Below are 576,716 nucleotides of genomic sequence, written 5' to 3' on the forward strand. Positions count from 1 at the left end.
AAAGGAAGGGAAGGGGGAGAGAGAAAAAAAAATAGTTTATTTGTTGTACCCAAGTCTCTCAATTTCTGCATTTCATAATCCAGTTGAATCTAGGAAGCATAGTGTGCTATCTTTCCCAAACAGGAAATAAGTAAGGTATTTTGCTGCCAAGTTGAAGATATAGATTTGGCTGTGATTTTTAAGCCACCTGGTAGCATATTTCAAGATTTCTCCTCTTGTGGCTCTCAGCCCATCTCTATGTGAATGTACACTGAACTAGAATACCATAAAAAGGCTGACTTTTTAGCTCACTTTGAATCACTGGACTTTTCTGCCTTATGAAAAATGTACGCTGCAGTGTTATGTCTGGCCCAAGCTACTAAAAAAAAATCTTTCTTCAGGAGAATTTGACCCTGTTCCCATTGTTTTCTCAGCATGTTTTCAGCATCAGTGCATTGATTATGCTGTCATTAGACAGAATACTGAGACAGAAAAAAGATCTATTAGATCATCAAAGTCCGTTCCTGGAGCAGGCCCAAGTCCCCTGGGAGCGACTGTGACATGCCATCTCAGGCAAATGACCAAGGAGAATTTAAAGCCATGTAAAATTGTACCCTGCCCCAGTTTTTAATTTTTGAAAGTTTCTGAAATAACTCTCAGAAAGAGACTGTCCATGAAACAGTGACAGTGCTGAATTTAGGTTAGTGGTTCTCAGCTGGAGGCAATTATGCTCGCTGGGGGATATTTGGCAATATCTGGAGACATTTTTGGTTGTCATAAATCAGGGGAGGGGGTGCCCACAGCACCTGGAGGGCAGGGGCCAGGGATGCTGCTAAACACACTACACGGCCCAGGACAGCCCCCCACAACAAGGGATTCGCCAGCCTGAAATGTTACTGGTGCCACGGCTGAGAAATCCTGACTTAGGTCTTTTCCTAAGCCTTTTTCCTGCTGCTTAACTATTCACTCAACTCCAAACAAAGCAGACTCCTTGACTAATTAAATGACACACTATTTTGAAATAAACTATTTCAAATCAAATTCCTACTAATTCTACTCCTTAGTCCCAAGATAAGCAAGTATGAACAATCATACAGAGAAACAAAAATCATATTTTCTAGTTATTTTTATTTTTTATTTTTTTATTTTCACACAGACAAGATCTTGCTATGTTGCTCAGGCTGGACTCGAACTTTTGGCCTCAAGCGATCCTCCCACTTTGGCCTCCCAAAGTGCTGGGATTACAGGCTTGAGCTATCACACCTGGCCACCTTTTCTAGTTATTCCAAGATTTAGATTGTTTTGAATTTAACAGTACTCCAGATCAAGTAAATAATGTTCTAGAGACTCAGGGAAAAGGAACCGTGAAATGCATAAGGAAAAAGAAACCATGATACTTGCCTTAATAACTAGAACCTTATTGTTACTCAGAAACTTATATTTTTATTTCTACATATTCTTGAAGTAAAAGTTTGTATAGGCAGAGCCGATCTTTAAAGTCAAAACCTTAAGCAAAAAACTTTTGATGGCAAACAAATATTTCAAGAGTATTAAATAGGTACCCTTCTGCAATAATACTTACCATCCATCCTTTTGGGGAAGAATTCATATTTGTTTTTTTTTGTTTTGTGTGGGGTTTTTTTTTTGTTTTTGTTTTGTTTTGTTTTTTAGGAAAAGAGAATATAAGGTAGATACAGTGATAGAATAAGGGAAAGAAGAAGGGGAGGGGAGGAAAGAGGAGATAAATACAAGCTTTTTGTTTGTTTGTTTTTTGTTTTTTTCCTGCAGGTTTGAAAGAACCTTGGCTAACAGAAGCTTCCTGGTTGGTTGTTCTATCCCCAACTCTCTGTGGCATTTGGTGCTGGCCTTGGTCTCATCTGTAATGTAGATTTCAATGCTAAATGTCAGGGGGAAAATGGATAAGGCAATGTGCTTTATGAATTGTTACCAAAATACTACCATCAAAGAAGAAAGCAGTAAACTACAGATACATCAGCTTCAGGTTATCACGTCTCATACTTTTGCTTGCTTAGGGTTTCTAGCTTTGTGAATCTAATTTGAGTTAGTATTTTCAAAGAACAAAAGCGTTGTGACAAATTGCAGGTTAGTGCAGACATTTTGCAAGTGTAAGAAGCAAGCCAGATCCACTGAGAATCCCTGTTCAATATATGGGTTGTGTGTTTGTTTGTTTTAACTCTTCAAGATCATCAGGATAATGCTATCTATTTGAAACATTAAATATATTTACTCTTCAGCCTGTTGAAGAGTCATCCCTTCCTTGAAATCTTGCCTTGATTATGACATTCTTTTGTTCCTGCCTCCTCCCCCAACAGAATCAAGGTTGGACTTTTCTGCACGGTTGAGCTAACTTGAATTAAAATCTGTCATTTGTGTTCAGTCACAACTCTGTTCCATTTCCTAATGAGCTGTGTCTTCTCTTCGGGCATTTCTTGGGGTATTTATGAGAATGGCACAGCTAAGGCTTAGCAGAGACTCCGTGGTGACATTCAGTACGTGAAGCATCTGTACAAAGCACACAGTTGAGCATGTCCACCCTCTATTGTTCTTAACCTCAGTCACTCACATTCCTCCCCTCCCAAACGAGGCTGCCAAGGACAACTCAAACACGAACTCTTCACAGGGAAGACAGTAGCACTGAACATAACAGAACTAAGAATCGATACATCAGGTCCTAACTTTCTCTATCAGCTGGGGATACATTGAATGAACTCTTTCCCTTTATTTTTATTTTACTTACCTTGTAAAAATTACAATAGTTGTGTAAACTCATGATGCATGAAAAAATGCCTACCACACAGAATGGTAGTGAAAGTTAAGCTTCCTTTCCTTACCTGTCCACCCCGAGTCCCACTGCTCAGAAGTAAACGCTATTAATAGTTCCTCATGTGTTCTCCTAGAAATTTTGAGAGAATAGAGGAAAATTTATTTTTTTCTGTGCCCCAATTTCATTTTTTTCCTCCCCAGAGCTCACAGTACTACATATCACCACTAAATCTTTCCCAGGCCAGTCCCATAAATATCTCAAACTATTCCAAATAATCTACAGAGACAATTAGAGCAACTAAGAGATTGTGATTACTATTAGTGACAGATTTTAAATAACATTTTTCCCCCTTCAGTGGTTTCTCTTCATGCTTATGTGCTTTTAATCCAAATTCTCAAGTTCATCTTGAATTTTGTAGCTGTTTTTCTTTAATTATAAAAAAAGAGGGGCTTCATTTACTGATAGTAAGTGAGGGCTTAAACTACTATCAATCCTGCAAACCCATGGAGACTGTGGAACTTGTGTATCCCTTAGTGGACCACAGACCTATAGGAATGTGGTGGTCCTATACGCTCGAATATCTTGTCACTCCAAGATCCTGCACCCTCACTATTCCCTCTACATCTTGAAACAGGAGCGTATCACCCCCCTGGGTTCTCTTCCTGGCTGCTTTCCTGTTCTCTCTAGACAAAATTTTAATCTCTGTGTTTTTAAACACACACTGGGAACACACTGCTGTATCTGAGTGTGCCCCCCGGGTCTCTGTGGTGTCACTCTGGCCTCTAGTCTGCTTTCAGGGACCCACCAACTTCATCCAAGCCACTGAGGGGCTGCCACCAGGTGACCACCCCTGTCACGCTCTCACCTGCAGGGCACTCTCTGGCTTTCTGTCCACCTGGAATGGGAGCTCTGCCTGGGTCATCTCTCCACAGTCCTGTAGATCCCTCCTTGGGACTTGGGCCCAGAAGTTTTTTGGTCACTAGCATGCCCCCCCTGACTCTGGCCTGAGGCCTTTTAACCTTTTGGTGTATATCATCATGGACAGAAAATATGTGGAAGAAAGTTTCTGTCTTTTCTTGTCTTAACTTGAAGTCAGCCCAGAATATTAAACCTTATTAATAGAAACAAAACCAAGCAGATTTGCAGGAAGAGAGAAACAGAAATAAAAGCCACGGCATGACTGAGGGCTTACAGGGAGGTTAGGGTGGACTTTATTATTAACATTAGCCTCCATCGCCCCTCCTGAGCCCCAGGCTGACTCAGGTAGCTACCCCTCGCCCAGACAACCCTCAGTTCCTCAGGAGCAGCCGTGCCCTCAGGACGGGAGGGAGGCCTGGGGGGCCTGGGGGAATCCACCCCCACTGCCTGTGGCTCAGCAACAGGCATGGGGACCGGTGAGATGAGGACAGACTACCTGGGGCATCCCGGGGAGGTCTCCCCATGCTGAGGGGAAAACAAGAGGAAAAGGGGGTGTTTCTCTTCCTTTGACACCAGTAGGTGAGGATATGAGGCCCAGAACTTATCAATATTAGCCAACAGACGAAATCAGCCCACAGGGGAATGCAGAGCCCAGGAAATAGAACTAACCCTGATCACGCCCGATAGCAATTCCCTAGTTCTGACAGCCAAGACCGTTTCTCACCATTTAAGCTGGGTAAGTTCAGTATCTGTCATTCAACACCAAAAGCATTCTAAATGACACAGACCTAGAGAAGTGAGCATCAGAGGAGCAAAAACAAAATTTCCACTGCGCGAACCACATTTTGTCCCCTTAGGCAGAGGAATTGCTTTGTAAAAAAAAGCACATTATGGGTCCTTTTCAATACCCTTATGGTTTCTTTGAATTCCTATAACTTATAGTGTGTTTGTTTTGGCCTGTTTTTTGTTGTTTTGGTTTTTTTCCTTTATGGAATGAAGACTTATTGTTGGGTTTTTTTCCTTTATTTCTATAATAATTTAGAACCTTAAGACATAGCTAAATATACAACAATAACAGTATCAATAAGAATAACAATTGCATCCAAGGCACTGCACTAAATTTGGGAGTTATGGGAAGAGGTATGAAGAAAGAGAAATAGCATGGTGCTGGATGTAAGATGCTCTTGTTAGGATTTTACCCCCACAGAATCATGGAGAAAGAGCAACTAATGTAATTCTACCTGACAGTAGCCTTGAGTGGAAGAGACATTTGACCCACGTCTTGAAGCATTTTTTAAAAGAAAATAACTTAAAGTACAGAAAATTATATAATAAACACTCATCTACCTATTTTTATAAATACTAACATTTTGCCATTTTTGCTTCAGATACAGTTTTTTAGTTAAACTCGATATTTTGAGATAATTGTAGATTCACATGTAGTTGTAAGTGTTAAAAAATTAACCGAGGCACGTTAAAATTTTAGAGTTTATTTGAGAAGACAGATTCATGAATTGGGTACCACTAAATGACAAGCAGTCTGGGCTCCACTGAGGGGGCCGAGAAGGGAAAACTTATATAAGGTATTCATGGTAGCAAAACAAAATACAGCCATGTGTCACTTTATGACAGGAGTGCGTTCTGGGAAATGCATAGTTAGAGATTTGATCATTGTTTGAACATCGTAGAGCATACTTACACAAACCCAGACGGTATAGGCTTCTACGCACCTGGGCTTTGTAGTATAGCCTATTGCTCCTAAGCTGCAAACCTGTACTGAATACTGTAGGCAACTGCCACACAATGCAATTTGTGTATTTAAACATATCCAAGCAGAAAAGGTACAGTAAAAATACGTTATTATTATCTTATAGGACCACCATTGTATATGTGGTCCTTCTTTGATGGCAATGTCGTTAATATAGCACATGACTGTATTTGATCGGTTAAAGTGAAACGGTAGCCTTCAAGTTCTTAGTTATAGGTTAGTTGGCGGTTTCTGATTGGTTAAGCTTAAGTTTCATCTTCCTAGGCTATAACCCTTCCTTCTGCATTGGGTTTTGGTTTGCTTATGTAGGAACCCAAGGCACTGGGCCATCTCAGCCTAATGGCCTCCCAATTAATTATTTTAGCAAAAGAAATAGGCCGGGCGCGGTGGCTCACGCCTGTAATCCTAGCACTCTGGGAGGCCAAGGTGGGTGGATCGCTCGAGGTCAGGAGTTCGAGACCAGCCTGAGCAAGAGTGAGACCCCGTCTCTACTAAAAATAGAAATAAATTATCTGGTCAACTAAAAATATATATAGAAAAAATTAGCCGGGCATGGTGGCGCATGCCTGTAGTCCCAGCTACTCGGGAGGCTGAGGCAGGAGGATCGCTTGAGCCCAGGAGTTTGAGGTTGCTGTGAGCTAGGCTGATGCCACGGCACTCACTCTAGCCTGGGCAACAGAGCAAGACTCTGTCTCAAAAAAAAAAAGAAATAATACGAAGAGATCCCTTGTAACTTGGTAACTGTAAGGCTGGTGGCGCGCACCCCTCCCCTCCCTAGTGAAAAAAGAAGAAGCCCACAAGACCTGCCAAAAACAATGCCTGCAAGGCCCAGCTAAGAATAGCCACACCTGGATGGTTACCCTGATAAGGGTCTCAGTTCCTGGAATCCATACATACCACCAGCCCCTCCTAGTTCTCAATACCCACCCTAAAACCATAACAGAACTGAAAAAACCCCATCCCCCAGCTCTGAAACATATATAAACCCACACAAAACTTCTGGGCAGCGGGACTTCTTGGGCCCCTCTCTCGGGACCTGTTACCCTCGCCTGGGAGCACTCAAATAAAGCCTCGTTGCTTAACCCTTTCTACTCTGCTCATCTTTCTTTCTCTGGCACTGACCATCTAAAAACCTTACAGTACCATCTTGCAGAACTATAATAAACTGTCACAAGCAAACTATTGACATTGATACAGTCAAGACACAAACGTTTCCATCACCCCAAGTAGCCCTCGTGTTGCTCTTTTATAGCCACACTAACAACTCTCCCACCATAACCCTTTCTGTAAACCCTGGAAACCACTAATTTGTTCTCCATTTCTATGCTTTTGTCATTTTCTGACTGTTACATAAATGGGATTATACAGTATGTAACCTTCGGGGATTTTCTTTTTTCACTCTGCATAGCTCTCTGGAGATTTATCCAAGCTGTTGTATGTATTCGTAGTTCATTTCTTTTTACTGCTGAGTAGTATTCGATGGTATAGATATACCACAGTTTGTTTAACCATTCATCCACTGAAGGGCAGCTGGGTTGTTTCCCATTTTGGGATATTACTAATAAACATTATTATTATTGCTATAAACATTCATGTATAGGTTTTTGTGTAGACATAATACACAAAAACATATTTCTTTGGAATAAATGTCCAGGAATGCAGTTGCTAGGTTATAGCAGTTGCTTGTTTAATTTTTAAGAAATTGCCAAGCTGTCTTCCAGAGGGGCTGTACCATACTATTAATAGATTTCCACCAGCAGTGGATGAGTGATCAAGTTTCTCTGCATCCTCACCTGCATCTTGTGTTGTTTTTAAATTGTGTTTTATTGATTAAAAATCAATTTAAAATATTGATTTTTTTAGGTTAGCCATTCTGATAGGTATTTAGTGATATCACATTGTGCTTTTAATTTGTATTTCCCTAGTAGCTAATTATGTTGAACATCATTTTTGTGCTCTTATATGCCATCAGTATCCTCTTCTATGAGACATCTCCTCATGTCTTTTGGAAATTTTCTAATTAAATTGGTTTTTTGTTTGTTATTTTCTTGTTTTACTGTTGAGTTTTGAGAGCGCTTTGAATATTCTATATACTAGTCCTGTGTCAGATATGTGGTATGCAAATATTTTCTCCCATTCTGTAACTTGTCTTTTCAACCTCTTAACAGGATCTTTTGGAGAGAAAAAGTTTTTAATTTTATGAAGTCTAATTTCTCAATTTTTCCTTTTAGGGGTTGCACTTTTGGTATGATACTTAATAACTCTCTGTCTAGGCCTAGATCCTGAAGACTTTGTCCCATGTTTTCTTCAAAAACCTTTATAGCTTTATGTTTTATATTTATGTCCATGATCCATTTCAGGTCAATTTTTCATGAGGTTTGAGATTTAGGTCAGGATTCATATTTTTGCCTATGGATGGTTGCCTGTGTACTCCCGCACAATATGTTGAAAAGGCTACACAAAGTCAGCCCTCCGTACCCACAGGTTTGGCATCCTCAGATTCATCCAACTGTGCATCAAAAATAAAGTATTAATGGGACGTGGAACCTGCAGATAGAGGACTGACTTTCATATCCACAAAAGGAAAGGCTATTGTATCTATCCTAATTTTGTTTACCGTGCTCTTTCTTCCTTCCTTAAATTCCAAGGTCCTTTCTTTTATCATTTTCTCCCTATTTAGAAAAACTCCTCCTTTAGTCATTTCTTTCTCTTTTTGTATTGCCTACCCTCAGCAGCTGGATGCCAGCCTGGGCCACTGCCATGTGGCTCACAATTAAAAAGGCCACCTATGTGTGTGTGGGAAGCCCCAGTTATATACAAGTACATGCTCTGGTTCTGCAGCCTGACCCTTGGCAACATGTGGAGGTGCACAGTAGGTGCTCAAAGGCAGCACATTAGTCATTTCTTTAGAGTAGGTCTGCTGGCGATTGAGTCTCTTAGTTTTCCTTCATCCCTCCAATAGTGTATAAGTGTTCCTTTTTCACTGCATCTCCACCAACATCTATTGTTTTTTGACTTTTTAATAATGGACATTCTAATTGGAATAAGATGGTATCTCATTGTGGTTTTAATTTTAATTTGCATTTTTCTGATGATCAGTGGTGTTGAGCGTTTTTTCATATGTTTGTTGGCCATTTGTCTATCTTCTTTTGAAAAATACCTGTTCATGTCATTTACCCACTTTTTAATGTGGTGGCTTGTTTTTTTCTTGCTGAGTTGCTTGAGTTCTTTATCGATTCTGTGATTCTGCACATTAGTCCTTTGTTGGATACAGAGTTTGGGAATATTTTCTCCCATTCTGTAGGTTGTCTATTTACTCTTTGATTACTTCTTTTGCTGTGCAGAACAAGACTGATTATTTTAATGGAAATAAAATATTACAGTTGCTATTGAAAACTTCTTTGTCAATTTTACCCAATCTCATGGTCCTCTCTCCCACTCCATGTATCCATCATCCATGTTTGTTTTTATTTTCATTACACATATAGATAACTGTATATTATATAGAAAGAGTTCTTATGACTTAAAAATGTACATATCATATCTTATACAAAATTAATCCAAACACAAAACTATATAACATAAAACCAGAAAATTTTTTGAAGAAACATTGATTAGTCAAAGTGTTCTTAGATGTGACACAAATAGCAATAATCCATATAAGAAAAAATTGATAAATTAGATTTCAACAATATTAAAAGTTTTGGCTCTGTGAAAGACACCTTTAAGAAAATAAAAAGAAAAGAGAAAGTATTTGCAAATCATTTGCATATCTGACAAAGACTTTTATGTAGTCCATATAAAGAACTCTCATAATTCAACAATAAGAAAGCAAGCAATCCAGTATTTAAAAATGGGCAAAAGATTTAAATAAATACTTTACCAAAGAAGATATACAAATGGCAAATAATCATATAAATATTATTAGTAATTAGAGAAATTCTAATAAACTGCAATGAAATGCCCCTATGTATTAATTAAAATGACTGAAAATAGAACCAAAGCCTGATAACACCATATACTGGCAAGGACATGGAGCAACTGGGACTTTCTTACAATTAATGTGGAAAGCAGCCTGGCAGTTTCTTACAAAGTTAAATAATACCTACTTATGACCTAGTAATCCCATGTCTACATTTTTACCCAAATAAAATGAAAACCTAGGAGAACAGTGCACAAAGGTTTGTAGCAGCTTTATTCATAATTGTCAAAAACTGAACACAGCCTTAATGTCACTCAACAAACTATGGTCTATGGCAAAATGTAATATTACTTAATAAAAAAAGAACCATTGATACACATAACAACTTGAATGGATCTCAAGGGCATTATGTTGAGCAAAAAGAGCCAGACTAAAAAGGTTATGTTCTATATAATTCCATTATATGACATTATGGAAAACTGCCAGAGAAAAGAGAAGTCTGGAGGATGAGGTGAGGTTTGATTAAAAAGAGGCAGCACAAGGGAATTTGGGTGTGTGTATGATGAAACTGTTCTGTATCCCGATTGTGGCAGTAGTTACAAAACCTAATGTGTTTGTCAAAACTCGTATAACTATACACCAAAAAGATTGAATTTTACCATATGTGACTAAAAGGTAGAGAAAAAAATTTACATGAATGTTGCCCCACTATATTCATTCTTTTGCAACTTTCTTATTCACTCAACATTTTTTATTCCTAGATCTATACGTGTATTTAAAATTTTAAATGGGTAGAAGACTGCAATCTAAGTAGAGGGACTATTAGAAACAAGGGTTTAGAATGAACATGACCCTAGGGTCATCCATACACTGTATTCTAAAATGGAAAACGTCATTAAATGGAGCAGGTTCCAGTTGATCCTCTGGGGGACGTTGCTTTGACATAAAGGTTGACAGAGGTTATCCATCTCCAGGCATTGACTCTGATCTTCAAGGCTGTTATTCCCAAAAGTGAATTCTTCCAGGGACCTCAGCTATGTCAACAGTAAGTAAAGAATATAGAGAAACTAGACTCTGCATTCTCTCTAAATTGTTTTTGTCCAGTCCTGTAAGACCCAAGTTTATTTATATTAATACATGCTGCACTGAAAAAAGAACCAAATAGTCCTGTTTCGTCAACTTGGTGGTGACATCAGCAAGGTGTTTAACCACTCAGACTTGCTTTCCTCTTCCATAAAAAGTTGAATTCTCTTGGATTATTTTAAGCCCCTTTCCAGCTATAAAATATTATAGGATATTAATAAAACCTCTAAAGCATTTAATTATCTGTTCAATTGTCTGCCATGTCTCAGGAGCTTACCTGGGTGCCCTAGATATAATTAAGAGTAAGAAAGAGCCCCTGGTTTAGTGGGAGCCACAGCGTGGCCATATTCAGTGGTTAATCAATGAAGGAGCGTCAACAAGACAGCAGTTCACAGCCAGTGTGGGAGTTGAGAAAGGATGGGAAGGATGAGGATGCCAAATAATCATCACTATTGCTTCTCTGTGCTCCACCTTGAATTTTGTTTGGAAAAGAAAACAGGATGTCTTCCCTCTGCTCCCACTGTTCTGTCAGTGCATATGAATGAACAGGAAGCTACAGACTCTCAGTCATCCTTAATGCTCAAAACATGTATCCTCTAGTGTCTTCATTTCTTATTTAGCAAAACATAAAATGAAAGCATCTGAAACTAGAGGGCTTCGTGCTTCAGCAAATGTAAAGATGTAGAAGCCTTCCCAGTGATGAGTAAGCAAGCATTTAGAGGTGGCTTTTTTTTTTGTAAGTGGTAACAGCCGAGCTTTGAGAAATGTGGGTGGCACATTTTCCCACACTTCTTCTAAAGAAACAACAAAAAATAAATAAATATTCTAGAAGATGATTTTAGAGAATGAACATAATTCCTACCCATTAATTACCACATGATTTGATGCCAGGAATGTTCATTTAAAAACAGTTAACCCAGAAGGTTAAATGACAAGGGAAATTCCTGTGGTAAAAATCTAACAGTCCGCTAATATAATCTTACATGCGTGTGGAAAAGCATAAAATATTAAATATGGAATAAAACAACCCACTCAGTCAATATTGATATAAACAGTGTGATATTTATTAGAAATATATTTGTCAAAGATGGAACAGGATTTCATTATAGGCTAGAGAAACTCAGTTAATCAGAAAGCTTTTATTCAAGTTTAAATAGGAAATGGGGAATTTCTTTCCAGGACTTTAACATCTATTGTTGAAACTCCTACTAAAATGTACAAGCTTTCCTGACTTTCTAAGCACAGAAGGATTATCACAGTTGAGTTAATCCTTGAAGACTGAGGTTTATAAACATCCATGATAATGGCCAACTACTGTAGATGCTAGGGTTAAAGATCGGTACTCAGAACTTCAGGTGGACCCCAGAAAATCCGTTTGGAGAGAAAAATTTCTGATGTGAGCTTTAAAACATTTTTTAAGTTCTCTCCTTTCACCAGGTTGTAGAGAGCAACAAAAAATTTAGCAAAAGATAACTTCCACTTAATTGATTTTGGCCCATTGAGATCTTACTATCTTAGGAGAGAAATACTCACAAGTATAGATGTTGAATAATATAGTGGATCTCAATGACTACTTCCCCAAAATACTATTTGATTGTGAAGAGTAAAATAGAAACCTTACAGTGGGGAGACACGGCAGATACCACCTCAACCAAATTACGAAAGGTAACCTTGTAGCAATGAGACTAGTCACCAGCATGGGTCTGCTGACAGGAGGTGCTGAGAGAACTCAGCATTACTTGCATGGTAATCCTGCCAAAAATGCATAATCCAAACCTAGTCATGAGAAAATGTCCCACAAACCTGAGTTAACTGAGGAACAATCTACAAAATAAGTGGCCTGTACTCTTCAAAAATGCCAATGTCATGAGAAGGAAAGACTCAGAAAATTGTTCCATGTCCCAGGAGATGAAAGCCACAAGATGACTGAATAAATTTTGGATTCCTTTTGCCATAAAAGACATTGTTCAGAGAATTGGCAAAGTCTTAATAAGATCTGTAGATTAAATAATCGCATTGTTTCAGAGTTAATTTCTTGATTTTGATAATTGTCCTATGGTCACATAAGAGAATTTTAGGAAATATAAACTGAAATATCTAGGGAGTAAAAGGTGACCATATCTACAACTTACTCATAGATGGGTGTGAGAGAACTTTTTGGCAGATGAACTGTTTTATATCTTGGTTGCGGTGATGGTTACAGTGGTTACATGAACACACACATTTGTCAAACGTTCATTGAACATGAATGCCTGAATTTTATTCTTTGTAGACATGCCTCAATAAATAAAGCTGATTTTTTTTTTAAAAAATGTTCACTTTGACATTGTATGATATTATTTTGTGAAGTATTTAATAGCTACTCAAGTATAATAAGCCATATGAAGTAACTATGGTTTTTATGTATATGGTTTCTATAATGATTGATTGCCTAAATTGATATATGAAATTCAACAGATTATCACTGAACTAAAATAAGCTCACTCTCTCCATTACATGTCATTTTATTGTATCTATTTTAAGTAGTCTGCAACTAAGCTTGTAGGTTCTCATGCAAATCTTGCTTCTTTAAAGAACTACAAATATTTTCTAGCAAAAAACCTCTTCTTGCCAATAAAAGATCTCACCATCATAAAATAATCGCTATATTTTATACTATATAAAAATAAAAAAAGAAAAGTGTGCTGGTGGCTTCAAAGGAAGTGAAAAACCAGGACCAGGCCATCTCTGATCTTAAATAATAGGATTCCCATTGTTCTGTGTCTCGCTGGAGCTTAGATATTAACTCAGTTTAGGAGAGGGGTTGTAAAAGGGATTGTTTCCTGTGGTGAAGAGATTCTGATGTTTTTACATTGTGTTGCCAGAGCCTTGAGAAAAGGTGAGCAGCAAGGGTCAGCAAATACCACAGAAATTGGCTCCCCAACCTCAGCAGTAAAAGGCTGTGCAGAGAAGTAGAAGCAACTATGAGGACAGGTGAATTTGGGCGGACCCACATTAGCAAAGCAGGATGAGGCTGCCTGGAGGGGCCAGAGCTTCACAGGGAAGTGAACTGAAAGGTGGCAGCTTTCATTCATTCTGGCTTTACCAAATTAACACGTTACCTGCCATGTGAATTGTATTTAACTCACACTAGTTTTGAGCCCTGGCCTTGTGAAGCATGTGTCTCTTCACCTTGGGAGCTGTGAGAGCTATTCTTCAAGTTGCATATAACTCATGTGCAGAAAACAATAAAAAATAACACATTTTTCATTAAATTAAAAAAAGATAGTTTTGTTTTCCAAGTTTTTATTCTATTTTTGTAATGAAACGCTATGGCCCCAAGGAAAAAAAATGTTTTTCCAGCATGGCAGGCAATGTGTTAACCAGGCATCCTTGCCCAGATCCCTTCTCTACGGCTCGTTTCCTCATCTGCAAGATGAAAGGGTGTATGCTAAGTGATCTTCACAACTGTCTCCCATCCTATGATTCTGAATCCCAAGATCTTTGGTATGGGACACAGAGGTCTCTTCTACCCTGAATTTCTGCCATTTCTCTCCCCCTGGCTTCCCAAATCTGACAATATTGTCATAGTTGTTGTCTCTATTGCTATATGGGATATTCTCTGCATAAGAGGAAATATTTAAATTATTTTCATTGTGGTTGCTGCTTACTAGGAGATAAAAAATGATTCTTCTTTTTCTACTACATTCCTTGGAGTATCCATAAAACTTTCCACAGCATGTAGAGTAGCAGGGTATAGATACAGCTAATAGATAAAAATACTCTGTTTGCTTAACCTATGTCCCCCAGGAGTTTCTAAGTAATTGAATGACGAGTGAGTAGCAACAACAGCTGTGTGAGTAAACCTGTGGATTCACTTATCACCATTTACCAACGAGCAGGTTCTGGATTTTAAAATGACGTGGGAATATCCTATTCTTAAAACATAATCAAAAAGTACATAGAAAGAACCATTCCAGTCAAAGTATGAGGCCAGTTCAAGCTCCAGGCCCAAATCACACATGGCTCTACCTTACGGTAAAAATGGCTGGTTTAAACGCAGTGCAGCTTCTGAAGCTGAACAATGCTCTACCTGAACTAAAATATGGGAACAAACACTTTTGCCTCAGAGAAAAAAGAAGCCGCTTTTCATCTCTGATGTTGCCACCTTTTGGGATTGCCCCAGGGTACTGTTTGCCAGACTTTGCTCCAGAGAACAGTAGTGTTTCAGTCTGCTTTGCGCTGGGTTAGCGAAATGCCATAGACCAGGTTATGCATAATGAACAGGAATGTATTGACTCACAGTTCTGGAAGTTGGAAAGTCTGATATCAAGATGCCGATTTCTTGCCGGGACCTTCCAGCTGCATCTTCACATAGTGGGAGCCTCATAGGGCAGCAGAGCAAAGAGAGGGTGAGAAAGCAAAGGGGGCCGAACTCGCCCTTTTATGACAAGCCCACCCCCGCCACAGTAACAGCATTCATCCACTCATGAGGGCAGAGCGCTAATGGCCCAATCACCTCTTAAAGGTCCCACCTCTTAATGCTGTTACAATGGCAATTAAATTTCAACTTGAGTTTTGGAGGAAACAAACATTCAAACCGTAGCAAACAGTCATGAAAGATAGATATGTACAGGAAAAGGGATTCTGAGATCAAACAGGTAGAGAGATGCTATACGCTCTATCCCCTACAGGAGAGTCACAATCTACATTGGCCCACTCAAGGCTCTGAGATGTTCTGCAGTCATTAAATACTTTAACTTTATCATTAACTTTATTTAACTTGGAACATTTTGAACCTAAGTGAGCTCAGAACACTTTTTCCACATAGTCCCTTCTTGTTCTGCAGAGTATACTTTAGGAACCCCGGCATCGGGGTTAATTTTACAGACAGAGTCCAGAATAGATCCAGGTCCAGCTGAGTCTGCTCTCTCAGCAGGTCACTCCAACAAATCACAAGCTTCCTTGGTAGAACAGGAATATACCTCAGGGCACAGGACACAGGGTAGAAATCACCTCAGGAGCACCATCCAGGGCTGGCAGAGGAAAATTTTGAGCAAGAAATTTGGACTCCTCAAATTCTTGGGCTCAACCAACCCTCCTGCCTCAGCCTCCCAAGAAGCTGGAACTACAAGTACACACCACCATGCCCAGCTAACTTTTTATTTTTTGTAGGGATGAGGTCTCACTGTTGTCTACCCTGGTCTGAACTCCTGGCCTCAAATGACTCTCCCACCTCAACCTCTCAAAGTGCTCACAGATGTGAGCCACTGTGTCCAGCCAGTTTTTACTGAATTCTTGTAACTAAAGCCATTCTGTGGAGCAACGAATAAATGAGTGTGAAACATGGATATTGGTTTCTATTTTTGTTTTCAATAATGAATATGAAGCAAGTAAGAGGTATATTAAAACTTCACTCATTCTTCAGTGATGTGAGCAATTTCTTAGCTGAATCAGATAATAGATTTTGAATACTGGAAGAATATTTCCTCAATTTTTTATGCTATTCACAATGTAATAGCTGCAGATAAGAAACACTTTAAAGTTTAATGTACATTGTTAACACTTTCTCTACCACTTTAAGTCTAAACCAGAAATTGACAAACTACTATTAATATTTATATTGAATATTAGTATTATTAATTAATAATATAATTATATAAATAATAAATATTTTAAAATAATATTAAAAACAGCAGCAGCCTGTTTTTGGAAATTTTATCTCCAATAAAATTTTATTGGAACACAACCACACTTATTTCTCTATTATTATCCTTGGCTGTTTTTATGCTACAATGGCATAGTTGAATAGTCATAACAGAGTATGGCCTAAATATTGACTATTTGGACCTTTATAGTAAAAGTTTGCTGATCTCTGATCTAGAAAATCAACAAAACAACAAATTAAGCCCTGATCTGTAGCATTTGCTCATTACCATGGTGTACATATTTCCACTGTGGCAGGTTTCAAGCTACGTCAGCAACATCCCTGATTGTGGATTTAGGAAGAGATGCACAGAAGCACAACATCATGTGGTATTTCCATCAAACAGATTCAATGGGTGCAAATAACCTCTAGAGCTGGATAATAGTAACATATAGTAGAAGAACTAGGAAATGATGAGGTTCAAGAATTTATTATCTTTGTTTTTAACGTAATTTATTTTATTACAAATATCTATAATTTAACTTTTTATCTCTCCAGTCCATCCTCTATACCAGTGTTTTTAAAACTATATTATGCATCTGAATCATCTGGGACTCTTTTTTTTTGAAAGCAAGTCAAGTGTAGTAATGGGAACGGGGGAAAAGAGTAGAACAAGGAGTTGGATCTGTCACTGGCTGTGAATAATCAGTTGAGATAACTCACTACCTTTGACCCAGCCGTCACCTGGGATTCCTATTAAAATATAGTTCCTGACTCAGGAGGTCTGGGAAGAGCCCAAGATTTTGCATCTCCAACAAGCTCCCAGGTGATGCTGATACCATTGGTCCTCGGACCACACTTTAAGGACTAGGGCTGGCCTGTTGCTAAACACTCTCTCAAACACACGAATCTGACCCTGTGACTCCTCTGTGCCAACCTATGTGTGTTTCCCCAACATTTTGCACCTCTGTGCTTTTTTAATATTTCCCCCACTACCTGAGATCACTCGGCTGCCTCCCTCCTGCTTCTGCCTGGGAAACACGTTTTTCTCTTTCAGAGCCCAGCTGCATGGCAGCTTCTTCCACAGCAGTCTCTTCTGACATCCCCGGTGAGAAACGGACCCCTCTCCTTGTCCCCGCTGCTCCCTGTCAGCACATTCGTCTCATGACGCTTTGCTGCATCCGTTTGTGTACATGACTTTCTCCTTCATTAAACCAAAATTCCCTAAGCCATATTCTGATCTCAACACAAGTGTTGTTTCCTCCGAGAGTCTCCCTGACCCCCCAAGAAGCCCTCCCGCCCCTGCCTGTCACTATCACTCCCATCCTTCCTCTTTCTTTCAGAGCACTGTCCACAGCCTGTGATTTTCTTATTTTAGTTTTTAGGAGAAGCCATCTTATTTAATGCAATTCAGCCTAGTACTTGGTAAGTTCATTAAAAATTAGATGCTAAAATTCGGGAATTATAACAAGTGATATATACATATGTTAAATATTTTTGTGAAAAGACAAATAAATGCACATTCCTTGGCCTGTGTTTTATCCTAGGCCATCATCCTGAAACTGTTGGTTGGCGACCTTTCTTGTATAAATGATAGCCATAAAGTATCAGCCACAATTTCTGATTTCATTGTCTTTACAGTGGAGCATGAATATAAGGAAACTTGTAAAGCAAGATTAAAAAAATTTTTCTTATCTTTTACTATTGGGTCCTGCCCACGCCTAATTTAACACCATTGTTTAAAAGCAACCCATCATTATCAAATCTTCCAAAGTGTGTAATTTAGTTGTTCTTTTTTAAACAAACATTTTATTTTGGAGTAATTTTAGATTTTTAGGTAAGTTGCAAAGATAGTACAGAGGGTTCCTGACTACCCCTTACCCAATTCTCCCAATTGTTAATATCTGCATTACTATGGTACATTTATCAAAACTGAGAAACCAATATTGGTACATTATTATCAGCTAAAGTCCAGGTTTTATTTGGATTTTACCATTTTTTTCCATTGTCCTCTTTCCATCACAGGATCCAAGCCAGGATGCCTCATTACATTTAGTGGTCACATCTCCTCTGGTCTGTGACAGTTTCTCACTTTTTCCTTGTTTTTCATGACCTTGATAGTCTTGAGAGATACTGGCCAGATATCCTGTGGGACTGTCTCCCAATATAGGTTTATGTAAGGCTTTTCTCCTGATTAGACTGGTGTTACAGGTCTTTGGAACGAATCCAGCAGAGGTGAAGTGCCTTCTCAGGCAGATAATATCTCCTTGTACCACTGTGGATAGCAACCTTCATGTAATTGAGTTTTTGTAAAAAACAATGCTTATCCTTTTAGCACTCACATTACGTTAGCTTACATACGATTTCATTGAATAATGTAATCAGAAATATAAAGACAAGTGGCCTACGCAGGATTGGGAGCAAACACAACCGACTCTTGGTTGGTGTGGGTCTCACCTGGGGATGGGGGAGCAGAGCATTTGGGAGCGTGGCCATCAGCCTGCAGGGGCATCGGTTAATGGGTTTCATGATGATCTGGGAAGCACGGGCTACTTCAATATTACACATTGAGGGGCTAAATGAGCATGAACCATTTACATTGGAGATGCAGAGTTTAAATCTCTTCCTCTGGGAAGTGGAGGTGGGTGAAGAAATTCCACTGTGCTTGGTTATTGTGTGCTTCCCTCCTCCCGCATGACTGTAAAGAGCTTGTCTGCCATACTCTTCACCGTGTCTGAGCACTTAGTATAGTTCTTGGCACACGGTGGGAACTCATTGCATATGTGTTCAAGGAATAAACGAAAAGAGCAAACTTTAGGTGTGTGTCAGTCAAGGTCTAGTCAGGAGCTGGAAACCTCATCTGTTGTGTGAACGGAAAGGATTTAGTTGTTAACTAAGTATAAAAGTGTTGACTAGGTAGGTAACAGAAATGGCGAAAAGACAACACTCAACTGTAGCACCTGTAGGAAGCAGCGATCACCCCCAGGACCTGGGGAACAAAAGGAAGAGGCTCACACTGTTAAAACCTAGGTGTTTAGAGGAAGAACCTCACAAAGCTGAGAACCAGACCCTCAAAGAGAGGTGCCAGACATTACGGTTGAGGGAGTGTGAGGAGACTGGTTCTGTAAGTGTTGAAAATACCACAAACAGGATTCAGTGGTTTCCACGGGAAGGAACTGCCCGGGTGCCGCTCACAGGAGCAGGAAGTGGTCAGACAGCAGCGTGTGTGCCTTCCTCCTCCAGCTTTGTAGTCTCCCTCTCGCATCTCCCTTACAGGAAGCCAACTCCAAAGCAAAACTGTGGTTTGCAGAGATCCAGCCCCAGAATCACAAAGCAGGGTACGGAAGGGTAGGTCTGGAGCTAAAAGACAAGAGCTTAGTGACTGGCCTAGGCACAAATTAGGTCACAGTCATTGTTAATGCAGCATTTTACCACCCCAATACCCTCTTCCTGCCCCACTACTGTAGGGCCTTCGCCTCCATTTCTGAGCTCTTTTCTCATCTGACATCTTGCAGAGTCCCCAGATGTGTCTCAGCTACAGCAGGAATGTAACATTGCCCTGTCTCCAGGCCAGTGACCAGGACCCTCTGATGACGTTTAACATAAAAATATGCATTAAATAGTTGGTTTAATATATAATTTTTAATATATACAAAAAGACAAAAAATACAGTATTTTACAATGTTTCTTTGAGGAGATTTTTCTTCATGGGTTGGACTGATTGAGGCTTCCTAAAATATATAAGTTGAGTCTGGACCAAAGATGCCTTCCTTCCCTGATAAGTCTGCTCAGCAAATATAGATGTTCTTCATTGCAACAAGGACTTCCAAACTAAACTAAACATTTAAGATCATCTTTCTTGGAAAAGAAATGGTATTGCCAATGTGTTGAGCACCAAGCCTTCCAAACAGTTTGCATGGTGAATGCTGGGAGAAGGGATGTGAAGGGGAGAGCAGTTCCAGGATAACTTCACTAATCCCTTGCTAGCTATTTCATCAGGGTCAACTGCCTTAATGCTACTCTATAATTTTAACTCACTTTGGGGGGAAATCTTCTACATTTCTGTATCAACTTCCCCCTGAACTCTGATGTGATGCTAACCAGCTCATTCCTAAAGAGATGAAATCACCATCCGTCTGTGTTATAAACATTTTACTGAGCCTGTTCTTAGGCATTTCAAAGTTCTTAGGCATCTCTTTTGGTTGGTAAGCTCTAATACAAAAAAGATAAAATAAAAAAAAGTTTAAAAAAAAATAATACGAATAGGTGGAGCACAGAGGATTTTTAGGGCAGTGAAACTATTCTGTACGATACTGTAATGGTGGATACATGTCATTATACACTTGTCCAAACCCATAGAATATACAACACCAAGAATGAGCCCTAATGTTAACTCTGGGCTGTAGGTGATAATGCTGTGCTGCCATAGGTTCACTGATTGTAACAAATGTACCCTTTGCTGCGGGATTTTGATAGTGGGGCAGGCTGTGTGCAGGGGAGAGGGTATATGAGAATTCTCTGGACCTTCCTTGCAATTTTGCTCTGAACCTAAAACTGCTCTAAAATATAAAGCCTATTAAGAAAAATAAAAATAACTTTCAGTACTCACCAGAAAACTGGTTTCCCTGATCATCACCTAAATGTACATCGGGGAAGGATACCAATTGGATATCAGACTGGGATGGGGGGTGGGGGGAGGGGATGGGTGTATGCCTACATGACGAGTGCGTTGCACACCCTCTGGGGAATGGTCATGCTTGAAGGTGCAGACCCGGGGAGGTGGGGGGGGAGGGGATGGAGGTATGACTACATGGTGAGTGCCAGGCGCACTGTCTGGAGAATGAGAACGGACGCGCTTGGAACTCTGACTCGGGGGGATGGGCAGGACATGGACAATGTATATGACCTGAACTTATGTACCCCCATGATGAGCTGAAATAAAAAAAAAAATAATAACTTTCAAAAATGCCTTTGCAGAAATTATTGCTTGGTTTAAAGGCACCCACCATGATGAATTTTTCTCCTAAGGAACCCCGTGGTATCCCTTTCAATTTATATCTATTGTCTACTTCCACCCTTCCAAGCTAAATTTGCCATACCTGGGAGGGGGTGGTGAGGGAGAAGAGTTATGTATGTGGGAGTTGTGGTCACCAGACATGCTTGAGCCTCAGTTCTGGATCATCCAGGAACCTGCATGTCTTAGTACCTTCAGGAGACTAAGCTGGGTGGCCTAAGCAACAAACATTTGTTTCTCAATTCTTGAGGCTGGGGAGTCCAAGATCAAGGTGCTGGCAGATTTCACATCTGATGTGGGCCTGTTCCTGGTTCGTAGATGGCCTCCTCACTGTGTCCTCCGGTGGTGGAAAGGGAGCAGGAGAGCTCTCTGGGGCCGCTTTTATAAGGCCACTAATCCCATTCATGAGGGCTCTGCCCTCATGACCTAATCACTTCCCAAAGGCCCAACTCCCTAATACCATCACCTTGGGGGTTAATATCTCAGCATATGAATTTGAGGAGGACACAAATATTCAGTCCATAATACCATGTCACCATATGGCAGGGACTGAGTCTGACTCGTCTTGGCCCTCTCAGCACCTAAGGTGGTACTTGGCACACACTATTTGCTTAATAAATGTTTATTGAGTCAATGAATGAATGAAGAAATGAGAAAAACACATGGAAATTGAAGACTGAGTGGAGGCAGTTTCTGGAGGAAAGATTTGAAGAAAAAAGAACAGAGAGATGGCAAAGCTTGTATTTTTAGTATCCCTTCTTCTGTGCCTTGGCAACTCCTATGTGTAGAGCAGCAGAGATTGAGTCAGGAAGCCTCACTCCAGGTTTAGAAAACATTGTCAGGGTGACAGAAAAATCTAGTCCCTTCCTTCCTGCTGACCTAACTCAGCCAGCACTTCCTTGCCTGGGAACATGAGATTCAGATGCTGACATTTCCAACAGCAGTGGCTTAGATCACCCCAAGAATTTCAGTACCCAGAAATAAAGGGAAGAGAGAACTTGGCTGTGAGACTGGAGGGGTCGGACACAGGCACAGAAACGCACGTGGGAAGACCACACATTGAAGAGAGGTTTCGAGATGTGTGATGATGAGCACACGTGAGTTCAGACCGATTTCAACCTTCACCCTTGCCAGAGTAGGAGTCATCAACAGGGGGCCCATGGCAGGGTACCCACGGACAAAACCTGTCTGGCCTAGGTGGTTTTCTTTTCCTTTATTTTGAATTGGTTCCCACCATGTAGAAATTGGGAAATTTCAGATCAAATCTGAATTTCCGGCTTCTTGTGAAAAAGCAGAAGATTTGGGAACAGCTGGCCTGTTTCCTCATGGCCACAGGGGGCTGGAGGGGGTGGGAGTGGCAGGGGTGGCGTGGGTGGAGGCAGGGCAGCTGCTTTCTCCACCTGACTGGCTTCCTTCTTTAACCCACCAGCCCGGCCCTGTGGACACTGGTGTCGGCAACCCCTGCTTCTCCGGGCGCTACCCAGAAGGGGCCTTTGTGGGAATGGAGCCGAATGTGACAGCTGATCTTCTGTGATACATTTCCGAGAGGATAAAATCACACTAATGAGCCACTCTGTTTAGTAGAAATCGAAGTTTCCTAGAGCCTCTCAATTACTAGCTCAAACAAAGAATGTCACAAGGCTGTCATTGTATTGAGTGATTTAAAGACACAAGGGTCAGTTTTTATAAATAAGATCAATTGTTCCTCTCTTTGCGCTGGTCCATTTGGCCCATTCCATATCGTGTGCATATCTTGGTCAAATGTCTAAATGAAAGTAAGTTTCTTCCACCTTTACAAATGATCATCAGAACTTACCATAACTCAAATGAAGGAACTATTGCTGTAAGAAATGGTCTACAAAAATTGGCTGAATTATGAAATTTGCACTTATTTGAAATAACATATCCTACTGACATTTCCCTTCCGGCTGCTTTGGCATTAACGTAAGAATTATTTATGACTCAGCATTTCCCCACAACAGCTGCCCACAGGACAGATCATGAACTGAAGAAAAGAGCCATGCTGACTTTACCCTTTTGCTTCAGCTCTCCTGGCTGGGAAGAGGCCGTATGCCGGGAGGGGGAGGGCAGGGCACAGGATTCACTGGTGCTGACTGGGGTTCAAATGCTGACTCAGGAATGGACCGGCTATATGACCTTGAAACCACTGTCTACACCAGGGGTTGGCAAACAATTTCCGTGAAGAGCCAGCTAGTGAGTATTTTTGGCTTTGCTTACCATATAGCCTGTGTTGCAACTACTCAACTCCCCAACTGCTATCATGTGAAAATAACCATTGGTCTACTAAAGCTGCCATAGCAAGGTATTAATATCACAGACTGGGTGCCTTAAACTGGCAGTCCCAAACCTTTTTGGTACCAGCGACTGGTTTCATGGAAAACAATTTTTCCACAGGCAGAGCAGGTGGGAGGGGAATGGTTTCAGGATGATTCAAGCACATTACATTTGTTGTGCACTTTATTTCTATTATTACATTGTAATATATAATACAATAATTATACAACTCACCATAATGCAACCTCTCTGCTAATGATAATGTGTATTTGCAGCCGCTCCCCAGCGCTAGCATCACCGCCTCAGCTCACCAGGCAATAGATTCTCACAAGGAGCGTGCAGCCTAGCCCCCTCGCATGTGCAGTTTACATAGAGTTCACACTCCTGTGAGGATCTAATGCCACAGGTGATCTGACAGGAGGCGGAGCTCAGGCTGTGAAGCAGACGATGGGGAGTGGCTGTAAATACAGATGAAGCTTCGCTTGCTCGCCCTCTGCTCACCTCCTGCTGTGAAGCCCGGTTCATAACAGGCCACAGACCGATACCTGTACTAAACGTACAATGTATGGACAGGGTCCAACACAGTGCCTGGCATTAGCAGAGGTTCTCCCTATTTGTTTGACAAATAGTCTCCGTGTGCCCATAAATGGGATGAGTGCTGTTTCAGGTGCCGAGGATACAGCAGTATGTGAATCAGACATATCCTGTGCTCAGGGGACTCACATTCCAGTAGGGGAGGGAAGCGGGGGAGGGCACAGACAGCAAAGATAAATAAAGCCGGTGAGAGTATAGAGATGGATGGTGAAGGGGTACAGGTGGTGGCATTTTAGCTGTGGGATCAGGGAAGCCTCTCCATGAGGTGAAGAGAAGTAGGACCTACAAACCTTCACTCCTCTCTCCTCTGCTCCCCTGCGGGAAGAAATTCTACTCCTCATGGTTACCAGGGAGAATGCCTCACTCCAACTCGTTTCCGTGTGGGTGGGAGCAGTGCCGACAGAAATAAGAGGTGGGACTCAGGGGCCTCCGGCCATATAGGCATATATCATCCCACTCAGCTGGGGGTTCAAGGTCAAGGTCTTGTTGGCTTCTTTATTCCTTAACAGTTGATATGCAAACTAGACCATGCACTGAGAAATGCCTCTGTGTAATGGGACTTCTGCCTGGGGAGCAATAGGTAAAAAGGAAACCCCAGGAAACCCCCACATCTCTCTTGGTGGGGTTGAGATAGGAGCTGGCAGGTTGGTTTCACCTCTGCTTGGCTGTCGACAGAAAACCAAATGAATCACAAGGCAGCCAGAATGGAATAACTAGAACCTTAAGACTACACCAGAAAACCCCAAGGAGTACTCAGGCCCCAGGGATCTAAGAAGACAGCATGGCTAACTTGTCTGCCCTGGACACAGCTGCCTGTCTTCCCCCACTGTGTGTCTTCTCCTTAAAGAGCAGGAACGGCCAGCTTGACTTATTGTCTTGAATGGTTGGACTTGAATAAAATTCAAAAGACTTAACCTCCTTGGACTTAATAATTTCTCCACAGTAGGCCTCGTACACTTTCTCCTGAATAGTCAACAGGAGGGAATGAGGAGGAAAAAGACGTGTCTCCCACAAAGAACCCAGGTGCATTCTGTAGCATTAACAGACCCAAACAAAGGACTCCCCTCCTTTCTCCAGAATCCCTTACCAGCGGCACAACTTGCAGCCACGAGGGGGTGGGCCCCTATCTCGGTGACAGACACATTTGGCTGCCTGAAGGTACCAAGAATCGTCAACCTATAAATAAAGCATTCAGTCAGAAGTGGTTAAACTGAGAAAGGCAGCTGAGAAATTAGCAAGGAAGTTGCTACATTGAGATTTAGGGAGCTGAGGGGTTTTAGAGGCCCTTGAGTGATCACCAAGTCACAAATTCTTAGAGTAGTGGCTCCAACAGAGGGCAGACACAGGAATCGCTGCCTTCTCTGGGCTAAGGAGGAGAACGGGAACACTGGTGCACATCCACAAGGACATCAGACTCTTCTCTCAGAACCTAAAAGCATCAGACACAAACATCCACGTGGTTGCGTTCAACTCTAAGCTTCAGGACCATAAAAGATGCGTCCTCCCAAATCCAGCCGATTCTCTAGACTACCCACGGTGGCCCAATGACCGAGCGTCCCTCTTGGAGTGTGGCCAGTTGGATCCCCCACCAGCTTTATGCCCAGGTCTTAATAACAAAAGTGCTCCTAGTCCTCCCTTTTCAGGTTTTGAGGCCCTTCTCTCCGTTTCAACAGGAAATGACTAATGGCCATGACGCAGGGAAGACGAGCTAGGCGGTAAAGGACAAGAAACACGCAGTGACAGGCTCCAGAGTACCCACGGCGTTTCCACACGGATTACAAATTCGGTCACATTTCTGTTAGAGTGAGCCGGCAAAAAACAAGCTACGGAGTCCAGAACTGGGGCTTTAACTGGGGAAACTATTTTTATACATTTAGTATATTTTAACGTATGTTTCATATATTGCTTTTCAGAATTCACCTGGATTTAGAAATGAGAAAAAGATGTTCTTAAAGGACATATGAAGACTGTCTCCACTAATTTATGGAGATAATCTCTAGAAAGACCCTACTATCTGCAGCTGTCGAGAGGAACCAGGTGCGTGGGAAACGGCAGGGCTGGAGTCTGGAGGTTTTTCCACGGTATATTCGTAGGAACCTGTCGACTTTTGCACCATGTCTGTGTATTACCCCCGCAAAAAAAACAAAACGAAACAAAAAAAAAAACCACTAAATTTTTGATTACATATAAAGAACAATCTGTCTTTTTTTGGTCATAAAATCTCCCTGCCACTTTTCCTCTAAAGTAAGAAATTCTTCCAAAGCCTGAGGAAAACGATGAATTAAACTTTTCCTGACAGGAAAGACAAAGTCTGAAAATTATGCCTGATGGGTGGAAGGAGGAATCCTGGCAGGAGACGCGGTGCTGACAGACGCCGAGACGCACGTCAGGCAGAATTCAGCCCATTGCACTAACACCGAGATAGAAGAAAGTGCAAAGCGCATTTAGAACAGTATCCTCCTTCTTATCGTCGGCTTATCCCACTAATCCAGGCACTTTCTAGTCGTCGCTCCCGGCTTCCATCCTCATCCAACTCACTGTGGGGTCTTTTTTCCATTTCTTCTGAGTCGACTCAGAAAATTCCAGAGTTCCACTTCTGGTAAGGAGCGTGGTGCTGTCGGGTTGCATTTTTTACCGCACATCGGTTCCCTGTGTCCGGGCAGTGACCCCCTGCACATGCCACCGGGCCAGAGAACTGCAAGACCCAGTGATGCGACAGGAATTACGGGGGAGGATTAGCCGCCGAGCGGCCCTAGTCACCCAGCGACAGCGGCCGAGGACAGGGATGTGCTTCCGCCTGACTGGCAGAGGCGTGCGACGGTTTCTATAGGTCACAGTACTCTTGCTGTGCCCTCTGACCTCTTCTGGAAGGTGAGCCACAGGATGCCAGTGATACACCCCAGACGTTCACAGGCTGCCCTGACTCAAAAGGGGTCCCCAGACGCTGGCTGCCGCGGGGCCCTGTGCAGTCTGAGATGACACCGCTCACGGCAGGACAGAAGGACTTCCAGGCGGGGACTTCATGGGTGTTGCCATCCAGTGGGTGGGGTGTGTCTGTGTGGGGTGGGGATACTTAGCTAAGACAGATGCAGCCTTTCAGTTCCTCCTTCCTCGAACTCCAATTTTAAAAATAGCTAATGGCCAAGCAGGCTCTAGAATACTAAAAATGGGGGGATGAAATAAAACTCGCTCTATGGGCAGCAGATGTGGGGTAGCGATGGTCGCCCCCGAAAGTGCTACGGCATGCAGGGTTTTAGAGAAGTCAGAGTTTGCTTCCGGCCAAAGAGATCAGGAAAGGTTCCACGGGACAGGGGCCACGCGTTGTTCACTTTGTTGAGTGAACCCAAAAATCAGGGGAGTGAGATCAGCCCCAGCCAGAAGCATCTCGATGGCAAACACTGAGCACTTCCATCATCCCCTGCACTTGGTAGCAGGTTGCTGGAATCACCACTCTCCGAGAAACAGTTGGATAAACTAGAACCAGATGGAATCTCTAAAAAAAATGTGGCCCACAGCCACGAAAGGGGAGCTGAATGTGTGATTAGCATTCTCTCTCAGAATAAGAATAGATGATGCAGATACTGCTGGTTGAGACTGGCTCCGAGAGAAAAGGAACCAGTAGATGTAAATAAGTGTCTACCGCTCCCTCCCAGGGGCCGGGCTGTCCTACTCTGGGCTGTGTTCCGAGACAGCCTCGCATGTGACAACTGCACAGCCACTTTTCCTCCCGTGAATGAGGGGCTTTCTCAGAATAAAGTTTTTGTAAGCAGGGATCAAGACAGCCACTGATTCTCTGCAGTCTTGATGTCTGTCTTTTCTGAATATCCAGACAGAGAGAGGCAAGTCCTGATTATGGTGATCATTAGCCTAGATACTGCCCAGTGCTGAGCCCAAGGATAGGAATTCCTCCAAGCTCCTGGCAGGCTGTCTCCACCCTTCGACATCAAATTCTGCCTCTTTGATTAGGTTTTGGGATGAATTTTGCTCCTCCCCAAAACACACTTTGTTAATCTCCTTTAGGTCTGGGAGTTAAGCCAAAAATTCTTGGAGAAGGGTGAATTCCTTTTTCCTCGCCCAGGCTGACGTTTGAGCACACATCGCCCTCTTGTGTCTATGACACATTTGACGGCGCGGTTTCCAGCATCCGCTAGAACAGCAAAATGAAGCCTTTTAACAGCTCTCAAGCCTAAAGACCTCAGTATGAGAAGGAGAAAGAACAAACACACCAATTTCCACTGAATGCCCAGAATAGTCCAGAAGTTTGTGAAGATGGTATTAATAACTACTCAACCCAGAGCTTTGAAAATTAAGAAAACATACAAGGCATGATAAAATCGGTATTCAAGAGGTCACAGACAGAAAATTTTACCTTCTAACAGAGCTGGGCATTTTCCATAAACTGAAAGTGTTGCCACATGGTAGAAGCATGACGATGTTCTAGCATTTTCATATTCAACACATTGCCTTTTGAGTCACCTTTCATATCCTCTCCGGCATTGCCCATCCACACACCACACACACACTCACACATAGGCTGCATGAGTGTGCAGTCATGCCCATCTGTGGGATTTGTATTCTCAATCACAGTGGAAGACTGCTTGTCTTGCTCCTACACCTTCTCACAGGGAAGGGGTGGAGCTGTACATTTTACAAGTGTACCCCACCTTCAGAAAACTGCCATCAGGGCCTCTGCAGGAGGCCTCAACTGTGATAAATGGTGCCTCTTCAGGTGTGCAGTGTACAACCTGAACATCCTTACCAAGCAACTCTGATGAAATAGCTTCTTGACTAAACAGTGCCAATGCTTGTAGCATGCCTTTGAAACCTCATTCTTGTCACTACTCTTCCTACGTCCCTATGGATTCCCATTCCAGTAGTGCTAATCTTCTCCCTAAGGACCTTTGTGTTTTCTTCACCATTTGTTTTTCAAGGTGCACCCTGTTTTTAATGGGGCACAATTCCTTTCCTCAAAGGAGTAAAGCTCCATTGCAAACTTATAGGCTATGTTAGGGATCGGCAGTAAGGGGGCTATTTGGGGTGGCATGACATTTCCGACATCCCTTCAATTATGCTTTTTATGTCTGTCTCTGTCAACAGAGGCCTCTCTTCCTTTCCTTTCTTTTTTTTTTCTTTTCTTCTTTTTTTTTTTTATTTTTTATTTTGAGGCAGAGTCTCACTCTGCTGCCCGGGCTAGAGTGCCCTGGCATCAGCCTAGCTCACAGCAACCTCAAACTCCTGGGCTCAAGCGATCCTCCTGCCTCAGCCTCCGGAGTAGCTGGGACTACAGGCATGCGCCACCATGCCCGGCTCATTTTTCTATATATATTTTTAGCTGTCTGTATAATTTCTTTCTGTTTTTAGTAGAGACAGGGTCTCGCTCTTGCTCAGGCTGGTCTCGAACTCCTGAGCTTAAACAATCTGCCTGCCTCCGCCTTCCAGAGTGCTAGGATTACAGGCATGAGCCACCGCGCCCGGCCATTCTTTTCTTTTCTTATCCCAGTCTTACAGACAAAAGAACGCTTGGTCTGGCAGCAGGAAATAAATCTGGCGTTTGCCTCTAAGGACTTCAATCGCAGCAGTGTCCATATTTGCATAACTGTACCATAAAGCAGGAGTATGATTTGCTCTAACCTCAATTATTCTGGTAAATTTTTTTTCTGATTTCCCTTTACAGTAAACTGAAGCTAAGGGTAAAGGTCAGGGCTCTCTTGGTTTCTTGGACTTTTATTGTAAACGAGATTAGATTAAAAACATAACAACCCCACTCAGTTGTCTCAGGGCCAGTTCCTAAGGGTGTGGGCTGACAGGTGGACCAGTGCGATTAGTGTTGCCAAGTGATTCCTGAGGACGCTTTCCTTTGTCTGAGGCATGACGGTGGGCCCTTCCTGGGTGGAGAGAGAAGTCTAAAAGTGACTCCCCATCACTTATGTCCATTCCTCAGCCCGCTTAAATCTGCATCCTGTCACACCTTCGAAAACAACCCCAGTTCACTGTGTCCCGTCCTCCACCTCCTTGAGCTCTTAGTGTGATCTCACTTGTCAGAGCTGCTCACTCTCTCCTTAAAACGCACTTTTTCCCTGGCATCCACAACACGGTTCCCTGGTTTTCCTCCCACTACTCTGGCTCTCCTTCTGCGGCTCCGTTGGAGGCTCCTCTGCCTTGGCCCTTTTCTGAATCCCAGGGACATCATTCTAACAGTCATTTGACATTTCCAGATGTCCGATGACTTGAAGGCATTTCCAGTGCAACCTGACTGAACCTAAAGTCACAATCATGCTTTGCTCAAAATAATCTCAGCAACAAAACTGCTCCTCTCATCACCTAGTGGTCACTCGCATCAGAACCTGAAGCAGTTCTTGACTACTCCCCTGTCCAGTCAATCATGAGGCCCCTTCTAAATACGGGACCCACTGGCTTCTTCTCATCTTCATTGCCACACCTAGATCTGAGCATCGTCGCCCCTCCGCCCCTTACCACGGCCCCCAAGGTCTCCCCGTCTCCATGTCCATCCCCCTCCCACCCATGTGCCACCTCCAGCTGCAGCAGCTCAAACCCTCACCCCCCACTTAGAGCACAGCTGAGCAGGAGAATGTCTGGAATTACTGACAGGTCCCACGGTGCTGGGCAAGACCCCCGGTCAGGCCCAAAGTCTCATCGTAAGCGATTCCCCTTTCTTTCTTCACCCCCCGCATGGTCTGGCTTTCTTTCAATTCCTCTAATTCCAGAGCCCCCCTCTTCCCTCAGCATCTCTGCCCTTCTTGCCTTTGCCTGGGGCACTCTCATTCCCCTACTTTTGTGCCCAGCTCCTATCCGAGGACACCTCCCCTGACCCACAGACTGGGTCAAGACCCCTCTGCTAAAAGCGTCTCCTCCATAGCACCTCTCACCAGTAACCAAAATACATGTCTTGTTCTCCGTTCCAACAGTTGCCTTCCAAGAAGGGTGACTCTATTAAACTGAAGGACCTTTCGGCTGCTCAACATCTTAAGGAGTCTCCTGTGAAAGCTGATGGGAGGATGAAAACATTCTTCCAGACACAGTGGCAGGAAAACAACAACAATGCTGGAGTTCTTGGGGCCATCCCAGAGACGTGGGTGAAGGGGGAAGGTGGGGTGGGTGCCACGGGATTGAAGGATACGGAGAGGCCTCAAACAGGGTGACTGGGAAGGAATTTGGCAGAACAGAATTAGCATCGAAAATAAAGAGTTTTATTTACCCAGAACTCGGTAAGGATCCACTTGTCCGTGAGAGAGATCTCTCCCTGCGGAACTCAGCTTGAATTTTTCTTCCAAGTGACAAGAACACATGTGGCAAGAGGAACGTCTGTGGGAGCTGACAAGATCGGGACAGAGTCCGGAGAGGTGGAAACGCACAGCACCTGACTGCCCCGGCTGCGAGTGTCCACCACTGGGGCTGGGGGGAGGAGGCGGAGCACAAAACAGGACGTGAGAGGAACCGCGGGGGTGACATGTGCAGACGTGGCAGGAGGGAGACGGCAGGTGGGCTGGCACCTCCCTGCGCCCCTCCTCCTCCCAGAATGAGCCGGACCCCAGGCTGACAGCAAGAGCTACAAACACCACCGTGGGAATTCCCCAGGATCAGTTATCAGCTGACAGCGCACGCAATGTTCCCAAAGAGATGCTGTTAAGGGACATTTATAACTAATCAACGTATTCCCAGACACACCCAGGTGGGAATGATTCTAGGATGATGACGGAGAGGAACACGGTATCAACGCTGGGCAGATCCTCAAGGCCCGTAGCTCCCCAATTGGCCTTGAGGTTTTTATCAGTTTGGGGAACAATAACAGTAAATATTTGCTTAATTAAGGAAGAAAGTTTTCATTCTAATCAATCAAGTGAACCACAAAACAGTTAAAAGGAAGTTGAGCCTCCAGAGCAGGGTCCCAAAGTTTCCTGTAAAGGGCCAGGTTGCAAATCTGTTAGCCTGGGCGGCCACCTCCCTACTGTCCCTGACACATCTCTTTCTTCTTCTCTCTTTCTTTCTTTTTCTTTTCTTTTCTTTTCTCTTCTCTTCTCTTCTCTTCTCTTCTCTTCTCTTCTCTTCTCTTCTCTTCTCTTCTCTTCTCTTCTCTTCTTTTCTTTTCTTTTTTTTCCCCCTTACAGCCCTCTGACAATATAAAAACCATTCTGAGCTCAGGGACAGCACAAACCAGGCCAAGGGCAGATTTGGCCCGTGGGCCATAGTTTATTGACTCTTGCTTTAGCGTAAGGAGAAATAGTAATATTAACACTAGACCACACTTTCTGAGTGCCGTTACGTACCACGTTCTTAATCTCTGTGCCTACCAACAGCTTGCGATACTCCTCTCTCTACAGAAAATGCATAGTATCAGGCCTTAAAATAATTCTATGGTCTCTGAGAACCACCGTAACATGCAGAAGTTTCACTGCCGACCATCCAAACAAAGGTCTCCTGAGAACACACAGGGAGGAGCTCAAAATTCATGCTTTTTTTTTTTTAATGGTGGGTCCATTGTACTTTCTCCATTACTGAAATTCACTCAAAGCTACTTTTACTGCCTACGGAAGTCAGAATAAACTTTCCCTCTAGACTTAGGGAATGAAGGGATACGATCTTTATTACATTTCAACTATGGGCCGGACCTTATTCTGAGGGCAGGGCCTACAGATGTGGATGCAGGGCCCATAGCTGTGTGTGCAGGTCTACAGAGGTGAGTGCAGGTCTACAGCTGTGTGTGCAGGTCTACAGATGTGAGTGCAGGTCTACAGTTGTATGAGTGCAGTATCCACAGCTGCGTGTGCTGGTCTACAGATGTGTGCAGAGGGTCTACAGTTGTAAGTGCAGGATCCACAGCTGTGTGTGCAGGTCTACAGATGTGAGTGCAGGTCTACAGTTGTATGAGTGCAGGATCCACAGCTGCGTGTGCTGGTCTACAGATGTGTGCAGAGGGTCTACAGACGTGAGTGCAGTATCCACAGCTGTGTGTGCTGGTCTACAGATGTGTGCAGAGGGTCTACAGTCGTGAGTGCAGGATCCACAGCTGTGTGTGCAGGTCTACGGATGTGAGTACAGGGCTCACAGCTGTGAGAGTGGGGACCACAGATGCAAGGGGTTTGCTATCGCTGCAATTGTACTAGTAAGAGAAGACAGAAAATAGACAAGTAAATAAGTAGGGTTATGTCAGATATTAATAAATGGTCAAAGATGATAAAATAAAGTGGTCCAAGTGGGAGTATCTGGGCAAGGGGAAGGAGGATGGGACTGGATGCAGATCCCCGGGAAGAATGGATAGGGTAGTGAGGACAGAGCCTCTGGAAGATGTAGGGAAAGAGCTTTGAAGTGGAAGACACACTTTTGTTCATTGGTCTGTTTCCTCCCATTCCCTTTACTACTCTCCCCTGCAGCCCAGGGGCTAGACCCTAGTGAGTTTCCCAGCCCCTCACCTCCAGTGTTCTGGGGGGCAGTGCCCATTCTGCTCCTGAGAGGAGGTGTGAGGGGGCAGGCACACTGTAGGTGAATGTCTGGGCTTTGGCAAAGGTAGGACTTGGCATTCCAGGTGCTGGCTGTGTGGTTTCCCTGTGCCCATCAGCAGTGGTTTCCTGCACTTTCTGGCCTCCCTGATTCTCTGGTGAAGCTAAGAGCAACTATCCCTTCCAATCTTTTCATCAGCTTACATCAAAGTCTCCAAATTTTTTTTATTTTTATTTTTTTTGAGATAGAGTCTCACTCTGTCAACTTGCCTACAGTGCTGTGGCATCAGCCCAGCTCATAGCAACCTCAAACTCCTGGGATCAAGCAATCCTACTGCCTCAGCCTCCTGAGTCGCTGGGACTACAGGCTTGTGCCACCCTGCCAGGCTAATTTTTTCTATTTTTAACAGAGATGGGGTCTCATTCTTGCTCAGGCTGGTCTCGACCTCCTGAGCTCAAGCGATCCACCCTCCTCCCAGAGGGCTAGGACTATAGACGTGAGCCACCGCGCCCGGCCGACGTCTCCAAATTAAATACTGCTTTTCTTCGGAAACAATTTCTAGAGCGGCTTTTCCTGTTCTAATTCTGACTGATGCAGGGAGTACAAAGTCCTGGGGCAGGAGTGCATTTACTGGAGCGAGAAGGCTGGCTGTGCCGGAGCAGGGAGGTCACGAGGGAGTGGGGAAATTGAAGCCAGAGGTCATTCACCTCACTGAGGGCTGTGCAAGCCATCCTAAGAATTTTGGATTTTATTCTAGAAGCTCTGGAAAGGCACTTAGGGGTTGAAAGTAGGAGAGAGAATTGAATAGGAAAGGGGAGAAATGGACAAGACCAGAAAAAAGAAACAGACCTAAGGAAGTACAAATAATAATACCAGTGATAAACCTTACTATAACATGTTCTGGAAAAGAAGAAAATGGCTAAAAGGTAACTTGGTAACTATTAGCCAGCGCATGAAAGGCTATTTGATTTCTTATGTTTGCTAGATATTTTCCATCTCTTCTGAGCACAAAGGGGAACCAACCTCAAACTGCAGAAGCATTCAGGTAAATTACATGGAAAGAAATCCCTGACTAAAGAGAGAAGTGGAATAACTGCTTTTCTTGAGACTCTACAAGGATAAGATAGACAATCAATGATTTTTGGCTGGATAAAATCTAATTTGAACACAGTGTTGAGTGTTCTTAGCAATTGAATATACACAATTATGGAAAATTTCGTCTCATGTCTATATCCACTGTATGAAAAATTGACTTCGATCTTAACGCTGTAGGTTGATTACTGTCTATTTGTTCAGGAAGTCTAGTCCCTTTGAAGGGCATACATAACTTGCAGACCTCAAGTTAAGGAAACAAAGTACAAAAATAATATACCTTATAACTTTGTCATGAGTACACTGTAAATAACGTTCACAATGATAAGAAGGCTAAAACGTATCTCCCGTTATTGCATATTAAAAAAATCATTTACTGAACATGTGATACATCTTTGGTAGGAACACAGGCAACAGAACCGATAGGCAGGAAATGATGGAGGGGACAGGGCAGACGCCATTGGCAATAACGGCTCACCTCTCCCGTTGACTCAGGCACTAAGCCAGCCAGATCCAGGTTCAGCCTCAAGATAATCACCGTGATGTCACAGGAGCAGGATATGGGACATGATCTCCAACGCCCTTCGTCTGTCAGCTGTGGGCCCAGAGGGAGGCTGGCCCATACAAATCAGGTCCCAACAGAGAGTTTCTGCCCTCGAGGTAGAAGGCTGTAAAGCAAACCCCAAACTGGACAGCAGGTCCTGGGGCCCAGGGGAGCAAGAGGCCAAGGTGCAGGAGAGAGGACTGACAAGCAGTGGAACAGGCAAAACAGAAGGTGGGCGGGAGCAATGGCGCAGGCATAGGCGGTATCCTCTCTGGCTTCAGGTAGGACATGGACAGAGCCTGCCCGAGGTCACCAAGACCTGGCTTAGAATCTCAGCTCTAAGTCAGTGCTCGGGAGACTCTGAGCAAAGTATTCAAACCCTTCGAGTCTCAATATCTTCATCTTCAAAATGGGAATACTGGGGGTCTTCATCACCCAAGGATAATTGGTACAGGTTAAAAAAAATCTTGAAGTGAATCTGTTTAAACAGAAACTAGTTTCACAGGAAATAATTTACGAATGTTTAATTATAACCCTAGCTTTAAAAATGAAACTGAAAATTATGAAAAAAAGTATTTCATTTTATAGTTAACAAAGCATAGGTTATTATTACAACTAGTGCTAATTTTTTAGGACAAAAAATGACTCAGATTTGTTGGCAGAGTGCTGGCATATTTTTCCTGACAGCAGTTGTGCACGCCGGAGGGCTTCTTCAGTTTTCCTAAAGGTCTATCCCACTACTTTGACGTGCAAAGAATTCTCTTTCCATGGTGTGGCATCCTAGTGTCAATATATTGCTTACAAGAACAGATAATGAATGAACAAATATAATTGCTTTCAACTTTAATTTTTTTTAAACTTTGTGTAGCTTTCTAAAAATATATGGAAATCATTTTTATTCCTGACAATATACTAGACTAGCTATTCTGCAAACCCTTCCCTCTCTTCAAGACATTTATAAATTCTGGGCAAAATAGAACAAACACCCCTTTAAATGGAGAGCTGGCTCAGAAGAATATAGCATGGCTTGGTGTGCATCTATCTTTACAGATCTTTTCAGACACACACGCACACGCACACACACACACTTAGAACTGTACCTAAGTGAGTTCGTATTGTTCTCCAACTTCCTTTTTTCCTTCTCCTCATGTGTCTTTGAGATATTTTGTACTCTATGTCTTTGTCTCATTTTTTAAAAGCTATATAATAGCACATATTATGGATATGATTTCAATTGAAATTATAAAACCACCCTCACACTTCTGATTTTCCTTATTTTGCTGATATTTCTAGGTTATATTTATTTTCTGTTTCCTCCCACGAGTGTGGAAACTTCAGGGGGCAGGGAGCTTGTTCACTGATGTATCCCATGCTCTGAACAGTGCTTATCACACAGTAAACTCTCAATAAATATTTGCTGAATTAATTGAATTGATACGCTATACTTCAACCAATTCCCCAATGACTTGCAAGTTTTCATTACTCTGAGTGATGCTGCAGACATTGTCGTGTGTGCTCCCACATGCACAAAACTGCAAACAGTCGAACCGTCTGCGACTAGACAATGATGGTCACCAGATTAGAAACTGTATGGAAAACTACTTCCGTTGAGAAACAAGCAAGATAACTTGCTGTTATTTTACCTGTGCTTACTTATTGCAGATACATAATAAATGACTATTAGAATTGCTACTCGGATCTTTTCCTGGAAGTTTTAATATTGCTCTGCCACAGAGAGGGCACAAGACTCCAAAAGAGCCCCACATTCACTCTTCTTTTTTCCTCACCCTAATCCACGTTCTTCCCACAGAAGTATTAATATTTTCCTCTTTCCTCTGGGATAAGAAGGTAGAAAAAGTGAGCTCTTGGCTACTTCCTTCTTATTGCTCTCAGTTGAGCCTAAGGCAGAGTGTGAGCTATGGTGCCCAGCCCATTTTTTCTTTTATTTGCCAAATATGAGACTAACCAGGGCAGCAGGAAGTCTAAAACAGGATGGGAGGGGCTCCTACAGGCTATTCTTCTCCTTGAATCTGGGACATGGGAGATTTGGACATGTTAAGTTTTGAGGCCTCTGACTGGTAGAGACATCAGCCTTGGAAGGTATTTCTTTGCACTATCACTTAAGGGATAATGATAATATCAAATACAAATGAAAAAGGGTAGATATCACAATTCTAATCATGCCCACAATTTGGATGAAGACTTCAGTGCTAGACTTTCATTGATTGTGCAGAAATCAATATGACGGCGACATATTTCAGATCCTCATAGACCTATTGTAAACGCCTTTACAGCAAATAAAATCAGAACTAAAATTAGCTATGTATGAGGTCAAAAGTACCTAAGAAGGAAATAAACTAGAGATGTTGCAAAATTCTCCCAAGGAAATTGAGATAAATGACAACAGGGAACTAACCATGTGCTTGTGTCAAGCCCAAGCCAAAGATGGTATATAAGGACCTCCCCTAGCGGAAGGCGGCATCGGCCCTCCCTCAGCTCTCCTCAGTCCTCTCTACTGACACATGGGCTGCTGTGGCTGTGGAAGTTATGGTGGCTGCGGTGGTGGCTGTGGTGGCTGTGGAAGTTACGGTGGCTGCGGCGGCGGCGGTGGCAGCTGCAGCAGCTGCAGGTGCTCCCGGGTGGGCTGCTGCTCCAGCTGCTGCCCCTGCTGCCGCGACTGCTGTGGGGGGTGCTGCAGCGCGCCCGTGATCTGCTGCTGCCGCCGCTCCTGCAGCTCGTGTGGCTGCGGCGGGGGCTGCGGGAAGGGCTGTTGCCAGCAGAAGTGCTGCTGCCAGCAGAGCTGGGGCTGCAAGAGGCAGTGCTGCTGCTAGGCGGGCACTGGCCTCTGGAAAGGTGGCCCTTTCCTGTGCTTAGGTCTTTAGACCTTCTGTATTTTCATCTCTTCTGTTTCACCTAAACATTGAGCCATGTGATTTAATAGAAATGCACCTGATTAGAAATCAGAAGCCCAAATTCAAGTCCATACTTTGTCAGAGCAGCCTGACCCCAGACAAGTCGCTAGCCTTCCCGAGTCTTGCTCAGCCATCTGTAAAATAATAAGGTTGAGCGAAGAATCTCCAAGGACCTTTTCAGCTCTAACAACACACGAATCCTAAGTTCTCAAAACTAAACTCATAGGCTCTCCATCCTCACACTCTAAAGGATTCTCTTATATACCTTATACTTTTATATGCCTTGGCTAGAGTGGGCATTAAAATCTGTTCATACAAATAAAAACCACCCTCAGTCCAATATAAGCCAACAATCATAATCTGCACTGCAACAAAAACAGGCCACAGCTCACCTCATGAGAGTGCAAAAATTCACATTAATGAGCTCAGTGGGATGAAATAGTGCTTTTTAATATATTCTATTTTTTTGTAACATTTACTTTGTGAAAGTTCTGCACTTATATACCTCTTATATAGGTTATATACTGGACATTTCTTATAGACTCCTACTTTTCCCTTATTTTCCTAAATAGAATTTCTTAATAAAACACTAGAAAAGTATAGTATTTCACTGTGTTTGTTTTGATTTGTTTTGGTTGTTGTTTTTGAGGAGGGGTGACAGTGATGAAACTGATGTTTAGCAAAACGTGTTGAAAACTTCTGGAAGGTTATAACGTGAAAGACAAGGGAAGCACAGAATTTATGGGGGTAATGCTAGTAGCTACTGTAACAAACTGACATAAAAACATGCAATGATGCAACACAAGTTTTTTCTTGTTGATATCAACAATCCTAACAGTCCTAGGTGGGAAGAAAGGGATGAGGGTTGGGGAAGCCGTTTTCCACTCAGTCATTCAGGGATCTAGGTGGAAGAAAGTGCTGATGTTTTCAAGACACGTCCTCTAAGATTGATTAATTGTATCCACTCTATAGGTGGAAAAGAAGAGAGAAGACAAAGCCCATCATTTCTTAAGTGCTTTGGCTTGAAACTGACACAGCTGACTTCCCTTCTCTTCCCATTGGTTAGAAGTAATCACATGGTCCTACCCAGATGTGGCGGAGGAGAAGCTGGGCAACCTAGTCCATGATTAGGCCAACACTTCCCAGCAACAACCTAATATGAAAGGGAAAATCATAAATTTTTCATGGATAGTTAGCTGTGTGTACCGTATAACGCCTACGTTCTTCTAATAAAGCTTTCAACTGATTTGGCTGGAGTGTATTTAGAAGGGGATGCCCTGAGGCAGCTTAGGTGGATATTTAATACTCATTCCTATCACTTGAATTTCTCCTGGGGTAGTTAAACAGGTCCCTGAGGCATATCATTCTTTAAAGAATATAAATTTTTCTAATACCTTACACTGTTCTCATGTGAATTAACAAGGTAGTTTTGACTTGCTTTTTAAATGCTATATGTCGCTCTAGAGTCACGAGTACAAACATTTAGATTCTTTTAAAAAGGATCTGGTATATGACAACCATAGATATTCAGGAGAAAGTTTTCCCCATACAATTCAAATGGGATCGCTATCATGGCTATAATGAACTGTCTTGCTCAATATCCATTTAAATATCCCTCTAGTATTTCTATACAGCAAAGGCTGGGATGATTAGAAACTACATTTCCCAGAGTCTTCTGCATCTGGGGTGTGGATATTGCAACAATTAGATCAACGCTCAACGAGTATGGAAGACAGAAATGAGGTAAAGTGTATCTTCTTGCAACTTCGGTCTGTTGCTGCTGACAAGGAGAATGGGGGGCGAGTGCTAGTTTTCTGCAGCAACCAGTGTTCGTGGGTCCAGATGTTCATTTCATGGAAGTTAAGAACCAGTTGCAGCGGCAGCAGCGGTCAAATTCAGTGTTCTAGCATCTAGTCACCAGCCTGGAGGGGGTGGAGGGGTGATGACCACAACGGTGGCAGTGGTTTCCTGGACTATAGCTGTACAGTGTGTGCTTGAATGAATCCTTCCAGAGATGGTTTCCTGATTTCCCTGCCTTTCTGACTACCTTGACTTTCTAGGGACAGCAGCGCCCCCTGGGCAGTAAAGCAGTCATGTCATGTCCTGGGAAGCATTTCTGCAGATGAGCCTAGAGCCTGCACTTCTAGCCTTTCCGGTAATTTTGTACACATGGTTCCCCAATTACATCTCTTCCCACGTAACATAGCTAGAATTTTGATTGTCTGCAACTGGCTGACCCTGGTACAATAAATGCCCTTTCCAACACCTTTTTATGTGAAATGCCAGCCATCCTCCAAAGCTGAGAGGAATCCTGATCCCCAGCTCATCTTGAAAGAATCCTTTCTTTTCCTGAACTCCTAAGCTTTTGCTGTTTTGACATGCCATGTGAGTAGTTATTCATGTACTTTTCTATCCTCCATTTTAGTAACTTTTGGTTTTAGCTCTTTTGGTTACAGAAAAATAGAAATCCACTAAAAGGAGTATAAAGGGATAATTTATTAAAAGAATATGCAGACATGTCACAGAAAACAAACATAGGACCTGCAGTCACTCTTCACAGGGTAGAAATCAAGAAGTAAAAAGCCCTGGGGAAGCCTGGCTCACTGCATTTTTGTACCCTGCCTCTACAATCGCGGAAGCCTGGATTGAGATGCTACCTTGAGCAGAACCCCTTTGTCAATCATGATGGCCAGCAAGCTTAAGCAAGAGCTTTGTATTTTAAAGCCTATCCAAGCTGATAAAGTCTTCTCTTGAAGAGTTCAAAAACCAGGAGAGAGATAATATGGAACCACAGTCTAGAAATGGAAAGTACTGTACATGGCCAAGTGAGTGTTGAAGGTTTGAATAAAATAAGATATGGCAATCTCCCCTCCCATCTCTCTCCTATTGCTACCTTTCAGTCTGGCAGTATTAGTCAAACCTCCCACACGTCTTAGGTGGGCTCTCTCCAAATGGATTAGTTTACAAGACCAAAATAATATGACATCAAAAAATTTGTATTGTGTGCATGTGAACATGCATCATGAAAGTGAACCCTAATATTTTGACTAGGACATTTGCAGCAGAGAAAATACTTTCTCCCAATCTCATACATGTTCGTTTTCTTGTTAAACAATTTTAAAATAAGAAACTTCCATAGCTGATAATAATATAAATAAAACAGGAAAAAATTGTTTCTGTTAACTGAATATTCTTGTTTTTACTTTTCATAAGGCATACCAGTAAAGGAGCATGTTAGAAGAGCTCATTTTAAACCCATCTTTTTTTCATCTGCCCATTTTCATGTGTAAATTTATCTCACAGAAACCACAGAGATTTTTCCGCCTTCCTTTCTTCCTCCTGTTATAATAGAAACTTACTCTTAGTTCCTAGCATAGTCGTCATAATAATGTCCTGCCCTATTGGACTCTGAACTGCTTTCCACAATTCATTTTTATAACTGCTGAACTTTAACCAGAAGGTTGGGATAAAAGGCGAGACAGTGCCACGCAGTCACAATCACACTGACGGGGTTCCTACCTGGACCGGGAGGCCATGACCTGCTGCGAGGGATGGACATCTTGCAACGGGGTCTCCCTGCTGATCCTCCTGATCTTGGGAGTAGCTCTCAATGCGGCGCCTCTGATTTTCAGCTTAGTTGAGGAAGACCAGTTTCCCCAAAATCCCATCTCTTGCTTTGAGTGGTGGTTCCCAGGAATTATAGGAGCAGGTTTGATGGTGAGTAATATTTATTTGACTTGGTTTGGAGAAGGGCCTGACTACTTCACCAAACTCCTAAAGGCTGTCTTGCAGCCTTGCAGTTAGTTACATCTTGGTTTAGGATACAATTAGGAGCAGGGATGATGTATTAATTTATATTGGTCATCAGTGAAGAGTGGCAAATTAAATTATGTGGTACAGGCTAGGGAGCTTGGGCAAAAAAATACTAAATTGACAAAAGTTGGTTGGGTTATTACCTCTCCCATTTCTTCCCATATAGCCTGCTCTTCTAAGCTTTATAGTTAGCACTGGGGACCTTCTGAATTCATTCCCTCGACTTGACTTTGCTCCACACCAGTCTCTAAGTATTTACACGGGATGCAACAGGAGTGGGAAGTTGAGCAACAGGAATGAGAAGAAACCTGCCCGTGCTCCATGAATATCCCGGGTGATAGCTGTGAGGCACGAATGTTGCGTGGCCTGTGGCTGAAGGGAGTTCCCTAAGAGGTAGGGACTTGAAATCCTGGGTCTCCGGCCTCAAGGCCTTTTTGATTCAGCTATTACATAGATCCTAGATCTAGAACATCACTGAGCTTGTTTAATTGTTTGATGATGACTAATCGGTCTGCCTTTGTTGAAATCTGCAGCAGAGCAGTGCCGTGTGGGAACTCCCGAATGTAACTGATCACGAACCACCTGAGGCACTTGTAACAGTTATTTACAGAACTTCTCCTGGGAATTCTGTAGTAGGCCTCGGTAGGACCACTTGTAGAGTGGAATACTGTTTTCAGATCTGGCAGAAGATTTCAGCTATGCTTCTGTTTTCAACATATTATCATGAACAAAGCATTTATCCTGTGGTTTTGTTTCCATGTTCTTAAAATAGTGATGTGGATCTTGAAGTTCATTGAAAACTCAGCATCCAGGAGACTTCTTTTTGTCTATTATACCACTAGGGGTCTAGTCAGTGCCAGAGAAATGAGTGTGTGTGTCTCTGTGTGTGTGTGTGTTTGTGTGACAGCTACAAAGACCAATATTACCAGTGTTTTAGAGATAAGGAAACATGGAGGCGACTTTTAAAGAAATCCAAGGCCGAGTGCAGTAGCTCATGCCTGTAATCCCAGCACTTTGGGAGGCAGAGGTGTGAGGATCAGTTGAGCCTAAGAGTTTAAGATCAGACTGGGCAAGACAGTGAGACTCTGTCTCTACAAAAAATTAGCCAGGTGTGGTGGTGCATGTCTATAGTCCTAGCTACTCTGGAGGCTGAGGCAGGAGGATCACTTGCGCCCAAGATTTCGAGGTAACAGTGCACTGCATTCCAGCCAGGCAATAGAGCAAGAAAAGCAAAAAGAAACTCAGGACATAATTTTTACTTGAATCACCAATTCTTAATGATGATGAAAGAAAGAGAGAAAGAAACAGAGAAAGAAAGACAGAGAAAGAAAGAAAGAAGGAAGGAAGGAAAAGAAAAAACTCAGGACACAGTCTTTATACTTGAGTCATGAATTCTTAATGATGATCAGTTGCTGCTGCTGGTCTTATCCCCAGACTTATACAGAAACACTGTTAGGCCATTATGTATTGAACTCCAGATAGGACTGTGTCCTTTAGCTGGTACACTGAACTTGAGACCACTCTGACATAAGAAAGTCATTTTAGGAAGCATCCTCCAAAGGTGATGGCTTTGTTTCCTTTACCATCACAAGCAACGTCTTCACCTGCTTCACGAAGAAAGAGCTAATTAAAGGAAAGTTTTGAGCTATTTCCTCAAACCGCCATGAAAGTTCTCTTCCAGGCTAAAAGAGAAAAAAACCCATTGCTCAATAAGGAAGCAACTGCAAATCCTCGTGTCTGTTTGCTGCCCTGTAGACGGCTTCTCTCCTTGAGCAGCGTTAAGTCTGCTTTGCATGCGCTAATGTCAGAAGCACGAGGCAGCTGGCTGAGCAGAACTGAATGATGGCAATTTCCATGAAGCTCTTAAAAGTTCCTGACTTAGGACAATCCACTTAGAATAACTCATGTAGCTTTAGATATAAATTCATTCTGCCCCAAACCCCACGAGAATTAAAAAACATTTTTTTGTACTAGCATTAAAGGAGCCTGAGGTGGTGATGGCACACGCCTACATCCCTTGCAGTCTTCATTTTTAGGGAGGTGGAAGTCTTGGTGGAGGGAGAGAAGAGACAAAGACACAGAGACAGACAAAAGGGCAAAATCTTCCGCTTACTGACCACCTGCAAAGTGCCAACTACAGACCAACAAACAGAAGACTAGGAATGTTAACAAGGTCCCATAGTGGGCGAGAAACCCAATTTCAGATTTATCTGACTCCAAAGCTCTGTTTTCCCACCAGTGTTAGTACCATAGTCCTTAACACCTGTCTCAGGCTGCCAGAGGTGGAAAATGCAATCCATAATTTAATTCATAAAGTTAAGTGACCAGGAAACTGAATCATACATAGAAAGGTTATATAAACCTGTGAAATGGTGTCAGGTAATCTGGACTTCCTTGTTCCGCAGCTAAATTTACTTAATCGCCCTCAGTAAATAATGAAACGTATCAATGCCAGGCTCTCTATCACTCAGTATGACAGAATGTCATTAAAGCATCAAACAGCTTTTGAAAAGTTCAATATATAATTTAAAGATAAAGCCTCAAACTCTACACAATGCCCACAAGCAAATGAGTGGGTGGCAGGAGGGCTCAGAATACAAGTGTATTTTCATGATCCTCAGCTGTATAGAGAACGTGGGAGCATACCTTTTCCAAAGGGAATTATGTCCTTTTCAATGTCCGTCAAAATACTGACAAGTTTAAAATATTGAACTCTCAATACACTTGCAAATAGAGAAGAAATCACTGCCTGTGATGAGCACTTCAGACATAACCTGAAATCTTTCCAAACTTGCTGTAGCATTTCAAATTAGTATTGTTCAAAAACAATTATTAGCAGGAAGGCGCTAATAATACAAACTATGGAATTCATTATTGATTACTTCATGAAATATCATCATTTTATGGTTTGTAACTTACCCCAGAGTTCGTGAACCTTTTCATCTTTTGAAACCATGACTCAGAGTAAAAATGTTACATACGTAGTTATCTTTAATCTATTACCTGCTAAATGGAAAAATCAATACAGATTGTTATTTGATTGAGTATTTAAAAAAGCCTCAAATTTTTTCCTTGAAAACTATAAACAGAAAGGACATTTTATTTTCTATGAAGTTAATTGTAAGCCTCATCATAATCATGTTAATTCATTGAGTTCACTTATTATATAAGAGTAGCCAATCAAGGTCAATTATTGAAGTATCAATAGAGAACAAATTATTGAAAGTTAAACAGATTAGAAGATATTATACGTGAGAAACATTTGCAAAATACAGTTTTTATATTTGTGATGAGATACGGCTTTGTGCCTTATGTTTAAGTACTTAGAGAACTCCCAAATGTCCAAATTTTATTACAGAATTTTTAATGGTCTAAAGTTTTTCTTTACTTCATTTGTAAAATCTTATAACTTAATCTGAAAACTTTATAAAAGTATGGGTTTCTGTAAGGAAAAATGAAAAATACTTCTTTTTCTTATAAAAACAAAAGACCAATAAGACTTCTAAGTTTACAAAAACACTTAGGCATTCAACTATGTTTAGGAATTAAAGAGAAAGAGTATTCTCATACTTACTCATTTTGGCAGGAGATGATCTGGAAGATTTATAATTCAGTCACATACACACACACACTCTCTCTCTCTCTCTTTCACATTTTAGGGTCCATCCCAATAAAAAGCCTCTCCAATTTCTAAAGTTCCGAAGGGGCAAAATGGTTGAAATGCAGTGAGTTATCAAATTACCCATAATGGGTGTAACAAAGATGTGTTAACATACCGTAAAGTCAACTCAGTGGTGATTCATACACTGTAAATTATTGCTACTTTATAGAAACCCTTTTGCAAGGGAATCAAGAAAGTAAATATTTAGCATCTCTGAAATAAACTAATCTTCAAGAAAGTTAGCAGAGTTAATTTACACCAATAAGGAAAATGGAGTGATTTATCCATTTAAGTCATTATATAATGTTGGTCTACTTTCTTTTAAAAGATTCATGAATTTTCTAAATCAGGGGTTGGCAAACTTTTTCTGTAAAGAGACAAATAATGAATATTTGAGGCTTTGCAAGCCAGTCTCTTCAACAACTATTCAACTCTACTCTTGGTGTGCAAAAAGTAGCCAAAGACAATATTGAAATGAAGGGGCATGGGTGTGTTCCAATAAAACTTTGTTTACAGAAAGAGAGGTGGTGGGCCATAGTTTGCCAGTTGTTGTTCTAAATGATTTGTTTTGTAAGCTCAGAAGGCCAGTATAGCTTACAACAAAAGAGGCTTAGTGCATGAATGCTAACACCTATTTGGGGGCTAAGATTTCTTTTCCCTTTTGTTTTTTAGAGATAGGTTCACACTCTGCTACCAACCTGGAGCACAGTGGTACAATCATAGCTCACTGTTACCTCGAACTCCTGGGGTCAAGCAATCCTCCTGTCTCAGCCTCCCAAGTAGCTAGGACTATAGTCACGCACCACCATGCCTGGCTAATTTTGTACAGACAGGGTCTTGCTATGTTGCCCAGGCTGGTCTCGAACTCCTAGGCTCATGTGATCCTCCCACCTCGGCCTCTCAAAGTGCTGGGATTACAGGCATGAGCCACCATGCCCAGTCTTTCCTTTCCTTTTTCTTCTGGGCTTTCAGTTATGTCCTGGGGTTGCTGGGCAGCCATATATGTGGCCTCTAAACTATAAGGGTGTTGGCGTTCAAGGAAATGTGTAAGCAAAGCTTGATAACAATACAAAGTGACATGGGGGCAGCACCTGTTCAGATGGGGTGAAGTTTGTTAGGAAAGCTGCCTTGTAAGAGGTGTAAACCTTAAACCTGTCCTGAAAGAACAAAGTAGATGTGGCCAAGGAAAAATGGATCAGAGAAGGAGCAGTTGGGAGAACAATGACATGCCCATGGGAGGTGGTTGGGGATGAGAATGAACAAACTCTAGACAGGAACAGCGGAGAATTGTAACAATCGAGCCAGCGTGGAATAGTGGCTAAGAGTCTGGGGTCTGGAGCCCGAATGCCAAGCTTTGAATCACAACTCTCCCTCTCTCGCAAGTTACTCAGAATTTCTGTGCCTTGGTTTTCTCACGGGTAAAATGGGGGTAATAGTAGCACCCACTTCATAGGATTGTTATGAGGATAGAATAAACTAGAGCACGTACAGCACCTGTGACAGCGCCTCGCATGTGGTTAGAGCTCAGTAAAGTGTTAGGAAACGGGAGCAGAAGGAGAGAGAAAATGACTCGAGGACAGCTGTGCTGAGATGGCAAAAACACTTATGGCTAAAATTTTTCAAGTGGCAAAAAGTAATTTATATTCCACCCTTCAATGACAAAAAACTCCCTCCAGGAAGAATTTCTAGTCATAGCTGTTGAAACCCAAGGCCTGAGAATGTGGAGTAGTTTCTTACAGCCTTCCTCAGCAGTGTGCATTCCCTTAACACGGAGTGCAGTCTACACAAGATTGCTGCACGTCAGTGCCAAGTGAGGCCATCACATACATGGACACAGGGGCAAAAAGGTGAATGTGGAACCAAAAACAGTTCTCAGATATAAGGCTGGGGAAACCAGCGAGGTGACAGGGACGCTGGGAGAAGAGTTATGTGAGGGGGAGGGCATGGTGATGTTCCCAACTGCCAGGCAAACAAAGCCATCAATTTCTTTCTGGAAGTTTGCCAGACTAATTCATACAATTTACGGGAAACTGGATAAGTGGCTGTAGGTTGTAGTAATAAAAACAAAAAAAAAGTGAACTTTGGATGATGTAATCAATTCTTTCAGAAACTTTTTTTTCCAAAATCATGCATAAATAAGTCATCCTAATCTATTTAAAATCCAAGTGTCTCTGCGGATGACTCGGAGTAAACTAAGAATGTAGATGGAAGACTTTAAAACTGCCGGCTTGAATTCCCCCCTGCACCCTTTAATCTTTACAGTTGAGACTGGGATCACAAAGTTCGGAAGACTAAGGATATTGCCAAATTTCCCTTTTGTTCTCTTGAGCCTTGATTTCCCACAACTGGTGGTAAATGGAAGGCAGAGATTACTGCTCCTTCGTCTGATGAGAAGTAATAATACTCATCTTTCCTGTTGATGTAATTTCCAGGTCATTCCAGCAACGATAATGTCCTTGGCAGCGACAAAAAGAGCATGCTGCAACAACAGAGTCGGGGTGAGTACGGAGCGACTGGCTTGGAAGCCTAAGTGCAGAAATACTTATTGACATCTCTGCAAAGCCACCCTGAGTCATCTGCCAAGTCACAATGGGGCTCCACTGGCAGGCCACAGTCTCAGAAACATGCTATTTAGGATGATTATATGGTAACAAGGGAAAGTGAGAAGGGATTTCTTTTTCCCATAAAAATGTAGCGTTGTTGGTTCCTACTATAGTGATCTAAAAATGTAGCTTGGGAGCTAGCCTGCAGTCCTTGCCTCAATCTTCAGTTCACGATCGAAAGGTTTAGAAAGAAAGATTTACTAGTCACATCCAGAGCTGTAATCCATTTCACAGTACTCAAATACTTGTTAGTTTTGTGGTGTGTATAAAACATTTAGGGAAAACGTATTCTCTGTTCTCTCATGCATATGAAAAGACTGGTTTGCTAGGATTGGAATAATTGCCCTTATCTAGTTAAAGGAGATGCCAGTTATTTTTTTTCAAACATTTAATACCTACCTACTATGCATGAAGTTGTAACTAAATTATAAGTAAATGTATATTCGTTAACCTAAGTGTCACTCTGCTCAGAACACTTTCATATAAGCTATCTCATTTAATTCTCTCAAAACCCTTAGGTGGGAAAGAGTGAGATCTATGTTTTATTGACCAAGAAACTGATGCTCAGAGACAGTGAGTACTTTGCCAGTGTGGCACAGTCAGCACGTGGATTTCTGACGAGATCAGGCGCGTTCAGGGTGGATTTCTATGCAAGTCCACCAAACTCCAAAATTTACAGTCTTTACACTCTTTATACCATGAACTTTGCTATTAAGTAACAGTGTGGGCTCTCAGAACTCTTTAAGGAAGGGGTAGATCCCTAACAAGCACAGTAAACACGCCTGACTGAGCCTGAGGTTTTAAAGCAAGGGTTCTCAGACACATGGGAACATTAGAATCATCTGGGGAGGTTTAGAAAATACCAGTGCCATGGTGGCCCCCAGAGATTCTGCATCAGTATTTTCCAAAAGCACCCAGGGTGATTCTAATGCGTTGCCAGGTGTCGGGACCACTGTTTTAAAGAGAATAGATATTTATATCCGTAACAGTTATATTTTTTTAAATTTCCTTTTTTTCTGACATTTGATCTATTTAATCTAGGATTAAAATAATTAATTATTTCTAGCTTATCTTTGTTCTTGACACATTTTAGGTATTCAATAAATATTAGTTTTCCATCTCCTCTCCCTGTCATTTTTCTCTATAAACTGTAATAATTTGGAATTTGACTTGGATCTCTTTTATATTGTTAGAGAGAGAGAGAGGGAGACATCCTGAGATATTTCTAAATCCCTTAACTCAAAAATATCAAAACACTTATATAGGCTTTTCCCTCAAATCATATTTAAGGATCTTTTTTATTTCCTGCACATATTCTTTTCATATTTCTCTTCAATGATCACTTAGGTGTTCTCTCTCCTTTGAGGACACACCGAGGAGGAAGAACCAAGCCACGTTCGTGCTGGGCTTACCTCACTAGGAGGTTTTGCTCCCCCATATCCACCTTGAAAATAATCTAAAGTCCTGCTTCAGCAAAATTACAGATTATTACATGCTGGGGAGCTACAGGAGCTCCTGGAGTGCCAAGGGGGTCCCGCGCTGGTTATTTAATCAGAATGGCCAGTTTATATTGATTAAATGTCATAAAAAAGTTCTTAGCAACTTTTCTCCCTTGTTGGCAGCCATGTGTGTTTAAGTCCTACCTGGTGTCTTCGAAGTCTAGGTAAGACTGAAGCATCATAAAAGTGACAAAGGCTAAATCTTGGGAGGGAGAGAAAGGGGTCACCCAAGGCTCCTTCCCTGTTTTAACGGTTCCTTGCTTCTTCCCCCTTTTCCAGTTCTTGATTTTGTTCCTGAATGCACAATGGTTTTGCTGAATCATTTAAATGAATCCCCACTCTATAGGAAATACAGATGCTCATATCACTTTCTGCAGCCAGACTCCTTTGTAGTGATGAGAAGTCAGAAATAATAGATGATCAAAAAATAAACATAGTGGCACCTCCTGATGAGTACATTGAAGTCCCTTGCATAGGTGACAGCAGTGTGGAAGAATCGGGCTTTGAATTAGACTCCAAACCCATCATTCTGTGCTTTCAGCTGGACGAAGTGTATGTAGTGCAGAGATTAAAACCTGAGTACCAGTCTTTCCCAGCTGTAAGATCCTGACAAGTTTGTCAAACCAAGAAATGCAGTTTTCTCATTCATAAAATGGAAATAATAATAGTATCTGTCTCTCAGAGTTATTGAAAGAATTAAATGAGATAACACATGTGAAGCACAATGTCCCTGAACACAACTATATAGGCAGCCACTTTATTCTGCCTACCACAAAGGTAGGTCTGGAGAACACCACACACACATCCTCTGGGAGCTGCAGTACTATTCTACCAAAGGAAAAGAAGTATCCCCTCACTTCATGTCTACTGACTTTACAGTAATCAGAATCATCATTGATTAACAATGTCGCTGAAGCAACATAAGAACTTACTTTTGGAAAAACATGAGCACTGACTTTTGAACACAGTGGTTCTCAACTGGGGGTGATTTTGGCCACCTGCCCTGGCCCCAAAGGGATATTTGGCAATGTCTGGGGGCAATATTGTCACCACTGGGCTGGGAGTGGGGGAGCGGTGCTATTGGCATCCAGTGGGTAGAGACCAGGGATGCTGCTGAACATCCCGCACAAGAACAGGCCCGAGAGTGAGATACCCCCACGCCAGTTGTGCTGAGGTCGGGAAGTCCTGCTCTGGCTCTGCTCTGTTGACTGGCACGGCAGGGTACCGTTGACTGGCACGGCAGGGTACCGGCCGCCAGACACTTAGAGCATCAGGGCCAAATTTAGACTAAAGATTTGGGAGCCAAGAAACCAGACATCAAAATGTGGGTGGTTAAGATCTAGTCAAGGTTCTTTCAAGTAGGAAGTACACAAAATATGGAGGAGAAACTAGATGAAATGAACAACGCTCAGGATATGAAAGTTGAGATTTTTCAGTCAGTGGCAAGCTCGTCCAGCTTTTAGTGAGTGTGATCACATGGCAGACTTGGCCCTCTGCCTTCTTTTATAATTCACACTTAATCAAACTGTGATCTTATTATGATCTAGGACTCTGGGGTGACTGGAGAACGGCAGCAGTTGATGTAAAAAGACGGCATATGCTGGTGAAACTTGCAACAGACCAAGAACAGGCAATAACAATGTGCACATGGCTCTATTTTATTTTTCAGATGTTTCTTTCATCGTTCTTCAATGTAATCACAGTCCTTGGTGCTGTGTATTGCATTTGGGTGTCTTTCCAGGCTCTCTTAGAAGGTCCTCTTGTGTGTAACTCTAAACGCAACAGTACTGTCAACTGTGAATTTTCATTCAAAAACTTAAGGTAAGTAACCTGATTTTCACTGTCTTACCATCTTACAGAGATGCAGCTAGTTAGACGAGAATAGCACAGTGCTGAAACAATGCCTCGTTTTTCTTTTGATGCAACTACTGGGACAAACAGATTCTTAGGGATTTAGCACATTAATCCAATTTGCATAATCTTAATCTCATACAGAAATGGAAGAATCGCTGCTTTTAGAATGCCCTGGGTATGGTCTTGTCTAAAAGGACTAGTTGATCTCAAATGGCTTATGCCTGTCTTTTGAAAAATCTATGGTTACATACGTGTATGTATGTAAAAAAATTTCTGGAAATATACAACAGGAACTTAACTTTCATTCTTTAAGAATGGTAAGGGGGGATTCCCTGGGGGAGTGAAGGAAACATTTACTTTCTATACTTTTGAATTAATTAAATTTGTAAACCATGAGCACATATTACATGTATAATTTTTTAAATTTAATAAAAACACAATAAATAAAATGTAGAGCCTTCCCTGTAGGCCCTAAATGAAATAAAGCAGCTAATAGATTCACACTGACCTTACTGTAGGCACGGGAATGAATCAACATTTTAAGTCATGTAATAAATAATACTGAAGAGTTACATGTAAATGGCTCATTTTCATCTTTTAAGATACTTCTGCGACTAAATCTAGGCACAGTTTGTAAAAACTGGAAGAAAAACAATCCAATGCATCAGCTATCGGTATAGCTGTCCAGTTGGTAAATAAGCAGAATTTACTTTTGTCATTACATAAAAAATTGTTTCTCCCCTTTCCCTTACCTTGCTACATTAAAAAAGTCTCTCAAAATTTGCATAGCACAGTTGTTTTGAATCAAAACCCAAAGAAATTCCCCCTGCTAATAGATTTGAAGTAGATTAGAGATTTCTACCACAGATGCTATACACATTCGATCCTCAGGAAAGACAATAGCCCATAATGTACTGGGCGCTCAGAAAATTCCCAGTCTAGTTGGGGAGATGGACTATGCCAGCAAACAGTTACAACAGAGTGATCCTGTGCTTGCTGCAAACTTCACAAAGCAGACGCATAGTCCATGTGCTGAAAATACTGTTGTTTTCTCCTATGTTGAACGTCAGCTATTGGTATTCAGAAGTGCAAACTCCCTAAGAACACTTCATCCTTACTCTGTAATAAACTAAAGAAAAATCATCTTGAGATAGATGTGTTAGGGCTGAAAGTTTCTCATTTTCCATAGCCCTGTTAGAACAGGCACAAATCACTTTAAGCAGACGGATTTAAAATGTCTTCTGTGAGCAAAGGGTGGTTTTAGAGTAGATGCAACACTGCAGTTCTGCAGTTCTACAGTAGGAACTGAGCTCCTTTAAAGGAGTCGAGGGGGATCCTCTATTTTGTTTCCGTATCTTTAGCCAATAGAAGAGTGCCTGCATAAACAGGCCCAGCCACACAGAACTATTGATATCCAATCCTTTATGACATATAATAACAGCAATTTCATATGGTTCATCCTAAGAGTAGATGTACTATAGAAATGCTTGTTAAATAATGGGATATGTAATGAATACAAGTTTTATCGCTATGAGGGTGTACGGACACATGCTTAGAAACCCTGTCTTAGCGATAGTTTCTGGGCACAGTATTTCAAAAATGCATTCTGTCTTACTAGTTCCTTCCTGGGCACAATGCTGCATTCCTTTGTTCAGTGACACACCTGAATACCTTATTTTTATCTTTTCTCCTGTTTTCCAGTGCCATTCATCAAGAATCCTTCGATCTGGAGTGGTATCTCAATAACTCCTGTGTTACTCAAGTTCTTAGCAGTCTCAATAACCCCACCAGCAGCGACACCGTGACCCAACATATAATTATTCACTTCTCAGTATTTTTAGGTCTATTGCTTGTTGGAATCCTTGAGGTCCTGTTTGGGCTCAGTCAGATCATCATTGGTTTCCTTGGCTGTCTGTGTGGAGTCTCTAAGCAAAGTCGAATTGTGTAGTTTAATGGGAATAAAATGGAAGTACCAGTAGTTTGAATAATTTAAGAATTAAATTTCAAATACACTCTTCCAGAAGTTCAATAATGGAACATATCTAGAAAGCTGTATGAGTTCTTTTAGTCCAAAAAGTTGTTTTCAAAGTCAACAAAGTTGAGGTGATTAAAAAAAAAAAAAGACCACCACCAACCTTTCACAGGGAAAGCATGTTGTAAATGCATAACACTTTCATTCAGAAAGGAAATTGACTTTGGGCACAGGCGGAGAGAAGTTTTCAATTAGTTTTGTATCTTTCCATTCTGTGCTATTTGAATTTTCTACCTCTATATTCTTGTGTGTGTGGAGAGAGGGAAAAAGGAGATGGGGAGGATGAAGGAAGGAGGATGAGGAACAGAAGTCATCCTGGAAATCCAAGTATGGAGCTTCGTTTTGTATTTCTTTATACTTAAAAAGAAGAAAAAAGAAGAAATATATAACTTGAATGTAATTAAGTCTTTAGACCTATTTCCCAGCTGGAAACAGACAAATCCCAAAGGTGGTACAGCAAACAAAGAATGGCCCTGTTTTCAATCAAAAAAAAAAAAAAGAAAAAAGAAAGAAAAAAGAAAAAAAAAGGTGGGCCTGTAATCCCAGAACTTTGGAAGGCCAAGGTGGGAGAACTGCTTGAGTCTAGGAGTTCAAGATCCCTTCTCTACAAAAAATAAGAGAAAAGATTAGCTGGGCATGGTGGCACAGGCCTATAGTCCCAGCTACTCAGGAGGTTGAGACAGGAGGATTGCTTGAGCCCAGGAGTTCAAGGCTATAGTGATCTATGTTTACACTAATGCACTCCCCAGCCTGGGTGATGGAGGGAGACCCTCATCTCTTAAAAACAAACAAACAAAAAAGCCCAAAAAACAGTGGGATGGGTTGAGCGAGGGAACTGTTCTAGATTAAGAGAACAAAGACATGTTTCAACTAAGAGCATTATGTGAACTTTATTAGGGATAATTGGGAGAAATAAGTGGAAGAATTGAGTTAGATGATATTTAGCAATTATTAATTTTGGTAAGTCTGATAATGGTTTTTATGATTATATAAGTTGAATATCCCTTACCTGAAATGATTGGGACCAGAAGTGTTCAGGGTTTTGGATTTGGGAATATTTGCATATGCACAAGATTTCTTGAGTAAGGAACCCAAGTCTAAGCACAAAATTCATTTATGTTTCCTATATACCTTATATATGTAGCCTGAAGGTAATTTCATACAATATTTTTAATAATTTTGTGCATGAAACAAAGTTTTCAGTGCATTTTGACCTGTCACATGAGGGGAGGTATGGAATTTTCTACTTGTGGTGTTATGTTGTTGCTCAAAAAGTTTCAGATTTTGGAGCATTTCAGATGGAGTATTTTGGATTTTCATGTTAGGGATGCTCAACATGTATAAGGAAATGTCCTTATTTATTTGTTTTAGAAATGTGAACTTATATGTTTAGTGGCAAAATGTCATGTTTTTAAAATATGGCTGAAAAAATAAAGCAATGGAAAAATGTTTATTGTTATGTTTAGGTGGCAGGTACGGGGTAATTCATTATACTCTTCTATTTTCCTATGTTTACCTTTTTTATTATAATAATTAAAAAGCAATACCTAGAAAAAAACAGTCTTTCAGAAGTTGGTTTCTATATATGCCAATCTTTAAAAGACAGGATAGCAAAATAATTTGCCATATTAAAATGCTACAAAATAGACAAAACTAAGAATCTACAATCTTCTGAATGCTATCATTCCTGCATTTTATTTCAATTTTTTTTTATGTTCACTGGGCTTAAGGTTCTAGAAATAATTTATAATACCTGAATTATAGCTGCCCAAATAAATTAGTAACACTGAAGAACTATACGCTTTTTTTTCTGAACCCATTTGCTATACAAAGACCTTCTCCCTACACTCCTACAAATACTTATGTATCCTTAAGGCCTAGCTTAAATATCTCCTACTTGAGGAAGGCTTCCCAATGTGCATGATTCCAATAAACTAAGTTAGCACTTACCAAATCCACTATTAACATACCTGTCACAATGTGTGTTTTTGCACGTCTGTCACAATGGAACTTGAAGAGAACAGAAACCATGTCCTTCTTACCCATTTATTCATTAGCCCTTTTCTGTGTCGGGTACTTAGCAAGGCCTCTCCTCTCCCCAGCCCCCACGCCCCACCCTGCCTTATCTCTGGCTGAGTCCCCTTCATCCTTCAGACTTCAGCACAAATGCCACTTTTTCTGAGAGGCCATCCCTAACTGCCTACTGAAATGTAGGTTTCCCTTTACTCTCTCCTTTAGCACACTCTCATTTACAGCACTTACCACCACGGCAAAGGCACTTGCATTTGTGCTTGCTTCACAAATTTCACTGTGCCCCATAAGATCATAAGCTCCCTGGGTACAGGGACACGTTTCCTGTATTCAGTTCTGGTACAATCAGTACCTAGGATAGTGCCTAGGACAAAGTAGGGCCATTATAAGTATTAATATTTAGTTGAATGAATTAATGAATCCTATCTTCAGGACCCAGCTTTAGAGAAGACTCAATGCTTATTAAATGAATGTCAAACTGCTAATAGTCATGAAATTAAAACACAGGTAAAATGACTGTGACAGCTCACTGTATTCAAATGAACAAGGGTCAGTGATGTTGCTTATAATTTTCTCAATCTCACTCCACGCTGGAAGTGGGAGAGAGATGATTCCAGTTCTCTACTGGGTCAGGAAAGACTTAAGCCACCCATTTCAGAGGGCAAAAGAAAGGGCAGATGGATGGATGGATGGCAGTAGCACAGTCAGCTGAAAAAGCTAGTAAGTTATTTCTTCACTATTTCAGTCTTCCAGAAACTGTTACCATGGATTAAATGTCTAAAGCCTACGGGCCACCTGAGGTTATTGTCCTTTGGGGGCATGCCATCTCGGGTCTGGTACCTAAACTTGCAAATGCACATCTGTACATATAAGAGTGTGCACACCCCCACCCCCCATACACAAAATGCACCTAGTCATTTGCCAAACTCACTGCTTTTTAACTTTCACTTGTATCCTCAAATTCAATCTCATTTTAGAATCTTTATACTTGTATTTTTTACTGTATCTGCCATCTAAAATGCTCCATCCTCTCCCCGTCTTTCAGCATGTATCTCAAGTTTCTCAAAGTTCTGTTTCTATAACCCTCTAATTCTTTAATAAGCCTTACCACTACCCTGCCCCCCTCCCCATTAATCTGTCAGTTCCTTAAGAGCAGGGTTTGTGGTGTATCTTCTGTAACTGCTTGGTCCTTAGATCAGTGTGTGCACATGGAAGTCTCTTTGAGATGATATTACAAGTAAAAGAATATTTATGATAAATTAAACATTTCGGAACTTGAAGCCCAGGAAAACAATTAAATTTCAATGTCAAATACAGGGTGGGTATCCCAAACCTGGAAATCCAAAATCCAAAATGCTCTGAAATCCAAAAATTTTTGAATACCAACAAGACACTAGTGGGAAATTCCACACTTGATCATATAATGGGTCGCAGTGAAAACACAGGTGCACAACAGTTTATTCAGCATCCCCAAGAGAAAAAAGACCCTCTCAGCCCCCTTCAGCTGTGATACATCTTTTTCACACATGCACAGATCCACCCCCCCCACCCCCGCAAGCATACCCACAAAGCGTAATAAAATAGCGTATGTTGCAGGCCAGAATGATAGCATTCAGAAGATTGTAGATTCTTGGTTTTGTCTATTTTATAGCATTTTAATATGGCAAATTGTTTTGCTATCCTGTCTTTTACAGAGTGGCATATATAGAAACCAACTTTTGAAAGACTGGTTTCATAAAATTATTGTACCTCAAAGTGTAAACAACCTACAAATGCTTCAACAAGTATTCGTAGAAGTGTGTGTGTGTATGTGTGGGGGGGACTTCTGAAAGTTCTTCCAAAAAGTTCTAAAAGTAGTATAACAATAATATATTTGCTATACTTAGTTGGCTCCCAACTGTATCCATTTCTCCCTCTATTCCCTGTACCTGGTATCTTTCTCTTCATTCTCTGTTTGTTGAAATCCTATATATATTTCAAGGTTCAACTAAAATACCTCTCTAATCTAAGAAGTATTTCCTGATTATCCTAATCAGGAATGAATTTGTCCCTCTTAATTCTAAAACATTTTTTATAGTGATTAACAACTTTTACGGGAGGTAGACTGGCATAACAGAGAAAACTTGATTCTGGAGTTAGAGAGATTCAAGTTCTTCTACTTTTAGATATATGACAAGGTCAGGAAAGGCAGGTTTCTTTGTTGTTCCCTTTTGCATGGTAAGCAGGGCTCTCACTCACCCTTTCAGCAAAGGAGCAGTCCTGGCTTCAATCCCTGGCTTCAATCGTAAGTCTCCTGTCACAGTCAGTGCCTGTCCAAGGGAGGGAATTCTATCTTCTACCCCTTGCACGACCACCAAGGGAGAAGGCTCCAAGCCTCTAGTGTTTGGTAAGAATCATCAGGGAGAAAAAAGAGCTTTTGCCCTTCTCTCCCCAAATTCCTACTTTTATTTATTTATTTTTTCCTTTGTGAAATCCTTTTCATGCCTGTTCAGCAAAAGACATGCTACTTTTATCCATCATTTTTATTATTTTTGTGGTTTCAACTGGGAGGATCACTTACAGAAATTACCTTGTAATATATATAAAGCTAGAATTAATATAATTGCATCATTACCAAAAGTCACAAGACATTCACGGGCAAAAAAAAAAAAAATTGTCATCAAACTCATAATAAACCTAAGTACAGAGAAGAATCTTCCTCCTAATAGTTTTTGGAGGCATGAGGGATAAGCAAGAAAAGAAGCATTGAATCTACCTATATCTGAGTACCTGAAGAATTTTCTCAACTGCCTTTCCCACAACTCAGTGCCTTGGAAGAAAGATAATGAAGATGTGTGGAGAATATTGCATCTAACTTAATTCTACCCATTTCTAAACCACAAAAGGGAAAATAAAAATTTTGAGAACTAAAGGTTCCCAGGACTTGGTTTCATTGGTGAGTTTAATTCTCCTGAGATTTAGTATAATTAGCAAGTAAATACAACAATGGAAAAGTATATCCAAATCAAAGTATTTTAATCTGAACCACTTTATAGATACTATCAATTTGAAAAACACCTACAATGCAACCAGTGCCCACCACTACCAGGATGAAGATCGAAAAGGAAGTACAGTAGGCTCTTGCTAACTGCATTCATTACTTTACTTCCTCCTGAGACAGAAAGACTCATGTAAGGTAATATGATATGAAATTTAGCTCATCACATGATAGGATGAAATAAAATCTTTCAATAGACAAATATTGCTTTGGTTGACAGTTTATTAAATACACTACATTTGTACCTTATTCTGTAGTTTCTTTAAATCATTCACACATGGACTTAGTAAAAATGTACTTTATAGAAAACCATCCGCAAAACTAAAATGAAAATAAGAATGAAAATTCTGCACACATGTTAGATAAACTGCTGAAATGTTAGAAATTATTTTAATTTAATCTGTACAGGTGCTTAATGAAGGCAATCATGAAACATTAGGTGGTTTAATTTTCTTAAATCTGGCACCAGACCAAGACTTCAAAAGTGTTAATGTTGAAATACGGATGCAAACATGTCTATTAACAAAACTGTTTAATCTAATAGTGCTTGAGAAACAAAACAATATTGTTTTTCTTTTACAGATATTTTTCTAAATCCATTCTCTATACACTCTCGCCCATTCAGAATTAGTTGTGCAGACTGATGAAGCAAAAACTCAATTTCTTAAAAAACAAACAAACAGAAAAACCTAGAGCCTATTTACAAAACATGCAAAAGGAGAATCTGAAGTAGGAATTACTGCAGAACTGGTTAAAAGTGAATACAGCTGAGTGACAGAACATACCTTTACTTCTACAAATATAGGTCCTTCCCCCCCATTTTCTGGAAGAAATACATTTTCAGGGCATGGACTATAAAACGGCATACAATGCAAAGACAGAAACAAAGAAGTTTGCAAATCTTTTATATTTCCGCTGTTGAGACAATATTTTTGTGAGCTAAGGTTACCTTTAGCGGCGAAACCAGAGCCAGCTATTAAGCAGCCAGAATGCTACAGTAATTGAATACATGACCATTTCTCTTTTAGCACGTTCTTTGTTCTCCTCTTCTAGAAGTTGTAGACGTCTATTTAGTTTGATTATCTAAGTGAAAAACAAACAAAAACAAAAAAATACAAAACAGAAGCTTTAATGCATAGAGTAACTGGATTCTTATAAAATAGTATAATTTGTCAAAAGAATTATTACAAACATGTAAAGTTTCATCATTTGTAGCAAAATAAACACAACTACATATAGAAAAAAATGTTATTCATGACAGCTTAAATTCACCCCTTTCCCTTCTTCAAATTTCTGAGTGAGAAAGGGTCTATTTCCTCCTTGCTCGATCAGACAGGGAGGGGAAAACTGTTAAACACACACTGCTATTCTGGTAGGAAAGAATAAGCACACATCTAGGCGGGCTTACCACAGCAGGAAGAACACAGGACTCCTGCCCCTTTCTATGCCTCTTCTATGAGCTTCTTGTCACTCAGCCTCTCAGTTATTCATCTTTAACCTGGTATAACTGCCTTCTCTGTCCACCTCTCTGAGTTACTGAGAGGGTCCCATAAAATAACCTATTATAGTGGGTCTTATGATAAGTCACCCAGACCCTTCAGGTCTCAAAGGCCAATTCCCCAGGTGCTAGAAATACTGCTGGCTGACAGCACCATCCTCAGCTCTCTTGGTCTTGACTGTGAATAGCCCTGAGCTGAACAACTGCTGCCTAAGCTCATGCTCCCTTACTGATTTTTACTTAAAAATACTTTATTTCATCCAATTTCCCTCTACATCTACTTGGCACAGACACAGTGAGAACACCAAATATGCCTTCCCCACATGTGTGTATGTCTGTGTGATTCTAGACTCTGTCGAAGTACAAATTAAAAATACGCATAAGCAAAACTGCAGGCCCAAAACAGCACTTATCACAGAATACAAGAAATATGTATGTAGAGATCCTGTGCAAACTGAAAGCAGTGGTTTCCAAAATAGAGTTATTAAACATAGTAACAAAGGTCCCCAAAGTGATTACTCTACACATCAAAAGCCAAACAAGCAATTTATAGCTGTACTAGTTTACTAAAATATCAAGATTTTTTTATCAGCCAGAATTATATCAGTCTATTTTGGTAATACTGTTTTATGGTGATCAAAACATGTAAATGGTAGTTTACTATATCTTGAATCAAAATAAGAAAATAAATTATGGCTTACTAAATAGGTTGATAGATAATATATTCCTATCCATAGTGTCCACCGGAAAGAAAATGATAAAATGTTGGGAACTATCACTTTAAAATATTATGTATCATTTAGGATTGTATCTTATTTGGTACATTAAATACCTGTCGTCTTAATGAAGCCGCATCTACTACAGTCATGTCATCTGACGTTCCTTCAATTGTTGCATCTATACCTGAAATGCCATACCTAGCAAATAAGAGATAAAAGTACAAGTGAGTATTTAAATAGAACTAAGAGTAACTGGCAAGTCATATAATGTGTAACATTCAAGTAAGTATTCAGAAGACTGGTATTTAAAACAATGTAAATTACCAAAATATTTTAGCACCTGGTTTGATACTAATACAGGAAAGAAAAAGCTTAACAGGAGAACTATACACAATATTGGAAAACTGTACTGAAACTTGGAGAACGAGAAAAAACCCTGACTAATGATACAAATAGATACTTTTCAAGCCAGAGGGACTGGCAACACTAAAGAAGATCCCTGGCTGAAAAGGTTTGAGAGCTGTCACTCTAAGATATAACTAAATACAATTCTTATACAAACTATATCCATATGTAGTTCTATAGGCAGAGACTCACTGGAAGGGAATACAAAGTAGACTAAAAAAAAAAAGAAAAACTCAACAAAACCCATCATGTTTTATTTCTCCTCCTCTTCTCATTGCCCTTTGCCTTGCCATTTCTACTCTTTACTTCTTATTTCCAATTACTTACTCTCTCCTGAATTCTCCTGCAGAAGCAATTATAAAATCTCCTGAATATGTCTTGCCACTACACTTCGATCCAGAATTGGCTCGATAATAAACAAGAGGCTGTGTATAAAATAATAATACTGAAAAACCACTATGACAAAATCCAGAGACAGCACATAAAAAGGTACTTTTTGTTTAAATGCAGTTACTTCTAAAGGGGCATTGATTTTTAAACAAATGACAATAAACTTCTGAAAAACAAAAAATGCCATTCTTCTCCTTTGCCTGGATTTCCATGTTTTAAAATTTATTTCAATTAATAGAGTTATTAAGATACAATTTATATACTACACAATTCACCTTACCTGTATATCTATTTTATACCCTATATGGTTATTTCAGTAAATAGCATAGTAACACTTCTGAGTGAGCAGAATATAAACAAAGTGAATTAAAAGTTACTCCTACGTAATCCAAAGAGTTGGCCCATGGGTCATCTATTCTAACATTTTCAGCAAGCCCCCATTACAAAAAGCACATTATCACACAAAGGGATATGAAGAATTATACTTTGTATCTGGACATGTTAAAGACAAATCTATTCAGAAAATTCTTCTGTTTCAAATACTATTAAAAGTAATCCAAAACACTTTACTAAATTATGCAAAACAGAATTTAAACAATGTATAGAATGTACTGACTCTAGATAATCTACAACAATCTCTTAATATTCCTTTTATAGGTGAAATTAACTTGCTTTCTCATTAATTGCCCTGTCTTCATGAGAACAGAGGAAATATCCTGGAATACTGAGGGTAATCTCATTATTTAGAAAAGTAAACTTCTAACTTAGTAGATGGTGGAACTTTGGGTTTACAAACATCTGAGTTATTATTCTTTTGAACATTAAAAAAGAATTGCTAAATGATTAGTGGAAAAAATAAGGGTTGAAGATTCCTCTTTTCAACTTCAAAATAAAACTCTTCTATTTCCCCGAGTTCACATAAGAAAAGAATAATTGGGGAGTTGGGGGTGGGGGAGCAGAGGGAACAACAGAAGCAAGTGACTCAAAGGTAAAAGGGCCTGAACTGAACATAAAGAATGAAATACAAAATGAAAGGGATTACTCACAATTTAAATCCAGAATTAACTAAAGTTGTAGATATCTTTAAAGGAAATCTTCATTTGCAAAGAAATCTAAGGATATGGCAAAAGAGTTTGCCTATGTCATTCAATTTAAAACAAAAATATATTATTAATACTTCACAGTGTGTTTTAAACTAAAACCTGTAGTTATCTGAACTAAAAACTCTTTAAGAATGGCTAAGTGAAACCACTGGCTGATAATACTTTCACAAAAGAAAAGGATCACAAACTTAAAGAAAAATACAATGGAAAACTACACTAGACTGAATTAAGATTGTAAAAAGAAACAAGTCAGCAGAGTGATAAGGGACCACTACAGGCACACTTTTTAATTCCTCCAACATGAATTCCATATTAATGAGAAACTGATGTTTTCTCCTTTCTACTGCTTAAATAAATGTGCCAGCTTCTTCTAATCATAGAAATAACACTGCTGGTTTTAAATCTACTGCTATAGATAAACTTAAACAAAACTGGGCTCTGAAAAAATTACAGTAATAGTATCTATGAATACCAATCAGCTTTAGCTTTTGTTTTTCCAGAAGGTGGGAAAACTAAATGAGGATTTTGGCACTTGGGAACTGTAAGTATTTGTACATGCCATTCTGTATGCCCTTTTCCATGACAGGAAGAAATAATTACTCAGGCTAAGCATGTCTGAAAGTGCGAAAGGGGCAAAATTAAGAGAGAAAGGCTTAAATTAGCAGATGATAAAAACGCTTAAAACTAAATTCCCTTTCTAAATGTTCAACTTTCCTAATTGTTGGGTTGTCAATGCTGATTTCTCCCAATTTAAGATGATGCCTTACAGACAGGTTTATCCACACACTGAAAGTGACATTACTGATAATTAACAACTAAAAAGGAAATGCTGGACGGAACCCAGGCAACAATTAAAAATGATATATATAACAACAAAATTTAAGATTATTTTTTGGTGTCTTAGCATGATCTCCTATAAGCTATTAAAACTGCATTTAAATAAAATACCTCAAATCATCATACCATGTCGTAATTATTAAACATTTTTCCTCCTACTCTGCCAAATGTCATGATTAATTAGACTCATTATTCTTAGAAAGAGGCAGAATGTACTCATCAAGAAAAGCTATAGAAGTTCAAGCTATAACATAAAAGCATGGCTACTACATATATTATGTTCTACAAAATACAAATTTTGTCAACCATTTACCCTGGTAATTACAAAGTCTCAAAATTTACCTGACGTTGTCATGATGAGGATTAGAAGTGGCGGCAGCAGACCCACCACGCAACACAGGTCTAAGGCAGGTTTTTGAAGGCACAAGACAGAATCAGGAAACAGAGAGGTAATAAAATAAAAGCAAAAAGAAGACAAATAAATGTCAAATAGGATTATATTGTATGTTTCAATACAATATAATATCTAATACTTTAAAAATCTTTGTCTCCTATGTCCTCCATTTTATGATTTTCAAAACTTTAACATTTTACAGTTGATTAAAAAAACAAAGGGAATCTATATTTATGTGACAAAACAGCACCAATACATAAAATAATTATTTTTGGTGCTTATACCTTAATTTATGAAATTTAGAGGACAATTCTGTTTAAAAAGTGTAATTCCTCTCGACTAGTTGGAAAAACAAAATCACTATCAACTTTAAAAGCATGTAAGAACTGGTTAGTTGCACCTGCACGGTCATGGTTGCTCATCTGACAACAGCTCTACCTCAAAAACTAAAAATTTAACAACGTTCCGTTTCTCAAAATCCCTGCCCTCTCACCTCATTACTTCTGATTAGTGCGTGATGTCTCAATGTAGCTGAGTCTCATTCAAACTCTCAGCTCTCCAAAGCAAAAATACAAGCCTCAGTTCTGAAGCTGAGAAGATGAGAGGACATGCTACAGCAAATGACAGGAAGTGCAATAAAAAATCTGAGTCTGATCTTGAGACAACCAGGAGTGACATATAGTGCTGCTGGAAATGAGGACTAAGATGCTCCGGAAAACTGTGTGGGGATTTCACTCAGTACATACTTTGGTTCTAGAGAACAAGTAGTTCAGTTATCTACTTAGATAAGGAGTAACCTTTCCAATAAATTTTATTTTTCAAAATCAGAAAACAAAAGCTCCATGCGTTCACTGGTCAATCCTCACCCAAAATAATTGGCAATATTTACTAACCAAAAAAAGGATATTGGGTTATAGGATCCATATAGGGATTTTAAGAATTATTAAATCCTATTTTTTCAATGTCTAATTCTCTAAGTAAATGATCTGGTTTTGCCTGAATTTATGTATCAAGGCAATATTTAGTTACAGCAAATGGTAAATGCCAAATGCACTATTTGTTTCTGTAAGTTGGCACAGCTGTAGAATTCTGACTTTAATTCAAATCACTATTTTCTGACAACTCAACTTATATAAGAAAACTTTAATGTTTAGCTTCCATATGTCCCAAAGGTGCTACTGGTACTTAAAAGAAATTTCTGAAGCCTAGAGGATAAGGGATTCGGAGGCTTTTGGGAAAGACATGTTTGACTTTTATTTTGTTGACTAAAGGACACTGAGAAATCACATATGCTTGAGATGGGTTTTAAACTCATCCCATCCTACTAACATATTTACTCTGTGGTATCAGGAAATCTTACTTAACTACAATCCTAAATCATACTAATTTGAAAATGGTTAACTAAATGAAGCCACTGTTGTATGCTCCCTAAAACTTTTTTTAAAAAATGCATACTAATATGTTTAAATGGATCTGCCATATTCAACACATTCCACCACAGAGATTTCCCTTTTATAATGCAGAGCCAGAAAATAATACAGTTACCTTTCACAATGTATTTCATTTTGTCTTCTCACACTGGCAATTGACACACATAATATGAAAGTAAATTAGACAGGTATTTGGCAAAGTTAGAAACTTCATTCAAGTACCACTTTCTACCGTAAGTCTGATTTAATACATATAAGAAGCCTTTCCAACAGTGTGCTTTGTAGAGTGGCAAAGAGAAGGAAATCCAAGGCTATCAAGTTCCAGCATTAACTTGTATACTGACATTTTTGAGTAACTATATGCTCTAACTTAACTGAATATGTGTTTCTTTGCTACAAAAAATATAAACTGCTATAATAAATAAACAGTTTGAGGGACCAGGAATTCACATTTGTTTAAAAGAAAAATTCCAAATATTGTATCAACTGCAACTTTACATTTCTCTGTCTTCCAAGTTATGTATTTATAGGGATACTTGCCCCAATTATAAATTATTCACACACTGGTTTCTTATTCTATTCACTCAAAGTTAGTACAATCTGCCACAGAAAAATTGTATAAAAAAAATCAAGCCCCTCCTAAAAATAAAACTTAAGCACAACTCATCTATCGATATTTAAATAATGCTATTACATAGGAACTAAGTTTCTTTTTTATTTTTGTTTTTTATTAGAGATGGGTCTCACATGCTGTTCAGACTGGAGTGCAGTGGCTCTTCATCAGTGTCACCATAGTGCACTGCAGCCTTGAAATCCTGGCTTCAAGAGCTCCTCCTACCTCAGCCCCCAAGTAGCTGGGACTGAAACTGCATGCCACCATGCCTAGCTTCTTTTTTAAAAATATTAATATTTTACATTGGAGAATGAGATACATAGCTATGACAGATGTAGGAAGACACAGGCATCTCCTAACCAGCAAAGGACCAAACTGTAATAGCATTTTAAATCTCACTGTCACTGACCAAAGAACATACCTGGTGCTCATCCCAGATGTTTTGGTAAATTTTCAATATATTAATTTTCCAAATGTATATAGCACTAACCTGTGTAAATAAACTCCTAATGTGTACTTAGGATTTAACTTGGTTTTCATGTTGAGCTTGATTTAGACTAGATCATCTAAATTCTCATAAGAAAAAAAATATATGGTACATAAACTTCCTGACAGTGTCCTTAAATGTGTAAACTAAAAATAGTTCTTTTCTCAAACAACTGTGAATATGCATTATTTTATGACAATAAAACAAGCAGAAAGCTTTTGTGTCTTTCTTTCTGCTAAAGAGTTCTAGCTTAAATTACCTATACCTTTATGTGATGGCACAAGACAAAAGATAAGATATTGCATTAGCATTAACAGCCAAAGGTAATAGAAAGGAAAAAAAATGATGTACAGAGCAAGGAACATAAAAGCATTTAAAAACTTTATAAGCAGCATTATTTTATAATCATGCACTAGAACATTATCCAAATTTCACATTCCTTTTTTTTTTTTTTTTTTCCCTTGCCCAGGCTAGAGTGCAGTGGCATTATCATAGCTCACTGCAACCTCCAACTCCTGGGCTCAAGTGATCCTTCTGCCCCAGCCTCCCAAGTAGCTGGGACTACAGGTGCGCACCACCACACCCAGCTAATTTTTTTTCTATCTTTAGTAGAGACAGGGTCTCCCTCTTGCTCAGGTTGGTCTCGAACTCCTCAAGCAATCCTCCCACCTACATTCTTATTTCTTATATCTGAAAAGCCGGACACTACTAAACATAGTAGAAACAAAAACTGATTGGGCACTTAAAATTCTGATCAAATCCTGTTCAACATTTAGATCATATGAGATGTGAATACAACTTTTAAAAAAGAAACCCCTTTCAATGATGAAAGCATCAATAAGATGGATGAGAATCTAACCCTCCAGGCTCCAAGGTAGCAACTAATGGTACAGATCCAGGTGCAAAGCATTATTAACATAACTCCTTCATGAATTTCAGAAATCTTATTTAAGTGAATAAGAAAAGATAATTTCTTCCCAGAAAGGGGATTTTAAAGTTACCAATTCATTACAATATAAAAAAATAAAATAAAATTTCACTTAGAGTTCAAAACAGTTTTTCATAATAACAAAATACAAAGTAAAGTTTACACTAGTAAGATTTCTGATTTCATACGCTTGGCCTTGAAGCAAATTTTTTTCCATTATGGAGAAAAAAAATCCGTATTTTTACAAGTTCCATATTACTGCATTGAACTGTGTATGTGTTGGTGGGAGGTGGATAATTTTAATGTACTGAGACTTTGTCATCTAGCTATTATTTAAGCTGCATAGGATTTAGAAATATCTTTCTTAGTCAGTTATTTTCACTGTAATAGCATTTGATATGATATACTCTGACCTAATAATCTGGCCTCTTCTAAGGATTTATTGTAATTAAAAAGTTAAAGAGGATATCTGGTGCAGAATAAATGTTTTAAGGAGGGAGGAAAAAACAGGGCTTTGTAAATATTCGTTCTTAAGTGTCAGATGTTTTATATTCAATACGCTTTGAAAGATCTCCTACCATACTAAATAAAGAATTTGAGGTCATTATCCCTGCATTATAAAGGTGGGGAAGTAGAGAAAATTCCTCAAAAGAATCCAGAAAGCTAGGTATTATCAACCTCCCTCTTTTTTTTAAACAGATGAGAAAAATGAGGCCCAAAAGAGCTAGGCAATTTGTTCAAGGCTATCATGCAGTTACTTAGTGGGGTGAATCAAGATTGAATCTGACTGATCCCCTGAATCCATGCTTTTTCTTCTGAATCTTGCTGCTTCTTACAGCTTCCAAATATTCCCAGGTTGTCTCTTAAGCTTCAAAGAGCATAAAAGGGACTCTAAACTCTTGGGGTGGGGGGACAAGAAATATATATACATAAACATGTATATATAATTCTCCCTCATCATGAGCTTTCTCTTTAAGCTCTGTGTAGTGCAGCTCTGAGTCCTTGTGTCCAAATGCATAGATTAAATCCGGGGAAGGCTTAAAAAGGTTATGGATTCAACAATGGTAAGCAGTATGGACAAGTGCTCATGAAGTATGGTGAAATACCTGGGTCCTGTGTGAGAATTGAAAGCACTCAACAAGAAAAAGTTTGTTCAGAAAAAGCTAGAATACAAATCAGTTCCTATAGTAAGAAATAAGATTTATTGGAAGGGCCAGCTTAATTTATTGAGAATTCTTTAAAATGCAAAAATTAACAATCTAAAAAATTAATAATGAAAACTCTTTTTTTTTTTTTTTTTTTTTGAGACAGAGTCTCGCTGTGTTGCCCGGGCTAGAGTGAGTGCCGTGGCGTCAGCCTAGCTCACAGCAACCTCAAACTCCTGGGCTTAAGCGATCCTACTGCCTCAGTCTCCCGAGTAGCTGGGACTACAGGCATGAGCGACCATGCCCGGCTAATTTTTTTCTATATATATATTTTAGTTGGCTAGATAATTTCTTTCTGTTTTTTTTAGTAGAGACGGGGTCTCGCTCTTGCTGAGGCTGGTCTTGAACTCCTGACCTCGAGTAATCCACCCGCCTCGGCCTCCCAGAGTGCTAGGATTACAGGCGTGAGCCACCGTGCCCGGCCAATAATGAAAATTCAAACACTGACTCTCAGAAGCCACCAGATAAATGTTCAGAGTTGAACTGACACTGAATGTACCTTTCCCACATTATGTCAAAAGAGATCCCCAAATTTCCTCCTTTTTAGAACACTATGTAGTAACAAAGGACAAAAGGTACTCAAAATAATTGCAAAAAATTATTTATATGAATAAGTCTAAGTATACAACTAATGATTTTACTTGGAGATGTTCAAAAGTGAGATAAGTTATCAATACTGAAAAATACCAGTATTATCAAAAAGAGAATAGCACCTGGGATTTTAAATACAGGCCTAGAAATCCACAGTTAAGGAAGAAAGGGGAAAAAATGTCCTGGCAGCTACACTGACATCACCCTCTCAGATCTGCTCAGTTAATCCAATCATGTCAGCGCCATAAATGATTAAATCAAAAGACTTCCTAAAGAAAACTAGTATAAAGGCCTACTAAAGAAAACTACTATGCTTCAGTCCAACATCCCACACTCAATCCAGCAGTATCCCTCAGCATATCCCCAAATGAACTCAAGTACTTAGACTAGGTCAGTAAAGCCTCTGAGAAAAGTCATTACACTTTCTATGTGTGGTTAGTAACTACTCTCCTTGACAGAAGGAAAGCTAATGTAGTCCTGTGAAATGTGAATTTTGGACAATAATTTCAAATTAAAAGAAAGCAAAGCAAGCTGTTTCAAACCATTGCATCTTAGAAAGAGACTAGAAAGTGCAAACAAAAGGAAGACACCACAGTCCACTAAATAAGAAGCCAAAAAATATGCAATAAAGCCGGCAAGAGCCACTGATGGCTAATCACCTGCGATTTTCATCCAGCACATCCAAGATCTGCTGGTAAGCCCTACGAGTAGAAGACTGGATAAGCGACAAAATGCCACGAGCAGAGGAAAGATTAGCTCCATCTTCAGGTAACATATGGGGAGGACAGACCCGAGCCTGTTGTGGCGATGGTGTCACACTGTTTGCACAAGCACAGCAAATGAAGAGAAAAACACTCAAGTCAGATTTTTATAAAACTTCAGCCAAGCAGTTTTTATCTTAGTTTTCTTAGTTTATATCTCAGTTTTCTTACCCTTTTTCCCCCACCCTTTACTCTCCCCACCACAAGAAAATAGTAAAATCGAAGAATAAACATTTTGAATTGTTTTAAAAAACTAGCTACAATGTAGCACTTGTAACTACGTAACCCTAATCATCAATGTAAACTAAATTATGAATGAACAACTTTGGAGAAGAAAGAGATCTAGAGCAATGAATGTGTCCAACCCCTAACTTTGAAGCAGCAGCACATTATTTAGTGTGTATATTCCAACTCAGTAAACCAAATCTCCAAGAAATAACACTGCAGTCATCTTATGGATGATTAGAAGAGTAGGACAGGGTATTCTGGTATATAGGTATCAAAGTTTAAACACATGAATCAAAAGAGATTCCATGAAACCCCATTTAAAATATTAATACTTCACAAAGACAATGAGACAAGCAGAGTTTATAATGAGTAAATGACATAAATGGCATTGATTTAAAGATGAATTAAAGACTCAGAAAACTAACAAAAGCATGTTGATTGTTTAATCATAGTAAAGCATATGTTCTCTAGATGAATGACTAAGACATAAAACTACTCCCAATTCTGTGACTATGTACAGTAAAAGAAGACAAGGACACTTCTGAAATTATCAAGATGGCTGATGAGTAATGGGCTTCTCAGTGACAGTAACATTCATCATTCTTTCATGTGTGGGCTGAGATTCACAATTTCTTTTGGCTCCACTTCCAGTGCTTCCTGAAGACTGACCACATTTGAATGAAGCAATTTTTATAGCTTTATCCTAAACTCTTAAGATCTGTGTATTTTCAGAGAGCTGTTTAACATTAGAGCATGATTAGCTATATGAGCTATTTAACTGAAATATGGACTTGGTATTTGGTTATTTTACAATAAGAGGACTACAACACTAGGATGAAGGCTCAACATTGTCAATGTCAACAGCAAAATATATCAAGCTAAACTTCATCCTTGTGTATTACATCCAAAAGAATAGAAGCAAAGTAGCTGGGAGAAAATCTTTTGACTGTGTAATTTTTTCTAACTTAACATGTATTTGTTCGGAACCCACAAAATAAGTGGGATAATTTTGAAGGGATAATATTGTCATCTAATATTATTCCCAGAGTCTCAGAAAATTAAAAAACAAAATCTCCATAATTTTGTGAATAAATTTGAATGGCTTTATGGTTCAAAGAAAGAGGTACAATAAATATGAAAACTATGTTTTCCAAAGACTATTTAGAAGAGAAAGATCCAAGCCAAATCTTGACAGATTAAGCATTAATCTATCAAGCCTGATTCACCACAGGAATTAGGCCTAATGGTGTCAAGATAAACTCAAATTTTCAGATGCAGTCTCATGACCCTAAACGTCTGTCCAAAGACTGGGAATCTTTGGGAATGTATATAAGCCAATGTATCAACTGACCCATGGTACTTGGCAAAACCCATACTGGGCATTCTAGAAAAGTAAAAAAAAAAAAAAGGATATCTGGTATATAAAAAGTCTATATGCTAGTCTTGTGCTCAGCATTCTCTTTAAGCAGCGCTGTGAAAATCTGAAGCTCTTGCTGCTTGTGAGAAACCAGACTGAGCCCATATGAAAAAGTATCACCAGAGGCAGGATTAAAAATGGCCACTTCTGCATCAATATAAACAAAGTCAATCTTTATTTATTTATTTATTTATTTGAGACAGAGTCTCACTCTGTCGCCTGGGCTAGCCATGGTGTCAGCCTAGCTCACAGCAACCTCAAACTCCTAGGCTTAAGAGATCCTCTTGCCTCAGCCTCCCGAGTAGCTGGGACTATAAGTACATACTACCACGACCACACCTGGCTATTTTTTTTCCTATTTTTAGTAGAGATGGGATCTTGCTCTTGCTCAAGCTGGTCTCAAACTCCTGACCTCAAGCAATCCTCCCACCTCAGCCTCCCAGAGTGCTAGGATTACAGGGATGAGCTACCGTGCCTGGCCAATAAACAGTCTACCTTACACTCTTCTTGATAGAGATGCTGGCATACCTGCCTAAATTTACTTAAGCATGGCAATAATGTCAATGAACTAAATCTAAATCTAGGAAAAAAGTTTAATGGATTTCTGCCCATTACAAATTAAAAAAAAGAAGGGTTACTTCCTTTGAGAAAAATCCTTTTGCCTGAAACAAATAATAAGGAACTGTTGATTTAAATTCTAAAATTACAAGTATTTTCTGTCCACACATAGGAAATGAGGTGGCCACCTTATAAAATAATCAAGCATAAACTAACTTAAGATTAACTACAAAGAATTCTTAAGATGAAATGCACATAAGGTTGGATTCTAAAACAATGTATAATATCTCTTCCAATTTTAAGATTCTATGATTACATGAAATTGGAATGTGGTAATAAATGGGAATAAAAAGTCTTACGTGATCCTCAATTATAACTTAATAAGAAAAATATATAAATATAAAATGAAATTAAGTCTTTATCAATACTAGTAAAGATACTTATTTCATCAAAACCAGCATCAAAAACATACTTAAATTTCTGGTTGTTTCTCAAAACAAATTAAAATTTCAGAGATTAGTAAGAAGTTTAAATTTTCATTCATTTATATGGCAATCCCCTATAAACAGTAAAAACAAAAGGGAGTATTTTTTAAATTAATGACCACTTTTGCCAGTATACTTATAGATTAAATGCCCTTGATTGTTAACATTTATTTCCATCTACAGATTAAGTGAATGATTATATCATAAGATGATCAAAACTACCTTAATAATTAGAAGCAATACATAATTTAGAAATTCTCTTTTTTTAAGCTGTAAGCAGTCTTGTAAGACTTCTTACAAATAAATTTAAGAACAAAAAAGAATAAGGCACAATTTAGCAATCAGTCTGACACTAGTCAGAATGTCCCCCACTGGCATCAATTGCGGAGGGAAACTGCTTTTAGAGTTAAGTTTCATGTCTGTCCACTCATCTATGCAACAAAGGTTTAGTTACTTTTCGTTGTTTTGTTTTTGACAAAAGAATTATTGCAAAAAATAAAAAAGTAAACATATTGCAAAGGCACTGAGAAGATTATTTAAGCAAATGTCATTATATGTATTAGTAATTTAATAAAAATGCACTTTAATGATAAATTGATCCTAGTAATGTTATAAAATAGCAAAATCTCAACTTCACTTTTTTAAAATAAAAGATTAGAAAATTTTGAAGAAAGCACTGATGCTTACCACATTTCATTAGTAATAGTTCTACCTCATGCTTACACAAAATCTTACTGCATAAGAATTAAGTAAACAACACTAGCCAATGTCAGAACTAAATTTAAATTAAAATTTGCTTGGCGTAACTATGCCATTATTAAAAGGTAAGTTCAAAGTCAAGTACCTCTTTTTCTATGGGTTTCATAGGAATAATGTTTCTCAAACTGTGAGTTTAACCTCTTCAGTGAGGTACCAACCAGCCTCTTCCAAAACGTAGTAAAGGCAAAACAATAAAACAGAATAGAAAAAATGTTCACTGAAACATAAATTTTGTATTAACTTCTCTTGGAATTTTAAATAGAGAAAAAACTTTAATATGTTGCCACTATCTAAGGCAATCTACTAGCTACTAAAAGCACAATAATAGAACCAGAATAAGAGAAAAAATCACTGGCTGTCAGTGTGGTTTCTTCTGCTGCTTAAGAACTACATTAGCAGGTGAATACTTATATCGCATACCCAAATGTCTCCCCCATGAGAGGTCATTCATTTTGCCACACTTACAGAAAGAGTGGATTTAATAATCATAAAAAAATTCTTCCAAACATAATTTTAATCTATGGCATTATAAAACAACTTAAATGACAAGCCACACGTAGACTCCATTCTCCTTCTGGGTCAAAATAAAAGAAGAGAAGACAGTGTGCTAAAATTTAAAAAAGGATTGGGATCACTGAACCCGATGAAGTTGAATCTATAGAGAACTAATACGCCAACCAAATCAAAATAAAGAAAACAGAAAAGAATGCTTGGTCCTTACATGGAAATTATTCTATTTTCCTTTCACCAAACACCCAAAATCATACATAACCGCCTTGGTTGGTCTAGTTATTTTCTTAACTTTATTAAGAAACTGTATGACGACAGTTTGAGAAATCCTGAAACAGAGGCACTAAAAAGCCAAACAGTAAGAGAATTAGGGTATTACAGGCCAATTACCTGGTGAAATAGATTAGTCTTAACATAATCCTGCAAAATTAAAACAACTCCTACTTGTGAAAAGCAGAGCAGATAAAATCTTACGTGTACTCCGGTGCAGAAATCGGTGCCTGGAACCTTGAAATTTTATTTCTTGGGGCAGAATCTGATCTGTGCCACCTTAAATAATAATTATGCTTCTTTTACATATTCAGCTTTTATAACACAAAGAAAAAGATAGATACGATTCTACTGTTCAGAATTCATTTTTGTGCCAATAGCTGACAATAATCAATCCTGTTGCCCCTTCAAAGTAATTAAGAAAACAAAGGCCAGTGCTCCTGTTCTTATACCTGTTCATACTTCTATTCTTAAAGCCACGGAATAAAGTGGAAGCAGGCAAAGGTTCATGCACAATAATGCATAACAATTTCACATTACAAAGAAAAGACTAAAGTAGGTATAGACAGCAAGAGTTTAATAACTACTTTAATAAAGGTAAAATATAGCTATATTGTATTGTTCTTTACCACATTAATAAATATATACTATGCTCATTACACAAAATTCCAGAAGTTAATAAGATGTAAATTCTTAAAGGTGAATTCAATTATAAAGTTAACAATGGTAGAAGAAAGGGCAACGTTACATTTTTAACAAAAAGGTGATTAAGTACCTTACCATACATAACATGGTAAGATACAAACAACCATACCAAAAATATGGGTAATGTTAAACTTTTGCTTTGAAAATGTATAGTTGAAAATTCATGTTACTTCTACTACCAAAAGTGAGATTTTCAAAATATGAGATTTTTAGTTTTATTAAACATCTGAAAAATGCCATGAAGGTAACTCAAAGAAAAAAAAAAGAAAATCAAATATTAGCAGTGTTCATCTTTTCTGTTACAAGGAACTTATATTATTGGGTAAGTGCAAAAGTATCTATTAACTAATCATCTACTCTAGTTCATACTTCACTGGACTGGTTTTCATATATAATAGAGCTGTTTCCTTTCTGTTCAGCTGAATGCAGCAACCAATATTATATACTTTGTGAGAAAAAACAAAACCGATGGTATACTAAAATAATCCTGTATTTACTTTATTAATATGAACTGTCAAAGTAATTAAGGACCTAAACAGTAAGCTACATCTTTACAAAGCAGAAAAGTTTATTAGAAATCTTTTCTGTCTTAAGAAAATTACAAAAAGAAAGTAACTAAAGCCCTTAGGTGTATGTTTAATCATTCTGATAGGACACTAAAGATCAAGAAGCTACCTTAGTCATAAACTATGTAGCCTTTCTACCATTTGTATGACACAATTGGAAACAGTCCAGAAAACGGATTTCATGGGTCTGCTGATATCACTGTCAACCAGATACCTTCAGGGAAACACAATTAATCATAAAAAATTTCATATTATAATAATAATAGTTGAACCTTTCAGACAAGTATTCCCTGAAGGAGATATATATTCATTTTAACTTACTCTCTTCCTAAATAACCCTTCAGAATAACTATAGCTACCTTAGGAGACATTTCAAGATTCTCCAAGTAGAGCAATCACACTTCTCCTTTGCACCTAACACAGAGAATAGGATTTCAATAAGGCAAGCAAATAATTTATCTTGAAGTTGGAATTTCACTGATTGATTGAAACACTGACTTCTTCAAAGCACGGATAAAAATATAGGAGAAAAAAAATCCCCTCTCTACCCTAACTATTATAGACCCTACCCTATCAAAGTCCCTTCTGTATGCCTATACTCTATAGTCAGGTCCAAACTAGAATTTAATATGGTATAATATAAATAATATAATTGTATTGTGCTCTAGTAATTTTGTAAACAAAATTATTTTGCTTTTACCTAGATTTGCTAGTCCTAAGAAGAGATGTCTGATTCTTGCATAGTTCCCAGAAAAGCTAACATGATGCTTGGCATCAAATATGGTTCATGATGAGTTTGTAAAAATTGGCCAAAAAATTAATAAGAAATATTAATTTACATAAACAATCTAAAGAATTTAAAAAGCCACTATTGCAAATGGTTTTCAGATTTAAAATTCTGACCAGTTTCGAGAAGTATTTTATTTGTAAAAATTCATTACTTTTAATAAAACAATTAAAAAGCATTTGCCTGATCTAAAACATCTTGTAGTAGGTTTAAGATCAGGGTATGGTAATATAGCCAAATGAGAAAGAAAAGTTTAAACAAATAGTCCTTTAACACATTGACTGCCACACTAGAAAAAAAATTTTTTTCCTCGGGGCCATGGTGTTTTAGTATGAAAATAGAATAAAAATTCTGAAAACAAAATGATCCTTTCTAATTTAATACAAAAATTATTTTTTATTATTTTCTGTGCATGAGTTACATGCAACTTGAAAAATAGTTCACGTGGCTCCCAAAGTAAAAAGACGTGTGAGTTACATATGCTTCATGAAGCCGCAGGCTCAAAACCAGTGTGAGTTAACTACAACTTATATGACAGCTAATGCATTAAACAACACACTTGTATTTTTTGAAAATGAAAGGGACCTAATAATTCAATGAATCAGTAGGTAGAAAGCTAAAAAATACTCCTGGAAAGAGAATGCTACTTGTGTATGCTACATTGTTTACCACAGCTCATTAGAAGTAAAGCTGGAAAGCACTAGTTCACAATCTATGACAACTTAAACTGAAAATAAAGATATTCTGTACTACACTTTCCTTTTTTATTTTTCAATCTATAGGCTGGTTAAACATTTTTAAAGACTGCGTATAATTGAGCACTTACATTTATCAATTTGTCTTATGTATACTTTATAGAAGAGTTCCCAAAAAAGCAAATCATACTTATAGAAGAGTATCATACACATAGAAGAGGATAGTGTTACTGAAATTTTCTCACAACTAACAAAACGGCCAGATTTCAAGACTATAAAAAGTACTCCAAAAATATAAAACAGATTTTAAAAACTATGGAAAGTAATTATTTAGAAAAAGATGGGTACAGACAATATACTGAGAAAACTTACATTCAGTGGTTCTACTCACATAGAATCATTTCTGACCAACTGTCCATTTTGGCGAACAGCATTTTCACTCATAGAGCGCTCTCTTTTTAGCCTGCCAACTGCACGGATCTGTTAAGGCACAAAGAAAGAGAAGGAAATAGAATATATTCTTAGTAGCCTAGTAGCTGCTTAGCATCAAAAGAACTTTAATCCAGTGCTACTCACAAAATTTACAAAGAACATAACCAAGAAAAGCAACCAAGAATTGCTGCTAGGCATGTGTCTTACAGAAAGATTTGTTAAAAAAAAAAAAAAAACTCTACTTACTATATAATGCAGAAAAATTTAGGAATGCTTATTTACTTTAAAATAAAAGGTACTCTAGTTTCTCTTTCAGTATCAATCTTTGTATAATTATTATTTTTAATAATTTATATTATATGCTTATTTATAAGAACAATTTATAGAAATTTTTAAAGGCACATATATTGTAGGAAATGGAATATATCTGTACTACAAATAAATGTTTCTAGTTTCTAGGGTTAAAACAAATGCAGATTTGGTTGAATATTTGAAAACTAGACTAAAAAAAAAAGGATCTTTCTAGCTTAATGGTTTTAGCATTCCAGAATGGCCACAATCTCCCACAATCTCTACGTTCACATGCTCCTCTTATAAAATTTATCTTTGACCTTCTTCCATTAAGAGATAGGATCTATGTTCTCTTCCCTTGAAATCGGGGGTTAAAAAAAGCAAGCAAGAAAGAAATTGAGTGGGCTGGTGACTGCTGTAGAAATGATGCAATATGAGTTTTGAGGCTAGGTCATAAATAACAATACAGTTTCCCCCACTCCCTCCTTGATCATGGTTGGGACAATGGCACCATAATGTGAGGAAGCCCAGGCAGCCACATGGCTAGGCCAAGTACAGGTGCATCACCCAACAACCCTAATGGAGGTCCAAGACAACAGCTAATATCAAGTGACATGTGAGTGGGCTTTCAGATGACTGCAGCTTCCAGCTGCTGAATCATTCTTAGCCTTTGAGACTTCCTATCTTAGGCCCCAGACATGGTATCAGAAACAAGTTTTCCCCATCATGCCCACTGCAAATTCCTAACCCACAAAATCCAAGAGCAAAATAAATAATTTTGTTTATTTTAAGCCACTAAATTTAGAGTGGTTTGTTATATACAGAAATAGATAACTAGGACAGTGGTAATCATTACCTTTCCTGCTTGTTTAGAAACATATATATACATATACATATATATATAATTAAACTAGAAACAGCCACAGCAACTTCATGGTTAAAAAAAAAATTAAACTTTATCATAAAGGACATCTAGTATGTAAATCAAAGGATTTGAAAATTAAAACTTTCAAAAATACCAATCTATATAGGTGTTTTAAAAAGGGTTGGGAGTAGATTATCAGGTTATATGCACCATCATCAAAGCAGAATAGATCCTGTATTTCATGCCAACAAAACTTAAAAGCACACTATGCAACCCATAATTTCAGAGCATGGTTTTAACTTGGTTATGGTTATGAACCATTTATTATTGCCCATCTAAACAAAGGGGAAAAATAATCTGAAAACAGAGACATTAACTTTGGAGCCTACTGTAAGAGTTTTTTAAGGTTAACCCCCAACATTACCTTTAAGCAACTATATATAAAATATAACATCTCCAAAAATCAAGTGCATTTTATTCACATACAGTGAGCAGGTTGGCTGGTATGAATCCCACTGATACTTGCCTTCCTAACTACTGTAGAGTTGTGGCTGTTTTCCCTACAGTAAAACAGCTCTTCTACACAGCAGGGATCAGGATGACTTGTCTATTAACTCAGAACCATTCCTACTGCTATGTCGTGAGCACTAACATTAAGCAGGACAGGAAATGATGGAAGAAAACAAATACATCCATGACTTCAACACAGCCTGAGAAGCTAGAGGATCCTAAGTCTACTGCTATTTTTACCACCTGAAATCTCATTTAAAATATAACATAGTCATTGAGCTTGATATTACTGCCATATTGAGGCAAAAAGCAACTACGGGGAGAAAAGTTGAACCAGTAATGGCAGGTTAAGGGGAGAAAACATGGAACAATATGTCAGCAGTGAAGGGATCATGCCCATGCTAAGAGGGCCATGAAATAGTAGCTATATAAAGAATGTGAACATACATCTCTGAATCTTCCATGGATGAATGTGTTTACATACATACAATTAAGTTGTTCCTTCTTTTTCCTCTTCTCTCCAGACTTTTTGCTACATTCTGCTCATTGCAGCCCCAGATCCTCTTTCCATAGATGTGGGGGAAGGAAAGGGAGTTAAATAAACCATCATCAGATTGTGATCAGGCCCACATCCATCAGGTTCTTGATTTTCTGAGCTACTGCAGGACCCTTTTAAGTATTCACTAAGTGCCCAGGAATCCTGCATTTGTTTTAGGATGTGCCATATAGCTAGGTGACTCATAACACTTCAGGTCAGCTATGGTCTTCTGCTTCACATCCTCAGGGTTGTCATGTCAAGTGAAGTGGGCCATCTGTGCTGCTTCCTTACAGTAGGATTACAGGTCTAGAGCCTTCTGTCAGATATCCATGGCTTTTGTATTATCCTTCAGGTTCCAAGACTGCTTTCTAAGCGTAATCTGTGATGAGGTTGGTTCCAGGTGGATATTATTTCTCCCACTCCTTGAGCTCTGGCTGTACACTTTGTACGTGATTGTTGTAGAATTTGGCATTCTATGGCTGCCATTTGATAGCTTCTGTATAATGCCTACATGGCTTAGAGATAGTACCCTTTCTGAAAATATTCATTGCCTTTTGTTCTTCTCTTCCAAAATCAGGAAGGGGTTTATATAGGCCAATTTTGCTCATCCAGATCATTTCTAACTATTGACGGTTCTTGGGTATATTTGGGGTTCAGTGCTCTTCCAAAGATTTATTATGGAAATGGATGGCATTCTTGTACTTCTTTGAAGTAAGAGTTGCCAATTTGGGCAAAAGATCTTACAATCTATCTTTAGACAAGTCTGTTTTCTCTTCATATGTCTCACAAAGCTCTTGGCATTTATTGTAGATAATCTTTTCAAAGTGTGCTACTGCTTGATTGATAGGATATAATGGAGTCTAAATTTTTGACTCATTCACATTGTTCAAGGCTGTGTCAAATCTTCTTACAGGCATCTTTTTCCAGCTCTTTCTTTGCAGTTCTTCTTCCTTGTTCTCTGGCTCCAGTTGGGGCTCCTTTTTGAGAGGAGGTAGTATCAGTGTCACAGCCTCTTCCTAATCAATCGTTCACACTGCCCGATCTACCACAAGAACACTGAGAATTGTCATGACTGGAGTATTTTGTAGTTTTATGCCCAGATCACATGGTTTATTGCAGAGTTGCTTTATTAGTTCCCTGTAGGCAGAATCACCAAGCAATGGTCTTGTCCTAGAGCTGCTTTCCAAATATTTATAGAAATCAGGCACACTGAAAGAATTCATTCATTTCCTCACTTCCAGCCAAGCCTCCAGATTTTATAAACTTCTTTGAGCTAGGGTATTATTTATGTCATATTTTAAGCCTTCTTCATAGGCTGACTTAGGTTTTTCAAGCAAGTTTAAGAACGCCAGGTACAGCTTTTACAAATTTATCATTGCATCAGTCAGGCTTTAGATAATTTTATAGCCTTCCTGATAAGCCTTCTCCTGGTAGTCTCTTTCTTGACATAGGCCAGTGATTCTCAGCTGGGGATGATTTTGCCCTCTAGAGGACATTTGGCAGTGTCTGGAGATTCTTTCTTATTGTGGTAAAACACATATAACATACAATTTACAATTTTAATCATTTTAAATTATACAATTCACTGGTGTTTAGTACACTCATTATGTTGTGCAATCATCTGACCACTATCTAGGTCCACAACATTTTCATCACCCCAAAGGGAAACGCAATACTGATTAAGCAGTCACTCTTAATTCCCCTCTCCTCCAGTCCTCTGGAAGTCACTAATCTTCCTTTTGTCTCTGTGGATTTGCCTATTCTGGATATTTCATTTAAGTAGAACAATGCAGTATATAACCTTTTCTGTCTGGCTTCCTTTTTTTTTTTTTTTTTGAGACCGAGTCTTGGTCTGTCACCCCAGCTAGAGTATAGTGGCATCACTGCAGCTCACTGCAACCTCAAACTCCTGGGCTCAGGTGATACTGCTGCCTCTGCCTCCCAAGTAGCTGGGACTACAGGCACGTGCCACCATGCCTGGCAATTTTCTATTTACTATTTTTTCTAGAGAAGGGGTTTGCCATGTTGCCCAGGCAGGTCTTGAACTCCTGGCCTCAACGAATCCTCTCACCTTGGCCTCCTAAAGCATTGGGATTATAGGCATGAGCCACTGCACCCAGCCTCATTTTTTTTAATGGCTGAATAATGGTTACTACATGGATATGTCATATTTTACTTATCCATTCATCAGCTGACAGACATTTTAGTTACTTTTACCTTTTGACTATTAGAGACATTTTTGATAGTCATGATTTGGAAGATGCTAATAGCACCTTATACACAGAGATCAAGAATGTTGTTAAACATTCTACAGTGCTAAAGGACAGCCCTCACCATAACAAAGAATTCTCCAGTCCAAAATGCCAACAGCGCTGAGGCAGAGCAATCTTGCATCCACCGCAGAATGATTACTACAGAACAAATTGTTCTGGGGATCCCAGTTTATAGATTCTGAGTAGTATATGAAAGAATCATCAATGTTATCAGGACTCAGGTCCTTACTGCCCTTCTGTTTCTATTTTTAGAAGCTGCTAGAACTCTGGATCCCTCTCCTTACTTCCTCCCCTAGTCATTGATTGATGGCCTCTTGAGGGGTACCGGACCCTCCTACAAACCATCACCTTTGCTTTCCTCTCAATAGGCAGCTGGCACTAATCTCAGAAACTCCTCTCTTAGGTCTCAGGATTTGGCTCCTGCCACAGGATTTTAACTTTTTCATAACAATAACATTTATACACACTGACCTTTTAACATTAAGTAGAACTAGTTCTAAACGTATTACATGTGTTGTTATATTTAATTCTCACAATAATCTTATGCACTTGACACTGTTCTTATCGTTAGAGATAACTGATAAATAACTTGCCCAAAATTATGTGGTTAATAAGTGGCAAGGTAGGCCTTTAAAATTAGGTCTAATTCTCAGCCAGAGTTTCTAAACCCAGTGCTATACACTCTGGGCACTTATCACATCTGATGATCAAAATTAATGCAGGGGTGAACCCCATATAGTCTTAAAGCCTGGGTCTACTAAGGGCAATCCTGGTAAACTTTTCTTGCTGTAATCAGGCAGAAAGCAAACTTCTGAAAGCAGGAACTACGTTTTATTCATTCTTATATTGCATACAGTGTCTCAAACATAAAAACTCAAAAATTCTGCAAGTATCTTAGTGCCTTTTTGCCATGTAAATACTCAAATTTAGTGCTTTTCACCAAGCAAATATCTAGAATGTCCAACCTAGCTATGTTACCTCAATTACCTCAGCAGAAACTTACAACCTAAGAAAAGGTCACACCTAGTCCTACAAAATTGCATTGTCCTAGGTTACATGGGTGTTTTACCCTCTTTGGAAAGGACTATATGAAAAATGAAATCAGACACAAACAGTACCATTATTAGTAAAAACTTTTGCTTACACATCGTCTTAGCCTCATGACAACACATTAGAAGTTCAGAAGCTATACGAGAAAGATGCAACTACAGAAATCTTTCTCGAATTCAAAGAAAAAAAGCTTCAAAAGCTTAGCTCTAAATCAATGGCAGATGCAAGATTTGAACTATGCTACTAACACCTTTTTAGTCCACACTGCTATATTTAAGTCAACACGTTCTATGGTAGGGCAGCTAACTCAATAGAAACCTTTCATCAAGTAACGAGAATGTGTACCATCAAGACAAAAAGAGCTCTCTTTGCCCTATTTGCCAAAATAATTTTATAACAAAGTGATACATTAATTTTCTATTGCTAAACTTCCCAACTTTTTCTATAATGCTTAAAATGTTAACACCTAGCCATAAAAGCTTTCTTCGAGACGTTAACAATACTTTCCACAAAATTTTCATTTTTCTAAAATATAATATCTAAATAAAAAGCAATGGCATAATACTTTATTTGGGGTATTTATAAACCAAAATTGATATTAGTGAACATTCCATATGGAAAGCTTAATTATATACTACTGATGTTACGACTTGTAGTTTCTTAATGCCTCTCTCAACTTTCCCTTTTGTCTATATTATTTCAAATTCTGCTGATGTGAAAACTCTACTTACTTCTTCATTTTGAGGGGTTGTAGGAGGTCTTTCTAAATCCAGAAAATCTAGTGGTCTTTCACTTAGTGTAAGTACACGAGGTGGTGTTTTTAGTGCCAGAGGTTTAAAGGGAGTTGACTGAATAAGGTCAAGATCTGCTGGTCTTGAAAATGAAACGTCTTCATTATTTCCTAAGGTAAGAGGGGGAAAAAAAGGAAAGAGAAGAGATTTTAAAAAGATAGTGATTTTGCTAAAATATATTTACCTTCTCCCACTTTTGAATTATTAACCTACCTAATAAGCATTAGTTTCTTTAACAATATGCTTTCAGCATAAGAATTGACATTTCACTAATATTTAACATTGTGGTGTAGAAATGATAAAGAAATTATGCAACACATAATATATGACAAAGAACTGGTACCCATAATATATATAAAAAAAAAAACTTTTAAAACACCCAATCTTTCAAACTGGCAAAACATTTGGGTAGATACTTCACAAACAAGATCTATAAACAGCCAAAAAGCATACAGGCAGATGTTCACAATTATTAACATCAGGGAAATAGAATTATTTGATGCCACACACCCACTCAAACAGTGAAAATTAAAAAGACTGACAATACAAAAAGTTGGCAAGGATATGGGGCAACTGAAACTCTCATACACCACTGATTGGAATTTAACATGGCACAACAATTTGGAAAATAGCTTGGCAGCTTTTCAAAAAGTTAAACATAATTTACAATATAATCCAGCAATTTCACTTCTAAAGATAGGAAAACATATATCCTCACTAAGACTTGTACATGAATATACACAGTAGCTTTATTACTAACAACTTCAAACAGGAAACACCACAAACATCCATCAACAGACGAATGGATAAATAAATTATGGTGTATCCAAACAGTGAAATATTACTCAGTAATGAAACGGAATGAACTGATATCTGTAACAACATGGAAGAATTTTAAAAACATTACACTTAACAAAAAAATCCATACAAAAGAGCATATACTCTATGATTCCATTTTTATGAAACTCTAGGAAAGACAAATTTAGTCTCTGGTCATAGGAAGGAGATCATGGTTGCCTAGAGTTGTGGGGTAGGGACTGACTGAGAAGGGGCTCAAGAGAACATTCTGGGGTAACAAAAATGTTCTATATCTGGACTGTGGTGGTTACATGGGCACACATATTTGTCAAAACTCATCAAGTGTACACTTAAAATGTATATGTTTGGCCGGGTGCGGTGGCTCATGCCTGTAATCCTAGCTCTCTGGGAGGCCGAGGCGGGTGGATTGCTCAAGGTCAGGAGTTCGAGACCAGCCTGAGCGAGACCCCGTCTCTATGAAAAATAGAAATAAAAATTATCTGGACAACTAAAAATATATGTAGAAAAAATTAGCCGGGCATGGTGGCGCATGCCTGTAGTCCCAGCTACTCGGGAGGCTGAGGCAGTAGGATTGCTTAAGCCCAGGAGTTTGAGGTTGCTGTGAGCAAGGCTGATGCCACAGCACTCACTCTAGCCTGGGCAACAAAGTGAGACTCTGTCTCAAAAAAAAAAAAAAGAAAAATGTATATGTTTTATGTATGTAAAACCTCAATAATTAGTTGGATTATTAAAAAATACTGTTTGAGCTGGGCACAGTGGCTCATGCCTGTAATCCCAGTACTTTGGGAGACCAAGATGGGAGGATCCCTTGAGCTCAAGAGTTCGAGGCTACCGTGAGCTATAATCAGCCCACCACACTCCAGCCTGGATGACAGAGCAAAACCTTGTCTTTAAAAAAGAGAAATACTGTTTGAAATTCAGACTATAATAATGAATAAAAATTTCAAAAAGATAAAGTTGAGTTTCCCAACCCCTTTTCTAGATAATATTTTGAAAAACCTAAAAGTTTTCATAAAAATACATAAAATGAAGATTTATCAAGGAACTTTCTAAATAAATGTGAAATACCTGCTACAACAATCCTCTCTGGAACCTGCATTATCACACTAGCATTTGGAACTCCTTCTTGGAATCCTTGCTCCAGGTCAGCATTTGGTGGTGCTACTTTTAACTTTTCCGGGACCCTCATTCGCTGACTAATACCTTCGGTATATTCCATTTCATACTGAATTCGACTAATTTCCGCCATCTCAGAAGCAGTGGGAGAAGGAAATGCTGCCCCACTCACCCTGTGGGAGAAAAATTTAAAGAGAAGGATGACCCAGTATTAAAATGCCAGTCTCCTCTATGTAGTGAAGTTAGAAGACATTATCTTACAGAAAGAGCAAAAGGAAACTTCTCATTTGCAAATACTGAATACATACAAAGGAAAAATAAAACACCGAAGAAAATGTTTTCCTAAACAAAATGCCTTCTTACTTATCAGCCGAAATTGTACTTAAGGATACTGTTTAGGAGCAAATTTTAAAAATTATGTGTACATACACATACACACATATTCTCTCTGCATAAACAAAAATATGCACATGCTGCTTATAACTCAAAAATGCCTCAAATAGAATGTAAATTAAAATTTCCTAACCTATTTGAGGGAAAGCTGCTTGACCTCTATAAAAATAAAATTAGAAATTGCTGTCATGCATGAAAAAAATAAAACCTTTAAATGATAAAAATCCAACTCCCAAGGTAAATAAGGTTAATTCTGAATTTACTAAAAAAAGATGCAACTCCTGAAAATCACATCACAGAAATTAAAACTCTTGCTGAATATGTATCTAATGACTGAGATGCAATGAATACCAAATATAAAATTTGTATTAACAAATCCTAATGTATGCATTCATTTTTGGACGGATTGAAAGTTTTACATTATTAATTTGTATTTAATATCATATTTACATATATATTTTTTAAAAGCATCACATGCCTTTAAAGGGAAAGACAGTACAAATGCATTGAGTAACCTTCTAAATTGGAGAAGGATCCATGATCCCAGGGAAACGCGGTAGAAATAATGTTGCCCCAAAATACAGAATGCTGATAAAAGTGTAAAAGATCATGGTCAGCCTATGGCCATCAGCTTTAACGCCACTGTCTCTCAAACCTGTAATACCAGCTCAACTGAATAAAATTTCACTGACCTTCCTAGTGGTGTGTCATTGCTTGTTCTTTTACTCATTTTAATACAGTAAATACACGTCTACAATAGCTATTAAAATACTGCTACCCTGTAGTTCAGTTTACTTTACACAACAATTCCCCTACAGATCTGAACTTTTTTTGGAGGTGTACATAACAACACGGACACTGCTTTTCCAGCTGTAAAAAAGAAAGAATAAAAATCAGTATTTCAACAATTCATTTCATAAGAAAACTATGAATAAAAGTGAGTATCTACTTAAAATTATTTTTAGACTTGAACCTGGCTTGGGGCTTGGTCTGAGAAACCAATTTTCAAATCTCTCCTGAACAGTTATTCTATACCTTGAAAATCACAAAGATGGTTTTAAGCATAGTCTGTTTTATGATTGTGCAAACAAGATAAAGAAAAGCTCTATCAAATGTATATACAAACGTGAAGTTAGACTAGAAAAAAACAACACTGCCATAAAACTCCTCTAATCATTATATCCTAAAGGGAAAAAAACCTTTTTTTCTGGACTAAGCACAAATGAAGAAATCACGAAGAGGATGCAAAGGGTAAAAAGTAAATATATTTGAGGTCGCCTAAAAATTTGGTATGTAAGCAATGGTTTCTTTAAAAGGAAATAAATTTCAAAAAGTTGAATTACACTAAATTTTCAGCAAAAGATATTATATATTAATTAAGGGCAATAAAAAATTAAAGATGGTAGAAATGTCTTTATGATGGCGGGGATATTTCCTCAACTCCATGACAAGAAGATGTAGTCTGAACCTGCAGCCTTACCCCATGTGGCCTTCTAGGTCCTTAAGTGTGGCCTTTTGACTGAACCCAAACTTCACAGAAGAAACCCTTTTATTAAAAGGGGTGCAACAGAAAAAGAAGCAGCTTTTCGTGCTTCCTTTGGTGCTTAAAAAAGAACACTCTTGAAATCAGAAGGCCACAGGTTCCTCGCCCCTGTGCTTAGGAGAGTTCTTAGCAGTTGGTTATCCTGCTAAGTCCTGACAACTGGTTTAATAATCACTGCTAACTAGCTTCTTTTATTCTTTACCAAAATGTCTTTGGGGACATAAATCTTTAAGGATTTGGCATGCAGATGATTTAAAGACTAATAGAGCCAAAAGAGAAAATTTTTACTCACAAATGTGTACCAACTACTGCTTGCTATTTGGCACTATCTGCTTCTGTGCTTCATAATAAATCCTTTAACTTGCTTCAATGTGCATGTGCTGGATTTAGAGCCACTTTTGTCCCTGGGGGAGAAAAACGGGCTAATTGAGAAACTAGATGATACCCATATTAGGGTTTCATTGTTGGGAATTCTCAAAATGGTAACAGTAACAAAGACGAACAACATCACCTTAAGAAACCAATAAAAGAATAAAGAAAGAAAAAATTAACAAGTTTACCACCAATCCTAGTCCCACAGATAAGGCCCTATGACTATTCATTACGTAAGACAATATAAAGTAAAAGACTAACTCTATCATTGTTTCTGAATTGTATTTAGAAAGATGTAATATATGAAAAATATATCAGTTTAGATGAATCTAATACTTATGGACATGTATATATATATATATATATACACACATGTATATATTGAGGAACAAATGCATTGGTTAAATTTTCATTCACTTAAAATGTTTTTAATTTTGAACACGTAATACATGCACATGGTACAAAGTACATTAAAAATATACAGAAAAAATGGAAGTGTCCCACCCAATCCAACCCTCAACCACCCAGGTCCCCACAGGCAACATCTATAATCAAATTTTGTACACCATTCTAGATGAGATGCTCTTCTAACACTTGTGTGTATCTAAAGCATAGTAAAAACTTATATTTAGGAAAATAAAACACTGAAAAGAGCTGTATCAAAAACATTATAGCTTTGGGACATTATAAATTGAGTTTTATAACAATAAACAAGAGAAGGAAGTTGTTAGAACCACCTTATCTCCTTGAAATGTGCTATTCTCTGCATTCCATTCATTGCATTTCAGTCTTCTTAATTTTCCATTAGTGTATCTCATAGGTCTCAACATTTCACTCTACAGCAACTTATTTTCTCATGAGAATCTGAATTTGTCAACAATCATTGACTCAGAACATAAACGTGGATACTGAAAGCCAACTTCTGGGAAAAGTTAAATTCACCTGTAGCTGAACTACTTAAATTTAAAAGTAAATGGAAATTTTCTATTAAGATTTAACACTGTACTGTCCCCAATTATTGGGTTTTCTGTTTAAATAAAACAGATCAAAATCTCCCTCATTAGACTACAAAATTTTTGGTACTATCTTTTGGCAATAAGTAAAATAAACTTTTCATTTGAGGTTAAGAAATTAATTCCAGAAGTTCTGTCACTTAGAATCTAGTAGGCACCCAGTACATGATTCTCTATTACATAACTAACGAGACAAAATTTCCCTTAGAATCAAAGATGATTTTGGATCTCTACTTTCTTTTTTTTTTCTTTCCAAGAAAAAGCATGAAGGAACAGATCTCTACTTTCTAAGCCCAGTGGCTCCCCCAAACATAAGTAATTCATTAACCTCATGCTTTTTTGCTATATTCACAGAGTACATTTACTCTTAGCTATGCTTAATTTTTCTTTAACTTAAAAAAAAAACTTAAATAAATGTATTTTAAAAGAAAATTTTATATCACTACTTTAAGCCATAGACTTGATGTACACATATAGATACACATAAAAACATAGCTATTACAAAAAACTCTCACCCACATACCAGCTAGAGTCAAGTCACATCTCACTGGTGGATAGTGTACCAATTTGAGGACACAATGATTCAAGCCCAACTTTCTCATTTTCTATATAAGAACACTTAGAACCCAGAAGGCCTAAGAAGTCACAGAAACAACTAAGTTCATATTGATTGTGGTTGCAAAGATTTTATATAATACACCAATAACAACAAAAAAAATCTCCAATTCTTTATCACTTATTACGTGGACCTAGGTCAAAGTTTTTATATAGGTCACCTTGTTTCAGTACTCTTTCCAAACAACTATACTTAAGTCACTACAAACTTTGAAAAATATGTATTAACGAACTTTAAAATAAAGTTATGAACAAACAAAAAAGTTTCAACACAGAAGAGAGGACAGCAACAGCTAAACGTGGTACTCTTAAAAGGAGGCAGCTCTATCAGACAGGAAGGGAGAGAACACAATTTCCTTTCGGAAAGAACAGCAAAACCAATTCACAAGCCTCAGAAAACAAAAAGACAGTAAGTCCCCAAACAATTTAATTGCATGGGAAAACACTACTAAGTACAACTAAATCGTCCTAATTTTCCTAAGGGTTTTCTTTTGAGATCTCATTAGCCAACGGAATTGAGGCAGAAACAAATGTTTTTCACCCAGGGAGAGAAAACATTCAAGATCATTCAAAGTGTCTTCGTGGGTGAGAGGCCTGGATACAAATGGTTCTATATTTGGGCACAAGGGCCCCCGAAAGCTTTTCTTTTTATCTTCGGCAATTAAAAGACGCCACCACTTTAGAAAGGGTGCTCTGCCCTCGAGAATGTCCCTGTTCTAACTTTGTGGAACGCAGCCCAGGCTTTTCTTTAACCAGAGGCCTCATCCTGCAGGCCAAGGTCAGAGGCCCTTTCCTCCAGCTTCCCTGTTCCTGAAAGGAAACCCGAGGAGCAACTGCCTGCGTCCACACTTGGGAGCAAGGATGCTTACAGACCGACAGGGGTCTCCCTGGTGGCCCGCAGTCACCCGCGATGCCACAACCTGCCTCCAACAAGGCCTTTCTTTTCGAACGCTTATCTTCCGTAAAACTAAACAAAAACCTACTTTTAAAACGGCAGGCTTACGGGTCGTACTGTAAGGTGTCAGGGCCCGGAAGGATGCGTGAAGACGACCAGCAAAGCCCGGCGTTCAAGCTCACAGGACTTTAACCCTTAACTATCTTCTAGTCGGGAAAGTCCGAATTAAACCACAAAATAAGATGCCGAACTGCAAAGAGTGAAGTTAAAAACATTTGCAGGAGACACTGCTTCTCTCCCTCGCTCTCCTCCGGGACTGAGAGGGCGCCAAGGTCCTGAGGAGGAGGAAGGGCTAGGGTTGAAGCCCAGAGGTCCGGGGGACGGGACTCCCGCCAGAGCGTCACCACGGGCGGACCAGGGCCACCGCGGGTCCCTCCGTCCGCCTGCGGGTCGGGGCGGCGGCCCTAGGCCTGGAGGCCAGCTGGGGCCGCGCGTCCCGGGTCGGGAAGACGTCAGAACTCACCCCTAGGCCCACTGGAGGGTCGCCGGCGAGGGCCGCCGCCCGCCGGCTCCCGGGGCGCTCGGGTGAGCGCTCTCCGAGGCCGTTGGCCGAGCGCACCGAGGCGCCCAGGCAAAACCGGCGGAGCGGCCCGCAGCTGGACTGGAGAGACGCGAGAATGCCCGGGACTGGCCCCTTCCAGTCGCCGTAACGGAAGCCGATTCGTGGTCATGTGACCTGGGAAAGGGCGGACGTGCGGCTCACGCACAGGCGTAGGGGCCAGGAGACGGCCACGTGGAGCCATCTTTGTTGTGGGCAAAGCGCGCGGACCGCTGGTATTATCTCTGCAGTATGTAAGCCGGATTCATGCTTAGCCTTTGTAGAGTTCATGGTCTGGAAGAACCTCGTGTTTACAAGGTAAACCCTCGGTAGCCAGTTAGAATAACTGTTTTTCTGGACCATCTGCATCAAAATTTGTATGGTGTAAGGCCTAAGAATCCTCATAGTTAACCAGCTCCTCTAGTGATTCTTATGCACTCCAATTTTGATTATTCTCTAAGCCCTCTAATTATCAGGCAGTGTTTTACAAGGCCAGAATCTGGGAAGAGGGGAAGTTAGTTTTCACAGTACTTGTTTAGCGTCCGGAGAGCTCTCTCCGGGTCTGACCACCTAACTATTGACTCTCCCTTGTGGAAGCTCTCGGGCTAGAGCAGGAATCCAGGGACGGGACGTAGGCCAAATAACAGAATACTTTATATGCCTCGATTTTCACAAACAAGCCAACAAAGATATACATATGAGTGATGTACTCCTCTAGTATCTAAAGATATTCCATTGATGTTGCCGTCTTCAAAATAATTTGGGAAGCCCTCTGAATTGCATTCTTGAGCTCCTTAATAGTGGTGTAGGGAAAGGAAAATATCTCCTCTACCCTCTTGGGGTCTAGGATGGGCCTAAGAATTAAACGGATGTAAAACGGATTAACAGGAGGAATGCATACAAATTTTAATTAGTAACTTTTCCATGTCCTCGAGAGACTTCATTAGAAAAATGAAGACCCAAAGAAGTAGTCAGGATCCAAAGCTTATATAATAGGTTGGATAAACAGTAGTAAATTGTGAAACTATGAGAAAACAAAGGGCTTTGGGTTAGGGCCATTAACCGTGAGAAGTGACTAGGAAGATAAGGGTTAGTTTCACAAAGTTGGTTTGTACAGATATCTCTTGGCTTCGACTCCCTGTTTCTGGTGATAAGAATATCTTCCTCCTGGTACAGAGAGGACACTTTTCACATGGGCATTTTCACCTCCTGTCTTCAAGAAGAAAAAGGAAAATCAGAATGTTCTTCTTGCATCTACAGTTCCCCCCTTTTTTTTTAAAGTGCCTTTGACTCAAAATAATGTTTATGCCAAAGTGGCATATTTTGGGATAGCATATCCTATAGTGGCAAATCATCGTTTAAGAATTGATTGCTTTTAGAAATAGTCATTCCAAGTTAACATTTTAGGAGAAGATTGAGATCAAGCTGGGTAAGCCATCTATGATCAAAACCTTTAGAAATGAGGTTCCTGCTGCTTCCACTAAACCTTTCACTTCTTAATTACTTGCAATTTGGTTTTTATTCCTGTCCTCCCCCAAAGAAAAACCATTTTGAAATAACTTTAAAATGAAGATTGTGATCCAATTATCAAATCCAATGTCTTCTCCAATAATCGAGATCATCCTTCATCTTCCTGCATCATTTGATCCTGTTACATTAAATGAGACAGAGATTTGTACCTCAAAGTACCTAACGCTGTCTGGTAATAGATTCTCAAAGGGAAAAAGAAGCATTTTCTCTCTCTTACATGGGATCTCTACTCTTCCTTTTTTGCGACACAGAATCATGGTGGGTTTTCCTTCTCTAAATTAGCACATTTGTTTAGTCTCACCCTGTTACCTGAGATCAAGCCATTTCCACTTGTGTCCCATTGGAGCTTTGATCTCAACAGGGTTTGAAACTCAAATTTTCCCCCCTTCTCAATCCAGACACCTTCTGCCGAATTCTTTTTTTTCAGTTAATGGGAAGATTATTTTTGCAGTCATCAAGGTGCAAAATACTGACATTATCTTTCGCTACCTCCCAAATACCTTGTGATGGTTAATTTTAGGTGTCAACTTGATTGGATTAAAGGATGCCCAGACAGGTGGTAAAGCAGTATTTATGGATATGCCTGTGAGGGTGTTTCTGGAAGAGATTGGCATTTGAATCAATGACTGAGTAAGGAAGATCTTCCCTCACCCAATGTGGGCAGGCACCATCAAATCAGCTGAGGGCCCCTGGGGACCAAAAAGACAGAGGAAAGGGGAATATGCTCTCTCTCTTCTGAAGTTGGGACACCCATCTGTTCTGCTGTTGGACACCAGAACCCCAGATTCTTTGGTCTTTGGATTCTGGGACTTGCTCTAGCAGCTCCCCAGTTTCTCAGGCCTTTGAACTTGGACTAAGCCGTGCTGCCAGCTTTCCCGGTTCTCTAGCTTGCAGATGACCTATAGTGGGACTTCTTAACCTCCACAATCATGTGAGCCAATCCCTACAATAAATCTCCTTTCATAAATCTACTTATCTATCTTTTTTGTCCATCCATCCATCCTATTTGGTCTGTTTCTCTGGAGAACCCTGACTAATGCAACTCCCATCCTTTGGATTCTCCTTCAATGCCAGCTATCTACTTTATCTGTCCTTTCTGTTCCAACTGCTAGATGATTACTCATCATCTGAGCTGTTACCCCTTTAACTGGCCTCCCCATCTCCAATCTTTTTCTTTCTATATTCCTAGATATTGGGTTTACAAAGAGCCTATTTTTGCAAATTGTGACATTCCAACCATGAAGCCCAGGTTTAAAAAAAATGGATAAGTTATAGTTGTCTACAAATCCAAAAGTCCATGACAGCAATCCAGTAATTTTTAAACACACTTGAAATTATGAAATAGCCTGGCAAGTCCAGTATATTATTATAAATATTGGACCTTCCAGGTTATCATTTATATGATAATTCCACTCTTTTGCTCAGAGCTTTACTGAATATGTAATAGCAATGAATGAAGTACAAGTTCAACCCGGTATTCTAAACTCTCCCTAACATAGCCTTAACCTCCTACAATGCCACTTTATTTACCACTGTGTGTATATGTGTGTGTGTCTAAATGTGTATCATATATTCTTGACCATTAATTTTTCCCTGGGATTGCTTCATTCTTTCCTAACTACTTATCTTTATCCATGCCATTCCTGCCACCTGGAATGCCACCCTGCCTTTGACTGTCTTCTGCTTCTTGAAATCCTAAGTGCCCATAAAGGACTGCTTAAAATGGTCCCCCCTTTTATGAATTATTTTCTGAGGCTTCCCTCTTTTGGACCACTATTTGTTGTCTCTTATGACATTTTCCATGCTCTGACCAGTATTACAATTATCCGTGTATTTTTCTTATTTTCCCATACAGGTTGTAAACTTCATGCTTACGAAGTAAATATATCACTCATCTGAGTATATGCTGTGAAGCCACACATACTGAGCATGTGTAGATCTTTGATACAAAGTAATGAAACCGTTTCCTTGTTTGACTCATATATTGGAATTAAAAATAATTCCAAAGCAATAGTTCTAAAATGCTTTTGAGCTATGCCAACATTTTTAGAAAAATCATACAGCATGCAAAATCCTAGGAAGGATCACATTTATCTGAATGTATATGTGCTACCGAAGTGAGCACAACACATTTATCTGAATGTTTAAATGTAGCCTGGTTATTGAAAATCAGTTACTTTTCCTCAGTTTTCTTGTGTGTTAGTTTCCAAAAGGCAGAGCTGAGATTAAGGTGAGATGAGTTAGGACAGTACTTAGGGCACAAATTGAATGAGGCAATAACTCTTCTGTCAGTGCCCTGCCAATAGGTTGCTAAGAATCCATTAGAGACTGATCAAAATTTTTCCCTCCAAACAAGCTTGTAAGTAGAGAGAAAGAGAATGTGCTCAAACACAGCATTCATTTTCCTACTTACCTGCAGTGAAAATAAGTTCATTAAAATGCATTTTACTCAAAGTGTTTTCAGATTAGATTATGTTGGTCCAATTATGAGCGTGTTTCTAAAATATTTGTGTGAGCAACAATTTTCTTGGTCTTCTAGAATTATTACCCAGATCACTGTTTTTTCATTCCATTTCTTCCCTTGATTATATCTTTTTTGTCATTTAATACAGCCTGAAATTTCCTTCTTTATGAGATTTCATATTTTATATATTAAAAGGATTCTTCTTTACCAACTATCTACATTTGAAATTTTATGAATTGTTTTCCTTGAATAAGGAGCATTTGTATTATAAATGGGAAACATTTATCAACATATATAACCCATAATTTCTCTAATCTATATGCTTTCCTTACTGATTTATAAAAACTCCTTAAACACCTCAATAGAAAAATGAACAAAGATACGCGATTAGGCCCTTCACAGGAAAGCAAAAACAAGCACTCATAGAAAAAAATACTACTTAAAAAAATACTATTTAAAAGTGGCAAATGTTTGGCTTCATTGATGATGAACAAAATGTAAATTAAAACGAGATAGGCAGAGATATAAAAGAACAGCAATATTCATTATTGGTAAAGGCATAAGGAAATAAGTGTTTTCATTATATTGCTGATGTAGCTGAACATTCTAACAACCCTTATGGACAGCATTTTTGTGTATACAGTATGTCAAAAGCCTAAGATCGTGTGAATCCTTCGATTCTACTGTTTTCCTTCTGGAGATTTATCCTGAAAAAATAATTGAACAAATGTGAAATGACATAGGAACAGTTATTGAGGATTCACTGACTTATGTTGTAAACCCATTCAATGGACAATGGTGCAAATGATGGTTAATTCTTGGCTATTGATGTGAAAATATGTCCACAATATATTAAGTTAAAAAAAATCTGGTGACAAACAGCATGCTTTTATCTAATTTTTGTTTAAAAATATATTTATTAGGAAAAAAATCTGGAAGGGAATATACCTTAATTTAACAATTTTCTTGGGTGAGGGTGAGGACTAGATCATGGCAATTTTTATATTCTTCTTCATAACTTCTGTATTATCTAATGTTTTTACAGTGACCATCTATTATTTTTACAATCCAAAAATAAATTATCTCCATTTTGAAAAAAAGAAAACCAGATACAATTTTTTCAATTTTATTCTTAGTCAATACAATAAAATAATATTTTAGGTATATTACAGAAATATTAGTACATTAAAATATAATCTTGTCAGAGTATAACAATATAAAATAATATATTTTAAATATATTTCATTTGGCTATAGAGTAAATATTAAATTAAGTTTAGTAGTAGTAAGTTACATTTGATACATAGAAAATCTTTGTAAGTTAGCAATAAAATTCAAATTTAAGCATTACTTTAATACTTTTATAAATAAGTTACTTAATAATGTTTATCTTGCAGAAAGACCTCTGAGAAATCCATTATTTTAGCACACTGTGAAATTCCAAGGTTGAAGCCTCAAATTAAAAAAAAAAAGTTTCTTACATTTTATCTGTAATGTTACATCCTCATAATTTTATAAGCTACTCATAATTATCTGGAAAGTAATGCACATGAGTGATATTTTAATGCCGAAGTACTTCTAAGTGAAGTCTTAGAAGTATGACCGAACAACTGTTCATATGGCTTCATTGGAATTTAAGGTTTTAGCATCACTTGTCTTCCTCAGAAGGTAAATACTGATGAGAGGGCAAGAGAAGAAGGAAGCCTGGGGACTAGCAGAGGCCAGTCATTTGGCATTAGCACCAATCTAGGGCTTTTACTTATGAGTAAAAGTAGATTATCTTCAGGTCATCTGTGATTCTGGACTTTAAAAAGAGGCAAGGGTGGAGCAATTGTAGCCAGCCCTGCCTGGGAACTACCGGTAGCATTTCTTGGGTGTTTGCCTAGAGCAGTTTTTCTCAGTCTCTAGAGAGTATCAGAATCACATGGAAGGCTTGTTAAAACACAGATTTTGGGGCCCTACCCTCAGAGTTTCTGATTCTGTGGTTCTGGAGTAGACTGTGGAATTTGCATTTGTAACAAGTTTCCAGACATTTTGAGAACTACTGGCCTGCAGAGGCTGTGTAGAGATTAGCTCTCCCTATATTCCACTACAGCACAATTGGGACAATAGAACATTTTTACAGCAGAAAAGTTTTAATATTGGGTGAGTCTAAGTAAAATGCTGTACATGTTAGTTTAGATGTAAAAATGACTTGACAGCAATCACATGAGCAGTGAAGAATGTAAACCATGGTCCCGGTCTGTGCTGTCTTCTGGCATCACGTATTCACTTACAAAGCAATTGAGATTGAAGCAATAGCCTGAATTTAAATATCAGCACCATCAACTCCACCTAGGTGGATCAAGAAGCATCCTCAAAGCTTTGTCGCATGATGCCTGGCCTCCAAGACTCATCCAATAGTGCTATCATCAAGTATAAATGGTTTTTAATGTTTTGTAGATCTTTGTTTTCTTAACATTGTTCAGACCTTAGCTTCTTGGATAACTAAGAGAAGCTCGAAGTCCTGGTTTTCCCTGGGCATAGATCTTATTTTTAAACTTTGACTCAGGCCTGCTGAATTATGATGATAAAATATAAAAACAGAGACAAAGGAAGAAAAGAGGGGAGGAGGGAAGCAACTCACATGTGGGAGATTCTTAGAACGATAAGTTACCTTTTCTGGGTTATTAAATTAGAAACAAGTCTCTTTTTTTCCCTCTCTCTCTCTTTGTATCTCTAGAATTTATCACAGTGCCCGAGACATGGCTTGATGCTGAATAAAATTCCTGTTAAATTGGATTTAGTAACCTTGAGAATGTACGAACATAAACACACTCAAAATCAAGTTTTAAGACATACAGCTGCCAAGTTATACAATTTGTACATTAAGATTTTTAAACAGTGGACTCTTTCAATATTGCTTATAAGAATACATAACATAAAAACATGTTCTTTATAAAAGAAGAATTAGAGAAGTAACAAAGGAATATAAATCTGTGAAACCCAGAGTAATGAAATATTTAGAACAAAGAAAAAATATTCTGAGCCTGATATGCCAAAAAATGCCTGAAGTTCTTTCATGGATTATTGAACTATTCAATTATATAAGGTATGCACCAACATTTATCGGGATGGGGATAAAGTGCACATCTCATTAGTAATGTCCTTGTTATTTGTATGGGTGTGCTGGTAAAAGAGAAGTTAAAGTTGGATACATTTCATAGTATGTGTATAATAGCAGCCTGTTAAAATTAATTCAGTAGGGGAAAATTTTATCTACTTTGAATACAAGCAGGCTTTATAGCTGCAGTGAAATTAATTCAATAAACAAACAAAAATTTCTTCAAAAAAATACAAAACAAAACCACACAGTATTTCCAAGGCTATTATGGTTCCATTCAGGGACTCCCCCTTTTGCCTTTAGCCTTGGGTATGTTTGAAAGAGTCCTGGAAAATCCGTGAACCTCAGTTCAATTTTGTGTTCCCTCAGGCCTTCAGTTACTCAAAGGTGTGAAAGTTCAGTTCTATTCATGATGCCTCAGTATTCCACATGCCCCCATTTCCTTCTCTACCCAGGGTCTAAAGTTTCAAGGAGGGGTGGCTGGGCAATCTAAGACTGATTTAGTCTCCCTGAGTCTCAAAGACTGGAGAGAAGAGGACAAATGTTGGGGGTCCAGTGAACCAAATAGTTCTTAACTTGTAGCATTCAAACTTTATATAGTCACCATTTTGATAGTGCATTGGATACAAGAGGAATACGCTTTCAATAATATTTTGTGAAAAGTTGCTGCCTTGCTACAGGAAACTTTGAAATAGCACAGATTTAGAGATCAACATCACAGAACTAACTTAAAATAAATGCTTTGTTGTGTGGGGAAACAAACTGAAAATTTGTACTAAGCCATCATAGAGCAATGTTGTTTGGTTAGAGAAAAATATCTAAATAAAAGCATGTTCCAAGTCATTACTTTGTTCTTTTAGGATGAAAAATAGTACAGTTTTCTTGGATTTCTTCAATGTCTTTTCTTCATGCACACCTGACAGCGACTTATTATTTTTTCTAATTCCCCAGCTTTCACAGTTGATGGAATAGGCTTTCTGAAATAAAAACAAACCAGAAAAATCTCATTGATTTATAGATACAAAGGGAATACGTGCTGGGTTTGAGTTTTACTAATGAATATTATAGCTATCCTAAAATTTATTACAGCAATATCTCCCTTTGTGGAAGAGGAGTATTTCTGAAATAGTATATATGTTGGGATTTTATAATTTTATGCATATTTCAGTAGCACTAAAGAAACATAGGCTTTGATGAAAATGTATCATCTTTTTTGTAATAAAGACGAACCCCACCCTTTGAATAATTTAAATAATTTGCATTATTCACAAGTAAATATAGTAAATTAAAATTAGCAGGCCAGGCACAGTGGCTCACATCTGTAATCCTAGCACTCTAGGAGGCCGAGGCGAGAGGATCACTTGAGCTCAAGAGTTCAAGACCAGCCTAAGCAAGAGCGAGACCCTGTCTTTACTAAAAATAGAAAAATTAGCCAGGTGTCGTGGTGCATGCCTGTAGTCTCAGCTGCTCGGGAGGCTGAGGCAGGAGGATCACTTCAGCTCAGGAGTTTGAGGTTGCTGTGAGCTATGATGACACCACTACTCTCTACCCAGGGCAGCAGAGTGAGACTCTGTCTCAATAAAAAAAAAAGGAAATTGAACCCACCTTCTCACTCTCCCCGCTTCTTATTAAAAACAAACAAGATTAGCAGATCATTTCATGGTTTTATTGTGTAATTTACTATAAATTTATATATAAACATTAAGTATGTTTAGTGATGACAAAACACATTTTTTTCCTTATTGGTGCAGTAGTATAAAATCATGGCTACTTGTTAAATTCAAGAACACTTGTAAACTGGGAGTGCCAAGGTAAACAGGATTTTATGGGCATGGGGGATTTTTAAAATATGAGTACACCAACACATAGGTAAAGAAAAACTAACATAGGCAAACTTGGAATAGTTCTGCAACTGAATCATCACATTAAACTTGACATTGAATAGTTACCTGAACATTCTTTCTGGGTTTAACGATGCCAGCCAGAAACTGTAGGAATTTGAATAGTAGTTGCATGTTCCTCTTCCATGACATTCTAGAAATGGACTGGCTCTGAATTCTTCTAAGCAGGAGCCAGGGGATGACAGTGCTTGCCCAGCGCCCTCAGAGCCTGCACTTGTGAACTATTACAGTAAAAAATATCTGATTAAAAATGCTGTCCATTTGGGGTTCACATTTTCAATTCTCTAGTTTTTTTTTTTTTTGTAATGTAAGACAATAAGAACATTTTAAAAATCCCAGAATGCATAAATTAAACTTCTTGTACTTCATTAACCAGATTTGCTAATACGCCAGGTCTCTTCTAGGTTGGGGGGTAGTCACCAAAAAGAAAGTAAAAGCTGCTGCTTCTGCCTGGCATACTCCTTGCCCCCAGATCTGATGGGCTTTCCTGTGCTTCTAGGATCTGCTTCAATGTAACCTCAGAAAGGCTTTCCTTGGCCTTATCCCTGTCACAGTTTCTCATCTTATCTTGCCTTATTTCTTTCACAATAACCTTCACCACCTGAAACCTTGTTACTGCTATTGTTATTTTGTCTCTTTGCTGCTTGTCCATCTTCCGCACTAGGATGTAAGCACGATGAGAACAGGAACCTCGGCTCCCGGTATCACTAGCGCCTAGAACAGTCACGGCACATGGTAAAGAGTAGCAACCATTCATCTATGATAGAAGCCTGCTTTAGAATTTGAATTATAATCTCCTCTGGAGAAATTGATTTTTTAAATGCTCTATTGTTTACCAGAAGTAACTGAAAGTAAAAAAAAATGAAAAGAATATTTGCAGATTTTTAAGCAAATGTCTACAGCATATTGTACATACAGATGTCAACAGCGTCAATCCTGGGGGCCACATTTTACCCAGTAAGATTCTACAGGTAATCTTTACTATAAATCTCTGACTCCCTTTTCTTCTTACCATGATGAAAGAAAATCCTTTCCAGAGAGAAATCCAGCCTTGGGGACATGAAGGAATATCAGTGGTTTGGCTGTGAACAGCGATGGCAATGGCCGGGCCTTCACAGACAGTGCATCTGTAACATGAAACAAAGACTGTGGCAGCATCACCACTTCCTGCAAGACGATGTGCTGCCTTACAGTCCATTACAAGTGAAGCGATTCCCTTGATCCTATTGCAAAACTAAGGGATTAGATTTTTACCTGCTAATATAAGGTTCGAGGGCCCTGCCAGTAATCGGAGCCATGTCCATTGGCATCAGAGCTGGTGTTGACAGCCAGTAAGAATAATCATTTCGAGATGCGAAACTACATACATTGTTGACATTACAGAATAGGAACGGCATGGTGGTAAATCGCTGCAGGCAGCTGCCAAGAGTTCCTAATAAAACATCAGACTGAGTATCACTTTCAGTGAGTTAAAGTTATGTTCAGGATCATTGCTAGACAGAGGCTAATTTAAATATAACCTGTGGCAAAAACTGGACAAAGACAACACAAAAGAGTTATTTGCAAAATGTAGTACTGAAAAGTTTTCACACTGATAGAAATCAAAGATCCAGTGGGCAAACAAATCCTCTGTCTCCCACCCTTAACACTTCTGTGGCTCTCTCTAATCAGTCTAGAACTTGGAGGCTGGTCTGGGTCAGTTGAGACAATGTTTTTGCTTCAAAGTATTACCAGTTATTCATATGAACATAATAGCTGATAACCACATCTTTTTAGAAAAGATGTTACTTTTAAGATTAAAAAGCAGACAGGTGGTTGAAGTGAAAATTGTTTGCATTGAATGGGATGAGGTAGGCTGGCATTCATGGGCTAGGCTCCTTCCAGCCTTTTGCATTCCAGAATAAAAATTAAGACATTAGGGCAGTGTCATTTTATTTACTCTATTTAAAACGTGCTGGAAGATACTCAAGGTTGTTTATACTTAACTTCAGAGGGAAGCACCCCCTGCTATTAAAATTTACAATCCACACATGGAACAACACAACTGGAAACTAGGACTGGGACATTACCAAGGTCTTGTCCATGGGCTCTTTCATTTCCTTGTACAAAAAGAAGAGAAAACCCGCTGTACAGTGGCTCCGTCCCTTCTGGACATGAAGGAATCACTGTTGTTTGACTATGTCGGGTGAAGACAAAGCCTCTCATTGTTCTGGTTGCAGGTGATCCAATTTCTCCAGGTTTTCCTTTCAAACCTGGCAATCCATCCAATCCAGGTGGTCCTTCAAAAAACACAGCATGAGTATTGCAACACAAACAAAATATCAAATTTGTTTTCCCAAAGTACAAATTTAAATGTTTTATTTAAATTAGAAAATATAGAAAGGAATCCTAGAGAAGAGTGGCTTATAAAATGGCCAAACAATATTATTAAATGTTAAGGTGTTTAACACACAGTGCTTATTATAGATATTTGTGTGTATCTTATGAGGTTTTTGAATTCTCCTGTAATGTAAGTCTTATATACATCTTTTATAGATAAATGAATGGATTCTCCTATAATATAATGGAAAAGTAAATCAAGTCAAATGTCTAAAACTTGAAAGTCTATTCAAGTGGGTAATAAAAATTTGCTTATGCTTTTGATAATTTCAAAAACAATCACAGAAAACATTGAAAGTTCTTTCTAAAGGTGTAAACTTCAAGACAGTTTTTAATCAATTTGTAAAAAATAGAAAGAAATTTTAGCTGGACAACTAAAAATATATAGAAAAAATTAGCCAGGCATGGTGGTGCATGCCTGTAGTCCCAGCTACTCGGGAGGCTGAGGCAGGAGGATTGCTTGAACCCAGGAGTTTGAGGTTGCTGTTAGCTAGGCTGATGCCACGGCACTCTAGCCTGGGCAACAGAGTGAGACTCTGTCTCAAAAAAGGAAAAAAGGGAAAAAAAGTGGTTTATGTACTTTGCTTTCTTTCCTTGCAGTTGGATTAGGCTAATCCACATTTGTCACTTTCTAGAGGAGGACCAGTGAGCAGTGAGCTATCCTTTGTCCCTTCCTCCTGACCTTTCCTCTCTTTTCTTTATCCAACAGGTATTATTTATGATACTGGCATTGGCTACCACCTCCCCACCCCCTACCCATTTCTGCTGCCACTATACCCTGACCGCTTCCCCAGCTGACTTGGGCCGTGGTCCTTTCAGTTCTAAGGAAGAACAGAGAAGGCAGAGACTGTTAAACCTTTGGCCTACAGTGTCAAGGGAGATATTGTTCTTGCCCACAGACAGCGATGCCATGGGAGTCAGGCAGTGTCATAGTTTAGTCCTGACTCAGAAGTCAATACTTTTCACAAAAATTTGTAAAAGCTCCAGTATTATATATTTTTTTCAGTCTTCTCTGAATTCTGCCCACTCTTGTCTTCCCTATGGAACTTGACCTGTTCTTTGAAATTAAAAATAGGCCACATCCAAATTCTTCAAAGTTTCATGTCTTACTTGAAAAGTCCAAAATTGCCATAGTTTTAATACATAGGGGAGACACTCATTCTTAACTTTTTTTTTAACACCTGCCCTCATTCACAGGGGGCCATAATTGGCCCCAAGCAAAAGATGCCTCTGGATCTTTGCACAGGAATTGTAAAGTGATTAGCTGAGCTGGATGGAGACTGGAGGTGAACGTCTATGCAAATGTGTGATATCCCAGGCTATTCTGCATCTCCAGGAAAGGGGCCAAAGCTATCAGTTTATGCCAGTGCAATCTGACTCCTACATCCCTTTATCATTCTTATGAGGCCTCTATAGCTTTGGACTAACTCTGCCTGCTGGCTAATAATTCTCAACATAATTTATTTTGTAGTATACTTGCTTTTGCTGTTGCCTCATTCTGAAACCTAGCCTTGGTCATTAAAATTTTTAAATTAATAGCATTATTAATAAGAGTTTTCTCTTTTACCACTTTGAAAAACATATTTTAAGGAAAGTTGAATGATTGCTAGTACTCTAATATGCACTGATGACAATACTAAATCATAAGTAATTATGCAATTAATATTATAATTAATAATATTAGCATCATACTTGAATTTTAAAAAACTTAAGTCTCTAGTCCTTACAGTTTTATTATAGTAGATCTGGGCATATATATGTCAATAAGTTGAGAATTCCCATTTAGAATTTTTTCAGAGTCAGCAGCCCTAAAAATGTAAGATTTGGACATCTAGGTATTTTCCAGAAAGGATGCTTTGAAACTTTTTGCAGGAGGTAGATTTTGATCCAGGTATCAAACTGACACATACAGCTTATATCAAGACGAAACATATTTTAAGTGGCCCCTTTTCAGGACACACATGAATTGTTGACTTGTGTTCAAGAATGGTGTAGTTATAAGATGGATTTCCTAAGTAAAGATATTAATTTGCTTTCGTATGCATATCAAGGTAATTTTTCCTTGACTCCGATAAGTAGTTATTAACTGAAGAAAATTAAAATTAAAATATTTCTCCCTTAAATATGTAGGATTGTTGAGTTAAAGACACTAAAAATGTGAGGGGGGCTCTCTTCTTGCTGCCCCCCACCTTTTCTACTTGAAGACAGATATATACATTCATGTTGCTTACCAGCTCAGAGACAGTGCCAGCTGGGCCAGAGGAATCTGCGAGCAAACTTTACTACTGTTACATAGTTTTCCCACCTTTAGGAGCCTAAAGCTCCTTGCTCCTCTTTTTTGTCCCTGTGCTAAGATTTATTGTCCTTTGTTGAAACACTATGTACAGCAGAGTTCCAAACCACTGCCTTGGGAGATACTTTTAAACCGAGGTTTCTCTCTTGTGATGTGCGCTGCATGTGTTAAAATTAATCCGCTTGTTATTCTCTTGTTAATCTGTCTTTGTTTCGGGAGAGTATCTCAAATACAACCTTATGAGAATTGAGAAAAGATTATGTATTTCTTCTAATCATAACTAACAACTCCTATAAGTTCTTAGAACCGTGTTAGCCTTTCTGAAAATAGAATACCCACTAGTTCTATTTGTCCTCAGGCTAAACTCTGCATAAACTAAAGATTTAGAGCACATCTGCCCAGCTAAAAGGTAGAAAGAACAATGTGTTCCAATAATTGTTGATTTTACATCTTCCAAATAAACATTTGATCCCTGGCCTTTGCTCTGTTATGAACAACACAAACTGGAAGGCCTAGATTACTTGTACAGTCACCCCCTCAAACAAGACTTCTCAGTCTATTGAAACAGCACTTCTTCAGTGAAGGAAATAAGCTGGCTCTGCATTTACCTTGCTCTCCTTTAGAACCTTTGTTGCCTTTTTCTCCAGCTGGTCCAGGAGTTCCTGGTTTTCCATCCTTGCCTGGTTTACCTCTTGGCCCACAAGGTCCTAGGCAGACACCAACACTGCATTGCATATCATCATACTGGATGAAAGGTAAGGTGATCAACCATCTGTTAACCTGAGACTTTTCCAGTTTCAGCAATAAAAGTCCTGCATCCCAGGAAGACCTGGGCAAGCCGGGATGATTGGTCACCCAACTTGTTACCCCTATTTCCCAGAAAAAAAGACCCTCAGAAATGAACTACACTTATATTAAATACAGCAGTTTAAAGTTGTACTGCCATTTTGATTTATGTTCTTCCAGGATTCACTATGGCCATATATTGATCAAACTAATAAGTAATATCTTTCCTATCTCCCAGGTGATTCAGACAAACTTAGAGCATAATAATTCAGAAGTTTTTTTACAATATGCTAAACCTATATAGAGAGGTTAGTTCAATTTCTAAACACCAATATTTTGAAAAGATTTCAAAATCATTTTTTCTAATACTTTGCTGTACAAAGTATTAAAAAAAAGTATAAATTCACAGAACTCAGGTATATTCAGGCAATCATTTAGAAATAGTTTTAAATAAAAGGTCTTTTATTTGCTGATTTAGAATAAAATGAGCTTAATCCTAAAACTTATTATGAAAAACACTATCATGTTTAACATTTTCAGTGAGGTTGTATCATTTGCTTCCAAAGCACTTTACAAGTATTTTGTTTCAACCACTTCGTAGTGATCCAAGTCAATGCTGCCAGTCCCACACCTAAGCTTCCAGGTGGCCCTGGTGGCCCAGGTTCTCCTTGCATCCCTGGATCGCCAGGTGGGCCAGGTGGCCCTGGACTTCCTGGAAGGGAGATGATCTTAAGTGTGCCAGGGTCTCCACGTACACCTATTGACGTAAACAAAAGAAGACGACGACTTCACTGATGAGTTATCCTGTCTTCATGGAGAGCAATAGTAAAGAAATATATTTACCAGGTGGTCCTTTTGGTCCAATTGGCCCTGGAGGCCCAATTGATCCAGGAAATCCTGGATTACCTTTCTCTCCTTAAAAAAGAAAAAAGAAAAACAGTGTGATTCCACTTAGAACAGTAGGTTTCCTAGCTCTTCGGATTGATGATCAACTTTAAGGATACATACTGGAAGTTATGAGTTCTGTGACAATGGCTACAATTTAATTTTGTTCCTGTGGGTTTTGGCATTTCATTTGGACCCCATCTATCATGTTTAATCAGTCTAAAAGTAGCATTACTGTACTGAGAATTTGTATTTAGCATTGAAGGGGAAGGGTTTCTAAGAGTTCACTTTTTGAGTTCAGAAACCATTTAATATTTTAGGTAAAATACAAGCTCACATTAAAACCTATTTTAGTACCTCTTGATGAATTATATTGCTTGGTTATACTTTTCCCCTTTCTCAGGTTATTACCAGGAATTCTCTTGAGCACATACAGAATATCTGCTTTGATGTAAACTAATAACATGGTAAGATTTCTTTCTCAATCATAGTCTTTGACACAAATAAAATTACCAAGAGCCATCTATTTGGAGAAATACTGTCTTTTAAAGAATCTTGAAATGGTGTAGATACGTTATCTGCTTACTTAGAAGATTTTAGTACTAAATATGATGTTAGTAGAAGAAATACAATAAAATAATTGTAGTACCAAAAATTAACAGGCTACTACACTGTAAATTACCCACTTGATATCAGAACTTGAAGAAGGTATTAATATTTACTTATATACACCAGAAGAAGCCTCAATGTTTTTCCCTTTGAGGATTAAAAATTTCCAAGTAAACAAGTACAAACTTGTCAGTAGTGCCAGCTGATGGTCTTATTCTGAAATCTAAGAGTATAACTGAATGTGTTCCATGGAACATATGTCAAAAGAACTGATTTTAGGAATCTCCCCTCTAAATACCTCTAAATATGTCACTAGAATGTTTCTTTCTTCAGTGAGCCCCTGCAGAGTTTTCAGAGCTTAGGTTTATACATTCTGAGACTCGAGCAAGTGATGCGTGTTACAGACTTTTCCCAGGCAGCCTGCCAGGCAGGATTCACCCACCCAATGTCTCATGAGACTCCTAGGAATCAGTTCTTTGATTTATTCTTAATTTGCTACTTAAAGAGTCAGTGGTTGAAAGCATTGAAAAAGTCCTCTTTTAAGTCCACCCTGTCCTCCCTGAAACCTGGAAAAAGTTTTTCTTCATGAAAATGTGGCTTTGTTCACATTGGTTGCACTTGTTATCCAGCATCTCTGTAGTCTGTGATGATAAATTCCAGGCCATATAAAAATAATACCAGAGGAATTAATGAGCTAAGACAATGAATCAAATATTCAAAACATTACTTAAGGTCATAGCACACTCATGGAAGACTTGAGAACTATGTGCTGAAACCTGAAGTTTGAATTTATGTGTGTGAATATTTTACCTTAAAACCTGCCAAAAATTACAGAGTGTTTCTTTCGGATTAAAAATATAACACAGGTACCCCATAAAAATAAAAATGCTTATACATTTTTATTTCTATGTATAAAAATTTAATTACTCTCCTCCCACTAACAGTTTGGTGAATGATGTTTTTTAGACTTTTCAACCTTTTAAAAACTATGAGAGTAACACATGGACATGGTAAAATAAACAACTCGGAACAATGCTATTAATATTGATGTTGTTTCCCATCCCCCATCCCAACACATATCAATATTCTCAAAGGTAACCACTTTAAATTGTTTCTGTTTTTAGTTTTCCCATAGTTTACATTCTTAAATTATGGTTTTAATTTTTAAGCTGCATGAGATTGGGTGCTGGTGGAGTCTTCCTTCTTCACTCATTTTGAGGTCCTATTTGTACTAACCCCAACTGTCTGTGGTGACTGTAGGAGCTCAGTAAACATTTGTGTGCCCCAAAATATGAATCTTGGTTATTTGCATGTAAAGAACAGTGCACAAAAACAGTACCTTTTATGCCTGGAAACCCATAGAATCCAGGATCACCTCTGAGCCCTGGAAGACCTGGGGTACCTGGTGCTCCCTGTATTTCAAATAAAAAGGAGCAGAACCACAGACAGATTTTAAAAATCACAATATTCATGGCAGTTTATTTGAAAGCAAATAAGATATAATATTCTGTTGGGTGAGAATGAGTTAAAGTTGACAGACATCATTTTTATCTTCCATCAAGTGTTTCAGTTACCTATAACTCCTCTGGCCATTTAAACTTCTCCTTAGGACTATCATAAATAAAATAAAATGAAATATTTAATAAAAAAATAATTTTAAAACTCCCCTTAAGCCCAAGAGCAAACATTCCTTCTACTGTTAGTATATGTTGTTTCAGTATTAGATGCAACTGGATATTCTGTATCCTAAATGGAGCTGCCCAGTACTTGGAGATTTTTCAAGAATAGGCACCACACTGCTGGAATAAAAATTCTACTTTGTAATTCTTGCAAAAGCAATGGAGTTGTTGTTGAGTCATAGCACCCAAGCATCGTTCTAACTAAGTTGGCAGAGCTATAAATTACTCTTGATCAGGGTGCTGGGAGAAGTGAAGTGTCCAGGGATGGGAGTGTAAGGGGTCATCAGGAAAGTTTTTGGCAGGCACATTTGGCGAGGATGCAGTGATATGAGCCAGGAGGAGGTGCTCCCTTCTCGTGAGGCTCGCATGGATTGCTCTTGTAGCCATGAGATGTTTAAGCAAAGCCATAGGATGAGAGAGGAGGAAGCTATATGTCAAAATGTATGTTAAATCTCCTCATCTCTTCTTATACTGTCTGTATGAACTGAGGCAATGCTATTACTTGAAACAATGAGCTGAAAAATGCCAAGAACAAAGCTGGCCTTTGAACCAGCTGTCTTTGGAGCAAGAAGACCAAAGAAGGAACAGTCCTATTGCTTGGATAAGGTGGTATGAAGTTACAAAGGAGAAAGAGTCAGGCTCACGCCTGTGATCCCAGTGACTTGGGAGGCTGAGGTGGGAAGATCTCTTGAGGCTACGAGTTCAAGACCAGCCTGGGCGACAGAGTGAGAACCCCCCCATCTCACACACACACAAAAGAAACTCTCTGGCTTCTGGCATCTGCCTGTTCTCTTGAGACAAAGGTAAATGTGGAGGAGGCCCTGGTGCCAAGGCCCACCCTGGCACTAGGAGGCAGGTGGTCCATGCAAGGAGAGAGCTGTTAAGGGCACAGGGTCAGTTGAGATATCCATCAAGAATTTTCTTTCAAATGCAAATGCAGCCGTCTATGAATGACCATTAAAGTACCTGAGGATTTAAATAAGATCATGTTTCCAAACCAGACTTTCCACATCCCGTGTCCTTGGAAGGACTTTAGATGTTCTCATGGATCAGTGTTAGCAACTTTCAAAGAACCGTGGAGAACATGAGAAGCATGTACAGACTGGAGATGGGCAAATATGTTATTTTTCAAAATGAATTTTTTAAAATAGTAGATTCTAGAACCAAATACCAAGAGAGCTTGAGAGCTTAACATGATTTTTAATAGTAAGTCATGCCAAAGTACCTCATTACCCATCACTAATGGGTTAGTAGAGGAGGAAATCAGAGTAACATCATAGGTGTTGTGTATTTACGTATGAACCATCAAAGCACGGATCTCTCCACCATGTCTCTGTGGACAGCATGGCTGCTACACAGGGGAGTGGGGATGGATTTAAAGCTTGGTGAACAACCAGATCAAAAGGCAGTTCATTAAGGGATTCATTCCAACTTCCGGAGAACTCTGGGCGCACACAGCTGCTTTGTAAATGTTTCTCAAATAAATAAATCATGTCCTGCTTCTAAGTCTAGAAAACCAGACCTTCCTGGCTTGACCCTGCTTAGCCCTCCAGCCTCCAGCTGACGTTCCCTGCTCACCTCCAGTAACGGAGCTGTGTGGCGTGTCACTCATACACGCATCAGAAGGCTCCTTTCCTCCTGGCTCCTCCACCCCTACTTTCCTTGTTTTTCTGGGTAACCCCTGTGCACCTTTCAAAACTCAAGCCAGGCACCATCTCCTCCAAGAGAACCTTTCCTGGGCACCTTCCCTCTGCAGACTGGATTAAATACTCTTCCTGTGTGTAGCCACGGCCCTCGCCATTCCTCTTCCCACACAGTGTGGAAATGGCTTGTCTCCATGTCTATCTCCACCTTATCGTAGGCTCCTCCAGGGCAAAGGACTGTGCCTTTTTGTCTTCTATCCACTGGCACCGAGTAGACTAAATAATGACCACCCTCATCTCTTTAACATCTGTCTCCAAGAATTTGATGTGAACAGGGGAATCGGCTCTGTGACCACACTGCTGACAGAGAGCTACGGAAGAAGGCTGCGGTACGGAGCCTCTCTCTGCGGGAGAGAGTATGCACTGAGAGATCTCATGCTGAGCGCATGAGCCTAAAGGAACAAGATGTCTAAGAAAGATAAATGTGAAAGTTCTGCCCTTATGTCACACATAAACAAACATCAACAACAAAAAGCTAGATAAGAAATATTGGAGAAAACTTAGTAGCTGTTCATGAGGAAAAGGCACGTGGGCTTTAGCTGACCATAAGCTCAGTGTGGAGACAGGCAAGGCGGCCAGATGGCCCCAGCAGAATTTTAGGTGGGATTCCTAAAATGGTGATGTCCAGGCTGCAGACTCTTCCCGCCTCTAGCCACTCACTGGAGCACTGAGTTCTTACTTCCGGAGGGTGTTCATCCCAGGGGCTGCATTTTTAAGGGAGATATGGACAAACTAGGGTGTATTCAGGATAGGAGCAAGCTGATGAATGGTTAAACTGAATTTTGTATTTATCCAGGAAGAAAATAACTGGAAATAAATGGCAGCTATTTAGAAACATTGGAAGGTATGTGGTGCGGAGAAAATAAGTAGACATTTACAGGATGGTACAGGTAACTTTGAAAACATGTTAATGGAGGGGAAAAATGACACCATCATTTAGAATGATTCTATCACTGGAATTGTTAAGATCCTAAACAAGCAAGGGTCAGGAATGTGTAGAGGTGAGTCCCACCTAGACCAAAGTTTTAGAGGCCTCTGAGAGGCCAGATCTTTCTAACTCGTAAGACTCTGACTTCCTGACCCTTCTGAACTCTTCAAGCACACTGCACAGATGCATCAAAAATTGTAAATTTTTGCTGCCTCCAGGTACATCTGATCCAAGCAATTGGTTTATAAGGGTATAATATTCTTGCATATATAATATTAAATCAATATTATTATATTAACAATATGCAATATAAGAACAATTATAACAAGTCAATATTGTATTAGTGATAAGTCGATAATTTTCCATACTCACCGGATGACCTGGTAGCCCTATGTCTCCTACAGTTCCAGGTAGACCTTTTCGGCCAGGCTGGCCCATAAACCCTTTTTCTCCTTTTATGCCTTTTACGTGACTCCCTGGAGGTCCAGGAGGACCTGGCTCACCTGAATTCACAAAAAGCCTGTCAGTATTGTTAGTAAGGGAGCGTAGAAGTTTCTATCAGTGATTCTTTCTATCTAACCAAGTACAAACCCTGCACGTTATCATTACTGAGAACATTCATCCCCTTCCCTTGGGGCCTATGACAGGATTGTGGTAAAGCCAGAGTGAGGTGAGGCCAGAGAAGCACCTCGTGCAAGCGGGAACCACTTCTCTCTGATGAGGGTCTGTCAGAGCAGGGCTGTGCCCGCTGCCCAGAGCCCAGCCTGCTTCCTGACGCAGAGTGGGAGCTGGGTAAATGCAGGTTGCATGGATGCAAATCTGTCTTTTAGGCTTGTTAATTTGGTGACTGCTAATCTCTCAAACAGGCCCTGTGTCTCAACACCACCAAGAGAGTTACTGCACTCTGTGTGAGAGCAGCTGGGTGTGGGAGGACTGGAGAAAGTCAGAGGGAAAAAAGAAGGAAGGAGGTAGCGTGAGGAGGAGGTTGAGAACTTCCGACGTCAAACATTATTTTCATTCTTTTATATTATTTAAAAGTAAGCCCTCTACCTGGGTTTCCTCTAGAGCCTGGCAGACCTCGATTTCCTTTTTGGCCAGGGATGATTGCACCGGGCAAACCTGGCGGCCCTGGGAGTCCTTCGATGCCAGTGGGCCCTGGAGGCCCCACATCTCCCCCTGGCCCTTTCCTGCCTGGGGGGCCGGGCAAGCCTGGGACTCCCCTGTCTCCTTTGGCTCCTGCGAAGAAGAAGGTTCAGTAAGTTTCTTTAATGCCCCTATAGTTGGAGTTATAGTTTGTGATTATCTTTAATAAGGTAGGCGTCTTCACTTAAAAGTATTAAGACTCAGAATATATATTTTAAAAAGAGGCTGGTAAGTGAAACACAGGTCTATAAAAACTGAGTTGAGACTCAGTCTGCCTCCAACTAGCCATCTGATCTTGGCAAAGTCACTTCAGATTCACTTACTATTTTAAGTCTTGGTGTTCTTATTTTAAAAGTGAAGGTAATACCTGTCCTCTCTCAGTTCTACAAAGATCAAGTGAGATAACATACAGTCTGAAAAGCATGGTCTGTGTTCTAATGTGTTATATAAATGTAAACCACTATCATTATTATCTGATGAACTTTAAACACAACAACATTATTTAGTAGCTGATAATTCAATAGAGCATAAAGAGCTAAATTGAATAACACTGATGTGTGCATTTGAAGTGTGATCTAGTTAAACCCAGACAAAGAAGCAACAAAATTGCAACCCTTATTCCCTCCTCTGGTTAATTCTCTCCCATAACAGGAACACTAGTCTGGGAGGGACAAATGTGGCAGAAAGTTTGAATTTACCAAAGAAAACCCCAAAAAGATCATAACTTAATACTAATATTTTTTATCTCAAAAAAAACTTCAAGAAATTGTACTTTGACACTCATGAATGAAAAATGTTGTAGGAATTGAAAACAATCTCTCCCTTCTCTCTCCCATCTCTGTGTTATTCTAGAAATAGTAAATGTCATGAAAATAGGAGGCAGAAGTGAGGAAAGACAGGGAGAAGTGAGAACGAGGTTGATGGCTCAGGGAAGGGCTGGGGAAGTTACTATGTAGTAAACACTTAGGGTGATGATGAAAATAAAATTGATGAATATTGACTATCTAGCCCTATGTCTATTCACATTCTTTAGCTTTTTAATGCCTGTAATTTATGCTTTTAAAACAAAGTGTTTAGATGACTTCAGCTCACTCCAAGATCTGTAAAGCTGTTTTTGTATGACAGTGACCTGAAGCACTACCATGTCTTGGGTTACACATTCCATGTCCGTTAAAATGATTGCTTGGTCTGCAATATGATTTCTTTTTAGGATTTGAGAGAATAAACTCATTTAAATGATTCATACCTTCCAAGTCTCAATGAACTCTTCTCCATATTTAGTTATCCTAGAGGGATTGAGGTGCATAATCATTTACCTACATAATTAGACTATTTGGTATTTTTGAGGCTTTATTACCTAAGATATGACCATTTTTTATATCACATTTTATTTCCTATTGAAAGCTAGTGTTCCCATTCCAAATGGTTAAACTGCGAGCCTAGCCTAGGAACTCGAACAGCAGCTACTCTGCTTTTGACCACAATTCTAAAACCAGATCGTGGAACAGGAAAAGCCTTTATGCTCAAGGGGAGGAGGGGCTGGGAGACACAGGAACTCTGCACTCAACCAGAAGGACAATCAGATCATTAAGAAACGAGTGGAAGAGAACAGCTCTTGTCTACTTTCACACTTCCGCTGTTTAGTCAAGAGACAGCTCCGCCCAGCTGATCTCTTAGCAGCATTGGCTGCTCTTGGCTGGTTCTCATGAGCGTCAGTAACTAGAGGCCTTCACCGGGTCCAGGCCTCTTTGCTAACGAGACACTCCCATGTCCAGGACCCACAGCTGAGAGGGGTCAGGAAGAGGTGCAAACAATCTGACATTTCTTCTGGCAGGTTTCTATACAAAATGGAAAACAGTGAAAAGAAGCTGCTTGTGTTGTAAAATACTGACTTGAGAAATGCAGACTTGCAGTCTTTCAAACAAGACACTTGCCTATACTTTGAATGACATGTTCAGTACATTGCTGTGTCTGAGATATTGAGAGAGTCACCGGGTGGCCCTTAATAAACAATAGCATGAACCACAACCCGGGGCTGGGAGTTGGAGGCAGACCTATAAGACAACAAGGTGGGAAAGGATTCCTCCTGTGTGCAGGACAGCCGGACGGGATGCTCACTGGGAAGGCAGCAATTGCACCTCTCACCTTTCAGGAGGTGATAGATTTGAACCATGCTAACAAGTAAATACATAAGAATCCTTTTTATGTTTAAAGATTTCATAGAAAGAAATTCCAAAATTGGATCATAGTTTCTAATGAGTTTCCTTTGTTGTGATGGTAATAATTAAACATTTTAAATTGATTACTAAAATGGTAAATATCCCATATTACCATTGGGACTTCTTTAATTCACTAGGTGAAGTTTGTTTTATGTATCAAGCATATGAAACTGTGTACCATCAAGTCAGGGAAGGACTTCTTACCTTGAGCACCAGGGCTCCCTCTTGGGCCTGGGTGTACCCCCAGTAAACCTGAAAGAGATAATCTTGATAAATCAATATTTGGCTAACTTCATTACATTATGTATATGTGAAGGAAGTTTAATTATCACACACCAAGAACATGTTAAAGATAATCGGTTCTATCAGTGAAGAATCTTTAGAGCAAGGAAGGATTACAATGTCACTAATGATTCTATCCAAAATAAAACTGGTGGATCAAAGATAATGAGCAAGTTGTACCTGTTTCTCCCTTTTCTCCAGGTGGACCAGGAATTCCATCGTGTCCTTGGCTACCTCTTACACCCACTGGTCCAGGAGATCCGGGGAATCCTGGAAGACCTGAAAACAGCAAACACCATGGCATACAAAGAGGATTTATTTTCTACCAATGGCTTAATGTGAATACCAGGGAGATTTGTGGGATTTTATTAAAGGTGCTAATTTTTTAGAACTGTAGTATGTGATGCTAAATTCCCAGTGAAAAGTATGCACAGATTAATACTATCATGTGGATTATCACTTTGGAATGTTTAGGGTGGCAGATATTTTAATCAGGTAGAAATATCTAACCCCACTTTTCTGCATTTTTGTCTGGGTACTGAGTAACTGGGAGCTATCTTCTATAGAGCAGCAGGTGTACAGAGATTCTAACCTCAGCAGAAATGTGCCTCCCTCGTGAAAAGGACATAGAGAAAATAAAAAAGTGAAACCTGGGAGGCCTTTTATTCCTGGAAGGCCCGGGAAGCCTTTGATTCCTTTATTACCCAAATCACCATCAAGACCCGGCTTTCCTAGAAATGAAGAGAGAGGAGAAGGAAGAAAGAACACGGAAAGATAAATGATTACGATGTCCGAAATCATCAGTTCCTACAGTCGCCTGTGCTCAAGCTGGCCTTAAGGAGCCCTCTTTTGCAGGTGACCCCAGGCTCTGGACCTGGCTGCCGTCTCCCCAAGGAACCACGGGAAATGTTGAATCGTTTTCACAGGTGTGCGTACACTAACCACATGGACCACTCAATATCCGATTTATTATTTTAATTGTGAGTTAACCACAAATTTATTGACCCTTTCCGTGTTTTGAACAGTTAGTTTAAATATTGTCTTTGAGTAACATCCAAAGCTGCAACCCAATAGTTCAGCAGTTGTTTTTAATAAAACGATACAAAAACTTAAACCCAAATAGGAAGCTAATAAGAAAGAAAGCCAAAGTTTAATCCAGAACTATGTCAGAAGAAAAGGTACAGAACACACGGTTATAGGTTGAGTTTTGTTCCCTGCCCCCAGCAAAATTCATTTATTGAAGTCCTAACTGAGCATGTCCATTCTGAGCACCTCAGAGTGTCTCTGTATTTGGAGACAGGGTTGTTAAAGAGGTAATTAAATTAAATTAAAATGAGGTCGGCAGGGTGGGACTTAGTCCAATATAATCGGTGTCTTCGTAAGAAGAGATTGAGACACAGACACAAGAGGGAAGACACAGGGAGAAGACACCAGCCACAAGCCAAGCAGAGGGGCCTCAGAAGAAACCAATGGTGCCAATACCTTGACCTGGGACTTCTGCCTCCAGAACTGTGAGAAGATAAATGTCTGCAGAGTAAGCCACCAGTCTGTGGTGTTTGTTATGGAAGCTTTAGCAAACTAATACGAACATCGTGCAATTGTGCAATGAACCAACATTTCATGTCTTTAGGCTGAATTTGTTGAGGCAGTACTTCAAAAGTTTTGTTTACGGGAGCAGATTTTGACATTTTAGTCCACCGAGTGGGCTGATCACAAAATCAGGCTCCTCCTGACTAATTCCCTGTTTCTTAGTGCCTTAGAATTTGAAGTTCAAAGTTGAATCAAAGCAACTGCAGCATGCAAGCATAAGTAGCTTTCTATTTACTGAGATGATTCCAGGAGGTGAAGGCCCTACTATGAGTAATGAATGCTTTCAGCTTTCAGAATTGTAAAGCCAAGGCTCACCTGGGTGGCCAGGACTTCCAGAACTTCCGGGGGATCCCTCAGCTCCAGCAGGCCCCGAATGTCCAGGTGGGCCAGGTGGCCCTCTTTCTCCTTTCTTTCCCATCTCACCTGGCAATCCTGGTTCCCCCTTAAATTTAGTCAGAGACCTTTAAAATTCTCATATAAGCAAGATATGCAATTAGAATTAAGTATAAACTTCATTCATTCATTCATTCATCAATTCATACTTAGTGTCTGCTATCTGCCAGCACCATGAGAGGAGCTGAGAATACGCTGGCTACGTGGCTCGTGGGGCCCTGCACAAAATGAAAATATGGTTCCCTTTTAAAATATTTTTTAAGAATTTCAAGATGGGAACAGCAAAGCATTAAACCAAGCATGGGGTCCTTCTTAGCATGAGACCTCTGTGACTGCACAGGTTGCATACCCATGAAGCTAGCTCTTACCAGGATGTAATGATCAACATATACAGATATAGGATATATACAGCCCCTGCCTTCATGGAGCTTCAGGGACAGTAGGGAGATAGGCATTAAACAGTGACATAGAGATATAATTGCAAATTTTGATGACTAACTGGATCATAGACTAGACATAGACTAAATGGATATGTGTCCTACAAATACCATGCATCCATGGTGTCATATGTCAATCACATGTTAAAAAAACTTTCAATGATTTAATATTTATTAAATCTGTACTTCAGTTTTATGATAAACCAGAACATATGGGTTTGATGGAGACTTAGAAAATTTCTATTGTAGCCAATTAAAATACACTCTTATAGTATAAAATATACTCTTACTCTGATTTGTTCAATGCACAGTTTTAAAAATTTCTTCTGGTGGTTGCCTATGAAAACCCAAAATCTAAATGAAACTATTAATTAACCTAGATGTGAATTAACTCAAATAGGATTCCTCATCAAGAAAATATCTCAGTGGAAAGAATCTCTTCCTGGGACTCTTAAGTTTCTGAGAACTTAATCTAAATATAAAGAGAAAAGGAATTTGTCTGTACTCCAAGTAATACATGGTTACTTTCTTGTGTCTGTGTGGTGTCTACAATTTTTTCTTTCTTGTTTTAGCAATTACTACTAGAGGACATAGTTGGTGAAAATCTTTACAAAGGTGATATTTTATTGGCTCAAAAGAGAGGGAGAAGGTTCCCTAAGTAACAATTTTTATGTTTTGAGGTCATATACTCTTGAAAATCTGGTAGAAAATATAGACTCTCCTCTACAAAAACACTTTCAAATGTTTTTCATTTAATTTCAAGAGGTTAGTGGGTTTCTTGGGATCCCATAGATTTTGCTAGGGGTCCATGGAATCCCAGGTTAACAACCTCTGCTTACAGGAATTTCTATTAATTATTCTCTAGTGGTCTATTTCTGGCTTTTAGTGTAACTGCTGTACACAGAAAGGCTGGAAAAAAATAAACCTAAACAGGCAACCAAGCCCCACTGAAACATTTGGTTGATGCTTCATCTAACACACTAACAAGGGCTTTAACATCTAACCTCAACTTGACAGAGCATAAACACCAAGAACATTGAGACAAGATAAAAATATTTTATGTGATGGAATGAAAATACTTAAAGTTCTAAAACATTTAAGAAAGATAAATGTATTTATCTTCAGACTTTGTTCCCTTTCTAATGATGGTCTAAAGTTATTCTATTTTGTATCTTTGTTATGTCTTAATGAGACAAGTGTTTTTGATTATAAGATTTGGAAATTTATTTTTCTAAGTCTGTGTGGGATGAGTCCACACCAGAGACTGGCCACTTTGTATCACAAGAAAAAAACTCACTGCCCTGTTAAAGTGTTTGGGCCTGTAATCACTGCCCCCTTCTGGCAGCACATGTAAATTGCAGGGACAGTGTGAGAAATTTCTTGGTGGCTAAAAGAAGCTTTCAGAAGTTGACATCTGTGTGATAGTCAGGCATTCTCAGTTGTGGAGTTAGGATTAAAAAATCCAAATAACTTCCTGAAAGTATAGTAATAGTTTCCATTTTCTCTGCCCACATTGACTCTGGATACTTGTTGATATTTCAAGGTGCTTAATCTACCACCCAAACATAAATATTTCAGTGGCCTATATATACCGTTTGTCCTGGTGGTCCTGGCCTTGTACCTTCTGAATAACCTGGCTCTCCCTTGTCTCCTTGGAGACCACGAATACCTGGGAGACCTGGTCTTCCAGCTTGTCCTGGAAATCCCAAAGTTCCCCTTTTTCCTTTAGAACCTGAAATTAGGGGAAAAAAGCAGGTAAAATAAGTAAACATGGGGATCTTGAAGTGTTCCACTTTTGAACTTTGTGTAAACCACCCTTCTCTCAAGAAGTTGGTTCTTCAGAATCACAAATGCATCTGGTAGTTACAATGGAGAATTCTTATATAGCATCAATATTTATTTTGTTCTTACTCATATTCTAGATGCATACAGTACATTTGCCTAAAAGCAAATCTAGTTATTTTACAGAAACTTTCTACCAAGTGGAAAACTAAAACAACATACAACACAGAATATCTAAAATTGCGACCCCATCATGAGCTTGTAGAGGCTCATAAGAGGACTTTATACATTACCTGGTACACCCATGTTCCCCACGCTTCCTGGCATGCCACGTGGTCCTGGTTCTCCAGGACTCCCAATACTGCCCAGATCTCCTCTGGGGCCTAGAGAACAAATAAATAGTCATATGCTGTGCATAGGTGCTAGGCACAGTATGTGCTCAGTAAATATTTGTTACTTGCATAGATGAATGAATCCAGAACAGCCAGACCAGCTGGTTCAGGTACTTGTTTAGCTTCCCTTTTGGCTTCAGATAAGGAGGGAAGTGGGGATTCAGAACATGTAAAACTAGAGAAAGTTAGATTCCTGTCGGCAGGCCTGGATTTTAGACATCAAAATCATCATAGGACCAACCCCAGCAGGAAAGAGTAGGCTCCTGTGACCATGTAGTAATATATTTTCAACTGCATGCTGAAGTTTTATTGCCATATTTTGTTACTGAAGTGGTTATGGGGAATAGTGGGCTACTTTAATTATTTAAAAAATTATTTTGCAAACTCAATAGCTTGCGTAACAAAAGAGGCAAATCTGAAAACGTCTAAAGCATTATCTAATTTTTGTCTCTGACATGTGATATTGTGGTAAATTATAATTTATGATATATATCAGCAATTCCAGAATAAAATATTGAGGACAAAAAGGGGACTATGTATAAGTTAATATTTTTTAGTTAATACACGCCTACTATAAACACCTTCATTTTTAGTTTAATTTTTTATTACATTTAGATCTAGGAAAACTTGAGACATGATATTTTTATTCAAGAATCAGCTATACCTGGTGGTCCTGGTGTCCCATGTAGTCCTTTGAGGCCTTTTAAACCTGGCAACCCTGGAATGCCTCTGTTTCCTTTCTCACCTGGATATCCTGCAAATCCTAAAGTTAAAAATCAGGTAGTAAAAAAAATACAGGTTAGACTCATCCATATCCTGGTTTAAACTGATGGGATATTACTGTAAGACAGCATAGCATATCTGTTAAGAGCACGGGCAGATGTTGGCTTCTGTCTTTTTAAGAAGAGGATTAAATCAGATAATATGTGCAAAGCATTAGCACAGTGCCTGGCATAAGTTAGTCCTCGATAAATACTAGCAATTATCATAATATTTACTCTTTAAAACATTTTAAGAAGTAGCATCCTAAATACCTCTTCGTTTTTTATGTAGTAAAGACAGCACTATCTACTGCCCTATTCTCATCTAGACTATTCCATTCTCAATCCATGTATTAAAATTATCATTTATTAAGTATTAATTAAGTCAAAGGCCTTATGCAAAGTCACACTGTCCATCAGCTATAACACTGGGATTTGAATCCAGTTCTGTACGGCTGGAAAGCTCATAAAAATCAAGGACATCATTCTACTCTCCCTAAAACAGGATTTTGATCATATTTTTCTCCTGCTCATAAATCTCTATCAAGTATCTATTACCTACAGAGTAACTTACGAACTCCTCCGGCTGCACGAAGCATTCTACCATCTGTCTGCAGCCTGGCTTTGTGCCTTTTCTCAAGCAGACTCACTTCCTTTCACTGTTTTCCTGCTTATATTCTTATTCATTCATTCACATATGGATTAAGTATCCAATTAATCGACAGGTCTTGTGTTGAGAACTGAAGATATAAATAAATCAAGTCCTCTTTCCCCAACTTTCCGGTGTTTAACTGGGGAGACAGCCAAGTAAACACCCACTGTCCAGTGAGATGGGTTCTGCAACAGAGCTGGGCACAATATCCTCCAGGGAAGAATTTCTGGAAGAAGGGATATGTTTTAGCTCAGTCTTGCTGACCAAGTGAGAGCTAACTGGGTGGAGAAGGCATGGAATGGGGCAGGATTCCCAGTCAGGAAAAGAGCATGTACAGAGGAGTAATGAGTGTCAGAGATTAGATTGTTTTGTTTCGCAACCTTTGTTTTTTCCATTTAAGTCATTTATCACAATCTAAAAATAGACATTGTTTAGCATGTTGATTTGCTTCAGTTTTTTTCGGGATTGGCAAAATATAGCCTTTGGGCCCAATCTGGCTAGGTTTTGTATGGCTTGAGAGCTAAGGATGGTTTTTACATTTTTAAAGGGTTATAAAAACAAAACAAAACCCAAAGAAGAATATGCAACAGAGGCCATAGATGGTCCACAAAGCCTAAGATATTTACTAACTGGCCTACACAGAAAATGTGTACAGATGGATTAATGTCTCCCCCATCCACCAAATTGTAAGTTTCATCGTGATTAGGAGACTAAGTCTGCTTTGCTCACTTCTGTATTCAAAACATAGTAAAATGCTAGTTCACAGGTGCTGAGCAATGATTGTTGAGTACATACATATGACGTGGCTGGAGAGCTAAGCAAAGGCCAAGTGGTGAAGAAAATTGTATGCCTAAGAAGTTTGCTCTAAGAAGTTTGAATTCTTAAAGCAAAGGGAGCCTTGAAAAGATTTGAAGCTGAGTTTTATTTGCTTATCTGAATCCTACTCATAATTTAAGTCCTCTTTCATGGAGGTTTCTCTGACTCTCCTAGTCACTATGTTTTCCGCTTCCCTCAGCTCCAACAGGGCTCACCGTCAGTGGTACCTGACAGCACAGTGACAAGGCCGAGTGTGGGCTTCGAGACCAGCCACATCAGTGTGAGGTCCATCCCTACTTCCTATCACAGCAACATGGAGTAAGTAACTTGACCTCTCTATTCCCCATCTATAGAATGGGATGATAGCAACAACAGTACGTACTCCTAGAGTTGTTGCGAGGATTAAATGAGTCAATATTTTGTAAATCTTACAACAGTTCCTCCATGTGGTTAGTGCTACATAGGTCTTTGTTAAATAACGTAACAGTACTAATTTGCACCTTGTGTTATTCATTATCTTTTCATCTATATGCCTAAGTTTCCCATGCAGACTCCTTCAGGTCAGGACAATGACTATGCTTATTTGGACACTCAATATCTCTTCCACATTTGCAGTGAAAATCGTTATGTCTGAAATTCAAATTTAAATAAAATGGAACATACTGAAATTAGAGAGGCCTAGAGAGTAAGTTCTCTCGCTCTGTCTCTGTCTCTCTCTCTCTCTCTTTTTGTTTGGTTCAATCTGTCCTCCTTTGGCTATGCACTTGAAAAGCCAAAAGAAAACATACAGAACAGCCTCGGTACATACTGTACTTTGGGTGAGTAAAAGAATTTTGTTAGAAGTACTCACTGTGAGAGCCAAATTTTTTCCTTAGATAGGGACAGATATACTGTGCATTTTTTTTTTTCAAAATGTTTCTAACCCTACTTAAATAACCTAGAATAGTCTAGTGAGGTGGTGTCTATGCAGACAGTTTATAAGGACTGGAAATCTGTGCATTTTCTTTTTCATATCTTGGCTTAGGCCACTTCTAGAAGAGTTTTATAAAATTCATATTCTTTTCTATTTCATTGCTATCCTCTGTTTGCACCAGAACTAAACCATGTCTTCAACACCAGGTTAAATGGGAACTACTCAAAAAGCTTTTCCTTCCTAACTCTCCAGTTAGTCTTTCTATCATGGTCTACAGCACCCTGTGCAGAATTTTTAAAGCAAATCTTCACTCAGACTACAAATCCTTAAGTGGCAAGGATATAAATATTTGTGGATTCCAATCTCATTTCTCAAAATTCATTGCAAATTTCTCAAAGCTTGATACGGTTTGGCAATTGCCAACACATTTTTCTCGTATTCCTTCCCTGCTATGAAAGTCTGCAAAGGTAACATTTTACCCAGTAATTCTCTGTTTTTCTAAAGTTACTTGGGATTAAATTTGGTCAAGAAGACTGCAAGGGAGGCCTTCTTAAAATCTGGGTTTAGATTGATTGTATTGACTATATCACAATCAGAAAAAATACATCCTGGTAATTAACAGAATAAAGTTGAATTTGGGGTAGAGGTTTCAATTTCAGCCAGAGAAGTTTATTTTATTTTATTTTAATTTTAATTTTTTTTTTTTAGAGACGATTGTCACACTCTGTTGCCCAGGCTAGCCTAGCACTCCTGGCCTCAAGTGATCAATCTCCTAAAGTGCTGGGATTACAGGTGTGAACCACTGTGCCCAGCCTGGTGTTCTGATTCTAAATGTAAGAAATTCTTTACCTTTTAGACCCGGTTCTCCTTTGTCCCCCTTTAAATGGGTTATCTGAGAAGGCCCCGGATTCCCTTTGTCTCCTGGGTCCCCTTTTGCTCCTGGGTGTCCTCTGTTGCCCCTTACTCCTGGAATTCCAGGGCTACCTAACAGACACGAGTAACAACATCAGGTCCTTGGTTCACAGGGATGCGAAAGTTAACAGTGATCGCAATAAAACAGAACAAAGCAAAGCAAACAAAAAAGGCTTAACAGTGCTGAGAACTTGATAAATAGTTTGCCCAAACAGGCAGCCACATAAGGGTAGTGGTATCAGCCTGCAGGGAGAACACAGGATTCCATTCAGATGGGAAAAGGATATAGAAAACAGCAAAATTAAATACCTTGTTCTCTCAGAACTATTTTTCCCCAAAGAATGAAATGTAACTTATTTTGCTGTTAAATAAATGGACACTGTTGATGCCTCCTGATAGCGGGAAAGACTCCGTCACGTACCCCTGTGCCCTGGGACGCCCGGGTTCCCAGGTGGCCCCGGGGGGCCAGTGGCTCCGGGATAGCCCAGCATCCCGACAGCTCCATTTTCACCTGTGGAAACAAATTAACACCCAGCAGCACATGTGGTACAGGATGAGAGAAGCAAAATATTCCATAAAATAAAATAAATTATACTTAGAAGGTGAGACTGGGAGTTGAAAGAATGGTTGCTGTAAATAGAAAAATAACTGTATTTGTCTAGGAGATGGATCAGTAAATGGCGTTTTTTACCCCATCTATGTGGATGTCACTGGTAGCAAGTCACATTTATGTGAGACTAGATAAGATGAGAATATGTTAAAGTTTTGGAGCATTCTACCCTCCCACTTTCTATTATATCCCTTTATTTTATTTTCTTCACAGCACTTGTCTCAAGTAGAGCTTGGTTTTAAGAGTATTTGTTGTTGCTCCTCTACTATGGGCAAGGGAGACTTGTCCATTGATGTGTCCCTAGGGCCTAGAAAGGTGCTGGCACATGAAAGTAGCTCAGTAGTATGAATGAAAGGAGAATTTGCTGATTAAGTTGTTCTGGGCTCTTCTCTGGAAGGGAGATCAGTGAGGTCCTTATGTTATGAGGAAATTGTTAGAATATTCTTCCCAAACATGTAAACTATAAAAATATCCATGAAAAAAAAAAAGAATTATAAAGGAATATTATGAAAAACTCCATGGCAACAAATTAGATGACTTAGACCAAATGGACAAATTCCTAGAGAAACACAGATAACCAAAACTAACTCAAGAAGAAATAGAAAGCCTGAAGATACATATAATAAGTAAAGAGACTGAATTAGTAGTTTAGAGACTTCCCACAAACAAATGATGAATTCTACCAAATGACTTCCCTGGTAAATTCTAGCAAATGTTTAAAGAATATCAATTCTTCACAAACTCTTCCAGAAAATACAAGGGGAGGAAACATTTCCCAGCTTGTCCTATAAGGCTGGTATTACTCGGATACCAAAACCAGACAAAGATGTCACAAGAAAAGAAAACTACAGACCAATATCCCTTGTGAATATACATGCAAAAATTCTCAACAAAATACTAGCAAACATATTATAGTAGTATTGTAGTACATAAAAAGGCTTACAGAGCAAAAATAGCCACATCCTGGGTAATTGTGAAGTGTGATCATCCCCCACCACCCTATACTAACTGAAAGAAAAGCACAGAGTCAAAAGCCTATGCTTCCGTACAGTTTACAGAGCCACCTTAAGGGGAAAATGTGGAAGAAGATATAAGAAGAAAAATTAAAACACAAAAAAGGATACCTGGTGGCCCTACAAATCCTGGGTTTCCTGGATATCCTTTTTGACCAGGTGGTCCCATGGCGCCTGGATGACCCGGCATTCCTGGTGGTCCAGGTGCTCCAGGAAATCCTGACCTATCCAAGCCCGGAATCCCCGGGTCTCCCTTTGGCCCTGTTTCACCTCTTCTGCCTATATACGGATAAATGGACAAATGAATTAACACACAAGTGCTTTCCCCACCAACTCCAGAAATATTTTATGGCTATAGATATTTAACTGTGTGATTTTGGGTAAACTGCACATTCTCTCTCTCTCTCTCTTTTATTCAATGTCCCTGTCTGTAAAATTTTTGAGATCCCTTCTGGCTTTAACATTCTCTGTTTCAATGATTCATACAGTAATAAAAGTGTGGTATTTACATCTATTCCCTAATCCTGCAGGTACATTCTGGCACTATACTTTTTGACTGTGGCTCAGTCTTTAACCTGAAGAAGACATACAGAGCCACTCACTTGGAGATGAGCCTCTAGATGTTTCTGGAAACAATAATTGCACTGCTATAAAAATTAAGGTGTTGGCTAAAAATTTATTTGTGAACATATAAGCAGTGTGATAGACTACAGACATTAACTAAATTCTAAAGAGTTCACTAGGTCTGGTTGAGAGGATCCAAATGACAGGGTAAGTTTCCAATTGTCTGGAACATCTAGCCTCCATCATTTAGATTTATTTTCATGTCCTTTCTTTCAAGTCACATATAAAGCAGTCAACTACCTATTTTAGTTTATATTTTTTTAAACTGGTATCTTTGTTCTACATTTACTCTATTTTAATAATAAGGATAAATTGATACTTTACTATACTTATAGAATATTAAAGGCAAAATGTTTTCTGAGAGTTTATAAGTATATAAATATATGTAAATACACACCTATCTTCCTCTCTCTCTATATATCTCTCTCTCTAATCTATCTTCAGTGTTCACACTTTCTTGCACAAAGGCACAAACCAACTCACTATATTAACTTCCTCTATCGATGGCACACACTGCCATGTGCATCAAATCCATGACAGCAAGGTTTACATTTTTGAAATAACATTTCTCCCTGAACAGTGGTCAGGATTTGTTGCTGGACAGGTCCCTGTTAAGCTGCAAAGCGCAGAGCAGGAGGCCCAAGTCACCAGCCCTGCTGGTGACTGGTTTCAAGGCCCTCCTCCTACCTTCTTGCCCTTTCAATCCATTTAATCCTGGAAGTCCTGGGTCTCCCCTGGGACCGTCTATGCACCTTCCTGGGCGGCCTTTTTCTCCAGGTGGTCCAGGCTGCCCTGGATCTCCTGCAAAAGAGAGTCCAAGCACATATTCAGCTGCACAAACTAAAGGCTCTGGTATTGCTATACCAATCATTCTTCTGTAACATTTTCCCCCTAAATCAGACCTATATTGGATACTATATTTAATACTATTAATTGTAGAGGGCACTGGTGAAAAGGGAAAGAAGGAAGGAAGAAAGAAGAAAGAAAGCTAGAGCAGTAACATAGAATGGGAAATTAGGTCCCACAGAGTCTATTGATTGAACTAGAAGTGTATTTGAGAAAAATTCTTCACCCCTAGAGCACCTACACGTTCAGTTTGCTGCATTTTAGCCGAGCTCACAGTGGAGAAAAGTAATCACACTTGCTATTGTACCTCGTGGTCCATCAAGCCCTTCATTTCCTGGAGTTCCAGGGAGACCTGGAAGTCCAGGGAGTCCAATTTCTCCATTTTCCCCAGAATTGCCTCTTTCTCCCGGAAAACCTGGTGTTCCTGGTTCTCCAGGCATGGCTAGTGCTGGTTCTCCCTATAGCACAGAAATTATGTTAGTTTTACTATATAATGCTTCCAAATCCTGATTGATACTGACTCGTCTTTAGGGCTATTTACTTGAAAATAACCTCTCTGTTACAGAGGCTCTCGGTCCCTTTTGCACAGACACCACCATTCCATCAACTTGCCTTTTTCAACTGTAGTTGCAGACTTTTCTATAAAATTATGCTTAATAATGCTTCAGGATATGGAGCCTCCATTTTTTTTTCAGAAGACTGTGGAATTGTGTGTAAATAGAAAAATCTAGATATCTTTACTTTTGATAGTTTTTCTCATAGCTACCCACATTTCTTTCTAGAGTTCTCCCATTTTAAATACTGTTTATGAAGTTTTTAAGGAAGAAATAAATGGAAACCTGCCTTCTAACACCTTCTATTTTCCTTTCTAAAAGGGAGGATGCTCCGAAGACTTTTAAAAATATTTAGTATCTTCATCAACTGCAAATACATAGATAATTTCTACACGTAGAATGCCCTGCTGGTGGGGGCCTCCTAACTGACCAATTATGGTCATCCCTCCACTCCCCTGTGACAGTCTGAGTTTTCATTCTTGCAGACCTTGGGTCCTGGGGGTCCTGGCTCTCCAGGTAACCCAGGCTCTCCCATTTTTCCAGGAGAACCCAGTGATCCTTTTGTTCCTGGAAAACCTCGGTCTCCTATAGAGAAAAACAAATGTTGCAGGTTTAGTCTTATTGAAAGATCCTGAGCAGTAAGTCTTTTATCTCTCAACTAGCTAGAGATACTTTTATGAAAGCTTGAATGATGAGAAAACCAACTGATAAATTAGCAATTAAAAAAAATCAGTTCCAAGTCAGATTATGTTGGTTCCCAATTTAAAAAATGACTTTCTTTCTCTATTTTTGTTGTTTAGTGCAGCTACAATTTAAGTTCATTCATTCTTCAAACCACTGATGCTGGCTGACCATCTGACTGGCTTTATTTTACATATAGCATATAGCTAAATGGATTTTTATCTGTGTATTCATGACCCAGACCAAGATATGGAGCTTTTCCAGCACCCCAGGTAGCCTTTCTCAATAGGGGTTGCTCAAGAGAATTAAGTCCCAATGCCCTATAGCATCCATTGTGTGTAAGGAATTAACTTCTTCTTATGCATTTATGTTAATATTAATAATAGGATAATTGAGGAAGGAGTCACACATCGTATTCTATGCTCTGTGGTTCAGAAGAGGAAACCCTAGTGAAGCAAGGCTACATTCAGGGGGTTCCCTTCTGTCTCTAATTCGACCAATGTTAAATTCACAGTTAGCTCATGGGGTTCATTGGATTCCACTGTAAAATTGTAAATCTCCACCTTGAAGGTGCTCTTAGGCTAGTTCTCATTCCCATAGTCTACAGTCTTCTTCCAGAGAGTGAATACATAGAGTTACAAAGCTAGTCACGTATTAATGCAGGGTCCAAGAAGAACTAAGTAAAAATACCAGCTAGCCTCCATTAATTCTCAGATTATTAGGAAGAAATCCAAGAAATTGGACTCAAAGACCATATAAGAAATGTGATTATGTTTTCCATTTAAAATACTCATAAATTGAAATCAGTCTTCCCATATTTTGGCAGAATTCATATATAATAAACATTGATGACTTATTAATCCAAGAGATGAAACACCAAAAGTGGATTATATTTTGACAAACATTTTAAATAATATTGAAACAAACATGAAATTTTCATAAAACCTTCAGTTCTGTGCAACAACCCACGGACTGAGGTTATTCATATGTCATCCCGGGTGGGACTTTTATGTACTCGTCAGTGGGGATATTCAGCTCTCAACATCTGGATTTTTTGGGAGAGTTTCCTCTTTGAGAGGAAACAACATTTTTTTCCTAAAGAAAAATAACTTCCGTAATCTATTTGGGAATGTATGAGGAAATCAGCTATTTGTAATTTAATAGTTCATTTCTTATTAAAAAAAGAAATATATAAAGAAATGTATAAATATAAAAAGTGTGGACATTTATTAAGAAGTAACAAAAAAACTTTATGATTTCACAATCAAGAAGAATCACTATTTACCATTTTGGTGAATTTCCTTCCAGTAGTTTTTTATGCATTTTTAAAAATACAATTGAGATGAGATAGCATAAATCAATGTGAATTCTGCCTTTTCACCTAACATTATTGTAAGATTTTTTCCCCCTATTTAAGACTTGGAAATATGACATTTTAAAGGATATTATGGATATTTCTTATTTTATACACTTTATATCATATATATTTATATCTTTATATTCTATTTTATTCAATTTATTTATACCTATACCTTCTAAATATCAACAATGAACCTTATGTTTTAAAATTTTTAAATTTACCCTTAGGTCCAGGAGGCCCAGGAAATCCAATTCTTGAAATTCCTGGTTCACCATCAGGCCCGGGAAGACCAGGATCACCACACTTCCCCATGGATCCAGGGATGCCTTAAAAACACAGACACACACCCCTAACTTGCCTGCATCTTGTTTTTTTTTTTTATTTCAGCATAGTATGGGGGTACAAATGTTTAGGTTACACTACATCTTGTTTTAAAAGAAAATGTCTAAGTTCTCTGTGTCATCCTAGCCGTTCTGGAAAATTAAGGAATAATTTTAATATAACCTCAACTGTATACCCTTCCTCCCCACCCCTCTATCCAATGAACCAATCATTAGGAGCTGCAAAGAGCTTTTAAAATGTAACTTAATTCCTAAAAGGAAATATTCTAGATATCTTGAACTTTATAAGTCTCCTTCCATACATGCAAAATTCAGTTTTAGATCACACTGGCAAAGAGATTAAGTTTTCCAATGAAGATGCCATGGGAAATATCCTGATTCACTGCCAATGGGCAAACATTGTTTGCCCAACAACACTCCATGTAGATTGCTCTCCTCTAGAATTCCTCTTAAGTCATTATATCAGTTCTCCTTTGGAACTTTTATAGAAGCACCAGCAGGAATAATTTGGAGAACCTCAGAGAATGCCAGCAAGTCCCTGCCTGCTTGCTTGTTATCTGACAGGGCTCTGGCCTCTGCTCTCTTTGAAAGCAATGAACATAGTTTTAACTTATGGTGGGGACAGTATTTTTCCAGGAGGGTCAGGGTACTGTCTGATGTCATGCATGTGACTTGGCAAAGGGGATACTCACCAGGTGGACCTCGGGAGCCGGCATGGCCAGGGGGCCCTGGAGGCCCTGGGGGGCCCGGAACTGGTGTTGACACACTGAATTCTCCCCTAGGACCTTAAGGAAATTTGTGATCATAAGATAGGGGTGCACATTGAAGATTTCCTTAGATGATAGGGGAAAATTTGATTATACGGGGTTTATAAACATATCCCAAGCAAAATAAAAATTAGTCTCTGCTTCCACATCCTTCGAAGCTAGCTTAAGGATGACCAGCACATAGAAACTTTCTTAATTAATTAACAAATATTATAAGTATATACAATTGTCTAAGCCTTGTTTTAATTAATAGTCCAACATGCTGGTCTAGTGAAAGAAAGCCTATTCCAAAAAACTGATAATATGGAATTAAGTTTAAATGTTAGTGAATACTGATAGGCTATTTATTTGTTAGGTGACTAGTTTTCATGGGAAGTCAGCGTGATATATTGAACAAAACAGTAAGTTTTGATGTGGTTAAGACCATGTGAGTTTGAATCTTGGCTCTGGTGTAAGATCTGTGAGCTTGGACACTTTTCTTAACCTCTCTGATAAATTCGTTATTTTGTCTTGGAGGAAACAATGTCTACCACAGCAGGTAAGGATTTCAGATAATGTTCTGACCACAGTGGCCAACAGAAAAACAGTAGCCAACATTAAAAACATATTAGTGGTAAGTGTTGTCCATATAGAAAATAAATAGGTTTACAGTGTGTGATAGGAAAAATTTAATGATATATTTCACGACAAGGGGTTCCAAAGAACAGAAGAGCATTTGACGATGGATTAGAACAGGAGTCAATAAACTTTTGCTATAAGGGGCCAGAGAGTAAATAATTTAGGCTTTGTGGTCCACATCTATTCAACTACTCAACTCTGCCACTGTAGCACGAAAGCCGCCAGAGACAACACATAAATAACTAAGTGTGGCTGTGCTCCAGTAAACTTTATTTATGAACACTGTAATTTGAATTGTGTATAATTTTTGTATATTATAAATTATTATTAAACAATTGTTTTCAATTATTCAAAAGTGTAAAAACCATTCATAGCTTGCGGGCCACACAAAAACAGGTCGTGGGGTAGACTTGGATTGTGGGCCACCATAATTTGCTAATCCCTGGGTTAGATTTATTTTTCTCTGCAACCTCCAAAGTAAGGTGCAGAGAAAAGTAAATAAATATATATATTTATTATACATATAGAAAGAGTCATAAAATAAGATTTACATATATAAAGACAGAAATGACGCACATGATTTATAATATGAATAATATGGGGAAGTACACTCTGGTTTACTGATGAGGGAGATACTAAAAAATGATTTGGTTCATGCCTGTAATCCTAGCACTCTGGGAAGGTGAGGCAGAAGGATTGCTTGAGGCCAGGAGTTCAAGACCAGCCTGAGCAAGAGCAAGACCCCATCTCTACAAAAAATAGAAAAATTAGATGGGCATGGTGGCACATGCCTGTAGTCCCAGCTACTTGGGAGGCTGAGGCAGGAGGGTCACTTGAGCCCAGGAGTTTGAGGTTGCTGTGAGCTATAATGATGCCACTTCACTCTAGCCTGAGCAACAGAGTGAGCATAAATTTTTCTTAAGAAAAGAAAAAGATAAAATAAGAAAAAGATAAAAAATGATTTGGATACCACAGATTTATTGGGTCTTACCCTTTGAAATGATTTGAAAGTAAAAAATGATCACAGTGGCATTGTTTACTTAAACCTGTCAGTATCCTGCTATTCTCATCTCCTTCCATACCTTTGGCCACAGACAAACATTAAGGACCTGATTCCTCTTGAATCCAGAGCTTTGTTCAGTTCATGTGGATCTCAGAAGCTACTTGGACTTTCTTTAAAACTATTATCAGACGACTTTGCATCATTTGTCTTAGATATAAATAAAATAAAGTTTTATTTAGAACCTGCCTATTGAGTTATGGACCAAAAAGACCAAATTTGCAACAACACCAGTGGGTTCTTGAGGCCTGGAAGAGGCTTCTCAAGATCAGTTTCGTGGGTTTTTGTCTCCCCTTTCTTCACTATGTTTATCATAACTGACTTCCACTCATCATTTAGGATCTGTTCATTCTATATACTTATATCGGTAATAGAGATAGACTATCCTAGGAAATGTCAGTTGAATTGCCCAGTAACAGGTAAAAATAGATTTTCTCTACCATATCCTATACGTTCTTTCCCAGTGTCTATGAACTGACATTTCTATTTGTTAGAAGCAAGTTTCTATATTTTCATTTGTCTTGGAGGGGCTTCCTTAGCTCTAGGAACCATCAACCCACCCCACAGGAAAACCGGACTGGAAAGAAAACTAACCAACCGGCTTCTCCGGGTGGTCCAGGGGCTCCAGGAAGTCCTTGGGTGCCCTTTGGACCAGGCTCCCCCCGGGGTCCATAGCCAGGTGGCCCAGCTGGTCCAGCTGGTCCTGCAGGTCCTGGGGACCCAGGGGAGCCAGGATGGCCTGGAGGACCCTGTTCTTTCTTCTCACGACGTGGTGCCTGTGACAATAGGAATGTGGATAGTGTTTCATTCCAGTATCTTCTTACAACAGGTTAATCATACCCCAAGCATGAATGCTAGCTAGGCTGTCATTGAGAAGAGCTTGAAAAGCAGTTGGCATTTGATGGGAATTATTACTAAAATAAGAGCACTGAGGGTTTTACGTTGTTTTATGCCCTTCGGAATTCGACCTTAGGTTTAGTGCCTGTTCTCCTATGGGAGACATGTCATTACAGGATCTCTCAAGCAGGACTTAAGACAGTTCCAAGTCCATAAAATGTTGCTAAGTTCAAACTGGCCAACAGTTCAAATGGCTTTAGAGGTGACATTCTTGCTAATGTTACATTTCTAAAATAAAACCAGGACAGCAAACCTTTATTTGTGTGGTTTGCACCAGATATTTTCATTACAAAGAAGATATTCCACCTGTGTTAGTTTTTTCTCATAAAATGTCTACTCTTTATTTTTTTGAAGAAAAAAATGTACACACTGTAACTTTAAAAATGGACTGTGTATTTTTAAAGAAGTTGAATTTGACGAAATTGAAGCACCTTCTCCCCAACGTGCCCCACCCCAGGACTTTTGATTCACTGTCCAATATCTTCATGGCTAGGTGGTCTTTCTCCTTTTTGTTTTGTTTTTTATAATGACAGAGTGTAAGAGTCAACAAATCACCTTCTTTATTTTCTCTCTTTTGTTTTCTGGGTCATCTTTATCAAAACCAATAAAGAAAAAATTAGTGAGATGCAAATGGGGGCATCATACGAACTCTATTAATAGTAGAAAAACAGAATTCTAGCATTGTCCCTTTATAAGCACAACTATCACAAAGTGAACAGCTTGGGAGTTTGCCATAGCAGGATCTGAGAAACTGGTCCTGCGATGCTCCCAGCCAAAATGTGTTCTGTCATCAGAAAGGTTTAGGGAAGACTGTGTACCATGTTTACATGTTGACCCCTTTTAATATCACAGTTCAGATTGTGATATTAAAGGGTCTGTAAATGAATCTTGAAATTTGTTTACCGAGTTTCCCCAAACCTGTTCGAGGTGGGACACTTTATACTGGATAACACAGATTAACTCTGAGAAAAACTGGCATTTCCTAGAATAGTTTGGGCAGCATGCCTTGCAAACTTCACACAGATACATTATGATGAGAGGTGTTCAACCTCTTACTTACTCTAGGACCTGTTAAAATAGATCCTGGTAGGTGTTACCTCTCAAACATGTGAGAAATTCTATTCTGTGAAAAGGGATTGGATTTACATAAGCTTATGTATTTTAAATTTGCTCTCTTTATTTGACTGCCATACCCAAAGCATGCTGTCTTCATGTATTTATCTTTACTTAAAAGAATGGACACCGCCCCCAAAATATTTACTAAAACTAGTAGTTGTTTTCTGAATTTCTCCATAAACTCATTTGATACAAATATAAAACTGTAACTTGTGCATAAGACAGGGTCATTATCAATGTAGAATTATCACTGGGCTAAATCATTGAATGCTACCTATTTATTTTGTCAAAGTACTTATGAATATTTGCTTGGGTGGTTCCTGCTAATTTGAAGATGCCTCATTCTGCAGTTAGAGTGATGAACTGTGCTGAGTGGCCAACCATTTTCTGAAAGGAAATCACTTTATCTCTTAACTTCAGAGCACTTCACTTCATTTATAGGGAGGGTAATTTGAAAAAATGCAGTTAAATACCAACCGGTTCGCCTTTAGGTCCTGGTAATCCTTTCACTCCCGGAGTTCCAGGAATTCCGTCCAAGCCCTTTCTCCCGGGATGCCCTCTGAGCCCCGGTTCCCCAGGGGCACCCACTTGTCCCTCAGGCAGAGGAGTTTCACCTTTCTCTCCTTTAAGTCCTGGATCACCCCGAGCACCTGGGAACCCCTAGGGGAGTATAGAAAAAGACTCTGCATTGAATTTTGATAGAGTTGTCCCTCGTCAATCTTAGAAACAGTGTCAACAAGATCTTTTCAATTTTAAGGAATGTGGATTTTTTTTAAACACACTTTCTTTGGCCCACAAATATTATTCCAAGCATTTTGTTTGTTTTGCTTCGTTTTTACTTCCAAAACTGGAAAAGGATTCAGTTAGACAGTACAATTCAATGCAACCCACGCAATAATATGATTCAACACAATAATCATCAACTCAGATTATGTTTGAATATTGGTAAATTTTAACAAGCCTCTCTGAATAATTTGAATTAAGAATATATCACCAATATAATCAAGATTTTAATTTTAACAGGCTTACTGACATACAATTTACATGCCATAAAATTCATTCTTTGTAGGAGTAAATTTCAATGATTTTTAGCACATTTGTGGAATCAGGCCACAATCACCGCAGTCAGTGTTAAAGCTTTCCCATTGTTCCCCCAAATCCCCCCAAATCCCCTCAAGTCCAGGGAACAGCTGATGCCTGTTCCTACCCTCAGCCCCAAGCTGTCACTGATCTGTCTCTGATATCATTTTAAATGATTTATAAATTCATTAATTCATTTGCTTAATCATTTACATATCATTCATTTATTCATTTAGTCAATAAGTATCTATTCAGCAATTACTGTTTGCCAGGCACCTAAGTGTGGTGCAACCATATTGGACAGTTTTCCAAATTGAAGCTAGAGCTTTAAAACCATGAAATCTTACTGGAAATCCTGGAAGACCTGCACTTCCTGGGGACCCCGGGCTTCCTTTCGCACCAGCTGCACCTTGCCCTCCTGCAAAGCAATGAGTATTAACTGCTCATAGACACCATATGTGGAACACCGACCCTGAGTAGCCAGGGGAATGCAATGTGTGGAGAAAATAGGGTGTTTTCTTATGAGGAAAGAAAGATGATTTCTATCATAAAACATACAATGCAATAAGAGAATGGGAGTAAATAACTGGAATAAGTAATAATGTAAAAAATAACTCAAATCTTAGCTTTTTACAATTCACAACTTTATAATTTTAAGATTATGCATTTATTTTTTCTGAGCATATATTACTTGTAAAAGTAATATTATAGCACATTTAAAAGTAATTTTAAAGAACATTATACAGAATGAAGAGACTAAAAATCACCCATAAATCTACCACCAGAAGGTAATGTTTGCTAAATTTTAATGTATATTAGTCATACATCTTTATATCCATAAATTCACAAGACTCATATATACACTATTTTGGAATCATACTATATATATTTCAATAAGTATAGATTTATAGCTTCATTTTAAATGGCTGCATAGTAGCCTATTGTGTGAGGGAGCCATCATTTATTAATACTTCCCATAGGTATTTAAATATCTCTATAAAGATAATCCTTTTAGACAATCTTTTAGATGGGTCTCCTGTCAGTTCATCAACAAATGTTTATTCAGATTCTATTTTTTGCAAGATATTGAGCCTGGATATAGTAATCCAAACCATTTTACTTCTTCTACATCTCCTTTGAGCTATATGTGCATATGCCAAATGTCGAGAAGTTAAGGAAAATACAATAATGCAATTATCAAGCTGGTTCATCAGTGTGCTGCTCACCTTGGGCCACAGGTGTGACTCAGGGAATGTAGGAAAATAATGGTTTCTTATCTTTTCTTCTTTTTCTGCTTCTTTCCCTCCCTTCTTCCCTTCTTTTTAGTTTTTGTTTTAATAGAATATTTCCCCCAGAGACTTGGGCACTGAATAGGAGCTAGGTGAGGAACAGCCAGCTCTCTGCCCCTCCTTCCCTCTTAGGGGGTTAGAGCAGTGGCAGCGATTGCAAAGCAGCAGAGGCTTTTATAAAGGAGAAGAGGGTGGGATCTGAGATCCCTGCCCAAGTGTATGTCCTCCCTTGGTTGGCCGTGGTGCCCACAGCTGCCACCATTAGCGTTTCTTCTTTGGACTGAGACCCAGCCTCCCAGAAGACCCTGTGCCAATGCAAATATCTACCAGATAGTGATAACATATAACCTCCCCCATCTGGGTTCCCAGGCAGACCTTTGCATTAACTCGCCCCAAAGAGCAGTAGCCCCTGAGGAGACAGGCAACAGTGCAGCAATCAAGGGCCATCAGCGTGGAGGGCAAGAGCATGCCTCTGGAGGAGAATGTGCAGATTCGAGTCCGAGCTCTGCCATCTATGAGCTAAGTCATCTTATACGCCTCAACTTCCTCATCTGTCCAGTGGGGTTGATGATGGCACTTACTTTTAGCCTTGATGTGAGAACTAAAGGAATGGAAGCACAGAGGACACTTAGTGCCCAGCACACTGGCCAAGGGCTCTGTGACTTGAACTCTTATTAGTTAATGATAAATAACTCCGTGATGGTTTCTCAAGCCCAAGGTGCTGATGGAAGAACCAACAGTGTGTGTGGTATCATGGAACCCAGCCAATAAATAGAAACTTCTTGTACTTCAGGGTTCAGCCCATGGCCAGTCTTATAACTAAGGAAGGGACAGTTGACAAGCAGAGTCAGTGACAGCCAGGAGCACAGGGTTGGGGTGGAGAGTCCTGGTCTGGCACAGAGTTGTCAAGAGAAGGCCTGTGAGTCATGCTTAACTTAGTCCTCAGAACGTTGGCTATAAAATGTTGTTTCCCTTCAAAAGTTGATTTAATGGCTAACAAAAAAAATCATGAGATTTCAGATAAAAATTCAGATTTCTTTCTTCTCATGAAAAGTTGGAAGATTCATTAACACAGGACCTGACATGCTGACAAGTAACCATAACCCTGCCGGTCCATCTAATTGTGCCCTCTGCCTGCTGCCGTCCTCAATGTTGTAATTTTTTATTGCACTTGTATCCTTAAAGAGAAAGTGAAGTACTGCTTATTCCCATGACTCTATTAAAAGTGGGAACATGAAAAAATGTATGGGGAAGCGTCGTGTCTTTTGAGGAAAAAAGGGAGAGAGCTCATGTCTTTATGGAAGAAAAAAGTGGTGTGTGTTTAGTACAGCTGCTTCGCTGCTTTCAGCCACCTGCTGGTTCCCGGTAGGAACCTGTGTCGACAATTCCTGGCTAACAATACTTTGCTAGAGTTTCGCAACTAAAATGCAACAGGGAAAAATAACAGCTTTTATTGAATTTGGGATGACTTTATGTTAACAGAATATATGCTTTTGAAACTCTCTCTCCAAGTTCATGTAAACCACATCATGACATCCAGTAATCTAATACCTTTATGTTTTTTAAATCTCTCAGTGTATTGACTCTTTTGTGCTTGCAAAAACACTTGTGTGCAAATTGTCCATACCTGGGATTCCTTTTACACCATGCAGCCCCGGCAGTCCTGGGAGGCCGGGAGGCCCTGGGATACAAGGGCACTGTGTGCATGGCAGGCCCGGGTCTCCTGCAACAGAGCACACTTGCATTACTTATGAACCCACACTGAGTCCTCAGAAAGGACAGATATTTTCCAACCACATAATCATTTATTACATTTAAATGTTTTTTATGCAGTGAAAAGCATCTTAGGATATTGTGCATATTAATAACAATTCATCTATTGTATATACACTTACTTTATTATACTGAGCTGTAGAGTTCTGGGGGAGAAAATTCCAAGAGTCTAACATAAAACATCTATTTCAGTGTTTCTTTCCTTGCACACAGGCTAAAACTCACATTCTAAGGATATCTGAGAGTTATTGCATGGGTGCTAAATACGTTAGTGATTTACAGATAAATGAATACTTTTAGATAAATTTTTTCGGAAAAGAAGCCATCCATGACTGGCTATTGTTTGGGAATCACTGTTGTCTCATGGGGAAAAAACAGTGATGAGAATGGCTTGTTCTACTAGAACAACACCATTGACTGAACCAACCTTTGGGCCCATCAACTCCTGGGATTCCTGGAGCCCCTAGATAGCCGGGCAGTCCCTGATCTCCAGGTGGGCCCCTGAGAAAAACGATGTCACCTATAAAAACACAACACCAAAGACAATGTTTATTTGTGTTTTCTTTTTAATTATGTGTTTTAACATATGCATTATTTTATATGCATCACTCCCATCTTTGCTGAAACTTCGGAAGTTTATTTGCAACTGAGAAGGCTGACGCATGTGGACATGTGGACCGGCTCTTCCCTTCACATTACATAGATGTGTTACTTTCTGAGACCTATGTAGTTGCTTTTGAAATCTCATTGTATGATACTTTTGCCACATAATCGACCCATTATCTTATTCAATTGTTTCCAATTATTCCAAGACAATCTGTTTTAGCATCTCGAGGCAAAGAATCAAATATTATTCTTCCATGTGTTTTGGATACATTGTATATTCCTGATATATTATAGATGCTTAATACATATCAAGTGAAAAAATGGATTCTGACTTAGGGTATCATTTGTTTTCTCCTCATTTTTTGACCATATCAGTTGAGTTTGTCACTCCTAAAGCAGCTCTCTAAGAAAGCTGTTTGAAGTCTTCCACGTTATCTACTACTGAAATATTGCAATGAGTAGCTAATTCCCTTACACTAGTAAATTGTATTCTGTGATCTATTTTTGCTCTTGCCATTTTAAATGTTAGGTTGAAGGCAATGCTGATAAAACTAAATATTTAAAAACAGTGCCTATAGCTGCCCCAAATTTCACAACAACAAGGTAATAGTGGAAATATTTAATTTAATTGGAACGTGGTAAGAGTCATATTGCATCTGCTTGACTATGAAAAGAATGACCACCTGTGTTCTAGTTTTCTGTGTCTTTAAGATACCTGGATAGCCATCTCTAAACAGTACAATCTGATGGCAGTTTAATACTTAAGGTAGGCCTATATGAATACTTACGCATTTATACATTTGTGTGTGTACTCAGTACATTTTCATACTCATTTCATACTTAATTCAACAAATATTTGAGTTCCTACGGTGTTCCAGCCCTCATGCTACACACTGGGCTTAAAACAGTAAAAAAGACACAGTCCCTGACCTCAAAAAGCTTTCATTCTTATAGGGAAGACTGAGGAGGGCAAGGCAATGTGAGGACCTGCTGTACCTATGCACCAGCACAGAACGCTAAGTAGCTCCGCAGGGAGATGGAAAGGAGCAGACGCCTGTGTCAGAACCTCGGGGCACCCTTCAAGTCCTGTGGGCCACAGCTCTGTGGTTTCTGACCCTTTTCCCCTAACAGGCACACTTCTGACTTCCTGCCCTGGGACTTCCTCGCTGATGCCAAGGCATGGGCTGTCCTGGGAACCATGCAAACACAGCGTGTGTGTGTGGGGGGGGGGTGGAGTTAGAGTGTGTGTGTGTGTGTGTGTGTGGGTGTGTGTGTGTGTGTGTGGTGTGTGTGTGTGTGTGTGTGTGTGTGTGTGTGTGTGTGTGTGTGTGTGTGTGTGTGTGTGTGTGTGTGTGTGTGTGTGTAGGGGGAGTTAGTCCTGTCCTGTGGGGCAAATCTTTGACCCGTGGGAAATAGGAGCTGGTGGATACATTTTTGCCTTTTTCTCACCTGGAACAGATTATCCCGAGACAGGCTTCGTGGGAGATATTCTCCAGGGGCTGAACAAGCAGTTGTAGTTGGCCAAAGCCAACTTGATAGCCACCCTGCTTCCTTCCCTCCGTCCCTCTCTCGGTCCCTCCCTCCCACTCTGTTCTCTGGAGAACGTGGTGAAGACTTTGCTACATTTTCAAAGGAATCATTCTACCATAGTTTTCTTTCACAGACAGTTTTAGTGAAAGGAAACGCCATTGGAAAGACAACTCATAAAAACCACAGACTCGTGGCCAATTTGTGAGTAGAGTTTATCGGTCCTGATTTGCACACATCTGTCACTGGGCACTGTACACAAAAGGGGCCCCATTACAAATCTTTACCTGGTAGTCCTGGTGGCCCCGGTGGTCCTGTAGGGCCTGGTGCACCAGGACAACCCGGAGACCCCGGAGGCCCCACTGCATTCTGTCCCGGGGGACCGCGTTCCCCTTTGCTTCCTTTCAAGCCTGGCCACCCAGGGGTTCCTCTGAGCCCAGGCCTTGATGGTCCTTGGAGAAAATAATCATTTATTGTATTTTAAGTTTTTTCCTGATAAATATATATTTATTTTTTCAATGGCAAAGTGATTTATTCTTATTTTTAAAAGTCACACAATTGAGAGGCACATCAAGCACATAAAATAAAAAGTGAATGTCCTTGCTTCCTTCATCTGTGGCCTTGTTAAATAACCACAGTACAGCAAAGCACAGAACACCCCATTCCCACAAGATAATTTATGCAACTTATTGCAAGGAACTGAAACAGAATTTGAGATGCACTGTAGTGCTTTTATTAAAAGGATTCACCAGGAATGCTTCGATACATGTTGCTTGGTAGATATGTTTTATTAGAGACTAGAGGATGCCTACCTTTCAGTGCCCTCAGTGAGAAAGAGAGAAAGTTCTAATTAGACTTTTTCCCTGCCAATGTCTCAGGTATAAAAGGCTGTGCTGGGGGAGGAGGCATCTCCTGGGAGAAGCCAGGCCAGGCGAAACAAAACCCATCCCAATCCTAAAATGGCAAGGATGTGAGGAGGGGCAGTCTCTGATCACTGCCTTGCAGATAGGTTAACTATTAAGTACAGGGATGTCACCACCAAAGGGCTGAGAAACCAGCAGGGATAATATGTGATTATGTCTTATTATTTGAGTATAAAGGCAAATTCTTCTGATTGATATGTTTCAGAGCTTTGTAATTTTTATTTTATTTTGATACATTATATTTATACATATTTGTGGGGTACCTGGGGAATTTTGTTACATGTGTAGAATGTACAATGATCAAGTCAGGTATTTAGGGTCTCCATCACCTCAGTATTTGTCATTCCTACATGTTGGGAACATTTCAAGTCCTCTCTTCCAGTTATTTTGAAATACACAATACATTGTTGTTAACTATAGTCACCCTGTTCTGCTATCAAACGTTAGAACTTTTTCCTTCTATCTAACTGTACGCTTGTACCCACCCGTTAACCATCTCTCTTCGCCCTTGACTCCACCAAAAACTCTCGGAACCAATAAACAAATTCAGTAAAGTTGCAAGATACAAAATCAACATACAAAAATCAGCAACATTTTTGTACACCAATAATGAACTAGCTGAAAAAGAAATCCAAAAGGCAATCTCGTTTACAATAGCCACAAGCAAAAATAAAATACCTAGGAATAAATTTAACCAAGAATGTGAACGACCTCTATAAAGAAAACTATAAAACACTTACAAAAGAAATTGAGGAGGACACAAAGAAATGGAAAAGCATCCCATGTGGATCGGAAGACTCAATATTGTTAAAATGACCATACTACCCAAGGCAAACTATAGGTTAAATGCAATCTCTGTCAAAATACCAATATTATTTTTCACAAAAATAGAAAAAACAATCCTAAAGTTCTTATAGAACCAGAGCTTTGTAATTTTTTACTCATTTGCTTCTTAAAGGAGCCTATTCATTCGTTACTTAGGGGCCTGACAGGGGGAAGGTATTCCTTAATCTTTGCCTTGCAGTCTAAAATATCTTTTTGCCCCATTCCAACTTCAAGAAAATCCACTGTTACCAGTTTGATCTATATTTTTTCCAAGCATATACAGGTACATATGGTATTTATCTATTTCTGTATCTATTTTTTTTACAGTGGGATTATATTATTACTAATAGTACTCATGGTTCTGCAATCTGCTTAATTTTAATTCATTTTCAAATTTATGAAGTAATTTAATATGCAACATTGTACAGAGAAAAATACAATCAATGGCAGGGCACCTGCTCAAATCTTTGCTCTTTTGTCTCAGACTTGTTTCCTTTAAAAAGAGCGCAGAACAGTTACAAGAGATGGGCCTCTGCGGACCCACCTCGGTCTCTTCCTCCTCCTCTCTCAAAAGGTAAACACTCTAGTGATTCACAGACTAAAGTTTCAAACTTTACAGAAAAAGTATAATCTGGGTATCCTTATGCAACTTGTGACTTGTGATGAAAATTATCATCTTTAACCAACCTAATTACCATAACATTACTGTTTTCTATCTCTGTGCCTCCTCTGTGTTCAAGGCCTCTGCTCACACCCCCAACTGTGAAAATTGCCTGATGCTAAGGCATTTATACTTAGTTAAAACTTCTGAAAAGTAAAAAAAGAGCATTTCTATATCACTTTGTATCAATTCTGCTTCCTTTTCCCCTGTAGGTTGCAAAAATAACCATTAAGAAGCTGGAAACACTTTTAGATCAATTAGGGAAACATTTGTCTTATGTAAATATTACAAACTTCATAGGCAGCAGTGTATTTTCTTTTGTAATAGCATTTCTATTTGTGCCCCAAGAAATATGGACATACCAGGACTTCCAGGAACTCCAGGGGGACCACTAGGACCTGGGGATACATGACATTAATTAATCACTCACAAAGATATAAATGCTACCTTATCCACCTTTGAAATCTTGGATGACCACATCATAATAATTAACAATACAGAGTTTTCATACTTTTTTCCTACTCTCACATAGATATTAGAAAACTTCACTTATTTAGACAAACTGCCAAGAGCAAACTAATCTTACAAGTCTAACACTCAAAAGTAAACTATGCCACCTTATCATTTTCACATAATTCAGCAGAGATTTACTAAGAGCCTGCTCTGTGTTCAGTATTTTGCTGGGAGTTCAGATGAAAGAAAATCAAACACTGCCAAAAACATCCAGGATCTGTAGTTTGGCCTGGTTTTCTATCTTGGATCACTTCTAGAGGTAACGTTCCATTGCATTCTAATTCTTTGATATATATATATATATATGTGATTTATAGTTAACATATTTTTTAAAATTTATGTCAATGTCTGTATTTATGTGTCATTTTATTCAAATATAGTAGGATATTTTATTCTTTTAAGTAAAATTCTTCTTTGAAAATCTTGTTTATATCAATAATTTATCCAGATCAGAGTGGTTCTCAATCCTGGCTGCCCATTGGAATAATCTCGAGAATTTTTACAGTTTACCAGTGTCCAGGGCCTTCATCCAGACCACGAAGTCAGAATCACAGGGTGGGACCTTGACAAGGTCATTACTTAGAAGTTCCCAGGGATTCTAATATGTAGCCAGAGATGAGCACTACTGGCCTAGAATGTTCAAATCTTTCAAAAGTGATACAATATAAGTGAATGTGACGTGAATTCATGGTGTCAAGGACAGATCGTTGTTCCAGGAGTCAGGAAACCAGGGCTTCAGTACCCCCTGGTAAGCATCTGTATGGATTTGTTCAAGTTACAGTGTTTCAGGGTCTCCATTTTCTCTAATCCCACTGAGACTGCTCATTCCTGATACTCCCTTCTCCTGCCCTCCCATGTGTTTTCTTGACAGTCTCAAACTTCATGCTTTGCTATTAATACATACAGATCATTTGATTATCTTCTTGGTAGCCACTTGTAAAATGAAAATATGAAATAAAAAAATACCCTCTATGAAAATTGAGATCTCTCCTTCCTCTCCTCACCCAAACCTTCCCCCTGACAAATCCTACATCTGCAAGCACATGCTGTTTATTCCCTTGAAAGAAAACCAGAAAAATGTTCAACAAATGCTTTATTCTCACCCTGGGGGCCTCGAGCTCCTCTGGGCCCTGGTGGGCCTGGAATTCCTTTATCTCCCTTTTCCTGGTATGCATCATAATATTCTGTCTTAAAGGAGAAAGAAATGAATAAAGAGAAAGGGTAGCTATTTATGGACAGCTCATCAAACGCAATTACTTCAATTTCTTCATTTTGGCCAAAAAGCTACCTTCCTTATTTTCCTGAATTTATAGGTTTATATGTTAGCAGGAATATGGTCGTCATGTATATGTAGATGAATAAATTTAAAGAAAAAGTAGACCTTTCTGATATCATGATATTATATATCTCATGGGCTTTCAATTAGAAATACATGTTATGATGTGACCCAGGTCACACACCCACATTTACATATGCACGTACAGACATATGTACATATCTATGAAAAAAATTAAAGTTTCACAAAAGAGTGGCTTACCATTACACCATAGGATCAACCCTGAAACTTTTTATTCTATTCTATTTCACTTTTTAAAAATGCTGGTCCTGATGGACTAAAGGTATTTCCAAGTATGGTGGGACTCACACATCAGAAAATACTGGATTTATTATTGCTTTAAATTCCAGAGCACCACTGACCCTCAAGAATCAAAGAATAACGTTTCCAGCACAGTGGACCTACTGCTGGTCTCCTTGACCATTTACATCCTAAGCAGAATTTCTTTTGAAGTTAGTTAAAGCTGCAAACAGATTTATAGGGAATTGAGCATAAGAAAACACACAATAAGTGAGGAAGGCTAGTTCCTCTAAAGTGCAAGTAGATTTTACTTAGCATTTAGTAGATTTATCTTGAAGGAATGAAGATGGGAGTATAAAAGGTTTTTTAAAACTTAGTGTTTTGTTTTGTTTTGTTTGAGACAGAGTCTTGCTCTGTCACCCAGGCTAGAGTGCAGTGGCATCATCATAGCTCACTGCAACTGCAAACTCCCGGGGCTCAAGCGATCCTCCTGCACTCCCAGAGTGCTAGGATTACAGGCATGAGCCACTGTGCCGGGCCAAAACTCTTTGTTTTGTTTTTTCCTATGCTGCATGGGCCAATTACTTTGTTGACTTCTTTGAAGATGAGGGAACAAGAGCCTTGTGATTAAGCAATACATATAAAATCACAAAAATTAATAATATTACATAATAATCTCCACCACAAAGTCTGTAATGATGTGTGTGCACCTGCCAAGTGCTGGCATTGTGCTAAGTGCTTTCACAAAATAGCCCCTTTAATCTTCCCTGCAACTCTATTAAAGCATTTTGGGGCTGCTGTGGTTTGAATGTGGCCCCTCCAAAACTCAGGTTTGCCACTGTGATAGTATTACGAGGTAGGACCTTTAAGGGGGGATTAGGCTATGAGGACTTCTCCCTTGTTGGTGGGATTAAGGCCATTTTAGAAGAGCAGCCTTGCCCTTCTGCCCTCTGCCCAATGAGGGTGCAGCTAAGAAAGCCCTCTCCAGACCAAATGCCAGCATCTTGATTTTGGACTTCTCAGCCTCCAGAACTGTGAGAGATAAATTTCTGTTCTTTATATTAATAAATCACTTAGTCTCAGGTATTCTGTTGTGGCAGCACGAAACATCCTAAGACAGGGGCTGTGCGCATTTGAATCATTTGCTTTTCATGTACAGATTCAGATTTCCAGGCCCCGCCTCCAGTTACTGAGTTAAATTACCGAGGCTGGAGGCCTGGGAACTGCATTTTTAACAAGACACCCCTTGCCCCCATGACAGTTTCGCCACCACGGACCACTCTGTTCAACCTGCGCAGTCATACACGGTGCTGCTACTCAGCCCGCTGAATGTGAGAACCAACGTCTTCTGAGGAAGGAGATGAACAGATACCAGCATGCAGAGCCTGGGTCCCCTTCTCTCCTCTCCTTCAGCTTCAGAGTCACAGAATATGCAGTCAGGAGTTGACATCAAATCCATGTTCACACTGCGAAGGGGACCATTTCCTGCTGCAATGGCACTTGGGCTGGGATGATTGCTTTTTGCTGACCCTGCATTGAGCCCATGGTGAGCTTTGGCTACGTGAAAGCTCCGGAGTTGTCATACCCAGGCCCAGGTGGAGAGAGGAGGAGCTGGCTCCCAGCTGTCCTCCCCAGTGGCCTGCTCTACCCCGAGGGTGCAGGATCACTGGGGCCAGGTTTGATTAGACAAAGCTTTTCTTGTCCTCCCTATCCCAGGATGGGCATTACTAGTGCATTCCAGGGACCAAATTGAAATATTTTACCCCTTGTCAAATAGACGAATAATGACAACAGCTATTTTTTGCCCTGGTTTGATGAAAAGGTAAATGTTATGCTCTCTATCACAACAGGTAATGAGAGACCTTGATTCAAAATTTCCTCCATACATTAAAGGACTTTATCAAACATGGCATTGCTATTGTCTTTAATCACACTTACTGGACCACGAAATCCTGGAGGGCCAATGTCCCCTTTCCATCCCTACATGGAAAGACAGTTACAAATTATGTTAACCAAAGGTAGTCACGTATTTGGTATACTTAAAAAGCAAAATGCACAGTTGAACAATAAATTAATGCTAAAAGCGATGTTATTTAGATGTCACGTACAACCCAAATTAAAGTTAATGAGACACTGACTTTAAATTTCTCCCAGAGAGCCTGTATCTGGGTCAGGAATCCTGTCTACAAGGTCGTAAAGAAGTGGTTGTTGTTCTAGTGGTTCCCCAGGTTTCTTTCATGCCACCACGGTCATAGATGTTCACATGCATCACACATTCCTGTGTCCTCACACAGGAAAACCAGGCCGTGAGTTGTATGTAATTCTGTATTCAAGTGTGACCAACCGCCTTTCTTTCAAGAGGGAATCTCAGAATTCTACTGGAAGTAAAACTAGTAAAGGATAAACTTTGATTCTGTACATGTATCTACATACACGGTCATGTGCCATATAATGACATTTTGGTCAATGGTGGGCCCATACAATTATAATACCATATTTACCCTGTATCGTTTCGATGTTTAGATATGTTTAGATGCACAAATACTTACCATTATGTTACAGTTGCCTGTGGTATTCAGTATAGCGACATGCTGTACAGGTTTGTACCCTAAGAGCAATAGGCTACGCCGTACAGCCTAAGTGTGTAGTGTGTAGTAGGCTAGACCACCTAGGCTTGGGTAAGGACACTCTATGATGTTTACACAATGACAAACTCACCTAACCATGCATTTCTCAGAACATGTCCTGTGGTTAAGCAACACATGCCTGTACAAATTGTTTGAAAGACGTCTGCAATGTGTCGTCAGAAATGCAGAAAATAGTTCATAGCTAACGGAGCATAACCTTTCAGTGCATCATGATGGGTTGAGATCCATGGTATCCAGCCTATACTTGATCTCAAATGACCAGATGCTTCGTACAATTATAGGCCCTTTTCATCTCCCCCGCATGGCAAGCTGAAATCTCACTGGGCCTAAGTCAACCAGCTTCAACTACACAGAGCAAGTTTCATATCGTTCCCTCGAGAACACCGTTCAAATGTGTGTGTAAAGTTGCCACATCCCTCTTTTCTTTTTAACAAATATACTAAGGTATTTAAATGCAGTCTGCAATTTCAGTCCCTGTACTGAGGTCCAGGGTGTGAGAGAAAGCACAAGGACAGGCAAAATCCGACCTATTAAAAAGGCTGCAGGTAGGATGCTCGGGAGGGATTACCTTAATGCCGTCTTCACCCGGTAGCCCGGGGAAGCCCCTGCTGCCCTTGGCTCCCTAAAGAAGAGAACAAAAGGAAATGGGTCAGAAGGCACGCTGATCAATAATAGAAAACGCTGTGCTCAGATGCCCTCTCTTTGCACTGAAGGTGTGACACTGTGATTCTCGAGTGTACTTTTCAAAAGCTGTAGCTTTTTGTTTGTTCATAGCTATGTAGCGACTCTCAAAAATCCGTTTTCATCTAGGGGGGCTGACACTTTCACTGCATCCATGGGCCAAATCAAGTCTTTACCTCACCACCAGGGAAGCCAGGGGCCCCATCTTTTCCAGGTTTTCCCTAAAACAAAAACAAAACAAAAATATGGATAATTTTTACAAACATGGAAAACTTAAATGATGTAATCATCTCCTCTTGACCTCAGCCAAGAAAGTCTGAATAAGGCTCCCTTACCAGGTGTTGGAAGGAAAAACTATTAATCACAGAACTCGCAGCATCCCTCCCTTCCCAGGGAAGGCAGAAGCCAGTAAGAATGGGAAATGAGAGAGTCAAAGGAAGGAAGCAAGGAAATTAACAGCTAAACCTAAACTACAGTCGATACTCCTAATCTTCAGCTTGGAAGGAAAATCAAGGAGGCGATGAGCTGAGAAGTGAATAAGTCAACTTATTTATTTGAAATATGGGTAATTCCCTGTCTATATTTAAAAATAAGTATAAAAGAAATATTGTGTTATCTAAACAGACAGCTTTTGGGTTAACTATTATGGTGTTTACTCTTCCTGATAGAATTAAAAATCATGTTCATTAAACGTTTTTTCTTAGGAAAAAGCCCCATACTTTTTCTCAATGTATAATTTTTAGAGTTTTTACACAATGTGTGTGTTTAAATCTTTCCAAAATAGATCTGGGTTGGGTAGTGGGCCCCTGTTGCTTCTGTCTTCTGTGCATTGTACTTCTGGGCACATGAGGACCCATTTCTTTTGGGGAGCTGCTCTTCCCCCTACTCTGGGTGGTTCTGGTGGGGCTGTCAATCACAGTCACAGCCCCGCTGGCCTGGCCAGTCATAGCACTTTTTCCAGCTGGACACAGGCATTTTTCAGGAGTGAGACATATGACCCAAGCTGGGTCAATCAGATTAATTCCTTGGGATTTTATATATGGATGCTGCCTTTCTCCTTGGATGCCATTAACCTGCAGTTGTCTGCTGCTACACCTTGCTCTTTCTCCCCATGTCCCCTGACATCTGCCAAAGGAGAGAATGAGGCTGATACACAGGGAGAAGCAGAAGTGGGATGGAGAGAAAGTCCTGCCTGTGTTTCCAGCTCTGAAATCCTCAAAGCCTGAGGATTGAACTTCTCAGAACAAATAAATCCCACCTCCCAAACCTTAAAAAACTTTTTTTCTAATCTAAGCTAGTTTGAGTTGGGCATCTTAATCTTGCAACCTAAAGAGTCCTGAATCCTGGCTAATAAAGCTTGCACATGACACTGAATTTCCAAATTTACCTGTGGGCCGGGTTCTCCTGGAGCACCCTTTTCAGATCTGTACGATTCCCCAGGCGTTCCCTGTATCAATTAGAGCTATGTTAAGTTGTGTGAATTATTGATCTTTACTTACATTGATTTTTACTAATTTGTCCCTGCTTTTTCTTTTTTTTGAGACAGAATTTCATTCTGTCATCCTGGCTAGAGCACAGTGGTGTCATCATAGCTTACTGCAACCTCAAAGTCTTGGGCTCAAGCGACGCTCCTGCCTCAGCCTCCTGAGTAGCTGGGATTACAGGCATGCACCACTGCGCCTGGCTAATTTTTCTATTTTTAGTGGAGACAGAGTCTCACTCTTGCTCAGGCTGGTCTCAAACTCCTGGCCTCAAGCAATCCTCCCGCCTTGGCCTCCCAGAGTGCTAGGATTACAGGTGTGAGCCACTGTGCCCAGCCTAATTTGTCCCTTCTGATTATTCTGCTATTTAAAAAAAATGTTTAAATGATGGTGCATCTCAGAGGGAAATCTTAGTTATGCATATTAATTACAGAACAGATGCTAAAGAAGCAGATGCTGGAGATGCCATAAGTTAAGCAGCACTGGCTACATGTAAAACAGTGCAAGGATTTGGCTAGAAGTGGCCATAAGATAATTCTAGTGTATTCATGACCTCTGTGGTCAAATGTTACCATGTTTTAGCCATTGTTAAGATTTAGAGGTAAAACATACATCAGAGTGAATACTAAGGTTCTGCTTTGTGTGTTATGGGAATAATATGACTCTGAATGACCTACTGAGGGTCCAGGAGGTCCAGGTTTGCCCATCGCTCCTTTGTCTCCCTTCTCCCCCTTGAGGGCCTGCCAAAAAAAACCAATGCAACATTGTTACTAATGAATCAAATGAGATTTCACTGATTATACTTGGAAAAGTCCCCTCTTTGGTCAATAAGCTGGATTATAAACTATTAATGTGCCCCATGTTAACACAACCCAATAGACCTTCCTGTTTCTCATATTTCAAATTTTATACCTATGAACTCACTGAAACAATAGGCCAACTTTTTTTTTAAAGACTGTATCTTGTGGATTAATCTGCACTAAACTAATTTCATTCCTGAATCAGTTGTCTATAAGCACAATCAGATCATTTCTCATGTATTTTACTTTCATTTTTAATACACTAAAATTATTTTCATTGGGATAATTTATTTTCTGTTGAAGTGTTATGATGGAGATTTGATTCCTTAATCGGGTTTGTTTGAGCCCTTATCACATTTTATTGATTATATTTTTCCCAAAGTGAGTTTTCTCTTGAGGGCATCATTTTATTCAAACTCAATTATTTTTCCTGGCTCATATTGTCAAGAGCCAGATATTGTCAATGTAGTTTTCTCTGTCATTTTTCAGACAATAAAGTTTTAGACTTTATGAATTTTATTTTTGTTGATTGCCTCAGAAAAGTTCAGTTACTTTCCTCAGGCCAATTTTTTCCAATCTTCAACGTAAGTTATTATTTTGGCAATATCAAATTTTACCATGTTTTGTTTTAACTCTTATTAGTTTTGTTTGGCAATTTATACAATTAAAAATTAATTACATTAGAGGGTGATGGCTAAGGGGGTTTCTTTCTGGCATGATGAAAATGCTGTAAAATTGTGGCGATGACTGCATAACTGTGAATAAGCTATTAATAAAGGCCATTGAATTGTATGCTAAGTGAGCAAATTTTATGGTATGTGCATTATATCTCAATAAAACTGTTGAAAATTAATTATAACTAAGACCTATGAACTGTATACTTTAAAAGGGTACATTTTATGTATGTGAATTATATCTCAATCAGCTGTTATATAAAGGAATTAATTATAAGTTTAAACAAGAGGGATAGTTTGTGTTTATTTCTTAGTTAATCCACAAGAAAATTGTTCGCTTCTCCTTCATTTCCTCATTCCCCCTCCCAGACATCCCAGGGTCAATCTGGTGTCTAAGCCTATATATCATACTGTGCGTTCGTTCATTCGCTTCTTCTGAGCATTTGGTTCAGTCCCATACCCTGGTGCTCCTGGCTACCCCAACCTGGGAGCAAAAAGCAAATGTTAATGTCTAAATGACAGGGCCATAGTGTCCTTGGTGAGAAATGGAGGCCGCAGCATTCATGGGGTTACAGTGGCAGGGTGAAAATGTCCCCTGTGATCAGGGTGCTTCTCCAGCCATATATTTAGGTCATTACCATCCAACTGGACCAGACCCACACACCACTTTGTTATCATTTATTCAAAAATACTCACTGAATACCCACTCTGCATAAGGGACAACGAGGAGACAGGAATGTGAGGGTGAACAAAGTCAGGCTCAGGCTCGGCCTCCAAGAACCTTGGAAGTCACTTGCCTCAGATCTTTCCCATCTGATAGTTGCAGGTTTATGAGTGAAGGATGGGGAAGGAATGAATCCCAGAAGTTCAGGCCGGCTGAGGGGCTGGGCTGAGCTGGGCTTAGACAGCACAGTTTGTGAAAGAGGTAATGGGTTACGAGGACTTCATCCTAGAAATGGGAAGGTGTGACCCTAACAAGAAAATGAGAGTTACCGTTCTGTTTTCTGGGCCAGTAAAGGTCACAATAACTGTTCCTGGCGGTCCAGGGGGTCCTGTTAATCCTTTCACACCCTAAAGACAAATAAACCCAGGAATGAGAAACTAAACATCATCAAAATTTCAATTTTACTATGCTCAAAATATCTACTTTTCCCTTTTAGTTCTTAGGCAAGAAGATAGAGCAGATGAAAGCACATTAATTTGAACTTGGCTAGTGAACAAATGGCATAGTATAGGCTGATATGCTCTAGAACTTACAATATTTTGCCCCCTGATAAACCACAGTATTTAAATTACCTGCTCTCCTTTCTGTCCTATCATGTTGTCGCCCATGTGACCCTGTAAGAAAACAAAAAACCAAATTATTTAAAAAAAATAAATATTTGTGACAAGTCTAAACCCACTGAAGTTCTAAAATTTATAATTGAGCATTTAATTTTAATCTTAATTTTAGAATCAGAAAAGTTATTTGAGCTATTTCTTAGAGTAGAACATCAATATGTTTCTTTTAAAGGAGAAAATCTAGAGGTGCAGAAAGCTTAAGGGATTCACTTAACGTGGTGAATGCTGGCACAAGGTGGGGTGGGGTAGGAAAATGGGCCCAGCTCGGAGCACATTTTTTTCTGGCTCAACCAGTAAGTAGGTTTGGTCCCACTGGCTGGGTACTGAATTCCTAATGCTCCTGTTTTCTCATCTTAAAAATAAGAAGGATGGGTAACTGAACTTCAGGATTCTGAAATTCAAAACTTAATAGAGAATCTAATGATAAAATTCAAGCTACCTGACTTCACTAGGAATTTAGTGACATGAGATAAGTCTAATGTGAATAGCTTCTCTTCACTAATGGTGGCCAATCCGTCATTTCAGCCAACATCTTCTTGCTTTCTTGCCCTTGAGTATGGAGATCTTTCTCTCATTAGCCTGAAAGCTGTAGAGGAATCAAAACAGTTTAAACCTCAGCTCTGCCTTTTACTGTTTATGGACAAGTCACTCAACCTGAACCTCTCCATCTCTCAGGGTGTGTGTGTGTGTGTGTGTGTGTGTGTGTGTGTGTGTGTGTGTGTGTGTGTGTGTCTGTTGCACTCAAGGATTAATGAAATACAAGCGGAAGCACCTTGGAAACTACTGTATGTATGAAGCCACCTGGTACTAAAAGAGAGACACTGTGGTTAGGACTAATTTCCTGGTGGGGCTCAGCCTCACTCGACATTTTTATACTTAAACTCACAATTGGTCGTTTTAATAGAAACACATGCAAGACCCCGCTTGATGAGCACATAAATAATCATCTTTTATTTACTACATAAAATCAGGTTGGTTTTGCGATGCAGCCCACTAAAAAAATTCATAGGGTAAGTATTGGGTGATCAGTAGAATTATCAGAAATGGAAAACCTATGGATTAAGAATTCTTAGGGGTTTTTCCTGATAAGGAGCTCCTTATAACTGAACTAAGACTCTTTGTATCAGAGATCCAGTTAGTGAAATGCAGGGAGAAGAGAGGTGAGAGCTGCTATCCATGCTCCCCTCCCTGCTGGGAACCGTGTGAGTTCTGCAGAGGTGCCGGACAGTGACCCACAGGAAGCATCAGACCAGGTGTGGCTCTTGGGACTGGTTAGGGTGTTATAGCTGATACAACAAAGGAGCTGTAATCTACCTTAGGTCCTGTAGGTCCCATGGCTCCTGGAAAGCCCTAGAAAAACCCGCAAATTAAAATTACAGCAGGAAATGCACCCAGCCACAAACTCTTTTTAAAACTTTTTTCTATAATTAATCAATTAGTTTACAGACTCTACAGCAGTGGTGACTTCATACTCACAGTGAATCCTGGGGGGCCAGGTGGGCCGGCAGGCCCAGGAAAACCTCGAGGGCCTGGCAAACCCTTTAAATTAAGAGATGGAGAAGAGTGAGTTTAAAATTTACTTTTCACCTAAGAACAATGTCCATTAATTAAATGCATCCAAATATTTTAATAAAATCAGACGAGCGCACTGCTCCCTTTTGACCGGCTGCAGCTAATTACAATAAATGCCCAAAGTGTGTTGCTGTGTTTAACCGGCTGCCAGGACCATCCTGATGACGCTCTTTCCAGGAAAATGACCAGAGCAGTTGCTTTACTTTAGAAGTTTTTAAAATTTTGCTTTTCTCCCTCTTTCTTCCCCTCTCATTCGCCCTCTCCCTTTCTCTCTCTTTTTGGCCAAGCATGTTCCTACCTTATGGTTTTCCACCTGCTCTGCTTCTGCAGGTGTCCTCTCTCCCCAGATATCTATACAACTCGCTTCCTCTCCCTTTTCTTATCTATGTGCAGTTGTCACCCTTTCCGCAGGCCGTTCCTGCGTACCCCCAGTTGTAACCCACCTTCTGACCCAGACACTTCCTATTCTGCGTGCCTGCATTGTTTCTATCCTTAGCATTAGTTACTAACTAACATACCATAGAGTCACTAATTTACACTTTTGTTCTGTTTTCCCCACTAGAATGTAAGCACTATGAGGGCAGGAATACTTGAAATAATTTTCTGGCTGATTTGTGCCCTGCTGTATACCTAGAGCCTAGAAATAGCTGCTGGTACATAGTTGGCATGTAAACAATATTTCTTGTATGAATGAATGTCCCAGCATTATGTCTTCAGCACTATTATGATGACTAGTACATAGATGACAATCAATACACATTTAAGGAATGCACGGAAGTCCCGGATTACTACTAACCCCTTTTCATGGATCCCCTGCCTTTAGCATCTGAACTTGTAAATGTTTCCTAAGCAAAAAACCAAGAGCCATCATATCCTGTGTCTTTTCCCAGAAGCCTGCAATGGCTCCTAATTGCATCACTCTGCACTTCTGCAGCTCCTAGTCTGGATTTGCAGCTCATGGTCAGTGGGCACGGCTCACCATGCAGGAATCGGCAACCTCAACTCAAACTCTGACTTACTTAGGTAAATATCCCATCTCTACCCTGGAACTTCCACATACAATTCTGAACTAAGTTAAAGTATTTCTAATTAATTAACCTGTACTTGTGGCTTTGGTATACCAAAGGGTCCTTTTAAATTATAATGTAGAGCACGCACAGCCCCAAAAGTAGTTGTGTTTCTTGGTATCCATTCTGAATTACCCTCAGGTGACACGCATATAAATCAGTAAAGCAAACCATTCAACAGGAGAAAGTTGCATTTAAATAAAACCCTTTTATTTACTATCATGCATATTTAAAAATAGAGCTGTCATTTAACACTACAATTTTAAATGATACTCAATGTGTCATACAAATCCACCCTTAATTTTAACAAATACAGGTTAAGTGCAACATAGCTATTCCCTGCATCCTCCTGAGATTCAGGAAACCTTGTGTAACTGAGAGTTGAGAATAAAAGACATATACAAAATCATCTTTGTATATCAGTATCATGTAGTTTTCTATAATAAGATGAATGCTAATTTGTAAATAGAATAAAATGAAGGTCTATTTAAAATGTTCTCAAAAGCATGAGGAAAACATATGGGGGGAAAGAGAGATGGGAGGATAGAGAGAGGGAGAGAGATTGAGAGTGACAGGGCTCTTCTCTGAAGTGCTGTACCTGAGATCCTGGCATCCCTGGCAACCCTGGGTCACCTTTTGCATTAAGTTCCATTTCTTCTCCTTTAGCAGGAGTGCCCTTGAAAATGAAGAAATTCATTGAACATAATCAATTTTATTTTTTCATAACCATTTAAATGCTTATTCAAGGTCATACTGCTTCCAAGATGAAAGTGCTTTCTGGGATATATACTTAGAGAAATGATTTAGGATCCTGTAGCTATTCCGTCATGAAGAATTCAAAGCATTTTCGTATTTTCTAAAGTTGAAATTTTACTGTAAAAAAATTTCAAAAGAAGAAAGATGCAGGGATAATAAATCATTTCCCAAGGCACCAAAATTAGTGGCAATCTCTGATCTAGAATGTGGGGTCCTGAGCATGAGGTCAGCTCCCTTCTCCTCAACCCTATTTCCTTAAATGATGGTACAAAACTTGAATCCTTAAGACCCATTTATGACAAGAGTCAGAAAGAGCTCTTCGATAGGAATAAATAGCATAGCCCAATTATTACAGTTTCTGAATGAATAAGGTCTAGAAGATTAAGAGATCCAATTTGTGATGACTTTCATCTCATTATTTGATAGAAATACTTTTCATATGTATAGAGATTTTCAATCACAATATTCCACCAATGACTTACCTTTTGTCCTTTCAAACCAGCAGCACCCTGGGAAAACAGCAGCACATTAACAACTGGAGGCAAATCAAATACACACACTCCTACCCTGTCCTTCTCTCTGCTGTTCTGCATCCCTGCCGTACCCTTCCCACTGCCTTTCAAACATGCTCAGGTCTCTCCCATTTAGACAAAATCTCCCCTTAATCTTTTACTTCCTCCCCAATACCAACCTGTGTCTCTTTCATCTCCCCAGCAAACTTCCCATTTTGTTCATCTCCCACTCATTCCTCAGTTCCAAATCTGCCTCCTGGCTCCATCCTGCCATGGAAGTATTCCTTGCTAAGGTCAAAAATGACTTTGATGTTGCTAAAACCAATGCCAACATGTCAGTCTTCATCTTACTGGACTTCTCAGCAGCATCAGGCAGCTGTCTTCCTTCCTGCCACTGAAATAGATCTTTCCTGGATTTCCAGGAAATAATGCACCCTTCTTGGCTTTCTACCACCAGGGCTGTTCCTCCTTTACAGACTCATTCTCCTCGATCTAGACGTTAACTGCTGATGCTGTGTCTCCCCTTTTCTTCTCACTCTCACTCCTTGAGTCATCACCAGCCCTGGCCTGTCCTCTGGGCAAATCCATGTTGGGTCTATCCACTTGGATGGGTCAAAGTTTCAAAGTCTAAACCTGAACTCACAATGCCTGTGTTCACCCATTCCGTAACTATTGGTTGAATGTCTACTATCGTCTGCCTTGGACTTCCCCCAAGTCATGACATATTTGTGTACATGGCCATATGGAGTCGACTACTCTTATTTATGCTTTATATGTTTGATGGGGAGTTCAAAATGCAAACCTACTGGGATCCCTGGGTAGCCTGGTGTCCCTGGAAGTCCTGGAAACCCTTGCTCACCCTGGAAGACATACAAAGTTTGTCATTATTCTTAGTTGTTCTAGAATAGCCGATTCAGACATTTTCCTTGTTCCTCTCTTCCAACCTTGCAGTGGTAAATCTAGACAAAGTAACCTAAATTCCTTATGGCTACTGGGTCATGAGGCTGAAGACCACAAAACCATTATCCTAATTAAAAACAGGATTAGAATACTGTTTCTCAAATTGTGCATAAATGGCAAAGTCTAATTACGCCAAGAACTTTTTAATTGCTGTTTCTTTCAAAGTTTAGTAATTAGTTCATTCATAGCCACCATTCTGGCGAAAAGGAGAGCTCAGTTAGAGAACAAAAGGCGGGGAGTGAACATTGAAAACATCAGTCATTGCTTCCCAAAGACTAATTTCACACTCAAGGCTTTAGTATCTGATTTATATGCACAACCCCAGATGAAAATAACCAGTTGAGCCCCCAGTTATCTTTCTGTGGGAGAACTTTCTTAAAAGACAATTAGAGAACAAGGAATAAGAAGAAAGAAAATAGGAATGTTCCTGGTTCCAAATCATATTGCTGATCCTGGCTAAAGGAATGTTTCAGGGAGGGCCTATCTCTATCTCATTGCTATTTCACCTTGATTCATTCATTCAGCAAAGCACTTACTAATCATCTTCTGTGAAAAAACTACATACCTTAGAACCATTGCATCCTGGCAACCCGGCAAGCCCATAAGGCCCAGCGTGGCCCGGGATGCCCTGAAAGGAGAACAAGTCCCAGTGAGGAGACATCATCACAAGGAACAGCACAGAACCCACAGGAAAACATCGGCTAATTTCAATAGCTACTGAAATAGAAATGGTTGTTTAAACAGTTCAGTAGTAAATTTAAATCCTTGTTTCAGATATAATTTCGATACCATAGCAAACAAAACAGGTTGGTTAAAATGAAGACTTATCAAGTGAGATGTGGATATTTCAGCTAAAACAAAAGACCTTTCTACATAAAATGAAGTCCTTGAACATGTTGCTTTAAGCTGAGGAGAAAGGAAGGGAAAAGAAGAGGGAAGTGTGCACAGAGGTAATTATTTTATTATTCTATGCTATTAAGCAGCATCATTCTATTCTATGCTATGCTATCTATTCTATTCTATTCTATTGCATTCTATTCTGTTCTGTTCTACCCTCTTCTATTCTCTTATGCTTATATTTCAGGAAATAGGATTTAACTCATATGTCATATAAATCCACACTCTAATATAATGTGCAATTTTATGGTACCAGTTTCTTCATGTAACAAATGTATCAGAACACATTTCCACCAAGACATTGCTACTGTTTTAACATCTCTATTAAAATGAGCTTACTTTTAATTTTTCCAGCTACATATTTTTTCCATTACTTACTGGAAGTCCAGGAGGACCAGAAAATCCTGGTAATCCAGTTACTCCCTGAAGACAGAAAAGACAAGAAACTTTAAAAATGTTCAACCTCTAAACATAAAGTTCCCATTGCAATAATCTCTTCCTGCAACTGTAATTGGGAATGGCTCAAAATGATTGGAAAAACAAGACAAAAAAAAAAAAAGGGTTTAAGAAAACTTCATAAGTCTCACATTTACGACTTCTAAAAAGAAATCATTTTTGTGTCTGGCTTTTTGCATTAGATTCCTAAGCTACAATTTGCACAGAGTACAGTGCTCCAGTCTCCTGTGAATGGCCTAACAAACGTTTACTTATGTGCACCTTCCTATTACCACTGTCCCATCAGACACAGTGCAGCTCTGTCACTCTGGAAGTTTCCCTCATGCCCTTTCTCGGAGTTAACACCTGCCTTAATATGGTAACCACTATTTTGACTTCTACCATGACAGATTAGCTTTATTTTTTCTTAAACTTCATCTATAGAACCATACACAATTTTCTCCTTTCTGACATTTGTATAACTCTCATGGTGCAAAGTTGATCTTTTTTTAAAAGAAGAAGAATGTTCGCCAAACAATCAGGATGGACTGGATGGACTACTAACCCTTGCACCTTTGGAACCAGTGCGTCCTGGAAGTCCTGGAGAGCCCTAGATCCAAGTGAAAACAAAAAAAGAAAAGGTAAACACTGTGAAAATTAGTTGGCACTAAGAAACCCATACATTAAAGATCCCAGTCTTATTCACATGCCAAGCTGTTTTGCTCTTGTGATTATTTCATTGTTTATAAGATTCAGTCACTTGCTTATTTCATTGGAGCTAAAATATTTATCAAAAAAGACAAAAATTTCATTCAAACCCGGTTTGCAACCTTAGCATCACCTAGAAGCTTGTTAGAAATGCAAATGCAGAATCTCAGATCTCCCTCACCTCCCAGACCTGTTTTGTTCTAATGAGGCATCGCTTGTGCACATTAAGTCTGCAAAGTGCTGCTGTAAAAGTCCCACATTAGCCAGACAGCTGCTGAGGTCTGATAAGAATGAATGACACAATTACAGTGGCGGATGGGAATGGCAGCCAATTTTTCTGTGCACGAGAAACACTTTATTAACAAAATGTGCCTGACATGCACAAGTAAATAAATAACCAAGTAAGAACTGCCTGAACCAGAGATAAACTTGCTTCAGGCACGTAATGAATACAGTTTTGTGGTGGTTTCGTGGAGAATGACCTTACATGGAGACCGTCCTAGCTAGACCAGTCGGTATGAAAGTTCCCCTGTCCAAAAGTTATTTTCATCATTCCAGAGAGTTTCAGTATGTTTTGGTATTTTTGATTATTTGAGAAAAACGTTGTTACAGAATCTTCTGAGATTGGACTGTCTTGGTCAAAGTCAGCCTTTCGTGTCTGAGGTGGAATTCCTGGGTGCATGACCATGTCCAGGGCTGCTCCCCTTCTCTGCAGCATGCTATCTGTGTTATGCAGAAAGCAAATGAGTACCTTGCACATTTTACTTCCCCGTTGTAAATTTGTTCATGCCGAAAATATTTAAAATTAAGATAGGAAGCTTATAAATCTGAAAAATCTTTTTGGTCAGGTTTTAGTATCCTCTAATTGTCTGCCTTTGCTCAAATTATCTTTTGTAGCTACATCTATAAGCTATGCTCTCTTGGATGAATCTAAGGTAACATGGCACTCAGAGTTTCCAGATTAATTTTACGGAATACCTGCATGTCATGTAGCCCACAGTAAGCACCATGTGTTTACAACTATTATTTTAATGTATTGCTGCATCTCTAAAGAAATGTTGGGGGGAAGCAAGCAGAGGAGGGCATAGAGAGAAAGATGAAAAGGAAGAAGTTGGCATTAGGCTGATCTATGCGCAGGGTTGAAGCGGCAAATTCATTCTATCAGTGCAATGGAGGAAAACCTGAGCCCCCGCCCAGAGGAAGTCAATGGATGTTCAGACCCTTCCCAGAATCTGAATGGCTTTTTCAAAATTAGGGTCAGAAGAAGGAGATACGGTACAAGAGAACACATAAATGAATACGATAGACATGGAAATGGCAGAATTCCTGGGAAACAGCAAGCTTTTGCATTTTTACTTATAAACTGTAGGTGTGGATTCAGTTTCTTTGGCTCCAAGAGTTTGATTCTGGCATCATATACGTGACATAAATATGGGCACAGAACTTCCAAAATCCTTCTAATTTTCTGAGTGATGGGGAAACAAAAGATCATCTTTTGTCCTAATATTTAGTCTTTGACCTTGGTTCAGAACACAGAGCTCCCAAGTCCCTTGGAATTTCCTGGGTGACAGGAGCGTCTTTCGTTCTAATGAGGCATCTCTTGGTGGGTTCCCAAATGGGGGCTGGTCACCAGCAAAAGCAAGCTGTGATTGCAAACCCGGAATTTTCAGCTCTGGTGCCATCCTCCTGTGAGAGGAGAGGAGCTGAAGACTGAATTAATAACAGCTCGTGCCTATGTGTTGAAGCCTCCAGAAAAATCCCTAAAGTATGGAATTCAGAGAGCTTCCCTGTTGGTGGACATCCACGCGCCATGAGGGTGGGACAGAAGCTATCAGAGCAATGGGGGAAAACCTGAGCCCCTGCCCAGAGGAAGTCAGTGGATGCTTAGACCCTGCACTGATAGCTTCTGTCCATGGGGACAGAAGCTTCTGCACTTGGGACTCTTCTGGACCTCACCCTATGTATCCTTTATCATATCCTTCATAAGAAACCAGTAAATATAAGTGTCTCCCTGAGTTCTATGGGCCATTGTAACAAATTATCAAATGTGAGGAGGAGGTTGCAGGAACCCCTGATTTGTAGCTGAGTTGGACGGAAGTGTGGGTAACCTCAGGACCCACTATTTGTGATTGGCATCTGAAGTGGGGACAGTCTTGTGGGACTTAGCCCTTAACCAATGGGGTCTGCATGAACTCCGGGTAGTTAGTGTCATATTTGAATTGTAGGACACCCAGCTGGTGTCCAGAGAGTTGGAGAATTGTCTGGTGTGAGGAGAAACCCACACACAATATAAAACTGGGTTTGAGCTCTGATTTTGCCACCTGTTAGCTGCATGACCCAGTACAAATTACTTATGTGCTCCAAGTGTCAGTTTCCTTATCCCTGAAATGGAGATAATAATGGGAACCATGCTGTGTGTCACCACAGTCATGATTTATGGGATCGACGGGAGGAGTAAGTGACATACAGTGAGGAAAACATGACTCAGGGGCTGGCACAGAGCAAATATGCAGCATGCTGCCTTCGATTACCATTGAAATACTCTATATAATATTCTAACACATATTTTAACTTAAAAGACTCCATATAGATCAATTGTAATTATCTTCCACGGTGCATCAGTTAGTCTACGGCTTGCTGGGGGTCAGTGGCAGGGGAATGCATGTGTGGGTGCGTGCGAAGCCGGGCTTAAGTCTCGCTAATGTCCGCAGCAGGAAAGAGCAATCAGCAAACCCAGCGGTTACGCAGTTATGTAGCAAATCCTCTAGGGTATTTATGGAAACAAAGCCCTTTGCTGTATCACAGAGTTTAGGAAAAAAACGTGTGATGAGTGTGAAGGCCAGTAGGCGCTGGTAAGAACCCTACAAACCCCATGTTCAAGGGACCAGGAGAAAAAGAGGAGCCTCTGAAGGAAAGGGAGGTTGGGGAGACAGGAAGAGAATCAGGGAAAGGAAAACCCGGAAACAAAGATGGACACGTTTCAAGGAGAAGAGAGTGATTCATCTTTTTTTTTTTTTTTTTTTAATTGAGACAGAGTCTCGGCTCTGTTGCCCGGGCTAGAGTGAGTGCTGTGGCGTCAGCCTAGCTCACAGCAACCTCAAACTCCTGGGCTCAAGCGATCCTCCTGCCTCAGCCTCCCGAGTAGCTGGGACTACAGACATGCGCCACCATGCCCAGCTAATTTTTTTTTTTTTTGTATATATTTGTTTAGTTGGCCAGATAATTTCTTTCTATTTTTAGTAGAGACGGGGTCTCGCTCTTGCTCAGGCTGGTCGCGAACTCCTGACCTCGAGCGATCCACCCGCCTCGGCCTCCCAGAGGGCTAGGATTACAGGCGTGAGCCACCGCGCCGGGCCGAGAGTGATTCATCTTATCCAAAACCAAGCAGAAGGGTTCAGGTCAGATAAAGACACAAAAAGCACTTATTGTTACTGGCCATTTGAAGGTTGTTGGTCATTGGTGTTTTCAGAGGAGGGGGCAGAAGGTGAATTATCGCTGGCTAAGGAGTGACTAGGAGACAAACTACAGGCAGCACATTTAGCTGTTCTTTTAAGGAGTTTGACAGATAAAGGAGAGACAGGGATAGATGGCAAACTTTTGGTTACAGGACCTAAGAACATGGAGAGGAAGTTTTGTTTTAGTATGGGAAAATATTTGCATGTTTAAGCGCTGAAAGAGAAAAGCCAACATCAAAAGGAAAGTTAGAATGTTTGAGAGAGAGAAGACACCTCATTGAACAAAGTCTTAGCAGGAATCCCAATGATCAGGGTACAGGTGGAAGGCTGGGTCTTGAATGGAAGGTGTAAAGAGGTGATCCTTTCATGGAGGAGGAAAAAACCAGTAGGGGCAGATGCAGATTTAGAAACCGTGTAGATGGGGAAGGGGAGGGAGTTGAGTAGTGGACTTGAAGCCAATGATGAGCATTTGCAGTAGTCTTGCAATAGGACAGTGTTCTGAGTGCCCAGCTAATACTGGAGACCAGGAACTTGTCACGCACCCACCGGTTGGCTAAGAGGGGGATTCTTTCCAGGTTCTCAGCAGCCCAGGGAGGAGGCGTGAAGAGGGGTTTGGGGATTTGGTGGGTTGGGGATTTTCCAAGTACAGGATGACCTACCTGGGGTCCCTGGGGTCCAGGGAAGCCTTCAGGACCTGGGAATCCTTTCTGGCCAGGAGAACCAGGGGGTCCGGGAAAACCTCTTTCCCCCTGTTAAAACCAAAACAAGACAGGAAACACTCAGAATAGCAACTACCCAGCAATAAACACACCCATAACCATTGTATTCTCTTCTTTATAACTTCATAATGACATGTTGCAAATTTTTTCTTTGGGTTAAAAACAATCATAATTAGCACTCAGCAGTGAGTACACTACTAGTACGCTGGAAAGTTACTAGTTGTTAGTACTGGTCTATAGGCTTGAAAGTGCTGGGCTTTGGTGTTGTAGAAACTTTCTTTTCTCAAAATGGTAGGGCTATGCAGAGCAGAGCTTTAGCGGAAGGAACCAAAAATAGAGGAGAAAGGCCAAACAGAAACATCAGTGTTAGTGGAATGTTTGCTGAGGGATGGGGAGAGAGTGAGGGTAAGGCACAAGAATGTGTTTGGGGAGTGTGCATAATTACTAAGTAGTTTGAAAAGAACAACACCATGCAGGTTATGAGTTTTAGTTCTTTCTTGATTACATAAGAATTAGTAATTTAATCTGCTATTTGTGTAGGAGATTCAGGAGAGATATCAAGGATGGCATAACCAAAAGTGTGCGCTAAATAATTTTTTAGAAAGAGTCAGATGATATTATGGGAAAGTACCTAGTAAAAGTGAGTCAAAGTATTTTAGGCCCAATGCTTGACATGGTTCTACCATCAAATAATCTTCCTGGATGTGGATCCTGGGATTACATATGTCCCTTGGTATCTGTCAGGGATTGGTTCCAGAATCCCCACACGCCCCAAACTAAAGTCTGCAGATGTTAAAGTCGTTTATATAAAATGGTGTAAGTCTGGGTGCAGTGGCTCATGCTGGTAATCCCAGCACTTTGGGAGGCTGAGGTGGGAGGATCACTTGAGGCCAGGAGTTCAAGACCAGCCTGTTCAAGACCAACATATCAAGACCCTGTTTCTAAAAAATACAAAATTAAAATATTGGCCAGGCATGGCAGCACATGCCTGCAGTTCTAGCTACTCAGGAGGCTGAGGCAGGAGGATTGCTTAAGCCCAAGAGTTAGAGGTTGCACTGAGCTATGATGATGATGCCACTTCGTTCTAGCCTTGGAAATAGAGCAAAATTCTGTCTCAAAAATATTTTATTTTATTTACTTTATTTACTCAAAGATAAATAAAATAAAATAAAATGGTATAGTATTTGTATATAACCTACGCACATCTTCCTGTATACTTTACATCATGTCTAGATGACTTATGATACCTAATTCAGTGTAAATGCTATGTAAATAGTTGTTTGACTGTATTGTTTTTTCATTTGTGTTATCATTTATTAAGTAGTCTTATTTTTATTGTTTTTTTCCTGAAATTTTTCAACCCACAGTTGGTTGAATCTGAGGATTCGGAATCCATGGATACGGAGGGCTGACTGTCCTCTGCCACAGTAAAGGCCACTGGTTGATTTGGTCAATTTGGTCAATTTAGTTACACAATTGGCAAATTAAAAATAAACAAACAAAAAAGATCAAGTCAGCCATTTCATATTGTGTGTGTGCACACACTCAATAAGAAGAGAAATAAAAGAATTTGCTAGACCCCTATTACTATTCAGTAGTCATACATCCTAGAAAATAGTGTCTTACAAACAATAGGGACTCAATCAATGCTTGTTGAATGCAAGATGAATCACAGAGAAGGGACTTTCCAATGGGGATCTGAATTCTATATTCACAGCTTCAGGAAAAAAAACCTAAATCAAACTCTATTTGAATTATAAAATAATTTAAAATAAACATAATAATAATTATTATAATTAACATATAAACCATATGTAAGTTGTATAAAGAGCTTAAAATATGTTTTTATTAATAAATACTCACCCTTCAATATTGTTAAACAATTAATTAGTGTCTCTGAGGAAAGGGTTTTGTAAACAAAGGCAAAAAACTTAGTTCTGCCTCTGTCTTAATTATCACAAATTGCAAGTTAATGGAGCGAATTAATGAGATTTCACGGTGTTCTTTTTTTTCTTGAATTCTGCAATGGAGCTACTTTCTACTTCCCTCTGCTGGTTTTGCCTCATCTAGGTGCTGCTGCAGGATTCCTCCACCAGGAGGCGCTCTTGCACCAATACTACAGGACAAAAACCTGTGGATTTCAATGTTAAAGTGAATGAATCAAGTTTTCAGCTCATCTCTTGTATTTAGTAACATTGTAAATAGTATATACATGTGGAGGCTTCTCATAAACTTTCTTTTTTCCTAACTTGCTACTTATTCTTTACAGACCAAGAGAGCTATAATTTAACTGCCAGTGTTTACACAAGGTATCTGAAGCTTCCTAGAAGACTTTATTTTTAAGGTTAATGTTTACATACGATTACTTTATAATTCGATTTGGGAAATGGAAAAACATACTGCCAATCTTTGTGCTACTGATGAAAGAAAAGTGTGAATTCCTTGATGAGCTTTTTAGGGAAAAGCAGCAGTATTAGGTTTAGTTTTTACCTTGTCTCCTTTGGCCCCATCACAGAAGCACCGGCCTTTGTCTTTACAGACACAGCCCTGGGAAGAGGGAAGGGAAAGGGTGTTGTTCAGAAACAGCTTCATAAATCCCAATTGACGGGTCAAAAGCAAACATATTTTTCTATTCTTTGAGTGTTGGACACTATTTATTAGAAGCCACATGACATTGTAGCATCAATAGAAACAGAACAGAAAAGTGAGAAGATGTCACATATAGGAGAAACATCAGATGAGTAGACAGCATTTATTGTATTTAGGAACTTTAAGTAATTTATTTATGGGAAAGACAAAATCAGCTACCCTATTTTCAGAATAGTATATAGTTGAACCATAAGAAATTGCTACTATTGTAGGTAGAAAGTGGTCAAATGCTGACAAATTCTTAAGTTCAACACAATGTTCATATATGTGTATATATGTTTAATGTATACATGTATATGTACCTTATGTATAGGGCAGAATGTATATATACAATATTTGTGTTTATTAATATGTAACATACTCTATAGGTGATTATAAGGTTTTCTTTTCCTGCAATAATGTTCAAGACTGAGATAAAATTATCAATACCGACTACGTAGCTTTAAAGAAAACAAACTAATTCATTAAAACTAATATCAAAATGTTCTTTCTTATAAAACAAAAACAAAAATAAAAAATTTAGCTGTGAGCTTAGCAAGACTTATCCTATCTTACCCAGTCACTTTGATGCACTTACAACCCCAGCCCTCACACCCATGCACACATCAACTCTAAGGGATGTCAATGTTTAAAAAATTGTCTTTGCCAGCAGAGAAACCAACAGAAAAATAGTTTTAAATAGTGGATTTAAAATGTGTTTTGACACACATGATGTACATGGTGCTATGGTTATATAGTAATATCTTTCTTTATTTTTTTCTTCACATTAACTGAAAATGAGTTTGCTTTTCCCAGAAAAAAATAGCAGAGGCAAGGCAAGTCTAGGAGAGATGCTGGCTGGTTAGCAGGGAAAATAAAAAGAAATTGCCTCAGATATTCCTAAAGTGGAGAATTCTATTTGTGCAACCTAAACTAACAAACAAACCCACACAAACAAATAAATAACAAATAAAACAAAACAAATATCTTTAATTGAATATATTTCCTTAGCCTGGGCAATAGGCTTTGCTGCCATTCAAGGAAGGGGTGTGCCTAGTAATTTTCAGACACTCATCATTGATCCTCAACATATTTGTATATATTGTAATTTATATGAATGAAAAGTAACTGCTTGAGAAGGAAAGTCTATAGTCTGCCAAAAGGTTGGATATTTGGTATTTTTAGAACACTAAATCTTTCCAATATTCCTCTTAGATGTTTGGGGTCTTTAAGTCGTACTTTGATTTAATTATTTTAGTCTTGTCTTTCTGGACTTTGAAACTTTAATGTTCATTTCACACACGATCACCTATTTAAGTATACTCTACTAAAACGGTGGCTCTCAAAGTGTGGACTTCCAGACCAGCACCAACATCCCCTGGAAACTTGTCAGAAATGCAAATTCTGGGCCCCTCCCCATCTGCTGAGCCAGAAACTCTGGGGGTGGGTCTCTTCCATCAGTTTTAACAAGCCCCCTGCGGGGTTCTGATGCCTGCCAAGGTTGGGAACCACTGCTCTAAAGTTTAACACCTCAAATCCCAGTCTCCATAGGATAGAGCTAATTCTCTAAAGATTTCTGTACACTACATCATTTGAGAAAGTAATTTGCACAATTTTGTGTGTGTTTGTGTGTGTGTGTGGCATCTTTTTTTCTGTCATTCCAAGAAAGTAGTCAGACTTGTGTGCTCTCTCACCGTGGGGATGCTTTTGTTGCTGGGCTCAAACCAAAGTTTCCTGAAGACAAGACTCCTCCAGGCTTTTGTTTCTGTAAGTGTAAGTACCCCCGGACAGCTGGTTCAGGGGGTGCAGGGACCAGCGTGCTGCTCCCACACAACATCCGGAGGAGGCAACATCTGGAGGAAGCAGCGGTCTCAAAAGGGAAGCCTGAGTCCTGCCGCTGAGGGCAGCAGATGCTGGGCAAGGACCTTGGGCCCAGGTGAACATGGAGGGAGCTGGTTGCTGTTTTCAAATGGACAATGAGCATCTCTGATTCTTCTGCCTCCCAGATGCCACATGACACCTGGATCCTGAGCATCTCTGGGCCCGAGTGAGATGGGGCAGATTGGCAATTCTCTAACCAAGGTGTGTAGGGGCCATGAGATAGGCTTAATTTTACTTCTTGGAGTAAGAGTCACATTCACCACACACTACTGGAAATTTTTCAATCTTAGCTTGAGCAAATAAGTGTTCGCTTATCTCCAGACTAGGTCAGGCCTCTTTCCCATACACTCCCATGGAATATTGGCAGTTAGATATCTAGTGCATATTTTCCATGATGACTGCAGGTCCCAGAGAGAAGGAATTGTACAGTCTTGTTACCATTGGTATCCTTGGCATACAATATGTCCTAAACAAATGCTTATGGATTGATCGGATGAGTCACTGAGTGGACGGACAGCTGGCAATTTATTGACATCCAATTTGGATAAGAAATTTTAAGGCATATGAATTATACAGCTGTTATTGGGCTGCCACGATGAAGATATTTTCTACATGTTTGAATTATGAACAACTATGACAGAAATGGCAAAGAATGGACCTAGAGGCTTTGGCTATTTGAACACATGTTCAAATTAACACAAGTTAATTATTTGTTAATTAACAAATATTTGTTAGTTACTTGGATTACAAGAAATTCTTTTGGAAAATTTTTAAACCCTCCGAAGAGTTGAAAAACAGTGCAATAGGGGGGTTCCACCACAGTGTAATGGTTAGCACTCTGGACTCTGAAAAACAGTACAACAAACATCTATATCCCCTCTAATCTGGGTTCACCCACTGTTGACATGTTGTTCCACCCACTCCATCACTCTCTCTCCACACAGACACACACACACTTTTCTTTTTTGCCAAATCATTCAAAAGTAGACCGCACACAACATGACACTTCACCCCTAATACTTCTGTATTGATCTGCTCAAAATAAGAGTATATTCTTATCCAATTACAACATTACTCCCCACACTAAGAAATCAACATTGATGCAACGACTTCATACCTTGAGGTCATACCTCGGTTACTAGTTTTTAAATAAGATCTTCAGCCTTTTATGCAAGGTCCTCTATGACCATAGAAAATGAAAAGCTATTTAATTTTTAGCAAATCTTTCATTTTTTACTGAAGATTTTGTCTCAATCAGTGCTTTTACCTGTAATTAGTACATGAGTTTTGATCTCAACAAGGGGCTCTCACAGTTGCAAGAACCTTAGGAACCACACAGGTGGCATCAGGGGTCAGATGTGGGCTTTGTGTTCTGTATGTCAACTCCTTGTTCCCGTGAGTTCCCTACTGCCTAGCTAGGGTCTTGCTTCCCGTCACTATTTGTGGCAATTTTGGCATCAAAACCATAGTTCTTGATGTTTTTTTCATTATTGTACGTCAGTTTGGATCTCGAGCTTTAAGGGGATATGTATTTAGTTTTTTGTTTATATTTGGTTTGTTTTCACATTAAAGTAGAATCCCAATTTGAAAGTTTAGTACTAGCTGCTTGTTTAATTGAAAAATTTAGTTAAAAAATCAAAACCAGATACATGAACACCAGACATTTTATTTTAACTTAACATATATAGATGCACACTAATTCTTCAATCTCGTGAGATAGACTCTAGCTTTTTCTTTGGGAATGGGTTTGCTGTTTAGAGTTTGATGGCATCGTTCTTATTAAATCATACCCACCATGCACCATCAACAGATTGCAGATTTAGTTTCTTTGACACAGGCTTAAAGATGCTTGTGGAACAATCTGAGTATAGAATCCTTCTAGATATTAATCCACATCACCTTCTCTAACTTTTAAAATACTATCTCAGCCACACCTAATTGAATAGTGGTTTTTCTATCAATTTTATTTTATCAAATCTTCCAACCTTATTTTCACAGAAACAAATGTTTTTATGCATTAATATTTAATTAATTTGTTATTTAATATTTAACTACTTTGTTACAACAATCATAAGTTCAACTGGCAGAAATTAGAAACAACTAACTCTTGACCATCATAAAGCCCACTGGTGGAGCAGGCAGGTGCCAGTGTGCCCAAGAGAAGCGGACAGCTCTCAACTGTATACAATGTATAGAGAGCCTGGCCCTTCCAGCAGTCAATTAAACCGAAAGGCCTTGCAAGAGGGTCTACTGTATTCTCTAGCCGTGCATGTCTGCCATATCAACCACAGGCATGTGGTCTGCCGTGTTGACCAGGCTCCAGAGCCAGGTCTAGAGCTATGTTTATATGCCTGAGTTAGTAAAACTGCTCCAAAATTGTTCCAGCTTTAATTTTCAGTGAAACTGGAAAAGCATGGCCTGCCTGTGCATCTGCACAATCGGGCTGACTAGGACTTCAGCGTATGTGACAATTCTGCTGACGCGTAGATGCTGCATCTGATTGAATGAACTCAAAATCATAGTCAGGGCAGCTCTGCGGTAGTTGCTCATCTGCTGCTCTAGAAACAAGCCCTGCCTGTGTGATACTGCAGAGAGCCTGGCACAGAGTCACATGGAATACCTTTGGCCCTTCAATACTTTTGGATGGTGATGACAGTAGCCTAAACTCAATATATTAATTTCTTTTAATAGTGCCATTTTTCCTCAAATAAATCTTTTGATTTACAAATATGTTTACATAATTCAAAAATTCAAATAAATTATTTGACTAAAAGACACAGGGGCCGTATTTTCATTCTCACTGATTTTGATCCACCCTTTTTGGATCCATTTTTCGAAACACCATGATTATTTTAATGGAATATAACCCCTTAATTACTAGTCAAGTACTAAATCACTTAAAAACTGGCATGGCCAAAGGCTGACTATTAAGAAAGCATAACTGATGGATATTTCTTAAGCAACATTTTTATGACTTTTCCTCTTCCAACAATAAATTACCTGGTAGTTTCTTCATATCTTAATGGAGTAAGAAACCATTTGTCATGAGGAGGAAGTTCTTAATAATGACATTATGGCTTTTCTACCTCCACCATCAGGAAGTGATCCAAGATTACATGATGTTTTAGCACTTATGAATATGAAATAGTTCAACTTATGAGAATTATTCTTTTCACAGTCACATTTATTTTTTATGGCCTCACTTAGAATGCAAAGTAAGCTTTCATTGCAGATAATCTAAAAATGTTTAGAAGTCTAGAAGTCACAGTTGTGTGTGTACAGACCTACCCTGTATGTATGGCTCTGTCTACATAGGGCCTACTCCCAGCTTTGTAGGGACTAACTGGAACTTTGGGAAATTACTTAGTCCTTCCAAGTTACCACATCTGTAAAGGAAGATATTAAGATCTGTCTCTCAGTGTTTTGGTGAGGAGTTGGGACGCTTGCAACAGGATGCCTGCAGAGCACCGTGTGCTCAGTGAGGACTTAGTAGAGGCCTCCTCTCCCTCCCAGCTTCCTGCAAGATCTTGTGCCAGAGGGCATCCATCCATTCTACTCTCTGATCCTTTTATCCATCAGTCTGAACTGTTCACCTTCCCCCCAGACATTTCCTCTTGAAGTCGATTGTCCAGCGCTGAAGGACTGGTGCTCGTTCTAAGAGCAAGGGCAAGAGACTTCACTTATTTTTGTTAAAGTACAGATGGATTAACTAGTAGCTGTTACTAGCATTATTAGAATACACTCAGTATATGAGTTGATTAACCAACTAGTATTTGTCCAAGAGCACAGACATACTACAATTTGTTTTATTTCATAAAATATTGGTTAGAGATGCCAATGGTACTTGATGCTTATAAATGAAAGGAGCCAAATCAAATAAATGATACAAAGGCAGCCAGCACTTCCAGGAATGCTGGTTAGTCTGCTCGCACACTCCTCTCTCTGTCTCAACTCTCATAGCGCCCATGTGTCACCCATGCAGGGCCACCTGCCATAGTGAGGCAGACTTTCTGGGTCTAAATCCCAGCACCAAATCACCCGTGCCACATAGGTAAAGCCCTTAGAATAGTCCACAGGACACTTCCTGAGGGCTATTACTGTGGGCTATTACCAATTTATCAGCTTGCTATTGCTCCTTAGGTGCTCACAAGTTGCAGGCTTATCACTTTCACTGGACTGCAAGTGGGAAGTCTCTCTCTCAATTCTTTAAGCCCCCCAGGGCTAGCAGGCAGTAAAAAGTTATCTTTTTACTCTTAAAACTAATAAAGGATCTAATTAAGCACATGCATTTTCATCGTGCATTAAAAGCACTAGGAAATATGCACATGCATTTTTATTTTTCATTAATAGGCCAGAAAACAATTTCCAAGCAATCTTGGTGATTTCCTCTTTCTGCTCTGTAAGCCCCGTGCACCCTGGCCTCTGTCCCTTCCTCCTCCCCCACACCCAGCCTGGCCTGGGTTAGCAGGAGGGGAGTTGGCACCATATGCAGCTGGTTAACACCCTGCTGAGCAGGTCTGTTGATTTTGCATTATGATTATTGACCTTGCCAGTCCCTCTGCCCAGCCAATAGCCCGAGGCGAACGTTTTTGTGTGTGAAAAGAAGAGCTGACCAAGTACAGGCCACACCGTGCCAGAGCTGTCCTCTGCAGGCCGCCTCCGCCCTGCATCTGCCTTAAGCAGCCGACCGTGTGCCCTGGCAACATGCCCTCCAGGGAAGGAGAATGACACCCAGGAGCTGCTGTCACCACACTGGGGCATCACAGACGTCTCACTGCAGCTGCCACTTCCTATCTCTCAACTCCCGTCCAGAGCCACACTGCTCGTCTAGACATCTGAACCAGCCACCCGTTTTGATTTTCTGGATGACATCAAGCATGCAGATCATTGGCTCTGACAAAGAAAGTGTAGTCAGAGTTCTCTGGTACACTTGGGGATAAACAGTGTGGTAAGGAAGTTTTCCCTGTCTTGTGTAATGCAGTGGTATGTATACCTATAATCATTAATGCCAGGTTCTGTTTTATTCCCTTTCCTTAGCAGGTTTTGAACGCAGGACTGAGAGGCCTTCACCATTCACATAAGATACACTCTACAGGGTCCCTTGATCAGGACGTCGGTGGAGATGCACTTCCATCAGCATCATAGTGATACCAGAATGTTCTGGGCACTCTCTCAGTGCTTGCTGCCTTCCGTACCATCTCATTTGGATTTTGTAACAATTCTGGGAGGGCGGTACTATTATGAGCTCCACTGACAGATGATTTCAAGAGGCTGGAGGTGGTAAGGAACGGGGCTGGGGATCTGAACCCAGACGAGGACGGCTGACCCGGGGCCACGTTCTCAGCACAGTGCTGTGCTCATCTCTGACAGCCTCTGCGGGCCACCACCCTGTCACTGTGCTCCCCGTGATGGGACGTAAAATCCTACTGATAAACATTACATTGTAGTTCATGAAATTAGCTGTGTCATTCAGGAGTTGGCAAACAACAGCCCATGAGCCAAATCCAGTCCTCTGCCGGTTTCGGCACGGCCCGGGAGCTAAGATTGGTTTTTATATTTGACATGGTTGGGAAAAAAAAAAATCAAAAGAAAAGTAATATTTTGCAACATGTGAAAGTTATATACACTTCAAATTTCAATATCCATAAATAAAGTTTGTATATTATCAATAAAATTTTGTGGATACTTGTTTTCTCTCTCGTTATTAAATATAATATGTAGGTGTCTGTACAGTATCTTTGATTTTGCCTTTTGGCCTAAAATATTTACTATCTGGCCCTTTACAGAAAAAGCTTGGTGATCCCTGGTGTAAATGGTCTTGATTATATTTTTTCTGTAGCAGTATAAAGTTTGCATTTAAAAAGTTAAGACAGAAACATAAAGAAGAGATTAGTTCTGCGCTCCAGTGAGAGGTGGTCTTCCACCTTGGAGGTCAGGTAAATTCCTCTCTCCATCTGATCCACTACTTTCCTTCCCACTCCACTCTACTTCCGTCCAGGGCTTGGGGGGCACAGGTAATGCAACCTGGGGATTGGAAGAACCCAACAGATCATTCCAGCCCAAAAGTTCCCAAGGTTTCGCACTTCATAGCACATTAAAATAAGTATGTGTTACAATGAAGACCAATATAGGATTGTCTGATTTATATTTTTCTAAGTAAGAGCAATGGCCACTGCCAAACACAAACCAACCAACCCCCTCTCCCACCCACCAATCAACAGCAAACCTATCGTTTACTATCATCACGTTGCAGAAGAAAAGAAAGTTAAGATACTATAAAAGATGCTCTTTTAAAGTCGAAATAAATAGCTTTTACTTGATAAAAGTATCTCTTTCCTATTCTTGTTTTCTTATTTGCTTTGGTCTGGTGAAGCCCTGCATCGGCCAACACAGGTGTGACAACGGGAAACACAAAATTAGCCACAACCTTCTCCGTGGACTCTCGTTGGCCACTCTTTGCTCTGCCACCTACTACCGCAGGGTCTTCTCTCTGAGAGGTGAAAGCAAGCTGATCTCACACCGTGGCTCTCATGGTAATAAGTTAGTTTTTTTAAAAATCTGCCCTGAAACTGACAAGGAACCAATAGCTCTTAACAAAAAAACCTGCCACCAGTGCCACAAATGGTGGAAAATCCAAACTCCAGGCTGGCAGGGCGAGGCATGCATAGGGCAGACAGGGCCCCTGAGGTCACATGCCTGGTATGCCTACTTGTATGACCAGATCATTCAGAAAACATCTTTGAAAGTGTTATTTAAAAAAAAATAAGGTTTAGGACGGGCACAGTGGTTCATGCCTGTAATCCCAGGACTCTGGGAGGATCGCTGGAGGCCAGGAGTTCAAGACCAGCCTAGGCAACATAGCAAGACACTGTCTCTAAAAAAATTTTAAGAAAACTAACCAGGTGTGGTGGTGTGTGTCTGTAGTCCTAGTTGCTCAGGAGGCTGAAGTGGGAGGATTGCAGGAGCCTAGGAATTCAAGGTTACAGTGAGCTATGATCACACCACTGTACTCCAGCCTGGGCAACAGAGCAAGACCCTGTCTCTAAACTTTTTTTTAAAGAAAAGTTTAGTTTGTATACAAACTGTCCCTTTTTCATTTGACAATAAGTGAAGAAGCACTCGATGGGATTTCACTTGCAACCGACAACTAAAGCAGGTCCTTGGGGTTCTCGCTGACTGCGTCAGAGTCAGAGTTCACTTCTTCAGATGGGAGGACACACTAGGTAGGGCCACACCTAGATCTTGTCCACGTGGAGGATGACCACTGCTTCGCTGTTTCCACGAGCTGGTCCTTGGCCAACTACACCCATGGTCAAGAGCAAATACTAAAGTGTCTTTGAAAGTTTTATAGTTTTTGGTTTTGGGGTCTGGGAGAGCTGCTATGAGTTTTTGGAAACCTGGTTTTTAATCACATAAATATAAGACATTTCAAGAAACATCCATTTTTATCTGTGAATCTATAAGTATGAAAAAAGTGTCAAGATGCTGAGGGTTGCCCATAAGACAGGCCACTTTCCAAATGGACACCTTCTTTGGAGTCTAGGGGAGACTCTGATGTCAGGTCAGCTGAAAATTTGGACATTGCTGGAGCGGCAATATTGTTACAAATAACAAACAGGAAAAAGCTCACTTATGTATGAGTTACTCCAGATGGTTGACTAAATACTTTTATATGTGTCCTCTACTTTTGAAAACCAGAATAATGTGATAAAGAATAAAAAAGTACCAACCTACAAAACAAGGAAAATAGGTAAAAAAGAAGCAAATGAAAAGTGTCGATTAATTTTTGGAAGACGGACGGGCGAATGGAAGCTTTGAGTCAACTGGAACAGTAAGTTGGTGCATACTTTGACCCATTTCCTCTGCTCTAATAAAAGATAAACTGTAAAAACAGAAAATTAAAAAGACACAAACTCAAAATTAAGACAAATGAGCAAACTGGAAGGGAAACACAAAGCAGTGGGGAGGGCTGATGCCGCGGGCCACTGGACTGCGGTAGCCAGTGTGTAAGACGGAGCATGAGCCAGGAACACCACTCAACACCACCTGAACTGGGGTGCTGGAGGGTTCCCAACCGAAGCGACTCCAGAAAGGTGGGCACACACAGAGGGGAACAAGAGAAAACAAACAACGAAAGCTGGGACATGGGGTTGTGGTAGCAGCTTCCAAGATCCCTCATCCCATATTCATGCCCTTGTGTAAGTCCCTTCCACGTGGTATCACGGCTGGTGGGTATGACCAATAGAATAGGGCAGATGCGACAATATCCCACTCCTGAGACTAAGTCACAGAAGTCATTGTGGCTTCTGCCCTCTCGTTCTCGGCTTACTTGTGCTGGGGGCAGCCAGCTGCCATGCCAGGCAGTCTCGTGGACAGCCCGATGTGCCGGACGCTGGGGCCTCTGGCAGCCGTCCTGTACATGGACGATCCTGCCAGCCAATCCTCCGACCCCTTCAACCTCAGGGGACCCGGCCACCAGCTTGACTGCAGCCACACGAGAGACCCTGGGCTGGTGCCACCCAGCTGAGCTGCTCCCTCATGCCACCCTTCGGAAATCCTGTCAGTTAATGTTTGCTGTTTTAAGCTGCAAAATTTTGGGATACTTTGTTAGGCAGCAATAAATAATACAAGGACCCAACTAAAATTAAAAGTTTGATGGATATAGTGGAAGACAACCCAGGAAATAGAACAAAAGGTAAAGAGTTGAACAATGAGAAAAAAAAAAAAAAACTACACAGGTTTGAGGTTCAGTCCACGATGTGCAGTGTCTGACCCATAGGAGTTTCAGAAAGAAGAGAAAGGAAACACAGGGGAGGAGAGTAGCAAAGAAATAATACAAGGAACAACGTTCTGAAGTGAAGAAAATAAATTTTTGGATAGATAGAGCCCACTAAATATCCTCCTCTTATAAGCACACACACCCAAGGCGCACTATGGTAACATTACTGCACGCTGGGGCAAAGAGAAGACCCTAGCAGTAAATGCCACCACTAACGACAAATAGTGTCATACAAAAAGGACTTGGAATCAAAATGGCGTTGAATGCGTCCCCAGCAGTACCGCAAGGGACACACGGCAGGAGGCCTTCAGAATTCATAGGCAGTCAAATGGTACATCAAGTTTGAGGAAACACAGATATTTTCAAATACATAATAAATCAAAAAGTTTACTTTCCAGGCACACTTTCACAGTCAACTCCTGGAGGACGTGCTCCACCAAAAATAGGGAATTAGGTCAAGGAAAAGAAGGACATGGGACCCAGGGGACAGAGTCTAACTCAGAATGACTGTCCCAGGATAATGAGATGACCAGGGGACAGCTGACCCCGGAACCAGAGGGTGGGGCTGGAGGGGACAATAAGAAAACAAAGGGACTGGCTGGTTGTGCGATGAGTGTGACAGTAGGAAATAGTGAAGTATCCAGGAAAGTTTATAAACATGAAAAGTAGTGGCTCAGGAGTAAATGAAATTTCCATAATCATGCACTACGGACTTAATCAAAAATTACAATGTCAGCATGTGGGGAAGATTCGAGAGAAAGGAGGAAGGTGAGTCACGTTACAGTCCTCATCCACCAAACTGCAAGGCAATAGATGATGCTGAAATTGGCAAATTGAAAATAACTCTACAAGCCTGTTTTTCAGAAATGAGGAGGTACATGAATAAATGGAAGAAATATTAACAGCTACAGGAGTTGAAACTGGTTTCCTCTATGGAGAGGAACTTGGGGGTGAGCAGCCAGGAGAAGGATTTTGTTTTTGTTTTTAGCTTTTACTATTACAAGTATTTTATTATTTGTTTCATGTGTATGTTTGACTTTGCTCAAAGTCAACAATAAAAAGAAAGTCCATCTAGAATAATTTTCTAAAAATAAAAATTAACAATAAAAAAGAAATTCATCCAGAACAATAAAAAAGAAAGTTCATCTCAAAAATAAAAAAATTCCTATTACTTTACATTTAAAGTCCTATCATTTTATTCATTGTTTTCTCAAACTGATAAGCATTCATTTAAAATGATAGTTGGTTGTTTTTTTTCCCCAATTTGGAAAACTACTAACCTAGTTTTGACTTCCCGGTAGAAAAAAATACAGTACAAGTAAACATAGGAAAATTTTGAAGATTGATGGTTCAGAGATTTGATGAAGAAAGCTTAGAAGTGACAATTCTCTACAGACACAGGTGAATCCCGGAGGTTACCTGAGCTACTGCTCACCGGTCGTGGGAGCCCTATGCTCTCCATTGTTATAAATTATAGAATATTCAGATCACAAGAGGCCTTCAAGTTCATCTGTCTCATACTCATTCCAAGCTCAGTCCAGATCTTCTTTAAAGCCTAGACCTTCTAATTTTCCCTTGGGCAGATGAGCTGACTGCATTTTGGGGAGATCGTGTGCAAACTTCAAAGCGTAGAGGCTCTGCTGCATGTTAACTTTTCTGCCCAGAGCTCTGGCCTGCTTGGAGTCCGTGTCTTTGGGTTTTGTTTTGGGGGAGTGCTCCATAGAGAATAATAACTCATTATGGCTAAATTGGGCTTTGGCTGCATTCCTGGCTTAGGGTGCTCACTACTGTGCAAAATATCTTCCCCCTAAAAGTGGAGGACAGTAGGTGCTGTGTAATTTGCATTTTGATCTCGGCTGAATATAAGACAATCAATCGATCATGATTATAATTCTCTATAAAGCATAAGAAGAGAGTATGGTACCCTGAATTTGCTTTTAAAAATGTATGATGTAAATGTGTGGGATTTTTTTGTTGCTGTTATTGCTTTTTTTTTTTTTTTGTTATGAGTAACATACTTTGATGGTAGCATAAATTCACATCCAAGTTGTGATGAAAATCTTTCGATATAGTTTCACAGCGTTCCAACAGAAACTTAGGACAGCAGTTCTCAACTTTTAGTATATGTACATTATCTGGTGCCTTTAGTAACTTTGCTTTTTCCTGGGATCCCATCCCCAGGTGGGCGGCCTGGCCTAGAATCTGCACTTGAAACAAGTTGAGGGGGGGGAGAATTCACTTGCAAAGGTTCCCTAGACCTTCGGTCCCCAAACCCCGAGCAGAGCCCAGTACCAGTCTGTGGCCTGTTAGGAAACAGGCCGGGCATCACCGCCTGAGCTCCATGACCCCCCAGGACTCCCCACTCCCAAGTCCTAGTCTGTGGAAAAATTGTCTTCCATGAAACCAGTCCCTGGTGCCCAAAGTTTGGGGACTGCTGCCCTAGACCACCCTTTAGAACTTCCTTAGCACATCAACTATTAAAAGGGAACTCAGATTCATCTCAACAACTATTATACTAACCTCTTTAGTATTTATGAAATAATAAAACAGCATTAAACTTTAAAAATATGGGATAGTTGGGATTATCAGCCCTAAATAAATTCCCCCAATTGGATTATGTCACTATTTTGATTAAAAGTATTTGCTCATTGCCTGTGGCCATCAGTGTCAAGCCTAAGCTCACTGGCATGATGCGGGAGGCTCTTTGCTTTCTTGTGCCCCAGTGTCCCCAGCCAAGAGGCCACCAGTCCCCACGGAGCTGCCTTGCTATCACTGCCCACTGACACTCTGCACTCACATTCCTGTGCTTTTCCACATGGTTTTTTTTAGCCTGAAATGCCCTCTTCTCACTACCCCTTACTTGGCTTGGCTATGTTTTGCTCATTCCAGAGCAGTTCAAAGGTAACCTCTTTCTGGAAGACTACTTCCCTAAATCCTCGAGGTGGTTCGTTGCTCCCACACCTGTTTTGTGCATAACTGCTCTTATAACACATATCTAATTGCACTGTAATTATTTGTTTACATGACTGGGAAGGGGCTCACCTGGGAAGGTAACATTTGCAGTAAAGACCTGAAGAAGAAAAGCGAGGGAGGCAGCCACAGGTTGCATAGATGCTGTGGATTTCAGAAGGTTTGTGGTTTTGCTAGATGAGTTCGATCAAGCAAGAGAGCTGAGGGTGTATGCAAAGGGGTGGTTATGAAGACTCCTTGACCATGGGATAAAGTCGACAAGGAGGGCAGAGGGGGACAGCAAGAGCATGGGGATAGTGACAAGGTGATAAATAAAGGGATTGCGGGTACCAGTGAGGTTGCAGCATTGTTGGATTTGGGGTCTTAAGGGGCCAGAGATAGAAAGAAGAGCAGGTGCTCAGAGAGGCACTGTGATTGGTAATGTCAAGGTCAAAGGTAATGTCAAGGTCAACAGTAATGTCATGCAGGGAAACTGGTGACAGAGGTCAAGCAGAAGAGACTACTGCAATGGTAATTTCAAGACAGGTACGGGTGTTGATAATTCCTTGTGGTAGGCCAGGTGAAAATGAGAGAGTGATAACTTTAAAATGTGCTTAATGAAAAAATTACAGCAATAACATCCATCCACAACTCATTTGGACAAGGCAACCAGCTCCTCAAAGCATCTGACAACTTTTCTGATGACATGAAGATAAGGTCGTTATTTATGCTGAGTTATAGGACTCTCTGTGATGCATAAAAAATGTTAAACTATTCTTCATACTTATGGAAAGGTATCAAGAATAATGTAACTAATACTCCTTCCTGTACCTACTACCCAGCTTCGGAAATAGCACACTCCCACTACAGTTGAAGTGCCCTGTGCTGTCTCTGAATCTTCAGTTAAGTTTGTTATATAAAATTGCCTTATTCCTGAGAAATTGAGAAGAAGCACTCTGTGCCCCTCTGATTCATTAATAGAAGAATAGTTGTGGAAATTGAAATGTTGGTAAGATCCAGTCTTCAGCAAGTACAGGAAATCAGAAGGAGAAGCTACCAAGAAAATGCAGGCCCCAGGGAATGTGCAGAAGTCTTGGGGCAGAATGTGGATTTCCCACAGATTTGAGATGGTATTCAAGGAATTTCAAGTAGTTTTCAACCTTAAAGGACAGGGTACCCCTAGACAGCACTGGGGTTACAATCAGAAATAGACAAGGCTCAATAAATATTGACTATATGAAAAAATAGTTTACAGGGTGCTAAATAATATATGATGTAGGTCATAGGTGTAAACTATTTAACCATATAAAATCTACAACTATTATCAAAGCAATAAAAGAAAATTAAAAATAAAACTGGCAAAATGTCCAGAAGAATAAAGTGCTTCATGGCCCTGAAAACAGACTATGGAGAGAGAGCGTGTAAATATAATGAGGAGAGCTGGAGGGAGACGTCATATAAAAATAAATAAGAGAAAGTAAGCTATGTCTCTGGAAAAACAAACATTTGGATATTTTAGACATTTTGATGATTGACTGAATTTTTCTTCTAATCCACATGACTAATACCAAGTAAATAAAATCTTAGAAGCAGGTGGACAAGAAAGCCAGGGGAGAATTATCCAAAGCCCTTAGGATTGGCACTGGGAAAAACAATCTACCAGCTGGCACAGTGTAGCATTATAAATAAGAAGGGCGCTGAGGGGAGAGTAAGAGTAGGAGCTTGAAAGCGCAGTAAGTGGAAAAGGCAAAAATGAGGTAGAAGGAGTGGATCAGAGGACAGAGATTTCATCCTGTGCTATTTTACTGCAGGTCCAAAGATGAGAAATTCTACACAATGGTAACATCTGTTTTGTAGGAATACAGAAGGATATTAAAAAAGAATTCTTATTAATTCTGAATTTTAGAACCAAAAATACAAGTAGGAAAATATAAAATAATTTAGAAAGCGATGCAATTGAAATTTAGGTCACTAGAGTTCCAAACTGTAACCATCAGATATCTTCTGGAGCTATCTAAGATGATTATATTTTCACCTTAATATTTGCTTTGCTTTCCTCTTACGATTAAAAATATTTTTTTGTTGTTGTTGCTAACATAGAGTTTGATTGTTCAAGTTGGATCAACAGAGTGGGCATCGAGATAGCTTGCTTCACTGTTAGTTTTGGAAGGAAGACCACAGAAACAACAACAAAAGTGCATTTAAATTAGTTTTCTTAAGACAGAGATCGGATCAGTATCATATCCTAATAAAAAATGCAGTATTTTTACACGACATCTTTTCAAATGTGCAGTTGTATTTGGAAAACCTTAAAAGGGGATTTAGCTAGTAAGGCAAATTCAAAATAATTATATAGAAGTGTAGACCTGTAAAATGGTGCAGCTGTCCTTTAATTAGGGTTTGGCAGTGAGGGCAGCTTCTGAGATCTCGCCACTCTGTTGTGGGCTGTGCTATAGTCATTACAAGTGCTAATAAGCAGTCAGATTCAGGTATTTCAAAGGTTATATTAACTCTTGGAGTCTGAATGTGTATTTCAATGGATGAGTGTGACTATTTCAGCCACGCTGAGTGTCTTCTGCTCTCGAGCAAGCACAATCTTGTTTGCAGAAACATTCTGTGCAATAGAACAAGCCAAACCACGAATGTCCAAAATGATGCTTGACTTTAAGGCCTCCAAATTTTATTACTTTATCTCCAAAGAAAAATATTTAGGTCCCATTGCAGACTATGGTCATTGCAGATTCTACATGAGCACATTTTTCTCAAACAATTACCTTTACTATTGAATTCAGTTGCTGAAACCACAAATTTCATTTCTGAATCTTCATATGATACATAAGTGCTGGATGGCATACTGATAATTTTCACAATTTATAGCTTACCTGGAAAAAGGGAGCGAGATAAACAATCCACCATGATGTAGCCATGGTACAGCAAGCATTTTTTTTTTTTTTTCTGTTCTATATCAGCTTTTTCTATAGCCCAAGTTTATAAACTGTGGCTACTGGCACAAATACCCAAATAAAACAGGACTACAGACAGGAAAATATTATGGCCAAAATCAAGATAAGCTATTGCAAATGTTTAAAACCAGCAAATATCCCTTTATAACGAGTACACACTGCTGCTTGGTAAATAATGTGCTTAACAATTGCTTGCTTACAAAAGGAGTAAGGTGGTTCTGGTCCATGTACACAGGTAAGTTCACTAAACCATATACAATTGTTAAACAGGAATCTCATTTGGATCCCGGATCTGGGGAAACACGAGATATCCTATGGAAGTGCAGTTTCTAGTTAACTGAAGTTTACCACTGAAAGTGTCCAAACTTAGACCATCTGTCATTGTATTACATGCTCCTTTGCCTTGTAAATAGACTGACAGTGACATAATCCTCCTCTTCTAAACAGTGTTGCTGTCACTGTGAACACTTTTGTGCCCTAATGGATTCCTGTCACATAAGTGATGCTTAAGAAATATTTTTTGAGTGATGCTATTGCATGTATAGAGATATTTGCATCCATATAATTTGATTGCAGGATGGTATATGGTGTTGGTTGTTAAATATGCATATGCTTTTTTTTTTTTTGGAGGGAGGCTCTTTTGTAGTATTACACATTCTGTCTTCCCTTTTTCTACTGTTGGTTTCTTGCTGATAGCTGTCTGTCCTCTTCTGTTTTTCTTTTCTTTTCTTTTTTTTTTTTTTGAGACAGAGTCTCACTCTGTCACTCAGGCTAGAGTGCAATGGCATCATCATAGCTCACAACAACCTCAAACATCTGAGCTCAAGAGATTCTCCTGCCTCAGCTCCCAAGTACCTGGGACTATAGGAGCACACCACTATGCCCAACTAATTTTTCTATTTTTTTTGGAGAAACGGGGTCTCGCTCTTGCTCAGGCTGGTCTTGAACTCCTGACCTCAAGCAATCCTCTTGCCTCGGCCTCCCAGAGTGCTAGGATTCCAGGTGTGAGCCATTGCAACTGGCCCCTCTTCTATATTTCTGATTGTTTCATATGTGCTACTGATTAAGAAATCAGGCATATACATTATGGCATATCAATACAGTGGAATATTATGGCAACACATAAAAAGCTGAGGCAGATTTATATGATTGTATATTTGTAAGAAACACATGTATACACATGGAAATTCTGGAAGTGTATACATAGAATGGTTAAAGATTGTTACTCTGGGGGTAGGATTATGACTTCTATGGGTATTTGACCTTATATTTTTTGATTTATTTAAAAAATTTTGGACATACATTATTTTATAATTAGGGAAAAAACAATAATAACTTTTTCATTTTTTTAAGAAAAGAAATGATGATGATGAAGGAATGGTAGGCTGTTGACCTAATTATAAAAATGCAAAATAAAAATGCATTACTGAGAAAAGTTGATGTTTTAGGTTTAGTTTATGTCATTTACTCATTTTTACCCTACATTCTAAGTCAATTAAACAAATCCAATATAAGTTTCAGACATTTGAGAATGAGCCAGTCTGAAGGCAAATATTTTCAGGTACACTTTTCATTTCTGTGGAGTTAGTAAATAGTTCCCTTGGTAGCCTTTAGGTAATGATGTGATAAGAAAGTTCTTAAACCAGACACCCAGACTGAGCCCTAGGAGTTTACAAGAAGGCTCTTTAGAGTATGGGACACAAAACAAATGAGAAGGAGGGTAACAATATTCAGCTGACTGTATTTCAAAGGAATGGGTAGCAATTCTCAAGTTCTCCACATTCAAATCTTTGAAATACTTTTCACTTTATGTAGCCAGTGCCTATAATTCATACTGAACAAGTATTTAAACAATGGAAAGCCAGCTGTATGCCTAGAGATAGCATTAGGATTGTGAAGTGTTTTAATAGGCTCTGGCTTAAGGGATAAAAAATGAAAAAAAGATACAACTCTATAGTGATTTGGATTTCAAGCATGAAATAGAGAAAAGGTCATGACGCTGAGTTTTCATGAAAATGCAACTTCATTTAACATGTTTGAGAGGCAGACAATGCATGTCTAAATCAGAGAATATGCAAATGACAAAAATCCACATCAAAGAAGACTTCTCTAATAGGAAACTGGAAAAATTAATGGCATGTCTGATATACTCACAGTTATATTTAGGTTTGAAGAACTTTTTTGAGATAGGATCTTGCTTTGTTGCCAGGGCTAGAGTGCAGTGGCATCAGCATAGCTCACTGCAACCTCAAACTCCTGGGCTCAAGCGATCTTCCTGCCTCAGCCTCCTCAGGAGCTGCCACTACAGGGGCCTGCCACCATGCCCAGCTATTTTTTCCAGCGTCTCACTATGTTGCTTAGGCTGGTCTCAAACTCCTGGCCTCAAGTGATCCTCCCACCTTGGTCTCCCAAAGTGCTAGGATTACAGGAGTAAGCCATGACACCCAGCCCCTTTTAATCTTTAAATGGAGAAGAAGTACCTCATATATATTAATAACCCTGTTTTCCCAGAATGCATATTTAAGGGACTTTTCACAGACATTGCATTTTATTAGAGTACTAAGAATTCTCATGTCAGTTACCATTCTTAATTTTGTGATTTGGTACCAAAGAGTGTCCGAGGCATTACAGACTTCTCAATATTTGGAGGATAAAATGAACCAGACTCCAATTTACTTAAGCCATCTTTAGAACTGTATACATACAAATGCAGTGCTAGTTTCTTTCTAGAAGAAAGAACTAGAAAGAACAACTCTCTGGTTGTTCCTAATATGCAATCAGAATCATTGTTATATTGGGGCTCTAACATTATTTTCATATACCTTTTATCACCCAAAAGAAAGAAACAATAATTTACATCTCTTACTTGTGGTTTGGAGCCTGGATCGAAAACTACAGCCTGCAGGGGAAATCTAATCCACTCACATGTCTTTGTATGACCCTGAAGCTAAGAATGGTTTTACCTCTCTAGATGGAAAAACACTATTGAATACTGGTCTTTACAGGAAACTAGTTGCTGGAGGAATTGAGGAAATTGCCTCTTGGCCCAAAGTCTAAGACATTTACTATCTGCCTCTCCAGAAAAAGTCTGTCAACCCCTAGTATAGGATATAAAGAATTGGAACTGGATGGAGAGCAAAGAGGCTTGAGTTGCTATTCAGACTGTGTGACCTTGGGCTAGTTAAGTACCCTTTCTGGATCTCCACACTCATGCATGTGGTCTCTTTTAATTTAATTCTAGTTTGTGTTTTAGCCTATACTTAAGCTATTTAAGAAATCCTAAGAAACTTAATTTTTACTGCACCTAAAAATGACCTTGATTTGCTTTGGAGGAAGCCAAGTTGGAGCAGGATAAAAGGAAGGAAATATGATGTTTACAAGTTTCTAAATGTCAAACCAAAAAGTTTGACCAAAACCAGTTTGTTTATGAATGGCCAAGGCTAGTCTGATTGAGTCAAGAACCACACCTAGTGCAAAGGTCTTGAGTTTTACTTTAACAGGTTTATTGTCTCCAATCAGACAATAAAGGCAATGTTGTGTCTTGACTTTGAAACCTTCCAACAACTTTCATTATATCCTGGATGTTCACCCTACACTATGGCCTCAGAGTGACAGTTGAGAATGTTCTTTTTGCAGTAAGACAAGGGCGATAATAATATGCACTGGGGATAACCAAGAGCCACAAAAAAATGTAATGCACCATTATAAAATGTGTATGGAAGTATAATAGGCCCATAATATCAAAGCACACCTGAGGTTAAGGACTAGGAAGGAAGCTTGCCATTCTAGATGTCAGCATTTACTATATAAAACTATAGTAATCAAGACACTGTGGTGTTGGCATAGAGATGGACAAATATTCCAATGGAGCAGCACTGAGAAACTAAGGATAGGCCTTCCATATATGGAAACCTTATCTATGGCAGAGCCAGCATTACAGATCCCTGGGAAAGGACAGGTTGTTCAAAAAATTCGCCCAAGTCAGCTTATCATCCATATAGAAAACAACGCAAAGTTACTCCCACTCATACTTGTAAAAGATCAATGACAAATGGACTAAGGACGCAAAGGGAAAGGGCAAAATTTTTACACTTTTAGGGTAAAATTTAAGAGGGTATCCTTATGACCTTGGGGTAGGCAAAGATATCATAAACAAGATGCAAAAACATAAAGTAAAATGTTGATAAATTATACTATCTCCTCCAGGGTGTCTCTGGGGCTTGCTCCTGACCACAGAAGTGGTGACGTAGTACAACAACGCAGTGCAAGGGCTTTGTAGTAGTTAGGAGTCTTGGGTTTGAATTTCTGCTCCACTACTTTTTAGCTGAGCAGACACACCTATGAGTTTCAGTTTCTTCATCTGGAAAATGAGGTGAGGATAAAGAGTACAGCTTTATGGGTTGGTATGTGGCTTAACTGAGATGACTTGCAAAACGGCATACTTGTGTGTAAATGGCAAAATGTCATCGTTATTATTATCCTGTGATCAAGCCACAAGCTTCTCAAACCTTGATGTACACACAAACAACCCACGGACCTCGTTAAAATGCAGATTTTGACTCAGTAAGTCTGGGGCAGGACCTGGGAGTCTGCATTTCTGAAAGTTCCCAGTTGATCCAAGTTCCCATGGTATGAGTCCATGGACACAGTGTAAAGAATCTAGCCATGGGTGTAATATTTAAAATTCATGAAACTCTTAAGAGAGAATTTTGAACTTAGATTTCAAATAATATTTGTTGAGTTGTATACTTGCAAGAGTTTTAAGCACTGTGGGAAGAAATATAGTACTATCTTTGATAAATATTTTTGAAGTAATTTACTTGTTTCCATGTTATTTTAAATTTTAATTGGCAATAATTTCAGTTATAAATAAATATTGTCAATAAAATGTACATGTCTGGGGTGATTTGCAACTATGAAAATAATTTCCAATATAAAATATTATAGGTCATTATATTTATCCAATATAAAATATATTAGTAATTCTATAGCTATGAGATACAATAAAATCATCATATGTCCCAGGGCATTGGAAACAAATTCTCTCATGTTATAAGGAAATACCATAATGGTTGGGCTTTGCAGAGATTACCAATCTAGAACAATAGACTCTTATAGATCTTTGTTTTACTTTTTAAAACTGATTTTTTGGCTGGGCACAGTGGCTCACGCCTATAATCCTAGCACTCTGGGAGGCCAAGGTGGGAGGACTGCTTGAGCTCAGGACTTCGAGACCAGCCTGAGCAAGGGTGAGAACCCATCTCTACTAAAAATAGAAAAATTATCCCAGTGTGGCAGTGTGTGTCTGTAGTTCCCAGCTACTCGGGAGGCTGAGGCAGGAGAATCACTTGAGCCCAGGAGATTGAGGTTGCAGTGAGCTATGATGATGCCACTGTGCTCTAACTGGGTAACTCTATCTCAGAAAAAAATTGATCTTTTTTAATTGACAAAAATTGTATATACAGTGTTTTTCATGTACAGTGTGGTGTTTTGAAATATGTATACATTCTAAAATGGCTAAATTGAGCTAAATAACATATGCATAGCTCACGTTATTTTTTGTGATCTTTATCTTTAATATATAGGTTAGGTTATTTAGAACTGTGAAATAAAAGAAAATATATCAGTCCTTTGAATTTCAGGATAGCATGTGGAGGTATGCTATTTTTTTTTGTAAAGCAACCAAACTTACATTTCTGTCTTTTATTTGGAATATAATTGAATATTTCCATAATTTTCATTTACACATTATAAAAAAATGAACCAAAAGGACATTTGAATCGTGTTTTCCATCACTGCTGTTGCACCTGTACTCAGCTTGAAGCACTGTGTATATATACATGCACACAACCAGTCATTAGTCTAATGCATTGGAAATAGTGAAAACTTGTTGGATTTTGAAGATTTGTGACTATGTGTGCATGCACATTCACAAACACATTTGACATTACAAGTTTTTGCTCTGAGTATCCAGACACACAGTAAAGGAACATTCTAGGTCTCCCTGATTAAATACAGAAGATACACATGAACAGCTTAAGAGATAAAGTGTGGTTGTGGGAAATCTGGGGATAGAATTTGAAAATCCCTGGCTACCAAGTCCTGTGTCCAGCAAGGCAGTTGTTGGGTAATAGGATTAAGCTAAGAAGGAGGCATTCAGAAGCAAAATGCAAACAAGGAATTCCGTTAGCTTGTTTTTAGAATCCTCCAATTTCTGTATCTTTTGAGCCCTCATTTGCATGGGTCCCTTCATGTGTGGTGGGGTCGAACCCTGGTATCACCAGAAACATGAAGTAATGCTTGTGAGCGTCACTGGCAGGATTATCGTAAAGGAGAACGGGGAAGTATAAACAGAGAAGAAAAAAAAATGAGAACATAAGATGGAGAGAGAGAAAAAGATAGAAGGAAGAGAAGAAAAGAGAGAAATAGAGGTAGTACTGAAATAACTTACTTTTATTTATCAAGCACTCACATGACAGGCATTGTTCTAGGTATACTGTTTCTCATAACTGATTTAATCCTTACAGCATATTACAGATGAGAAAACTGAGGCTCAGAGAGGCTAAGTAATTTTCTTAAAGTCACCCAGCTAATAAGTGATGGATCTTGGATTCTTGGATTTAAATCCAGGTAGCTTAGATCTCCTGTGAACTATTAAGATGCCACGTGATATTAGCTCTGTAAATTGAATGGAAGCTCCAGGCTGCCGAGGTTCTTATTATTTTTTCCACTCCTGCATCCTCAGGTTCTATTTAGACTGAATGCTAGTCAATGAATATTTATTAGGCCCTGCTACTGGTCTAGATGCTGGGGATCCGGCAATGAACATTGGACAAAATTCCCATGCTTAAGAGGCTTATGTTTTAGGGGAATGTGCTCGATATGTGGTAAATATTTGTGGAATATTGTTGCTGAAAATAAAATGAACTAGGAGATGAAAATTGACTTTGCTCCTGTAGTACGTCACTTAAAAAAATACCAGCATACCAGCATTATCAGTTCACTACAGACAGCAAACTTTGGGTGCCAAAGAAAGACAGCCATAATTACAGAAGTTAGCGCTTCGAGAATCTCATATAGTATGAAATGTTAACATTTGATGGAAAGAATAGAATGAAACATGAAAAAAGACATTGAGAACAGCCACAAGGAAAATATAGACAAGTACAAATTACACAGTTCTCTGCACACAGGTGAACAACATACTACAGGCAAGTTAGAACTGGTAGTGCCCTAGTATTGACACCTCACAATGTCACAACACATTTGAAACAGCAAGTGCCAATGGACTTTTATTTAATAGTATATAAGAACAATAATAATTTTGGAAAGGAATTCTGCACATGGATTTTTGCTAACCAACCTTGAAATCAAACTGCTAAATAGGGCTTAATGCACTGGCAAATCATTTGAAGTCTTTTTACCAGCATTCAGGTTAATGGTTACAGAATGGTATTTAACGTGTGCTATAGTTTCCATTCAGTGCTTTAGTTAATAATACATCATTCCACTGTGTCTGAAAAATAGGTCAGAACAAATAATGGCAAACTAGACCAATGCTTCATTTGGGATTAAGAGGTGCTTACGACAAAATAAATCTGGCTATTCATTTCCAATAGACAAAGGTAATTAATTTTAATAGGAGAAACACATATAATTGGAATGGCTTGTGTCCCATAGATGGTTTTATTTTATTATCTTTTTTAAATTTCGGAATATTACAGGGGTACAAATGTTTTGGTTACATATTTGCTTTTGTGCAGTTTGAGTCAAAGTTACATGTATGCCCATCACCAAGATAGCATGCACTGTACCCATTAGGTGTGAATTTACCCATAAATGTCTCATTCCATTCAGAATCTTCTCTATTTTACAGTTGAAAAGGATTTGGTGGTTTCTGATTGGTGTCTGCAGTAACATCAGGTGTTTCTCAGATTTTAGAATGAGCTATTTGTGTCTCTAAACACACAACCCCACACCTTGGGTTTCACAGTCTATTGAAATCAAGGTCAACTGGAAACTAATACTCTGCTTCCCTTGTTCTTTCTGTGCCTTCAGACTTCAACTGAAACCATTTGGCTGAGAGGACAGCCCCAAATACAATGTAAGCCTGGGTTGTGACAGATTTGCCTTTCAAACCAAAATATGTTGGGATTTTTGGATTTTGCTTTTTGATTCCACTTAACTATGACAACTCCTATTAAACTACTGTTAAAATTTTACCAACAAAGGAATTTTTTTTCCTCCTCAGTGGAAAACTTTCATGTCCTAAAACTATTCATGAACTTATAAATAAGAGCACTTTTCTCAAAGAAAATATTCTCTTGCTCTTTACACAGATGCTAAGTAAATAATGTTCAACTTTTACTTTCTTGGTTCTTTCTTCTTGGGCTGATTGGCTCTAAAAATGAGATTCAGCAAGGTAACATCTCAATCTAATTAAAATAGATGTATTTGTTAAAGCAAAACTTTTTAAAGATATTCAAGGCACTTCATTATTTTTTAGATTAAAATTAAATGTGAAAAATATAATTTCTAATCTAAATTAAATTTAAGAAGAACAATTCTTCCAAATTTTTTGAATGTTTACACATTTTCATAACAACATTTTGGGATAAATGCAAAGTAAAACCAAAGAAAACATAAGCAGAGAGTTGAGGGGATTTGACGTTTGTAAGCAAACAACGAATCATAACCTTTACTGTGAATTCACATCACGTAACTCACGATAGAGACAAGTTCACAGGTATACACTACAGAGAACTAAGATGGCTGCTTTTAGAGTCTGTGCATAAGTTTCTAGAATTTACAACTGAGACTGAAAACATTTTAGCCCTGCTTGTGCTGCCAAAGAATTAGCTGTGAATGGTTTTGTGAGTCTGAGCAGTTTTGTGAGCTCTAGCTTTAGTGCATACTAGAAACTTCCACCAGCATCTTCTTTATATTCTAAAATACATCACCTGTTTAATCTACACACATTCACACACATTTTAGACACCAACTCTGTGCAGTATCTGTGCTTGGGACGAAGAAAACTCTCAGTGTGGGCTGGCCCAGGCAGAACAGAAGTGAGATGAGAACCAATAATTAAACAATCAAGAGGTAAAACCAAGTGTAGAACCAGCATTATTTGGGATGATGGGGAGGAGTGAGGTGCTTTGGGCTCCCAGCATCTAGGAAGGACTTTGTGAATGCAGTGGGGCTTGAAGAATGTTCTAATGGAAAATAACTGTAGATTAAAGAAAAAAGCCCCTGCTTAGAACTATATATACAAATATACATTATGTAAGGATACAAACTTTGTTTCTGTTCTTTCCTGTCAACTCACATCCAGATCCCAAAAAGAAATATCTTAAGATGGTGAGGGGATAGACAGTTGGCCTCTGCCAGAAATTTAGCTGTGTGCACCTGGAAAGGTTTTAATTTCTCTGCTCTTCAGCTTTCTTAGATTGGGCAAGGCTATCTGTATGGTTTCTTCTACTTCTATAATAGCATTCTGTGATGAGTTCAAACCACGCATATGCCTGCAGAGTGTGGTACTTTCTAGGCTGTGAGTAAACATGTCATAAAATTTATGAATTAGTGTATAAAATACAAAGATAAGCACTTGTTAAAAACCTTCCTATTCTTTTAAAAAATCACTGAAGCCTTGACCCATCCTTCAGACCAGTTTTCTAACATTTTTCTGTGCACATGAATTACCCAGGGATCCTGTTAAAAACACAAGCCTTTCTGAGCTTCCCTTCCCTCCCACAACCTGTCCTCATTCTGATTGGCTGAATGTGGGCGGGGGCCACAGACATGAATGTTTAGTCTGGGCTGGGCCCAGGAATATGAATCTTTAAGGAGTTCTCGCAGGTGATTCTGATGCCTGTGGGACAGAATTGTCCTCACTGAGGATAATTCAGGGACACTGAAGTAAGGGATTAATCCTGACCCGGGGTCATTTCTCAAGCTGAGGACTTTGAGGGACTTTAGGGAAATTTCAAATCAATCTCTTTGGAATGCTTCAGATTAGAGATAAATCCCTTAGGTCTGTTGGATCCAGTCACAGGTGCAAGCTGAATAAGCCAAAATGTACTACAACAGGGCATTGATTACCTGGTTACATTTAAGTCTCTAAAATAACGTCTTTTCTAGAATGATGGGGTAAGAATTTCCAGAGGTAAAGATCTCCAAGTGGTATCAGTGGTGGAAACACCCAATCCTGGGGTGGGGGTGGGGGTGGGGGTGGAATAGACAAGGAAATTGTAACTAACTCTGCTATGAAACTATTGAATTTACAATTACACAGGTAAATCCTCCAGGGGAATGTGGAATTTTTCTCGGGATAAACATCTCATTCAGCGGCTCACTGCTACGCTTACAATCTGCTCTTGATAGTCATGTGCTACTCTGCGCCTAACCTGAATGTTTCATTCCTTCATTCAGTTTGCTCTTATATTGTCTTTAGGAATGAAAACAATTGTTTGCTCTCCACTGGAAAATAAATCAACAAATAGATGAAAATCTTTTATATACATGGAAAATATTAAAATATTTTGTCAGCTTTGTCATATTATTTTCAAGTGTTGTAAGCACTATTTTGAGTCCTCTATGAACATTCTTATATTTTTAGAGAGGGAGGTCACCTGCCCAAGGTCACATCCCTGCTCTGGACCAACCTGCATGCAGTGATGGGATGATGGAGTGGTTGGGTTCTAAAGTCCTAGGCGCCCTGCCGTGATTCCTGTGACTCGGTAGGACATCTCAGGCTTTCACCATTTCTAGTCCATTTACTTCCCTTTCCAGCCATCTTTCACTTTAGACTGATGCTGAGAGGCTCTTTCTAAAATGCAAATCTCTGTTAATTCCCTGTTCAAAAAAAAAAAAAAACTTCCCTGGCACCCCATTGCCTTTAATACAAAATTGAAATGCTTTTAAATTGCCAAAAAACTTAAATAAATAAAAGAGGGGCTTTCATAAATATGGAATATCTCTTCCTCTCTTTACAGGTGTTTCTCTCCCATCTTGTAAAACTTATCTCATTGTAACAGCTTTACAGCTAGTTTTCAAACTTTATCTACAACTATTATGGGAATTCCTTGAGGTTAGAATTTTTTTTTCTAATTTATTGTCATATCTCCAGCACTAACACATGGCCTGGAGTGTTCATTAAATGAATACTTTTTTAAAAAAAAAAGAATGAAGAAATTATTTGACATGATTGTCTAAGAAAAGATGTAAAACTCATGTGCTTCATTTGAAGTGGTAACATAAATAACATATTTGTAACAATACATTCAACTTTATTTGGTTCACTGAAACATAGCTTAGTACTTAATTGGCATGATGTTGTATGCTTTTCCTAAATGATACATTATATCTGAATCTTTAAACAAGTATGACAATTTAAAAAAATCAACTTTTGAGATTAAGAACCTAGCTCTAATCAGACTATGATGGCCATTCACAAATCCAAACTTGATTAAATCCTGATGCAGGAAACAAACATCTCAGCTCCAGACTTTGGTTTCAGTGCCACAAGTGGTTACAATAATGAATGAGCTGCCTCCACTATCACTTACAGAAGATGACCCACATAGATAGCTAAGAACTGAATTAAATCTATTCCAACCAAGAGAAAAACAGTCCTTAGAACAATGAGCCAACAAGTAGGTCCTCACTAATACTCAGGTAAGAGTCAAATACTGGCCATTTCCAAGCGATTTGGCATTTTGACTGTTCTTCACCTCTATTTATTTACATTTATATGTGATTTTCACAACTTACCAAGGGCGTGGGAGAGGCAATACATCTAAGGGGTCACCCCTAGAGTTCTAGAGCCAGACTGCTAGGCTAACATCCCAGTTCCACCAAACTTGAGACCACACCATACATCACTTCTCTCTCTGTCATTTCCTCATTAGTAAAATGAGATTATCATTGTAACCTTCCTCATGAGAATGTTGGGGGGCATTCTAATTAACACACATGAAATGTTCACCACCATGCCTGGCCCAGAGTAGGTGGGCTCAGCAACTATTAACTAACATGATTGTCGTCCTGTTTCCACTTTTCCAAGGTGTGTGTGTGTGTGTGTGTGTGTGTGTGTGTGTGTGTGTTGTGAAAAATGACTGGAAGTTTCCCCAAATGCTTTCTAGTAAATTTAGGGATAAGGTTATGGTTTTCTCTTTTGACCTAAACATGATCAATTTTATAAACAAAAGTGTTAAATAACGTTGCGTTTCTGAAATGGTACTACTTGGTCTTGGTGACTTATTCTTTTATTAATAATATATAGTCATATATATGCCAATGAAGATATATTCAGAAATGTGTTGTTAGGCAATTTTGTCATTGTGTGAATATCACAGAGTGTACTTACGCAAACCTAGATGTATAACTTACTGCATACCTCGGCTCTATGGTATAACCTATTGCTCCTAGGCTACAAACCTGTATAGCATGTTACTGTACTGAATACTGTAGGCAATTGTAGCACAATGGTAAGTGTTTTTAGATCTAAAAAGAAAAGAGACAGTAAAAATATGGCATAAAAGATAAAAAATGGTGCATATACATAGGGCACTTACCATGAATGAAGCTCTCAGGACTGAAGTTGCTCTGGGTGAGTCAGTGAGTGGGGAGTGAATGTGAAGGCCTAGGACATTATTGTACACTACTGTAAACTTCTTAAACACTGTACACATAGGCTACACTAAATTTATTACAAAAATTCTTTCTTCAATAATAAATTTAGCTTACTGTAACTTTTTTGCTTTATAAACTTTTTAATTATTTAACTTTATGATTCTTTTGTAATAACACAGTTTAAAACACATTGTATAGCTGTACAAAAAATATTTTCTTTCTTTATATCCTTATTCTATAATCTTTTTTCTATTTTTTAAATTTATTATTATTATTGTTTCAAATTTGATTGCATTGTAAATTTATTTTGGGTCTTTCATTACACAAATTAATCTGTAGAATTCCTTCATATTTCTTTGTGGTCAAACTATAGTTAATTTTTATAAATATTCAGCGAGCACTGGAAAAGAACATGTATCCTCATATGTAGGCGATAGAGACATAGCAGGTAAAGCTTGTTATTTGCATCATTCACATCCTCTAAGCTAGTGCAACTCAAAGCACAGGTCTCAGTTTCTTACGTGTTTATGACAAAGTAAGTACAGAAATTAAGAGTAAGCATTTAGAAAGTTCAGAGCAATTTGACAGAGCAATTTTATCCTGATTGAATCTAAAATAAAATATTTGGGCTTATATTTTGTATTTTTAATTCTATTTTCCTATAATTCATTTTTTATTATACTTTACAGAAGTATTAGCCCACAATAGAATGGAAATTTAAAAAACAAAACAAAACTTCTTTTACTATAGAAAACTTGAGAAATACTGCTCCAAACTCTTACTTTGGTCAACTTAGTTTGTAAAGGATTGTTTTTTCACTATTCACTCTCATTACCCAGAGGACATGGTAAACCTCTCTCTCTGCCCTCAGGGCAGCCCTAACCTTCCCCACTACCACAACTACCATGAGCATTCACTGAGCAAAGTCCCAGGAAAAGGGACAATTGCAGAGATGGAGGACTTGGGGCACCTGAGACTGTCTTGCAGTCTCTCTCCAATGACTATCGCTGCTGGTTTTGAAGACTTTCAAAGTCCAGATACCAACCCTGTGACAAGCGACCATGTTTATTTATACTACATCATCTGATGCCACAATCAACTGAGATGTAAAGAGGGGAGAGCAGAAATCTGAGGCCTGGGGTTAGTTTTCATCCTGCCCTGGTCAGGTTCTGGGGAAAATGAAATGAGGGAGTCAGATATGATAATTTATGCCAAAGCACATTTAACATTTCAAAGCATTATGCATGCATGAAGAAATTAAACAAAATGACAGGGGAGAAAGATAACAACCAGACATAAACTTAGTCCTTTTCACAATTCTGTAACTGGGTTTGGACAAGCTGTTCAAAGTGAAATAGGTAGTCAGCACCTAGAGTAACAATGTTTCGGATTAATTTACCATCTGTTTTGTAAGTGCATTTTACATCTAAATGGTATAATGTAACTTAACATTTATACTCTGTGCTAAAAGTATGCCTTGCATTTCATCCTATAACCAGAGAGATAAAAATGAATACTTGAATTTAGACCAAATTCTTCCTTTTAAAATATTTGCTTTAGAGAATGAAGAAATTAAGTGTTATGCCTTCATAGTTAGAACAATTTAAGCAAACACAAATTTCTTTTTTTCCTTCAATGATTTTTTTAAAAAACTCTTCATGACTCTCATTAGTCTGTTTTTGGCAAAGTCGCTGACCTTAAAGAAATTGCCAAATTTATTCCTAGGTCATTGGGTTTTGTAAGAGCATTTGTAATATTCTGCATTCTTACTATTATTAGTGTTCCAGAAATTAATTATGAAAAAAAATCTTTATTTGTAGTCCTTGTAATTACCAAAATAAGAACGTGATTTCCATTCAGAGTAACCTGAGATTTCACCAGAAGTTGTAAACACAGTTGATTTCTGTAGACTTGCATTGAAATTTCTTGAAGTTGAAGGCAATAGAGTAAAATTTTAGCTACATCTGTCTCCAAGATGAGTTCTTTGGCAGACGATGAAATCTGATAATTCTGATTTGCTGAGTCACTGCAATCTATCGCACCCTGTGCGCATGTTCTTGGACTCCTCCATAGGAGGCATGGCCACCAGGGGAGCTCCAGCAGTGCATCTTGGATGGAGCCATTCAACATTTTATATGGCTGATGCAGAGTGATTTTGTGGACTGCTTTACAAAATATTTCTTAGCTGAGTGTATTTCCTGCCCCTTCACCCACTTAAATTTTTTTCTGCATAATCTGAATTCAGAAAATGAATCTTTTGTATATATCAAGAGCCTTAAACTTTTGTATACTTCCACCCAGGAATTCCATTTCTGGGAATGTGTACAAAGAATATAATTCTAAATCTGGAGAGGAGTATCATATATAAACATGATCTTAGCGGCATAATTTATAACATTAATAATAAAAAATTTGAAATGCTCTAAATGTTCAATAAGAGCAAAATGTCCAATAAAGCTTGAGTGTCCTAAATGTCCAATAAAAGCCAAGTGGTTGAGAAAGCATAAATGTTAAAAATTGTTTAAATGACCATAATAAATAAATATTATTTATGTGGTCTGTTTTTGTAAGAGAAAGACATAAAGTTATATATATATAATACATTTATGCCTGTATTTTAAAAAATCCTATACATAATAAAAGTATTAGAGGAAAATACTAAAAACATTGATATTGTCCTTAAGTAGTGAAGCTATGATTGATTTTTTGTCCTTTTAACTTTTTAGAATTTTGGACATTTTCTTTAATTAGCACACATTACTTTTATAATTGAAAATCATCAATACATTTTAACTAATAGTCATGCATCTCAAAGAATACACAAAGTCCCTCATCTGTTATATATTTTGATCTAAAATAATAACCCTGTATATATTTCTAGGTAATAGATGTGACACATTTATCTATTTATGCATTTGTTTTAGACTGCAGAAGTATTTCTATCTCAGTTTCTTAGGGATGGGTACAGACTATCATGAGAAGCATCATTTTATGTCCATGTTTTAAAGGGGCATCAAAATCTACAAAAGATGAGGTTCAAGGCCTGTTTGCACAGCCAGTAGGGAGAGTAAGAGGGTGTCATGGAGCAGGCAGGCCAGGCTGGCAATAAGAGAGAAGCATTGCTCTCTCGAGTTGCTTCCAGATCTTGAGGGACCTGCGTGTGCCTTGCTGCAAATAAGATGCAAAAGGAAAGTTGCTGAATGTAGGGGATATTTGCTTTTTTTGTTTTGTTTTTCCACTTGACATCCTTCCTCCTTCCTCTCAGTAGGAGTATATCCATCTGCCTGGTCACTGCGATTGCTTTGGAACAAGTGATTCCAAAATTTTTTCTGAGGATTTCTGGGAAATGAAATTTCCTGATTTTGGTGGGGAGAATTACTGGTGGGGATGGCTTCTCTTCATGGCAGATGTAACACAAACACAGAAGTATATTGTTGAGACCATGAGGGAAAGCAACCTTAGGATGAAGCAGACATCAGGTAAACCCAGTCTTGGATGATGTCACTGAAACACTGGATCCAGCCTCACCTGAAACCCTCATGATGTCTGAACTTTAAAGTCATGGGAGCAAATACATTTTTTTATTGTTTACTCCATGTTGAATAGAGAGTTTTAGATTACTTAAAATTACCAGCCTGCAAATTAGAACTCTGGTGTATTTCTTTCTTGAAAAAAAGGAATGCATACTAATATAGTAAAATAGACAAACTCTTTACTGATAGTAATTCATAATCTGAGTATAGCACAAGGCCCTAGCTGAGTGCAGTACTTTGATGCTAGATCTGGGAAGAAGCAGAGCCATCTATCATCACCACAGCATGTCAATCAGACTGAGAGAACTCACAGGTCTGCCTGCTTCTCTCTACTTTCTTGGTCACTATCCTCCTTCAGACCACCTCCCCCTCTCACCTGGACCACCACCACAGCTCTGCTTCTCCCTGTTCTCCCTGCCGCCTCTGTGGCTCACTCTAGTCCATTCCCCATGCCACAGCCAGGGTGCTCCTTCCTAAATACAAATCTGTTCGTGTTTCTGCCCTGTTCAAGACCTTTCTGTGCTCTCCACTCCTCTAAGGATTAAGTCCAAGTTCCTTAATATGACCCTGCATGCCAAAGCCCTGCCCGCCTCCCCAGCCTCCTTGCTCCTTCCTCCCCCAGTTCCGTAGCTCCAGACACTCTGGTCTTCTCTCTGGAACTCACACAGGAAGCCCAGTCCAGCCTGGGCTGTTTTCTCTACCTGGAACATTCTCTCCTCCCATTCTTCCTGGCTGGCTTTCAGTTCTCAGCATTTATCACCTCTGGAAAGGGTTTTCTGACACCCTTCTATGTGTTCCTTTGGCAGGCAGTTTCTACCACGATGTTACTGTCCTGTCGTACGACATTGCAATTGCCTGTTTATTGGTCCCTAACTCTTACTAGACTGGCGGCTCTGCGAGGACAGGCCCACCTTTCTCACTCTCGAGTTTCCAGCTGTAACACAGCACCTGGCACATGATAACTGCTCTTATAAATATTTGTTGAATGTGTTAATTAGAAAATTATTCATATGGCAAAGCCAACACATAATGCCACATACATATCAATGCAAAAAATTATATTCTGCATACCTATATGTGTGTCTAAATCAGAAAAGTATTTCTTTAGTATTGTAGCACTTTGAAGTGAAAATGGTTCCAGTTTTAAACCAGTTAAAAACATTTCATTTGGGTTTTGATTCCATGAATCACAGAACCTGTGCCAATTTTCTAGGCTGACTGCTGTAACTCTGTTACGTGAGATGGAGTGGGGGAGAAGCGCTTTAAAAATAGCTGACCGGATATCCCTCTCAGTGGCGTGGGTTATGTAAAAGAATTTTGTGTTAAGCCAATGCCTCACAATGGACCGCTGAGCTTTGAAAAGACTATTTGGGGTCCTTTTTCAGTGTTAAATATCTGCTTATAAATAGGATCAGACTAAAAATCTCCTACAGAAAAGGATACAATGTCCAAATAGTTATCACTTTCTAACTCTAGATACTTAAAAATTCCTGTGTTAATACTGAAAGTGATTTTTGTTTTTTACAAAGTCCTTTAACAACTCAGTAAAGAAGCCAGGATTCCTATGAAGAAGAGTACCTAGATTTGGGCTTAAAATAGTTTCCTACTGGAGCAGAACAATCAGATAATACCTGGAGTTATTAACATTTACTTTAATTTTTAAAAAGGACTAGTTTGGGGATATTATTTCTATAAACCTCATAAAAACAAAGCTATAGATATTGTTGTTTGAGTGTTTATTATGGACCACGTCCTTCGGCACAGCTGCCTGGACCCAGGTAGGTGACACCACTGTGTTGTGATATGTCTTGACTCAAGGACCCTATCAAAGCAAAGATGAAATGATTAGCCGGACCAATCTGATTCTCTCTGGAAATATGGGGAATTAGGTGCTTGGTAATGGGAGTGGAAGCCGACACAAGTAGGGAGAAGGCAGAGGATAGACACTCTGGCAGGAGGTGTGGATGAGTAGAAACCACTAAGTGGTGGAAGGTGAGTCTGCAGAAACCATGAGATGAAACACACACGGGGTGAGGGGGTGGCTTGGCTGTCTGGGTCAGGAATGGGAGAGGAAGAAACCTCTACTGAGTTGCCATAATTCCTGCTCTTGAACAGACAGTGGGGTAATGAGGTAACTAAACCTGCATATTCCTAACATAACTTTCATTATCCAGGAGATCTGCCTCACAATCTGGATTCCTGTTTCTCCTACTGCTGAGTGTGTCAGGAAATTTGATTTTGTGAGATACTGGGTCTCTGCTTCTCCCCACCAGAGAAAGTTCATCCAGATATACATGTGCAAACCAGCATGCAGACCCTTTGGGTCCACACAGCTCTTGTAGGCTGCTGTACTTCTCTCCTGCTGTGGCCACACTGTGGCCCATTGTTACTGGCAGGCTCTCCGGAGCTACCAGTCCCCTCGCAGTTAGAGCAGTGTGATCATCATTCCCCCACCCTCGCTCTCTTCCTCCCTCCAGTGTTCTCAGTTTGCAGAAGATCCGATTCAGTAACTCGATAGTCAATATTGCCGGAATCTAGATTCATGAAGAAGATGGAAGATTACTCTATTATCCTGAGTCAGGTGTTCTAAACTTTTAAAGGCAGCTTGTTGTCTTTATTTATTTATTAATTTTTTTGAGACAGAGCCTCACTCTGTTGCCTGGGCTAGAGTGCTGTGGTGTCAGCCTAGCTCACAGCAACCTCAGACTCCTGGCTCAAACGACTCTCCTGCCTCGGCCTCCCAGAATGCTATGATTACAGGCATGAGCCACCGTGCCCAGACCAACAACATGTTGTCTTGATCACAAGGACAGAAGAAAAGGATTGCCATGCACCTTCAATTTCACCAGGTGCACTAAAGACACCTAAGATATCTCTAATAAGTGAAAAGAACACCAAGGAGAGGAATTATTCCAGCTAACTAGATTCTCAGTAGTTGTTCCAGAAAGAAGATTTGTGCCCTCACCAAATAGTCCCCAGGGAGCATCTTCAGCCCTCCTACCATGTGAGGACACAGTGAGAAGGTGCCATCTACGAACCAGGAAGCAGACGCCAAATCTGCCAGTGCCTTGATATTGTACTTCCCAGCTTCTAGAACTGTGAGAAATAAATTTCTGTTGTTTATAAGCTACCTAGTCTGTGGTATTTTGTTATAGCAGCCTAGAAGGACTACGACAAGAATCTTTTACATTCATTCTTAGCTGTGTCAGAAAACAAGAACATTTCCTCTGATAGAATACCCCTCAGAAATGGATGGTCTACCCTCTCCCCATGGCATGCCAAGCCTATTAACACCTACAGATGGTAGAGCCTACTTGCTCCCTTAATAATACCAAACTCAGGGTCCTTCTTAGGTCAGCATAGAGGAAGAAGCTCCTTGTGAGGAGGACTGGCTGAACTTTGTAACTCTGATTTGGGTCAACCAGATTCAAACTCCCCTTGGGGGGACTCTCACTATTAGCTGCCACCTGCACTAGCCTGGCCTCGGGAGCACAGAGGCACCGACGGCACCATTAACACTAGCCTTGTGAGTGGGGGTGGCATCACATTCTCCCCCAATTCCCACTAGGATGGCCAAGACAGTGGTGTCATCATGATCATCATCGCTGGACAGTCACCGTCAGTCTCACCACCAAAAGAGATAACGTTGTTTGACTTGTCTTGGTTTCTTTGAGTTCTCGTTATGTGATGTGCCTTGCCTCATTCAATTCTCACAACAGTGCTGTGAGAGAGGGTAGGACAGAAGCCTGAACATAAGAGTAAAAATCAAACTAAATCAAATAACTTTCTGTTCTCCACTCCTCCCTCCCACCGTCAGGGGAAAAAAACTTTAGAAATAGAAGGAGTAACTAGCACACAACCAGCCATTCTGGTTAAGAAATTACAGTCCACTCCTGTTCTGCTAGGTTCTCCCTGCCCATCTCTGAGCAGACTCTCTGTAGGCGATGATGTTGACTCCTTTAATACCTGCAAACTCTTCCAGCGGCCCACAGGTCTGGAATTCCAGACCCTAGAGGGCCATGCCCAGAGAAAGGCAGGTATTCCATCTTCTCCTTCAGTCTGAGGCGGTGTTTCTACAAGAAAGTTCCAAGGACCATTTGTACTAGATTCAATTGGGATGTTACAAGTGCAGATTTCCAGGCCACGCCATAGACTTACTGAAATAGAATCCCTGGGGACTTTTCCTGGAAAATCTGCCATTTTCAAATAAGCTCCCCAAAGGATTATCATATATACTAAGTTTGAGAATCACTGGTCTAAGGCTTTTCTTCTGAATTTTAGTTCTCTTTTTACTTCGTCTCTGTTTATTGGCAGGGAATATTCACTGTCTTCTGTAGGGATCACAATTACTCACGGGGCAGGGCCTCATTCTCTGTTCTCAATAGGGCTGAACCTTTACAAAAGATTAAAGTAGCTACATGGTGATGCGAGTGGGGGGAAATGGGCACACTGTATAACAAACTAAATGAGATACGTACCACCTTTATATTGAAGTTGGACACACCACCTTAAGCCTACATTTGGCATTGCTTTTCCAGTAGTAAGGACTGTTTGCATTATATTCAAGAGTGAGAAAAACTTATAAGATCACTCTTTTTCTTGACTTTTTTGGCTTAAGGTCACCGAATCCCTATGGAGATTTTATCTGACCTTGGCACGCTGGCCAGCAGCACCACACCTAGGAAGAGCCCTGTGTCAAAGCACCTCAAACCACCCATCCTTCATTTGATCAATAATCACTAAACCTTGCCCTGAGCCAGAAACTTTTTATTTTTTACAATTTGGTTGACTGAATCTACTTTACCAAAAAAAAAAAAAAAAAAAAAAAAACCAAAGGAAATTCAGCCTAATGTCAAAAGTCCAGTGTGGCAGCTATGCAAAGCAGGGGTCAAGAATGTGTATACAAGTTTAGAGAAAATTTTTCCAAAATGTGCCTAATAAAAAAAAAGATTGGTCTTTTTATATACTTAAAATGCTTTATTTAGTTTATCTGGTTCTGGGTGTATGTTCAAATTTTGTTGTTGTGTTTTATTAATTTGATGCATCACTCTTTCACATTTGAAGTTATTTAAAGCAGCTAAATAAATTATTGCTGTTGGAAAAGGAAAGGCAAGCTCAATAAAGTAAAAGGATATATTCATGCAAATAGACTTGCAAATAAATATAAAAATAGTCGTGCAGCAAAAATATTAACTAGGTCCTTCTTAGTATAAAAAGTCAGGATCATAACTTCATGAAGAGCATCGAAGAGCAAGGCAGAGGCTGACACCAAGCTGGCACTCAAGGTCAGCTTGGAAGGAGCTGCTATTTCACTCATTACCATTTCTTTTCTAGATTGATTGAATCAATCTTGATTTTAGCAGGGCTGACTTGCATATGCACACAAAGCCGAAAGTGCCTCACCATTTGGTGATAAGCAATAATTAGTTTGTAACTCAGTTCTCACATTCCCCAGTCCCTCATGGGCAACCAACAGCCGAGCTTCCTCACAAGGGTTCAGCCATGTGCACTTGCTGGTCTGAATTTGTTGCTGCTGAGGGTACTTCTCTCCTCACTTGTTAACATAAGCAGCTTCTTGGCTGGGGTAGCAGGTTGCTGACCCACCAGTTCTGCAGGCCAGACTATTGTCTGGATTTCTGATACCTTGCCAGGGCTTTTAGGTGGCAAGCAACAGAAATGATCTAGGCTAACACAACGATACAAAAGGAATTTGTTGGAATGACATGTGGCAGCACACAGAAATTGAAGAAAAGTTAAATAAACAAGCCTCAGAAAGACCAGCCCCAGGGCTGTTGTGAGAATCAAGGTACGAGAACTAACAAAGTTTTCTGCAGGGCACTGCTGTCAGGATGAATAAGCTCCCTGTGCTTTCAGTTGAAGATTCAAATTCCTGGAAGAGGGCACTTGCCTGGCTTGGCTTAGGTCCTGTGCCCAATCTGTTGACTAAGGGACTGACAAGCAAGGAGGGGAGTGTTGTTCCCTAAAGTAAAACTGACGTGCTACCACCAAAAGTAGGAAAGAATAATTGTCAGGGAAAAATAGCAGCTGTCCACGGCACTCTGCTCTCTGGTGTCCTGGTTTCCATCTGCCTGCCTATTGGCCTTGGATGTGCTGTCTCATTCTAGCTTGGGGGCCTTCTGGCCAAGCTTGATAACCACCAAGTCCGAGTCAATCTTCTGCCTGTGTGCTTCCCAATTCCTGGTTTGACCTGAAGTCCTATGTCAAATACAAGTCCAACGAGCCCTGTGATTTGTGTTTGCTTTGTTTCCACCCACTGCCTCGGCCTGGCCTCTGCTTCCCGTGTTTGCCCTCTGCACTGTTCCTTAAGAATTTTAGATATCCCTGGGCACCATTTTATCTTTTTTCTCTTTCTTTAAATTGACAGATAAAATTATACATATTTATCATGAACAATATGTTTTACAGATTAGGAAAAAAGAAAGAAGACAGAGCTCAACAATTTAGCCAGGCCATGCAGCTGGTTCTTGGTGGAGTGGTTTATGCAATAATGAACTTTCTAAGTATCGTCTCAAACAAGTTTGGGTCTGTGAAAATGTTTTGCATGAAAAAAGGGTCCTCATCATAAAAATGATGAGAAATGATGGATTTAAAGTTCAGGGTGGAAAATACGATCCGAATTAACCATCCCTTCATTCTATTCTAACGCACAGCTGTGCCCACCAGTACTTCTCCAGGAGGCCCCAGAGCAAGTGTGGGGATCATGTCTTAGAGGCCGTGGTTTGCTATGGTGGCTGTGATGAACATGATCATCTTCAGTTTGCTGACAGAGTTAGGAACTACCATTCCAATTTTAGAAACAAAAAGTACTGTCCTTCATATTGAATGAACAGGAAAATTAGAAGCCAAGAAGAGCTTATAATGACACAGAGCCCACTCTATTTAGACCAGTTCAGTGATTTGTCCACTGAAAAAGCACAGCAGTTTCACATGTGAAAACAAATCAGACTTTAGGGAAGCTTCTCTGATTGCTGCTTTGTGAAGGTGAACATCGTCAAAACAGACTCCCAAGTAAATCATTTACAGTATGTTAGTTGGTTGATGTTGCAGTAATTGGTATTACTCTTCTGGTTTTATACCAGAAAATGGTAAACATATTGCAAATGCTAATTTGCTTAAATAAAAAGTTCTTGAAGTGTATGTGTGATAGTTCAAGTGGTGTCTGACTGATATTTTGTTTCAATACAGGCAAGTCAAAATTTCCAACATTCTGCCCCAATACAAAATCTTGAGTCTTAAGGTCTTTATTTCAGATCTGTTTTTTCTGCACTATATTTGCTTCTGAGATAATAATGCACTGTAATGTTTATCAAGTTACTGCTCAACTTGATATAAGGAAGTCAGTTTAGTTTTAATTTAGATTCAAGGTTTAAGCCAGATCATCCTTCAAAAAAAAAAAAAAAACCTAGAAAAAAGTCTAATAGATCCTATATGCAAATGTCCCCTGCTGGGAGGTCATTAAAAATGAGTAAGAGTATCACGAGGTGACCAGGATGAGTGGCATGCTATAGGAAAAGAGAAAATTGCTTTGATATATTGACTGAAAATTCTCACCTGTAATCCTAGCACTCTGGGAGGCTGAGGCAGATGGATTGTTTGAGTTCAGGAGTTGGAGACCAGCCTGAGCAAGAGCAAGACCCTGTCTCTACCAAAAAAATAGAAAGAAATTAGCTGGACAACAAAAAATATATAGAAAAAATTAGCCAGGCATGGTGGCGCATGCCTGTAGTTCAAGCTACTTGGGAGGCTGAGGCAGTAGGATTGCTTGAGCCCAGGAGTTTGAGGTTGCTGTGAGCTAGGCTGATGCCACAGCACTCTAGCCCAGGCAACAAGGTGAGACTCTGTCTCTCAAAAAAAAAAAAAAAAAAAGAAAAGAAAATTCTCTTCCAGTGATTGGAATGATCTTGAACCAATTCTCATGTCCTATGGTGATGGCAAATGAGGTCTCTGAACCTACCTCATTCCAGATTCATAGCCATCATGAGTGGACAAGGGGCGCTGAGAAATAGTGGGCCGATTGAAGCCAGTGTCTTTAAACCTACCCAACACTTGGCTGACTCTGGGCCCATAACAATGAAAATAACTGGTAAACTCCACATTTTATTTGTGGCCATTAACTCTATACCTCATCAGATCTATGTTCTAAGAAAATCCTGGCTCCATCTAAAATATTCCTTTGGTTCATTTTGGGGCAGAGCTGAGACAAGTCAATGGGAGATGGGTTGATTATTCTAGAAGTAATGCTGGGGAAATTGGGTATTTGGGGGAAAATTTTAAAATTTAGATCTTTACCTCATGGCAAACCATATTTTGGATTAAATAAGTAAAGAAGATAGAATTTATATGAAAATGTTAACTCTATCTTTATAAGATACGATGTGGGGTCATTTTACTTTCTTTTTGCTTATCAGTATTAAAGATGTGTCTATTATTTGACAAGTAGAACTTGTAGAAGAAAAAAAGAAAAATTTGTACCCATTGCTCTAATTAATAATGTTACCATTAACATATAAGTCTATTATAAAAAAATCAGATATCTAGGCAAAAAAAATCATGACAGAATTGTTAAAAATATGAAAAATTTAGGTTATAGTATATAAACATCATGGAGTATTAAGCATTCATTTTTAAGGGACATTTAATGATGTGAGGACATACTAACAAAATAATGTCCAAAACACAGGATAAAAAATATAAAATATGCAATATGACCTCATTTTTATATAAACATACCAAAATAGCAACACTGGTTACCCCTAGGTTCTTATATTAGGAACAATTTTAATTTTGTTTGTTTTTACATTTATCTATATATCTCAAATATTCACAAATGACATGTGTTACATGATTGTTAGGAAAAAATGGTCAATGTATAAAGAATAGTTATGGCCAATCTGATAATTAATTCCAGTGGCTTCATTTTGAAACTTCACAAGGATTCAGCCCCTGTTGGAAGGATATGTCAAGAGTTTCCTCAGCACAGAACACTGCAGTGCAGGTGCTCAGTAAATGTGTACTAAATGAATTTACACTGTTGACCCTGTTGTGGCCAATTACACATTAATGGAATTTGAAGGAAATTATATGCCAAAGTGGGTTCCATAGCTTCTAACTGTATGTCAAAGAACCCTATATTTTAAAAATAAGAAACGAAGAAACTGTTAATATTAAATGTTACCCAGGAATATCTCTATAATTAACAGTATTTTAGTTAAGATATTTGGTAAAGTCACCATAAAAGTTATGAAATCATTGGCTGAGTTTTAGCATCAGTCTTTACAAGGGACAGTGAAAGGTAAATAAACTGTTCATTTTTTAATGGGGACAGTGCTAAGGGAGGATGTCATTTCTGCTGATGTTTCAAATAATGTTATTAGAAAATACCACCAGTAAAGAATGCACTGAATAATATTTTTGAAAACAAGAAACTCCTTAATACATTCCAGGAAGTTGATACTAGGTCACAAAATAAAAGGAGAATTAAATGAGTATAAGAAACATATTTGGAGACTATTGCTTTTCTGATATTGAAACTCATTCCTGTCTCAGTAATACTTGGCATTTGTGGAATGCTTGACCGTGTGCAAAATGTGCAATTGTATTATTTCAGGAGACAGAAGGGCAAGATTTTATCTGCCACATTTCGTGACTGAGGATATGAATTTGAATTTGAGTGGCCTTGGAATTTTAGTGACTTGCCCCAAACTGTCACAACAGTGTCTTTCTTCCGGCCCATGATGAAGGGCTCTTACTGCGGCTGGACACTGCCCCTCTTGGATCACAGGGTGCCCCAGATGTCCTTGCCTGCATGACTGCCCTCGTCGGGTCTGGGGATGCTGCTCATTCAGGTCACATGGGCTCTGAATGTTCCATCTCTGAAAGGGCTGAGCAGGTCACAGTGAGTAGGAACCGGAACAGTTCGGTGGGCACAGACCCAGGCACAGACAGTACTCAATAAACCCACCTCTTGGTCTTCTGCCTTTCCTGCAGCAATTAGAGAGTGTTGGCACCTGCGGGACACACAGTCTGGCTTTCAATCAGTAGAAACCTTATCTCATGAGATTTCAGATATGTCATTGTTCTCAGTTTTTATTGCTTTTTGGAAGGGATTGCAAATCTGCTTTTGCCTAAGATGGCAAAATGAGAATCCAGTCCACGTGTGTGACCTCTGAAGCACAGCTAACTAATCACAGACAAGGGCTGGAACTGGGGCATGAGCTAGAAGAAGGTAAAAGCACTGCCCAGGAACCCTGCTTGTGGCTTTCTGAACTCCTTGCCAATATTTTTAAATACTTTTGCTTTGAAGATAAACTATGTTTTTAAGCCACTGAAATTCTACTACTTTCTGGCTCTACTGCACTTATATTTTTGCTTAATATAGTGCCTACAAGTTCACTGTTCTGTAGATTTGCCAATATTTATTCCTCCTTCTCAACTTAAAGTTTGCTTCCAAATTTACCCTGTATACAGTTATTGTTATTGTCTGTGTACTTATCTCAGCCCCTTATTTGGTTACATACTCCATGAAGACAGAAGGGACCACACTGGTTTTAACTCCCTTTGTTTCCAGAGTGTACCACTGTACCATTACCTAGTAAGAAGTGGAAAAGTATGTGTTGAATTGTTGAATTAATGAGTGAAGCATTCAATATTTTACCCAAAAATATGTTTTCTTCTTATGCCAAAGGATTAAAGAAACCACGAATTCTTTATTGGCTTTTTAGTTTTAGTGTTTAATAAAATGTTGGTCTAATTCTACAAACATTCATTGAGCACCAGCAATACCAAATGTGATGCTGAGAGTTGGAACCACAAGGATGGATGAGACATGACAATTGTCTGTCTTCAAGGAGTTGAGTAGGGCAAGCAACATGGAAATAGGTTAAACTATTTCTAGATTGCAGAGACCAATAATATTTCAGTAAACAAAAGTAATTCATCGGTGATTTTGATTGTAAAAGGATTAAGAGTGTTAGAAGTCTTTCATCTTTGATAACCAAAGCATTTTAAAAATTGATCTTATCTCAGATATTACTTAAGTGATAAATATAGTGGCATCTGAAAGTCCTTTTCAATTATGTGAGAAGTTTTGGGTTGGAAAGAGCCCTACCAAATATCCCTAAATAACCCAAACTCCCAATTTTAAGCCCACTTCCTCTACTAACTTGATGAATACCCTTGGATCAGACTCTCCTCTGTATATCAAGAATGATAATACTTTGCGGTCTAACTCTCAGAAATGCACAAAATCAGACATTTAGTAAAAAGTCTTCTGCATAGATAATCGTTAAAAAATGTGATTTTAGTAAACATTTATCTTCAAAGAGTTCCATTTTAGCATTACACTAGTCCTCCCTTATTCAAGAGGGATATGTTCCAAGGCTCCCAGTCGATGTCTAAAACCTTGGATAGTACTGAACACTGTGTATACTATGCACAAATTTCTCTTCCCTTCTTCACAATTTCACCGGTAGAAGATTTGTTCTTACATAGATCTTAGCAAACTCAGCGTATGATTTTTTTTTTCTTTCCTTACTAAGTTAAAAACTTTCACCTTTTCATTTAAAAGAAGCACATTACAGCTTCTCTTTGGCACATCCAAATTGCCAATGTTACAACTCTTGCACTTTAGGACCATTATTAAGTAAAATAAGGGCTATTTGAACACAAGCACTGCGATACCACACCATTCAATCTGATAACCTGATAGCTACTAAGTGACTCATGGGTGGGGACCATAGAGAATGTGGATCTGCTGAACAAAGGGATTGTTCACATCCCTGGCAGGACAGAGCAGGATGGCACGAGATTCATCATGCTACCCAGAACAGCATGCAATTAAAAATTTATGAATGGTTTATTTCCGGAATTTTCCATGGAATATTTTCAGACCCACTGACTGCAGATAACTGAAACCTCAGAGAGCAAAACAGCAGAGAAGGGGGGAACTACTGTATTTCTAAATACATAATTGGAAATGACCAAAATATTCAATAGGAGGTCATTAAATAAGTTATGGTACCAACCTGCAAAAAAGTCCTTTGTAGACATTTAAAAATTATATTTAGAATAATGAATGACACAAACATTTTTACTAGTCTATTGTTAAGCAAAAAAAGCAGAGTGAAAAAAAAAGTCTGGAAGGGAAAAGATCAAAATATTAACAGTAATCATCTTTGGGCAATAGGACTATAATTAATTTAAATTTTTATATTTCTTTTTGCGCTTTTAAACATTTTCAAAATTTTGCACAACACAAACAACTATTTTTAAAAGCCAGCATGCAAACTCATCAGCTTTTCTAATATCATACATAAACAACTGGAATAAAACTATCCTATCATCTTGGTTAAGCAAAGAAAATAAATATCTTGCCTTGTTGTCTTGGGTCTGTCCAGATATACTTTGTCATTTGATATGAAGGGAGATTTCTCAATTTCCCACTTGTGGAACTTTTTCCTTGAGAAGTTCATGTAACAACAAAAATATCCTGGTGGGAAAAAAATCCAGTGACCTGACTGTTTTGTCTACATAATGACAAATCTTCTAATGTTTCTAAATACACTCGAACTCATTTTTAAACATGGAGATCACTTCTCTAAGAAACCAACTTGGAGAGACAATCTAATTAACAAACATGAATTTTAAAAGTTAAAAATGGAAAATTCCTAACTTACCCCAAAACTACTGCCAGAAAAATAAAATATTTTTATATGGCTATTTCAAATAGCTCTGAGATTATATATTTTTAAACCATTATCTCACTGCAATAACTAGTACCCAAATGCTGAGAATATGTAATATTCTTTAAATAAATGTATGTGCAAATTCATAATTGTATACATATACCACACACATACAATACCAAGCATGACATGTAGAAATATTTTTGATGGTCTGATATTGTATGTATAGAGCATTAGAAATGGGCTGTGTGTACCCTTCTCTGTTTATATAAATGATTCCCAGATTCATTGCCCTGAATCAATCAACAGGGACTGGTTTTATTCCTTGACAACCCAGGAGTGATAAAATGGGAAGTGTCTTGCCTCCCCCCACCTTTGAGAGGCCCTGGCCTGGACCACATCCCTCATGCTCCCCAAGGCTGTCTCCATGTCCTGCCTTAGCTACGTGCCTATTTTCAGAGAGGTTTCCCGAATACCTCTATCTGCTGTTAGAACATCTCCTTCTCTGTAGCCACACCCTGTCCTCTCCTAGCAGCACCATGGTCTGCACTTACACATTTGTCTGTTTACAGGGCTGTTTTGTCTCCCAGCTCCATCATGGCTGGGCATTCAGATTGTTTCACTTACCAATGAACTCCCAGCACCTAGCCCAGTGCCTATGTCTTCTGTCCTAGCTTCTGGCTTTTAATAATGATAATAACATAATAATGCTAGAATATAGAAGCTGGATATTTACTTTGTACCAGGCACTGTATCAAGCACTTTATCTGCTATAGATATATTGCCATCATTTTCAGATAAGAAAAATAGAGACCTTCTTGGAAATGACTTGGCCAAGGTAACACTAACCCTGTTACCTGGCTGGATTCTACTGATTATTTGGTTTACAGTTCAAGATGAAAGGCAAGGTGTGAACTGATTTTCCATGTATTTTCCCTTGTCCCCATTCCTTTTTCCAATTGTTTGCTGTTTTTGCGATGTGTCTTAAATCCTTCATGTGCATAACTTTACCCATATTCTGATAATAGAGTCAATACAGGGTCAAATTACAAAGAAAATTTGGGTAGCTTTAAACACTGCAGCCAAGGCTGACTATCTTAGTTTTCTGAAGAAAAAGTTGCACAGATATTTAGGCACAACTCATCTGATTTATTGTATTGAATTAAAGTTTGTCATTTTGACAAGATTTTATTCTTAATGGCAAATAATTGTTCCATGCACAGATATGACCTCTGGGGTGTATCACCCTTTCTCATCTCAATGCCATTTACATAGACCTGTGCTGTCCAGGACAATGGCCACAGGTGGCTGTAGACACTTGAAAATGTGTCTTGTCCAAATTGAGGTGTTCTCAAAGTACAAAACACACACCAGGTCTTGCAGAAGTAATATGAAAAAAACATTGTAAAATATCTCATTCATATTTTCAATAGTGATTACATGTTGAAACAATATTATGCATGTGTTTGTATAAATAAGATTTAACATTAGTTTCATCTGTTTTTTTAAATGCAGCTACTAAAAAATTTAAAACAACATATGAGGTTTGTAGTTACTGCTCACATTATATTTTGATTGCATGGTATGGACACAGATAATTGATTTATCTGAAGTTTTAAAAATGTGTGAAGAAGAATACTACAGAGCCAATATGATGTAATTCAGTCTTGGCTAGAAAAGGGACCTGAAGCCAGCAGCCTTACTTAGCAGTTCCATGAGGAGCTCCCGGATGCACGGCAAGATCAACAAGGGTGCTTTGAGAAGACAAGAGCCAATGGCTACATCTTGGGAGGTCAACATGGAACCTGGAGGAAGATGTTTTCTTACCAGATTTATACTTGGTCACCAGAACATGAAGCTTCTAACTTTTTTTTGCTAAGAAAAGCAAAGACTTTTCTGTTATACTAAGAGGTTTTTATTAATAGTTCCTCATTCCTACTGATATATAACACTTAAGGATTTTTATTATAGAAACTATGTTAAAACTATATTATAACTAAAGTTATAAACTAATTGTCACAGAAGGTTAAGTTTATCCTCCAAGCTTCTTCACCTGCTTCATTTGGTAACTTTGCTCTAACTCATTTTTTTTGGTCAAAGGCCTTCAAGGTCTTCTTTCTGTTTCTGATAAACCTTGAGACAAGGGGAAGAATGTTATGGACTAAACGTTTGTGTGCCCCCAAACTTTTATGTTGAAGCCCTAACCTCTAATGTGATGGTATTTGGAGGTGGGGCCTTTGGGGGTAATTAGAGGTGGCACCTTAGATGAGGATGAGGGTGATCTCTTCATGATGGCATTAGTTCCCTTATAAGCAGAGACCAGAGAGTTAGCTCTCTCTTTCTACCATATGAGGCTGCTACAAGAAGTCGTCAGTCTGCAAGTCAGAAGGAGGGCCCTCGCCAGCACCTGACCCTGTTGGCACCCTGATCTTAGACTTCCCAGCCTCCAGAATTGTGAGAAATAAATGGTCGTGTAAGCTACTCAATCTGTGGTATTTTGCTATAGCAGCCCAAGCTGTCTAAGACAGATGCCAGCGAATTTATTCTAGAAAACATTGCACATGTGGATTTTTCTCCATCATACACATCAGTTATTTAAGATCTCAAATTTCCTATTTAGAGGTGTTGGCAAACCTATGGGCATGATATGTATGTTTTAGGTAGACTTCCACAGGTGCCCATCTCCTATGTTAGCTACACTTACACCCTGAGCATGGCACTAGAAGTTTACATACATTATCTCAAAATATGTGACTCTACATATATAAAGCTCAGAACAGGGAAAACCAAAATATAGCACTTGGAATAAACATTTAGATGATAAAAGCATAAAGAAAAGTAAGGAAGTGATTACTAGAAGTTAGATTCTAGTTTCTTTTGGGGAAGAGAAAGAGGGTTGTGTCTGAGGCTGATGCAAGGGTGACTTATGGATGCTGGCAATGCTCTGTCCCTTGACCTGAATGGTATTTACATGGTATTTACATTAAACCCTCCATTTGTTAATGTTCTTTTCCATATTTGTGCCATAGTTAACAATAGAACATGTTTTAAGAAGAGACATTATGACTAGAATTCATCCTACAGCAATACAAAGATGATAAATATTTTAAAAATATATTAATTTACTACATTCACTGACTTAAGAATATATGATTTTCTTAAAACAGATGCAGACAAAATAAAGGATAACACTAATATCTACTCAATAAATAGAGCAAAAAAAGCAATATCAAGAAGAGAAGGAAACTCCTTAACCTGATAAGAAGAATCTATTAAAACCCTACAGAAAAAAATCAAACTTAATAAAATGTTGGAAGGATTCCCTTTAACTTCAAAAATGAGATACATTTGTACGTTATTATGGCTTTTATTTGCAGTAGAAGTGCTGGTCAGTACAGTAATACAAGGAAATAAAAGAAGATTAGAAAGAAAGAAAAATGATTCACTGACAATATGACTGGCCACATAGAATATCTAAGAGTATCTACCATCTGTTAGAAATAATAAGAAAATTCAATAAGATTGCTTGACCCAAGATCAAAAATTAAACATCAATAGCATTTCTATTCACCATGTATGTATTTATGCACCAAAAATAAGCAGCTAACTTATAAGTTCAATGCAATACCAATCACCATCCCACAAGAATTTTTAGTGAACTTTTGACCAACAGATGCTAAAAATTCAGCCAGAGGAGCAAAAAGGAAAGAATACCAGTGACAACTGCAAAGAATAATAACAATAGAGATAACTGTTCTATCTGGTACTTGTCCCACCAGACATAGTTTTACTGTAAATACAGTGATCAAAAACAGTGTGGCATTGGCGTAGAGACAAAAAAAATTGGATTAATGGAATAGAAATCTTACAAATAGACCTGCATGTGAATGAGTGGTTGGGATACATCTTTGCAGATAAAACACTGCAAAACATTGAGAGAAAGAATGTACTATTTAATAAATCATGATGGGAAACTCTATATAGAAAAAGATAAAATCAGAACGAATAGGTAGAAAACAATTCCAGGATTAAGATATCTAAATGTAAAAGATTTAAACTGTAAAACTTTTTTCTTTAAATGTAGGAGAACATTTTTATAATCTCAGGAAAAGATAGGATTTCTTTGACAAGCTGCAAAAGACAAAATGTAAAAAAAAAAGCAACAACAGATGTTTGAGATTATAGTGAAAAAATATTATAATTAAGGTACCAGTAACTAAATGAAAAGATAACCCAAAAGTTGGAATAAAAGATTTGCTATACATTTAAGTGACAAAAGATTGGTATCCAGATATATAAGTAACTTCTAATTAATTTGCAACAAAAAGGCAAAGTTCACAATAGATAAATAGGTAGAAAGTTGTACATGCAATTCACACTGAGGGAAATACAAATGGCCAATTAAAATATAAAAAGGTTTACATACTCATTAGTCAAAATAGATCTCACTTTATACCCATTAATATCTAAACAGGCCAAGTTTTGCCAAAGAAATGGGGAAACAGGTATCCTGGTACATTGTTGGTGCAACCCTTTTGGAGATCAGTTTGACAATTCATATATAAATTTAAAATATATTTTCTCTATGAAATACCTAGGAATTCAAATTCTAATTGTCACAATGGTACATGTACAAAGACATGCATTGCAACTTTGTAAAATGAAAATGTGAAGACAAAATCTGTTTAGGGGGAGGGAAAAAACATGCTTTATTTATATAACTGGATATTATGCAGAAACTGTTACTACAAATAAATCACATCTATATGTACCAACATGGATAAAATCTAAAAACAATATTGGGTGATAAAAAGTGAGCTCCAATAGATACATGTAATGTGAAACTATTTATTACACTTGAAAAACTACAAAGCAATAATATTTATTTTTTATGAAAGCTACACACACCCAGAGGATAAATGCAAAACTGTGCAGGGGAATGATACACATAAACTTTTTGGGATGGAGGAAGGAGTAAAGAATGTGTGTATGACTTCCTCTATTCATATATTTTTTTCCCAAAGGAAGAAATATGAGAGTCAACAAGTCAAAGCTTATCAACATTTGCTTAATCTCGGATAGATAAATTGGTGTCTCAATTACTTTTTGTTTGTTTGAAATGTTTTCTAATTCCACTGAATTTTTTTAAAATTTAAAAATGAAATCCGGTGAGAAATCATCCTTCTCTAAATGCAGCTGTTTTTCAGCTGTTCATATTTGCTTTTCAGATCTCTGCCCTGCCTGGAATTTTAAGGCAAAAACAGGAAGCATAAACCATGATATCTTAATTCGTGAACCTCACCTTATCCAGAAATCAAAGAGGGGGCATTCTACACCTACTGGGCCAGATCTAGTGCCTGAGGCAAGAGCAGTCTCTCCCAGTCTCAAGTGGTTGAGCTGGATGCAGGGAATTTGCTCAGCAGCCTGAGCCTGCTTGGAACTGGAGCCCTGCTGGAAGCAGCAGAGGTATTTCACTCTGGGTGCTTCCGTACACACTATGTGGGCGGACAGTTCCACCCTGTCTAAACTTGGCATGTAGGGTCAGCACCACTGCTATCTCCCTGTTTTGACAAATGCTAAAGTAAAACTGGAGAAATTTAGAGCAAAACATGTCCTTAACTGGTATAGCACAAAGATGGTGACTATAATGGCTCAGAGGTTAAATTTAGCTCTCATTTTATAATTGTTTGGTCCATACTATGTCTTTTATAAAGTTTTCACTTAGTGGCTAATATTTAGAATTCGAGAAGTTTCTAATGAAAACTGGATTCCCAATGTCTCTCCTGAAGTGATTCTGGCATGATTGGGCCTGAAGTCTAGAATGCCGGCAACTGGTTGGGTGTAAACATTGTCCCTACCCCATTGCCTCACTCATCACTTCATCTGCTGGCTCCATAGGAGTTTCAACTTTGTCATTTTACAGATGAGAAAACAGAGACTCAGAGTGGTCAACTGCCTTGCCCAATATCAGAGTTTCTCTGGGAAGGGAGCCATGTTGGCACATGTCACCCAATTATCAGTTAACATGCGATTCCTCTTCTGTATAAGATGAAGGCACATTTCATAATTTTAATGGCATGTTTTCTGTCTAATCCAACAGGTACAATGAAAATGATAATCTTGAAAACTTTAAACAAAGACTTATTTCAAGCAATGAGAAAAACCATACAAGTGGATTAGTTGTAGTATCAGCAAGTCACCAAGATTTGGCCAAAGTCAAAACATAAAAACTTATATGTAAAAATAATAAGGGAATAAAAGAATAGAATTGAAAATGGTATAATTAGAGGTTGCACAGTCACAGAGTGTCACTTTTTTTAGGCTGATCATTACACAAGTACTGTTTCCCTACCCCTTCCCAATCTCATTCTTCTTCTGAGTCCAGGAGATGTGCAAAGCCTGCACTGAAACTCTTCCCCAGGCCTTTGCACAATATATACTCCCTTTAGGATTGTTGCTTTTTTGAATTTATTTGTTCCTGGTTAAAACTAGTAAATAATCCATACTGATTTGATGAGTTTTATCCATCATGCCCAGAAGTATTTAGCTACCTGAGCTGGTAAGTACATTTTTGTTAGAACAAGCTACATGAAGAGATTACACAGATTACAAAAATTCTTCAGAATGTTAAACACAAAATAACCTAAATGTAAATTGATAGGGGAATGGTTCCATTAACTTTAGCATTTTGTAAAAAAGTATGTGAGAGAGCAAAAAGAAAAAGAGGTAGATCTGAAATACTGACGTGGGCAGATCTGTAGGTTGCAAAACGATATGGTATAGAGCATGGTATCAATCATGTTAAAAAACACAAACAAAGACCTGTAAGTTTGTGATCCATATATGTGTATGTAAATGCATGGAAAATATCTGGAAAAACATCAAAGTGGTGAGAAGGGATACCTCGTGGAAGACAGGGAAGTGGTGAGAAGTTTGGAGATAGTCAATGAGGGCTTTAGTTTCATCTACAATGTCTTCATTTAAAGTTTAAATAAAATAGAAAAAAAACCTGAATTATATGTGACCATAGGTTCTAAAACTGTTTTCATGTAACACGTATTTCTGTGACTATTAATTTCCAACCATAGTCTCAGTCATAAAATTTATAAAACATCTGCTCATCCTTGGAAATGAAACATACTGTATACACCCTGTTATCACCCAACTTCATTTTTTAAGTGTAAAAATAACACAAAGCATCTGAAAAGTTAAATTTCACTTTCACAAGTTAAAATCAAGTCAGTCAACTCTAGGAGGCCGGATAGTTTCCAGGACACTCATCTTTAACGGCAAAGAATAAGAAATATGGGGTGGATTTAAATGAAGCCAGGATCACTAAAATTCCAAGTCAAAATCAAAACAAAGTGACAGATTGCTTAATTTCTCCTAACCTGAGTTCTATTTCCGAGGTGCTCCTAATTTTTCAGCGATAGCATTTGCTTTCCCCAACAATAGCAATGGAACGCCGAAGGACCAGTTTTGACAAGGTGGAAACTGAGCCCCAGAGAGGGGAGGGCGGAGTGCGGGGTCCTAACTGGGAAGCCTCAGACTCGCGGCTCTCAGCCAGCCCCAGCTGCTGGCTCTGATTCACCAACGTGACATCGCGCATCTCCACATCCGGTGTTCTCACGTATGGGATTATCTGTGTATCCATTTATTTATTTACTGACCTTTGAAGGCCTTTCCCCCCATCCCTGATTCCTAGGGAACCGGGCAAGCCCCCTCCTCGCCTACTCCTCCAGCCCCGCGCATTCCACCTGTTCCTCGGCATCCCGCTTGCTGCCTGTCGCACGCTGCCGGTCCCGGGACCTGCGTGGGGCCCTCAGCCACGCCACTGGCCGGGCAGCGGCTCACGGACAGCGCGCTGGTGGTTGGGCGGGGGTGTGGGGGGTCAGAGCGCGGGGCGGGGGTCGCGCAGCCGGCACTCACCTTGCCGGCCGCGGGCGCCGCCGCCAGGAGCACCAGCAGGAGCGGCAGCAGGAGCACCCGCGGCCCGCGCGTCGCGCCGGGGCGCATGGTGGGCGCCCGCTCGGAGCCCCGGCGTGTCCCAGGACCCGCAGGCTCTCAGGCCACCGCGTCCCGTGCGCAGCGCGGGCTGGGGAGCTCCGGCTGTGGAGCTCGCCTCGCCAGCCGGCCAGGGCGGGTTTTGAAGGGCTCGGCTGCGCGGTCCGTCCCTCCCCACCCAGGCTTTTGGTTGCGGCTCCAAGGGAGGGAAGACGTGCCTCAGGTCCCGCCCTCGTACCCCCTCCCTCCCGACTTACCAGGCAGTGTCCCTTCGACCCGGGCGGCGTGCCCGGGAGGCGAGAAAGGGCTGGGTTCCTGCGGGGCAGGTGGGCGCGAATCCAGGGTGAGCGGCGAAGAAGGTGAAGCTCCCGAGGTCCCGGGACGCAGGTGGGGTAGAGGCGTGCAAGTCGGAGGTGGGGGCTCTTGGGGGCGGCTGAGGGGAGGTGGCCGCACGGAGGGAGGGAGTGGCCAGCGGCCCTGCCCGCATTAAGCGGGAGGCGCGCGGGCGTCCGCGTGCGCGAGGCCCCTCTTGCGCTCTGGGGGCTCTTCCTTTCGCCTCCGCGCCGCGGACCTGCCGTCGCGGGCGAGGCCGTGAGAGCGCGGCGAGGAGGCGGCGGGGCGCGGGTGGATCTGGGCCAGGCTGAGGTGTCCCGCCGAGGTAAGGCGCCCGCAGGCTGGGGGCCCGGGACCCCTGCCTGGGAGGGCGCGGTGGAGGAGGCGCGGTGTTCAGGGGCGGCGGCCGGGCCGGGAGCTGTGACTCGGGGGCCACCGGAGAAGAGCTCCTCCGGCTCCCGAGTTTGTGCGCCTGGGTTTGAACTGGGCGCTGTGTTTTCATTAATTTGGAGGCTCGAGTTACCGGCCTGGCAGCCTGGGCACTCTGAAATGCCAAGAGCAGGAGGCAGCTGAGGAGAAAGCAAGCCCTTTCTCCGCCGAGTCGAACTGGATTCTCAGGCTAAATCTTATCTGCGGAAACGCGGGGGAAACAAGACCGACTCCGGGCAGGTGTCTCCCCAAGGAGAGCGCTCTTCCTGCGGTGGCCTTGGGGGCAGATACGCAGCTCTGGAGTGTCAGGGCCGTCTTCCAGCCGGCTCTTGCCTTTTCTCGTGCCACGGACTGCTTTGGCTAGGTGTGGCATTTAGACCCCTTCTCGGAGTAATATTGTTAAATGCATAAAATACAATTAAATCAGAATCAGTTTTACTGGAATACAGTTATCAAAGTTCTAACATACGTGCGTCATCATTGTTGCTAAATCTAACAGCAGGTCTATTAAATAACTGTAATATCAGAGTAGTGATGGCTGCAGATGGGATTTAAAGATAACTGCCCAAATTAAAATGTGACATGGAAATACCGGTGGGTGCAAACTCTCAAGAACTGTGGCTTGTTGCCTCTACTCATAACTGAAGGACACGCGGAATTTTTGTGAAATATTAGTAAATATAAAGGTGTGATTTTTTTTTTCCCCCCATCCAATCCAAATTCACGGATCACTTGAATTCCAGCCCTGGGTTAAAAACCCTTGCTTTGGAGCAATGTTGTTCCTATCAGGGATAATTGGTTATTTATTAAACACCAAGTATAAACTATGCAGTTGGTCAACGATTATGGGGAACCCCTTTGCTTGCAGTTAGAATGGGGTCTATTGGTATCTTAGACCTTTGTAGCTATGTAGGTAGCAAAACTCTAACTATGAATGAAGATATACCTTCTCACCCTTTTTTTTTTCTGACTGTAGAGTGAATTTTACAGTCATCGTTCTATCTTTTATGCCAATGATTTTCAACTGTGGCTGTGCATTAGAATCTCTTTAGCAGCATCTAAAAAATCTGCTCTCAAGACCATCCCAAGCCAATTATATCAAACTCTCTAGCAGTGGGAGTCAGGCATCACTGTGTTTAAGTTCCCAGGTGATTCCCCTGTGCAATCAAGTTTGTGAGCTACTGTTTTCATGCACATTTTGGTTAGCTGCATTGAATTAGGGTCTCCTCCTAGTAGAATAATAAAAAGGACGTACATTAAACTCTTTATTAAGAGTTAAGGACACTGTGGAATTTGTGCTCAGACCACAGATGTTACAATGTACTGTTTAGTAGCTTCTCCCCGTTGGTTGGAAAGGTTCTTATGGAACCTTCTGCCATCCTTGCAGAATAAAATAGCAGGTACTTTGTTGATGAAGTGACAGTATCGGAGAGTACTGAGAGGCATATGATAATCTTTCATGAACTGAAATTACTTCCTTAAAAAAAAGTAAAAACAAAAAAATCTCAATGCTAATGTTAAATGCTCCTTCTCTTTGCTGAATTTCAGGAGATTTCCCAATTTGAATTTTAGTTGCCTTTTCCTGAACCCAATTAGTTTAATGGAAGACCAGGCTTGGCTTTATCAACTTGGAAATAGGAGGCAGCAGTCAACTGCAAGTCATTTCTGATGCAGTGACGGAGCAGGAAAGAAACTTGTGATGTAAAGACAGTAAGGAAGAAGCAACAGTTGAGAACTTGGTCTCTAGAGTAGACTCTGGATTTTGGAATTATTTCCATACTTACTAGTGTGACCTAACCTCTCTTGGCTGGAGTCTTCCCTCTTGTAAAATAGAAATAATCATGGTACCCACTTCAGGGAGTTGTAGGAATCTAGCAATTCATCAAAAAACTTTTGTTTAGGGTCTTCATGTAACTATCACATATTGGAATTTGATTCTTCTATTGTACAAAGGAAAATAGATTGTGCTGGTAAGAAATGGTGGCACAAGGTAGAGATGCTCTTCTGTGCTCTGTACTAATGGGGCAAGAGGCAAGCACAGCCCATGAGCTCCCTTGAGGTTAATACACTTCCAAGGCTTCTAGAACCTTGCCTAGGTATCCCTTGGGACCAGCAGCTTTGGCTCCTGGGGACCTTGTTAGAAATGCAAAATCTCAGGCCCCACTCTGGACTCACTGAATCAGAGCCTGCATTTACCAAGATCTCTAGGTGAGTCAGGCACACCTGAGATTTTGAGAAGGAGCTTATCTAAAAGTCGGATTTAACTACCCATTTCCTACCTGCCCACCGCACCATCACCCTCTTCTTTAGTACAACGTTTGGTATGCTCACCAGGTGGTGTTAATTGACCCAAATTCTTGATTTTTAGGAAACTATTGAGATCAAGAGAGATGATTTTTTTTCACAGTTGGTTCTTTAAATGTGAAAAAGCAAAAGGAAAGGAGGATGATTCTTTTTGTACATGCAGAGGACACAGAGATCTCTATTTTTTACTTTGATACCATCCAGGTGTTTTGAACAAAATATAGATATTTTTTTAAATTCCCTTTGTCATTTCTGACATTCCCAACTTGTCATAAAGAACCAAACAACCACCTTTGGGTTTCACTGATTTTTCTCTAATGTTTGAATGCCTTCTCCTGCATTGATTTCCTTTTTAACTTTTATTATTTCCTTCCTCTTGCTTAAAGTTTAATTTGTTTTTCTTTTCCTAGTTTTCTAAGATAGAAGCTCAGATCATTGATTTTAGATTTTTTTCTTTTCTAAGGTGAACATTTATGCCTGTAAGTTTTTTTTCTGTGCTGTGTAAATTACATCCCATAAATTTTGATATGTTATATTTTTGTAATCATTCAGCTCAAACTAGTTTCCAAATTCTTCTTTGACCTGTGGATTATTTGGAAATGTCTTGTTTAATTTCCAAATATTTGGGACTTTCCTAGATGGCTTATCACTGAGTTCTAATTTAATTCTGTGCAACATTTCAGTCTTTTGAGATCTGTTGAAACTTGTTTTATACTCCAGCATATGGTCTGTCTCGGTGAATAGTCCATGTCCACTTGAAAAGAATATATATTCTGTAGTTGTTGGGTATAATGTTCTAAATATGTATTAACCAGATCAATATGGTTGATAGTGTTCAGATCTTCTGCGTCTTGTCTGATATTATGCTTTGTTCTATCAATAACCAAGAGAGGAGTGTTAGTTCCCAACTATGTTTCAGAATTTGTCTATTTTTTCCTTTGGTTTTGCAGTTTTTGCTTCATATATTTTGAAGTTCTGTCGTTAAACAAATATATTTATGGGTATACCTTCCTGTTATATTAATTGTTTAATCATTACCAAGGTCGCTACCCATCGTGAAGTCTGTTTTATGTGCTATTAATACAGGCATTATAGCTGTCTTACGCTAACTGTGTGGTATATCTTTTTCCAGCCTTCTACTTTCATTCTATTTGTGTCTTATTAAAAATGTGTATCTTGTAGACAGCAAATAGCTGGCTTTTGTCGTTTTTTTGTTTTTTACTCCAGTCTGACCATCTTTGCCTTTTCCTATGGAAAAATAGCAGTGTTCAGTATATTTTCATTTAAAGTAGTTGATATGGCTACATTTAGATCTGCCATTTTGTCACTTTTTGTCTGTCTCATCTGTTTTTTTGTTCTTTTCCTGCTTTCCAGCTTTCTTTTGTATGAATCAGTTTTTTTATTATTCCATTGTAATCTTTTTGCTGGCTTTCTAGTTATATTTTTTCCATTTTTTTTTAGTGATTACTCCAGGGATTATAAAATGCATCTTTAACTTTTCCCAATCTACTTAAAATTAATGTTAAATTACTTCAGGTAAGTCAAATTTTTTTGGTGTTCACAGTGCCTGACATGAGAGTTGGCACAAAATAAAAGGTTGATACATATTTCTTGATAATAATTACAGATGTTTTTGTTGTATTAAAGGTATATGGAGGTGACACCAGAAACAAACTTTTTGGTTAATGTCAACCTAGTCAGCAGAGAATCACTTCAAATTTTAAACATTATTATAATTTTAATGATTTGAATTTATAATTTTTTCTCATAATTTTCATATATAGACTAGATCTATACATTATTTTATTTCCATATACTTGCTTTTTTATTGTCTAAACTTAATGTAGACTTCTTTCCAGCTAAAATGTCTGCAGTTTCATGGAACTCTTTATGTTTTTGTGAAAGGTTCAACTATAAATTGTTTTGGCCATGCTGTCCACATGGGACCCTCATGGAAGGCACAGAGCATCCCCTTGGCTTTGCTCAGTTACTTACCAATGTCTAGAGTCCACACTGAGAGTGTTTTTATGGTCCATAGTACACTATGGGATGGGATAGCTCTGAAATCCAAGTTTGAGGGATACCCTTGAATCTGTTATTGGGTTCCAAAGTGGCAGAACCATTCCACACACTATTGGCGTTTATAATTGACTCTGTGCTATTCCTGTATTGGAGGCTAAAGTTGTTCTTCTCAGAAATAAATTCCTTGAAATTTACCCATGAATTTTTATGAATTATGAAGCTGTGTAGTGTCGTGGTTAATAAAGAAGGCTTTGCAGTTTGAATCTTGGAAATATCACTTACTGACTGTGAACCTCATTTGTGAAAGAAGGATAATCACGTAACTTACCTCACAGGGCTACAGTGAAGATTGAAGATCTGTGCAAAGTCCTCTGCATAGTGTTTAGCATATCAGTAGCCCTTATAAATGCCAATAGTATCTTTCCTTATGATGGGGATGATGATACTGATGATGATGGAGAAGGAAGAAAAGGAGAAGGAAGAAAAAGGAAAGAAAGAGGAGGAGAACTGGAGGGGGAAAGAGAGGAAGGGGAGGAAGAAAGACGTGGAGATAAGGAGAAGGAAGAAGAAGGAGAAGAAGCAGCATTAGCAGCAGCAGAAGCAGCAGCCACCACATTTCCACCAGCTTACTGGTTGATAAAACGCAATGCCAATCTTTTCCTCATGTCCTCTTACAGTGAACTTGCATTAATTTGGTGATTCTACCTAGAATTGTCCTTCTGTATACCTTCTTCTTCTGCACTAACTGAAGATTCATCCCTTGCAATAATTTCTCTCTCCTGATGTTTAAAAGGTACTTTATAAGGTACTATTCATAGCTTGCTCCTTCTTTTTCATTTCCCCAGATCTTCCTTCCTTTCTGTATCAAGTCTTGCCCTATTCCTGGGGTCTGCCTAAGTGTTCCCCAGTTTTCACTTTTATAGCCCTTTCTCAATATATTGTAAGCTCTTTTTGTCTCTATCACAAATTAGGAAGGAAGGAAAGAAAGGTTTATCGAGCTGCTCCCACATGCCAGTCTACCCTAGGGACTAAATCAGACTCATTTACACTTCTCAGGTATTAATTTTACATACTGAGAAATCAAGAGCTCAGAGGGATTACAAACTTGCTCAGGATTACACAGCTAGGTGTAATTTTTAATTTCATAATTAATCAAATACATGATTGGAGTAATCAAGATCTAAAGACAAACCTTTTTAACTTCAAAGCCCAACTTTGATCCACTAACCATGAGAGCACAAGGTAGTAAGGGAGGAAGGCACATGGTTTTTAATGGGGGGGGGTGGGGAGTGGCAACAGAGGTGAGAAGTCATCCAAGGCAAATGCCAGACTCATATTGTAATTGAGGCTAGGCCTTGACCGTAGGAATTGCCAGGTGTTACTGCCAGAGTCCACCCCAAAGCCAGTTGTGGGAGGTCTGAAAGGCCCAGAGAATTCATATGGAGTCTCCAGCCCTATCCAGGGAGGAAAACCATAGACCAAGAGAAACCCGAGGAATTAGTGTTTTTGGCAAGAGACTTGAGAACATTCTGAATTTAGAATGTCATTCTTCTTAACTTAGAGGTAAAGGGCTCCTCTGCTTTTGAAAATCAGTTGTATATTTTTGGAACATGTACCACCTTCATGTGGTTCCCAAGTGGTGACATTATAATGGTTGCTGTCAAATTCTCTGTTGATATTGGGAGGAGACTGCAAAGAAAAATGATTTTAAAAAGCCTATATTGCCAGAATGGTGGGTTAGCTGAGATATGGTCCAACTGACCCCGGATTAGCCAACTTAACTCCAGTGTCAGCTGAGGACTCTGCCCCCCTTTCCAACAGTTCAACTGAATCTGGAGGGAAGGAGAGGTGAGGGTGGGCTTGGCCGTAGTCCAGCAGCCGTCTGGTCAAGTTGGAACTCAGAGTAGTTCTCAAGAATTTTCTTGAGTAGTTGTCAAGATTTCCTTGTTGCTTCTCAGAGAACATGAAGCTCCAGCCACGTTCTAGTGGTCCCTGGACCACACAGGCTCATGACCCACTTTAAAAACCTTGTGATATGGGATGTGATTGAGTGTTTTTGCTACAGAGCTCAAATCAACCTGAACTCTTTGGAAGTCTGAAGGTAGAATTAACCCAAAGAAATGGGATTTTAGGAAGAGCCAAACCAAGTAACTAGCTTGTATTCTGGGAAATGGTCCAATTAACTCTTCACAGGTCGAGTGTAGGCCTTGAAAGGAGGTGTCCACATGGGCCAAGGTGAATAGGACATGTCATTCTTTTTCTGAGAACATTTTCTGGGACCTGTGAGGCCGTTTGTTTATTTCTCTACAAAAACTGAATGTTTAAGAATTCTATGTTGGAAAGAGAAATATATATACAAACAGGTGTTCAATCAAAACAATTTATCTTTGGAAAGAGTCTTCAGATAGCTCAGTGTCAGAAGGTCAAAAGGAAAGTACATGTAGTCATTGAGTTAACAGGATATTATTTTACTGAAGGAACAAAAAACTATTATTAAACAGAACTAAGAGATTTAAAGTTACTTGGGAAGAGAAAAGACATTACACTTCTGATACCTTTCTGTGACTGGAAGCATCCAGTACCCAGTCTCATGTTTATCTGGTCCCCAGTCTTGGCCATTGCCCCCCTCTTCAATTGAGGAGAACTCCAGCAGGGTGTATTTATTTTCAAGATTGAGTTGCAGAGAAAACAGATTCCCTGTGGTAGAGATAAAGATTTGGAAGATCTCCGATCTTGTTCCCAAACCTAGCATTTGGAAAACATCGAGCAGAGACTCATAAGGGATCCCAGGGGAATCGAAGTCCAGGAATTCTCATAAAGCAGTGAGGAAAAAATAGCCCCAGGGAGTTAAGGAAGGTAACGAAGTGATACTTGCTGAACATGCATGCTAGGAAGTACTGACATATGTATGCTGCTGGGGAAGAGCCTGTGACCTTCCTTGGGTCAGTGAACAAGGTGGAGGTGAAAGACCCAGGGTGCTTATGTTCAGGTTCCCTCGTGGAGCAGGAAAGGGAGCTCCTTCTTGGGGTGGCACAGCCTTGGAACCAGCTGAGAGGGGTGGGGCCTTCTGTCCAACGGGGCTGCACAGGTCAGTTTGCTCAAGTAAAGGGATTGACTCTAAGACTGCGGCAGTCATGGGGCAGCTCTCAGGAATAAGCTAATCTCTCATCCTTTCCTGAGACCATCTGTCTTTCACTTTCTGCATTTTCCTCTCTTGATAACAGCTTTTTTAATGCTTACTTGGAGCCTCTGTTTCCTGTAATTTTAGGCTTGCACTTCGCCTTGGCCTGCTGTAGCCTTCTCATTCCGGACTCTACCTCAGGGCATCTCTTGATGCATACTTCTTCCTTCATCTCCCTCTCCCTCCTCTCCCAGTTTCCTAATTTCACCTCTCCTGGAGGATTGACCCAGAATCTCTCTTTGTACCTTCTCCAGGCCAGAGTCAGAATTTTCTGTCACTTGGCCAAGCTCTGGGTTGGGCTTTCTTGGGTCAGTGGCTTTACCTGTGAGGCTGGGGAAATAGGATCAGGTGATAGAAAACCTGGCTGTGCCCCAAGGCAGCTGGGCTGAAGCCGCACTCTGATGCAGCCATAGAGATCACTTCCTTCCTGAGAATAACAGTGGGCAAAATAAAGCATGTCCTTTGAAAGGCACAGAACCTCTGCAGAAGTTTCCCATGCAGGTGATGTACAGTTGTTGTTCTCTGCATATGTTTTAGTGGCATAGCGCTTTGGCTTATTTTGGTTATTATTTTTTTTTTTGTAATACTGATAGACTTAAACAGAAACACATTGCCTCATCTATTTCCACATGATGATAGCCCATTAATTTTTGAGAAGATAGGCTAGTGGGATGCTGTTCTGAGTGTTCAGGTATTTTTGCTTGGTGCAGTCAGAAGCTCAGTTGAAACAAAAGGTTTTGGCTCTTAACACAGGTGGTTGCAACAAAGAAAACCCTCATAGATGGTTGTGGATAACACTTGTGACTGCATTTTGTGAGCTGCAGAGCACTGTGTACACTGCTGTTAACATTTGGAGCTGACAGTGAGTTGGGGGTTCTGCTCAAGTGTGTGGTAGTAGTTGCATCTTAGGCAGGAGAACAGTAATAAAAGTCTCTACAACCCCTTTGTGGCTTGCCTGTAGGCTAGATGGACGCATGCGGTAAGGCACATGGTTATCTGAGGCCTGCTTCTGGTAAAACAGTGAACAAAGTAGTTTTTAGCATTTGACAGTTCATTCAAGACAGAGGTCTTCAAACTGAGGCACATTGACCATTGGGAGACACAAAGATTCTCAAGACATATATAAGCAAGTTGGAAAATTAATTAAGGGAATCAAGTTCCAGGTTCTCTGCTGCCATGTATATTCTTTTACAGAATTGCTCTATCTGAACATGGGTCTTTGGTGAAGGTTCTCACCTCCTCTTTCACAGTTGTCTTTCTCCTACTTTTCAAAAGAAAGGCATTCTCCCCGCTCCTGTCCACCCCACATATTACCACCCTGCTTTGTCTCAGAGTGTGAGAACTGTCTGAGGGGCCAGACAAAGGCAGTGCAAGTGCTGGCATTGTGACCAGGAAGTGCTCTACCTACCAGCTCCACATCCCCTGGCTCAGGGAGTTTTCAACTTTCTGCTTTTATCACAATTGAAGGAAGACTTATCAGCTGGTAGATCGTTCAAATTAATTCTTGATGATTAATTACTATATTGCTCTTAGTATATGCCTTAGTTCATTTGGGCTGCTGTAACAAAATAACTTAGAGTGGGTGATTTATAAACAACACAAATGTATTGATCATGGTTCTGGGGGGTGGAAAGTCTAAGATCATAGCACCAGCAGATTTGGTGTCTGGTGAGGGCTCATTCTCTGCTTCGTAGGTGGTGCCTTTTTGCTGTGTTATTGTATGGTAGAAGGAAAGGCAAATAAGCTCCCACAGGCCTTTTCTGTAAGGACACTAACCCTATTCCTAAGGGCTCAATCCTCATGACCTAGTCACCTCCCAGATGCTGTACCTCGCATACCAGTACATTGGAGGTTAGGTTTCAACATATGAATTTTGGGGGACACAAACATTCAGACCATAGTAGTATACTACTCAAGAGAAGTTAGAAGAATTAAGTAACATTTGCATAACAATTTTTTTCCATTTACAACTTCTTATTTATGTTGAATAAGTTTTATTAGAACCTATAGCTTTGGAAATAAAACTGGAAATAGGACTGTTGCTGAAACTGTCTCATTTCAGTAGGAAGGATTATTGATCTTGGGCTAAATAAACTTGTTCAGAAATTCATTTACCCACAACCACATTTCCAATAAAATTTTATTTTTAATGTTTAATAATTATTTATCAAGATTTGAATATATTTGTTTTTTGATGAATTGTATACTTCTAATAATTATAATGAAAGCTGATCCAGGAGAAAAAAATTTAAGCCTTAGAGACTTATGATCATAGGAAATAAAAAATAATTAATTTACATACATATTTTTGTTTCAGAGAAGTATAATGGAATGATCAATATATGATTTTGAAGTATAAAAATATATTGCATTAGGATGTATATGGGGGAGTGGAATGAAAATATGAATTCTTGAAGAAAAATAAGCGAGGTAAAATTCCTGTTAAAGAGCTTATGTGCATATATTTTAAGCTGATTATGGTGAAAATTAGATTGCTGTGGCATTATGATCTATTGGATACATCTAAAATAATGCTGTAGCGGTTTTGTTTTTATATTCTTCACAACTATTTAAAGAAAAGAGGAAATTTTTTAGATGTTAATGTAAAAATAAAAGAGAGAGGAGGTGCATAGTTTCAAAATTCTTATAGGAGTATAAATAAGAGCAGAGAAGTCTGCAGGCTGCCAAGCCAGAGTGTCACTAGGGAGAAGGAATACATACCAAAGCCAACAAACCCTGGTTCTGCCACTCTTTAGTTCTGTGACCCTGCACAAATTACTTAAACTGATCCACTTTGATATTCCTGAGCAATGAAAGTAATACTTTCCTTACTAAATCATGGTGAGGATTAAGTGCCTTGATGTGGGTCCACTCTTAGCAGAGGGTCCTGTATGTAATGCATAAGTGTCAGTTTCTCTCCTCTTCCCCCAAGGCCATTGTGATTCCCCTCTCCACCTCTCTCATTCTCCCTTCTTCCACTCCTTGTATATTCAAAGGTATCCTCCCTTTACATCTTTTATTAAATATGCTTGATTTATATTCAGAAGGTCCCAAAGTATCTTCTATAAGTCCACTCACCCAACAAATAGATATTGAGAACTTATATTTCAGGTACTATGATGACACTGGGAATATATCCGTGAATAGAAGAAGACAAAATTCCTATTGTCACAGAGTTTATATTGTAACCAAGTGTGTGGTCATGAGAATGCATCAGCTGCTCTCAGGATCACAGTGCCCTTTACTGTCTTTGGCTAATGGGAGACCAACTGGGTTTCTGCAGATTGGTCCAGCCATCCACCTGTCTTCTGCCCCTCCACCCATCCATCCATCCATCCATCCATCCAATTAAAATGCATTGAGAAACTCCCAGGTGTTAGGACCATAACCAAGCATTCTCCATCTGGAAAGTGACCACAGCAACATTCTGTTTGAATAAAATCCTCCTCTGTGCAACCTTTATTACAATATGTGTGGAGATCAATTTTGTCATGTATCTATTTTGGGATTAAAATGCAATTATCTCCGATTTTCTTTCATTTTTAACTGTGTTTCCTATTTATTTACAATATCAAATACAATTTGAATGTTTCTAGCCAATTTGTGTTTTCCTTCCAAAGCAATAATTTGTTTTATTGAGACTTGTTTCTAGAATGTAACTAAAAAATATATAAAATTAAGGGTTTAGGGATAGGAATAAAGATCTGGATATTCAAAGTGATTCTGTTTCTGCTTGATTTTGAAACTGTGTCATGGAATGTTGTTCTACCACTTAACTTGGAAAACTAGTCTCCCATAAATACAGTATTGAATTAATTTACCCAGATTTAATCCAGAAATGTAAAATAGCATGTAGTATCCAACAATCATGGTTTCCTTCTCTCTAGGGGGACAAATCTTTAAAAGAAGCCAGAGTTTTTTAAATGATTCATTTCAATTCTTTGAGCCAAAGATATCTTTGATCAGGGTAAAGAGTTCTTTGCGTCAGGTTTAAAAATATTTTCTTTCTCTTTTTTTATTAAGATAAAATTCACATAAAATTCATGATTTTACTCTTTTAAAGTTTACAATTCAGTGGTTTTTTAGTATATTTATAATGTGCAACTGTAACCACTATCTAAGTCTAGAACATTTCCATCATCCCAAAAAGAAACTTCCAATTATTTCCTCTTTCAATCCCTGACAACCACTAATCTATTTTCTGTCTCTATGAATTTGCCTACTCTGGACATTTCATATACATTGGAATCATAAAACAGATGGCTGTTTTCACTTGGCATCATGTTTTCAAGATTTATCCATGTTATAGCAATATTAGCACTTTGTTCCTTTTTGTGGCTGAATAATGTTCCATTGTGTGGCTATACAACATTGTGCTCATCTATTATGGACATTTGGGTTGTTTCCACTTTCTGGCTGTTATGAATAATGCTTCCATGAATATTCAAGTATAAATTTATGTGTGAACATGTGTTTTCAGTACTTTTGGGCACATACCTAGGAGTGGAATTGTTGGATCATACAGTAACTCTATGTTCACTTTTTGAGGAACTGCCAAAATATTTCCATAGCAGTGGTACCATTTTACATAAAAATATTTTTGTATGTATTTGATGTACATGTGAAAAATGTATATTTTATACTAGAAGTTTCCTTTCTTAGATTCATAAAGTAAAAAAAAAAAGCACTTGAGGGAGGTTTAACATGGATGTTCAAGGGAAAAAAGTAACTAATTAAACAGAAGAAAATTTCAGTTAGTAAAATGAAGCAATTATTTTATACAAGTTATATATGTTGTAGCTTATATGTATATAAAATCTTTCCATTTCTCAAAAATATATTCATGATATATAAAGAATGGAGCATTTTTTTTCTAAGGATAAAAATTGATATGTATTCAGTTTAACCATCACTAAAGAAAGATTATGTCCAAAAACCATTGAAGTTCTCCTTTAGAAAATATTTCCATTGCTATGAATAATGAAAGTAATGCTTTTAACATTATAATGCATATTGTGTTTTAAGAGATATATTTATGTGTGACATGAACAGACTTTGACCCAGGACACAGAACCTCACTTGTCAACAAGAATCTTCTGGAAGAGAAGAGAAGACTGGCATAATTTTTTTTTAAGTACCAAGACTTGCCTGTGAAGTCATCTGTGCACATGGTATTGATGAGGGGCTCTTTCAGATGGACCCAGCCCTTGGCCACAGATCTCTGGTGAGTATCCTCAGCATGATCATTTGCTTTATTTAATAATTTCTCCTCCATGTTGGTTCTATAGGTATAAATTATCTGAATGTTTCATATGTCAAAAGGCAAATCATTACAGAAAGCTATGGATTATGCCTGCCATTTTGTGATCCGTTTGTGTTATTAAACACCAGCCCCTCACTACTCTCCCTGAAATGTACCCACGTAATCACCAAATGGGAAACTGCACAACTAAAGGCCCCAGTTTATTTTTCTCTCACTCACTAAGTTTGAATAACAAAAGCCTTATGTGCCCAGAGCTTTCAAGGTCCCTATAACTAGTAGAGTTAGGACAAGGCACTTCATGAGTGCAGGTTAACAGCCCCTGAAGATGTCCGTGTCTTAATCTCTGGAGCCTGTGAATATATTATGTTACATGGCAAGGGAGAATTAAAATTACAGATGGAATTGAGATTACTGATCAGTGATCCGTAATCTGATCAGGTGATCCAAGGTTGACCCTTGGATGACCCTGGATTATCTGTGGGTGCCCAGTATAATCACAAGTGTCCTTAGAGGTGAAAGAGGGAGGCAGGAGATCAGAGTCAGAGAAGGAGATGCAGAGGCCAGAGGGATGCAGCAAGAGAGATGCACCTGGCCATTGCTGGCTTTGAGGCTGGCAGGGGTCCAAGAGCCAAGACATGTGGGCATGTGGGCAGGCTCTAGAATCTAGAGAAGAGAAGGAATCAGGTTCTCCCCTGGGACCTCCAGAAGGAACACAGCCCTGCCAACACCTTGATGCTCACCGGTGAGACCCGTGTCAGACTTCTGACCTCCGGAACTGTACGGTCATAAATATGTGTTGTTATTTAAGCCACCAAGTTTGTGGTATGTATTCCAGCAGCAATAGGAAACCAATATGAGATTGTTAAATGAGACTAAAAAAGATGTCGGGAGTTAAGACAGGGAAATGTTAAATATTGAAAAATATGAAAAGTTTTGAAGATGATGAAGGTGTATTTATGGGCAGTGAAGGAAGAGAGGGTGGTAGGAAGGAGAGAGTTTATTTCAGAAGTACAATCCAGGCTGACTTATTTGGAGTGGACATAAAGGAAACTGCAAAAGAATCTTAATTGAGGATGATTTTTTAGAGGAAAAAAAGGGAATGATCTTACTTTTTAATATCTACAGCAGGAAGACTAACCTAGTGCGGGGTGGAGAGATGGTGACAGGGATTCAGACCTGACCTGAGCTGGTCCCCTTGGGCCACTCTGCCTGCACCCTTTGGAGCATGTTATCCAACATTCTGAGTCACTTTGCTCTTCTGAAAAAGGTGGAAAAAATGCGCTGTGCCCTCAATTTTAATGAGGTTCTCTATATGGAGGCCACCGCTGCTATAAGGTGCAACATATCCTATTTACAAATGTCCAAAGTGTTGAGAACCCATTTAACAAGCAGTAGTTGGAAATACAAGTTCAACTTGATTTAAAACAGTTTATTCCCAGTGTTTAACACCTGCTTCATATTTTTCTCATAATTTACCTAGTTACGACACTGAAATGCCAGTGTACTGGCTGCTACTGGGATTATCATGAAAATGGCTGGGAGAAGGGACTTTAGTGTGGGAGCCAGTAGCGTGGGCTAGACTCACCCCCATTCCCTCGTTCCTAGTCAGGAATGAGGTACGTAGCTCTGTAAATTTCTATAGTGTTTATTAGCCTCTCAGCACAAGAGGAAGGACTAGAGGGTGGAGAAGGAAGACTCGGTTAGGATGTGAGGTTTCAGAGAGGAAAAGGCTCTCTGCAGAACAAGGGACAAGGGCAGCAGAGAAATCACAGTCCAGGACTGAGCCCCAGTTCTCCTGCTGTCCTTGGGGATGATGTAACCTGAAGCTCCAACCACAGCAAGATGATGAATGTGGGCGCTCTTTGACAAATATGAACCCTAGAAAATGTGCGCAAATGTTTAGTGGTCTTTTCTTGATTGAATCTCTCCTCTGTTATAATATGTATTTGTAACAATGAAGTTACCGCAGTCAGATTTCTGCCTCAAATATAATGCCCTGGACTACCTGACTTTAACTATTCTATGTTATTTCCCTTCCCCTCCAAGCTATCCTCCTAGTCCAGGTAGGTTTCCTTCCATCCTCCCTCCTTCTAGTTGGTTCCACAGAATGGCATCTGGGATGCACTGGTCTCAGCAGTGTCCCTGAGCAAAGCTGCCTCCTTCCCTGTCCCCTTTAGTTTCCATTCCAAGATTGATCTCCCTTCACTTGTGTATCCATCCACGTCTCACCTTCAAAGTGTCCCCATGATTTCTAGCACAGTGAGGACCTGTGGAGTTCAGTACCTATTTCTTGGCTAATTAAAAAGAGGAAAGATAATGATGAAGAGAGAGGAAAACATTTATCTTGTCACTGATGAAAAATCACCTGGTAGCAGCAGCCTGTTAGAAATAGAAGCTTTCTGCTCTTTTTCTCTTTAACTGGTTTCACATGAAAAAGAACAGTTTCAATTAATCTGCATTTTTGTTTTTCTGTAGGTCACTGATACTTATTCTTTTTTCTGCACAACATGTTTATGGGGTGAGTACATTCATTGCTCTGATTGCATGTTGAAAAATCGCTTTATTGAATGCATGGTTTCTGTTATAATTTCAAATAAGTCACTCTCTGGGACTCAGTTTTCTCATCTATAGAATGGTGGGTTGGACTAAAGAAACTCTGAGGTTTCTTTTATATTTTATAGTCAAGACTGCTTACTGAATTGCCTAGGTATTGGAGATTTCCTTATTTTGTAACTAACATAACCCTTTCTTAAAGATGTTTTTGGAGACAAGGCAGAAAGCAGCTGGGTTATTTCAAGGTGAAATCAAGAGGTATAAGATTAAATGTGAACATTCTAGTGCTGAAGAAAGATAAGCCTAGGACATTCTGTAATAAGCTGTCTTCCTTCTGCTTCCTCAAAAGAATCGAAGTTATTAAATCCAACCTCAGGTTCTGGGAAATCCCATTATGGGTTGCCTGCAACTCAGATTGCTCTTGAGACAATTGAACTAGTTTAAATCATTCTAGTGAACACATCTCAATCTGTCAGAAACCTCCAGCTTGGATTCCCCCAATCCAATTTGAGTAATTCCAGTTATCACAGGGCTTTTCTAAGCAAATCAAAACAGAAGGTTACCTTCTTCTTCTTCTTTTTAAATTAGTTGGGAGCAGAAATACCTAAATCAAGGAATGAGGAGCCCTTGGTTCTTGGTTCTGCTGATGATTCAGCCTTTAACGTGTCTAAGACTTAGTTATCTCCTCTGTTAAGTGGGGGTAAGACTTGCCTAACTTAGTTCACATGCATTGGAGACCATCACCTGAAATAATGAGGGGAAACACACTGTGATATATACATGTGTATATTTTTCTACTTCTCCTACCTAATTTTTTCTAAGTTTATTTTTGCATCATTCTTTTTTTCTGTTATACAAATCTGCAGAGTCTTAAATTTTACTTCTTTTATTTCTTATGTTCCATATGAGTAAATGTAATTCCTGAACCAAAGATTGTTCTATCCTGGACCCTCCTACCAGATTGTGGTAGGAGTATGCGGAGATTCTAGAGATTTCACAGAGAATGGCTATAGTTGTGTTTTAAAGGTAGCAGTACAAATTGGTATAATATATACTTATTGGCATACGAATGTATCTTTTTGAAATTTATCTTACATATTTATTTTGACTTATGCACAAAGATAAATATGCACAAGAATACTAGTTGCAGGGTAGCATTCAGTAGCGAAAGAAAGGAGCCACTGACATGACCATCAGTAGGGATTGGCTAAACAGGTTCTTGGTATGAGGGGTAGCCACATGCATGACTTCAGAAGGATTTTGAAGACTTAAAAGTATGTGAAACAGCAAAGTACAGAGCAATAAGCCATTAGGGTAAAAAAAAAACAAGTTCAAAATCACCAAAAGAGTGTGTGTGTGTGTGTGTGTGTGTGTGTGTGTGTGTGTGTGTGATCATTGTGTGAATTACGCTTATTAATGACCAAATACAAAGTTGAAAAAAAGGCCCTATATGGGAGGGAACTTGGGGCCAGGGTTGGCAGAGAAAATTTCTTCTATTATACGCTTCTGCACTATTTGAAATTTTAAAAAATCATATGCCTATATTATTTGTTTTTCAAAAAATAAAATAGAGGCACAAATGTAGGACAGATTATTAATCTTCTAGAAATTAAGGACTTCTTCTCTTGAACTTTCTACGTGACAAATATTTGTTTAAAAATATTTCAGGTTTAAATCTGTTATCCACCGTGATTTAATTTTTGTGAGAGGTGAAATCTGTGGGTCCTGTTTCAGTCTTCTACATGTGGCTATCCAGTTTTCCCAGCACCATTTATTGAATAGGGACTCTTGTCCCCAGAGTATGTTTTTGTCTATTTTGTCAAAGATTAGATAGTTATATGAGGATGATTTTATATTTGGGTTTTCTGTTCTGTTCCACTGGTCTGTGTCCCTGCCCTTGTGCCAATACCAAGCAGTTTTAAGAACCACAGCTTTGTAGTATAGTTTGAAGTCTGGCAAATCAATACCTCCCATTTTGTTTTTATTGCTTAAGATTGCTTTTGCTATACGGGGTCTTCTCTGATTCCATACAAAGTGTATAATTATTTTTTCTAAATCTGTGAAAAATGATGTTGGTATTTTAATAGGAATTGCATTGAATCTATAGATTACTTTGGGTAGTATAGACATTTTAACGATGTTAATTCTTCCAATCCATGAGCATGGTATGGATTTCCACTTATTTACGTGTTCTGCAATTTCCTTCCTTAGCGTTTCATAGTTCTCTTTATAGAGGTCCTTTACCTCTTTAGTTAAATATATTCCTAGATATTTTATTTTCTTTGTTGCTATTTTGAAAGGTATTGAGTCCTTAATTTGGTTCTCCGATTGAATGGTATTGGCATATATGAATGCCTCTGATTTGTGTGTATTGACTTTGTAACCTGAGACATTACTGAATTCGTTAATTAATTCCAGGAGTCTCTTGGTAGGAAAGACTCTTACGGACATTGGTCTAGGCAAAGAATTTATGAAGAAAACCCCTAAGGCAATCGCAGCAACAACAAAAATAAACGACTGGGACCTGATTAAATTAAAAAGCTTCTGCACAGCCAAAGAAATAGTCATGAAAATAAACAGACAGCCTACAGAATGGGAAAAAATTTTCGCATACTACACATCAGATAAAAGACTGATAACAAGAATCTATTTAGAACTCAGGAAAATCAGCAGGAAAAAATCAAACAATCCTATCAAAAAATGGGCAAAGGACATGAATAGAAATTTTTCAAAAGAAGACATAAGAATGGCCAAAAAACATATGAAAAAATGCTCAACATCCCTAATCATCAGGGAAATGCAAATCAAAACCACAATGAGATACCACTTAACTCCGGTGAGAATGGCCTTTATCAAAAAATCCCAAAACAACACATGTTGGCGTGGATGCGGAGAGACAGGAACACTCATACACTGCTGGTGGGAATGCAAACTAGTGCAACCCCTATGGAAAGCAATATGGAGATACCTTAAACAGATTCAAGTAGACCTACCATTTGATCCAGCAATCCCATTATTGGGCATATACCCAGAAGAACAAAAGTCATTCTTTAACAAAAACACCTGTACCCGAATGTTTATAGCAGCACAATTTACAATCGCAAGGATGTGGAAACAACCCAAGTGCCCATCAATCCACGAATGGATTAGTAAACTGTGGTATATGTATACCATGGAGTACTACTCAGCTATAAGAAATAACAATGATACGACATCTCTTTGGTTCTCCTGGAGAGAGCTGGAACCCATTATACTAAGTGAAGTATCCAAAGAATGGAAAAACAAGCATCACATGTACTCACCAGAAAACTGGTTTCCCTGATCATCACCTAAATGTACATCAGGGAAGGATACCAATTGGATATCAGACTGGGATGGGGGGTGGGGGGAGGGGATGGGTGTATGCCTACATGATGAGTGCGTTGCACACCCTCTGGGGAATGGTCATGCTTGAAGGTGCAGACCCGGGGAGGTGGGGGGGGGAGGGGATGGAGGTATGACTACATGATGAGTGCCAGGTGCACTGTCGGGAGAATGAGAACGGACGCGCTTGGGACTCTGACTCAGGGGGATGGGTGGGACATGGAAAATGTATATAACCTAAACTTATGTACCCCCATGATGAGCTGAAATAAAAAAATATATATATATAAAAAAAAAAAATATTTCAGGTAAGCAGGTAGTGACTTTTCCTTTCTTCTCTTTGAAGAAGAGGAACATGAGTTTTTGAGAGTGTAAGTGTACGCCCAGTGAATGTGGTTCATATTTTGAATGTGTAGTTGTCTGAGATATCGCCTTTATCTTTTTTTATACGATCTATCTTTGAGGTGCAGACTCTTCCTGTATAAATTCACCTTCCCCTTTTAAATGTTTATTGGGGAATGCTAATGCGGAAAAACTTTTTAGAGGCTAAAATCACCTCTTGCTTTTTTCTTTTACTGGCCTAACTCAAAGCTTTATATGTGACTATTCCTGTTTCTTTACTAGAATCTGCTAATCTGTTTTAAACGAATTCTTCCCTGAAATGTAATTTTGCTGCAAACATCTCAGTGATGCTTGGCAAAAATAAGTACACACACACACAAACCCCAAACAAACAAAAAAGAAAACCCAACTTGCCCATGTTATCAAGCCATCTAATCAGCTGACCTTTTTTTCTCTGGTTGCTTTGATATTTCAGTGAACACATAGTAATGAAGCCCAACCCTAAATGAACCCAAGTATTCAGGTTAGTTACTTCAAGTGCTTTCATGTTGTCCTGACCTGGCCCCATGTATTTAATTTTTTTTAACCTTATCAGGGTTTTGAACTTAATATTTCTGCATTTGTAGATAACAATGTTACTCAAAACTCAAGAGGAATATATTTCTGAAACTCCAAATACATTTTTTAATCTTAAATTATCTAATTGCTTGGCTCTTGTCAAGCTTCAAATTCTTATATACTTTTAATGACTCATGAGAATTTTGTTTATAAAGATGTCTTTTTTAAATTAATGCTTAAAGACAGTTTCTTTTGGATTGTGTCTGAGCATATTTTTCTTCAAAAAAGAAGTATAAATTGTGTGATTGAAAAGAAAAAAATATATGCTGGATAGACTCCTTACCATATTTATATATACCTATATGTATATTCATATATTCACATTCATTCACATGTATCTATGCACATAGGTATATATGTATATGTGTATGTCTTGTATATATGAGAACTATAAAGTTCTATAAAGTTTTAGTTGTTTTATGTTTTCCCATTATACATTGGACTAAAGGCTTAAGTTTATAGCCTTAAGTTGGAAAATATCTATTACTTATAAAAATGTGTGATTAATATATAAATGGTGCAGTGAGGGCTGGACTAGGCAAGACCATGAACCAGGCAAAGTTTATTTCTGATGCCTTCTTGATCTTCCTACTCATGTTCTCAAGGCCTAGCACCAAGATCTGCTTTTACCACTATGTGGGGGCCTCAACTAGCCCTCCTTCCCAGCCCGCAGCCCCACCTGGGAATGAACGCTCAGTGCTCACCACATTGCACGGATGCAGGTGCCTCAGGGGCTCTGGGTGTCGTTGATCCACTTATGGACATACTGACTCTGGGACTGTACTTTTACATTGAAGTGGCTAATGACTCTGGCTATAGATGATGCGAATTCATGAGGACCAAGTGCTGATTCTTCCCTAAGGGCATGTGTGTGTGTGTGTGTGTGTGTGTGTGTGTGTGTGTATATCGGGGTGGCGGTGACTCTTCAAAGAGAGTATTGAAGAAAAGTTAGCTAAAAGTGGGGAAAGGGCCCAAATGATGCAAGTTCAGGAGCTTTCTGGTTGAGAAACACATTAGAGAAACCATCTTGGAATCTCACCAAGTTGTAGAAAGACCAATTTGCATCTGAGGCCCAAGGCTGTAAGTGGAGAATTTTCCTAGGAAGGACAATTTGATGAGGGAGACATGCCCTTGCTGATCTTGGAGGGAAAGCAAAGGGGTCCTGAAAAAAAAAGCCAAGCTTTTCATTGAAAGTAGACTCACTGTGTACTTACGACTTGCCTAACTACACAGTTTACACTGTAAGATTGTTCACAACTTAGTAAATTAATTCTTACCAGGAGAGAGAAATTGCAGAAGATTCTAGTTAAAGCCAAATGGCTTTAGAAGGGGCTTTTTTTTCCCTCCAGTGTCCTCAGTTTTGGAAGCTTCTTACTCATATAATCAAGCCTCCTTTTTATTAAGATGCAGTGTCAATTCCTCACCTTTTTACATATTAATATTAGTCTGTTCTTCTCATGGATTCAGAGGTAAATGCATAGTGGGAATTCTCATTAGTTAGGTAGACCAAGAGTGCTTGTCATAATGTGTATATTATGTGCCCAAATGAGTGATGTGACTGATATACTAAATAAGATGTTTCACCTTCCAGAGTGGAAAGAAATACATTGGTCCTTGCGGAGGAAGAGATTGCTCTGTTTGCCAGTGCTTTCCTCAAAAGGGGTCTCGGGTAAGTGATGTAAACACCAACATGGGCAGCAAACCTCAATTTTGAGCCCTTGTGAATATTTGACAGTAAGCAGTCCCAGACCTTTAACATGTTTTGGCCATTGGTAATTTGTATTTTTTTTGCAATCAAAGTTTTTCACATTCTTGTAAGCATTCCCAATTATAGTTGACTGTGTGTCAGGCTTAGAAGACAGTCTAGGAAGCAGTGATTCACCCAATGTTGTATACATAACACTAGTCTTATAAGTTGCCCTGTGAAGAAAGGGTCCTGGTGTTAAATGGTACATACTGGATGGTCACCATCTTGATATATCAGCATCTTAACAGCTCTGAGAAGTACTGCAGTAAGTGGAGAAAAACAAAAGCTATTTAACTTTTAGTCTTTCCAGACATTTGGTCACAAAACTTTTTTTTTTTTGATGGTACCTATTGAAACATGTGGAATAGTGTTATAATTGAATAGCTACATTTATTGAATGCTTTTTATGTGCCAGGCACTGTTCTATGCACTCCAAATGCTTTAGCTCATTGACTTCTCACAACAGTCATCTTATCAAACCACCTTTTTTTTTTTTTTTTCACCGCGGGAGACCAAAGCACAGAGCAGGTCAGTGTCTTGCTCAGGTCCGCCCAGAACAGAGCTCCTGAGAACTGTGCTAGATTCTCTGTTCTGCAAAGCACAAGAACTCTCTTGGTTACTGTCTGTCAGGTCTCTTGAACATTTATTAACATCTCCCCTATCTTCTGACAGCAGCAGTTGGCAGCCTGTTAATTCATTTGTGATGAAGTATTAGATCAAACAATTCTTTAATTAAAATGACTCCCACAATTTCATAAAAAAAAGAGTGTGCTTTAGAAGGTTTGACCAATTTTTGAGTCAGATCAATGATTCTTTTGAAATGTCTCTTAATCCATTCAGGCTGCTATAGCACAATACCATAGACCGAGTGGCTTAAACAACAGAAATTTATTTCTCACACGCTTCTGGAGGCTGGGAAGTCCAAGGTCAAGGTGCCAGCAGATTTAGTGTCTGATGAGCGCCCTCTTCCTGGCTGGCAGGTGGCTGTCTCCTCATTATATTCTCGCATGGTAGAGAGAAAGAGCTCTGTGGGGTCCAATTTTTAGGGGCACTAACCCCATTCCTGAGAGCTCCACTCTGACGACATAATTACCTACCAAAGACTCCAGTTCCTAATACTATGACACTGGAGGTTAGGATTTCAACATATCAGTTTGGGGGGGAACACAAATGTTCAATCCATAACAGTGTTCAAATCAATCCTGCTGGGTTGTGCATGACATTCAAAAAGCACAATTCACTAAAGAGCAGTCTAGGAGGATGCAAAACATTACCTTCCTGAAAGAAGGGACCATGTATTTTCCCCCCGTATTGATTTATGCTCACACAGTGGGTGTGCGGTATGTGTGGGGTTCCTTTTTTGAGGTGTTTTACTATAAGAAGGTACCTTATTGAGTATAGGTTATGGCAAATCTCTTGGTGCTTAAACTGCTTTGTTTCTTCTTCAATACATCAAAAATTTTGGTCATCGGAATTTATCTTGATCTTTTTCCATCCACTTTCACAGTATAATTTAAAAAGTGAAGCTGCAAGGAAACAAAGTTAGGACAGTAAAACCTAGCAATTTAAGAAGTGCTTTAGTATTTCCATGTAAACGTACAAATTATTTAGGAAAAAATCGTGGCCTTTTTATGAGGCTATTAATATAAACATAACAAGACTGTACAAATGCAAAAAGGAAAAAAAAACTTCAGTGTATCTAAACTTCAAGACCTTTGAGCTTGAGGCCCAAGACAAAAGATTTGATCAGCTCTGTGGCAGGAAGAGAATGGGGAGACCACAAAAGTAAGAGGACCAGTTGCTTTGATAAGGCCAGCTTGGTTGGTCTTCCAATTTAAATGAGGCTGAGAGTTGTTTAACAGCAGTGCTGTGGGCCTTTACAAACCTCAGTGCCTCTAATTCAGTGGTTTTCAGCTGGGGGTAATTTTGCCTCTTCCCTGGGGAACACCTGGCAATGTCCAGCGATATTTTTGGTTTTCACGACTGGGTTCAGAGGGTGCTACTGTTTCTAGTGGGTAGAGGCCAAGGGTGCTGTTCTACATCCTACAATGCGCAGGACAGCCTGCACACCAAAGAATTATCCATCCCCAAATGCCAACTGTGCCAAGGCCAAGAAGCCCTGTTGTAATCCCACAACAGCTCTGCCAGGCAGGTATTATTATTTCCATCTGCCAACACAGCAACCCTGAATTCCCAAGAGTTCTAAACATCTTGCTAGGATGTAGAAGAGCCAGGAACCACACCCCAGTGTCTGGTTTCAATAGCCTCATTTGCTCCACGATCATGGAAAGCGGATTACACTAAGGTTCCAACAGCTGGGCTTTAGCATCACTTTGGGAACTCACGTGGGCACTTCAATCTGACCAAGCCTCAGTTTCCTCATATTTACCCCATTGGCCCTTCTCTTCTATGTCTTTGGGCTGTTAAACAGGCACAAGCCCTTGCATGTTAAAGCAGTCTCTGCACGATGAAGGCTCTGGGACTGAGCTGTACTCTGCTCTGTGTGTGTCCCTGTTTCTGGGTGGTCAGGGAGAGCTGTGTGTGCCACACCCGGGAACTTCTGCCCTCCCTGAGATGGATGGCTTCCCCAAGGGGAGGCTGCGAGACCAAACACATTTTCCAGCTGAGAATTTGGGAGCATGGCCTGTGTATAATTGGGAGGTGGTTTGAGACGATGGCATTCTCAAGTCCTCAGCAGCCAGCCAACCTTGTACGTTGCAGTGGCAGCTCCAGGTAGGCTATAGACATAAGAACACATCAAATTCCAGAGGCTTGAGGAAGCTCCCTGAGGCTGTGCAGCCCATTCACGGCATAGCTGGTCATTCCTAAGAAGGAGATTATTTCTGTCTTGTGGGTTAATCCCCAAGTGGGTGGTTTGATCAAGCCCCACACCAAAACTGCTGTGTCTAAAGCAATTGTGGACAGGCAAGGCTGGCCCTGTGCCATGGAGAATAAAGTCCAGCCTCATCAGTGTACCGTTTGGAGGCCCACAGGTCTGGTCTCTACTTGTGTTTTCATCTGCTATCCTGTTGCTGTCCCTTTGACCTCTCCTGCTACAGCAGATGGGCTGCTTCCTCCCTCCGGAAGACAGTCTGAGTATCCCACTCCTCCACCCTCCTCTGAATGCCGTCCCACTTCCACTCCGCCTGTCTCTCCTGCCCTTCCCAAAGGAGCTCAGCAGAGACGCACCCATAGTCCTTCCTGCTCTCCCAGCCAGTGCCAGGTTTCCCTCGTGGGACTGCTTGCAGGCTATCACCTGGCTGTCTTCCGTTGCAGTCTCCTGCCCTGTCCTGTAGCTCTGGTTGGGCGTGCGTGTGGATGCGCCCGACCCTCTGAATTAGATTGCAAGCGCATGCTCCCCAAAGGGTGTCTGAGAACATGAGTAAGAAGTTAATCCTGACACCTGACCCATAGTGGACACTCTAGAAATGTAATTTACCTACAATTGTTTCTCCCCTCTGGGAACTAGGGCATCATTTTTTTTTTTCACTTATTTGAGATTATCACAGTAGATAGCGCATAATAGGCAGTTAGTACATATAAATCAATAAATTAAAATTCAAGCTCCAGCGTGGACAGAATTTGGGAGCCTGAGCTGGTGGCCAGGCTAGCATGCAGGGGACTCGTGGGGAGCCTGCTGTACCCAAGAGAAGGTCTTTCTTTCATACTAGCATTTAAGCCTGTTATGAAATGAATAATCTCACATAGTTCAAATTCCCTTGTGAATTTCAGGTAGGGTTAGAAACAAGCACTTTGAGTGGCAGCAACAAATAAGACTGTTGCTATGCTCAGATGTCTTAAAGGCACAATGGCAACCTGGAAAGAGCTCTGCTGAGGGTAGGAGACAGGAGCTTACCCCTTTGACCTTTTCTGGGTTCAGGGCCCTCACCTGGGAAATGAGGGTTTGTGCTAGGGGGCTGGTCTGTCCTCCTCAGCTCTAGTATCCTGTGGTTCTCTGAAACAGGATGTTCGCATATGACAGCTATTCAATTGGTTTCCAAAATGACTTGTGCCTATGCTCTAACATTTCCCTGAACCTCTTAGTCCCTCTCTAGGGGTGTGAATGAGGTGGCATTGGGCAGGATTCTATATTATTCTTTGTCAGTTTCAGGAGAGGAAGCTCTTATATATTTAATGGTTGTCTCCTTGCAGGGAAAATGACATGTCCTTACAAACTAGGATGAGGGGCTTTTATAAGTTTTACTTTAGTAACTAGGATAATAATAAAGACACCTTCTATAGTTTTTTCCCTAGAATAAAATAGATCCACATTGTTCTTCATTCAAGGGAGTTCAGCAATGGTGAAATCACAAAACCTTGTGATGTGGTGATTTTACAAACAAGGAGGTCAAATGGCTTACAGTTCAAGAACTGTCTTACAGCTTTTGGTTTGAAAACCAAAATCAAACATTAGGGAGTCACTCTTCCTTTTGGGAATTTCAAATCACTAAAACAATGTGAAGTGTTTTTCCTGTAATCTCCTTCATTCGTCCCTGCATTCAATGATAAAAATGGAATTTACTTGGGAAATTTTAATTACTGTTAATGTTTTTCATTTCATTAAATTATTTGCACTCAGAGTTCTAGAACTCAATCTCTTTATCACTCACACAGCTGTGTTTTAGGATACTTTCTAACTGTAGCTGGGTAATGGTTCAGAGCAATAATTTGTACGTCCCAAAGTTCATGTAAGTTAATTATGTTCTATTTCGATGTAAACAAGGTCCAGTGACAACTGAAAGTTGGCAAAGTTGGTCTGTCCCCAACCCCTGAGCTTTTGGTTTCAGGCTTTTTGTTTTTCTTGCCACATCTTTCTTCTCCAAGAACTCTCTGGCTTCTTGTGTGGCTGATGGAGAATTCCCTGATGAATGAAGTCCCTGTCTGAGGGGGTGGATCAGAAGGCTTTAGGAGACAGGAGGTAACCTGAGTTTGGGGGCTCAGGATGAGGCCATCACACTGGGGGCTGTGAGGAGCTGGACAAGGTATTTGTCCTGTAAAGGCTTCAGAATTCATGCTTTTTCTAAAACGTAAATCCAAAAATTATTAGTGCCTGACAATTAAACCAATTTCCTAGTGGAATTTAGCCACCAGCTTCCAGTTTACAACTCTGGCTCAGCTTGTTAAAGTGTCCCCCCCTTGTCAGGAATAGTAATCTTGACTTTTGAAGAATGGAAAACTTGTAAAAGTTAAAGGATGAATCTTCAGCTGCAGGATATCCTATGTAGGTGCTTGAGGAAGTATTTCCAAAAAGGGTTCAGAAGGCCTGGAGAGGTAGAGGAAGGATCCCTGCCTGTTATTTTATATTATTTAGCCTATTAGTAATCATAGTGGGAGAAGCAGTAGCAGTAGCTGATACATATATAGGAGAATAACTCCAACTAACCTTGCTTTCAGTAGGCTGACAAACTTCTCTCTTTAAATGCAGCATTTGTGTGTGAGAAAGGAGATAGAGCAAGCTTATATTTGCCTACTACACCGTAGAATGTATTATTTATTTTCCAAACAGGCCAAGTGTAGATATAGAGCTAATATAACAGAACTTTCTCTTGGAATCCTAGTTGCTGTTTGGGCCTGAAGGCAGGTTTTAGAGTATCTGCTCTGGTCAGTCACCTCATTGAATTGTCAGTGATTTGCAGCAGAGTCTTTGGTCTCCTCCGTGGAGTTCAGTTCCATAGCAACAACTGTCGAGCTCTGCGACCCAGCGTGAACCGGGGCCAGACCGGCCCGGTGCAGAGCTCAGCAAATGTGGGGCCACGCTGAACTCGAGAGGAGCAGGGTCACTGCCGATGCTGAGGCAGCCTTGTTACTGGCAAGAAATAAGGCCTAGCAATGCAGGTGCACCCAAGGGCAGGGCACATTTTTTCTGGAAATATTTCTATAAAGCAACATGGAGAACAGTGAATATAAGAATACCTCTCTAGTGCAAGGGTAACCTCTGACTGAGTTAGCCAAGGTGTGGAATTATAAAGGTTTTAGGAAAGAAAGCAAATTTCTCCTTTCAAACATCATTTTGAATAATTTGCCAAGAAATCCACATGGAAACAACCATGTCTCCAAGATGCTTGTTTTTTCACTTCTCTGTCATACAATCTTAACTGAGATGAATAATGATACCTTTCCATTCGTTCAGCAAATAACCACTGAGTACCTGCCACGTGCTGGGGTGTGAAGCCTCAGTGGTAAAGAATAAAGTCCCCAAAGCCTGGAGCTCAGGGCCCAGTAAGACAGACAAACAAGATCCCCTCCAGCTATTACTTCTCACTGCCCCGTGAGGTCCAGGCACTCTCGTAGGTGCTTGGTACACATCAGAGCAAAGACAAGACAAGACCCTTGCACCCTCCCTGTGTGGATAATTTGGTGCCCTAACTTGGTTTTGCAGGAGCATATAATTTCATATGAGGGCTGCAGGGGGTCAGAGAGCTGTGGGTTCACACTTGAGCTTGGACTCAGTGGAATTAATTAGAGGTTACCAGGCCACAGCCTGTAGGAAGAGCATTGTATTAGTTCCTGTGGCTGCTGGAACAAATTTTATATACTTGGTGGTTTAATGCAACAGAAATTTATTCTCTTACAAGTTCTAGAAGCCTGAAGTCCAAAAAGCAAGGCGTTGGCACTGCAGGGCTCCCTCCGTAGGCTCTGGGGAGACTCTGTCCCCTCCTCCAGCCTCTGGTGGCTCTCAGCGCCGTGTGGCTTCCTTGGCTCCTGGCTGCTCACTCCAGTCTTTGCCCCGTTCACGTCGCCGTCCTCTCCTGTGTCTGTGACAGATGTCCCTCTGCGTGCTCCTTATCCCAAGGTAAACACTTCCACTCAAGGTGCCTAACTTGATCACTTTTTTGGCCATCTAAGGTAATAGCCACAGATTCCAAGGAGTTTGACCAAGAGAAAGTGAGAAGAGGCCAGGAAAGCCCTGAGGGGACCCAGGGGGGTCTCCAACCAGGAGGAAGAGGAGGCCAGGGAAGGCCGAGGGGCAGGGAGGCCAAGAAAACAGAGCAGGAAGAATAAGGGAGAGTCAGCTGCTTTGTAGCTCATCAGGGAGCTTAGCTGGAGCCCTCAGCACGGTCTTACTCGGTTCCCACAGCACCGCAGGTGTCAGGTGATACGACTGCCTTGTTTTAAACTGGGAAAACTATTCTTCAGTGACCTGGTCCAAGGGTGACCTTATTGTTCAGCCGCAAAGCCATGTGTTCTGGTTCTCAGTGCAGGCTTCTTGGCTCTGCACGGTGCTGCCTCCTACAGCTAAAAATCCCCAGTTAGTGTTACTCCAGGCTAAATTGATCAATTCATCCCTATCTCATCATTAACAGGGATAAGAAAATCCTCTGCCACTGGACTCTGCAGTCCAGTCTCCTTGGACTGTCTACTATTTGACTAACACCTTTTCATTATGTATTTTTAAAATTCTTCCTGGTACCCAGCAGACCTTTTCCTGTGATGGGAGAAGCCTGGGGGAATTGTCAAAAGAGCTAGTGCTGCACATGGAGGCCTGTTTCGGGGTTTAAGTGATGTTGTACTGACACCTGGTGTCTTACTGGTTGAATTACAATTGAGCATTAAAAAGGAGGGAAGAATTAAAAAATAAGAGATAATAACAATGGAATAAGAATAACAAGGGAAACAGAGAAAGGATGGATGCATTAAAAAATGCTCCTTTGTTAATTAACTACAGAAGTTTTAATCTATTAAGCAATCCGTGGGTATATGTTTAGAATTTATATGTGTAAGACAGTGGCCAAGGTGCTGGGGCAGAAATAAAAATGTACATGGATCCCTGGCCTCAGCAGCTTACCCAAAGACATCACCCCAAGCAGATATTAATCAAAGTAGCGTGTACATGACAATAATAAGAAATAGGTGGCGAGACTCTTCAGGTGTTAATTATATTAGGGTACACATGAGAGTCTGGAGGAGCGTAAGATTGGGGTAAAAAGGGGAAGCAGCAATTTGAAGTCAGAGCCACACTCTGAGCCTCAGCTTCCGCTTTTGGGGATGAGTAAGTAGATTCAGGGATGACTTTCTGCTTTACAGCGTGGTCAGCGTTGTGTAAGAAGCATTTATGGGAATGTCATGTCCTGCCTAGGGTCTGGTAGCAGTTATTATTGTTACTGTGATTATTATCCTATTGTTGGTGTGAGGACAGTAGCATTTGAGCTATAGGTGAAGAAGGGCTATTCTCACCTCAGGGAAATGTGTGATTGGAGCAGAGGGTGTGGGTGTGGAAACTGCAGGGGTAAGGTTGGCTGGGGCCGTGGAAGGGAGATTGTACCCACTGGAGGCTTTGATGAACACGAGGATGCAAGGATATGGGGACTGAAGACAATTAGTAGACAGTGGTATGGGGGAGGGAGGAGAATATCAAGGTTAGGGAAGCAAGGGAGGCTGGTGCTTGGGTAACCCATGCAAGAGATGGCAAGACCAGGACCCAGGTGTCCGGCAGTGGGATGACAGTAAGACAGACACGTGAGCTTTGGTTCATGGCAAGATGTGACAGACTTGGTCATGGGAAGGGCTTGAAGAACGAGGGAAAGTCGGTGAGTGGAAGCGAACAGCTGGGTGGTGAGCCTCATTAATGGAAAGAACAGAGTCACCATCCGCAGAGATAGCAAAGGAGGAGGTGGGAAGGATGAGCTCAGCTTTGACCTGATGCGTATGAATGACTAGGGGAAAAAGATCCAAGAAAATTTCTAGAAAACAGCTGGAGATATAGGATGGGACTAGAAAATTAGATTTGAGAACCACAAAAATAGAGGTCTTTGATTAATTTAACAATCGTGTTTTCTAAAGAGACTTCATAAAAGAATATAGAGTACATGCAGATATTTTTTTTAAGTATAAAAATAAGACGAAGCTTGAAGAAATTGAGATGTCACTCCAGAAGCGGTGTGACTGTGGTTTAGTGCAAGGACCCTCCATCGTGCCAGGCTGGGGTGGGAAGAGGAGAGGTTTTGGAGACAGACTCACTGGTCTGGGTATGAATTCCAGCTTACTAGGTGTGTGAGATTGAATACGTTATACCGCCTGAGTAAACTTTCTTTATCTATATGGGGATAGTAGTCCACATTTCCCAGTGCTTCTGTTTGCATTAAGTGCAAGGTCTGGAGCATGGTGGGCACCTCCCCAAGCTTAACACATAAATTCTTTCCCCTTCCTGGGACAATTTTGATGGCTAGTGTCATGGTCATAGAGTGCTAGGGTGATTTGGAAAATTCCTTATCATTAGTATAATGAAAGCATCTTTCTTGTTCATTTAGTCATCATTTATCCATTTATTTGTACATCTTTTACACTGATTCAGCTTCTAGCTGGGAAAGAGCATCAAGTAGTTGCATAAAGAGTGTGGTTGTACATGTATTGGTAGTTGTCTGTTTGTAGTTATTTCTCCCAATCTTCATACTGCTAAAACGATGAAGGATTTCTTAGATTTTTGTCATTCCCCACAGGGTTTGGTCTCCAGGTGCAAGGAGATCAGTCGTAGCCAAAAAGGCTGATTTGAAGATTTTGGTTTTAAAATCTTCCATACATATCTTCTTATGTTCTGGTCCCTTCTACTAATTTGTTGTGAAATAAAAGTAATTTGATCTTAGCCCTGCTCAAGAGATGCTCCTGACTTAGACAATCAACGAGGGACAAAATCCTAAAGGAATGCCCTGGCCTCAGAGGGTAGGGAGGCGTGCAATTCTGTGTCCACTCTGATCTCCTTCATCCTTTATTTGTACAGCTGGCCTGGGAGCCTGCTGCTGCAGCAGGGAGACACAAATAACAGGTCTGATGACACGTGTCAATTTGGCCTTTGAGTAGAAAGAAAGAGATGATCTAGTGGCTTCACATGGCGTGCCAGAGTGTTCTCAGCTGTCAAGCTGATTGTCATTTCTGGATTCAGTGGATCTGTTTTTTGACTTCACCGTCTCAAACTGAAAGTTATAAACCACAGAGGCAATCCTGTGCACACAGTAGCCAAAAAAACAAAAAAAAAAACAAAAAAAAAAACAGGGATACTGCATCTGAAAGTCAGTCATTTCATTGAGCAGTTTTTCTTTGTGCTAAACTGAATCTGCCATATTTTATACTATGTTATTGTTCATGGGTAGAAAGCACAGGCTTAGGAGTGGATGAACTATTTCTTTAAAGATTTTTTTAAATGATGTAAAATTCCCGTGATTATTTAATAATTATCTAGTTATAAAAATGTCTTTTATGGGGCTGCTGTTTATGTCTGTTCATCCCAAAGTTAATTCTATTGTAGCCCTATAAAAAAGTAAGCCTAAATATTTACTTGTAAGCTCTATTCTTGTGATACTTCACTTTGAAGGATGGGCTCAAGCTCTATTTAGGATAATATAAGAGCTGCTAGTTCACTGTTGTTTTTTGTAGTTGAGTAGTATTCCATGATATACATATACCACATTTTATTAATCTGCTCATGTATTAATGGCCACTTGGCTTGTTTCCACATCTTTGCAATTGTGAATTGTGCTATTGTAAACATTCAAGTGCAAATATCTTTATTATGGAATGTCTTTTTTTCCTTTGAGTAGATGCCTAGTAGTGGGATTGCTTGATCAAATGGTATTTCTATTTTTAGCTCTTTGAGATATCTCCAAATTACGTTCCACAGGGGTTGTAGTAATTTGCCCACCAGCAGTGTAAGAGTGTTCCAATCTCTCCACATCCATGCCAGCATTTGTTGTTTGGGGACTTTTTGCTAAAGCCATTCTCACTTGAATTACGTGATATCTCATTGTGGTTTTGATTTGCATTTCCCTAATGATTAGAGATGTTGAGCACTTTTGTATATGTTTGCTGGCCATTATTCTGTCTTCTTTTGAAAAGTTTCTGTTCAAGTCCTTTGCCGATTTAATGATGAGGTTGTTTGATTTTTTCTTGGTAATTTTCTTAAGTTATATATAGATTCTTATTATCAGCCCTTTATCGGATGTGAAGAATGCAAATATTTTCTCCAATTCTGTAGGTTGTCTATTTGCTCTAATGATAGTTTCTTTGGCTGTGCAGTTTTTTAATTTGGTCAGGTCCCATTTATGTATTTTTGTTGCTGCTGTGATTGTTTTGTGGGTCTTCTTCATAAATTCTTTGACTAGGCCAATGTCTATAAGAGTTTTCCCAACATTTTCTTCCAGAGTTTTTAAGGTTTCACACCTTAGGTTTAAGTCTGTTATCCATCATGAGTTGATTTTTGTGAGAGGTGAGAGGTGAGAGGTGGGGATCCAGTTTCAATCTTCTGCATGTGGTTATCCAGTTTTCCCAGCACCATTTATTGAATAGAGATTCTTTTCCCCAATGTATATTTTTGTCTGCTTTGTCAAAGATTAGATGACAATATGAGGATGGTTTTATATCTGGGTTCTCAGTCCTGTGCAGAAGGTCTATATCTCTGTTCTTGTGCCAGTACCTTGCTATTTTTGTTACTATAGCCTTGTAGTAAAGCTTGAAGTCTGGTAGACTGATGCCTCCCAATTTGTTCTTTTTGCTTAAGATTGCTTTGACTATATGAAGTCTTTTCTGGTTCCATACAAACCATAGAATTATTTTTTCTAGATCTGTAAAGAATGATGATGGTATTTTGATAGGGATTGCATTAATTCTGTAGATCACTTTAGGTAGTATGGACATTTTAGTAATATTGACTCTGCCAATCCATGAGCATGGTAGGGTTTTCCATCTGTTTACATTTTCTATGATTTATTTTCTCAGTGTTTCGTAGTTCTCCCTATATATGTCTCTCACCTCCTTCATTAAATGTATTCCTAAATATTTAATTTTCTTTGATGTTTATTGTGAAAGGTGTTGCGTCTTTGATTTGATTTTTGGCTTGACTGTTATTGACGTATATGAATGCCACTGATCTGTGTGCATTAATTTTGTATTCTGAGACTTTACTCAATTCATTTATCAATTCCAGGCGTCTCTTGGTTGGATTTTCTAGATATAATATCATATCATCAGCAAAAAGTGAGAGTTTGACCTCTTCTGCTCTCATTCAGACACCTCTCTTGTCTGATTGCTTTGGTAAGGACTTCCAGCACTATGTTGAATAGAAGTGGAGATAGTGGGCAACCTTGTCTGGTTCCAGTTCTAAGCGGGAATGCTTTCAATTTTTCTCCATTCAGTATGATATTGGCTGTGGGTTTATCGTATATGGCTTTAATAATTTTAAGTTATGTTCCGTCTATGCCTATTTTGTTAAGAATTTTTATCATAGAAGTGTGCTGGATTCTGTCAAATGCTTTTTCTGTGTCTATTGAGAGAATCACATGGTCTTTGTTCTTTTATTTATGTGGTGAATTGCATGTATAGATTTGCATATGTTGAATCAAACTTGAATCTCTGGGATACAGCTCACCTGCTCATGATGAATTATTTTTTGATGTGCTGTTTGATTTGGTTTACTAAGATTTTGTTGAGGATTTTGCTTCTATATTCATGAGGGATACTGGTCTGTAGTTTTCTTTTTTGTTGTGTCTTTTCTTGGCTTTGGTATCAAGGTGATATTGGTTTCATTGAATGAGTTGGGGAGGATACCATCCTTCTCAATGTTGTGGAATAATTTCTGCAGTATAAGTATGAGTTCTTCTTTGTAAGTTTGGTAAAATTCAGGTGTGAACCCATCTGTCCGGGACCTTTTAGATTTTTGATTGCTGCTTCAATTTCTGTGCTTGATATTGGTCTGTTCAGGAATTCTATTTCTTCCTGATTGAGCCTAGGAAGATCATGTGTTTCTAAGTATTTGTTCATTTCTTCCATGTTTTGTAGTTTTGTGACATATAGATTTTTATAGTATTCAAAGATAATGTTTTGTATTTCTGTGATCTCTGTAGTGACCTCTCCTTTTTCCTTTCTAATTGAGTTTATTAGAGTCCTTTCCTTTCTAGTTCTTGTCAATCTAGCAAGAGGGCTGTCAATTTGGTTTATCTTTTCAAAAAACCAACTTTTGGTTTATTAATCTTCTGTATAGCTCTTTTTTTCTCAATTTCGTTTAGTTTTGCTCTGATCTTAGTTATTTCTTTTCTTCTGCTAGGTTTAGAATTAATTTGCTCTTCCTTTTCTAGTTCTTTGAGATGGTTTACTAGTTTGTTGATTTGTTACCTTTCTGTCTTTTGGATGTGAGCATTTAATGCTTAGTTTTCCCCTCAGGAGTGCTTTTGTTGTCCCCGTTATCACTTAGTTCAAAGAATTTTTTGATTTCTGTCTGTATCTACCCCTTGATCCAATAGTCACTCAGCAATCAATTGTTTAATTTCCATGACTTTGTGAAGTGGTGAGTGTTTCTGTTGGAATTGATCTCCGATTTACACTGTGGTCTGAGAAGATACATGGTATAATTTCTATTTTTTAAACTTTGTTGAGATCTGATTTGTGGCCTAGGATGGGATCGATTTTAGAGAAAGTTCCATGAGCTAATGAGAAGAATGTATATTTGGCTTTCTTTGGGTGGAATGTTCTGTAGATGTCTGTTAGACCCATTTGTTCTAGAGCTCTGTTTAAGTCCATTTTTTCTTTGCTTATTTTCTGCTTGGAGGATCTGTCCAGCTCAGTCAGTGGGGTGTTGATAACACACATCACACTTGTGTGTATGACTCCACTGCCCTCTAGTAGCTTGAGATGGAGGACATTGTGTTAGGCTATGGGGTTACCCTCTCTGTTGTTGATTGTAGTTTGTGTGGAGGAGCCAGTTATTAAGGTAATCTGATATCTCTGTTTTATGCTCTGGTCCCCTGGATGGCATATACAAATGCCCTGATTTTGGGGAAGGGTCTTGCCACTACCGAGATTAGCTTGGACCCTGTTCCCCTTTCAGGTGGGGGTAAGGGTAAGATAGATTGCAGCTGGTTGGTGCCTGCAAGCCTGGGAGTGTGTGCTTCTGTGGTTGCTTGATCTGCCACTAGGGGGAGCCCCTAATATGTTATTCAGGGCTCTTTCCCCACACTTGGAAGGCTGCTCCTGATGGGAGGGGGTCAATTGGTGCAATTGCTGAGGTCTCTGGCCAGGTTTTTCCTTCCCTGTCCACAAACCGCCATGCTAGGTGCTACCTGGATGTGGAGAGCAAGCCCTAGAGTTATGATCTTATTAGATGACCTAAGCTGGTCCAGCAGGCTGAATCAACAGGCCATCAACTATTGTTAAGCACCGAAGCCCTGCAGGTTCATGCCAGTCACACAGAGCGGATTTTCTTGCTTCCCCCCACCTCCAAGGGCAGAGCCTGCTGCATCCAGCATGAAAGTCCCCAGGCTGGGGGAGGGGTGCTGTCCGAAACCACAGTGCCCTGCAGCATCTCCGGGCTGTGGACCCCCAAAATGGCGGCCGTCCACCCCTGGAGAGCTAATGCTGGGGTGACCACTCAGGAGTTGACAAATGCCGGTTTTAAGGGCTGAATCAGCAGGCCACCAGATGTCCCCTCTGCATCACAGTCCTGCAGTCTCACGTCTGCCTAGCAGAGGGTCCTGCTCTTTCCGTCCCACCCTGAGCCAGCGGAATCATCAGTGGTTTCCAGGGGCAGAGCCCCCTTTTCAGCATTCACCTCCTTTGTTCTGGGCCTGCTGACCACCAGAGGCGAGGTGCCTGTCTCCAACGGGAAGTAACCACTCAGCGCAGTCCCTCCCCCGCCCAGTGCGGTCCCAGTACAGAGCACTGGGGAGTTCAGAATGTTTCCAGCTATTGTCTCCTCCCCACAGAGCCTGTCGTCCCGTGCCACGACTTCGCACCGACTTCAGGTGTGTCCCTGCCTGAGTGGGTGGGGAGGTCAGTGGAGGAGCTGGGCGTCCTCCTGTGGGTCAGATCACACCGCGCTGGCTGGGCGGGGGCGCAGCTGTCCCACCTTCTATTCTCTATTACGTATCCCACATTCTGCAGTCTTTGCAATCGTATCTCCCATTCGTCTTCTTTTTCCCTTGCGTTCCATGTCCCACACTGTTTCGCTGCAGAGTCACAACGCTGTCCTTGGGGGATAGTGATCCACTCGTGTGTAGCTGTCCGAGTTCCTCACCTCCTTCTCTGGGAGCAGAGAGCCAGGAGGTCACCACTATTCTGCCATTTTTTCCCCCAATCTGACCCTTTCTTTTAAATGAAACAATTTAATGAAAATAGAAATATTCTCTGCATTGCTGTGGATACATTATTTACTCAAATTGGGTAAATTAACAAATGACTATTTCAAAAATCGGTGTTTGGGAAATTCTCAGCTTTTTGACAGGTTTTGTAGTGTTATCCAAGGTTTAATGTATTTCCTTTAAAAATTTATCATATAACAAAATAACCATTAATATAAAAACAGCATTAAATATAAAATCACAAAGCCTTTATGGCTATGAAAAAGGAGACATTTAGTGTTTTATGTTAGTTTTTCCACTTGCTGTTTGAAATGGTTAAAATAAAGGCATAACGACACCTATGTTATATCTCAACAACAAAAAGACACCACCATCGCTGCATTCAGGGTCATTGCTCACAGGGTAGAGTTGTGCTCTGCAGGCTTTGGTGTGGAATCATTGCCGTTCCTCATAACTACTGTAAACCAGTGTCGTGTGGATGGCTGTTCAGAGACGTAAGAAAGCATTTGTACTAGTCCCTCGGTATCCATGGGGGATTGGTTCCAGGACACCTGCGGATATGAAAATCTGTGGATATAAGATAGGGTAGTAGTTGCATATAACCTATGCACATCCTCCTGAATACTTTAAGTCATCTCTAGGGTATTTGCGATACACAATGCAATGTAAATACTATATACATAGTTGTTATACTGTATTTTTATTTGTATTTTTTCATTGTTGTGTTTTTATTCTTTATTCATTTTTTAATGTTTTCAATCTGGGTTGGTTGAATCCCCAAATGCAGAGCCCAGGGACATGAAGGGCTGTCTGTCTCCCCTTGGGGCAGGGGCAGGGCTGACCTTATTATTTTATTAAGCATTTGTTATTCTCTGCCTTTCTCTACCATCACAATCTTGGATACCTGGACTGTGCTCTCCAGGATCTCATGGTCTGGTGGGTGTGGGGTTGGGGGGCACACACAGATAAAGAAAGGATCCTAGTAACAGGTGAGAGGTGTGATTCTAGAGCCATTTTGTAGAGGCATCTCATTCTCCAGGGCTGGGGCAGGGGAGCAGGGGGTCTCTCCATAGGAGCACTGAGAGAGGAGTCAGCCACGGGCAGAGAGGGGTGCACTTCTGGGACAGGACAGCATGTGCAAAAGCTGGGAAAGAACAGAGCTTATTCAGAAATCAGGTACAAGGAAGTCGGTGTGGCTGGCAGGATGGTGGGGGTGGTGAGGGAGGGAGGAGGTGGGACAAAGCAGAGGGATCAGCGTTCTTCAGTAATGCAAATAACCATTCTCTGCTTTACTTTTTTTGGGAAGTATTTTATATGACACTTTCTCAAATCAGGACACATTTCTATACGAAATGGAGTTTTATAATCCTTACCATTGTGTTAAACATTTCCACTCCCTTTTTTCCTCCTCAAACTTCCATTAGCTCACTGGGTTCGGTATTGCATGTCTCAGATGAAACACATTAAAGAGATTTATAGCCAATTAATTGGTTGTGTCTTTCTCGGTTACCCTTTTATAGTCAAGCATGCATTTTGTTATGTATCTAAATAATAAGTTGTTATAAAGTACTGGATTCACAAAAGATAATTTGGGGAGTTTATGTATAAATTACATGCAAAATGAAAAGATAATTTCTAAACTTAATGAAGAAGCACTTATTTCCTGAACCTTGTATTTAGAAAAAAATGGGAGCTTTTAAACTTATGTTAATTAATCTTACTGAGAAATATGATTAATTAACATTGTTTTTTGTTAAAGGTTATCTGAAATCATTATTGAGTTTTACTTTTAGGTTGTAGTTTAGAATTTGTGCAATATATATCGTTAAGTTTTATGCCCTCACAATGCCCTCAAATGGTTTGTGCATATAATTATACTTTATATTTTATTGTTGTTTTTTCTGCATTTGTTTCCTTTAAAAATCTAAGCTTTTACTATTTTTATGGATACTCAATAAATAGTAACTATTTGGTGATGATGATAAAACACAAAGAAAAGGGAAAATATATGTAAATTACAGTTTTGATTTGTGAAATTTAGGCAGATATTAAAGGCTGTCAGTGATGTTTGTAGAGTCAATGACCTAATGGTGAAAAAGAAATGGTAATTAATCTTTATTATAAAGGTCACATTTGTTGATGGTAAGACATTCACAAAGGAGAATGTGAATTGCACTGGCTTGCATTTTTACTTCTGAGACATGCCGTTTCCTGTATATTCTTCTAGAAATGTTTGTTTATAAACATATATTTAGGGAAAATGCCTGTCTTTTTGTTTCCTTACAGGTGGGATCATATGACATACTATTCTGTGGCTTATTTTTCTCATTTAACAATTATCCATTTATAATAGTAACACGTAATAACAATAGTTAGCATTTATTGTACCAGGCACTGTGATAACCCCCTTTACATGCATTATTCTTGTCATGCCTATAAGCCATTGAAAGATGAAGATGCTGAGCAACAGAGAGGTTAAGAAACATGCCCAAGGTCACACAGCTAGTCAGTACGGGGCTGACCGCAGAGCCTGGGCACTCAGTCACTCTGTTTCTTCCTCACAAGCATCACGAGCGTGTTCCATCAGCCCAGACAGGGACTTTGCTGTCTCCAGTGGCTGGTGGCAGGTGCTGTTGGTGCCCCACACGATCCCCTAAGATCTGTCGCTTCGGTGCTTATACTTCGGGGACCTCGGCTGCTGGTATCTGCGTCGTTTTGTCTGAGGCCTTTTGTCAAAGCCCAGAAGCACACTTGGCTGCAGGAACTCCCTGCCCAGCACGCGTCTGCAGCCCATGACGGGGCTGAGATGGGTATTCCTCACTGACTCTCAGGTCCCCCCAGGTGAAGTCCAGGTGCCTGTGGGGGTAACTGACTGGACACTGCACCTTTCTTAGCCGCCTTCCCCTCCCTGTGTCACACTCTCCATCCCTTACCTGGTCCTCCTTCGTTTCTCAAATGAGCTCTTCGCATTGACCCTTGCTGATGTGTTGCTTCTGGGGCACCCAGACCCAGGCAGGCGGTGTGGTGTTTCACTGGATGGAGGAGCCATAATTCACTCATTCAGTCTCAGGTCGGTGGGTTTTCAAAGAATTTCCAGTTTTTCCTGCTATTACAAATAATACTGTGGTGAACATTCTTGCGTTATTGTTACGGAGCTCCTGCCCCAGCCGCCATGGCTCAGGGCCACACCTTGTCTCCCCTTCTGGTGTCTGGGCCTGGCCAAGGCCAGTGGCACCCCGGGTGTGGACCAGGACCAGGTGAGTCTCAGGTACTTCCCACCAGGGTGCTCTCTGCCCCTCCACCCTGTGTGGGGTTGGCCATGTGAGGAGCTCTGGTTTTGTACTTATGGGCTGGTCTGGGCCCCCAGGGCTGTGCCCCGGGTTCAGAAGGTGGCCAAACACTCCCACCTGCCAGCACAGAATTTCCTTCATGGGATTGCACAAGATTGGGTCTCCAGAATGGAGCTGGCAGGCTAATTTCGGGTAACTCAAATTTTTATGTAGACAGGACTGCACAAGAAATATTTTGCCCAGGGCCCTGCACTCCTGAGGAGTAGCCCTATATTTGTCCTGGAGGTTTAAGACATCTGAGCTGAGCAAATATCTTTTGAAATCCATCAAGCTTTTCTGTCCACATGTCAAGACTGACTTACTCATCCAATACAGTCATCCATGTTGTTTTTTGGGGTAAGAAGACATAAAATAATTTTTCTTAAATCTTTGGAAAATCTTTAAGAGGCACAAAAAATTGCTGGTGAACATCCTGGCTTCAAATGAATACCAAAAGTGTTTTCAAGCTCTGTGAAATAGAACATGCCCTCTGAAGTGTCTCATTAGAGACCAGAGTGCATGGTGTTGTGCAGCCAAATTGCCTTGCATTGGTGCAAGTCTTGTTATAAACTTCTCATTATAAAGTTTCCCTTTATCTAATGTAAGGGTATTATTTTAAGATTGCAAAGCAAGTCATTTAAAAAAATTGTATGAATCAAAGGTACTCTCTACCCACATCAAATTATAGGCATATATTAAATGTTGGGGCTAGCGGTGTAACTTAGAAACCCAGATTCTAGATTTTTTAATTCATTCAAATAGACTTATTGTTCCTATACATTGGTTATTTTATGATAAGTAAATTTGAACATATAAAATAAATCTAGATAAATCATGATGATTACATTGGATAGAATTGCTTTTTTCAAAATGCAAAAATCACTTTCCTGACCCTGCAGGGCCCAGGTAGAAGGTGTCCAAGGTGAGTAGGGGGTCAGGCTAGACTGCCAGGCCTGTGGGCGGAGCCACTGCCAGGGCATCTATGCCTTATGCGTTCAAAACAATTTCCTCCACCAAAGGCTATGGAGGTTGATAGAATTAACTGGTGAGCAAATATCCCTGCCCTCGTGGTGCTTATGTCTAACTGGAAAGGCAGACAATACCCTGATGAACAAAGACATAATTTAAAGACATGACATGCTAAGATGCTAAGAAGGAAACAGACAGGATGCGTGATGGAGACTATGGGGTGCCGGTGGATCAGAGAGCCTATTTCACTAGGGGCGGGCTCTCAAGGACGGCCTCTGGGGAGGGGGCACCTGAGGTGAAGTCGCCTGCGGTTGAGGGGGAGAGCATCTTGGAGGGAAAGTGCGTGCTAAGGTCTGAGATGGGAGAAGCCACGTGGCTGGGAAGTGGTGACTGTGAGCCAAGTGGCTGCAAGGGGATCTGGGGCCTGGAAGGGAGTGTCATGCGGTCTGCTCTGAACTCAGTGGGAAGACAAGGAAGGGTTTCAGAAAGCAGGACGATGCTGTGATCTAATTTGTTTTAACGCCACTCTGGTTGTTCTGTGGAGAGAGCTGGGACAGTAACAGGAAGCTGGGAGGCCCTTCAGGAAGCTGGGCTGATAGTCCCACTGTGCTCGCCTGCGCCAGGACAGTGACGGGGAGACAGGGAGGTGGGCGAGTGTTAGAGCTACTTCAGAAGCAGAAATAATAAGAGTTGATCATGGGTTAAATTTAAATACGACAGAAAGAAGAATATCTAGCATGACTCCCAGGATTCGTGCTTGATGAACTGGAAGGGTGGGGAAGGTCAGTGGAGCATCAGATTTGGGGGGACAATCAAGTTCATTTTGGATTTGTCTTTTTTTTTCTCCTTCTTCTCCTTCTTTTTTTCTTCTTCTTCTTTCTTATTCTTCAAGCTGAAGGTACTGTTGAATCCAAGATGTCCAGGAGGCAGCTGGATGTGATCTGGAAGTTAGAGAAGTCTGAGCTGAGACAGATATGCGGAGGTGTTAGGAACCACGGCATTTGAAATGACAGTCCTGGAGGGAATCGTGTGTGTAGGGGATATGAGGGGAGGGGGGAGAGAGACAGCAAGAGAGAGAGGGAGAGAGGAGGGAGCCTGGGACAGAGAAGAGAGCACTATTGGGGGAGCCCAGGCGGGGCGCTCCTCAGCCCACAGCTCCCTCACTTCAGAACAGAACGAGCTGTGAGATTCGCAGCTGCTGGTACCAGGCAGCAGCTGAACATTAATTCAGTAGTTCAGTTCGTCCAGATGCGATGGAGAGCGGGCAAGACGGGGAGCAGAGCGCTCCCCCCAAAATGTTCCACTTTGGATTCGGGGGGAGAATTGAGCTCATGAAGCTTCTTCACCAAAGCAAGAGGTGACTTTTTCATTCATGGGAAGTTGGACTGCATAAATATGTGACATGGGGAGCCTGATGCCAAATTATGACCAAGGAATTTGATAAAAGCAGCCCAAAAGGAAATGCTTCCCCCTAACAGATCATTAGCTGTTTGAAGTAAATAAAAGATCTGGCAGTTTCTCTCACTCTTAACTTGTGTTACTAACATAATGGTAATAAAACTTTGATTTTTTTTAGTTCCTTGCTTCACTAAACAGCCCAAGATCTACAAATGTCACTGACAGAATGAAAAATAGTAAGATAACTATAATCAGTTTATATATGTGTTTCTGTGTACATACACACATTACACGCATACTACATATACATATATATATATGCACATGCAGTAATTAAAATTTATCACATGGCTTAAATTCAGATTGAAAAGGGCAGCGTCACTGTTTCTTATTTTTGTATTAAATGAGTCGTTTGTGTTTCTATTATCAGAGTTTGCTCAAATCCAATTTTCCAGTCTTCTGGAGGCCCAAGTGACTATATATTTGTGTTAAAGACACTGGTTAAGAATTACTCCACTTCTTTTTAATGTTCCTTCTCAGGGTCAGCCAGGACCCCCAGGGCCACAGGGTCCAATTGGGCCCTTGGGACCCCCAGGACCCATTGGGATTCCAGGAGAGAAGGGAATGAGAGGGGACAGTGGCCCTCCTGGAGCAGCAGGGGAGGAAGGAGATAAGGTAAGTGGGGATTCACATTAACCACTCACCAGCACTGCTGAGCTGGGGTTTTATAATCACAAGAAGAACGTACTTGTACCTCATAATAAATTAAGTCTGAACTCCTCTGCGGTAATCCACGCTCATTCCCAGCCCCTTTCCAGAGGAGCAAGACCTTTCAAACCTTCCCTGTGCACTTAATATTAATACATGTGTGTACCCAGTGAGGAGTCATATTGTTATGTGGCTTCTAAAAAAACCTATATGATATATGTATCATGCTGAATCTTTTTTTTCACTCAACAATATGTCTTAGAATTCATTCCTTATCAGTTTATATAGATTGAACTTATTCCTTTCAAAATATTATATATCCATACTATGCTGTAGTATGGATAAAAGTATAGTTTATTCCCTGTTGATAAAAATTTGAGATTCTACCCCAACTTTATGTAGGGCAGGTGTGCAAAAAAAATACTATAAATTGCCTGTGTTCACATTTAAGAGTTTGTTACTCTAAGGTAAATTCTGAGAAGCTGAATTTCTGGCTTACAGCATGTTGTATATTTTATTTAAATCAGTACTGCCAAATAACCTTCCTAAATACAAAAAAAAAAAGGTAAAAAAAGTTGATTCTTCACTGTTGGCTTTTAAACTCATCAGTGTAAAAAATAGGTGATAATGACTGGTAAGAGTGTTTAAATATGAGTCATTAATTACTAATGCTTTCCAGTAAATCAGCTTGTTGAGCAAATAATTTAGAAATTTTTATGTGTTTGTTTTATTTTCTGGGATTTTAGGGTCCAACTGGTGTTCCTGGATTTCCAGGTTTGGATGGCATACCTGTAAGTATCCCTAAATTTTCTCCATTTTTTTAAAGCAGGGAGAAGGGCTCATCAAAACCCTTAAAACCACATGCTTTATATATATAGCATGTATGTCTATTATATGTAGGTTTATATATAATATATGTAGTGACTATACTGCTATGTATGTATTTATGGTAAACTCTTTTTTTGTTTTCTCATTTTAGTGAACAGAAGGGTGCTTATATTTCAATTTTGTACAATAACTCTTAGACCAAAACACTTTAGTTGAAGGGCAAGGTTTTCAAACAGGTTTGAGAAAAAATTCCAAAAGATGAGCTAAATATGCTGGCTACATAAAGTATAATATTCTGGAAATACATGATTACTCATAGGAAAGTTTTTATTTGCTAGTGAGTCCTAACATGGGAAGTGAGCTTAATATTCTCATTTCTAATATAAAAATTGAATGGAAGAAGGAAAAGGTAATTTGGAGACTTTACAATACATTAGAGTCTTTCTAAGGATTTCAAGAAAGGTTTCCTCCCAAATCTCCCAGAATATTCCAAACTAAATTAATTTAAATTCAGATATATTAAAAAAATTTTATTTTTACTATAGTATGTAGCACTTTTGGGTGGAGAAGGAAGTTTAGCAAAATTAAACAATTTAGTTTGTGAGTTATAATTGCCATAATTTGAGTATTCATATTACATAATCTTCATGTTATGATATTTTGGCAAAAATGCTTCACTTACAATTTTTTTTTCTGCAGGGGCACCCAGGGCCTCCTGGACCCAGAGGCAAGCCTGGCGTGGATGGCTACAATGGCTCAAGAGGTGACCCAGGGTTTCCAGGAGGAAGAGGAGCTCCAGGCCCAAGAGGCCCCCCAGTAAGATACCCACAGTTCAACCTAACAGGAATCCTAAGTGAAAAGGCCCTACGGTGGGAACAAGCTGAGTGTGTTCAAGAAACAGATCTAATACAAGTGTACCCGGAGCATTGTGAACAAATAGGGAGGGGCACCTGGGGGGTGAGAACAGAGAGATGGGCAGGACCTAGAACACGTGGGACCTTGTAGACTATGGAAAGAGACTAGATATTCTCTTCCATGTTACGTGAAGACACTGGATGGTTTTAAGGAGAGAAGCAACATAATCTACTGATGTTTCATTAAGGTGTCTCTGGCTGCTGTGCAGAGAATGGATACTAGGGAAAAGGCACTAGAAAGACCAGTTAGTAGCACTTACGTTGTTTATCATTCAAGGTTCACTGCAGAAACATAAACCCTTCTAGGTATTTCAAACAGAAAGGAATTTGATATAGAGAGTTTGGCACCTATTGTAATGGTTGGAGGAGTGGAACTTAGGGGCCACCACGGGACTACTGATTTCAAGGTCTCACTCTTAGCTGAGCTGCAGAGTTGGGAAGCTGTTCTTGCACTATAACCACTGCCTCTCACCCCCCTGGCCAGACAATAGCAAACAAATACTTAAGTTTCCACTTTCCAGCTTGGCAGCAACAGACCAGGAAGAGAATCTCTTCCTCACTTCTTCCTTCCACATTGTAGGCAGAACCTAATTCAAACCCAGCTACAAAGGAGGCTGGGTAATGTAGTTTTTATTTTTCTAGCCCCCATAATGCAAGAAGATAAATTAGAAAAGATTTGGAATTGATATCCAGAAACAGTTGAAAATATCCAGCACTTGAGGAAAACATTATTGCTCTTGGCTTTTTTTTTTTTCCTTTAGAATTTTGGACTTTTATTTAAACACAATTTAAGCAAGACATACCCACCTTCTATTCCTTTCCTCTTGTTTTCTTCTTCCTTTTCTCACTTAAATAAAGATCAGAGATAATTTGGCCTTTCAAAATTGTTTTTCTGTGACTGTTCTCCAGTCTTTCCCCCTCCATGGACTATCACGTCTCAAGTTTCCTTCTAAAAGGCTTTCTTAGCATCACGACCATAGTCACCGCGCTGTCTCTTACGAGTCTTCCTTTTGCTCCAGGTCCTAAAGGAGCTGATCTGAATACAGAACTCAAAAAGAATTTCCATACTCACATCTTTCTTGTGGTACCAAGTAAGAACAACCACCATCTTTCATTGTTAATTTTTCTCAACCACCTTTTGCTCTTCAACTCAGCCATTTGAAGACTCAAGTGCAGCCTGGTGAATGTACATTTTCTCAGCTCTTCAAATTGGATCAAATCTCATTCTGCTGATTCATGGACATGCAAGAGAGCAAGCGTTCTTAATTTTAGTTTTAACACAGCATGTCATACTGACAGACCACAATACTGAAGCTTGTCATAAGGGTCTTTTTGCAAAGCAACTTACTTCCCCTTGACTCATTTGATACATAGGTAGTCCTCACTTTGTACAGTAATGTAAGGATGTAAGAATGACCACATAAGCTAAAACCACACAAAGCAAACTTATCAACCAATGAGAAAAATTACTATTGTTTTGTGACTTTTAAAATGTTTTGTTCAAACATTAAACACTTCCTTACTGTCAGTTATAAACATATAGGGTAAGGAAAACAAACTATTTATTTAGTACACTGAAATTTGAAATATTGAGAACTCAAGTATTGTATTTCTTTGTAAAAACTTATCAAGAGTAGTTTCAATAGTGCTTCCCTTCTCATTGTATAACTTATGATACTAAGTGAACATGTTTTCTATGCCTTGGTGAAGTGTCGTGCTCCTTTCTAAGCTTGGATCCATTTCTAGTGTTATGAAATATATCTAAGGGTTCCTTGAATGTGAAATTTTTTTCCTGTGTCACTTCCTCCAGGACACTGTCATCCTTTTCATCACATCTGCTTTCCTGTTTTATGTTGATGTGTTCATCTTTACTAATTTCCTCTGGCTGCATATTTAGAGTCTTTCAAATGCCAGCAGTGTCAATATTCCCAGCTGTTTCTTCTATAAGTCCATTTATGTTCTATTGGAATTTCACTTCCAGCGTTACCATTTTTTTCATTTCTTTGCTTCATTTTTGTTTTTGTTGGCCAATTTCCTCTTTCAATATTTCATTTTTGTAAGATGCCATTTGGGTTTATCACTGAGAAATAAGGAAACAACACGACCACAAGCTTTGCTGTGCATGTGTGCATGTGTATGTGTGCTCTGAATAGTAAATGTGCAGGGACCAATGACAGACCGGCTTTTACAGAAGAGATGTGATCAGTCAGTGATCATGATTCGCATCTGTTATTTACGTCGCGATTTGTGGACTGAAGAGCTAGCAGTGGACTTTGTACGTTACGCAGTTATGCAGTTAATATACAATGGTAACTGAAATTTGAGCCATGTTGTTGGAGGACTGGTGTTATTTAACTCAACTGTGGAACTGACATTCATGCAGATTGGATCTATGCAAAGCCAGGACTGCCTGCATAGGCAAATCTGACTTCTCAAGTAAATTGTTGATGTAACTTACCATAAAATCATTAAGTATGTTCCATTGGAAGCGAAGTCAGGCACTTCGCTAAGAGGGATTAACTTTGAAATTTGCATGTCTTTCATAGGAGCTTGATAGATGAAGATGGTAGAATTTTTATGTGGTGACCAAGTTAAGATACATTAAGATATTAAGTAGGATGTTAAGATGTTAAGTAGGAAAATGGGGGGGGGGGAGAATATATTGAAGTATTTCATTCACTTTTTAAAAATACCCTAAGCAAACTAGCAGCTATATACAATAACCTTCCAAAAGGAACATGTTATGTTTTTTAATTAATCTTGTTACAAAGGATACATAGGATCTATTTTGAATACAAGTATTGAAATGAATAAAAATTATTTTTTTACTGTTTCTAGGGCATAAATTAGTAATTGAAAAATTGATTATTTGTAAGAACAATGCTTGTGCTTTATATGATGAGGGAAAATGCAAGTTACTGCTGAATAATCAGTAAATAACTATATATTAGTAGATACTCTGTCTAGGAGATGCCTTACCAGACTGAATATTGAGTAAATATATATAAGAACCTTAGGAGGATAATAATAATGGAGAAGATAAAGAAACCTCTGCTAGTTAGACATGACTATAATGGTAATTTTACTGGTGAGTAATATTGCATATAGAACATGCATATGTTATGAAATGGTCATATGTTATTTTCCTCTGAAGTATATATTTTATTTTCAGGGCCTTCCTGGGGAAAAAGGAGAAAAAGGAAATTCAGTGTTCATTTTAGGTGCCATTAAAGGTATTCAGGTAAGCAGTACGATCATGGTACATTTAAAAATGTCTTTTTTTTTTCAAATAGGTAAACCCATACAGGAAACACACAGAGGCAGGTGTGAGGGAATTCCCACCTGAAGTCTCTTTTTGTCCACTCTAAGGTTGTCAAAAGGGGCTAAGTGTTTGCAAAGCAAGGCAAGGTGTGGCAGGTAGACCAGAGACAGATAAACTGAGGAATGGGACCACTGGATTGAGAATTTCGAGCAATTTAAACTGAAAGATAAAATCTCACCTTGATTCCGTGTTGTCATGACCCCAGCAATCTTTCTACATTGAGTAGAAGGAGATTTCGGAGCATGAGAATGGAGAAAGAAAATCACCTCCATACGTGCGCCCCTTCTTCAAGTGTCTTCTCAACCCCCCAAATGGAACAAACTGCACAGTTAGACAAGTCCAAATAATGCCTGTGTGTATTTTTATTTTTACATAATCTGTGTTTTAGGAACATTGTTCTTACAGGCAATGCATCTTGTTTATTGCAGGGAGACAGAGGGGACCCAGGGCCGCCTGGCTTGCCAGTAAGTCTCCTGAGCAGGTTGTGTGCTTCTGTTTCCTCCTCAAAAAGGCTACTGGCCACAGCAGATTTTAGTCCCAGCAGGACCAGCTACATAATTTGTGGGGCTCACCCAGTGCAAATGACTGCACGTTTCTCGTTCAAAAATTATTAAGAATTTCAAGATGGTTACAGCTTGTGCCCAGGAAGCTGTTCTCGAAGCTCAGCATGCTTCCTCTGACCTTCCTCTTCAGTCTTCTAATGATCTTTCGGCATTGCTCAGGTTGTATACAGCCACTTAATATTTAGGAAAGTAAGTTTGCTTAGCAGCTGCATATATAGTATATGCCAAGTGGAATCATTTTGCATTGCTCTCTGCCTGCTGAATTGGTACTTGTGTGTTATAGTTAATGTTTTGCTTCTTTCCATCTTTATTTCCCTAAAATTTGTAAATCAATGATTATATTAGTATTTCCTATTTATCAATGTTTACAAGATTAAAATTGAAAGCAATTTTGCCTCCTAATGGCTAACCTATAATTTTGCTTTGTCACTTCTGGCTAGCGACAGGATTATTTTCCCGAGTTGGTTTCCTTACTACTACTGAAGCTCAGTTCTGTGTAAAAAAACGTGATACCTTGATGTTGCTGTTAAAATAAATACCAGTTCATCCTCCTAAAGAGAGCGATTTCATTACGCATTCGCATATCATTTGACGTGGGCAGAGTCAGGGGGAGCTCAGAGGTCTCTCTGCACACTTCCAGGATTGCCTGGCTGCAAGCTTTTCTCACTGATTTGTGTGTGTTTGCCACAACTGATGTGTTGCAGAAAATTTTTGTGGCTGATTCATCTTGATCCCCAAGTGAGGACAACATTTCTATTCACAGTGATCTTGTAGAACACCTTTCAAAAACATATTAAAAAGCATAAGTACATGAATAATTTAATGTTAATTAATATTAATATTTTAAAGCATCCTGATGTATATCAAAATTATAACATATATTAAATTTAGGAGTAGCTAGGAATGAATTTTCTTTATTCTTTACTTTTGCTGTCATAAGATTTATTTGTGAACAGGCAGATTGATTTCTGGGAGTTTGTCTCATCTCCCAGAGTGCTGCTGCCTCTAGCTCTGTGACATTTTAAGGGCTGCATCAGAGCTGCTGTCAAAGATGCTCCAACAGGGCAGATGTGTCAGGGACTATGATGTCTTTTATCCATCTGGGATCACATGCAACTCTTCCTGTAAAAGATGATTATGATTTTGGGTAATGAATGCACTGATTTTTTTTTCATGTTTAGGGATCTTGGGGTACAAGAGGACCAGTGGGCCCCGTGGGATATCCTGGAGAGCCAGGGATAGCAGTAAGTACAGCACTGTTGATGTGGTTCCTTTAAAAACCGAGAGTTGACGTGAAAATAAAGTAAAAAAGTGAAGTAGCCACCTTGAGTCAGACACAGGTGGGCTCTTTGAGAGATTGTAATCTGATGAATCAGCAAAACCCCCCTCACCATTATCAGGGGACTCCATGAAGCACAGGTCCCTGGAGATAAGCCATTGGCACCATATTCATGCATGACAACAGCTGATCTGTGACAGAAAATCCATCGTGCACATTTTAAAATTAAGGGTTTCCTAAATAGGACCTTGGGGCTACCAAAGAAGGAACATTCTGATTTCTGAGACTGATGATTGATTTGTGTTTTTTCTTGCCATTGATTTAGGGACCTCCAGGCCATCCTGGGAGTCCAGGTTTGAAGGTAGGTAGCTATGAGGAAGATACATAAATAGAGCCCTGCACAATGACGTCACTGACCACTGACGTTTGTTGGTATTATGTGTTTCTTCTTCTCAGACTTCCCAAAGTATTAGGTAAACTTTGATCAATTTCATAGTCATAAGTCTTATTGCTTTTATTTACCTTTTTTTAAAATTCAAAATCAATTAGATTCCTTTTCTTTCCTTTCGCAGGGTAATCCTGGTGTGGGAGTAAAAGGGCAAATGGGCGACCCGGTAAGAATCCCCTCTTGCGTGGAGGAGCAGTTGGTAAAGTGTGTGCCACCCGGAGGCCATTCTGTTGCTTATTGAACTTGGGTTCATTACCTATTAATAGTCACTGTCCGATTTTACAGCTAGAACTTTTCTTTGCTGAATTATTATAGCACCATTACCCTTGACTATAAAGTGACAGTTCTGACAATATTTAAGACTAAACCCAAGTTAATTGTTGTAACATATTTCATTCCAGCAGATAGAGACTGAACATTTTTGACAATATATTACCTTCAGAGTAACAGTTTTGTTAAATTACTGATTTGTTTGGCTTCATTTCACAAATTTCAACAGAATCTTAAACTCTACCCATAAATATGAATACAAATGCAAATATAGATAACAGGAATCAAGAGCATTTAGCAACACACAATCTCCCATCCCCCCCAAACACCCACGAGTCTTCTCTGCTAAAGCATTATACTTAGTGAGGATACACTTTAGAAATGTGATTTAAGGTGGCAGCTCACTTGGAAACAATCTCAACATCCAACAGTAGACGAGTGGCTCTTTCAACAACTGTGAACAAACATATTGAACATCTACTCAGTAACTTGGAAGTATCTGGCTATGAGGTAGCCATTCAAATGATCTGAAATGTGTTTATATTAATTCTTTTAGATTGTCTGGTGAATTAAAACATAGTTTTGAAATTTTGATGCAGAACTGTCAAATGTTCCAGAACTTGTTTGCCTCCCCCTTTTAAGAAACATTGTCCCAAATGGTTGTTACTAATCATTCCTAAGTGATATGATTGTGGACCTTTTACACTTAATTCTTCACAGTTTTTCTTCTTTGGACTTTTGACTATACTGAATATCTTTTATAATATTTAAAAATAGTAATATGACCAATATTTTGAAGAAGCCTCCTGCTTGTCATCCTTTATGGATTTTGTTCAGGTTTATCTCAGCTGCAAGAGTAAGGGTGGTTATCTTTAACAATACATGTTATGCATTTACTCTTGTGTTGTTTATGTGCTTGTTCAATGATTTATTCATGCAACAGATATCTTTAGAACAGCTACTACACCAACACTGTGTTAAGTACTGGGATACATCAAGAAAAAAAAATCATACAATGTTCCTAACTTGGCTCTTCTGCAGTTTCCCAGGTCTAGGTAGAAATTGAATTCTTGATTTTATTTTTTCACTTAAACTTGAAATAGTATTCTTTTTCCAAAAATCTCACCTATCAAAAACATTAGTGGTTTTAATAATTACATATTTAAGAATTTACTTTGTTCTGCTCAATGTGGGAAGCATTTTATGTGCATTATCTACTCTAAAATTAATACTTTGAGCTAGGCAATATTGTCTATCCCCTTTTCACAAAGGAGAAAAGTGAAGTTTAGAAGAGTTAAGGAAACTAAGGCTGAGAAATTTTAAGGAACTTGCCCAAAGTGACAAAGCCAATGAGGGCCTGGTTTGCAAACACAGGCGGCCTGCCCTGCAGCCTGTTCTTAACTATGACAAAGAGGAAAGATCATTTTAGGTGTAGAATAATAGCAATATTCAGAAAAGTATAAAAGATTATCTTCTAATTAAGGGTGAGAATTTATGGTTAGATTGTGGCAAAATCCATTCAAGGAACATTCTTTTCTCCAGGAGAATAACATCTATAATGACATAAATAAAAACTTTTGGGTAATTATTTTATACAGGGAGTTTTAAAATATTATTAAAAATAAATTAGAAATAACATAAATCTTTTTGACAGTAAATAGAAATAATCCAAATCTAACCAGAGTAGAATAAATCATAGCACATTCTTATGATAGATTATTATATCAGCATTAAATATCAAGATTTTAAAGCATTTTTATTAATAGTATAATAGGAAGATACAAAATATTGTTAAAAATATAGTTATTTAAAAATTGAAAATTTTAATAAAATATGCTGTGTATTTTAAATTATGTTTATACATTTATTATGTAGTATTCTCATTATAGTATATTTTCAAATACATTTAACAAACTATTCACATATATGCACATATACATACATATACATACATGTACACATATGCACACACATACCACAAAGAACTATACCAAAGTTTTAATACAGATTATCTCTGGATGGTAGGATTAAGGATCATTTTTGTTTTTTAAATTTATTTTCAACTATAAATATGTATTACATTTTAATAAGAAAAACAACAAATATCATTTTAAATTACATGATGTACTTTCCAAGACTTTTATTTTAAATCCATGACACACAGGCTTAGAACCATTATACCACAATATGTGGGTAAAAATCTTCAAAACATAAATTAATACGAAATTCCTACTACCTTGCTTTTTTTAAAAGGGTGAAACTGGCCAGCAAGGTTCTCCTGGACCCACCCTACTGATACAGCCACCTGATTTTTCTCTCTATAAAGGAGAAAAGGTAATTCTCAAATCCATATGTTATCTTGGTAAGTTAGCAATAGAAAACATTTTCTGAACACCTATGGCAGCAAAGTGCTGAGGCCTTTATAGGCATCTCTGTCCTAGTCGGAAAGCTACTTTAACAGGTCAGTTCTGTGATTAGCCCCATTGTACAGAGTTGAAAATGAGTCTTGGAAAGCTGCCAGTGTTCTCAAGTTTACCCAGCTGCTGAGTGGCAGACCGAGCTTGGGCTGCTAAATTGTGACATGTCCTCCATAATATAGTGCCCTGTTAAGGTTTTGCTATGTGGACTGAAAAGTCCACTGGAAGCTTAGTTGTTCTTTAGATGTTATAGATGGGTTTGATGTTTTAATCACTGAAAAGCTAACAAATGCATTGAGCTGGGCACTTAATAGACTCTTGGCAAATATTAATTCCTCTGTCAGCTTCCAGTGATATCACTGATGTCACAAGCAGATTCTCCTGTCACTTTTTAATTACCAGGTTAAATTTCTCTACCTTGCTCAAAATGAGCCACTTGTTTCAATGGCTGCATTCCCAACGTGCACCTGCTGCCCTGGTTCCATGGTGGTGCACGCTTGTATCCCATGCACCTCTCACACAGAATAGTGTCAGGTTTATACGTGTGCTTAGCCCTTAGTTGCTAATTAGGACAGTCAAAGAGTAATCCTTCAGTTAAAAATGAGTAAAACAGACTATCAAAATAGATGATTTCTGAAAGAGACAGAATCCAATATATTAAATAATAAGAATAAACCAGATTATATTCATTGTGATTTTTAGGGTTTAAAAGGAAGTCCTGGACTGATTGGATTGCCAGGACCACCAGGATCCAAGGTAGTTTATTTAATTACCTCTTTTTTTCTTGATTTGTGTGATGTGCTATCTGATTTTAAAATGTTATTTGACATGATCTTTCTCATTGCTTTAAATTCTGCTATATATTGCCATAATTTTCACTATTTTGTCATAATCTGATGGGGCCACTATTCTAAAGTAGTTGCTTTCTTTAAGCTGCTGGCAAAAATCTTTCTTTCTCATTTTGCTTTTGCTTTCCCTATTGCTGAAATATTGTTGCTTGAACACCTGTAAATGTTATCATCTCTTAAAGGGAGAACCTGGTATTGGAGCAAAAGGAGAGAAAGGTATTCCTGGATTCCCAGGGCCTCGGGTAAGGATCCTTTGTTATTAAATTCCCTGAATTTGGAGGCATTTCTCTCTCACATTTTTATAAGACTAGATCAGTATTCTTGTGAGCTCAGAAGTGGAGAATATCTTACTTTTAAGATTAATATATTTTGGACAAGAACCGTGTAATGGCTGGATGTCCCAGAGCATCCCTTTTGTTGACATCATTTAGATAAAACAGGCAAACAGAAGATACAAGAATTGGGAAGAAGAAACAGGACTGTGGCATCTCCTTTTCTGGCTCAATGTCAGTATGACAGTGGCTTGGAATAGTTAATTTAAGCCTATTTGATAAAATAATATGCTGATCTAGGGACAGTAACTAGGAAAAAAGTACAATGTTAAGCGCAAACATCACCACACAGGTCACTAATGGGCTGCCCATTTATAATCACCAGACCCCAGCTGGCATAGGCATTGAGCTTATTTGGCTCTAGATTTAGTTCATTGGAGCAATGTTGGCTTCCATGGTCATTTTCATTGCCGTTGATGCACAGAACAACTATTAATTTCCAGAAAAATTATATTGTCTTGATTTCAAAAGATATTTGGCCCAGTAAAAGCATTAAGTTAAGTAAATTAAAATTGGAAGAGCAATGACAACAAAAATACGTTCTTAATTAAAACACTGGCAATGACATGAATTTTTTGAATAAGACTAAAGATCACTTCAAGTAGCAAATGTTGTAAAGAAATGGAATCTATTTTATATTTATTTCCTCTTATTCAGCCACCTTTGCAAACAAAACTAAATATCCATGGAACAATCTGATAAGGTGAAAAATGATATGTTGAACTGGTTTATGTATTTTGATTTAATTCTGCTTGTGCTGATTTTTGTGAATTTATCAGGGTGACCCCGGTTCCTATGGATCTCCAGGTTTTCCAGGATTAAAGGTAAATGTACACCATTGTAGAGATAAATACATTTTCACTAGTAAATGCAATATTTGTATCATTCAGAAGCACTATTGCGTGCAGGCACAATAATTGGAAAGGCAGACACATCCATTTTGTGGATTGCAGGATTTAGCAGCGATTGCAAAACTTGAAGCACAAAACTGTCTGATGCAACCCAACAACAGTGTTAGGACTTTGCACAGAGTCTCAGTGAACATGTGTTGTTCAAACTAAATGAGAATGAGGTAATTTGTCACCCAATCACATTTTTTTTAAAAGGCATGTTTGTGCTTGTTTGTAGGGAGAACCAGGACTGGTTGGGGATCCTGGGCCATTTGGATTTCTCGGGCCAAAGGTAAAATTATGAGCCTATTTGAGTATATCCTAATAAAGTTTTATATACCTGAAGTTATTTAATTTACTTTTTAAAGTATTTCAAACAATCATTGAAGAAGTAATTTTTCAAAAGAGACAGAGTCAACTTTGTATACAGTCGTCCCTCAGTGTCCACAGGAATTGGTTTCAGAACCCCCAGCATACTAAAATCTGCCGATGCTCACGTCTCTTACATAAAATGAAGTAGTTTTTGCATATAAGCTACATACATCCTACCTTACACTTTAAATCAGCTCTCTGTACTTATAAGATCTAATACAATGTAAAATGCTATGTAAATAGTTGTCACACTGTATCATTTTTAAATTTGTATTATTTTTATTGTTGTATTATTATTTTTTATTTTTAAAAAATATATCTGCAGTTTGTTGAATCCACAGATGTGGAACCCTCGGAGGACTGACTGTATATTATTTTAATGCACGTTGTGATTATTATGTATGATTATATTATCATATCAGTATCCTATTAAGCATGATTATGTTTTACATTTGAGAAACAATACTTTTGAAGGTGAATAATAATGAAAGTTTCAAACATTCCCTGGGCTCACATAGTGTTGAGATTAAAAACAGAGGGGGTCTTGAAGGGCTGTCTGCTTTCAGCACCACTGCATTTTTTTCTTTCCTTTGTAACCTCTGTGACCTCACACCTGGCACTTGCTCAGGACAAACCATGGTAGCATTAAGGGGACACAAAGGGGACAATATTTGCTGCTGAAATAAAATGTAAATTCAGACCTTGCTAGGTGAATAAGCTGTTTGTTGTAGGGTGCCAAGTTAGACATCTAAGAAACTGGATGACTTCAGAGATGTCTAATTTATGCACATTGGATAATTTTGTTGGAGTTGGCTGTTCGCTTCTGCTACTTGTGGGTGGGAGATTGGATGCATTTTGATTCCCCCTAGAATTCCATGAACCATTCTTGTCTGCAGTCAGCCTATAATCTTTGCTTCTTACATAAATGTGAACATGTTCCCTCTAATATTTGTTTAATGTCAGAAAACATGGATGGAATATTAATATTTCTTTAAAAAGTGAATGTGAATTGCTGATTTCAGGGAGATCCTGGAGACCGTGGGCATCCAGGACTACCCGGTGTTTTGGTAACTCCTCCTCTTCCACGCAAAGGTTTGTGTTCCCTTCCGTTCCTCCATAAATTATGCGGAAATAGGATTTGAATGGCCCAGACAGAAGAATGTGGCTCACACACCAGGCAGGCTAAATTAACGAACTTTAGTGTGAGTGTACAATTAGGCACATGCAGGTAGAGACGTGCATCTTAGTTCATCACTATCAAGACACCAAATTTTCTTTCGGTACGTCAACTGTATGCTGGGCTTTTTCTGTCCCTTTCCAGAAAGTAGTTTTTTTAATTGTTGTAAAATACATAAAACTACTTGACTAACACCTACCAAGATGCTGCCACCAAGAAAAGAGTGGTCTGAGTCAATGACAAAGAGTCCACTCGAAGTTCATGTGTCTGCAGAGGAGAGGCAGCCAAAGGGGTTCAAATCTTAAGAAATTCCATTTTAAATGCGGTGAGAAACCGCCAAAGAGTCTCCTGATTATACTTTACCAAGCCTCACAAAAAGCAATTGTGTCTGAATTTAAAATGTGTGTATACATTTGTTTATTCATGTGTGTCATTATCTTTGGCAGGCCCCCCAGGGGACCCAGGGTTCCCTGGCCCCTATGGAGAAACGGGGGCTGTTGGACCACCTGGCCCCCCAGGTCCCTCGGGCAGACCAGGGGAAGCCTGTGCAGGTAGGGATGCGTCGGCTTTTACGTGCTGGATTTCCTGCATCCTCATCCAGCGATTCTCAACTGTAGCTGATATCGAAATCACCTTAGGAGTGTTTTAAAAAAATACTCATGCCTGTGCTCACCCAAGACCAAGAATGCTGGACTCTCTGGCCGATGAGCCCAGGCATCTGCTGTTGTAAAAGTGCCCATGTATTTCTTTTTTTCTTTTCCTTCCTTTCTTCCTTCCCCTCCCCTCTGCTCCCCTTCCCTTTCCCAACTACAACATGGTACTGTATTTCTAATGTATAGCCAGGGTTACGAACCACTGAACTCAAACCAATCGATCACTTATTTGGAAGGTATGCACGCTTCTCAGCTGCACCTCAGAAATAATCAATATTGCAGGGCTGTTGTTAGGAATATGTATGTATAACAGGCCTCCTACAAAATTATTACATGCAGATAAGATTCGGAAACTGCCTCTGGGATTAGAGTGTTTCCCCATGCTTTTCCACTCTCCTGGAGGGCTCTTCCTGTTGATAATCTACTTGTAAAATTTATTTCATCTCCCTCATCCTCTCATCATTAGGCTTGAACTTAAATCTCCTACATGAAATGTGGAAATAAAAATTACGATTTAAAAAAACAAAACTTACTTACCAAAAAAAAAAAAAAATTCCTTCCCTCCCCACAAAATAAAAACAAAAACAGGAAAACTATAGGTCACAGTGAGATTTGTTAAAAAGACTGGCAAAAAGTCCTATTGGCATAAGGACTTTGCATTCCTTCATGTGCTGTGCTGGGTAATATTCCTAGTGAGATTAGGAATATTAGGAAATTTAGAGGATATTTGCCATTGGTGAACCCACAGAACTGATTAAACCTATGAGGAGAAATGTCTTGAATAAATGTCATTTTATCCAGCCTGTGTCTCTTGTCATAGTTATTGAGCAGGAATGAGAAGTTTCCTAAGATATTCAACCGTTAACTACAAAATTCTTGTGTAATCTTACGGGAATCTAGTTTCCACTTTAGAATCTGATGACCACAAAGGTAGTAAAGCTTTGTCTAATTAATTTAATCTTGAGATAGTATAACCTTGGCTTAACTGATCCAGTATTATATAAATCATATGGAGTAGTCTGTTGGTCAGAAAGCACTGGATTCTGGTCTTAGATGTTTCCTTTTGGGCTTATTTATGATAAAAGAGTACCTCCAACAGATTAAAATCAAAACTGAGTGAAAGTAAGTAGCAAGTTTCTCTAACAGATTCAAAACCAGGAAGCCTCTTAGTTCCACAAGCTTTCTTTTTTTTGCTGTTTAGTTCCACAAGCTTTTTAAAAGTGAATTAACCGAATGGCTTTTAAATCTTGACAATGACCTATAGTAAGAAAGGCATTTTATTTTGTATTATATTTATATTATCCAAACATATATATGCATCCACATATACAGATGACTGAGATACAAATTCCACAAAATAATACTTTTCTGGTGTATGATGCACTTATTTTCTATTCCATTCATTTCTTTTGGAATAAAAAAAAATGTAAATGCTGGCCACAACTTACTCTCTTGATTACATGCTGTACTATTGGGTGGTCAGTACTGCAATGGGCCATCCATTGTTGGAAGATGGTGAAGCATTCTCCTCGGCAGTGGGACAAGGCAGCTCCCGAGTCCATCCAACGACAGATTGTAGAAAATCCAAGTCAGGTCTTAGGTAGGAGTGGCAAGAAGACAAGATGACAGCCAAATCCACAGGGACACATTTTCATTTTGTTCTAAGTATACTAGTGTATATAATCCTTATTATACATATTTTATTTGGTAATTATCTATACTATTTACCATGGAATAAGCAGGGTTTCATACTTAGACACTTGTAATTGAATCTTACCTTGTCACTTAGTGGAGGCCACATAGTATAGTGTAGGATAGTGAAATACTTAGGAGTTTACACTATGAACCAGAAACATTCCAGTTTCTCCTGCTTGCAAGCTGTGTGATCTTGGGCATTTATTAAACCTCTCTGTGCCTCATTTTTCTCGTTGATAAAATGAGGTCTTGTTAGGGGTGAAAAAAGTATGTGTACAGTCCTTAGACTATAGCCTGCATATAATAAAAGCTCAATATGTTAGCTATTATCATTATTATTACTGGTATTTGGCCTAAATTTTCTGTGCCTTATCTATAAGGTATAAACTTTGCAGGGTTGAGGAGTAAAGATAATGTTTGTAAATATATGTGAAGCCCCAGCACATATGGACACAATAATGACAGCCATTAATTTAATGAGCATGATACATTACTGATTACTAATAGGCTTTCAGTTATCTCTTGCCAAACAAATTTCCTAAAACCTAGGGGTTTGAAACAACAGCAATCAGTATGCTGCCCCTCGCTATTTCTGCAGTTCGAGAGTTCAGGAGGGGCTAGGCTGAGCAGCTGTGGTGCAGGGATTTCATTAGAGTTGTAGTCACACAGGGGCTGGAACTGGAAGACGAGGCCAGGCTGGGCATCTCCAAGAGTTCTCGTAGAGTCTTAGAGCCTCCATGCGAGGACTCTGTACTTAATTCAGGCTCCCTTACAACACGGTGGCTTCAGAGTAGTGAGATTGCTCATATGGTAGGTGAAGACTCCAGTCTCAAGTGTCTCATTTCTAATGGCCACATTCAAAGGGAGGGAACACAGAGCAGTTCTAGCAGAGCGTGAGCTACCATGGCAGCCATCTTTGAAAAAATACAATCTTCCACAGAGAGTGTCTGGACCCAGGCACGCCTAGGAGAAGCAGCTTTGGGAAGTGGTCACTCTCATGGGAGGACTTCCAGCTGTCTTCAAGCCAAAGACACCAGCAAGGGAAGTAGGATCTCAGGGGAAGCAGGATTTACCAGCTGTTGCATTACTCATTTTGACCTCACCTGAACACACTGAATATCTGAACATTCATTGAGCATGTGCTGTTGCTGGTTATTACACTAAGCTCCTTACTTGGATTATTTAATTCTCATAGTAGGCCTCTGAGGTATATACAGAGAATTCAGTAAGTTAAATAACCTACTTAAAATCCCCTGGCTATGGAGGGAGAGGCCGGCTTCAAATCTGGCACCTCTATCCTTTCCCACTAACCTGGGTTGCTACAAAATCATCTTATGTCCTGTATAGATGACTTATGTGAGTCTATATTTTTACCCATTAAATGTGCTAATATGTTTATTCAGTTTATTTTTACCAAGTTATCAAGGTAAAGGTGGAAAGATTAAAAAAATAATAATTTTAATTAAATGAAAAAAATTTCTTTCCCAATAACCCTAAAGAATGGGGAAAAGATAAGAAAACCTGATTCCTCAAACCTGTTTGTTTCCAGTGTGTGCTTGTTGCAAAAGAGGTGAGGTATTTTAATGGCTGGGATATTTGGTTATTTTTAAGCTACATTTTTTCTTTTAATGTAGTTTATTCAGATTATTATGATGTAACTTCTACTTTCTAGCTAGTAATATGCTCTGTGGAAAAGAAAGCCTTTCATACTTCTTCTGAGCACTATCATCTAGAGCAGAGTTTTTTAAAAAGGTAACTTTATTAAGGTATCATTGACATTAAAATTGCATATTTTTAAGGCATACAACTTGATGTTCTGATATAAGTTACATTGTGAAATGATTACCATACTCCAGCTAATTAACATATCTATCATCTACATAATTATTATTTGCATGTGTATGTGTGGTGAGAAGGTTTAATTTTAGATCTATCCTCTTGGCAAATTTCAAATATACAATACAGTACTGTTAACTATCGTCCTCATGCTGTACATCAGATCTCTGGAACTTATTCATCTTGCGTAACTGAGACTTTGTACTCTTTGACCAATATCATCCCATTGCCTCGTCCTCCAGCCCCGACAACCAAAATTCTACCCTCTGCTTCTGTGAGTTTGACTGTTTTGGATTCCACATATGAGTGAGATCATGCAGTATTTCTCTTTCTGTGTCTGGCTTATTTCACTTAGTAGAACATACTCCAGCGCCATCCATTTTTCCTTTAAAAATATTTCATGACCCGAAGGAAGAATGTACTGATTTTGACTTTTTCTACAGAAACGTTTATTTTCACAGTACATGTGGTTTTTATTCCTGATTTCTCTTGCAGGCATGATAGGACCCCCTGGGCCACAAGGGATTCCTGGTCACCCAGGGGTTCCAGGGGCAGCCGGGATTCCAGGGAGACCTGATTCTGCTCCAGGAAAACCAGGGGAGCCAGGACCACCCGGCCCCCCAGGAGCGCCAGGGCTGCAGGGACTCCCAGGATCAGATGGTAAAGAGCTTCTCATTCACATTCACAAGCATGTATGCTGCGTTTGATATTTGTAGTGTCATTCAGAAAGCATAACTTTGTAAATATTTGAAAAGTTGTGTAGTATTTCATGAGCTGAGTCAATAATATTAAAACTCTTACAAATAAATAAATAGAGGTTGGACTATCACATTAATGAAAGTATGTGCAATTATTTGGTTGGGAGTTTAAAGGTAAATGACAGAATTTTGTAAATTAATGCAATTTTTAATTTTTTAAATGTAGTTTTCATTTTTTATCAGAGTTATATATGGACCTAGTTTACAAGTCAAACTGTTATGAGGCATGTTATGAAGAACTGAAATCCCAGGCAAACCCTTCTCCTAATCTTTCCTTTCCAGGGGCAATTATTTCGATTCGTTTTGTTGGCTCTTTTGTTATTTGCCTCTATATTGCCATTGGATGTACTTGCATTGCTGTTTCTTATTTTTCAGTTTGAGCACTATCTTCTCACTTCCCATCACAGAAGATGAGTTGAGCTCACCACCACCCTACCACACACGTGCACATTTTCCACTCCCACAACCTACAACACAATTATTGCCATAATTTTGGTTACATAACTATTCAGTATTTACCCTGAACTTACATAACCAGCAGTTATATGAGCGCAAGAGACGCCTGTTCTATAGAAGACAGTCCAAAAATGACATGATTCTCTCCTCCCTGCCCATCCCCACTGTACAGTGATATACTGTAGTGCTGGGCAACCTGGACCCCAAGGAATGAAAGGCAAAATGGGTCCTCCAGGAAGAAGAGGCTCCAAAGGAGAAAAAGGCAAGTACACATCCAAGGTGGAACTTCCAGAAGAAAACAGCATCGGGAGGGTTGGGGAGCGTTTCTGAGATGTACGACGATGTGGCATTTCATCCAGATTTCTTACTCACCTTAGTCACCCCCTATCCGTTCCATTTCATTATGTGTTATGATGTGTGATTAAAGTCACCAAAAAGTCAAATCCTTGTGTCTTAGACCATAAGGAGACACTTAGCTGCCATGAAATTTGCCTCAAAGTGGTGACTTTGCTCACGAGGTCCTCTTGATTCCGTGAGCGTGTCAGAGCTAGGACAGGATTGATATTTTATTTCAGTTTCTCTCTGTGGGGCCCATATTTCTCAGCCGTATCGAATGCCTATCCCTCTGCTTCTCTCCCTGAATTGTTTGAAGCCTTTCTGCACAACTGAGTCAGGGTGGGTACGAGAGTGTCCGTGCAGATGAGGAGTCTGACTACCTTTTTACAACCAAAAGCCCTGACGATTAGAAAATGTGTTGTGGTGAATTACCAATTGTAATATGCAATGCGATCAACAATCCTTCTTCACATATTATTTTGTTTCCTTAACTATTCCGGGTTTATGCTCCAACCAATTAGTTTTTTTAGTTTCCTCAGTAGGAACCAAACAAGAGACATTTAAACTTTTCTGATTTGTAAAGTTTCTTCAGTAGGACTGGATATCAGCTCTCCCCCTAGAATTTGTCAGGATGAGTTCATTAGGGAACAGAACCGTCCATGTGTTTAGAAATGACATACCCTCCCCATGTGGCCCCTGCCTGCGGTGTCCCGTGCAGCACTCCGGTCCCCACATCACATGTCAGCCTTCGTCTGCTCAAGGATTGTCCACATCAGACTCCTTTTGCTCTTTATTTGTGCTGTTGGTTTTGTATAGTAAAGACCTTATTGGGGATTTTATTTGGGAAATATGACAAATCTGCCTTTTATCCTCTGTCTAGGAAATGAAGGACCCTGTGCCTGCGAGCCTGGTCCCATGGGCCACCCTGGGCCTCCAGGACTTCCCGGAAGGCCAGGGAGTAAAGGGGACTTGGGGCTCCCTGGCGGGCTTGGAGAAAAAGGTGACCCAGGCCCTCCTGGTGCTGAAGGCTCTCCAGGGCTATCGGTGAGTAACTCTTAGCAGTCATAGTTTTCCCAGTTAAAAGACACACATTCAGTAAAAATCAATGTGTCTCTAATTTATAGTGTGCTCAGTGGTTTATGTTTTGAGCCCATAAACATATTGATGGCTAAAACCCCTCCATATTTATTCTCTACTATTTATTTATAAAGGTCACAAACTGTCGCGGGCTGTATCTGACCCGCTGGAGTATTTGTCATGTCCTCATGGTGTTCTCGTGTTATTAATCTGAGATCTGTGGCTTCCTTTGAAAACCTGGAAGTTCATGAACACAAGGTTCTTGCATTCCCACTGCTGCCGTGGCCGTGTCTGTCAGGGGAGGCTGGGGGGGTCCAGCCCCCACCGTGCCCACCCACCGCTTCCCTTGGTCGGGACAGGCACGGCTCCTGTGGGCATCTGCGGTTGAAGACCCTGTGCTAGACCATGTATAAGACAACTGGGACATGCCTGGCAGAGAGGAATTGTAGTTGCTGCTGGGCTTTTGTGGTTATATCAACACAAGTGTCTGTTGATCTCGGGTTTTAGGATTGTGAAAGGTAGCTCTCAATCCCAAAGCTGCTGAGATCTTCTGCCCCAGGAATCTCCTAGGTTACACATTTATTTCACCAGAGCCTAAGTGCTGTGAAGGCAAGATGGTCTTGCCAACTGCTGTGTCCTTAGTACTTAGAGTCATGCCGAGTACGGTGCAGTTTCCAAAAACAGTTCAGTAATGTTTTCAGTAAATGTTTCTCTAATGAAACCCAATAATAGCACGGGTAATTTTTTTTTTCATACCAGGTTCAAATAAGCCTGTGATCTTATTCTAGTATGTTAAATTCCACATCTACAGAGCATTGGGGCAATTCATAGTACATTCCAAGTCTGCAATGTGCTGCGTAAGAAACTTCTCAGACTCCCAGGGTGGGTTCATTCTTCCAGAGTACCAAGGTCCTGTTTATTAAGCACACGACTGCATTCTCCTCCTGGAGAAAAGTCAGTTCAAATACTATGTGAGCAGTTTCTGTCCTGATAGTTTACCCATCAGAAGGACATTTTCTTCATCCATCTCTTAGACGGGATGCTGTGTGCCATGCTCTTTGGCCAGGTCCCATTGTCACTTATGACTTAGCATATACAGCAAAGATGAGAGTTAAAACAGCACTAAACCTGTATAAGCACTTTATAATTTCCAAAGTTCTTCTGTCTAATTTATTAATTTCTACCAAGAAATTTGTTCCATCCACCTTCTTGATGTCTCGCATTGTCACAAACAGTGCTGTGCTAGAGTGATGTGCTCGGGGGTGTTGAGCTGTGTGTGGAGCTATACTTTATTTACACTAAATGGCTCCCAACCCTTTTGAGCATTTGAGTTTTTATGCCTATTGTGCACATTGTTGGCTTCGCTGTTCCTGCCCGACCCTGCCATTGCACTTATCCCTACTGGTCCTCTCCTCCCCTTCAGAGCTCACGGCTTGTCAATTAGAGACCAGTGACAAAGATAGTTCAGCTTGTTTGGACCCGTTGTTAGGTTGTAGGAAAGTGAGACAAGGAAGCAGCATCTGTGTGAGCAAAGCAAATGGTCTGCTCAGTCATTTTTACCTCCTTCCAGTTTCTTGTCCGTGTCTTTGATTATTGATGCCACCAGGTAAGTAACCTCAGGGTGTGCACAGTGTTTCTGCCATGGTATTTGATGTGATGCTTGGCCACCCTGATGTCCTGACAGATTTTTATATTTTTGACTTTGTTTGATATTCCATAATATGTAACACTCAGAGAGCATGAATCAAATAGTCCAGTCTCAGAGCAATGTTGAGGTCAAAAGATGATAAGCCCACTGGCCAAAATTCATTGTTTACTTGCTATACAAAGGAAATACATTGACTACCGCAAAGGCCCTCATGTCCTGTTCTCTCACTCATCAACTTTCCTTAACATCACATTATTTCCATGCTTTTCTATTTTATTTTTATTATTATTTTTTTTGAGACAGGATTTCACTCTCTCATCCAGGCTGCAGTACAGTGACACCACAGCTCACTGTAACCTCAAACTGCAGGGCTCAAGCCGTCCTCCTGCTTCAGCTCCCCAAGTAGCTGGGACTACAGGTGTGCACCACCCTGCCCAGCTAATTATTATTATTTTTTTGGTAGGGATGAGGTCTTGCTATGTCGCCCAGGTTGGGCGTAAACTCCTGGACTCAAGCAATCCTCCCATCTTGGCCTCCTAAAGTGCTGGGATTACAAATGTGAGCACCATGCCCAGCCCTCCATGCTTTTTTTTTTTTTCTTTAATCAAAAACAGCCCTAAACCTCTATCTTCAGCTCTAATAGCTGTTCTTGTGGTTAACCCACCCTCCTCTTTCTTCTCAATTCTACATTGCAAAGCCCAAGATAAAAGAAAAAATTTTTAATTACAAATTTTTATTTGAGATAGTCGAAGACTCACAAGAGGTTTCACAATAATTCAGAGTTCCTTTCTACTCACCCAGCTTGCACCAGTGATAACTTACATGACCGTGGGACATTGTCAAAACCAGGAGACTGACACTGGTACATTTCTGTTAATGCAGGCACAGACCTTATTCCAATTTCACCAGCTTTTACAAGATTTCATAAGGCAGGACCACCTTCAAAGGCCGGGAAGGGGAAAAGACCAAGAATGCTAAGCCAGAATCTTTAGTAAGAGATTTAGGAGGGGAGAAGAGAGAGATTAGATATGCACAAGTGTGAATAACTTTTGATCCCTCACAATGAATCTAATTTTTTGCTCTTATTTTTCAACAAGGGAAAACCTGGTGCCTCGGGATCACCTGGCAGCAAAGGAGCAAAGGGTGACACAGTTGTACCAAGAGTTAAAGGTCAGCGTAACCAATGCCTTAGCCCCCTCCTGCACTAATTTCCCCTGTGGCCACAGATCAATTCTTTATAATTTAGGATTGTTGAGATTGCTTAAAAACTACTCTCTGCCCTCCATAGAGTCATATGACTATTGAGGCAAATCCTTTGTTTCTTACTGGAAATATTCCTTTAGTCACATATTTAAATCTTTATCGAAGTGAACTTGGATTTGAAGTGAGACTCCCTTTGGCTTGCCTGGTTTTTATTCACTGCATTACAGTATCTGGTATTAGTCAAGAATATTTTAGTTGTAAGCGATAAAAACCCAGCTTGAAGTAGGTTTTATTAAAAAACAAAAAAATAATAATTTATTGACTTATCTAAAAAAAAAAGTGAGAAGTTGGAGGTAGGATTTGCGTTGGGACCACCAGGTCCAGGCCTCCAGTGGCGCTGGGAGGCTCTCCCTGCATCTTTCATCTTCCTCTGCACCACTTGCCTCTTCTCCCGTCAGACTGGCTTTCTCTGGGCCATGGGGTACCTGTCCCCAGATGGCTCCAAGTACTTACAACCAGAGATGAAGAGAGCTCTATTTTGTCAGCTCTAGTTAGGAAAGCAATTTCAGAAAGGATTGATGAGTTTAGGGTGTTTCCCAACCACCAACCATTCTGCCATTGACTACGGTCAGGCGTTAGAGGATCACACCGGCAGAGGAAGAGTCTGTGATTGGCGCCTCCACACACTACTTCCCTGTTGGAATGGGTGAAGGAGCATTTCCCAAATAAAGAGGCTCAATAGGTTTGGCAATTGTCATTTTCCCCTCTGGCTTTGGCATGGTCTGTGTGACTTTGGGCAACTGAGACACTGAGAGGAAACTCTACCAAGCCAGAGTCAAGCCCATTGTCTTTGCCTTTTGTCCTCTGTCTCCGTCTCCTTCACCCTCTGTTGATGATAGCTTGACTATCTTTTGGTCTCTATTCCCAGGGCACAAAGGAGAAAGAGGTCCTGATGGGCCCCCAGGATTTCCAGGGCAGCCGGGACGACACGGTCGGGATGGACATGCTGGAGAAAGGGGGGCCCCGGGGCCCCCGGTATGTATAATTCTTCTCCTGCAATAGAATTTCACTTTCTTATATGATCACACAAGCATCTCTTTTCACCTTCTTCATTTATCAAGCTGCAACTCAGTAAATGCCAACGTGCTGTAAATTAGAATCACCTTTGGCCCCCTGCCACCAGAAGGTAATTGTTGGAAAAGGTGTGGCATAATTAGGTGCTCTAACATTCTCAGTGGCAGCTGAGTCACAGCAAGACTTTCTGTCCTCAGCCTTTGTATCACTCTCAGGTGTTTATTTTCTTCTGCGACCCTTGTATCTTACAAAGCTCCCACTGATTTTAGGTCTGTTTGGTTGACTCCGTAGGGTAAGGATAGGTAATTAGCTCCTGATTAGGTCCTGATAATTAGTTTCAGTTCTGTTTCCTGGTGCACATGAGGAGAAGTAGCAAGAAAGGATGAACTAGTGCAAATCCACCACATCGGCATATTAGCTGATGGAAAATCCTACCAATAAATGATATTTCTGCATATTTCAAACATGTTTTGAGTAGACACCATCGTGTAGGAAATGAAGGTCATAAGAAAAGAGTTGACATGACTCAGTGCTTAGGAACTTAAAATATCTTGGGCTTTTGAGGTATTTTTGAATGCTTACAAGGTCACAGAGACTGGGCTAGCTGTTTTTTTTGTTTTGTTTTTTTTTTTAGACGGTGTTTATAGCTTTCTGTTCTTTCTGCTGGTGTTAAGTATGAGAATGGTCTCTGCTTTAGGCACAGTAATCTTTGCTTAATTAATTCTTTCTCTATTTAGAAACCAATGTCACTGAGTGACAATTATCCTAATGTACTCATCTAATTGTGAAAAACCAATGTGTGCTATAGATCAAATTGGGGAATTTCTACCGCACCCACTCGGGGTCTTCCTAGGTTCATTGAAACAGTCCAGATCTGTAAGACTGTCATAGACCACATTTGGGCCACTCAGAAGGACAGCAGACGGGACCCTCCACTTGCCAGCAGGGCAGTATCAGGTGTTCCTTGCCTGTGCGAGTCCTTGCAGCTGTTCATTCAGCTGAGGTCCAAGAAGATTAGACCCACAGATAGCAGATGCGGGACCAGCCCCTGACTTGAAAGCCTCATTCCCCACAGGAGGTGTTATCTCCACGGCACAGCCTTTGGGGACCCCCCAAGGGACTTGCCAGTTATAGGAGCCACCACTCAGGGGAGCTCCCACGAGGGCTTCCCACAGGTCTTCACAGTCCTTCCACACCAAATGCAAATTTTGCAACCAAGGATCAATTTTACCATAAGCAATGTCGCCTAGCAATGTAGTTGATGGTCTAATTTTTTTCAGGTTTCCAGAGGAACAGAGCTAGACAGTTAAGGTCAAACTCTCATGCAGGAGGGGAAAGGATTTGTTAGCCCTTTACCCGCAGATGTGGAGGGTGGCAGGAGTCTATCCCTGTACCTTCTCATAAGAATGCAGGAAAACAATTCCAAATACATAAGAACTTACTCAGTTTGTAAGCCCACCACTTCCCTAGATTTACTTATTTCTATATTTTATTATATTTGATACTAGAGAGTAGTTCTACATAAAATTTCTTATTCTGTATTTAAGGCATAACACACACATCACCTTCTGTATTTGAGGCCTCACACATATACCCATATCATATATATGTTTATAAAGATGTAAAATATGTATATAAAACATTAAGAGATATCCACGTTAATTATTTTAAGTTACTTTTGCTACTGAGTAACTGTCTCCTGGAATTATGGACTTTTTGCATATTTCTGTAACCTACAATGACTGTTTTGAATTCGTGGACTTTCAAAGATTGATACTTGACTCATGACACAAACATTCGCAGGGGGATCGTGAAGACTCAGCTCCAGGCAGTAAAGGACCTCCCGGACCACCGGGCCCCCCGGGCAGAGCAGGACGTGTGGGGCCCCCAGGACTGGGATTTCCTGGGCCACCAGGAGAAAGGGGTCCACCAGGAGCTCCAGGCCGCCCAGGTGTGAGGGGCCCTGATGGCCTGAAGGGTCAGAAAGGTAATTCTGAATGTTTTTGTAGCAGAATGTCAAGTGAAATCATGGAAGCTAAAGTGAGTCTCTTCTGGGCAGAGTTGTTATGGGTACGGTGCAGCAGCTAAATAAAATTCCACCTAGGTGCTGTTCAAATCTCCCAGCTTGTAAAACAAAAGCATTACAGCACAATCAATATTTTTAAACAATCGTTAAAATGCTAAGATATCTTTGGTGCTTTATTTGTTTGGCATATCAAAATTGCATCTCATTCATTTCTCAGCATGAATTTATACAATCTTACTGTATTAAAATTAAATATATGTATACATAATATATATGTATTCAAAGCACATATCGATTTTTTATTATCTTTGGAGATAATGAAGTGTATTTTAATAAAACCTCCCCTAGTATTCCATTTAAAATGTCATTGTCCATAAAAAACCATTTGTAACCATTCTAGGGAGAAAACAAAGAAGGTATTTTAAATATATTTGACAGATATGAATTTCAAACAATAAATGACTTTTAGGATTATATCTGAAAACTTTTAAGAAGATGGCAAAAAAGGTTTGAGTTTTTTCTTTTATGATATATAGACATACCTTGGGCTACATTATTAATTGCAAAGTTTTAGAATAAAATAATATCTTTGATTCTTGTTTTGACAACACAGAAAAGCAAATACCTTGGTATTTGATAAGGTATAAGTTCATGGTTTAGAACCTAGCAAAATCTAATATCAATTTTTATTCATCTCATATGTTTTTGATTTGAGAGCATATAAAGTTATATACATTTGAGATATTATTTCTATTCATAAAAGAGGAACACTAAATTTTAAAAGAGGATGGGAACTCAGAGGCACAAACTTTGGAGTCTTATTTTCCTCACCTGTTAAAATAGGGGGTGACAATAAATACATTACTGAGTCATTAGAACAATGAGAGAGTAGATTTGAAGCACCTGACCCAGGGCAGGGCCTCAAGAAATGGTAGCTGCTATTAATATCTGGCCCAGTCTCTTCATTTGCATAATTTCCCCACGTCCAAACTATGAGCCAAATCTTCTGAACTCAGCATTGGACACTTGTTGCTATTTTATGATTTATCAAAGCTTCTGATTCTGTTATGTTGGATATGCATGTAATAGATCTCTATGGGCCTACAGATACATTATTTTTTTCTAGGTTATTGAAACTGATACCTTTTGGAATCAGTATTTTTCTTCATTATGTTTATGACTCCTTTGACAGTTGAAATTAAGATTTCAGGACAAATCTAGAAATTCAGTATAAAAGTAGTTTAAGTGATCTAATGATACTTGGGAATCTTCCTTTCAATTCTGTATACACTATATGGAAAAATATCTTGAGCAAGTTGTTATTGAGACTCACATTGCATTGGGCTGTCAGTTATGTGAATGCAACTTTTTTTTTTTCCATTGCAGGTGACATAATTTCCTGTAATGTAACCTATCCCGGAAGGCCAGGCCTGCCAGGTTTTGATGGACCTCCAGGTATTATCAATGAAAAGTTACTGTCTTCTCTACCTCCCAGGGTAAAACAACTGACAAGGCGGATAAACCAATAGCCAATCCTCAGACAACTATTAATAGTTAGGGTATTTTCAAAGTTATTATAAGGTTTTGAGGGACTATGGGATTAGGGGAAAACAGACTTTGTAGCAATTCACAGTTGGGCCTCTAGTCTACTGGTTTGAGTACACTCCAGATAGGCTTTTACAATCTTTGTGTAACAAAATTTACTTTGACTTGATCATGTATCAATTAAAATGTTTGTTCCTTGAAAGTTTGTTTTGTTTTGTTTTGTCTGAGACAGAGTCTTGCTCTGTCACCCCAGCTAGAGTGCAGTGGCATTATCCTAGCTCACTACAACCTCATACTCCAGGGCTCAAACGATCGTCCTGCCTCAGCTGCTGAGCAGCTGGGACTACAGGCGTGCGCCACCTCACCTGGCTATTTTTTTTTTTTTTAGTTTTGGTAGAGATGGGGATCTTGCTCTTGCTGAGGCTGGTCTTGAACTCCTTACCTCAAGCAATCCTTGCCTCAGCCTCCCACGGTGCTAGGATTACAGGTGTGAGCCCCCATGCCCAGCCGGCTCCTTGAAAGTTTTAAAATTATGTCTTCCTTCTTTTCCTGTGCCCCAAGAGTGAAAAATGATCAGTTACTTAATTATCATAAGTTTTATTTTATTCTACCTTGCAAGATAACCAACTTATGACCAGAAACATTCCAAAAAATGCCCGCACTTCCTTGCAACAGCTTTGTTTGAATTAATTACTTTTTTTAGATGAATTAAACTCAAAATCGATATAAAGGATTTTGCCTAATTATTTTTTTATTTCTTCAGAGTTCACTTAAATTGACTTATTAAGCACAAGGATGGCTATTAAAGGTGACCTTTCTTGTCCCACGTAGCTACAAAAAATATTTAAAGGTTGAATGACGAATGACTCTCCATTACCCTCTCTAACCATTAAATTTCATGGCAAAAATGTTGCGTAAACAACCTCAAACTGTCAGTGGGCTACAACAGCAAACATTTATTTTCTCTCAAATGAGTCTGCAGGTTGGTTGGGGTTAAGCTTATTTAATATGTTTTCCATTCGTTTGCTTGGTCCCTGGCTCCAGGTTAGGTTCGGGGCTGTGGCATGCATCTCATTGCAGGGCTCTTCTCATGGGATTGCAGAGATGTAAGAGGGCTCTTCATCTCTGTTCAGCTCCCAGGCTCCCTTCACACGCTGATTGGATCATGGTCATCAGTATCCCATTGGCCAAGGCAAATCACATGACCAGGTCAAAGGGTGAAGATGGACACTCCTCACAGTGCAAGACAATGGCAGGAGTGTGGAAGCATAAATCTGTATCAGTGGAGTGAAGAAGTGCTGGTTGACTAATTGAATGTTTATTTTCACTTTTATTGGGACCTGGTCATAGATGGATTAAAAAAAAAGTTTGATTATTTTCAGCAGCTGTAGCCTTGAGAGAAGTGAATACTCCAACTTTAAGTTGGCAGTTGGATCTTATTCAATGTCCACGATTTATGCATTTTAGCCGAGATAACGCCTAATAGGAAATCACAGAAGGTTTAAAATAAAATCTCAATTCCTTTTGCAGGTGCTTTTTGCCAATACTTCATTTAAAAGCAAATGTAGTAAGATGCAGGGAAATAGATTTTTGCCTTTAATCTGTTGCTTTCTCATCAGAGTAGACACTGGCCACCACCCCTGTCCTCCTATAAGGACGGACTATGCTTGCATATTTGTGTTTGAGACCTAGCATGGGAAGATAGCAAAAAAGTCGTCTGAATAGTCATGTAAGTTCCAAAGGCTGTCAGGAAGAATCCTTTACAGTATAGTTTCTTAACAAAAACACTCTCTATAAAACTTACTGGGAGCATAGGATCCATAAAATGATTTTGTAAGCCAGGATAGGCAACATCTTCACTTCCATAAAGTAGAAATATTCTAAAAGGACTTAAATAGACTTTAAAAAAAAAATCTCATTTTGTTATTTGATTTGTGTTTTATTGAGTCTGTTTATCGTTTAGGTCCAAAGGGATTTCCAGGTCCTTGGGGTGCTCCTGGGCCGAGGGGTTCGGATGGGCACAAAGGGCGGCGTGGCAAACCAGGAACATCAGAGATACTGGGTCCGCCTGGTAAATGAAGTGTTTTTTCTGCTTTGGGAGTGTCTAGCACAAACTTTTGAATATTTCAAAAAACGATGACTTTAGTAAGGAAGTGGCCCAGGGATCTCTACCTAATGGGGAAATGGTTTTTCCTGATGCATTAGACCTTTAGCTGTATTGTGATAACCTTTAGATTATGATAATTTTATAACATGCCAGGGTTCCTTCCAGCTTGAAGCGTGAATTATATGCTATTATTTGTCTATTGTGCTGTTGAACCTGCTCAGTCCAGCCAGAATGTTTGCCAGAGAATGAAAACAATTAGAGGAACATTATTGGCTTCTAGGAAACAGAAAGTTACAATTTATCTCCTATAAAAGGTAGAAAAAAACATTACCTATTAAGCTACTCCTAATTTTACTAAGTACCCCTGTATTTTTTGGAACTGTGTTTTTATCAAATTAATAGTCATATCCATTGGTTCTATACTTGTACATATAATAATTTAAAATATTTTTTGTTGTTAAACAGGTTTTCATGGTGACGTGGGAGATCCAGGTTTTGGAGGTGAAAGGGGGTCCTCCCCTATTGGGCCCCCAGGCCCTCCCGGGTCACCTGGAATGAATGGCCAGAAAGGAATCCCAGGAGACCCTGCATTCGGTCACCCAGGACCCCCTGGAAAGAGGGGTCTTTCAGGAGTGCCAGGGACAAAAGGATCCAAAGGTGGTCTAGGACGCCCAGGGGCTGAAGGTATGAAGGCTCTTTTGGTCCGTAAAGCCCACTTAGTTTTAGAACAGGTCACTGAGAATGTTTACACTATCTTGCTTTACGTGTGTAGAATATAAAAATTTCACCCAAGTGTTTCCCCTCATATAGGGGCACTGGTTACATTTCAGATAATCTGAATCCCCACTGTTGCCTTTGCATTTATCGGTCTGTCTGCTTTTGTGTTAGTGCCACAAAACGCCAAGAGCAGGGACTTTATAACCTGTTCACTGCTGTCGCCAGGTTGAAGATGGAGAGGACAGATTGTGGGAGGGAGAGAAGTGCAGCTCAGAGGCCGAGGCAGTGTGGGCTGGGGTCCGAGAAGGCTCCGTGGGAGAGCTGGGCACGAGCTGAGCCCTGGTGGGCAAGCTGTCTTTGGACAGGTGACAGGGTAGAGGGACCTTCATTCCAGCTGGGATAGCAGGCAGGGTAGCAACATCCCAATGTGGGAAGATGGCTGGTTACTGACACTGATTCATGCCCTTTTCTGAAATCACTAAGGATTCTTCAGGATCCACAGTGGAGTTTTTCAGATTTTAATATACTTAAAAATAACCCTGGGGACAAGGGAAGGGTATCATTAAAATGATAGTCTTTAGGACCCTAGTCTCAGGAATTCTGATTCTTTACATATGCGGTGGGGCCAGCATTATGAATGTCAATGAGCCCCTGGGTGATGGTGATCAAGATGTGACCGCAGACAGGTTGTTTGCAAACACTGTCCTGGCTCTTTGCTAACGGTGGATGAGCCAGTATTTATTAGGTATCGGCTGGGGTACCTTAGCACAGGGGACATGGAGGGGAGGAGGGGAATTAGCCACTATCTTTGCTCTCAAGGAGCTTGCATGGTAGTTTGTAGGTCAAAATATTCATGTAAAAAGAAACAATTAGTTAGAAAGCAACAAGATAATACATTATGTGAGTCAGTAAAAATAATTTTGACCTAGTAAACCCACTATCTCACTTGTGAAAAATGTATCTAAGGGAAGTGTTCAACCGAAGAAGGTTACAGATATGAAAATACTCTTGTAGTATTATCCACAGCAGAGGTAATAATTGGAAACAGCAAAGAGAGTTAAGTAACACACACACACACACACACACACACACACACGCACGCACACACGCACACATGCATACACTCAAAAGAATACTATTCAACTATTAGCAATTAACATCATATTTGTAAAGACTACAACCAAATGGAAAACATTTGCAGATTAATTTGCCATCTGAAGTAACCCAAAATCTGAATGTGCACTGTGATTACAATTTTTTAAATGTAAACATATGGACCAAAATACAAAGAAAACATAGGGAAATAAAATAGACTTTGGGTTAGGGTGTGAAATTATGGCTGATTTATTTTTCTTCCTGAAGATTATGACACTGTCTCTCCAATAAATAGAAATTTGAGAGTGCAAGTGACAAAATCTCTTATAAAATGCAAATTCATACAGTGTGAGCTGGTTTGTAAGTATTGTAGAAATTTGGCATAAAGTCTGCTGCAAAGCTAGAGGTTAATTAAAATCAGGAAGAGCCAAGTGGTTTCTTATTTGCATAGGCAACTTCTTTGTAGCCCACATAACCTTATCCAGTAACTCACTTAGCAATGTGTGGTTTTTCCACTCATTTGGTGCTCACTACATCTATGGTAAGACAATGCATTCAGAGACTTAACCCATTTGAGCACTATTCAGGATCAAGATGTTAACTTCCAGTACTGAGATGCATGAACAATTTGTTGTAGGCCATCTGTATAGTTTTGTGCCATGAATGTCATGGATACATTGTATCATTTCAGGGGCAGCTGGTGTTCCTGGATTCCCAGGTCTTAAAGGTCCCCAAGGCAGAGAGGGGAGTCCTGGGTTTCCAGGTATCCCAGGTCCACCTGGCCATTCCTGTGAAAGAGGTGCCCCAGGGATACCAGGGCAACCAGGACGCCCAGGGGCTCGAGGTAGTCCAGGTAAGTGTCAACAGCTGTCAAACCATGAAAGCTCTGGGGTTTGCCCTCCTTACAAATCAATAAGCTCTCCTCTTGCTTTTTTATGGATGTTGGCAGAAGCAAGAGTCCTGAGTCAGAGACAGAGAACTTTATTACTCATGAGTTTCATGCTGGTTTGCATCATTGCCTCATGTCACCCAAGTCCCATGGGGCCATGTAAGTGGAGCTAGCTGGACATCACACACACAGTGGGTTGCATCATCCCAGAGGAGCCCTGAGCCTGGGAGCTACCACTTTATAGTAGCCTGCGAGAAAGCCTGCTTTTTGTGTTGGGGGAAGTTCTATATCATCTGTCAAGGTTGCTTGCTGCAAACACAACCTTGAGAAATTGCCCAGGTAAAGAGCATCAGGACCTTGCATGCTTGGCATACCCAGCGAGACACATGGGAGCATGAGAGGCCCATGAAGCCGTGTCTCCCAACACAAGCTGCTGAGGGGCTGTCTTAGTCCATTCGGGCTGCTGTAACAAGATCCCTTAGACTGGGTAATTCATAGCAACAGAAAGTTATTTTTCACATTTAGGAGGCTGGAAAGTCCAAGAGCCAAGGCGGCAGCAGATTTGGTGTCTGCTGAGGACTTGTTCCTCCTAAATGTCACCTTCTGTCCTCACGTGGCAGAAGGGGCGAACAGCTCTTTCATCCCTCTTTTATAAGGTCATTAATCTTATTCATAATCCCACTTATAAAGGTCCCACCTGTTAATACTACCACATTGGTGGTTAAGTTTCAATATATGAATTCTGAGGGGACACTTCAGACCATAGGGTCTACTTCCAACATGATCTTCATTCCACCATTCAGATAGTCGACTCTGTTGTTGAAATTTTATTGCTTTTATCCAAATGAAGAAGTACGCCCACTTGAGAAATTAGAACAAGTCTGGGGCAAAACTTGCCCCCACAGCCGTATTTGCAGCGCCAGTGACACCAGGTGATGTTGCTCCGGTTTCCACAATTCTCTCACCACACGTGATGGCCCGACAGAAGTTCACTGGGCCGGAGCTTCAGGAAGCACCTGGGAAGTTTTCTTCTATTAGTCCCCCCACCCCTCCCCACACACGAGTAAATACAAATAAAAGTTTTGTTATTCATCCCTATTTTTCATTTAAAAATGCTTCATAATCCTTGAAACACAACTCAAGAACATAGAAAAAAAAATCTTCATAATCTTCATTCATCCCTACTGGGAAATATTTATTCAACTGATCTGCCCTTTTTATAGCATCCGGAAAAATGTATTCTTAGACTGATGGCAAGTTGCTACTGTTATTTTAGCTGATAAATACTGTTTTACTTTTGTTTAACACATCCCTGAAGCTACCGCGAGTGCTCTTTTCCTGCCTGTGTGAAGTGGTGTCGAGCCTCCACACACTGCTGTCACTGTGGTTTGTCTCAGGTGCCCCGGGTTGGAAAGGACAGCCGGGAGACATGGGGCCCCCTGGACCGGCTGGAATGAAGGGTCTCCCTGGACTCCCGGGACTGACAGGGGCAGGTGGACTCGCGGGGCCCCCAGGAATCCCAGGCCCCGTTGGGGATGACGGACTCCCTGGTCTTCCGGGCCCGAAGGGTAGGTAGTGCTTCTCCGTTATTTCCTCCCATTTTATCAACCTGGAATCCACTGCCGAGTGAAGCCTGTTGCCATGACTGTACTAATAGAGATTATTGTTGTCTGACTTTGTCCTTCCCTTCACGACATCTTCCTTCTTGTCCTCTGTGTTGCTGTTTCCAGTGGCAGAATGGTTTGGTGATTAGTAGGAAAAGGGGGTTGAGGGTGTTCGGTCCACAGAACCCATAAACACTTCAGCTCAGAGGACCAGGTAGCACCAATAAAGTCCTTGGGTCTGGGGTAATGCATTTCACTTTGTGTGCCCCCCCTCCTCAGCCCCACTCCTGTCCTCTGAAAGCATTTTGGGATCAGGACGCAGACACATCAGCGCCTCGCTTCAGGCCTGCAGGGTAGGAAACTGAGGACTGGGCAGCAGAGCACAGCTACTAAATGTGGTGAGGTTGACAGCTGTTGTTTACTTTCAATGCAAACTCAGAGTTAGGTGGGAGTTTGCCTCTCTGAGTGAACTACAAGGAACCTCGAAGATACAAATAACAGACTGCCCTTGAAATGTTTTCCTAAAAATTCATGTTCCCATTTCACCAGGACTCCGGGGGCTGCCTGGTTTCCAGGGTTTTCCAGGAGAGAGAGGAAAGCCTGGTGCGGACGGACAAGCTGGCAGAAAGGGAGAACTCGGAGAGGAGGGCTATCCTGGCCTCCCGGGAGACCAGGGAGTGAGAGGCGCCAAAGGTAAGTAACTGCACAGCGATGCAACACGCCTCTGTTTCCAGTGTTTGATCGATCAGAACCTATAAACATCTCCCCAGAATAAAGTGGGACTATTCTGCAGCTTGGATTCCTTTTCCTTTTAGTTATATGATGTTTGTTTTAGAATTTTAAACAAAGTTAATTTTCCTTACCTCTCAATCTTATTATATATAACTATAGTAAATGAATTGTTTTATTAATAGAAAAAATTAACGAGCAGTACTTACTTAATGCATTGACTCATAGCTTTTGGGTTTCAGAGAACTTTCTCTCCTGTTAGGAAGTGAGTACAAGCAGGGCTTCTGTCCCCCGAACTCTGTTTCAATTAGAACAGGGGCTGGTAAACTTTTTCTATAAAAAGCCTGATAACCGTTTCGGGCTCGGCAGGCCATCTGGTCTCTGTCACAACCAGTCACCTTGGCTTTTGTAGCATGAAAGGAGCCATAGACAACTCATAAATAAACATAAAATTAAAAATTTCAACAAAATTTATTTATGAATACTAAAATTTGAATTCCATATAATTTTCATGTCATCAAATATTGTCTGGTTTTGAGTTTCCCTCCAACCATTTAAAAGTGTAAAAACCACTCGTATCTCATGGGCTGTACAAAAACTGGCAGCAGGAGGGATCCGGCCTGTGGGCTGTAGTTCGCAACCTCTGAACTACAGGGAATCAATTTCCGTCTGGGCCATGAATTGAGTTTCCCCCAAGCTTCATTTAAAGGAAGAGTTTTCATTACTATAAAAAATAGAAGTTTCAAGACCACTACTTTAGATGTTCCGTGGCCATCCCTGCTAAATGCTTGCTTTCAGCCCTCAGCCCTGAGGCTGATTTAGGTGAAGGTAACATTTCATTTCCAGTGTTGAGAAGAAATGCTTGACAATTTCTAGAAACAAGCATTTTGTCTGTAAAGCCTTTTGGGCAAATAGCCTCATATTTAATTCAAATTACCTTTTCTTCTTATTCGATTGATTCTACTATTATTTTTTGTTTTATTAGCTTGTAAATTATTTATGTACAATCAAAGAATAAAAGAGTCACTCTTTGTTAGCTTAGATAAGTGATGTTTGCTGTGTTATTATGCTACTAGACAATTACCCCACTAAAAATTAAAAATTGGATTAATGCCAGTGATGCGCTAGTAACCCAGTTCTTTGAAATCTAAAAAAAAAAAAAAAAAGCCGTGTTTGTAATGTTTGCTGATTGCTGTGGTATAAACACTCCTACCATGGCATAAATACCCTCACCATGGCTGATTTAAAGTTACCAAGGTTAGTGACTGGCTCACACAATTCTAGAATTGTTAAGAATCAGCTCTGGCCGAGCTGGAATGAACCTATTGCAACACACTGCTACAGCTGGTCAGTGTTTATGAAATCAGGCAGAGTCGCCCTTCCTACCTTTTGGAAGTCTCTGTGTGGGGAACCATGTTGAGATAAGTGTAAGGAAGGGAAGGAGAGGGTGGTAAGGAGGGGAAGGTATGGAACTGGAAATGTGAGATGGGCCATTGAAGTTTTGCAGGATAAGGAGACATTTTTGTAGACTGGAACTTTTCAAACCTGTCTTAACTTACTGAAGGCTCTGCCCAGTTTGGTTGAATGTAGCAAACATTCACCAAGCACTCACGGAACACCAGGCTTTGTGGCTGGACAAGAGGGAACAGGAATGTAAAAGGCATGGTCCTTCCTCTAGGAAATCAGTCGATGATCTTGACGTTGTGCGATCTGTAAACATAAATACAGCTTAGGAGATCAAATGGGGATTTGTAAACTGGACATGAAGTGTGAGAACAGACGAATTCCGTGCGTGGCTCTGCTGTTTGTTTTGTTCTCACATAATTAATATCTACAGGAGTGAGGGGACCTCCCGGAGATGAAGGGGAGATGGCTATCATTTCCAAAAAGGGGAAACCCGGGGAAACTGGACCTCCCGGAGCTGATGGTCTCCCGGGACAAAGAGGTAAACAGTTACGATGTTTATGTCTATCAAGTTACATTGACATCTTTTCAGATCATTCCAGCAAGCGTATGTGTTAGGCAACTTTCCTAACACTAAGATTAGGAAAGGTCATTTTTAGATGTAAATGAACCATTAATAAACCTTGTGGTACATTTTTTTTTTTTTTTTTTGCTTTTCTGTGCTAAAACTTAGCTGAAGTTTATGTGTGTTTATAGATTTGGATATTCCAAACTAGGATCAACCTGAGCTGTACATAAAATACTGGCTCCAGGTTTGAAGTATGTTTTTGGTAGGTGGTTTAACAGTGAATAGCACAGTGTCCAAAGTCATTTTGACCAGTGTCTCCCCAGCTTCAGTGTGCGTGTGAATCCCCTCAGGGTCACGTGAAGCAGCAGGTCTGGGCAGCCACAGGTGCCCCTGTGCCCTGCCGCTGGTCCACGGCAACATGGCATGGCGAGGATTTTGACAACCACACTTGTGGGTTTCCCCGCAAGTTCAGACTTAATCTGCAGGCGGCCTGGGTTCTTATCTTAGCTCTCCCCTAAGTTAGTTGTCAGGGGACAAATGTTTTGACTTCTCTGGGCAAGTTTTTCCTCATTTGTAAGATGAATGCGTGGAAGCAAGTGCTCCCATATGCTTCCTCCGGCCACTGATGGTTCTGAATATATTCATGGGCAGCTTCCTTCACAGCGCGGTCGCTCAAGCCAGAGACCGTTGTGAAGCAGCTGAGAGCAGGAATCGGGATTCCCGATACCTTTGGTTTCATCTCCTAAAAGTAGGACCAAGTTCCTCGGCCCGCCTGTTGCCTAGCTGGAGATTTCAGCAAAGTGGTTAGTAACACTCCCAACCTCGTCAGGTGACAAAGGAAGTCCCGGTATGCAAGGAAGAAGAGGAGAGCCGGGAAGGCCTGGACCACCTGGATTCCACAGGGGGGAACCTGGCAGACATGGGCAGCCAGGGCCTCCCGGCCCCCCAGGTCCCCCAGGCTCACCTGGGATAAGAGGGATCACTGGTTTTCCGGGATTTCCAGGTGACCAGGTAAGGGGCTACTGCTTGTGAGGGAAGAAATAATAAAACCTTTCTGCTATTAGGATGTCCATGAGGCATCATAATTTGTGTGTATAGCATTGCCCTTTCACTGACTGTTACAATGCAAGGGTAGCACAGGGGAAGAAGGGAGTCTTCTAGAAGGTCATGATGTAACCAAAGTTCCTGACTAGTGCTCATGCCCGGTCCCCTAACATGGATGACTGCATCGTAATCCACATACCCCAGCCTGGCTTACACAACTCGGTACAGACTTGCTTCATGTCTGCTGGTTTACTGGAATGAAAAGTAATCCTGAAAAATCACTCAAATTCTGTTTTCTAAGCCTTCCTATCCAATTTCAGATATCACAGGTTTTTTAAAAAAATCATTATGGGTACATAACAGTTGTATGTCTTTATAGGGTAAATGTGCTGTTTTGATACAGGCATACAATGCAATTTAATCAAATCAGGGCAATTGGGGTCTCCATCACCTCAGGCATTTATCATTTCTTCGTGTTAGGAACATTCCAGTTTTATTCTTTTAGCTACTTTAAAGTATACCCTAACTTATTGTTCATTACAGTCACTTTGTTGTGCTATCAAATTTGTTCATTCTATCTAACTATCTAATTACATTTTTATGCCCAGTAACCATCTCTATTTTATCCGCCCCTCCCCACTACCTTTCCCAACCTCTGGTGACCATCATTCTATCCTCTGTCTCCATGAGCTCAATTGTGTTTAATATTTAGCTCCCACGTATGAGTGAGAACATGTGAGATTTGTCTTTCTGTGCTTGGCTTATTTCACTTAATGTAATGTTCTCCAATTCCATCCACAAATATCATAGATTTTGCTTTAAATGTATTTGGTCTTCACAATCATGAGTAAAATACCCCTTGAGAAGCCAGGAGGTATTAATACAATTAAGGTAGTAGCCTACATTATACTTCTAGAAAATGTATAATATAATGCACTATCCATCTTTTGGAATAAAATGGATTTCTAAAGTCTTTACTATGATATGACTTCTAATAATATTTTATTTAGTATCAACTTGTTCATTCAAAATTTTAAATTCAAGTAATGTAATACAATTACTATTTTGAAACCAAGTATGGAGAATGGGGTGCTACCTGTTGCTACTGATAGCTCTAATTCTGGAGTTTTATCAACTTTTAAAAACTAGACATGTATAGCAGGATGCTTGCAATGTATTTGAATTTTCATTACCACTGCAAATTCTAAAAACCAAATTGGTTACAGAAAGTTATAACTGGATCATGTCATGCATATGCCATTTGTATCTGAAATCTGATTAAAGTCTTCTGTTTCATTAAATTGTCAGGGTGAGCCAGGTTCTCCAGGCCCCCCTGGATTTTCAGGAATTGATGGAGCAAGAGGACTTAAAGGTATGGTTTGGAAATATAGCAGCCATCTGTCAAATGTATAGTCCTGGGTGTTTGTAACATTGTGAGCAGACATCTTTTGCACGACAAGCAAAGTGCACCAAACAAAGTGGACATCCAAGGGGCTCTTCTTAGACTCTACTAGACAGTCAAATACTCAAGACCCATTTGGTCCACATTTGTTACTCAGATCCAGGGGTTCCAGATAGAAAACAGCATGCCTGCAGGTACATCAGGTCTTCGTCCTCAGTGAGAGTCCTAGCAGCCATCCATGGAGTGGCCACAGCCCCTCAAGTAATAGCTCTGATGCAAGGAGACTTGAACCACATTGGTGGGCTGTGTCCACTTGGCTTGGAAACTCCATGTCCCACAGGAGCCTGTAGCACTTCTAAGGACTCCATAGGTATAGATTTTAGAGTCCCAGTTACAAGAATCACAGGACACAGAGGCCAAAGCCATGACTTCCCACCTGGTGTTAAGAGTTCACTTAAGAATTCCCAAGCCAGATGTCATTTACAATTGCCTTATTTTTACCATAGGCCAGATCCTAAACATTTTTAGCTTTGTGGGCTATATGATCTCAGTCACAGCTACTCAATTGTGTTGTTGTAGCATGAAAGCAGCCATAGACAATATAACCAAAGTGGTGTGGCTGTGTTCCAATAAAACTTTATTTATAAAATAGGCTGCAGACTGTCTTGTACCAAAACAATGTTGTTGCCTTACAACACAACTGATAGTCTAACCTTATCAGGTTTTCAGGGAAACAGAAATAGAAAGTTAACCCAAGGTCAAAAATGTCCTCAGAAAAAGAAAAGTTTCATTAACACTTTATCCAGACAGACAAACAAACAAACATCAGAATATATTAAATTGCAATATTTTCATAAAACTTTCAATATTTTCACTATCTTGATATAACATTGGGTTAATATTTTTCTTCAAATCTACTTTAAAAGGATTCACCTTTTTAACCTTAGCCTTAACTACACTGTCTATTAATTCATAGGTTTAATGTGCAGTTACACTTTATTTTAATATAAATTAAAATAAATAACTTTAAAATATAGAATACTAATCAATGAACCACCTAAAATCCTCTCATTTACAACTTTGAGAGACATTCTATAAATAATATGATAATTGCTGTAAGAAACATTAACTGTGCATGCTCATTTATTCAGAAAGAATAATCTCGATGTCTTCTTCAGAAATGGTTGCAAAGAGAGAAGTTTTATATTTGATTTTGATATTTTATAGCTTCAGGGTTCAGAAATTACTCTTCTTCTGCTTACTTATAAATTTATTGTAGTCTCTTTACCTTTCTTTCACAGTACAAACCTACCTCTTCTCATTTCCTTCATACTTGTATTGGGCCATGTTTTCAAGGAGTTGAAATGCACTCAAGGTCCCTGGAGTCAGATGTCTCATGAAGCCCACAGATAGGAGACAGTTCTGCCAGACCATAAGGCTACAGGGACCTAGCCCTTGGCAAACCGTGGTTTCTTTCTGTTTCCCATGGTCTTTTTTTACTTGCCTGTCTACCAGCTGGCTTCATCACTCTCTATTCAGTATCTTCTCTGGATATTTCTGGATGTTTGAGTTGCACTCCAACATGTTCTACATCATGGCAACTCATGATAATCCTTTTGATTTCTGCCCCAATAGCCGAGGGCCTCAAATTCTCACTTTTTTGTTCCAACTTCTCAAGGGAAGACTGGCTGGCCTGGAATGGACCAAATTCCCACCCCTCAATCAATTAGCCCTGATAATGGGTAGGATCAGGTGGGAGAGATGCCTCCACAAAGTGCAGGTGGGACCCCCTTAGAAGCAAGTGTTAGTGGGCAGGTGCCGTAAGACAGGCCTAATGCACCTTTCCTGTTCTCTTGTAACCCCATCAGCTGACTTGTCCTCTCCTCCCACTCCATTTTGAGTCTTTCACTTGAAACTGGCTCCCAACTATACTGTGGGTCCTTGTGTCTCAAGCATTATGCAGCAGTGTCCAACAGCTTTGTGGGACTATGGGAGTCACTGCCTACAGTGACTTTCAAATGTGCCATTGCTTGTGAGGTGATCAAAGAAGTACGCCTTTGTGATTTTATTTTTATAAGGACACCGAGTTGAGCTTCCTTATAAGAGAGCTTGAAATGCAACTGCAGCAGCTGAAACAGTGACAGTTTCTACTTTTTCTTTCTAAAACATAACATAAGGATATAGTCACTCAGTGCCAGGTAATTTCTTAAATGGAAACCTAAATTTGAATTTTTTTTAGGGACTTAAATACTCAAACTTATCAAAACTTATATTTCCTTATGATTGTTGTAAACTATAAAATTGTGTGTTATGTATATGCACATTATGTTTAAATCACTTCTTGCATCTATATTTCTTTCTATTTGTCTTTGTTTAAGAAAAAGAGAATTAAGAAATACTTTCCTGAAGTGTTTGAAGATAGACTATAAAGACAAATATTATGAAAGTTATTAAGTAACTTGTATGAGACCCAATTAAATTTTCTTACATGCATTTTATCACTTACAGGAAACAAAGGTGACCCTGCCAGTCAATTTGGTCCACCTGGTCCAAAGGGTGAGCCAGGTGGCCCTGGATGTCAAGGTATAGCTGCATCTTTTTCTTATTAAAGCAAAAAATAGTTTAGTTTGAAAAATAGAACAATTACTTTTATCCTTCTAGCTGGCAATGATTTTTTCAGTATTTTCTTCCCCCTTTGCACATTAAGATATATATCAAAGGATTATGTATAAACACTGCCATGGCATCGCTGGCCTAGAAGAACACCAGGATCATACACCAGAGAGTCTCAATTTTTTCCATCATGGTTCATGTAACTGATGATGTTGACACAACAATAAACTCCCTGAGGCATGCCCAGATTTAGACAAAGTCAAAAAGGAATATCACAAGCAATTAAAATTTGGACTACTCTCTATAATTTAAAATGATACATTAACAATAACCACTCACACTGAATACAGCCACAAGTTGTCATTCCGGCCCTTTCTTTCTACTGAGAAAAGCATATGCAAATGTAAATGAGGCATGCCATTGTTGAGCTATCGCTGAATTTACTCTAATTTACTAAAAACCAAATCAAGCAAACATAATACCTCATCACCAACAAGAAAGCTAAGTTGTTCAAAACAACCGTATTTTGTTTATCAAGAGCAGTTAACAGAATCCTTCAGAATGAATTGTGATGTACCATTGAGTTCTTGCCAACAGTTGAGGCCACGACTAGCTGCATTAGATGACCCACGGCAGAAGAGAGGCGCTGGTGTTCCGTGCTTCACAGGGAAAGGGAAATCATTTGAGTTTAAGCCAACAGAACGGGACCCTAGAGGGGAAAACAGTCTAAGGCCTTTTTGCTGTACTGCTTTGCACTCATATGTGTTTCTCTTTCAAAAAATGTTGGAAGTATAAATTGGTACTCCCTTTCTGGACCCTAGGGAAACATGCATCGATATTTAACATATGCATATCCTTTGACTTAGGAATTCCACTCCTAGAAATTTATCTAGAGCCTATACTCAGACAAGTGTACTGGATGTAGGCACAGGGACATTCATTGCATGGATAGAACAAGTGTCCATGCGCAGCTGACTGGTTCAACTCGTTATGGCCAAGAGCATTCAGCTGATAGTGGTCAGGTTAGAAGCCAGGTTTGTATTTAGATGGGTCTCTTGTAAATTAGAGTACCACATACTAGTGCTTTTGTGCATTACCTTAAAATTCCTTGTGGCAATAGCCACGTTTCATTTCATATAACAGAAAGAATATCTGAGCAGAACTATTACGAAAAATTTTATTTTCTTTGTTTTTATACCATAAGATTGCCAAAATGGAAGTCTAACAGAACAACAAGCTAGTACAGTGGCAAAAACTTCCTTTTCCACCACTTTCCTATGGGTCTTTTACCTCTGACATGGACAAACATATTTAGATAGAATAATATTTTGACTGAATGTATAACTGAAGAGTACGTTTGATGGGAAAAATAGTTTTGAGGTCAGCCTTATGGGAGTTCATAACAAATACCAAAGTGAGGAGTCTCAGGCAAACACAGTGGCTCAAAGTCAACCGCCATTGTCACTGTGTGCTTGTGATCTTGGGCAAGTTGAGTATCTTTTCTGACCTCAGATTCCTCACCCGTAAACTGGCCCTATGCATATTGTAGGGTTATTCTGAGGATCAGATGAGATACCTTGAAAGGAATTTGTAAACTGAAAATTACTATACAAATGTAAAGTACAATCAGCAGCAGCAGCAGCAGCACATTAAGACATTTTTCCACACTCACTGGTATTTTTATGTAAACCCTGAAGATACTAAGATTTTATAAGCTCAAAGTAATCCAAAGTGAGGGCCTTTGATGTCACCTAGTATTTTAAGTTAGAAATCATAAACCTGAGTTATTTTACACTCAGTCTAACTTTTTCAGAAACTTTGCCTAATTTGTCTCGTCTGTGGTTTTCACCATTGAAATTTTTCCCTTTCCCATATGCCATGGTTTCAGAGTAGAAAGTTTTAAATTATGTTATATGTTATTCACCAGCATAGAGTTTACTTAAATGTGTATTTTCATTGACTGGAAAAAGCTACATGGAATCTGAATGAGCCTCACAGGAAGGCACAGGTCTGCAGCTTGTCTTGGGATTATATACAGTTTTGCTGGGTGCAGTCCCGCCCACTCTGCCGTCAATTCAGAGGGAAAATATAGCACAGATTGACTCAGAAGTCCTGTTCTTAACACAACCCCACATTTGGGAGACAGGGTTTTTTTTTTAATGCTTCTGTGTTTCCATTTGGAGATGAGAATAATGCTGTCTTACCTTTACTGTGGGAAGGGTTTCAGTATAAATAAATAAAATAACACATAGTGAGGCTGATAGATGTTAAATTCCATCGGGAAAGAGGTATGGTGGAGATAGGCTGGTTTCATGTGTATGGTGGTAAATAATGATTACAAGTCCCTACCATGGCTTTGCACATACCAGAGCCATGTCTTTTATTTGCGTTCAACCAGTGATTTTCAGCACAGACCATTGGTTTATCCTATAACATAAGTAATTCATGTAAATAAATTGTAAATAAATAAATTGTAAATAAATACATGGGGAAATAGTCTTCTCTAGTAATAAAAGAAATGTAGTTTAAAGGTTTTGAAATATCATTTATCTTTACTAAATTAGCAAGAACACAAGCCAACAAACTAAAAGTCCTCAGTAAGAACATGGCAGCTCGTGCAGTGGTGATCACTGAGCCGTGGGTGGCTCACATACAGTGCTGTGAGTCGGTGCCACACTCACTGCAAACCATTTTGCAACCTGTATCCAGGACCAAATGTTGAATGGTCTGTTCTAGAAGATTAGAGAAGAACTGAACTTTTCTCTTCAGCAAGTCATTGTTATGAGAAAGGGACTGTTTTAGCTTTTTAAAAATCTAAGAAACATATCCATTAGATTGCAGTGGATGATTCTGGAATGGAAACTAATGTGGACACACCAACTGCAAAGGACATTAAGGGGACACCTGGGGAAATTCAAGTATGGAATGAGCATTGGATGATGTTAAGGATGGCTATTAATTTTCTTGGCTGTGATAATGTTATTTCAGCAACACAGAAAAATGTTCTTATTTTTCAGACTTACCTCCTGAAGTATTTAGGAATGGAATTCCATGATGACTGTGATTTACTTTAAAATACTTCACATTTAAAAATTCATTAAAAATCAAAGTATGCTATTTACCTAGAAATTCTATTCCTAGGACTTTTCCCTAATGGAATAATTTAATAGGAGAAAAAAATTGATTAAAGATGTATAAAGATCATGATGCATAACAGCAAAAAGCTAGAAATAACTTGAATGGCCAGTAGTAGAAGAAAGTTAGATTAATTAATTTAAGATTGACTCAGTAAATTAACAGCCAGTCACCTAAAAATGATAATTAAGAAAACTATGATAAACTTGGAAAATTACTTATGACACAATACTAATTTTAAAAATCAGAATATACAATTGTGGGTGTTACTTGCATGTGTGTACATAGGGAAGATTGTGTTAAGGTGGTGGGATTATGGGCATTTTATTTTTGAGTGTTCCTTAACGCTATCTTCCTTTTCAATGGAAACTATCTGAATATAAGAAAGTAAAACATAGGGAAGAATAGTGAGGGCTGAATTTGGTGATTTTGTAGATTCACTGTCTCAAAGCGCAATATGCAACTACTCACATGTTTGACCTTCCTCTTTAGGACACTTTGGAGCCCCCGGAGAGCAGGGCCTGCCTGGTGTTCAAGGGCCCAGAGGACCACCCGGAAGGCCAGGACTGCCCGGCTCCTCTGGACCACCAGGGTGTCCAGGTACCTTGAAAGGAAGTCTGGAAACTTCCTGAGCACTCCTTTCTCTCTTGGTGGATCAGAAAGAGCCAGTCTTTACTTAGATGTAGGTTCAGAGCATGACTTTGGACAGGTCGCTTAAACTTACCTGCCCCTCACCCATAAAGCTAGTCCTGTCTCACTGGGTGTCATGAGTGACTGGGAATAAGCTAAGACAGCAGCTGTAAAGTGCCTCCCATGGGTAGCCCTTTCTGTTTCACCTGCCGTTCAGGACGCCGGCATTTTTGTTCTCCTGCAGATGTAAAACAGATGCAACACTTACAGCGCAGGATTTGAATGGATCCTTTTCCTGCTGATTCAGAAAAAAAGGGAAAGTTTTAAATTACGATCGGTAACTTCATTCATTCAGAAGTGTATTTTCTCATCCTGAATTTAAGTGTATTTTTCTCCCTCGAGCTAAGAGCTGTGGAAAGGAAAAGTAATGAAGCAATGTTCCTAGTTACTCAGATATTGAGAACATAGATGTCTTTCCCAGTGAAAGTAACTCATTTATCATCTGGGTATCTTCAAAACCTCCCTGTCATCCTCAGGTGATCAGGGGATGCCTGGGCTGAATGGACGTCCAGGAGAAATGGGGGACCCTGGGCCAAGGGGTCCCCAGGGGGACCCAGGGATGCCAGGTTCTCCAGGAATACAAGGTAAGTCAAAAGGAAGCTTGTCCCATCCGCAGATCCAGCCCAACAAGGGCAAATTCATGGTGCCTTTCCTGTACCTGTGAGTGACACTGCTCTTGGCTATGCCATGGTGGGTGTCCCAGGGGTGCCATTGGCCTCTTCCTACCCTTCCTCACCCAGGGCTCAGGCGGTACCTTCTAGCCTCCTGACCGGCCTTCCACTGGGGACTATCCAGAATGGTGGCATTACCGTCTCATTTCTGAGGGCATTTATCCAGTGCTTTTTGTGATGTTCAGGCCTATTCGTTTATTCCCTTCACAGATGGTTAAGGTTCCTTTATGTTCTAGATTCTGTGGTAGGAGCAGGGTGCACAGGTTTGAAGAAACTAGACATGATTCTTGCACTCATGGAGCTCGCAATCTGAAAGGACAGACAGACATGAAAAATATATATGGAAATAAATGTATATTTACAATGGGATAAGTGGAAGAAAGATAAAGGAATAAGATGCTACAAATAAGAGTAATTAGTATTTATTATCTTTGCTAAATAAAGAATAATGTTTTTCTGGTTGACTTACTTGGCCTTTAAAGGTAATATTGAATTGTTTGTAAGTCTGGTTATGATATAATATAATACTTGTTATTAACACATCCTCATGTGTTAATATTATTCATTTATAATATTTATCCCTCTTCAGTCCATTTCTTCCATTTTAGAAAAAGTACTTTTTCCATGGGTACTCTGTGTATACCTCTAGCATAGCACTTATATTATGTCATATTTGTTTGTCTAGAGGTCTTTCTCACCAAATAGAATATGATTTTTTAATAAGCAAGGACCTTTTAAATATCCTTGGCACCCAGCAGATACCTAAGAAGTGTATTGGTTGGTGGTATGAATAAATTAATAAATGAATGACTAGACAAATAGAAGCATGAGCAACTGAGCTAGTAGCTATGAGGTTGAGGTCTTCACCTCAACCACAGTTGATGGTTCAAGCCTTACTTGGTAGAGTCCTGTAACCAGGCTCTCTCTGTCCCTTCTGTTCTCCATTCTCCTTCTGCCTGCCTTTTCTCATTGACTCATACGTATACTACATTTTGGTTAAATGAAAAGTATGTTATCTCAGAAGAGTCGGAAACCCCTTTTTCAGGGATTAATCATTTTATTGTTTTGAAAATCCAAATTCTATTTTCCCACACTTTCTCCTCTTCACTCATCAAATAGCTTTGAAATAATTCCAGTTTTTCAGCAAGTTGTAGCATGGTGTGTATCCCTTGGTGCAGTTCTGCAGCGGGGGAAGCCATTTATTTTGAAGAGGTGGTACACTCATGTATTTCCAACACAACACCAGATAGCTTTGTACTATTCTCCATTTTCATTGACACTATTAGTAATGTGAAGTTCAGTGATTCATGATACATTTGGAGTTTCAAGCAAAATGATCAAAAGTGTCTCTGGTGATTGTGGCCATTTCCTGTCTCTGACAATCTCTGTAGCCCTCATGGACTATTCTTTGATACTTTATTTGTCTCTGGGAGACAAAGTTGGTAAAGAGCCAAAGAAAACCTCTGCCATTATTAACCACACTTACTGCATTTCCACTTCTTCCTACCCTCCTTGTTTAGTAAAACAGCAAGGATTTTCAAGTGTGTTGGTGCCATAACAGTATACAAAATGACAAGGCTCATGCTACTATTGTTGGTTCTTCTTTCCCCCGAATTAGTTTGCATTTATCACATAATATCAGTATGACATGCTATTAAAAAGCTAATAGCTAATGAATTTGACCCCTAACAAAACCACTCAAAAATTAATCTCCAACTGCATCATAATTCTGTGCTGTGAAGTAGTGTGTTAAAAAGAGAAGGTGAAGAAATAAATGTATCAACCCACATTTTCATACCACTTACAGACAGATGTTGCAGTTGTGCTTCCTCGCCATAGAGTGACACTGTTTCACTGCACACAGCCCAGTGAACAACCAGTCTTTAAAAAAACAAAACAACTAAATACATTCCTAAAAATCAAAATGTCTGCAGTATAAATCCATTGTGCAGTTTATCATGCTGATATAAAAATGAACCACACTCCAGCAGAAACACTTTGAACTGAGAAACTAAATATTTGAAGTATGTTCTAAATAAGTCAAGGGGACTGATTATCTTGTTTGAACAAACCAGCTGCTGAACTCAAAGTTGTTTGCTCTGCTAGAACAAGCCATATGGATCTTGAGTCCTGCCTTGTGTTCAATTAAATTTCAACTTTAACTTAAACATATGCTAAAAATGGCTTGATTCCTAGATTTAAATGTTTAAGTACATATGTCCTCTTAAAGGAAAATACCCAAGTTGTAGTTGGGCATTAATATACGATTGGAATAATGGAAACCTAATGAAAATTATCTTTAGCATGACAACAACTGTTAAGAATGTGGATTGAATATTTTGGCTGGTGGCAACTAAGACGTTTCATAAGAAAAAAGGACCGTGAGATGACTTATCAGGAAAGAAATGCCATGCACCTTACAGCTATGAAAATCATAGATGTGTTCTTTCTCCTTTTTACAACTAAATTGTTCCCCTGCCGCCCTGCCCCCACAGCACTTACCACACCGTGTAATTACCTGTCTGTTCTGCCAAGTCAGGATTCCCCATTGTCTTGTCAGCCCCTGTCATGAGGTACATTTAGGGGACTGATGCCCTGTGCATTAGGAAACCATATCTTACACTCTTAGTAGGCACTCATGTATTTGCTGAATTTTTTAAAAAATTTAAATCTTATTTCAGAATCTTTTTTGATAAGCACTTTCAAGGTTTTTCAACCACTACATATAGTCACAAAGTTCTGTCTTTTCCAGCAGCTTTAAAGTGAGGGTGACCAGCTGTCCTGTTTCACCCAGGCCTGAGCCGGTATCTCAGGATGTGGAATTTTCAGTGGTAAATCAGAAACGTCCCAGGCAAACAGGGATGTGTTGGTCACCCTGTTAAAAGTGTAAACCTGTATAAAGGCTCCTGCATGTAGATTAGTGTTCTCAGGCTTTAGAACAAAATACAGCCTGAGAGTGGGAATCCAGTCTCAAGGAGTCGCTGGCTAACAGAGAAGGAGGCCACAGTTCTGGCTGGGGTGGAGATTAGAGTCGCTGACGGAGGGAGAGCATCCCGGCTCGATGCAGCCTTAAATGATGGTTGTTAAGCAGGAAGACGACCAGAGAGGTGAATAAAAATTCCTCATTACCCAGAAATGTGCTTTGTTAGCCTAATTGCCTCTCATCTGCACTGCATATATTTTATGCATGAGCAACTTTCTGATTTAGAGATGGGACTGATAAAAGCTTTCAGTAAGAAGGAAAAATTACCCTTAAAACCCTACTCAGATGTAGCTGCATTCAATTTAGAAAGATAACATTGGGTCAGATAAGGGTCGGCCAGTTCAACAATGGGGAGAGGCTGGGACTGTGACAACCCAGGATCTGGATGTGTTGATGTGACAATGGAGAGCTGGCAGAAGCTGGGACATTCCACCCTAGCCAAGTCCCCCAAGTCATCAATCTTGGTGACTAAAGCTGGAGATCAAAACACATGGAGGTAGCAAGTGGTCCCTCAAAACGTTTATTATCATTTCACATAGATTGCAATAAATATCCAGATTTGGCAGATGAAGAAGGTCTGTCTGTGTGTTCTTTTGGTGCAAACTTAAAACGTTGGCTCATAAAGTAGGAAAGAGGATTGGAAAGTAAACTAAGCCAGAACTGTTAAAAGTGGTTAGGAAATAAAAGATTTAGGGAAAATAAAGATGCATTCCCATTTTTTTTTTGATGCAAGAGAATACAGCTCATTTGAACCAATCTAAAGTTTAGATCTTAAAAACAGCATAACAACTGTCTGTTGCAAGTGCTGTTGATAAACAGAATGGAATCAACTCAGGGTAACATCTTTTAATAAGAAGTCCACAGACGACTTGCTTTAATGAATAGATAATAAGTAGCACTTGAATTATTTATATGTAAATGGATACCTGGAACTCCTCTAAATCATATTTGTTCTATAAATCTACCAAAGAAAGATGTGGCATACAAGTAGAAATTGTAGCCTACTCCTTTTCATAGCTTTCTCCCTCACCCGTCTTGCTTCACCTTTTCTCATTTACTCATTCAACAAACGTTTATTGAACATCTGCTATGCTAAGTGTGGGGATGTAAAGACTAATTGGACCTCACCCAAAGACATGATTGTCCTATAGCGTGGGACAGGCATAAATGATCAGGAGAGCCCTATGCAGGTGTCACGGAGGTAGGTGAGAGGCACTTTCTGTGTGTTTAGTCATATTGTTATCCCAAATTGGAGAGATAACTCAGCTTGGATGAGAAAGAACAGCTACTGGTGGAAGATCCACCAGTGAGACAGGAAGGTTACCAGGCTGGGCTGGGGCTAAGGAGCAACTTCATCCCCACATCAGTCACTGGGCAAGACCTGTGGGCAGGCACGTAGCTGAGTGACAGAGACCAGATTTTCAGTGATCATCACGAAATAAACTTAGTTTCTGTAAAAAGGCATCGGAATGGTTCTGAAAAAAGTTGTAAAGAAAGAGCTGCAGCCACAGTTGCCCTGCAGGCTCCTTGCTCCCCGAGCAGCAGGGCAGGGCTTGCAGTCAGATTAGGTAGGGCAGGTGTTCAGCTCACTTCAAGGCACCAGGGGTCCTTTTGTCTCACTGCATTTCTATGACAAGATCCTGAAGAAATTAGAGCCTGCAGACCTTGGGCTGCAAAGACCCCGAGCCTGGGAGGTCAGAGGCTTGGTTGGATTCACTCCCATTTGATCTCTTTCCTCATCTAGGATGATTTTATTGCCACGATACAGTAGTTCTAGACCAAATCTGGTCACGATATTGTCATAAAGCAATAGCAGTACTTTAAAAGCAAAGAAACGTATGTGTTAAGCTGTCTTGGCAGAAAACCTCCATCAGATGAAAGTGTTAAATAATCGAGGGCCTGGATTCTGCCGCCCCCCACCCCAATAATGCCATCCAGACGGTGGGATCTGCCTGCCTTCCCCATCAGCCCACCCTCTGCCCGTAGTGCCTGCGGTTGCGGCCTGAGTCAGTACCAGCGGCTGGGCTTCCCTTTGGGTCACAGGCCTGTGGTGTTTTTCAGGTCCCTCTGGGTTGCCCGGCCTGAGTGGCTTGCACGGTTTGAAGGGTCAGAAAGGATCCAAAGGTGCTTCAGGTAAGAGAAAACCATTCATGAGAGTCTGAGCTTCAATCAGTAGACCATGACATAAAGTAGTACCCCCACCCCCTCCTGGTGTTTGCTCATTTCACTTCATGAGATTTAGGGGTGAAACTAAAAATCTGGCTTAGGTTAGAGACACAGAGCTGGAACTATTTTTAGTGCTGACAATGACATACAAAAAGGACATTTGAGAAAACCCTATTTAGGAAGGAATAGTTGGTTCAAAGTGCCTTTTGTTGGCATTACTTGGGACTCTCTATTAAAAATACTCTGAATAATTGCATTAATGGAGTTAGATTTCAAAATGTTATAATAACAAATAAATGGGATTTTTAAATTTTTGTATTATTTTCAGCGTAGTAATGTCATGTACAACCACATGAATCTAATTGATACTTTTAGCATCCTTTTACAGCCACTGCTAAAACAAATTACCTGAAGAATTTGCTGTTATTTTTGACATTGCAAATAGGTTAATCTTCAATAACTGCATTTTAGCTCCTTCCATTAGTACAATGGACACTTGTTGTGTTACTTTCTCAGAAAAATTGCTTATAATCAAAGTAGCTGGAACACAACATGCAGATTTGAGTGACCACGGGGAACAGGTTAATTGGGTTACTAGTTCTGAATCTATTGTTGGAGAGGCAAAATCTTTATAGTTTGGAAAAATTTCTTCATAGTAATTTCGATCACTTAGGGTTCATTCAATGGCTCTTCCAAATAGTCCAATTAAATGTTTGCCCCTTCCAAGAAACCATTGATGTTCTCCCTTTTCAGTGTGAAATTCCACAAGAGTTCTAATTATGCCAGTTTCCACCTCAGATTTCAAAGAAGTTTATTTGTAATTATTTATTGTTGTATGTCATTTGATTTTTCTCTATCCATTGTAGAACTTGGAGGGTTGGGATTGTCTCTAAGCTGTTGTGTTTTTTTTTTTAATCTGGGAAATAATCATAAAAGAAATCAAACCTATGGTTAACCAGTGTGGGAGTTGTAAGAGAGAAGTGGCGACCCAAGAATAGAACGCAGCCATTTGGATCACCGTTGCAGCCAGTGGTCGGTCTCCGCAGAACCACCCACTTCTCTGCCACTATTGGGAAGCGGTTCCTTTCCAGACAGCATAACAGGGACAAGCAAGGACGAGATACAGGATTAATGCTCTTTTCCCTATTAAGGTTTGCATGATAGGGGCCCACCTGGTCCAGTGGGAATACCTGGGCTAAAAGGAGAGACAGGAGACCCTGGGAGCCCGGGAATCTCTCCTCCGGGCCCCTTTGGAGAAAAAGGTCTCCCAGGCCCCCCAGGTAAGAAGCAGCATACTTTGCTCCTCTTTCAATAGCTAAATCAAAACCTTCCAAACGTAATGAGGCTGGCATCTGAATGTGTTTATTTGCAGGGAGACCAGGACCACCTGGCCCTGCAGGTGCCACAGGAAGAGCTCCCAAGGGTGTCGTTCCTGAGTCAGGGCCACCTGGAGATCGGGGACCTCCTGGCCCTGATGGCCCAAGAGGTATGAGACAATCATGGCCAGTGATAGCCTTGCTCCTTTTGCTAGATGCTGCCAGCTCTGCGGGGATGTGGGATCAGAGAGTGGCAGAGTAGAAGCACCTAAGCAGCCCCGTCAATTCGGCGGATGGATAAGTGAGGAGGACCCAAGTTCTGGTCCTGATATGGTCCTGAGAGCCCACCACTCCCTGCAGTCCAGCCTCAACTGGGCCTCACATTCATCTTACAAAGCAGTGAGGAGGGAATGCAAACAAAAACCATGAAATGATATTTTCAAAAGGAATGGCGCTGAAGGGAGAGAAGGTTTTGTGTAGGTTCATTTTGTCTAACAGTTACTAACTTATTATTATCTATACTATTTCTCAACTTGGGCTTCATGTGACCCCACTCTGTTTTACTTCGGATACTATTGACTTTCTTATTTTAATTCCTCTGTCCCTTGCTTGCGAATCATTAAATTGCTTTTCTTAAAAAGCTCTCAAGGAGCCAGTGTACACATTTGTCTTTGACTAAAAGAATATTTTTGCCTCATCTTTGTGGTCAGGAGCGCCTGGGCCCCCAGGCCCCCCTGGGAGCGTTGACATTCTGAAAGGGGAGCCAGGTGACTATGGTCTGCCGGGGCTACCAGGTCCCCCGGGCCCGCCAGGCCCTCCAGGGCACAGAGGCTCTCCAGGATGTGATGGAAAGGACGGCCAGAAAGGTATGAATGCAAGTTGTTCCTTCAGTAGCATGTAAAGAGTTTCGTCATCTTACCCCTGAGGAGCTAGGGTGCTGCACCACCATGTTGGAATTCCTATTTTCTATGCAAACAGTGACTAGATTTCTAAAACGTCCTGACTTTCCCAGAGAGTCCTGAAGTTTGGGTAAAAGTTGGAGAAGTAAAAGGAAGAAACACAAGGTCATCTTTCGTTATGAGTAATACTCTTGATAATCTTCCAGACCAGAACTGAACAATAGAAACATCATGCAACCTGCATGTGCAACTGAAAAATGTAGTAGTCACATTTTAAAACGTCAAAAGAAACAAGTGAAATTCACTGACATACTTTATTTCATTTAACACAATATATTCAAATATTATTATTTTAACATATAATTAATATAAAATTATCAATGAGATAATTGAGCTGATTGTGCAAACCTGGTTCCCCACCCAAATAAGCCACTCCTCCTCTGGCCTTGGAAATCCAGCATGTGTTCTACACTTGCAGCATGATTCAGTTTGAACTGGCCACATTTCAAGTGCTAAATAGCCACGCGGTTAGGAGTTTCCATAATGGACAGCTCAGTTTTAGACTGCTGACTTTGCTTTTTGATATTCACGCAAGGGACCCCCCTATTTAAGGCTAAAATACTCACTTAAATTAATTTTTACCCAACTGCTAATATTTGGGGATGTCAGTTTAGGTCACCAGAATTTCAGAGAATTATTATTAATAGATTCAAAAAACTTTTTTTGTTGAACAGAAACCAATAATGACTGTCCATTTGAACTCCCTTATTTCATAAATAAGGAAGTTGAGTATCAGAGAAACAACTTTTGACATTTGCACAAGGAGCCAAATAACTAGCACCCTGCCTGGCTTCTGAACCAAATGTGAAATAAGGCCAAAGAGTAGGGCACAGGGGAGATCAAAATCACTATGAGGCTGCCATGACTACAGTGTAAATGGCATCTCTGGAATTGGGCAGCATGCAACCTGTACAACAGTATGAAGCAACCCTCTTCACCTTTATTAGCAATAAAATCAATTTTAGAGAATATATCTTATATCTGTAGGTATGTGGGCTTCCAATTATTGAATCTCAAAATTGAACAGACATGCTAGCACTCTAGCATTCTAGTCACCAAGAGGAAGGAGGAAGGCTCTGGCTGATAGTCTTCCTCCCTAGTTGTTACTCTAGAGAATAAATCTCCACCTAGACATAAACTTCAGGACTGGAGAAACAGCATGCCATGTAAATAACAGTGACCTACCCATGGATACACAGGGAGTTAGAAATATTGGTCGAACCACCAATCATGCTTCTTAACTCCCATTCCAGAGAATATAAGGGCCAAATAATGCTTGACTGGAAAGAGGGTAAGGGAGTTTCTTTGGTTTACGTTTTATAACTTATTTAAGTAAGGGAAATATTTTATCGATTTCACAAACATTTACTAGGCACCTACAGGAATGTAGTGGTGAACAAATTTAAAGGGTCCTCACTCTTACTAAGCCTAGCATTTCACAGAGGAGGACAGACATTCACACTCAGGATACATCAATATAAACCAAGCTAAGTGCGTGGAATGAAGAGCTTATCAAAAAGCAGCCAGACTTTGGGTGGGATTCCAGGGAGGGCTTCCCTGCGGAGGTGAGACTTGGTCTGAATGCTAAAGAATGAGGAGGACTTAATGGATGGAAAGAAGAGAAGGAAGAACTTGTCCAAGGAACTGAATTGTTGGTGTGCCTAAAACTAGGAGAATGAGGAAGAGCGTGGTAGGAACTCAGGTGGAGAGGCACGTTGTTCCCAGATATTGAAGATTATTTCCTTATTTTCCCTTGTTTCCAGTCCGTTGACCGTCTCAGAGACAGTTCAGCATTACAGGGCTTTTCATTCTAATTTAGTTTTTCTTTGATCATGGAACCATTTTCCTTAGTCCTTTGGACTGTGCCATTGTGTTTTCTTCAGGTAGATGCAGCCCTTCTCAGCCTTACAGAAGAAAGTGAGGCTACTCTTGACTCTAAGGCCAGCTTTGTCCTGCATTTTGCTGGAGTGGATCTCTCAATTCAGTCCAGCAAACTATCATTGTCTCTATAGTGCTTCATTCCAGTGGCCTCATTTTATGTTTCTTTCAGGACCCATGGGATTCCCGGGGCCGCAGGGGCCACATGGACTTCCTGGGCCACCAGGAGAGAAGGGTCTACCTGGACTTCCAGGCAGGAAGGGGCCCACTGGGCCTCCAGGTAAGCTGCTAATGCACTTTCATCTTTGCTAAGCAACCTACACACAGAATTTTGTTTAAACATTTACTATGATGGTCATCTTTCAGAAAGTAGCTAATATTCTGAAATTACTAGCACATTCTTATGACTTAAGCCCTTTCTCACATAAAGAGTATATTTCTTTCAGGCTGCACTACAAAGTCTTATGTTTGGTAAACTAATATTTAGCATCAGAATGAGTCAGTCTGAAAATTAGGAGAGGATTTTACATATACAATTTCTAAGGGAAATGAATATGTGTTCCTTCATGCAAGAGGCAAAGACTGATTTGATTATTGTTTGTTAGGACTGTGTATTCAATTCCTGTGTCTGAATTTCCATTGATTTTCCTAGATGTTCTATTTAACTTTTTCTGTAGAGTACATTAGTTCTTATGAAGGTGAAAGGCCATTCAATTTAACTCTATAGAAAATACTTTTTAATCATAGGGTCAAAATAAGCCAAAGAAGTGTTGGGGAAAGAAAGGGCAAACAGACGTGTGCATTTGAGATTGGCAGAAGTAATATCTTTCAATATCCTGAGTCAGTATTATGGTAATGTGGTGTCAGTTCAGAATGTTTTGCAATTTTGTGAATTAGCACTCTAGTCCAAAGAATAAATAAGTAGCACTGTTTTATTATGTATTACAGAACAACAGGAAAAAGGGCTTATATTTTGATTCTTTTTATATTTCTTTTTTGTGCATAACCTATAAAACTTGACAAGTTAGTATGGAATTTCCAGAAGCCTTTAACTTGATAGAATTCCTAGATACATTAAATTAGAATTAGAGCATATTTGCCATAAGAAATCGACTAGAATTTCCTATTGCTCAAAAGAGTCTCATTCCAAGTCTTTCTAGAGATGAAAACTCCATGACTAAATCATAGCTGTTCCTGTCAGTCACAGTGCTGTGGATTTTTCATGTAAATAAGATGCTGTCCCAAATTATTATTTATGTTCTCAAACAATCTATTTCATTTTTGTCCTACTTTACAAACTGAAAATCTCTTTCCACACTGTGAAAATCATCGTGTGGCCTCGTGTTTTTGGCTTTGGATCTCCCCAGGTTCCAGAGGTAAGCACAGCTGTAAAATTGGTCATTTCCCCTAAATCTGCCTCCAGTCATTTCTGTACTGGTCTTTTCTGCTATCTATATGTGTGAGGTAAATTTCGTTACATTTTTATACACGGAGTTCTGTAATTATATTAGGTTTTAATGCCTTTGCTTCCTTGTTACAGATATAGTAACCTCGTATTAGAGTGTCCTGACGCCCAGGGCCTTATTATAGGTTGTCAAGGCGGTGTAGACACTCAGCTTATCTAATTTCAATCTGGGCATGAAGTGTGGGAGCTTTCTCTGTCAAACGCTGTAGTACATACCAATGTAAGTTCCTTTTATAAATTCTATAGTGTAAATTCATAGAACATCCCTAAAATAAGTAGTACCAACAACATTAAAAGATGGGCCCTCCACACTCAGTAAGGGGCTGTGACAAGCCTTTCCTATCACACCCTTAAGTCCATTTGCAAGGAGCACATTTCTCTGTGTGTTAGAAAGAAAATGTTCATTTCATGATCTGAAATGCAAAAGCAACATATTATTTTGTGCCTGGCATTTTCAAAGAAAATAAGAAACATTTCTCAAGAGAAAAAAAGGAAAATTGTGAATGCTTGCGTTTTTCTTTCCAGGCATCTGTTATTAGCCCTAATGAAAATTTCCCTGAATATAGACTCCATATATTTTTAGGGCCCTTAAAAGAGAGACATGGGCCCCTCTCTTTTAGCTTCTGGTTTATTAGGAAGTAAAGAAAAGCAAAATCAAGATGTTTTAAAAATCCTGCTATTTTAAGTATTTATAGTTAAACATTGAAGTTGTATATTTAATGTTTTCATTTCAATCCTGTCTTTCTATGATTGTATGGATAAATGCATTTGAGGATAACATCAAAATTCTAAATATGAAGTACCAGCCAAATGCCCCCATTACCCACCCCCTACCGCCACCACCACTACCACTGGGAAAGGCCCAGATTATTCAGGGAAGATAAGAAACGTTCCCATGCATGTCTCTCAAGTCACCATAGGGGAAAAGCCACGTTTTGCATTAAACTGACCTACTGTAGAAACACATCTGGACCTGTGTCGCTCGTGGTTCCATCCCATAGTTTACAAAGGGTTAAATTCCAAACAGCTTATGGTGTTCAAGTCCACTTTGCACAGGCACATTAGCATGATGTAGCCTAAAACCTTGTTGTTAGGGCAACGTTTTTCTAGGATTTTCTTGCTCCTTTGTCATTGCTGTTCTAAAATTATTTTGCACATTTGTGTATCTTTGAAGAAAATCATAACTAATCAAATGGTATGTTTTAAAACATGTTTTGTTTCATGGAATTCCTCACCCAGATATTAGGAGTTCTTGAGGCAGTATAATTTGGTGTTTCAGAGCCTGGGCCTGGAGCCAGAACACCCTGGATTTTAATCTGGACTTTGCCATGTGTTAGTTGTGTCGCCACAGATATGCCACTTGTTTACCTGAGCCTGAGTTTTCCTATCTGTAATATTGTCATAACCGTAGCACATACACAGTCTTGTAGGGAGGATTCAATAGCAAAGCACTTGGCGCCGGGCCTGATACGTGATATAGCATTCAGTAAGTGTGAGCTATTATCTTTATTGCTCAGTGTTATTGTTTATTATCCCTTGTGGGAATTTTTTTTTTTTTTGTGACTGAATGAAGCTTTAGAAAAAGTGTCTTGAAAATAGTGAATGTAACCCAAAACAAAAAAATGTCAAAGCTTTAGCACAGTGATTCTCAAAGTGAGATTCCCAGATCAACACCATTGGCCTCACCTGGGAACATGCTAGAGACGTACATGTTGGGCCCCACCTCCATCCTGCTGCCTCAGAAACTCCGGTTTCATACAAACTAGCCAGATGATTCTGATGTGCCAACATCAGAACTACAGCTTTACAACAGTGCTTCTCAGCTCTGGTGGATGCTGGAACCACCTGGGAAGTTTAAAAGAAATGCTGATGCCCAGGTCCCATCCCCAGAAATTCCTGTTTAATAAGTCTGGATGGGGCCCCGGCGTTAGTACTTTTAAAAAGCTCCCCAGCTGGGTTTATTGTGTGGCCAACATTGAGGGCACTGTGCAGGCGTATTGTCATCAACTAAGCCAGTATTTCTGGAGGTGGGACCCAGGCGTCAGTATATTTTCACAACTCCCCTGGATAAGTCCAACGTTCATGCCAGGAAAGTCACTGCTTTAGCACTTCTAGGGATCCTGAAATTCTATTGGAGTAATTGACACTAGGGAAACCCACCTGGCTGCAATGTAATGAGGCAGGGACACAGTAAGCTGAGCTTTAGGAAGCCACAAGTCCCTCTTGCAATGCCACCTGTGGCTGGCAGCCCAGGAAAAAATGGCCCAAAGATTGGAAAACCAGTGAAGGTCATCAAATTATTGCTGCCTTGTCCAACCTTTACTATTTCATGCTTCCTCTGCTTGCTCTGATATTCCACCCACTCATTTGGTCAGTTGGTTATTTATTTGTTCAACAAGTGCTTTCCAGAAGTTTTTCACGTGCCCTGCAGTGAGCAAGATGAGTTCTCGCCTTAATGGAACTTACACTGGACTGTTGAATCTCTTGTTAACACATCAGTGCAGTGTCAGAAGTCCATCTTTAGCCAGAGAACACAGAAGGAGCTTGTTCATAAGCATGTGAATCCATCACGCAAATGGTGATTGCAATTTCAGGTGAACCTGGGCCACCTGCAGATGTGGACGCCTGTCCCCGAATCCCAGGGCTTCCTGGGGTGCCAGGCCCAAGAGGACCAGAAGGAGGCATGGGGCTCCCCGGAATGAGAGGCCCCCCGGGATCAGGTATGAGCCTTACTCTGTTCATTTTTGCACCATGTATTACTGAAATGAAATTCTAGATTCTTTATGATGGTGCTTCTTGTATGGAGCCTAAACAACTAGTGAGGAAGAAGCAATGAAAATGTCCTTCCTCTTAATACATCATTTTTCCTTGATCCAAAGTACATTAATCATGTACTAACTGGACCCACAGATCTCTTCCATGTGTATACCGAACTCCTACTTCAATCCTTTATACTTGGCTGACTTTTGGACATGGGGTTTTGAAACCTCTTAGCACAACATAGTATATGCACCATTAACAGTCATTAATAGCTGTTCACTTGATTTTTAATTAAAAACAACTGAATTGGGACTTGGCGGAGCAAAAATAGAGCCTATGAGAAGGGAGAAGGAGGTGCATCACTTAGAGGAGGGCTAGGGCAAAGCAGGAGGGCTGCTCTAAATTTTGGCAGTGACTACATTGTCCACTTAATCATGAGTGTTGTTCAGTCCTTGTCAGGTTGGCAGGGTCCTTCTTTAATATTGAAGCCACGCTCCTCTTTTAAAAAATGTTTTCCAAATGGTTTGTTTTCTTGCCACATGTCCCCACTGCACTGGCTAATTTGCAAGGACATTAGGGAGTCCAGGGCTGGGCATCTAGAAGTCACTGGTCTCTTCAGACCAGTTGGCAGTGCCTGAGAGTCTAGAAAACCCATGTGCAAATTATTTGAAGAGAAGCATGAGGCTGTTCTCTCTCCCGTTTCCCTCACTGACATGCTGGGATCTGGGCTCTTTTTGGTTCAGAGCCAAAGGACTTGGAAGCAGAACCAAATTTTGTCCCACTTGTTTTTCTCATGATTCTCCAAAACCAAGAAGCTAAGCACCCCAGAGATGTTCCTCTCAGTTGGAGTCCGAGTAGTTCTTGAGTGGTGGCCAAAGCTCTGGAGCCTTTCTGAAATTAATGTGGGTTTTTTTGTTGTTATTTGTATTTGCTGCACTGCATCTGTGTTTGTGCACAAAGTTAATTGGGTATTGGTTGTAGCAACTTCCTTTAACAGCCTGTGAGCACTGGGAATTGGGTTGGTAGTTATTTAACTTTCCTTTTGTTAGCACTCACCGCACAGATAAATTTCCATTATTCTGTGTAACTGATCTCTCAACCTCATTTTAAAGCCAAGCTGCCTTGCTGTGTATATATTTGCAACATCTAAACGTTGGGTGCCCCCAACTTTAAAAAAGATAACATTCAAGTAGGAGATGTGAGCTATCATGGGGTTCTGCAAATTCAGTTTAGTAAATACTTCCAGATGCCCTCTGCTCTTTGTAAAGTGTGGTACTGGGTGTTGTGGGTGACACAAAGATGATAAGATGTGCTTTCCCTCTCCAGGGTCTCACAATCCCATGGCAGAAATAGCCAGCTGAACATGAGTAACTTAAAATAACGGCAGATTGCAATTCATGTTTTAGAAGAGTTGCAAGTGAAGGGCGCGGAAAGAATGGGACAGGGCGAGGTTGACTGTGGCGTGGAGGACTGCAGGACCGCTAAGTCCCCAGCGAGCCTGGGCATTGGAGCAGAGCCTTCCATGCATGGTCTTTTGCAAACTGCCCTTCTCCACATGCTGTCGCTTCTGTGCCATTACACATGTCCCGCAATGTTATCTGTAGTAGCTGTGGAATATTGCAACATATGATTGTGCCACAATTTATTTAACCACTGCATTTACAAATTATTGATTGGTTTGGAGCCAGCTGCTGTGCTAGAAATAAATTAATCCAACAAGGTCCTGCCCTTTGGAGCAATAGGCTAGCAGAAAATGAAGGCTCTGACCAAATCCGTGCAGATATGTTGAGTGTTAACAAAGTGTGATGTGGGAATTTGTGACAGTGGAATTAGCCCGTATGTGGGGAGGGAGAGTCACAAGGAACTTGCAAGGTCTTGGTTCTCAAGCTTCATGGAGCACCGAATCCCCTGGAGAGCTTGTTAAGACTCAGCCTGCTGATTTGTTAGGGATGGAGAGGGGGCCGAGAGTCTTCATTTCTAGCAGGTTCCCAGGGATTACACCTGGAGGAGCCACTCTGATGTGAGGTGTGTCCACCTCCCCACTCTGATGCGCAGGGGGTAATGAATACCTTTCTAGGTAATGATTACCTTATTAGCATCCCTGATCATCGTGAAGAAATAGTGTAATGGTTGAGAACAGAAGTTCTGGAACTAGACTCCACGTGTCTAACTCTGGCTCTACCGCACTTTTTCTCTGTGACTCAGTTTCCTCATCTGTAAAAAAGGCCAATTGTGAGAATAACATGACCTAACATAGAAAGCACTTAGAACACTGCCCGACACAGAATATTCAGTGCAGGTGTTTGCTATGATTATTCTTGTTGTTTCTTGAAATTCCCTGAGTAGAATTCTAATGTGAAGAATAGGCAGAAATGTAGGATTTCTGAAATAGACCAGCAGGCTCATCATCAGGTTTAAAATTTAATAATCTAGAAGAACAGTGACTCTCACAGTGTGGTTCCTGGGGCCAGCAGCAGCAGCGGTAGCACCTAGGACTTGCTGGAAATGCAGATTCTCAGGCCCTGCCCGCTCCAGCCCTACTGAGGCAGCCTTCTCGTGGCTTCTGTTCTCAGACGCAGCAGTTGCCGTGTCCTTGTGACATGTGGGCATGTGTTTCCTGATGTCATTCAGGCGGGTCAGAGGGGGAAGACTCGAGTCCAGGAGCACTGCGGGCGAGTTAGCTGCTGTGCAAAGTGTGTGCACAGTCCGGGCCCGGCCTGGGGCAACAGAGTTGCAGGAGGGAGCCCCCCAGAAACGGTGAAGACAAGGAAACTGTGGGAAATCTTTGACTTCTGCTAGCTCGCCAAAAGCAAATCAAACCTCCTCAGACCTCCGTGCTTCCTTTTCATGCAGGGTTGGTGCATTAAGGGGACAGGGCTTGGTCAGTGTCTTTTGTTAACACATTCATTTGATGGCTGGCACCCGTGTCATCAGGCAAGGCTGATCCCTTAAATGGGGTGGGGGAGGGTGGCTCCATGAATTCCCTCAGTCAACTGGCCACCTCTGTCATGGAGGCACAGTCATGGGAGGGGAAGGCAAGAGGCAGGAGCGAAAGCCACTAACAAGCCCCGTATACTTAACGGCTGGTTTTGGGCTGTGTCAGTTTGCACTGGCTGCCATAACAAAGTGCCACAGACTGGCTGGTCTAAAGGACAGAAATTTATTTTTTCACAGTCTGGATGTAGAAGCCCAAGATCGAGACCCCTCTCCTTGGCTTGCAGATGGCCTCCTTCTTCCCGTGTCCTTGCACGTCTCCCTCCGTGCCATGTCAGGGACATGCACCCCTGGTGTGCCTTTGTGTCCAGATTTCCTCTTTTTATAAGGACACACCACTCAGATTGGATTAGGGCCCAACCAAATGGCCTCCTTTTAGCTCACTCACCTCGTTAAGGCTCTATCTCCAAATACAGTCCCGTTCTGAGCTGCTGGAATTAGGAGTTCAGCATGTGAGTTTTGGGGGCACACAAATCAGCCCATAACTGGCCACTTTGTGGCAGAGAGAGAGAGAGAAGCAAGCAGACCAGAAACCTAGAGAGGGCTAGGAATTCAGGTAATTTGGGCTGATGGCAAAACCTCCCCCAAAGACAAGGACCATGTCTGCTACCCTGACCAAAGGGAGATTGTGGCTAACGAGCTGATGTCTTGGCCAAAAAGTAACCAAGCACTTAAAGGACCCCTCAAGGCTTAGTGTGACTGCGGCCACATCCCCAGCCAACGTCCTCCAAGGAGCACACAGAGCTCTGTAGCTTGTCAAGGGCAGGGGCTGGTGGGTGACGGCACAGCCGCTGCACTCGGTCCCCCGGGCCGGAGTCTCCTCTCCCGAGTCACCTGATCAGCTCCATGACTCTTCTGAGCCTCAGCCTCGGCACTGGCAGACCTGGCGTGTAAGAGGACCGAGGCCTACGCTGCTGGCAAGACTGAGCTGGATAATCTGTGTAGCGGGATTAGCGTGGTACCTAGCACATTGCAAACGCTCAATACAAAGCTATTTTTAAAAATTGCTGTTCTTGCTCCAGATTAAACTTGACCCCCAGCTGAAACCTATTATAGTTCATTCACTTGTCCATCTGGGCTTTAAAAAAATCACTATTAAGGATATTTCATTATAAAAGCTATACATGTTCAATGTTTTTAAAAAATATCCAATGTACAAGAATATGAAGAAAATGTGAAAACCTCTATTTCAACATCTCCTTATTTGGCTTCAAATCCGGGCCCAGCCCTTTACTGGCTCGTTGACTTTAATTAAGCAAATTATGTGACCTCTCTGAGCCTCAATTGCCCCAACTGCAAAGTGGAGATAGCAAATCCCAGTTTCCCGTGGCCGGGAAGACTAAATGAACTGACGCCATGTGGTGAGAGTGGGCAGGAAGCCGGGGGCTGGCTCACAGTGTGCGACACAGGCGGCATGTGTGGCAGGTGCCATGTTGTTTTCATCAACACCATCGTGAACTTTTGTGCAGGGTGCAAAGGACAGCCCGGGCTGGACGGCAGGAGGGGCGAGGATGGAGTCCCCGGGTGTCCCGGGCCTCCCGGACACAAAGGTGACACAGGAGAAGCTGGCTGCCCTGGACCACCAGGTAGAGTTTTGGTTTCTCCTCTTTTCTCTGACGCCGTAGATCCGAAAACTGTACACAAAATCTCTGACCTCTCAAGAAGCTTCCAACTGGGTTATATTAAAAGCGTTTGCCTTAGATACCAACGCGCCAGGTATCAGAGACAGAAGCAAGGAGAACGGAGCGGGATGCGTCTCCCACGCTCTAACTGATGCTTAACCATCATAAAACCTAGTCAAGGCCCCGTGTGCTATTCAGTATTTTCCCAAAGTGCTAGACGTCATCACAGAAGCCTCGGCCATTTCAGCTGTTCCCTTTTCGAGCTCACGACAGGTCTGTCAGCCCGGCTTGCCGTGTGGTCACCCTTGAGAGGCTGTGCCAAAGGCCCTGAGGACGGTGGGTGTGTTGTCAAGCTCTCCAACCAGCCGACTCGCGTGGCCTCGGGTTCTCTGAGTTCACTTCATCGCATCCAGCCGGCAGCACGTCATATAGAATACGGGCACTTCCTTAAGGAAAAAATTGGGGCGCAGGCATTGGGCAAGGGGAGGTATGACTCTTCAGAATAGAAACTTGAAATGGAAGGCACCAGGTAGCACGGTAGGCACCAGGACTCAAGGACTCCAGGACACAGTCCCATCTCCGAGAGTGCCTGGCAAGGGGCGTAAACTCCAGACCAGGTTAGTGGAGTTGAAACGAGAGAGAAGGCCTGGTGGGGTTAGGGGGTCTCCCTCAAAATGGAGCTTTGTCTAAAAGCTGCAGCTCAGCTCCAGGCAACTGTTGCTTGTAGATTTGTGGGCCCAATGTTCCCCGCACTCTGCTTTGTTCAAGTTCAGAACTTCAACTTGTAAAATCTTTACAGGTCAAACAAAACACATGAGCAGGCCTGACTCTGTCCACAAGCCACCACTCTGTAATCTCTGGTTAACAGTGTAGGTTGGGAGAGCCTGTTAGGCCTGCAGAAACAAGTTGAAAAAAACAAAAACAAACACCTTTTGGCTTTAACACATTAACTGCCATGTGAATTATATTTAATAAATGAAAAATAACAAATTTTTCATTAAATGAGAAAGAATTGTTTTGTTTTCAAAGCTTTTATTCTATTTTTGTAATAAAACACCTTGGCCCTAAAGAAACAAAATTTTTTTCTAGTGTGCCAGTCAATGTGTTAAAGTCATACTTCAGGCCAGGGGAGGTGGCTTACACCTGTAACCCTAGCGCCCTTGGAGGCCAAGGCAGGAAGATCACTTGAGGTCAGGAGTTTGAGACCAGCCTGAGCAAGAGCGAGACCCTGTCTCTACCAAAAAATAGAAAAATTAGCCGGGTGTGGTGGTGTGCACCTGTAGCCCCAGCCACTTGGGAGGCTGGGGCAGGAGGATCGCTTGAGCCCAGGAGTTTGAGGTTGCTGTGAGCTATGATGATGCCACTGCACTCTAGCTGGGGAGACAGAGGAGACTCTGTCTGAAAAATAAATAAATAAATAAAATCTAACTTCACCTTTTGCTCTTGGCAATTAGAAATTGCCACTGGCCTTCCTCAGTAGGTCAGCCCCGTAGAGGTGCCAAAGGAGGCTGCCCCTGCTATGTAGGACTGTTCATTTTCCACCTGCCAGTAAGAGTCTTAGAACGAGGCCTTCCTTCCACCTCCCTTCCTTATAAAAGACGAGATCCAAAGTCGTACATGTGGAATTCAAGAGAGGCTGACAACACGCTGGAACCATGAGAGGGGTCTGGGAGGTGTAAGGAAGACGCCGCTGGGGGGTCACCTGCTCAGCAGTCCAGCTGAGTGGGCAGGGAGGCAGGCCACACTCGGGGTGCATCCTGACACTGTTCTAGTTCTGTTCTTCCTGACATATCTCATAATTTACCTTTTTCTTATGCCTCTTGTCATTCCTCTTCCTCAAGCAGAATGCGGGCTCTAGGTGAGCAGGGATTTTCCTCTGTCTTTATGCTAATGTAGCCCAAGCACCTAGAAGTTACTAGGAACAAATACTTGCTGAATGAGCTGTGTTTGTGTGTACTGCAGTTGTGGGGGGCACATTCCTGGGGAGGGGACTGTGCCATGCTCCCCTCTGTTCCCTCAGTGGTTAACATGGCTCCGGAACAGGTGCTTGGAACTGTTAGTTAAGCTGAGCCCCTAAACTGCCTTCATTTGTTTCCTTTATTCCTCCAGGCCCTCCTGGTCCCATCGGGGACCCTGGGCCCAAAGGGTCTGGCCCTGGATACGTCAGTGGCTTCCTCCTGGTTCTCCACAGTCAGACGGACCGAGAGCCCGCCTGCCCCCCGGGCATGCCCCGGCTCTGGAGCGGGTATAGTCTGTTGTACCTGGAAGGACAAGAGAAAGCTCACAATCAAGACCTTGGTAAGGACAGCATGCATGGTCACCCGTGTCACCGCTGGAAAAGTAAAACTTTGGCATTAATTTTACTGATTCATTAACATCTTAAATGATCACTAATCTTCTGTGGGATTATTTTTACTTTTGAAAAAACTACCATGCTGATTTTCAACTAATTCTATTAAACCCATGATCCCACGAGGTGCCAAAGAAGCTCATGCTGGCTACAGTGATCATCATCCGGCTGCTCAGTAGTAGTTTTTGAAAAATGATTCTTCCTCAGTGAGTTAAATGAAACTCTGTTCTAACATGCCCTTCTTACTTCCAAATGTCAATGATCTGATCGGGGTGTGGTCGGGTCCTGTGTTTATATGGAACGGTGCATCCACAGCGCCCTGACGGTCGGATGTTCGTATGTCATGGCACTTGCTGGCATCAACTCCCCACCCTCCTCCAATTTGTTTTTAAATTACAGAGCTTTATCTCGAGGGTTATCCCTTGGTGCTCCTTGTCAGTTTTCAATAGTGGATTTGTAAGCTGCAGGGGCTGATTTTAAATCAAGGGCTCAGGTGCCTGGGTGCTGGCAAACACCGGCTTTCCGAGACAATGGCGGTTAGGGCGGTGGCTGCACCAGGTGAGTCTTGTCACTGCTGGGCCGTGACCCCAGCTGTTAGGCTGGTCAGAGGGTGCAGGCCTGGGGGTGGCAGCTGCTACACATCTGCATTTCCCCCTTGGCTTCAGCCATGGCCTTTCCCACCACAGGGTCCCAGTCTTTGAGCACAGGAGAAAGGAAGAAGTAATTCTCTGTATCTTATATCTGTTTCTTCTCTCCTCTTTCTCTCAGTCTCTTTCCTGCCTGGTCTCTGACCACGAGTCTTGCTTCCCCTGCCCTCGTCTAGCCAGAGCACACATCCTAAAGCTCTGCAGAACTCTTGGGGTAAAGTCCAAACTCCTTCACAAGATTGACAAAGCCCACAGCCTCTGGCCTGATGTATCTTTGGACACCCCTGAGACAGACAGACACACAGACACCCCCCCATGGCCCCTACTGAACGTGTCTGAGTTCTTTGCGCTCCATGCCCCCTTATCTCCAGCCCTCTCTCCTGCTGTATCTTCTCCTTTGAATGGCCACTACTACCATCTCCAAACTTGGCTAAATTCTCTTCATATTTCAAGTCTTGACTTATCACTGACTCCACTTATCCTTCCCGGAGGTCCCTGCACCCCACACCTCTCGTTCAGGGCTTGTCATGTATTTCCATTGCTTGCTCTCTCATCCGTCTCCCCCTCGGGGCCATGAGAGATGTGTTCGGTGCTCCCCTGGCCCATTGCTTGGCTCATGCGTGAGGGATGAGTGGATGAGCAGATGAGGGCTGGCCCGCGGGACCAGGAGGTGGCGGAAATGGCTTCACTGCCACAGAAGCTGGCTTTGGCAAGGGCCTCCAGACCGGGAACATGAGGCTGCGAGGGCCAGGTGGAGGAAGGTCACTGGGCACCCGCACAGGCTGCCTGGACACCAGGTGTCTCTTCTTCCTTCCCAAGGTCTGGCAGGGTCTTGCCTTCCCGTGTTTAGCACACTGCCCTTCGCCTACTGCAACATCCACCAAGTGTGCCACTACGCCCGGAGAAACGACAGGTCCTACTGGCTGGCCAGCGCTGCGCCGCTCCCCACGAGGCCGCTCTCGGAGGAGGAGATCCGCCCGTACGTCAGCCGCTGCGCCGTGTGCGAGGCCCCGGCCCAGGCGGTGGCCGTGCACAGCCAGGACCAGTCCATTCCCCCGTGTCCGCAGACCTGGAGGAGCCTCTGGATCGGGTACTCGTTCCTGATGGTGAGGCCCCTGCCCTTGAACCCTGGTGCACCTGCCATTTCCTAACGCCTTCTCTTGCCCTTTCTGTCTGGGTTGGACAGCAGTTCGGCACCCTGCAAACAGCCGTAGGACATTAGGTCATGAAGGCTGCCGCAAACCGTAGCCTGTAGGGATGCAGGGCCGTTATTTTTTCTTTATCACTTTGGTAGATTTGCTTCAGCCGTCGGAGAAATTGGCTCCGTTTTGTTTGCACATCCAACCTGCTTACTACTACTCCTTCCCAGCAGACTATATTTTGTTGTTTATGGAATGATTTAAAGAAAAATGTTAAAATCAGGCCCAAACCTGGGTGTGCCTCAGATTGGGTCTGGGGTGGTCTGCCGTGTGTCTGAGCCTTAATTCTGTCTTGTCTGGGTAGCACACAGGAGCTGGGGACCAAGGAGGAGGGCAGGCCCTCATGTCACCTGGCAGCTGCCTGGAAGATTTCAGAGCAGCACCATTCCTTGAATGCCAAGGCCGGCAGGGAACTTGCCACTTTTTTGCAAATGAGTATAGCTTCTGGCTGACAACGGTGAGACCAGACCTGCAGTTTTCTTCTGCCCCGTCACCAGACACCTTGAAAGAAAGCCAGGCCCAGCGCCAGAAAACCAGCAGGTGCCAAGTTTGCGTGAAGTATACCTAGAGAATTTGAAAGTCGCCAGCTTGCGGCCAAGAGACACTCCCTAGGGAGCTCAGACTTCCTAGGCTGTGCTGAGAGATGTCATGGTGCTCACTGTGGATTCCCTTGCAGCTGTTCCTTCGGCTCACCGTGGGTATTCCCACAGTCCTCTGTTCCTTACAGATTAAGCAAACTCAACACATATGGATTTATTTGGACCTACCAATCCAGACGAAACCAGGACATGCTTATTTTATTGAGGATGATGGAAGAGCTGGCCTCATTTACAAATATGCTAATTCACAGGAAGACAAGTAGAGGATAAAGGCCAGATTACAAATTACATTACTGAAAACTTCACTCGTTGGTTCACAGAACCCCAAACAACTGAAGTCAATTACTCCATAATACAGTGGGTTTCTGGATGAATTTTACAGGAAAAAAGAAATAGGCCAACAAGTGAAACTAGAAAGTAGAGATTTTCAACATTTCAACATGATTTCGTCTGTAGTCTGTTTTTCCATGCACTTTAAATAATTGCAAAACCATGACCCAAAGAGATTTAAAAACAAGAAAAAAAAAATCCCCACTGCTAGTGTTAACGGTTCATTTCAAAGCAGAATGAATCATTATGCCAGGAAGGCCCACAGTGGCTGCATTCCGGAGACGCGCCATTAGCATAAACACATCGCGGATGAATATAAAACATTATGTTCTCTTCTGCATTTTTCAGAGAATAGAAATGCCTACTTTGGCAACCCTTTTGAAAAGTAGCAATTACGGGAAAAAATATATTCATTCAATAAGGGATTAAGAGCCTAAAAGCTATTAATGAATATTAAGGTAGTGATTCACAAAAATTGACTCCCCATCACAGCGAACTTCCACACAGACTGCTTTTCCCCAGTCGGGGTCCGGCACGTCCTCGGTGCGTGCATGCTAATGGGACGAAGCGACATGGGGCTTACTCAGGCGGGCACGTTTCCTACAAAGCATCTCGCTCCCCTTCCCGGAGAACCCGCAGAGCTTCCTTGCGGCTCACAATGGACCCTTTTCCTCCATGCACATAATGGCAGCTCACACGGGGAGTGACAGAGTTATCATTATGCACTTGGGAGAAAATTAAGGGCAACTTAATTAAACTTAGGTAAGAAGATTTAAGTCAAGGTCAGCCCACCAGGAGGACATGGCACCGTCTTTAAACGAAACAAAGACAATCTACAATTTGAATTTTGTGCTCCTGTGGTTGGTTTTATCAGGAGCATCCCATTTTGACAATTTTAAAAACACTCTTATGTTTTCTCTCAGTATTGTGCCAAGGCAGCAGTTTGACATTTGGCATTAGTATTTTCTATAAAAGTTTAAAAGCTATGTCAATTTATAGTGAGTAAGTTCTCTGAATAGCAAACGATCTTTTTTCTATTTTGCTGGGAATTCAGCGTTCTAATCCTAAAAATCAAAAGGTTTGTTGGAAAAGATTTTTAGAAAACTTGCCTTCCTCATCTATGAAAAAAGAAAGCATTTTAGGGAAAACTAAAGAAATTTCTCATGAGAGTGACACTCATATTAGTGTTTTAGTTTTCAGTGCACTAAAAAATAATTGAGAAGAAAAGCTCAATTAAAATTTTGTTTATCAAAAATGTTTTCCTTGCCAAACTTTGATTAGTAGTGAGCTCTTCTATGCAGAACACATTTCAAATGAGTTTTGCTATGGGCTACCCCCGGGATGGAAATTTATCTTAAGAGCATTTTCTGATAAAAAGAAAAATATGCATTTTCAGATGAAATATTTTCTTGATGTAGCAGAATATTTCCTGGTTCATTTGATATTTTCTACGCCATGCTATGGCATGTTAAATATTTTTGAGCACCTGAAATTTAAGTCAATTTCAACCTTATTTGTAATTATAATTTTGCTTCCAAGAGTCTATCACCAAAAGTCAAGCCTCCAAAAAGTTCATGTTGTTTGTTTGAGAACATTTTCTGGGAAGCAGTAAGGGTGGTAAATGGAACATCAGAAACATACCTTGCTTGCTGAATTGTTTTAAACACTCTAACTTTGGTATTAGAGTATTATTTTAGTAAGTTTTATAAGTAGATAATTTTCTCCACAGTGAAGCTGGGCTAGTGAGTAACAGACTGTTCAAAATTCTGGTATCACGAGAGCTCTCTCTAAATGCAGCACAAACACTACCCTCTGATTTTGAAAAAGTATCTTAAGTGGTCAAAAGGGCAAAACATCAGGAAAAATAACTTCTTGGAATAGAGGAACATGTTATCTTAAGCCATTATTTTCTTCACCTGATGCTTTAAATGCACTTTAAATATCCTTTCCTGGCCGGGTGCGGTGGCTCACACCTGCAATCCTAGCACTTTGGGAGGCTGAGGTGGGAGGATGGATCCCTTGAGGCCAGGAGTTTGAGGCTGCAGTGAGCTATGATGACATGGCTGCACTCTAGTCTGGGCAACAGAGTGAGACCCTGTCTCAAAATAAAAGAAAATAAAATATCTTTTCTCTGTGAAGGTGATGAACAAAGCCTTGAAGTTATTGTCCTAACCTACTATTGGTAATGATCCTTATCAATTTCTACTTCCCAAGGATCTCCCCTGACCTTTGTGGTTGGAATTTACATTGCTCTAATGGGAATTGCTTTGTGGCCCACGCCGGAGGAGTGGGATGCTTCCTTCTGCGTTTGTATTCTCAGTGAGTGGAGCCCATTCATCCAGGCAGGCCTCCATGCTGCGAGCCGCCCTTTCCTTCTGCTCTCGCACCCCCCAGATTGAAACTTGAGTCCTCACTTCTTGTGGATTGCCCCTTCCTTCCTAGTCTCGTGCACCTGCCCAATACAGCCTTTGTCTTCCACCTATACTCTTGCTGTAGGCATGTCCCTGCTCATGCCTCCAGTTTCAAATCCCAGTCATCATCTAACATCCACCCAAACTTCATTTTGTTATCCTTTGGATTAAAATCCTTCAATGACTCCATTGCCCGTGAAGTCCCAATGACTTCACTTGGGTGAAAGGTTCAGCGGGAACTGTCTACGGCTTATCACTGGGAGTATCTCTTGTCACAATGAACTGTGGGCAGTTCTGCAAACACGCCCAGTCCCTTTGTGACTTTGCCCTGCTCTTTCTACCAGTGATGTCCTCCTTCAGGTCAGTTTACTTGGCAGACGCCTACTTATCTTTAAAGACTGAGTTCCCCCAGGGCGACTTGGACTCCTTTCTGCTGCTCCCAGTACAAGGAAGGGGGCTGTCCTCATTCTCCCCGTTCCCCATTGCTTCTCTGATGTCTCAGCGCACTTCCTTCATTCCATTACCAAAATGTAAGCCCCTCGAGGGCGGGGACCATGCTTTCCTCATTTCTTTTGTATGCCCAAGGACTAGTACAAAGCTGAGCTCATCATGGACACTTAATTCTTTTTTTCAATGACAATTCCATAACCATCGCGAGGCACTTGGTGTTCAGCTCTGCATATGAAGTCCTCGTTGGTGAGAAGGGAACAAGTATAACCCATTTCTTACATCAGAATATTTGAATATTCAGCATATCTGCACACCCACAATTATTTTGGGGAGGGGAACTGATAAGCTTTCAATTGGCTTGTCACTCCCCCATCCAAAAAAAAATAATAGATTCTTACTTTTCTATAAACTGGAATTTCAGAAATGATGATATTTGAAAGATTTGACTGTTAAGATCCTTTGGTGAAATGTGACATGACTTAACTCATGCTGTAAACTGTATCTCCTCATGGCTTAAGAGCCTCTTAGGACAAAAGCACCTCTACAAAGTCTCTATACATGTTATTGGTGCTTAGAAAAATAGTCCATGGAATGGTCCACTGTAAGTGAATTTTATCAAAGATTTTATTTTTGATCAGCCTGGGCAATACAGGGAGACCCCGTCTCTACAAAAAATTTTTAAAAATTACCCGGGCTTGGTGTTGGGTGTGCTTCTAGTCCCACCTGCTTGGGAGGTAGAGGTGGGAGGATCACTCGAGCCCAGGAGTTCAAGGCTGCAGTGAGCTATGGTTGTACTACTGCACTCCAGCCTGGGCAACAGAGTAAGACCTTGTCTCAAAAAAAAAAAAAAAAAAAAAAAGGTTTTGAGCCCCATGTAGATTATAATACAGAAAACCATTTTATGTGTTCCAGGAAATCATATTAGATTTGTGTTTCTATCAGCTCATTAAAATAATTTGATAACTGGAGAGTTGGTTGAACACAGGTTTGACTCCGGTTCTATCACTCTCACCCTGGGTGAGTTTTGCCAACTCCCTGAGCTTCATTTCTGTCATTTATAAAACGGGACATAGCATCTACTCTTGCATTGAAAATTAAGTTGGATTATCTGTCTAGAACATAGCAGTCATCATACATTTATTATGGTCACATCTATTTAAAATAAACTATTTAATACGAAAAATATTTCTTGGGTGTTTTACACAGTAGAGTTATATTTTGATTCTCACAGGGTATATAAATTACTGATTAGAATTATTTATGTGTGGCCAGTTCTTAATGTCTTTGGGAATGCTGTTTTATTTCAATTCTCAAAGTTACTGTACCACAAAAATTATCACAATTTCCTGCAGCAACATTATCCGTTAAGTCCTGCAGGGAACAAACAATTGACATTAAAAATCAGTACTCTGCAATTGTCACTGCTATTATCTGCTAGAAACTCTGCATAATGCATTTTAAACCACCAAGGCTGGCTGCCACATCCATGTGAAATGCTTGAATTTTATGGTGCTTAAATATTTAATGACTCATGGGAAAAATGTGAAATATGTCCAGTAAATTGCATCCCTTTCTTTAATGTATGGTTGTAAAGTTAAAGACTTTTTAAAATTATTAATTAAAGTTTATTAACTAAAGTAAAAACTAGGGTCTACTTTTTGTTATACATTCAATGGATTTTGACAAATGTATAATGACATGTATCCACCATTACAGTATCATACAGAGTAGTTTCATTCTCTTAAAAATCTCCTTTCTCCACCTATTCATCCCTCCTTCCCATTCCCCCCCTCCCCACCTCCTGGCAACCCGTTGATCTTTATACTGTCTCCATGTTTCACCTTTTCCACAATGTTAAGTAGTTGGAGTCATACAGTATGTAGCCTTTTCAGATTGTATTCTTTCACTGAGCAATGTACATTTAAAGTCCCTCTATGTCTTTTTGTGGCTTGATAGCTTATTTCTTTTTATCAGTGAATAATAATCCATTGTTTGAATGCACCATGGTGTATCTATCTACCTACTGAAGGACATCTTGGTTGCTTTCAAGTTTTAGCAGTTATGAATAAAGCTGCTATAAATATTTGTGTGTAGGTTTTTGTGTGGACGTAAGTTTTGCATTCACTGGATTAAATACCAAGAAGTGTGATTGTGGATTGTGTATGGTAAAAGTGTTTTCAGTTTTGTAAGAAACTGCCATACTGCCTTCCAAATTGGCTGTACCATTTTGCATTCCCATCAGCAATGTTGCTTTATCCTTGCCAACATATGGTATTGTCAGTGTTTTGGAAAGCTTACAGGAGAATATAGATTCTACGAGGATGTGCATCCTTCTATTTTGTTTGTGGTGATCAGGACTGGCTGTGACCAGCCTTGACTGGCCATGACCAGCTATGACTTGTTTAGACCGGTTTCCACTGGCTGTGACAGGTTTAGAACAATTTCCACCAGTTGTGACCAAAACTGGTTACAGCTGGTTTAGATAGGTTTAGCCTGGCTACAACTGATTTAGATTGGTTTTTGACTCACCACAATCAGCCACAATTTCTTTAGACTGGTATTGGCCAGTCATGACTGATTTTGACCAGCTGCACCTGGTGTACACTAGCTTCTCTTGGTTTTGGTCAGCCATGACTAGTTTAGATTGGCTTTGATTGGTTTTGACCAGGTAAGACTGGCTTCAATTGTTTTCAAACAGTTGTGATTGGTTCTGCCTGGCTTCAAATGGTTTAGGAAGAATTCAGCTGGTTTTGGGCCAGTTTTGACTGCCAGTTTCAACTGCTTTCGACCAGTTTCAGATGGTATTGATCAGTATTGGCCAGTTTGAGCTGGTTTCAATTAGTTTCAAATTTCCACCAGTTTTAGCTGGTTTCAACTAGTTTCAGCTGGTATAGGCCAGATTGAGCCAGTTGAGACCAATTTAAGCCAGTTTCCTCTGTTTCAGCTGGTTTAAATCAGTTTCAGCCAGTTTCAGTGAGTTTCTACCAGTTTCAACCAGTTCTTGGCAGTTCCTTCTCATTTGGAGAAACTATGTGTTCTTATATTTCAACTTACTTTTGTTTGGATGGGAGTTATTCTTGTTTTCCCTTGAGGATGTGAATATAATCTATGTTGCATATAGTCGTTTGACTTTGCTTCTGGATGCTTTCAGTGGCAAAGATTGTGTGTCAATTATTTGGTTACAGATAGCCTTAGTGTTGTGGCTTTCTCAAATGCTGGTAGTGGTAGTGGTGTACTGGGTGTGTGAGTAGGCTCATGGCCTCTTGCAGTGGCAGGGTGGCATAGTCTCAAAAAGCTTATCTCATTACCAAGCGCTTTGCACTTGTGTCAGCAGGTTTTGTATTGGGTGGTGCAGTTCAACTTCCAGGCCAGTAGGTGGCGTCCCCAGGTCGTCAGAGCTGGCAGCAGCAGCAGCAGTAGTGGGGGTCTAAGCTTGGTCTTTATTTACCAGGAGAAGCTCTCTGTTGCCTCAGGCAATGGGCTGGTCTGCGGAATGCACAGAGGCCTGAGCTCCTTGCCCAGCCCTGGAGGGGGAAAAAGCCGGGTGGAGCTGGACTGGGAAAGTCTGCTTTTGAGCCCCTCCATGGTGAGTACACACACCAGGCCTGGCAGGTGTGGCAGGGGAGGGGAGAGGCTTGCTCCAGCGCGGTGGCCTTGGCAGGCAGGAACACAGGTTCCCTGCCATGCCCCTGCCCTGGTGCTCAGGCCGCTCAGATCACTCAGACCCCACCACTGTGGGCTGCGGTGTTGCCGAAGGCCACGAGGGCTGCCTGCCCTGCAGCTCACCACCAAAATGGCTGTGGTGTGGGGTCTCCTCCCTCTGCCCCGCACAAGCAGCTCTCCAGCTTCCTTGCTAGCCACTGCAGGAACACTGCCACTCACTGCGGAGGGGAGAAGGGACCCTGTCTTTTGCACAAGCCCGGGCCTGGTGGCCACACTGGCAGTGGGGATGCAGTCGCCCCAGCAGCCCCTGAAGGGCCACTCTCCAGTGCACCTGTGGCCACTTCCCATGGGAGCAGCCTCGCTGTGTCTGCAGCAGTGGGCGGAGGGGGAGCTGGGCACTGAGGTCGCTCAGCCAGCGGGTTGGAGTTATACTCCTGCCCTACAGAGCTGGGCACAGTGTTTGTCTCCCTGCTGGCAGCCGGAAGCAACACCACCACTCACTGCCCACATGCAGGGAGCTCTTGGGCACAGGAAAGCACGTACTCTGATTTACTTTGTCCCAAGAGGTAGCTCCGTTGGCACGCTGAACTCTCCCTTCCCGTAGGAGCAGCACTCCCGGAGCGCTGGGGACCCTGAAGGTGCCCTAGGTCCAGGCAGCCCTGTGCAGCTGCTGCCCTCTGGGCACGGGGGCTGTCAGTAGGAGTGCCAGTGATGTGGAGACACAAGGGCTGAGGCTCCCTGGGCAGGACACAGTCCCCTGATGGCTCTGCCCCAAATATGGCACCCCACTGCCACCACTTGAGTGCAGGGGGAGGGTGAGTGGGCTGGCACGAGTTCGTAATCTGGTACGATGCCACCCACACCAGTGCTTGGGCTTTGTGAGGGCAGAGGGGCTGACAGTTTGGATACCGACAGTCTGTCGCAGGAGTGAGCAGGGCCAAAATGCTGCCACCTGTCCTTGCCACAGAATACCAAGTCCCTTGGGGTTCCTAGCCAATTTCTGCCACCCTCGTGCTTCCTTCCCTTTCGGTGCCCCAGCTTCTTCCCAGGAGTTCTCCGCTGGGCTCTCCTTGATGTTCTCTGAGTTATAATTATTCACTTGCAACTTTGGTTCTGAGAACGGCACCCCACATCTCTAGTCAGCCATCTTGAACCAGAACCAAGACTTTCAACACGTAACTTCTGCAAGATGCCTGGTCCAACAGTGCCACTTAAATCATTGTTATATTATGATTGATAATACGGTTCATTATATATAAAATTCTGTGATGACTTCCAAAAACAACTGTGTTTTACCTGGTGCATTTATTTTCTTTCAAGCCAAACGGGGTTTACTTATTTTCACCTACCTCGTACTGTAGCCCACCCTTGAAATGCTCCGCAGTGGGGGTGCGACTTGCAGTGGGAGTGTAGGCTGGAAGGGATGGGATTCTGAAGCTCTGGGACCACTGTTGTACGCACAGGACGGAGTGCAGAAAAGAAACCAGCCTCAGGGGCAGTAGGTCTGCATCAAGCCCAGTTGAGCTTCCGGAGCCCCACTGTTGAGGCTAACGACTTTGACCTTTATCCTTAACAGAGAGACAGTAAAAGGTATTTGAGATGATGAGGAGCATCATGAAAGTGGATTTTGGAAGACTAACCTGGCAGAGTGATGTGGAACTGAGTGAAGAGGTATTTTTAGTATTGGACAGAGCAATGAATTGAAAGGTTTTAAGGTCCTTTTAAGCTGAGAGTCTGTGATTTTAAAATGAATTACTAGGGGCCAAAAAGAAAAAAGAGAGAGAAAAGAAAATTAGGACATGACTGCAGTGATACATGGGAAGGGAAAAGAAAAAATATGTTGTTTTTCTGTGGCAAACTGAATACAATTCTGTATTGAGTACTGAATCCCTCAAAAAAAAACTAAGACTGGGAACAGGGACACCAAGTCTGCACCCGCCCTGCCCCATCTCGCAGTCCACTCTGGTGAGGCCTCTCGTCCTTTTGGCTTACACACTCCCCAGGCGGCAGGACAGGTGCCAAACTTGTAGACTGGCCCCGATTCTACTAAAACTGGCTATTGACAGCTTAGCTTGAGCTTCACCAGCAGGCAATTTTTAAAGGATTGAGGAGCTTTGAGCAATTCTGTACAACTCGGGAATCACAGGCAATACATTCAAAGTCGTAAGAGGAAGCAATTTTAACCCCTCCCCTCTTTTCAGGACCGAGGAAAGATTCTGAATAAAGAGGTCCCCTAAGCTGACTGCTCACATCAAACTGTGGGACTTGGGTACTTAAAGTCAGGAAGTTACAGAGAAACCAAATTCAAAAATCAGCTATAAGTGCTTATTCTGTATTAGAGATAATTAGTCTCACTCATACACTTGCTCACTTGTTTTTGTTTGTCTTTCTCCAGTTTGTTGGCATAACTTTGGGGATCCCTTATTGTACAGGAAAAAAAAAATAAAACAGACATTGAAAACAATAAGCAATTGTTACAGGCAAGGCTATTAACTTAAAATAATTATAATAATTTCCAGAACGTCTTTACTGTTGTGCTAAAACAACTGGTTTATATTTATAACTAAAATGACCTTCCCCACATCACTAAAAGTTTAGTGATGTTCCACTCCATAGAGGTGTGCATATTACATTAATATTAATAGTTACACCATCCAAAATCTAATGCCATTGTCTTCATTTCTGACAACTCAAATATAGCAAGGATGTACTACTGATGGATTCAAGCAATATGAAACATAAAATATTCCCATATTCAGTGATTGGACTTTTAATGCAAATTGAAAAAACTTTGGTGGGAAACTAACATTTAATGAGCCCCTACCACGATCCAAGCTCCTGTGTAGAAGGCACATCTTTGTGTAGTTGTACACAAATAATAATAAGGGCAAGACATAAGTGTTATAACAGAAGTACCAGATGCTATAAAAAGATGACGGCATGTAAGAAAGAAGCTACTTCTAATTGGGGTAATGGCAGTCACATTTATATAGAGTGTGTGGGAGAGAGGAGGGACATTTAGCTTGAATATTTTAATTTAAACATGTTTAAAGGCACCAGACTCACAGGCACACTTTATATTATAAATAAGCTATAGTTTTACATCAATTAGAAATTAACCAGAGAGCTCAGGTATCATTGTGCCAGCCAGGTCACGGTGCTCCTAGGACTGCAGTGGTTTTCTTAGCTCACTTGTGTACAAGTGTCAAGGTTTCTCCCAGGTAAATTCAGATTAGGAACTGGATACAAAACTGCATAGTCAGTATGCTTCAAATTTGTCAAATGTATACAAAGAAAATTGAGAAAGCAATACCCCCCAAATATTAACCCCGGGTACCTCTAAGAGGTGGGAATATAGGTGATTTTAAAATTATGTATGTAATTATTTACATTTGTTTATATTATGAATTTTAGCAGTGGACACATAGTACTTTTTTTTTTTTTTAAAGATATGGGGTCTTGCTATGTTGCCCAGGTTAGCCTCAAATTCCTGAACTCAAGCAATTCTCTCTCCTCAGTCTCCCAAGTAGTTGGATCTACAGGTACACACCACTGCACCAGGTGACACAGTACTTAAGTCTGTTTTCCTGATTATATATTTCTTGGTTTATTATAATAAAAGTTTTTCTGATTGCAAAAGTAATATACAGACACACATACATTTTTCAAAGATAGCAATATAAAATTACAAAAAAGCAGAAAGCAAAATCCCATGTACTTTACCCCCAAAGATAACCTCTGTTAACATCTGGGTGTATTTCCTTCCAGATGTTTGCTTTATGCGTACAGAAGGCATATCTATTGCTTTCATAGTCAGAAAATGATATGTAAATGGTAGATAAATTTTAAAAGGAAGATTTTTTTCTGTTTCTAAATCTCTTTAAAAATAAATATCTCTGTGACAATAAGATATCAGTCATGTTTTGACTTTGCCCTTTTATTCATGAAACATAAGCACCAGGAAACGCCTCAAATGACTTGGACAGACAACATGTGGATTATAGCATTGCAGGACCCAGGGCATGTTTTGAACACTTGGCCAGGAAAGGTGGCTGTTACGGTGGCCGATTAAGAGGCACTTTTATGAGGAAAAAAAATACTTTCTGCAAGAAAAATTTCTAGTGACCAATCCACTGAATGCCTTTGCTCTACTCCATAGGTGGCACCTGTTGCTACTTTGCTCATTAGTTAAATGACAAGTCCCATCTCCTGGGTGCACCTATTGCCACTGGAGGGGTGGCTATGAACCTAAATTGCGGGTGCCACCTGATATCTAATGGAGTGTGTAGGCGTCTTCCCCACCTTTCGTACACTTTTTCAGTAAAACATTCTATTAATATTAACATATAAAGGCGGGCAGTGCAGGAGCAAAGCAGTGCCCTGCAAACACCACCCAGACGCCGGGGCCCGGGCAGCCGAGGCACCTGGGGAAGGAGGAACAGAACAGCATACTGCCAGGGTGGCCACATCCCGTTCCTGGACAGCCACCATGGCAACGTGCCAGGAGGACAAGGGGATGGTCCTCACCTCCTGCCAAGTCCAGCATGAGGCACTCCAGGCAGAACAAGGGACTGAGCTTACTGACTGGTGAAGGTCACAGTCTTCAACAGTAAAACACAGCAGAGGCACTGCCGAGTCGGCAGTGAGAGAACAGAGCGCGGACACCTGTCCCTGCGCTGAGGAAGTGACTGTGAGAGAGGAGGAGGCCAGAAGGAGGGCCGCTTCCAGGAAGCTGTGAGCTGCCTTCAGCGAGCCCGGCTCCAGAACAAGTCACCTGGCTTGTGAATCTGGACTCACAGGGACACAGGATGGTGTTCAAGGCAGATGTGCGTAATCTGGAATGATAACAGGGTTCTCCGCTTTTGTTTAAAACAAATCAGGTGCCTGGGGAATGAACCAAATGGGCAATAATTACACGACCAGACCACGTCTTCCCGACACTGTGCCACCTCACTGGCCATCGAATCTGTGAAGCCGCTGGCTCCTCATTTCTTCTTCTGGAGAGAGTCGAAACCCATAGGGTGGTGGGCTGTGTCTGGTATTTCCTGCAGGGAAGAACAAAAGGACAAATCAAACACTGTCTGTCCATCGTTCTGACATTTACAAGGCATTTTTCCTGAGGATTCCAAGGGAACAAAACCATAGCTTTGATGTCATCTTTATTTTAACACAAAACAGAAATACAACAAACATTTCAACTACAGCTGTCAATACTAAATTTCAACATCAAGTAAATACTTTAAGTGGTCCAGTCCATGAACTTAATTTGCCTTATTTTGAAGCTTCTTGATAATCCTCCTGCTTTTATTTTTCCTTTTACTCTGTTTCATAATTCGCATCATTTAAACTTACATAATGTCTCAAGGGCTTACTGTTTTGTTTTGTTTTTGTGCCCAGATATAACTTGTCACCACCTCTACTAACTTCCCCACCAACTGTGCTGGTTGGCTTCTCCCAACTAGCCCTTGGGTCCTCCCTTTCCTCCCTCCGACCTGCCACCTCCTGCACCACTCCAGACAGTCACAGTTGCGCCCAACTGGAACACACAAGCATCCATGGGGCAGACGGACCCTAGAGCTGGAGCGGAGCTGTCACACTGATCGATATCTGGCAGGCAGACAAAAACGCAGGCCTAATATTTAAAGGTCATATGAAGGACGGTATAAATTGTTACTGAAAAGGGTTTCTTGGGGCTGCAAACAGATCAAAAATATAGTTTGTGATGATACAAGCATTTCAACTACTACATTCTCCCAGGCATCGTGGGGAATAATAATAAAGGAAGAAAAATATATAGTCCTTGATCTCAAGGAACCAGCCACCTAAATCTAATGAAAGAATTTCAATATTCCCCACTAGGCAGAAGCATCGGTGATAGATGCTGGTAAGTAGCATGTTCACTTTTACGCATGTGGACCAAAAAGTCTGTACCTTCTCACTTGCATGGCTCTGCCAACCCTGTTAATTTGCCCTGAAAGGCCCTCTCCCATCACCTACATCAACCCAAAGTCTTACTCCTCCAATGCCTGGCCAAGCCCAATGGAAGGATGGCCTCCCAATTCAATGTCTTTAGCTTTTAGCACCCTCTGTTTGGTTGTCCTCTTTCAATAGTCACCACGTCCTGCCAGACAGCTTAGTCATCTGGGCACACCTCTTCTTCTCTTTCCTACTAGGAACAAAAGCGCTAAAATGGCAGGGGACATTTCTGACACTCCTCCCTGGCTCCCAGGGCCCGAAATAGGCCTGAACACACAGTAACTGCTCAATAAATGTAGGGATCGAACTCAACAGCATCTGCTTATGACTTCCAAAGGGATACGTTATAGCCAGACAACGGCACCCAACACTGCCCACGAGGTTCTGACACGACTGACTCGGGGGGCAGATGTTCTGGCGCCACTGGCCCAGCTGGGAAGGGTGGGTGGGCAAGGCGGGTTCAAGCCAGGAAGGAAAGCAAGGGAGCAGCTGATACCTCTTGCTCATTCTCCAAGAGCGGCACCTTTTCAAAGATGCTTTCATTTATGTTTATACTGACATGACAGTTGTTCAGACTATAACGAAAAGACACTAGAGAAAGCAGTGGGAAACTAAGAGTCAGTCTGTTTAATCCACAACTAGAATTTCAGTTGTCAGACAAAGAGAAATTTAAAAAGGTAGTCAAAAGGCAACCCCTTTTTATGTTTTTGCTTCCCTACTGTGATGGGAACTCCAATGTTTACTCCTAACTGGTGCTTCAAAAATGAACTGGACAGGCCTACCCCCCACCCCCAAATTCTGCTGGGCAAACCTCTACTTCAGGGCCTTCTGGTACAGTGAAATAGAAGTCAATTTATTAACTTTCATTAAAGAGGATATCCAAACATAGGCTTATAAGACTTTCACCATAAAAATTTTATGAATACTGTAAGATTTAAAGTTTCACTGGATACGGTTTTTGCGACATGAATTTGTAAAGGAATTTTTCTTTGTTCAGAATGGTAAATGCTTTAAAATGACAAATTCATGAATCAAAGCACCACTCGTTTATTGCTTAAAATTGTTTTATATGTTGAGATCCAAATCCTACTTTTCCCTTAACGGTTGCTTTTAAAAAGACGACTCTCAATTGTACTTAGGAGCCCAGGCCGGGAGTCAACACCCACCGCAGATGGGCAGGAGCTCCCTTAGGACTGGCTGCGGGCAGAGTCAGAGCAGGCTCCACATGGCACGCTGACTCCGGGCCACGGGGCGCAAACCCAGGGAAGCTGAAAGAGTGCTCAGACTCCCGAAGGGATTCACAGCGTCCTCTGGTGTTTTCTTTAGCTTTTCTGTAAAAGGCCTGAGGATGAATGTTTCCATGAGGGCATGCCTGGAGGGTCAGAAGCAGCAGACCGGGAGGGCTCCCGAGGTCCAGCTCTCAGTGTGAAGAGCCAGCACACGTGCTTTTTGGACCCATGTGCAGGGCGTGCGAGGAGAACCAGGGCCGAGCCAACAGAAGAAATGCCACATGTCGGAGTAGAAAAGTCACGTTGAGAGAGGAACAGTCATTACTCTTTCACTTAGAGAGCCCTTTCAAGGTGCCCTATTTAAATCACTGAGCTTTTACTCCCAATCTAATCACCCCAATTTTACAGATGAGGAAACTGAGGCCCAGGGAGTGTTAGGAACACACTGAAGATTACTAAGCTAACAGTAAGGGAGGCAAAACTTGATCCGACATCTTCTCTTTTCCCACTCCCATACAATGCCATCCCTCGTCACACACTGAATGTGTTAAGCATTACTCCTCTCTCCCTCCCCTGCCTTCCCACCAAACCCAAGGTGTCCCTGTTCTTCATGGACATGTGGGGAGCTCACTGCCATGTGAAAACTGAAAAATAACAAGGGCCAGTCTGAGGCCTCAACTCTGCGGAACTCTCCTGTTGATCCAGGATGTGACTCTGAGGCTCCAACATGGGTCTCCTTAAATTCCACTGGCTACTAGAGTGGTTCGGCTTTCTAGAAACACCAAAAGGGCCTTGGGTGTAACAATACAAAAACCACAACCACAATAATTTCCACTGTAATCATGCCTGATCTTATAAGTATTTTAAAACCTCCAAACTCAGTAATTCTATCATCAAAGCCACCCTACTGTCTGAAGAATGGCTAACTTGCTTCATTTCATTTTGGGGAAAAGTTTTAGATATAAATTAATCTTGATATTTCAAAGAGAATCACAAATGTGATGTCAGTTAGCTGCTCCCTCATACTGTCTGCTGTGTGTGCATTTTGGGTCAGGGCCACACACGGCAGGCGGCCTCCTGGCTGTCCGCTCAGTCTCAGCTGAATTCCTGGCCTTTGTTTACATTTATTTGTTAAACTCTTTCCATATTTCCCACTTGTGTCACGTGGTCTACTCCATAATCTCCAGGATCCCCTGCAGGCATTTCTCATGGGGTCTTATCCTCACGTTTCCCGTACGTACTTACATTTGTTAAGCACATAGAAGAGGATCTGAACAAGTCTGGCGGCGTGGCAGATGTCCCCAGGGGTATAATGGAAAAAGTGTGGGTAGGAATCAGGAGATGGCTTCTCGGCTCTACCTGGACCAGTGGAGACATCCTGGACAAGACTGTTCATTTCAGCAGGCTCTGGTTGGTTCAGAGCCTCACCTGTGAGGGAAAGTGCTGAACAAGGGGCTCGCCAGGGTCCCTTCTGTGACTCTAGGCTTTGGCGACCTGGGAGTAAATCCCAACTCCTCCACTTTTTAGCTACACATCCTTTAGCCAAGTAGGTTACCTTCTTTTGGTCTTAATTTCTTTATCTGTAAGATCTGTAAGAGTAGCTCTTTTGCTGGGCTGTTGAGAGGATTAGAAGAGATGCTTAGCTGAGTGCCATGTGTGCAGTAAATTACTGTTGTGCGCTGGATATTATCATTCTTAATCTCCAACATCAAGAATCATGTGTTAAATGTCTACTTGTTCATATCATTAACTAACTCTGCGTAAGAGGCATATAAAATACAATGACGAAACCAGTGCCTTCTTAAAAGACAGAGCCCAATTCTGATTGCAGACCATTTAGTAATGCTTTATACAAAGTGTGGATTTGTTAGTTACTAAATATTTGCCTCCTAAGAAATAGATATGAAACAGGTATTAGAACACTTTCGTAACATCAAGGAGCCTTTGGGTCACTGGAAAAGCTGGAGTGCCCAGCAAAGACCTTCTCTTCTCCACTTAGTTAAATCATGCATTGAACGTTTACAGGCCTGGGTGAAACAGTGCTGCTCCAAAGAACTTGGTACAGAATACTAGTATTTATGAGCCTTGCCTCTGTGTTCCTGTAAATGGACCAGGTCAGCCCTCAGTTTTACTCAAAGAAACAGTGAGCATGCTTCAGAGGGCCTCAGGAACACCGCCCAGCTTAAGATGGTTTAGCTCTATTATAGCACCAGGAGTAAGACTGTAAGATTTATTGATTTGTGGTTCTTGATGGAAAAGTTTTCAGTTCTCCACCCTTAGGTATAATATAATGCAGTAACCTCTGCATTTTACATCTAAGGGGAGAGAAGCAATTTTATCCAGATAAGAATTGCTAAAAAGAGCACTATGAGTTGATGGCCACTTGCCCTACTCTTCACCATCCCTGTATATAGAGATGTTTAATTTGCTGGTATTCACAGATCCTGCCCATGCTCTGATGAGCACACCGTACCATTCAGCGAAATCATACTAAAGTGAAGTCGCAGGATGGCATAATAACTCTCCCTTAAATTAGGGAGCTAAAGAAGCAATCACCTTTTTTTTTTTTTAAACTAGGAAACCTCTAAATAAATCACCAGTGTTCTCTGGTATTTCAAATGTCAGATGAGGGCAGCAGCATGTTACCCACATTCTGTCTTTCAGGAATGTTACTTTATTAGAATTCCATGAATTGCAAAGCTTCTAAAATGCTTCCTGAAAGGATGGTTGCTAAGTCATTTACTGACAAAAACCAAAAAGGCCTAGGAGAAACTTGAGGTCTAGCAATTTAGCAAGACATTCTTTGAAAAGGGGAGGTGCTTAAGGACAGTAACCACTTTACTTTTTGAGTCACTAAATGTAATATTCTTTATCTATCTCTTTAAAAATAGTTTGAAATTCACCTAAAACTATATAACTTTCATATTAATGGAAGGGTCATTATGGTAACATTTAGATGTAACTTGAGAGAGAAAACATTCACATTTCTGTCTCTTCAACCAATCAAGTCAGCAACAGCGGGGATTTCCTAATTCCGAAACAATATTTGGAATCTCAAAATGAGAAGCTTTGAAATGGAGATCAACTCAAACCCGACTTTACCTGTTATACTTTTTTCTCCCTCTCCAGTCGGTTAACTTTGGAGGCATTTAGTGGACACAACTGATTTACAATCAATAGGCTATACTCCAGTCAGCAATTTGAGTGAGCTGACATCAGTGCCAGGGCCAGTGTTTCTTGCAATACAGACGACATATGGTCTGACCTCTAGAATTTCCACCCCTCAACAAAGAACGTTTTTGAGACAAGTGCCACATGCTCACCTATTTACCATAACCTCTCCCCCTTGAAGTGCATAATTTGATTAATTTTTATGCTGAGCATCTGAGACCAACATCCAGGTCAACATCTAGAATATTTCCTGCACTCATAAGCCCCCACGGACCCCCTAGTCACTGCCCCAATACCCAAGAGTACCCTCCTCTATCCTGACTTCTAACAGTGTAGAATCATTTTCCCTATTTTTGTCCACAAATGGATTCATGCGATATGCACATTGTGAGTGGCTTCATTTTACATTATGTTTGTGAGATTCGTCCATATTGTTATGTGTGGTTTTTATCCTACTTTTCCGAGTAGAATTTCCTTGTCTTTTTCAAAGACGAAGACTTGAGGCTTAAAGGTTTTCAGTAAGTTGCCAAGGCCACACAGTCAACTGCTGAGCCAAGACCCCAGCCCAGATCCCTCTCTGCTCTGTTTCAGTCCCGAGGGGACTTAGTGATCTTCCTTAGCCCCATCCTACACCAGGACCTGTCAACCTGAAGAATGTTATGGCCTTCATTGTGACTTGGAGACACTTCTCTGTTTCAAACACAGCAGAAATAATTTACCTTCTGCCTTAAATAAGGCTCGCTGCAAATATTAAGATCTTATTTTGGATAACCGAATGTATCTAGAATTAGGATCTCCTTTGACAAGGAGTAAGGGTTAGCAGTAAGCTTGGTAGCTAACTACCAAGTTTTTTTTTTTTTTAAACACAAAAGAGTTTATAACTTCTTATAGAAATAGTTCTCCACATTCTTTCTACCAAGGAAGGAAGAAGCAGCTTAGGAATAGTGTCCATCTCTCATTAGGAATCACTATAACCTGAAACATTTTTTCTAAACAAATGGGTATAGATTTTAACGCAAAGAGACTTTTCTATTTTGTTTAAATCAATCTGTCTTTAAATCCTTTCAAAAGTTTGTCACCACCTTACCACTTTATAAGAGGGATTTTAATGAGAATGATTTTCAAAGGCTTTTTATATATTTTTAATGATGCCTTAGTGTGTTTCAAATTTTCCTTGATCTAAACCAGAATGCCTTTGGTGAGCTATCTGGAGGGCCTGAGTTTATCCAATCGTATCAGCTGACTCTGGAGGCTAAAGAGAGCTTGACAATCTCCAAGAAAATCCTTTCCTGATCATATAGTTTGGGTGTTTTTTTTTTTAATTCAAAATGATCTAGAGACATTCACTGGATAAATATATGAAAACTCGTGGAAAACTAGACATGGCTCCTTGAGGACAGAGGCTGGGTCTTCACTTCCGTGCTCTCACTGCCTAATACATGAGCTCTTGGTGCCCGGCTGGGATGACAGAGAGAAACTGGACACGGGTCTTGTCTTGAGGCACAGATGTGAGAACATATTTTACAATACAGAAAAGAAAACTGAAGGTAGAATAAGGAATCATCCCTAAGCTTCACTGGGTTCCGGATCTTTGAATTCCAGCTGAGGCGGTTTTCCAACGTTGATGTGAGTGCGTGTGTCACCAGGAGGGTTGTTTAAGAAATAGTTACCGATTAGGTGGCTTGCCGTGGAGCCCAGGCCACTGTGTTTTAATGAGCTCCCAGGTAATTCTGCCTTTGAGAACCACAGAGCTACAGCTCAGATTTTCTTTCAATGGCAAATATGCCCGCCGGCTTTCATTCCAGTATTTACATTTGCCAGCAGGTGGAACCAGAGGCCTGTGACAGTGAATCTGCTGAAGAAAACTAGGACAAATCCCAGTCAACAAAGCATTCCGCATTGTAAGCAGAATTAGGGCTATTTTGAAACAGATGGGCTCTACAGAAGCTGCTGCACTGAATATTATGGAGCTGTTTATTGTCTAGATGGCCTGAAACCCAGGGATTATTCGCCAGCATCTAGCAGTTTCTATGTCATATCAGAATTCTTCCGGAGCAGAGGAGACTGACAGGGCACTGGGAGAGGGAGAGATGTAGATATGGATATGAATGTAGATATTATAACCAGTTCCAAATTCCACAGTTACTCTGCTGTTGTGCACACTGCCTCGTGTTACTGAGTGCGTTACAGGAGCGATCTGGAGCCTCCTTACCACCCGAACTCCCAATTAGGAGAGATAAACAGATACAATCTGTGCTAATAAGATAATCAATCCTGGATGCAATAATACTAAAAGTGATTTATTTTAAGCCTAACCAGAGCGATTCTGTTTACTGATTCACATCTCACTCAAACCCTCACTTACACTCACGCCTCAGTTTCTCTGGCCTGGCCCTGGGCTAATGTGCAAGGCCAGGACTTATAAACAGAGTACTCTGTAAGTCCCAGAAAGCTGCAAACGCCTCCAGCACCAGTGGTTCCTTCTGGGAGAATATTTCTGAGTCCTTAGCCCATGACCACAGGAAGTTTGCTGCTGCGGTCCCGCCTGCTCTGCCCAGGCCCAGAGAGGGCATAAGGGCATCTGTCACGGACTGAATGTTTGTGTTCCCCCAAACCTATGTGGTGAGGTCCTAATCCCCAATTTGATGGTATTTGGAGGCAGGGCTTTTGTGAAGTAATTAGGTTTAGAGGAGGTCATGAGGGTGGAGCCCCTGTAATGGGATTGGTGCCCTTATGAGGGGATGAAGAGACCGGAGCTTGCCCTCTCTGCCATGCGAGGACACAGCAACAAGGCAGCTGTCTGTCATCCAGGAAAAGGGACCCTACCAGAACTCGATCATGCTAGCACCTGGCACTGCCAGCCTCCAGAACCGTGAGGAATAAATTTCTGTTGTTTCAACCACCCAGTCTATGGTGGCATTTTGTTAAGACAGCCCACACGGACTACGACAGCATCCGTGAAGTTGGCAGCTTGGCGAGTGGTAGTTCAGCAGGTTCTGGCTGTGGCAGCTGCTGGGCAAGGCAAGGCCCCCAGAGATCTGAGGGTGAGCAGATGTGCTTCCTGGTGGATAAGGCTGTGTCCTAAGTGGTGATTCCTGCCTGGGACAGCAGCTGCCTCCCTCCCAGATTCACAATGCCAGTTGCCCAGTTACCCTCTTACACGTGCAGAGGCAGGTCCTCCAGTTACAAATGACAAAATACTCAAAGCCATACTTTTTGCCCAGGCTTTCAAATCCCCTGTTCAGATAAAGGTATCAAGAAGCATTTCTGATGACATTTAGACTTGTTTTATTTTTTTCTCACTCCCTTCCACTGGAGTTTCAAAACACAGTTGGCCCAATTTCTAGCTCTTTAAGCAAAGGATCAAGGTAATGTTTTCATTGACTTTTGAAATCAAAGGCCATTTGAAATTAGCCAATATTTCCCTCAGAAACCTCAGTCTTCTTAAAACACCTTTTAACCTTTGCACATGAAAAAAAAAAGGACAAGTAAACATCATCCCAAGAAATCTATTAATTAATATAATAGGAATATGGGGAAAGAAAGGGACAAAGAGTTGGCAACTTCCGCTGAGACCAACCACCCCCAAGTGGCCAAGTCCTGGCCACACCGGACAATGGCTGCAGGGAACCTCAAGGTCCAGAATCGCAGTTTATAGCCTCAGCCACTGAACATCTCTCAAATCCTGAGACACAAGAGAACAGGTGCAGGGAGGCTACAAACCCACAGCCTTCAGAACACAATTCAGTCTGTTTGTCTCCTCTATGAAATGCATGAAGCTTGCCTGGGCTTTGGGCTTCCAGATACATTAGTGCAGCAGTCCCCAACCTCCTTGGCACCAGGGACTGGTTTCATGGAAGACAGTTTTTCCAAGGACCTGGGGGAATAATCAGGGGAGGGTTTGGGACGATTCAAGCGCACTATATTTATTGTGCAGTCAAACCTCTCTGCTAATGATAATCTGTATTTGCAGCCGCTCCCCAGCGCTACAATCACAACTCAGCTCTACCTCGGATCAGCAGGCAGTAGAGTCTCATAAGGAGCGCACAACCTAGATCCCTCGCATGCGTACTTTATAGTCGTGTTCACGCTCCTATGAGACTCTAACGCCACTGCTGATCTGACGGGAGGCAGAGCTCAGGTAGTGATGTGAGTGACGGGGAGCAGCTATAAATACAGATGAAGCTTCACTCACTCACCTCCTGCTATGTGGCCCAGTTCCTAACAGGCCATGGACCATGACCGGTCCACGGCCTGGGGGTTAAATGCTGCAGCATTAGAGAACATTCAGCAGCTGAAAAGAGGCTGACATATGAAATGTATTACATCCATCCACGCTGAATGCTGTCTTAAAGGCTTTAAAAATTCATATTCTCTTTACTTTTCAAATACCATAACCCTGATTAGGGCATAACTACATGTCCAGAGATACTGATATCAACACATAATCATAAGAATAATCCCTGAGCTAGGAAACTGTCCCTGAGATTCTTAGTGGCCTAGGAGAACATGGTGGTCCAAAGCCCTTATTCAAGCTGAAAGCCACTTGGCATCCCTCTCTTGCAGGTGGAACTGGAGGGAGATAAACCGCTCTGAGAAAAACCTGCAATTAGAGTGAGTCAAGGCTAGTATCAAAGGTGCCCAGGTCAGCAGGGGCAGAGCTGAGGGCATCATGGGAGAACCACTCAGGCCGACCCCACAAGAAAGTGAAGCAACAGGAGGTCTGTGGCCTGATACGTGCTTGCTGGGCAAAAACAAAACAAAGCAAAACAAAACAAAACAAAACAAAACAGAGCAAAACAAAAAACTACAGGGAGGAAGGAGGTTGAAAATAAGTGGAAGACGAATGACACACTTATCAAAGATATGCTATCCATGTATTTTGGGCGGTAGCAGCGTGTGGTGTAGGAAACCAGGGCAGGCTCCTCCACAAAGGCCTCTAGATAGCCTGGAAGGTGAGGGCGACACAACCGTTTATCCTTCCAGCGCAGATAAGCTCCGGGAGATAAGCGGCAGGGAGAAGCCATCTGGAGAAATACACAAACAAGCAAGAGCCTTGCTCTTTGCACCCCAGAGTTGAGAAATTCCCATGTGGGCCAGAGGTAGCCTAGAATTGTGATGGCTGGGAAGTCAGTTTCCACAATGTGATAAACTATCGCAGAAGTATGACAGTCATTTTAAAACCAAGCTTGTTTCCATGTTTTGTGGTATTAACCTAGCCCTGAGCCTAATTACTGCTTTTTGTGTGTTCTTTTAGGTTTGATTAACTCAACCTCCCTGTCCTAAATTCTGACCTTGCACCCCGTCAGAGAGGGAGTTTGTGTGTATGCATGTACGTGAGTGCATACACGTGTGTACTTACGTGTGCAAGTGTGTTAATCTACAGAGGCAAGAGGCTACCCTGTGACTGAAACATAACGTCTGTTACAGACAAGCCCTCCCAGCCTCAGGAAGGCCCAGGGGCTTCTCAGACTGTTTTTTTTACACCTTTGAAATAGCTTGCCTCTAAGTACTTCAAGCTGAACTAGAATTAGGCTCAGAAATTATTTGAAAATGGTCAATACTATGGAGAGAGATTCAACAACAAAAATGAGTTATTCCTACATGTCTGTTAATTTTTAGTAAAATAAAACTTATTTTATGAATGAAAAGGAAACCCTAGAACTAATTTTTTTTAAACTTTAAATTCCAAGTTAGGAATCTAGAATTAGGTTCACCTTGGATAACTGAAGATTTAGATAAGGGAGGAATAATACGTTGCTCTCTGAATTTCTTTGGAAATATGTAAATGTGTGCTTTGGCCAGATAAAAAGCTGGTAGTAAAAGGACTATCTGTAGTTTTAAGAAAGGAGCTCTAAAGATTCAATCAAGTGTGGAAAGGAGATTCTGGGTGAGATGCATCCAGGGCATCTAAAAATCATGGATCTTCGGAGCAGAGGGGAGCCTTGGGGATGGTGGTACCCAACCTACTGCTCATTTCCAAGATGGGAAACTGGAGCCCAGAGAGGGTACATGGTTTTCCTAAGAGCTAAGAGGGGCAGAATCAGACCTCACATCCCTTGGCATTTTATTCATATCACGTGGCTTCCTTGTTTTCTCTTGTAGTCACTTCATTCTGCTTAAACCAAACTTCACTTGCCAAATCTGCATCGACATCAGTGTTTTACAAAGCTGCCCTTCTGCTACCTGGCTCTGGTGGAGAACAGCAGAAGGGAATGGAATAGGTTTTGGACCAGAGAGGGCTGAATTTAAATACTGGTCCTACTGCATATTCTGTGCCCCTGGACAAGTTACTCTACTCATTGACCCTCAATTTTCTCACCGTTGCAATGCAGAAATAGACCTCACAGGTGTGTTCTGAGGACCAAACAAATTAATGGACGTGAGCTCCTGGGTCCAAAGCAATGAGGGGTAAGTGATGCCTCTTGTTACAGCCATAGTCCCCTTTCCAGGCTGCCCCATCTCTGGAATGCTCCCACCATCCATCCAGTCAGTCACATGCCAAGACCCTAGAGTCATCTTTGACACCCTCCTCTTCCTCAAATTCTGACCCCAAATTCAATCCATCACCAAAACCTGTCATTTAACCTGAATGCATCCTGAATTTGTCCATCTGTCTCCCTGCCACCCACTCTGTCTGAGCCACCTCTGTCATGAGCCTAGACCAGTGCCTGCCTGAAGCATTTCCCCCACTTGTTCAGGTCTTCCCACTAGCCATTCCCCACATAGTAGTTGGGAGAGCATTTCAAAAACATGTGTCTCATCAACTTTACCCTGCACCTAAAACTCTCCAAAGATTTCCTTTTCTTAGAACAAAACCCCAAAATCATACACTGCTCAGTAAGCCCTGTGGGACATGGCTGCCAGCTCCTCTCTAGCCCCATGGCACCCCACCCTCAGCCCCATGGCACCCCACCCTCCCTTCCCTTCACCCCAGCCTGCCTCTCTTCTACTCTATCTCCTTTGCCTCCCCAGGAAAGTAACTGTGTCCCCCGTCACCCCCAATGAGGGTCCTTTGCCCTGAGCTCTCATAGGATCCCCTTTCTTCAAAGCTTATGATGGCACAGTTAGTGATTATTTGTAAATCTGATTATTTCAATAATGCATCCTCATTAGGTTGTGAGCTCCCTGGGGGCAAGAACAGTGAGGGTTTGTGTTCAGATTCTATCCCCAAGGATGAATGGATAAATGAACAGATGCAGGAACGGAAGGAAGGGAGGGAGGTGTATAGCATGAAGTACTGCCTGCATTTTGCCATGCAAAGACTGCGGCTCAAGGTAGATGGGCAGATTCCTGAGCCCTCACAGCCAGTACATGGCCCAGATGCCCAGGGGTCAGATGCAAGCCCAGTGTCATTTATACTGGACTGTTGCTTCGGAAATCAGCGCTCACATCTCTCCTTTTGCCACCCAATCTTTCTTCACTCTAACTAGTGGCTCGGCAAAAAATTATTATTTTTTTCAATGGGAGGCTATGAGGGTTTAAGCATAGTCAGTACATGAAGAAAGAAGAGTTTGCAAATTGACGCAGTGAATATCTGAATTTTAAAAAAAAGAAAAAGATGACCATGAAAAGCTACAAAATTTGTTGTTGTTTAGACCAAGAAGAACAGTGTTCCATAATTGTTTCTATGGATCTGAAGACAGTACATTAAGGGCAACTGACTTGGCAAAAGGCCTAGACCTGTTTTCAGATAATTATCTTAGGATAGAAAAAACAAGGGCAGTAAAAGCTCCAGCAAGGACACCATACCAACATGACTGACCTAAATGGAACATAACTTGGATGAGTCATTTGTAGCTTTAAATACTATAGAGAAAAGAATTTATAAAACATGCCCAAACAGCCTCTCTTTGATGTGGCAAACTCTTTTAAAACCACATTGTTCAAATTTATGTTAAAATGCAAACTCTTCATGTTTACAGTGGTACTATTGGAGGAATGCAATATAAAAGTACAACTGTTAAATTTCAAAGACAAGGCTGAGAACCTCAGAACAACAGGGCAATTCCCAGTGCGAATTTATGAGCTGCTAAACCTCAAATGGTTTCTTCAATTAGCAATGAAGGCCTCTTGACATATTTGCAGCCTGATATAGGGGCTGCTCTTTATATAATTTGGGGTGTTCCGCTTTTATCAGAACTTTTCCTTACTTTTATTTACCTCAGATGACAACTAGTGTGCATCTCCCTGGGCAGCATTTGATCCCGGCTAATTATGCTGTAGGGCCAGGACAGAGTTTCACGGGTCAACCTCGCTCCTGGGGCAGGCTACAAATTATACATAATGCACTGCATTGTAATTGCCGCATTGTGAACTTGGCTTGCCTTTCCAACACAAAATACCGACATCCAAGTTGCTTTATTATAAAAAACCATAAGCAATCCTTTCTGATTATAAACATCTGAAGACATAACATCCTCATGAATTCCAGTCGGCTATTTTGGACATACAGGGGGCGGACGAGGCTGAAAAGCAAAGCACATACACCTCATATTAATGTTTACAGAAAAGGGGGAGGCGGCAGTCAGGAAGGCAAGACTATATAAAATGCTAAACAAGGGGGAGGGGGACACACTGGGAGGGAAGACAAAAAGTCCCAACTGGGACACAAGTGCCAGTGACGTTCCTTGACCTCTCTGGGCCTCAAGTTCCTCATTTTGAAAACAAAGGTACAGAACCAAACGGCCACAAAGGCCCCTTTTCCTCCCGCTGACAGGAGCGTCAGGAGACGGTGGCTTGTTTCTGAGTGCAGTGCGTGAGGCCAGCCTCATCTCCGCCTGGGGGGAGTGCCCAAAACGAGGCCTCTCCCCACCATCACCCTGTTTGTTTGGGGCCTCTTAGAAAAAGATGATGGTTATTTAAATGGGAGGGGGTCAAAATAAATGAAGCTCTGGTTTTATACATGAAATGCCACCAAGTAGGGGGAAAAAATCACAGGAACAAGATCATGGTCATTGAAACTTATCACTGTCCTTGTGTCCCAGGGCCCAGGAGTCCTGGCTCCAGACGCCTACCCCACAGGCCCCAGTCACAGTCCTCTGTGCACGCAGCGTTCAGAAGCCACACCTAGGTACCGGGGAGGAACTCCTAGCCCTTCCTTCTCTCCTCTCCTCAAAATGAGACCACAGCTCCCGAGATGTGAATTTAGACTGGTGGGTGTCTTTTCTCTTCCTCTCAGCTCGAGTGTTCTAGAGAAGCTTAAGGCAGAAGCGGCACTCGACTCGACCGAGCGCCGTCAGCATCAGTGCGCGGCGGGGAGTTTCCCACTCGGTGAAGTTGGGAAGGTCACAGGAGAGGAAAAGGCAGGGGCGAGTCTTGAGGTGGGTCAGTACAGGGAAGGCTCACACATCTAGATGATTTACAACAAAAGGTTCCTATATTGGGACACTGCTCCTTTGATGCTGCTACATGTCAAAATAGCTGAAGCAAAAGTCTTGCTTTGGACTTAGGAAGTCATGGACTAGGCAACCTCATTTCTCCCTTTGTCTAGTGGTGTCTCCAGGGGTTGGGCATCTCCAAGACCTAGTGTGGCAAGAGGGTGCAGACAAGGTGACAGCCTGAGGACCCAGGTGACAATGGAGAATAGCTCTGCACCTGGGCTGCCCCAGGGGCCTTGTTTGGGTGCTCAATTCAGGCTGGCCTTGAGAGGGGAGGAGCCTGTGATGTCACATCTCTCAGTGTCCCTGGTCCCAAAGACATGGGGGAGTGAATCCCTGCTCTAATCCACAAACATCAGTCAGCACTTGTGACCAGTCAGGTACTGCTGTGCTCGTGGGGACAGGAGGACTCACTGTTTTCAACTGGAACCACCAGTATGACCGTTCCCTGTGTTTTCTCTGTTGCTGGGACCTAGACACAGAACACCATAACCTGGGCCCATGAGATTACTCCTGCAATCTCGTTCTTGCTTTCTAACAGGGACAATGAAACCTTGCTTTTGTGTGTCATCTCTTTCCAACTATTTTCTAAATAATAGGTAGTTCCTAAGCATCACCATAACTTTGAATATGTCAGTATGTAAGGCAATACTTACGGAGTTTATATATAGATCATTGTTGAAAATTCCAAGCCTAATAGATTTTCAAGGGCTCCTTCTTTATGTAGAAATAAATGCATTTGCCTACATCGGATAATACGGTCTTTGCATCCAAGAAGATTCCCCTGTTCTGTATCAAACAACCCCCTTTCATTAAGAGGACTAACAAGGTTTTCTATAATCTGGGTAGGACTAGTCTGGCCTCTGAGTGGCCCCAACGGGAAATGACAAAGGATGACAACAATTAGGAAGTGGCTTGTTCTAGGAGGAGGGGCCACTCAGTCATCAGATGACCATTCCGAGGAAGGTAAACAAATCGTCCTTGAGTTTGGGCCTTCCCAGCCCTCCCAGCATTACTGAGGTCTGACAAATGCAATTGTATAGGTTTGAGGTACACAACGTGATTATTTTTCATGTGTGTGTGTGTGTGTGTGTGTGTGTATATACACATGCACACATACACACATACATATTTATAGTGAAATGATTATCACAGTTGAGCTAGCTAACTTCAGGGCATCTATTCCACAGTTTTCTACATGGTCCTATTAGAAAGCGTTTCTCTTCATTCTCATTTATCACTCTGGCACCATATTAAACCTAGTGAGACCCTGTGAGAGCTCAGATCGCAAAGATTTTACGTTAGAAATGGAATTGCTGACTAAAGGGAAGGAAGAGCTAGTGGCTTTAAAAACACAATTTCCTTGCCAATACCAAGAAACCCAATTGTCCCCACACCTGCCACTGGGTCACCGCAGTGAGTTGGGGTAACTGGCACTGCTTCTGCTCCATGTGTAGCCGTCAGAGCAGTGGACCTGGGCCTTGTTTGTGCCAAAGGGCACAGCCTAGAAGAGATGCATGACCTAAAAATGGTAAAGGGAGCACCAAGGCCACAGGACGTGCCTGAGCCAGGCTGGATCATCGCCTCTCGTGCTGCAGGCAGGTATCCAGCCAGCTCTCCGCGATGAGTGCAGGACACCAGAGAGTATCCTGGCACCTGGAAATCTCATGCAAGTCACTTGCAAAGGTAAACTCCTATTTATTTTTCAGCCAAACTGGAAGAATCTAACAACTAGATATCTCTTTTGTACATGCTCATTTAAGGAAACACTAACCCTAAAGAAGTTAACGCCTTGATACTTGGGAATCAAAAGGCAACACCCACACAACATGTGGGGTCAAAGAGGGCCTTGACAGGGGTTCAGCTTAACCTCTTTCATCTTCTACACCCACACCGTGGTGCCCAGAGAACTGACATTCCGTGGGCTGACACCAACCGGTGGAAGGATCCTAAAACATCTCATGAGTCAAAGTAAAATTTAATTTACATTAGTAAATACTGAGTTCACTAAAATTTGGTGGTAAGTATATATGCTCTCAAATTTTAAGTCTATCAAGTGATGATCCACGTAACACGATAATCCTCAGTTAACTAGAAGACCTTTCTTCTTCCTTCTGCTCCTAATAGCTACCATTTTACGGAGTGCTTACCGTGTGTCAGGCACTGCATTAAGCACTGGATGTGCATTACCTAATTCCTTACCAATTATGGACAAAAGGGAGTTTGCCTTAGCAATAATAGCTGAGGGGAAAATGCAGCTAATTTTCTCATTTTTATTCTGCCAACCTCTCCTTCATTTTGATTTAGAACTTGAAATTTCTAATTCCACCAAATTGTCTGACATTGTCTTTAATTTTAGCAACTTGCCTCTCCCCTCTTTCCTTAACTAATACAACCAATACTAACTGAAACACCTGTGTGTGTCAGGCACCATTCTAGACTGAGGGGACATAAGGATGAGTGAGACAGTTTCTATGCTTGAGAAGCCCATGTAAGCCTATGGTGAATGCAGAGGTATGACTTAAATGAGTACAGCTGTGAGACCTGCCTAATAAAACCAATGTTGAGATGTACATAACGTTTTTAGAGCTGGCTGGACCTTAGTGGCTACCTAGACACCCTCTAGTCTTAAAGACCATGTTAGTCAGATGCTGAAACAGATTTTAGAAAAGTTAATAAACTCACGCAAGGTCCCTCAGCTGGCTGTGAGAATGCTGGGACTGGAACCCAGCTCTCCTTATTCTGACTATGGTGGTGTGCCTACAATTCATCACCTCAAACAACACACGTGCTCCAACAAGGTCCCAAGCAAAAGGGGTTGCTTTAATGGCTTGGCCGCCCACAAGGCACTGTCAGTCTTGATCATTAGCCCTAACCCAAGCCTGTTAGAACTGTGGCTTTTTTTTTGAGGTCAGGTTACCAATAATCAAATATGCAGCTGACAGGCAGGCAACCCTCCATCAAAGAATTCTGTTTGTTTCGCAAATGACTCCTCTTTCCATCTGATTCAGTGGTGAACAAATGGCCCATTCAATTTTAAACCAAATTTAAAACCTATATTTGACATCAAAGTATGCTTAGAACTATTGAGTAACTTTGGTGAAAGCACAAGACATAGAAGGGTCAGAATCCTAATTATTTACTTAAATTGTTACACCCAGTGCTACGTAAAAAGGAATCGTGGATGAGAAATATGCTGGCCATCTGCCAAGGCCTGTGCAAGTGGGTATGGAAGCAGACACGTGAGGGAATCTGGGCCTCCTCCCCCCAAAACTCTCAAGTTCATCACACAGAGGCAGCCATTCTGCTACCAACTAGCCAATGCCAATGAAAAGGGGACTCTCAGGAGTGGGCGGTGGGGAGGATAAGCAGGCAGGTTTACAATTTCAAGACAGAACACTCTTCTTCATCGGCTCTGGAGTTGTTCTCATGCTCACAGAAATGCTACAAGAAAGAGCTGAGCAGCTTCCTTCTGCCACTAAAGGGGGCAGGTCAAGCTCTTCTCCTCTGGTTCTCACTCACATGAACAAGGACCAGGGTTGTAACAAAAGGCCTGGTACTTCCAAGAATAAAAATCTCCAACTGTTAGACTTGTTTACTCCTGACCTAACTTACCCTGTCTCTGACAGAAAACAACTCAAATATAAAATGTGAGAGAAGTTCTTGCTGAAGGGGACTGGGCAGGAGAGTGAATGTGAGAGGTTCCATCTAGGAATCACTTTATGAAACTCCCATGGTGGCAGAGCTTTGCTCTCCATAAATAACGACCACTCTTGAAATGGGGGCAGTTTGGGTAAATGGCAAAGCAAATGAGGAAGCAAAGTGGAAAGGGAATAGGAAAATGCCACCTGCCCAGCTTCTTCAGATTGGGAGGCCAGACACCTCCCCGAGGCACCCACTGTGTGGCTGCCAGCGTCACTAGCACAAGAAAACATCCCACGCAATTTGCTCCAGTAATTATGTCCTTAAATTGATGCCAGGCAAATCCCACTCCTTCTCTGGGGAGAATATACTTTGGGATTCCTGCTACAAATTAAATGGTCTAGATATGTTTAGGAAAAGATCATTTAAGGACATTTAAACTATATATACATACACACATATACTGCAAGAAGGTAGTACTGAAAATGTACAAGAGCCCCTAGGTTAGAAGCTCAGGAGGAACTTCCATGAGGAAGGACAGGAGCCAGAGGGTACAGCAAAAATTCAGGAAGGGTTCTGCATTTCTGTTGTGAAGTCCAGGCCTACCAACAGATTAATTTTTTTGCTATAGGCTTCCTTGCCCTCTCCAATTTTAGTTGATAAACAGGACTTGGTCTTTGAAAACACAAGGTAAACTGTACACATACACATAATCCAATGTCAACCTGAGAAAAACCAAAACCACTTCAAATACATAACACTTCAAGAAAGGTACCTGCAGGGAGCAAAGCTTGGCCCGAGTGTAAAGGACTGACCTCTGCACTCCAGGGACAAGTCTGTCCTGTTCACTGTGGTATCACTACTGCAAGGTGTCCAATAATAATTTGCTGAATGACTAACTTCCAAAGAATTTTCATGGATGGAGGGCAAGTTCCACCACTTCCAACTCCCGCCTTGACCCAGAAACTCCACCCCTGAAACAGCACCATGGGTTTCTGAGTTCAGCCCCGAAGTCTGCCCTGGAGCTGTCCAGTGGCCCTGGCAGTCCAGATGAACCACGAGGAGCCAGCCCTCCCCCTGTCCATCCACAGGCCCTGACACATGTTTCTAGAGGTGAAATCAGGGCTGAGAAGAGCAGGATGGCTCCAACATTTAGATCAGCCCCATCTCCCTCTTCCCTCCTCTCATTAGACCCCGTGAGTTTCTTTCATTCATAAGGAGTAGGCACTCTCTCTCACTTTCCATCTGGTTCAGTAGGTCCCTTGCTACCAAATCCTAGAGCTTTGAAGAAAGGCCACAAAGATTTACCTTTGGATTAAAAAAAAAAGTCACATCTCATGAAAAAACACAAATCACGTAAGAAATACCTAAGAGCAAACACCTAGCATTCTAAGTAAAGCAAATTAAAACACACACACACAAATACACACAAAAAAAGCAGACAGGCAAAAAACACCTCTTTGATTTTGTTAAGAAACTTATTTGAATATTAAAAGCCACATTTATCCCATACTTGGAAGGCAAAGCAAATAAAGTGAACTATGGCAGTTAAAACAGAGAGAAAAGAATTGATAATGACCTGAAAGTGGCTACTGCTACTTCATAAGAGCTACCAAGAGTCAAATAACCTTGTAGTCTTTGTCTTCCTGCAACAGAGAAGAAAAAGAACAATGAGAGAAATTATAAGAAATATATTTTGAATACACAGCTTGCAGGATGTCCTTTCAGTTTTACCATGACGGGGTGTAAAAGAAATAAGCCAACATGTGCTTCAGTGCCAGACTTTGACACTCTGAGTTCACTCGTTTGTTAATTATTTTATTCCTTCTCTCACTTACTCGGTCATTCACTGACAAACATTTGTCAGGCACTTTCCTGAGCTCTGTCCTAGGTGCCAGGGACACAGGAGTGAGTAACAGTAGGAGGGTGGCTTCATATACTATAGAACAGTTCTCAGGGACTGTGAGTTTTTCAAAGGCCTGTGAAATGTTTTGGGACCTCAAAATAACTAATTGGCTCCAAAGTGAAAAAAGAAACTATAAAATTGAAAATACTAAACGTTTAATTAAATTTCTATGAAATGTACCATTTTAACCATGTATAACTCAACTCATATATATGATAATACACATTATATATCATATATTGGATATGTAGGATATATATGGGATTACATATGTTTTAATACAGTAGTCCCCAACCTTTTGGGCACCAGGGACTGGTTTCATGGAAGACAGTTTTTCCATGGACAGGGGATGGGGATCCAGATGGTTTTGGGATGATTCAAGTGCATTATATTTATTGTGTAGTCAAACCTCTCTGCTAAAGATAATCTGTCTTTGCAGCTGCTCCCTAGGGCTAGCATCACTGCCTCAGCTCCACCTCAGATCATCAGGCATTAGAGTCTCATAAGGAATGGGCAACCTAGATCTCTCCATGTGCAGTTTACAGTAGAGTTTGGCCTCCTGTGAGAATCTAAAGCCGCTGCTGATCTGACAGGAGGCGGAGCTTATGCAGCGATGCGAGTGATGGGGAGTGGCTGTAAATACAGATGAAGCTTTGCTCACCCACCTGCTACTCATCTGCTGTGTGGCCCAGTTCCTAACAGGCCATGGACCACTACTGGTCTGTAGGCCCGGGGTTGGGGACCGCAGTTTTAATACATTTAAAATGATATCGGATGGGGCTTCCAAAAGTAAATGTCCACAAAGGTACTCAAATGTCCCCACGTGATGGAGAGGACATCCCTACTCTGTGAGGCACACACCAACTGCCATGATCACCTTGTGAAATACTGAAGAAAGTAACATCCCTGAGCCTCAATTTCCTCATGAAAACAAACAAAAACATAAAACCCATAGCCCTCAGGGAAGTTTTGAGGACCAAATAAGAAAGTAGATTGGGAAGTAGATTGCAGAGATGAAAGTGTTAACTCCTTACATCTTTGTTGCTCTAGGTAGTGAATGCCTCTCACTATGTTTGATGCTCCACCTGCTGCCCAGGCAGGGCCAGGCACTCAGAACAGAAACAATCTCTACCACACCCTAAAAACAAGGCTGCTGTGGTGCCCTTCTGCAGCCAACAGATGCTCCTGATGGACAAACAGACACAAACCAGGATGCTTTGTGTACAGACACAACTTGGTATATCATGAGACTCAAAAGAGACAGAGGTCTAAAAAACAAAAAAGGTTATTTTCGTAAAAAATGAAGCCATTTTTCAATTAGTTTCAACCTTAAGCACTCACCACCTTCTATTTGCCCTAAGAATGCAAAACTGGAGGCTGCTCCTAAATTCAATTTGATTTCTCTCTTTTGTAGACACTTTATGAAAACCTTAATCCTCCCAGCTAACAATAAGTAGCAGGTAAAAGGGGAAAATGAACTCAATTTTGGAAAGAAAGGATCATGTAGCACAGCACAGAAATATATTCTAGGAGAGAATTTGATTTTATTCTTTGTCCTTTTTCTCTTTTCCCTATTATTCTTCATGGACACCCATTTGGGGAGTGGGGTGGGAGAGGCCTGGGTGGTGATATGACCAGATTAAAAGTAGCCCAGGACAGAATATAAAAAATTAAAGAGGGGTAAACAGAAGCTTCTGCAAATAGAAACTGACTGCTTCAATTGCGTTACTTCAGTACAAAGGACCCTCCTTCTGGGCTCAAGATTGCCTTTGGGCCTCACTGCAGGATGTGTTGAGATGATATACACAGCATGTTTAAATAAAACAAGAAAACAAATCAAGAAAAAATTAGCATTATGAAGAATGAACGTCTACTAAAAATACTTTAAAATGACTTCAAACATGAAATCACATTTACAAAATAACTTTTTAATAACTTTGTTATAAGTGACTCAGGAACATATGGATTAAATTTCCTTCAAAATGCATATGGCTTTAAGATTTAGGGGGAAACTTGCTTGGTTTGCGGAGCACAGTCGTGGAAAAGAAAGTAGTTTGGCAAACTGCATTCACTTTAGCCTGCTTTTCTGGTGCCTTCTTGGGTGACTGAGTCAATTGGCTACAATGGCCATTACCTAAGAAACTTGGAACAACTTCCTTGGAAATGGTTTAATTCTCTTTCCCTATTTAGGCAAAATATTCAATAAGTTTATAATAAATGACTCTCCCTCACCTCCAATAGTTCAAGCATTGAAAACAGAGATCTACTTCTGTAAAAACATGTTGAGCCCTCTTAGGCTCAGAGCAAATGGCTACTGCATCTTTCCAACAATTGGGTACAGACTCATACATAGAGATGTTTTCCATTCTCTTTTAGTCCATTAGGAACTAACACCAAGAGAATGCTACTTTTTTTTTTTAAATTAAAGATATATTTTAGACAAAGCTGCAACAGTCAGGCTCTGTCTCACCTGCCCAGCCTTTTTTTTTTTTTTTGCCCTTTTTTTTATCCCATTAACTGCATGCTCTCACCAATTACTATAATGTTAGTGTTCCATAACGTTTACTATTTCCAAAAGGCATCCCCAAACACCATTTCATTCCATCCTGTAGGACAGTTCTGACAAGTATTGAGCCCATTTTTTGGATGGTGAAACTGAGAGCTGAGATTCAGGGAAAGGCCAAATAGCAACCACTAGCCATTCTGCAAACACCTATTGCACTTTCCTGCCTTGGCATATTTTATTATTTGCTTGGTTAATTTTTAACAGTCATGCTCTCTAGAATGTCTACTCCCCACTTAAGAATCTCAAGGACCTATTCTTCAAGGACCAGGACAAATGCCATGTCTTTCAAGATACAATGCTAGAACACTCAATTTCCAAGTGTGATGGTCTTTTCTATGTGCCAACTGGGTTAGGCTACAGTCTCCAGTTACTCAATTAAACACTAAATTGGAGGGCAGCTGTGAAGGTATTTGGTAGATGTGATTAAAGTCCATGATCAGTTGACTTTAAGGGAGATTATTTCAGATAGTCCCGGTAGGCCTAATCCAATCAGTTAAAAGGCTTTAAGGGCAGAGCTGAGGCTTCCCTGGAGAAAAAGAAACTCTACCTGTGGACTGCAGCTCCAGCCATGCCTGAGAGTTCCAGCTCACCCTTCCCGTTGGCCTGCCCTGCAGATTTTGGACTTGCCTGTTCAGCTTCCACATGTGTGTAAGCCAATTCCTTGCGACTGGAATAACTCTTAGTCTATATCTCCTACTGGTTCTGTTTCCTGGGTGAACCTTGGCTGATAGACCAGGTAATGCCCCCTCTGTGTTCTTATAGTTCATACAATTCTTATGCCATTTCTTTGCAGACAGGCTTATGTCTCAGACATCTCTGTAAACCACATAGCACTTAGTCTTACATGTGGATAAATATTTACTGGAAGAACTAAATTATGTTATGCAAGAGCAGAACAGAGGTGCTTCACCCTCTTAAAAGATAAGTAAACCTCACACAGAATGCTCATGGGGCAATACAACTAGCAAAAGAGTCATGGCCTTATAGGTAATTTCACCAAGGAAACATTACTGTCATCTACCAACAGGTTACTGAGTTTCTCTTCATTATGCAGGGCAGTCCTATGCATGCAGGGTATTTAACATTCCTGGACCCCAGGCACTGAATGACAATTATATTCCCTCTACCCTCACTCCTGTCATTTTGACAACCAAAAAGTCCTCTCACAAATGTCACCTGGAGGAGCATACTACACCCATCTCTAATGAAGAATTACCTTATCATTATAAAAATTAAAATTTATCAGGCTACAGAAATAAAAAATTACTACAACAATGACTTCTCCTAAAATGATTTGCAGAATTATGGATTAAAAAAGTGGAAATCTACTAATAGGTTATCATAAATGCCAAAAAGCCTAAATAAAACTATCTTTGTTTTCAGAAAGGGCATCAAAATAAGTACACAAAAAGGTACAAGTATGTAAGAAATCACATGGTATGTGTATGATGCCTTCCTCCCCCCTTGGCTGGCTTTTCCCATTCTCTTATTTGCTTCTCTCCAGAAAGATTGTCATCTCTGTTCTTCACTGGTTCCTGCATGCTGGAAAATTAAATTCCAACTGTAATTTAATTTCAACAAAATTCCCTTACCAGAAGTAAATGTGAAAGTCTGAAGAATTTAGTAAGATGGTCTTTTGCCCATATACAAAAATGATTAAAGACTAGACTGTGATTAAATTCTGAACAGAGTAACATAATTAGCAAATTTATGAATGGGTCTTCTTTTCACAGTTCTACTGTCAGGGCTAATTACTTGTATTAATTAGAACTGTCAACACATGAATATGCTTGTTGAAGTTGCTTCCTATGGTAAAATATGAGACTTGTAAATATCAAGACATTTGGAAAGATGCAAAGACTTTCATTTATTAGCAACTCTAAATGATGTAGAAGCACTGACTGCACAATGAGCCTTGGGAATTGACTGTAAATAGATTCCTAGTTAATGAATTTGCTATATGTTCTTCCTTGCTTAGGCATTAGTCTCAGTTCAGCCTTTGGATGAAATATCCAATATATCACTATGATAAGGAAAGAATTCCACAAGTTACTGGAAAGAGCAGCCAGGATGTCTAAGCTAAGCAGGAAGGAGTTCCTGTATCTACTCTGATTGGTCTGAAATGGACTGTAAAAGTTTTAAGAACTGCTTAAGTGGTAGGGGAAAGAGCTGGGGGGTTAGGAACAAGAGTTTGAATACCAGTTTTAACTCCACGCGACCCTAGGTAAGTAGACAAGTTACTTAGCCTCTCTGCACCTTGGTTTCCTCATCTGAAAATGGGGATCATAAAAACGGGGACAGCAATAGAACCTGTGAAGGGCTGTGGTGAGTCTGACGTGAGTTAATATGTGGAGAGTGCGTACACCGCCCAGCATGAGGAATGTTTTCATAATCACCATCACCTGGGATGGGGGCAGAAACACAGACTTGGGCTTTCCTAAAATTAGATGTAGGAGCAATGTGCAGAGTGATTGAGAGCTCTGGAGTCAGACAGGCCTGGATTCATACCTCGACTCCATCACTCATTTGGTTTCTTTTTTGCCTCTTGATGGGTTTTTGTGAAAAGTAAATGGAAAAAAAATGCATGAAATGTACTTGCTATGCCTGGTACATAAAAGGAGCTTGCTAAGGGTTAGTGCTTAAGTATTCGTGACCATTACTATTACTATCTTTCTGGAGAAATCTTCAAAATTGATTGAAATGAAAGCAAAAAGAAAAATTTCAGTTAAGTGACCTAAGGTAAGTGGAAGAGGAGAAAGGTAAATGAAGAGGCAAAAAGAGGACGTATCCCCAGTGCCTCCGCTGTGCCAGGTGCCCTCCCTCTCCTGTCTCAGGCAGGTGTCACGGCTGCCCCAGCAGGAGAGGACACTTCCCTACCCGCAGCATCTCCACAAATCCCTCATCCACCTGTTCACTGGGGAAGGAGAGACAGAGCTGAAATTCCAACACAAGCCCCACTGACTGCAAAGCCCACACCACGCTGAGGGTGTGAAAGCAAGACTGCAAGACTGCAAACGCCGTCATCACGGACTGAGGGGAAGACAGATCCTAAGTTCTTTTTGCCTACTTTCCCCCCATTTTCCTCCCCTTTATGTATATTTTAAAAACACATTTAAAAATCAAATGCTTAATAGACTGAGCTTGTTCTGGCTGGCTGGCTGCATCTCACCTGATAAGTACCATAAAATAACTACCACAAAACAGTTTTAAATTAAAATCAGCTAATCAAGTCATTTCTATTTTAATCCCCTTAAGTACCAACTTGGCAACAATCTACAAAAGACAATTTTTCTTGTTCTATATTTTATTTTACATGGTCCTCCCAGAGACTCGTATCTCTGACAGTAAAAACAGGGCCCCTCTCACAGATGCGGGGGGCGGGGGGGGCGGGGAGCATTTAGGGAACGACTCAAGAGAGCATCTGCTAGGGTCCTGCTCAACTCAGATGTCTTCTGTTTCTGAATACAGCAAGATATCAATATTATTGTTGATTTCAACTGAACACCCACTTCTGTATAATACATAAAAAGAAAATCTAGTTGGAAGATGTTCTGGATCCTTTCACAAGAATACCTGGTTAAGTACAAGGTAACAGAAAATCCACTGGCATTCCTAATGACATATTGGAAAGTATTCCAACTAGAGTATGCAATCAGATAAAGAAGTGAAATTCCTTTATACATAGAGTAGGTAGGAAATGAAATGATGCCAAAGTAACAGACTTATAAACACGAGATGTTCAACATCATTATTCATTAGGGAAATGAACACCAAAATCACAATGAGATGGTACTACAGACCAGCCTGGCAGGCTGAAATTAAAAAGACTGATGACAGCAAGTGTTGGGGAGGATGGGGAGGACCTAGAACTCTCATACACTGCTGGAGAGAATGTAAAATGGAACAACCACTTTGGAAAATGGTTTGGCAGTTTATTAAAAAGTAAACATACACTTTTCTTTCCACATAACTCAACCATTCCACTCCTAGGTGTTTAACCAGAAGAAATGAAAGCATAAGTTAATACAAATACTTGTAGATGAATGTTTATAGCAGCCTTGTTTGTAACAGCCCAAAACTGGAAATAATCCAAATATTCATCAACAGATGACTGGAAAAACAAATTGAGGTATATCTATACAATGGAGCACCACTTGGCAAGAAAAAAGAATGAACTATTAATATACATAGTGACATAGATAAATCCCAAAATAGCTATGTTGAGTAAAGTAAGTCAGACAACAGATGTATATATGGTATGTTTCCACTTATAAAAAAAAATCTTCAAAATGCAAATTAAACCATAGAGACCAGAGATCAGTAGCTGGCTGGGGATAAGGGGGGAGGACAGTAGGGACAAATGACCAAGAGGCAGAGGAAACTGGGGTGATGGATACATTAATTATCTTGGTGGTGATGATTTCATAAGTGTATACAGATGTCAAGGCTAATCAAATTTTACATTTAAAATATGTGCAGTTTATCATATGGCAATTATGTCTCAAATAAGTTGTAAAAAATAAATCTTTACAAATTCTTTGAGAAAAGAACAGACTTCATTCAACATCAAAACTAGTGTGTGTATAGCTCTCTACACTGTATATGATGCTTCCAAGAGCACCACCTCATTTGATTCTTAAAAGAAGGTATTATTATTCCTAGACAAATCTTGTCCCACCACCTAGATTTCACAACTGAGAAACCGAGGCTCAACAGGCCCCCAAGTCCTGCTTACGTGAGATTTGCTGGTTATCTGCTTGGCTCCTGAAGACGCATTTAGAATTACCGAGGCTGCTCTATGAGAAACACAACCACTGCCACCAGAAGTCTCCTGGCATGTACATTATGTTCTTTCAGGTTTGTCACGTTAGCCCAGACTAGGGTTTTTATAAAACCTTAAAATCCTTTAAGAGATCTCAAAGGAGAACACAAGGGGGAAAAAACATCTTATATTATGTCTAGCTCACACAGAATCAGAAGAAAGAACTCAGATAAAAGAGACAGTTACGGCAAGGGTCGGAGGACTGGGTATCCACTCTTGGAGTAGGTGAGAAAGAAGATGTGTCTCAGGGATCTGACATCTCTAGAATCTCAAAATCCTAGCTTTACACACACACTTCCATTCCAGAAAAACCCTTCATCACAAACTCAAACTGTTCAATTTGGAAAAAAAGCGTATTAAGCCTCAAGTTTTCTCCTTTATTAGGATAATGATGTACCTACTTAAAAAAAATAACAGCTTCATTAAGATTTAATTCCTATACCATACAATTCACCTGTTTAGACCAGACAATTCAGTGTTTTTCATTATATTCACAGAAGTTGTATAATTATTACCACAATTAATTTTAGAACATCTTTATCACCCCCAAACAGAACTCCATGCCCATTAGCTGTCACCATTTCCTCCCTCACTGCTCCCCCACCGCACCCCCAGCCCTTGGCATCACCGATCAACTCTGTCTCTACAGATTGCCTATTCTGGACATTTCCTATAAGTCAAATCATAGAATATGTGGCTTTTTGTGACTTGCTTCTTTCACTTAGCATAATGCTTTTGGGTTCATACATGTTGTAGCCTGCATTAGTAAGCACTACATTCCTTTTTATGGCCAAATAATATACATAAACCACATTTTATTTATGCATTCATCAGTTCACTGGTATTCGGGTTATTTCTACTTTTTGGATATTATGAATAATGTTACAGTAAATGCTCAGTACAAGTTTTTGTGTACACACATGTTTTCATTTCTCTTAAAAATTGCTGGTTCATATATTAAGGTTAAACTCTATGTTTAACTTTCTGAGGAACTGCCAGACTGTTGTCCAACGTGGCTCTACCATTTTACAATCTCATCAGTAGTGTTTGAGGGTTCTAATTTCCCCACATCCTTGCTAGCATGCCTTTTTTGGGGGATGGGGGAGATATTCAGTAGTGGGACTGTTGGACACAACAGTAATTCTATTTTTAGATTTTTTTTTGAGAAATCTCCATACTGTTTTCCATAGTAGCTATACCAGTCTACATTCCCACCAACAGTGTATAAGAGTTCCCTTTTTTCACATACTCACCAACATCTGTTATTTTTTGTCTTTTTAATAATAGCCATTCTGACTGGAGTAAGATGATATGTCATTGTGGTTTTGATTTGCATTTCTCTGATGATTAGAGATGTTGGGAATTTGTTCACTTACGTCTTCATTTGTATATCTCCTTTTGAGAAATGTCTACTCATGCCCTTTGCCTACTTTTTAATGGGGTTTCTTTTTTCTGTTGAGTTGTTTGAGTTCCTTATATATTCTATATATTAGTCCCTTGTGTATCAAAGGAATACTTGCACTCACAAGTTCATTGCAGCATTATTCACAATAGCCAAGACATGGAACCAACCTAAGTGTTCATTATCAGATGAATGGATAAAGAAAATGTGGTATACACAATGGAATACTATTCAGCTAAAAGAAATAATAAAATCATGTCATGTGCAGCAACCTGGATGGAACTGGAGGTCATTATCTTAAGTGAAATAAGCCAGGCACAGAAAGACAAATATTGTATGTTCTCTCACTTATAAGTGGAAGCTAAAAAATTTGAACACATAAAGGTACAGAAAGGAAAGGTAGATAACAGAGGCTGGGAAGGGTTAGTGGGGTTGGGGGAAGAATGGGAAGTGGGATAAAGGGTACAAACACACAGTACGACAGAAGGAATAAATCCAGTGTTTAATAGCACAGTAGGATAACTACACTTAAAAATGGATTGTCCTCAGGTGACACATACCCTGAATACCCTGATTTGATCACATTATATACATGTGACAAAATTTCTCATATACCCCATAAATTTGTGCAAAGAAAGATTGCCTTTTAAAAAAAATTATTATAGCCCTCCTAGTGGATGTGAATTGGTATCTTAGTGTGGTATCATTTTGCATTTTCTTGATGGCTAATGATGTAGATCATCTTTTCATGTGCTTTTGAGCCATTTGTGCATCTTCTTTGAAGAAATATCTATTCAGATCATTTGCCCATTTTTAGGTGGGCTTTCTTTTTGTTACTGTGTTACAAGATTTGTTATATATTTTATATAAAAGTCCCTTATCAGATATATGGTTTGCAAATATTTTCTCCCATTCTGTGATGATCTTTTTACCTTTTTGATGGTGCCCTTTGCAGCACAGGTTGTTAATTTTGATGAAGTCTCTCATTTGTCTATTTTTATTTTGTTGCTTAATCTAAGGTCATAAAGATTTACATCTATATTTTCTTCTAAGGGTTTTATAGTATTAGCTCTTACATTTAAGTTACTGAGCCAGTTCTACATCTAGTCCTGAGCATTATCCATTGTCAATAGTACTAAACCAGGTGTAGTAAGCTTTGTTGTGTCTTCAGATCAGGCCCCTTGGTATTTCTACTTAAAATAAGACAGGAATTTGGGGTGAATTTCATCCCACCTTTCTCCCCAATAGGCAGCATCAGTAAAATGAGTATAGATTTTTGCCAAGATCTTTTACAGATGGGAAATTCCATAAACTTCAAAGATACCTCATTGAGACTATCAATCAAGAAATATTCTTATGTTTTTCTACATTAAAGTAGTAAGTAAACAAAAGCACAGAAGCAGATGTGGAAGACACTCATAAGCTAGAAGGGCAGAGATACATAATATGGGGCTGATTTGGCTGTGGAATATCACGCTGCCAAAGAGCTGGTCTAAATGCCCGATGCCATGCAGCTAGGTGACACCATGACCTCTTTGTCTCTGTCTCATGCTTAACACCACCACAGGTCACTGCCTTCGGCTAGTATCCCGTCTCTTATCTCCTGTTGCAGCTTCTGTCATTTGTCCTTCTAATGTCCCTGCCAGTAATTCTGGGGAAAAGGAAACCTAATAATTAGAAGATTCTGAGCCCCACATCATCTCTCTACTCTGAAATCTACCAGAGATGTAAGAGTACAAAAGATGTGGCTCATGCATAGACAGACACTGAAAACTAAAAGAGAAAAAAAATTGTTTCATCTCCCCAGCTGAATGTGTGACTTACACCCTGAAATCATGAGCAGGAAATTTTGGGAATTGATGATGGCAGGTAACACTTCAAGAGACCAGGTGAGTATGTCTCCTTGGGAAGGAGGCAAACACAGAACTTGCTGCTATTACTACACAAACCAGGAGATGGGATTGTCTGGAGAGGCCCCAAGAGGGATGAATGACTAGAAAAGGGGACTACATTGTTGTCAAAATGTGATTCGTGGAGAAAGGGCTGAGTGGGACCAAGCACTTCAGGATGGAGGCTCTGCAACTTGAGGTGAGTGTGTACAGCTTAGTGTGGCATGGACTGCTTGCTCAGAGTGGGATTCCAAGAGGAGACCTCAAGAGACTAAGGAATAGTGTGGAATTCTGAATGGTATTTGGATAGCACAGAATTTGAAGTCCACTCACTAACCGTACAACCTGTGCAAGTTCTTTCATCTCTCTGTGCGTCAATCTCCAAATCTTTGAAATGGGACTTCATACAGTTGTTACGGGGATTACAACAAAGGAATCCAGGTTAAAGCACTGCCCCTAGATCTGCATGTGGCAAACACTCAGTAAATGATTGCTACTTGTTAGGGACTGAACTGTGACTTCCCAATTTCATATGTGGCATCTCTAACCCCCAATGTGAATGTATTTAGAAATAGGGCCCTTAAAGAGGTAATTAAGGTTAAACGAGATACGAGTGGAACCCTAATTCAATAGAACTGACATCCTTGAAAGAAGAGGGAGAGATAGTAGGGATGTACCTGCACAGAGAAAAGGCCCTGTGAGGTGAGCAGGTGGCCACCTGCAAGCCAAGGAGAGAGGCTTCAGCAGAAACAAAACCTGCTAACACCTTGATCTTGGATTTCTAGCCTCCAGAACTGTGAGAAATAAATTTCTGTTGGTTAAGCCACCCAGTCTGTAGTCTTTTGTTATGGCAGCCCTAGCACACAGATACATTACTGTTAACAATAATACCAGTATGGAGAACACAGCTGGAATGACATGACATCTGGGTTCCATTCTCAAAGATCAGTGAACCTAGACACTAAAAAGCTGCATATTGTGCCATTAAACAAAGAATAACATCAAAACAACATGCAAAGAAGATGTAAATGCCCCAGGGGAAGGGTAATAGTGCTTAATCTGCTCTTAAAACCTTTAACAAGCCTTAATGCAAAACACTACAAATCTAACTGTGGGTTTTCTAATGAATGACTTGCTACCCTATTTGTTTCCAGGATCTGGCAAAGCAAGCACATGGATCCCCATGACGGAGGTTTGGAATGATGTGCAAGCTGGGCTCCTGTCTCCCACCTCCTAGAACTACCAATTATATCTCCTTGTAGATGTCCTCAGGATCTAGGGCAGAGTCAGTCAGTGGCATCTCAAAGAAGAGCTCTCAGCTCCCTCAAGCCAAGTGAGCCTTCCTGAGCCCACAAGGCCTTCTGAGTTCCCAGTCCCAGACTACCTGCTTGACTCCTTGTTCGGCAACTTCTCTCTGCCTTCTTTTTCCTCACATACACACCAATGCCTCCCCCACCTTGATGCTGTTGGACAGTGAGTCCCTTGGGGTGAACCCTCCCCGTTGCGTCTGCTCCCATCCCTAACATGTCCTATCCATGCATGTATGAACATGTATGAACATGCTCTCTCTCTCTCTCTAAGCCCTGCCTTCCTTTACCCCTTCCCATCTTTTAGGCCTCAACTTACATATTAATTGTTTTATCACCTCCTTAGAAAAGCCTTTGGTGATCCTTCACCCCACCTAGGTCCCTCTCCAAACCTCATTATTTTCTCAAACTGTACGCTATTCATTTTCTTCACAGAGCATCTGGTACGTAACAGGTAACTGATCAATAGCTGCTAAATGGATGCAAGCTATGAACGCCCAGTAAGGAGCAGTCTACCCCTGTTTAGCCTCATCCTATGCTCTAGAGGCTATTGAGGGTCAAGGATGGTATGATGCCACCTGTCTCCTTGCTGCATGCAGGGCAGCTGAAATAACCAGGGTAACTTTAACATTAAACATCAAATGCTAGCGATGTCCTTCTTCACAGTCTTCCCACACCATAATGCTGTTACATTGCCAGCTTTCATAATTTTGGTCTTAGAAACATGTCTATCACCAAGCTGATCACTGGGACCCCTTAAAATATATTTTAAAGAATGTATCTTCCCACCTCTACTATAGCTGCTCACTAGATACTTCTCAAAGCAAATGTAGGTACCAAAGGATCTTACCGACAATCCTGGGGAATATTTAGTGATGGTCAGAATGTGTGTTACTGCTTACTCAAAAACTTAGTTTATTTTTGGTTGCATATCATACTTAAACATAAACTTAGGTGATATGGTAGAAACAACTGCGGATAGGGAGTGTAATGATGCGGATTCCAGGACAAGCTCAGGGAGTGATAGGCCATGTGGCTCTAAGTTAATAGCCACCTTTCTTTCTAGGGTGCAGAGTTCCAAGGCAGTTTGGACCAGGCCATTTCTAAGGCACTTACAGAGTTACAATCCTAGGAATAACTATGTTAAGGAGAACTCTGTGTAATTCTTATAAGGCCAAACCACTGCCACTCAGCTCTTAGATTATTAACATTTTTGCACAGTTTCTAAAAGTGTCAGCTGAGCTCTCCTTAAATGGCACAGCCGTGCCGTCAGGTTATAATCGTCTCTAATTGGTTCTCTCATGAATTGCAACTTTCCTAACCACTAAAAGGCCTGAAAAAAAATTTACATTCCTCTCTAATAGGAAACATGTTAAAAGGCAGTTTTTTTTTTAAAGGCACTACAGGCAATAATCATTAAAATTCATTGCATTATGTTAACATTCCTCGTAAGTAAAGACTTAAGCCTAGAGAATAAAATAAGCAAAAAACATGCTATTTTACATTTTCTTAATTGCATAAATTCCAACAAGAACTGGAATGTGATGAAAGTTGGACTTAATGGCTTCTTTTTTCAGCATGGAGACACATTAGAAAACCATCTACCACCTTCCTCCCATCCATCCACCCCACGACCCATCCCATCCCATCCCTAAACACTCCCAACCATCAGCCACCCTCTTTTGGTTAGCATTAGTTTTGTCTTATAAAATCTATTTTTCTTGATGCCTTACTAGTTTCCTCTACTCACCCTCCTTCTCTCTTCCACATGACTAAGTTCCCTGAGGGCAGAGAATTTGGTTTTTACATGGGGTGGAGGGCAGGGTGGGGAGAAGCCTGTGATGATGAAGTACACAGACTGTGAAACTAAACTACCTGGGTTTCAGTCTGAGCCCTATACCTTATTAGCTGCGGGATCTCGATTAGCCTCCCAGTCACACACACACACACACACACACACACACACACACACACACACACACGCATGCGAGTGTACACAACCATGCATAGGTCACTTATGATGGTGCCTGATATGCTATGGCTCACTTAAATTCCATCCCCCTACCCCATCCCCACACTTAGAGTCATCTTAAAACCCTGCTATGAAATTGTTGCTTCCTACTTAAAACTCTCAATGGCTTCCACTGTCCTCACGATCAAGTACAAAACGCTTAAACACAGCATAATGGGCCCATCACAATGTGAGTCCCACCTGTTTCTCTACCTTGATTACTTGCCATGCTGCTTGCCCCCATATATTGAAAAATATATTGCAGCCACAACCACCGCAACCAACTTAGTTCCTCCAACAGACCATCTCACCATTTCTGGGTCTTTATCTGTTTTCTCTGCTCCCCTCATTCCTCTGTTCAAACCCTTCACTATCATCTCATCATATTCAGGACGAAACCAAAATCCACAGGTGGACCATGGTCTGGAACTCACTAATTCAAATTTAGGATCAATTCCCAGATTGCCCGAAATTGAGACTTCATACACTCATTCACACAAGAAACAGTGTTCACTACCTAAGTATTTTGTCTGCCAGTCTTTAAGACAAATAAGGTGACAGCAGATATTATGATGTCTCTACAGCCACTCAGGAGGAAAACCCAGGAATTCTACATTTAGAGTGAATGATATCTTATTTGTATACCTCTCTTTTCTGTTTGCTGTGGGTGCAATTTTTATTTTATTTTTCCAATGTTAAGTAGTTGTGTGTCTATTCATGTAACTACAAACAGCAGAGAAAGACACGCTTCTTAGAATATACAAGTCTTGGCATTTTTAAGGACAGTGCTCATTTGGTCTCATTATTCTACCAGGTAATTGACAGGAAAGAATGTCCTAATTGCTCATTAACTCTAATGATGTCCCCCCTTGTCAAAGTCTGAGAGACACAGAGTGCCCAGTAACGGCAAACGTGCTGTTTCTTTAGGGAGCTAAAGCATTAGGTTCGTACAGCTAAAAAAACAGCAGATGTTTGGATTTTGGTTTTCAAAAATCTGATCTATGACAGAATAGAAGTTCGTGGTGAGTTATTTTCTCCTCAGGCTAATAAGATGAACCACACTGCTGATTAAATATTATTTTGGGGGGCCACAGGTTTTTCAAAGCCACTGCTTATGGAAATCATTTTGGGTTATGCTGTCTCTGCCAAAATGATAACTGATTTAACAGGCACTCAGAGGAAAGCTGTCATTAGTGCTCTGTCACTGTCACCTGCCCCTGTCCCTACCACACACAGGACCATACCGAGAAGCACAGCAGAAACAGATGTCAACATAGGCCTTACCTAATGGCCACTGGAATCACTGCCTCAAAGCATACAAAGAACTCCAGATTCCATTAAACAGCTACTCCTACATACCAAGAACAATTGTCTACATGCTACTGTGATATATAAAACATTAAAATAACAATTAGCAAATAATTAGGGCTACCAAGGGGTAGGAAATACGTCATAATCTGACAAATGTCATAGTCTCAAAAGTTGTGCTCAAAATTGGCCTCGCTGGGCCTGCATTCTCTACGTCAGGGGCTTATTTCCCTCCTCACCAAAAAGCATCCTCTACAGTTAAGGCTTAAAATTTATCTTTGTCACGGCACAGTGTGACAAAAGAAGCACCCTGCTAATCCCCAGAGATGCAGCTTATTGAAAGATATAATGAAGACAGCAGGTGTTCCATACAGACGTCACTTCTTCTAGAAGACACTTATTAAACACTTTATCTCCTGTAACGTCCGTGGACTAGCTATATTTTATTTCGGCATTCATACTAGCCAAAAGCAAATGGTTTCCTTTTAGTCTCACTGAGCTGAAAATTAAAAACTACTGAGCTTTGGGTTGTTTCAGTTTGATTTGTAAGAAATCCTGAATGCAATGATTCAGGAGTCGATCCATATTGTTTTCCAGTAATACAAAACTGTGTTTTGCAGTGCAAAAATCCTCTTCTACAGGAAGCATGCCAGACTCCTCCTTCCCTTGGCAACCCAAACATCTGAGTTCTCACCACCCCACAGGACCGTTCACTGAGATTAATCAGAACAGATATGAAAGGACTGCATTCAATAAAACTTAAAAAGCTTTACATTTTGTGTACTTTAAGGTAAATGAAACTGCCTCATGCCAGGGTTCCTAAATGGTGTGTTAAAGCAGCCTTTAACTAAGAATTCAGCATGTTCTGGAGCCCTCATGAAAGAAAGAAATTGTGTTTTCCAGTTTTTGGCTATCATGACAAAAGTAGCTGTGAATATTCTATGTGTAGATTTATGTTTTCATATCTCTTAGATGAACATCTAGGAGTGAGACAGCTAGGTCATAATGCAATTTAACTTCATCAGAAACTGCCATGGCTGGGCATTGTGGCTCACGTCTACAATCCTAGCGCTTTGGGAGGCCACAGTGGGAGGATCACTTGAGGCCAGAAATTCCAGCCTAGAGAAAACAGTGAGATCACATCTCTACAAAAAATAAGAAAAATCAGCCAGGTGTGCTGACACACACCTGCAGTCCTAGCTACTAGGAGAGCTGAGGTGGGAGGATGATTTGAGCCCAGGAGGTTGAGGTTGCTGTGAGCTATGATTGCGTCAGCCTGGGCAACAGAGTGAGATCCTGTCTCTTAAAAACAAGCAAACAACCAAAAACAACAACAACAAACTGCCAGTTTTCCAAAGTAGTTGTACCATTTTACATTCCCACTAGTAGTGAATTAGAGGTTCTAGTTGATTCATGTCCTCATCAGCACTTGGTATTAACCCGTTTTTTTAAATTTTAGCTATTCTAATGGATGTGAAGTGGTAACTCATTGTGGTTTTAATTTTGCATTTCCCTGATGAATAATGATGTTGAACACTTTAAACAAATAAGATTAATCCACAGTGACAGAAGTCAGAAAATCGTTTATTCTTCATTAGGGTTGTGGTTACATGGTTGCATACATATGTAAAAAAATTGAGTTGTATACCTAATATCTGTTGTGCATTTTACTAACAAAAATAAATTGTAGAAAAGAGAGACAAAGAAAGAAGAGAGAGAGAGAGAGAGAGAGGGGGGGAGAGAGAGAGAGAGAGAGAGAGAGAGAGAGAGAGAGAGAGAGAAGCAAATTGTTATAGTAGCCAGGGAGAGCTGGCTACTACAGCTCTAAACTACTAAAGATGTAGTTTACAACCACTAAAGATGTCCACACCCCGGGTGAATGGACAGTTTTAGCTTGGAAGATTTACAGTAGAGATGAAAAGGGAAAGAAGGGACCATGCCAAAAGGAAAAGAGGAGATAGGACCTGGGGACATCCTGATTTGGATGCTCTGTGCTCTGCTCAGACTCCTCATCATTCTACCCATCCAAAAGCATTCTGCAGAGACTACAAATTAATTGGTGATGTATGGTTTTTACCACATTTCACTCAAAACAACTTTATGCCTTAAATGGGTTGGGATTGTGGAGACTATCAGAGTAGGGCAAAGCTAATATTTAACATTGTTGGCAATGCATAATTTATTTATGCTTATTTTAACAATTTTTCTTTATAAAGGTTCTACATGATTTTGCAGAAATTTTAGAAAATGGAATTAAGCCAAAACAGGAAGGTAGAAGTTATCATAATCCTATTCTTGAGAAATAAGGAGAATTGGCATCTTGTTAAATATTCCAACTTCTTTAATAACACATTTACTAAGTGTTACAAAAACAAATGAGTCTCTACTTAGAATGACATTTGTATCCTGCTTCTAGTTTAACGTACTAAAAACTTGCTTCTCTGTCTTTTTAATGGCTCAGTATTATTCTACATTATGATTTATTTAACCTGTCTCCTATCATTGCACGATCAGGTCATTTGTGATTTTTCCAAAACAAACGATTACAATGTAATTTTAGTCAGCTTACTATTTATAGTAATCTTAAAAACTGCACAATTTGGGTCAGGTATTGTGACAAAAGGAGATTTAAATAACACAGACGTGACACAGAAAGATCTGCTGTCCTCTAATTGAGATTTGTGAAGATATATCAGTACATATTATGCATGACTCTCACATCTGGCTCTCCATAGCTAAGTACAACAGAATTATAAATAGTTTTGAATCCTTGGAGAACTCCCAAGTGATGAAACTAGACCACTCTGAGAGCTATTTGCGACTCTGTAATAAATGGAAACCAACATATGACTCTTGGTTTTTCTCACTAGAACACAACACGATAAAATGGATGGGAGAACGTGTGCAACCGTCAGTGAGAGTGCTTAAATGACGCAGGGCAGATGACAGTGAAAAATCTCACGTGAATAACTCCCGTTAACAAGCAACTAGAGTAATGTGCGGTAACAAAATTCTGAAGTCTTAAGGCATACTTAATGCAAGCACATTTATTCTTCTTTGTTATGAATCATTCATTTTCTAAAAGGAAAACTAATGAGTCCTATTTAAATTAACGATGCAAATATACTTAATTCAAATTTCACCAATATATCTATATTAAAATCAATATTTTCAAACTCTTATGTGCTACAATTTTTGGTAGAAACCAATAGACAGCCCAGCAGATTACCTATGATTGTTTAAGCATTTCCTTGAGTGCATGTCCTATGAAGTCCCTAAGAGACAGGAAGGCGACTCTTTCTCAATATAAATGATTTATTGCATAAGGAGGGTGTTCTTTCCTTATAGAAATGATTTACTTCACCATTTTTAAGTTCCTGTCAGGAATTTTTGCTTAAAAAAATCCAAAACCAACCAAACCAAAGAACTTAGCCAAACATATATGGGGAGGTGAAGATAAAAGTAAGAGAAATGTCATTGTTATCTCTATTAGTAATGTAGTCTTTTTAATTTAGGAAAGACTTATCTACAGTGACCACAGATACTTCACAGTTTTGTCTTCTGAGTTCAAGATGATCACAACAAGCCAATCAAACCCCAAGAATATAAACATCTTCTAGCTCAGTTATATGGAGTAACTATAGGGTAGGCTACAGATTTTTAAGAAAATCATGCTAATCTCTACTTTAATGGACAATTCAACAGCAGCCTAGATATACTTTTTCTGAAGAGGCTATGTTGTCTAATGTAACAAGTGTCCTGACTTGGAATAGAAACATCTAGCCTTCTTGTCTGGTACTTAACACTTAGGATGCGACCCTGGGAAAGTAATTTAATTTCTCTGTGCTTCTATTTCACAGTCTAAAATAATGAAGATAATTAAAAATGCTTATTTTGTAGGGTTCTGCATAGGTATGTGAACAGTAACCACCACTTAATGCTCACTGACCTAAAGAATTTCACCAAAACGTTTACAGTGGTTTCTTCTAAGTGCTTGTGTTATGGGTAGTTGCAAGGATACAATCCAATGTTAAGTGTTTTTTCTATACACGGTAAGATTATAGATTACTTTTTTCAATTTTTTTTATTGATTTGTACTTTCTATAGTGAACATATATTACTTTCATAACCAGAACAAATGCTGCCCAAATTTTAAAAGATCACACTAGAAGAGCTCAAGTACCCATCATCATCTGCCTCAGGCCGTCAGCACGGCCCACCTTGGGGACATATGGAATTCAGGTGGGACTTCCAGAAAAAAGTCTATTCCCCTAGCAAAACAAAAGCTGAAACTAACAATAACAGTAGCATACACGTAACAGGTGTTTGCACATGTACACCGGCATTATTTCTCACACTTCATCACCTGTCTCCCACACCTCCGAGGGCCAGGTGGACTTGCCCCTGCCAGCAGGGGAAAGACTGAGAGGCCATTTACAGTCAAGCCCAGAAGGCTGAAGGCTGATGCAGAAGTTCACTCAAGGGTTCACCTCTAGGGAGACTCACCGGAGCCCTAGAAAATGTGAGTCCAATCTAGCACCTTCCAGAGAGTGGACTCTTAGGCTCTTCACAGCCCAGCAACCTACTTCACACCTGTATCCCCAGGGTGGGACATTGTCAATGGCCATCGAAGCCATAGTTAACAAACACATGGACTGTGATGGAGTATTAAGCCTCTTGATTTCTCTAGATCTGTTTCCTCACTGTTGACATTGTTTACAACATGTCAGATATGATGCTAGTATATTATAGTTCTATTTGAAAATGCTGCTATCTTGTTTTCCATCATATACTTTAGGAATAATTTAAATATTTTAATTAAAATTTTTTGACAAATTATAATTATATATAATTATGGGGTATACAAGGCTGTTATGATATGTGATACAAATAAAGCAAAGGATCACAATAATATATCCCTCCCCAAGACTGAAATGGCAGTTATACACTTAATACCCTAAACAATATGGGTCTTTATGAACAACTAAAGAGACAACTTACAGTTGAAGATAAAATGTTAAGACACAACCTTGCAAAATGTTATATACACTTTTGATGTGTACTTAAAATTCTTAGGAAGGAATTCAAAAGGCTCAAATTAAAAGAGAATGGAATTTTATTCACTGAAAATATCAACTATTGAGTTTATAAAACAAAATTTATTGCCCTCAGCTCAAAAAAAGGGTACTGTTTTGTTTCATTTTTTAGTACAGATACATAGTATAAAAACTTCACACTGTTAACTTTTTGGTCAATAAGAATGTAAGATCCATTGCAATTTTAAGGTACTATCTGATATCTCTTTTCTAAATTAATATATTTTTATAGAAATGACAAGAGTTTCTGAATCAGGTCTATAGTAAAAGCTTTCTCCAATTAAATTTGATCTTATGAAACATGAATACACACATCAATAAATTCTGATATTAAAAATTATATAAATAACTTGAGTATCCAAATCATTGCATTAGTAAACTATATTTTCTATAAATTCTTACATAACTTAGGGAATCATGGTTGCTCAAGTACAGAAAGTCATCATCTCATGTCAAAAGTTACTATATCTCTTTCCTAGATCTAATGTATCGGTTAGTTCAACTGAAGTAGGTCAGGGCACTTCAATGCCTTGTCGTTTGGCAGAAAGAAGAGTATTTTTACCTTGATAGTAAAGAACAATATTCATTCATTTCTACAGCCTACAAGGCTTAATAGTCTACAATGCTAACACATATGAGGGGCTTATATAAGGTTATACCAAATAACAGAATGAACAACATCACGAACAATGCAAGCTAAGAGTTCTGAAACCATTAAAATTTGGTGGCCCAAAACGTAGTCTCTGTGTGCAGAGGTGGGAGCACAGGTGGGTAGAATTAATTCATTAGAGTTTTGTTTATACTTTTGTTGTTAAATCTACTCATTAGCATCTGAATAATGCCTTTCAATAAATGATGATCATGGGGATAGGTAGAAGAGGTGAGGAAAGATTATAATTAATTCATATATAACTATTAATGTCAATTTCCCAAATGTTTAAATTTCATGTATCTCCTCTCTGCCCCACCTCTTTTTTTAAAGCAATGACTGGGCTAGAGTTCATATTTTTAAATATGGAATCTAAACAGAAGCCTGTTACTTCCCAACAGGGACCTAAACAAACTCTAGTCCACTCACTTTATTATTTCTCTTCTTGGCTAGGATATCTACATATTGTTTCACAGATTTGAGAAAAGTATGTACTTATATTTCTTTAAGTGCACAATTTCACATCTAGCCACAGTCATGAATATCAAACTTTATTCACTGAAATGAATACCTTCAACATACAAAGCAGCAAGTAAGAACCAGTAATCCAAAGCAAGCATTGTTTCGGACTGAAATTGGTTTTAGAAAATCTGGCAGATGGTACTTTTTATTACATAGAAAGTTTTCCTGGGGGAAAACATACCAAATTACTTTAAAAAAAAAAGTTAAGTGGTCACACAGAATTAGCTGTACATCTCTGTCCCAGCTGTAACACTCCTGCTAAGCCAAGCAAGACAGCAGTGGAAATTTGCATATTTTAAAAATTGCCAACTGCATTATGCCTACACTGGGCCAATGAAAGGTCATATAATCACGCAACTGAATAAGATACTACCACCTAATGCATGTATTTATCAATTTAGATATGCCTTGTGTAGTTGTGTGAATTTACCTTCCAGAGATGTTTCATCTGTAAGCCCTGAAACCTACATGTCAAACACCAGCGTTCTTGATACTCTTGTCTCCTTTTAGCTATATCCTTCCCCACCACTGAATCCATTATCATAGAATAATAGAGCTGGAGGAGACTTTGAAGAGTACCCGAATCAACTCCTTCATATAAAAAATAACAATAAAACTGAGATCTGATCGGATTCACTGACTCACACTTCAAGTAAAATTAGTTAATGGTTATGTCAGGACTGACACTCAGGCCACCGAAGTTCCTATCCTTTTCTTTTTGTATCACACCATCAAAGATTAAAAGAACATGAACACAATTTATTCCATTTTTCTCAAAAATTTCTATACAATAATAAGACAAATCCTACTTTTACATACCTTGATGTTGCTTCAGTAAAAAGAAAAATATACAACTTAAAACAAATTCTCTTTTTCTTCTACTTCAAATGTACCCAATGGGTCCCTATGAACAAATGATGCTTATAAACAGGAATTGAAAATACCACCAAATGATCTGATAACAACAGAAAAACTAGATATTAATTTGAAACTTAAATTTTCTTCAAATATATCTTCCCTGGTAATTTTTCATCTAAAGTCTAAGAGACAAAGCAGTAATCAGTTTCATTCTCAAGCCAAGACCTTTGTAGTATATTCTACTATAGTTTCACATATGGCTACCCAGCAACCCCAACTGCACAGTGCAGGCTGGGGGATAACAATTCTGCTTGATTTTCACAAGACAGCCAAAGTGTGATTGTGGCCATTTGCCTTTCAGAAGAGTCTAAGAAAAGAAGCACAAGTTACTCCACATGTCAGTAAGGATTTCCAGCTTTAACCAGTACACATGCTCCAGGCTGGCAGACAGAAATTGAAAAGGACAGAGCTTTGTACCCAGCACCAGCTGAACTTGGTGGCAGGCCATTAAAAAAAAAAAAAAAAGCAGAAATTATACATGGAGGGATGTGGGGGAAGGGGAAGAAGAAAAAAATGCAATGAGCTAATGTTTCTAGTTGGCATCTGCCTTTTGACTCAAAGAAAAAAGATGGCTTTTTTCCAGAATTTTCTATTATTGTGGTATCAGCTGCCTCTTGGACTCGTTTATAAAAGCTGAGACTGCCAACAGAACAAGACAAGATTTCTGTTAATAGTAGTAAGTGTGCAAGCCCCTTGAATAATAGGGATTTCAATATTTCTTCTACAAAGGCTACTTAGATATTATTATTCCTGGCATAGTCTTCAGGACTTGTAATTATGGCCAGGTACTATTAAGAAACATAATAGCAAATTCTGAGGATAAAAAGTTGCTACCTTGATCTTTTAATTTACCATTACAATATGTTTAACTAAGGAACAGTTTGAAACTACAATTATGTGTCATTTAACAATGGGGATATGTTCTGAGAAATACGTCATCAGGTGATTTTGTACTTGTGCAAATATCATAGCGTGTACTTACACAAACCTAGATGGGATAGCTACAGCCTACTACACACCTAAGCTATAAGATGTAGCCCGTTGCTCCTAGGCTGTAAGCCTGTACATCATGTTTCTGTACTGAATACTGTGGGCAACTGTATCACACTGGTAAGTATTTGTGTACCTAAACATACCTAAACATAGAAAGGTACAGTAAAAATACAGTTTTATACTCTTACGGTACCACCATCGTATAATGCGGTCCATCATTGACCAAACCTTGTTATGTGGTGCATGACTATAATTGGTGCTGCATGTTTCTTGCAGGACTGGAATTCTTTCCACCAAATAAATTTCTGTTAGTTGGTCTTTTCAAAACTCATTATTATTATAACTCTTATACTAACCCCTTAGTATGAAAACTGGGAATCCAAGACAGAATTAAGTATTTACCCAGGCTTTGTAGAAGAAAATACAGTTTCTACCCATTTCATGAGGGAAAGATCCTGTTTAAAAACAAACAAACAAAAAAAGGCCTGGTAAATAAATGTGCAAGGAATGACAGATTCAAACCCCAGGAAGAATAATCAATGCTCCCAGTTTCCATTTTGGATGTAGAAATCTGGAAAAAACATCATCACTCCCATCCTTACAGTAAAAATGAATGCCGGACAATCTGAAAATTAATAACTTTTCTTGAACTCAACAAAAAGCTGAGTTGTTAGGGGCATCCAACTAAACAAACATAAATCTAAAATGGTGCATGAGCACTTGCTCATGTAGGATAGCCTCTGCTAGATGCCAGCAAAAAGCATTTGGCCGAAATTGTGAACAGCTTGGTAAAGGCTGAGTGTGAGCTAGAAACAGGACCCAGAACCCCTGGCGGCTGTGATATACAGGAATTCACACCACTTCCAGGCTCTTCTCAGGACCTGGTGTCACAAAAGAGACTAGTAAGAGTCCAGAGAAAGCATCCTTGGTCATTATGGTACAGCCCTGGGGAAAGAACAGCAGCTGCTGCCAGAAAGGTATGAAAGGCTACCTAGATCCTTCTCCCTTCTGTCCCTATGGAACAAAAGCCTTAAATACTTGGAAGGGTAAAAACCACTGTTCTCCTTAAACTCACATAACTGTGTATCACAAAGAGTAAATTTTACTATAAAGAAATTTAAAGAGGTAGGTAAAAAATAAACAAGAAATCCAGTGATACAACGGACAGTCTTGCAAAAATCAGCAAAGACTACAACAACCATTAGTTAAAAGGTTGTTGGGAAACAGGATATTCATAGAGTAATATAATGATACCTACCACCTCAAATGGAATGGGCAAAGGCTAAAGGGGAAAAGTATACCTTTGCACCAGAGATTTGTCAGTCACCGCCTGAACCCAGTGATCAAACTTAGCAGTATTAGCGGGATGGCCCGACATTGTGTATCTCCTGATATGAGGCAATATGAAAACACAGCATCATCTATGACATACGCTTGCCAAAAATGTTTAACCTGAATCTAATTAAGTCCTCAAATGTAAGTGCCAATGTACAGAAATACAGGGGGTAGAAGAATAAGTTAAATAGCACCATGAAGAAATAACCAGACAAAATGTGGGAGTTCTATAATTCAATGAGACTGGTGCCCTGGGAAAAAATATCATTAAAAAAAAGCAGGGTATGATGTTATATTAATAGGAAATAACAATCAAATGCAGCATTGGGACCTTAAAAAATTGGCTATAAAAGGCATTCTTTGAGAAAATTGGGGGATTTTATATTTGAACTAAATACATTAAATTTAATATTTATTAGTATTAAATTTAGTATTTATTAATACTAAATATTAGATGTTATTAGAGAATTATTACTAATTTTCTTTGATGTCACAATGGTACTATGGATATGTAGCAGACTGTCCCTGATTCTTGGGAGATACACATTGAAGGACTTAGAGGAAAAATAACAGAACGTCTGCAACCTACATTCAAAGGATTCAGCCAAAACAACTCTAACGTCTCTCTTCTTTCCTCTCTCCCTCCCCTCACCAAACACACAAATTGTACATGTTTGTGAAATATTGAAAACTATACCCCCTTGAAGATCCACAATGACACTGCTATACTACTGATGATTCAAATTAGTTCTGCAATTAAGAAACCAATTTATTAAATTAATGTTTTCCAAACTTGTTTGACCACAGAATTTTACTTTCAATGGATGTTTTAAACAACATATGGAACTAGTTTCAGGAAAACTGATCTAAAAGGACTTCCTGAAGTGCATTATACAGTAACCAACAACAGCAAAGGAAGTCACTTTACAAATTATTTATATTAATTTCAATTTTATTTTCATTTGTATGTCATTTTGTGAATTATACATTCAAATTATCTTCCATTTTCCTAACAAGGGTTAGTGTTAATTATTGCACTGTATGGGTTCTTTACATGTTAATGTTATTAATTCTTTGTCAAAGTTTTTGTTAGAAAACCCATTGCTCTTCTATTCAATAATTTTTTCATTGTTTTTATATTTATAAAGTCTTGTATCCAAAACTCAATTAAATATTCACCATCTTTTTATGGTTTCTTTTATTTTTAAAATATATATTTACTTATTTTTATATTTCATTCAATTAGTTTAGAATTTGATTATATGACGTGGTCAGGATCTAACCTGAGTCTCACCTCTCCAAGCTATTTAATTTTTCCCAACACAATTTATCCAATAAGCAATCTTCTCACAATATAAGCTATCTATTCCATAAAATAAAAAAGACTAGATAAGCTGGTATTCACTGTAACACAGAATGCTAAACAATGATTCTTTTGTTAACTTCACTGAAATATTTTAAGGATAAGATGAAAAAACATGAAAGATTATTTAAAATAAAGGTAATAGAAAAATTTAAATTATTTCTATTTCTACTTAGGATACCCTTATTTATTTTTACATGAAGTTTTTTTGAGTGAATAAGATTTAAATTTATGAAAAAACAACACTACTGTCAGATTACTTTCTGAAATCTTTCAAGGGGGCGTGTGTCTGATTTTTTTTAACTTGTTACTAAAACTTTTAATACCTTTATTTCTAAGCAGGAAAAATTATCTACTTATATTAACCTAACAATAAACATATTCTTTATTAAGGATAAAGTTTCAAAAATCTACTCTAACTTCCTCTGATCCACAAAATGTAAGACCCTTCTCCTGTACCTAGATTCAAGTCTCTAAAATTGCTCCAAAGTCACCAGGCCCATCAGAGGATGTTTTCAATAACAGATCTCCTAAGCTCACGTCTCTGAGAGATACAAAGACAAAATCATTGAAGGAAGTCATTATTTTCTTGCTCTTCCTGAAAAAGACACCTGGTACTACTACTATAACTACCAGTATTACAACTACTACTACTAACTCCTTGTATAACTACTGACAGGGGCAAATAACAAACCTTTAGAAATAAAACTACAAAAAGTATGCTGCCTTCTCGCATTTCCCTTCTCTGACTACATTAGCATTGGAGATTTTTCTATAACCCACCTTCAAATACTCTGACTCAAGCTACCTAATTTTTCCCTCTGATCTTTGACCACCCTTTGATCATTTTTGAAGCCTTGCTATAGCACTTTAAACTGCATATTTCTTAACAGAGGTAATAATTGAATGTTGTCCCTCAAAATCTAAATCTAAATCTTTCCTACTATGCTGTGTTCCTTGGCTCTTGGGATTTTATTTGAATTCCACCTAGAAGAGGACAGAGATGGGTTGCACAAAGTCCATGCTGAGAAGTTTTGCCCTGTTCTACTTGTCCTCATGGTATTTCATGTCCAGCCCAGTAGTGATTAAAACCCTGTGCACAAAGGAATAACCATGAAAATTTGTCAAAATACAGGCTCTGGGGCTCTTTCCCCAGATTTTGTAATTCCATGGCTAAGGTGTGCTTCTAATGGTTGTGATACTGCCAGTCCACTGACTACATGTGATATAGTGATTACAAAAATGCCTCAATACTGCACCTCTCCCTCTATCCAAAACCACTGCAATGTGACTTTGCTGTACCTCCTATAAAAGGTATCAGAATACAGTGGAACTGGCCTACTGGCCTTGTGCCACTACAAGCCTTACTCTCTTTAAAACCTCATGCTGAGGCCTTGTGAATGAGCCCAGGAGAGCCTGCTGGATGAGGAGAGACACAATGCCCAATCACGACCAACAGACAACAGTTGGTCTGACATGTAAATAAGATCACCCTAGGGCAACCAGCCCCAGTGGACCACTGCAGACGCGTTAGCTCACCAGCCAAGATCAGCTAAGCCTGGCCTAGCTGCCCCACACACTCATAAGCAAGAATAAATGTCTACCGTTTTAAGCCACAAGTTTCAGGGTGATTTGTTGCACAGAAATAGATTACTGATACATCAGAGTTCTGATACCCTTCACCTAAGAAATGCTGATTTATCTCTTCCTCCCCACTTCCCTTGCCAACTTTATAATTTAGGCTTTCATTTCTTGTTCAGACAATGGCAATAAAGTCTCTCAACTTGTCTTCCCACTTATTGTCATCCCCCACCTCCATGCACACTACTGCTAAGATTGCATTCCTTAAAGTCAGAAACTACATTGTCATAATTTATGTATTCTCATCATCTAGCGTAATGCTTGCTACCCCATAGGTACTCAATCCTGTTTGCATAATGACTGCTACCAGATTCATACACCACAGCTCTGATCACATCACTCTCCCATGCAGAACTCTACTGGCATTTACAACATACACTGAATCCATTTTCCACTTGGCCTATTTAATTCCAGGAGCTCAGTGATCAGGCCTCAGCCCAGTTTCCCATTCTTCTCTCCCCCCACTTCTCTTAATGTGTCATTTAGAAGTGAAGGCTGGCTGAATACGTCCCTTACTTCTGTGCACGCTGATACTCAGCCTCCTGCCTAGAACGCCCTTCCACATCGCTGTAAATTCTATATACTCTTGAAGGTACAACTCAAATGCCACCTCTACTGTGAAAATCTGATAGCTCTGGGTAAGAAAAAGCTCAGTCCTTTCTCCCTGCCTCTAGCACGAGTCTCTCTTAGGACCCTGATATTATGCTTACTTGTGTGTTAGAGCATTTAGCAGACATATGCCCAAACAGAGATTGTGAACTTCTTGAGGGAAGGTACCATCTTTCACATCTCTATGTTCCCTATTGTACCTAACGTAGTACATAAAACATAATAAAACCTTACTAAACGTCTATGTGAATGAATAGATTTTTAGTCACTACTAAAACAATAAAAACAATAATACCCAAACTCACAAGCCAAACCCAGAATGAAGATGGCAGAACACAGAGGTTCTCCTAAATCAGTTTGTAAAAGAAATTCTTTTTTCTTTTTTATAAACTGATATACAGAAAGAAAGCCTGTTAAAAATACAAATTCCTAAGCTCTGCCCCCAGAGAGATTGGTTCAGCAGAATTCAAAACTGAGTTTGAATTTTTAACCCATGTGATTTTGAGGGAGATTTGTGGGAGGTTTATGAGTAATACTTTGATATACAATGACACAGAACCTGCTTTACAGATATGAATTCCAAAGTAAAGTCTCCCCCCTTTTTTTTTATCATGCACCTAAGAATTTTAAGTTTCTTGACTTCAATGTCAAAGCTTCGAGTGCAGCAGGCCTATAAAAAGAACCACTTTAACAATACATACACAGTCTGGCACCTTATTAGCTTAGGTTGCTGGGAATATGGCATCACACCCCATTCTTTGTAATCACAATCTGCACACATTTTTCATCTACATATCCTTTTTATAAACTATGTAAAGTTTAATTTGCTACAGATAGCCCTTTTTCAGACCATCTCAGCACATGAGGTATGCTTTAATATAACTGAAGGATGCAAGACTCCTACCTCGGTCCCAAAGGCTGGCTCTTAATGCTCTCTCCAGCTGTTCCTCCTCACTCAGTCCTGCTGTGTACACATCGTAGTTCCTGGGTGCTTCTTCATAGTAGCCTGGCCTGCCATATGGATAATGATTCTCATATCCAGAATGGCCTAGAAGCACAATGAAAAGGTTATAGAACACAGCTATGGACTGTTCTTTTGTTTCATACTTCCTATTTTGTTAAAGCAAAGACAAGCAAATAATTTATGTTATTATTTTGAGCATAATAGTCACCCTCAAAATAAGAAAAGATGCCAAATGGAGAAGGCCTCCATGAGGGCAGGCAATGACCGTCTTGTCATCGTTGTGTTTACAGTGCCCAACACAGGGCCAGACATGCAGGAGTCTTAGGTGCTAATGGGGACAGGAGACATTAACTTAGAAGGCCCTCAGAGGCCCTGGAGAAGGAACTGGAATGGGCTATTGACATACGGAGTGGATTTTCAACTTGTGACTATTCAATACTTGCACTATTTTCAGGAAGTCCTGACTTGAGTCAAGAGAATGGTAGAATAGTTGTTAAAGTCTTATTATCTTACGGCTCCATGCAACGAGAGGCAGACCAGTGTTTAACAGAGATACTACAGAACATTTCAGACAGTAATAAGATTGAGATGTATGAACCAACTTCTCTGTAATTATACTTGTATATAAGAGATTGTAGTTCCTATTGTAGTTCCTTTAAAAAAAATGGCTGGTTGCTAGATAAAACAAGAGAGAAGAGACAACATGGTCATTAAATACTGCTTTAGCCACTAAACTTAGATACCCATTCAAAAAGGTCAATAACAGAGCACAGTTCACTTTTGTAAGATATTTCCGTCAATCTTTTCAGTCAGTTTGAATTTGCTCCTTATATTTTCTTTAATTGCCAACTGTTACAGACTTTGTTTGGAAGAGATGTTTATTCCCTCAGAAGGTTACCAATCTCATTCTGGCACAATTAGGGAGAGGTAATAATCTGTTTAATTTTTCCCCTGCTTTCCTCTCATTATCATACCCTTTGAAGATGATGCTTTAAATGTTTAAATAATGTGTTTTTGGTTGTTGACGAAGATTCCTAACCTTTATGGGAGTCTTGTGTCACCAATCTCTGTATCATTACACATAGTGCAGGGCCTGAGTTAGAACTTTAATAAGACTACCAAAAAAAATACAATCAGGCCAAAAGAGGAACACTGTATGGCAGAATCTGGTTAGCTGAGATTTCATATTCAGAATTTTTGATAATTGGTCCTGAGGCAATTTTAAAATTTACTTTTGTATTGGTTGCAAATAAAAGACTTTCCTAATATGTAAGACTAAAAGGGAAGCAAAAAATTCTCGATACTCTAATAGTCTTTGTTTCATTGTATAAACAATGAAATGATAATAAAACACTAATCTGGTTCAGCTGATAATATAATTATGTGTTTATATTTGTCATGTGAAGAATTTGTGTCTGTTGATGTTTTTAGAACAGCTTTATTGAGATATAACCAATATAACAATTTGCCAATTTAGAGTGTACAACTCAAAGGTCTTTAGGATATTTTAGAGTTCTACCATCACCACCACAATCAGTTTTGACCACTTATATCATCCCTCAAAAAAGAAATCTCTACCCTTTAGCTAACACTCCTGAAACTCCCACCCCTCCCAGCTCTAAGGAACCACTAATCTACTTTCTGTCTTTATAGATATGCCTATTCTGGACAATTCAGATAAATAGAATTATATTGGTAATTTGTGGCATTTTGTGTCTGGCTTATTTTACTTAGCATAATGTTTCCAAGGGTCATCAATGTTGTGACATGTATCAGAATTTCATTCCTTTTTATGGCCAAATAATATTCCATCGTATGGCTATACCATATTTTGTTTATGTATGCATCAGTTGACGGACATTTGGGTTAATCCTACCTTTTGACTATAATGAACAATGCTATTATAAACATTTCTGAATAAATTTTTAGTGGACATATGTTTTCATTTCTCTTGAATATACATGTAGGCATGGAACTGCTGGGTCACAATTCTATTTAACCATTTGAGGACCTGCCAGAATGTTTTCCAAAGCAGCTGCACCATTTTACATTCCTACAAGCAGTGTATAAGGGTTCTGATTTCTCTACATCCTCACCAACACTTGCTATTATCTCTCTTTCTAATTACAGTCATCCCAGTGGGTATAAAGTGGTATCTTCCTGTAGCTTTGATGACTAATGATATTTTTATGCATTTATTAGCCATATCCTCTTTGGAGAAATAGGTCTGTTCAGATCTTTTGCCCATTCTTACTAATTACTATAATACTCTTCTTGCTTAGTTATATTTTACTGAATGTCCTTGAAAATAACAAAAACGAACAATTTAAATTAACATTAAATAAAATTGTTCAGGATTTTGGAGACTAATTCTGAAAAGCCTTGCCTCAATGTAGTAAAAATTAGTGGGGATTTACTAAATACCCCCAGTAACCCAACTTCCCTATTCTCTCTCATGTTTCCCATGTCAGAATATTAACATTATTTATATTTAAAACGGGAAAAGGAGATAAGTAAATTTGCAAAATCCTCTCACTGGTTTAGGACCAAAGTGGGATCTGGATACAATTTGAAATATGGACACCCCTTCTCAAATTGGTCTCTACCCAGTAGAACCATCAGAAAAATTCGGCTCCCACTGCTGTGTTGGCGAACACCCACCAGCAAGTTTCTTATCTGGAGAGTAAAGGAGACTGTCGTAGTGCTACAAATCTTGCTCTCGACACCCCTCATCAAAAAAAGACCTTGTATGAGGACAGAGGGTGAAAACACAATATGTCTACATCACAAAGAACAAATAAAGGGGAAATCACTCCAAAACACTAATAGAATATTTATGGATAAGTCACTGAATGCCATGAGATCCTTCCGCAATCCCTGAATAGAGAAACTACCCAATTCCCTAAGAGTGCCAATTATTTTATTGCAACACAAAAAGCATACCGGGTAATTTCCCAGATGGCTCATTATCACTTTCAAACCCCTGTGGAATGTCATTCTGTTAGGGAAGGTCTAGGCAGCGTTTCTCCTATCCATCCCTCAAAATGCTCAGCTAATTCAGAATCCAAAATAATCCAAAGTCTCTGAATACTTATCTATACAGATCCCATATACTTCCATAGAGTTTTAATTGCCAGGTATAAGTGCAGTAATTTGAGGCAACATTTTTTCTTCACGCTATTTCTTACTTAAAAACAACCTAGCAGTGCTTTAATGAAATAAAAACAACTCTAAACATCTGACTACTATAAAACCTAATTTGGTACTTGTCAGACAAAATGTGGGGAGAGAGAATTGGAAACTTTTGGTGCCTTAAGTCAAAAGGATTAGTATGGTTAAAGGTTCCATATCAGCAATCATTAATCATCAACAAGACCAAAAAACCCCCATCAATATCTATTATAATGGGAACAGGTCTCCTAGGACCAAAAATTTTCTACAGCTGTTTCACTGAACAATCAGATGTTTTTAAATCTTCATAATAAACATTCCTGGAAAAATCTAACAATCAAACACTTAAATAAGTTTAAATTATATCCTGCAATGAATGCTAACTTAACGTTCTTTTTTTAGCTATATACTTGGGCTCTGCCGTAAGAGAAACTCTGGTTATCATTATTCTATTAACTACTCCATCTGTTCCTTATATACATACCAGGATTTCATGGCAAAGGAGATCAAGAAACACCACCAAGATTAGAAAAATTGGTAACAGCTTTTTAAACATTCATGAGGTTCTTTGACCTATAAAGACTTTTCCAGCTAAGAACAGCCATATTAAGAATAAATCATTATGTGTAGGAGATACATATGCACTCACAAAAGTTCCCTAGATGACCATTAGCATGGCCACCTGGCCTTATGTAGCTCTGCCTTTGAAGAAATCCGATCACTTCAGAGGAAGGAATATAAATATGGTAATCTCACAGAGGGTAAGAAAGGTAAAAGGGGCTTTTATTTTTGCCTTTAGTTCTCTGGTCTCTGAGTTTGATGGGGCTATGCCTCTTCCATATGAAGGAGGAAAGGAGCAGGTTTCCCTTTTTTTTTCTTTTAATAAATAGAGTTTAAAAAAAAAGAGTGAGAAAAGACAGTAAGTGGAACTGCCCTATTTTGTAAGGTTAAATTGGCACAATGCCCATCTCATATCCTTGTACAATAGGAAAAGCAGGGGCTAGAAATCAGGGAATTGCACTTTTGTCCTAGTTCTTCCACTAACTACCTGTGTGATTTTGGCCAAATTAGTGAACTTTGCTAAGCCTCAGTTTCCTAGCTGTCATATAAGATGTTAGGACCAGGTTATCTATGACAGTTTAAGTTACGTCTGTGCCCAAGTATGTTTTTACTATCCTCTTTGCCCAGAAGAGCACTGCAGTTTCTTTTGGGGATTTTAAGAACTGAACCCAGAAGAGAAGCCCTTTTCACTCTAGCAACTTCAAGCTGTTAGATACCATGTCCCCTGCTCTGTGGAAAGAATAAAGTCAAAAGCAAGAGAGAAAGCACCAGAGGAGACAGAATCATGGTGCTCTTCCTGTCCAACTCCACTCTTCCTAGTCACACGGGCCAGTAAAGTTCTCCTTAGTCAGTGTGAACTGGTCTCCATAACCAACAACCCCAAGGACGCAGTGTTATTCCAAATGACTGTTATCATCGGCTTTGTTCACAACTACTCATCACAGCTTCAATTTAGGCGAGTCCACAGGTAGAAGCAGGTGACAAGGCACTATAAAACAACTGTTCTCTGCACCAAGACCAAGTTCTAGGATTTTAAGCATCTAAATAAGCAGAGGTGAAAGCCTCAGAAGTGAAGCCTCTTCTTAGGGCAGTGACAGAATTCATTTCCATGGTCTTCAAGCCTAGGGAACCCCAATCATCTAAGGCTATGGTTTTTGTTCTTGATCCCATTAAAATCACCTAGAAAGCTTTTATAACAGAGGCTCAGTCCCTGCCTCTACCTCCATTCTTATTTCATTCGCCTGGGGTAAACTCAAGACATGAGTATGTTGTAAAAGCTCCTCAGGTGATTCATACATACAACCAGGATAGATAAGCATGATCCAAGACTTTAGAACTACACAGAAAACCTAAATGTAACTCTGATAGTGTCACTCTGATTAAATCCTTCAGTGGCTCTCCAACACATTCTGGATAATCTCAAACAGGCCTTTTCAAGTACTATTTCCTGTCCCTGGAAAGCGCTTTCCTCCCATTGCTTTTCTTAACTTCTGCTCATATATCAAGACCCAGAACTCTACTGCCTCTGAATAACCTCCCATAACGCAACCCCACGCATCCATCCCAGGATGAGCACTGACCCCATTACATTTGTATTGCTAGATTAGGCATCCTACTTCTGCTAGGAAGAAGCAACTGGGACTGGACTATCTCTCCCATCAAAATCAAGTAGAAGACTGGAGAAAATATATGAAACAACTATTTACAGACACTGTATTAATATAATAGGTAGTACAGGCTTCTGAACCTTGAGAGAAAGGAAATAAAGGAAATGAGCCTACAGACACTTTCCAGACTGTGGTGCAGGATGGTGGAGGGAGCATGAGCAGAGCACAGCAGGCCCCCTGAGCTGCAAAGTCACAGAGGAGAGCTAGGAGGTGAGGACTGATCAGGAGGGGACATGGTAAAAACTCAACTAATATCAGCATTATTAGTGATCATCCTACTACCCTGGACCACCCCACATCATGGTTCAGCATCTACTTCCTACACCCTTGTCAGTCCCATTAGTTTCTGTTATTTCATCTTTTCAAATGTACAGCACCTACATTCCCACTCCCAGATCATAAACTCTTGAGACTGGGACTGCAGCTCTTTTTTTCTCTCCCTCAATAGCTAGTCTGGCTTTCTGTGCAATATGACTGCTCACAAGATGCTACTGGGGAAGCCAGTTTGTGGCTAAGAATATTTTATGGGAAAATAAAGCAAAAGCTATATATATATATGTGTGTATATATATATGTATGTATATTATATAAAGCATATATATAACATATATATTACAAAATTCTTTGCACCTATATTATTTAAATCAGTGTCAAAAATCTACAACTAATGGTCCAAGTTCAACCCACTGCCTATATTTGTAAGTAAGATTTTACTGGAAAACAGCTATGCCCATTTGTTTATGAATTGTCTACAGCTTACATGCTACAAGGACAGGCTGACTAGTTGCAACAGAGACCATATGGCCAATAAAGCCCTTAAAGACTAAAACATTCGCTATCTGGCCCTTTAAAGAATAGGCTGCTGACCCCAGATTTAAGCCATAGCAGTTCCCAATTGGTATCAATATAACCACGTCTTACTCCACGTGGGCTGCCTAACAAACAGCCGCAGGCTAGGTGGCTTCAACAACAGAAACTTCTTTCTCACAGTTCTGGAGGCTGGAAGCCTGAGATCAGGGTTTGGCATGGTCTGAACCTCAGTTCTGGTGAGGGCCCCCTTCTGGGCTGCAGAGGGCCAACTTCTCCTTGTATCCTCACATGGCGCTAAGAAGTCTAGAGAGTTCTCTGGGGTCCCTTTTATAAGGGCACTAATCCCATTCATGAAGGCTCTACCCTCAACACCTAATTTTTCCCCAAAGCCCCACACCCCCTAAAACCATCACGTTAGGAGTTAGCATTTCAACATACGAATCTGGGGGAACACATTCAGTCCATTGTGTTAAGACACCCAGTAGTTGCTTTTCACAGGAAGTCCTCTCTACCTATTTACACAGACATCTAAAAAATATATATTCTCCTCTTTAAGTCACATGTTATTTATTAGAGCAATGCCTATCTTAGCATCTTAGGGTACATGTGAGTTTCCTGAATACAGGTGGGGTGGTCTGTGGAGAACTGTATACCTGAAACCAACTTTTAACACTTTGCCAGCAGTATGGCCTTAGGCTGACAATAAAAGGACCAGGATCTAATATGATCCTCATCATACATAAGAGACCTCATACCAATCACACAATTTTTTTATGCCTGGGTTACCTCCTTCCCTGGACTTTCGTACCAACCCACCCAAAAACGCTGCCTGGGTTACCCCTCCATCTAGCTTCCAGGAATGTGAGAGGCACAATTACATAACATGTGAATTACTCTACCACAGCATAAACTAGTGTTATCTTAAAGTAGCTCTATAGCAGCAAACACTACAATTTTAAAAAGTTAACATTTATTAAATGAAATAAAGTACTTACCTGAACTATTAAAGTAGTACTGCTGTCCTGAATAACCAGTATTGGAGGGAAAAATGCCTACACATGAAAGAAATAAACATTTTAATGGTAGCCATAAAGCTTTAAATGTTAATCTTTCCAACAATTAGGAGGTTCCTTATGAAAAAGCCCAGGGTCATCTCAAATGACTTCCAAACAATTGTTAAAATAAACTCCCTTTTATTTAAGGGCCAGCCCTATAGGGAATAGAATGTGTGTGGGGGTACAATGAACTTCCTAATTTAGACTCACTGAAGTTCCTTAGAGGTTCCTGTTGACATTAGACAGGTCTTTGCCTCCCAAGGTACCAAGCTTGGGCTTTGGTGCTCTGTATACGTAGAGATGCTCTGGCTAAAGAGAGGACCTTCCCCCAACAATGGTGTTAGGAGGGCCACGCTCATTATGCTTCCTGAGGGACTTTACTCTTTCGTGTCCCTACAGAAGGCAGAAGGACAGTCAATTTGGCACTGCTGAATGGAGGGACATACTCTCAGTGTGACCCTCCTCTTCCAGGAGGCATCAGAAAGCAGCCTCCAGATGCTTGGTCACCTTCCATGGGGTTCCTGTGTCACTACAATTCTCAGTTCACAGAAAAAAGGCAGAGAGATTGCAGGCTGTTTGATAGTCACACCAAATGTGTTATGATTTTTATATTTAATTTTCTATCGTATTACTTCAAAAACAGAGTGATGTAAAAATAAGTCTCCATGGAATACAGGCAAAGTTTAAAGGAGGAAAACTAAGAGTTTAATGTTATAATTGTGGGGAAAATCCTCTTCAACAATTAAACAAAGCACTTGTCTAAATTTCATAACATGTCTGTAGAAAGCTTTACTAACCACTTAATCTTGAGACACACAGAAAAATGAAAAAACGCTAAACTTCCCAAATCATTTCTTTGCCTTTATCAGTACTAATGAGTATTAGATTGTATTGAAAATATAATAAAACTGGGCATTTTCAATAAATGAAGCTCCCACTGCCTCCTCCAAGCAAACATACTGGGAACACAGTAATAAGCATATGTAGCAAAATGGGAATCTGCTTAAATGCAACACAGCCTGCAAAAATCAACTCAAAGTGAACACAACCTGCTAATAAAGGCGACAGTGTGGTGCCGGGAAAGCTTTCTAATATCATGAATATTATATGGTTCTCAAGAAGACCAGTCATCGGCACAAACTGTGAAAACAAATTATTTATGGTTCAAGAAAAGGTAAAATAGTCTCAGAAGATTTCCCATGAATAAAAGATGAAATATTGGAACTCGCATGGTCTATAAAACAAGTGTTTGGAAAATAGTATTCTTACAAGTCAAAACCAGTACAGCATTTTAAATTAAGAGGTTGAAAAAATGCATATATTTCTAAATAGAATATTTTCATTGAGCTTCAATTTGAAGTGAAAAACAAAGGAAAAAAAATAAAAAGCAGAAGCCAAGCTTCAAGCAGTAACAGACTTGGTTTGACCATGCATGAATATATGTGTCGCCACCAAACCCAGTGGTCATTCTGAATTCTTTAAAATACTGACCTTGCACTTCAATCCAGGTTTGGTTTTCTTTTTTAACTTTTCCTTTCACATATATTAATTCATGGAATATTATAGAAGAATACAATATTTTAAACCCACTTTAGTTCTCTGGATGTTTGAGGAAATCGTGGTTTTCTGTGAGTAGCATTAAGTTGAGGGAATAAGTATATACTGGTATTTGTTCCCTAAGAAAGCCTCAGATTTAAAACTTGGGTTTGCATCCTCTTTTGTGGAGCAACGTGAGGAACTGCACCGGCTGTTTTACCTTTTGGTTTAAAAAGAAAAACAAGTGTATTAGGGCATTACTAAGCTGAACCACAGGAAAACTTGGGGTTGTGTCTATTCACATTAAAATTAAGATGAACTTCCAACTTGTTGTCATGCCAAAGGCGTTTTGTTCTGTACCTGCACATGCTTCCATGATTTTCTTCAGAGGCCCCTGAGTGTACATTAGTCCAACAAGAATCCCGGCCAGATGCCCGGCGAAGGAAGTCCTAGGAGAGAAGGAGACCCTCTGTGAGTGTTTGTTCTGCTGCTGATTAGAGACATTCTGTCTTCTCATTAGCCCAGTGCATGTCAATTAGTCACAGTCTGCAGGCTTTGTTCCACATCACGTCTTTTATGCTGAGCAGCATTTAACTCAGTCCAAAGAACATTTCCTACCTTAAAAAAAACAAGTACAATGAATAACAACCAGCACATGCTTAAAATGCAGCGCCCCTCCCTGACCAAGAGAAGTGGGTTGTCTCCTCCAGAGTGGCGGAAGCAGTCTGTCAAGACAAGGCATTACATTGCTTCCAGTTTTTCTCTGTACCTCTTATCACAAAACATAAATGAAATCAGTTTTCTCTGTTCGGAATTAAATCTGGAATTGTCCGGCCATTGTGAGGGATGATGGCTATCTGTGCTCACAGCAGGGCCGACTGCTGCAGTTTTCTACCCCACTGACTAGGGAGGCAGAGAGCAAATGAAACTCAGCAAAGAGACGGAGGGGCCCACATGCACCCCACAAAGTTGTCTTCATACGTATCTTTCAGTCACTCGGCAAAAAGAAACAAAAATGTAAACTTCACACTTGAAAGATGAGTTAGGGCATTAAATTGGTTCCACTCTTCTTAAACTAGCATCTGAGATTGGCTATCGATTATAAAATTTATTTTCAAATGTACATTTCTACCCATGTAGTAACACTCCTAAGGGGCCTGCGGTACTTCCAGGCTGGTGGTGGGGCTGGGGACTGTCCCGTGGGGTCACTGGCTGACAACCTCCCAGCCTGAGTTTAAGAGGTTACTGGAGATTCATTCTCTTGACAATCTCTGCATTTTACCACAAAGATGGGTCTGTATACAATGATTTCTTCTCTAAGCACCTGACCTCAATGTCCAGCTGCCTACCACCATCTAGACACATGCATACAATGTTCATCTGCACCTTAAACCAGCCTTTTCTGGGGTCACATTCCCATGTCCCCTTTGCCATGCCTCTCATACCTAGCCCAGCCTTTCCATTCCTACGCCCACAGCTATGCCTCAAGCCCTCGCTGGTTCTCGCCTGAACTATTCGGAAAAGCCCAGCATTGGGCACAAGGTGAGCCCTAGATGCATATATATTGAATGAGTAAAAGAATAAACAGAAGAAAACTACCCAGCTGGCTCCCTGCCGGACAGCTCTTGTTTTCCAGAGCATCCTACACTCTGTTATCAGGTATCCTCCTAAGACCGGGGCAAGTCACGTCATTGCTATCCTGTGAAATCCACGGGCTCTCACAGAACTTTGCCCACCTCCTCCCTCCTTCGTCATTGCCTGCAACACCCATTCCCACACACCCCACAGTCAGACGTCCCAAATGTTCACAGGTGACCACAAGGCTAAGCCCAGCAGCACCTCTGTCATAAAAATCGTGGCCCAGTTGGAGAGTTGCTCTTTCCTTCTACTGCCTTCCCTTGGAGCTATTGTTTCTACCTTTGCTACAGCATCCATCCAGTTTGCCTGTCTGCCTGTCTCTCTCTCTCTCTCTCTCACAAATTCCCTGAGGGCAGCAATGGTGTCTTATCTATTTATCATGCAATATTAGAAGCTAAAAAAACAGTGAAGCAAATGAATATGTTCCCACAGCCTAGAAGAGTGACCCCTCACTCCAGAAAGGGGATGGGAGGCAACTGAAAATTGTCAAGGAGCATAATGTGAACCCCAAGAGCACAGTGGTTCTTGCGGTTTTGCATATGTATTCCCCACACCTGGGGCAGGGCCTGGCACATGATAGGCACTCAAATATGTATTGAATGGATGACTCAAGTGTGCCAGAACTGTTTCACCAAGAGCGAGTTAAAACCACTCAGTCTTCAACTCAGAGAGGTCACGGAGCCACAGCTGTGACAGAGTTCAGAGTGTGACATTCAGTAACCTACATGGGAGACTTGGAGTCAAACCCAAACTTTGCCAACTACAGCAGCAGCCTACGGGGGAAGGAGGTCCTGAAACACTAAAAGTAGGATGGTGCTGAGTGATTTTCATTGTCTCAGAGCTATGGAAAGACTTCTTGGCTCTCAGGAAATGAATAAACAGTGAGGACGGAACACTGGCAAGAAAGGGACAAACGGAAACTTTGGGGACATAACAACACTGATGCTTGTTCCCATTAGCCGATTAAATGACCAATTGCTCAAACAAGCACCCACATATGTCCACACATACCGAAAGCCAGAGCATGTGCACACACACACACCCATACACACCATTTCCCCAGGAGAGCTGTCATTTTCATCAAATACGTCTACTTCACAGTATGTGCAACCTGGTAATAAGAATATGGGGTTGGACACTTGGTTTCTCATTTCCTGGGAAGAATAGCATAAACTATGTCTCTGTGTAAAGTATGCTTTACTTTAGCTTCCCCTACCCCTACCAAAAAATTGTACATGAGGGACATGTTCCAAGCCTCCCAGTGGCTGCCTAAAATCGTGGATAGCACCAACCCTAGATGTACTATGTTTCTTTGACATGATAACCGAGATGGCTCAGTGACTCCTGAGCGGGGAGTGTGGATATACCAGACAAAGGGATGATTTACATTCCAGGAGGGACAGGGCGGGACCATGTGAGATTTTACCAAGTCACTCAGAATGGTGTGCAATTTAAAACTGAGGAACTGTTTATTTCCATTTTCCACTTAATATTTTTGGACTACAGTTGAACGCGGGTAGCTGAAACCATCGAAAGAGAAACTATGGCTAAGGGAAGAACTACTGTGCTTACTTTATTCTATTAATATGTTCAGGCTCAATAAAACCTTACATCTAGTTCTAAAAAAGGTAAAGGAAGGGGTGGTTTGAGAGATACAAAGAAGTGGCCAGGGTCTATTTTTTTAAAAAAATAGTAACTGTAATCTAAATGAAAAGAATAAAAAAAAAAATCCACATTTTTGAAACTTTTAAAACCAAACTTCATGGTGAATCATACAGGTATAAAATAACATGGAGGAAAATTTCAATTCAAAACCTCAACCTATTAGACAATTAGTCTTGAATCTCACTTACAATTTAGAGTACAGTACAGTGAAATGATTTTCTTATCTCTCTAAATGGTTTTCAGAAGTTTGAGTTATAATCTAATTGCCCTAATATAATTGTGAATAAGTAGGGAAAGCAGGCTGGCAGATTAAAGAACACACTGCATCATCCTCCAACATTCAGCAGTTTCTACAAAAGTTCCATCTCAAAACATTTAGCGGTTTTTGTTATTTTAGGTTAAGCTCTATAAAGGTGTTCTTCTTTAAAATAAGATTATGATCTTATTCAATCAAAACTGAGAATCTCTCAACGTTACACCAAAAAGGAGAGAATTCCACCAATGTAAAAGGAAATACAACTCATTTTAAGAGGTACATTAACTTTCTCCATGCTGTTGGTAATCATTCGGCAAGTCCCTTCCCTTTAAGTCCTGAGAGGGAAAATGGACCTGCAGAGGGTGAGAGAATTGAACTGGGAGTGCGGCTCCCCAGACCTAAGATTAGGACAGTTTATCTGAGCCTCTGGGGTGCTGCAGAGGCAGAAGGAAACCCTGGCCTTTAAGGGAAGAAGACATCCGAGTGCTCTGATCAGTGGCTGGGATCTACCTTCAAATGTAACAGCACTGAAAACAGATTTGTTGTTATGACCATAATTAAACATGCTAAACAGAAGTTTTGAAGTTTGTGGTCTCTGAGTAGGCCCATGGCTTCACTCTGTTCTTAGCTATACGTGGAAGCTGACATCCTAAGTAGCATTCGGGGAAAACCTTGCTCCTAGGGGCAACTTCCTCTTGACCTTACTAAGTTTTGGGCTAGGACTGAGAATTTAGTTATGACCTGCCACCCTCTATCCTATTTAAGAGTAATTCCTCAGGGACAAGACCACCATTGTATTCAACTCTATCCATGACCACACCAACTGCAGTAAATGGCCTGAGAGTAGCCCTCAATAAGTAACAACTGAATGAGTGGAAAAGTGGAATTTGCACATAAAATACACATATCTAAAATAAAACAATCGTATTAAAAAACACAAGTTACATTTGTATGTCTTCTTTGGAAAAATGTCTATTCAGGTCCTTTTGCCTGTGTTTTTTTTTTTTTTTTTTTTTTTGAGACAGAGTCTCACTCTGTTGCCCGGGCTAGAGTGAGTGCCGTGGCGTCAGCCTAGCTCACAGCAACCTCAAACTCCTGGGCTTAAGTGATTCTACTGCCTCAGCCTCCCGAGTAGCTGGGACTACAGGCATGCACCACCATGCCCGGCTAATTTTTTCTATGTATATTTTTAGTTGGCCAGATAATTTCTTTCTATTTTTTTTAGTAGAGACGGGGTCTCGCTCAGGCTGGTCTCGAACTCCTGACCTCGAACGATCCACCCGCCTCGGCCTCCCAGAGTGCTAGGATTACAGGCGTAAGCCACCGCGCCCGGCTTGCCTGGTTTTTAACTGGGTTATTTGTTTTATTGCTATTGAGTTGTATGAATTCTTTATATATTTTGGACATTAGTCCCCTATGGATACATGGTTTGCAAATATGTTCTACTCTGTAGGGTGCCTTTTCATCTTGTTGTTTCCTTTGATATAAATGCACAACATGTAAAAAGCTGTTGAAAAGCTGCTCACCAGCACTAATCACCAGGGAAATGCAAATCAAAGCCAAAATGAGCTATCACCTCACACCTGCAAGGATGACTATCATCAAAAAGTCAAGTAATTTAAGTGTTGGCAAGGATGTGGATAAAAGGTAACCTGACTAGAGCGTGGTACGCTGTTGGTGGGAATGTAAATTGGTACAGCCATTATGGAAAACTCCATGGAGTTTCCTCAAAAAATAAAGAAATAGAACTACCATATGATCCAGCAATTCCACTTCTGTGTATGTATCCAAAGGAAATTAGTATTTCAAAGAGAGATCTGCACTCCCATGTTCATTATAGCATTATTTGCAATAACCAAGATACGCAAACAACCTAAGGGTCCATCAACAAACGGATAAACGTGGTGTACACACACACACATATACACACATATGTAATGGACTATGATTCAGCCTTAAAAATGAAAGAAATCCTGCCATTTCTTTCATCTATGGATGAACCTACATGACATTTTCCTAATAGAAATAAGCTAGACACAGAAAGACAAATACTGCATGATCTCACTTATATGTGGAATCTAAGTCAAATTCATAGAAACAGAGTAAAACAGTGGCTGCCAGGGAATGGGGGGTGGGAGAAATAGGGGGATTTTGGTCAAAAGGTACAAATTTTCAGTTATAAGATGCATAAATTCTGGATATCTGAAGTACAGCATGGTGAGAAGTTAGTAATAATATGCTATATTGTACACTTGAAACTAGCTAAAAGAGTAGATAGATCTTAAGTGATCTTACCACAAAAAAGGTAACTACTTGAGGTGATGGATATGTTAATGAGCTTGACTGTGCTAATCATTTCACAATGTATATCAAAACATCACATTGTACACCTTTAATAAATACAATATTTATTTGTCAATTATATCTCATTAAAGCTGGGGGGGGGAACACAAATTACACATTGTCACTGGTTAATAGTTGTTTTAGTTCAAGATTTCACTGGTAGAGATAATGATTAAACACAGCCTACCACTGCCCACCCCCCACATATACTTGAATAATGTATTAAACAAAATATTAATACATGTTAAATTAACAAAACAATAGCACTAAATCTATTATATCCTAAAATTGGTAACTTAGAAGCTTTATTTCTTCTGACAGCTCAATAGTGACTCTCTTTAGAAAAATCATAACAACTACAACCAAATATCCTGATGCCAAGATACAGTCACAGGGGCCAGGTACATTGCTGCGTGTGTGTGACCACACACACAGCAATGCACAATCAGATAGGCTACAATGAGAAGAAAAATAATTTACCCAGGGTCACAACAGTTCCACAAGGTAATCAACAGAGCCAATATTCAAATTAGATCATTCACAGCAAGGTAAGTATCAATGCAATTTCATTTTAATAGGGAACAGTAACTTAATCCAGTAGTATTTAAACTTGTTGAAGTTCTAAGCCCCTTTAAATGTCCGATGAGAGCCATAAAGTCTGTCTGTATAAAAATTGTGCATTCACAAAATGTCACCTATAATTTTAAGAAGTTCATAGATAGCTTGAACTCCAACCATGGACCTCTTGTTAAAAACCTTGCCTGGGGTGAAAATAATTCATCACAAACTGAAGAATTTCATACACCAGCACCAAGCCAATGTAGTTACATATTTAACTGGAAAAAACACTGTTAGTACTCAAATCATAGCACAGAGGTAGCCATTTATCCCAATTAAGTTCATTAACATATTGTCCAAATTCTTTGTTGTGCCCCTGCTTATCGTGTAACCTATTTGTGGGTTCAGTTTCCTTCTTACTAAATTACAATTTTTAGTAATTCTTTCAGTTAATGTTTGAGAGTTAAAATTCTCCTAGTCTTTGTATGTCCTCAAAGCTCTTTATGTCAGTGTCCTATTTTGATGATAGGTACAGGATCTGCTGATGATAATAAAGGTACTGTCAATCAGATAGTCATTCCCCTGTTGACAATCCATCTTTTCTCTAAGCTTTTAAGATTTTCTCTTCATTTTGGATATGCTATCATTATACCACAATCATTCTGGTTGTAGATTTGTTTTATTTACCCTGCTTGAGATTTGCTGTGCTTTGCAACATGAGGTCTCATGTGTTTTTACTATTCTGAACGTCCTCAGCCTTTACTTTTTGTCCTATGGACCTCTAGATATGCAATACTTGTGCATTTCCCAACACGGAGTGGGGGCTCCATATGTTTATAGAAAAAGATTTAAAATATATGACATGAAAAAGTTCAAAGCAAATCAATGTTGTTGCACATTATTTGCAAGGGATAGTGATGGTAGAAAGGCAATTTGAGAGCAAAGCTAAGATTCTTATTGTGGATTTCTGCTTTGCAAACTATATGTAGATGCTGTTAACACCAACAGACGGTGTTCTTTCCTGTCAAGTCAGGACAAACTGATCCTCACCCCTTTAAGAGGCTATCGTAAGGCTGAGTAAATGGTTATGTAAAATGTTCCTGCTCTCATGTGCTACCATTAAAGAATCAAAAACTAGAGCTATGATTGAAAGCTGTGACAAGCTATAAAGGTCCTCCTCTATTAAATGGCAAATTCTTTCCACAGTTGAAGAGGCTGTCCTCTGAAGCATAGCTCAGAAAGCAGAACATGCATAAATCTAGGACATAATCTCACGGTGTGTGCAGAGCTAATGACCTCATTAAGGATGTAACTTGGAGACACAGTGTTGGACAAGGTAAGGGAACAAGGTAAGGTAAGAGGCAGTCAGCTAGGAGTGGCCTATTGTACCTTCCACAACTTCCTCCTACAAAAGCAGTTAATATCAGGTGCGGACTGAGCTGATCAGCAGCTCTGGGGTTTGGGGATTTTAATAAATGTCCCCAGATTCACAGTATCGCAACAAGATATGGTAAGAATTTTTCAGGTTTTTGAACATTAATGGCACTAGGAAAGATCTTGACAGGATTGCTTCTTCCCAAGGAAACTGTTTTTAAACTGACTGTTTTCTGTCTTTGATGCCTTCTTCAGCCACTATGCTAGCACTTGGTCTATGTGCTCTCTTTCTTTACCATGCCTCCCCTGCTCCCCCACTCCCACCACCTTTGTCCTCAGAAGTAAAAACTAGCCACCTTCCAATATTATGTCCCCCAAGGCAGCTCTACTGGCAGTGCAGCCTCTACTATCCATGATGATTTATTAAACACGGTACCAACTGCAGACATAGGGCTGGAAGGTGACTCCTGCCACTTCCTTGAGGCCCGGAGAAACATAACCTGGACAAAAACAAGGATATTGCAAAGGTGGGAGAAGCCTCCTTTATAAAAGAGCTTCCAAAATAATAGATGATGCCTAGCAATTCCGGCTTTCAATTCCATGTGCCTATGCCTGACAACAAGACAAGTCCCTGAAGCATCCACTCATTCATTTACTCATTCTTTCTTTCTTTCATCAAATATTTCCTGACTATTATACAAACAAGATAAACATGGTTAATGCACCTGGAGCTTGAATCTAGTGGGAAAGACAGAAAGACAGATACACACTAACTACAAATTGTGGTAGCAAGTCTTTCTCAAAGGTACCCATCCAGAGTAGTCTGGGATGGCTCCTCAAGGGGGTGCCATTTAAAGTGATGTCGTAGGATTTGGAACTTCCATGCCCAGAGGTGGGGATGAGAGATTCAGACAGGAAGAAGCACATATTTAACAGCCTGAGGCAGGGAAGAATTCAGCGTTTTTAAAACACTGAAATGACTATCAGCTGGCTGGAGCATGGTGAGCGAGGAGTATGGGCATGGGATACTGCATGAGATGAATCTGGAAAGTCAGATCACTCAGGCCTTATGTGCCTTGGTAAGGAATCTGAGTTGTTTTCTAAGTACAACGGAAGGCCACTGGAGAATTTTAAACAGGAAAGTTTTTAAGAGTGATTAATTCTGCCTGCTGGGAAGAACAGACTCCAGGAAAGTAAGAATGGCCAGTTTAAGCAGAAGAGCAGTAAGGACACTAACGCAGCCCTGGCAAAAGATGATGGCAGCTTGGAACAGGGTGGTGGCAGTGGACTACAGAAACATTAATGCCACTAGGGGAGATCGTGATAGGATTGCTTCCATCAGGGAGGGGTGGTGGAGGGCAGTGGACGGATTTGGGATATGCTCTGGAGGCAGAGATTAAAGGACTTGCTGATGGTTTCAGTGTACGGGGTGAGGAAAAGGAAGATATCTACGCTTCTGGCTTGTGAAACTAAATAGATGATGAAACCATTTACCAAAATACAGAAGATTGGGAAAAGAAAAGGTGAGGAACAATTCATAAGCTCAACTTTGATGTGTTTACTTCAAGATGTCTTCAAAACAACTAAATGCAGATATCTGGTATTCAGTAGGCAGCTGGATAGCAGGTGGGAAGTTGAAAGGAAGAATGAGTCAAAATATTGTTGCCATATTTCATGTTATTTGACTTCTAGAATATTTGTATACAGTTATAATGTTATATCTTTACATACATAACATAGAACACATACATACAAACACATATATAGTACATATCTAAAAACAAAATTTAAAGGAAGTATGTAAAAATAGTAACAGATAACATGTATGGAGGGTAGCATTCTCCTTTCTATGTTCAAAACTTCTTACAATAGTATTCTAGTAATCTTATTATTTTTTAAAAATGCAAAGGGAAGAGAAACTAAGCAAGGCTCTCATTTTAAGAATATTAGTTCCCTCACCAATATGATGGATACTTCTAAATAGTTTTGCTGTTGTAGGGGTAAGTTGTTAAGAACACTTTCCCCCATTTGGCCCATGCAAGTGTTTCTAAATAGTGCTCTAGATTAAAATCATAATCACTAGCTTTGTAGTTTTACTAAGTTTCTTTAGAATCTGTGCTGTGATTCAAATCTCCTTCAAAACAAAATGACAGGTTTTGCCAAATTAAATGAAAACCATAGGTAAGAGAAATGACACACAAAATAAATGAAGGAGAATCTCCACCCATGTCCTCAATTGGGCACAGAGGGTAAAAAGTCAGGGAAATTCTGCAAGTGAGGCTTGTGCTCTGTACCTCACCAGATACTTCACATAACCAGACACTCCTAGCATTCCCTGCCCCACACCTTCCATATTTAATGTTCATTAGGTTCCATTTGCCAAAAATTTCCCCATCTGCTCTGTAGCCCCCCACCCTATCCCATCCTCCGGATAATCTAGAGAAGTGGTCAAGAGCACAGGTGCTGGAGTTAGACCGCTGCGGCTGACACCTTCAGAGTCAATGTGAACCTTTCGGAGCTCTCTCGCTGTGTCAGTTCAGGCTTCTCCCTGGCTCAGGGAACCATGCCCTGCTCCTGCCCATTTTTACCACCATGACAGGCATGTCTATCTAACATACAAACCCAACCCTAATCCAGAAGCCCTCTGGTAGCCCCCCCCAGTGTTTCCAGAATAAAATGCAAGCAAGCCTTGTTAGGCTCTTCCTGTGCTTCTGCTTGTTCTCCAGCGTTCTCTCTCTCTCTCTCTCTCTCTCTCTCTCTCTCTCTCTCTCTCTGCCAGCGGCCCAGTCCTGCCCCACCCCAAGCTCCAGCCCCTCGCCAAAGCCACACTTCCACCCTCAGGACTTTGTATGCACTCTTCTCTTTGCCCTCCACTTCCCCCACTACGCCCTAATAAAACACCCTTTCTGATCACGCTGGGCTCTCCTCTGGCTCCTGCAGTATCTTCCGGTTCCTCCAGCATCCCACCCTTTCCCTGTCTGATCATGTGTCTGCCACTGCCTTGCCGCTTAATCCAGGGGCTTTTAACCCCGTCATACCCAACGCCCCCCTTATAACCTAAATATTTTGTAATGCTCCCTCTATTCTCTTCAAACAAAATTTATAAATAACACACCTTACACACATACTTTTAAAAACACAGACACACACACACTCACAACTCAGCATAATGCCCTTAGCTATAAAAATAAGAAAAAATAAAAAGGAAAATAGTAAAATAATATGAATTATAAATGCTCAGGCACACCACCACCAGGAGACATATAAAGTAGTCCTTTCACTTGCACCTATGTATGGAATCCTCATAAAAGTGGAAATAACAAATGCAGGCAATTACAGATGGGCTTTTTGTGCCTCAAATACCACATGCAGGATTCTATCAGTGATGTGATTTTATGTGAGGTAAATAACTCTTGATTCCAAATAAAACAAGATTTTTCCCTCAATTTACACTTAAAATTTAATTTATAATTTTCCTGGAAAAGTCATTATATATTAAATCCATACCAAAAAAAAATCTTTGTGTTTATATGAAAAGCACAATTAGGTTTGAGGCTCAGATAATCATAAACAGGTTTTTCACCTACATGAATGTCCTTTCAACAGACTGGGTGTGGGTGTGGGGGGGACCATTCTCGTTGCAGGGGACAGTCCTGCAAGCTGCAAGACAGCTAGTACCTTTGGCCCCTGCATACCAAATGCCAGTAGCACCCCTGCTAATCATTATGATAACTAAAAACAACCCTGCAAATTTCCAAAATCCCCCCTGGGGACCAAACCACCTATCACAGTAGAAAACCACTGGCTTAGCACACAAAATATGCTTATCAAATGTTTGCTGAATTGATGACCTTTAATCAAGAGCCTTCAAAAATATTTCTTTTCGAAGTACTTTTCATGTGACTACACTACGCACAAATTCCAAGGATTCCAAGTAAATCTACAACATATTGAACTGATATGCAAGAAAACTTCCCACCACAACTGAAATGCACATGGGGAGTTAGAATATTTGAAAGAGGCCGTAATCACTTCCACATTGCACTGTGGTAGAATAAATGCAACTTGGCATGTGAAAAACGCTCTGCCATCTGCTATTACTATAGATAAAAATATTTCTGGATTCCACATGAATGATTATTTGCACATCACCTCCAGAAAGTAAATATAAAATGAAAGAGAAGTTGGATTGTTTATAGCCTGATTTTAACATGTGCTACTGTTATGAAACAAACAGATGTTCCTGCAAGCTCAGCCGTTTGGAGGTATTATCAGAAGCAGTGCCATAATTGGAAATTCTGTGGGTCAATGGTAGTTGCACTTTCTAAGGTTGCAGGAAGAGGAAGAGAATGACTTAGTTGATGTCCATTAATGGGAGTTCATCACATACACGCATAAAGAAGAATGGAGGGCAGGAAACAGTCTCACCGGGAACTGTGGAAATGACTTCTATACTTTCCTTGTACATACCGTAACACGAATGAGTGGGCTGCCCTTCCCAGGTTCCAGTCTTGATCTGCTGGTTCTTAACCCTGGCTGCACTTTAGAATCCCTTAAAGAGGTTTTAAAAGTTACTGCTGGTTGGGGCCCACCCCCCAAAATTATGCAAAACTACTCTGGGATAGGACTTTGCATTGTTGTCTTTGTTTAGTTATTTTTTGGTTTTGGTGTGTTTAATTCCCCAGGTTATTCTAATGTGTTCAGGTTGAGGATCATTTAACTTAACCCAAAATTCTAGTGGTAAGATTTCAGCTGCCATATTGGGCCAATAAGAAAAACATTTTGAGAGTAGGCAAGACTCTGTGCCTCACAAATTACTGCATAGAGGTGGCATCTGTTACCCTTCTTGGTAGTTGGTCTTACTCATTCTGTTCTACTATAATGCTGCATGAGACTAAGTGCAGCTTTGCAAACACATGCAAGGAAACGTGAACTTATTTCAAAAGATTTACAAGTTCTGTGGACTTATAAAAACCTGATAACCCAAGTCAGTGTACCCACATGTACAAAAAAGTCATATGCACATGGCCAAAGATGACAATGGTAAAAAGTTAAAGTAGTCCCTGAATCCCTAGGGCCAACATCAAGATAGGGAAACAAAACTGGATGATATGGTTAGCTGTAATTTCAGAAAAAGTAAATTCTGCTACGGCTAAATCTTGTATGAATCAAAATTCTGACTATGAAAAATAGAAATGCCCCATTTACTACATGACTCAGAAACCTGCACACGCCATCAACATCACATACTGCTTCTGCAGCAGCTGTATTGGTATGTCCATGAGGCACAGTTAAATGTTAAAGAAGAGCACAGAACCACCAGCTACAAAGGTCTAAAAACTGCCCATTCAGGCTGAATCTGTTTATGCAATGCAACCTACTAGGCTGAACATCTGTGGACAAAAGTAACATTAGTGAAGCCACAAGACTCATACAGGCTCATCTCAGAGCAGTGTCACAGTTGAAGAGACAAAGTCCCACCTCCAGTGGAGACCCAAGGGGTGTAACAAGGAAGGGAGATGGCAGCTGAAGCACAGGTATGTGATATACACTTGGCCAATCAGACACCCCTTTTATCTAATCTGAGAGTCTAGTGATGAGATGCCAATGAAGTACTGGCCAATGGCAACAAGAGTCCAGCCAGTTCTTACAGGCTTTTCCAGCCCAGTTCTTTAGTATTCTCAACAATTCTAGAAGCTACCTGGCATCCTTCCAATAAGTCCTTTAGTGATTAAGTTTGCCAGAGTTGATTTCTATGGTTTCCAACCAAGAATTCTACTGGCAGGACACAGGTGTGCATGTGCAGATGCCAAGGGGACAAGGGCTCTGTTTTCTTTAGGATTGCTAGTGTTAGAATGATGTAAGGCAGGAGCTGCGGTGGTCAACTCTGTCACCATGTGGAGAGAGCTTTTCTGAGAATGAAGCTGTGGCAGACAGACTTTAACATGGCCCCTGGTGATCCTGATTCCTGATATTCACGTCTTTGACAAGACCTTTGCTATGAGCATAGCTTGGACCCATGACTTGTTTCTAACCAACAGAATACAGCACATCACTGCTGTGATTATGTGGCATAAGATTGTAATTTCCACCATGCTTGCAGGCTCTTCTTTGCTGGCTCTCATGAAGGAAGCTGGCATATTGTGAGCTGCCCTAGGGAGAAATTCAAGTAGCAAGGAACTGAGAGCAGGGCACCCTTCCTCTGCAGAGAGGTCTTTAGTCCAACAACGCATAGGAACTGAATTCTTCTGACAACCACAGAAGCTGGAAGCAGATCCTTCCCCAGTTAAGCCTTCAGATGAGATTTCAGTGCTGACTGACACCCTTGTTGCAGTCTTGTGAGGGAGGGTGCCTGAAGCCAAAGACCCAGGTAAATCACATCTAGACTCCTGATCTACTAGACACTGTGAGATAATAAATGTGTGTTGTTTTAAGCTATTGGGTTTGAGATAATTTGTTATCTTGCAATTGATAACTAATATAGAAGCCAAAACAAGCCTGGTAGAAACAGAAGCCTGATGACATTGTTTGAGCTTCTGAATCTCAGGATATCTAAATTTCCTAAAATCCTGAAGTGCACCACCGGAAATTTTAATCATGTAAGCCAACAGACGTCTTTTTCTTTAATCAAGTTCATGTGGTTGGGCTTTCTTTAAATTGTAACCAAAAGGATTCTTGCCAAGGTGGCAAAAGATGGCAGAGGCATTATAGAATCAGCAGGCCTCAGAGCCTCAAAGAGAATTCTGTTATACAGTCTATTTCAGCTTCAGTGTAGGCTCAGACTACAGGTGCAATGGAGGACTTGATGATTATAGTTAAGAGTCAAAAAGAATGCTACCACACTGAAGAAATATTAACCTAGATGATCGAGTTATTTTAATTCCCAGAACCTATGCCCTTGTATGAAATACACCTCCATTCTTCACGAGCAAGAGATAATAAAAATAATATTGTAAGAATTAAAAGAGATTACATATAAAAGTATCCTGTATAATACCTGACACATTGCAGGTGTTAAACAAAACATGAGTCCAAATGCAAACACCTCACTTTTATTTTTTTTAAACAAAAACACTATTTTTAAGTACTCATTTATTATCTCTATTAAAGAGCTCTTTGAAATCCATAGATATTTTATTCAGTAAATTGTCAGCAAATACTTTCAAGGGGATTACATGGTTTACATAGTTCTGGAAGACTTCAATATGCTCTGACTGCCTTGAACTTTATCAGACACTCTACTTGTACCCACAGGTGACAACTCAGGGACACCAAAGTGGCAGCAGCCTTCCCATCAGCCAGACACTGATTTCTACATGTTTCCTGTGTTGTTTCTCAGTCCTCCCAACAAGTCCATGACATGGGTACTGCTACTGGTCCCATTTCACAGATGAGGAACTGACACTTAGAAAAGTAACCAAACCAAGGGCCCAGGGCTACAAAGTGGGGGGCCAGGAGGCAGTGGGAGTGGCACTCAGTAAGGGTGTGTTGAAAGGAGAATTCAGTAATGAATCCATCCTCAGTATTCCCTCCCCAATGTATATACCTTCTGCTGGCCTTTGCTCAGCTTCTGTGCATCCGGAAAAGTAAATTAGGATTTACAGTCTGCAATGAGGAACATGAGAACAACCAAAAGTATGACTAGAAGCCACATAATTGTTCATGTAACACAATTCTAACCACATAATGGATCACGTTGTGACCTACAAAACACCTCCAGAAACTGAAATCATCTACTCTGATTTCTAATTTGCATTTCTCAACAAAATTGTTCAAAAAACAATACATGCCTTTTTCAAGTCTGCTAAAAGATTTGTTTTATCAGGTGGTTTAATCTCTGTTACTATTTTTGAAGATCTTTTGCTGCCCTTTCCCCATCCAATCCTTGTTTTACTGCTGATTCTTAGCTGAACCTTAAGAAAACTCAATTATAACTAACATGTAAAAATCTATGAAATTCAGATCAAAAGGGGACCTTGAGCCATCATTAAAAATAAAGACCTCTGAGGAGGATCTTGGAATAATGTGGAGCACATAAAAAATACCTCTCTCGTTAATTGGACAGTCCACCCGGATGGGTGACAGCAACTCTGATGACTCCTTTCAGACTGAATAAGCAGGACAAGACAGTTCTGCAGCACATGAAATACCACTACAAACAATGTGCACTGAACAGTATATCATCAGCATGCCCAAGACACTTGATAGCAATCATATGCAGCATACTCAGAGAGACACTGGAGTAGAATTTATGAATTTTAAATGAACTTTTACAGTTTCTTAGGGAAAATCTTTAAAATTACTTCTACAATGCAAAAATCTTTCAATTTAATGTTCTTAGACAGGTGTTTTCACCGTTTCTGTGTCTAACTACAACCCTCTCTGTGGCTGCAACTTCTTTCATTTCCCAATCCCTGCAAACACACCTTAAATCTTTTGCCATGAAAGTTACTCAATTCCTAACTTGGAGATTCTCAGATTAGAGATGTGATAACTCCTGAAGTGAATAATACCATTATCATTCATGCAAAATACCTGACTGAGGAAGACAAAACCAAAATAGTCATAATAATAATGATGATAAAGAAGAAAATTTTTTTGCTTTTAGAAAAACCACAGTTCCTTACTGCCCTTTAGCAGAAGGAAGAAATGTATATAGTACTATGCATTGCACCTAGCCTTTTCACAAAAAAAACCCAAACAAACAAGTTTCCCTTTGTCACACCTTTAAAAAAAGAAACTGGGGATAGGAAGATCAGGAGAAAGATGAGAATCATGACTAAGGAGTCAATAAAAAATGTGGCTAAGACTCAATAATCTTTGATGCTTTCGTTTTACTCCTAATTAGACTCCAGACTATTTTCCAGGAGTCACTGTTGGTTTGGACTTTTTTTTTTTTTAGTTTTTGACTAATATTATTAAAACCTAATTTTCTTTTTAAAAGAAAACCAGCACTCTGGCAGGCTGAGGCAGGAGGATCGCTTGAGCCCAGGAGTTCAAGGCTGCAGTGAGCTGTGAATCCCACCACTGTACTCCAGCCTGGGTGACAGAGCAAGACCCCATCTCAAAAAAAAAAAAAAAGGAAAAAAACAAAAAAAAGAAAGAAAGAAAGAAGGAGAAAAAAAAAAAAGAAAACCTCACTGAGATTTCATGGCCCAAACAGTATTTAATATGTAATATCTTAAAAGTCACTGAGTTTCTCTGACATGTTGTAACTGTTGTATCACTATGGCATCCAAAGGTGTAGATTTTATTCAAGGAGTCCTTACCCAGGGAACACTCGATTATAGTGACAGTTTGTTGAGGGCTCATGGTCCTGTAACTTTTGAGGGAGGGAATTTTTAATATTCCACCAATACTGCTCACCATTAAGTGGCTAGATGGGAAAGCACTGAGAAATCTAACCCTCACTTGAAGTAAGTGGTAAGTAGACATCTTCCATGTTTACTCTGTCCTCACTTCCAATTCAGCAGCACACAGGTTGGAAGAAAAAGGAAGGAGGCCACCACGGGTTGGCCATCAAGTCAAATAAATCAGACAAGGCTTCTAATAGAAACCTACTTCACCATCAGTACACACGTAGTATCTGTGTTGAAATGACTTTAAGGCAATTACTTAGTGGAAAAATGCCAAAACAACATTAATAACAGCAAATTTCCATCAACACTATACTAGTTATTAGTAAAAAGATGGATCGGATACTATTCATTTTTAATTCATAGACTCTACTTGTATATTCAATACAAAAGAGCACTGCAAGTTTATAAAGTCATTTTTCTGCTGCCTGTATAGTACTGAATTATTTAAAACTCATTTGAAAAACACACACACACCTGACAGTTTTTAAAATGCTGTTTGACAAGAGCATTTTCAACATCTATAAAAATATGTGCTAGAAAAGCAGATTCTGTATACACTGTCTTTCATTAGCAAGTCCTGAAGTATTTTTACCCACTGGTGTATCACACTTCACAAAATTGCTTGAGAGAAACAGGAGAAAATGTGACCTTCTGTTCAGAGTTCCAATTATGGTATAGATCACACAGTGAATTTATACCATCCTCTAAGTAAATTAACTGGTTCATCAAAATATGCACAATGTCAGTTATACTGAGGAATTCTCAGTCAAAAGTTACAGGATCATAATCCCTCAACAAACTGACACTCTAATTGAGTTCTCTGGGCAAGAGCTCTTTGAATAAAATCTACAACTTCAGACACAATAGTGATAAAGCAGTTAGGACACACCAGAGAAACTCAAAGACTTTTTAAAAATTATCTATCAAATAGTGTTTGGATCATAAAATCTCAATGAGGTTTAAAAAATTAGGTTTTAATAATATTACTCAAAAACATAAAAAAAAAATCCCAACCAATAATGATTCTTCTAAAATAGTCTTAAAACAGGAAAAGTTATTCCCTCTCAAAATATACATCATTCTCGAAGTTGATCTAGCTTCCTCTGTATCTATGGGTATGTCTCCTTTTTCAAATCTACTGTTTCAAGTTTTCTTTCTAATTTTCTTAATTAAACCTGCCACAGGCTTGTCTACTTGGTTTGTTTTTTCAAAGATACACCTCTTTATTTATCAATGCTATCATTTTTTCCTTTTAGTTTATTAAATTTTGCCTTTATCATTATTAGTTTCATCTTCCTCTAATCTTTTATTTATTTGTTCCTTTTCTAGCTTCTTAAAGATGTAGGTTATTGACTTTTAAAACTTTCTTGCTATATAATAAAAAGCACTTGAGTTTTCCAAAGCCCACAGGTTTGATATACAATGTTCTCACTGTTTATTTCTAAAGTCTTTTTTCTAATTCCTCTTAATTAGGGAGTTATTTAAATTTCCAAGTGATTTGACTGTTGGTATTAGTTTACCTTTTTTCATGTTTAGGTTTTTAAAATCCATTATTATTAACTGTGAGCAGAGGATATGCCCTATAAAATTTCTGTATTTATAGAGATGACTGAAGCTGCCTTTGTAGCCTAATCCTGTGGTCCCATGGGCCATGCCCTGCGCAGCACTGGGAGGCGCTTCACCTGTCCTGCTCCCGTTGTTTGGATGTGTTTTCAAGTCTTCTAAATGCTCAGTTTTACCTTTTCCTGTTTGAATTGCAGACTTTGCCTTCTAGCTGGGCTCTCAGATTTTGGATCTGACATCTCTCCTTACTGTACACTCTAGACTTCTGGACTTGGGTCACCAACTCAGCCATCTAACACTCTGCTTTTTATCTTTGGTTGAACCAGCGACCCCAAACTCTGGCTTTATTCAACAAACATTTATTAAGTAATCATGATGCACCAACCATGATATAAGCAGAGAACAATATCCCTGCCCTCTGGAACTTGAAAAGGACAGGACAAATAAGTTAAGGTTGGTGAAAATATGCTACTACAGTTGTTTCCCTTATCCCCTGTTTCACTTTCCACAGTTTCAGTCACACATGGTCACTGTGGCCCGAAAATATTAAATGGAAAATTCCAGAAATAAACAATTCATAACTTTTAAATTGCACAGTGTTCTGAGTGGCATGATGAAATCTTGCATCGTCCTGCTCTGTCCCACTCTGTCCTACTGGGGACATGAATGATCCCCTTGTCCACTGGATCCACACTATATACGCTGCCTGTCTTCCCAGTTATCAGATCAAACAAACATAGCATATATGGGATTTGGTACTATCTACAGTTTCAAGCAATCACTGGGAGTTGAACGTATCCCCTGCAGATAAGGGAGGACTACTGTATATATTTATACCTTAATAACTCATTTTTTCCACTAGATATAATATACTGTAGAGAATTTGGGGAAAAAACTAAAGTTTAAAGAGAAAAATTATAAATAATGCCCATAATTCCACAGTCTTAAGTTAACCATTGTTAATATTTGGTGTATCTCTCTAGTCCTTTTTGTATGACTATTTTTCTATTGAAATCACATTACATGTAATACTTTGTATTCTACTTTCTACCTTTACTTTTATCATGAGTATTTTCCTAATCCATTAAAATAATCTCTGACAATACCATTTTAATGGCTATATAATATTCTATCACATCATGATCTACTGAATCATTTACTTACTATTAGAACTTTTCAGTGGTTCCCCATTTTCCAATATCTCATGCCAATAAATATGCTGATATCAACCTTTTCCTGTATTTCTGGTTATTTATAATTTGGACAGATTCTTGTAAAGGTAATTACCTTTCAAAAGGTATAAACCTTTTTACAGATCTTGATATTTATACTCAAATTACTTTCCAGAAAGTTTGTACCAATGGAAAGACCCATCAAAAGTTTATGTAAACTCTCATTTCACCAAACCCTCAAACAATAGTGATAATTTTTTAATCTTGCTCATTTAATGAGCAAAATAGATTATTTTAATTTTCTCATAATAATGAGCTTTTATGATATACATTTGTTAGCCACTGATATTTTTCTATAAATTGTTTATAGATAGCTTTTGCCAGTTTGCCTGTCGGTATTTTTCTTACAATTAGTATTGTTCATCACAAAAATGTAATCCTTTTTTTCTAATTAATTTCTAATTTTTTGTCCTTTATTTTCATATATGATATATCTGGACCTGACAAAAAAGCTTGTTACTCTTATCTTTGAGATTGTGTTCCTTGTTTTTATGCTTAGAAATTTAAATTTCCCTCATATCTTCTTAGGTATTTTTCAGATCTTGCTTATTATATATTCTAAGCATCAGAAATTTGTTTTAAGAGTATAGTGAGGTAAAGTTCTAACTTTAGTTTCTTCCAAATGGTTAAAACTTCTTTAAGCATCATTTGTAAGTAACCCTTGTTTTCCCTATTGATTTTTGATGTTATCTTTACCATGTTTGTGGCCAATTATGTCCTAAAAAGATGTGTGTCTTAGAATCAAGAAACTGTGGTAATATAAATTATAGAAGTGACATATATTGCTAGAAATAAAACTCGTTATTTATTTGACCTGTGTATTATAAATGACTACAAAATTAAAATGCCCTCCTCTTGAAGTCAGAGGGGAACAATGTCCATTGAAAGAGAGATAAATTAGAATCAAATTATTTTCTCTCTCATATAAGGTAATGAGAAGCCAACTTTAAATGAAAGGAACATTTATGCAGTATGCAGCCTGTTCTCAGCTGGTTATCACAGAATAATTGATGTACTAATGATTTCAATTCATAGCACCAACTGTCTTCATTTTGCATAATTTGAACCAAACCTGAATGTAAATGGAAAACACTACTTTTGCCTATTTAACTCCCATGACTTTTAACTAAAAATCACTTAATACTGCAGAAGAGGAAGGGGAAATTAGCAAATATAAAAAATTCTCTATTTTAAAACATTCCTCCTTATACTGAAATGGGAAGAATTAAGTAAACACATCAGAAATCTCTAGAGATGTGATTTACCATCTTATTAGTTGAGAGTGAATATTTAATTGTATAACATTTATCTCCAATAGTGTCTCCTAAAAACATTTCCAAATAGGCCAAAGTGTACATTCTAAATACTCCAAAGGGAAATAAATGTGCTTTACAGGCTTTCATTATTTTTTAATGAAAAAATATTAGTAAGAAAAAAATCAAGTCAAAATAATTGCTACATTTGCAATTAACTTTTCATATTAAAGAAAACCCACCCTTTTTTCTATAAAACACATTACACAGGGCTCTTCTATTTAATTATATGCATTTATTGACATCACCTACTAACCCAGGACATAGGACTTTTCTTCGATTTTTAAGAATTTTACCTTGTAAAAATAACCCCCACTCATCATTATCTGAGACATCCAACACAGTACATCCAAGTCTTGCACCTGTCACTAAGTCACCAAAATTGATCATTAACAAGCCTAGTTAGTTAAGTACAGATTAGGTAGGTGTTGTTATCATTCACACACCCACAATTATATCACAGTATGATGGCCAATTAGTTTCAACCTGGGTAGTGAACCTTATTCCAGACAACTCTGTGTTCAACTGGAAAAACAGCTGCTTCCTTGTTTCAACCTACTGCTTTTCTCTGTTATTCTGTGCTGGCCAACTGCGTAAAACAGACTCTAAACAAGGTCTGAGTAATTTATAGACGGCAGGAGCCTTCCATGGCTAGCATGCTCTGGTTGGTATGGAAATTTCTCATATCCATGTGGTTTAATTCCACCTCTGTGTAAGATGTGTACACTTTTAAATGGAACCACACCAGGCCTGAACAATCATAGAAGACAATATGTGTTCATGCACCTAAATTAAAACTTGCTTAGAAATAATGCCATGCGGCTAACAGAACATGGCTTCTGAACCACGTGAGGGCAAATGAGAGTTAATGTTCATACACATAAACATTTAGTAACTTTGCATTAAAAATTTTAAAAAGCCAACTGTCCTAGCCAAGAGAGGCTGCTATGGACTGAACTATGTCCTACAAAAATTCATATGTTGAAGCCCTAACTCCCAATGCGATGGTATTTGAAGATGGGGCCTTTGGGAGATAATGAGGTTGAGATGCAGTAAGGAGGGTGTGGCCCTCATGAGATTAGTCCCCTTATAAGAAGGGACACCAGAGAGCTTGTGCCATGTGAGGACACAGTAAGAAGGTGGCCAGGAAGAGAGGCCAAAGACCAACCATGCTGGCACCTTGATCTCAGACTTCCAGCCTCCAGAACTGTGAGAAATAAATTTCTTTTGTTGAAGCCACACAGTCTATGGTGTCTGTTACCGCAGCCCAAGCTGACTAAGACACGAGCCTAAGAAGACATGAGGACTAAACATTATCCTGGCTGGGGTCATGGAACAGAAAAAGAAAATTTAGGTAAAAATTAGGGAAATCTGCATAATGTATGGACTTTAGAAAATAATGATATATAAATATTGGTTCATTGACTGTTAAAAAAGTATCATACTAATGTTAAGATGTTAATAATAGGTAAAATTGTGTGGGGGGGTATATGGGAGCTTTCAGTACAGCTTTCTTTATAATTTTTTCTGTAAATCTAAAGCCATTGCAAAAAATAAAATTTACTTAAATTACACAAATAAAGCCTATGTCTTTGATGTTCCCCACAAACTATACATCATATCATTTCTTTACTTTCAGTATCTTAGCTATGGTTTAGAATAAACTTTTATCCATTAACATCAGAAAAAAAGAAATTTCTCATAAATATTGTCTAAGCTATTGCTTATAGAACTTAAAATTACACTACGTAGTTAAGGCCTGTTAGTATATATGATCTAAGAAGAACCACTTGGTATTTATTATCACCACTCATTAACAATGAATAATCACAGCTTCTTGAAAATACACAGGTGGCACAAACTGACAAATCACAGACAAGGAAATACAACTGAATAAAAAGGAAATGAGAAAGCCTCCCATTTCGCTAATAAAAGCATTGTAAGTACCAGCAGTGGAAAAATTTTTGTTATGTATCAAACTTCCAAAAAACTTAAAGAGAATATTCAGGGTGGTCAGGAAGTAGCAAAGTGAACACTTTGATATGCTGCTGGTGCACTATAAACCAGAATAAACTCACAGAAAGCAAGTTGATAATATGTATAAAGAGTCATAAAAATAGTTCAAATCCTTAATGTTTTTCTGGACTCTACTCCAAAGACATATTCATACTTGGGAGCCAAGATTTGTAAATAATGGTCTGACAGACATTCCCACTTATAATCTGAATGATCAGGTAGTAAAATTAGTTTGTAAAATTAGTAAAAGAGAGAATACATTAATAGAAATCATTATGCAATCATTAAAAATAAGGCTTCTGAAGACTTGTGCTTATAACATGTTAAATGAAAAAATAGAAAATAGAAGGGTAGGGATATGTGAGAGTACAATGCTGTTATAATAGTAATGAAAAAATAGAAAATACAAGGGTAGGGATATGTGAGAGTACAATGCTGTTATAATAGTAATTTTCTCTAGGTAAGAGACTGGCAATTTGTTTTTTTCATCATACATTTATATATATTCAAATTTTCTGCAATGAATATGTCATTCTTTCAATTCAGAGCTGGGAAACAAGGTTATCTTTTCATCTAGCCACTGCTTTCTTTTCAGTTTTAATTGTTTATGTAAATTGAACAAATTTTTAAAAGAAATTGTTATACTGGATTTTTTAAAAAAGAATAACTAAAGAAAACTCAGCAGTCAGATAAAATTATCTTTTCTCTTCTTAATTCACCTCCTATGAGCCCTAAGTTCTTCCTACTATGGTCAGGGAATGGGAAGATCATTCTGTCCAGCTGTTCAGGGCTAGGTCTTCTCTTTCTCCACAACATTGGACTCAATAGCCAGAGAGATGATTCATGCATGCCCTTTCCCTCAAAGAGTTCCAACTTAGTGAGAGAAGTCTCCTGCCTCAATTTCTCATTCTCATCTCATAAAATCTAACTCTTGGGAATCATTGTTTTGGGTTAAGTATTGCTCTTACTTTGAGTTCTGTTCAAGTGTAAGCCCTGCTGGGAGGCAGGAAAAATTAACTAACTCTTTGATATGACTCAGATAACTTTCCTTTACGGGAGGCTGTGAGGAGGAAAGGGAGGAAATATACAAATAGACATCCAAGGAATGCAGAAGAATAATTTCCCCTACTTCACAAATCTGCTTGGGATAGTCCAGGAATGTTGATTTAAACTGATCTCTAACAGGCTGGGAAAATATGTTTCCATGAAATAAACAGAGGGTGAGTATCATTCTATATACATTTGTCATCCAAGCTTATTAGAAAAATGCAACAGTCCCAGTAGACACACAGACAAAAGATGTTATCCTACAATATAAACAGAAAACCATGTTTTCAGAAGAGGCTCACTCTGGACAATAAACAAATGTGTGCATACACACACAGCCCAATCTCTGCTAAAATTGACAAAATGACATTATAAACTGGCATAACTTCTTGAAAAACAGCTTAAGCCATCCTTACAAAACCTAAATCCCAGACAGCAGCCTTCTCTCCTCTCAAGAGCTGCCACAGACGGCTGACCAAACCCTGAGAAGACCAGAATTCCTTCTTGAGCTGTCATCCACCAGGCCATTTTTGTTAAAGGAGTTTTCTCCCCCAAGAATGATAAATTTGGGTATCTCTGGATTTACACATTCGTTATTTGCTTGTTTATACAAACTCCCAAGGTATGTTGTGACCCTATGTCCACTGGTTTTTATTTTCTACCAAGGTGTCAGAAATACTTTTACATTTCAAAAAATTTAGAAAAGAATGTTATACTTTCACTTGGGAAAATGTCTAATTAACTTTTATACCTCATTGCCTCCATTGCTCTAGATAACCCTTTCTTCTTGTATTTTCAAAGGGTTTTATTAATAACTTTGTTTATAACTGAACAACTGTTATTAGCTTTTCTGGTTTACATGAAGTCTAAATCTGTTAGCACACATTTCTGTATACAGACAACTATCGTGAGAGCTGGCACAGTCATTAGTAAGCCTCGTGAACAAATAGTACTTGTTCTAATGAAAGACAATAAATTAGTAGAAATCTGTGATCACAGCCTGTTCTCACTGCCACCAAAGTCATGACAATCTAATTTTCTCTTCCACTGAAGGCAATAAATGATGCTGACCCTACACACACATTTAACTCTAGTTTAAGCAACTAGTAGCTGCGTTAAAGCAATACCTCTCAAAATTTTTGTACTGTGTCCCACATAAAAACTCATTTTAGACTTGACCTAGCATATATATAAAAAGAGCTGAAACCAAAGTTCCTGGAAATAATACTTACCCTTACTATATGCAACACTAATACTTCTATGTCTCTTTTCTTGTTTTTGGAAGGCCAGTTGTGACACACTACATTGATTTCATGTCCTTTTAATGGGTTAGAACCCAGAGTTGAAAACGATTGCTTTAAACCCCATTATTTGATAGGTGATGTTATGACTCACAGTACCACAGCATCTCAGTATGGATTTGTCCCCAAGATTCTATCCTTTGCTCTCTTTTCTTTTCACTCTACTCTCCACCAACTCCTCAAACACTGTCTTTTATGTTGTATTTTAGACAAATACGTCAGAAGCACCTTAACATAAAATGTACACAGATGCAAAGACAGACCTCAAAGTAGCATGGCAATTTCATGCCACCAAAGGAATTCTGTCCCATATGGGACACGGATTTTATAGTCAATACAGCAATAAGAGAGACAAGTAGCCATTCTCCTTTGTACAAAGAGTTAACAGTCCATATTGACAGTTCTTAACTAGCAATTTCAGTGGTTATATAAATTTTACGTAGTCTACTGCTTCTCTCTCCCTCCATTTCTGATATTGACTTCTAAAACAATGATATATCAGCCCACCTTATAACTGAAAGAATGAGGTAAAATTAAAATACCTGACAGAGGTCAATAAAGGAATCTAGCAAGAGATTTCAGGCCAAAAACCACCCACGAAAATGACAGGTCCTTTCACTGATGTTCTTTAACTTATATCCATTTAACCACAAATATTTACTAAGTCCTCCTATATGCACCAGGCAGATGAGTAAGATACACAGATGAATAAGAAATAATCCCTAATGAAGTTCACAGCATAAAAAGTGAAAAATATGGATAAATTATGAAGGAGAAAGTGCTTATTAGAGAGAAAGCTACAAACACTATAGGGACAAAAACAAGTAATTAACTCTGCCTGGAGGAATCAGGAAAAGCAGCACAGAATAGATATTATTTGATCTGGGTCTTGAATAACCAGGAATTCACAAGGAGAAAAGAGTAAAAGGCATTCCAGGGAAAGGGATGGGAGATGCCCATGCCAAGGCCCAGACACATGGGGTTGACATTTTGAGTTTGAGTCTCCACCACCTGTGAAGGAGGCAGCTCTTGAAGTGGCTGGCATGTCTCCCTCCTGGGCCACCTCTGGAGCAGGGACTCTTCCTCAAACACAACCACCTCACAGGGTCCCAGGACATGAAGGGAAATGGACAGATGGTGAGAGGCAGAACAACCACTGAAATAATACACACAAGAACTGAGAAAAGTAAAAGCACCACATAATGAGTGTGATGACTTCACCCTGGCGGTCAAGTCCACACCCCTCACACCCTGCATAATGCCTAATAGCTGCCTGTTTGGAGTGGCCTTCCTTCATAAAACTCCATAATTGTGGGAAATTACTAATTCCAAGGCTTTCATAAAACACAGAGGTCCACTAAACCGTTTGCTTTGGAAGATTTTTTTCCTCCCCAAGGACAGCCCATGTAGTCCTGCAATAAAGCAGGCTTTGTTCTAAAGATTTACAGTGTTTTCCCAATGAAAATTCTAATTGACAACCACGAACAGAATAACAATACAGAGCAAAGAGAGCTCTAGTTACAGCCATTCTTCCAAGATCCATCCCAAAGAAGCATTCACTGCTCAGGTTTCCTGGATCAGGGTTTAGCTCAGTCTTTTAGCTCAGTCTTTCCGAGCATAAGTAGATACTCAGAAATTAGAAGTTTTCATTCAAAGCAGTCAAGTCTTAAAAACCAAAAGACTTATTCATTTAAACATCAAAGACAGGAAATCTCACTTAATTCCCAGGCTGAGAATATCAGGTCACTCTACACAGAATAAGCATATTACACAAAAATGCAACCATGCCTTTTCCAGGTAAGGTGGGGGGAGGATGCTAAAAAAAATAAAATGCATGATGAGCTCCTCAGAAATAGTTGTCTGAGAATATTAAAAGCACCATTATTCAATGGATTCATCACAAGATACAAGTTAAAGTACCAGAGGGAGTGATTTTCATATGAATGTTAAAGTTGCCAGTTACATACAAAAGCCCACCATCTACATAGAGAACCAAGTCACGTGGAGCAAGCCAGGGAAACAGTGAGTGACAAGGTATGGAGAGGGCTGTTCAAGTAAGAGACAGACATTACTGGACCCATTTTCAAAGAAAACTTTGAAGATTTTGTTAGGCTTTCTGCATGGAGCTGCCACAAGAAGCAATACAACTGTAAATGAGTGGTGTGCAGGGGCCACATCACTGCCAATGACAGGCCTGAAACCAATGGCTGCTCACCACGGGAGATTAGCATGAAAGAAAGACTGGAGGTTACAGGCTGACACACAGCCCAATGAAAACATTCTAAAATAAGGTAAGACACGCAACACAGTCACACAAATCAAAACCAAAACAAATACTCTGTCTGAAAAGAACAGTAGCAAGAAAAATACAAAAAAAAATCTTTTTCCTTTCTGAATCTTCCTGAATCTCCCCCATCTGCAGTGTCCTGGTCCCCACAGTAAAAATAAACAAGCAAACCATGCATTTCCAGTTGCACAATACAGACTAAGGGAAGTGAACCTGGTGGAAGAGGTGGAAAAATAACACAATTCATATTCCTTTCTCTAAACAAAAAGCAGAGAAAGGAACCAAAGGGAGAAAGTGCAGCAGGAATCAGGAGGCTGACTTCTCCCCAGTCCAGCATCCACCACAAGCTGTCTGAGGGGTCCCTTAACCTCCCGGATTCCCATGTCCTCATCAGAGAAGGAAAGGATTCATCTAGACCTGCGGTTTGGAAACTGCGCTCCTTGGAGCCCTAGGATTTTGTGCACATGCCTCCGAGGCAGCCACAGCCACACAGAAGCAAGGCAAAGGAAATGGCCTCAAGCTTCCTCTTAACCCAAAACAGTTCAGAGTTGATCCATCATATGTTAATATATTGGGTTCTGAGTAAAGCCTTTTGTTTAAAGAGTTCTATTACCAAGACAATTTAGACCTAAAGTGACTTAAAAGCATTAGACCAACAAACCTTATGGGTTTTTATCTTTATGTGGTTTCTATGTACCTCTTTGGATTATTGTTATTAGAATTAACTAGCTGACTGGCTGATTACTACTGATCCCCAAATCTGTAGATTAGGTTCTCGTATTCCTACTTAAAAGGTGAGGAAACTGCAATTCAGATAAGACAAAGTACCCCCAAATTACACAGCTCAGTAGCTGACAGGATTCAAACCAGGAATGTCTGATATTAAAACTATTAAGCTCAATTCTGTTCTTATAAAAAATAAACTTCACTGTAAAAAGCAATTTGTTACCTCATTATTATTGCAATTCTTTCTCCATGAAACACTGGGTTCTTCATTTTTATTCTCTAAGAATAAACACTTACCCTGGTGATAATACATGAATAGCCACAAGTTCGGCCCAACAAGCAAATCTGTTGGGTACAGGAAAGCCCATAACGTTGACAAAGCCTCCAGGGCAATAATGGTTGTTAAGAACTTTCAAAGCAAACAAAACTCCTAAAAGAGAATAAAGAGCATACAAATATCAACAATCCAAATGTGGAGAGAATCACCATTTACGAAGAAAACTAACTAAAAGGTGAAATTGATTTTTTGATTACATCCAACTTTCTGCTTTAAAACATACTGTATTCTTTAAAGCCCAGCATTTGGTAAAAAGACAATGTTCAGGGCACTCTTTCCTTTAATGGTTCTTGACATGGAAATTCATACTGACTTTCAGTATGCTACTAAACATGTAACACATAAAATGGGAATGAAACACCAGCAATGGTACTAAATACCACTAAATTGTACACTTTAAAATAGTTAATTTTATGCTATATAAATTTTAACTCAATAAAAAATACCAGTAATATGTATTTTTCTAATCTCTATGGAAAGGCATATTGAAGGCAGGACATATATTCTTCCTTCTCCCACAATTAGATGCATAAAGGTGCATCTTAGAGGAAAGAGGGAAGGATGGCAGAGAAGGCAGAGGGAAGGATCTGACTGCCTTGTTTCAGGATTATTTCCCTCCTCCCCTTCACATTCTAATACTTAGAACACCTAATTTAAATCCTTAAGGCAATTTCAGTCCCATGAACTATCTGTAAAAAAAAAGAATTAGTGAGGAAAAAAGGTGAGAGACAATGCATCACATGGTTAATGTCACGCAGACTGTGTTCAAACCCCAGCTCTACCACTTACGAGCTGTGTAACTTTGAGCTAGCAACCTCCTTTCTCTGGGTCTTAGATTCCTCAGCTATAAAATCAAGACAATGTCATCTCTCTATGGATCTGTTGCATGAATTAAACAGGATGAGTTATATAGAGTTACTCCCATGGCTCCTAAAACATGGCGGGCATGCCACAGTAGGGCGTAGTACACTTACTTTAATGAAGTTACTGGGATGCACGTGCACGACAACTCTCTAGGAGGCCTTGGACCTACGTAGTTCTCCCCTCTTCTCACTTGTAGGTCTCACGAATAACTGAGAAATGCAACATCCTGAGATAAAGGTGGAGCTGGTCAAAACAGCCCAGATCCCTTCTAGAACAGGATGTCCCTCAAAGCTTCACCCAGTGATTCAGGTCATCCCCAGGTTTGTAAGCTGAGGCAGGTTGCCTTTCAGGCTCCCTCATCTGCAGTACAAGTGGGGCACACACAGTCAAGGCTCCATCTGCCCTGGGCAGCTTTCTGAGCCTTGAGGGACTGGTTCACAATGAATCCTAGGCTCCTGTTGTCTCTTGCTGCCTACAAAAAACAAATCTGCTTCATGTAACTTGTTGCATATTGAGTGTGCTCTGTCTCCCCAGACTCAGACAAGTTGGTACCCAGTGCACAGTGAACCTGCTTCACAAGGAGACTCATCATTTTTGAGAACTTCCTATTACAAATACACTTGTGGGTCTCTCTATGGTCCTACCATGATGGGGCCATTGCATGTTTCCAGCACTAAATCTCCTACAAAACCACCTTTCAGCAGGCCTAGCCCAGACTGTCCAAAAGTGAACGATGCAGCGTAATGTAAAACAGCAAAATCTAGTCCCTCCTACACTCCAATCAGTCTCCTCTTCAAGATGCAAGCCCCAGCAGCCCTTAACCACTCAGAATTTAGTTTCCTCATCACATCTTATAAAATGACAGCAGCCACACGCCCTCGCTGCCTTCAGGCATGCTGCCTCACAGATTGGTCTGCCTTACCTGAGAAACCTACGGCACAGTTCCTTCTGAACTCAGGCTCATCCATAAATTCAGCAAGAGCAAACTGCAGGAGCAGGTACACCACCCCAGTGAGTAGGGAAAATGTGGTGATGACATAGGCAAACCATCTACTTCCCAGTCTTCTTTCCAGATTTATTCCTTTCCAGAGCATGGACGCCATGTTGAAGTACAAATGCCAGTCGTCGGCATGGTGAAGGGGAGAAAGCAGCAAACGCTGCCAGTCTTTATACTGGTAACACTTCTCCACGCTGAGGCAGGAGCTGTGCAGCGGCTTCAGGGGGCTCAAGAACAGCCAGATGTTGAGAGCCAAAGTTGCTAGGGTGACAGGTGGAATATTGTTGATCCCAACGTGGAAGATTTGAGACAGGAGCAGAATAAGCCCAGTATTAATCCCTCTTGATCTTCGCTGCATGGTTAGATACCAGGAAGTCAGTCTGATCAAGGAAAAATGTGATCAGGTTTTAGGTATCTGGAGAGGTATACAAACAGCTGAACCTAAAACAAAAAATACATGTGAAAATCTATCAATGAAGAATTAGCAAAATGGTAAGACACATTCAGTTAAAGATGAGACCACACCAGGTATGTCCTACTTCCCGTTCTAACAGAAATATTTATATTCAATGTCTTCCAGGATGCTGGCTGACACACTTCCTCCATTTTACATTCTAAAATAAAAATTTTATTCTAAATCCCAATGCACCAGTTAATAAACAGGTATGATTTCTCTGAAAAACATGTCATGAAATTATAATTTGTCTTCCTTATAAACAAACTTGTAACCTAATCAAAAACTTATAATGATTGTGTGCAAATGTTAAATAATGATTTCTACTCAGACTCCTGGCCAGGATTCTGTACCTCTTCCATTTTTTAAAGAAATATTTAATTTCAATATATTAGAATGAGTTTGCTCCAAAGTTTTTAAATGTCAACAAACAAGTTTTAAGATGTAAGCCTACATTATCTTCTATTCCAATTCCCACATTGCCAGATATCAACTGCCTGAATGTTTTATTTTGAGAACACTTCAGCTTTTAAAAGTTACCTACTATATGCCACATCCTGGACTGAAACAGTCCTTATTTTTTAAGGAGCTCACTTTCCCATAAGAAGTAAACCAACAACTGCCACGTAACGTTCTAAACCCAGTGGGAGAGGGAACCCAGAGTACAGGCACCCGATTCAATCCGAGGTGGTGACATGGTTATGGTCTTAAAGGGTGAACTGGAGTTAAGGACAAGGAGGATTCCATGGCTCAACAGTCTACTTCTCCATCCCCTGGACCTGGGCTGACATTGTGACACGCTTTGGCTGACGGAATGTGGAGGAAGTGACACTACATGAGCTCCAACACTAGGCCTTAAGATGATCTGCAGACTTCTCTCTCTTGAAACCCTCGCCAGTAACCATGTGGACAAGTCTGGGCCAGCCTGCTGGATGATGAAAAAAAGACACAGACTCTAGTCACCCTGATAGTCCTGGCCACTAGCCAGCTACTGCCGCAGAAGCAAAGCTGTGCAACTGAGCCCAGCCTCATTTGCTGATCCACAGGACAGTAAGCCAAAGAAATGATACTTGGTTTACTCCACAGGCTTTGGAGTGGTTTGTTATGCTGTGATTACTAATAAAGAAGGTATCTATCTGCTTTGGAGAGTGTTACCATTTGGATATTTGTCCCCCCAAACTCACTGTGAAGTATGATCCATGAACCTGAAGGTGGGGTCTAATGGGAGGTGTTTGGGTCACAGAGGCAGATCCTCATGAAAACATTAATGCCCTCCTTGGGGGGAGTGAAGGATTGGAGGGGGTGGGGGGAATAAATGAGTTCTCATTCTTATTAGTTCCCATGAGAACTGGTATGTTAAAAAGGGCCCGGCACCTCCCTCCTGGCTCTTGCTACTTCCCTCACCATGCGATTTCTGCGTGGGCCAGTTCCCATGTGCCTGCCACCATGAGAGGACACAACCTGAGGTTCTCACCAGATGCCCAGTCTTGAAACTTACAGCACTGCTTCTCGGCCTTTTGGCTAAGATCAAGTAAAACTCACAGCCAGCAAAACTGTGAGCTAAATAAACCCTTTTTTTTTTTTAAATAAATGTCAAAGCCTTGGATATTCCTTTACAGCGACACTAAATGGACTAAGACAGGGAGGGGCTGGTTTATGCTCATAGGAAAAAGCTAATAACAAAAGAGAGGGTGACAGAGACAGACTAAAGATACAAGAGATAAATAAAAAGAATCAAGTGCTTTGGGGGAAAGATCCTTTTTAACAGAAAGAAAAAACATTTAATGTATCAGGTAGATATGGGTAAATAGGCAAATTAGGGGATGGAATGCTGAAAAAGTTATCATCTAGTGGTTTCTGTTTTCTGTATGCACATTTACTGGCCCTCAACTAAAGATGTAAGTCACACTGATTCTCTAAGGATTCTAACTTAGCACGCTGGACACTGCATGGGCTTTGGAGTAAAAAAGGGCAGGATTCTCCTACTGACTAGCTCTGCAAGAGAAGGAAGATCACTTAAACTTTCAGAACTTCAATTTCTTCACTTTAAATTAGGAATGGTAACACCTCTTTCCCAGGATTACTGTAAGATGCTTGGAACAAAAGATGTGCTGAATAAATGGTAGCTACTATTTTCATTTCTATAAAGTAATCTCATTTATGTGAAAATTAAGTCCTTTGCAAATGGTAAATCGTAATAAGGCTCAAATATACTACCTACACCCCCATATGAATTCTTATCAACACTGCACCAAAGTAATGCCTGGAAAAAACTATGCATACATACACATGTGTGTGCATATGCATATATACACACATACATATAATTAACCATACACACACATTCACACACACATTCTACCCCCATAGCATAACCCAAGTTTCTTTATTGCTATGGGTTGTTATTATTGTCGCTCTGTAGCATTCTTATGAACTAGAGAATTTAATGAAATTTCAGCTGAAATGCTCCCAAATAATTTTGGAGAAATGGTCTATATTTTTCACATTGGAACTCAAGTCAATTTTCATTTCTCCACCTATTGTGACTTTTTTCACTTCCCCTTGTTTTATATATATATACACACGCATATATGCATAAATATGCGTATTATATATATCAAACATCATTACCTGTAATAGGAGCAATGAAAAAATATGGCCTCAGCTTATAAGAAATCACAAAATAAACCCTTCAACATCAGTGCAAACAGTGTCGTCCTATGATGCTGAGCTATATGTAGCAGGAACTAAAAACTAATTACATCTTTCAGAAAGTTTCCCCTCAATGGGAATCATTAGTGATGAAGAGCATAAACAAAAGGATATAATTTCCCTGTCTTACTTCACAGCATGCATCCAGGCTCACGTTACACTTTGCCTTACTTCTGGCCAAATCCAAGGTCTCTTTCCATGTGCATCCCTTCTCTCCTCCCAGCTCTACCTGCCCACAGCTGACTGCTCCTGCTCCCGCTCCCAAGGAACACCTTGCTCTCCTGAGGCTTCCCCTCTCCTTCCAACTCCCTTTTCTCTGCTGTTCAGTCTTCCTCTATCTTTATTCTCCCCTGCACACACTCAAGGACTTCCCCTCTCATGGTTTCTATAATTCTTTTCATTAGGATGATTCCCAAGTTTGTATTTTTCAGCCTTGATTTCCTAGCAGGTTTCAGAGACATAATCTTATAGGAAGAATACAGTCTGCCCGATGTCTTGGTTTCTAAAAACTGAATTATCCTTTCTCACAGAATGATAATTCAGCCACTTCTTCTTTCACTCATCTATTTAATAAATATCAAGTGCCAAATGCATGCCAGCCCCTGTACCAGGCACTGGAGCTACAGCCAAGAACAAAAATTTATAATCCCAGCCCCTGAACATCCTATTTCTATTTGTTGAAAGGAAATAAAAATATTGGCTGTAGGAAATCAAAAGAAAAATTATGTGGTTCAACTTCTTAATGAATGTACCCTTAATGAGAAGGAAGATATAACCAAAGCCAACATGAAAAGTGCATAAATATCTTTTGGACTGTACTTCAAAAACAAATACCACTAGAGTAACACTGTAGGTAGAACATAGTTTTGAGTTTTAAGTAGCAAAGATAAAGCTGTCCTATTTTATAACAACTATATAGCCTAGTTTCCTTCCTAATAAGTTATCAAGTCAGTGAGCCATACAAGTAAGGGATGCAGCCTGTTACAAGGTAATCTAAAATAATCTAACTGGTCCAGGTAAAGATCAAATCTGTAACTTGACCTTTTGGGTCAGGCAAGCATAGATCTAGGAACACCAAGGAAAATAGATCGCAGTAAGTAAGCGCTGACTATAAAATGAATAATCTCCTACCCATCATATACACAGAAATTTTTAGAGTTATGTGCTGTATGAGAGACCACAGAGGTATCATTAGTTATAGTAACTTATCTGTGAACTGGAAACCTATGTGATCAGTTTGGTTTTGGAAGTGGTTTATGTATCTGACTTGTACCCAGACCATAAGCCAGTTACCAGAGCTCAAGGAAGAGAAGGCCAGTCCCTGCACTCCCCTAACTCATAAGCACATCCTCCCTTACAGACTCAACACGCCCCAAACTGAACACTGAACTATCCCTTCCAAATCAGCTCCTCCTCTCACGTTTCCCATCTCAGGACATGAATCTCCATCTATCCAGTTGCTCAGGTCAAAGGTGTAGGAAACATCCTTGACACGTTCTTCACCCTCATCACCCTGCTACTGCCAAATCCTATCCATCAAGTTTTGTTAACAGTTTTTATCAATCTACTTCTTTCTAGCTCTAGGGCCACTCCTCTAGTCTAGGCCACCATCATAACTTGCCTGGTTATAATAAAATCCAGCCAGCTGGATTCTCTGTTTCTCCTCTGATACTCACCAGCCATTTTCCATCACTGCTCAGAGTAATCTTACAGAAATCTGAAGCTGGACTCCCGGGCAGTAAACCTTCAGTGGTTTATTCTCACACCAAGTACGAAGCCCAAACTCCTCCCCATAACTATATGCTTGTTAGCACAAGTGCCCTGCCCACCCCTTCAGTATCATTGGTCTCATCTCACGCCAGTCTCTGCTCAGTTGCTATGCTCCAGCTACACAGGTTCTCCCACATAAGAGGCTCCAAGACTGTGGCATAATAGCTGAAGGCAAAAATTACCTGTTTTCAGTCACCAAGAGTACCCAGAGCCACCATGTGATCACTACAAACACACAGTGACTAGCATATGGTACAGGCTTAACAAGTACAGTCATTCCTCAGTATCCATGGGGATTGGTTCCAGGACCCCCCTTGGATACCAAAATCCATGGATACTTAAGCCCCTTACATAAAATGGTGCAGTATTCACATGTAACCTGCGCACATCCTCCAGTATACTCTTAATCATCTCTAGCCTACTTATAATACCTAGTACAATGTAAATGCTATGTTAATAATTGTTATATTTTATTTTTTAGGGAATAATGACACAGAAAAAAGTCTGTATGTGTTCAGCACAGATGCAACCACCCATATTTTTTCCCAAATATTTTCAATCTGTGGTTGGTTGAATCCATGGATGTAGAACCCATGGATATGGACAGCTTACTGTATTTCCCAAGTGACTCAAAATTAGTATTTTTTCATGTATCTTTCGTCATTATACAATAGATAAGACTGATTAAGAAGGTCTGAATACCTATACATTCATCTTTCAGTATTTTTCCTGCAATTGTAACAATTTTTCCCATAGCACTATACATATTATTTCACTTAGTATTTTTAGTTTCATACAGTGTTTACAGTATTTATCCCTACTTTATAAAAATAAACCTCTGATTGATTTAAAATGTATTGATAAGTTACTTTGCTAGAACTGTCTGACAAAAAAAAAATAGCATTTTAATTATGTAGTAATACACACTAGATAGCACTATATCAAGGTCATGGCAGACAGAAATGAGAGATTTATTGAAATATTGATAGGAAAATTAGCCATATTTACTTTTAATGAGAAATTAAAAATTAAACAGGTATATAATAAGAAAAACTAAGCAGCTAGAACAAACAAAAGAAACTGAATTCATAACTTGGGAAACCAATGTGTCTCAAGGGGGAGAGAAAGGAGTAAAAACGGAAAAGGAACTAATTACAGTGATTTTCAATTCTACTTACAAAGCAGAAAATATTTCATCATTATCATTTACCAAGGCAGTATATATCTCAATTTTCAGATTTAAATGTTCAATAAGAATTGAGCCCATTAAATTGCAAAAATATATACCAGTTATAAATTCTACTCACAATTTGGTGTCTGATACTAACCAAATTAATTTCACAAGAAGGGAACCACAGAGTCTTAATGGGAGTAATCAAATGCTGTTCTGAAGATTGAAACTTCCATATTATTGTAAGTGCAACAAATCTTAAAATCATTCACTAAAATCTTCTTAAATTGTGTGGGCTTTTCTTCTTCCCTTCAAGGAAAGGTTTATCGCTATTTGAGATAGATTAATGCTATGTCATTACTACTATTTTTAAGGCTTTAGCAACTTTCATTTAACAGTTTCAAATATTTTAACTATATGCTCTAAAAAATCATAGGGGAAAAGGTATGTTCCAGTCACTGGCATGTATTTATCAAAGGCCTGCTATCACTCAGGCTCAGTACTTTGCTGACAGTCCCCGACTTTCCAGATGCTTAAGCTTTCATTTTTTTTACATTGAGATATAATTCACAAATCATAAAATTCACTCTCTTAAAGTAGACAATTCAGTTGTTTTTTTTTTAATATTCACAAAGTTGTGCAAACATCACCAGTACCTAATTCTAGAATTTTCATGACCTCAAAAAGAGACTCCATACTTATTAGCAGTCACTCCCCACCCCACCTTCTCCCAGTGCCTGGCAACCACTAATCTACTATCTCTATGAATTTGCCTATTCTGGAAACTTCACATAAATGAAATTATATAACATGCAGTCTGTGCTTGGTTTATTTCCCTTGGCATAATGCTTTCAAAGTCCATCCATGTTGTAGCACATATCAATACTTCATTTTTTTATAGTTGAGTAATATTTCATTGTATAGATATACCACATTTTGTTTATCCATTCATCAGTCAATGGACATTTCAGTTGTTTTCACTTTTTGGCTATAATGAATAATGAACATTCATGTACAATTTTTTGTATAAACATGTGTTTCAGTTCTCTTATCTAACAGTGAAATTGCTGGGTCATACGATAACTCTATGTTTAACTTTTTGAGGAACTGCCAAACTGTTTTCCAAATTTCTACACCATTTTACATTCCCTCCAGCTGTATAAGGGTTCTAGTTTCACCACATCCTCAACTTGTTTCTATCCATCTTTTTGATTATAGCCATCATAGTGGGTATGTAGCGGTACCGATTTGCATTTCCCTAATGACTAATGATACTGAGCAAATGCTTAAATTTTCATTGCTTAAAATACAATACAAACACACACATGTTCACACACACAGACCCACACACTTTCTCTACAAGAAATTATTTAAAAAGCTCAGGCCAAGTGAAAGCTTCAGAAAGAAAGGTGAAACCACAAACAAACCATCCTGGTTAAAATGCAAAGACCAAATTCCTACAGCCCCCTGTGGTATGATATATTGGAAGGGAATGTGAATGTATCAATAGCAGGACATGGCTTAGGCCAACATATTCGACTGTATTTTGAAAGAAACGGGGTTAGTGTGCTTTATTACTGCAAACAAAATAAAAATGCTATGAAAATGGGAAATTATTTATACTAAACAAAAAAAATCGCTCTGCTTTTTTAATTACAATAGGAAATTAGTGTACCACAAATAGCACATTAACTCAAAGTATACACAAAATACTAGATGCATTTTTTTTTCTCTTATTCTGTTTCGGTACCATCTCCTTTCTCTAGGAATAAATTGAAGGGGAGCATTTCTTCTCACTCCTGTAACTCTCACAGGAATATTATTCATTTGTGGCTTTTAAGTCCAAAGTTAAGTAATTGTTTTCTATAGTTGTTACTGTAGAGCCAATGGATGAGAACTTTTTAGTCCAGCACAATAACAATAAAAGTCTTTGTTCTTCCAATGAAACTTCTTAGCATAATTTTATTTTTCCTAAAAAGTATTAGCTTCCTTAGGCCCCAAAAGAACCCAATTATAAAATGCAGATTTTCAAGATATTTCTAAAAATAAGAAAATGATACAGTATAATATACATTTGTATTTGGTGAAAAACAAGATTAACTGAACATTTGCAAAGTAATCTGTTTCCTCTTTCCAAATACATAAATGCATTTCAAAAAGCTTTGCTATATGCAAAACATAGTTGTATGAATAACATGCAAATTATGCTTTTAAAACTTAATATTTAAATATTAAATGTAATAGCAGATGGTTTGGCTTCACATCATTACACCGTGTTCAATTTACCAGAATGCATTTTCTACCTGAATTGATTAGTAAATAGGGAGTCCTGGGGGTACAGTGAGGAATTTTCGTCAGATAGTATAATCAGTTGATGACAAGTTGCACATAAACGACATAGTTTTCTGGCTATCTAAATCTGTTAAATGGCTTCATGACGATAAAATCAAAGAGAATCAGAGTAGGGCTCTCTGTTTTCTTATTTCTCATTAATGGCAGAGATACAAAGAAATGAAGATAATCAAATGAATGAAAACTGACTTCATGAATAAAAAATGAAACTGGAATCAAATTATATTAGGAAGGTAATGGGAATCAGTCTTTATGAATATTGTGACACTCTCAGTAATTATATTCCAGTGTCTATTCATGGAAATATCTACAACTTGGACTTTGTTCCAGAATAAATTGGGAATTGAAAGCATTTTCTCCTGGTTCTCCAACCTTATACACTTCATCGTTATAACCACATTAAGAAACTGTCTCCCCCAGCTTGACACAACCATTAGACTTATCTCTCTAATGCCAACTGGCTGGTATCTTTCTGATTTTAAGTTATTAGGCCTAAAGTTTTTAAGACATAAGCACTCCCTGTACAGTCTCTCCAGGTGAACACAAATACAAAATTTCTGATTCCTTAGTGGGACAATGTCCAATTGTCTTTCATAACAGCCCGCCTTAAGTATAAATGCCATCCATGTGGAAGGCACACATAGGCAAAATACATCACCTCTGGGGAGTTAGGATTTAAGACCACTAAACAGACACAAGAAGAACATTCCAGACAAGTAAGCAACCATTACTAAAGGCAAGTAGAACCCACCAAAGGCAGGTCTTTGTCACCTTACTGTTCTTAAAAGAACAGTGTCACAGTTAACAGAATGGATTCTGGAGCCAAATGAACTGGGTTCAAATTCTGCCTTAACTGCTTAGGAGCTATATGACCTCAGGTAAGTTCTTGTTCAACCTATGCCTCCGTTTCTTCACTTATAAAATAGATACTAAATAATAAGAACTTCATAGAATTGATGGGTAACACATGCAAAACATTTAGCATAATGCCTGAAACATAGTACGTTTTAAATAAGTACTAGCTGATTTTAAATCTTTATTACTATTATCATCATCATCTGATCAACTTTAAGCTATTCAGCCCAAGAATCAAGGTCTTATAATATTTACATGCCTTCCAATAATAACTAAATTTATGCAATTATAGTTTAAAAGTAGTTATGTATAATTTGTTTCAATTCATTTAATTCTCACAATCCTGTGAAGTCAAAATTAGTTCCATTTTATCTACTAGCTGGTCTACCCAGCACTTGCCCAGAAAATCACTTAACTCTCTTACTACTCTTAGGCATGCCTATCAAGTCGCCCATATGAGGAGTAGCTTGATGAAGCTTCTCTGCCCTTAAGACTTTCTGGGGACGTTATAATTTCAGGCCTCAGCTTCCTCTGTCCAAGGTGCTTAATATAAGCAAGGCCATCTCCATCGATGGGCCGTCCCATGAGCTCTCCCACCACCAGAGGTCACCAAAGTGAATTTCATACACACATCCCATAGCTTATATTTTGTGCCCAGTTTAGTGAAAAACCTTCCAGCAGTTTTGGCATGAAACACTGAAAGAGAGACAGAAATTCCATTTTTCGTATACAGATAAAGATACCAAGATGACAATGCCCTTACTGGATGATGAGGACTCCAACTCATCCCACCACAAAGTGCTGCTCCTCTGACAAGCCCTTCAACTGTCTCTCCCAGCTGCAACCCTTACCGCTTCTGTCCATGCCTGTGAATGGCCCCAGCAGCCCAGCCTGCCCATCGCTCAAGAAAGCCAAACGGCACATTCTGCACTTCCACAGCATGTAACAAACAGCTAAAATGCCTGTAAGAAGTTAAATAAAAATCTTTTGAAATTCTAGGCTGTAATCTAGAGGCAGGCCAGGAAATAGCTCAATGTTCTGCTTCATGGCCAATATTTTATTACTTAAGTCACTAGACTAGGAACACTTAGAAGAGATGTCAGCTACTTTCCTTTCACGTAAATGCTTCTTGGAGGATAAACTGAAGTTTGAGAGAATTTTTTAAAAGTACTATAAAAAGGACCAAAACAATGTTTCATTTTAGCTCAACTTCTATCTGTAATATATAGTGCAAAATTTAATTAGAATTTAATAATGTGAGAAAAAGGTGATTAAAACTATGAAGATTTTAATGCTTACCATTTAGCAAAAAGCTTCCTCCTACAAAAAATAATACCTTACCAAAAGAGAGAATGTGGAGCAGTAAGTTTTACGTTAGATACTGCTTTTGGCAGTTGTCTTCATTCAGGCTGCTAAAACAAAGTACCATAGACTGTATGGCTTATAAACAATAAAAATTTATTTCTCACAGTTGTGGAGGCTCAAGTGTGAGATCAAGGTGGTCGGGCTCTGGTGAGGGCCATCTTAACAGGTTGCCAACTGCTGTCTTTTTTGCTGTATCCTCAAGTGGTGGAAAGAAGGCAACAGAGCTCTGTGAGGCCCCTTTCATAAGGGCACTCATCCCATTCGTGAGGGCTCTACACTCACGACCTAATAACCTCCCAAAGTCTTCAGCTCCTAGTACCATCACATTGGGTACTCCAGAATTGCCAGAATTTTTGGAGCCATCGCATGCAGACATTTTTATAAAATTTATTTTTGTAAACACAAAAATTACTGAGGCTAAACAAAGATGGTAGCTATAAAAAGGGAAATTTAAACTAAACCTAAGAAAGTAGCTTCAAATGATAAAATCATCCCTTCTAAGCCATAGAAATGCACGCCCAAGGTAATAAATAGAATCACCAAAGTAAACTATCAAGTGAGGACCTGATAATCAGTCAGTTCTATCCTAGGGATTCAACAACATTCAAGAAGTGTTAAGACTGATTTACAGTGTTTATGGAAAGCTTAGATCAATTTCACCTAAGAGGAAATTATGGCACAGTAGAAAGTGTATATAGTTAAACAAAACTTCAGCTTCTGCCCTGGCCTTGCCACTGAGGAGAGGGGTAAAATGGCCCAAGAACTAAAGATAAAACAAGCAAACAAAAAACCACCAACACCTCCACAACCAAGCTTTTCTACTACACTGACCACTGGCTCTTGTGGGTAAAAAATCCCAAGGAACTACCTGTTAGTTCCAGGCAAAGGCAAAAGGCAGAGGAAAGGAATTGCAGATTTAGGAAATGCTACAAACTAGTTTCAACAGCAATAGCAACAACAACAAAAGGGTACATGTGTCAGTTTAATGTCAGTTACATTAAATTACATAGAGGAAAGGAAATTAAGATTCACAATTCATTCATTCGGAGGGACTAGGTACTTTTGTCAAAGTGGAAAAAACGATGAGACCTTGGTAGTGGTCAGCAATGTGCAGGGGTCACCAAGCAATTTGGAAACTTGAGGTTAAGAAAAAGCAAAGGCAATAAAAAAGGAATTGGAGAGGCTATTCCCCAGGGAAGGAGGCACTTCCTCCTCTACTTTTGCCAGCTGTCTTGGTTTGGTTCTGCTCCTACTGATTTGGCTCTTAGCTTTGTGGTCTTGGATATCCAAGATCATCAACCTCCTGAATGACCAGTTTCTTTAAGTTGAGTTGGATCATTAAGTTGCTTTGCAGCACACAGACCTCAGAAAGTCTAAGTTTAGTCTTAAGACTGAAACGTTCTTCCACCCCAAACACACACACCCCCAATCACACAGAGACACAGGTGGAGAAAGACATACAGACCCACAGAGAGAAACAGAGGAATCTATCATTTTTTCCTGGTGCAAGAAAGTTTAATTTATTCCTACCTGGAAGAGGCTAAATTTTAGTAAGATCATCAATGGGACCAGTCAGCAAATAACATAGTAACCATCTTCCAGAGGTATCAGGTTCAGAAGGGAAAAAAAGATAAAGAGCACGGCATTGTTCCTTGTTCCAAAGAGGTTAAGAAGTTGCTTTGATCATGCCCTACACATAATCAGAAAGGAAACAATGCTTCACCCCGAGAGGGTAACGAAAGATTTAGACTTAGAAAAACACAAGTAAAGCAGTAGTACAGAACTAGCCTCGCTTTCCTTTTATCATGGCTACCAAAGAAGTCTGACAGAAGATTTTATAGGAAGCAGGAGTCCTTTTATGCACACAAATACTTTTATTCATTCACTTTTGCCCATTTGCTGTGTGGATTTCACACAATCTCACTGGAATCACCGAGAACCCTTGGAAAACATACATGGGCACAGGGCTTCTTAAGTCATCTTGTCCTGAATTCCCCCAAGATTAGAATATTAGGAAAGCAGGACAGTGTGAAGGGCCTCTACCTTACAGACCCCACTTGGAATCATGCATGTCCGTGAGAGACCAGGATGGTGCCACCTTGGAAGGGCAGCCGGGTTTTGTTCCTCTCTGAAGTCTCCTAACTCGGAAAAACAACAAAGTTCGAAAATCCAGATTAGGTGGGGACATTCTGATTCTATAAATCCAACCCAAGCAGTTGTTTAAAGAAACCCTTTGTGCAACTTTATAATGGCAGAATCCAGGACCCTTGCTAAAAGCCTTCTTTGAAGCCCCAGAAACTAAACTCGAAACACTGAATATTTAACTTATTTTTTAATTACACTCCTACTACTAGTTTATCAGTCAGATCGTGTTGGCCTTTAGGTGTTTGCTCAGTGCCAAGCGGTGGTTAAGATGGCTAGCTTGAATCAAGCCATTCTTGACTCAAGACCACTTGGCTGGTCTATTAGTTGTGTTAGTTACTTTGAGCAAATTACCTCATCAACCCACATCTGTTTCCCCATCTGTAAAAGGGGTTGGTAGGAGGATTTAATTAGCACAGTCTTAATGAATGCAACTCATTGTTGTTGGTAATATTATTGCACATTACTGTTTCAGTTTGGGCTTCCCCCAGAAGCAAACTCTGAGACAAGGGTCCCAGTGGAAGTTATTTATTTGGGAGGTGACGCATACACGGGTTGGGGAATGGGGAAACAAGACAGGAAAAATGCATGTATTATCAAAAGTTCTGTCACTGTGAGTGACTGGAGCTTAACCTCACTGGGGAACCCTGGGAGCTAGTACAGATAGAGATTGCCCTCACTGTCATCGCTCCAAAGGCTAGTGAGTCTGCCTTGACTCCCTGCCACTTCTACCTTGCCATAGCAGGGAAAGCAGGCATCAGAGGTAGGAGAAAGCACCTGGGCAAAGAACTGCAGGGGCAGAAGACCAGAAGCCTGCCAGAATGCACTAAGGGCAAGGGAATGTGGGCAGGCCCTGAGGGCACTGCTACCACCATGCCCTGGCCTGAGACCCACTCCCCCTACCAACCTATTCACTTCCTTCCCAACCCTCAAAGCCAGCTGCTGCCTGCCACCTTTCTGATAGGTTCCCTGACCACATCAATGCTCACTAATCTCCCAAATGTCTTCTGCATATAAGTTCTGCCAGTGCCAACAGGATGCTAACAGATGACCTTTACCATTACCAAATGGTGTGTTTTCGGTATACCTTGGGGTTTGAAAGCACATGCTCTGGAGTCTAAATTGGTCCCGCTGACTGGCTTTGCCATTAAGAGCTATATGACCTTGCTCAAATCACTTAACCTGGGCTTTAGCTTCCTACTATGTAAAGTGGAATAATAATATTACTAATAGCTAAGCCTGATCCTAAAGTTCTTATAAAAACTAAATGACTTAAAACCTCAAAGTGCTTAGAATGAATGCTAGGTACACAGTAAACACTCAATAAATCACAACTATTGTTTTAATGACTGAAAAGAAATACTCATTTGCTACTAATTTATAATTATTCTAAAATACAGGTCAAAAAGAAAAGTCAAAACCACTGACCAAAAGTTATACACACCCACACTATTAGTTAATCTTTGGTAGTACTGCTCTCAAACTTTAAACTCCCAGGCCCTACCCTGCAAAGCAAGGTTTAACTGAGACGGAAGCCACAAAGAGGCCAAAACTGCTTTTCCATCTTTTAAGAATTACTGGTATATAGGATCACTATCACAAATTTTGCCCCTGAGTTTTGTCAAATCCCCAAAAGCTGCATGGTCAGATCACATCATTTTGCCTTTGAAGAATGACTTTTGCAGAAATGTAACTTAATATTATTAGAGGACTTGACATAGATCTCACCTAAAGAATCATGTTCGCATTGTTCAAAAGCACCACTCACACTTAAATGTTTCATGTGCAAAATCCCACCAGAGCTAGAAAAAGTTTGAGTTTGCCTAACAAATGGAGAGGCTTTCTCCTGCTGAGTGCTACTCAACCATTGGATTATTTGTTATTTTCTTCCCTTTACTACAAGCTTGTGTCTTATGTCATCTAAAACACACACTTTTTGGAAATGGGCAAATAATGTACAATATGTGTCAATACAGAAAATGATAAGTCAATCCAGTTCAGAGAAGACCTTATGGAAGTTTCCTCACCAGAGCCAGGGTCTGAAAGATAAAAAGTGGATAAAAGAAGGAAAGGTATTTTAAAGAGAGGAAATGCCTTACATGTGCTCTTAGCATAGAGACATGAAATACGATGATGTTTAGAGAAGTGATTAGTCTGGTCAGTTCTGCTATAATGCTTGTTTAGAAATGACAAAATTTGCTCAAATGCAACCGGTATATTAGGGAACAATTTGAGTACAATGCAAATCTCACATTTGATGCATGTGGAAAACTGCACCCAGATGAAGCAAACTACATAGAAATTCACAAAATGTACACTTTACCCACCTCAAACATCTATCAAGTACTTCAGTTCACAGAGTATATTATGAATTATATCCATCCACATGTGTAGTTTCAACTTTCGGTCCAATTTCAGATAACCCTTCTTCCACCACTTGACAGTAAACCACCAGCTGCAATCCTTCTGACAATTATTTCTACAAGCAAAAGTCAGGACTTTTTGAATGTAAAGTGCCATACTTACTGGAGTACTTACGTATTTCTTAACAATTTAACATGTGTAAAACTGTGCTACCATTTTATATCTTTTGTTTTAACATGCCACTGACAAAGTTTCTGACTTTTAGGTGCCTAACACCCTTTTCCCCAAGATCTCTGGTTTTTATTGAATGATTTCACATAGTGTGGTGGTTTTTAGGAATGCCAATGCCACATTCTAGCAGAGCTGATCGTACCACTAGAATAGAGCACATGCAAGGGAGCATAGCCCGACACCTTGGAGTGCTGGTCGTTAGCCATCATTAGCTTACTTCTACTCCACATCTTACTCTTACATTCCCACTCTTTAACAAAACCCGCCAAAGTGAGGTTCCCATCACTCAAATTTTCAAAATATCACATGTTCTTAATTTTCTTGGATGAATTAGAATAAAAGGGAATAAATTATATCAAATATGCCATTATTTTTCCCCCTTGCGACTTCTCTATTAGAAGTTGTTTTACCTTCCTTCAAACAGAATTTAAAAACAAGATTCATTTAATTTTGGCATGTGTTTACTTGACTGTATATGTCCTAAATGCACCAGGGTTTCATGTTTGATTATAGCTATTCAAGGATACAGACAACATTTGTGTTTGGCCAGATGCTTTTAGTAACAGAAATAAGTATAATATTCAGTTTGAGTGTATAATCCTGACCACCAATTTCAACAAAGAAGTAATGGAAGAACAAAAATAAGAGCCCAAGATCAGATGTTCTGACAACAAATGCAGCTCGATGAACAAACTGCATTTACATTCACTGTGCACGTTTCACTTCTAGACAGCATACAAGGTCAAACTACTGTCAGCTACAATAAGCTTCTAAACTTCTGGTCAATTACCTAGTTAATAACAAAAGACAAGGCTATGACATCATTACAGTTATAATTAATTTACACAGATCAGCTTCCTGTTAATTAAATACATCTTTAAAAGCATTTAATTATTTCTCACCTAGAAAGCAACATTCAGCTTTGTTAAATGAAAAGCAATCTTGCTGAATTCAACATGAAAGGCTGTCAGGCTGCTCTAAGACATAAAGGACAAAAGGCTTCACATGGCACACTGCTGCAATATAGGAGCTGTTGCCACATTCACAGCAAACAGAAGCACAAGATGATGGATAATACAACCCATTTTAACAGCTTCGGAACATAAAGAAGTTGTCAGGGAACTGAGGGTAAATCAATGGGCTCTGGGAAAAGAAATGTCTCAATGCTTTTTGTCAAAATTATATGCAGGGGCAGCAATGTTAACATGTGCAGTACAGGACAGTAGTTAAGGGCATGGCCCCTGGTAAGAGTTCTGCAATACCCCAGCCATGTGTTTCCCACCTGTAAAAGGAGATAATGAAGGCTCACCTGGATTCATAAGGATTACATGACATTTTATACATATATATAAAAAAATTGTGACATGATAGTTTTTATCCATATAAACAAATAAATTAAAATAAGGTTTAAGATTACAACTTCAAAATCATTTTAAAGTGTTTTCTATAACATGGTAACCAATTCCCATTTTTCAGGACTATGATCCTTACCGTTTAAAGCTGCATCATGTGATTCAATTATTTACATATTTTTTTAAACAGTATAGTAGGTTATGAAGAAACCCAAAAGCTGAAATTATTTTTTAAATTAAATTAAATTTTATAGTAAAATCTCAAACCAGAGATGATTTTGAGAATTTAATGAGCCTCCATTTTAGGAGGCAAAATGTCAGCAGGCAAAATTTTATATTCTCCTCCTTTTTAAAGTGTTACAGTCTTAACAGAAATGATTAGACTATATTTATACATAAAAAATGATGGCTATAAAAGTGAAACTACTAGATTTTGTATATAGTCTTGACTTTTGCTCCACAGCTAGGTGAATTAGTGCCAACTCCAATTCTGACCCATCACCACTTATGATTTCCAGTATCAATCACAAGCCAGTTTCTTCTCTTACAGACCACAAGTTTTAGTGTAATGAGGGCTCATTAAAGTTCTCCGACTGACAGCCCTTCAGACCTAGGCTTTTAAACCAGGAGGCACAGAGGGAACAGCAATGCCAGCATCCCACGATCACTCCCTTCAAGAGGATTTAGGTAGTTTTATTCTCATGTTTGCTCTGCACTAGATTTGTCTACCTGAAGTCAATGAAAAAGTGATAGCTACTACAATCACCACCATCCCCTCCATTTGAATTAATTTCCATATAAGAACTGTCTGTGAATTATTTATGTAACTGAAGTCCTCTCTGCACAAGAACTAGTCAAGAGGAGGAAAAGCACACCAGACTTCAAAGATGTGTTACGTTAGCACAAAGCACACAGGACTTCCACAAATTACTAGTGATAGGGGACACCTTAGGGTTTTTCACCTGCCTTAATGAGCATCAATACCTCATTCCTTCAGTAACAGGAATCCATGCCCCAGCCCATTGGATATGGTCTTGCGGGTCCCCTTTCCTACACTGACTCAAAGGTGACAGTGACCACCAGAGTTAGAATAATAACACTCTCCCTGGAACTTAAAACTTGTGCAGAGACACTAGGACCAACAACTTGTGGAGCTGACACTCAAGAGCATTAACGTGAAGACTTTTCCAAGTCTACTCAAACCTCAAGAGCTCACCTAGCTGTTGACCTTTACCAGGTCTGGTGGTTTGGTTTTTCCATTGATTCTCTGAGCTTATCCATACACTTCAAATAAATTTCTTGTTCTTGACTAAGTTATTTGGATAACTTAGTTAACTTAGATAATGTAGCTTCTGCTGTTTGTAATCAAAGAATCCTACCCAGAATATAGGGCATTTGCAAATGACTGACAAACAGATGCTAGTTTATTTCAAGCATCACCAGCTCTCATTTTCTACTGAGTACAACATTCTAATATATAGGAGAACCAAAACAGGGCGGTTATACTGCCCCTATCTCAAAGGTCTGCTGCAGGCATGCTATTCCTAAAGAAAGAGTGTACAGAGCTAAGGATGTGAGCACAAGAGCAACTTCTGCATAAATAAGGTAAAGGCCTCTCAAAGTCTTCAAAGTCTTATACTTAGTGTATAAACTTGGACACTGGATGAGGAATGTTATCGCAAAAGGAAAAACAGATGGTCTAAAATTTGTCTTCTATTAACAAAGTTGATGTTTTTACAGAATACTTTTAATTACTGAAGTGATTTTCTACACACTCCCTGCCTTTGTACTTCATTGAAAATAAGATTAGTCTACACATTTAATAAAATGTTATCATTTAATGAAAGCTTCTGACTAGAACTTTAGAACCATAAATCATCTAGATTCATTCAGCAAAAAAAGAAAAGAAAAAGAAAAAAATTGAATAACAGGCTTCTTCAATCTCATAGCTTTCAGAAAGGAACATGAAAGTGCTCTGTATACTTCTCTACAGATAGATTTACCCCTTCATTTTTCACCATCATTCATTAACAGACACACATTATCACATTTCTCCAATCATGAGTCTAGAAAAGAAAATCAGTAAGTGTGAAACTATAGCAATAAGCATATGATTTTATATGTCTATACTGCTTCATTTACTAAATATTTGAGCAACTACTAAGTGACAGGCACTATCTTTTCAGGAAACCATAGCCTAGAGAAAGAACCAAAGACACAAATAGCAACATTACCATGTGATAAAAAGATATTCCATGACTTACACTGAATATAAATAGATCATGGAGTATTCAGAAAAAAAAGCAAAAAGGCTGGGGGTGGTGGCTCACACCTGTAATCCCAGCACTCTAGGAGGCCGAGGCAGGAGGATCACTTGAGGTCAGGACTTCAAGACCAACCTGAGCAAGAGCGAGACCTCATCTCTACTAAAAATAGAAAAAATTAGCCAGGAGTGGTGGTATGTGCCTGTAGTCCCAGCTACCCAGGAGGCTGAGGTAGGAGGATCGCTTGAGCCTAGGAGTCTGAGATTGCTGTGAGCTAAGCTGACACCATGGCACTAGAGCCCAGGCAAGAGAGTGAAATTCTGTCTCAAAAGAAAAAAAAAAAGAAAAAAGAAGTTTTAAAGTTTTATAATATATACAGTGTGGAAGAAAAGAGAGAAAGAATAATACAAGGGCAGGCATTAACCTACGGGCAATGGGAAAGAAGATGAAAAGACTCTGGAAAACTCATCAAAAATATTGGAATCATCTTCTAAAAATAAAAAGATTTATTTTAAGTCATCACATGGTTGACATAATAGCTACAAGCTGGAAATTCAGAAAGCTAAAGGGTCCCTTATTAATGCAAAATTAATATGCCTTGAAAGAAAAAAGGAAATTTCCTTCATACGTTGGGGTATGAATGAAGGAAGGAACAACATGGGCAGGGTGCACAATATTCATTCCTGCATTTATTCAAATTTAGAATCACAACTAATTCATTACAACACACATAATTGCAAAATTGCTGGTAGTGGTAACATATAAAAAAGTAGCAGGATTTCTTTCACAGCCTTGCCCAGGAGGCTTTTTACTCCAGGAAAAAAAACCCAAATTATATGTAGCTGGTAACACACACACACACACACACACACACACACACACACACACACCCTATAAATTATTTATATAATACTGAAGTCATTTTAATAGTTATATAAATTTCATTCATTATATCCTGATATTGTGACTTTGGATTAAAAATGCATAAGCAAGTTAACACCCTGGAGAAACAGCTGCTGGTGTAATGACAACATTCCTGGAGTTAAAGCCAGAAGATCTGGGGTCAAATATGGACGCCATCACATACTAGTATGTGGCCTTGGGCAAATCATATAATCGATCCAGCTGAGCTTCTGTTTCTTTATCCATAAACGAGAAAAATTCCACTTACATCCTAGAAACATCGTGAAGAATAAATGAAATAGCATATTACAAGAAACCATGTAACATACCATCAAAGTTTGTTTTTCATTCTCCCTGCCTCTCCATAAAGTAATGAGTCTTTCCCCCCATGGAACTAGACTTTATTGCTTTGTAATTATGATGTGAATGTAACAATGTCCAAGAAACTAGACGGTAAATAACACCAACATGCAAACCTGAATACACACATTGTTTGTTGGCTATCATCTAGATCCCAAGGGGCTCTTGCACACTATCTGCTGTGTCCCAGAAATTTGATACATTTTCTTTTCTGAATACAGCCAAAATTATCTATGGGCTTTGAAATATCACCATCATGATGTTGCACAGAGCAGCTGGTTGATTGAAAGTGACTCCCCCTCCCCCACACTCCAGCTGTCACCAGGAAACCCTCCTCAATGTGTGAAAGAGACAATGTAATATTACCACTACCACCATTAATAACAATCTGACAAATACTTAGCATTTGAAATTATTTTTCTTATGAAAGCTCATTAACTGAAAATTAACTCTTTAAAAAAGAACACTTTACCATACAAATGCAGACCAGCTGCTTTCAGACAACAAAAAAACACGGACTGTAAACACAGGTAATATATCTCCTTTGACTCCTTGTTTCTTTTTCCCTGAGTCATTTGTAATGCTAAACAACAATCAGTTAAAATATAAAATAACTTTTAATAGCAATACAGCTGTCACAACGTGGAGAATTTTTTTTCAAAAAAAAGCTGATTTCTAAAAAATGTACACAGAATCCTGTTTTGTAAAATATAGGTCAGATTGAAGGCTTTTTTTTTTTTTTTAAACAATCATTCACTTCCCTTCATGAGAAGCCATACGTACGTTGGCACTGCTAAAAAACCTGGAAATTGTCTTCAGAACAAGTCTGTGAATCTCACTCACCAGAATTCTTAATGTCATTACTTTTTAGGAATATCTCATGGCCTGAGGATTCCTATTTCACAGATAAAGAGTTTCACATCCAGTTCCCTAGAATCCTAGGTTCCCTGGACATGCCCCTGAACATGACTGCCAAGGATCAAGAGCTCGTGCCCTTCAACCTCACTGCTCTTAAAGCCTCTCAACTCCTGAGTTTTACAGATAAGATTCTGTTTAAGAGGTTCCCTGCATGCATAAATGAATGAATGTATGGAGGACCACTGCTTACATGACTGTAACTGACACATAAAAGGAAATCTATCTTTTCAATAGTTTTTAAGTTTTTAAATATACATGCATATCTAACTTTACATAAATGTATGTTATTTCGTTTTATACTTGGTCCCCACGCCCATGTTACAACATACTAACAAGTAAATAAAACTGAGTCAAGTATTTTCCATGCTCATATATTCATATGCTATTTTATATATATATATATACACAAAAATACATGAGATTTTTAAATCACTTTTTAAAAAATGGAACATAAAACTTTTCACTTTGCTATCATTAAGCATTCACATCTGAAAAAAATATTAGCTATTTCAAGGCTAACAGCATTTTCTTATCCCATCTTTAATGAGATCTCATCTCCCATAACATAGCATCCCCTTCTATAGCTTACTGTCCCCATTAACTAACTGAAGATATTTAAATATTACTCATCCCCTGACCCTAACTTTCACATCAACATCCAAAACAATTGATGGAAGTTGCTCTGTTATGGTGATAAAATTGAAGATACTGTTTTTCTACCACGTTTAGAGTTTTAACTTTTTCCAAGTGTTTTCTCTCTCATTCACAATAATGTAAAAGCTTTGACTATTCACTATCTTTTATTGCTTTAAAAAAAAGCAGTACAGGCAGGTAATAACAAAATTACCTCATTTATAAAAATACTATGAAGAAGTGAATGGGATAAAGTTAGGTTTGGGGTGATAAATACCTTTTTCCCCCATCCAACATGCAACATTTATTGAGCTTCTATGCCTAAAACATGGATGGATATGTTTTACACATTATTTCATTTAATTCAATAGCACACCCTGTGACTTCTACTTTATAGAAGAAGACATGAAAGCTGGGAGGATGTTAATTTGTCTAACAGACACAATCACAACATAGCAGAGGCACGATTCAAAGCAGAGTTTGCCTGACCCCAAACCACTGCTATAGATTGGCCTCTCTGATGTGAAGAACAAAAAAATATTTGAGGCCTTTGAAGAATAAACGTTTCATGATGGGAGAGTGCCAATTTGGTGTAGAGTTAACAAAATTATGTGCAGGAACTGAAATCCAAAGTGACTCACGTTTATCTGAAAACTATCTCACCCAGGATATCCAGGAGCCATGGCCTCAAGAGCAGTGTGCTCTAACCAAAAGGATGTGTTGTACAGGCCATGGTTTGGCACTGACCCTTCTCAACACTGCAATGAGCCTAGGCTTTAGGGAAGCTGCCTCAAATCCTGAGTATTTCTCTTTCTCCCCCTATAATGATCCCCTGAAAAGGGAAAGGAAAAATTGTAAGAAAATGATACATCTGAAAAAATACCACATCTGAAAAAAACAAGAGATTAAAGGCACTCCTGTGATCCTTCCAGAAAATGGAGGTATGAAGGGTGGATATGAGGCCTTCTTTGCTTTGCTATCATGGACCTGTATGACATATGGGAAACAAAGATAAGGACAGAAACATCTTCAGTCTTAGGTTTTGCTTGCAAGTCACTCCACCACAATACTTCTCAACTCTAAAACTAGTGCTTACCTCTGGTCTTTACCAAAGTCTGGGTCAAAAGAAAGTATAACTAAACTGAAAAGAGATCAGAAGGCCAAAGAATTAAAAACTCTTTAACACAATGACTAATGGTATTCATAAAAATACTACAGCCACAAACACACTGATATTAGTCAGTACGTATTGCTACAACTTTTAACTGAATATCCTCCATTCAACAACCTTGACTATATAAACTGAGGATCAAGAGGTAAACAAACAAAATGCCCGCTAAGCACAAGGCATTTACTACAACTTACATATACCCCCATAAAAAATACTTCCAGAATAACCTATGTAGTTACTTTATGCAGTTCTAACAAGTTATTTAATAACTTATCTTTGAACATCTTTTATGTGTGTTGGTGTTAAACACTTTTCCTGCATTTTCACATGGAATACTTCCAGCCCTGCAACTTGTCCAAGGTTCTACATCTAGGACATACTTCACCTCAACTCAAATTCCATTATCTGTGACTCCACAATGGGTGTTCTTTATCACTATGCCAGTAATTCTCAAATTTTAGCACCCAGTTACATTGGGATCAATTGGAAGGCTTGTTAAAATAGATTTCTGATTCAGTTAAGTTTGCAGTAAGATCCAGAAATTTGCATTTCCTGATGCTGCTAATCCAAGGAAAATTTAGAAACCAATGCATTGCTATTCTCCTTTGAAAGATTACTTGCTTTCCTAAGCCAGGCCAGGGCAAATTACAAACCTTTAAAGTGTATTAGAACCAGCAAAAAACAGAAACAAACAAAATGACACATATATGTGAAATTAGACAGACTTTTAAAAAGCAATTTCAAAGAAAAACAGCCAAGCCTGGCTGTCACTGAATGTACTGCAAAGGGATCTACACACCTCGAAAACTGAATCATAACAGGCCATAATTCGTTTTGATAGTAATCCTGAGTCTTCCCGAGTTTGCGCTCAGTTCGGAAACACAAGCATGTGATCCGTTTTTGAAAACATCTATCCAAAGGTTTTTAAGGTGTGGGCAGAAAGGGGTTAAATCCACTTATGTAAATGTTCTGCCCCCTATTAAAACAATTACTGAGGTTAGGACTGGGTTTACCATAGACTCTTGCAGAGAAACAGAAAAGTTACTGCCGAGAGAGCACCTGAAACCTCAAACTGTGTTGCTGATGCAACACAGCTGTAAACTTCCTGCTTCTAAAAGCAATCCTTTAAAACGCCCTCAGAGCCAGCCCCATCCTGGACACACGGTTCCCGGCAAGGTCCAGCGTCCAGCAGAGCTGGGGCGAGGAGGATGGGACCCCCAGTACAGTCTCTGCGGCAAACGCCCTCCCTACTCTCGGACCCACGGAGGACGCCCAGGAGGCGGAGGCTGTGCCTCCAACCCCGCCCTCGCCCCGGCCCCTCTCCCCGATGCGCCGACTGTCGCCTCACAGCCCCCCGCCCAGCCGCCGCCACCTCAGCCCCGAGAAAAGGCCAGAGACGCCGCGCAGAGCCAACGTCGCTAGCCGAGCCAAACAGACGCGGAAACTCACGCTCTCTACGGCCGCCTGCGTCCCCACGTATTCGGGCGCACGTGCGTCATGACGCACAGGCGACCTATCTCCGCGCTCCTGGTTCTCGCGGCTGGCGGGGAGGAGGGCGGAAGCGTGGGCGGCTTTGCGACGCGTCTTGCGCGGGCCAGGTGGGGGAGGGGAGGGCCGTAAAGCGGGCGGCTCGGCCGCGGCGCATGCTCAGTTGTGCGCGCCCACGCTCTGGTCGCGGTGGGCTGGGCCTGCGGACCGCGTGCTGCGGCGGTGGCTTGGAGGGGCTGCGAGGGCGTAGCGGGACAGCGGGACTAGGGCCGCGGGAGAGCGCAGTGAGGAGAGCTTGTGCCCTCGACTCATCCTCCAAGCTCTCGTGAAATGTGGATAATAACATTCCTGTTGCTGTAAAAAACGATTGGCTCCTTACCGCGCGTAAACTACTGCCTGCATTCGAGGGACCCGACCTGGGGGCAGCGCAGGGGTCCCCGCCATATGCCTCGTGGGCGTCTTTGCCCAGCGATCTGTCCCTGCTGAGAAACTGTGACATTCAGGGCCCCAGCACAGTGGCAAGCCGGTGAGCTGCTGCGTGGAGAAGTCAGATACTGCCTGTGAAGTGGCTGCTGGGAACGGCCAACTCCCACCTTCAAGAGTTACCTACAGGCAACGTGAGAGCTGTTCTCTTAGTGTTACAAAGGAGGCCAGCAAAACAGGGTCACGGGTGTACATTTTACTCCCAAGAGCTTAAGTCTGAGGCTATGCTACTAAGTCTGTTTTCCCATTTTTAAGGGCTTTAGGGTGTTCAGTATTTCGATCAACATGCCATGTGATGCAATTTGTTTTCTACTTCTACTTTGGAACAAGTTGATGTTCAATTTTTAGGAATCAGGTTAAGATAAATGTTATGGTGTATTTATTTCGTATGATTTGAGAAAACTATCTTACTATTTGGTATGGAATTTTCTAATAACTAGGGGGAAAATACACTTTTTCCAAGGAGGAATCCAAATACAGGTGGTTTTATGCTGCTGTTTATTTATTGGAAATTGTAACAGCTGTGTTTAGTCTGCTAAAAAAAATGGTGAAATCAGAAGAGTTTATCTTTTGCCATTGTGTACTGCAAGAACTCTTTGTAAGAATGTTTGGGAGTTTGAAATTTAACACATTAACTGTCACGTGAGTTGTATTTAACTCACGCTAGTTTGGAGCCAGGGGCCTGGTGAAGCATATGTAGCTCGCATATCTCTACCTTGGGAGCCCCTGTTAACTATTTTTCAAGTTGCATATAGCTCACATACAGAAAACAAAAAATTACAAATTTTTCATTAAATTAGAAAGGATCATTTTGTTTTGAAGTTTTTATTCTATTTTTGTAATAAAACACCGTGGCCCCAAGGAAATTTTTTTTTGTCCCTAGTGTGACAGAAGTGAAAATTTGGCTCATACTTTTGTGTATTTATGTATACATATGCCTTTCAGGTGACAAAGAAAAGTCTTAGCAAATTTTAAGTGTGTATTTCTTGAGCTTTATAAGTTATCCCTTTCTTATAAAAAACGATATACTTCTCAGAAAATCAGCTGAAAATGAGAAACTGCATTTCTGGAAATGGAAAGTCAAATGAACCAGGGGAAAAACAGTAAATTACCTATAGAGGTATTTTATGTATTTCCCTGGGGTGGAGGGAAATGTAATTTCTCAAATGGAAGTGTTCTCATTTATCCTTCTGATCCATGATCATATGCATCCATTCAATTAATACTAATCCTATCTTCTATTTTTGATCACTCTTTACACCTTTCTTGTCATTTCATTTTTCTTGTCCTAATCATAATATATCAAATACAGAAGTGACTGTAAGAGAGCCACAAATGAAGAAGTCTCAGTACAGTAATGTCATAAAAATGTAATTATATGTAGGGATTAAGAATATATCTAGGTAATTGTATTGTTTCAAATATTATCAGTGAAAAATTTCATAGACATTTAAAAGGACAAAAAAAAAATCTACCTGTTTAAAATCGACCTTCTCTTGTGTCCTATATGATTTGTTCAGCAGACTGAATTTTTTTAAAGTTTTTATTGAAATGAACATGTTGTAACATGCTCAAATCCCATATAAAGTGACAAACATCACTTGGATGATAATTGAATATCTTAAACATTAACATATGGGGCAGTCAGCAACATCCTTTCACTGAGCAAGGCCAAAAATACCAAAGAATCAATGCTAGAAGTCCTTTAACATAAAAGGTATGTAATTGTTACATTACCTTGTACAATAATGATTTCTAAAGGTTTTGAAGTATTTATGTATCATAATCATGAGAAAAGGCAGCACTATGACACTGCATAATACATGAAACATCTGATGGCCTAAGATAAATTTTTTAATTTTATCTAAGGCTTGCAGGAGGGCAATACCTGTGATTAAGCCATCTGACTTAAATGAGTGTTCCTAAAATGGGGTGCTTGCATGAAAACAGGAGTTGTGGTAACAGCCTTTGTACAGATCACAAATACAGGGTTGGAACTGGCAGGAAGGCAGTATTCTCAGCTTTCAGAACCAAGCCTGAAGGTGAGAGAACATCAGGCAACAATACCATGTAGCAAATGTACAACTGGATTATCTTTTTAAGGGAAGGACTTGTTTTAGTTTCTAATTGCTTTTAATGACTTAAGTATTTTTTGTGGTAATACCCAAAACTGTGCCCAAAAATATGTGCAAACTTATCAAAGATTTACTGCTTTATTGTTACAGAAAAGCTTGCAGATTGATTCAAAATTAAGAACTATAAACATACGAAATTGCATCATGTATTAGGATAAGATGAACAATACTTAACAGCCATAGACTATGTAAACAATAACCATAAGAGATTTGTAGTGGATATACTAACATCAGATAAAATAGACTTTAAGACAAATATTTCTAGAAACAGACATTTCATAGTGATAAGAGAGTTGATATATCAAGAAGATATAGCAATTATAAATGTGTACACACCCAACAACAAAGCCCTAAATTTATGAAGCAAAAATTGATATAATTGAATGGAGAAATAGACAATACATTTGATATTTCAATACCCTTCTCCCAATAATGAATAGAACAACTAGTCAGAATACCGGTAAAGATATGAAAGCCTTGAACAACACTCTCGACCTAACTGATATGTATAGACTACTTTACTTAATGACAGCAGAATTTATATTCTTTTTAAGAAGTATATTCTCCAGGGTAGCCCATATGGTAGGCCATAAAACAAGTCTCAATAAATTTAAAAGGTTTGGGATAATATAGAGTATGTTCTCTGGTTACAGTAGAATTAAATTAGGAATTGACAATAGAAAGAAATTTGGAAAATCCTTAAATATTTGGAAATCAAACTACTTATGGGCCAAAAAAGAAGGAACAAGGAAATTAGAAACTATTTTCAACTGAACTATTTTGAACATACTGACATTTATGAGATGCAGTTACAAACAGTGATCTGAAATGTATTTACTACTTTAAACACCCATATTAGAGAAGAAAAAGGGTCTCAAATTAATAACCTACTTCCGCCTTAAAAACTAGAAAAAGAAGAATAAGGTAAACCTATAGCAAGTAAAAGGGAGGAAATAATTTTTACACTAGAAACCAATGAAATAGAGAATAGAAAAATGGAAAATATATGAAAATCAAAAGTTGTCTCTTTGAAAATATCAGTAAAGTTAATAAATTTTTATTAGTCTGGCCAAAAAAAAAAAAAAACTGCAAATGACCCAAATCATGAATAAAAGCAAGTACATCATTATTCACCCTACCAAAATTAAAAGGATTATAAGAGACTATAAATAACTTTATGCCAACAAATTAGACAGTGTAGATGAACTAGACAAATTTCCTAGAAAGATACAAGTTGCCAAAACTGGCTCAAGAAAACAGAAAATCTAAAAAGACTTCATTTTTAAGGATTGCTGTTAAAAAAAAAACAAAAGTACCACAAACTGAGTGGCTTAAAACAGCAGAATTTATTATCTCATAGTTCTACAGGCTTAAAGTCCAAGATCAAAGTGTTGGCAGGGCCATGGTCCCTCTGAAACCTGTAGGAAAGAATCCTTCCTTGTCTCTTCCCAGCTTCTGGTGGTTTGCCAGCAATCCTTGGCCTGCCTTGGTGTTCCTTGGCTTACTGCTGCAGCACTTCAATCTCTGCCTTCGTCATCACATGTGTTCCTCCTTTGTACGTCTGTCTCCTCTTCTTAAAAGGACACCAGTCATAGAGGTTGAAGAGCCCCACCTACTCCAGTATGACTTCATCTTAATGATTACATCTGTAATGACCCTATTTCCAAATAAGAACATATTCTGAGGTATTGGGGGTTAGGATTTCAACCTGTCTTTTTGGGTGACACAATTCAACCATAACAGACCTATAACAGGTAAAGAAATTAAACTAATACTTTAAAATCTTCCAACAAGGAAAATCCCAGGCCTAAATGGATTCACTGTTGAGTTCAAGCCAATCTAATATTTAAAGAAAAAATAATACGGTGATATACAAAGTCTTCATGAAAATAGGAGGACAGTTCTCAACTTACTGCATGAGGCTATTATTACCCTGATACCAAATCCAAATAAAGACATTACAAGAAAAATACCTCAGATTGATATCCTTCATTAACATATGAAAATTCCCAACAAGGTATTAGCAAACTAAACCTAGCAATATATATGAAGTATGGATTATACACTATGAGTGCAAGTTTGGTTTTACATCAGAATATCAAAAGTACACCTGTAGTCTCAGCTACTCAGGAGGCCGAAGCAGGAGAATCTCTTGAGCCCAGGAGTGAGTCACCCCCCTTAAATTCAGTTAATGTATAACACCGTATCAATAGAATTAAGGACAAAAACTACATAATAATCTGTCTTAGTCTGTTTTGGCTGCTAAAACAAAAATTCCGTAAATTGACTTATTATGTAAACAACACATTTATTTCTCACAGTTCTGGAGGCTGAAAAGGTCTCAATCAAAGTATCGACAAAGTAAGTGTCTACTGAGGGTCTACTTCCTTATAGGCAGCAGGTGAGATTAAAATTTCAACATGAATTTTGGGGAACACAAATATTCAAACCATAGCATCATCTCCACAGATGTAGAAAAGCATTGTTCTAAATCCAACACGTTTGTGATAAAAACTCTCCAATAAGTAGTAGAAGGGAACTTCCTCAATCTAATAAAGGGCATCTATTAAAAACCTACAGCCAGTATCTTACATAACAGTAATACTGAATGCTTTCCCCCTAAGATCAGGAAAAGGCAAGGATGTCTGCCGTGACCACTTCTATTCAACATTTTACTGGAGATCTTAGCTAGTGCAATAAGGGAAACAAAAATAAAAGGCATCAAATTGAATAGGAAGAAGTAAAACTCTTTATTGACAAATGACTTGATCCTATATGTAGAAAATCTTAACCAGATACAAAAACCACTAAAATTGATAAATAAGTTAGCACAGTCTCAGGATATAAAATTGTTTTAAAAAATGTCTCTATACTACAAATTTTCATTCTGAAAATAAAATTAAGAAAGTTTCATTCCAGATAGCATCAAAAGGATAAAATGTTTAGTAATATTAGGAATTAATGTAATAAAAGTATAAGACTTAAATACTGAAAACTACTTAACGTGGCTGAAAGAAGTTGACATTCCATATTCATGGACTGGAAGCTTCAATATTCAAATGGCAGTTCTCAAGTTCAGGGGTCCCCAACCTACAGTGAATTGTATAATTATTTCATTACATATTACAATGTAATAATAACAGAAATAAAGCGCACAGTAAATGTGATGCACTTGACTCATCCCAGAACCATTCCTCCCTCCCTGGTCTGTGGAAAAATTATCTTCCATAAAAACAGTTCCAACTGCAAAAAAAGGTAGGTGAGTGCTGCTCAAGTCAACCTATAGATTCAACACACAATCCTTCTCAAAATTTCAGCAGGCTTTTTTTTTTTTTTGGTACAAATGGACAAGCTGGTCCTTATAAATCTAGAATAAAAGATCTAGAATAGCAAAAACAATTTTGGAAAAGAATAAAATGGAGGAATTACACTACCTAATTTTAAAATGTACTATAGAGTTATAGTTATCATTGGCTGTGTGTTACTGGCATAAGAAAAGGCATATAGATCAACAGAAGAGAATTGAAATAACCCCTTATGTGGTCAGTTGATTTTCAACAAAATTGCCAAGGATAGTCTTTTCAACAAATAGTGTTGGGAAAGTTGGATGTCTATATGAAAAAAGATCATTGGACCCACACAACATACAAAAATTAATTCCCAGTGGATCATAGGCCTAAATATAACAGCTAAGACTGTAAAATTTCTAGAATAAAGAACAAGAAAAAAAATCTTTGTGACCTTAGGTTAAGAAAAGAGTTCTACGTATGATGCCAAAAACACAATCCACAGAAGAAAAAATTGATGAATTGGGCCTTCTCGAAATTAAAAACAATATTTGCTACTTAAAAGACATCATTAATCAAGTGAAAATCACATTACAGATTGGAAGAAAACATTTGGAAATTCTATATCTGATAAAGGATTTGCATCTGGAATATTTAAAGTACTCTTACCACTCAAGAAGAACAAGATAAATAATTCATTTAAAAAGTGGGCAAAAGATTTGAATACATACTTCACCAAAGAAGATGTATGAATAACTATTAATAATAGATATATGAAAATGTTCTCAAAGCATTAGTCATTAGGAAAATGCAAATTAAAACCACAATGAGGTACCATTCCACACCCCCTGGAGTGACTATAATAAAAAAAAGACAGAGTTATGGCAATAATGTGAAGAAACTATTAATTATATGATGCTCATGTATTGCTGGTGGGAATGTTAAATAGTGTGGCCACTTTGGAAAATAGTTAGGCAGTTTCTTAGAAATTTTAACATACACTTACTATACAACCAAGCAATTCCATTCTTAGAAATCTGCCCAGGAGAAATGAAACATCCATCCACAAAAGACTTGCCTGCAAATTTTATAGCAGTATTATTCATAATAGGCAAAAACTGGAAACAATTCAAATGCTCATCAACTGTTAATAGAGCAAATTAAAAAGGGACAAACTACTGAATCATCCTATAACTTGGATGAACCTCAAAAATATGTTGGGAGAAACCAAACCCAAAATCTACATACTGTGTGATTCCATTTATATGAAATGTCCAGAAAAGGCAAATTTATAGAAACAAAAAGCAGATCAGTGATTGCTTGGGACTAGGAGTAGGAGCTCAATAAGCTATAAATGGGCATGAGAAAACTTTTTGGAATGATGGAAATGTTCTAAAACTGGATTGCAATGACGGTTGCCCAACTCTACAATAAAAATCACACAGACACACTATACGAGACAATGGGTGAATTTTTTTGGTACCTTAAAGCTGTTTAAAGAGAAAAGATAACCATTGTGTGGACACATATGGTCACTTACGTATAAGGCCTAGGAAAGAGTGACCAGGGCCGTTCCCCACCCAGGGCCTACCCATCCATCAGCTACGCTCAGGCATTATTCTTGTGCAAACAGATATGGATCCCCTACTCCAGAAACTGCTAGTCTTGTAAAGAAACAAAGGGATCTACATTAATATCAGTGAAACCAGATAGACATAGATATCTGCTTTACACGAAGTTAAATTAATTTGGGAGTTTAGGAAGATTATATGGGCTGGAGCTAGAGAGATGAGAATACTTTGTGGAGCTGATATTTGAATAGTCCTTAATGTATACATAGGTGGAATTGGACCTATTGAGATGAATGGAAGAGCATTCCAGGCCAAAAATAAACAAACAAAAAAAAAGTGAAGTGAGAACAATATTTTGAGGAATCATTAGGATGATTTATGTTTTAAATGGCATCTTAGCAGAGTCTTGTTTTGATCACTATTAAAGAATGAAAAGCGTATGCCATCATGTCCAGTATTCTTGGGGTTTGAGCCTTACAATGTGGATACTGGCCTAAATGGAATGGAGAATTTGGGATAATGGAAAGGTTAGCTGTAGACTATGGATGTAAAATATGGAGAATATTAAGTCCTACTTTTAAAGAACACCATTAAATAATGAAAATGCAATCTATAGCAATTTGCTATGGTTTGGATATGGTTTCTTTGGCCCTGCCAAGTTGAAATTTGATCCCCAGAGTTGTAGGTGGAGCCTAACAGGAGATGTTTGGGTCATAGGGCAAACCCCTCACGAATGGCTTGGTGCTGCTGTCCTCATGGTAGTAATTTCTCTTTCTATTAATTCCCACAAGAACTGATTGTTAAAAAGAGCTTGGCATCTCCCTCTCCTCTCTCTCTGTTTCTTCTTTCCTCTCATTATGCGATGCCTGCTCCCCTTCATCTCCTTCCATGAGTGGAAGCATCCTGAAGCCCTCACCAGAAGCAGGTTCTGGTGCTATGCTTCTTGTACAGCCTGCAGAAATGTGAGCCAAATGAACCTCTTTTCTTTATAAATTACTCAGCCTCAGGCATTCCTTTATAACAACACGAAACAGACTAAGACACATGTCTTAGAAATTCTTGTAATGATTTTTCTTTGAGGCTTTATATGGAAATGTGTGCTTTAGAACTCAAGTGGTTTTTTGTGTAGAATTAAGAGTCTATCGTGATTGGGATTGCTATACAGCCAATGAGAAAAGTCCTGTCAGTAATAAGGTTTTCCTAAAACTACAAATAGGAGCAATGCATTTGCAAGTAGACCTGCCAAGGTTAATTATCCTGACATGATCATGGACATTATTATAATTGCATATCAATTTTTATTAATCAACTCTCAATCTAGTGGAGCTGAAAAGAGCTGTGATAACAATAAAATAATTTGCATTACTCTGCAAGTATTTTAATACATACAATTTAATGTTTAAACTCCTAGCCCTAAATCAGCCATTCCCTGATTTCCAATTACACCATGAACAGATCATTTTATTTCCTATTTAGGGGCATTAAACCAATGAAACCTCATTCTCTTCTCATGCATTGTCTTAATGTTTTCGTAGGGAGTAGTCTTCTCCCATCATAGAAGATGATACATCAGATCTTCCTTCTCCCTGCCCTGGTACTACCAGAGATTAGAAATATAACATGGGAATCTGTTAGTCAAAGGCTCTCTCTTGGAACTTGGGCTCTCAGGATGATCTAGAGATATGGTTGGTGGTCATAGTCATCCCAGCACCAGAAATGGCAGTGCTGCAGTGGGAGAGCAAGAGGCTTGGTAACCCCCAAAGCAGCTAAGAAAGGGAAACAGCTAGGGAACACTCAGAATATCCTGAACTTTAACACAACCCTTGATCCCCCTCTCCCTTTAAAACCTTCAGATACCAATTTGATTTTCTTACAACTCAAAATTATTTTAGTAGACTTAAAAAATTTTTTCACTCCTTTATCTAACATCGTGTAAGAGCTCACTGTTAACAACAGCATGACCTCTACTAGCTAAGTAAGATAATGCATTTAGAGCTTTCATCAAAGTGCCAGCCCACCATAAACACTAAACACTTGTTAACTGTTATTTTAATTATTATTAGCTACTATTTGTTGAGTGTCTACTACATGCCAGGCACTTCTCCATTTTACAAATGAGGAGACAGACGGTCAGAGAGTCTAAATAATTTGCCAAAGCTCATGTAGCTAGTGGGCAGAAGGATTAATGGTTCAAACTTCCCAATGCTTTATTTCTGAATATTAAATATCTGGGACTGGATGCATCATTGCCCATATAAGAGCTAGTTTTGTTTTTATTCATGTGCATATTTGCATAAACTTTTCATTGTTTCATTCAATATCTAAACTATAACAATGAAAATAACTATTTACCATCCAGTCCAGAATTATTTTGAATGATGTATTTCTTTCAATTTTCTACATTTTTCCATTTTAGGAAGTATTTGTCTATCGAGTGTTTTGGATAAATCTTCCTTAATCTTGTTTGAACTCATTATGATTATTATCCAAAAATAAAATTGGGTTTACAGATGTCCCATTGTTCTTAAGTTCATAGGATAATAGTAGAATATTGTTTGAGAGATCCTGTTTTTTTCAAATAATAAATCCTAAGTAAGCAGTTTATTTTAATAATCATTCCTTTAAAAATATTTTTTTACATCTGCAACTGCCACTTCTGTTTTTGTATCAACTAAAATTCTGATGCTTCCACGACTACAATGAATAATTTTACTCTAACTGCCAAATCACATTTTTTATAATCCATTTGAAACCTCACAGGAGCCTTCCTAAACCACATCTTCTAAAATTTGGCAAAATGTTTTATGAATACTGTATATGTGCTTTATGAAAAACTAGTTTAGATAATGAATTCTTAGAAAAGGAAGAGCTTTGAATGTTCTGCTAGGAAAAAAATGTTCAAAAAGGAACTTGCATTAAAATATGGGAAATCAGGCTGTTATGATAGCAGTAGTAGATGACTCAGGCATTTGGGCTTAGCTTTCCAGTCTGCCTATGGCATGAAAATGATTTTAGGACCCCCTTTGGGCATATGCGAGCACATTCAAATCCAGATGCACACACAGCTGCATCTCTGCCACTACTTGCTAATAATTAAAAATCCCTTCAAAGGGCCTTCCCATCCACAATTAGACACTACATGTTTACAACATAAGGCCCTTGAAGGAACATTTGAGACAGGATGAATTTCAGTTGAAGGTCAATAGGTCAATCTGTCCACCAGCAAATGGCAGCCCTGGGTGGTGACTGGAGGTTAACTAGAGGCAGAGGATCTTGGGTGGTGGGAGCCTGGGACAAAAGACACCGTTGAAAATTTGCAGTGTTATTGCTAAGGTTCTATCCAAATTACTACACTAGAACGTGGAGAAATAGAAACCGTGGGGCAGAGCAGGGTGTGGGAGGAATTTTTGGCATCCAATACAATCACAGATAGCTCCATTTAACATAATTTAGATTTTTTTTTCTGTTTTAAATTAACACAAGTTACTTTCAACAAAATAATTTCTTTCTCAGGGGATTTGTTAGGCAAGAGCTAACTATATAACTAAAGGTTGTCATTTATCCGAGAACGTTAAATATATATAAGTGGATGAAGTTTTTTAGAATTTGGTTTATTTTTGTTAAGTTATGAGGATGCAATATTTAAATGGATGTCCAATCATACAAATTTTAATGCTGGCAATTATTTTTAAATTTATTTAGAAATAAATACAGACTTGTAGAAAAGTTACAAAAATAGTATAGAGAATTCCTGTGTACTCTTTACAAAATGTTGTGGATGTTATTTGTTGTATCATATTCTCTTTCTCTCCCATGTATATGTAATGCATATATATATATAATGTTTATATAGTTTTCATATATATATATGTGTATATATATATATATATATAAAATGTGTGTATCTCTATCAACTACAATTCTGATAGGTATTGCTGTGGTATGAATATGTCCCTCAAAGGTCATGTGTTGGAAACTTAATCCCCAATGTAACAGTATTGGGAGGTGGGGCCTAAAGGGAGGTATTTAGGGCATGAGGGCTCCCATTCGTGAATGGATTAAAGTGGTTATCTCAGGAGTGGGTTTGTTATAAAATTGAGTTCATCCCCCTCTTGCCCTCTCTCACTCTCTCACCCATTTGATACCTTCCACCATGTTATGATGCAGGAGGAAGGCCCTAGTCAGATGCAGCCCCTCGATCCTGGACTTCCCAGCCTCCAGAACCACAAGCCACATAAGTTTCTGTTCATTATAAATTACTCAGTCTGTGATATTCTGCTATAGCAGCATAAAATGGACTAACGCATACACCTATAGATAGATATACACACATTTTTTTCTGAGTCATTTTGATATCAAAATGACATTGCAGACAAGATGCCCCTTTGCTTTAGTATGCATTTCTTTTAGAAAAACAGGGATTTGTTTTTTAAGAAAAAAAAAATCTTAAATTTCCAGGATAAATCTAAAATAGTGCACTATTTTATGTTGGCAACATCCAAGTGCCGTGGGGCTCAGTTGTGAGGAAATGTTGACAGCAACTCTAGACTGTATATCCAAATATTAAGTAGAATACAAACTAGATTTTAAAAAATAGAATGCAAATTGGCCCTGTCTTAGTCTATTCAGGCTGCTATAACAAAATATGTTAGACTGGGTAATTTATAAACAACAGAAATTTATAGCTCACGGTTCTGGAAGCTGAGGAAGTCCAAGGTCAAGTCATCAGCAGATTTGGTTTCTGGTGAGGGCTCTCTGCATTATAGATGGTGCCTTCTTGCTACATCCTCCCATGATGAAAAGGCAAAAAGGGGGCAAAACAGGTTCCCTCAGGCCCCTTGATAAGGGTACAATCCCATTTACAAGGCTCTACCCTCATGACCTAGTCATCTCCCAAAGGCCCCACATCTTAACAACACATTGGGGATTAGATTTCAACATATGAATTTTGGAGGGATGCAAACATTCAGACCTTTGAGTTGAACTGCCAATTTGACTCAAACATTCCTTTCTTTGTGTGCACAAAAGAACAAGCATCCCAACAAAATTAAATTCATTTGACTAAATAATATCCTAGAACCTTAAAATTAATTGATTGAATGAATATGATATAAGCCAGAAGGAGATAAGATATCTCGGAGTGGGCTGAAGGGAAGAGTGGGAGGAGGTATGGGTCTAATAGGCTATAGTAAAAATTGTTACATAAAGCTATAAAGTTATCTGTGGGCCTTATAGAAGTTTTTGTTTCTAATGTTTTTGGCTCACAATGATCAAGAAAGTACAGAAAATTGGAAGGTTCATATTATATGATTTTCAGTTCTAGCACTAGCTATGTGGCCTTGAGTAAACCATTCAAGTCCTCTGAAACTTAATTTTCTCAACTATAAGTTGACAGAATAACATAAAATTACTTCTGAGATCTCTTCTGGCTTAAGTATTTTAAGATTCAAAGATCTAGAATAAAAAGTAAATAGCATATTAGAGAAAAACCAAAGAAGGCAATAAGATATTAAAATGTGACTAGAAGTAAGAATTGCTGAGCCAAAGGAAATGTAAAGTTTTGAGATACAGATAAAGAATAACCAAAATTTTTAACATTTAAAAAATTCATATTGATTTTATTAAATCTTTGATAGTGTAGAAAATTGGAAGGAACAAAATATACAACTTTGCTATATTTCAGGATGAAGAAATTAGAACCAAGAAGTAGTCAGTAAACTAAATATACCTCACAGTTACTTAATAAAGATGTCTTGTGTTGTAATGTCTATAAGAGATAATCACAGCTCTGGACAAAGAAAACTCCTAAATTATAGAATAATGCATAATTATAACAGCAAAACAATTCAGAGCAAAAGCTTAAAACATTTCTATCCATTGAGAACCAGTAAGTCACAGAGGGAAAAAAAGAAAAAAAGAAAACTAAACAAAGTCAATAATTGTGGAACCAACTTAAGCAAAGAATGATTTATTTGTTTTTAATAGGAAAAATATAAAAAGTTCATTAACTGCTTTTAAAAAATATATGAAACACTACTAATCACTATTGCATTTATAAGTAGCTTGAAATCTAACAAACCCAATTTTCAGTCCCAGCCTCAGCCTGGGGACCAGGTGATATGACCAACTTCTGAAATGGGTCAATAGTGCCTTTTTCTGTGGATCTTTGTCAGGATTAATTGAGGTGAGGCAAATAAAATGTATAGCTCAATGACAGGCACATAGTAAGGGCTTAAAAAAAAGTCAACTATAATATCAACCTTGCCATCGTTCAAATTCCATTTTCTGCTTTGAGGAGAAAAGCAGGAGCTGGAGTGGCAGAGACAGAAGAGGATAGGGGTTCCAGAAGTCTGAAGGAGGAGAGAAAATATCTGATGCTGGAGGTGCTGTTTGCTCACCTTCCTGGGCCAGTCACAGGCCCCATTTCTTTTTATTTCAGCATAGTATGGGGGTACAAATGTATAGGTTGCGTATAGTGCTTTTGCCCCACCCAAGTCGGAGCTTTAAGCATGTCCATCCCCCAGATGGTGCGCACCGCACCCATTAGGTGTGTCTATAACCTTCCCCTCTTCCCCTCCTACCTGCCGGACACCTGATGAATGTTATTACTATATGTGCCCTTAGTGTTGATCAGTTAATACCAATTTGATGATGAAACAGGCCTCATTTCTTCAACACGATTCTTTGACACACCAGCTAACTTTCTGACAACCCCTTTTTGATCTGTGTTGCTAGCTTTTCAGATCTTACTTTGACAAGTAAAAGTTAATTTTAAAAAAAAAACACTAGTTACTTTTCTGTGGAATTCTTTAGAGTCTGCATATATGCAATCTAAGACTGAGCAAGATGAAGTCTTAGGCAGGAGCGATGCCTAGCTATTAGCGTAAACAATACTTTGTTATGGAAAAGAAATTCATTCACCTTTTATTTTATTGGGTGAATAAAGCTGCTTAAAAGAAAAATTGAAACAAGTGTTTACTACTTCCTTTTTAAAGGACTTTTTCTTAGGTCTTATGAAAATACTGTTTAGTCAGTACAGAAAGTAATTTGCTCTCACTGATTAAAATAAAGGCTATTATTTATTGAATCTGCCATGCACTTTAGCCCATTAAACTACATGTATCCTCTTAATGAGCTCATGAGGTAGGATTATTATCCCATTTTACAGATTAGGAAAGAGAAAATCAGAAACAAAGTAACTAGTTCAAGTTCACACTGCCAAAAAGTGAGAGACTTGAAACACAAACCTAAATCACCACAAATTCATCCACAGATCTTCCACTGCCCTAGCTAAAAGAGAGATCCAAATTGCAGGAGAAAAATAATAACCATAACATGTAGCTTTCAAACTTAAACCTCGACTTAATATTTTACTAACAGATTGTTACCTTGAGTTTTCTTGAGACTTATTTCAGTGCACATAATCAAGGGAGTGAAAACAATGAGGTAAAAGGCTTATTTTTCCAATGCCAAGCTGTATTTCATCTTGGGAAAAGTCAACATGTTCAATTTTCAAGGTTTTACTGAGAAATGATATGAAATATTTTTAACTAATTTTTTATGGAATGGAAGAAACATAGGAAATGATGACCATTGAATATTCCTGGGCTATTAAGCACATGTGATTGATTTCAGATGAAATTTAAGTATTTTTTTAGAGCAGTTTTAGGTTCATGGCAAAATTAGGAGGAAAGGAGAGATTTCCCACATTTCCCCTGCCCCTTCACAGATGTAGCCTCCCCCATTACCAACATCCCCACCACAGTGTATATTTGTTACAATTGATGAAGCTACATTGACACATCATCATTACACAAGGATGAATTCTTTAGAGTGTTTTTAAAAATGATTATTATTATTTAAATTTTTGGTACAGTACTGTAAACAACTATGTTTTCTGTAAAACAACAGCCTCTTAAGCAGTTATCTTTCCTTTTGCTGTAGAAAATACTCACAAAATAAAATATGCACATCAATTAGACATGGCAAATTGTGTAGTCTCTTAGAAAGACTTGAGTTAGATTGGACCTTCTTTTGATTAATGGGTATTCTTTAAATGAATTAGCCCCGATTCTGCCCAGGAGCGTTGTATGGATATCCCCAGGGAATGCCAGTAGAACAAGTCTGAATGTGGAATATCTGTCTTCATCATCAAATACTGTTCAAAAGCAATTGGTTTTGAAGTACGCTTAAGACAGGGGTCATAAACTCAAGTGCCTAGAGGATCTAGGCAGGTGATATAAATGAGTCAAGTGGGCCTGGTGGAAGAAAGCATGTGAAGCATCGTGGTGACAAATGGCAACTGACATTTGGCCATGGTGTCAGGGAGATGATCTGGACTCAGGGGATTATGGCAAACTGGCCCTTGAAAGGGGCAGCTGCTTGTCAATTTTAGCTGACTGAGGCCACATGGAAATCGGGGCCTGGTGCTCTCAGATCATCTGATTTTTAAAGAGAAGTTAGAATTTCAGACTTTGATGTATCATCTTCTAATGTTTAATGTTGGCAATTTTAAAAATATTGGACCAATGAAAAAGATGTCCCACAGACCAACCACATCTGGATAGCAGGCCAGAAATGTGCAGTTTCTGATTTAAAGAAATAAGACAAACAAAAACAGAAATAATACCCAAAAATTATTTCTGAATTCTTATACCTCTAAGCTTAGCCTTTATATAACCTGATACTTTACCAATACAAACAGGAAAGACCTAGGGACATATGTGAAACTGTAAAGTGTATTTCTCAATGTGTGAACTGTACACCACCTACCTTAGAATTAACTAAAGAGCTTGTTAAAAAGGTCCAGGCAGGATTTGCACGTATTAGGTCTCCTGTGGGTCTGAGGAATCAGACTTATATGAGCACCCCAATTCCCAGATGCTTCTAATGCAAATATTAATGGAGTGTCTCTGTTAGAGAAAGGTTAAGTCTACAATGTCATTTAACTGCCAGCCTTAACCTCTGTATCTTCTCTAGTCCCCCAGGCAGAGACAGCTCCAATTTAAAGATGGGTAAGTTCTGGATCCTTTGGATCCCTGCTTGGTTGGGCAATTCAGAACACATCTGTGCATTTGGGTCATTCAGTTACATAGTTACAGGTTGATACTTCATAATGACAAATGTTTACCTCATTAGCTTCCGTTTTATGGTTGCTCAGCATATGTCTTCATTTAGCTAATGCCATAGCAGGTTATTTCCTATCAGCTCCCTACTGAGTATCAGTATAATGTACCTGATCAGTGCCCAGTAAGTAATTTTTGATTGACTACTACTATAATACATTAATTAGAACACCGTCAACTAGGCCTACCAGATCAACTGTCTGTGACTGAACTGAACAATTATTTACTTTAACCCTTGAGGCATTTTAGTTAAGCCAATAACTGGACTAATTTTTCGCTCTCAGAAAGTTATTTGATGACATTGACCAAATGAACCCATCCCCAAAGAGTTAATATAACTTCTGACATTTCCTGCTCTTAAGCTCAGGGAGTAAACTTATTACTGGGAGTATATAGCTCATTATGCACTCTTTCACAAGACAAAAACAGTATCATGAAGCTGGTATAGATGATATGTCACGCCATTTTAGACACTGGAAAAATTAGCTGTATAAAATGCTGATAGGCTGACATGTTCAAAGAACTGTTCATGTTAGTGTGTCTAGGGAAAACCACAATTGAAATGTAAATTGTTATTTTGCTTCAGTGAAAAATGAACCAAAATGCAAGTTGTCCTTTAAAAACATTGAGATCAGAAAAAGGCATTAGACCTGTGCTTTCTATCTTTTGTTTGTAACCTGTAAACAACAGAATCTTGGATATGAGGCACAGTTTAAAAGATTATTCATCCCTTAGCCTAGCCCTGGGGTGGGGAATCTGTGGCCTTCTAGATCCATAAGTGAGGCCTTTTGACTGCATTCAAATTTTACAGAGCAAATCCTTTTATTAAAAGGTCTAGGTCCTAGACCATGAATAGGCTGCTGCTTAAGCCATTCTAAGCATCTTTAGATAAAAGAAATTTATGACCTCTAAGGTAACCTTCTCCTCAAGATGAATTGATAATTTTTTGCACAGCTTGTCTTTTTTCACCATTTCCATACTATTCTTGTTAATGCAGCCAGGCTTGCAGTTCAGAATATTCACAAATATGCTATTGGGTTTCTGGGCACAGTGATGGGTCTTGAGTTCACCCTAGCAGAGGTGAAGTAACATTAAATTTGTCACTGCCTAGTCTAAGTCAGCAAGATGGCACTGTATAATATCCTTAGAAATACTAAGTTAAGAAGTTCATGGAGACGAAGGTGAAAAGAACATCAGCTACTGACATCAAATCGAGTGCCAGATGTGATGACCCTTAATCAGACACTTTGTAGCCTGCAAGTCAGCACAATGTTACCGAATACAGCTCCTAGCTGAAGCCAGAAGCTTTGACAAAGGCAGCTTCACCTACATACTAATAGATGTGTCATCAGCATCATGTCACAAACTCAGAGACACAGAGCAGGGGGCAAGCAATTTAAAAATTAAAAACAAAAAAAACTTCTAAAGCTATAAATGGCCTTTTTTATTTTCTACTCCTCCACCCCAAACTGTTGACCTTTATTTTAATGTCTAAAGGACCCATGAATATATTATAACTTAGAAAGATAAAAATTAACCTTTGGTAGTCAGAGTCCTAAAAATTGTTCTTTGACGAACTCCTGGAAAATTCAGTTTTCCATTTGTTGAGGAACTGGAATAAAAAACTTTAGTTTTGCTAGAAACAAATATAGCAACAACTCTTCAAATAACCTTTTCCTTCCACAGTGCAGATGTACCAGAAATAGCCTAGGCTAGAATTCATGGAGTGGAATAAAAAATTGCAAGTTTTAATCTTTACTTTTGTCTTCTGTTATGTAGGTATATTTCATGGTCTTTAGAAATCAATCAACCTTGATATGTTTCAATTAATACAATATAAAAATTTCCAAAATACTCCTATGTTACCTAGAGGAATTAAGAAGTAAAATAGTCAGTACCTTTTTAAAGTTCAGATGAAAAGTATAATAACGATATTATTTTATGTATGTGCTAATCTTTATTTTAGAAACAAGAATCCCCAAACAAGATAAGAAGTGAGATTACAGATGGCAGATGCTAGGAAACTGTTCACAACAAAATATTATTTTAGAAGATAGAAAAATAATTTCAATGTGCTCATTACAGAAATGAACTTGTCACACAATTACTGTTGGGAAATGACATTAAGACAACCAATGCTCTCAAAGTTACCAGCAATTAGAGTTCGTGAATAAGGAGAATGGGAAGAAAAAATTAATTTGGTTAGGTTTTGGCAAAGAAAAGAAAGTAAATTTAGGCCAGTTATACCTGAAAAGTCATCAGATGTGTGAACTTTAAAAGAATGGTGTTGGAAGAGGTATCCGTCATGGGCCTCAACCAAGTTCAGTCTCTGAACATTCTTGCCGAGTGGCCAGACTGCAGGCAGATGCATCCCCTGATACTGAGCAGCGTCTGCAGCTGGTTGTAGAGGAAACTAAGTGGGTCAAGGTACCTGCAACTTGCTGCTTGCTGGGCCTGTGGCCCTGGACTTGTCTCTCCTGTACTGCAGTCCATTCGGTATACAGCATCCACCTGACACCTGCATTACCCTGTGGACTTAGGGCGGGTAGGGAACTAGCATAAACATGCTGACTTCTGGCTGTTTTTTCTGAGTAATAAAGTTTCTGGGGTCAGGGGGTGAGTGAGTAGGTATCTCATCACCCTACCAGGCACTCAGGATTAAAATCAGTCATCTTCAACTGTTCTCTTACCATTGTCCCAAACTTCCAATCTGTCTTTACAACCCATTATCTCCTCTTCCGAATTTTTTCCTGCACCCATTCCTTCCTCTCTATTTCCACCATACAAGCCTGAAACCCTCATGATCTCATTAGCCCTATTGAAAGAGACTCCCAACTAGCCTACCCTTCCCCAAGGTTGCCGTTCTAGTCTCTTTCCCGGATCTGCTGATGTTACTTCCCCTGTTGGTCTTACCAAAGGCTCCTCATTACTGACGAAGTAAGTCCAAACTTTTGGATCTGTATTCAAAGTCATCTATGTGGGCCTACAAGGTTATTAATGACATTCCATTCTGCAATTGAATACCGAGTGCCTGCTATAATGTGGTACTAGATGCTCTGAATGCTTTTCAAATGGAGAGGGCACTCTCCTTCCCCTTGTAGTCACCACTTCTCATAATGGCTGTGGTGATGGTCACTGGATGCTGAATGCTTTAAATGCAGGGTCTCTCATATGGACATGACCTCAGCTTCCCTTTACTGCATCCCCACGGAATGCTTGCTTTTCTCTGCAACTTTTCTACCATCATTCATATGGTACCATTCCTAGAATACTTTCCTCAGCCCCCTTTATTTAACTCATATCTGTTGCTCACCCAAAGACAGCAGGGAACAGATCCGGCCTTCTAAACTCTTAGAGAACACACAAATATAAAGCATTATCTGGTGATATTGTGACACTTAAGAAAAATAAAGTAAGTTAAGGTGAAAGTCAAGCTGGCCAACTCCTGCCTCTTCTTTAAAGATGGAATTTCTGTGAAGATTTGTGATCCCGCCACTATATGCTAAGCCCTGCTTTGCAGTAGAGTGGGGAACTAAGGGGTGGGGACACGAGGACTAGTGCAACTCATGCCACCCCTTCAAACACACATGGTTGGGGGCACCAACGATAATGAGGAGGATGGCTAATATGTACTGAACATTGATAACACAAGTATTACCTGTTTAAAACCCCAGAACAATTCAGTGAGATGCTATTATTATTCCCATGTATTGATACTTGTGGCACGAAGGAGCTTAAATAAGTTGTCTACATTGCAGTGACGTCAAGTGGCAGAGCTGAGTGAACCAAGGCAGTGCAGATCTGAGGCCTAAACTGATTTCCATTCTGTGAATTGACTCACAGGATATCAGGGTACCCCTGGCAAAAGATGAAAAAAGTGAATTCTGGGTAGATGCCCAACAAATTTCCACATCAGTAGCCTCTCTGCCTCCAATCTCCTCTTTTTCCATCCTCCAAAACCACCAAGAGTGATCTAACGTGAAAGTCCAACTGTGTCATTGTCCTGATTCAATGGCTCCCACTGCTGGAGAGAGAAACCATTTGTTGTATACTGCTCTCCGATGAAACGTATGAGGTGGTGCTTATCTTTTACCATCAGTTTAAGGAAAACACTACTCCCAATCTAAGCACTTCATACAGAGTGAAAAGTTTATTTAGTGACTTGTTTTATTAGCCATTATGAAGCTTTTATGGGATGTCACTAATAGACTACCTGCAAGAAAATTTAGTTTTTATCCACAGAAATCTCTCCTTGGGAATATTACAGCAAAGTCAGTTCAGCACACAGGGTTGCAAAAAGGAGGATGGTTAAACACTAGGGCTTTGGAGCAGAGTATGAAATCACAGCATCTTTACTCTTTGAGTTTCAGCAGCCTCATCTGCATTTGAAGATAATACCTCCCTCAAGGAGTCTCTGCAAGGATTGAGTGGGATAATATACGTAGAGGGCTTAAAACAGTACCTACATCACAATTCCTAAGCAAGTGATAACTATGTATATACATCTTTAAGGTTTTCATTGTTCTATACCTTAATTATATTTAGTTATAGTGGTTTAAAAACATTGTTCTATACTTTAACCATATTTAGTTATAGTGGTTTAACTCAGGTAGTAATACATAAGTAATACATATGCAATACATATGTATTATGTATTTTGGGTTAAAAAAAAACCCAAACAAGAAATACTAGAGAATATAAAAAATAAAAAGTGAGTCCTTCTCCCAGGGAAAACCATTGCTAAGATTTCTTATTTGTCCTTCTAGAATTTTTCTATGTATATGAAAGCATACATGTGATTTTTAAAAAATACATAAATGAGAACATTTATGATACAGTTCTGCACCTTGCTTTTTTTCCTGTGGGGATTATTTCTTATTGGCACATATAAATCTACTATATTATCTTTAATGGCTAGGTGGTATTTTAATATGTAAAGGTACTATAAATTATTTAGCAAGTTCTCTATTCATGGTCATGTATGTTGTTTTCAGTCATTTTCTATGACAAAATAACATTTCAGAAAATATCTTTGTATGATTATTACTGTAGAATTCATTTCTAGAGGTGGAATTGCTGGCTCAAATGGCATATGCGTTTGACATTTTTATAGTTCTTGTTCAACCACCCTCTGAGGAGGCTGAAGGAATTTATACTCCTTCCCCATTGTGGTATAGAGAAGTTGTTTAAATATCTTCCTTACAAACCCCTCAATTGTCTTAAGCTAGTTTTTTCAGCGTCCCAGAAAACCCTATGCCACGTTCCTGCCCTCATGCCTGTAATCTTGTTGTACTCCTAGCATTCTAGGAGTACAATCTTATTGTACTCCTTCCCCTTCTTCTCTTTGTCTATCTATCTGCATTCGTAGAACACACTCAGTTGCAAGTAACAAAGGAAACTAACTTAAGGAAAATTAAAAAGGGAGGGGGATAATTATTGGAAGGATTCTGGGTAGTTCACAGAATTGAAAGATGAGCTGCAGGTTGCGGGGCAGTTCTAGAGACCTCGGGAACTGGAGCCCACGTCTATTTTCCCCACTCACCTACTCTAAACTCTGCTGTTTCTATATGATTTAATTCTCTTGTGGTGGACTGGTGAGTCCCATAACTGTCAAAAATGTGAAACTTTACATAAATGGTAGCAAACTGTAAATTGTGCACTGCAAACTTACAGCTATTCCTACTTTCAGCATCCTCTCATCAGCCGTTAGATGGAGAAGTTTAGAATGTCCAGAAAAATCACTCCCCCCAAATTTTGGGGAGTCAGAATTCCACTGTTATTCTTTATAAAGATGTTCTTGAAATGAAAGTTGTCCAGAAACAATTCCAGGTCATCTCTTCCCCCGGTCTACATGACTAAAACATTTTGGTAGTTCCCCTTCCTCACGCTCTCCGTGGTCCTGAACCACCCCTTGTGTTCCGTTTTAGAGTCAGTTGAAACGTGGTAGGAAGGAAAACAGGGAATAGAAAAAGTGAAAAGTCTGTTGTGACAGAAGAGAAATGGCTTTTGTTTGGGCAATTTTTAAATGCTTTGAGTTACCAACAAATAAACCACAACCAATCTTGGACAAACTGAAAGAGAGCAAGCAATTTTGTGGAAAGCACTGTTAATCTGAGCAAATGTCCACCACGTGCACGAGCAGGGACACCTGGGGGAGTGGGCAGACCACCACAGGACAGGGGTGGGATGGGTCGCCTGCCATTCTCAGTTGACATGTGACAAGTTGTACATGCATTTGCTTTGTTTTTGCTTATATACCATGATGAAAAAATTGAAAAATAATCCACAGGGTTGTGTTTAAGTATACAGTTGACCCTTGAACAACACTGGTTTGAACATGATTTTCTTCTACCTCTGCCACCCCTGAGATGGCAAGCCTCTTCCTCCTCTTCCTTGGCCTACTCAATGTGAAGATGATGAGAATGAAGACCTTTATTATGATCCATCTACATTAGTAAATAGTAAATAGATTCTCTTCCTTATGATTTTCTTTTCTCTGGCTTCCTTTATTGTAAGAATACAGAATATAATATACATAACATATGAAATATGTATTGATCAATTGTTTATGTTATTGGTAAGGCTTCCAGTCAACAGTAGGTTATTAGTAGTTAAGTTTTTAGGGAATCCAAAGTTGTATTCAGATTTTTTTATTTTGTGGGGTCAGCACCCCTAACTACCTCATTGTTCCAGAGCCAACTGTATTTTGTAGTTCTATAAAGATTGGAAGAGTTATGGTTTTTACACTTTCATAAACTGTGTGCACTGCCAATGATATAGTAATTTTTATTTTACATTATTATAATGTTGGGCATTGATGCATTTTACATAAGATTTTATTCCACATTTTCCAACTTAAAACTAGGCATTGGTATTAATATTTGTTCTTTGAATGCACTAAATTTCCTTACAAAAATTTTTAAAGTAATTCAAAATAAAATGGAAAACTATTATTTTTTATTTGGGAAAATTTTAAATCAGTAAAATCTAATAATTCTAGAAATAGATTTCTAGAATTTAACTTTTATCTAAAATATTAAAATTTTGATAAAAATAGAATATGTCATCTTGGTAATTTTGTCTATTAATATTTCCCTTTCCCTCTCTAGTATTCTCTCAAAATTTTAAGAATGCCTAGAAGGCTAATCTCAGAGGGAAGAATGCTAAAGTGCATGGTGAGAATTAACTAAATATAACATACAATGTACTTTAGTATCTCTATCTTCACAGCATATTTTTCAATTTAAGGTTATTTATGAAATATGAAATGTGTTGCCATAATCATCCATATAAACTCTACAGATTTATCGTATACAGCTGAGGAGTGTGTTGAACTTTTATGATTTCACTGAAGAATCCAATCATATCCTAAACATTTTGTGTGCATGTGAGACCAATGCCAACTGTCTTACACATAATGCAAACACAATGCTAAAGCCCATGCCAATCCCAAGTCTCCCTCTGACTTGATCATCAGCAGTGAATACCCAGTTGTTCTCTGTCTTCTCCCTTTGCCTAAAAAAAGAGCAACTTTACTATTTGTTCTTCTCAGTCTTCTTTGTTGGCGTCTTGGCCATATTCCTTTCTCTATCGATGTTCTCTCCCTTGATGATTTTATCCAGTATCATGGGCTTTAAATTCACTCTATGCTGACAAACTTCACACTTACATTTTCATCTTAGACTCATCTTTTCAACTCCAGTTGCATATATACAAATGCCTACTTGTTACATCCACTCGGAGCTTCAACAACCCCCAAAACTCAACATGTCTGGAGCAGAATTGCCGATCTTCTTCCCCATCTCCCGCATGCCTATTCATCCACAGTCTTCCAATCTGTGGTAGTTTAACAAAAAAAGTCTACAAATTTTTTACTCCTCCCATTAAGAACTCTGTTCTAGGTTCCCTCTCCTTTAATCTGGCTGGGCTTGTGCCTACTTTGACTGATAGAATACATACAGTAGAAATGAAGCTCTGTGACTTCTAAAGTGAGATCATAAAAGGTTACACAACTTCTTCCTGGTTCTCTTGGAACACCCACTCTCTGGAAGTGCCCTCTTGGCATGTCTGCTCTTGAGATGGTCTCTCTGCAGACACTCACCTTTGGAATCCAGGTGAAAAACTCAAGACACATGGAGAGACCAGGTGTAAATATTCTGGTTGACCTAGCCATCAGTCATCCTGGCCCAAATTCCAGACACATTGGTGAAGAAAGTTCCAAATGATTCCAGGCTACAACCATTCAAGTCACCCCCAGCCATTTTAACCACCCTATCTGGGGTCCCAAACATCATGGAACAGAGAGCTAAGCCATCCCAACCATACCGTGTCTGAATTCCTGACTCACAGGATCCTAGGGCATAATAGGGTCCTAAACCATAATAAAATGGTTGATTTTCTGATACTTTGGAGTAGTTTGTTAACCCAGCAAAAGAAAACTACATACTGTCTCCATTGATGGGAACTTTATCTTTCTAGTTGTACAGGTAAAAACATTCGGGTCATCCTTCTTTCTTTTTCTTCCACATCACATCCAAACCATCTGCAAATCCTGCTGATGCCACCTTCAAAATATATTCAGAATTTGACCACTTCTCACCTTGTACTGATGACCATAATTTTTTGACCATATTTCTGCAACAGCCTTTTAATGGGTTTACCTGCTTCTGCCCTCATCCCTGCCCCTCCCTCAACAGTCTATATCCAACAGAGCTGCTAGAGTGTCTTTAAAATATGTCACATTATGTCTGTTAAACACCCTCCAGTGGTTTCCCATCTTATTCAGAGTAAAAACCAAAGGCCTTAAAATGGCCCACATGATCCTTTATAATTTTATCCACTGTTATCTCACTAGGCTTTCTTCCTCTTATTCTCCCCTTTCTCACTCTGCTTCCACCACACTTATCTCCCTAATGCTCCTTGAATATGCCAACTTGCTCCTATCTCAGGCCCTTTGCATTCATTGGCTATTTCCTCTGCATGGAACATTCTTCATCATTTTTCAGTTGACTAGTTAGTTCACCTCTAAACAGTGACTGACACATAGCGAGTGCCCAATAAATATCTGCTGAATGAAAAAATGGAAATTAGCCCTTAAAATTTAATTTCCTCAAAATCAGATAAATTTATGTTTGATAAATTAAACACAAAATAGCAACATTTTAATGAAATTAAAATTATGAAATCGATGGTAATAAAATAATTTAAATTACTAATTTTAATGAAATTAATGTTATTAATAAAATTAATGTTATTCCTACAACCAATAATTTAAATTACTAATAAGTAATACTTCTTATAAAATTTATCTTCTTTATAAAAGAGGACATTTCCTTTCTCCTTTAGCCTCAATCCAAAACTGATGTATACTTTCAGGACATCAAGTATGCAGGCAAAAAAAAAAAACCCAAACAACGAAAAAAAAATCTTGATGCATACAAAGTTACATGAATATATTTAAAATGCATTTATAATGTCTCACTTCTTTTCCCCAAATGCTTTATAAAGTAAATGACATTTGCTCAATATTACAGTAAAATAATAATGGGAAGTGATAATAAGTGTCTATTTTAAGAAAAATGGTAACTGAATTACATTCAATGTTCTTAATTTGCATTCACCTGTCTTCAGATTTCCATTGTAAAGCTGCATGAAAGATTGTAAGTGCATCAGATTTCATTGCTTAGTAGTTACAGACTGGCTACAGCTTAAGAAAAGAAGCAGTGGTAAAATCATTCTTGGTTGGTACTAAAAATAATATTATTTAAGTGAACTAGAATCCATTGTAAGCATTGTGAATTTTCTCCTTAGGAGTTCTATGAATGGTGCAACCAAGGATAGAGATAATCATTGTTTTGCTTTTGAATTCAGAAATACTCATAGTGAGGCAATGTTTTGAAATTATAGGTCATGACCCTTTAGCATATTGGGAAATTAATTTAGTGGGTCTTAGCAAGCATTAAAAGAGAAAGAGTATGAGATTGGGGGGGAGGGGAAGGAAAGAGGGAGAGAGACAAAGAGAAAGGAAGAAAAAAAGAAAGAGAAAGAAAGTAGAAACATCTCAGTGCCTTGCAGGTAGTAAGGGTAAGTTGTATTCAGTTGTGTGTATGTTTGTATGGGCTTGATGTACAATATGTTTGTAAATGTATTTTTTAGTACAGGTCATGGTCAAAAGTTTTAAAGTCACTACAGTAAAATATTTCAGAATAAAACTATTGACCAGACTTGTTACAATTGCTGGCAGTCAATCCTGTATATATTTCATAATATCCTCATTAATAATCTACAGTTTTAGAGACAGGCCAATCAGTAGTTTTCAAATCTTAGCTTACATAAAGCTCATGGGAGTAGGGGTGTGCAATGATGGAAGTGCACGTTGACTTACAGAGGATCTGACATAGTAGAGTTAGAGGTAGGTTTCAGGGAGCTTTAACAAGCACCCAGGTGATTCTGATGTGAGTGACCCTCTGCCCACATGTAGAGCCACACCAGACACCACCACAGGTAGGGATGGAATTACAAATTTCTTGAGTTCAAATTAACTCGTGTCTTCCCAATGCACACAAAGCTAATATTCCTAAGCTTCTGATCAGTTTTGTTTTTCTAACCTGAAGAACCTGGGAGCAATGGGCCCCTATTTGAGGAACTATATTTTAAAAGAAGAAGAAAAGAAAAAAAAAAGATATGATTGTTAACCTTGCAGTTGAGGAGGAGATATGAGAAAAAGGACAGGGGTGTGGGTGGCCCAGCTATTCGTTATTAGTAAAACCAACTAGTTTTACCTCCAGGCCCTGGCTACTAAGTAAAGGGCAGGGGACATTCACCATTACTGGAATTCCCATTAAAAAATAGACTAGTGAAGTTGAAGAATTATTGTGAAAACATTTTTTGGCTATCAAATTTTAGACTACACTAAACCAAAAAGATAACTTTAAGATAAAGAATGGGGCAAAATCAACAAAAGATGTTGTAAAGTCTGCAAAGCCTTCTAGGGATGTACTTATCTAGATAAAACATTTGGCTCTTTGAATATAAGAAAGAGCTGGGGCTTCTCTCTCTAGGTTAGATGACCATAAGAGTTAGTGGCATTATCTAGGATAACAAATTGACACCAATCCTTATCAAACAAGACTAAAAGAAAATAAGAGTATAGCAGTTAAGGAAATCAAGAAAATTAAAACAAAAAAGAAAAAGCAATTCTTTCAGACAAATATCAGCTATGGACTTATTCAAAATATCACCAGTTGGAATTTCTGAAATGGAAAAAATTAAATAGTGGCATGGGGTTTTCACCTTTTGCTTTTGCTCCAAATTCATCCACGCTGATCTCATGTTTTCTTTATACCCCAAACAAAAAATGTTTTGAAATCATGAGTTGAAGGCTTTACTGTCTTTCTGAAATCCAGTGTTAGTTCTTAGTACATTTATTTTCCCTAAGTTCTCCAGGATAGTGAAGGGTGAAATCAAGATGAGAGTAGAACTGGATTCTCATTAGCTGATTGTCAGTAGTTGATTTTTCTTAAAGGCCCTGAAACTTACCCAAGCTTGGGTCATTGCCTATTCTAAACCATCCACAGGTGGAGACCTTATTTACTGGTTAAGGTTGTGCATTTGCCTATTGTTGAAGTAGCTAATGAAAAATTTTCTTTGTGCTTTAGCCAATGATTCTTAAATTTTAGTGTAAATAAGAATCTCTTGCAATGTTGATTAAAATGCAAACACTAGGAGTCCATCCTTCCCCAAGAGACTTTGGTTCAGTAGGACTTGGATGAGGTAAGAAATATGCATTTTTAATCACACCTTGAAAAACACTAACACAAACATTTAAGAGAGAGAATAACTCTTCACACTTGTCAGAAAGATTTGATACCTGTGATTGAGAAGAGAGAAGCCCCAAATGCAGTGATGCCTCAGTTAAGTAATTAATAGAATTTTTATTGCAGTTGTTCTTTTTGTATGTATATAATACTAAACTGTAAGTACCCTGCTTGCATTTCACAGCACCGTATCATTGTGCCTTTCAATTAATCATCAGTCATTAGAACTGTGCTACTGAAAGGGTGGTACTTATCCAGTATCAGCATCTCCTCTGGTGTGTTTAAAATTCAGCACCTCAGCCTGCTCTCAGCCTTCTGAATCAGAACCTGCATTTTAACAAGATCCTCAGGTCTAAACAGTCCTGATCTAGCAAGTTCTCAAGCCAAATGTGGCTTTCCAACTTACTATTAATTCTACCATTTCACATTTTTCAATCTAAAAGGATGAAAGGTTTTACTTACATGGGAAAACAAAGTTATTAAGAAAAGAGATATTAATACCTTACAGACTATCAAATTGTACTGTCTGTGACTGATAGATAATTTTTAAGTCAGAAGGCAGTTGGTTGTTAAGTGATCTCATTTGCTTTTGCTTACTTTTTCCATAAAAAGAAACCATAGCGCTCTGTATTTGTGTTCACTCATCTTCCTGTGGGTGGGATCATACCTTAGAGAGCTAAATCCTCGGTGCCTAGCCTAATGCCTAAAACACAAGTAGACTCTCCAAAAAAACTTGAATGGGAAAAAAATCTGCTTCTCACTTATCTGAGTTATAGCCACCCTTCAAGTTTAAGCTTAAGACTCTTCTCCTCCATAAAGAGTTCTTTAGTTATTTTGTCTACCATGTTGTCCATCTGCTCTAAGTAAATATCACTTATTTGACATTTAACACACACAACTTTACTCATCAATTATTGTTATTTTATACTATCACTCTTATTACCCCATCAAAGCTATAAGAAGCCACTGTCTCTTTTTACATACTTCATATTGTCTTGCTGAGTAGGCATTCAAATATTTGTTACTATTGAGTTATCTTAAAAATAGACCTTAAAATGATAAAATCCACTAGTTTTGATTTTCCTCCGAGCATTGTTCTAAATTGCCTAAATTAATTCTAAGAGATGCCGATGTTTAAACAGCTCCTTTCGTCTTGAACCATTCATCTTAAGGAAAGCATCTATTTGACAGAAGAAATACTTTATCACTTTCACATGATTAGTTGCACCTTTACCCAACTCAAGCACTTTAGAGATATATGTAATAACCTATTCAGGGCTGGGGAAACTGCAGCCTTCAGGCCACATGGCCTTCTAGGTCCTTAAGTGTGGCCTTTTGATTGAATTGCACTTAAGGACCTAGAAAGCCACATGTGGGCTGAAGGCCACAGGTTTCTCACCCCTGCATCTTGTAAAATTTTCTTGGTAGTGTCATACATGGGCCAATAATTCTATTTTAAAGCGAATTATAGACATGTTGTCCAAAAGTGCGCCCATGCCATGTAAAATTTTAACTCCTTGAATCATAACTGTATTTGTGATATCGACATAGCTGTGTGGCAAGCAATATTCTGATGAATCATTTCAGCCCTCTTTTAAAATGCACTTTACCGCGCTACACAAATCAGCTCCGATTGTCCCTTAGATGGCAGCATTGAGCAACATATTTTGGTAATAGGTTGCTTTCCCATTCCTGTGAATTTGCAGTGAGGAGTAAATTTTTCATACAGTGTATTTCATTACAATACACCAAAAGACTAATTTAGCGTAAGGTGACAGGATAATACTCGTACCTGCTCAGCATTACTTCAGTTAGATTCCACAAAAGCCTCTTTCCTATTCTGTGTATTATATGAACCAAACGTAAATTTGCATTTCCAGAGTTTTCTCAACTCATTAATAAAAAAAATGTAGAGAACAATTGAACTTACTATAGTATAATTAAAAATAAATATTAACCACATTGAACATAGGTGGTAAAACATCAGAAAGTAAGAACAAATGGCAATAACATCCTATGATCAGTGGTTATCTTCCTTAGCAAACCCATGGATCTGAACAGAATTTGTCACAGCAATCTGGTTTCCTGAAAGGACAGGGTATTTTGTTTCCCATAGCGGTAAAGTCCCTTTATTTAGCTTCTTTGGGGTGGAGGGGGAGATAGGGACGGGGTCATTCGAACAGTAAAAATCTATGGATTTGAATTGTTTTCCTACAAAATGTGAAGTACTCCCTCACTCCCATGCCAGCGCTAAACATCAAACCAGTAAAAAGCCCTTTGGCCTTATCTAGAATACATTGTTACTAGTAAATAACCCTTTTATTATCTTTCTTATTTCTTGCCTACGGTAAAACCAGGCGCACTTACACTTTTCCACTAACTTCAGGCGTCTCTATTCCGCATCTCCCTACCCCGCCCCCTATAAAGCACTCTATACCCCAGAATTTCAGTCGCTGTTATTGCTGCCTTGCTACCATTTCCAAATATCTGCTATTTATAGCCTTGTAGTGGGCACGTGTGCCCACATCACTAAGCTGTCAGAGGAAAAGGAGGGAGGGCTTTCAATTCAACATTTGTACTCAAATTATAGATTAACCAGGTTTAGATGAGGCTGCAGGATGGCAGGGAACAGGAAGGTGAGAGGAGAAATGAGAGGCTCCCAGGCTTCGGTGGGGAGTCGCCCCTGTGTAGATACCCGATCCCCCAACTCACGTATCGCACGCCTCTGAATGGCGCCTATGGTTCTTTTTCTCGTTCCTCTTCTTTTTTTTTTTTTCCTTACTACGCTTTGCAACCTACCTTGGTACCCTAAACCCCTCTTCCCACCTCCCCTCCTGCACTGCAAGGCTTGAAAGACAGGCAGCCCCACCAATCAGCAGGCTGCCCCAGGAAACCCGCCCCGCCCCTCACCCGCATTAGGCCCAGGCGCGCTCCCCGGCAGCCCAGCGCGTCCTGGCCATTGAGCATGCCCAGCGCCCGGACTGCAGCGTGTCCCCGCCAGCATCCTGCAGTGCTTGAGAGCTGGAGGCTGAGGAGGGTCCCGGGGGTAGAAAGGTGGCAGAAACCCCACCCCGGCCAGGAATAGAGTGGTAAAATAAGATAGCCTCAAACAGAATGACAAACGTCATCTTTGTAGGTCCGTAATGCCAGCTGAGCAAGCAAGGACAAACTGCTTGTTTATAGGTCAGCTTAAAAGAAAAAAAAATAAAACCAAAAAACTTCGGGGAGCGTTTGCTTGTGGGGAGACTGATACTGCAAGGTAACCGTGTAAGAGGCTCTCCAAGAAGACCCAGGCTGCTGACCTGTTCTGCTCACGAAGTACCCATTTTCCTGTATAGTTGAGCTGGCACCATCCTTGTTTTCTCCCGATTATCCTTGTGGTCAAGGTTAAAAATTTATAGGGTGGTTCAATGGGTGTGGAAGCTGTGTGTGAAACAAACATTTCAGCCAGTATTTGCACAGTAGGGTTTTGGCCTTACGAAACCTACGTAGGTTCCTAACATCTTTTTAAAATCACAAGCAGACTTCGGAATATGATAAGGGGCATCTAATTTCCCCTGTGCCCTCCCCCGCCCTCAGGCGTGAATGTCGTCTCGGTCGGGTGGGCAAGGGGAGAGGGCGAAAATGATATTTGCATTTTCTCCCTAACTGATCAGGAGCTAATCCCAATGCGCGGGACGTGAGACGCTTCCTGGGGATCTCTGTTCTCCTTTTGGAGTGACCGTAACTCCCCGCAGTCATTGCCCTTGGGTGTCCCTCCGCTCTTTCGAGGTGCCTCACGGCAGCAAATCCGGGGATCCCAAGGTGGAAGGCTGGCCCAGAGGTCCCTTCCTTACAAAAATATAGGTCTCCTCACTATGGTCTATCACCCTGAAACCGAAATCCAGCTTTATATTTCCTGGGAGTAAAAGCCCTGACTAGAAACCTCCTCCCAGAGGTCGATCTTACCTGCTAGGTAAGATCCAGCCCAGCTCCCGCGCCCTCTCCTCCCCGGCCCTCCCACTCGGGGCTCTGCCGCCGCAGTGCCCCCCCGTCGTCCCCCACCCTCACTCCTGCGTCTTCCCGAGCTCGCCCCCCTCCCATTTTCCCAGACTCCCCTCGTGCTTTCGGGTAACCACCCAAACACCCCCGCCCGCGCCCGCCGCGGGGATTCCTGCGGGCCGGGGGCGCCCTGGGTGGCGCGCGGGGCGGGAGGCGCTGCGCCCGGGAGGGCGGCCGCGCAGGGGCGCTGTCCTAGCGCTGCGCCGGGGCCCGCGCGGGCGCCGCTGCGGCACGGCCGAGGGGCGGAGAAGGGCGGGCGCGGGGCGGGCTCGGCCCGGAATGTAGAGACCCGGGCGGGAGCCTCCCGGCGGCGGCGACCCGGCTGCCGAGCGCTGAGGCTCCGTCACGTGTTTTTCTCCTCCGAGTGAGACGGCGGCGCGGTCGGAGGGGGCCGGCGCGCAGAGCCAGACGCCGCCGCTTGTTTTGGTTGGGGCTCTCGGCAACTCTCCGAGGAGGAGGAGGAGGAGGAGGGGAGAAGTAACTGCAGCAGCAGCGCCTCGCGGGGAACAGGCGTATTCCCCGAATCCTTCCCAAACCTCCCCCCTCGCCTCCCGCCCTTGTCCCCTCCCCTCCTTCCCGGCCGACTGGAGCGAGGGGCAGGGATGAGCCTGTCCCTCCGGCCCGTCCTCGGCTCCCCTGGCTGCCGGGTAGCGTTTCGCGTGGAAAAGCCACTTTCTCCGCCCGCCGAGATGGGCCCGAATGGGGGCTGCAGAGGACGCGTCCGCGGGCGGCGACAGCAGCAGCAGCAGCAGCAACAGCCGCAGCGCCGCGGTCTCTGCGATTGAGCTGGTATTTGGGCGGCTGGTGGCGGCGGGGACGGTTGGGGGGTGGGAGGAGGCGGAGGAGGAGGCGAAGGAGGAGGAGGGAGAACCCCGTGCAACGTTGGGACTTGGCAGCCCGCCTCCCCCTGCCCAAGGATATTTAATTTGCCTCGGGAATCGCTACTTCCAGAGGAGAACTCAGAAGGGAAGGCGCGCGCGCCTGAAGGGGCAACGCAGGGACCCCGGGCCACCGCCGCCTCCCTGCGCTGGACTCCAGCCGGGGCAGCGAGAGATGCATCTTCGCTCCTTCCTCACCGCGGCGGCTGAGAGGAGACTTGGCCCCCGGAGGATCGCGGCCACACTCACCCCGGACACACTGCCTCCCCCCCGGGCGTGAAACGCCCGTGAACTCCGCTCAGGCTATCTCCTCGGCGCAGCTGCTGCGTCCTCCTCTGGCTGCCCCTCCCCGGCGCGGGGGGCGGCGTGGATTCCGGAGTCGGGGTTTCTGCGGCTTGCAGCCCTGTTTGCATGTGCGGGGCCGCGGCGAGGAGCCTCCGCCCCCCACCCAGTTGTTTTTCGGCGCCTCCCTCTGCTCCGCGGCGGTGGCGGCGGCAGCATGGCGAGCCCTTCGGAGACCGACGGCTTCTCGGATGTGCGCAAGGTTGGCTACCTGCGCAAACCCAAGAGCATGCACAAGCGTTTCTTCGTGCTACGGGCGGCCAGCGAGGCTGGGGGCCCGGCGCGCCTGGAGTACTACGAGAATGAGAAGAAGTGGCGGCACAAGTCGAGCGCCCCCAAACGCTCGATCCCCCTTGAGAGCTGCTTCAACATCAACAAGCGGGCTGACTCCAAGAACAAGCACCTGGTAGCTCTCTATACCCGGGACGAGCACTTTGCCATCGCGGCGGACAGCGAGGCCGAGCAAGACAGCTGGTACCAGGCTCTTCTGCAGCTGCACAACCGTGCCAAGGGCCACCACGATGGGGCTGCGGGCTCCGGAGTGGGAGGCGGGGGCAGCTGCAGCGGCAGCTCTGGCCTGGGCGAGGCTGGGGAGGACTTGAGCTATGGGGATGCGCCCCCAGGGCCTGCCTTCAAAGAGGTCTGGCAGGTGATACTGAAGCCCAAGGGCCTGGGTCAGACAAAGAACCTGATTGGCATCTACCGCCTCTGCCTGACCAGCAAGACCATCAGCTTCGTGAAGCTGAACTCGGAGGCAGCGGCAGTGGTGCTGCAGCTAATGAACATCAGGCGCTGCGGCCACTCTGAGAACTTCTTCTTCATCGAGGTGGGCCGTTCCGCCGTGACGGGGCCCGGGGAGTTCTGGATGCAGGTGGACGACTCGGTGGTGGCCCAGAACATGCACGAGACCATCCTGGAGGCCATGCGGGCCATGAGTGATGAGTTCCGCCCTCGCAGCAAGAGCCAGTCCTCATCCAACTGCTCCAACCCCATCAGCGTCCCCCTGCGCAGGCACCATCTCAACAACCCCCCGCCCAGCCAGGTGGGGCTAACCCGCCGATCGCGCACCGAGAGCATCACCGCCACCTCCCCAGCCAGCATGGTGGGCGGGAAGCCGGGTTCCTTTCGCGTCCGCGCCTCCAGCGACGGCGAAGGCACCATGTCCCGCCCAGCCTCGGTGGACGGCAGCCCTGTGAGTCCCTGCACCAACAGGACCCACGCCCACCGGCATCGGGGCAGCGCCCGGCTGCACCCCCCACTCAATCACAGCCGCTCTATCCCCATGCCTTCGTCTCGCTGCTCGCCTTCGGCCACCAGCCCGGTCAGTCTGTCGTCCAGCAGCACCAGTGGCCATGGCTCCACCTCGGACTGTCTGTTCCCACGGCGGTCTAGTGCTTCTGTGTCCGGGTCCCCCAGCGACGGCGGTTTCATCTCCTCGGATGAGTATGGCTCCAGTCCCTGCGATTTCCGAAGTTCTTTCCGCAGTGTCACTCCAGATTCCCTGGGCCACACCCCACCGGCCCGCGGTGAAGAGGAGCTGAGCAACTATATCTGCATGGGCGGCAAGGGGGCCTCCACCCTCACCGCCCCCAACGGTCACTACATTTTGTCTCGGGGTGGCAATGGCCACCGCTACATCCCGGGAGCTGGCTTGGGCACCAGTCCAGCCTTGGCTGGGGATGAAGCAGCCACTGCTTCAGATCTGGATAATCGGTTCCGAAAGAGAACTCACTCGGCAGGCACATCGCCCACCATTTCCCACCAGAAGACCCCGTCCCAGTCCTCAGTGGCTTCCATTGAGGAGTATACGGAGATGATGCCTGCCTACCCACCAGGAGGTGGCAGTGGAGGCCGACTGCCGGGCCACCGGCACTCCGCCTTCGTGCCCACCCACTCGTACCCAGAGGAGGGTCTGGAAATGCACCCCTTGGAGCCTCAGGGGGGCCACCACCGCCCAGATACTGCCACCCTCCACACCGACGATGGCTATATGCCCATGTCCCCGGGGGTAGCCCCAGTGCCGGGCAGCAGAAAGGGCAGTGGGGACTATATGCCCATGAGCCCCAAGAGCGTGTCTGCCCCCCAGCAGATCATCAACCCCATCAGACGCCATCCCCAGAGAGTGGACCCCAATGGCTACATGATGATGTCCCCCAGCGGCAGCTGCTCCCCTGACCTTGGAGGTGGGCCCAGCAGCAGCAGCAGTGCTGCCCCCTCTGGGAGCAGCTATGGGAAGCTTTGGACAAATGGCGTAGGGGGCCATCCCTCTCCCGCCCTGCCCCACCCCAAGCCTCCCGTGGAGAGCAGTGGTGGCAAGCTTTTGCCTTGCACAGGTGACTACATGAACATGTCGCCAGTGGGGGACTCCAATACCAGCAGCCCCTCCGGCTGCTACTATGGCCCTGAGTACCCCCAGCACAAGCCAGTGCTCTCCTACTACTCATTGCCAAGATCCTTTAAGCACACCCAGCGTCCTGGGGAGCCGGAGGAGGGTGCTCGGCACCAGCACCTCCGCCTTTCCTCTAGCTCTGGTCGCCTTCTCTATGCCGCAACAGCAGAAGATTCTTCCTCCTCCACCAGCAGCGACAGCCTTGGTGGGGGATACTGTGGGGCCAGGCTGGAGCGTGGTCTCCCGCATGCCCACCATCACGTCCTGCAGGCCCATCGGCCTCGAAAAGTGGACACAGCTGCCCAGACCAACAGCCGCCTGGCTCGGCCCACGAGGCTATCCCTGGGGGATCCCAAGGCCAGCACCTTACCTCGGGCCCGAGAGCAGCAGCAGCCCCTGCTGCACCCTCCGGAGCCCAAAAGCCCAGGGGAATATGTGAATATTGAATTTGGGAGTGATCAGCCTGGCTATTTATCTGGCCCCGTGGCTTCCCACAGCTCGCCTTCAGTCAGGTGTCCATCCCAGCTCCAGCCAACTCCCAGAGAGGAAGAGACTGGCACTGAGGAGTACATGAAAATGGACCTGGGGCCGGGCCGGAGGGCAGCCTGGCGGGAGAGCTCCGGGGTTGAGATGGGCAGAGTGGGCCCCGCACCTCCCGGGGCTACTAGCGTTTGCAGGCCCACCCGGGCAGTACCTAGCAGCCGGGGCGACTACATGACCATGCAGATGGGTTGTCCCCGTCAGAGCTACGTGGACACCTCCCCAGTTGCCCCTGTCAGCTATGCTGACATGCGGACAGGCATTGCTGCACAGGAGGTGAGCCTGCCCAGGGCTGCCACGGCTGCTCTCTCCTCATCCTCAGCAGCCTCTGCTTCTCCTGCTGCACCTCAAGGGACAGCTGAGCTGGCTGCCCGATCATCCCTGCTAGGGGGCCCGCAGGGACCCGGGGGCATGAGCGCCTTCACCAGGGTGAACCTCAGTCCCAACCGCAACCAGAGTGCCAAAGTGATCCGTGCAGACCCACAAGGGTGCCGGAGGAGGCATAGCTCCGAGACCTTCTCCTCCACACCTAGTGCCACCCGGGTGGGCAACACGGTGCCCTTCGGAGGGGGTGCTGCCGTAGGGGCTAGCAGCGGAGGCGGCAGCAGCAGTGAGGATGTGAAACGCCACAGCTCTGCTTCCTTTGAGAATGTGTGGCTGAAGCCTGGGGAGCTTGGGGAAGTCCCCAAGGAGTCAGCCCAAGTGTGTGGGGCTGCTGCTGGGGGTTTGGAGAATGGTCTTAACTACATAGACCTGGATTTGGTCAAGGACTTCAAGCAGCGCCCTCAGGAGCGCCCCCCTCAACCGCAGCCTCCCCCACCAACGCCCCCTCATCAGCCCCTGGGCAGTGGTGAGAGCAGCTCCACCCACCGCTCCAGTGAGGATTTAAGCGCCTATGCCAGCATCAGTTTCCAGAAGCAGCCAGAGGACCGCCAGTAGCTCACTGGACATCACAGCAGGTGCGTTTCATGGTGACAAAGTCAGAAAACAAAACTGCTTTTAACCTTGTGCATGAATTCTGTTCTCTGCCTCCACCCCTTCCAGCTCTTTCCCACTGCTTCCTCAGGGCACGCAAGATCCCCACCCCACAATGACACCTGGCAGAGAGTCAAATAAACATGTAGGAACAGCCTCAGGAGAGCTTTTCATTTGAGAATTCCCAAGTGAAGTACTTTTGTAGTATTTTAAAAACTTATATTCTATAATGCCAGTTCTGAGGTCTGTAAAGTTCATATATAAGAACCTTAATCTCTATGTGGAAGTTTTCTTTTGACTATATATTTAGGTCAGCCCCTGGAAGGAACAATTCTACAAAAAAAAAAAAAAAAAAAGTTAATACAAGAACTAAAACCCTTCCTTTAAGATAGTTTCTCGGACCCCCTAAGGGTGATCTTATCGAGTTACTCTGTGTACTTTTGTTCTATGATTTCACAATACCAAGGCAACGTAAACAGCAGTGGGAAACATTGATTTCTATTTGTGCTGCCCTAAAAAGATTCAGGAGAAAGAGCTTTTAAGACCTACATATTTAAAGAGAAGTACCTATCTGTCTATTGTCTCGCAAGAGGGTCATTAGGGGTGACATTTTCTTTTTGTTTCTGTACCAGGATTTGTGAAATATTATTCACAGACCGACCCACCATCCACAACATGGCCACTGTTAGACAGAGCATGTAGTCAACTCTGCATGCATCTGGGACCCATTCTTAGTTAAGAGTTATGGAAGTTCATCCCAGAATGTCTGGCTTACAGTTGTCTCCTCTTGCACTGAGACGTCACACATATCATTTGGGGCTACTGTATATCTTCTGTAAAATTCCTTAACATTTTTATGTTGAAAAGAAGGGATAATAAGTCAGGAACATGGAGGTCTTGTTTTGTTTTGCCTTGGATGTAAGGGCTAAATCATGTACTCTTCACTTTAAGGATATTTGTTGTTCACCTTTAAGTTCAAGAGTAGACACCTCAGTAAATGTTGAAAGTTGGCTTTAGGTCTTCTGTGGCTAAGGCTGTACTGAAAATGAAAAACATTTGTAATAAGGAAATTAGCCTGCCCTTCGTTCTGTTGAGCCAGTTTTCTGGTGGTCATAATTGTGGGTAGAAGAGAGGAGTATAGTTTGCAAATAATGTGATGAGCTGGCATTGCAGAAGTTTCCAGCATTTGGAAACACTTTATTCTGACAAACTGATTATGTTGTGAATTTTATATATGCTTCACAGAATTAGCTTTAAAAAGCATTAATTTTTCTTAATATATGTCCATTCATAAGAAATTAATTTGTGTCTTGGGTTCTTATAGATAGGTATTAATTTATTATGTGGTCAGAGTCTCCTTGATTCTGTTTTTAATATTTGACCCATATCATTCTCTATTTATAGAACAAGATAAAGGTATTTGAACAAACTAAGATTTTAGGTGATTGTTATAAAAAGAATTTATTTGATCAATATTTATTTCAACATTTGTTTTCATCATTAACTAGAATAGAGATTTAACTGTAGATATCAATGTCAACAGTACAAATTTTGGTTATTTTAAATGATGTTTTTGGGAGTTGGGCTGTAACATTTAACCATTTGTATTATAAAGTGCTTCATTGATAAAGTAACGAGAATTTGAAGGAAACAAACCTAGCTAAGAATTTGAAGGAAACAAACCTAGCTAAACTAGAACTAAAATTTAGGTTTTAAAAGAGATGAAAGAAGAGACTAAGAAACAATAAGTTTTTCTCACGTGCTTTCTTAATTTGTATAGGTTTCTTTTTATAGAGTAGAATAAATGATGTTTGCTCTATAGAAAATTGATGACCAAATAGAATTCTCATTTTTAAAAAGGGCTGTGTGGAAGATTAAAAAACAAAACCCCAACCTTCTATTTTTAGGTTTCTTTGGGGAAATAAAACATTCTGAAATAATCATATCACCATATCCCTAATAATTGTGGAGTAACAATAGACCATACTTTGCACCATGCCAGAAAAATTCTACAATGTGTAAGATGTAAATGTTGGTGTGCCTGTATTTTAAGTGGGGCACCAAATGCTACTGGCACGTTTACATCCTCAATTCTGTTGAGTTTAAAGATGTTATTTGATAGTTAATTATCATCTGAAGACAGAAAGAAGTCAGACCTGTGAGTGGCAAACAGCTTCTGCTCCCAATGAATATGTTTGTGAAAACATCGCTTTCCTTACTTGGTCAGCAATTGCCCTCTTTGCCTCTCTTTCCTATTTCTCAGGTAAAACCTGAAACATGGTGAAAGGAAGAGAGGTACCATGAGGGGTGTGCTCTTTCTCCTAACCTCTCGGCTTGTTTAATATTTCTCATTGTTCAGTTAACACGTGTGAAGCATTGAGCTCAGGAGCCAGGACTTGTTGGATGCCCTTCTGCTTAACATCCAGTCCAGCACCTTTTCTGTTTCTCCTTTCTCTTGTCAATCTGTGTCTCCTCGACCTTAGTTCTGACCTGCTATTAATAGTTTTCCAGCACTACCCTCTCCCACTCCCTTTGTTTGTTCCTGACGTTGGCCTTTTTTGGCTCCTCTTCAGAATTTCGCAGTGCTTGTGGCCTCCTCTCTGCACAGAGAAGAATTGAGACCCCAAGAAGGAAGGCAAAAAGGGGCGTCTCAGACTGGCTCAGGGCAGCCCGCTACCTTTACCCGGAATCAGTTTGTCTTTTAGTTTTAAAGCGGCAGCTGGGGAGAAAGAGCCGGCTTCCTCAAGACCCGAGTCATCCCTTTTGGGTTCAGTTTTTGCTTTTTGTCATTCTTTGTTATGCCCTTCTCCCTTTAAAAAAGAAAAGAAAAGAAAAGAAAGAATCCGGTCATTTCTCTTTCTTTCATTCTATTTCTTTTTTTTGCGATTTCAGGGATACCGTACCTCCACGACTACCTTCCCCTCCCTCCGTCCTTCCCTTCCCTTGCTGTGTGGCCTTTCTGGATGGCGCAAATCCTCTCGGCCCTGGCACTTTCCCTTTTCCGGGTCACCTCCGCTTCCTGCATTCCTGCCTCTTTATTTGGCAGTCGGCTCCCCCTCCTTCCTGCAAGTCCCTGTTGCTGGGGGGTGGGGGGATCTGCAGCGAGGCCGCCCTCGGGTCTCCCGCCCCCGCTGGCCCCGGGTCGTCCGGGGCAGCCGGGCCCCTTCCCGGGCCGCGTGGTCGGCGGTGGCGGGCGAGCCCCCGCCCCTCGGGCACCTCGTTGCGGCTACTGGCCCTGGGCGGGCGGGCGCTGATTGGCCCCCGCCAGAGCCAATCAGCGCGAGTCACCGCCCAGTTGCGGCGGGCGCGGGGCGGGGCCTCGGCGCGGAGCCCTGGGTCGCGGGTCCCCAGGCGGTGACGGTCCGGGCGTCCTTCGGCCGCTGCCTCCCACCTCTGTCGGTCTGCAGCCCTCAGCACCGAGCCAAGTACCCCCTCCGCACCGCGTCCCCCGGACAGAGCGTGTGGTGCACTCGGCCACGCTCGCGTATCTAGACCAGAATTAAGAATGAAAAAGTCCAACCGGCCCACTGACAGGGGCCGGAAACACACACTTCCTCTCATTTTTAATTGAGAAAAATCCAGGCTGTGACCATGTGACGTGCCCCATTTTGTTTCAGTCCTCTCTTTACTACGGTTTACTACGAGGCCACGTTCCTCCTTCCTGTCTCCAAATCCGGGAGCAGGAGGGAAGCGACCGCACGTGGTTGCCGGATGGATGGGGTTGGCTCGAGATTCTTACATTTACCCCTTTTACTAATGGGAGGGAGAAGACAAGGGTGCTGTGTGTGGCTGGCATTGTCGTGGGGTCATTGGGTTTGAAGGTGCCTTAGGCTCTCTACACTTTACTGAGCACCTGCAGTTTGCAAAGCACCTGAGCTACATCAGGTCAAGGAACACTGATCCTCCTACACTGTGAGGGAGCTCAGAGTGAAAGGAAAACGTGGGCTCCAGCTTGCAAATCCTGATGATCTAGAGATTCACCAGGAGGGCTTGGGTAGTGTGTGCCTTATGTTCCTTACCGAGGTTTGGAAGAAATGCTGCTGTGTTCTCAAACACAGATTTTTTTTTTTCCTTGAGCATTGACAGCTCAAGTGACTGCCCATCGGGTCAGGCTGGGCGAACGGATTTTGAAAGCTTGCTAGATTTGTGTTGTGCACCTTCCCATAACCAAAATTATGTGAGCTGTATTACTACATGGGTTGGAAAATGTGCTCAGATTTGTCCTTTCTAAAATAAGAGAAAATAAGAAAGAGGAGTATGGAAATATTTTCTCTTCCTCCCTCTCTCCCAAATAAGCATTTCTCTCTCACCAGCCAGGATCCCTCTTGCATCACTGAAGCATAAGCCTCAAAGGCAGGGCTTTTCCAGTGGTGCAGATTAAAACATCCTAGGTGAAACTGTACCAAAAAAGAAGCAGGGGAAGGGGGTTTCCTTGTTGTTCCAGAAAACTTTGAGCATCTAATAATCTGCTTAATTTCTGCCATTGTTTAGGCAGCTTTTTATGTTAAAAAATAAATCCATAAAAAATTCCACATATTATAGTCATTTATCCCTGTGCCCCCTAAATAAATACTATCTTCAGTATTACCTTAGAGGAAGGGACTTGAGATCTAAAAGGGCATGCACTTTTTTTTTTTTGGTTTATCAAAATTCCTGGAAAATATCTTTGTGCTATCGTGAATGATGCAATGGAAAAAACAGCTCCTGGAGCCAGAGATCTTAGGCTCTAACACAGCCTGTGCCCTTTGCCAGCTGGGTGACCTTGGGCAAGTCACTTAATTTCTCTGGACCTATTTCCTCATCAGTAACTTGAGGATTTTGTTCTAAATTATTCTAACCTCTTTTGCAGCTCTAAACATAGGAATGTTTTGGAGAAAATGACTGATATTCTTTAATGGGTCAGTTGTAATGAAGATTCTTTCTGAAGGAACTGTTGACAAAATCATAATAAAACATTAGAATGTTCTGTTCTGTCCAGTTCTTGCTTTCAAATCAGACATTCTTTATGGCCAGACCGGGACCTGGATGGAAAACATTCCAATTGATTCAGGCCTGATTTTAAACTTTCTTGTTTAGAGGGCCATTTTTAGGGTATGACAGACCTTAGGACAAACTCTCATGACTGCAACAGTCTTAAGTTTCTGGTAACATCTCCAGGCTGAATTAGGTTCCTCTTCCTCCCCCCACTTCCTTTCACAAATAAAATGTGGCCAGATGCTGTGGCTCAGGCCTGTAATCCTAACTAACATTCTGGGAGGCTGAGGTAGGAACATTGCTTGAGCTTAGGAGTTCGAGACCAGCCTGAGCAGGTGGACGACCCCAGTTCTACAAAAAATAGAAAAATTATTTGGTCATGGTGGTGCTCGCCTGTAATCCCAGCTACTCTGGAGGGTGAGGCTGGAGGAGCACAGGAGCCCAGGAGTTGGAGGTTGCTGTGAGCTATGATGATGCCACTGCACTCTACTCTGGGCGACAGAGCAAAGACCCTGTCTCAAAAAGAAATAAAAATAAAACAAAAATAAAATGTGTGTGGGAATGCAAGTCATCTTGCATCCTAAGGTCAACCATCAGAAACATCCTGCCCTATCCTATGGTATAGGTTAAGCTTTAACTACTGCATGTCTGTGACATTATTCTATTTTGTTGGAAATCCCCTCTTCTTGTGGGTGGTCTGTTTATGGATAACGTATCTCATTTGTACCATAAGCATTCTCCACTGAGATATCCACTTAAGTGAATGGAAAGAAAATCAGAGAAGCCAATTGGGGACTGTAGGAAGTCTTCCACAATTTTTTGTTTAGTTTTATTTTTCTGTTAGGTGTGTGAAACAACTTAACGCTTCTCTTGCTGGTAGAATTATTATGGTCCAGCCTTTTTGTGCTTTAGGATTTTTGATTAGTTAGTTGAGCTGTACCAGTGCTTTATTGACCCAGTGTTATCTTGTCTGTTGAGTTGCCAGTATATTCAGAAGCTCCGACCTTTTTTGCACCTCTATGTGGATTTCATAAATCATTAGAAGAGTCTATTGACTCATTCAGAACTCCACTGACTTTCTTTTCTAATCCTTGTGCTATAATCAGATATATTTCTTAGCTGAATAGTATATAAATGGTTCCTTTTATTTTGATGGGTTGGTAATTTATCGTAATGGAACACTTCACAATTCTAAGGTTTTGTTTTGTTTTAAAGAAAGCCATTTCCTCAATTATTTCCTTATGTTACTGAGTTACTGGAAATTATATTGAAGGAAAATAGCTTCTTGTGAATTCAGTTTGAAGTCAGTTTCACACTAAAGTAACTTTTTTCCATACCAATACTTTTTTTTTTGCATTTAAAGTGATAGATACTCTGTCACCTTTATACTTATGTAATTGATTTATTACTTTATTACCTTACGAGTGGATAGCTATGTGGCAGACTTTAAAAGCTCTTTTTAAAATATTATTGAAACATGTACACAAGGTGTAATCACATTGAATTTTAACTTAACAATTACATTTTAATGTTAATATGGTATAATAATAATATATTAATTTCAAACTAGTGTGAACTAGTTACTAAAAGTTGTTATAAAGCTTTTTAAAATCATGAGCTAGATTCATCTGTTTGCTTCTATTAGTGTCTTACATTATGGAAATGGTAGTATCTCTCCCATTCTTAATTCATAGAAAATGGGGAAAGATGGATTAGATAAGTATAAGGTACTGTCATCTATGGTAAAAGGAACATTTTCCATTTTAATAATATTCTTGCTGTAGGCTCTGCTATAATTTATTTGTTAAAATAAATTTGGTTGGGTAAATGTTATTTGTGCTTCTTCAATGAGTCAGTGATCTTTGAATAATAGAGCTTTTAAAAATGATGTGTTTATGTTGAAAGGGCTGCTTTTCTTTTTCAACCCCTTTTCTGTATTTTCATTCACGGTGGCAGTAGGGCAGAATGTGAGGGTCAGACTACAAGTTTAGTTGTATCTATCTTAAAGCAGAGAGGAGATTTGTGGTTTTTTTACAGTATCCTGAATGTTTTATTGAGTTAGCTGAGTTGTGTTGTATCCATTGTTTTCCTTTTACCATTTCATGTTTTTTTTAAAAACTATGTACACTTATGCATTCTCCCCACTCCTTTTTTTCTGTTGTTGACCAAAGAATACTTTGATATGGGTTCTCTGATCGTCTTTGACATATTTAGGTCATGTTGCTGAACAGTATCACTTAATCTTGAGAAGTTTTTTTATAATCGTTGGAGTGATGAAAGAGGCATTATCTTTTTTCCCATATATATGTAGTATAGCAAACAAATTATATTTTTCACAGAAAAATAATGATTTTTACTTTTGGGAAAGATATGATCTAAATGAGATAGGCACAATTTTTAAAAAAAGGACGTTTATAAAAACATTGCAATTAGTTGAAGTCCACTAGAATATTCAATAGTTACTGTATAGTCAATTATCATTCATCTGATCTTCCCCAATGATCACCCTTCCCTGTTCATTTTAAAATTGTTTGGAGGGCTCTGTGGACATGAATAAGTAATGCTACTTACCCTTGGGTTTTAGGGTTGTGGGAACAACCAGAAGGTGAGAAGATCTTTGGTGTCTCCAGTGCAGTATTAGAAGCTGCCCGTCTCCCAGCCCCAATGTAAATTATCTGTCCTTGACCAAACAGGCCCCAAACCACTTTTTCTTGTTTTCCTCTCTCCTTCCTTTTCTTCAGTAAACACCATTGAGTACCTATTATGTTCCAAATAGTACACCTTTTATTGAAAGATGATGAAGGAAGATTATGGAAATGAAGAAAAAAATGGGAGTAAGAAGAGATCACTGAAGTAGTTTCCAAATTTCTTAGGCTACAACTTTTCTGGGGGGGAAAGTCTTAACATGTAATCTATGAAAGTTGGCATTTTTCATAAACTTAAAGGGCAAAAGTGCTCGTCTACCTTGAGGTATTGTATTTTTCTTAATCATTCTAACCATAGCTTCTAGCTTGATAACACCAGCATACTAAATAGTTGATAAGACTGTTGAAACTCATTTAGAAGAATGGCCCATTTTTGGATATTAAGCTTACAAACATAATATTAATGCTACCAAGATGCAAGAAGAAGATATCTTTGCTTTGGATCTCTAGTTCAAGTGAAGCAACCCAGAAGTGGGGTCCACGTATTAAATGAACAATGGTTGAATGTCAACTTGGTATGGACTGGTCAGTGGTAGGGAACATGGGGTGAGAGGAGAGGCTATAAAAGAAGTTTTAAAGTCTTTTCTTGCTATCTCAATTTTATAATCTAAAGACTTCTTTCCCCCTTTTGGTGGGTGGTTTTTATTTTTAGTAGGGAAAGGCTCTAACCCTTTGAACTCTGGTTCCTATGCTTGCTTCTGGCTAGAACTATAGTCTCCTGTGAGAATTTGCTGTTGCCCTTTCTTAAGCACACTTGCTCTCTTGCTCTCTCTGTTTTGGGGATGTGTGGTCATATTTGTTTAGACCACCAAGTTTAATAATAGCTTGCTGGATCTATTCACACTTTTTTTTTTCCTGTGTATGTTTTGTATGGGCAATACCTGCACATGCTAAAAATTTCAAGTGGCTTAAAAAAAAAAAAGATTCAGAGTGAAAAATAAGGCTCCCTCCCTCCCTCATCCCCAGCTTCTCTTAGGCCACCATCACTGCTGGTTTTTTGTTTGTCTTTCAGAGATGGACTGCTCCTAAATTTCCATGGCTCTTTTGAATCCTCAGGTTCAAAAAATTGCTAGTGATTAACATAGTACAACCCAGTGAAAGGGGAAAAGCATTGGTTAAGCAAAGATCTACTTTTCCAAGCTTGAAGTGTTTATGCAAATTAAGAAGAGAAAGGTATCTAAGTTTTCAAACATTACCATTTTAAATCTTTATCACTTTATTTTCTTTTCCTGTTCACTTTCATGGTAGTACTCAGGCATTGGCTCCCTCCACCCCAGACTGAATGAATAACTAGTTCTTAATATAGTGTAGTAGGATTAAGTATAAAGGTTAAGGATCCTTTTGAATACTTTCTGGACACCAATGTCTCATATTTTTGAGAGCTTAAAAGAATCAATGCTTTTTATTGGAGTGATCTTTTTACCATTTCAAGTTTTGGGAGTAGTTAAATTTAGACATAAAATTACATACAAATAGTTAAACAAATATTTTACACTAGTGGTCTTCTCTCACTTATTTTCTGCAGAGTTACTAACACTGGACAGGAGTGGAATTTAGAGAATCTATCCTGCCTTCTAAGGAGAATGTGTATTGCTGAGATAATTTCTACTTTGAACCAAGGAGGAACTTCTCCAATGGTCAAAAATGTTTAGGACTGATGACCTGCTGTTCTTGCTGATTGTGGTCCAGGAAAAGTATGATTAGGTTGGGGTAGCTTTTGTTACAAAATAGAAACTTTCAAGATTATGATAACAGATAATATTTGAATCAGAATTATCAGTGTTTGATCATTTTTGGTGACTTGCCAATAAAGGTATGCTAATAGCAACAGTATTGGTTTACTTCTAGATTATCTAGAGTAAGGAGGAATGAAATTCATCAACAGGAAGGAACTTTTAAAAAACCCATTAAAGAGTTTTATATATGAAGCTATCTAGTTTCTTAGAAATACATGTCATTTAGCTTTTGATGTATAACAAACCACCCACAAACTAAGTGTTTTAAAACATCATTTATCAGATCATAATTCTGCATGTTAGTGATTTGGACTGGGTTTAGTTGGTCGTTCTTCTGCTTGTCTTACCTGAGTAAACTAAACTCATGCTGTTCAGTCAACCGGAGGGTTGGCTGAGGGCTGACTATCTAGGATGCCCTTCCTAAAAATGTCTGATGGATGATTCTGGCTGTTAGTTGGTACTTGCTATTGACTAGGCCATGTGTCCCCAGCAGGCTAACCCAGGCTTCACATGGTATTGGATGGGTTCCCAGCAGCAAGAGGGGGAAGCAATGGATGCATAAATACTTTTCAAGCCTATGCTTTCAAGCCTCTGCTTTGCCCCTATCCCATTGCCCAAAGCAAGTCACACAGTAACACCCGGTTTCAGGGGGTAAAATATAGTTACTACTTCTTCATGGGAGAAACCATTTTTTTCTTATTTACAACTGTATATAAATGCATTTACAAATGTAGTTATTTTTGTCATCATTAACAAACATTTATCAGTTGAATGTTGAACATTTAGAATAAAATTATTCTTAGATGTTCTAATGAGCAGTTTGCTTTGGATGAAGTATCAGCAATTTCCTTCATAATAGGATAGTATCATTTTTCCATCTTTTTCTGTGAAAAATATGAACGCTTATATTTCCTTATATAAATCTTTATTGAACTTATACTGTGAGCAAGGCAGTGGAGACTGAGACAGGTGTGTCCCTGTCCTTGTGGCACTTTATAGAGGGCAAAATGTAGTATGAGGAAGAAGTGTTATGCGGTAGAATAATGGGCACCACTTAAATGTAGGGGCAGGAAACGATTTGAGAAAAAAGTAAATAATGTAATTCTATCATTCAGGTTTGTGAAGGGGAAACAAATATTTTTCTATCCCATGTTCTGTGGGCCAGTATAGATTCAGGTCTTGAGATGGCATCTTTTGTTAGATTTCCCTCTTGAGAATTCCTCTTATTGGATAAGTGAAGGCTGAATGAAGGTTTACTTCTGAGAAAAACATAAACAATGACTACTGAGGTTTCTAGTAGCAGAGGCTGTTGTCTATTTTTAGTGCTACTGGTTGTTTGTGAAAATGTTTATAATGTTTGTCCCGGACACCTGCTATGAGCTAGGCTAGAGGGTTACACTTGCTGACAGTCCTCAGGTGGCTCCTGTAGGATCTGCGGTGGAAAGGAAAGGAACTCAGAGCCGGAGGTCACTTTCCCACTGTCCCTTCAGCGATGACGTTTACCCTTCGCTGAAGGGGACTGGCTGGCTGTCCCCGCTAACACAACAAGCTGGGCCAGATGGGAAGTGGCTCAGAGAACTAGACTTTTTGTGGGGAGAGGTGGACAGCAAGGGCTGAGAGGGAGTCAAAGACTGTGGAATGGTTCGAAGGGGCTTTTCCCACCTGAACACAAATCTTGATTTGGGTAATGCAGAGTTTTTGATTATTAGAAACCAAATGCACACGATTTGCCACATCCCTCTCAAGGTAAAGGCCGTACTTTTGTTTACTCTTTACCCAGCTCTCCTTTCTATGGTATTTTCGGTTTTCTTTTACCAGAATCTCAAATGCCTTAAATATTCCTGAGGTTATAGCGCACACCCAAATGGGACGCTGTATCAGACATGTCATGGTGCTGGGAGGGCGGGAGAGCCCTGAAGTTGTATGCGTGGTATTTACATTGAGCTCTTGGCAGCTCCATCCCCCTGACTTCCCCCTCCGGTGCCCCTCTGCCCCCCTTCCCAATTCCAGCACACTCTTTGAACCACAGCTAAACAATAACTTCCTTTCAGAGTGGATCCTTTTCCCTTTGGTTAGATTAAGGAATATTAATATTACGTTTTTAAAAGAATGGATAATGAATTCATTTCAGAAAATGTTTTACTTCTACTAATAGGGTACCCTGGAAGTCATTGAGAGTATAATTAAAACTTTTCCTTTTGCCATGTGTGTGTAGGGGAGGAGGAAGGTTAGGGGGTGGAAACTACAGTCCAATAAAAAAGGTTACATTCCTAAAACCCAGTCTTTAAAAAATATTTTGCAGCCTAAGCCTTTGGTCCCTCTCAAGTCCCTACAAGGGACGACCTTCAGAAAGTGTGCAGGCTTGTTGTTTCTCAGGCCTTTGAACTGAGCGAAGAATGTGTCTCAAGAAGGAAAAATGAATGGCTGGTGCTTTTAGCCTCTAGCTTGAAACTCGCTGGAGGAATGTTATTGTGTCTTCAAAGCCTGCTTCACACGAGGCTGTGTTAGTTAGATGGACTCATGGAAAGTGTCTTTGCATTATCAAGTATACAACAAAACCCCATGCCACCCAATTCGATCTAATTCACTGGCTCCTTTCAGGTGGATTTTTAATTAATGTCTCTTCTCTAAGAATAGAGCCCCATTCCACTGCTTTCTCCTACTGATAGGATTTACTGTTACTCACCAGATAAGGAATCTTCAGCCTTTTGTGTGTGTGTGTGTGTGTGTGTGTGTGTGTGTGTGTGTGTGTGTTTGTGTGCGGCATGGGCAATATTATTTTTTTAAAAATAATGACAAAAGGTATGTAGGAACAGCTCTTAGCTCTGAAAAGTTCTGAATGGATTTCTAGCAGAAATAAGTGAAATTTCATTTGCAACGTAAAATCAGTACATTTAAATGACCAAAGAAAACATCTGAAATATTTTATTAGCTGAGTTCAAGTGTTCCTAGCACCTGGTCTCTCTTTTGTTCAAAAAGTTTACCCCTTCATAAAGGATCATGATAACAACACCTGTCCTTGCTCCAGTTACTGGTTTTATAGTACTGTTTCCTACTAAAAGTCATGAGCTATTCGAGAGTAGACTTACTATTCATTTCATGACTCCGTTATTCAAGTTGGTGCTCACCAAAATTTGTCAAATTGGAAACATGTTTATCAACAGTTCAGGGAAGAAAGAGCCTTGAATTAAGGGAGAGGAGATGGCTTTGGAAAAGTCCCAAACAAAAACAATAATGTGGCTATATTTTGACTACTTCTAACCATTTCATTTGTTAAATATTTTAAAAATTCAGATTTAACAATATCATGTATTGTAAATATTCAAAAAAATTACAAGAGTCCTTGTAATCTGGTATGACTGGATCTGAAAACTTGGATAAAATTAATTACAACTGCATCATTCGTATGTCTGCAATCTCAGTCTATCTTAACATCTTGGATACTTCGTCTGTTCCCTCAAACCATTCTTTTGAAGATTGACAGAAACTTTGCTTTGTTTTGACAAGATTTATTTCTCTGCTTCCAACAGTAGCTCATCAACTTTTATTCTACTAATATAGTTCTTCTGATGTTAATTGTAGCTTACTGATCTAGGTCATAGCAGAGCATTTTCACTGAGGTTTCAGATATCAAAAGCAATGAGAAAATGATTTGAAAAATAAGTATTATGTCATAGCTACCTCTATTTTTAAAAAGAGGCCAGTTATTAAGTTGGTGATTCATAGAGCTTCCTCTATATGTCCCTTTGCTCCTTCTTTTTCTTCCTCTTGGGTATATTGTTGCTAATTAGCCTCTCTACTAAAATATAGGTAAGGTCTGGGAAAAGGGATTAAATTTAAATGAGTCCATTTTGCCAGTGTGGCACTTGTTAGCTACTCTGCTCAAATGTTACCTTGGTCTGGGAAATTGAATCTAGTTACTAAGATTTAAGAATTTTCACCTGCATTCCCTGATTTTTCATTTCTATTTTTCGTTTCTATACTCAAGTGAGACTGGAGTCGTGTGATGGCCAAAGTAATAGAATGTGTGTTCTAAGCTAGTTTGTCAGCTGTTATAGCAATGCTTTTTAAATATCGTTTGACATTTCAAGTATTGAGCAAAAACTTAGGTTCCAAACAATTTTACATGTAGCAAAAGATTTGTCACCTTTGACTATGAAACCCTCAGCTCCCCAAGGTTTGTAACATAAATGTTCTGTTTTATTTTAAATAGGACTTCAGTTTTATTGGCTCTTCACAGTCATTTGATGTGTATGCTACTTTCTAAAACTTGAAAATGTTTTCCAATAGTTCTGGTATTGAACTAGGCTGTATCTCTCTCTGCCAGCTTGGCTGACTAGGTTTGCATGCTTAGTGTTTGTTGTATCTAGATGCTGAATGAATGAATGTTGGACCATATGGTTTTTAAAGTACAGTGTGGGAAATATACCAGCACCTCATTTATCTGTAGATCAGAATCATATTCTGTTTAGGGAGACAGAGAGTTTTTCTTAACCATATTAGCACTGCCTGACACTTGGTGGGCACTGAATATTGTCTTAAATTTTTCCATTCATTGCATAATTAGGCTGTAGTAATTGCTGAATCAGGGATTTGGAAGAAATAATAACTGGTCATGAAGATAGTGGTGGAGAATTGCTGAATACTGAGATGTTTATAGACCAGACATGAGGGAATGTTCTAGTTAAGTAGTACAACAAGGAGTTAGTGAGTTTCTACTGAGTACCAGGCGTATTCCTAAGTTCTTGAATTATAACTGTGAAGAAAACAGACAAAAATTCAACTTTCTTTCTTGAGGACTGTTGGAGTGAGAAGGCTATAAAGGACTTGCTTCTCTAGGGGACAGATGAGACCCTCTGGGAGAAATAACAAGGATTTCTGGGCCCTTTTATGGACTTGAGGGATTGACAACACTGATTTGTACATCCAATTTCCCTATAAAAATCAGAACTCTCCCTTTTGCCTGGATGTAAATACGTCATTGGCATACCTTACGGATTTATTGGTCATGGTTAAGGTTAACTTGTGACTCACAAATGATGTAAAGTCAGATTTTTATGATGTAATAGGGCAGGATATAAAAGAGAAGGAAGTAAGAGTTGATGTGTATCTGCTTGGGAGAGTTATCTTATGTGAAAGTCAAGATGTGGAACAGGTAACAACTGGGAAAAGGTTGTTGGGAGTATGTGGTATCTCTGGGAGGCCCTGGAAAAGACTGGGGCTGGCCACAAATGTGGCCACCAGTGTGTTTTGGGTCACGCATATGGGAGTGAGGGGCAGAGGGGGCACGGGTCATGAACCCTAGCTTAAGTTGCAGCATTGGATGTTAGCAATTTTCACTGCTAGTGTTTCTTTTGAAGGCTATTATGTAAAACTGATAATGCGTATATATTAATACTAATCTTCATTTCTAAAATTTTGTTTGAAAAGTCTGTTAGAAAAGTATTTAATACATTTGCTTTCTTCTACATTTATTCCTTGTACAAAATGTTTGGGAGGAAAGACTAATATCTTGAAACTGCTCTTCTATAAAAAGCTTTTATTTTGATATTTTACAAGTAAAGACCTTCAGGCATATTCCTGCTAAACCCATACAGCGCAAGAGGAAATCCCACAATTTTGAGGTTGCTTTTTCTAGTGGATAACAGCTTTTATGGTGAGGAAATTCCTTTATAGCTAACTTAAATCCTTCATCCATATGTGAGAGCATTTCCCTCATTCTGATTTTATTAATAGTAGCGGTGAGGAGTGATGGCCCCTGACCTTTTTTAAAATTGAGGCTATAAATTATACTTTTATCAGAAGATCTAAATTATACAATAAAAAATCTGTACAGTGCTGTAAAGCTCTAAAAACAAAAATAAAACACAATGAGCACATTTAAATGTAGAGAAGATAAAATGGAAAATTATGACAACTTTGGTACTACTTCTAATCAGTTTGCTAAAAGAGGAAGTAAGGCTGAAAATGCATGTAAAGAGAAATTCTTAGAAGAAAATATTTACAAACAGAAAATATTTTATAATTGATCAGAGAATGCTAATTAAACTGAATATGATTTTCTGGGTGTCAAGTATAAAAAAATTCATTTGCTGAAATTTAATTATAGGGTCCATTTTCTCTGAAAGAAATGTTACATCATCTAACTTTTTTATGAAAAACAATAATTCATCAAATACAATTTACAATTTGGGATTCTTTAAGTGGCTAGGAAATTTAAAGAGATTTGAAAACCACTTGGGAAACAAAATCCACAAATATTTATATAGTTACTTAAACTTGTTTTATCACTGATTTTTTTACTCAGTAGCATTTTTAGAATACACTTTTTATTTTAGAACAGTTTCAAATGTATAGGGAGTTACTACGTATCCCGCATCCAGTTTGCCCTTAACTAAAGTCCATACTTTATTCAGAGTTCCTCAGTTTTCCCCTAATGTCCTGTTTTAAAATTCTGTTCTGGGGTCCCATCCAGGATACCACATTACTCTTTAGACACCTTGGTTGTGTTAGTTTCTCAGACTTTCCTCATTTTTGATGACCTTGACAGTTTTGAGGAGTACCGGTCAGGTACTTTGTAGAATCTCCCTCAGTTGGAATTTGTCTGATGTTTTTCTCATGACTAGACTGGGGTGATGTGTTTTGGGGATGCCATCTCATCACATCATATCAAGTATGCATACTGTCTACATGATTTATCAAGGTTGATGTTGACCTTGATAACCTAGCTTAGGTAGTGTTTGTGAGGCTTTCCCACTGTAAAGTTACTCTTATTTTAACCCCTTTATTGTACTTTTTGGAAGAAAGTCAAAGTACACAACCCACACTTACAGAGTGTGCAGTTGTCTACATATTTTGGGGGAATTCTTTTCTGCACAGGAGATTTGTTTTGTCTTATTTATTTGTTATTTCTTTAATCATATTTATATCACTATGGACTAATGGCCGTTTATTTTATACTCAGGTTATAATCTAATAATACTTTTTGTTGCTCAAATAATTCCAGCTTTAGTTCTTTCAGTTGGCTCCTGTGTCCCTTTGACATACTTCCATCATTGTGGGTTTTTGTTTTTGACTTTTTGAAACATTTCCTTACTTCTAACACTACAAAATGCATAGTACAGGATCATATTGTTTATTTCCTGCCTCAGTTCTAGAATCATCCATTTATCCAAGGAGCTCTTGTTCCTTTTATTGGAAATTTGTACAGTTGACCCTTGTATCCCTGGATTCAGTATTCATGGATTCAATTCAACCACGAATATTGAAAATATTCAGGAAAAAGATGGTTGGTTGTATCTGTACTGAACATGTATAGACTTTTTTTTTCCTGTCATTATTCCCTAAACAATACAGTATAAAACTATTTACAGAGCATTCACATTGTATTAGGAATTATAAGTAATCTAGAGATAATTTAAAGCATACAGGCATGCATAGGTTATATGTAAACACTATGCCATTTTATATAAGGGACTTAAGCATCCACTGATTTTAGTATCCATGGGGGTCCTGAAACCAATCCCCCACAGGTATTGAGAGACCACTGTGCTAGAAACCAAGATCTAGGCACTAGGTGTGTTCGTTGCTACTGGAATGTCATTTCCTTTTCACTCTTAGCTGATAGAGCCAGGATATATAGTGTATACCAACCCTTACATATACACACATATCTATAAATATTTCTATATGTAACCATCCGTGTCCGTACATGAGGTCATACTGCTGCCTATAACTCTAATTCATTTCCACATGGATCATTCAGGGATGGGAAACCTGCCACATGTGGCCTTTTGACTGAATCCAAATTTTACAGAACAAATCCTTTTATTTTTATTAATACATTTTTGTATTCTTTGGTATTTTAAATATGTTCATTAAAAAAATAAAAATATAAATCTTCTTCCCCTTGCTTATCTGTCACCTCCCACACCAACAGCGAGAAATCTGGCTGCCACCATCCTTCATCTATTTAATTGCTTGTTCAATTCCACTGTGTATGTATACATAGCGGTATCAGAATTGTGAACTCCTATCCCTATGAGAAACAACTTTATCAACTAGAGCACAGTGCTTATGTACAGTTTCTTTTGCCTTTAGTCTTAAAAGCTCCCCTCATTTCCATAGTTACTTAGGTCAGCACCTAATTCCCCCACCTCCTTCACTGAGGTCGTTTCTTGCATTTGTAATACATTTAAATTCTTTTGTCACATTTTGTATTCCATCCTGGGATCACTGACCTCCTCAATGATTTTTTTTTTAATTTGCGTACCTTAAGGTTTACTGTTTGTGTTATAAAGTTCTGTGGGTATTGACAAATGCTTGATGACTTGTATTCATTACTACAGCATTATGCAGAGTAGTTTCAGGGCCCTAAAAATTCCCTGTGCTTCCCCTATTCAACTTTCCCTTTCTTTCCCCAGCCTCTGGCAATCATTGTTCTGTTTATTGTCTCTGTAGTCTGTCCTTTTCTAGAATGTCACTTAATTAGAATCATTATAGTATGTGTCTTTATCAGGCTGGCTTCTTTTACTTAGCAATATGTGCTCAAGATTCATGCACATCTTTCTGTGTCTTGATAGCTCATTTCTTTTTATTGCTGATTAATACCATTGTATGGATGTACTGTAGTTTATTTGTCCAGGCAACTGACCTGTTGTGGGATGCTTCCCTACGTGTGTTTGAAGACTTTTGTAAAGTCAGCTCTCAGTTCTCCTTTAATATTAATCATTTTTAGGTTTTACTCATCATTCTTATTTTTCAAAGCTTCAATTAATTTTGTGGTTCTTTCCAAAACCTATGACGTTTTCCACATTTTGTTTCTGCCCAGAATTGTCCAACATTCTGTAGTACAGTGTTCCAGACCAACCCGGGCACAGTTAGAGATTTACTTCTTGATTTCCCCATGTTCTGCCCATTTTAATGTGCTCCATGCCAGTGTTTTATTTGTTCAATGACAGCAGAACTTTATAGATTTATGTACCGCTTGGGAGCCACTGTGATCATCAGAGCCTTCTTAAGTTCTCTTCCTTGAAGCACAAAGCTATTTGAATTTTTTAAACAGTTATTTGAACCCATCTACCAGTAGTCTTTTTTTGAAACATCATTTTGTGATTTTGGCTCCGTATAGGTAGTTGCAACATTTTCATTCTTTCTTACTGTAATTGACCCCCAAGTCTCAGGGAATCACGTTAATCAAGTTTGCTGGAGCTTGGTTGTCAGCCATTGTGGACATCTAGTGGGAATCTGGAACCAGCGAGCACTGCTGCCTGGGCCAGGCACAGAGTGGTTCACACAGGGTGGCTGCAGGGTTCACCCCTGTTGGGGTTTGTAGTCTGGGGACAGGGCTTTCCTTGCATTATGGCAGGGAATTATCCTTGGGCTTATAAGAGGGGCCACTCTGGTAAATCAGTGCTTATCATCTTTGCCTGAGAAAAGGCAGCTACTTAGCATTTGGCTAAAAGGGGCTTGAGGATCATATTTATACAGTCTTTCAACACTCAGCAAATATTTTTGAGCCTTCACTGCATATAGCATGCAAGCAGCCTTAAGGCTACTCTCCTGGGGTGGCTGCCATTAACCAAGGCAAAACCCCTTCTCTATGCCCTTGGGGTGGAAGTGCTGTGGTGGCAGGGAGAGAGAGGTCACCAAGGCACACATGTTTTATTTAAGTACCAGAACACAAAAGAAAATAAGAAAATCCCAGGCCATTTGTTCTCCGTAGTCCCATTCTACATAGTTCTTTTTTTTCCCCCTTAAAAACATAAACATTGATTTTTTTCTCTCTCTCTCTGAAATTGTCTTAACTTGTGTAATTCTGGCAATAGAATTCCTGACATACTAGATCATATAGATTACAGCTAGGTGTCTTTTATACCTCTGTGTGCATATGTGTGTGTGTTTTCTCCATATATTTAACCTGGAGTTACATGTGTAATTTTTCAAACACATTCCCTATAATCAGTTTGCTGTCTGTACTTGTTGACTGTGAAAACCTCCAGAAAAGTTTCAAATAGAGAACCTAGGGGTTTCTGTATTTATATCCTTTTCACCAAAATGAATCTTGTAAAAAGTTGCTTATAACTGCTTAAAATATTAACTGACCTGAAACAAATCACATGTTCCTTTATGAACCATATACTAAAAATAGGAATATATATCTGCGAATGGCCTTTGTTTCAATGTTTCCAGAAATAGTCCAAATATAGTTTCATAGGTCATTAACTACAGATGTTTATGTGTCCTCTATAGAGTTTCTGTGACTGCTTGATTTTGCACATTCCATATTGTCACCAAAGTCTAAAAGGAATTGGTATTGCTGGACTATGTTTGCATTTTGAGTGTTACCAATCCTCTGGAGTACATATGCTGGGCTATTTATGAAACAACTTTAGCTGACAGCTGAAGATCAGAAGATGCTATTTTGGGAAGTATCCTAAATGTGAGGTTCTGTGGTTAAAAAAAAAAAAAAATAGTGTCCCACAGATAAGAATACTTAAAACAGGAAGCAGTGGTAACTTATTGCTTCCTGTATAAGTATCCTTATCAGTATGATAAGCTTTAGGTTTCAGTTCTGCCTTCCTGATCCCAAGATTTCTTTTCTTGTAATCATCTTCGTAAGAGGATTAGAAATTAAAAAAAAAAAAAAGTTGTTGTGAGGAGAAAAGAGAGAATTTACCAGCATCATTTTTCCTGTCTTGACAAGATGCTTTCACTTCCTACCACTCATAGTATCTGTTTGGCTAAGAGAAAAATTATATACTACTGTTCACTCATTCTTTGGCTATATCTATCGTGTGTGTATCATGTTGATTCTATATTTATTTTAATAAAGGCATAGGTTTAGTATTACACGTGAAAAGTCAAATGAAAGAATAGAACCAGTATGGACAAGGAAAGAGAAGATGTGAATTTTATTCCTGATTCTACCACCTTCTGGGAACTGTCATTCTTTGACCTGGTTTTCTGGTTCATAAAATTGGAGCTAGTAATATTTCCCCAATCTGTCTTAGAGTGTTGTTTTGAGGATCAAATTAAAGAATATATATGAAAGTATAGTTGTAAACTATAAATTGCCTCTTGTGCGTAGGGTTTGTAGCGATTTGAGTTATATATAGCCCACTAACTCCTCTTTCCTCCTTAGAACATAAGGGTGCTTTTGGTTTATGTTCCTTCCTTATTAAACATATTTTTCAAATTTGGTCAGCTTCCTAGATTTCTTGGCTGGAAGAGTGTATCATGATTGAGTGCCTGAAAAGATGCATCAATGTTGACTCTCTAGTTCAGATATTTATTTTATGAAGTATGTGTATGTCGTATTGTTAAATTCTAGGAAACTGGGTTGTATTTATTAGTTTGGCATAGAAAAAACACAGTTCTACACGTGGGCTAAATTATGTTATAAGCCGTAAGTATAAATCAGGATTAAAGGCTGAAATCTATTTATTAAATTTTAAAAGGAGGTATGTACATGCATTTTATATAACAGTTCTTGTGGATTTAATTATATATAAAATATGTAAAATAAAAGTATTACTGGGTAGTGTTGCATGTTTCTTTCACTAAGTTCTTGGTAAATATCTCTCCTCTCGAATCTCAACACTCTTTGGCTGGAAGATGGGCTGTTGTTATGTGCTGTGCCAGGCTTAGGGGATGACCATCTTAAAGAGATGGGTAAAGGAAAGCCAAGAGCATAACTCACCTGCTTAGTGAGCAAACTAGATCAGCTCTTTGAGGTTGGTCACAGAACCTAAATGATGCAGTTTATTGCAGTTTACTTGTCCCAGTGAAAAGAACCTTTGGAGAGTGAAAACTAGCCATGCTGTGTCTTGCTATTTCACTCTCACTGTTACAGAATAACTTTGGTAGTGCTGGCTGCGGTGTTAGTGATTTTAAAGGTTACCCTATTTTTATGGGGGGAGGGTAGGCATGTATGAGCTCATGCTTGGTTCTGACTTGTGTTTGTCCAGATCAGAAGGTTTTAGGGAAGGATCATGATGTTTAAGGCATAGCACGGCTGCCTGCCGAGGAGTATCATAGCTGGGGCCCCTTTCCTGTGCTCAAGTGCATGGTGTTAGCCAGCTATCCAACGACTCAGTAGGCTCATTTGTGTTCCAGAATTACTCCGGAGCATTTGGTTCCACCAGTCAAGGAAAAGGAAAATAGAAAATGAGAAGAACAAAGCGGTAGGGTGGAGGACAGTTTTATAGATAGCCATCGATCATAGTTAGTGGGTTGTAATTACCCAGGGGCCAAGAGTTAGAATTTTGGTTCTTTTGCTGTCCTTGTAGAGTGGATTATGTAAATTGTTGTGTCTCTTGAATTTATTAAGAAAAATACTAGAGTGGAAGGTATCCTTAAAGGTAATAAAGCTCAAAATGTTCTTTGTACAGATAAATAGACTTAGGACCAGAGACTTTAAGTAACTTGCTCAAGATGAGACAGCTGTTTCATGGTAGAGTCAGCAAAAAAAAAAAACCAGCCTAAAAACCTTGATGCTCTATCTCCAGCTTGATGCTTTCTCTCATGCCGTAGTACATAAAGATATACATGTACATAATGCTTTGTCTATGTTATATCTCTTTATATAATATGTTGCACATATATGTTACACATTCAAATATATGTGTCCAGAGATTGTATAACATAGATTTCATTGTTCATTCCTTTGATCCTCAAATGTTTATAATGCCAGTCACTGTTTTGGGTGCTGGGAGTATGCTGGGAATAAGACTTGGTTTCTCCTCGTCTGGAGTTTATATTCTAGTGTGAGAAACAGACAATAAACAGATAAAGTTTCAGATAGTGGTAAACACTCCTAGGAAATATCAAGCAGGGTAGGAGTTTGTGGACAAATATGTGATCATAAATTTATCAGAGAAGCTAAGTGGACCACACTCATATTTAGTTTTAATGTATTGTTTTTGAATTTCTTTTGAAAAGTTCTATTGGGCAAGAAGCCATTCAGAGATTCAAACATATGTTTGGGGAAAGAAAATCATGATTTATGAGAATGATTAAAGGTTTTAAAAGGTAGTTTGTTAAATGAAGTTTCCTCTTTTATATGTAGAGTGTTTGATTATTAGTCCTGCTTAAAAATAATTTCTGAACACTGGTAATTAACTGCCTGTATCTATGGCTTAGTCAACCCTAATCATAAACTTTTAAAAATGCATTTTATGACTACTGGGACTTTATTAGTGCTCTTTTTTTTTTTTTTCAACTTCCTATCTTCTTTCTGGGAGTGGGACAGAATTCCCAGCACCTTCACTGCTTATCAGATTGGGGAGCAGTGAAACTGCGATGCCTACTTTTTGTAAGACTTGAAAAGCCATACCTTATAAGGCAATCAATGGATGATGTGTCTTAACTAAGATGACTGTGTATGCTTGTGACAGTAAATGGCCTGGGTTTGTTCATAAAAGTTGGAAGACTCCATTCCATTGGCTTATGACTTATTTTTATATGTACCTGTTTTCCTGGAGACATAGGTATGAGGTTATCTAGAGATAATGACCAGAGGAGTCCTCCCTCCCCCATCATCTGTCCTGTTTCCACTAAAAGGATAGCTTTGTTAAACTACTTTTATGTTATATGATGGGTTGATAATTGTTGCTTTTCAGATGGAAGTTAAGTTTCTAAGCGTCCCACAAAACTCTTAAGAAATGTAAAATGACATCTCCTTCACATCCAGGTCTTCCATCCATCCATGGACTGGGTGGCCGGACGTGTGGCTCAGAAATGGCTCTGTGGTTTCATAGGGAGCTGGAGGCCTACATTGCTTTGTCCTAGTTTTACTGAGACTTAATTGCTTCCAAAAGACACTCCAGGCAGTCTTGCTTCAGCTTCCTTTTCCATGTTGGTCAAGAATGGGTCAAGGAGGGTGCTGTGTCTCTTGCTTCAGTCAGTTCCGATGACTTTGAAGAAGAATTGAGGGCTTGGTGAACTTCTGAGGGCATCCAAGTTGATTTAGTAATAGCCAGAGCCTAGTTTCAAATGAATTTTAAGGTCGGTAAATATAGGGAAGTATTCCAGGTGGTTTTACCAAGCAGCTCCTGGTACATTAGGAGGCACACAAACATCCAAGTCTTTGATTAACCCTTTGGCTTTAGTTTGGTTTATTTTAGTCTTATCTATGATTATGTGTTTATTATTTTCTTTATAGTTCATTATTTCATAAAATATATTTGTAACAATGCAGCAAGTATAGGTCCATTCATTAATTCCACAAATATTCACTTGTTGAGGCTTAGAACGTGCCCAGGTACAGCTTTGGAAAACAGAGACTCTGGTGAATCAGGCATAGTAATAGGTTTCTGTGTTCACGGGTTTATATAATTCCAATGGAAGACACCTATGATAACCAAGTAAACAAAAGTAAATTAACTTCAGAGAGTAAGAGCCACAGAAAAAATGAAAGTGTAAAGGGATAGAGAAGAAAGGGCAGAGTGGGCTAGCTTTGATAAGAGTAGTCAGAAAAGGAGGCAATGTCTGAGCAAACACGTGAATGCAGTGAGGAAGAGAGTCTTGCGACTGACTGTATGCTGGTGACAAGTGCTCCCAGTAGGAGCAGCAGATGCAAAGTCTCACGATGGGAACAATTCTGGCATGTACCAGTATAGCCAGAGGAGCAAGGACAGAGGTAGGAGATGCGATGACAGCAGTAGGCCAGGGCTAGATCTTGAAGGGCTTGATAGGCCATGGGAAGTCGTTTGGATGTCATTCAAAGTATGATGGGAAGCTGATTATAAAGGTTAGCATATGTGCTAGGACCACCTGCCATGCCTACTAAGTTTTATACTGGAGGGATGTGGAGTTCTTCTCTGTGATCAGTTACTCCCCATGCCTTTGATTTCGATAGTGCCAATCAGCTGGGACCTCTTAGATAGGAAGTTAAACCACCTCTGACTTCGATGTTCGTATATTCATTTCCAGCATCACCCAGGCATATTCTAGGGGTGCCTCAAGGAGGTTTTATCTTTGGTCTTGTCACAGTGACTTATTGCCCTAGTCCATGAGATGCTGGTTGGCCAAAGCAGGCCTTTAGTTTAGTTCTAGTTGTAGGCCTGTCGAGATGCTTAGCCACCCATGTGATGATCGTTGACACATTCCTTACAAGACATGCCTGCTCTGGTTTTGTAAAGCAGGATCTCAATTTTTCTATAAAGAATGGCTAGGGGCCCTTTTTTGTGTGGGGGGTAGGATCCTAGTTTTAAGCGGCTATCAATAATTTAATCCAATTTTTATGTATCTTCAGTTGGTCCTTTTTGGTATGGAAACCATCTCACCTGACGTGACCTGTTCACATATTGGCCCTTTTTATGACTTGCACTTATTTCAGCACTCTTTTTATCTTAAGTGGTTTTCAGGTTACGCAATCCAAGTTTAGCCCCACTGATAACACTTGGCTGCCAGTTGACTGACACTGTGTGGAAACCTGTATGTTTTAGGAAGTACAGTATTAGTTCGTTTTAATCCTTTAATCTTCCTGTATGCTAGATACTGGTCCACTCTAACACCTACGTTTCAGAGCATTTTTTCCGTGACATTGAAATCCACATATCAGGTAGAGTGAGTTAGCTTTGACTTTTATTGCTTTTTTTTTTTGAAACATGATTTTTATCTACTTTCTAGAAAATTATGTTAGTGGAGTTAACTTTTAATGATGTTTTTGATTACACCATTTGCTTTTAGGTGTTAATGCTGTGACCATTCTTGTTTGAGCTGCTCTGGACAGCTGGCTATAATGGTTTTGCGGAGGCATGATAGTGGGTTAACGAAACCAAATCCCACCGTATGGGGAGGTGATGAGAGAGTGAGCTTCATTATCTAAGTTCCTGCAATGGTAAGGATTTATTACGGAAGTAGAAGATATAAAAATAGTCACTAATGAATGAACCACTTCCAAACTTCTCCTTAATTTATTATCTCTTCATACTTAATACCAGTGACTGTTTCTTCATCAGTTTTATTCAATGTGAAAGTGTACATTTTGCAAAAAAGGCAGGATTTCAGTAAGTCAATGAAAGTGACATTAGAGAAATGCTGGCTTCACAAGTAGTCAATGACAAGTAAAGCTCCAACAGAATTAGATGAGTCAGCTGTTGAAGAAACAAGTCAAAGATAATGACTACTTTAGTACTTCTAAAGTACATGATCAAAACCTTATAGGATTAAGGGAGGTTTGGGAAAATTGATAGTCTTTGACTATTTCTACAGAAATTATCCTTTTTATGATTATTCTATGAAAACCAAACAAGAAGCCAAAAATGAAGGAAAAGTAATAACAAAACTGATCAGTTAATCAAACCTTGTTCATTCTAAGAATTTTCTGGTAGATGCAATTAAAACATATTTTGTTAGACATAAGTAAAATAGCTTTGTGTATATATTTCAGTTTTATTTCCCAATATAAAATTTCAGTTACATCCATTTTACTATAAAAATTGGGTCCATGTTTTCAGCAGATTTACTTTTTAAAATGGCTTCTTTCTGGTTCCTGTTATTTTCAGCTGATGAAGAGACATCCTACTTAATTATTTTATGGAAGAGGCAGAACACAGTCATGGAAAGGCCTTGCCTGCTCCTCCCCAAATTTTGCAAAGTAGTGACTAGAGTTTCACATTGCTGTAAAGCTATGAGGCCAGCTGTTGAGTAGGAAGGTGGCAAAGCTCCTTGGATACTTCATTCCTCTAAGCCTGAGAAAGGCCATTAGTGCTCATAGGGTTCTAGAGAACTCACTGGGACAGAGAGTGATATTAGCCAACTTTGTAGAAAGCCCAAGTAAGTTGTCGATTTCCTGCAGGGTCCCAGTAAAAGTTCTTCCTGGTCCTTATAGCTGGATATGGACTAATCCTGGAGAAGGCTTCACAGAGGCTGCCCTCCAAAGAAGTTTATCTGACAACAAATAGCCATTCATTAAGAGTTTACTACTTGCTAGTCAATAAAAATTTAAAGGCATTATCTTGTGTCTAAGTCCCATTTTAAGTTAAGTGTGTATTTCCTGAGGGAGGTGAGTCTGAGCAGATTTTTTTCTAATGAAAGAATATGAATTGGTGAGCTGGGAGCAGTGCTGTGTGCCTGTAGGCCTAGCTACTTAGGAGGCTGAGAGAAGAGGATTGCTTGAGCTCAGGAGTTTGAATCCAGCCTGAGCAACATAGGAAGACCCTGTCTCTTAAAAAAAAAAAAAGAAAGAAAAAAAATAAGAATTGATATTTAAAAAAAGAATATAAATTGGTGAAGCTGTTGGTGAAGTTATAGTATGAAGTGGGGAGAGGCAGGGATAGAATTCAGGGGGAGGGAAATGGAAGTGTTAGCAGATTTTCTTGGCTCTAAAGAGGAGTAATAAGAAATGAAGTTTGTGCAGTAGACTTCTAAGTTCAGTCTCAACAGCATTTCTGTAACCACCAGTTAAATGTACTTGTGTACCGTTGTCTTTAAGGAGCAATTGATTAGTGTCTTGTAGTACATAATCTCATAGAAAAACCAGCTAGGCAGCTGATCAGTTTCTGATCTGCTCACGGATACATGAGCAATCAGACTTGACCGCTGCAACATAAGGTAAATTGTACTGTGATTCACAGAGATGATGCTGTGGGTCTCCATCCCTGTGATCTGCTTAACTCCTTTTGCTAAGATTGAGGATGTCATCCTCATTCATTCTCTCTCTTTTTCCTGGTCTTCATTGAGACCAATGACATCTGCCTTAGGCTTATGGGATACTTTTCATAACAGTTTAAAAATCCATATTTTTAAGCCCAATCCTTTGCCACATTTCTTTAGTGATCCTTTGATATTGGTAAAGGAGCACATACTTAGTGCAGTAAAAGCAAAAGCAAAATATCATTTAGAAAATCTACTATGGGGAGAAATCGTAAAATTTGTTTTCAGACTGAATGGAAGTGGTTCTTGGAGTGTGTGCTGTTCAAGTTTACCTGTGCTCCACTCTTAGTGATTTGGCACAAACTACAGAGTTCATGTGTGGGGATTTTCATTTATTCAGATTTGAAGTTCATTTACTATATAACATTGATACAAATGAGTTTTGAAACTCTAATTACTAAGTGATTGGCCCAAAGATTATCATATTGAGTAGGATATGTTAATACCCTGAGATTCATTGTAGGTATTCACAATTAACAAAAGAATAGCTTGGGTATTGCTAAAGAGAAATTGGATTCAAAAGTCGAAGTTTTTGAGACTAGAGGACTTATGTAGGGTCTTTTTATGATGGGGTTTAAAGATGATTTGGAATTATTGTAAAGTTAGTGAATAATTCAAGATGGAATAAAACTTGACTGCTGTCACAGAAACCAAGAGAGAAAGACCACAAAAATGATCAGATGCGTTCACTACGATTTAATATTTTGGATTGCTAGTGCTAGACAAGGAGATCACTATTTCTGCTTCTGTTTTGCTTTTAGAAAGGCAGATGGCGTCTTTAAAAAATACCCACGAAATTCAAGCTCTCTAGACTGCTCATTTCATTTTCATGTTGGCATTCAAAGGGGGTAACCGCCAGGATCTGAGATGTGGCATGTATGGGAATTTTTGTGGATTTTGTTTGTAATATTTTTATCAGAAATGTGGACAGTAGCCTTCCCAGAGAGCCTTAATGCAGGACTCTCAAAATCTTGTATAATTTCAGGACTGTAGAAGCCATAACATGATATAAAAAGAAATCCCCCTAAAATGTAGTAATTTGGATAAAAAGGAACCAAAAATAGGCTGGCATGGGAAATGTTTAGGGAACGGTGAATTAAAACTAACAAGAGCCTCTGGCAGCACGAGGCCCTGAGCAATGCATCCTCTCCGGTTGCTTTACTGCTGACACCAAGTCATCCCTTCTTGCCTGTGGAGGGGTTGTCTTGCCACTTTTCCTTCTGCACATCCTTTTGTATAGAAGCATTTAAAGGAAGATAATGACACAGAATTAGTTTTGTTCTCTTCTGGATGATCACAATAGTAGTATCATATTTTGTAAAAGTAACAAATGTGCTCCTATTTATACTTTGGTGGACCACTTGTTAGCTATTTTATTTACCTGATTTCTTTCATTGGAAAGGTGTTTTCTATTTGCAGGGTTGTTCCTTTGAGCTGCTTTTGTGCGTATGTGCAGCTCCTTTTGGATTCTTACTTCTGATTTGCAATGAACTATGTAGTTTTGCTGACTTTAAGCTCCATCAGGAGCTGGCAGACTGGAGCCTGTGGGCCATGTCCAGCTGCCACCTGTTTCTATAAAGTTTTATTGGAACATCCATTTCTTCATGTATTGTCTGTGGTTGCTTTTGCGCTACAGTGGCATAGCCAAGTTGTTGCAATCGAGACCGTATGTGGCCCACAAAGCCCAAAGTATTTACCATCTAGCCCTGGATAGAAAAAGTTTGCTGACCCTTTCCCTGGTTAAAACTCTTAGTGCAACGTGTAAGTTACGCAGATGCTTCCCTGATGTTACCTGTGGTAGATAAAGCTTATATTTAGTTAAAGATTTGCTCTCTTTATCTTTTTGGATTGTTATGTTCTGGTGGCATTTTAGATAGTAATATCTCAGGAGGTGTGAGCTGTCTTTGTTTAATTGTCAACACAGTAAGACATAATATATAATGCTTTCCCAAAGAATTCTGGGTGGTGATTCCAAATCTGGATGCCACCCTGGAATGGTGATAGAGCATACTTATATTCACTCAGAGCAAGATTTTCAATAAGTAAATTAATAAATCAAACCAAATTCACCTCTAAGTTTTTTAGAAAATAACAATTGTCAGTTGTTGGAACAAAGTGAACCTTAGGGTGCCTTCTAATTTGTATTTAGTGCTTCTGTAAAGAGCAAGGACTGTGTGTGTTGATTTAAGGCTACAGCTCAGCCACTTGAGCTCTCTCTTACTAGCTTTTCGTGTAACTGCAATGAAGTGCCAGTGCAGCCCAGTAACCTGGAGTCTTGGCTAACAATAATGGGAAACTTTCATTTTTCTATAATTTGTGATGGAACATAATGCCCCTTGGCGCCCTCTGTTTTTCATGACCATGCTTATTGCTCTGTCATGATTTCCAAATTACAATCATGAAACAGTCACTTAAGTTTCAAGATCTACAACTAAATTAGACAACTCTGCCTTGGACAGGTTTTGGATCCGAGGAATTTCATGTTTATTGAGATACTTATAAAATCCTAGTTTTGTCCAAATTTTGGAACCTGAATCAACTATTGGGATTCTTTGTGGGACGAGGAAAGCTCTTTGAAACCTCAGCTAGCTTTTATTCAGTTTAAAGTTTGATAAGAAACGAAACTGTTGTTACTAGTGACAGTTGTTGACCAGAGTGGAGAAGGTGGCAGGAAAGAAATATAGGAATATAGAAAACTAAGAAAGTATTAGGGATACAATAGATAATTTTCCAGCTTTTTCTGAGATTGAGCTCTTAGAAACTGGTTTAGAATGACTTAATAAAACCTGCAGTCACCTGGGCTGTGTATGGTATAACTCCATGGGACTTTTTCCCACACACAATGGTGCAAATAGTGTCCCCTGTAGTTGTACTGTTAAAATCTCAGTTACAATAGCCACATTTAATGCCAAAACACATTCAAAAGCAATTAGGTTGTTGTTAAATTATCTGGAAAGTTGAATTTTACTGGTCTGCTTTACTTATTAAAACCCAATAGTTAAGAAACCAATATTTAAGAATTGGAATTGTCTATATAGTTACATTCCTGCCCACAGCTAGTTAGGTGGTGTAGCTTGATACAGAACCCAGTTTGATTTCTAAGTTTAGCTTCACCTCATGAGCCAGCAGTGAAACCTAGAAGTATTGGTTTTCATGGAAGCAGCATGGAAAACCTCAGCAATTCCTGAATCTCTGCTGAAATGCACATATGTGAGTCTGCTGCTCTGAGGACAGAGTTATAGGGTTAGGTTTCACAATGATACTTTCACAGGATTGGCCTTAGAAGTCCAAGGCTTCTAGTGACAGGAAAAGACAGCAGCTTGGACTTCAGACAGCTTTGATGGCAAGTTTTCAAGCTTTGTTCTTGCAATATCTTTTCAACAATGAATTGTTTGGCATCTGATTATAGTAAAGGATTATATTAAAAACAACAACAACTCATGTCTTTCCTAGCAGCATCTGAAAAGGGGTAGAAGAGCGTGCTGGAAGGATGAAACATTTAGCTGTGTGTCTGCATGCACATGGTGGTTGCCCTCATACGTGCCCAGATTTCTACCAGCTGTGTACTTGTTCCTCTTTCGCAGGGGGTGAGGGTTTTCCTTTGACGTAGAGACATTCCAGATGGACAAGAGTGTAAATGCCAGGTTGCATTTTTAGGGGCTTACTAATGGAGCCACGGCAGATTAAGAGGGGGAAAAAAAAAAGCATGAGCTGCATATATTTGTAGGGAAGTGTGGACTGGACACTATTAGATTTGCTATCTGTGAGATCCTCTTCTGTTGACATTTTATAAAATAATTGGGTATTTTCAACTCTCTCTGAGGAGTAGAAAGGAGATTCTTAATGCCAACTTTTGTCAAAATAATATTTCAGGCAACATTTTAAGAAAGCTACTTATTGAATCTTGGTTTTAAAATTAATTTTTAATCTTTTCATAAGGCAAAAAACAAACAAAACCAACATAATGTGAAAAATTTTAATTTATGCACATAAATTAACAGACTTGTTTTGTTGGTGGGTTTATTCGATGCATGACTCTTCTTTCTCAACTAAGCCTACGTACATGTTCTAACAGAGTGCTAGGAAACAAAATGTTTCAATGTATTTTCATGGCTTTGTTATTCATGGCATATTTGCATTTTATTGGGACTTCTGATTCCCTTGGGTTTTCTCTACTGTGAAGAAACTGCCATGTTTTAAAAACTATCCCCAAAATGCTTTCTGTCTTTGCATGAATTTTGAAAAAGTAAGTATCTGTGGTGTTTTTCATTCATTTTTACAATACGTCCGAAAATGTGTGTCTGCTTTGATCATAAAACTTTTCTCTGTTCACATGATCTTCATTCAGCTTTAGTGAAGAAATAAATTTCACCTCATACCAACATTTACTATATTATAGGAAGTGCCACAGAGTTTTGGAATGTGACTTGCTTCAGCAGCTGTTTGGTGGTTAATGGTTCAGGACACTTGCCAGCTGCCATGGTTCTGCCATAGTTCATTGGGGCTGTATCAAACCCTGCAAACTTCAGGCTCAAGAACCCTGTACTTATCTGTTGTTTTATTAATGCAGGTACTTACTATAGTTAGAGATTCATTTGCTGTAAAAGCTCCATAAAAGTTTTCTCTGGAAAAAATGTTTTGTTTTGTATCAAGAACTATTCTATTTACCAACATGGCATTGTAAAAATCTAGCAACCATATCTCATATTTATCTAAATAAGCTCTTGGAATTATCTTTCAAAACCACATTGGTGCCTAATGAATATTTCTTGTGAGTTGTGGCTTTTGTTTGTGCTTTAAGCCTTGTGTATTTTTCCCCCCGGAAACAGGCAGTTTTGGATACTAGGGCTTATTTTTTCATTATCCCCCATTGGGCCTCTCTGAGTCATCCTCTGGGCACAGTCAGAAGTGAATGTATAATTGCACAGCCTCTCTTATTCCACAATTACTGGACAAAATAATTTGCAATGTGCAATGAGCATCTTTGCTAAAGGAATTTACAAAAATGTCTTTAAAAACAGCCCCCATATCTATCTGTAAAGCCTCAAAAATTTTACTTCCTTGGACATTTTAGGAGTCTTAGGTGTGTCCTATCTGGCACATTGTGAGGTTGTTTCCATTTGCATCTGATCATTTAACCTCATCCTTTCTCTGATGTCTTTTTTTTTAAAAAAAACTCCCTATAAATAAGATGCCTTTCTGTTACATTTCCACATTTCTGGCAGTATATAATTTAGGCATATAAAGATATCTTAGAAAATAGTATATATCATCACAGCCTCTTAGAAACCAAAGAGGGAATCAAAGTAGTAGTTAGATTCATCATAATTATTTCTGTACCATATGAAAGTAAAACCTCTTAATAAGGGTAAAATTTCTACCCAAGTCTAAATGTTCACATTTAGACATTCAAACTTTACATTTTCCCAGTATAGACAACAGTATATTGGGCAAGTATTTAGGCTAAAAGGTAATATAACATTCTATTTAATATTTTAGAAAATAAAGGTATTAGGTTTTCATTTATAGTGTTTTATGTGATTTTATAAGTACTCATCATATGTGTTTGGTCATGGGAGTTGACTCATGGTAGAAGTGGTTTTCTAGCAATGTAAAAGATTGCTTTTGACTCTAGTTCTTCAAGTATTATATAATAAAATTGTGCTGTAATAAACTACTTCATTTATATGGTATTCGTCCACCAATGTCATAGAGGTAAAAGTAAAACAGCTTTCATACATGAGTCCTGAAACATGAAAATTAGTTTGCTGAATTCAAATAGAGTCAATAAATAATTAGGGGAGGAAGCTCTTTCTCTACTTTTCAATTTATTTTCTCTCTTTTTCTCTCTCTGCTGTTCTCATTTTCATTTCCTTCAAAATCAGAGCAGCAAAAGAATTCTTTTGACATAAATGTTATACCAAATGGTAAATTATTGATGCTTTCTTATCTTTCTTATTCACAACAAATCATAGGAGGAATTTGATAATAAAAAAACAAAGCATATTTTTGTGTCTAGTTAATTTTTCATTATCAACTTTTCTATCCTAAAACATATTTCATTTGCTTATGCCTATGTATATTTTGTCTAATATTTTGTTGGAATGCTTTTTGAATAGCAAAGTTCAAGGGGAAATGCTTGTTTGGAAAAAAATTTCAATGCAGCATTTTCCAAAGTATATTTTACAGGATATTAGTTAGTAACAGGTGTGAAATAAAACCCACATATTTTCTGATTATAAGTTTAGGAAACACATGGCTAAACAATATATCAAAGCTCTAATATGAGACGAGAGATGTCAAGAGGGAGATATTTCCTAAATGTCTTTGGCCACAGAACTTTCTTTCTCATGGAGCTCATGTTCTATAGAACGTGCTTTGGAGCTGCTGGCCTAGTGAATGCCCAGGACCAGGTCTCCAGGGGAGGCCAAACCATACCAACCTGTAGTAGTGACAGCCTCCTACTCTGTATATCATAGGCATGCCCCAATGTTGTATGACTTGGAGTCATTGTCATAACTTATTAATTGCAGTACTTTATAAATAGTCAAGTATATCTGTGCTTCTCATACATGCACTTCATGATTGAAAGCAAGCTCACAGCAGTTAGACCTCTCTTTGGCCATATATATGGCCTGTTAAGGAAAGGAGCCGTTTTGTTATAAAGGAGACAATTCTGTTCTTCCTTATAATTCTATCCCAGTTGAGGATTGAATCACTGAGTGTGACTTCATATTGCTATTATTATGCATCAAGAAGCATGTTATAGTTGATCAGTAAGTCATCTGGTTTAAAAAAAAAATCGTCTTTCTTCCCTACTTATATTCTAAAGGAAAAATACAGATTTTTTTTTTCTTTTTTTCATCCTCATTAAACCTTGGACATGCATTAACACTAGAGCCACGTCTTTGGATGTCAAGATTTTGACTTGTAGTTGCAGGGCTCATGTTTACATATAATCCTTGGGGATTTTTGAGAGATGGTGATTCACTGACAACGGATGTTTCACCACCTTCAGTGAAGCATATGTTTTGATTCAGTGAGGTCTGTGATACCAGATTTTAACATCAGAACTTTCTCAGTAAGATGAGTTGGTGATTCACCTTGGCTTGTACCTTAGATGTATGGGTATAAGATAGATGCTTTCTTAATGATAGTTCAGGGCAGCCAAATCTTTTATCTGCCTGAGCTTACTGGCTCTCTTACCACTGACAATAAGTTGCTGCTCCTGATAGAAGTTGGCTTGTATTTTGTTAAAACTTAGATCGTACTTAGGATGAAGAATTTCCTCTTATAATTGAAAGTGAGTCCATAAAGTCTGCGTGAATGGACATTGTGTTTTGAAGACTTTTTGCCAACTGCTTATCTCTTAAATATGTAACGAATTAGGATTTTAAAGATGTGGCTCTCCTTGCGCCTCTCCCACCTACATGCACGACTTGGGGTGGGGGAGATGCATGTTCTTATGGATAGCTTTTTGTTGGATTAGTGTTTTAATGCTTGAAGACAATAAAAAAAATGTTTGTTGGTATGGGGCCACCCAGTTTTCTGAGTGTTAATAATGAGCTGAGCAGTCTTTATGGGTGGCACTGGTTGAAAGGCAGAAGGTATTACGGGAAAGGAATAAAAAGTTGCAGGCAGGTGAAGGAGAAAGAAGGGGATGAGGAGGCAGAGTACCCTCAGTGATCGTACCTAGTTTCATCCAGGCCTAGGGCACCCGAGTTCAACTTGAAAGGCTTTTTGGATTATTTTGATTTGTTAAACCAGATGCGTTCTATATTACATAATAGGGAACACACACTCAAACTAGATACCATTTTAAAGGTTACATACATATTTTAGATTTTTTTGTAGACAGACACAATTAACACACTGAATTATAGCTCTGCATTTTGAGCCATTCAGATCAGTTGCTGCCAACTAGAATAATGTGCATAAACTTAGCTCTGTTTATATGTAAACCGTATAATATTTTAAAGCTCACGTCATTGTTTTCCCCTTCTCAAAGTACAGCATGTTTTGATCTACATAGGGAATATTTTTAAAAAGTGGATGCCTAAGAATGTAAACAATTGGGAGGAGAGATGCAGCTGTTTATGATTTACTTTTTAATCTTCTGTTCTTTTGTGGCTTCTAATGTCAAAGGACTTTTATTTACCTATTACAGTGAATGGCTTATGACTTTTCTAAGTATGCTTTTTCTGGTTTTTCTTTTGGCTTTCTAAATAAAGGATGGAAGAACTGAAGGAAAATTGTCAGATAAAAATATCCCTGCGTCTACCAGGTCTTGCGCTGGAAGCAGCAGGATACGGGAGAGATACAGTCCTTCCAGTAAAGAGGGTTTCCATTTTACAGGGCAATAAATGTCAGGTCTCACGCTTTACCTTTGGGCTCTGTTTGTGTTTGCTTGTCAAGATCTATTAGTCACACCCAGTTTCTTGTGTCTACCACTGTCTAGACTCTTTTAGAAATGAGAGATTTCATATTTAGTGTTTTTACAGGAGGACACATAATAAGGGATAAAAGTGTGATTTAATGATGGTAATCTCTTTTGCAAGCTGTTTTCCAGAAGTGAAGGTATTTCTGATAGCCGGGTGCCTATTATGTGAAATGTTGTTTTAGCTGATTTAGTTTGGATTTATCAGAATGGCATTTCAGTATGTAATTTCTCATTATCCTTTGTAAACATGAAGCTTACCCTGTTTCCTTTTATAAAAATAACTTTGTATATTCCAGTGGACTCTATTTAGATGAAAGCCTTGACAACACTTCCACCCATGCTTTTTATAGCATTGTCTATAAAATTGTGGTTGAAATGTTGAATCCTGGTTGCCCCATTTACCAGCTTTGAGATCTTGAGTAATTTATTTACTCATCCTTTCTAGACCTCAGTGTCCTTGTGTTTAAAACAGCAATGGTAATACAATCTCAGGACCATGGTGACGATTAAATGAAATAATGCATATTAAGATCCTTAACATGTTGGCTGTATTATTGATAGAGACTCTAAATTGCTGAGTGTGTGTTTGTGAGTTGGGTTGGTTTACACACCCCACCCTAAGCCCAGGAATGGTTTACTAAAATATCCAGACAGGGAGGAGGATACAAGTGTAGCTTGAAAACAGTTATCATCAATATTAAAATTGCTTTATTTTCTTAGTCAAGATATTTAGTATGTAGCATTAAAAGATAGGCTGAGATTTTTTTTTATATTATCAAAAGGAGATAACACTTTTAAAAGGTTAACAAACCTATTCTTTAATCACCGCCCAATGTGAGGATCTCTTCACAAAAACATCAGAGTCCATTATCTTTGCTTTGGCTGAAATTACTTATCCTCAATCAAGTCATATGGACCTCAGAATAGGTGTATGAGTACTTGTGATTTTCTTATAGATCCTTTCTTAGACAGTATGCACATTTATTTATTGACTACCAATTAGGTCTAAAACAGCATGATAAATCAGGTAGAGAGTTGGAGATAAGAAACCTCAAAAGCAATTTAGTAAAGGATGTTAATCAAATGTAAGGTTGTTCACAGTCTCAGAAAATTACATTTCATGGCATATTTGGAGTATGGGATGATTCTACCATGCCTAGACATAATTTTACCTTTTAGCTAATGAGGTATAAAAATGCAGGTTACAAAAGCTCAGGGTGCTTTAGAGCTGCCCTTTTAGTTAAGGGCAATCCATTTCAAATAATGATTCAATGATTAAAATTATAAGTTTAAAGCAAAATAGGAAGCACCTTCATACCCAGTGATGAAACAGTGGTAACTGGGCAATATCCCCTTATTTAAATTACACGATGAGTATAACTGTTGGGGTTTCAATGACACGATTTTTTGAGGTCCTCCTCTCTGCAAACACAAAACTGCAAAGAGGCAGAGCTTCAGTGGCAAGTCCCTTCCGTCCCTTTTCAGTTCCTCTTTCTGCCTCACCCTCCCATTTTGGTTTCTGGTAGCTTCCTGCTACTGAGTAGAATGAATGAATTGTCCTATAATTGCTTGGTTGTTGGGATTTGAGCCAGCAGCCACTTTACGGTCACCATCTCATTTAATCCTCTCAACAACTCAATGAGTGAGGTATTTTTGTCACCATTTTACCAGGAAGCTGCAGCTCAGTGAGTTTGCAAGTGCCCTGAGGCCCCCACCCTGTACTGGGGTCTCCTGCTGTGGGGGACGGGGGACATGGGTCCAGCAGGAAGTGCCTTGCAGACAATCATGTGCCATAGCCCTTGGTGAAATGTGTTCTTACTGTCCCGATTGGTTAGGAAAACTGCCCAGCAGTGGTTTTGAAATGAGCTCTTGGGGGATACCTCTGGCTGCCTCATCATCTTCCTACCATTTTCCTAAAGCCATTGGAAGCCTGTGCTTACCTTGCCCGAGCTTGTCTTAGAGACCAGTGAAGCTGCCCCTCAGGGTCAGAGCACAGAGTCAGGCCCGTGAATGAAATTGCCATCTAATAATTCAGGCCTGGCCACTGCTGTGAAACTTCACTGGCTGGAAAGCAGAATCCTGTGACTGATTTTTTACTAAATAGGACCGAAGGATGTGCTGGCAATTTGAGGCCTGTCTGCCTTCTTGTAGAAACTGGGACCAGTTTGCTACTGTCTGCTGGCCCGAATGGAAGTTATTAGCACACACAGACTATTCTTTTTCAGTCTTTTCTAAAAGAAAAGTACCATTGAGTCATGATGGCTTTGCTGCCTCTCCCAATATTACAAAATGTCCTAATTCAGGGTCTCCCTCGGCAAGCATCTGTGGTTCCGTGGGTGAGCTGTCTGCTCAAGGAATCATCCTTATTCTTAAGGAAAATTCTGGAGGCTGAATTAATACTCAGCAGAAAATGGGAGCATACATGTCTTGATATCAGTACTTCTGATATTTCAAAGCTGCAGGTGTTGTAGTCATTTAGCTGTTGTATCAGTTCTGCCCATTTATTTGAGATGAGATCTGAGTGGCAGTTTGGTGGCTTTTACTACCTGCGGTCCCCTCAAATAATAAAGACATGGCGTTTGGAGTTGCATACTAGCCTCCGATTTGTGTCTTGTGGTCTATTTATTTGGTAAAAGACGGCTGCAGGGCAGTGTGCTGCATTTCACTCAGTTGTGGGAATGCCTGTTTATTTTTGGTTCTGTCATCTTTGAGCTAAGGCATAGGGCCCTACCTCCAGTTCCTGCTGACAGAAACCCTCAGATGGCAGAGTAATCTGCATTTGCTTTGGGAAGAGATAGAAATGTATTGGGTCACACTTTTCATACCCCTTTCTGCAGGTCACCTATTTCAGTCTCTGGGCATTTCTCCTTAGCCTGAACCCTAAGCAGGGTTAAAAAAAAAAAAAAAAAAGTGTAGAGTCTATTAAAGAATTCTAACTATTGTCTTCCCCAGTCACCCAAATCTGTTGTTCAAGAGCCCCAGGGGCAGAAGTTTCTCATTCTTCTCCAGTTAACTCTTCCAGAACCTTTTCCACCTGGAAATGTTTCTACATGTTTGCATTCAAAACGATTTCTGCAATTGAGGCCCATTTATCATATGAAGATGGAGGACAGATGGTGTATGGTGTAGGCCTCCGTATTAGTCCTCCAGCTAAGCTCTCTTGTTATTCTTGTACAGAAATTAAATAGTACGTTTCCTCTTTCCTCTTAGGTTCTTGACTCCTTTGCTACTCAGAGTGTGGTCCTCAGACCAGCCAATCATCAGGTTGTTTGAGAGCTAGTTAGAAATGCACAATTTTGGGCCCCACCCCAAACCAGAATCTGCATTTTAACCAAATCCCCAGGAGATCCTAAGCACATTAAAGTTTGAGAAGTGCTGCTTTATTCTATGTCTTTATAATTTGGCTACTTTCTCTGTGTTTTCCTTTTATGATGGCTTAATAGTGGAAGCCAAAGCTAGACTTGGTACTGTAATAATGTCTTGGCTATTACCAAGTATAGTGGAAAAATTAGCGAGTATTTAGGTACCTCAGATCCCTGTTAATTTAATACCCATGGTATTAAAATATTTCAAACTAAATTGATGTGTATTCTTCCTTTAGAATAAATGTGTAGTCTTCAAAGAATTTTTTTGGTCTTTTTTTCTGCTGTTTCCCTTTACCTGTCGAAGTTCCCATTTTGTAGTTAAATTATTTGGCTGCTAGGAATCTTGCTTTGCACTTACATTGAACATTGTCCTGTTTTCCCTCTTCCATTAGGATCATTTTGCTTTTTCTAACTAGATGCACTGTTAAGATTTTAATGACTCATGGGGTGGTTAGAAAGAGCACTGCCCTGGGAGCCAGGAGACCCCCTGGTCTCACCCCAGTGCTGTGACTAACCAGGCTTATGAATTTGGGCAACTCATTTAAGGACTCCAGCTCTTAACAACACCACACAATCAATGAAGCCCTTGTAATACCAGGCCTGGAACTGTTTTGATCGTTCTGTGCATATTAATTGATAAACTCTTGTATGGTAGCTTGGTCACAAAGTAGACATTGCCTGTAGGAATGAGAACGGGGCATTTAAAACAAGCACTGGGATAGTTGTCATCCACATGTGTATTTTGGTTAGTCATTGTACCACCCTCCTTACCACTCTCAGAACTCTCCAGTGAGAAGAATGGGCTGAGTTGAATGTTTGTTAAGTTTTCCTTTTATTTCTTGGATCTGTTCCTGGGAGAAGTGCCAGCCAACCACTAATGGGTCAAAGGCAGAGGGAGGGGGCTGTTATGGGAAGGGTCCCAGCTTATTCACTTATGGCAAGTGGTTCTCAAATCACCTTCCTACTGACTTTCTCTAGCTGTGCAGGAGAGGTGGGAAATGAGCAAGGATTTAATAATCCTCCCACCTCCAGGAAGGTCTTGGTTTCTACTGGAAATTCCCTTAAGAGGATCCCAAAAGAAATGATGTGGGGCAAGTCAGTGGCTGTGTTTAGGGGCTCAGCTGGGCATTGCTGATGGTTGGGAATGAGGAGAGTTCAGGAAGAAAGAGGACCACTGCTGGAGGATAAGGCTGCCGTGGACACAGCCTGGTCACTCTTTCTCAACTGTCACAGGGACACCCAGTGAACAGGTTGGCCATTGCCCACTTGTTACATGGTTTTATGGAAAAAACTTCAGCCAATTTTTGAGCAGAATTAAGCAGAGTTCATCATAGGACTGTTAATTAAGTGTTAATTATACCCTGTTGGTGTTTGGTTGTGTGGTTCACTTTTATTTTGAAGGCATTTTGTCAGCATCTCCGGCTGCAGTCTAGAAAGAATAGAAGCTATTGTTTCCTTGGTGCTCTGGGACCACAGCAGCTCTTGTGGCTGTGTTTAAGGAGGATTTGTTCATGTTACCATTACCTTAGGGTTCAACTGGAAAATCTTAGTATTTAACTGCCTGGAAATCAACTTGTTCTTTCTGCTCATTGTCCCCATTTTAGAATTTTGAACCCTGTGTACTCTCACTGATGGTGGTGTATGTGCCTACCCATCTCACCCCCTTTGCTATTTTCCTTCAAGGTTAAATTTAGGGAAAACAGACCTCAAAGCAGCTTCCTAGGAGGATATCTTGTACACAGAAACAGCAACTGGAATTCTTGACTGTTTGTTTCTTGGTTTTTGTGGAGATAAATCGTCTTCTAAGGTGGGTCTTTATTTGATAAAGTGGAAAAAAAAAACTTCTAGGAAACAGTATTCTAATTTAGGGGTAGCCTCTTAGAGAGCAAAGTTAGTGGATTTATTTTAAAAAGTTGACTAATTCTGGAACATAGGGGAACTAATCCTTAGGGTTTTGTTTGTTTGTGTTTTGACTCTCAGAGATTTGGGGCAATGAGCATGACTAATAGTCACAAGTAACAAGTAATGTGTCACCTTGTTCACTATGGCCTTCTTGCATTATCTCCCTGAGTTTTACAAATGATTGTGAGGACCAGATATTTTCTCCATTTTATTAAATTGTGGAGGCAAAGAGAGATCAAGTGACTTGTCCAAGATCAGACAGAAAGTACTGGCTAAGTTGGGCAAAAATGCAAACATAGGAGTGATAAATACGTTTCCTAGTGGGGTTGGTCTCTGTTTTGTGGTCAGAGTAGGTGGGGCAGCATCACACCCTGCTGGTTGCCCCCAGACTGTTGCTTGGGCCTCGATAATGCCTGATAGTCTCTGCTCTATAGCCGATGCTTTTGCTATAGCATTGCATCCGGGAGGTTTCTGTTTTCCTTTGGAGGAGAAACATGGGCCCAGCCTGGTTATTCGGATTAACTATCTGTCTTCTAGTAGAAAGGCTGTGAGGGTATGGGAACACAGCAGAGGTAAGTTTCAACTAGGAATAATAATTTGGGAAAGGTCATGGACTTGGGGGAGGACCCATTGGGACCCTGAAGCCATGGCATGGCAGTCACAGAAACATAGGGTGGCCCTGGAAGGTAACTGTGAACACAGAGACCTCACACTCTTGCCTAAAGCTAGTGAGAACCCCAGGAACAACTGATGAGCCATGTTTGGGGGTTCCTCCACTTCCTCAGCTAAAGGCAACAACTCCACAGGTGCTTGTAGTTCAGCCAGGTGTGCAGCTCAGCACCGCGGTAACATGGTGGGGTTTAACTTTCCAATGCTGTTCGGGAACGTTTAAGCCAATGGTATTTTCCAAATTAAAAAGTAAGATGTCATAATGTCAGGTAATGGAGATAATAGAGATGAACAAGAGCAACATGGAAGTAAGACTTGAAAGATGAAAGCAAAAGACCAGGAGCTCTTGGGTCAGCGGGTGAAAGGTCAACCCTAAGGTAGTTGCCCTACCCTAACCCTTTATGTGGGACAATAAAGAAGTGTTTTCAGTCAGAAATCTTCACCAACATCTGCCTCAATGACCTTAGAGTTGCAAGCAATGTGTGCATTATCAGTTATTTTAGGTATCTTGCCAATTGTCCCCCCTCACCCAGCTGCCAATGGTTAGCCATGTATCTGGCAGCAATTTCAATATTTTGTCAAGTTACTCAGTTAACATTGACTGCTGGATCATACTCCTGTCCAGTTCCTTCAGATGAAAGATTGCAGAGAAGAATTTAGGGAAAATAAGCCACCAATTCCCTACCCCTAATCCCCACCATGCTTAGAACCTCAAAATAGTGCGTAAGAATCTCACTCAATATCCATTCATGCCTATTCATGTGACTTCTTTGTAAATGCTTTCACGTTGTTTTGTAAGTCTTTCATTAGCAGACTTAGAAAGGGTAGCAAGGGCTTCAAGCTTCTAATTTTTTCAAGCAATAAAAGTGTAGCCTATTGGAAGGTTGAGGTAGGAGGATCGCTTGAGCCCAGGAGTTTGAGGTTGCAGTGAGCCGTGATGATGCCACTGGACTTTAGTCTGGGCAAAAAGAAAAGTGGCCTTTCAACAGTGTTTCTGTAGATAGCATTAATTCGAGATCTTGTCAAAGATATGCGAATGCTACTGTCTTAATATTGAGCTCCTGCCGTTCCCTATGTAGGTATGCAGGTCTTTGTATAAAATTGAATCACACGTTGTATTTTTAGCTTTACTACTACTACTTCCTCTACCTTTTTTTTTTTTTTTGTCCTGGGATTTTCCCATGTCACCTCTTCTCTGAAATAACTTGGTCGCTCTTCCCAAGATGCATCCTGATTTTGGCTTCAGCTTCAGTCCCTGGCTGGCATTTGGTCTCTGGATTCATTCTTGCTTGGGAGTTCCACCAGGGCGTTTTTGGCTGGTGTGTTTTCAGGTACCAGGAGAAGATGTGAGATCCAAGGATTTCTGGCTCTTAATAACAGTAGTTACAATAAGAGCTAATGAGTGAGGGCTTGTTAAGAACTTGTCATGTATTATCTCATTTAATCTCAATAACAACCCTATGAAATGGGCATTACTATCCTGTATTACGGATGAAAACATTGAAACTTAGGAGGATGCCTAAAATCACAGAGAAAACAACAGTGAGAGAAGGGATAAGGGAAGTTGTCTCACTTTCATTTTAGATTTTAATTCAGGAATAATTTTTGAGTTCAACAAAATTATCAGTCTTTAAAAAGCATGATGACCATGTATATAGCTCCACCTTCATTCTCAAAATAACGTTTTTGGGATTGAATTCTCTAAATTACATTTTAGAATTCAAAATTGCACACAGTTTACTCACTTATCACTCAGGTTGTGGCAACTCAAGGGAAGCACATGTTTATTGCATTATTACTTTATTGCAAGCAACAGTTACAGCTTATCTTTAACATGACCTAATTACCATTGGTCCTGTCTGTGGCCTTCTGTATTCTAAGATGAATGGTGTAGTTTTCCACACTCCCTCATATTAACTTTTGTTTAAGAATCACTATCATAGCCCAGAAATCTTTATGACTTGCATTTCCTTAACAAGAATTCTTAAGGTACAACAGATGAGAATTAAGGGTTGAATCCATTGAGATATGCTGCCATATACTGATATTTATGATCAGTTTCAATTGGTTTCAGACAGGAAGTATTTTTTTTTTCATTAGTTAAGCCATTAAGGAAAAAAAGAACAGTTAACTTGAAAGAATCCCAGATCAAATTCTTCCCAACACTTTTCCCTTGATGGTTTCCTCAAAGAAAGAAGGAAGACAAAGATTAAACTTTTTGCTGGTAATTTAAGATGATGGCTTCCTGGAGATGTTAATTAGATGTTTGTTGTAGGGAAAGTCTTCTATTGAACTTGCCTTTGTCCTTGCCCTTGCTAGGAACTGTTGGGCGTGGCATTGTCCTCTGATAGGTCTGTTTAATGATCAAAAAAAACCTATGGGAAGATCAGGGCCACACAGCTGACTGACGGTACTTCATGGTTCCTTTTAAAGATGCTTGCTCAGTTCAGTAGATTTTTCTTACATTACCAAGTTCTTCCATAAAGTCAACCACAACCCATATTATCGGGGACTCCGGCTAAATCTTGTGGTGAGTAGGAAATAGATTAAACACAGGTTTTCCCATTCTCCAGCTGCCAACAGTGATGTCAGTGGTGTTAATGATCTTTACCTCCATCCAGTGCAGACCAGAGCTGACTGTAAATGCTTGTTCTGTCCCCGATCCTGCGCTCTTGTGGAAAAAGTGATGATGGTTGAGAAACAATTGGATAGTCAGACAATTACTCAAATGCAAAATCAGGCACTTGCTTTCTTGAAGCAATTTGACTCCAGGGAGAGGGCAAAGAATGAGAAATCTATTTAGCATTTAACAGAAAAAGTAAAGGCAGTGAAAATGGGTCTGTCTGATTCCCTTTAGTCTAATTACAGAAACAGTATTGCCTGCACTTTGTACTATCTATACGCTACGTTGTAAATGAAGTTGATTATAATGTAATTTAAGTCTTCTGGCTTGTAGCAAAGCCAGACCTATAAAACCTGTTTTCTGACCATTGCAAACAAAACCAAAAATGCAAAAGTGACGTGGAATTACAAAAGAAACCTCAGAACTCTGGAATGTGGTTCGTGTGAGGGAGAATATGCTGCAGAAAAAGCTCCCTGGCAAGCACAAGAAAAACTGACTTTTATGACTTTCTTACTCAGGTGGGGAAGAGTCTATCATGTTAGTTTCATGTCTGTGGGTAACAGGTTTATTTTGGTTGAGTTCTGTTAAAAGTATAGCTTCCTGCCCCACATTACCTGTGGTCTGACTTGAAATGTGGAGGGATTTTTTTTTTCTGAGTCCTCCTACCTTGACACTGTCGTGGATTTGGGACACATTATCATATTGGTAGAAGAGAGACTGGAGACATGTTGATCTACATTTCGGGGGGAGCCGTTGTGGTGTTGACCCCATTTGCTTTTTCAGCCTGCTCCCTGTGAATAAAAAGGATGGGAAATAACTGAAATGGATATCCTTGGCTTAAAAAGATTTCTGAATATTTATGCAGAGTTTCTTAATATGTCATTGACAGAAGACTTTAATAACTATCGAGAACTCTATGTTGTTGTTTGTTTTAGTCTACCTTCTCCATCACTCCCTCACCGTCTTGAAAAGTTTCCAGAACCTCCGTCTGCCTTTTGTAGCCGGGGAAGGAGAAATCCACGGTGTTTGACAGAATTCAGCCTGGGAGGCCACAGTGGGAGCTGACAGGCTTCATGGTCACCTCTCCTCCTTCTTTCCCTTTCGTAATACGTGTGCGTTTCTTCCTTGGTGGTCTCCTGAAGTCACCAGCGCTGCCAGAAGGTCTTTCATGGGGACAAAAGGGGAACTGGAGCGAGATGGCGTCTCACATGCTGGCAGCTCTCCCTGAATTTTCTTCCTTGGCAACCCTGTGCACTAGAAGGTCTGGCCAGCAACCTTGTTATTTTCACCAGTCCTCTCCCTTGTGACTTGCACCAGGCAAAAGTGCTATTTAAGCAGCTCCGTTAAAGCCGGTCAGCTACCCTTTGCCATTTAAGACCACAAAACCAAGTCTTTCCAGCTCAATCCTGGCCCATTTTTAAAGAAGTTGGTTTCCTTTCTTTAGCTAAAATGACTTTCTCCTTTCAACAGCGAGTAGCAAACATCTTGGTCTTTCCTCTAACTTTAGCTCAATTCTCCCTTGATTTTGTGTGTGTGTGTGTGTGTGTGTGTGTGTGTACGATTGTGGTCCAAAGGCTTTAAAACTGACAATGCTTTTTCACCGTTCAGTTCCATCCTTTTCCAGAGCTTGAGCGTGCCCCCATGCTTTGCAGCTATACCTTGTAAAGAGCAGAGACTTTCTCATGTCCCAATCTTTTGACACTCTCTGGATTTAGGTTTTCCTTTCATGTGCGTGGTGACCATAGCTAATAGGGTAGGACCAGGAGCATGCAGCTTTCCTGCCTTGATGCTACCATCTCACTCAGGTGGTCGAGCCCAGAACCTACCCGGGAAATTCCTTCAATAAGGGTTTCACAGTCTTATCACACAGATCAGTGGGCTCATTTACTCATCTGAGGTTTTATAGTGTAAGTGTTAAAATGAGGAACACTCATCCGCTAGCGGAACTAGGAAGGTATTTGATTTTTTTTTTTTTTTTAATTTACTGGGCTCATATGCCAGATTCAAGTATGCTAAAAAAAAAAAAGTACTTTTGCAGTGTTTTATAAGGGTCTTTATTAATATGTAAACATTCTAGAAGACAGGTTCTACTTTAAATCAGTGATACTATGAATTAATCGCATCAGCATCTGTGAGGTAGCTGAAGAATTGGTAGGATGGTATGCAACTGAAGGTGATTGTGTGAAATAAAAAATTAGCAGACCTGGGAAGAAAGAGGAATATGTCGCAGGCATCGTTGTCTGAATTTTGCAAGGTACAGAGCTGGCCACCAACCTCTGTGCTCTCATGGAGTTAATATTTTTCTCCCCTAGAAGAAGTTCTCTTCTCTTCAGAGTCTTCCAAATCTTTTGCCTGTGCCATTCCCTTAAGGACTTAGGCTTTTGGAAACCAAAGCCAGGAAGCTAGAGGCTTTTCCTACTTTCAAACTGTCATATTCTCCCCACATACAATGAGTTGGGAGGATAAGAAATGGATAGAATACTGGGAAGTTTTAAAAAAATTGGTTAACATTTCAAATATTTTCTCATCATAGATTTTTGAGAATGGGAAAGTTCTAAATATGATTAAAACATTGTTTTCCTCTCCTTTCCTTAGAAAGGAAAATTATCTCAAGTCCTGTAAGTAAATACTGAAATTAGAGCCACAGCTCAGTAGTGGCTTTTTTCTGGGAGATAGGAATTACAAGTAATGTTTATTCCTTCTTTACATTTTCCTATATTTTGTATATTTTCTGTATTATGATTAAGATTTTTTAAAAAAAAAATCACAGCTGTTTATGTTAACTGAAAGAGAAATATGCTGTTTTGACACATTTCTTTAAGTGGAGGAATTTTATATATATGAATTTTTCTAGTTGAGTCTACAATATAACATTTTATACAGTGGTCTCCACTGAAGAAAATTTATCACTACAGCACTTTTTAAAAGTGCAATTAGATGAAGAAGGGTTACTTTCTGGCTACATTTTAGTATATGACAATAGCCAAGCAAGTTATATTGTTCGTTCCTATTTCCGTAGCAAAAGTAGAAACTGCTAGTAATGCCCTCACCAGATTTTTATTACTGTGTTGCACTTGACTCAACAAATTGGCAAGAACTTTCAAAACATGTAAATAGAAGATAAAAACACTTGTCAATGGCTTTAGCCAAAAATGCACTGCTGAAAGGGTATGGATCCTTCCATTGTGCTTATATCGTAACCTGTGCTGTTTTCAGCTGCTTCCATGGTGAAAACTGAGCAGTAGGCCGAGACAGCGTGAAAGGAAGCAAAAGCATTATTTGCTTTTCAGCTAGAGTAGGCATAGTTTAAGTGGGTAGAGTCCAGAAGATGTAAATTCCTCTTGGATGCAATAATGCAATAATCCATAGGTTTCAAGTAGCATTGCTCAAGTGTTGACTTATTTGATAATGCTTTAAAAATCACATTTTTCATTACTGCCAACAGGATTAGGTGGGTTTTCTCTTACAAGAAGATACACACAAAAGGGTACAGTAGATACTGATGTGGTAATGAAATTTTGTCAAAATGTAATTTCCTGCTACTAAATCTCATGACAGGTGCATCATATTTCTGGGTTCAGAAGTTATCCCCCAATGATGTAAGTAGAATGTACCTAGGAATATCACCACTTGATATTTGCACAGTGTCTTCTCTTAAAGAAATGTTCTGCTTTTTTGTTTCCAGTGTATGCCTGTTACAAGTGAGTTTTTGTATTTGTAAAACATTGTAGCAATATTTGCTACATGTGGTTAGCATCAGCCTATTGAAGCTGTGGATATAAAGTGCTTTAAATTTATGTATGCCTATGTCTTTTTCAGTGCTTATTCCAGTCTTTATCATTGCATTTGTATTTGTCACTCAACAGATGTTTATTGGATTGAATGACTGCAAGGCATTGCTTTTTTTTCTTTTTTAAACATATTCCTGAGCTACACAAATATACGTATATACGTGCTTGCCTTGTGCAAGCCGGTGCTTTATTCAAGCTCAGCCTTTCTTGATTGCAAACATGTACAGGTAGGGATATGGGCAGATGAACTTTAGTCTCATAAAGCATATGCTAAGGTCTGTCTATAAAGTTCTGAGACTTCCTTTCCAACAAACTCATCAGAGCAACTGTCGTGAATAACTATGCTTTTGGAACTCCAGTTTTGGAGCTCTTTGGCTTTAGATAATACCTCGCTGGGAACCATTACCCAGCTTAATCAGTCCCATTATTCACCATGTTTGGCTCTCAAAGCTTTTTGGCTGTCTCCAAAGATCAAACGTGCCCTCAAAGGGCTAAGACTGGCTGCTATAGAGACCATTCAAAAGAATATGCCCAAGGCTGAGAAGGCAGTTGCAAAAAAGAAACGGGAACTTGAGCAGGCATTCCAAAAGTGCTTAGAACAATGGCTGCATGATTGGAATAAGGATGCAGCCCCCAAGGTGGTCGCTGGGAAGGGCAGTTCTCACTGAGGGATGTCCATGTCATTACTTGGTAGATAAACTTTATGTGCACACACACATACGCACACCCTGTGCAAAGTCAAACAGGTGTGAATTTCAGACCTTCCCTGTGAATTTTTCCTGCCCTCTGTTGTCTGTGCGTAGCCTTCTAGTTCTGTTCCCAGCCACCCCAAGTCAGCATTGCCTCACACTTTACCACTTGCTTTCACTTTTTCATAGATTCCTAAGCCGATGGCACCAACAGGTAGCATTTGTGGCTGGCTGATGTAAGCGTTGATCAGGATTTTATATATATATATATATATATATATATATATTATTAAGGGTTTTGAAAAGTAGTATGCTAAAACTTTGGGAGGAAGATATACAATGAAATTGATATGTCCTTTTATTTTCTGCTCTTTGAATGTACTTGTGGACGATGACAGGGATGGCTTCCGAGTGGCCGAAAGCAATAGATTTCAGGGTGCAGTGAAGCCACACTTTTCCCCCTGACAAGGACCCCAGTCCCTCCCGGCCCCACCGTGCAGGTTGGCTCATGTGATGATAAAACTGGGTCCAGTTTGTTCCTGTGCTAGGCCGTTCGTTCAGCCCTTCCAGAGGAGAGCCAGATGTGACATGAAAAACATGTCGTGTGCTCTTTGCCTTTCCCCTATTAATATATCCAGCAGTTTCTTTGTCAGTCACAGGTCCTTTAATCAAGTGTGGCCTTCCTGCCTGATTTTAGGCCCAGAGCCATGAAGCTGTGTGAAGCTGTATGGAGCCATTCTGGTAGGAACATTCCAGTGTGAGTTTAGGAGAAACTCGACTGTAAATAAGAGATCTGGAGAGGTTCCCAGCGCACCACTGGGGCTCTGAAGGGACGGGCTTTCCTTGCGCTTGTAGAGACCACACGAAGTGAGCCCTGTTTCTCGGGCACTTGCAAGGATAAGCCTGGAGTGCTTCGTTCTTTTGTTTTTACATTAGTGTCTCCATGCCAAGTCTTTATTAGTGAGTTAAAAAATAGTCTGTTTACCTGTCTTTTAGAGGCGGAGTTAATATTTTAAAATAAACAGAAATCTCCTCCTAAACCAAGAATCCTTACTTGGTAAACTTCAGCTTACCTGGAAGCTGTTACGTACATAGGAACGATGGCTGATCCCAGCCACTGCCATTGCCTTCAAGAGGAGTGAGCAAGACTGGTTAGCATTTATGCTGTATGAATTTTAGAAGTTGTCGCTATCCTTGTAACTGATAGGGATTATTACTGCTGCATCTCGAGTATCACAGAGCATGCCCTTGTTGTCCCTACAATGAGATAAAGACCTTCCTGCTGGCTTGTGATTCGAGGTTCTTCACCCTCTATCTCAATCTACACTTGTAGACTTAACTTCTTCTACCCCTCCTCCACTGCTTTGTGGTCCAGCAAAACCACATGCTTCACTTAGCCTGCTCTTGACATCACCTTTACCCCCTGGCTCTCATTCTGTCATGCACCCTCAATGGGAAGTGTCTTCTTCTCTATCCTTCATCCATCTCCTATTTACTGAGTACCTGCTATGTGGCACGCCATGTGCTATGTTCTGGAGATACAACACTGAGACAGCATAGACACACCCCTGCCTCCATATCCCCAAATTGTGTTCCTTTTCTTCCAGATCAAGCCAAATGTGTCAGCAAGGTACTTCCCTTATACTCCTAGCAGGAAATATTCTCTCCCTCCTCCATGTGTCTAGAGCTTTTTTCCTCCCCTATGTGTCTGTCAAAAAATTTACTGCTATCTACTTTGCATTTTATTTATTTATGAACATAGCTTGCCTTCCTTTCTGGAATTGCTAAAAGGCAGGGCTTGTGGCAGAATACACCTTCGTACCTTCCATAGTACTTAATGTAACCGTTTACTCATTCAGCAAGTATGTATTGATTATCTACTCTGTGCTGAATATTCTTCAGGGCACTCTATAAGTATTGATATTTATAGATATGTTGTGAATGCATGAAAAATATGGACCTCTGAAGGACTATCTAATATAATTCTTGAGAGTAAAAGATGCTTTATGAGGTTGAAAAGGGTCTTCCCTCTGAAGGGGAATTATAGATAATGCCCCTTTGAGATTTGCCTTCTTGAGTTGCATGGAAGAAACGCTGTGCTTCTACCTAAACACTGTATTTCTATTAGGCCTAAATCTGAACCCCTCTTTTTTCTTATTTAATGATTAACTAGCTCTGTTTTGCTTCGGTCTCCTTTTGCATCTAAAATGCTCATGTCAAACAGTGTCACATTAAAAATTGATTTCAGGTTTTGTAACATTAGGCTCTGCAACTCCAAATTCTAAAATCTGTAGTTGACTTTTAACCAAAAAAAGACTGAACATAGACTGACCATAACCTGCTCACCATATTTTATAGTTAGTCTACACAATAACTATAATGTGTTTTTTTTGTTTCAATCATAACACCAAAGAATTTTGTACTTTTGCATCACTAAACCTCTGAAAGGTCTAGATCATGTTGATTTGTTTACTGACTGAATATTGACTACTTTTAGTTTGTGATTGCTTTAGACTCTTGCATTTGGAAAGAAATAAGAAGTTTATGGTTTGTTGATTTTTATTTAGGTACACAGTACTGTTTGTGCCTGTAACTTCAGTTTATCTGACACTTTAAAAAGAAGGGTTCTTTGAAAGAAGAGTTCTAAAATAGTGATGGTGAGTTTTGAGATGTCTGTGGTGATGAATTCTTTCATTTTCCTTTTCAGAATGAAGACCTAAATGACCTCAGCAAATCCTCCTCTAACTCATGGGTACCCAGACTCTAAGTATTTCGTGATTCACAACTAGGACCTCATGTCTTTCTCCTCAGTAGATGGTACGATGCATCCATTTCAGTTTGTTTACTTTATACAAGCCTCAGGAGTTTGTTGACTGAACTGCACGTTCTATATTGTGCCAAGCAAAAAAGCACTGTGACACCAGAACAATGAATCTGCAAAAATTCATCTTCAACCGTAAGGACTTAGCTGGCCACAGTGAGCTGATGTGCCCACCACCATGCCACGAGAGAATGGGTTTACTCTCTTTGCATCTGCAAGATACATTTCATCTGCTGCTGAAACTGTGTATGACGAAGCATCATTGTAAATTATTTCATACAAGATTGTTCACGTTGGGTGGAGAGAGTATTAAATATTTAACATAGGTTTTGATTTATATGTGTAATTTTTTAATGAAAATTGTAACTTTTCTTACAGCACATCTTTTTTTTGGATGTGGGACTGAGGTATACAATGTTCTGTTGTAAAGAATGGAGCAAATGCTTAAAACAAGGCTAAAAAGAGTAGAATTAGGGTATGATCCTTGTTTTGAGATTGTAACTCAGAAAAATAATATAATAAGAATCATAGTGCCATAGATGGTTCTCAATTGTATAGTTATATTTGCTGATACTATCTCTTGTAATATAAACCTGATATTGAGCTGAGTTCCTTATAAGAATTAATCTTAATTTTGTATTTTTCCTGTAAGACAATAGGCCATGTTAGTTAAACTGAAGAAGGGTGTATTCTGCTGGGTGTTTTCAACTGTCAGCTTAAAATTGGCGATGGAATGGAAGCAAAATTACAAGAAAAGGAAATCAAAGTCTTCCATTGTAAATACTGTAAAGAGAAGGAGACATGGGTGATTCCCTCAAATCAAAAGCTCTCTTTGGAATGAACAATGTGGGTGTTTGTAAATTCTGGAAATGTCTTTCTATTCATAATAAACTAGATACTGTTGATCTTTTCTTCTCTCCCCTCCCCTCCACTTCTGTAAGCTTCCTGCTCTATTCCCACCACCTTTTCCTGTGCACACATTATGAAATTTCATTTCCTGCATTGTCTTGAGAAAGATAGACAAGTGAGTGCTTGCTAACCAGACATTAAAATTCCAGAAAGTGTGGTTTTTTTGTTTTGTTTTGTTTTGTTTTGTTTTGTTTTTTAATCATGACCAGGGCTACATGTCACTTTTCCTTAAGACCCTTATCTCTTGTTTTCTGAGAACTTCCAGTGTTACGTTATTTAACTGAATGCAATTGGCCTCTTTGCCTTGGTGGGTGCTGGCCTGTTAGTGATTAGCTAATGAAACACCATGTTCAGAGAGCACACAAAAGCATAATGACCTGCTATTGAAACATCTAGCCAGCAGTGAAAATGTTAATCCTTTTCTTGTTTGGAAAGTATACACATCTTGAAATTTTTCCTTGTGAAAAAGAAATGGCAATGAAATGCTCTTAAAGATATTGCCAACAGAATTTCTAATCTTTTTTACCAGGAAACTTCCTAAAGGTTAAGTGAATTAATGCAAATATCAGGCTCCCTCCTAGTCAGCACAAACTCTGTATCAGGAATTCCCAGCCCTGCTGTTGGAAGGAGCAACATCTTTTTTCTCTGAAGCGTTGATCTCCCGGGGTGGGGGGTGGGTTGACAAGGAAAGAGCCAGGGTTGGAGGGCCTTGCAGTGGCTGCTGCCCCCTGATCAGTTGGCTGGGGACCCTCACTCTACTCAAAAGGGAGTGGAGATTAATGGAACCCCTCACACTGCTGAGGCCCATGTTACTGTTAATTCAACTGGATGGATGGCATGTACCTCCCAGACTGTTGTACAATGTTCATTGTTGCAGATTCTAATCATTTGCATGCTCATCAATTTCTAAGATAAATAGGTCTGTAGTCATAAGAATCCATTGTTTCCAAGGAACTTGCTGAATTACATCATTTCCTATTAGTAGAGAACACTACCAATTTTGAAAATCTGATATGAAAGTTGGATTTTACTCTTTTGTACAAAAAAAGGCTTTCTTGGTCAAATTAACTTTTCATTTTTCAAGTATTTTGATTCATACTTTTGCTAGTGGAAGAGGAAAGCAAGCTGCCCTGTTCTCTTCCATTGAGCACTTAAATAAACAAAAATCAATGAATAAAGTCAGTCCCAACCATTTTCCTGTAAAGCTGGTTACTATTTCTCAAGGAACCTAAACTTCGAATATATGTTACTGAGATACGTCTGCATGTGGAATGATTAACATAATTTGGAGGAGAACAGAAATGAACAGACTGGAATATCCATCTCTTGGTTTCTATTTCTCTGACTTTTTTTTTTTTTTTTTTTTGAGTAAAATAACATAAAGGTAGAAATTCTTATTTAAGGTGCTTCTGGTGATACCTAAACTGGGTTTAATGGTGGTATCAAACTTTACCAATTTAAAACTGGAAGTTGCCAGTACTCAAGCTAAAAACTCATACTCTGGCTACACGAAGGGTTTATTACTTTGAGCAACATCAGCTGCTAAGTCCTTGTGTTCAGTTCCTATTGAAGGGAGTTGGCTTTTATCCATTTCAAAGTATTTGTGGGCCAGCCAAGGGCTTCCATTAATGGGGCTCCTAGTGGCCTCTGGTTAACCTAGAAGTTAGTGGCTTTTTCTTCGTGAGACCAACTTCTCACAGCGTTCTTTCTTAGAGACTTAGGCAGAGTTTTAACATTCTCCTTTGTGAAAAAGACAAATATGTTTCATGGCTTTGATGATATCTTCATTCTGGGCAAAAGAAAGGCCCTAGAACCTCCTAGAAGTGAGGAGAATCCATTAATGATCAACCACCTGAGTCAATAATGACAAATCAGTACTGATGTTACATCTGCAGATATTTCTCACTAACTTTCAAAGGTCAGGGACTCTCTTGACTGATCTAGTGACTGCAAAAATGGATCTATTAAAAATAATCATCTAGCCAGAAGTACAGATTTTTAACCTTTTCTTCTCTGGCTTTTGTCTTCTAGCTGTCTTTTAAATTTGAGACATTTAAAGTATTAAGAAACTATTCTACTGTACTATAAGAAACAGCATTTTATAATACTGAAGCCCTGTTTTATTCAATCTCGCATCCTGAATGCAATATACCATGTAGTTGGAAACTTTATTACTGCAGGTGGTTAAAAAAGGAGGGAAGGGAACCCATCATCCGCAGACAACAAGAGCCCAGAAGAATAGTATTGATGTGAAGAGCTCTGACTGCTGGTGACTGGGATCCGGTCCTGGGTCTCAGGCTGCTTTGGCAGAGCTCTGTAGGTCAGTCCATCGCACAAGGAGGCCCTGAAACCAGACACTGGGAAGTAAGACCTTGACTGGGGAGAGACGGGACCCTTTGGGAGGCACGGGGAGGAGAACGGGTGGAAGCCAAACATGAAATTGCTTCTTTGCACTGACCTGACAAGGGAGTTAATGTTTCCAGGGTACCTTGAATGTTAGTTAGAGGTAATGCTATATTTATATCTGTGGGGTTCTGGGAAACTTGAGAGGAAGAAACATGCTCTTCTGGGGACATGAGGAAATCTGACCTTGCCAAGACTAAGAGAAAGACCTCTAGCCTGTGAGTTCAGTTATGGAGAGCAAAAGTAGCCTTCTTGCAGTCAGTAGAACATCAGGCGTAAACACTGATGCCTTTGGTCATTTCTAAGCCCAAGCCAGGGAAGATCTTTGAGTTCCTTCCACAGTTCTGTAAGTCAGTCAACTACGTGTGGGTAGAGAATGTGTGGGTCAGATGGCCTGTTTGGTATCTCTCACTTGTAACTAGAGCATCAGATTGGGTGCAGGGGGAGGTAGAATGATATTGGAGGTGTTCATCCCTACTCTTAAGGAATTTATCATTAATAAAGAGCTTACAATTAGCAAATATTAGAAAACATATGACTTAGATGGAGAGTTATCTTCCTTTCCTAGTTTGTTGATGACTTGGCATTTTTGATGTACACGCCAAGAGATCTGGTGTATTAGACTTTTGCCATTCACCTTTAAATCTCTTTGCTTATGCTGTTAATTTTTCCAGTGTTAACCAACATACCATATGATAGGACAAATTCAGTAAACAGAAGAACCTGTCTGTACTTGCGTAGACATCTTTAGTGCTGGTTTTTATCTTTGTTTTGTTTTGTTTTACTTTTTAGACCTTTGCCATTGGCTTAAGAACATAGTTCCCAGAACAATTTTTCAGTACTTTCCTTACACCTCTTGGCTGCAGGGTGGGCCAAATTAAATACATATATATTTTCATTTACTGTATGTGCAGTTTGGTTTATCATCTTAAGATGGTGGTGCTGCTTATGGTGCTACTTCATCTGTGTACAAAAAGACCAATGCATGGTCTGTATTGCTACCAAAACATTTATTGTATATATGTGTATAACATGTATTATGTATATATGTAATGGGTACCAGGCAAGGTATATATTTTTTATTTGGAAGTGTTTCTCTTTTCCAAGTTTTCTTTATAGTGTTATGCTTATTTTCATTTTTTTTTCCTGATTCTGTCTGGTACTTAGAACTGTAGTGTCTTCATCCTTAATTAAAGAAAACTGTCTAAATGAATTCACGCATGTGAATGTTAGTGATCCTTAATGTCTTTGATTATGGAACATGAAACAGAAACTGCCAATTAAAGTCTGCCGGGGCATTTGATTGGGTAAGAGCAGTGTATGCTGCTTAACATACTTTGAGAAATGATTTTGGAACAGATAGGTTTGCCTCCCCCTGTCCCTCTTCAGTTGGCTTTCAATGGCCAACTGTGTAAAGAAAAAGATCTCTGTCAAGATTTTAAGCTGCTTTTGTTGATGGTGGTGCAAAGGGAAGAGGGAGAGGTGAGTAAAAGTCCATCCTTTTGATGGGAAGGTTTGCGTTCCCCGGATATGCACTAGAACAGCCTTGTCCGCCTTCAGTGTGCAAAAGCAGGTTGCCATTCTGGGGCTGGGGTCAGGCCTGAGACCCTGCATTTCTAACCAGCTCCCAGACGAGGCCAGTGCTACAAGTCCTGCTCTGCTGATGCCACTGAGTGTCGAGGTGAAGCAGTGGTATTGCTTAGCCCTGGTTATATATTGGCATCATCTGGGCAGCTTTAAAAACACACCAATGGCCAGGCCAACTTAGGAGGTGCTGATTTAATTGGCCTGAGGTGGGGCCTGGGCATCAGGTGGTGGTGCTGCTCCTGCTGCTGCCGCTACTGCCTTTTACGCTTCCCAGGAGATTCTAGCAAGTGATCAGGGCTGAGAACCACTGCTGGGAAGTGTTGCCCCAACTTGTCTGATTACTTGAGCTGCTTATTAGAAATCCCAATCCCCTGGAGTGGTCTAGGAATGGGTATTTTTAAGCAGGTGGCTCTTCTGGTTGGCAAGATTAGGAAACCCTGATTTCTGTACCAGTGGAGGTTTTTGGATCATTTCACCACTAGAATCCTAGTAACACCTGCAGTTTGTGAAAACAGTAAATCTGGTTGCCAATATAGAAGCAGCTAAGCCCTCCCCTGCCCTTCCTTAAGCTTTCTTGCTTAAACAACTTAAAGTAGATGATTGATGTGTCCTATGTTGTTACAGAAAACTCAAATTCCTGGACATTTTTGAAACAGATTCAAGATTAATTTTTTAATTTAACTGAAAAAAAATTGTTTTATTAGCATGATGTTCCACTGAGGGTATAAAAACTGACTTTTCAACCTTTACTTGGTACATAAGGGCTAGAGGGATCTTCCTTCTCCCTGGCAGCGTAAATGTTGTTTTCATTGTTACAAGGAGGCAGCACACAACATGATGTAATAAATGCTTGAAGTCATTGTTTGATCTTCACTTTATATTAGCCTCCTCCACTTATACTTAAAAAATAAACACTGAGTTCTTTCCCTCCCAGTGGTATTGCAAAGCAAACATCACTCTAGTCCCCATTGATGTACATGTATACATCCCTAATTAGTATCAATTTGGGGGACATATAGTTGGAATGAATTAATGGTGCAAATTATACTATAATTGTTTTATTACCTTTACAGATATACGGAAACTATAGCAAGTAAAACATCGTCAATAAAAGGCCTTTGAGAATTAATAGCCTAGGAGAATTTGTAATTACCTCACTGATTCTATTATAAACAATAGCAACATTTATTCTGCATTCATTCTAAGTTAGCTACTAGGATTTCCATCAGTTATCTTATTTTATCTTTCCAACAACCCAGAAGAAGGTGAGGGATGTGCTGTGATCACAGGCTACTGAGGGGTGGAACATCCTTTCACACTGTGACTGCTTGGTGGCAAAATTTATATTCCCACTGACACCACTACAAGTCTCTGGTTTCCAAGTACTTAAAAAAAAAAAACCTGTACATTAGAAACACTATTACTCTGGCTGCCTTGTGTTACAAATTTACTGAACTGACATGATCTCACATGAATCTGAAAGCAACACTCTGTTCACCTGATAACTTTCACCCCACAAAGTAACAGGGCCTTGTTCCATTTGTTTCATTTTTTTGTCTTTGTGTCTTGCTTAATTTGTGTCAAAAGTTATTTTCTGGGTCCTTATTATTTTCCTAAGTACATCTCTTTTCAGCAACAGCATAGAAATATCTGACTTTATTCTAGGAACACACAAGGACAGTAGGTTAAATGTGAAAGCCACATGAAATCCAAACAGCTGTGTGTTTAGGCGTCAAGTTTTACCTATTACCACCCATAAAATCTTTTACACCAGAACTTCTAATATGCTCTGTTAGGGATACTGATGATTAGAAAAATGACCAACATTGACAACAGAAAAAATGGGGAGGTGGATGCCAGAGTATCTTCTGAACTGGGAATGAGTATTCACCTGAACTGAATGAATGGTCGAAACTCCTCCACAGTACAGAAATCCCTTTTCTGATAGACACTCAGTGCTTCTCAAAGCTTAGACTGTAGCCCACCCATATCAGTTTTCTACAGGGCTCATAAGAATATGGATTTTAACAAGGGCCTTGGGAAACTATATTAATAGCAAGTTGGTTTCCCAATACACACACACACTCCTGTCTCCAGGATCATTGTACACCCCGACCTTGGAGGAAATGTTATGTGAATTCATTAGGCAATAGCCTATCTACTCCCCTCTCTATGCACACTGCTCCAAATTTCAAGGACCAAAGTCCTCTACTTGTAAATATTAGAGAAGAAACAATGTAGCTGGAGTTCCTCACTGCTCCCAAAAGACAAATGATTCACAGAGTAGAAATTAGTAAAATTAGTCTAAACTTATGTGAGAAATAGTATGAACAGAAGAATATTAGGTAAATTTGCATGTACAGCATTATCCAGTCTCCTGCTTGTTTTTGTAAAGTTTTATTGAAATATAACTGTGCTCACTCATTTACATACCCATGTCACTACAGCAGCAGAGTTGAATAGTTGTGACAAAGACTGAATGGTCTGAAAAGTAAAATACTTACTGTCTGGCCTTCTGTAGAAAATGTTGCCCTCAGCCATAGATGTTTTCAAGAGGCAGAATTGGGATCTGAGGCTCAGTCCCTTGCCCTGGGCTTCTGAAATTCTCCTGGACCTGTTAAAAAAATCTGTCATGGTGAATGCTGAAACTTTGCTGCCACAATCCCAGTGCTCTTGGACACAGTTTATGATCATCTCTGAACCCCGATGCAGTTGGTTGTTGAAGTGCTGCCGGGACTTCTTTAAAAGAGTTTTATCTGCAAACACTAAAATACTATTTTACAATTAGACAAGTGGAGCTGAATTAGAGTAGAGCTACGATGATACTGTTTTGCTGTTGACAATTTTTCTAGATTAAAAACAACTAAAAGAAAAGCAGAAATCAGTTAAGGGTTGTCTTTTTCAAATAGAGGTTGGTTTTCCTTGAGAGAGTCCAAAGGGAAGTTCAAAGTAGATTGTTATATCCAAAACAGCAAGAGCTCAACTCCTAGCAGGGACAATAAACAGGCATTTCTTTTCCATTCTCTTTTTCTAACTTTTGATCAACTGCAGTGCTGAGAATGGAAATGAGTCCTAGAGGCATGAATTCTAGCCAGGAAGACAATACCTGGTAACCTATGAGATGAACATAAAATATTTGAGGATTATTGGATTTTTTTCTAAATGAACCATTGTTCTACATTAAGTCATTGATAAAATAGGAGTGTAATGCTTTGTCATTTCTATCATAAAATTCCAATATTCACTCATCACACCCTCAGTATGGTTGAGGAACTATTACATGCTAGTAGTGGGTTATGGCATAAGACAAAGTTCTTGCCTCTTTGAAGTTCCCATATCAGCTTTGGAAGTCATCTCAAATTTCAGTTTGTCTGGACTACTTGTTTTATAGAAAAGGAAATTGGATTTCAGTTCCATCCCCGTTTAGCATGACTTTGTTTTAAAATCATATTACATCAGGTTGATTAAAATGGATTCCATACATTCCCCTCCCAGCCAGTTTTGGGGTACCCTCCTGGGCCCAGTCTGCAGCATGTGCAGCTAGAGCACAGATGTGGGGAGTCATGCCCCACAGGGTTGCTGGCGTTGCCCTGCAGAGCCAGCCAGCTGGAGGGTGGGAGGGAGGTGAGGTGCTAGAATGGGGCGGCGAAAGGACTAGAAAGCTGAACAAGGAGAAGCCAAGCAGGCAGGTGGGGAAAGGCTCCCAAAGCAGACCTTCGAAGAGGCCAGAAAGCATCATGAAACCAGAAAGTGTTTGTTACTGCTGGATGAAACTCTTTATGTATCATTTGATACAATTCCTTATTCTCCCAGAAAGTCAAGAAACTGCATTCCCCAGGGTCTCACCCATGAGTTCAGCTCACGTAGTCCCCACACAACCCTTCATCCCAAAGGCTGGTAGATATTACGACAGCATTTTGCAGAGTAAAAGAGCTATGGTCTAGAGGGGGCCTTGTCCAAGGTCACCAGTTGGGATTCCAACTTAGTCCCATTAATAATAGGCAGACACGGAAACAAACAAAACCCATGTCCTTTACAATCCTGATACATATTTTTGACACTAGGTTGTCAGAAAATGCCATGTGGAATCTCTTGATTGCAGTTTAGATACTCCTGACACAACCTGTCCCGGTCCCCAGGGCTCTAGTCTCCAGGCCAGCTTCCTTCTCTAGTGCTTTTGAAGACTTCTGGTTAAGTCAGGATGGGCAGGCTCCTTGGCTGTCTTCTTACTAACCTCTTGACACTCGACTCTTAATTAAGGATTTTTCCCTGCCCCACTGGGTTAAATGCAGCTTCCCATTTGCTTTTCACAGAAGACCGAAGCCAAATACACACACGTGCACACACACACCCCTCACCCCATCCTTACGCAGAGGTACACATACCCCATCCTACTCATACATACACACACACACAGTTCAAGGAGGAAATGTTAATAATATGTCTAAAACAGCCAATTTTTTTTTACGTCAGCGGCATGTTTCTGGTTTAGATTCAAATATTTCATTTAATTATATGTCCTGTTCTCGTCCCCGCCACACACCAACTATTCCAGTTAGCAGGGTCCCATGTCCCATGTGTGGGGGGAAAAAATGTAGAGTTCTGAATTTGGTTTGCTTCATCTGTTGAAAAATAAAATAAGTTTGGCTAAACAAACTTCTTCCTGAAGAAAGCATCCCTCCTATTTCTGTTTGCTGAAATGTTTGACAGATGGGAATCTGATGGGGAGTATTTCTTTTAATGACCGTGTGAAAACTTCAGTTCTCATCTTTGTCTTGCCATGAACTGACTGTGACTTTGAGCAAAGCACTTCTCTCGGGCTCTCCAGCTCTGTGTTTATAAAATTGGAGGGTTATCCGATCCTAACCTGGGGCTCAGAATGTTTTTCAACGCCCCTAAATCAAATGCAGTGTTTTTTGTGGGTGTGGCTGTGTGCATTTTTTATTCCTGGGGAAAAGAGATTGTGACGTCCAGTGATTTCATTAAAGGCTCTGTGATTGCACAGAAATGGTTTCTTAAATGCAGAAAACTTCATGATTTTGCCATTTGATGCTGAACTTTCAGCCATGCTTCCTGAGGGATCAACCCAGACAACAAGTGGAGTAAAAAGTCATCCTCCTGTGGACAGCAGGCACAGGGACAGGCAGAGAGAGGCCACAGGTACAAGCAGGGGGTATGTTGGGTCACTTAGTTATTTCTTTAGGTTGTTGGTTTGAGCTTCCCCAGACATGTTTATTAGAGAAAGAAGGCTATGGTTGGTTTTTGTTGCTCATAGTTGTAATAAAATTCTGTGTTTGGGTCAAAAAATGTTTAATGATTTTTATGATTCCTTGGCAAATTGTATAGAACTAGGGACTGACCTAGGGCAAAAAATATCAGGTCAGCAAAGTGTGTTCCTATTATTTTTCCCCTTAATGCTACACATTGGTTGAGGGTGGGCATTTCTCCTTGCCGAATGTTTTCATGGGACCCCCCATCTTTCCGGAATAGAGAGGATACATCTGAGAAGCTAATTATTTTTTCCCAGAGGTATATGACATTAATGTATTAGCTCCCAGGGCTTTTGCCTCAAAAAGAAAACCTACCCTAAGGGAAGAGAACGCTTTAGCAAAGGGGAACTGATTGCTAACGGAGGAATTTTAGATTTCAGTGTGGGAGGATATATCAGTGGGAGAGTTGGGGCAGACTTAGCACTTGACAGGCACTGAGACTTGCAAACGATACGAGGTGGTCTCTTTCTCCTGTATGTAATTAAAAATAAAACTTCAAAAATGATACAAAACTTGCCTGTTTGCTAAATGAAAATAGCTTTTTTTTTTGAAAATAGCTTTTTTTCTCTAGATTTTCAGAATAATTTTAATTCTGGATGAATTCATCAAAGGTAAACTTGCTCCTTTGTCTGGGGGGCCAGAGGTCCCTGCCTGGCTGGTGCTCCGAAGGCCTGCCTGGGTTGAACGTCCTCCCTCTCATGTCTCTGAAGCATCACTTCAGCTGCCTGCCTGTTCCACCCGGTACTTCAAGTAGGTTCTGACCCGCTCCAACCTGCTTAATTAGGTTGGTAGAAAAGAAAAATACTAAAGCAGGAAAAGAACTAAAGCATTTCCTTCTGGCTGACAAACAACTCCTACTTGTTGCTACTAATGAGAAATCTATTTTTACTCTTCTGTCCCCCAGCAAAGGAGTTGACCTTCAGGACACAAAGAAACCCTCAGCCCCAAATTTTAAAAGTATGATACTCTTTGAAGATTATAAACTCAAAATATCTTCTCTGAGAAACTAGACTACAATATTCCAGGTAAGAAGACTGCTCACTGTGTGCATGTTCCATAAAAACATTGAGCCCTTGGCCTGGCACGGTGGCTCACGCCTGTAATCCTAGCACTCTGGGAGGCCGAGGCGGGTGGATCACTCGAGGTCAGGAGTTGAGACCAGCCTGAGCAAGAGTGAGACCCCATCTCTACTAAAAATAGAAAGAAATTATCTGGCCAACTAAAATATATATAGAAAAAAAAATTACCCGGGCATGGTGGCGCATGCCTGTAGTCCCAGCTACTGGGGAGGCTGAGGCAGTAGGATCGCTTGAGCCCAGGAGTTTGAGGTTGCTGTGAGCTAGGCTGACGCCACGGCACTCACTCTAGCCCGGGCAACAAAGCAAGACTCTGTCTCAAAAAAACAAACAAACAAAAAAAAAAAACATTGAGCCCTCGACGGAAACATAAGCAACTATCAAAGATTTTCACCAAGGTGACCATACCATTGAAATCTGCCATGTATTTATTTACTGGTCAGGGAAAAGTGAGGTTTTATCTAGAAAATGGCTTTGGCATTGGAATTAGACAGTCCTAGGCTGTCTATTAACTAGCTGAGAGGCTCTGCTTAACTTCTCAGAACTATAGTTTTCGCATCTGTAATGTGGGGGATGATGATGATTTGCAGGGGTCTGGGAAGGATTACAGGCAACCCTGCCATATGCAAAGCATTTGGAATAGCACCTCATCCATAGCTGACCCCTAGTATGTTGTAGACATTATATATTATCATAATTTTAATTCTGAACATCTTTATAATATTGGGACAAAATCTCTTCCTTCATGCCAAAACAATTTGCTCCACCTTTTTGTAACTGTGATGGTTTAAAAGGCCTTAGACAGGAGGAGTCACTCCTCCTTTGAAGCCCTTATCTTATCTTTTGGGTAGGAAAGGCCTGTGCTCAAGGAGAGCTGATTGGAGGACGCCAAGGATGGGATTTTGTGATCAGGGCGCTGCTTCTCAGAAACCGTTCCTGAGGCTTTCTCAGCACAAGACTGGCCCCGCGAGGAAATGGATGTCAAGAATAAGGAACAAGCCAGCTAGTTCCACCTTGAATTCCAACTACTGTGTCGCTTCCTCAAGACAGGAGCTGCGGCTGGGAACTCCCATCCGATCCAGACGTGCTAACCTTTAAGTGGATTCACGTGTGGTTCCAGAGTCTCGCACTCTCACACATTTTGCTCTTCCAAATGCTGTTGTTTTGGTCTGAACCACAAGCATTCTTTCGGAGATGCTAGTCCATTAGCAAATACTGGCCCCTGCCTCCCTGGCCCCCCATACCATTTGGCACTGGGGTTGGCCAGGTTCAAGTTCAAAATTTTATATTTAAGCCCCAAATTAAAAGATACATATATTTAAGATGAGGCTGTTACGTCTCCTTCATTCGTGGTCTAGGTTCCCCCCTCCACAGCATTTTCACAAGAGGGAGGTGGTGGGGGGGTGTCCAGAGAAACCCTGCCCAGCCAGGCCCTGCATCCGGGATGCAGGCAGTGACCTTCCGAAGACAAAGGAGCCGAGAGCCCTGAGTGGGGCTGTGCCGGGCAGGCCTTGGCCTCTGCTCCTTCCTCCTAGCTTGTTTCTTTCCTTCTCCTTCTGCCTTTCATTTCTCCGTCCCTCCATTTTTGGGCTGGGCCAACCTTTCACGGCATTATTTTTAGTTCTCACATGGGAACACCCACTCGTGTCTCTCCCCACTTCTTTTTCCCTTTACCAAAGATGTGCGATTATTTTCCTGCTTGTGTGTTCAGGGGCGTCGGGAACATTGTGTGCTACGTTTAACCCCTTGCATTTCCCCGAGGTGCTTTGTTCAGTTGCACATGAACTTTTAATTCTTTCCAGGCTTATGTGTTTTGTCCAGACTGCAGCTTTTCTGGAGCTCTGCCTGCCTCCTTGTTTTGGGGAAGCTTATTGCTTCACAGTGAGACCATCTGACAGTTGTTATCTGTGACCTGAGAAACAGAGCTGCCAGCGATGAGTGCCAGAGGCAGCGATGACTTGTTCTTCTGCAAGACCTCCCAGCTCCCCAGCCCCCACCGCCATCTGGGACCACCCCAGAAACGGGACCAGTGTGACACCAAATGTTCACAGGAGGATGGAAAATTTCTCTGGCCTCAGTCTGGACAAGTCCCTAACAATGGAGAAAACCATCAGATCCATCTGTATGATGTCTGCTGTGATAGTCCCTCCCTGTCTCCTTCCTTGCTCCCTTCCCCTCTCCTTCCTTCTCTTCTTTCTTTCCTGCCTTCCTTCCCACCTTCTCTGCCTCTTGCAAAACGCCGTGGCCTGGCTGCTGGGTACCATCTCTGCAGGAGGCAGACACAGTGGCTGATATAACACTGAGTACAACCCAGGGAACCATGTCTTCCAGGAGGTTCCCAATCACATGGAGGGTGAAATCCACGCTCCTTATCCTCCGACTGGGCCCTGCAGGGACTGGCCCTGCCTGTATCTTCATGTCCCCTCACCACGCTTTCCTTTGATCACTCGACTGTCACCTCATTCCTGGCTCAGCCTTCACGTTTGCCGTCCCCTCCTTCTGGGATGCTGTGGCCTCTGAACTTCTCAAAGGGGCTTCCCTCATCCTGGTCCCAGCCTGAAGCCTCTCTCCCCAGAGAGCCCTTAGCTTATCTCCCCTGCCTTTATCACTCGCTGTTGCATATCTTCTTTCAGCGTCTTCACAGCTCTCTCCATCTGACACTATCTCTGTATTTGCTTGTGTATTTTCTGCCTTTATTCTTGAAACTCTGCCTTTTTCTCCATGTGGTCCCCAGTACCTGACACATAGTTTGTCCTCAGTAAAACATCTGTTGAATGAATGGATAAACACATATGTTAGTAGGGGACATAAGAAATAAAAACAACATCACCAATAATGACAGCAATAATAATGACTGAGTTTTTTTTCTTTTTGCATTTTACCCAGCACCGTCCTCAAAACAATTATGAGAAAGAGTATAATTTTACATTAAATATTTTTGCCAAAACAACAAACGGAGGCTCCCAAGAGTTGGTATTTTCCCAAGGCCACCCACTGAGTGAGGGACAGACCTGGGATCCATCCTCAGACAGGTCTGACCCTGAAGCCAGCAGACTTTCTTTCCCCTTGACCGCGGAACACGCGTAAACAGCTATAATGTGAGGCAGAAGGAGATAAGCTGCAGGAGAGGTGCAGATAAAACATCATGGGAATTCAAAGGAGGAAGAAGCGGCCTCTGGGGGAGGGCAACAGGAAAGGGTTTGTGACAAGGTGGTTTTGTTTTTCTGGGCCATGGTGGGGGGATTTGGACAGTTGGGGGTGGAATGTGAAATCGCAGGGCATGTCGAGGGAAACCATCAGAAGGTTACCATGGTGTGTGTGTGATGGGGGTGGGTGTGTGTGTGTGTATGCTCACACCCTGTGGGGCCCTGCTGTACCCAAAAGGACAGAGGGCTGCCCTGAGATCCCATGCTGTCCGGCCCTTGCTAGCTGCTCAGATGGTGCATTTTATCCACCACCATCCCAGTTCTTGTCTCCTGACCCCATGGCATCGTGGCACAAAAGAAGTGGAAGAAAATGAGCTATGTGACCAGTTCCATTCGGTCCCCCTGCGTTGACGCCTGGTTGGCATTTGCAAAGAGCTTTAAATATATTTTTTTGAAGACAAAAAAGGTAAAGAAAAATGCTAATCAACTCAAGGAGTGGGAAAGAGAGCAACAGAGCAAATCCAGAGAAACAAGAGGAAGGGGAAACAGCATTAATGACAAAATGATAGTAAAGATTAACAACAGCAAAATCTGGTTCTTAGAAAATATTAAGAAGATAAAAAAAGACCCTTGGCAAAGATGGCTAAAGATAAAAAAGAGTGCAGATACAAATAAGCAGAATTCAGAGAACAAAAGGGAGAATAACTTAAGACATGAGGGGATTTTTAAAAAAAAAATAATTATAACACATATTTATTTGCTAATAAGTTTGAAAGTCCAGGTGAAATGCATACATTTCTGGAAAAATATCAAATGTTAAAATTGATGAAAGACACAATAAATAGCTTGAATAGATCAGCAAGTATTTAAAAAATTAAAAAGATAGTGAAAAACATCTCAATTTTCTCCCAAAATCCTTGGCCTAGGTGGTTACATGTGAGTTTTACCAAAATTTTAAGTAGTAGTTAATTTTTGTCTTACAGAGTTAGTTTAAAATAAGCAAAGAAAAATACAGAAACAGACACAAAAAAGAGACAAAGAAAATGGGCAAAATCTGCCCAACTCATTTTATGTGGCTAATACAATCTTAATTCCAAAACCAGATAACAATAATACATACACACATACACACCCCCAATAAAGCAATAATCTATTTCATTAAATAATGTAAATGCAAAGGTCCTAAATAAAATAGGAATATCTGAATCCAATAATGTATTTAAAACAAAATACAATATGATCAAGGAAATTTTATGCCAGGAATGCAGTGGTTTGCCACTGAGAAATTTATAAATGTAATTCATTACATTAATAGACAAAAGGAGAAAAATCATGTGATTATCTCAAGAGATGCAAAGAAAACTTTTGATACATGTTAACGCCCATTAACCATAAAATAACAGTCCTCCAGGATTAGAAAAGAAAGCCCTACATTTCTTTAAACTGAAAAAAGTAGTATATTAATAATTTACTGCAAACATAACAAATAGACAAACTTTAGGTCCATTTTCCTTAACATCGGGAACAAGACAAGGACATCTACAGCTTCTGCTTAATATAAAACTAGAAGTTCTTGCCAATGCCATAAGGAACAAAATAAAAACAAAAACGAAGATGTATATATGGAGAAGAAAGAGATAAAATTATTATTTGCTGATGATATGGTCACCAATCTGGAAAAATAAAAAAGGGGACAAATTTTTGGAACTAATAGGAGAATTTAACAAGACTGCTGGATATAAAATCATTTTATAAAAATCAATAGTATTTCACAACAACTTGAAAATACAATAAAGATAATATCCCATTCACAATAATAACAAAAGTATAAAGTTTCTAGGATCTAGCCTAACCAAGAATTTACAAGACCTTCATGGAGAAAATATTAATAAAAGACATAAAAGATGTTCAGAGAAATAGAGAAATATCCATGTTCTTGGCTGGGACAAATTTACCTATAATTTCAACTCAAAAAAGTTGACACATAAAGTTAACCATCATAAGTACCCATCCAAGTAAGGTGGTTTTAGGAAAACTTGGAGAAAAATACAACTGAATCCTTCCCTGATATCTCAAATAAAGGTGGACTTTAAATAGATTTAATTAAATAATTAAATTTGAAAGAAAAGCTCTTCAGTTAATATTACAGAAGAAAATACAGAAGAATATCTTTGTTACGTAGAGCAGGGAAAGATTTTAAAAATAAAACTTCCAAAGCAAGGTTATAAACTAGAAATCTGAGAAATTTGATGACATCAAAATTAAGGATTTCCAATCAACAATGGACACCATGACTGGAGTGGATATATTTAATGGCAGAATGACAGATCTTTACAATATCTAAAGCTAAAAATTAATATCTAGATTAATCAAGAAACTCTTGGAAATCAAAGAGAAAAATAGAGCAACTCTATTAGAAAAGTGGGCAAAGGATATGAACATGTAGGATACCTGTGAGGACACCTCAAAAGCTAACCAGTATTGGAACAGGATTCAAAATTGAAATAACAGTGGTATATTGGTGTGCACCTACTGGACTGACAATTAGAGAACTAAATAATCAGTGGAGTGTGGGGAATGGAAATGCTTCCATACCGCTGATGGGAGTGTAGACAGGTCAGCCTCATTCCAGAGTATGATCTGGCATTACTTGGTCAGACTAAATAGGCACGTAGGCTAGAAACTAGCAGTTCTGCCAGATGACTTCTCATATGGATTCCTAAGAAGCTGTGTACGAGGGTATTAGTTGCAGAGCCACTTGTGGCAGGGAGGTTAGGACCACCTGGGTGCTCGTCACAGGAGGAAGAGTGTTGAGGTAAAACCAAGTGAGTGCACGTGGAGTTGACAGCACCACTTAGCAGCAGTGGGTTAGATGTTCACAAAGGGAAGTGGATGGCTGTTACAACACAGCGCTTGAGGGAAAAGGTAACAAATGGAATGAGATCTGTAACACAACAGCATTTATGTAAGCAAGAGAATGCATGCACAATGTACAGTTTACAGGAATATATTTTTAAAAAAGATATACATTCAACATATTAGAATGGTTGCCTGCCCAAGGGGGAAAGGGAATGGGAGGGCATAGTGGGAAGATAAAAAGGAATAGATACTTTAAAAAAATAAACAAGAGGGGCCTTATGAAAATTGAGGAGCATGTATGATAAACCCTTCTGTCCCCAGGTTTAAAAACAAAACTAAACTAAAATAAAAACAGGCCCGATGCTATAAACAAAATAAAAACATCTGTGAAAATGAAACTTTGGAAAGCCCCAGGCCCAGATGGTTTCACAAAGTTCTACCAAACCTTTACAGAGCAGATAACTCCAATGCTACCCAGGCTGTGTCAGAGAAGAAAAAGAGAAAACCTGCTAAATGCTTTTTTGTGAGGCCGGGATGACATTGATCTCACAATGTGACAAAAAGTGCACAAAGAGAGAGCCATACACAATACTACATGGCTATCAGTGCGAAAATCCTAAATAAAATAGTAGCAAATAGACTTCAACACATTAAAAGAATCACTCACCATGATCAAGTGGGGTTTATCTCAGGAACATAAGAATGATTTAAATATAGGAAGATTAATATAACCTGGCAATTCAGTAGCTGAAACTATGGAGGTCATTTGTCCCAATATACACAGAAAAGGGTTTTGATAATATTCAACATCCATTTTTTAAATGAAAAGCGTCCCTTAATAGAATGGATAGAGCTTGCCCACACACACACACACACACACACACACACACAAGCCATTATTGCTCTTACTGGAGAAACACTAGAAGAATTCCAGTAAAGATGGAAAGATATCATCACATCTTATAAATAAGATTATAATACACATAATAGAATATAACTTAGAGGAATCAGTAACCTTTATATGTAAATTCAAAACCAATCTGAAAGTATAAAGAAAGAAAAGATATCATTTAAAATAGCTTCTAAAAAGATAAACTACCTGAATAAATTTAACAAGTAATATACAAGTTGAATGTGAGAAAAACAAATGTTCTGAGGAAGACAGCATTAAGACTTGAATATATGAAAAGAGACACCACGTTTTTGGTTAGGAAGGCACAGTCTCATAATGGTGTCAATAACACCGTCCCAATAAAAATACCAATTGGTTTGTTTTCCTATGTAGGAAATTTATTTTCTAAAGTTTATTTTCTAACGTTTACATGGAAAAGTATGTGAGCAAAATTAATCAGGAAATTTCTGTCAAAAATGAATAATGGAGGGAGGGCTAATTATGAAAATATTAAAACACATATATGTAAATTTTGTTTTTGAATGAGAGGGCATTTCAAACCAGTGGGGAACATATGGTTTAATCCATAAGTGGTTTGTCACCTATAAGATTGGCAAAAATAAAAAAAGGTTTGGCAACACAACGCGTTGGCAATGGTATAGGCAGCAGGTACTCTTCCCTGCTAAAGAAACTGTAAATTGGCGCCATAAAGGGGGCGGTTTGGCGTTAGATATCAAAGTTACAAATACATATACCTTTGATTCAGCAATTCTGCCTCATGCATTTTCCTCAATAGATATACTTGCCAGCGGTAGTGTGTACAAGATTTTTCACTGCAGCTTTGCTTGTAATGGCGAAGGACTGGAAACCGGTATAGTCGATGGTGGGGATTAGTTATATAAATCATGATACCTTCACATAATGAACTCTTCTGTCCCTATGAGAGCAAATGAGGGAAATCTTTGTTACTGATGCAGAAAGATCTCCAAAATCTGTCATTAAGTGAAAAAAGCAGCCAGGCACAGAAGAGAATACATTGTGTATTATCAGTATGTAGAAAAGGAGAAAGAAAAGGTATGTTTCTGTTGCCTTGCATGTGTAAATTTATACAAATATCCAGAGGGATGGTAGGAAAGCGAAATCATGGCTCCTGCTGTGTGTACGTGTGTTGGGCGGTGCCGGAGGAATTGGAACTGGGTGGATGAAGGAAGGTTTTTTTACAGTGTACCCTTTTGGACGTTTTCTTGTTTGAATCACATGAATGCATTACCTAGTCAAAACATTAAATAGATAACTTGCAAAAGAAGCTACAAATTCTGTGCTAATGTGGTTATACATGTTCTCACTATGAGTGATAATCCTTCAAATGTTTTCTGGGACAGTATTGCATTGAATTGAAGATAAGTGAAGGGTCAGGATCATTTTGGGGTTGTAACAATAGGACTTTTTTTCTGGGGTTGATTTTAATGATCATCTGATGGAATCACAAATCTCATTTGCCAAGCGAGAACAGTGAAACCCAGAGAAGTGAAGTGGTCTGTCTTACCTACCATCAGAGCTGGGCTAGAACTCAGGTGTCTTGCATTTTCCTACTGCTACACCAGATTCATATAATTCATTTTAGGCCATTTTGGCTCCCCTGTTTTTACTTAGGTTGTTGCTTCTCAGTATTTATTGTGTAATAATTACTCCGTGGGTCTCCCAAGCTCTTTTCCTCTGAGTGCAGAACTAGATTCTTGAAATTCATGACCAAAGACTAGAATGACAACCAAATGTACCTGTATGCAAAAACATTTTGCTTGGTGTCTTATCCTGAAGTTGTGTAACATATAACTCCTTCAAGGAATAGTAATTTAACTCCTAAAGCCAAGAATTTCTGGTGATTTGGAAGCCCTGTACAAACATTCTGTTTTTTAGAACATTACTAAATAATAATGGTAACATTTTTGGGCTCTGTGTATAAACAAGGAACTGTGCTAGGTGCTGTGCATGCATTAACTCGTGTCAACAATCCTACAAGACAGATACTATCATGGAACCCATTTTACAGAGGAAGAAACTGAGGCTTACAGAAGTTAACTTCCTCAGGTTCACAGAACTGCCCAGTAGTGGAACTGAGTCACAGAGGTAGGAAGTCTAACTCCAAAAGCACATCCTTCGTTGTTTCTCAACTGCCTCTGTCACATGATTTTTTTTTTTTTTTTTACATCTCAGGCACTACTTTCCTTTCCCTTTTCTCCTCTCACCCTACTGAGTTAGACATTTCTTTGTAATTTCGTAAATTTCCAAATGCAATGAGTTCTGATGGCATTCTACCAACAGTCCTATTCCTTGACATTTCATTTTATCCAAACTTCACTAAGAAAAAATCAGAATGCTGCAAGGTTATTTCTCTTTGCCAGGTACCCAAACATTAGCAAAAACCATTTTGAGTAAAGATAGATTTCTTGACATGTGCCTAATGTAAGTTATAGATGTAATAGTAATATGCTCATTTATATAGATTTTTTCTTAGATAAGTTAGTTACTGAATATTGGAATAACTAAAATATATTAGAAGTTATTTATGCTTTATGCATCATGACTTTTTAAATAAATACCACTTGCATTATTTTCAAGTAAAAATAGTAAGTCAAATAGAGTCAATAATTTGTTGCCTAATAAAGACCTTAGGGGATCTCTTTTGATACATAAGGATGATTTGTAATGTACATACAAACAGATATTTTAATTTTAATAACTAAAAGCTACTTTAAAGTCCTTAAAATACTTTAGTGGTATAGATTTTTTTGCCACCTCTTATTTACAAAAATATAATTGATTTACTTATGTAACAGGATGCTGACTTGGAGATTTTAATGCAGTAAATGCTCACACTACATAAGAAAATTAACTCAAAATGGAACAAATACCTTAATGTAACAGCTAAAATGATAAAACTCTTAAAAGAATACATAGATTTAAATCTTTGTGACCTTGGATTAGGCAATAGTTTCTTAGATATGACACCTGAGGCACAAAAAGAAAAAATAGATAAATTGAACGTCATCAAAATTAAAAACTCTTATGCTTCAAAGAACATCGTAAATAAAGTGAAAAGACAACCCACAGAGAGAAAGTATTTGCAAATCATGCATCTGATGTGTCTAGTATTCAAAGTATTTAAAGAACTCTTACAAGTCAACAATAAAAAGACAAATTACCCAATTAAAAAATGAGCCAAGAGTTTGAATAGACATTTCTCTAAAGAAGATACACAAATGGCCAATAATTATATAAAAAGATGCTCATGATTAGTCATTAGAGAAATGCCAATCGAAATAATGAGTTTCTGCTTCACACTCAGGTGGATGGCTATAATAAAAAAGATACACAATAAAAATATTTGACAAGGATATAGAGAAATCAGAACCTTCATACATTCGGAGTTGTGAAATGGTACTGCCATGTAAGAAATAGCCTGGCAGTTCCTCAAAAAGTTCAATATAGAGTTACCACATCATCCAACAATTCTACTCCTAGGTATATATCTAAGAGAATTGAAAACATATGTTCACACAAAAACTTGTACATGTTATTCATAATAGCACCCCAAAGAAAACAACCCAAATGCCCATCAACTGATGAATGGATAAACAAAATGTGACATATCTATACCACGATATTATTGGACCATAAAAAGGAATGAAGTTATGATACATGCTATAACATGGATGAACCTTGAAAACATGATGCTAAGTAAATAAATCTCATATTGTATGATTCCATTCCTATGAAATGTCCAGAATAAGTAAATCCATAGAGATGGCAAGTAGATTAGTAGTTACCAGGGGCTGTGGGGAGGGAAGAATGGGGAGTGACTGCCAATGGGTATGAGGTTTCTTTTTGGGATGTTGGTAATGTTCTGGAACTATACAGTGGTGATGGTTGCACAATCTCATGAATATGCTAAAATCCTCAGAATTGTTCACTTTAAGCAAGTGAATTTTATGGTTTATGAATTATATCACAATTTTGAAAAAAGGTGCTATAAATATCAAATGCTAAATTTATCCATGAGAAGGTTATCCATATGCACATTTTCAAAAGATATATTCTAGAACCATTTCTGTATCTCTTGGTTGTCTGCCCCAAGTGACTTTCACCTACATGATGGATACAAAAATGTCAAGAACGTGGAAATTAGCAGATGATTTGTCTGGAGGAGTCTGTGGAGAGCTTTGCTGGAAGACCCATCTTCTCCAAGGGCTGGGATTTGGGGGTACTTTTTAAGCTAGGTCTACCCCACTCAAAGAGTGGTGTCCTACAGCAGTTGCAGGGCAGAGTATTCAGACACCTGACATAAATCTAAGCAAACCAGGGCATCCCAGCTGTGGAGTGTCTTTGTGGGGATGGAAGCTGGCAGATGTAGGAAGCTCTGCTCCAAGTTAATGTGCTCAAGGTACCCCAGGAGCAGGTCTCCAAAGACCCCACGAAGGCACCCACGAGAGAAAGTGTCATCTCGAAACATCTCTTAGTTACAGAGTGCACGGGACCACTTTATGACATTACTAAGCATGTCAGACTTTTTTGCCTGGTTACCTTTCCTCTTGCCCTGCTTAGATTTTGTCGAGGCCAGAAGCGGCAATTGCAGAATCGGGGAGGCCGTCAGGGGGAAGGCAGAATGAGGATCACCTGACTCCCCATTTCGAGTGGTCCCAGCCAAGGCTTCGGGAGATTAAGTGGCCTCTTCAAGGTCACTCAACTGGTTGCTGGTGGGGCTGGGACCCTGTTTCAGAGCCCTTAGCCAGGTTGCTGTCCTGAGAGACAAGATGGACTTTTCCTCAGCAGACATGGACATTTTTGATTCCTAGTAGTTAAGTTAGGGCAGTCAAAAGGCAGGGCAATGACATATTAATAGTACAGAAGGAAGAGCACTTGTGGTAAGAGAGCAGGGAGGACGCCCAGCTCTGCACAGCCCAGGGAATCACTCCAATCTCCAAGCTTTCTGGGAAATGTTCATTTGTGCCGAGGGTCTTTCCAACCTTCCAGCTCTGCCTTCCAGCAAGTTAAACACTTTCCTCTACGCAGATGAAAGAGAAAGAGGAAGCCCTTGCAAAGTAAATAACACAAAGTTAACAGCTTGAGGAGCTGCAAATGCATTTTCTTTGCAGGTTTATGATTGTAGAATATTCACCGATAAGCACTTTCTCACTTATGGCACCTATGATACTGCATAAATTAATTTCTTTAACAAGTAGTGATCAGCACTTTCCTGCAGAGCATGTTGATCTTAGAGACTTTGTAAGTTTATTTCAGGAGGTGTTTAAAGACAAAATGTATGTTGTGATAGCTCCTAAAATTTATACCATTCATTAAAGTTCAGCAAAAGACCCAATACTGCAGATTTGTGTTTATACTTAGGGTCAAAGGAGGGGCTTAGAAATAAATATGATACTTGGTTAAATATTTGGTTAAATATCATAAGACTTCAATATCACAAATATGATAGATAGTTGTAGTACCAGCTGGCATTATTTTGGTTGTTCTCTTGAAATACTCTCTTCAAAAAATAGTCGTCTCTATTCAGAATGCAAAAGGATGCTTATTCTACACATTTTTATCTATAAAAGGAAAAATATTTTTCGTTGGATTTCTGTTCTAAAAAAGCAGCACTATTTCTAAGCTATACATTGAACAATTATGTTCAAACTATTTTGACAACAGAGGCCAATGAAATCAGTAAATAAGAGATTCTTGTGTGCAAACACCAATCTAATCCAACCCTCTCATCTTACAGGTGAGGACACTGAGGGCCACCTGTGAGATGTCAAAGGTGAGTTCACCTAATTCTAAGACCAGCCTACCTTCTACTACTCAATGCTGCCAGAAGATTTGAAGTACCTGGAATGTGGCCCCACACTACTTATCAAATGTTTTGAATAATTTCTCAAAGCTCTCGCTTAAATTCAACTCGACCCAAACAACAGGAATTGAGTTTCAGTGGTGACTCTTTGTTGTCCTCCTGTTAAGGATGAGTGAGAAGGACTTTCTACATTGTCCTTGATCTGCGGACATCATCGCAACACTGTGACTCCAGCCTCTCTCCACGTCCATGGGATGGGGATGTAGAGAAGTGGTCTAGGACCGCAGGATCATGACAGGTGAGTTTCAGTGTTTTGCCTTGCTAGCTGTTGGTGAGGAAAACCAGAAGATCTTAATGAGCTTTGGGGTGTGTGGATCCTATGGAAGCCTGCCTTATACTTACAGCTTCCTCCAAGCCAGTACACCAAGGGTCAGAAGAAATGAGAAGCAGGTCTTCTAGCAGCTAGCAGTGGCACTTGACTGACCAGCTGTTGACCTTCTTTGTTCACAAAGCACCTGACGGTCAGGTTTACTACTCATTTCATAAAGAGAAAATGGGGCTACTAAATGAATGCAGAATAAACTGGTTGTTATTCATTCAAATGTTTGAGTCTGTGTATCATCAATATTTTCCTATGGCAGCTGTAACAAACTTGGTGGCTTAAAACAACACTCATTTATTCTCTTGTAGTTCTGGAGGTCAGAAGTCTGGAATCAGTTTCACTGGGCCAAAATTAAGATGTCAGCAAGACATACTGTCCTGTCCAAGTCTCTAGGGGAGAATCCGTTTCCTTTCCTTTTCTAGCTTCTAGAGTATTCCTTGCATTCAGTTATGTTGTGGACCCTTCTTCATCATCAAAGCCAGCAGCAGGGTGTCTTACCTCAGCCTTCATATTGCCTTCATCTCTGTAGTCTAATCTTTCTCTGCATCTCCCTTGCAAGGATACTTTTTGATTACATTTAGGGCCCACCCAGGTAATAATCTCCCCATCTCAAGATTCTTAATTTAATCACACCTGCAAAATCTCTTTTACCATGTGAAGTAACATTCACAGGTTCTCAGGATTACATCCTCAACATCTTTGGGGGCTATTATTCAGGCAATCACCACCTGAAACATCAATCAGCTTCCTCATGAGTACATCTGAGCCCCTCTTTTGGGGCATAATTATTTCTACAGGGCCATTGGTACAATCACTACGCCCATATGATGTGGGATCCTAGAGGCTTCTAGGAGTTCATCTACATTCCCAAAGGCGTAATTTACACCCAAGGAAGGGCTTGGGAGCCAGGTTAGATTTTTATCCATAACAGCTACTGCCTCTGTTTTATATTCACTTTGCACTACTATCTGCAGTGGGCTGTGTTTGCCCGAGTTTGTGCAGATATGGAGGCAAGGTGAAGAAAGACGATGGATGATGCCTTTCTTTTTTCTCGTGCTTGTCACTTTTCCAAATGCAAGTCTAATCACCTCCCAGGAGCACTGATTAGAAGCCCTGTCGCCTGGGATCCTTCTGGGAAGGATGCTGTGTGAGGCTGTGGGCTTGGCCGCTTTCCGTTTGTCAGTTCAGAGCCCCACCCATGGCACTGACCACTGAATTCCCTCTCAGACATTGCCGCACAAGTCTTTAGATTTAACCTGGGAGTTTGCGCTAGGGATATTGTACGGAGGAGAGGTGAGTGAGGCATGTAGTTGGACTCTGTGAATTCCAGATGATGTCAGGAAAAGAGCCAGATTAATGTTTAAGCCCCTGGGCTCTGGCGTTGGACTGCCCGGATGTGAATCTGGACCATCTGATCTTGGGCAAGTCATAAAACCTTTGGAAGCCTAAGTTTCCTCATCTATAATATGGGGACAATTGCAGTTTCTAGCTTCTAGGGTTGCTGCCAAGATTGAACGAGATAATCTGAGTCAAGCTCTTAGCACAGTGCTAAGTGAGGGACATGGTACCTCAGGAGTCAGGAGGGAGTGGAGAAGAGTGTGTACTCTGCTTACTTTTGTGTAGGAAGATGTAGAAAATTGCCTTTTATTTTGCATGTTAAAATGTGACAAGTGAATACATACAAGGGAACCCTCATTTATAATTTTAAAAATTGCGATTAAAACTATAATGTAATAATCATATTTAAATATCAACCCAACAGATTCTTTTTAGAGATATATTTAATGTTATTGAGGATATGAGAGAATAGGCAGTCTTGTACATGGCTGGTAAAATCAGTAGACTTTTCTGGAGAACAATTTGATATCAGCTTTCAAATGCCTGAAAAAAATATGGATAGGCATTTATCCAGTTTCATCTTTAGGAAGTTATCTAGAAGAAAAACAAAAAAGAGATTTGTTAAAGTCTTATCTACAAGGATATGCATGACAAAGTTCTGTATAGGTCAAAATCGGTTGAAATATGAGTATGGTAATAGTTACATAAATTAAAAGGCATTCACATGACAGCATTCCATGCAGCCATTAAAAATAATGCTTTAAAAGAATATTTAATGACATTGCCAAGTGATCATGATATTATTTAAAATTTAGAAGGCAAGTTATTAATACAAAGAAGTATGTTCATAATGATCCCCAATTTAATACAAAAGTTATGCATTGTAAAAAAAAAATAACAGCTGGATGGATCTATGTCGGAATGTTAAAGTTTAGTATCTTTGAGTGATGAAATTATAGGTGGTATTAACTTCTATTTTTGTGTTCTGCATCTATACATTTCCTGTAATAAACATGTATGAATATGTATCACTGTTATATTAGGGAACAAACACAAGAAAACAATTTGTATTTGTCAATCCCAAAATTTGTATTTGTCAATCCAAAAAATGAACACAGCAACAGGAAAAAAAATAATGCATCCTTATCCCTTCCCCTTGTGCAGTGTTCCTTGCAGGGACCAGGGGGAAGCTATTTAGGGAATGGAATCTATACATACTCCCCAGGGAAAGCAGCCCTCTTCCTACCAGCTGTCTCCTCTGCATTGAGGCCTCCCTGGCATCTGCTTTGCAGACTTTCTGACCCCACAATGTTTCTCTAAGCCCGGCTTGTTCACATGTCAGTAAACTCCTTGGTCTTCAGGGCTAAACGAGATTGCTTTTCTTTTAGCTGCCAATTTAGAGCAAAATTTGAACAGTCTTTTGCATTCCCTTCCTATCCTTCCATAGTGACCTCTTTCTGAAAGTCGTCTAGTTGAGAGGACAGCAATAAATTGCAACTACTTATTGTACAACAATTGTTAGTTGTACCAACGACAGTAAGTTTTAACCTGCTGTTCTTTCCTTTCCTGTAGTCATTAGCCTTGCCCTGAAAACGTAGATAAATAATCTTGAACTTATTCTACTTTGGGTATTAATCAAGTGTTTGAGGCTTCTTGTTCCCTTCAAAGGTATTGATTGATTAGTTCCATACACTTCAGAGAAACCCGATACCCAACTCTCCCTTTACCCTGTATTCCACCCTTCCCTGATGCCACTGTCCAGAGCTGAGATGCTATATGATTTCCAGTCCTTATGTCATTGTTCCAATTATTCATTTTCACCTAATTTATTATGCCCTTGTCCTTCTCAGCTTAGTTTCCTTCTCAAATTAATTTTTACGTGTGTGTATTTAAAACACACAGATACACAGGGAAATGACAGCAGAGCAATTAGACATGTTTGTACACACTTGATAATCTCTTCTGGGGATTAATCTCTTCTCTTTGGGACTCTCTTCATGTTACTTCATGAACATTGATACATCCCTCTTCTTTTAGGTAATCTTAGATCCTGAAACAAAAATTAGGACACGTGGTCTGATAAAGAATTATTAATATTTTCCTAGTGTTTAAGTTTCTATCTAGTCAAAGTCTTAAAAAGGGATAAAAAGTAAAGAATATTTAGTTTAAGTGTTACCTAAATTGATAATAATAAAATTATATGGCATTAGGACTGTTTTAGAAAATCTTCAGTTCCTGCCTATTGGATTGTTACCCTTTGTTGAGTGTGTGTGTGTGTGTGTGTGTGTATGTATGTGTGTGTGTGTATTATGCTCACAGATGCTCAATCTACTTTGTATACAAGTAGCATTGTATAAATACTTCCATGGATATTAGAATATGTAATATCTCAAAACACAGTTTACATTTACCCATCAACTCATTAACTTATCAGCTCCAAACACATTTAACACCAAGCAGCAATTGTTCATGGCAGGTTATTGCTTGCTATTCCCAGCTGCCAGATGAAGGAATGCTAAGGAAGGGCTTTGTAGATTGGGAAACCTATACTTTAAAAAAATTATATTACCTCTAAGGAACATAGAATAGGTGTAGAGAGCTCCAGATTCCTGTGGCTCAGGTGAGTGTGTTACTCACTGTCCTATCTACTCCATTGTTTATCTGATTATAAAAGTTGCTTATTGAAAAAAATTTTGTAAAATATTGAAGTATAGGGAGGCATAAAGAAAAATAAGAATAACTCAATTTCAACACTCAGAGACAACTTCTATTCACATTTTGACTTATTATCTTTTAATAATTCTCTGTAGATATATAAATATGTAAAGGTCATATTGAATACACGATTTTGTATCCTGTCTTTTTTACTTAACGTAATTGTTAAGCATATCTCTATGTAATGGAATACTCTTAAGGACATAATTTTTTTAACTGTGCACACTCTGAGCTGGCACAGATGTTTGTTTTGCTTACAATGTCTAGCGGGTGCCTAAGGTAGTGCCTGGACACAGTAGGCACTTAACAGATAGTAACCAAATGATTCTGTGTATTAATGAATGTGCTTTCATTTGCTTATTTACTCTTTAATCATGGACAATTTTTAAATAAATTATATTGCTATGAATACTTTTGGGCACACTTATAAATCACCTGCTTTGGTGGTTATTTCCTAAAAGTATAATTACTAAGTCAAACAACTCAAATAGTTTTATGGCCCTTGATGAAAAATTTTTTTCAATTATAATGGCCGGCTTCAATAAGATGAGTAGATTATAGATCAAAATAATCTCAATGATCAGAACATAGATAACCAGTTAATAAGATAATCAAACTATGACTTTGCTAACATAATTTAACCAAGAGAGCTTACTAGTCAGAAATATTATAATGGGTAATAGTTAAGTCAATGTGTCCCAGTGTTGACTACCCTACAGTTAACACTAGGAGGATTGGTTCATTTATTCAATAAATACATACTGAGTGCTAATAACGAATCATGTGCTAAACCCTGGGAAAACCATGATGAGGACTGCCTCTGCCTTTATGGGGCTTACAGCTGAGG

At 39.8% G+C, this 576,716-nt stretch overlaps 6 protein-coding genes, 1 long non-coding RNA gene and 1 other non-coding gene across 22 annotated transcripts; 4 read left to right on the forward strand and 4 right to left on the reverse strand.

The window, feature by feature from the left end:
* Nucleotides 1-8,208: 8,208 nt before the first annotated feature.
* On the reverse strand, nucleotides 8,209-8,343 carry LOC123644260. Its single transcript, XR_006737077.1, has one exon. It is a non-coding gene; the product is annotated as a small nucleolar RNA SNORA76 (small nucleolar RNA).
* A 14,940-nt stretch (nucleotides 8,344-23,283) lies between these two features.
* LOC123643489 lies at nucleotides 23,284-30,994 on the forward strand. The gene is made up of 3 exons (XR_006736810.1): nucleotides 23,284-23,309; nucleotides 25,898-26,021; nucleotides 30,911-30,994. It is a non-coding gene; the product is annotated as an uncharacterized LOC123643489 (long non-coding RNA).
* A 10,483-nt stretch (nucleotides 30,995-41,477) lies between these two features.
* TM4SF20 (transmembrane 4 L six family member 20) lies at nucleotides 41,478-53,977 on the forward strand. Its single transcript, XM_045558791.1, has 4 exons — nucleotides 41,478-41,705; nucleotides 47,895-47,960; nucleotides 51,234-51,385; nucleotides 53,120-53,977. Exons 1-4 carry the CDS (start codon nucleotides 41,523-41,525, stop codon nucleotides 53,364-53,366), a joined length of 648 nt encoding a protein of 215 aa, XP_045414747.1. The 5' UTR covers nucleotides 41,478-41,522; the 3' UTR covers nucleotides 53,367-53,977.
* Nucleotides 53,978-59,406: 5,429 nt separating this feature from the next.
* On the reverse strand, nucleotides 59,407-91,142 carry MFF (mitochondrial fission factor). Of its 9 annotated transcripts, none has more exons than XM_045559473.1 (11): nucleotides 90,899-91,142; nucleotides 87,773-87,884; nucleotides 86,630-86,807; nucleotides 85,497-85,717; nucleotides 83,550-83,719; nucleotides 77,251-77,339; nucleotides 74,311-74,385; nucleotides 69,778-69,936; nucleotides 63,813-63,872; nucleotides 60,849-60,933; nucleotides 59,407-59,601 (listed from the first exon to the last, which is right to left on the reverse strand). In XM_045559473.1, exons 3-11 carry the CDS (start codon nucleotides 86,665-86,667, stop codon nucleotides 59,470-59,472), a joined length of 1,029 nt encoding a protein of 342 aa, XP_045415429.1. In that variant the 5' UTR covers nucleotides 86,668-86,807; nucleotides 87,773-87,884; nucleotides 90,899-91,142; the 3' UTR covers nucleotides 59,407-59,469. The 9 variants fall into 9 exon arrangements, with proteins under 9 accessions (XP_045415429.1, XP_045415430.1, XP_045415431.1 ...); XM_045559474.1 differs by lacking the exon at nucleotides 90,899-91,142 and adding an exon at nucleotides 90,464-90,718; XM_045559475.1 differs by lacking the exon at nucleotides 74,311-74,385 and having other exon boundaries at nucleotides 90,899-91,079.
* Nucleotides 91,143-95,947: 4,805 nt separating this feature from the next.
* COL4A3 (collagen type IV alpha 3 chain) lies at nucleotides 95,948-220,699 on the reverse strand. The gene is made up of 53 exons (XM_045560275.1): nucleotides 220,558-220,699; nucleotides 219,822-220,441; nucleotides 165,981-166,037; nucleotides 163,431-163,520; nucleotides 159,174-159,218; nucleotides 158,552-158,596; nucleotides 157,842-157,904; nucleotides 157,123-157,176; nucleotides 156,287-156,313; nucleotides 155,647-155,724; nucleotides 153,886-153,948; nucleotides 153,724-153,759; nucleotides 152,365-152,406; nucleotides 152,062-152,139; nucleotides 150,272-150,334; nucleotides 149,501-149,560; nucleotides 148,290-148,334; nucleotides 148,001-148,054; nucleotides 146,723-146,764; nucleotides 144,312-144,396; nucleotides 143,058-143,093; nucleotides 140,574-140,738; nucleotides 138,581-138,673; nucleotides 138,008-138,103; nucleotides 135,439-135,509; nucleotides 134,489-134,671; nucleotides 132,597-132,774; nucleotides 130,246-130,338; nucleotides 129,434-129,538; nucleotides 127,659-127,756; nucleotides 126,925-127,075; nucleotides 126,459-126,572; nucleotides 125,259-125,426; nucleotides 123,946-124,035; nucleotides 123,462-123,596; nucleotides 120,135-120,233; nucleotides 119,372-119,461; nucleotides 118,889-119,028; nucleotides 116,782-116,908; nucleotides 115,527-115,607; nucleotides 115,057-115,155; nucleotides 114,799-114,846; nucleotides 112,283-112,468; nucleotides 111,605-111,735; nucleotides 108,262-108,334; nucleotides 106,272-106,343; nucleotides 106,060-106,185; nucleotides 105,251-105,349; nucleotides 102,040-102,249; nucleotides 101,225-101,402; nucleotides 100,983-101,097; nucleotides 100,019-100,191; nucleotides 95,948-99,046 (listed from the first exon to the last, which is right to left on the reverse strand). Exons 1-53 carry the CDS (start codon nucleotides 220,697-220,699, stop codon nucleotides 98,962-98,964), a joined length of 5,697 nt encoding a protein of 1,898 aa, XP_045416231.1. The 3' UTR covers nucleotides 95,948-98,961.
* Nucleotides 220,700-232,962: 12,263 nt separating this feature from the next.
* Nucleotides 232,963-335,109, forward strand: COL4A4 (collagen type IV alpha 4 chain; the record flags this gene model as incomplete). The annotated part of the gene is made up of 47 exons (XM_045560276.1): nucleotides 232,963-233,057; nucleotides 235,572-235,614; nucleotides 241,564-241,641; nucleotides 263,015-263,149; nucleotides 263,929-263,973; nucleotides 264,710-264,826; nucleotides 268,097-268,165; nucleotides 268,675-268,710; nucleotides 269,991-270,053; nucleotides 270,414-270,449; nucleotides 270,661-270,702; nucleotides 273,060-273,140; nucleotides 273,926-273,979; nucleotides 274,254-274,313; nucleotides 275,183-275,227; nucleotides 275,532-275,585; nucleotides 276,688-276,757; nucleotides 277,289-277,393; nucleotides 281,522-281,686; nucleotides 282,413-282,502; nucleotides 283,457-283,620; nucleotides 286,399-286,471; nucleotides 287,433-287,539; nucleotides 289,382-289,565; nucleotides 290,991-291,059; nucleotides 293,113-293,220; nucleotides 293,722-293,940; nucleotides 295,760-295,921; nucleotides 297,355-297,525; nucleotides 298,111-298,254; nucleotides 300,128-300,235; nucleotides 301,092-301,273; nucleotides 302,615-302,678; nucleotides 305,217-305,291; nucleotides 308,949-309,056; nucleotides 309,623-309,730; nucleotides 314,862-314,933; nucleotides 316,118-316,246; nucleotides 316,339-316,452; nucleotides 316,993-317,148; nucleotides 319,292-319,399; nucleotides 320,487-320,495; nucleotides 323,179-323,304; nucleotides 327,808-327,924; nucleotides 330,070-330,258; nucleotides 331,777-332,063; nucleotides 332,461-335,109. Coding segments are annotated over 47 exons (5,100 nt in total), but the record flags the coding sequence as incomplete, so codon positions are not given.
* An 8,249-nt stretch (nucleotides 335,110-343,358) lies between these two features.
* Nucleotides 343,359-458,539, reverse strand: RHBDD1 (rhomboid domain containing 1). 6 transcript variants are annotated; one of them, XM_045559482.1, is made up of 7 exons: nucleotides 458,451-458,539; nucleotides 433,910-434,425; nucleotides 432,084-432,216; nucleotides 403,469-403,557; nucleotides 401,513-401,569; nucleotides 394,249-394,392; nucleotides 343,359-344,654 (listed from the first exon to the last, which is right to left on the reverse strand). In XM_045559482.1, the coding sequence occupies exons 2-7, from the start codon at nucleotides 434,340-434,342 to the stop codon at nucleotides 344,560-344,562; spliced, it is 951 nt and encodes a 316-aa protein (XP_045415438.1). In that variant the 5' UTR covers nucleotides 434,343-434,425; nucleotides 458,451-458,539; the 3' UTR covers nucleotides 343,359-344,559. The 6 variants fall into 6 exon arrangements, with proteins under 6 accessions (XP_045415438.1, XP_045415440.1, XP_045415441.1 ...); XM_045559484.1 differs by lacking the exon at nucleotides 458,451-458,539 and adding an exon at nucleotides 457,801-458,285; XM_045559485.1 differs by lacking the exon at nucleotides 458,451-458,539 and adding an exon at nucleotides 456,927-456,944.
* A 33,091-nt stretch (nucleotides 458,540-491,630) lies between these two features.
* On the forward strand, nucleotides 491,631-548,522 carry IRS1 (insulin receptor substrate 1). 2 transcript variants are annotated; one of them, XM_045559049.1, is made up of 2 exons: nucleotides 491,631-496,055; nucleotides 547,334-548,522. In XM_045559049.1, the coding sequence occupies exon 1, from the start codon at nucleotides 492,325-492,327 to the stop codon at nucleotides 496,033-496,035; it is 3,711 nt and encodes a 1,236-aa protein (XP_045415005.1). In that variant the 5' UTR covers nucleotides 491,631-492,324; the 3' UTR covers nucleotides 496,036-496,055; nucleotides 547,334-548,522. The 2 variants fall into 2 exon arrangements, with proteins under 2 accessions (XP_045415005.1, XP_045415006.1); XM_045559050.1 differs by lacking the exon at nucleotides 547,334-548,522 and adding an exon at nucleotides 498,645-498,889.
* The last annotated feature ends 28,194 nt before the right edge of the window (nucleotides 548,523-576,716 follow it).

Source organism: Lemur catta, chromosome 8, assembly GCF_020740605.2.
Source record: "Lemur catta isolate mLemCat1 chromosome 8, mLemCat1.pri, whole genome shotgun sequence".
Taxonomy (NCBI): Eukaryota; Metazoa; Chordata; class Mammalia; order Primates; family Lemuridae; genus Lemur; species Lemur catta.

What these genes read in the sequence shown, in the direction of transcription:
- MFF (XM_045559473.1), bottom strand. Translation starts at nt 86,667, where the DNA reads ATGAGTAAAAGAACAAGCAATGACACACCACTAGGAAG. An exon ending in TTGGTCAGAAATGATTCTAT is followed by an intron (nt 74,386 to 77,250) that starts GTGAGTAGAACC and finishes TTATTATTTAAG; the next exon opens with GTGGCACAGATCAGATTCTG. An exon ending in ATTTCTGCACCGGAGTACAC is followed by an intron (nt 69,937 to 74,310) that starts GTAAGATTTTAT and finishes TTGTGCAAACAG; the next exon opens with TGTGACACCATCGCCACAAC.
- COL4A3 (XM_045560275.1), bottom strand. Translation starts at nt 220,699, where the DNA reads ATGCCACACCTAGCCAAAGCAGTCCGTGGCACGAGAAAAGGCAAGAGC. An exon ending in CTGGTTTGAAAGGACAAAAG is followed by an intron (nt 155,725 to 156,286) that starts GTAAGTCATTGG and finishes TTCATTTTCAAG; the next exon opens with GGCACTCCTGCTAAAGGAGA. An exon ending in CTGGCCCAGAAAACAGAACG is followed by an intron (nt 150,335 to 152,061) that starts GTAACTCTCATT and finishes TTTTTTTGGCAG; the next exon opens with GCCCTCAAGGGGGAGAAGGG.
- TM4SF20 (XM_045558791.1), top strand. Translation starts at nt 41,523, where the DNA reads ATGACCTGCTGCGAGGGATGGACATCTTGCAACGGGGTCTCCCTGCTG. An exon ending in TTATAGGAGCAGGTTTGATG is followed by an intron (nt 41,706 to 47,894) that starts GTGAGTAATATT and finishes TGTAATTTCCAG; the next exon opens with GTCATTCCAGCAACGATAAT. An exon ending in TTTTCATTCAAAAACTTAAG is followed by an intron (nt 51,386 to 53,119) that starts GTAAGTAACCTG and finishes CCTGTTTTCCAG; the next exon opens with TGCCATTCATCAAGAATCCT.
- IRS1 (XM_045559049.1), top strand. Translation starts at nt 492,325, where the DNA reads ATGGCGAGCCCTTCGGAGACCGACGGCTTCTCGGATGTGCGCAAGGTT.
- RHBDD1 (XM_045559482.1), bottom strand. Translation starts at nt 434,342, where the DNA reads ATGCAGCGAAGATCAAGAGGGATTAATACTGGGCTTATTCTGCTCCTG. An exon ending in ATTCATGTATTATCACCAGG is followed by an intron (nt 403,558 to 432,083) that starts GTAAGTGTTTAT and finishes CTTCTCTCCTAG; the next exon opens with GACTTCCTTCGCCGGGCATC. An exon ending in AGCCAGCCTTTGGGACCGAG is followed by an intron (nt 344,655 to 394,248) that starts GTAGGAGTCTTG and finishes TCTTCCCTGCAG; the next exon opens with GAAATACCAGACACAGCCCA.